The following is a 423,398-nucleotide window of genomic DNA, read 5'->3' as shown; positions in this document are numbered from 1 at the left end:
ATAGTTGGTTAAATGTGACGTGACGGTGGAAAACACATTTCCAAGAGTAGAGTGTCCGTGTGTTAAGTTTGAGGCTGGAGCCAGGAGATGATTAGCTTAGCTTAGCAAGACTGCAAGCAAGGGGAAACAGTGAGACAACCTCCATGGAAATAGAAAAAGTAAAAACAGTAAAAGTAAAAACTTATGAGTTTTGTTCTCACAGTTGCCTAGCAATCAGCACTGCAGAAGGATAAGCTATTGTTTGTCAAGAAACGATAGCATGCAGTACATCCTAAACCCTCAAATAATATTTAATAATGATAATATTTACTTTTTCTTCTTTTTTGAAAATTATAATTTGTATTTCTTCCTTTACAGAGAGCCTGTCTCGCTGTTTCCCCCTGCTTACAGTCTTTATGCTATATGCTAATCTGTCGGCCTCCCACCTGCATTTTTATTACATAGTTTTTGACTACACTGGACTCTCACTGGAGAATTAAAACGCTTTGTTCACTGTTAAATCTCAGTTTCTTGTCACATGTCACACCTGTGCAGATCAGCTGACGGCAAAATGACTTTTGTTTGTGATGTATTTTCATCTTGTAAAAGTTACATTTCACTTTGACCTGTTTCCTCCTTTAAACAGTGAACTTTGTTTAGAACATGCACTCCTTTTTTTGCATCCTGCTGTTGGTGTCAAACATGCTGATAGCAGAGAAGGACATATTTACAGATAACCAACCAGTAAAACCCACCTGTCTCCTGCCTGCCAGTAATGTCCAGGAGGCTTTCAATTTTTTATTATCTCTGCACTTTCATCATTTTTACTGACCACAAAATACCTTCACTCGCTAATATACACACACACACACACACACACACACACACACACACACACACACACACACACACACACACACACACACACTGATACACACGCTTGTTGTACACCTTTGATCTTGTAGCCTCAGTAATTCTGATATTTCATCCTTGACCCACTTTGAACTCGGGACCAGCAGTAATATGCTGGACATGAATGACTGCGTGGGCAATCTGCTCCTCCTTCCCTTCTGTTGTTTTCTTGGATCAATTATGCTGTTGTTTCTGGAGGACGGCACACCACAACTTGAGGCTTTGCTGTGTTTCCAGCCCCTGATACATAAAGGAGCACCATGATTGTGGGAGGCCCACCGTCTAACCTGCCTATACCCCTGGCAGCCAGGATGGGCCAGCTGGTAGTGTCAGCAACCCTGACAGATGACCTGCTGAGCGGATACTTTTAGCTCGTGATTCACCCATCATTATACAAACACACTGTATAATGTACAATGTAGTGGGACAAAGTCTTCTCTCTTTGTAGTGGCATTTGCAAAGCGTGTTACATACAATTCAGGCCTGGAAATGTTTTATTTTCAAGCCCTACAATAAAGAATCCAGGGGCTTTTTTTGGCTCTTTTTTGTAGTTTGTTGGTATATTCTTCTCATTTCTGACCATGTACAATGGAGTTCAATACAAAAAAAAATGTTTGACATTAATGATTAATGTAATGCTTGAAAGCCTGAATGAAAAAGAATAACAATTGCCTACTTACAACACAAATCTGAAGTAATTATGCAGGCAAGAATCCATTGCTGAAGAGGAAGAGAATTCAGACACTAGCCAAAAACATAATTCATGATTTAGCCACAAGTCATGTTGTGTTTCAGGGTTAAAAACAGCGAATTGAAATGTGTTGTCACACTGCAGATTGCAGATCGCAGACTGATTACATACAGTAGCAGTGTAAGTTTATGTATTTAAATGTTAAATTGTTTCTGTCCTCCTGTACTCAAAGACTAGATTCCCTTTAATCTTTAAGACAAAATGTCTTAAAGGAGAAAGATTAAAGAAGAAGTTATTTTCTCAATGGTTTGGAATTTTGACATTATCTCTTTGCCACAACCCATAAATGTTCTAGATAGACCTTAAAATCTCCTATATTCATAAATCTTAATAACACCTTTGCTCAAGTATTTAAACAATCTGAACACATATAGTGTGAAAACACACCGAATCTAACAAAGTAATTGAATTTTATTCGAAGTGTCAATCCAATTAACACTTCTCAAGTGTGTTGCACTGCTTGTATTATGGCTGGTGTATGTGTATGTACATTAATCTGCTCTGTTCAGCAGCCATAAACTCCCTTCCTGTATTAAACTGCTGTCTGCTTAAAGAATATACGGTCTGTTTTTGTGATTTGATACTTGAGAGCAGAGATCAGTGCGTGCGCAGATTGAATTTGAGCTTCATGAATATGAATTCATCAAGCTTACACTGAGCAGCTGAATTCAAATTTCTTGAATACAGCAATTTGAAATTGAAAGCAAATACTTGAAATTGAATGTGACAATTAGTGAAATCAAACAGCTTACCAACAATTACAGTCCATTTCCCAATTCACATTTAAATTTCTTTAGTTAAGACTGAGCTCTGAGCACCCGAACATCTGGAAGGAACTTTTGTTCCCTGAGTGACTGGAAGACAGCTGCCTCCTCCAAGGCTGCTGACAGTGGCCTGACACTCTTCACTTAGCCAACTGCAAGCCATGTGGCACTGTGCCTCTCTCGTCTCCTCCGCCAATGAACAAGGCTTCTTCACAGTTGGTGAAAGGGATGCAAATTGCGTCTTATAGCTGCTAATACTGTGGTTGACGGAGCACTCTTATGGGTTTGTTGCCTTGCATATAAAACGGTGTCCTGCCCCCTTGCAGGTGCACAGTTTTTGTGGCATTACGGTTGAGCAGAAAATAGTGGATTTCTCTGACAAAGTGTCAACAAAAATGAACATTATAGGCTTCACAAACTTGCAGAGCAAATCAACTGGACTGCTTATATTGAATAGGTATTCATGCAATGTTTTCACAGCCTATGCTAAGCATTGCCCCAGTGAAACCACTGATATGTTGTTCACAAGAGACACCAGTTGAAACTTTTTTACCAAGTAGACAGGAAAATTGTTGGCTGAGAAGATGGGTGCCACGATGCCACGTGCCTAGAGGTTGGCTAAGTAGCGTTAGCTCACAGTTGGCAGCTTTGGAGGAAGAAGCTGCCTTTAACTCCACTTTAATGGCTGCCATTAATGTGAAGCCAAACAGGTGATGAAAGGATCCCTTTTGGCTCGAGCTGTCAGTCCAGCGGCTGGTAGCAGGGACCCAGGAATTTCATCTCTTTATAATAGTCTGCTGCTCGTACTAGTAGGGGGGGATGCAAAGTAATGTCACAAAACTCGACTACAGGGGACATAATACAAAAGCCTCCACTCCAAATACAACATAAATGCAAACACGTGTATTAAAGGCTAACAGTGGTGACCTTGGGATGAATGCAGGTTGTCTGAGATGAATCAGTGCATACTGAGCAAGATGAAGGTTCTTAGTTCTGATAAATTATAGAATACTCCATTTCATAGTTGTGAGCAGGATACATAGATTCATTTCACATTTGTGTCAAAGAAGAAAGACTCCAACATTTCTTTTTCTATCACATATATATATATATATATATATATATATATATATATATATATATATTTTTTTTTAATCTATAAACTCCTCATGTTAGAATTAGACAGATAACCAGTACAGTACTGCTATTATGTATCAGTGTATTTTGGTGCTCTGCTGATTGGTACAAAAGCAAAACAGCAAAATCATTTTACGTTTCACAAATATCGATTCATAAGTCCAAAAACCTGTGTCCCTTTCATGACAGCCTACCTTTGTTCTTTGTTTGCCAAATGAAGTGTTTATTGTAGACCTGCTGATATTTCAATTCAAAGATCATTTACTCAGAGTTACTGTAAAGAAAGGCCTTAAATGCATTTATTCAGGTGTTTAGATAGTATTTATATAGACATAGGATGCAGTGAATAATAAATGACAGCTGCACCAAAGTTGAACCACACAACATTTATTTATTTTAGGATCAGTTTTTATGTTTGATACGATATGAGTAGTTATCTCCTTAGAAACATCTGCATGTCGAAAACTCACTGAAGCTAAGAATCAATAACAGAATTGTTAAATACACCCAGGAACCGTTTATTGAGCTTTCCAAGACCCCAAGGACAGTTTCTAAAGTGCTAATTTGATCACAGTTGTATGGAGCCTAAGCATGTGTCAGCTGCATGAAAGCAACTGTCAGGAAAATCCTGCACATAGATGCTGCGGCTCGCAACTTGGAAAATTGCTCATTTGCTTCTCTAAGGAGATGAGGATGTCCACATCTGTGAGCACATACATGCAAATGTAGCAAAGATGATCTAGGTATGGCAGCTGCAGGTCGTGGTTTTCTGCAGTAATGCAGGAAATCTATCTTTATACTGCATTTAGGTATATAAATTATGCATTAGAAGTGATTTAAATGCAAAAAAAGGCACATTATATACATGTACATTTATTACTGTAAAGGATATTGTGAAACAACTGCATGTAGTTTACTGTCACTGTGGTACTCACGCTCGGGCTTTTAGTGCTGCACATGGTATAAGGAGTCACACACTGTATTTCCCTGAAGAACTGTGCATTACAAAAGGCTTTATGAAGGAAAACCTCCGGCGATCCACCAGGACAAACTAAGCTCAGTGCTGGATGAAGAGCTGCGACGACCTAAAAACAAAACAATATAAGAGGGACTTTAATGAATAAGATATGCCAGTGCAGTCACACCGGTCAAAAATGGGCCCTTTCTCTATATTGAATTTGGCTCTGACTGTAAGGGGAGAATAAATAATAAATCTTATTTGAACAGTCGTGTAAATTCTACCAGCACAACACAATTTGCCCCCCCCAACACTGGAAAATCTCTCTCTTTGTGGCTGAGCTCTGAGGAATTTTCTCTCCTTGTACCTTTATTACAGCCTGTTTTCAACATTATCATTAAAGAGACATCGATACAATATGCAATTATTTGCTGTGACAGAAAGCAGCGACCGTGGATGAGCAGGGGGGTTTGAAGTGGTGCAGCTTGTTTCGCTAGATGTGTGTTACTGAAAGTCTCGAACTGGCTTGATTTTGTCTTCCCTTTCAACAATTTCCACTGACATGGGAGATTTGTAGGAGAAAACACAAGCAGCCCAAGTTGACCAATCATTTGGTATCTCTGCAGCTGCTGTAGCCTCATCGTGTAGTTTAACATCCGCTATGGCCTACGGCTGCTAATAGCTATATATGCTACTGATGCAGAAGTATAAATTCAACTTTACAGTAGACAGGAAAGTTATCATCCACCCCACAGCAAGAATGTGCTCCATCAAAACAGGGCTGAAAAAATACCTCTACATCAAGTGTTTTTGATCAATTTAATGAATTAACGATTGTTGCTGCTTCCTGCTTTCACTGTGGGGGACCGCTTTACAGGTTTGCATGTTCTTACATAAGAAACAGAGCATAAGATGGTGGGCAGAGTGAAAGGCATGTTGATTATAATTTTCACAATATAGGTATGAACTTTCATTGCCGCCCAAGGCTTAATCGTGGCCCATCTACCTCAGCATCCTTGAAATTCTTCTTGTTCTTAAGTGTAGCGTTGCATTTCAACATTTGAACTCTGCAACATGAGATGGGAGATTTGTCGTGACTTCAGTCTCGCTAAAATGCAGAGAGTCAACATTTGTATCATCAAGCTTGTAGATAAATCATTGCGACAAATGTCCCCATTAGTGTGCAGAATTAAATAGCGTACAAAAGATATTGTGTTTCACTTAATATGTTCCTTGGGGGTGGTGCCCCTTTGTATTGAATGAGGCAATCAGTTCATTTAAAGTATGTTACATTTGTTTTATTTTCCTTCTAATGATGTGAAGGTAATGGGGACCCAGTAGTGATTCAGCATCACACTGAGATGTCCCCAAAAGCTACATGTCTCTTGTAAATCAGTAGGGTGCCTTATCCTAAGTGAAAACATTTCTTTTGACATTTGAACTCACTGTCAAATTGCACCTCTATCGATCTAAAATTCCCCTTCCATCAGATATGATGGAAGGGGAATTTTAACAGCCACAACACTTCATTGTCCCTGACAGCTAACCGAGAGAATACAGAATATATTTGAACAGCCAAACATTTGGAGTACATATGATGAGAGATGTTTTAATGAAGATATATATATATAAAAAAAAAAAATCATGTAAAAAAAAATAAAGATACACTGAAAACTGATTCTTAGAAAGAATTAGAGAACAAATAATCGTAATATCACCACAGGCTGCAACGGAACTCTTATTCTAACTGAATTGACTTTAATTGACTGTGTTTAACTGAGACATCAGATATATCAACACCATCATCCCGCCACCTACTTCTCTCTCTCTCTCTCTCTCTCTCTCTCTCTCTCTCTCTCTCTCTCGGGATGTTTCATGTATATTTTTCCTGTCTTTGATGCATCTTATTGTGTCACTATATTTATTTCCATTCCCCTTGAAGCTTGTTTCATGACTTCTATTACATTAATAATACAATTATTTGTGTGTATATGTATTGGATGCCGCTCTATTGTTGTCTAAGGCTCGCTTCCAACTCGCACGTCCAGTTTATGGCTTTGAGAAAAGCATGTTTGAAAACTGTGCTAGTGTTTAGGACAACTCACGATTAGGGGACGTCTCTGAAATAGAGGACCTGTGCAGACGGGAGCCGAGTGTGGACTCTGTGCCAACTTAAGGGTTTCAGTCTAACATCAAAGAAATGTGTCTGAGACCGTCAAATCATGGCAAAAGTCTTGTCATTTGCACAGCCACCAATAAAAGCACTGCGGATGTCAAAGCTCCCTCACAAGAAATGACATACAGACCCATTGAGGACCACATACATGTATGTATATGGAAAACGTTCATGTACAACAAAAGGAATGACTGAAAACAGGTCCCTTCATCTCAGCTGCTTTGAAAACAGATTTCCTACAGAAGAGCCAACCATTTTGAAGGGTGTTATGAGTTGGGTCAGCGTGGCTGCTTTACACAAAGAATGATGAAGCTCACATACCGAGCAAGTTAATTTAAGGACTACACCTCCTTTAAAAAACTTTTCAAATATAGATACTTTTCATATCCTCCGAGGTATGACTTGCCTTCAGAATTCTTTTTAATCATTGTTGAGTGAGTATATGTGGGGAGAAGAAAGAAACCTACACGGTCCATGGAGCTGTCTGGTGCGATTGGCCCCATTAAACAGACTATATTTCTGTTGCATGTACATGTTTCTTAAATCATTTATCATTGTTGTTCTGTATTATATATAACCTTGTTACTTTGTCTTGCCCATTCAATATCAGCGACATTTTTTGTTTTATGTTAACATATACAGTAGGCTACATGTTAACTCCGTCTGTTTCCAATTTGACCTTTAACATAAATAGAGCTGGACTGAAAGAATGAACATGAGTTAATATGGGGCAAAACAAGCTCTTTTAGTCCCCAAGAATTTAAATCCCTGTCCATAGTCTCATGAACTTTGCTTCTGCTTTTGATAGCATATCCCTCCATTTGATGTGCATTCAACTACACAGGATGAGAGACCGCTTTTTCCTGTCACACTGCATCATCCTTCCATTTAATCTCTATCACAAAATGCAACAAGTGAATCGCTGACCAAAATCATACGGCGCATCATAAAAGGCTGTTATCTTATCATTCGCTACAGGATATGGCTCTCCGTGCTTTTACAATGTCATATTGAATGAGGAAGATATAAGTCAGATTGTAGCATTAACATTAAAGTTGACAAAAGACGGGAAAAGATCCCGACAAAGAGGCAGTTCTCCATTATTTATCTGCAATGACTCACTGGTTGAGAGGAGCTTTGAGGTCACTTCTTTGAAAACTTTCCAACTCAAAGTTTTAGTGATGTAAGTATTTCATGATACTGTATTTGCTGAACATATATGAAGTTACAGAACTTCCTTTAGAGGGAACACTGTAACCTGAATGTCCTGCAAAGTTGGATTAATTGACAGAACAACAGGACATGTTTTGAAGTAAGAAAGATAGCTGTCTTGTGTCTTAAATAAATCATTTTGCAAGATATAGTTAAATAATTTACAGATTGACTACAGTAAAAGTTAATAGTGCAACATTGAATGATAATGAATCATCAAGCTCACCTCCACTTATTACAGCTGGGTGCTGAATCCTCCAAAACTGAATCCATTTACAGAGCACTAATGATTTAATAATCCACAGACATTTCAGACAAACACTCTTCCTCAGTGTGCAAGAGGCCCAAAATATTTGTGCTAGAGCATAATATATGTCAATTGTAAAATGTCATAATATATGCTGTTCCTCCAAGAATGAGACACTGCAATCATGCTGATTAGAACTGGTAAGAATAAAGGCAACGCCCCTCTTCATTTTGAACTCAAGATACCTTGAGTTCATACCCTTGAACTCAAGGGCGACTGTGGCTAAATGGAGAGCAGCCTGATTATGCATCCCCGGCTCCGGCCCCACTAGTCGCATGTCGACGTGTCCTTGAGCAAGACACTTAACCCCAACAGTTGCTCCTGTAGCTGTACGGTGATAGAATCTGAATTGTAAGTCTCTTTGGATAAAAGCGTCTGCTAAATGACTGTAATGTAATGTAATGCATCTGAGGCCTTCCTAAAAGGGTTTGCTATTTCCGCTTAGGGCAAACAACTTGGCTCAGCATGAAGACGACAAACAGGGGGCTCTTTACAAAATATGCGTACCAGCACTTCTGAAGCTCACCAATTAACACATCATATACTTTTTCTTATCTTTAGAGAAAGCCAGGGAAGCCGTTTCCCCCTATTTCCAGTCTTAATGCTAAGCTAACAGGCTGCTTACTTTAGCTTTATATTTAGTGGTATCAATCTTCTCCTCTAACTCTAGGCAAGAAATCCAACAAGCGTATGTTCCAAATTGTGAACTATCTTAAAGAATCAGTGATAATTAAAAAACATCTTTTATCCATCTAAATCACAAATACGTGGATATATGAATATGAATAAAGACTTCAAGTCGTATTATTTATGCTGCTGTTATTATCTAAAAAAAGAAACGTAGTTCATTAATTTGGCTTAGAGGGGTTTGGAAACTATTTAATGGTAAATAACTGCATTCACACCCTGATATGGGTCAACATCAGTGATACAATATTTATATCTATGTAACAGGCAGCATGGAAGGATTTTAATCTGAAATAAATGTTTACTTGTTGTTGCCGCAGGGCTGCCGATGTGCAAAATACAAAGAATGACAATTTAACTTTCATAAGACAGGGTTCATCAGTCAATCTGCTTGGGCAGGTTGAGGACTGATATTGGAGGAAGTGTTACAATTTTCATACTTGACAGCATTTGTAGCAGAGAAAGCCGTCTGCTCCACCGCAAATGTGAAGGCTCGCTGAGATGCAGCTACCCGGAAGAACAGTCTGTTGTTGTGCTGAAAAGCTGCCAGGATCAAAGCCCCAAACACTTACAGCAATCGTCACTCCCTGGCATCACTGTGCTGCTGAGGTAGAACGTAGCAACATTGCATGAAATGTTCACAAAGCCTCTACTCCAGAATCTCTTCTCACTCTCTAACCTACAAATACAGTAAGTAAGTGCATAATCGGGCTAGTTCAAACACCGAGACATCTCACAAATGTTGGCAAAAAGGCTGAAATCCAACAACATGATCAAAGATTGAGGGGAAGTTTTGAAAAAGTCAAATAATCAACTATAAATGAAACATCCAGAAATATAAATCACCAGCAGTGAGCCAGAGTTCTGAATAAATAGTTATAAATACTAATAAAGTATACACTATGTTTTGATCTAATGTGAAAAAAAGCACATTTTAAATGTTTAAAATGATAGAATTTGATATTCAATGTGTAGTGATTTGTTTAATTCAGAATTCGCAGTGTGCAAGCGCACCTGGCAACTCCTTGTACTCCAGGAGTACGAAGCTAAGATGCTTAGTTATCTGTGCTAACGCAAGATGGAGAAAACTAACGAGCCATGCAGGAAATATAATCACATTATACGATCTGAAAAGTAATTTGTGAGAGCATCATATATTCATATTAATGTCTAAAAAATGTGGTTAAACGTAATGCTGTTTGCTGTGGCTAACAGCGACACTAACGTGTGAGTGAGGCACAGCTACTGAGCAAAACATTAGTTCTAAACATGCGCTGATTAGAGGTCGTTTGGCAATTTACAAATTTTGTAAGAACTTTCTGTCAAACAAAGACTAACATAAGGGGGCAAAAAAATCAATTAGAGAAAGGTTAATATATCCATATGGAAAAATATGGAGGCTACTGCGGTTGTTTTATTGTCAGGAGAGCCGTGGCCTCGATTCCAGCATTGGGGAACGGTCGGAGAAGAAGCAGGCTCTGTTCCACTGGGCTCCAGGAGCAGCAGACCCGATCGATGCCTATTTGATCGCCTTCCCTCTTTTCTCCTGCCTCAGCTCACCAGGGGGGAAACTAGGCTTCTTCATCTGAATTGTAACCGTCACGAATGGCTTTGGTGAGGTGTTGGTAAGCTGCTGGTTTAGCCTCCAGCCTTTCTCATTTTGAGCCACTCTCTGCACTCTCCTGCACGAAGCTCAGAATGACAGGGTTCCCTCTAAGTATACGCGCATCAAAACGTAGCCGTGGTCTGCCACTGCCAGGGGAATACACGTGTCATCTGCAGTCGCTGCAATCCAGAATGACATTTCTCTCAAAAGATTGCCCCTGAGCAAACATGCCATGTTTGTTTACACATGAATAACCCATCACTAACATGTCTGTTCGCTACGTCGGTGACGACAGCCCCGGCTATTGAACCATACAGTTTATACCGCATACAGGAAAGACTCTATTTATACAGTATAAAGACAAAAGCATGAATACTGTCTGAATAACATGGTCCATTCATTCAAGTTAACTGCTAAGCAGGTACTCTATAAAATCCAATAATATACAAATTGAGTGATTTTAAATCAATCATTGTCAAATGGTATTTTAACTACAACAGCTATTTTATAATTACATTGCTTACACATATGACGAGAGTAGGAGTCACAATATGTTGCAGTACAAGGTATAATGCTTTCTATTGTTTTGGTCCCACAGTATTTTTTTAAGACTTAGATATGAATCATCCACTGGTTAATATGCAAATTCCTGGGCTGATGTTTCTTTTTCTTTTCTTTTCTTCTGGTGTCTGGTGTCACCTCAGGCAGACTGTGTTGTTCCTTTACTGTGTACTTTGTTCGTCATTCATGCATCCTTAAGGGATAAGGCTGGTGTATATTTGGCATACATGTCGTGAGATGTGTTAGCCCATGTTGCTTTCCAACTTGTGGTACTCTGACCCAAGCCCATTTTGTTCCTACTTGAGACATTCATCTTTAAAAATGATTCACAAATACATAATTATATTTTTCATAAAGGCAGATAATACAGCTGAGCACTATAGTCCTTAGCAAATGGTACTGGTAAAGTTTTTTGTATTCACTTATTATTATAAAGTAAATGTTGATACACAATGTTATGGCTATAGAATAATGAGACCAGCAGCATTTAGACTGGTTTCCTATAGCTTCACTTGATTGAAGGCTCAATTTAAGGCACAAAGGAAGTGTGTCAACCACTGCACAACCATACAGAGGGTAGCACTTTAGTTTTCTCTGCTAGGTATCAGGAGCCATCCCAAGTTACCAAATAGCATCAATGTAAGTTATTTACAGTAACTATTCCCAGCACTAGGTTCTGGGGAAATAACGCTTCTTGGAAACGCTAGTGGGGGCAAAGTTGCCACTTTAAAAAGGAGTAAAGAGGGCATTTATTGGTGACTGTTTTCAGCTGTGAATTGAAACACATTTGGTACAGTGAATATTTACAGCAGCAGAATAGTGTTTGTGTGAGACAAAATAAACTACAGTGCCCATGTTTATAACTATTAAAGAGCATGTCACTCAGAGAAATGTGGCTTTATGTGCTTTTGGACAGCAGTGGAGGTCAATGTCAAAGAGGAATTGACTACGTCAGACATTTATACGTAGACAGCACGATGTATAAAGCATCGATCCAACACAGGATCAATTCATTGCTTTTAGGCTTTTGATGGTTATTTATTGATAATAAAAAAAAACGTACAAACTATTCATCTAAAAGTGAATACATTGGTAAGTAGAGTAACAAGGAAACCACAAATCATAAATTAGACAAAGATTCTGACACATCAAAAGACAAAGTGACGAAATATTAACATCATAGATTAATAATCAAATATCCACGTCATGGGATACACCAATCCTCAATTATCTGTTAACCATCAAATTATATAAACACGCATTCAGTAGTTAATAATCTATTAATGACTTTTTTATTAGCGATCTTACTACAATATTACTTAGTGAATGTTGTGTGTCAGTGGAGCGTAAATTGATAATGGCCTAATTAACACTAATGTACATGAACTGTGTATGTTAATTAGCAATCATTTGGCTATAAATATAGAGTAATTACTTGAGGAACAGTGTTGTAATCTACATTACAACCATAACTGTTACCAAGCACTGTAGGTGATAGCAAACATCAGCCCTTAACGCTATGACAGTTTTATTTCGCAGTCGATACTTGCAAACACACACATGCAGAGAAACACAACATGGCAGAATGTAGGTATTAAAAATGAGCACATGAGCTGTACATTCCCGTCGATCTCAAATGAGGAAGAGTCAGTGAACTGAATCTTGACTTGTCTGGCCTCCAGGCAGAACAGTTCATTTAAAAAAAATGTAGCTGTCAGCAATTTAAATAACAATTCCTATTGTTTGCAATCATGGGGCTATCACCTTTGTATTTGCAGCTTGTGATTTATGTGAGATCAAATGAAGAGCCCTGCTCCTGCTTGTGGCAGCATGTGCTTATAGCCAATGATGTGTCTCTCTACATCCATGTAAAGGAACCTTCGGTGGGCTAATTCCTCAGGTCGGGTTGACTCTCTTGCTTTCGCAAATAGCCACTGTGCTGGGTTCAGTGGAGTTGAAAGTCTATCAGATTTAATTGATGGAGACCCTCCAGAATCAATGAGGCTAAGAAAGCAGGACAGCCCCTCTCTTTGGCAAGCCAGGAGGCCATCAGTTGGGAAGGCAGGATGAGGCCTGTGTGTGATGTTCATGCGTGAACCTGGGTCTTCAGAGTAATGATGTGTGTCTACCCCGGTGCCACGCCACATAAACTTAGGACCTCCCTGTCAGATCCAAACACAGGGCCTACGGCAACGCACAGGAGGAGTCTGCAAAGAATAGACTCAACATCCCAAATGCTTATTTGGGTGTCACAATTAGGACACATGCTATGTCACCAAAACTTGACCAACATTTATATTCTCTATGATTCAAGTCTTTTTTGTGCATGCTTGCCTTGCCTTAATTATATCAGGAGGCTAAATGACTTTGATTTAAATTAACATTACGGGAATGCTATTTTTGTACATTGTATTCATACCTTATATAATAATAGTATATGGACAGCATTATGTAAAGCGAGTGCCCTTTAAACTGTAATGAGCCATAGTTGACTGTGTGTAGTCACATTTATCTTGCCACAGTGGGTCTCTAAAAGTCCGAGGAGAAGAGCAAATGGTGAGTGGAGGGCCCTCCGACAGACGCTAAATTGAGTGAATTACAGAATGAGCACAATCATCTGCTCTGCTTAGAGGGCCAGCAAGCAGCACTGGCAGTTTACTCAAAGCTCCACACTGCAGCATCAGCAGTGTCAATGGACTGTGCCCAGTCTCAACATGGAGCATCTGGATAGCCAGTCGCACCACATCCGAATGATCAACGAGCAGTCCCGACGAACGAGAAACCTGAGCTGTTTCGCAGAGAGTGATCAATCAAGAACTGGGATCAAATATGTGTTTGTCTGTCTGAGACCCTGGACAAAAACACTTGACGAAGTTGGTTAAATGGGCTCCTTCACTTCAGTGTTTCCGAGTCTCCTGCATCTGCGCCGTCCAAGGCCCCAGACAGAGAGCCGCGCTTTGACGCTACATTTTGAGTGTGTGATTGTCAGATGCGCACGCACACAGGGTGATAAAACAAACAAACCAGGATGACTGAGAGCTTACGGAATGATCAACATTCCTTAAACTGCACAAATATTTGAAAAGTAACGGCTGGAAAATGACCAATATCCCAGGAAGAAAACATCCCCTTTCGTCTATGCATAGTTATCTATTAGCATTTAGAAATTGTATTATGATTTTAAGTTTTTACCGGAAACACTGCAGTCATTCAACATGAGGTTTTGCAGTAATGGCATACAACACCTCTGGCATACAATGCCTACTCTATTTTGATTGGTAAACAGCAGGATTTTCCTTAATGCTAACATTGCTAACATTGCAAAAACGTGTTTTGCTAACATTGCAAAAACGTTACTTACTTAACTTGTTTCTCTGTTTTTAACCCATACTGACTGGTAATGGTTTGGGATTATAGCCTCCATCTTTTATGATAAATAGGATTCAGGTGGGTTTTGGCTGATAATATAATTTTAAAACAAGCCAAACCATCACAGCTACAATCTCTGGTATGCTTGCTTACAGAGCAGAATGAGTAAACTACTGCATATGAATGACATCCGGGCCCGAGGCTGACATAGAATGTGTATAATCACCTGTTTGCTGTAGCTGGTACAACAGCCACAAGGAACACTGGAATATTAGGAAAATCAGTAATGCAGCATTGAAAGAGAAAATACAGGACGGCGGACGCAGAGGCCAACTGACTGTGCAACGTAGAGTTTCATTTGGTACATACAAAGGTAATGCAAGAAATGAAGCTGAAACCCAGATGGCAATCAGGAATAAATCAACCATATTTGTTACCCTCTCCATGAAGCCTGCCGACCTGCATACCTGATCAGCATCAATCACATACAAAGCATCCAGTGGCACAGCAATCAGCAACAGAACCAACCCAGCTGTTTGGGAACATCTCTTCTTACAAGGAGACTAAAGCCTTCAGATGAATGTACTACTAATTTGTTCACGTCTGCTTAAGTAGATTTACGTGTTGTTCAAATAGAATCTGCGGCTATTTTTAGACAACTTCAAATGAATGTTTCTGCATGTCATGAATTACATTTACATAAAACTGAAATGTCTGAAAACCTTCTCCGACCTCACCGCCGCCTCTCTGAGTGGGTAGACAAATATACCCAACCTCTGCATTGCCAGAGGTGCTCCTGAGGTTGAGCTTAATGTATAAAGATGGGGGATGTGGAGAGCATGTAGGATGAGATGTTCCTGAGTTGCACTGGGCACATAAATAAGGGAGCAGCACAAAGCTATCCCCCAGGACTGCTGTCAGTTGGCATCTTAACACGCTGGATACTAATGAGAAACAATGCTGCATCACGCACCTTATGCAACATGCAACACCCAGATGGATTGGGTCTTTTTTACAGGCTTACAGTAAGATGGAGGTCTGCAGCATCTTGCATATAAACAACATGCATTCTATCACGAATACAATTTTCTATCTAGGTCTTATTCATAAGAACTAGATCGCAAGATCACAGGTCATATGAAGTTTATCCTCTGTTGAGAATCAACACACAGACTGTAACTTCCTTCAAAACACACTTCAATTCTACATATTTGATCACAATAGATAAAGTTTATAATTTAGTCGTGAACCGTCCAAAAGGGTAAATGTGACTGCTCTATGCAAATTGTAAGAGATTAAATTCAAAATTAATATAGAAAAAGTCAAAATGAAAAGTAATGTTATGCTGGAGTGGTGAAAGTCCAATTACTGCTAGTGTAGTTTTAGTTTTTTCTTCCTTTCAGGAAAGTTGTCACAAGTCATTATACTCCTCGACAGTCAAGTCCTCTGTGACTTACCTTTGAGAAAACTTTACATCCAATTAAATCCACAATTTAAAGACACCAGCTTTGCAGTTATAATGTTGAGGGGATATTCAATAAAAATAAGCAATCAAAAGGCCCCGCTGTGATTCACAAACTAAGTTGATGTTGTTCCTAATATGAAGAAATTGCTTGCCACTTAATGAAAACAGAGCTTGGTAAGACTAGTGACTTATGTGATATTTTCAAATATAGAAATATTTTAACATATTTATGATTCAAATATAATTTATAATATATAAGTTATAATAATGCTAAAGATAAAGATAATGCTTATTTGATTTCTTCCCAAGAGTTGGGTGCTTGATACCACTCACGTCTGTGAGAGTGGAATTAATCTGCTCATCTCTGCTAGAAAGCACAGTGTATTTCCCAAATTGTTTAACTCTTTTCTTTACATTTTTACCGCTTACTTTCTGAATAACTACTCTGGATTTGTTGTTATGCCCCAAAATATTTTAACATTTTTGTATTTACGGCATTATTAGGTGAAAGTTACCACCATGTCTACTATTAGAAACACATTTTGTTTACAAAACCACTGTATCCAATGGTTACGTAGGGGTCGCTTGTAGTGATGAACTTATGGAGAATGAATTCTTGAATATGCAGCTCCCTTTGAATCTACAGAGCTTTTTAGTGAGTTTCAGCTGATTGTCTAGTTGTCCGCTTCATAACTATAACTGTTTTGACTGATTCTCACAGCTCCATTGGTTCGGATGCAGCTTTTTTTCAGCTAAAAAGCTCTTAAAATACTACGTACAGTACCTGCTCATCACCAAACAGCAGACAGACACAGTTAGCATCTAGCTGATGGACATAGTGGAGTATTTGAGCAGCTAAAGAGCTGCTGCTAGTTGTGTAAATAAGACATTTTTAAAAGGTGATGATATGTCAATGCTGTGTTCACAAGTTGTTTCTGCTGCCCCCAAGTGGTAAAAAAATCAGTCATTGCAGCTTCAATAATTTTTATTTGCAGACGATGCCAACATTTATGTATATATATATATATATATATATATATATACATATATATATTTAGAGGGATTCTAACTTTTAGTCAAAGCGCTCTGCATTATTAAATCTAGCTCTTAGCTTTTGCACATTCCATGTGGTCATAGTGTTCAGGTTGAGGAAATGGGCTTCAAGAGGAATGAGAGAAATGCTGTCCGCAGGCTTGGCTAATGCAACCACTTTAGCATGGCACATCTGTTTGGATCAAGGTTTCAGGAGCAGACAGGGGGGGCAGAAGACTTCCAGTTAACATGAGGGTGCGGGGCCAACGTGCCAGTCCACTGCAGCCAGCAATGCTTCACTGACACGGGAAATAAATAGCAGATGCTGAAATACAGTGGTAGGCTCAGATCTATAGCCACAGATGACAAAACATAAAGGTATAGCTGACATGAAGCTCCACATCCAATAATTCCTTATAAATAGAAAACATCTTATAGAAATGTGTTGCACGGAGACACAGCTACACATGCACATTCATTCTTGTTTTCCCAAAGTGCAAATTAAACTGATTAAACGGGAACAATGTTATAGTGTCATATGCAAAAAGCAATTGTAAACAACAGCGAGACAACAACAACAGATCATGATTAATTCAATTTGAATGGAAGGCTTGGTTCAATGCAATTAGCATAACCTTAATGCTCATGGTTTGATGGGCTCTCAGAGGGCCCGAATCTCTTCATGTATTTTGTTATTTGAGACTTGGAAATTCCCCAGTGACGCACAGGCAATGGAAGAGCAATAACTGCTTTTCACAGCTTCAGATCAGTGCAGCTCTGACGTGTGAGATGACTGTGGAAGAGCGGGCTCGATGATGGGAGGGGGCGAGGGCTGCTTGAAGGTCCGTCTGAGAATCAGACAGCAATAAAACACATCTGAGACTTTAAAGACAAATGTTTTGTTAAATGTTAGGTTTACTTTGGTTTTGTGGGGGTTAAGACAAAGTCTTGTTATGTAAGCTTTTTATTTGTTTGTATTAATTAGGAGTTTGCAGATAGATTCCAGTTCTTGAAATTTTTTTAAAGCATCCTTTTTCATTGATTGATTTCATTGATGATTGATTATCATCTTGTGCGTTGGGTTACTCATGTATACCAGTGTTTGTTTATTTATTGTATGTTATTGTTACCTTGTCAATAGAATAATGATGAGTCCTCCTTTTGTATAAACAGGTATTCCCGTATGATATTGATGTATCTTCATGTTTCAGTACGACTAAAGTAAAATGACGACTGACAATTACGTCTTCTGGCTATTCGCTACCACCAATACACAAAGTAGCAAAGTGTTGCTCTATCAATCCACTGACTTGTGTTTATACAGAGAGATACAGAGACGAGTACAAACAGCTAGGAAGAGCAGCTGTAGATCTCTGGGTTTGTCTTTTTGGATGCAAACGTGCGCACTAACCTTTATGTCTTTAAAGTGTAGTGACACAGAGAGATGGAGCCACTGGCAAAGACCAGCTTTTGCAAGGAGAGAGTTGCTGGATTGTGGGTTGCAGAGAGCAAATACATGGCTACATGTGCGGTGGCGCGTAATAAAGACATGTCGGAAAAAATCAATGTTGAATTTGATCACCAGATCCTGACACCGATGCTCATTTACTAATTAAATATAAAAAGGATTTCCTTTTCTGCAGATTACAGGGATTATAGGGTGCACTAGGCAGGCAATCAAATGACAAATCTACCAGCCGTGTAAAAAATAATCTGTAATCATCCAAACAGTGCCAATAATCCTCCATAAATAAAGGGGTTTTATTTGTATAACAAATGTTTGCACCTGCACTTGTAGTAATGTCATCCTCAACTCCAACTCCTTTCTTTTACTTGCATATCAGATAGACACATGTGACCTATGACTATCAGCAATTAGAGAGCCAGGTTTTCTTTAAAACACATATCTATATAGTGAGTACTTAATGTTTTGTTAAGTTATCCAGTATGCAATGTAAAATATACCGTGCGACTTTTAAAAGTCTCAAATAATTGAATGGGCCAGTGTGTAGCATTTCGGTGGATATAGTGGTAGAAATAGAATATTATATTAAAAAGTATGTTTTCTTTATTGTATAATCAGCTGAAAATAAGAATCATTGTATTTGTGTTACCTTAGAATGAGCCCTTCATATCATATAGGGCCATTCACGTTTTCACGTTGACTCCTACACGCTCGGTACACGTGAGAAGTTTCAGCTGGTTGCAAACTGCAACGTCACCGCTATTCCTCTAAACATACATACATACCTACACACTGCACCTCTCTCTATTGAGTAAACGGGACACAATTCATGTCGCTCTTCTTGGAACTGTCAGGCAAAAATATTCAGTAAAATTAGTTGGTTTATTATATTAGCAACTTGCATGTGCTCTCACACAATTTGTAATACATCATTTAAATCAATTCTACATCATGTTTGATTTAAAAACAAAGTTACAATTTCTCACATCTGAAATCAGCACACACAAGTATTCTTTGATGTGCAACCAGGAGCAAGAAAGCTGGTTGGGGATGCCACTTCTCAGCTTAGTGAAGAAAAAAGAAGGAATGAAAGTTGAGGCTTAAGTTGATTGTCGGCATTGAGGGATGTCCCTGTAAGAAAAAAAAAAAGAAAATCATTAATTTGTGATTAGTTAAAACTCTTCTAATGCTTCAGAGTGGAATGCTGGGAAAACACTCTAACATTTCAAGTTGAAGCCAAAAGTAATACACTGTCAAAAAGGATAATGTTACAATTTAAACTGGTGTATAATCTGAATCTAGTTTTCCCCAAAGTGATGACTTAGTGACATTATGTACTATTTGGAAGAGCAAGAACATATCAGAGCTAAAAGGAGCTTATTCAGTACAGCTATTTGTTCTATATCTACAATGATTTCTAAATTTCAATATAAACTCATTTTTCTGTCATCTAAGTCAGCTATTCTACCATGTCGCTGAATTGCCCCATCTCGACGTTTCTGGCTTGTGACTCAATTCTCGAGTCAACGTTTTCATCTTTCAACTTCCAGTAAATGGTTGTCTTTCTAATTATAGCACAGAAAAAGAAAATCCTTGAACGTCTTTAAACACTATTTCAAATCGCAGTGGTGCGAATAATTTTAATTACTTGGTTTCAGTTCATTACTCATTCATTTATTCATGAATTCACACTGTCTTTACCTGATAATTACTTTACTTGTTATTAATGGTCATGTAGGAATGGAGTAAATCCCTTTGTGCATTGGGCAGACGGAAGGAAAGCCCCAGTTGACAGGTTGCCAGTCCACTGTAGCAAATCACTGTTGATTGTGTAAACATAATGATGTCCATCTGACCATTAACCAAAGTGTCTTCATATGTCAAGAAATAATGATACTATTAAGGTAATAAAACATGAAAGTAAAAGAAATGCATCATTGTCTTTTATCGTGGTCGGGAGATGTACAGATTCAAACAGTGGTACCTTCATCTCAGAACTTCTTCACTTTTCTCTGCCACAAAGGGCATTTTAGATCAAATAACAATGAATTTGCCTGATCAGTAGGCAGAATGCACCACCCAGGAAGCTAAGATGTGACACCTGTCAGTGGCAATGCATGAACACTGTCAGTAGCTGACTGGTTAGAAGCCGTGGACTGTGAGAGCTGCTGCACCACCGTGTTCTGGAGGCCTTTGATCAGTCTGCGTCCCTGGCCAGTCAGATGAACAGGCGCCGAGGCAGAGCAGGCCCTTTGAAGATCTCAATCATCTGGTACTGATAAGGCTATTATGTTGCTGGTCTTTGCCTTCAAGGCCGTAATCAAATGTGACAGAGACTGCCCTGTTGCTGCTCCCACGGGGAGGCAATGAGGTGTATAGCGCCAGGATGTTGACAGGGGAGGCTGAGAGTGGGGACACCCGAAGAATTATGAGATGTTTTCATTTCGGTTGCAAAAATCTGGCAGTACTACCAACCAAATGATGCTCGTGTCCGCAGGCGATATCCATGAGTCAGACGGCTACAGTTTCACCGACAGGTGTCACACGTGGCAACAACATGTCTGTATTCAGGCATTGCAAGAGTACAATTCTAAGGTTTTTATGTCAAATATAATATATTCTGTTTCTGCTGCGCTGCAGGCTGTTTTGAAGGCAACAAGTGCAATGCATTTGAGCTCATACACACATGTCATTATTTTAATGCCTATGAAACTTTCCCTCTGACTTCACCTGTGGCTTTCCCCTCTAAGCCCTTAAACCCAAAAGAATACCTTTCCTTCAGGTGAATCAAAGCCTTCTACAGAGAGAGGGCTGTTATTTTGAAATGGCAGCTTGAATAAATCATGAAGCACTCTCAATGAATATGCCATTCATGTGTTGGGAAACTTGTGCTCAGCTGCCTTTAATGTGCTATTAGTTGTCTCTCAAATGAAGCCTTATGCATAATTATGTCTGCTACCGCCAGCTTCTCTGTGTAAACATGAATCAGAATCAAACAAAATCAATCAGATTACCACTAATTACTGTCCGTTTCATCCTGACTGTGCAGTACGGCTTGCTGTATGTTCACACATTACTTTTAAAAAGGGAATTTTCTGTAGCTGGTGTAGAATACTAAACATTTTTTTTTTTCTGTTCATGTAGCTTCCGTGACGCTACGCTGAGCTCATTTCTCCTTCATCTTTTGTATATTAAAACAAATCAATCTTTCTGACACCACAATAAGCTCAGAGAAAACAAGAGAGGAATAACAAGCATGGGGAAGACTTAAGAAGAAAAAAAAGAACCAGTTCTCTCTCTAATCTTCTCCATCACACCCTAAAATCCAACGGATTAGGCCCCTGCACCCCTGAGCTCACTATCATGGTGGAGACTATTGGTGCATGAAACATCTCTTATCACCTTCATTTCATTTCTACTATTCATGCCAAACTTTCTCGTTTGGGCTCTTTAAAATGGATGCCTTTGCGACCCACAATTTTTAGGAGATTTTTCAGCTGGACACATGCGGGAATTGTATAAGAAAGGTAGCAATATTTACTTTTGAAATGAATGTTTTCAACAGAGAGAGGACAAACAGAAAAGTGAAAATGCCAGCTGAGAAGTAAAATAGGATGGTGAGCAATACTCTTGGTCAGCACAGACAAACACAAGTTTGGGAAATGGGAGAGAAGGCAGACAGGGCAGAGCTGAAGGTCACCAATCCATCATCTGCTTGTTAAATAACTAAAATGGAAATCAAAGAACAATAAAACAGGGAATCAATAGTGGCTAAAGCTCAGGGATCAGACCCTCTCCTTTGACAGGGATTATCAGCCACGCTAACTGGCTTTTAAATGGCAAGCAAAGCAGAGAACTCTGCCACCGCTATTTCTCTCCCTTCTGTCTCGTCGCTCCTTGAGGCAATGACCTTTGCAGTAATATTTCCATAGACATGCTGTTAATGGACAGTGCTGACATAAAAGTATGCTTTGTGAAGTTTGACATCAAGGATTATATAACAAGCACAGTCATTGACAGTGTTTTGATGGGGGAAACGTGCCTGTGTCTATTAAAGCTTTTGGTCTCAGGGTAGCGGTTTGCTCACTTGAAAAGATGCTTAGCTGTAATTAGATAATGACGTCCTAATTATGCCATTGCAGTGTAAAGACGGAGAAATAACAAACAACAAAAATTCAGCAATGATGGTTCCGTTGCTGTTGATTGGCTGGTTGTTTCTGACTGAATTGTACTGGTAAACAATTCTAAGTTCACAATACTCTCTCTCCATATCTTAGTTGTATACCATGATGTGTTTTTCATTTTTGGGAATTCTGAGGTTAAAACCCCAAAAGTGATGACTTTAAATGTTGTCACATCAAATGAACTGATCAAAGCACTTACCATCAAACTGACATTCTGCAATGAGTAATGCAATTTAATACATTTCCCATTTTATTTTCATCTCCGACTGAATGCATTCATTTCATTTTCATTTCTTGTATGGCGAAAGTTTACCCTTCATGGCCATTACGTAATTCATCCAATTTATCAATACTGCTCCTATGAGTAATGGCTAATCAATAGCAGTAATGATCATTAATAGTTTGTATTAGCTATATTCTCATATTGGTTTGGTTGACTGAGCAGCCTAAATAGGCATTTGAAAGTTCTTGAATGTCTTGCAGATATGGCCTCGCTCTCCCAAAATGCACAGTTCATTCTCCACTATTAACCATGTTCACAGTGCCATTCATAAGAAAAAACAACCAATGGAACAAATTAAGTATCATGTACTGCATATCATAAACAGGCACGTAAATATTAACATATTTGTTTACTCATTTTCGTAGTAAAATTGGTTTAAAGTAGTTCTGAGTGGTCTCTTCTATTCATTTGCCCTCAAGTTACTTAACGCTGACACTCCAGTCAAAGTGTCCGGTCAACAGGTCCTCAACATCAAGGGAGAATGCAACACTTTCAGTATGCATTCAGTTTGATTACCGAAAACATGGTAAGTTAATTGCACTCATTGTTATGCGTTGTCACTTCACTGGTCAACATGCCGCTGAATATCAATGAGCTCCTGATAAATCATGTTTGTGCTAAACAGTCTGAGGTAGGGAAAGGCAATTGCCCAACGTTGCTCCAAGGACACACACATCTAAATTAGGCTCCAACGTGTGCTAAATGGAAATAACACTGAGGATGGTTAGAATCTGGGTTTGGAATTTGTTTTGGAACAATCCATTCTTGACATATTGAGTTCAATTTGGTCCAGTTTAATGTCTTCTTTCTTCAAATGTACAGCGTCTTCATCATTTTTGCAATATGATTTACCAAGACTGGTTCAATATCTGTACAGTTTCTTAAACACAGTCTGTTAAACACTTCAAATTGCCTGTACTTGAGATTAAGCGACAATAATTTTTTACTCTACTGCTGTGACACAATACTTTCCAAAATAATATTAGTCTCCCACATTACATACATTGAAGTATATATAAATGGCAAATAACACATTGTAATGACAATGGTCTTTCTGGCTTTCAGAAGTCCAACAGAACAAATGTAATAATTAAAAGTTAATGTTATTGATATACAAGTCAGACTGAGATAAAGCTGTTTTCAATTGTCTAAATGTAAAGCACAAAACATGAGGTAAAAATAATCATGCAGTGGAGCTAGCAGTGGTTTCCATCCCTGAGTAGTGTCTGCAGATATTTCTCTCAGGTTGTGTGCAGCTCCAACAATCTCCAGCAATCAAATGGTTGGTGCAAACTGCAGTTAGCCTGTGTGACAAAATCCAGCACATATGGATTATTTTGCTGTTAATTTTACAGCTTTACTTAAGCAGAAAAAAATGCAAGAAAAATTAAATATTGTTAGCCATTTTCTCAAAATGGGGCGGCACTTAAGCAGCCACTTTGTAGGAATATATCAGGCATAATGCAGACCATCAGAGAAGCAGTCAGGTCTTTGGGCCAATGGTCCATGAGCTGTTTAATGAGGACTCAGGGATTCTCCCTCCACAGCTCAAAGGGCCATATGGCTTACAGCAGCTGCTCTCTATGACTGCTGATCGCATGTGGCTCTTACAGCTCAGGGCTATCATAACTATAGCACCACTTTATGGTAGCTATACAATTAAGTGTTCAGAAAATATGCAAAACACTCACATTCGAAAGTCTAACCATCATCAAACTTTACTCCTCAACTGCCGTTCCTCTCTTTGGTGCAGCATACTTAAATGGCGGATGGAATCCATTCCTTATTTCTCGCTTTATGTCATGGGCACTTCAAACGGCGACACGCTTCAACACTGGTATGGATTGCCATGAGGCAAATTCCTCTAACATTACAATAATTTACACCGTAATATGCTATGAGAGTATATGACTGCATGAAGGTTTCATTTCCTCATTATGTCACTCTAAGATTATTATTACATTATTGACATGAAACACTAAATGTAACCTGATAATAGTAATTACCATGTCATCATGTTTCATTAGGAGCAACATCCATTAACACAGCTGGAGAGCTGCCCCTGTTTAACAAAAACGACGTGAATTAAAGCAGAGGCATTATCTAAAAGACAGTTAAAAGGGTGTAAAAAAAACAGCAAGTGTCAAGCTCTGAATAATGTGCAGTACAACTAAACATGTTCATTATTTCCCTAAATTTAAAAATGCTGCTTATAACGTGTGTGAATAATTGATGAAACATTGGGGTGTTTTTGTTCTGTCTTGCAGTTCTGGGATTTCCACCGTCTTATTTTGTGCAAGTCAGTTTAGAGTTGCTGTCATTTCCCCCAAAATTCCATCTGATCGTTCTTCTTGTAACAGGGGAGCATTTGTTAACAGTCGTTAATATACTATAATGTAGCGACGATTGATGTATTCCCGTATATTTTATCTGAAGACAGCTTTCTAGGACGTACAGCAAGCTGTGTTTCCATCAAAGCTGAAAGCAAAATGGAACATGCTGTACCTAATCAGGAATGGTATTGTGTATCTTCACTACACAATACTAAATTCAGCCTTTGCCACACATACACAAAGCAGGGCAGGCTGTTCTGCGGAAAGAGAATGTCATGGCTCACAAAGAGCTGAGTGCCCTATTTTCCTCAGCCAACTGTGGAATTGTAAGATCTGAAATGAAAACTCCTCTCTCTTGCATCAATATAGTGCAATTATGGGCCACAGAGAAATTGCTCATGCAACTAGGCAATCCATACTTCTGTCACTTGCCACGTCTCAAAAGTGATCAGAGACACAATAGAGAAAGCCAGACTCGAGTTAACACATTGTGCCTTTCTTGAAACAGAAACTAAGATATGCGCACTCTCTAAACACGAAGGACGTGATGTCCTTTATTGTTTATGGCTTTCCCGAAAAGTTACAATAACCATAATGGCATTAATCCAGTGAAAATATTTGATTTATTTGTACCAAATCATGAAGGACAAGGAAGAAAAAAGGAAGTTGATAGAGCTCATGAATGCAGTGCTTCACTTTTCATGGCTCCTCAAAAATCAGACACTAGAGTGTAATGAAGTCGAGACTTGATCAAAAACTTGGAGAGATGTGAAATGGAGCAGAACTAAGCATCTGGAAACAGCAAAGAATAGTTTCCTCTAGGTGCTCAGTACAACCACTGGAGAGCAGGGCCAGTATGCTCGGTCTCTCCCTGGGAACGTAACTGTGATTAATGACTGCTATTTAAATAACTGTTTGTTTTGCCTCAGAAGAACACCGATGTGACTGTGCGAGGCGTTTAATAGAACCTGGTATTTTTATCTGTGTATTTTTCTGGTTTTGGTGACATCTGGTTTGCTCTTAAAAGCTGCAGCGTCCGTGCAGGTGAAGAAGCTCTGAGGATTGGTTTTTTTTTAAAACATATTTTCAACCTTTTTCACTCCACATTGCTGATAATTTATCAATGCTAATTTGCCGGCTTTATTGATTCAAAGGGTTCATTAAGAAATTGAACTGAACAAATTAGCATTGACGTGTGACCCGTTGTCATCAACATTAATCATGGTGGCAGCAGGTTGAAAGGTACGGACGGCTTTGATTTCTCATGACCTGGACATGAGGTCACTCATTAAGTAAATCTTCCATTCCACACTCAATCAAACGAAGCAAATCCACTTTTCTGAAGAGGGCATGACATATTTATGATACAACTCTTTTAAATAAATAGTTTTTGACTCTGTATCACCATTTAATTCCATACAATGATCACTATAGTTTATATAGTTTAAGCCAAGATATTAAAGCCTTTTTATTTTCAATGATAAGATGCATGGAAAATATCTCTTGCACATGGAAAGTTATGTGTTTTATGATAATAGAGGTAACAACAGTGGTTGAATATCAGAACCATGTATATAGAACCAAAAATAAAGAAGGCCATTCTGCAATGGATTCCTTATTCACTATATAGTACTGTATGTTTTTGTGAAAGGGTTGACCTCTCAACACCAAAGGTAATGTCTGAAAAAACATGACATAATGTATTTTAAATATTAAAGCAAATGTTTACATTTCTTGCAATGTCCTACGTTCACATATATACATTCTGTGTCTTTCTTTCGTTGTTTTTTTTCAAGCATAACTGCATTTTGGTATACTGTATTATCCGTGTTTTTGTATTCTTCTTCCAGAAACCCTGACACACATCTCGCATTTCCTTGACATTTACTAGAGTTGTTTGCAGTGTGTATACCTTATGTATCTGTTGTTTGTTTACGCAAACTTCCCCTGGTACAGCACATGACTGTTTCAGTCTATTTATTGCATTATCCTCTATATCCCTTTGTACCATAGTATGATTTGCTTTTGTATTTGTAGCTGGTGCCATTACTCCATGTTTTGTGAAACTGTGATAATGTGTATTGTGAATTATAATGATTATCTTTTCTATGCATAGATTTCATGACTACAAATGGAACCAATGAGACAAGTAAAATCAGGCAATAAGAAGTACACAAACACAATACAATACAACAAGATGAAAAAAGGAATAATAGCACATCAAATATAAGACTAATAGGAACTGGATGAATACAAAAGGTTAGGGGTCAGTGTCGGTCACATGACACTCGAGTCATTAGTCACTTGGTAGTGACTTGAGTTGTTAGTCAGTAAAGTTAACGTCATTTGACGAATTGGTGTGAGAGTTTGTTGACCCTCGCTGTGCATTATCCCACTTATTACACGGCTACTAAGTAAATTAATAATTTGACACTTTATTTAAAGCTAGGGTTGGTAATCTTGAGAAACCAGCAAGACTATGTGTGCTATAAAGAAATAACAGTAGAATGCCGTAATTGACCAATCAGAATAGAGTATTCAAGAAAGCTCTGCAAGAGTCTACAAACCTTTGATTCCCAGGCAGGAAGTTCCAGAGCAGAGGAAGTCTGACTCTAAAGCAGTCACCGTTGGTCGTGAAAGTCCCCTTTTAAGATTTCAGGGGGACCATCAAATCTGCAATATAGATCAGAGCCAGCACATGCTGTGAATTTTATCTTAAAATAAATTCTGAAACTGACTGGTAACCAGTGATGAGAGAGGCAAGAACAAAGGTGATACGATCTTATCTCTTAATTTATTAAAAAGCCTGGTGACTTAATTTTGTAATGTCCCTGCTAGTGTAAAAAATTAGTTTGAGTTAGTTGCTGATATAACTACTGATAGCCCAGGTGGCTTTGACCTCATCATTACACTGACAGGAAGCTCTTTGTAGGTCAGTGATGATGCTTTTTAGATGGGACAGATTCCCAGATCTGCGCTGCAAATAATATATCGGGGTAACTGAAAGATAATGACAGTAAAACATTTTTTGTCGTGCATAGCTGTAGAGAGGTTGACTTGGTCACTAAAGCCAAACAAAGAGACAAGAAGGTTAGCAATAGTTTTGAGAACATCCATATATTATTTGCACCACTGCCCGGTTCTGTGGATATAAGGCAATGAATCTCTCTTGCAAAGGCTTTACTATTTACAGAGCCCTGGTTCTTTTGGGAGGAAAGATAATAGAGTGAGGTGGAAGAGAAAAAAAAAATTATAACTGTGAAAGGTATAAGATATGTCATTTCCTATCATGCAGTAATCTTTCTCTATAGATTTATGTGAAAGTAGTTTGGCTAGACCGACTGCCCAGGGCGGTATGCCTGACCTGCAGTGCACACTCTGAGCTCTGAATGTAGTCATTTCTATGAAAGAGAAAAGTGGGAACCTGCAAGAAAGCAGAGTCTAATTAGAGAAACAAAACTGCTAGTTAACTTACAATCAAATAGCACCACACTTTTTAACAGTGTAATTAGAAATACCTGATGAGCTTATTTCTCAAATGGTAACCGATAATCTGAATTCTTCTCAAGCTCTCTGTATTAACTCACTTAAACATCTAGCAAAAGGCCTTTCCTGACAATCAGTACAAAAATCAAGAGGGAAATTAATGAAGTGCAGGGACACAAATACAAGATTGACTGCTCACTTTAAATCCATGGCTAACTTTAACCACAACCAAGAATCATATGATGTATTTTTCAAATCTGAAATTTTGAAGCCAACACCAGAAATAACTCTCAACAATATTGCCAGAGTGCAGCCACCTTTCTCACAGGAAGATATTGAAAAGCTAATGCATGCTTTTATCATATGCAAGTTTGATTTCTGCAGTTCTGCAGAACCAGAATTTCCAAATAAGAAGTACTTTTGACCAACAGCAGAAAGACACCACACATTTCATCTACTTTTAACTCATAATTGGTCAACTGCAGAAAACACATTTTCATTTACTACAGTATGATTAGGGGTGCACTGATACTGATACCGATACCTGGGCTTTGGGTATTGGCCGATACTGAGTACCAATTCATATCAGTGTTTAATTAATAAGCCGTTTTCCTTACTGTGCGGAAGAGGCTGGGGTCATTCTTGTATGTGTAAAGCAACATCAGTTTGACCAAAATAATGCTTTCTTAAATTTGTAAAACAATACATAACAACTAAAAACACAGCTATAAATGTACTGAATTATTATTCACTATATATATCCTATCAGTATCTGTATCAGTACATCTCTTGGTATGATCCAGGCCGGGCAGGTGAGGCAAGCTTATCTAATAGGGGATGGCGGATACACAGGGGCTAATGCAGGGCAGGTGGGAGAAGGTTGATCTGGAGCAACAGCGCAGTTAGTACATGGCCGAGGAATGATACCTGAGTGGATGATACCTGAGAGCATCTGTCACCATTTTAACAAAAACTGTTGTATGAACTTTCATGGCTTAATTTTCAAATAGCATATGATCTGTTACCCAAATTTGTTTCAAGGAAAGAATCCACTTTAAATCAGTATTTTTTTTTAGCATACTTAATCAGCACTTCCTTTCCCCCAATTTGTTATATCATCCCTGCGTTTAAAGTTAGTTATTCATTTATTAAACAAAGTGTTTTTAACCAATAATGTAAATAGTATAAAATCATATTTATTACGGTGCTCATTCTCTTTTTCCATTTTGAAGCTTTTTGTATTGACTTCTTGAACACAGAAAGGCACTAAAGATGTAAAATACAAAAGAAGAGCTGTGGTTCTGTCCCTCCTCTTTGATGCGACCACTGCACTTTTATTCTGTCAACCAAACAAAGAGAATTTTGGAGGGAAAGTGAAGATGATGGATGTTACTCCACAAGTATTATCTAAGTTTTTAGGCTGCTGCAACATTTTTCACGTGGTAATTTCCCTCTGATAAGTAGGGGTGCAGAGGTTGAGAAGTGGCTTTCCCCACTCAGTCCTGATTTCTCTGCAGAAGCCAGATTCTGCTCTTAAGCAACTAAAAGCATGACACGGTGACAGTATCTGGACGGTATGAAAATGCTGTCGATAAAGCAAAAAGTGCTTTGTAAACTAGATTGCGTTCACAACTCAACTGTGACCAATTCAAAACTTCCAATATACTTGCCACCGCTCACAGAGATGGCAATAGTGAACACATGAAAGAAAAGCTGCTGTTATTTTCATTAGGGATGATAGTGGATTGTACAGCATGTTATTCAAAGTGAACAGGACAACCAAGGACAAAAATAGGTTGTACAAAACGTTGCAGTTTATTTTATGGTTTAGCTTAATGCTACTTTTATTTATGTATCAATTGAAATTGAAGCACCGAATGTTCTGATCTGTACTATTAACATGCATTTAACAATTAGCTTATCAATATATATTTGGAGTCGTTGGTCTCATAAGACTTTGAAACATTACCTCTTTGCCTATCTCGCCCCAATTGTCTCCCGCCATTCCTTCTGTCGTTGGTGGGTCTGCTGTGCAGCGTTTCCCTGCAGAAAGCAGGTGTCAGATCTGATTGTCGGGGCAAAGGAAAGATCTTACTCTGTAACCCCCCAAGCCACCTAACACTTCCATACTGTACAGTACATCCCCTGTCTCCGAGGAAACTCCTATTCCACATTATGATCTCTTCCATCCTCCTGACCCAGTAGGATTCTGGATCAGACCCTGTCCCTGTCACTTTTTCCTATCTCTGCATGTTACATACTAAATCCTTACAATGCCAGACTTGGTATATTAGAAATCAAAGTGTCAAATGCTCAAATCTTTTGGTATTTTTGAGAACATATCGCTAATTCTTTAGATTAAAGCCCACAATTTACAGTGTAAAGATTTGCTATCAACTGTACATAAATAAATCACTTGAGTACCTATACAAGAGAAGAGGAGAGGTGACAGGCGGGTAACAACTCTGTGTTTGAGAGAGAAATGGAAATATGTTACACTGACAGTATTTGCAAATAATACATGAACAAGACAGGAAAAATGAGTATTGATAAGATTCTTTCAATTCACATATTTTACATATTTCTTTTATAGTTTTACTGATGTTGCTGAAGGAAACATTACAGTTATTAACAGTCATTAGGCTATTTTCTGGGAAAGGAGGTGCCATGGCATTCAAACCGTAGTCTGGGTGAAAGCCCTGTGTTTGTGGCCCATCCACCACCCTGACCTCCTCCCTATGCGGACATTCTGCAGACTCATTTGAAACGTATTTGTGATACGTCCAAAGCAAACGTAATCCACAACAAAATGTGTTCTCTTTGGATGTAATTAATAATGCAATTTTGTGTATGGAAACGTAATTTTTAGCAGAAAGGGCTGCAGGAATTTAAAGGTAATGGATGATAGTTTTTGGTGAAAATAATGGAAATGTGCGAGAAAGTATTTTTCTTGTTTGTGTAACTCCAGGGGACTTTAAAATTAAGTACCATAATTACAGTGTAGTTACAGTTTCTTTTTACTTAGTGAAAGTGCCTCATAGTTTGGAAGCTGTGAAATGACATATGGTTGAGCCTTTTGATACCTGTTTGTACCCCGTAATTACTAACTATTTAAACAAAATATTTACACTGTTATTTATGGCTGTAATGTAGAAGAAAGGAATATAAATTGCACTACTCTGTAAAATCGCCTCCCTGCACACATTTTAATACGACATTGGCTATGCTATGGCAACTGTGTCAAATTATAAGACAAGTTATTTAGGCCCATATTGACCTGTAACATACCGATGGAAGCCCGCTGTCTTCTTCTCTCTGTGAACCTCTTAATGTTCTTAGTCCAACCAACCTTGTGCTGTCCCTGGATCCCTGCCTGCGGAGGGTGGGGGGAGGGTTATCTTTCCACTGTCAGCAAGAGAGGTAAGGATACGATCGCTTTAATCGTCTTCACTCTCTCTACTTTATATTTCAGGATATTAATTAGGAAGTCTGACTTCATTTGTGTAAAGGTTAGCGTTGGAGCAATGGCTTCATTTAAACAGAAAACTAAGCACACAACCAGACTGCCCCCTTCTCTTTTTCTCTCCTCCTCTGTCAGTCTTCTGTCTCTTAAATAAGAAACATGACGGACATGAGGGAATATCAGTCTTCATAGTCCCTGAAGCACACAATGTTTCTGAGGCAACCCATTAATTTGACTTGTTTGGAACCGTAGATTTGAAGATAGTGTCACATGGACAACATTCAACAGAGGACCAATCGCAATCTTGATCTGTAATCATCACTGAGCTGGTTTAATGTTGTCCCTCCTGGCAAACACACAGTTATTTAATGGGTGTAACACTGTGTTTACAACTACAAGCACAAGTGTGACTGGCAAGCTCAACAAAGCTGAGCGTGATTCCTGTGGCTCTGAATTGCTTACAGACCGGCGTGAGTTAAAGCCAGAGAAATATGGAGGAGTTACGAGGTGCTTCTGCTGTCTGTTCCATTGGAGGAGGCTTTAAAAGACAGGACCTGGCACTGTATCGGTGTGTAAGAGCTGTGTATGCTGGCGGGCTTGACCATGAAAGCAGGTGTTTCTTTTCTCAAGTGCACTCTCTGCAGTTAAGCAGCTACTCCAGGAGTCCAAATACTGTGGCTGTTATGAAAGCTATATTTAGTTGGCTTGGCAAAAGAGATATAAATATGTATATAATGAGTCTTAAGCCAAAGTTATACTTTCCGGGTCCTGGAGTAGGCCTACGCAAGGGACCGGTCATGTGTGACCTACATTTCGTCATCAGAGGGTATACTTTTTTGGCTTTGTGGGGACATCCGGGTACTGTCAATTCAAGTCAGCATGGCCAGTATGCTACAAGTGGTAGCATAGTGTTGCGCATATGTGAAACGCGTCCTCCAAGTGACCAGTATAAACAGAACTACTACACATCCATGGTATTTGCAGCTGTCTGTGTACATGTCCGTTTGGGAGTATAACTGAGGCTTTAGCAGTGCTGGGATCATCATCCGCCATATTGCTGACATCAAACAGAGCTATACAGTTGTTTCCCCCATGTTTGCACTTTGATTCGAAACTAATCAGCAGCGGGCTGTAGCTCCGTATTTAGCATTCATGAGACATGAGAGTGTTATCGACCCTCTCATCTAAATCTTGGAAAGAAAGCCAATAAACATATTTTCCAAAATGTGGTACTGTTTCTTTAAATTGAGTGTCACAACAGTAGGTCTTCTTGTCATCGCTGTCTGAACAAAAAGCAGCCAGAGCAGAGCAGAGAGGGTGAACTATGCGAACAGTTTAAATCTGACTTGAAGTTGGTGTGGTGTGACATCACTGTCTGGCAGCGGAAAAGAACAGAAATGCCTCCATAAATCTAGGGAAATGCCAGGAGAAGAGCAGATTATGAGGCCATAACACAAGCCCATTTAAGTGTTAATTATTCATTTTTTTTCCCTCCTTCATAAATTTTAACTGCAAGCTTTTGTGATTAAAACAAAACATCTCCACGAGAGTATCCTTTGGGAACTGGCATCCTTTAAGCCCTTTAAAGAATAGTGAATAATGATGGCGCTCTTATAAAAACGATCCCTGGAGGATCCTGTCTATTTTTTACTCCTCATTCTGCAGATGTGTTTAAGTGAAGTCCATTTGTGCCCAGGAAGAGCAAAAATAAATAAATAAATCACCTGGTGCATAAAATAACCACCAACTAAACTGTATGTGGTCATAAAATATGCTATAGCCTCTGGAAGCTCTAATTGCCTGATAATAAAGTTAGTGAATGGGCTCGATCAGGTGGAGGTGTATGGACAGCAATTTCCTCTTAATTTGTTTAGAGGATGGTTAATTTGATGGCTATTCAAATACAGTAATAATCTACTTACCCTTTACACAGCTAATCTCCAACAAATAACCCCCCCCCCCCCCCCCCCCCCCCCCTCTGTTTCAAGCACACACACACACACACACACACTGCTTGATCAGGGAAAAAACGTGACAAATTGTACCACTTGATTAGCGGATCGGATATGCGTGTCCTTACATCATTTTAGGATTGTGTTTATATTCACAGGCAGACTGCAGAGTCAGAAATGACCAACGTTTGCATCTCTGTCCATCAGTAGCTGCCACTAGATGTCACAATATTAACACAAGGCAATACTACCTCACCCAGCACCAAAATATCCAGCCCTGAATCATCAGTATTGTTACGTAAATGCTGCTGAAGGTGAAACACTGTGGATCTTGCTCTCTTTCCTAGAGCCATACCTCCTACCTTTTCATCCCATTCCCTTGTCTCTCCCTTCCTTTTGCGTCCAGCAAGATTCTCCTTTAAATGCTACACACAGATCAGCTTTAGCAAAAAAACATAAAATGCGGCGGCAAGGAATGTCTTCAAGATGTTGTTTTATGTAATTAAGCGATACCATTGGCACAGGAATACTGTGATGACCCCAGTTTGAGCATGCTATACATCCAAGAATGGAAAAGTGTATTTAATGCTTTATCCGCAGCCTGAAGATTTCATGCCAGTCGCCGGAATGTGGCTTTGATGACTGACCAGTTTACCTCACTGCTGTAACAGCAAGATGCTGATTCTCCACTGAAGCAGAGGAGGATCATTTGTGGATTAAGCTTGCATGTGATAAGACATATTCCCTTTTGAGCACATGGAGAAAGAAAGACAGAGGGTCCTTTTGTCCACATGGATTTCAGTCAAGGCTACCCTGCACTGAATTCCATGTGGACATTACGGCTCTTCCTCAGAACTTGGCCACATTTCCATAACTTTTATTTTCCACGCCTGTGCCTGGGTTTGTGTGACCCTGCGCATCCTTTGGGATCTGTGATTATTCCTACAGTGATACCTGAATGCAAAAACAGTTTCTTTTGATTGAGAGGCTGCAGAGGTTTATATTGGACGCAATGTGGACAGTTTCAAGGTCCTTTTTAGGAAGATGTTGATATAACCCCTTTTGCTTCTTCGGGAGATTGAAACCAGAGGTGACAGCTTTGAAGACGGGATCAGTGCTGGATAGAAATCTCAACCAATTTCAGTCATGACATGCATACCGTGCTGTAATGCATGCATGCATGTTTGAGTGTCTCGTGGCAAAAGGAGTAGTTCAAATACAGCACATTGTGATGTATGTGTCCTAGTTTGAAGGTTTGGCAGTGTTGATGTGCTGTTTGTGTGAGGGTGAGCATCCAGTCCATAGCAGCCAAATGTTGGTAACCTAATTTCACTTTTTGATTTTCACAGTGGATGTGTTGGTCAGGAAATAGCTACAATGCTGCTTCTGTGTGCCCGAGGGACAATATTAAAGCTCCTCATATCCAACTATAATATAATACTGCTGGCTGTCATTTGTTTTGTGAAAATTGTGACTTGATTTGATGTATTCTTTTTTCAGTTGTGTTAGTGTTATGTCACCTTCTATGGAAGCCAGGGGTGGAAGAAGAATTGAAGTCATTTTCTTCTGTAAAAGTAGCAATGCAACAATGTGAACTAAGTGAAAGCCCTGCATTCAAACTCTCACCTAAATAATAAAATACATTACCAGGAAAATCAGTTCAGCTGGGTTGGTCCAGTGGCTCCCGACCTAGGGGCCTGGCCCCCTGCAATGAGTCACTAGATACATCTGCGGGAACCTGTTATTATTAATGAGGCATGGAAAAAGAAAATAAATAATGTTCTGCTGCATAAATTGTATTCATTCATTTTCCCAAATCTTTAAAATGTTTTGAAATATTGGATAATTGTACCTCTTTGGGACTGCTGAAAACTCATATATGAAAATCTATATAATCTACGAGGAGTCACAAGTCAAAAAGGTTGTCTTTTCCTTAACAATCCGTTGTAATTAATAAGATTATCATGTTTTTCATGTATAATATACATTTTACTGGAAATTGATTTAACTAGTAACCTTAGATGCCAGATAAACGTAGTGAAGAAAAACTGTACAATATTTCTCTTTTGAAATATAATGGAATTAAAGAAAAAGCCAATGGAAATAAAAATGCCATTCGACAGTTGCAGGTGTATGATGTTTATTCTCGAGAAGTTCTACATCTGTAATCTTCTCTAACTCTTTTCATCTCCTTACAATTCTTTAAAGAACACAGACATCTATTTTACTGTGGTAAACAAAGGAATGCTAATTTCTTTTGTCACACAAGAAGCCGGTGCATAATGCTTCTATTATTACGAACCAAACACACAATATATGTAAACTGTTCTTGTGAAAGAAAACAACTAAAATATGTTGGTCTCCCTTGAGCACCTTTTGCATTTGTGATTATACATATTTGTATCACTTTTGCATACAACACGCTTACATAATTAGTCTACATTTAAAGTAGTTGCCATGTTCAGAATCTGCAACAGTCTGCCCATTTCCTAATCATCCATCAGATGTTCTGGAGCATTACATATATGTGATGCTTATGTTTATATCTACTCAGGTAATTAATTACATAAGAAAATGGATAGTACTTTAGCATTTTCTACAGTTCACTGAGCAGCACAGGTCACCTGAACTCGCTCTAATTTTAATTTCTGTATTACTAATGGAAAAGTATTCCCCATGATATTTTAAATGGACCTGACCGAATAGTAAATGAACCACATCCATCTTTGTGACACTGCATTGCAGGGTACTTTCCTCCAGAATCATCTCTAGATGACCTTGCTATTTAAAGTTTTTTGTTGATGTGCCTGTCTTGCACCTGGAGGTGAGTTCATTTAATCAGCAGTGATTTTGAAAGAGAGATAAAAAAAAAAAAAGTGCAGCTCGTTATTTTTGCATCTGCATGATGCTGATACAATAACACACTGACTGAGAGCATTAAAAAGCCATTTGTAGAACAATTCAAACGTTTCCTCAGACTCATCTACAGATCTGCATTCTGCACATTGGTTAACAGCCTATGAGACTTGGGCTCGTTGGATGTTTTGGTTGCGGTCATCACCATCATCATCCTCGCCATCATTATCTTAGTTTTATCTCAGTTTAAGACAAAACAGGCGTAATGAACAAACTGTATAAATAGCACACCATTTGCATAAACTGTGTAATAGTTTGAGGTACCTTGAATGAGTTTGGAGGTTCTTGTCACTCTGCAGGCACTCACACTAAAGTCTCTCCAAGCTCCCGATTCACTAGTTTGGCTTTAACTTTACCGTCTGTCAGTGCATTCTGACTGTACAAATAGTAACCTTAGCACTACCCTTTTAACACTAGATTTTTCTTTGTTATCTTGGCGACCATCTATCAGGTGTAAGTAACACAGTCACTAAATCAGATTCTGAAGGCTGCGGTCATATATACATGGTTTCGATCAATATATTTCTTTCTTTTGTTACTGAACATATTCAATTCATGTCAGCACACGTCAACAAGATGACATTTCTTTAAGGTATTTAACGTTTTTTTGTATTGGCCAGCTATACCGACGATGAATTGATCCTACTATTATTGTTTGTCTTTCCAAAGTCCAATAAATTGTATTCTTCTGTGCCAAAGAGCTTCATTGTTGTCCAAAAGTATATATATATATATATCAAATAATGTAGTAAAACCACATCAATAATTCACACTGTTGTACTGGGTGACATGTTCCTTCATTATGATGAACTAGGACACTGTAGTTTTGTTTGAGCTAATTCCATAAGCACGGCCCTGGTATCATAAATGCTTACTTAATAATGCACTACGCTATGTGTATGCATGGAATCAAACCACAGCTGAAAGTAGATCTGGGCAAATGCAATTTTTATTGCATTTTTATTCTTTTTTTGTTTAAAGTTTCCTAAAAACTACAGTGCCAAACTGTTATAGAAAAATAATTTGCCTTAAGAAGAATACAATGATGTATTTGTGCTTGGTTTGTAAAGATATACATCTTTATTAGGAACTAATAGATCAGTAGAGACTTCAACAATTACAGAAGAATGCATTGTTAGTTGTTTTCATGGGATTTGTTAAAATTTTGAAAATATAATATTTACTCATAAACACAAACATGTAGCAATAACTAGTAACAATCAATAACAAAGGGATCTATTGGTTACGTGCCTCAATTTAAAGGACACATACTGCAGTGTATGTCTAGAACAGAGGGAGTTGCTGGGGTTCATTACTGAATCCAATTATTTTCCAGAAGCCCAAAACAACCTGAATGTTGTTGATAGACACATGTATATTCCAAATAAATATTCATGCCTCTAATAAGCAATATCCCCCCTGAGCAACTAACACATTATGAGATATCCACTCAAATTCTAAAAAGGCCTCAAAATGTTTTTCTATCACTTACCCAGAACATAACAGGTTTCCACAAGAGACACTTGTCCTGAAGGGAGAAAAAAACTGTGATATTCTCCCTCAGCCGCAGTACTTTGAAAGACCTTGTTTTGGTTAGTTTGGTGTCAAATAGCAAAGAGGCCTCAAAGACACAGCGGTAAATAATTGACTCTAAAATACAGTTTTTTAACAAATAAGAGTTTGGCGCACATAGACTTTGCACAGAAGCAGAGAGGGTAATAAAATGTTAATTTTAAAGTTTCAATTGATACCGTGTAACTGCAACGCTGGTACATCGTATCAAGCAGCCACACTGTATTACAAACAACACAAAAACAACAATATGTCATGTTTATTGCAGGATTCTTTCAGCAGGAGGACATTCAAATTACCTTCTAAATTAAGAAGTACATCTTATTATGTATATAGATGCTGCATGTTCTGTGTTAATTACTGAATGTACTCATGTTATAATAAGCCTACACACTAATGGTTCCCTGGGACCTTTTTTTCACAGAAGCCTGGGTCTCACAATCGATGATACATTTCTGTTTATTTTCCAAAAGTTACAAGTTTCTATAATTTAAATAAATATTGGATTTTGATGAATGGACTTGCATATAAATTGTTGCCCTATGAGAAAAGATCAAATAAATAAATAAAAAGAAGAAAATGCGTCATTTCAACTTCTCGCCAACCATGACAGTATAACACCTTCACTCTTTTTCTCTCTCCCTGCTTATTTCTGGGCACTGCACACTGTGACTGACTCTCGTCCACTCTTCACATAATACTGATCATTGCTAGTGTGACAATGTGTTCTGGTTCAATGGCTCACAGGTAATGTGAGCAAAATCCAGTTAATGATGTGATCAGATGAAATTGCATGTACTGTAGATATACTCTTCTTGTGACAAACTGCTTTTTCCAGTTACGCTGGATATTTCTTATAGAATATGAAAATGCAAAACATTGAGTCAGATACTTCTCAGCAGAACACACATGCCCACACCAGGGCTCGTACTTGTGCTGTCAATGTTAATAATGCATTCTCTAGTGTGGACGTTTACAGACAAGTGAAGAATAAAGAATGAGAAATTGTGTTTCCTGTAAAAACTTGGTGCTCCAAGTAAATTCAAGTTTTACACATATTTCTCTTTTGATATTGATGATTTACTAGTCACTGAATGTGAAGGTCATTGCAGAGTATTTGATGATTACACCCACACTAAATGGCATGCCACAAGTTGTGATAAAACCTATAAAATACCAAGCTTGCCATGGTATACCTAGAAGATCTTCTCATTCTGTCACGATGCATTATGATTCTGTCCTTCTCCTGCAGTGATTAAATACAGGGGGTAGACAAAATAGCATTGCCATACATACTCAATCTGAAAGGTCTTTTGCTTTCAAGTAATTGAATCACACTTGCAAGCACTGCTACAAAGGTGGATCATATTGGGCTTATTGCCAACTTAACTACATTTGACAGCTATAAAAGAGGTCTGACAATCGTCATCATCAAGTGTGCAATGTATGCAAACAGCCTGCACAAACACGGTACAATATACATCTTTAAAGTGTGTTTAAAGATGTATATTGTGTTCTCCAGCACGACATACAAGAGATCATAGTTCTCACAGAGATTTCAGAGTGACCCCGCCTTGAACTCAGGCTGAAGCATATGGTTCAACCCTCAATTATGCATGGATAAATCCTCCTTCTTTCAGAGGGAATGAGCACAGAGCGTTATTTTGGTACAAGGTGACCTCTTTAGCAGCGATGACATTTGATGAGCATCAGGAAGACTGGTTAATGTGAAAGACCTTGACTCGGTTTTCCCTCTCATTGATGTTACAGTTTTGACAAAGGTCACATCATTTCAACTTTCATGTAGCAGCTGTTTTTTTAAAGCAAAGTGACATCTGTATTTTGAAACAATCTATGTGATATACTGATTTAAATATTTCCTTTTCAGGTTTTACAGATGATGAGTGGGCTGGTGGCCTTTGATATTCTGAACTAATGTCAAGGGAATTTGTAGTAGATTCATCCAATTCAAGATTAGAATAGAATGCATTGAATGGCGTCAGCCATCCACCGGGCAAACGCTTATGGACGCTTTAGGGTGCAGGAGGATGGTGCAGCAAAAGCTCTATAAATAGTGTGCTACATCCAATTATGTAGAGTAACACATTGCTGGATCTCAAAGCAATATAAATACAGAGAAGTGGCAAACAAGTCCAGATTCAAGTCAACTTATTTTGTGGAGACCAATCTCACATACGCTACGATATCTCAATAGGCCTTTTGGGCCAGCATCTTATGTGAGGTATTTCACAGAGAGATGCCTCTTCAATGGACAACTTTTTGGTTTAAAAGTTATGTGTTTTTTTTTTTGTCTCCTTCTTCTTTATCACTGACACTTTATCATATCATAAAAATCTAAAATAAATAAATTCCAGCACCACAATTAATTTATTTTAAAGTCCGGAGGGTCTTCCATTTGATTCTCAGAGTATCTAAACAACGCCTGGTTGCCAGCTGTTTACATATTCAACAATGCATAATAATTTAAACTCAACCAGTATGTGCAGAATCTCAGCCAGCCATGAATTAATTAAAGCTTTCTGCTCTGATAAGTACCAGCCAAGAAGAGAGGGTGAGTCTTTTGAGAGTGTGTAATTGTTAACTCTGTGCTGAAGGAAATTTCACTCATCAACTCGGCTCTCTCAAGAAAGCTTCAACTTCAGGCAAAATATGCATTTGATCATGGCTGATCAGAATGCACTGATTTGGGAATTTCAGTATAATGTAGTTTGATTGCAACTGTAACACATTTTGAAGACTTGCTCGTAGCTTATAGCTGTTAAAGGCTGCTACCTGTAGAATAATAGTTACAATATCGTAACCTTCTTTCTAACCCAAAGAGCTTTAAAGACAGAACTTTACACACCTATGTCTTGGTTTAACTTTGACCGGTTTGATGCACTTTGGCTGTTTTACCTCTAAATAAATTGGTTCAGAAAATCTAGCTAAACTGTGCTTGTTTATGAGCTGTCTCATCGTCTTACTCCTTGTGTCTCTTGACACATAATCTAATAGATGTGACCAAAGTTGCGATAGCACTAAACCATGCTCTCACTATAACTGTTGCCACACGCGGTGCTAAATTCTCTTGAACCCAGGGTTTTCTGTACGAAAAAAGAGAAGCTCTTTACAAATAATTTTTTCACCAGCGTGAAAACTGTTTGGAACTCACATTGGAGCTGCAAGTTCTTATGCTCTGATGCTGTGATCACTGTGCAAACAATGACTTCAAAAGGAGTATCAGTATCAATGCACGCGCTTGTGCTTTTCTCTCTCTCTGTATGCGTGTATGCGTGTGTTGGGGAGGTTGCAACTCAAACAGAAGCCACTTTAATCTCTGTCCTTGAGAGTAATCTTGCCTGTGTGCAAAATGGCTCACTTTATCAACTTGGTGGCAGCCTGCCGTGCCTGGAGTCTGGAGGCAGCAAAAGCAGCGGCAGCAGCAGCGATGCTTTCCTCGTGACAGCTGAGAGAGAGCAACTAGACGATCACCTTCTCCAGAGGCCCACTGTGTGCTAAGGAAGGACGCGGAACGCACTATTTATGTTTTTCTTCTACTGATCTAACTTCGATCAATCATGCATCAAGAGAAAAATGTTCTAAAAGGCATCCAAGGTTACTTGTTATGTTCTGATCATTTTTTAGGGAGTTTTTGCGTGAAGTTAGAAGTAGATTATCACTGGTGTTGTATGATCATTGTATTCCTGCTCTTTATCTCTATATTAAAGAGAAGGGACGATGCCAAAGGGAGGGATGGTTGACAAAATGACTTTTTTAGTGAGAGATGTAAAAGAAGATCAATACGCATGTGGTAAATATGAAGCTAAAGCCAAGGGATGGTTTGCTTAACTTATTGGTATTGTTCATCTGATTCAACTCACAGCGTTTGGGCAGAAGTTTCTGGCATCTCATTGCCGGGGGCAGACTTTTGCGTAGTATCTTGTCACTAAAGGTTCTCGCATGATTAACGTTATGAAACAGTCACGGTTAGGATAAGAAAAATGTAGGAGTTAATTTAAGCCCAGTGCACATTATACAGACGCTAAAAGGTGCCTTGTGCATCGGTATCAAGACACAAGGTAGATGATGTCATAGAAGAGAGTCCAGGCTGTAACTTACTTGCAAGAAGTTCCAATAAGTGTATTTCTAAAGACCTCAAACTACTCGCAAATAAGCAGACTTTAGCAGTGATTGTGAAATTGTTCAGTCACTGGCTTCAATAGCTTTTCTGGGTAATATAGGGCCTACTGTGTACACATTAAATTAAAATTGTATTTTGTATAGCGCTTCAAAAAGGTACTCAAAAGCACTTTAAATGCAAAAACAGAAACTATAAAAGCAATTACAAAATAAACAAAAGATTTAAAAAAAATCCCAGATAATCATGTAATGTATTCATCTTATCACTCAATTAGACAATACTCACTTTCTTGGCATTGCAAAATCCAATGGCTCCATGTAAACACAATACCGTAATTTTCGTTATGATTTTACTTAACTATGACAAAATATCTGCTGGTTTTGGATCCTGGGAATCTGCCTCAGGGCAACCCCCCCCCCCCAAAAAAAGAATGGTATTCTATGTTGCCCCCAGCACCGACGTATTGCATGATGAGCTTCTGTGTAGGTTTAAGATGAATTTTCTCACAATAATTTCCATTCTACTTCCCACAACAATCTGAAGGTGTAAATGTTCTCATCTCCATTTTTTCTCAGTATGGAGATACATTTTTACCCTGTCATGACGTAAGCCTGAGGAGAGGTTATGAAGTTGGATTGTGTGTTTGACTGTGTGCGTCCGTGAGGCCGAGAGTCCGTTCATCTGTGACTGAGTGAGTGTGCACCTCTGTTTTTGTCCAAAACTAATCTCACATTTTGCTGCAGCAAACTGCACAATACTTTGGGTGGCTGGTTATGGCTGCATGCATGCTCGATGACCTCTCCTGGTTACAGTCACTCACACTTTCTCATAAACCTTTTATAGCCGGTTTTATACAGCCATTGACTGCCTGCTTACACCCCTCTCACCACTCTTAACCTGGCCCCGGCTGATAGAAGGCGCATAGTGATAACTCAGCTGATAGCATCTACGACCACTAGCCACTACTCTGCGCCCAGAGACACAATTTATTTGATTTTATTCTGTTTGGCTAATAGCTAACAGAATTACACTGCTGACTTATAGTAGTCTCTAGTTATTTTTATGTTTGTGGTACGTAGTGGTTTGAATTGTCCAAATTCTTATATGGTTGTATTTTTTCTATGTAGTCGGTCAGTGTGAGACAAAAGTATTTTAAATCCAAATGATATCCATTTGTCCCTTTAAATGTAAAGACTGCATCAATATGGTCCATTTTGCTCCCAGCTCAGGCTAGTCATTAGCCTCTCTCTTACACTGTGAGGCTAAAATGGGTTAAGGAAAACATGCACTCTACCAGGTTAAAAAACAGCGGAGGGCAGCCTTTAAATCAGGTCATCACCAAGGCAGAGTCTGTGTAAGATGTGCCTTTGGAGCAGATTGCACTCCGCTGGCCTGTATCCCATAACAACCGACTTCCAAAGGCAGCGGTCAAGAGCTCAGCATGGGCACCCCTGTGGTCACCCTTCATAGCCCCTTTTTTAGGTTAAAAGAGGGTTTGATCAGGGGATCTGCCACCCCACCGACCCCTGGTCAAACACAGACTGTGTGCCTCTTCATGTCTGGAGCTCCCAATGGGTCCTTTTTGAAGACTGATCCCAATTACACTGCATTGAAGCTGCAAAGACGAAACGAAGCTCCATACAGGATCTAGTCTTTTTTTGATATGTTCTGAACCCCACTGTGATTGCATCAGCATTTAAATGTGAGGCAACATTATACCAACCCTATGATTTATCCATGAAGAAATCCAAGAGTTTCAAACTGAGAATGAATCATATTCACAATTGTAATCTTTTGCAAGACAAAATATAATTGTATCCCCCTCAGAACTTGCTGTTTAGTGCCATCCAGAGCAAGAGTTTAATATTCAGACAACTCTAACAACATGCTACAAATCAGTGAATGTCTCACTAAATCCCAAATTCAATTTACAGAGCAAACAAGTTTCAGACACACTCAGGTTGACATTCAACGTGGTGTTTGTTTAGCTGAAGCTATTTGTGGTTTCATGGCTGTATCTCGAAGCCTCTGGTGAATGGAAGTGTTGGACGAATTATCAAGGGGCAGTTCAAGGCGTGAACATCTGTTGTGAACAAATCAAAGTCACCATTTCTGCTGCATGCTATTAACAATAGCGTTGCTCCTCCAGCAGCATAGATCGGGTGGGTTAATGTTCACAACCTGTTTTGCACTTTTATGCACATATGATACACTTGGTGTAATGATCAGAAACTCTTAAAGCTTGAGCATGTAAGTACTGTTATGATTCGTGTTTTCAATTACATTGTTTGGTGTTAGGAATAGATAATTGCCCACACTTACTATTACGACAGTGGCTTTTTCTCACTCTTTGTCGCTCCGGAGAGGAATGACTGCTGTTACAAAACAGATGATGACATAGAAAATTAGGCATGAAACATGAATCTTGGTGGGCTTTATGGGCATATTGCGCTTAACAGCACCAAGTCTGAAAAGCATTACTGGCTTAAGGACTGACTCATATCCGACTCCTCAACGAGTCAAGCTGCAAAAAACTGCCACAATCTTCCCACGCTGTATTGGTGTTTTCTAAGCTGATTGTCCCATTCAAGTACAACAAAAATAAAACAAATTATCAGTGATGCATTCCCCAACAAATTTCCAACATGGTAACTGTGACAATAGCAGTTTTCTTGCTTGTTCAGCCTCTTCACACTCAAATCACTGAACCAAAAATGTATGCTGGACCTGAATACTGGCTGAAAAAAAGCACCTCTGCCGTGAACTGTACACAAATGAAAGCCACACACTGTGGACCATGTGACACAAGCAGGAGTATGTATACTATGCATTAAAGTTCAGTATACTTGCAGGAAAAGGTACCAGCATGACACTAACAAATCCATATCCTCCAATGGATCATTTGTCCATTAAGCTATACACTTTCTTCTCTGCAATTGAGAGTCATTACATTGATTTGAGCCAAAAATTCACATCTATATTGTGACTGTGGCAGCACTGGCACTTTGAGTTCACAGCTACAGCCACTCTCCCTCATGCAGATAAAGCTTTAAAGCTAAACAATCTTAGACAACCAGCACCGCTGCCAGCTCTGGGCTTTGCCTCTCACCTCAACACAGAAGGACATCACGTAGGAACCCCGCATGTCACATTGACTTACCACCAACAAGGGTAAAATTCACAAAAGAAGAGCAAAAGAAAGAAAGTCAATGAACAAGACTGAGAGACACACAATTCAATAAGATGACACAGTCAAACAAAAAGGGTTCTCACAGATGACGTGCAGTTGTGCAGTGGGCTTGGAAAAAGTCTATGTAGTCAATAAAGAAGACGTATAATACATAAAGCCTGTTCGAGAGACATGCTCTGTGTGTCTCTGCTCTTTTAAAGCTATAGTTTAACCTAATCTGTGTCACCAATGATATTTGATGTGCTTCAGATCAGAAGCTTGAATTCGATTAACACATCATTATTGTGTCAATGCAAATGTGAGCAATTCCCAACACTTTTAATGGAACACTTTGCGTACAGTATTATATAGAGCAGGTGAAAATTGTAAGTCACGCAGTGAGAAAAAAAAAATGAAACGAAAGCGGCAGATCCCACTTCCACCTCCCTCCATTGGGAGTTAGCGCTTCAGGCGAGGCGATCATTAAGAAAATAGGAGAGTGGGTGCAGGATGCTGGCTGAGAGATGGATAACTCCATTAGGCATGGCAGACAGAGCCGCAGTGAAGGCAGTAAACAGGTCAGACCTGTGGCACCCTATAGGCATCTCATGCAGAGAGAGCTGCAGTTATTGGTACACTCCCCCACTAATCATGATTAATGGAAACTTTGAGTGTCAGGGTTTGTGTCACGATTTGATATTACATCATCCACTTTGATTCATTTTTCTTTTGCAATGGGGAAAAAAAAATTAATCTTTTTATCCTCTCTTTGTGGTAGCCTTTGGTAATAGCACGTATCCAAATACGTTAGGAATCTGTATTGACAAGGGGTTTCAAAGTAGTGGTAAAAGGTACAATGTATGAATAAAACCTGCAGACACCACTGCCATGGTGAGGATCAAGGGAGTGGTGTTCCTTGTGTCATTGAAACATTATCAGGCAAGGTATTCTTTGCAGACGTGCTGATAAAATGTATCCTTGGTACTCTGGAGGTATTATAATTGTTCATGCAGTATATATGAATCTGTAGGTTATTATGGGTTATTATTAAATGTATCTGTGAAATAATTGCATGTGTACACTAACTTACTTGCATTGCCAGACCTAATGTCAATGATCTGCACTGTAGATATTTCTTATTTTCTCCCTGTTCTGCCTGCTTGTGTGTGTGTGTGTGTGTGTGGGTGTGTGTGTGTGTAAATATCTGTTCTACTCTCCCGCTCTAGACACATCTGACAAATATGTGGAATAAGTACATGATTTAAAAATCACTGTTTTCTGTGATTGCGTTCTGTCTGAACAGCCCAGTTGGTTAACACGGGCGCCGAAAGGAATCTGGTGCTGCGGTACTCGGGCAGACCGTGAAATTTGGGCACAGCAATAAAAAGAGCCACTCTCAAATTAAACTCAGTCCCCAAATTTGTTCGTACCACAGAGCTGTTCAAAAGAATCGGATCATTGGTGAATGTAACGTCGCTTTTTCTGGCTGTGTGGAAAGAAATCCATCTTCTGAGTCAGCCACTAAATGCACAGGGATGCACAAAGACAAAGAAATGACAGCGATGCATTTAAGTACTGTACTTTTGCGACTGTCAATGATTGTATACTGATTTAATCAGCCCGTTCTCATTCCCATGGAGTCAAATACCAACACTTTGTCATGCCATTTGGCATTTGATACCGATGCATAAGGAACCCTTTAGTGTCTGTATGAGACTAAACCTATAAGCAAGTGTTTTTGTTTGAATTCACAATTTAACCACATGTTTTCTGCATGCGTTGGGCTACCTAGTGAGTTAAGCCAACAACTATACATTGGTGTTCTCCAGGGGATGTGAACTTTTGGTACTGACTGAACATATCAGTACTCATATATTGATTTGTGCATTCTCTTTGTATTGTTCATATCTTACTTTAAGTGCAACAGCCACACTGGTAACTATCTGCGGGCTGAGCACTTCCTTCGTTACTCTGCACATAACTAACGTGTTGTGATTCTTGTAATCAAACAGAGTGCTGTTATTACAGGACTACGTGTTGCTATGAGCTTTTACATTCTGGTCATTTACTATCACCACATCTGGACCCATTAAAGACAGACCTCCCTTCTTTCTACAATAGGCTACTGAACCAAGCCCCCAGGAAGAGCACCAGGCTTTGAAGCTAATTTTACATACTGTAGAATTAGAGCGTCCTGGTCTATCATGTGATGCCATTGGGTTCAACTTTAACATCAACAGTAATCTGCATTATTTCTGAGCATGGATCAGTGAAAAAATACACAAAAAAAAGCATTTGCAATGAAATAAATGAAGATCACCAAACCATCTGGCACACACCCTCCCTCATCTCATATTGTCTCCACTGTGTGTTGTTGTTTTTTGGTTCTGCTATATTAATATATTAATCTGCCATATCTCCAGAGTTCAGGCTTTCTTTGCTTTTCACCATTGGGAATTTTTTATTGGCATCATTTATACAACTTACAACTGCACCTTCTGGCATGGAAGCTCTAGTCACGGTGAGTATACTTGTAACTGCACCCACCCAGCGCCATATTCGATAGCCTTTGAGAATGTGCCAATTTTATTAGGGATTTGGAATACAGGAGTCTAAGGGGCCTTTGGAAAATGGTGCTCTCTCACGCCACGGAAAGAGAAAGATTAGAGGTAATCAGCTCCTCCCACTGTATTCAATCTATTACTTCTCTTTGCTCCTTGATACACTTTGTTGTTTACCAAGAGGAGCGATCCATCAAAGCCTTGGAAAGATGACACGTGGGAGAAAGCAATGCCCATACATTAAGTCTATGGGAAAGACTCCAGCCTACTGTCAAGTGATATATAATAGAAAATGCTTTTGTTTGATGTTGGACAGAATACCAGAGGAAAAATGAAACAATGACGAATTTGACCGTGGTGTCCCAGCATGCATTACGAGTATATGCTAACCTAGCTGCCAGAAAAGTGCCAGAAAATCCGAAACCTGGATTCTGAATAAACACACTTAAGAGTATCTTCCACCAGCTTCCACCATGTTAGGTTTCAGAGTAGGTGTAGAAAAGGGCACATTTCGAAATCAGTCAGCGATTACCTACAGACCGCTGCTTTAAGGGTATTGTTTAAGGCAAAATAAACAGATATATTATCATTTATACAATAAATTCTTTCTTTCATCACACCTTCCACAGCACACTCTCTCAGCAGAAGGAAACTGAAGCTCATTAGCACAGATGATCAGTAGTTGATGTCTGAAACGATAACAAAACATTAGTTAATATTCCAAATCCAGCACCGTGGAACAGAACCAACAGATGCAAGAGCACAAACAAATATGTCTCCTCTGATGTTTCAGAGGTCTGGGGAGTGCTGTTCAGCAACAAGCTGATAGAAGATTGACAGGAAGTCTAAGAAAGGTGTTGTTTACAAGTGCAACAAGAGTATGGAAATCATATTCCAGCAACTTTTGCCTCTAAGCAGCTTTTCCTTATCAGTAGGAATAAATCATGCCCTGTTAATCAGAGTGTAATTGTATGGTGAGACAGGGAAACATATAAACAAATAATTTAATATAAATGATGTGTCCAATTTAACTCTATCAAGCACCTGTCACAATAAGCACGACAGAGAGGCTCTGCAGTCCGCTCACGGTTTGAATCTACGACACAATCATTCACACTTTTTCTGACTTGCTTGACACATGAGCTAGCTGATGTAACATTTACTTGCAGATTAATTCAGCCACTACTGATGAAGTGTACATTCTAAGAGCTAAAATTAGCTAACATCAATTTGGAAATGTATGTGTCTGTGCGTGGCACACCGGTTCACTTAGAGGTTAGCAATCTAATGCTTATATGTACTATATACAACTATATACTGCCCGCTGTATATGGTGGGAAGATAGACTGCAGGTCTTTAATAAACTACTTTTATTAAGCATACAATAGTATGTAAAGTCATGATATCTGAAATTCCATGTAAGAATTCTTTGAATTTATTTACATTTGTGTGAGAAGTGTGTGAAGAAGAAATGTGTGTGATAGTTGGAAGGGTGCCACCAGGACAGAGCTGAGGGCACAGCCCGAGGCACAATGGAGGTTTCTCTGACCGACTCCTCTTTCCTCTTTCATATCCTTCCCTCCTCACCATGGCCCACGCAGACGCAGACGCAGACACAGACGTAGACATCTCTGTCCACCAAGCTTGGTGAGGCTCTGATAAGAGCATCTCCGCACTGAGGTGCCGATGGAAATTTGTGAAATAGGATTTATTAATGAGCTGAAAGGAACCCGCTCCTTAGTAATGAAGTAATATTATAAATGGAATGTTTTATATTACAGGGGTGTGCGTCAATTCAGACTCATTAGTGTGATTCATGTTTTAATTAACGTAAAGCACAAAGAGATACTTTTTTAAAAATAATTATAAATGCTTAATTTCCCCATACCAACTGAACAAAGAAAGAAGAGAATGCCCACTGCGTACAAAATGTACATCTTTTGCCCCGAGTACATGCAGATGCAATTCTGTAAATTTGAACAAACATCACCTTTCTTCGGCGTACGGTTCTGTCTTACTTTAATGACCAATATATCTTCATACACAGCTCACATCAAGCCGCTGTAATTAAAAGGCGAAGGCTGAGTGGATTCACTGCCAGTAAAGAGTTCTGTTTGTGTGAGCAAAAAAGAAACAGGAAGCTCCTTAACTAAGTAACCGGAGCATGGCTGCAGTCAGAGACTGTTCAGATGGCAATTTGATTCTGTCAGGGAGAATCAGCCAATCTTCAACTGTAAATGGTTTACTCTGATGTCGCTGCATTGCCATCGCTTCTCTCTGAGTTCTTGGAATTGGTCAGGAGCAAATGGAGAAGCAGGGACAATTTATTCTCAGGGTTGATGTGATTCTTCTGTGTTCTCCCGTAGATCCTTTGAATAGGATGATGGTAAAGTACAGACATCGATATCCGTGGTTTATTATGTCTTTTAATATCCATCATACAAGAAAAATATTGTGGATACGAAGATAATATATATTGTTTTCATTTAATACAAATTAATCCATCTGGGACTATTTTGTGCACTCTGATGTTGTAGTTGAACTTTAAACAAACATCTGAATTTCCATGTGCTAGAGGTTTAGCCTTTAAGGATGTACTCCTAGTGAAGTATCTGACTTTTTGATGCTGAAACAGACATGGTGCATTGTACTGCAATGACTCATCAAGACTGATGAGTCATACGTCTCATGAATGCTTCACCTCAGTTTGTTGAGGGAGCTCACATCGAAATAGGGTGACCAGAGTAGGAACTGCAGCCCTTTTAAACATCATTTCTTAATGTTAAGGCAGTGGGACAATGATCCTAAACATACAGACAAGGTGAGGAAGGGATAGTTTAAGGTGTAAAACAGAGAAACGTTCCTAAAAGTATGAGAATGTATTCAACTTGGACCATGACTGAAAGCAATAATCACAAGAAACAAGCAGAAAATGCTGGTGGCTGCAGGACAGTCCTGGTAGAGCCTCACTAGGGAAGACAGGTGTTTGCTGATATCTGTCTCTGGCAGGATTTGCAAGTTAAAGTCTATATTTACCTTCTTTATTTCTTAAATTAGTTTCTGTTCTCTTAAATTGGGCTTCTATGTATTTTAAAGTGTACTGAAGCATTGATACATGATTGAATATTGATAATCAAAGGTATTTGTAAACACCCAGAAATTATAGATGAAAATCAGATTTATCATTACAGTAATACCATTTATTATTCAATTTGCAACAAAACAACAAAAATGCTTCACTTTCCAAACACCATCTGACTGCATTGTGCATTGATCTGGAAGGCTGAGCTTTTATTGCCTGCTATTTAGCAAAGTCCACAACGTGTGCCATGAACAGTATGTGAATAGCTTGGTTATTTTAAACCTTCCTCCCAGCAGCAAACAGAGGATCCATCAGTGAGCAAAGGGTTCTTTGTCTGTGGCATGAAAATGACACGTCTGGTTTTGAGTATGAAAGGTTACATGCTGACACTTTAATAGCAATGCATGTGGGAACCGAGCAACTGCATTTCTTAATACCGTACCACGTTTAGCTGTCAGTGAAAATAAAGATATCACACACTCCTTATCAAATAAAAAAAAGAATCAATCATGTTTACTTCAGTGCATGTCACAGCAACAGGAGGAATGTTCTCAGATTGTATCCTGTCATACGTGTATAGCAATGCATAAGCTCAGCAGTTTCGATAGTGTAGACTAACATTTAGGACCCTTAAGTCTTATCTATTCATTCACCGATTAATGATAAGACCTGCCATCTTTTAATGTGTGTGTGTGTGTGCGTGTGTCTATTGTGTAACGTGTGAAGCACAGCTTGTTCACGTGATATTACGCTGTGACTGCTGTTCTTTCATGCTGTGAGATGAACAGACAGGCTGACCTTTCAGTCACTCTGCTGTTCGGGAGCCAACAGAGCACAGCCAGGGTGTATGGCAAACCTTTTGTGTCGGCAGACAGCTGAATAACGATGCAATAGCAGTTTTCTGCACTGCTGCAATCAGAATCACAGTCAGAGGGTTTTTAAAATCAAATCCAAGGCTTGAAAAGATAGACTTGAGCCTGTGATATTCAGGTACAACAGGAATTAGATACAGAGTATATCTGTAGCATAAAGGGTGAGTTCAACCTGCATGTAATAAGTCATCTAAATGTGTGTCTTCATTCATATCATATACATATTCTGTACAGTGGGGAGGCCAGAAATAATGTCTGGCAACAGAGTAACAATATCATTTTGTGTATTTTTTTTTTGGTCTTGTGTGTTGTAAGAGCTCTTTAAAAAGGTATCTACTCGTGTATTTATGAGTGGGATTCATGTAACAACTCTAGTGTCATTCCTCGACTGTTGGCCTCTAAGCTGTGAATGTGAATTTAAGCAGACAGTCGTTTTGACACTGTAGCTGGGCAAAATGAGAGAGGGTTGAGCTAATAGCAGCCCTAGGTCTATTTCCATGTACAGTGCTCTCTCAAGGTCATGAAGAAAGGCTTTAGAGCAGCGATAGGCTGCTTATCTCCTCCTCGGGCAAGACTGGGTACCCCCATTAATCAACCAGTCTTAGTTATAGAGGCAAAGCTCCAAGCGAATGGCCAAGTCAAGGTTTCTGTTTGCATGTAAACATATGCACATACATTTTAGCTTTCCTATGATTTCAAGGTCTGAATATGGCGTGATTCTTAAAAAAAAAAAAGATCTTTCCTATTAGCAATCCTATGATGACATGACCTTTAGGTAAAAGGTTACCTGTGTCCATGTACTGTTGAAAGATGCTGCTAAGTGTGAGTGTAAGTTTAAACACAGCATAAGCATCAGTTTAAGGCTAAACGTGTCTGCTATAGTTAACACTATAAATCTAGACGGAACTGTAGACTTCATTTTCCACCATTGTTTACTAAAGGAGAAGTAAAGCACTGTATTCAGCATGTGGATGCCTCATCAGCTGCTGTCGTAGGCTGCAGGAGTAAAGTCTGCTCTCCGCTTGGAACAAGATAAATGATGAAGTGAGGAAGTTGGGTACATTCATCGACAACACAATTGCCTAAGTCTACCCTATCTCTCGAGCTCTCTCTGTCACTGTCTCAAGGTGTAGTGTACTGTAAAATGGAGCTTGCTTCACTAAGCCCCCTTTATTAGTTTCCCTTTTTATAGGGTGCGATTTGCACAAATAATTTCCTGACCTCCATATGTTCGATACGGGCCAGCACTCAGGTTTTCCCACTCAAATTAGCCCTCGTGCGGAAAGGAGCTGCGTTCTTGTGTGTCAGATATATACATTACATCTGCACGTGAACATTTATTTTCTGCGCAATCAAAGTTTAAACACACTAATTTATTTCATACCTACTATCATATTTACTAAATGACATACAACCACAGCATTATACACTGTTTCTCTTGGAACATATAGGGTGAGCATTTTGTTTATATTGCCTTGCATTGTTTATTCCCATCCTAACCTCTTTGCTCCTGCTCTGCCTGTCCTAGACAATCAGCAGGCTACTGGTAATTCTTGAAAGGCCATCCACTGTATTATGAATGAGTAGGATTTGGCATTCCCCAGCTGTTCTGAGGTCTTTCACTGTTAAGTCACACTGAAGGTATGCTATTGGCGTGGTGCATCTGGGCCTAGTGCAAGGCGCTTTGATCACATCTTCACGATGACAGCCATGATTGATCCCACTTTAAGCTGACAGTGCAACGCTTAGTCTGAAAAGGCCATGAGAGGAGATGAAGTTTGAATGACGGTGGATTAGTGCAATGGATAGTGCAACTGAGGGACAGTCAGATGGACAGTGGATGTGATCTTGAATTATGTATGTTAGATGTTTGCATGCATGGTGGAGCTCCCCTGCTCTGATACTGATGAGATGCAGAGTGACGTCAACCCAGGGCAGATGCATGTATTCTAATTGTTCAGCTTCATAGAAGCCGAACAACCGAGATGTTTGTTGTTCAGCATTCAGAACGCAAACAAATGTGTTCCTCGGCGCATCCGACAAGGCAGAATTTCACAGGAAACACAGACGGACAATCATACAAGAAGTATGTGGTTGTAGAAAAAAAAAAGCAGGAAAGAAGAGGCTAAAGGAGTAGAAGCAACTTGACTGTACTTGGCTGTCCTTCAGGGACGTCATGGTCATGCCTTAATGGAGTGGATATGTCGCTGTAAAAGCTTTCACTCCACAGAGGCAGAGTGGGCTTCATAAACAGCTCATGCAGAACTGTCAGTGCTCTGTCAATGGCGCTGAAGAAAATGCTCACTTTCACTTGGGGGGAAAAAACTTTTAAGAGGAAGATTCACAAATTCTGAAGATTTATTAGCTAACAGCCAGTCCTATCAGACACTGTAGCACTGCGGGATGGATTCTCCTCTCTTGCCAAAATATCAGTGAAGTAATAGAGAACGTAAAAGGTCTGTCAGTTTCCACTTTGCATGTTTCTACTAAAATAAATGCACTTCACTTTCACTTGTGGAAATGACCTTGTTCTCTTTAAGGCTTTTTGTCCTTGATGAATGTGTTGCCTCTTAACTCACTCTGTAAGAACAAGGAGCTCTGCATCTGGGCCCATCTTCTGCTGAGAGGCAGGGACCGACTAATCTGGTCCAGCAGACACATGGAGCGCACAAGATGGGCTTAATGTCCTTTTGTTTACTAAGCTCATCTACCATCCGGAGGAAAGAGAGCAGGTTTAAACCTTTTCATCTTGGACGAGACACTTTGGCAGCGAGGAATACTTATGGTATCGAGGATAACCCCTATTATCTCCTGACTGAGCAAGTAATGCTCAGTCAGGAGGCTTAACCAGGACTTTTGTTTGTTTTGACAAAATCAGGATACACGTCCAAATGCCCAAAGTATTCATCTTAATAAATCAGCAAAAAGAAAATGGAAATAGCATATATGTGGATTGTTTTCATCTCTCGCCTACAATTGTGAGGCATTGAGGAAACCGCGAGAGCCTGAAATGCAACGCACCTAAATGCCATAAAGCAGTTGCCGCAGTTGAACCCGGAGCCTGTTGTCATGTAAACACAGTGCAGGGTGGGAAGGAAACGAGGAAGCTGCCTGCCTTCATTAGATGAAATAGCAGGAGGGCTTTATGTGGATATAACTGAGATTAATTGGATTCTAGTGATGTGCTCCAAATGTGACACCGTCATGCAGAGTTATGAGCCCGGCTCAGCTGCCAAAGCTACTGTGACTCTATCCTAAGGTAAATGATTTAAGTAGCAGCATGCTACTTACTTGACAATCTTACGCAACTTACAGGTATGTGTTGAAATAACAATGCAACTCAAACATTGTCAGCTAGTTGTAAGCATCTTTTGACAGAATGACACACTTTTGACATTTTTTACCAGCACTCCTCATAGCAAATATGTAACAGAATAAAGGTTTACTGTGAGAGAGAAAATTCTAAATCGGGTTATTAAAGTCTGCTACTTTAACAACTCCTATGTCCACTTTAGACTGAGTTCTTGGCATAACTAACAAGCAACTTACTTACTATGTAGGAGTTATGAAAGTCTGACGGCTTTACCATTAGGTTGCACATCATCTTCCTCCATCTATACTGCTACAAACTTTTCTGGCCACTTTGTAAAGGCAAGCAAAACCCACATGCTCGACAAACTGTCAACTGTCACTCTCATCACATCATTGCTCGTAGCCTCCGGGTCTACACCCAGCCTAATTTTTTATGCCAGAAAATGAAAGCATCACACTCTTTCCATGTCACACTTGCCATTGCCTCTGGTGGCTCAAAGTATCACACTGCGCCTCCCGTAGCATCCATCCTCTTATATTTGGAGAAAGTGAAATACCCTCCGTCTGCAGATAGCCTGGCTTTTAAAGGCCTTGGCTGCTGAATTTTCAATCCCTCCTGATAACAATAATCTAAACAGACTACTGCCACTGGAGCAAATAAACAATTAACCTCCAAAGTCCACCACAAGCCTGCGCACTCCCATCTGTTCCCAGACTGTTATCATACACTCATCATCCGCTCTCACTTCTTGGCCTTCGGTCTGTCTTTTTATTTGTCTTTTTGACCAGTGAAATGATCACGCAAAGGTGCAGCTGCTGTGATTCATTTTTTGAATGAATATATAATTTCTATATATTATCTCCAAAAATACGGTACTTTGACATCAGTGATGTTAATGCAATGTCTGCCAGTTGGATCTGGTCTGCATCTCATTCTATTTTTTTTTTTTAAATTGTACATCTATCATATATTTTCCAATGACTCCCTTGCTTATTCATCAATATTTGAATACAAACATTGTCATGCGATACCAGTTCTTGTTTCTGACAACAAGGACCTTATTGGAGCACTATTTGTATAGTGCTTTTACTGTACGTACCATTTGGTGATCTAAATGTGCTATATTGTTTTTTGACCATCGTAGTGGGTTTATTGATGGCAATATTGGTATACCGGTCGATCCGGAAATATCTTGACAAATATGCCAGGGATTGCTCTGACATTTTGTACAGACGTTCTCAATGTTACGACTTTAAGTTTGTGTCTAGATGGGCACAAGAAGTAGCATATGAAGATGTTTAACAGAGAAAACAACAAACATTTCATAAACAGAAGCAAATAAGGCATCAGGTTCTCCAGGGCCAAACAAAAGAACCCCCACAAAGTAGAACTATTCTAAACTATATTATTCTACTTAATCAAACAGAAATACAATAGTAATCTCACTAACTACCCACAAAACAGGAGACGCAAAATAGAGAACACCTATGAAGCTTCCTTAATAAAGTCACCAAGACTAACAAAGACAAAGGATCAAAGATTAACAGAGCTGTGTCAAAGTGCAATGAAAGAAAACCCAGTTTCATTAAAGCTCAATCACAGCATGACCAGAAGCACCAGCAACAGACAGCTCAAGTGATAAGAGGGAGTAGGGAGTATACAGCTCCATTGATTGTTGAAAAGAGATCCAGCTGTGGGTGATCAGGCACTTAGGTGTGAGTGATCAGGAACTGAGAGAGGGGCGTGGCATAACTAAAACACACAGGGTACATTCCAAGTTTCTTATTTCCTCACTCCACGATCCTTGGACACACCGGAGGTTGTTTAGGTTTCCATCTTGAAGGCTGTCTCAAAGCTCCTATTTCTGCTCTGAGCAGCAAGGAGGGATGTCTGACGAGCCATGAGTTTTAGGGTACAACAAGAGCAGCCTTTGCGGAAGTCTTTTAATGGCCGGCACGCCCACCTCATTGTTAATCAGTTAGGAATCGGACGCTGATGTTGCTTTGACTGATCTGATAAATCTACATCGTCAAAGTAAACAGGTAACAGATTAAAATATATGTTAATTGTAGATCTGAACAACATAAGGACTACAAACAACTTTCTTCATTTACCGGTAATAGAAAGATTGTCTTTTCATGATCTGTTATTTTCCCTATTGACTTTTATTATGGATACAATTAAAGTCAGAGAGAGCTGGAGAGTCTTTCCGTCAGTCAGCGAGATTTGTTTTTAACATAATTTATTGTCATTTCCATTCAGTCACGTAATGCTGAATTCCTGAGCATCGGGTTCAAAAGACAACATATTCACAATCAGAATATCTCTAAGCACATATGCAAATAATGAATAAATTATCTAAACGCATTCTGCCAGTAGAAATTGACACGGTATACATACAGAATGAAGGTTGTTATTCATGTGCAGGTGTTTGTTAAACAGGTAACAGACTACAGAGAGACAACATATGCTGCTTTGGCAGCGATAACACTGTGTCTTTATTAGTATTAGTACATTGCACATGCACAAAAGTTTCTACAGCTGTTACAGCCGACTGACAGCTAATCCAGCTGTGATCAGCTGTGATCAGCTGCCGTAGCCATCAAACACAAATTTCGCTTCATGTGACTGCAGAGAAAAGTAAGTCTCATTAATTTAAAAAACACATTTTCTTGTTTCTTCTCTTCTCGCATGGTTTCCTGCGTCTCTCCATGCATCTCCTGTGGGACGGACTAAGCCACAAGGAAAAGACTCAAGTGAAGGAAACATGGATGCAATTTAAGGGACTTGGGGTGCACCCAGAGAGAGACAGCTCCAGAGGAAAAGCGTATGTAACACCCCCTCCCATCAGAACAAAAATGACTTCACTATAGAATATTGTCAACAATAACCTTTCGGGATAACATGGCTACAACGTTATCAATACCTTTCTTGTGTTTGATGTAAAGATAATTATGTTCTTTGACCAATAATGCCCAACACAGTCTCTGGTTGTGATTTTACATCCGATTGAGGAACACCACAGGATTGTCGTCAGTGTATTCCACGACAGTAACTGTACTGGAACCTACATTAACCTCAACATGTTGCAAGTCAAGGGGCATAGCTAAGGCTTCATTCTCAATGGTGGAATAATTAAGCTGATGGCACTCAACTGAGAAGTAGGACACGTGATGGCTGATATTTACTGATCCATCTTGAAACGGCAACGCTCCAGCTCCAGTAGCCCTGGCATCCAAGCAGATCTTGAAGGGCTCGGTGAAGTCGGGAAGATCCAGCACTGAAGCACTACAGAGTAGAGACTTAGCACATAGGTATGTGCTAAGTCTCGGCAGGAGGAGTACACAACAACAACAACATCATTCAAGTAGCCATTACAGCTGGGAATGGCACCCAACACCAGGTTCATGAGCTGTTGAAAAGTGGCTGGCCCATTGCGCATCACAAAAGCCATTACAGTGAAAAAAGTGATCGGGGTGACAAAAGCACAGATATCAGTAGCTTTAGAGGTAAGAGAAACCTGCCAGTGTCCTTTCAACACGTCCAACTTGGTGTTATAGTTACTGTAGCTGCACCTATATCCACTAGTATATTTTTTCCTACATAAGGGCCTGCAAGTGTGGAACTATAGGTGTAGGCATCAGCTCGAATACACTATCACCAGGCTGAAAGGGACATTCAACGGCAATCCTGTCCGAGTGTCGTTTCATATTCCCCTGGGAGGAAGAGCGGATCTATTTGGATAAGGAACAAGCATGGCGTAGATGTTCCTAGCACTGTGTAACAAAATGAAGTACAATGGTTTGAAGTGAGGCACTGGATGCTATGAATAATTATTTTAACACTTTCAATGGTCCTCCTCGTACAGGTTGGCCAAACACCAGTTCAAGTGGGCTGAAACCCAAAGAGTCCTGTTTGCTTTGGCGCCAAACAGTTACCATCTGGCTGAGGGTGACAATGACTGGAGAAAACATGCTCAATACCAAGGGACTATAAGGTATGGTTAAACACTTTGGTCTGAAAGTTGGTGCCTTAACAAATGTTGTGAGAAGCAAGGTTTTGGTTACAGCAGGAGCAGTGATCCTCTGGAGAGGAAACAACTCAGGAAAGCAGGTAGAAGGGCACATCAGAATGAGCAGGAACTGATTGCCAGACTTTGATCTACGACCCAACACAATCAACAATCACATAGGTCCGAACATCCATTTTCACCTCAACTTCCCATCTTCTGCATAGAATGTATGTGTTTTTCCCCCTCTGCTACCTCCGTCATTCCTGTAAAACATTTTGTGAGATAGCGTCAGCTTTCTGAGCTTCAATCAAGTTATTCGTGTGTCTCAGACACAAACACGAGGTTCAAGCATTGAGTCCGCTAGATTTAAATTATCTTCCGTTTCTGAGCCTGGGATCTGGTGAGGACACTGGCAGAGGAATTTTTTAACACTTCACCATAATCTCGACTGGTATCAGGGACATCCAGCACTCAGGACTAGGCAGTACCTTATCCCGAGCAATATCATTTCTCATGATGAACTCAACTAGCATGGAGAAACACCAAAGAACCTGGAAATCAAGTCAAGTCACATTCAGCTCACTCAAATCCACATATCTATATAGGGTGATAGGGTGATCAAGTTATTGTAGAATTTGTTTAAGGTGATACGTGTAGTCAACATTTTGGTGTACTTTGATAGCTGCATCAGAGAATAAGAGAAAGGAAATTCAGACTTCAGCGTAATCTAGATCGGAAATAACTTCTAATGATTTATATGCCATCCATTTGAATTTAGCTTACAAACTGAAGAGTTATTATTGCTGAAATTGAAGGCAATGCTGCTGCACGATCTGATGAAGAATCTTGAGGCAACAGCTTTTTGTAAATATATGAACTCCCATTTTATATCAACATTTTAATAAGTTATGTATCGGGCTCCAATTTGTGCAATGCATTCACCCTCACAGCATATCCCGACTGCTATTTACCACGTTATGCATTAAATTAATGGTGCATTAAGAATCAATATATGTCACATTTCCTCTTCAGAGACTCATGGGATATCCATATATATATATACACAGTATATGTATTCACTAATCATTTGAAGTGGGAAGTCTGGCTTCATTACAAACAAACAATTATTTGACAATAATATTGTAATTATGTGACAAAAATACAATCATATTTCTATTTGGCAAAATAGTGCTCTTTTTAAATGTTTTGTCTGCTTTGTTTGTGTTTTTTAGTGAACGACCTAATTTGAATGTTACACCGAACTGATGCATTTTCACAGAGGAAGAGAAGTGTTTCTCAACAGTCGCCTGGAGCATGACTGATGCATATCCAAATGAGCTGCCTGATCATAAAGACTGTGAACCTTGCAGTTATAACTGCTGTGGCGTTAGCTCCAGGGGTCTTCTGGCTCTAGGATGTGTTGCGGTTAGGAGGAAATACATTAACTTTTATATCCCATATTCTATCCTCCAAGACAGCAAAGAATTGTGTTAATATAAACTATGCACAATTAAAATAGTGTTTTGTGAAAGAAAAAATCAGCTGCAGGAGCCTCGTCCTTTTGGTTCAATGTTGGTATAGTTGGAATCCAAGGGAGAGGATACGGTGTTATTATCAAGTATCACCATAACCGTCTTGGTTAATGTCTCTGGTATGTTCTTCAGGTGGCACTACACCTGTTTGATCGACATCTCAAAAAGGAACAAAACAAATGAAGTCACTGTTAAGTTTTTATGGCGATTCTGAAACAGCACTCAATAAACTTCTCCAACAGGTCGATGCAGAAAATATCTCTGCTTTGTGTGATTTATCATCCTCTTAAGGATAAAGCCAGCACTGATACAGAGCAACTAACACCATATCATTTAGTTTCATCACATAGGTGAAGACAACCATGGCTACCTCTCTGTGTCTCATATGTATAATTCCCGCTTGTCCCAGTGTTCATCCAAATAATCCTGAACGCAACTACATTTCATGTAAAGAGTGTGTAGCTAACAGCGATGTGTGTGCCCGGCAGCAGGATAGTCTCTGTTGTTATGAGTATGAGGCGCTACTGCAACAGTGGGGCAGGGAGGACATTTCTTTGTACCAGCTGCCAGGTAATTAGTTCCTCACTGAATTATGCATTAGCAAAAGTGTCAAGCAGTGTTAGAATCCGGCAGGTACAGAGAGAGAGGATAGAGGAAAAGAGAGTTGTCACACAAAGCTCATAAAACCCTGCAATACCAGCAGCCAATCCCCTCATATTGGAAGGCCAGGAAAGACACCATCAGTTGAGCAGCAGAGCACTAGAGAGGTACACAACGTCCATGAGAGGGACGAGAGACAGAAATGTCAAGTGAAATTCAATCAAATCTATTTGATGCAAAAGTGGGTTGTTGTAGAAATGTGTTTTCCAAAATATAATTATAATCAGACTGAAAAAAGAAATGAAAAAAAAAAAAGGAATTACTTTTTCTTTTTCTGGGTGTGATGGCATCCTCTACATTGGTGTACTCCAGTTGGTGTTGAATTTGACCTACAACTGTGACATCAAACACTACTTTGTGTGAGGTGCTGAGGTTGCAGGACTAACAGATGTTGTGAGTTTTGACAGTTTGGTCATTTGCCACCCCCACACTTCGACCGATGAAAGACACAGTTAACGTCAGCTATGAGTGAGAGCCTCAGCAGGTGTTAAAATAATATTATGAACATAAACTAAAATGTAGTAGGAATCAGTGCTAACATGAGCAACATTAACACTTTCACTTATTATATATAATATAAAATTAAAATAAAGTAAAAAAAATATATATATATATATATATACACACACACACGATAATACATCTTTTTTAAAGAACTTGCAAATTCCCTTGTGCAAGCCTGGCGTTATATTCTCAGTGGGGTCATGTTCTGTCAGAACCTTTGTGCCTGCTGTCAGAAACTAAGCTATGGCTCTCTGAGCATGCTGCACGGGCACTGTGTAAGTGTCAGTCACCTTGGGCTGGGATGCAGAGCAAATCACAGCAGTGTGAATAGGAGGAGTCTCCCTTTGGCACAGAGCACAGATGGCACAGTGTTAAAGCCTGCTGTCCACATCGTCTCATTCTTCCTTTTCAGAATGACTGATGTTAATGTTTTTTTATGCCTTAAAACACAGTACATTTCTTTAATTAATATTCCAACTCAACAGGATTATTTCGTGTGGTTTTAAATAAATACAAACAGGAGGAAAAAATGACTCAGTGCAAGACCCATTCAATAGTATCAGATGCTATTGCCATTTGACAGTAGGCTACCGTGGTCTCTTTGCAGCCCAGTAATGTTTCTGGTGAAGTGGAGACGAGTGATTGAATGGGATAACCTCAAAACTCAAGGAGTGGGATTGCTATTAGCTCCTTTATTCTCGGAGGAGAGACGTTTCAGTCACTGTCTGCTGAGTCTTTTCCTCAGAGCCAATACAGAGACACCAACATGCACACTGAAGTGAACCCATTCTGGAAGCAAGGCACATACTCAGACACTCACGCAGCAGCACTGCCAAATCCAACATCACAAGCAATAGACAACAACTGCTGAACCGTGCACTCTGCTAAAAAATAAATGAATATTTCTTATACAAACTGCATAAGCGTGAGCCAAAGCCCCCCGCCTTGTTCTCTCCCAGTGGGTCATGCTTGTTGATCTAAGGCTAACCAGATTTGAGTTTAAGATAAGTGTATTCATGATTTCATTTCCATGCATGCCTCCAATTTGAACCCATTAAATATTTAAAGTATCCATCCAGTGTCTGGAAATGTTGTGTGTCAGTAGAATCGAACATTTGAACTCTAGCCCAGGCTTGCTCAATACTCACTGCTGAAACACTTCCCTGCTGCCATGTGACGTAGATGGACATTCATTTATTCAACTTCAGTTAAGAAATTAGCGTCTTTATGACTTAGATGACAAAAGAATGTCATCCTGAAGCTGATTCATGCTAGGAAAGGTCAACCCACTCACAACCTAGATAAGCAGTATGGAAGAATTACTGTCACTGATTTTTGTTTCCGATTCCATTTCTTCTTGAGCAGTTATTGCAACTCTGTTATATTACAACTAATTTATCAGTAAACACGGTGAGTATTTCATATTACACGTCAACATAACAAGGAAACATTCATATTGAATATATGCAAACAATTCACCGCCAACACAAAATGTTCATGATGACTGCGTCTGCAAAACATTCACTGTTAATGCAATTCATCAGTTTTATCTGAAACATCCACTCCTGCTAATTAAGGCATGATTACAAATGTTATGGACATATTCAGGTGACTCCGTCACATTCAAAACACAATCTTTACCTAAATCCAATGTTTTAGCAGCCTAAACACAAACTCCAGTCTCTGGTGTCTAAATGATGTATTTTTTTATGTCTCACCATCCTCCACATCCACGATATTCTCCCTTTCTGTACCTTATAGGATGTCACACTCGTTCAACTGGAAACACTGTTGCCAGTGAGCATAATCCACGCAGCAATTGCATTTCCTTTAAAAAGTATTTGGCAAACCAAATTAGAACTACAACTGTATTTTTTCCTACAACTGACGTTTGTTTTTTGTTAATTGATGATGTTTGTTTGCGATTATTAATGCTGTCACCTGGATCTGTTTGAGTAACTGTATTCTGAGCTGCTTATGTGAATGCATTGTGCGTGTGTGACATGGTTACTATAAGATAATGTGATTCATCCCTTTGGTAGGAACGCACACTTAAACTTAAATGCTATCTCTTGGCCACTTGAATTGGATCTTATTCGAGTCGTGAACCATGTAAGACTGTGCATATTTAACTTTAATGGTCGCGGGGTCCGGGTGAGTGCAGAGTTTGCAGAATGTGGAGTGCCTGCCAACAAACACTGCCATCAGTTACGGCTGCACCATTACTCAGGTAATGTGTTTCAGGTCAGCTCTTCAGCTGGGGTTGCTATGCTGTGAGGGGTGAGTTCAGAGAGGTGAGCGTAATGTAGTTGATATCACTACAGTTCTGCGGTGTTCACTTACCCTAAGGTTGAGCTATTACCTGGCATTTGAAATGGATCATTTTCATGAGGCAGATCCAACACACACTACGCAATGTGTGTGTGTTCATTTTTTTTCCAGATCCGAAATGGGAAAGGTATATCACATTTAACATAATGTAATGTAGGTGAGATAATCTGTCTCTTCTGCTTCATTTTCTCTTTGTTATACCTCACTGTGCTCTTTTTTTATTACCTATATTTTATATATGATATTCTTCTTCACAGTCACCTTGATAGTAGTTCAAAATGACGACCTTTTGCTGGGAATAAGGTTTATTTCCACGCAAATTACAGTGGCCGACAAAACACTTGTGAAAATCCAAAACAAGTACAACAACGGAAATGTGCTGTTAATGTAAAAATGTGCTGCAGAAAGCTGAAACAAATACATTAACAGCACGTTGCAAATAATGAAAAGAAATCAAATCCAGAAAGCAAACGAAACAAAACAACGCTGCATATCCAGTCAACACAAAATAAGTCCTCCAGGCCTCTAGGGGTTGCGCTGAGTGGAACAGATTTTCAACCCGAGTAAGAGATTGTATTTTATTTTAAGTGTAAAGAAAAATGTAGTAAAGATGCAACATAAAAAGGTTGGTATTTGGCCTTAGTCTTTTACACTGGCAAATCTGTTGCTCTTTTATAATATTGTTGCAAAGAGTGTATGTGCATGTGTGTATGTAAATGAAGTGAGTCACAGTAACATGCAAAACATGTGCTGGTACATAATGAAAAATCTCATCCCCGTATTTCAATATTTGTATTCTACCCTTTGCACTTGAGCTTAACCGATTCATGTTATCGCCACAGTTCCATATGATAACGGGGTGCAGCAGGGGTAACCTTTGGCAGCTATCATCAATGATGGAGCTCTTTGCCATTTAGCAGCCGTGTAAACCAGATTACCTGATCATTTAGTCTTCATTGGACAGGCGGCCTGGCTTCTACTGTGTGCTCCTGCAGAGATCTCATTCTGCAAGTGTTAGCGCTGGGATGAGGTCCCAGAAAGACCTGAACGCCAATGTTATTCTCTGCCTGGGCCTACAGCCCATCACTGGGGCCTGTAATCTAGCTGGGGTGATGTTGTTATCTTTAGTGGAGAGTACTCAGCCATGGCACTTGGTTCCTGCCAGCCGAGCCACACTATAGGCCTCCTTTGTCCATATACAGCTTTCTCCATCGTTGTTTTTCTTTCGAGTCTCCCATGTTTCTATTTTACTTTTATTCGTTCGGATTACATTGTTTCCACCTTTACTTTCCTGTCCATGTTCATGGTCTTTACTCAAGCTTCTCCATTGATTGTATCATCTTTTCCTCCTCTACCATCTTTTTATTACATCTTGGAAAGTAAGCCAATGCAGCTCACAGTGACTTGGACGTGACCAACAATTCTACAAAGAGATTGTGTGTTTTCCGGTATGAAACTGTGCAGTTTTCTCTCTTATACAGCATCAACAGTCTCATTATGTACATTTTTTGTTTACAACCTAATCAGGACAACCTCATATCTTTTCGATGTTTTGTCGCCCATTCTGTGACAGTTCATGGATTAGGGAGAGTGATGAGGCCAGTCTACCTTGCCTACCCGCCTCTGTGACTGAATATAGACCCAAAGGTCAAAGTGATGTTACACTTTTAGTCTTTTTCACCTTTCTCATCAGACAAGGGATTCTCCATCATCAGCGGAGAGCCATTAAGGTGTCTCTTGCTTAATGGACTTGTCAGGAATCCATAGACAGGCTAAAGATAAATGATAAATATTAAAAATGAAGATGGTTAGGTGTGGGAAGATGGTGCAGGAGGGTAGAGGGTTGTCCTGAGTCCACACTGATTCACCTGTCAAATAGTGGAGTCTAATCTCCTCTCCAACAACAAATGACTTCCACATCATCACTTCCATCAAAACAATACTCTGAGCATATGAGAATGGCATATGAGAGCAGCATGCTGCAGACTTGTTACTAAGTATTTAAAAATATATAGGTGATGTATAATGCCTGAAGGGAAGACTCAAGGCCATTAAATCGATGCTTGAGCAGCTTTATGAATGAACATGAAAGCAGGATAATAGCGGTGATGCTAGTTGCTCAACATGGGCTGTTACTCTTCTCTATCATATTAGAATAGATAGACCGCTGTGCAAATGTAGGGTTCTGTTTTTACTCCCTGTGAAATGAGTTACTGATTTATTTGCAGTCTACCCTGCAGTGCTTTGAAACATCTTCAACACACTTATTTATAGGGACACAGAAATTAAAAAAAAGTGTGTGTAAGGTGCGAAAAGGGCTCCTTAAGATGCCGATGATCATCCATGTTGTCAACTCAAACAGAAATGAATGCAGCGTGCAGGAAATGACATTGTAACTGCAGTAGGATTTAGCATTGGCCAACTCTTTCCTCCACTGCTCTTAATTGGGAAGTCAGTGGCATTAGTATACATGGCTGCAAGACTCCAGTCTGCTCTGTCTGCACACAGCATGCTACTGTGCATTTCAACAGGCCTTTCACTCTGTATTCGTAGTTTATCATCACCAAAACTGCATAACATCCTTTTGCAATAGATCAAATATACAATAGTACAAGTACCCAGCATATACTTTCAGACAACTAAATACTGCCAACAAGCCAAGATGCACAAAAAATATCAAACTTTTGAATTAACAATTTTGCAAACGGTTAAAAAAGCACACCCTGTTGCCTCACTTGGCAAAAGTTCAGACCGTGTACAGTGTTTACTCATGTGTTTACACATTCCTCCATAGTAAGGTTACATAATCACTTAAATATGCTGTGCTCCGAAATATATGTTGTCATGTTGCGTTTCCCACAACAGAGTCTGCTGAGTCTTGGAACCTGCTAGACTAACCCTTTCTAGTATCATCTGAATAACCTGTCTTGTTTTGTTGTCTGTTTGTATAAAACCTAAGCCTTGGAGAAAATGTGGTTTCATTTTCTGTTATCTTTGCTACACAAGTTGGGTGTTTCAGCCAAGCAAATGAATGAAGGTTTGTTACATTCTTTCTTCTTCTTCCTCTTTCGCTCTCTTTTCGTTGGTAGTTGTTAGTTAACCTTTTTAAAATACTGCCAACCACGGCCTTCTCTCTGTACTTGAGTCAGTGTCACAGGCACACCGCAGCAATCAGGCCTAAAAGGACCCAGCAGAGACATATTGCTCAGAGCTGACTGACACTGTTTCGGTGGAAGACAGATTTAAGCATACAGAGGAGAGAGTGGCTGAACTTACCACCACGGTTCAACAGCTTCTTGGTACCCATCATACCTAGAAGAGCAGGTTTGCACTCTTTCTTCCTTTATCCGGTGGCTTAATATCAGAGGTCAAAGTCCAGCCACTACATCTCCATCTCCTGCGGCTGCTAGTCCTGCTACTTCAGCCTCACTCCCAAGTCTTTATGTTCTGTATCATGACTTTCATGCCAATATCCCAATTATTACATCAAGTCCATGTTGCCTGGCATTCTAATGAGATGACCATCCTGTAACAATGTGAGAAGCTGACAGATGACTTAATGCTCTATGACAGCATAGGATGACTGCAGCAGACTACACCACTGAATTATCTACATTAGCAGCAGAGGGTGACTGGAATTGAAAGACATTCCTGGTCGTTTGTTACAAGGCTTTGAGTGAAGACCCAAGGAAACTCGGAAGAGCTCATAAAACTCACCATTAGGGCCGAAAACTGGCTTCAGGACTGGCTCACAGAAACTATCTTGGCAGTCTTCTCGTGATATCGGGAATCAGTTGTTAATTTCAAGCTTCTTTGCATACGCCTCTTTGGCCAGCATCTCTTCTTCGGACAGTGGAAAAATGCAAATTGGGGTTATGCATCTCAGCAGACGAGAGCTCTTGAGAGAAATATGGGATGGTTGCTGTCTGTGCTGTGGGTACATTTTTAGCTGACTGGCCCAAATGGCAAAAGGCCAAGACCAATCAATGAGTTATTTTTTCAGACAGGCTACTGTATGACTTGTGTTGAACTTTGTAGGCTGGACTCCTCCGCAGAGCATCTAATTGACATTAACATACATCAAAATGTTTAAGTGCCTCAAGATGTTTAAGTGCCTCAAGATGCAAAATCCAGATGATTTTGGTTGTAAGACGACAATATTCCACTGATTATAACTACCCAAGGCTATGGCAAGACTAGGTCTGCCAACAGATTGGTGAAGGTCAGACACTGACATCATGACTTAGGTTTGACTTAGTCTTGCTGGACTTGGATAAGGCAGTAGGTTGGACTTTCAGGGATGAGGGTTTGCCACAGGTGCACTCGTCCCCACAAGACTAAATTTCCGGTATATACCTTTGGGATTGGCTGTTCCAACAAACGCAATTAGTGGTGTTTACGGGAGGGAAGCCAACAAAGGTTAACATCCTCATTGCTGCACCAGTGACAAGGACTACTTTCTTACTTGATTGGGAAGTAGACATGGCAGGTTGTAGGAGGGGGTCATGATGTTAACGATCTCGCTAACGTTAAGCACACTATCTGAGTTATTCCTCAAAGTAGTTCCCTACTTGTGTAACACATTTTCTTAAAAATACATTTTAAAAGAAAATCCCCCATGCTTAGGCCCAGTGGGGAGTCAATTTAGTCTTGGCAAGCCAGCTGGCTTGCATTACACTGGCCGATACCCTGCACAAGGGTTACGAACCCAAAGTAGGGACGTAGCCAATCTAAGTCTCCCTCTAGATCTGGGTCTGATTGTGACAAATTAAACTAGACGATGTTGATGCAAATAGCATTAACAGATGCAGCGTGCAACTTGCAAAATGGAATAGCCTTGTAATTGAAAACACAACTTATAGCCTCTCTAGGCCCCTCTAGATCCCAAGAAGCTGTTTCATCAAAGGAATCACACCGCGGGAGAAGGGAACATGGCTTTCAAATGTTCTGACTGTTCCAATCTAACAGATTAATGAGTCACACAGGCCTATGCCAACTCTGCCTCTAGGAAAGGAGGACACACGATGCTCCATATCAATAAAGAGACCTTTCTCCAGCATCAAATTCCTCAGATACAGTGAAAAGGCCTGAGAATAGTCATTGGGGGCAAATTTATATAAAAGCTTAGGCAAGAATCTTAAAGCATAGCTTGTAGTGCTTTTCCATGTCACCGACTGATTCACAGCCTGTATTTAGGCACCCAATTTAGCATGTAACATAATAAATCTTGACCAAAGCTCTTAGAGACATCATTGAAAGAGATGAATAACATCAAACTAACTGTAATCCAACTAAAGAATCAAACCTCATTAAGAGCTAATGTCAAACACTTGTATTGCATAACAATGAGACATTTATATTTTCAATATTACCATTAATGAAAACATTATACTTAAATTGTCTCCATATGGAAGAACAAGGCCACATCTTATGTCATGCCATATGCTTGATTACATCATTTAATCATATGATTTTTGTTAAGGCTTAACAGTAATAGGGCAATAGTATTAGGCATGGAAGTAGGCAGCAATAGGCTACTTGTTCATTTTTTTTAAAGAAATGATTAGGTCGCTAATCTTACCTCACATCCAGATTCACTTCAGGTCATGGGTCATTTTTGATCTCCATAAAGAAAATAGATCATGAAGCAATAATGTGTGAGCAAGAATCAGTACGATAAATGGTTCCCTGATATTAAAACTGTGGTACATCTCTTATAAATGTATTTGGAAGCCAATCTGACATGTCAAATTCAAAACACCCCCCCAAAAAACGTTTTGGTCCCACAGTCATCTTTCAAAAATACAGCTTCAGTTTTTCCTGCCCTTAAGCTAAGAGCAAAGGCAGCACTTTTTAATGACCTTAGTTTGAGCTGGGGAGTTTTAGAGCTTCTTTTTAACTGTCAGACCCGTAGGGACATAGGAAACCATTTGTCGAAAGAACTTCAGGTTACCATTTACTCTCTGTTCTATATGCCACCATGCAATGTACAAAAGCAAAGCATTGACAGGAGCATTTTAATCTCTCAGCTGCTGTCAGAACTCATACACCATACACTCCTAAGCAATATAAATACATTTTTGTATAAAATCAAAACACACTCCACATTAAAGTCAACAGCAACCATTGTGAACGCAACCATTGCCGGTTTGTCATAACTTAGTTAGTTTAAGAGCTTATGTCATCACCCAGTTCCAATTTTTTGTTCAAAGGCATAGTTTGACATTTTTTTTAAATATGCTTATTTGTCTCTTGCAGAGAGTTAGATGAAAGGCTCAATACCGCAAGACCAATATGAAGCTGAAACCAGGTGACTGTTAGCGTAGCTTAGCATAAAGACTACGCAAAAAAACTCCATTAACTCCAAAGCTTATCAATTAACATCTTCTCTCTAGTTTGTTTATTCCATTCAAGAACAAAAGTGTAAAAAACTTCAAGATGCAGTTGTACGTTTGGTAATGCGTGGACTATTTCTTTGTGTGGGAGAAACGACTTCCTGGAGTCTCCGCTCGTTAACTGGCATCCTCTCGGTGATGACAGTCTTGTGGACGTCACTGCTCTGAGGTGCTGGTAGGTCGACTTTGTTACCTATCCATGAAGCTATAGTGTAGCTGATCTTATGTTTTCCAGCAAAGCTAAGCTAAGCTAACTGGCCGCTGGCTATAGCGTCATATTAACAGACATATATGAGAGTGGTATTGCTGTTTCATCTAACTTGTGTCATGAAAGCAAAGAAGAATATTTTCCAAAGTTTGGCTCTATCTTTTGAATAAAGAAATCATGTTGCTGTTTGTACCCAATATTTCTCTACTGCTTATGCTGTTTTCTCCTACTTACAACAAGCTGTGCTGATTTTGCAAGTGAGGATGTTTTGTTTTGAACTCCAGAGACACAAAGGTACCTCTATACAAATTTGCAGTGGAGCTCTCATCTGGCACTAAAGGTTTGCTCATTCCATACTTCTTCATGAAGTTTTCATCGATGGTGTCTTGTTTGCACACTCACCAGGCTGCTGCTGGCAATTGTGCGTCTCCTACTGTGGCGAGAGAGTTCAGAATCTAGTATCTCTGTGCCAACTGCCTTTTACAATATCAAGCCTACTTCAAAGACTGGAAGCCACCCTCCATTCTGAAGAAATGGCAAAATTGGGTGTCCTGCTGTTTTTCTGTCCAAATTTTCAATTTGAATAGATACTTACTTTCAGTTAGTGTGGATAATTGCAGGAAGAAAAGAGAGAAATGCAATTCCACGGATGTCACATTAATGTAATCTTTATGTTTGTTTATCCTTAGTTGCAAACAATAAATGGGCTCTGGATTGTGTTTAATAGAAATTCTGAAACAACTGACAGTGTCATCTTTTATCAACATGAATGGACTCATTTTACTGGTCAGGGAGAAAAGTAATTATGACTCTTAATTGAAACTGGCAGTGAATTACAGTAAGGGGAGAGGGATGAAATGTTCTCCTCAGCATGGTGAGGAGAAAATAACTGTGTTATCGGATTTAAATCCGAGCTCCAATAAACCTATACTGAAGTCCCAGTGTGCATGCTAGTGTTGCCTTTGGAAAGAATTACACCAAGGAGTCCTTTTGGTGGATTAAACTTCACACCCACACACACATTCACACATTTTCATTGAGCTCCATCTTGCAATAATGAAGCTTACACCGAGATAATATTGTCCTAGAGGAAGACGATACCGTTGGGTGTTTCACACTGAATAACCGTCACACAGCCCCGTCTCCATCTCTATGTGTGCATTGAAATCCTTTGTCGTTCCAGCAGGAATACTTAAATACAACAGTCGGTGAATGTAACTGGTTATGAGGCAGGAATAGGGTTGGGGGAGGGGGGGTAGACAGAATGATAGCAGAAGGGAACATCATCAATGATGGACAAGAGATTGAGAGGGTGTGTGCACCAGGCAAACGCAGGCTGAACAGACATTACTATCAAGCCAGGATGGAGGCAACGGAGAGCACACTGAGAAGAACCATCAGTCCCAAGCAGAGAAAATACAAAGGTGTCAGACATTCAACATGTAACCGTAACAATAGCATACGGTAAACAAAATAACCGTGGTGGATTTCAGGGAAAGAAAGGATTTCTTTTGAGTTGCTATGGTGTTTCGACGTCAGATATGAATGTAAAAAAAAAGCATGTTATTTATACAATTAGAGGCTATGATTGTGGTTTTATGGTGAATAACAGTACTTTGTGAAGGAGCATCCTCTTTCAGTTGTCAGTGAGGGAACAGTGACATCTCCGATGTCTTACCAGTTCATGCTCTGGTGCGCCTTGTGAGTGACAGTTCTGATGTGCCCACTGACAGACAACACAGCTCAAGGGTATGAAAAGCAGGGACTCCCCTTTCTTAAAGTCGTTGAAGAAGTCTGTGCTCCATTGGGAACTGATCAGACTGCAAATTCAACTGGCAAGGAAAAGATAAAGGCCATAATAAATACTCAAACTCAAGGATTTAAGCAAAACTGCTGAGAACTTTGAGTTTAGGGAAATTAGCCTCCAGTCGGCAAACAATAGTGCTAATCTACTTTAAATAATAAGAATTTAACATTTATTGTTTAGCCTTTCTTTGGACCATCTGCTGAAACTGTATTTTAATCCGCCATATTTAAAAAAAAAAAATGTTTGCATCTTTGGTTGTACGTGGTCACTGCTGTGGTGTTTTGGTAGGACTTCGCATCGTTCACTTTACATCAGTATTGTCACTACTTCTCGGATTAGACTGACAGTAGCTTGCACTTGCCAAAACAAATATGGGCTGTCCTAGTAAAGCAGCTAAAGGAACTTCAGATTGTCTCACATGGAAACATAAGGCCCTCATCAGACTGAACACATTTTAGCCACCTGGGGAGGCTCTTGTAATTGATTTTCAATGAGTGTAAGGCATTGTCAATTCTGCTTTTGTGTTGCTGAGTGCATCGTGTTTTTCTGCTCTATGTGCCTCCTGTTTTTGTAGAAGGACCCTGAACACCTCGAGTCAAGTTTATTCTCACATCTCATACTCAGCAACAATAAAAAGAAAAACGCTGTCTGATTGGGTAACACAAAGGTAGTGTGGTTCGCCTTGCGTCTTCCACCTGCAGAATGTGCGCCTTCTGATCAGGGCCTGAGAGTTACCGTGTCTGTAGAGAAATATATTGTACTTTTCACAAGACCATGAGAACAATGCTGTTGCCCTTTTATATACAATATAATAGGACCATTTAGCCAGTTTTTTTCCCTCTTGTCTTTATTTTCATATTTGGTATTAAGGTGATAAGTAAAGGTAAGTTATCAAGTTACATTACTTTAACATTGTGATTCTTGGATTAGGTTGACCCAGACCTGATCATTATAGTGATGTGGTCAGAATATTAGGACTTCTTCAGATTCACAGTGATTTAGCTGTGAATCTAATATAAATAAAAGCACTTAAAGTACATTTTAAAACCTTTTATCCTTCAGATAAGAAAGGTCAGGGCTGCATACAGGATCATATTACTTTGCAAAAGCCGGCAGTGTGGAATCTGAGACTTTGATCTGTTTGCATGGTTGCATTAAACTTTTAAAGAAAGGTGTGACTTATAATCTGTACAGGAGGTGAATTCTGAGTAGAGCTGCCCAGCAAAGCATATAAATGCGTAGCTCAAATTTTTGTCGTCTCCGTCAACTCACTATTTTTCAAAGTAATTTTACCTTGAGCGCAGTGTATGACGCTGGTTCTGAACTCCCTGAAATAATTACACTAAAACTGTGATTTTTACATTTACTGTATGGAGCATGACGTTGTTGATGAATTTAGTTCTGAGCATAGGGCTTATGGTCCATAACTGCTTCTTGGATGTCTGCCTGATTCATTATCTTCCACTGGGTCTCAGTGGATAAAGTCCAGTTTTTTGGGGCCTTTTTATGGAGGCAGTACACAACCAGCAGGGCATCATCAAAGAAGGACTAGAAATCCTACACTTGTCAGCTCTGGGGCAGCTGTGACTCAGGAGGAAGAGCGGGTCATCCTTTAATTGATGTTTGGACTGCAGATCCTCGGCTACTCCTGTCAACATGTCAAAATGTCCTTGAGCAAGACCTAAACCCCAAATTGCTCTCGATAGGCATGGCGACTCCGCCGCCACCGGTGCGTCAATGTGGAAATGAGAGGCAACATTTTAATGCACTTTATCTGTCAAGGTAGAAAGCTTTATAGAAATGCAGACCATTTAAATAAAGCTAGCATTATAGGTTTGAATACAAACTTTAGTTATTTCCCATGACAAACTCAGCTCACACCACTATAACTTGCAGTTCAAAATGCAATCAACCCAACAAACGGATAATCTTAACAAATAAAGTGATTTATTAACCAAAAAGTAATTTAAACTCATGAAAGGGTGGAATCTGTAGAGTCAGTAGTGTACGGACTTAATGTTGTGAAAACGTGGCGCATGGACAATGTGTTGTAAAAACAAAAAAGACACCAACAGCTGCTCAGGCTTTTATGCATGGAGTACACCGGGCCCAGGTGTGTCCCATGTTGCTGATTACTCCCCAATCAGGTCTGCAGCTCTGGATGTAGAAAGCACAGCCACAATCTTAAAAGATGTTTTGTAAAAATATGGCTCATTATTTGCATGCATGTGCAATATATTATGAAATCTTAAGCATATCAAAATACAAAAACAAGTTACTTACTATTTATTTTGTAACAGTATTGGTAGAGTGTCTTTAATGTGTCATGTGATTTCTGGGATTTTTGTTATGTTGACTAAACAATACCAATTTCCAAGCAATTCAAATCAGGACTCAGTGTATTGACTGATATCGTTACATTGTATGTTTTCTTTGCGGGTGCTCCAACTTAGAGTTTTTACAATTATTGGGGGTCTTTAGGAGATAGACTTTATTTGCTAAAAAGCTCCTTATCCACCTTTAACAGTAACATTATATTTACGACAAAAAGGAAAATAATTTGAGTGACTTTCAGATACATTAATAACTGGCTTGTTCAAGTTAGCATGAGTTTATTTATAGAGTGCTTTTAACAGACTCGAGTGACACAGAGTGCTTTTCACAAAGCAGTAGCCACAACAGCAGTTGAAAAAACAAGGACACTGAAAACATAAAATGAGAGCCAGAGCGCGTGTGTGTGCAACCAAACAAAATTATGTGTAAGTGGATATGAGAAAACCAGGCAATATCAGGGCACTCAGCAGAAACAGTAGGTGAATGACTGCAGGAAAGTATATGATACATATATAAAGAGAAAGAAAAGGCCAGTGTGGCAGGAGTCAAGGCCGGCTGTAAACTGTGCTGGATGAATTGGTTTTTAGTCGGGATTTAAGAAGTCGGTGTCTGATTCCCTGAAAATGTCTAAAAGCTCACTTGTTGAAGGGAAGACTCTAAATCCAGCTGTTTTCTTTTCACTGACGAGCAGTTCTGCACCATCTGAGGGGAGAGTAGGCATTAGCAACAGAGAATAAGTCCGGCACAACACCATCTAAGTCAGACGAAGGACTTACCGTCAATTATGTGTACATAAGGGAGCCACTGAGACTGGCGTAATCTATTGGTGTTTGCATGAGAACAGCTGCATAGTGACGGACTATTTGTTTATTCTGCAGGAAACAAAAGTATAGATTAATTTCTCAGGGCCAGTAAAAGAAAAATGTCCTATCCTCAAGATACTGTTTTTGGTCAAAGTTGTATCTGTTTTGAGGAAAACGTTGTAATTCCTTTGGGTCATGTTAAAATAGAATTCTTAAAAATTTAAATACAGCCAGTCGTATTAATAAACCTGCACATGAAAGTGGTATGTACATTTATTGCAGGACTTAGTTTTTGTTTCCTATTATTCAGTAAAAGGCCAGCAGATTTGTCACACATGAGCACAGCTAATTTCCTTAATACCCACATTCATTCTTCCCCTTTAATTGTCCATTATTGGCTGTTGCAATGCTCTAATTTGTTCATATTATATACAGAGATTTATGAGCTTTACAAACATAGGTAAAAGTGGTAAACTTTCTTGTTGTTTCGCAGCTGAGAATGGTTATGACTGTCTTCTCCCTGCTATCGTTTTCCAATGGTGCCAAAAGCAGTCATTGTACATACTGATATCAGTATCTGATGTACCATAATGATTAAGCTGTCACTATTGCAACAAATACACTCATTTAGGTAGTCGATCATAACAGGTCTAAGCATTATATGGCTTACAGCAGTTGAGGAATGTGAAGTCTAGACAGCAATGCACGCAGGAGGCATCAGCATAACTCAATTAAATGAGAAGTAATTTCAGACAAGGGAAGCTTATGTGACTGTAAGAGCATAAAGGGAAAACAGCAATATATAATGATACAATGGAGTAAATCTTACATTTTCTCAAAGACCTAACATGGATAAAACGGGTAACACATGGTATAGAGTATATATATATAGACACAATAGTCACAAAGTCTATTTGAACAGCACCCTAAATTGTTGTTATTGTTGGGATCTGGCAGGAGCGTGTTTGGTTAATAGTAAGTATGAAACTTCAATACAAGTATTAATGTCAATATGATTGTTAAATTTGCTGTTCACTCACAATGCCAATAGTCAAAATACTATTCCACATTCAGAGTGAAGGTTTGAATTCGAGCACAGGCTATACGTCCAGCTATTATTACAACACATATGCACAAAATAATCACAGAAAACTGATCCTGAAAATATAAATATATAGTTTATTTCCTTAACAATACTGATTAAAACCAAACATCTATTATACAACCTAAAAGTAACAAACAATCACGTGGTGAGCAGTTTGTAGGAAAAAGTGCGGGCAAAGGAGAGTGGAATAAGATGGCAGACATAGTCATTTGAGTAATTACGCTGCGCAAGACTCCAAAAATGTAAAAAAGAATAAGACACGCAATAGGGGTCGCTTGTTTATGAAATAAGCATAACGGCGTAAATATGTGCGTGAGTGTGTGTACGTGGGGGTTAGTTAAAAAGAAAGGAAATAAGAAGAAGTAGGATGAACTCAATACAAGGCAAATCCCCACTGCAGCAGTAATTGTGACTTTATCACACACTGTAAGCAATTGCTGTTAATTTACAGCCAATTTCCAACAGTAATCTACTGTATTAATGTAATACGGTTTTGTACTGTAGTTCGCAATGCATTGTGGGCTGGCCCATTTGAAGCAACTGCACAGAGGCCCTAAACAGTATCCTAATGTTTTAAATTACAGTACACTACAGTGTTGTTCCAGAGGAGGATGGATTTCAGAGCACATGTGCTACACATCAACAAGAGGTCCTGCTTCATCTGCATCAATCCAGTTGTGTCTCTACAAATTAGACGGTACTTAAAAACTATTTTCCTCTCAGTATGTTATTCATACAGGTAACTTAGCATTACCGAAAATAAGGTTTGAAATCAAACTGATGCTCTGCAAGCTGTCTAGCTAGCCAGTCTATGATTTTAAAATGTCACTTATCAATGAGGTTGAGATTTGAATAGCTTAAACATTTGTATTCACATGCATTTTAGAGTCACCGTTTAATCAAATGCTAACCGTTTAATTTCTTAAGACTGGTAGCAGTTGTTGCTTGCTAGCTGATAGCCTTTTGCCCCTTGTTATTAGCTTCAAATGCCACAAAGAGACAAAGAACCTTGAAGGTGGGAATGGTTAGGGGATCATTTAAAAAGGTAGTTTATCTTTGAGAGGAGAGTGTGGATAGGCCTTTAGTGTTGCATATAATTAAAGCGTTGATTTCTTTCACTGTTTATTTCATAGCCAACCAAGGTTAACATTCCGGTTTAGGATTAGAAATTTCAGGGCGAACATTGATTTATTTTCCTCCTTAATATGGTATTCATAATATGGATGTCTTTGTCTGTTCCCTACAGGTGTCTGCCACCACAGCTGATGTTAAGACAACCCTCACTCTACCTGCAAGTCCTCGCCTGATACTGCCTGGTATGCATGTCATTTGTAGACATATTACACATCAGATTGGCCATTGTTTTTTTAATTTACAGATGTTTACTCAAGGTGAGAGGCATTCTGATGTTGCTATTACTTGAAGTTTCAGGTGGAACAGGGCAAGTCACTACTGGACACTGGATGATCACCCTTGAGGGCCGTGTTATAGCTGAGGGCATCACACCAACTTTCTTGATGGGACTTGCTGCGGTGTTTGCGATCTACTATATATTCAACCTTCAATACCAAGAAGAGGCGGATAGTTTGGATTCTTTAGCAGAACTTGGTATTAGTTACTTACTGGTATTTAGAAGATTGGTCAGGTAACAAAAACATTTCAAGCCACAACTTGCTGACCTGCTTGATGCTCCTGTCCGATCTCTCTGTATCTTAAACAAAACAAAACAAGGTTACAAACACTATGATCTATCTCTGCCCAGACAAAAGCCTCTTACTTGAGATAGTTTTGTAGCTAGTATGCATTTCTTCAGATTTCTTTCTCTATCTAGGGACCACTGCTTCTGCGAGCTGTGTGGCGATAAATCTTCCGTGCAACAGCGGGGATTTACCCTTCAGATTAGGCTGAATTTCTCTAAGCCTAGAATCGGGGACCTTCCTGCTCTAACGGTGGGTTAAACAAGCTGATTCTCATCCGGCAGTGAAGAAAACAGCGAATGTCGACTTGGAGGATCCAGGATTTCCGTGATTTTCCTTCTGCAGGTTAAAGTGGCGGAGCATGGGGCAAGTTATCCGGTTCTCCTTTGGGATCCAAAAGTGGTCTATTGTTCGACCAACGAAGATAAGACTATCACCGAGGGTTTTTCTTTAAAAGCAACGTTTCTACACCTCCTTTCATGCAAGCCGAGTCGGATGGGATGGCACAGACTCAAGGTAAGCACTATTTTATATAAATAGCCTTGGTGACGTCAGGGCTGTGTCACAGGGACTCCCTGTGGTCACTTGGCCCTCATCCAATGAGGCACCAGTGTTTGGTTTGAACCAAACCTCACACATAGGTGATATTTTAACACCTGATGGGGGTTAGTGTGGTTAAACCCAAATCAGGCTGTCCACTTCACATGTAGGCCTTTTCCTTTGTTTCAGCCACATGGTGAAGTACCAACATTATCATGATTCCATTCCATTATCATGATATTTTCCTTAAATAAACAGATTATGCTTTGCACACAGATTTGTTGCAAAATAGCCACATTGTCAAATTAGTCAACATTCATCAATGCACGTTCCCATACACCTAAAACTGTCATGCAGATTCTCATTCCACAGTGCTTCCTGTAAACTGAATATTTTATTTCGAACAACTCTTTTTGGGTCAATGAAATGCTCTGCTGTTAGTCATCCGAAACCATGCTTAATATATTAGCAATACAAGAAAAAGATAATAAAGACAGCAATTCCCAAGACTGTACTGCCTGATGTTCACTTCATTGTTCAAAACTGATGTGCTTCAATGTTGTGTCTTCCTTTGCATTTGCACCCGCTTTTCTTCTCCCTAGTGGAAGGACAATCTGAGTCAAGTGTGCCGCTTGCCACTGCATATCAATAATGCTAAATGCTTCAGCTCCACTTGTCAATAATATGCAATCACCATTCCATCTTTTAAAATACAATAATCTTTATATTTAACCAAACGTGTTCCTTCTAAGCCGGTGAAAATCCATTCCTGTACCATTAAATAGTCTTCAAGACTAGAGGTTTTTTTAGGCGAATAATTCTGAATGTTTAAACACTAAATATGCACAAAAAGTTTCATACAGTAGGAATTAAATATTGAGTCTGCATTTCTTTTTTTCTTCTTTGGGTTGAAGGTTCACACTTGAGAAGATTTGTTAGAACTGATGTCTGACATGGCTGTTAATACACTTATAATTCAGCTAAATTCTGCAAAAGGCATCCATTTCTTTTATGAGGACTTGAATGGTGCCAAATTTGAGTTCTTTCCAATTTTATATCATGGCTGCTACTACAGATCATGCATATTTTCTTCAGTGGAATGTAGTCGACTCAAGTAATACACAAAGATTCCATCAAAGCCTGTTTGGTTGGGATTTAAAAGGAAAGACAGACACCCCTGGGAAGTGATGTCATATGGGAGAAAAGGCAATGCCTTTGAAGCCTGAGTAAATGAGGCGCTTTTGCTCATCTGGGGAGTGGAGAAGAAAATGAGTGAGAGGATGCCTGTGATGCAGACAGACATACCTGCAGATGGATCATTTCACAGCAAGGACAAGTGCCATATCACTGCGGCAGCCTCTTTATCCGACAACTCATGTAGACTCTGAGGTGTGGTGATATGAAATAAATAGTGCAACACTGCTGGTGTGAGTAAGTCGTGACAGTGTTCTTTTGATGTTATTTAGGAAACATTGAATCAAGAAAAAAATTGAATAAAATAGAAGTATGATCTCCTGGTAAAACAAGCCAGGAAAATAAAACACAAAGGAGCAAGTGATGTCAAATGATGCCAAAGCAGTTCTGCAATGACATCAACATTGTCCCTGTTTATTTGTTTATTTGTTTAGTTAGGGCCCGAGCACAGACATAGTCGGAGCGGAGGACCTATTGTTATTCCAATGTTTATTATTCAGTGTAGCACAAAGGAAGTAAAACTGCCTGTGCCAAAGCACACTGACTGTAATCCTGCGGGCTTATTGTTGGAATGCTGTTAAGCATTCCAAGTATTGTTCTTCAAATATTTATTCAACTTCTTCGACTATTTCTTCCGTACATTTTTTGAAACTCATCTTCATTTTTTAAGCTACAGAAACCGTTCAACTATCAACATGTTCAGCTCTTTCAGGAGAGGGGTGATATGTCTCTTCATATTTCTAACCTTTAAACTTTTTGAATTATTAAGCTTTTTTGCAATTTTGTTTTCAATCCTTCTACTTCCTCATACTTTCAGCTACAGACAGCATTTCAACTTTAAAATGTTGACAACACCCTTTACTATTGCCACATGATTCAGCTTTTTGATAACTTTTACACTTTTTGAACTGTAGCAATTTAACTTTACTGACTTTATAATGGGTGTGTATTGCGCAGCTTAAAGTGCGTGATGTGAAGAGGAGCTTGATATTCTTGTGAAAAAAATATTTGTCTTTTGCCACTGACAATTTCCACTCTTCATGCATAATTTTTGGATGGAAAAGTAGCTAATCTTGTCCTTGTCGTAGAAAAATGACTGTGGAATCCAACAGACTTACACATTTGGCGCAAGTTCATATGCCGGGAGCTGCAGACAGTGGAGACAACAGGTGCAGGACGTGGACTTACAGCCTGTATTGCAGTGGTGGAGGTACAGCGGCGGCCACCGTGGGAAGAGGTGGCAGTGTCCTCCAAAGCAACCAAGGGTCTGGACATTTTGGTGATTCTAAAACACTTCGTCGCCTCCATCAAGGCTTCTACTGGGGACAGTGGAGGAGGGACGTGGAGGACCTTTGCCGCCGCTGTGACCCCTGTATGGCAAGAAAGGGTCCCCCAGGTCACTCCCACGCTCCACTGCAGCAGTTTCCAGTGGGGGCACCGATGGAAAAAGGGTGGCCGTGGATGTGGTGGGTCCCCTGCCTCGCTCAGACGGAGGAAACCGCTACGTCCTCACCACCATAGACTATTTCACAAAATGGCCAGAGGCATACGCCCTCCCAGACCAGGAGGCAGACAGTCGTGGAGGCCCTGGTGGGAGGCATGTTCAGCCCTTTTGGAGAACCGGAGACCATACACAGCAACCAAAGGAGGAATTTCGAGTCTCTGGTGTCTGCGTCCATGTGTGAAAGATTGGGCATGCCCAAGACTCGCACCTCCCCTGTGTGGCCCCAGAGTGACGGTTTGGTGGAAAGATTCCATCGCCCCATGGGCCAGCAGCTTGCCATTCTCACTTCGCAGCACCAGCGTGACTGGGACAGGCATTTGCCTTTGGTGCTCATGGCGTGTCGCTCTGCGGTGCAAGAGTCCTCATCCTGTACACCCACCCTCCTCATGCTGGGGAGAGCTCCGCACCCCCGCAGAAATGGCCACCTGAGTCCCCAGACACTGCCCCAGGTCCTGAGTACGCCTGGAGGTTGCAGGACCCCCTCGAGTCAGCCCACGTTTTTTCCCGGAAACAGCAGCTGAGTACTGGCGTGAGACAAAAACGCAACTACGACGTGAGGAAAAAAGGAAAGCACTTTGAGGCTAGAGACCTGGTTTGGGTCTACAACCCTCAGTGAAAGAAGGGCCGGTGCCCAAAGCTCGACAGTCAATGGGCCGTCCCCTGCAGAGTATTGGAGAGGGTGGGCGAGGTCGTCTACAGGATGCAGCGACCTAAGGGAAGGACAGTGGTGCTCTATAGAGTGCTCCATAGAGACAGGCTCGCCCCTTTCAGAGGGGTCTCTTCTCCACTGGCATCGGGGGCACGTGGACTTTGTGTTTACTCGCTCAGTAAATTATATTACATCCTCAAGAATATCTCCATACGAAATTGTATGATTTTGCCGCATTCCATTTGGCCAATCACGTTTTTCTATAAAACCATATATCAGTGTAACACACTGCCTGACAATGTGAGGCACTGCAACTCTATCAGCTACTTTAAAACCGACTTAAAAAGTCTGTTATAAGCTGCTTTGGTTGAGTCTCAAATGTGCTATTTCTTGCTTTATGTTTACTTCTTGTAAAGAGATAACTGATTTATTTGAACATTTGCACCATAGCTAACAGGAGAAACCTATGGACAACTCATCCAGGCAGCTGGTATCCACAGAGAGCCAGGAAGTATCATTTCCTCCACCACACCGCACAACAGAAAGAGGCAGCACTACTAGTTTCCCCAGGATGCCATTTGTGTCTTCACCAGTGAAGACTTACGCACCCAATCAGGTTCGTTTCATAGACATACACCGTAAAAAACTGTGATTGCCGTTAATTAATATCTCCTAAATAAATAATAGTAACCTTTACATAATAAAAAAGACTATGTAAAGTTTGGAATTATATTGAGCTGAATTCAAACAAATTTCAATTATTTATTAATTACATTTTACTTTTTTTACTTTGAATAAAATCAGCTGTGAAACACTGAGTATACTTTGAATTATATTTTATCAGGATGTCAAAGACGCGGGAAATTTATGAATTTTACTCATCAGGAGATCTTTGTTTTTAATCAACTTACACGTCCGCCCAACGCATTTTGGCCACATGGACATCTTCTGCCACATGTTGCAGCGGCTGCCATTTCCCCAAAGGTAAGACCTGTTGGGCGGTATGACCAAAAATGTGTATCACGGTATTTTGTAAATCTTGGCGGTTTCACGGTATATCATGGTATTCTTTTTCTCGCATTAATGCATATTTTATTTTGCGTGTAATTATTAAACAGACATTTTTAACACTGTTTTTATTGTACAAGTTAAACCTGCTGTACTGTATATGCATGGTGATCTGTTGGCCCAAGTTATGTTTACTGTGGCACCAAGATGCCATATTATTGAGTGAATTAGTCATAGAAAAATTATGGCAACAATGTGACAATATTCAGCATCAGGCGGTCCACGCGGGAAAAAACTGTCAAACAGTCGCGGACATTCTCGGCCGCGCTGGCCGGAGTCCCACCGGTACGTGGGAGGATGCGAGGGCCCGTTCATCGCTGCTTGCAGCTTTCATTTTATTTATTTTTTAAGTCGCTCTGACATATAACTGGAAGCAGAACCCAGTATTTGTAATGTCCTGCTCTGGTACTCCAGGCACAAAATATGTTTCCAGGACTGTCGAGAACTGTGCAAAAAATGGCACTTTGAACATCAGGGTGCACCATGGTAAACAGTTACGTTCTCTCAGGTTCAGCTACGACTCAGGCGCAGACACAGGAGACAAGGTAAAGTGGAGAACTAGGTAGTTTTACTGGGCTCCAAGTCATCAAACATGGCAACAGAAAGAAAACAACTCCCAACAGGGAGCGGGCAAAAATCCAAACTGAATAAAAAAAGGCAAAGTCACAGAAAGACAAAGCCACAAAAAGGCTAAGTCACGAACCAGGAGCAAACACGAGGACCAAACGCTGGAGCATATACACGGAAGACACAATGCTGGGACATATAGCAGACAGGGAGACAAACAAAGACGATCTGACCACCAGAACAGAGAAAGCAGGGGAGTATATATATGTGTGGGGTGATGAGAAGGTTGAAGGCAGCTGGGTGGACTGGGCAGGTGAGTTGGATGAGTGCAATCAGGGGAAACGCACACAGACACACAGGAACAAAGGGGGCAAAACCTAAACCGTGACACAAACTTCAATTGTAACCGAGGCGGCTGCACACCACGAACAATTAAAAAAAAAAAAACGGTCGTCAGGCTGCAAGCTGCTTCAGTGTTTATACAGTGTGTTCCTGTGAGTGGGTTTATCGTCCTAATTAACTGACATTTACATTTTATTTTGTCATCTTGTTCAATTAAACCAATGTGGTTTGTCACCCGATTACTTTTCCACAATGACACTGTGTACATTATATTTGATTAAATGCACCCAGAAACTCTACTGTAATGTCAACATGAAGAGTTCACAGAGAATCACTCACAGATTTATGAAATTAACTTTGTTAGAGCAACAGCTGACATTTAAATGTTCAGCTCTAAAAAGCCGAAGTTCATTTAGTGGCAAAAATTGTTAAGTTTGGAAAGGATGACTGTGGAATATTCATGAATATGTGATCCATGAGATAGGGCTCTCTTCCTTTTAGCTTGATACATTCTCCTTTAAAGAAGAATGTATCATCCAATCATTTAAAAACTAATAAAAATAAGTAAACAAAAAAAGATTCTTGAAAGTTAGGTAGCCACCTGTTAATACTCAGCCCAGGCGTATTAAAGTGTAAAGACTTTTGATCCAAGTGTGATCATAATAAAACACAGCTGTGGTTTATTCACTGCAAAGAAACTTAATTCAATAATTCAATGACAGGTTCTATTGATTTTCAAAATCCTCACAAATGCCCACCACAACTTAAAATCATGCGGCTATATAGTTTTAATTCACAGCACAAAGTACTGTATGTTCCCTGCTCTCTTATTTTGATGGATCTTTTCCCGTGGGACTAATTATTACCATTTTCTTGTTATACCCTGTGAGATGAGTTGTCTTCTTCCTAATCTACAGCCATGTGACACTTGGTGTAATTAATTCCAGTTGAGCCTTCTATTTCTGGCCCTGCTGTCTCTGACGAGAGCAGGATGGTGCAGTTTTATTACCTCTAGCTAACACCTCCTCTGCTCCCAGGCCGAGCAGGTTGGAAGAGAACGCCAAGATTTTGATATGGTGATTTCTACAAAACCAACCAGTCCAAGGCAACATATATTTAAAGACCTCATATTTCATTTGAGCCTAAAGGGTGACCTAAAGATGGTCATAATGACCATATTCTTAATTTCCTTCCCTGCTTTTCATGATTAACAACCTGCTTAGCTCATCTCAGTTGGCAATGGTCTGATGTTTGTTTGGGAAATTATTGAACAAGTTACAGCGCCCAAAGTGCTATATAAGAAATACTTCAACATGTATTTGTTTAACACTTGTAACCAAAAACAGTCTGAAGGAACTGGATGAGGGAGACTGAAGCACATTGTATTGTATATGTGCCTTTTGGCAGTTGAGCCAATGGGGCTGCAGCCAACTTTTCTTACAAATGAATGTACACTGTTCTGAATTTTAGTTTCCGCATCGCTCAAAGGTTTCTCACCAACACGACATTCACAGTTGTTAGGAAACAACAATGAAAATGTAAAGCCAGCATGGGCCTCGTAAATGCATTGATATGCTCAGCTGTTTCTGAGTGTAAAATACCCTGTGAAGAAACAGACTATAACATTTTGCAGTAACAGTGGAGGAAATTACACCCCAAACACTATGATAAACAAACACGTTTGATATCTTAGGAAATGTCGCTTGCTTATTTGCTTCCTTGCTGGAGAGTTGGATGAAACGATTGATGCCACTCTAATGTCTGTGCAGTGAATATGAAGCTACAACCAGCAGTTTGTCCCATCCGCTTACATGGAGAGGGCAGGGTTATGTAGGGTTTATGACCTATACTGCTGCCAGCCACCACCAGGAAGCGATCAATATGTTTTCGGCTTCACTTTTGTTGAGCTGTCATGTTGTCCATCTTTATACAGTTTTTATGTATTTAACATATAAATCTAGCTATTAACTATTCTTATAAATACCAAGATCAAGAGACACATAGTTTGATAAAAGAAGAAAGATATGTGGTTGCATCATGCCTTTTAAGGTTTTTGGTATGAAATGAGCAGTTATTGATAAGCAAATGAGACAACTGACTGACTGGAAAGCAAGACTGAAAGAAACACAACAACATTTTAATTACGATTCTGACTCTGCATGCACACCCTTTCCCTAAGGTTGTGGTGGGTTAGCGTCCTAATTGTGCACAACATCTGCAGATGAAATTAAATAATGAAGAAGAGAGAAATGAAGGGCAAAGGAGAAAGAGAGATGGAGGGCAGAGAAGGAACATCAAGCTATCTGGGACTGCTGAGCTGTAATTTACTTGAGAGACGACAGGACAGATACAAGCAGAAGTTCCAGACTGATAGCTTCTGGTTATGAGGGGAGTGGAACATCAGTTATCTGGTGGCTAAGTGACAGAGCGTGTTGATTGTACACAACACAGCCACAACTCTTCGAACAGGAACGCCGGGTCTTAAATCAAAGAAAATTCCTGTCGTTTTTCTCTTGCCCTCCTTGGCAATCTATTTCTCCTTAATATTTCTTCACACGCCCCAGCACTGTTGGCTTGTTTCACACTTTACAAATGAACAGACAGAAACGTCATTCAGCTCCACTCCGCTACACATTTCTCTGCTTAGTGTTCTGCTCATGCCGGTATCAAGCAGGCAGCTGTAGACATTGCGCATTTATGCATGTTGAGCCCCTAAAGGATAACTTCGCAAGACTACTTTAAGTAGTCACAAGCAACTGTGCTACGATATCAAACAAATGCCAGTGTTACCCCAACAGCTACATAGCAGCAGGCGGCAGCTCCCATGGCTGAAACGCTGAATTGGGCTGTCAGTGCAGACTTGAGGTAGTAGCGCTGGGCCTCAAGCAGCAATTATCAGACTGGCAGCTGCTGATAACTGCCACCAGACAAAACAGGACCGTGAAATATTACCCCTCTCTGCTCCAATTTTTTATTTTCACATGCTCGACTCCTAACACCTTTGCCACCACTCCAGCAGCGCACTGACTACATGTGCTCACCAAAAGTTCACTTTGAAATGATATCAACGGGTTATAATTCCACGTTAAACCAAAATGTTTTTTTAGAATCATGCAGGCACTTCTTTAGTATTTTCGCGTTGGCCACCACAGTTTTGTGACACGCTTGGCACATGGGAGAAGTTTCAGTTGGTTACAATCTCCTATCTCATCGCTAGATGCCACCAAATCCCACACACTGCACCTTTAAACCTAAACTAAATTCAACAATGATGCTCTGACTTCATTATCCATTATCCATGGATTTGAAGTTAATTGAGAGAAAGTTTTCCTTATCTTTAATTTAAAGTGAATTAGATTTGGGATTGATGAACTAAAGGATTAGACTAGCTCTGAAGGTGACCCTCTCCTCATTCCATTGCCTAAACTGTGGCACACTGTTGGACTTTTGAAGAGTAATAGAAAAAGGACACTTGTAAAAGACTGTGGACTTCCAAAGAATATTATTAGAAATTATTAAATAAATTAAGTTGAGCACAAACTCTCATCCATTGATGAAAGAAGTTTGGTGTTGTTCGTGGCAAGAAATGCTCAATCAAATTAATCGAAAAACAATGAAAAAAACACAGAACATTTTATTGTTTGTTGTTGAATGTTGCACAACAGTTCTTTACCATGTTAGCTCTGTTTCCCCATTTTTTTCCCTCTCATTTCATTGCATGATTGCAGATCTGTTGTGCCTCTCTATTGACAATCCAAACATTTTCCCTCAACAGCATTTCCAGAAATGATTAGAACTGGTCAGCAGGTGAAACAGATTAGATACCAAAGATAATAAGAGATGACTAAATGTGTAAGACATGCTCTTTTGGTAAAGTAGGTCTAGTATGGGATATTTCATTTCATATCTCTTTCATCCTGGTCCCTACAGGTAGCATCACTATTCTGACAGTTTGTTTATGAGCCTTATGAATTTATATAACTCCTCTTTAGCAATCTACTGTTGACTTTGGGACCCAAATGTTTTTGACACTATACTAATCTCTTATTCTCTTAATTGTTCTTATGCTGCACTTAGTGGTGTTGTATCAGATTCCATTATAATATACAATTCTTTCTAATTTCAAATTGTGTGTTACCCAATGTGTAGAAAATGGTAGCAGAAGCAAATTCCAGTCACAATCCTATTGTTATGATTTTGTTTCTATTTGCATCAAGACAAGAGAAAATGCAATAAATATATGTTTTTTTGTAACAGTTAACCTAAGATCTCAATTTTGAGAATTAGCCGACAATTGGTATTTTAATTTCATCCAGTCATGTAGCTCCACTTTGAAGTCACTTGTTGGTCCAAATGAAGACTTGTGTTGACAAGTTTAAACTTACAAGTATTTTCCATTACCTCCTTCATTAACTCTCTTGAGATTATGGGGCAACATATCCTACAGCGAGATGTCTCACTCATGCTTCTTACAAAGAACCAAAGTTCCTTTTGTTTCATTGCTGACAACTAAGGTGCAAATTAAAACCCTGTTGTCCCCATAGTAATGACAAACCTTGTGTAACAACACTGTTTTGACTGTTATTAAAATAGAAAAATGGTCACAAAGGGCCATGATTGTTTTGGAAAATGATCTAAGCTGGAATTATATCCAGGGGAAACCATCAGACGATCAAAATGAAGGGGGATAGACCACATGGAGGCACTTAAAGAGTAATTACTACTTCATATGTGTATCGCCTCCTCTGGTGATGCTACTGAGAATTTGTAACTCCTTTCTGATGAGGTCAGGTCGTCATTATAATTACTTCCTTCACTTGAGTATACACAGCTGCACATTGGAGCGCAATAACAGGAATAGTAATTAGTGCAGTAGACATTATTAGAGGTGAACTTCAAAATCCGGTTCGTCCCTCAAACAAGACAAAATAACAGTAATAAAGATTATGTTTTTGAGTCGCCTTTTTTCTTAAAACCGTTCCCTAGCTGCTTCTCTACATTTTGTTTTATTGGAAATATGCTTGGTCTTAAAAATACTCAATTTATTTGAAAGAGTGTAAATTAGCTGAACAAAGTTGTTTGTTTTGTTTTTCTTTGGGTGATTAAGTACACACTTTTCCACAATACAACAGCCCTTAGGTTACAGTCAGTCATATGGGCTGCCCAGTGCGGCTACAGTCTTTATTATAGGTCACTTAATTAGTGGGCTTAAAAGGCACCTTGGCAGTTACTGCGGAGAGAAGAGAGGGCTTTTCTCATCCACATTCCCTGCTCGCATTTCTTCCAGCCAGTATCTAAATATGTAATGGTCAGCTGGTCATATCTAATGTGCTGCATATCAGTGTGGTTATTAAAATAGAACACGTCTTTCTTTTGAGACACAACTCCTTTTTCCAAAAAATAAAACAAATCAGTATATAAATAGCTTGAGTCTTCTTCTCCGCCTACAGCAGATATTTTTTTGGGAATCATTAGATATTCTGGCAGTTTTTGCTCTTGGCGTGTAAATGGCGGTTGCGTTAAGGTCAACAGCTGGGTTTACGTTGGAGAAAGATATTAGCCATGGCAACAAATAATGTCAACACTGAATATTAGAAGGGAAAAACCAGGAAGCAAAAGCAAGGGCTTGCACCTTCACACTGTGTATGAGAATTACACCCTTTCTAGTATTTGTACTGAACATTGCAATTGAATATACAGTGCAAAATAGCTGCATATGAACACAATTAAAGGAGACAGTGAGTGTTGTCAGCCAGGTTGTGTAATAAAATATGAGTCACTGTACTAAATGTTAGAAACAAAATTAGCAAGTAAATAATGCAGCAGAACAAACATTATTGAAGATAATGTAGATTTGGCTAAAGAAATCCTACTAAAACAACATATATATGTGTGTGTAATAATAATATTTTATTATACCAATTATGCAATCGCTCACAGTCGGAGCTTCACATCTGAAAACTGAGACGTGAATGCCACAACCTCACATTGAGCATGTGTGAGCATGAGTATGTAATTTGATCCCTTGGGCCAAAAATGGACGTTTGAGTGCGAGTATGTATTATTGAAAGAGAAACCACTTTGAATTGTACATTATTTGTGTGTTGGAAAGATGAATGGTGTTTCCAGCCCCGTGGGGGTTAACATGTGATGATATGCGTCTGTATTGGAAAATCTAAGTTTTCCAACATATTACCAATTTATTTTAGAAACGCCGTTGTGTATTTTCTGATAACATTGAATGCAATACCTTGTGTTTATGATTACACTTTTACCAACCGTGTGACAGTTTCTGGACATTCCTTGAGTGTTTGCAATAAACTTGTGAGGTGCATTCATGTTTTTCCTCCTTTTATTAGGAGGCCAATGGCAGTGGTCACTTCGTCTCTCAACCAGGTATGTCATGGGCCAGATGCTTAGGTCTGCTATAAAAATAAATCAACGGATAATCTTGGAGAATAATTCATTAAGTGGGAACATAAATGCTGCATTGACAGGCTCATGGTGTTGGGAGAACAACATGTAGAGATGTTATTTACATGCATGAATTCATGCCCTATGGCTTGTGATTGTGGTTGCTAATAGATTCTCCAGAGAGCTCCTCGAAACATAAAATAAAGTTTATTGTAATTTGACTCTGTCTGAGAAAACATTTCAGTCACATTACCGCCTTACTGCAGTGTGTTGCAAACAGCCTTAACACATTTAAATGATTTATTTATATTCGACCTGAACAGTGTAAATAACTGCTTTCTGATGTTTTCAAGAATAATGGGTTTGTGCATTTCTGCAGATTCCCAGAACATTCCCTCATGTTGTATCATAGCTAGACACTGTGAAAGCCTGATGATTTTGATTATTTTGAATGGAAATCAAAGCTGATAAACAACATGACTGAAAACATTTTGTTTAGTTTTTACAAGCCAGATGGCAAAAAAAAGTAGACAGCTGAGGATCGTTTGCAGTGGCAAAGCCAAATGTCCCCTTCTCTTTTTTTACCTGCGTAATCAAATGTTTGGTATGTGTTTGCAAAAACAACACAATTAAAACAGTGTATACATTTTTCGAAGGATTCAAACATAAAACAGAAATCAAGTTTTAGAAACAGAAAGAGCGACTGCATTGCTGTTGGTTGAGTGAGACTCACTGAGGATTGAATGGTAGCGAACTAGACGGCACCATTAATAATTCTGCGGATTACAACAGCTCTCCTGTTGGAATGCTACTTAATCCTAGATCCGACTAAAATTAAAAAGCATATTCACTAGAGCATTACAATTGAGAAACTTTTTAAAAGCTAAAAGGGTGCCATTACAGTGACTAGAGACACCTCCAACAAGGTAAGAACAAAAGTGTAAGTATTTTGCATGTCACATGGTGCAATATGGGTCTAGAAATGTGAATGCATTGTGAATAGCAAAGTATTGCTATCATTCTCCTTTTTTTTATTTCATTTTTCAATGGAATAATGTCCCATCTAAATGGACAGAAACAAATACTGTAGTCAAATAATTGTACGAGTTAGGAATCAGGAAGTGGAGGGTTGATGGGTACCCTATAGAGGGCCAAAACCTCAAGGGCCAAAAACCTCAAAAGCGGGATAGTTGACTCTTGCGCTTACTTTGGCACATCTACTTAAGTTTTAATATAAAGTATGACCATTCTCTCTAAACTAGACTCAGATAACTTAGAAATATTTCTTAGGCTCAATATCAGAGATAATTCCTTTACACAATACTAGCCCTGCTAGCCTAAAGTTGGCAACAATAAAACAGCATTGCAAGCTACGAAATGGTCAATAACAATGTCTCTCTGCGCGAATGGTTATTTAAACTTAATTCCATTATTACACCAGGAAACAAGCAACACTCCTAAAGTATTATTCAAATATAGGGAATTAATCAATGGCTTGATGTAATTTTGCAGTGATCATCGGTAATTGATTTGTGTTTTAACAAGCATCAAGCCAGGTGAAATCAATTTAAGAATGCCATAATGATTGGTAATACCATTGAAGCATGATGATTCATGAGTGAAAAGCAGCTAATCCTCATTTTATATTGCTGGAGGCTGCATGGAGCTCTACTCTAATTCTATTTTCATGATGATTGACTCATTTCTGCATGTCTCTCACTCTGCTTCTTATCTGTTTCTTTGCACATTATACAGAGGGTTACTGTTTATCTTCATTACCTGCTTTCAGCATTAGAGCCCAGCCCATTGCATTTTCATTATTTTCTCATTTGTTGGTATCCCATGGGCAGTGCAGCATATTGCAGGAAGAGGCTTTAGAGTTTGGTTCTTTGGACAGGGAACATATCACTGTCAGCAAACAGTATCGTTTCAGAATATGATTATTAGGGTTGCTTGGTGCTACCAGTTTTAAATGAATTATTTGATAACACCTTAACAGTTGTGGGTATTTTGTTGCAGTTAATCATATTTGTAAAATGTTAGATGATAATCTCTGAAAAGGTTTTTTTTCTTTTCTTGTACATTAACAGTCAGACTCCAGTAGAAAACGGGGCACTACAATTAGCTATTTAGGGTTCATTACAAGGGAAGAGAGTTACCCAGTGGATGCAATGGAACCTAAAGTGCATAATTGTGTCGCTTTAAATTAATTTTCTTCCCTTAATTAAACCTAGTCCTGTTATTTGTGTTGTTGCTACTGCTGTTCTATCCAAAATCCTGCTTCTGTGCTTTTAACGCCAGTTGAGAGATAGCTTCCTAACTACTAGCTACTGATTATGCTCTATTTTGTGGATGATTAATTACACTTAAAGTGATAATACAGACCTAAATTGCAAAGACAATTTAAGTCGGATCCTATAGCCAAAAACTGGTCTTTGAAATTGTTACATTCTACAGTCTCAATTTATTTTGGATCGGATGATTTTAGCATTTCCTAGAGCCTTTAATTGTTTCTGTCTTACACTAGACATACTGCCTCACTGTTATCACATCATTTAACAAAGCAAGATAGATACATCCAAAAATAACTGGGGTTTTTTTGTAAGTTCTGGGTGCTGCATGTGATATTGTTTTAGTGTGGTTTGTGGAAATGCATCCGTTTTCTTTCCTTTCATCCTCATGTGGCATCATTAGCTCCATATAGTCCCCTGTGTAATGCGGAGACGGGGAAACTTTGAGTTGACCTTGTAGTCACTGTCCCATAGCAGCTCATGGGAGAAAGACTTAAGGATTTGTGGACTGAACTGTACAGTATTTATTGAGGTGGTTATTTAATGCAATGTTCCATTACAACATGATGGCACCACAGTTATTTTTTTCTTTAGCTAAGCATTTTGCAAGACAGCAAGTTTCATTGCAAGACAATTAACTACAAATGGCCCTGACTGATGACTGTATCTTGGAACTAAAAATAAAATATCATAATACTGTCCTAAAAGCCAGAAGGATGGCAGTATGCAGTTTGCACCCAAACTATTTCAAATTAATATTTCCATATCTTTAAATGTATCTGGTCATTTGCCCAATGGGAGTACATTAATGAAACATGTATGTCATCAGTCTAGAAGTGAAGAGGTATACCTGGAAAATACTGTTATGAATATTTCCATTTTCTGCTTTTATGAACAGATTAAAGACAACCAACAATAAAGTCCATAGTATTCCATAAAAAAAGACGGCATTTGGTAGTGTACTAAAACATACTAGTGGAGTTTGGGGTGTGGTTGCAACATTAGTATATGCAGCATTCAATGGCAAAAGATGACTGGAATTAATGAGCAGCAGCCTGTAAATGCCCGCTGCGGACTATAGCTGTCCATCACAGGCCGCAGGGCCCTGAAGCAGGCCCCAGCTGCTGCACAGAGCACTCTTCGTTGTTTATTCAAGTGTCACGTGTCCAAATTGCACCAACTTCGACACTGCATGTCCTTGGGTCCTCAGTAATACACGAAGTGTGAAGTAGATTGGCAGAATCGTTCTTGAGATATGTGAAGGACATATCCACAGACAGGCAGACATTCCTTGCAGTTAGATACTGAATGGCAACTGAAAAGCTGCATTAATGTATATACCGGTGAATCAAAAGTTCAAGAACACTCGACACACAACAGGTGCTGTCGTGGCGTAACCTTTTGGTGGTCTCACTGGGCAGAAAGCCTCTGGCAATTTCATGCCAATATAGAAAGCAACGTTGTGCCACCTGATTAACATAAACACAGCCCTGGCTGTGCCACTCCTCCCACCTCTTGCAAGTAGGGCCGTTTGGAGCAATGCAATTACACAGAAATGAAATGTGCAAGATGCCAACAAAACGGGCAATCTTGTTTATTTGGCATACGCCAGCTTTTGTTTTGCTTTTTTTAACCATTTGTTTGATTTTCCAGCAAAGTATCATGTGATTACAATCCCATGTTACAGCCAAGTCTGATGTCCCATATTAGGACTTCATCAAAAGCACATAAAGGTGAATTATGTAACAATGGTAATCTGATATTGCACCTAACTTTACCCAAATAGCGTTTAAGTTTGTTGGCACAATCTCCTTTCAATGTTGTTAGCAGAGGTAGTTAGAGGCCATTTTGCGATGCGATCTCCCCAGATGCAATGTCATTTCAGGCCGGATCAATGGACCCTTCCCTACAGTACCTCTTACCCTCTTACTTCTGGTGCCCCTTTGCAGACATTGGCCTTCTTTTGATCTCAACTACACACCTGTAAAGTTTTGTGACTGCATCTTGCACGGCTGTGACTAAATCTTCATTTCCATTCACCTGTTCGTATGCACATTTTCAATGTGCACGTTAAAAAACCTTAGGGCAAAAGTGTAACATAAATAAATGTAGCAAACAAATTATAACATACATTAAGCACTTGACTTCAACGTCCACGAAAGCTTCTGCTCCGCTGAAGAGACAAACAAAAGTGGCAGATTAAAACAGTCTCCTCCTTGATCCACACACATGTGATGTAGTGTTCCTCATATTAATACATGAAACAAACAGAAATATCATATTTCCATAAAGTTTTCAATGTTGTTTTTCACTGTTTGAGGTTTGAATGACGCCCTTTTAATTACGTCATCTTGTTGCGCCCTCTTCTTCTGCAATGTTGGTTCTGACTAGAGAATTGTTGCCAAATACTGCTCACCGTGATGCACCAACTTCATTCGCATTTTCTTTTGCCGATTTGCCATTTTTTCTTACAACAGAATATGACAGCTGTTGTTTATGGATTACATGTCATTTACATTTTATACCTAATTAAGCTTTTCAAAAGAACAGAGTCCAACCTCCGAGCTCGCCCCAGATCTACAGTATGTATCAAGGGATTATTCCCAGTGCAACGCAATCTTTTTTATTCCAGCATTTGATGGCTCATTAAACCTCAAGAGCCGTTGTATATCCTCAGTATTTCAAATTTTGGTTAATTAGCCTTGATAAATTCCTTCCCTGAAGCTCTTGGTGTATGTTAGTCAATGCAAGCTGCTGATATCTTTTCATAACCCTATACACTCTTAACACATTGCACTAATAATTTCCCTACTAATGCAGTCTCTTTGGATCACTGTACTTCACTTTATTTGCTTTCTTTTTGCTCATTGAATCTCATCTGGGATCTGGGAATGCTGGTTTAATCAAGGGAAGTAACCATAAATATATATAAAGATATCTTCATTTCTTTTAGAGAAACTTCTTTGTGGAAGTGCATGGATAATGTTGCCCAAATAAGACAGTAGGCAGTTAAGGCAACAGTTAGTGAGTGAAATTATATATTTATTATACATATATTTTTTTACAACCAGGAATGGATTAAAAAGGTATTGTAGTCTAGTAAAAGTACTTGTGTAAAATGTACTTATATTGGGATTTAAAGGCCCAGTGTGTAAGATTTAGTGGCATCTAGTGGTGTGTTGCAAATTGCAGCCAACTCACCACCCTTCTACCCACCCCTCCCTTTCCAAGCATGTTGGAGAACTACGGTGGCCCTCAGGTAGGGATAGTTATCTTTATTAAGGGTTTTAGTACAAAGGAGCTACTCTTATTAATGTTCTGCTTTTTTACACGACTAATTGCTTTTAAAAACATATATACAATAAAAAGAACAGGATTATAACTTTTATTAAAAAATATATATATATAAATATTAGTGCTGGGCAAGTTAACTCGTTATTGTCGCGTTAACACATTAATTAATTAACGCCGAAAATATGATATATTTTTTTATTATTATTAAGCGGACATTTTTAACACAAAAAACGTACTAACATTTATGTTTACAACAACAAAGTCACAATATGAAGTCATAATCTCACTGGAAACTAAAATAAATAACATTTGAGTGAAGTTTATAAAGAATGTTAGAAAACAGACATCCATTAGTATCAGATATTCCTCGTGTCCTCTGCCCTCCTGTCTGCTTCGTCTCAGCCAGCAAGTTTACAAAATTGGCTTGTGTAAACACAGCCGAGGTGGATGAGAGCGGTTGATTGAATTGGGTTTCACTTTCACTTACATGTCTGTGCTTGTTGCACAGATGTAGTGAAAAAGTATTGGCTTTTTACTTGCAAACATTTTATTGCACTTACAGTAACAAGTGTAGTTGCCGATACTCAAGTATCTGCTCACACATCGTGCGTATGTGTTTGTGTCTATATGTGTGCGTGTAATTGGGGGAACTCAGCCCGACAGCGAGAGCAAAGCAAATGTGCGCTGAAGCATTATAATAAATGACATAAAAATACATTTAAAAGTACTAATAAATACACCAATGTCGGGGGTTATCAATACTTATTTAGAGCTGTATTCACTGTGTCTAGCAAGCCACATGTCGGCTGATTTACTACAGCTGTATGAACACAAAACAAACAGATTTTGCGGTTATCTGATTGCAATAAACCGCAAAAAAAAAAAAAACGTAGTGATGCCGATTTGTAAAAAGGCTGAATTCATGTTTTGTTTGTTCTCTCCGCAAGACGACAAGCAAATAACTTTTAAAATACTTGTTCTCTCAATGGAGCTCAGATCGATCCGTGCTATTCTATGCTAACATTATAGCAGCTCCGTCAACACAAAATGATGTCATCTATGGACAGTAGATGACAGAAGCTGCCGTATAATAATTTACGGCGCGTTTGGTGTGAACGTACCTTAAGAAAGAAAGAGAGTGACAGGATAAGAAAAATTGGAAGGTGGACTGTTGCACACAGTGATCTGTAAGTTATTAATAACTTTTCGACCCATTCGCCCAAACCTGACATTGTCTAGTATGCTTACACAAACTTGGGTTTGACCCAAGCATCGTGACTATGAACAAGCTACCTACCACTGCCGAGTGATACTGTAACATAAGTTACAACTTCATTAAATAGTTGATTATGATGTACATACTATCACTTGTAGAATATGGAAGCAGTCACTCTTTAATGTTGATTATAAAAACATGACATTTCTGTGTTGAAAGTTTTGTCTCTTTTCCCATTTCATGGCTGAGACGCCAGTAATAATGACTGCAACCAAATCAGCATTGCTGAATGTTAAGCAGAACTGCGCTCAATGAATAGAGCATTGTGATGAAAGGGGGGTTTCATTTACATTGTTGAATCCACAGCCACCAGTGTTGGACCACACCTCAGTGGCTGTTATGTAAATGCCACACTTTTGTTGCAGCTATCTTGGAAATAATTAGCAGATTTAAATGTGTGATATATTTGGATTTGTTTTGTTTTCACCTTGTTTGTCAGCTGCTCTGAGCTCTTCTAGCTTTGTGGCCTTTGTGTCAACCAAATGAAAGGCCTGCCTATAGCCCCTTTTACAAAGAGATTCCACAATACTGCCATAAAGAAGATACGCAGTTATGCCTACTTAGCTTTTTCACAGCGAACCAAAAAAAGGCGGCAAACAAGTATACAGTGTTTGATTTCAGATAACATAGCATCAGGGCAGCAAAATAGGCGTGATGTTTAACACAACAGCGTTGGAACATACGCATCAGATTGAAGTCAGATTGTATGGAAATCTATTAAAAATGACCCTACTTCTCACAGCGTATCTACGTCATTCCTCCGCAGTCCAAATATGGTCACTTATTTTCACTGGTTGCAAAAAAACAACATGGCGACAGACAAAATCCAAGATGCCAACGGCCAAAATACCGAACTCAAGGCTTTCAAAGGGCAGTCCACAAACCCATGCCGGCTGTCCCTTTTCCCACAGATGCCAGCTCAGCTCTGTGACTACCTGCTGGCTCAGAGGTGGACCGTTCATACAGAAGAACGAGGAAGAATAATGGTGCAACGGTCTTGCCTTGAACAGACTTTGTGAAAGGAGCTGAAGACACTACAAAACAGGATGGCAGGTGTGTCCTTTCAGGCTCCTTGCTAAGCAACAGTGGGAAAAGTTGCTCCAGTAGTTAAACAGCCAACATATAACTATGGAGCAAAGATGCGGTGTAATTTTCCCCTTGTAGTTTTGATTCTGTAAAATACTGAACAAACATTAAATACTTCTATTAATTGTATATCATTTAAAATGATGTACATCATTAAGTTAATGCAGTCTTTATTCTTTTGGACTGATTACAACACATATAAAAGAGTAAGAAGTAGCCAGTAGTATGATGCTGACAACTAATGGTGAATTAGTTACTTAAGTATGAATAATGGTATATTCTGACTCAGCAACTTTTAAAATGACTATGCTTACAATTTGGGAATTGGCACAGATAGAAATAAGTGGGGCAGAAGCAGTTTTTAGTTTCCAACAAGATAATAGAAAACAAAAGTCAGTTACATACAGTAGTATGTATTTATTCTTCTTTTCTTTATGTATCACAACCACAAACAAAGACCCAACCGGAAAGGGGGAAAAAAAACACATTACACAAGTTATACTAATACGATTAACATAACAGAAAATGTTTGTTTTGCACTTTTCTTTTGCAATAGTTTCAAAGCAATGCAGTTGCAGTTTTTGTAATGATTCGGCCACATTTACCTCTTCAGGCAGTGTAATCTCTTACCCTCCCCAAACTAATGCAGCTGTGTAAGAAAACATGTCTGTTGACCTCAAGGAATTCACTAAGTGAAATTTGCTCTGCAGGGATGTATTCCCAGCTATTTTATGTAGTGGACTGTGTCAGGGGAAACAACTAAGCTCTTCACACATAAAATGTTCCGCTCCAAAGGGAGAGGAACAAATAGAGAAACAAGCAGTCTAAAGCAGGGTGAACTCTTTTCATTGACAAGAACAAGAACGATAGGGGGGGTCATACAGTACAGCCTGCAAATTAAAAAATAACCAAATATTTGTTAGTTTTTGAAGAGTCATCAGTAATAGTCACACTGCTTGAAGCTGCTTGTATTTACAGATGGCCTTGCCACATTGTAGCACACGAACCAGGTGATCAACATACATACAAACAGATTATGGAAGTATGCTTATAAAGGGCAAAAGGGAAGGCCATTTATAATATTTAATAATCTTTCAATAATACTCAGAAGAATTGTTGAAATGTATTGAAAATGTGCTTATTTGCTTTTGAGAAGAATGATACCACTCACATGTTTGTCCATTCCATATTGTCAACAGGATATTTCTTTTATGTAAATAGAAGCAATATAAAGGACTGAAAAAAGATTTAAGATCATAATAAATAAAATAACAAGTAAAGCAATTAGTAACGTAATTAACATACTCACAATCTTAGTATTTACAAAAGAAATAGGGTGATACCACTCTGCCTGGAACAGTAGATAAGCTGACATACAGGGTCGCAGTAAATAAGGTCCGGAATCTGACAAATATTGTCTGATGTTAAGCTAGCAGTGGGCATTAGCTGTATATGCTTTAAAAATATTAAAACATGTTTAGTCACTGGTGCTTTATCACTCAAACTATCATGAATGCTTTGCATGTTTACATTAATTTATTTTCTGTTTTTTTTCTATTGAAAGGTTTTTCACCTTAATGGCTAAAAGTATTAAAATGGCTAAAATGGCTTAGTAACTGACAAACGAATATGCTAAACCTACCAAAATAATAGGAAAAGGAAAAGTTGTTGGGTAATTTAGTGAACTCCAGTTAAAATCATCGATCCTTCTTAAGTGGGGAAACCGCAAATGTTTGTTAGCTTAGCTTAGCATAATGACTGGAAACAGGGGAAACAGCTAGCCTGAATCTGTGCAAAGGTAACAAAATCCCCTTACCGTCCGGTTTTAAGCTGACTAATCAACATGTTAAACCTTGTTTGAATGATCTCTACAAAAATAACACGTTGTAAAAACTACCTTTGGACAGGGCCAGGTTCTGTCTCAAGTCGTAATGCTATGCTAAGCTAACAGCTGCTAGCTCCAGTCTTCTCATTTAACAATTGGGAAACAAATAATTGTCTTTTTTACGTTATTATTAAAATTGTCAATACTCTCTTTCTATGAAAGGAAAACCAATTTCACCAAACAAGGCAAGTCTCTTGCATTTACGCATTCACACATTAGTCGGAACACGTCGGCCAATATGTGTTTTGAACCATAGAATCCATTTAGGATGATTCTGAAAACATAGAGGTTAGTATTGTTCACCCGTCTACAATGAAATATGAACAAGTTTTGTCCATTCCACTGTGGGAACAATAGGTCAGAGAGAACTAACTGACTAGTCAATCAATAGCTTAATGTGACATTTTGTCTTTCCGGCCCCCTTTACTGCCCTATTCAGCTATTTCATTTGTTTGTTCTTCAATCATTTCACCCACATGGTCACAGATTGCCAAAGAGCCAAAGAATATTGAGGTTTTGTGACAGATCCGCTAGTATCTCATCGAACCTTGTTTTCCTTTCTTCCTTTATTGACACAATATACAAAATGGCCTTTCTCTGCCGGAACTCCAGACTCCCCCTCCTCTTTTCTATTTCTCTCCCACTTCTTTCACTGAGGCCTAATTACATGGTGGACAGAGTAATCGATACAGGAGAGAGTGAAAGTACCCAGCAGGCAGCGTGAGGACCCTCTTAACTCTCTTCAGTCTACCCTTCTCATACTTACACTTGCACACAGTGATCATCTTGACTTTTTGCAGACATTGGAGCCCAGCTTGCCTATTCCCATGGTGACCTCCATGCAGCATAAACAGAGAAAGTGCATTACGCTTTACCCCAGGGCAAAGCAAATACACATATCTTGGAAAAAAGTATGGTGGGTCAGGGGTGGGGTACTGTGCATTGACGAAGGCCACATTTTTTAAGGCCAATTTTTAGCTCATGAAAAGTGTAAATAATCGTCAGACGATAGCAGGTGAGTTCCCAGATTGCATTTCGGCAAATACGTTCCGCCTCATTTACTTTCCACATGGTTTACCTGCGTACAATCAAAGACTGCTCATGCATGATTGGCCAATTCTACTCAGACTACAAACAAAAACCAGAACGCTTCCGATGACAAAATCTTGTCCCTTTGGCTACAGTTTCTACATGAAAATGCAGAATCTGTTTATAGAGAAGAGCAAAGAACGACACTGACGGCTTTTCTCAAATCAACTGTCCAAATAAACACTTTTTGCTTTCATTTCAAGGTTGGAGCTTGAATGCTGCTCAATCTTGTTTTCACAAGTGCCCTTCTCATTAACTCTGAATGACCTTTATTGTAAGACAGAATACCAATAACCGTCATTTCAAATATGCACCTTTACAAACTGAGGAAGTGTAATTTGTTGAATTAAAGGAAGAAGGGAGTTCATGAGTCCTCACGAAATAAGGTCTAGAAATCACCACAAAACAAGAACTTTGTTTCATTAATGGAGAAAGAACCCGGCAGCCTTGAGTAATGTACTTTGCATGCTGTTTCATGTATTTATTAGTGCTGGGCAAGTTAATACGTTATTATCATTTCTTTTCATTATTATTTTGAAACTCTGTTGCTCACTGGCAGCGGTGGAGGGAGGCTTCGGCAGACTACGTTGGATGCAGCGTGTGGGAGAAGTATAGATAAACAAAAGCAAGACAAGCTAACAAATGCCACAGCGAAGTGGATAGCTACAACTGCAGGCCGACTAGTATTGTGGAAGATGTCGGTCTGAGGAACGTTCTCAAGGTTCACTGGAGACTACTGGACATCGCTGGGTAACCATCATCACCTCGGAGTTACAGCATTATACTGATGAACAGTAGAGCTGCATTCACATGCTCTGACTGTCATGAAAACAGAAGACATGCATTTTGCTGAAACGTGCTGAAACATTTTATTCCTGTTGCACAGCAGTGGAACGTTTCACATAAAGTCAGCACACGGAGCACAGATAGTGCAAGAAATATAACTGCTACTGTGTAAAGGGAATACTGATGTTAAAAATAACCTTATTTGTTTAAAGTATTTGCAAAACACATGTTATTGCCCTTTTGTTCATATAGCAGTACTTTTAAAATAAAAGTGTTTTTTTAAATTAATTATTGAACTTTGCCATAACAATGCAATTAATCGCGATTAAAAATTGTAATCGTTGCCCGGCAATAGTATTTATATTTCAATTGTGTGTCAATGTGCAGAGAAAACAGGGTTTTGTGGAGTTTTCCAAGTCAGTAAACTGGTTCCATTGCTACATCTATATTTCAGTCATAGCTGTAGATTTTGGTAGATGTGTAAGATCACAGATTACATGTTGGCATAACTGAAATAATACTCAGCGATACACACATATTGTAGAAAAAGATTTTTTTAGATTAATTTTAATTAATCAATAATTTTGAGTTAATTTAGTGCATATTACATAATGTGGACTGAAACATTTTCTATTTTTACTATAGACTTTGGTTCATGTGTTACCATAGCAATTTCATCCACATGGACTTGTTTAGTTTGAGGGTGTTGAAATATCTTGTCATTTGACTTTGACAGAAAAAGCAAGACTACAAGTCAGCCATGCTAGTTCCTCCGTGTGGATAATTCTAGCTGTGTTTTGAGCTAATGTCAGTATGCTTACATGCTCACAATGACAATGCTAATATGCTGATGTTTAGTAGATAATGTTTACTATGGTTGCCATCTTTGTTTGCATGCTAACTTTTGCTAATTAGCATTTAAGTTAGCATTAAGTACAGCTGGGGCTGATGGAGATTTTATTAGTTTTGCGCTTATTAGTCTTGGTCATAAACCAGTAGTGCTGTATAAATTAATGATTAGCTGGTAATGGCGCAAGATAAAACATTTGGGGAATCACTGTCAAATTCTGTGGCAATCCATCCAACAGTTGTTGTCCCCTGGTGCACCAAAGTGGTGCCTGAGGAGGAGAAAGGTAAAAATGAGTGGCCAATGAAGCTTTCTCTTTTGGGGATCTGAAGATCAGATTCAGCTGTCTCTTGGTAGAAACCAGAATATGCTCACACACATGCAAGCACCCTCTCATCCTGGATTTGTAATTCTATATGAAAAATGCAATTGCTTCAGTGAGTGATCAAGCTCCTGTGGTCAAAGTTGTCAGACATCAAGTACGGCAATGATTACGAATAATTCACTACCAACAGGTTGCCTCCCCGATCATATAACCCCAAATTTATTAACGTCCATTTTCATCTCTTTTTAGCCAAAGTGGTTCAAGCGTCTCATTCCAGTGAATCTTGCTCCCTCTCTGCCCCACCTTTGTTCTGACCACGTCTTGAAGGCTGAACAAGGGTGTACTGACGCTACAAGATGAGGAGAGCACAAAGCCAGAGCTAATTAAAGAAAGCAAACTTCAGCGGCCTCGTCTCACTCTCGTTGACCTTTATCAAAACACTGGCATTCATGTCGCGCAAATGCTGGCACGTTCCACTGAAGGCAGTATGGGGGAAGAGGTAAACAAACACAGCCTCATTAGATTGCACCAGACCGTCCTATCACCCCGGTAATCGTGTGATGCTTAACAATTTCACACCCGCCCCCACCATGGATTTTAAGAAGTGGATGGGTTAATGGAAGTTTCACTAATGTCAATACAATACACATTTCATATAGATAGATACAAACAAACACACATAATCAAACTGTTAATCCTATGACCTTCATAGCTGGCCTGCTCTCTGATTGCTACAACTTTGTCCCATGTATGTTTTTGCTGTGAGTGTACTGCTGTTGCTAATGGGATTAAGGAATTTTAATACTAAACTGTTGTCATAGAGCTGATAGGAAAGGTTCAAAGGCTGTATCGCAGTAAGACTGAATTGTATTTTGGCAAATGAGTAAGAGTAGTGGACAGGTGTATATAGTGCTTGGGCTAATTATGGCAAGAGATACAGGTGGGGAAGTGTGTGCAGAATTTTCATCCATGGTGTAATTACTGTAAATAATACACGTTGGTATACTACAGCATGTTTCTGTTTAAAAATGAAAATCATTGAAAAAAGTTTAATATTGCCTTTATTAATATAGATTTTTTCATTAAATATGGAGACAGGCATCAAGTTCTAAGCAAAGATGTACAGTGAATATATGAATTTTTGAGTACCATATGCCTTTAAAACTGCTGTTCTAGAGTCAACAAAAGGCACCACAAAGTCTAACTTTGTTGTCTTTGAAAAAGTTTTATATTTGTTATTTTAAAAGGCATTTCTAGGGACGGGCATTGGAAATAGCAGTAGCTATCAATGCTGTGAAACTGCATTGGAAAATTGTTTGCAATTGCAATTCTATACTCTATGAAATAGACATTAAAATACAAATAGGAATGAATTACAATAAACTGCTATCCAATCAGATATCATGATTTTCCCATACGTCTAAAATAAAAGGAGCGTAGCAATTATTTTAAAGAACAGATGATACAGAAGAACCCTAAGAGAGAAAAACCTTTGCAGTAGGAGTAGGTTTTGGGTTAGTTACAACTTTGGTAAGACAAGAGAAAACAAAACATATCAATAAAATTACTAACTTATGGTTTCATTATTCCATTAGATTGCTTTGGGAAAGGGTCCTCGGAGTGCAGAGTCTGACAGGAGGAAACAGTGTGTGGTTGTTCCTACTCACAGATTCCAGGCAACTGAGGGAATTACAGCATAGCCTTTCCCCTGGACTGTTCCTCAGTTCCTTGGCCTAGACTTCACTCCGACCTAGGCCAGCCACCGCTGAAGATCAGCCATGGGGAAGAGATAACTCACACTGTCAAAAAACTCTGTATGAGTCATTCTCTTTCGGCCCAGAAACTTCATGTCTCTGGATAAACTATTTGTCTGTTATCTTTCTGTCTCATCTTCCACAATGACCAAGTCATTGCCAGTTTGTGACAACCCCACAATGGAAGACACACCCTTTGTTAAGCTAAAGAGGACAACCAAAGTACATCGTGGCAGGGATTTCTGCATCTTGTCTTGACAACATTTGTCATATTTGGGTTTCTTCTCATAATAGGAGCACCTGTTTGCATCTCTTCCTGTTTTATAAATTATAAGTCTCAATTTTCTCAAGGACACAAAAGTCAAAACAGAGCAAAAAAACCCATCACATAACAAAAAAAGAAGTTGACATATTTCTTTTTACATGTGTACATTCATCCAACACTGAAACAAAGTAGCCTTGGTCTTGTCATCATCAAACACAAATTTGACACAAACTCAAAGGCACCAACTTTGAACATTATGCAGAAAAACAAAAGCCAAAGAAAAAAACATGAATAGTTTTGTGTTTTTTAAAAGTTCCAAGATACTCTCAAAGCTGAAATCAAGCATCATACATATGCTGATCTAGATTTACTGTGCCAGTGTTTTCACAGCTAGTACAACACAACATCACAGAGATATAAACAATACATACAATCTCCATGCATACAGTCATACGCCATCCAGTAAATGCAGCCCACCCCAGTGTGAGTGAGGCACTTTGTTCAAGGCTGCTTGAGCAGTAAGGACAAAAAACCTGATAAAGTCTGCTTTTCTCTATTTCAAAGTCCCGTATCTCAGACCAGATGGTTGTAATGTAAAGTATAGATTGAGGGGGTGATCGGTCTTATTTGCCATTGTGAGTGCTGGGTGTGTGACGCTCTACGATTCATGTCTGAGAGATTGGGTCTGTGATGGCAGATGATTTTGGAGCCAAAGTGTGTGAAGAGTTTCTATTTATTGGCGACGGTTAACATGGTAAAGAAGCAGGTTGAACAGTGCAGCACCATGGGTTGAATTATGCTTTTGTAAAGATAAAGGCGCTGACCATGAACCAGTGTTTCTGGTTTGAGTCCAGCAGAGAACCTTTGTTGTATGTTATTCCCCATCTCTCTCTTCCCTCATTGCCTCTCATGTCCCTGCTGTCAACTCTCTAATGAATGCCTTTTGCCTCTTTGTAGCATTAAATTGTAGCAAGCCAGAAATTGATATCTTCATCTTGAGAGCTGATGCCGACCCATTCACATTACATACATACTGTAACGACGGGAATTGAGGAAGCTTTTAAGTGAGCTTTTAGACAGAGCCAGCGTGTCTCTTTGTGTCTCGCATCAAGTCGACAGGAATTCAATAATACTGGGGTCTCATTAAGTGTTGCCAATTTTCCTGCTGTAATGTGTCAGGAGCACATCTGCAGTGAGAGCCCCTTAGCACACCAAGTCTGGAGTGCAGCACAATCTGCAGCAGCACCAGCAGTTATTGTTCATGCAGCACCTCACCCTGGTTCCCAGTACTTCACAATTCTTATTCAGACAGAGACCTTCTCACAGCTAACCGCACCTCCCATCCCTTTGCTTTGCCACGGACAAAAAAAAACAGAGGAAATCAATGAAACCAAGGATCAATAGGACTCCTCCATTGCCAAGCCGAATGGCTCCTTTTTAAAAATATGATGTGAAGTTCAACAAGGAAAATGGCTGCAGTCTGACATCAATTCTTCCCACCAATTGTTATTTATTATAAGCAAACCTCCATTGAAAGTGTTCAAAAACAAAGATTCTGAACTCTATTCAAAAATAATAGATTTTTCAATTAAAGTGACTTTTAAAGTCTTCCACCCAAGGAGTCACTTGAGCCCCTTGAGATTTTGTCTCGAAGGCTCTGTGATAAGAGACCTAATGCAGAATAAATAAGTGGATCTGTGGGACACGCAGCAGTTCTTCTGAAACCACGCTCTTTCAAGAATCATACAGTGCATTGCAAAGTACTCAAGAGGATCATATAGTTTTCACTTTAAGCCTGTCCAGTACCCTTTGTTTTTTCCTTCTTTGGTTACCGATATATCACTGTACATTATCTTAGAAATACACATTATCTGCCTGTTTAGATTCAACCTTCACACGTCAAAACTCATACTTTTCCTCTAATATTATCTCGCACTCCTTTTTATCTTCATTGTAACCAGGCATAGCATTTGTAACTGTTATCTCCAATATGCAGTGAAAGATGGTGTCGTGTCAAAGCTGACTTTATTTAGAATGAAAGAGAAGAAAGGAGAGAGATCGCACCGATACCGTCAAAGAATAATTTATAATGTGAGACAATAGCCTAGACACAACACTCAAGTATAACCCTATAATGCACATGTAAATGAAGACACATCCCAAAAAAAACATCCATTAATCCATCAATAAATACTCTTCTGGCAGCAGTGCTGTGATCCCTTTAATTTATTCAATAGTGTTCCAGCCAGAAATAATGTTGTTTTTTAATGTTACCACAGCAGGTCATTTTTACTCGCTTTGTTGCCTCCCCTGATACACCCAATCAAACACCCTATCCGTCACATTTTGACAGGTATATTCACATATTGTTACGGCTAGACTAGTGAACCCAAGGGCAAGACGCAGAAGTGGGAGGCTGACAGTAAGTAGAAGATGGGGTTATTTTGGGGCTGGTAACATAAGCCAGGCTGAGAGGGTTCCAGTGACGGAGGTGACCAAAGTGAAAGAGAGCGAGGTTCTCTAGCTGAAGAGGGGACATGAGTCTCATGAGTCAGGCGGATGTTTACTGCAGGCACACAGGAACAGGTATCAGTTGTAGGCAAATACTGACGGAAGAGCAGCACGAAGCTAAAAAGGTTGGAAGCTTGACTGACTTCATGAACAGTCTACAATCGGCAACGCGGTGGAGTGTGAACCAGGTCTTTATGGCCGGGCCAATTAATGATGAGTGGCAGCTGCCTGACTCTCACACACCTGTCTCCACTCCTGAAATGACACACACACTCCTCTCATTTCCCTATTTTGAGCTTCCTTGTCTACTCCGCCCTCCCGCCTGTGTCACGGATATAATAGGCTCGTTCGAGATGAGCTGCACTTTGCCTGGAAAGTGGACGAGAGCAGCCAGCAGCAGCAGCAGGTTGCGTGGACATAAAACTGCAGTCAGTTCGGACAGTTTTTAGCCGCCTTCAAAGAATAAATAGGAAGTTAAAGAAACAGTTACTTCCTGTTATATCTTTTATGTGGAAATGTGTGTCTATCTGCATTGTATTCTATCCTTTATTCTTTTTATGTCTGCCTGCTGTGAAACACTTTGCTGCTCGCTTTGATATGTGTTGTATAAATACGCATTTTCAGACTAAACCCTCATTGTTGAACATGACTAACAGCCAAGAATCGAGTGTTAAATATTACAAATACACAGAAAATTTGGATTTTCTGCAAAACATAGTGTTTGTTGTCAAATTCAAGAGCCAATCAGCTCTCTGATCTAGTGACAGCCAGGCGTTTCCCATCATGCCCTGGGTCATGCAGTCGGTGAAAAGCAACTGCGGCGCCTGGCTCTAAAATCTGCGGCCGCCTCGCTCTCGAGAGGTTATCGCTGACCATGTGTGCAAGATGTCAGAGCAAGTCAGGATCATTTCGGACACAAATCTAACCGGCATGCATTGTGCGGTGATCGCCGGTGATAGACTTTGCTCAGTACTGGCTCATCTCGAATGAGCCTAATGTTACAGCTCCTAAAATGTATCTCGAGGAGAGAGGAAGGAGGAGAGAGGAGGCTTGCCTTGGGAGGTATGAGCTAGGATCCACCGGTGTGTCCTTTGCAGAAAACATTATTGGCAACCATGACATTTAAAAGAGCTGTGACACACAGCTGGTTTATACAAACTGGCAGGAGCAGGACAGATGATGCAGCACGTGCCACACATCGTATTTAATTTAGAACGCTTTAAAATGAAGGCTGCGAAGCAAGGATGTCTATGCCCGTAGCCTCGCCTCCATTTTTCATGTGTCTCTTCCCTGTAGGATGGGCTAAGATGTGAGGAGAGGAGGTGAGAAAAGGATGTACAAACTGTGGAATGAGAAGAGCCCACAAAACAAGGAGGGAGAAACATGGGTATAAACCTTAGTATCTCGAACAATCTCTTAAGAAAGCAAGTAACCTTATTTCCCAAAATGCTAAAGTCATTCCTTTAAATTTACAGAATTTTCCTAGATCTTTGGGAGTGATACCAGGTTCCAAAGCGCTATTCACGTTGCGAGACCCTTTATTTTACATTTAAGTCACGTATTGTGTATTTAATATGGAGGGAGATTTTTATGCTGTGGATACCAAGTGCAGGGTTTAATATCTGTTTTCCCTGATGCACTCTCAGCATGCTTTTAGAAGTTATCAATCATGTATGACATATTAGGTTCCCTCATTTCTGCCTCCACTTCGAATGCGGTGGATTTAATGTGTATTATTAAAATTTTATTACAACAGAAAAGATGTTTTAATTCTTAAATTTGGAATAATATTATCTAAGTTACATAAGTGTAACAGTTATTTAATGTTCCCTATCCTGAATCAGCAAATTGGTATGCACACAGTCACGATAATTACATTCTCCTACACAATGCTTGCGGGGCAGCTTTTGTGAACTGGAGTGACCCATTCGCATTTTTGTTCCTGCTTTTATCCTTTGAGACACTGACTACTTCCTGTGTCTCTTTAGACAAGCTGCGTAAAGATATAGCGACAGGTGATTGATTGAATAATCCTCCGCAGCCCTTATCTCAGCCTACTTCATCACTCCATCCAGCCTCCAAAGCAAATCTCCATGTCCCTCATACTAAAAGATGGGCTACAAGTGAAAACAGTCTTTTTCTAAACCTCTCTCTCTCACTCTCACTCTCACTCACTCACTCACTCACTCACACACTTTCATTTTCCTTTTTTTTTCTTCACGCACACGTTTCAGTGAATTCATATACTGCATGTCGTTGCTGGGAGGGCAGGCATTAATTAACAACAAGACCTCATATAGTAGTTTGTCTCTGATTTATAATAATCTTCTGTGAAATGTCACTCACTTAAGAAGACAATCTTAATGTTAGTGTATAACCTAGTAGGCTTTCTATGGAAGGAATCCGGGTCAAATGATAGGATTGGTCTTTTTTTCCAGCTGTTGGCCTCCTCGCTCAATCATGTGCAGAGCCTGGGTTTTCATTCTCATTACAGACATTGAGGACAGACAGTACAAATCAATGCTTGACTCCTCACTTTAACCTTGGAATGCCATTAGTGTCTGCACATTAAAGCCAAGCTTGACTTGAGCTAATTTAGCTAAATGAGGATATCTCCCAGCTGAGATGGAAAGATGAAGGGGAACCTTGGCAGCATGACATTTCTACCTACAGGAATGATTATGGATTCATTGTAAAACACTTTGGGCTACAGTAAAAGACGCAAATGGTAATCACGGTTTGTAGTTTGTTTTATGCATTATGTCCTCTGTAGATTGATATTATTTAGTTTGATTACTCATGTTCATAACTATTTTGGTGGGCTGCCATCAGTTTTAAAACAGATTTATTAAACACCACGCCCTATACAATAGAGATCCTACCCCTTTCTGTGGTCCCAAAGCCGATTTATTCCCAATGAAAACATCAATCTTTAGAAACAGGTCACAAATATATCATTTCATTCAATGATTTCCTTAAAATGTTTTTTGCAAAAGCTGCTCAAACAAGAGTCACATTTTTTTGGGGGGGGAATTCTTTTAGCAAAGGATTTTAGAAAAAAGGAAATACTGTTGAGTTGGATAAGAAAATCAATACCACTTTGCTATCTCAGTGCCAAGGTTTGGAGCTGGAGCCAGGAGTCGTTTAGCTTAACTTGTGTGTATATGTATTTTTACATCGGTTTTGTTAAATTTGAGGGGGAGTTAGATTCTCTAACTATCCATGAGCGAACAACTGCCAGTACCAGTCTTGTTGTCACCGTGAGGTTGCCAGGTAACCAGCCGAGGTGCTGCACAGATGGCTCGGCAGATTGATAAAGTGCTGTTTGTCAAAAGGTATTTACACCACAGATCTCACAACACAATGTCTACGCAGCCTGCACAGCCAAAGCAGCAATGGCAGGGCAGCAGCAGTAGCCGTTGGTGTCTAGGATGCTTTCAGGGAAGTCATTGAGTGTAGGACACTCGCGTCTTTTGGCCGTGCTCAGGGCCCAATACACAATCACTTTAGCTATGCCCGTTAAAATGAAAGAAAATTGACTCAAAGTGTAACAATGGACTTCAGGGCACAATTGCATGTGTTCTGCAAGTAAAACGGAAGCCGTTGCATGACGTGTGTAGACAGCGGGATTGATTTAAAATAGAGACATCTGTTCTGTCAGACATTGGATGGTAGACGAGTATTCATTTTTGGACTGGAATGTATGGAAAGTGTTAATTATATACCATTAGATGTACTGGTAGATGTATTCTTAAACTTTGGAGGGAGTCATGCTAGTTGTTTCCCCCTGCCTCCTGTCTTTATGCAAAGCTACACTACGATAACCAGCTGCTGGTTTTTGCTTAATTTGTAACGTAAATAATAATGATAATAATTAACTTTTATTTATATAATACTCTTCTCGTACAAACATGAGTGGTATTAATCTTGCCATCAGCAAAAGGTATAGGAGTGAATTTCCCAAAACGAACTATTCCTTTTGATACACTTAGTGAGTAAACACTGCAACAGCACTGTTTGAGGGATCGGCTCAAAATGAACTGCAATATGTGCGTTTTGAAGACATATGTCAACATGCAACAATGTGACTCATGAATGTGTTTTTAGTTTAGTTTATGGACAACAATGGAGCCGCACAATACTTAGGAGCATCATTTCATTGTTGATGTTGGGTCTCTTATTGGGATTTGTGGGAACAATTGAACATCTTATCATCAGACTTATCCTTTTATGTTGCTTCACGAACGTACTCTTTTCTAATTTTGTGTTTTAATCCGAAGTTGCAGAATGCAATCAATATGAACAGCCTGAGAAGGAGATGTTCACGCTCCAGCTACTGGACTCATTTATATGGTTGTGTATGTTTACTTGTAGAGGGTTTCTTTTCACCCATATCCATCACTGATCAGTCTTCATTTGACAGTCGCGTCCGGGTAATCTTGAATGCAGCTGTGGTGCCAATTGTTCTCATCTTCATTCGACGTGGAGATATTCTTTATGCCAGTATACCAGATCTGTTCATCACATGGGCGAGCTCCTCCTGCCTGCTGCTTGGCAGGCGTTCATTACTGCCAGAGTAAGTCTTAATTAGAGTAATGGGAAATTAAATATTTTAAGAGGAAGTATATCCGCTCTTTAAAATCTTAATCAATTTTATAGATATTGTCAGAGAATTAAATGAGTGAGATAAAATTAACATTTTCAAGTCGCTGAAAGCGTCCTTTTCCTACAGATACATTCTAAAAACAGACTCTCACGAAGAGAAGTAATTGAATTAATACATTTAGCGCTGAACCAGAGGGTTTCTTTAGGTTTCAAGTCTGTGAATCCAGCATATAGATAATGGAAGAGCGGAATGTGTCAAAAACCCTGTACTGAAATCTGTAAAAACATGCTGGTGGAGTCAGAAAGCATATCTACTACCGAGAAAACATACTGAATGTACACCATCTGCCCTATTCCCCAGCTATGATTGTGCTTATCGCTAGGTATGCTGATACGTCGAGTTGGTGTAGTAGTAAACAATTTAATGGTTATGGATTTATGTAATTTCTAACAATAGTATTAAGGGTGTTCTCATATACTTGACCATGACCTATCAGAGAATAATAGATTGTATGTAACCCCACAGGCTTCGAAACCTTGAAATGATGAGGTGGAGGAGAGAGTAAAGTGTGTACTTGGCAGGAACAAAGAGGCGCTACAGTACGTCTGGCCTGATTTACTTAAATGCTTACTTGAGCTATGGCCGTAACTGTGCAGCATACACATAGTGGCTTTACTTTTATTGCACTCATTCCCATCTTTGAAAGAATAGGAATAGCTGACATTACATGCATTGTCAAGAAGATGTATACCATTAAGTCCACACTGAGAGAAGAATTACCACCGATTGTGCTGTATGCTTACATCAAACATTAATGCTGTAAAATGTAATATATGGCGCAATGATGCTGAGGTTGCGTGTGCATTTATAGTCCGATACGTGTTTTCAAAGACTCAAACAGTGACTCTTTAGAAATCAATAAGATCTCACCCACTTACCTCCCCAAGCAGTGTCAGATAGGGTGGCAATCATTGGCAGCAAAAAGACAGAGCCAGTGATCAACAATGAATAATCATTTAATTGAGGATGCTGTGGAGGATCGTTGAAATGTCTGTGAATAATGACCATACAAATGAGATGGTGCACCCCATTGGCGTACATGTTTTCATGTACACGATATTATTTGAATAATCTTTGCACATGACAATAGGGAAAGAGGGAGCACTGAACAGGTAATATGCAGAAGTTGAGCCAGGTCAACTTTTGCCACAACGCAATGCAATGTAATCCCACCATCAAATACACTCTAGCACTTCTGGTAGATAAATTGATTCTGCATCTGAAAAGGCTTCAAATTCATGGATGTGTTACTCAAACTATACTTCCCCTATTTCATGTCTTATCATAAATCTGAAGCAACCTGCCCCTTAAGAAACCCCTTGAATTGTTTTAAGGCAAGGTTATTTTGTAGATCTTAGCTTCTGACTTGTATTAGTGCAGTGCCCGTTCATGGAGTGACTGTGCGGAGAGTGTGACTGTTCCGAGTCGGCCATTGGCTTTTGCCTCTGTATTGCTGCTTGCAGCGTTGTAGGGGGGCGTACTCATTGAAAGCGTGTGGCCACTCAGAGTGCCCGTTCGGACCAGGCCGATTACTTGGCTCGCAGTGTTGTTGTCGGAGGGCACGGCTGTTCCGAGTGTGTGGCCGTTGGGAGCGGACTGATTGCTCGTCCCCTAGGAAGTGCTTTTTGCCGCTTTGACAAGAATCGCTAATCGCTCGTTGACTCCAGGGAAGTGAAGAAGGGTTTGGTTGATATGTTAATACATCCAGCAGCAAAAGTGAACTGCAGACAATGAGCAGCGGACTGTAAAGGCCCGCTGCAGATGACACGCTCAACGCAGCCCCGCAGAGCTCGGAAGCCCCACCCCTCAGCTTCACAGAGTGCAGGATGCTTGTGTATTCAAAGTTTAATAATATTGAACGTGTCCAAATTGCACCAAATTCATGTCGTTGGGTCGCCAGCAATACACCCGCCAAGTGTGAAGAAGATGGAATGAATGGTTCGCCAGATATTTGAAGGACATACCTACTTCCTACTACCTGTATCATAGTTAGATTTACATTTATTTGGAACATATTTAAACTCCAAATCAAGGCATTCGGATTTTCTCATACAAGACACGTGAATTGCATTTGTACCCATGAGAAAACTCTAAGTACAAGAACATGAGTTAAATCACTCATACTTGCCACTTAAGGATTCTGTTCGTACCCGTAATTCTTTAATGGGGCTCAATGTCCCTAAACAAACAACACATTTTACCCTCAGCTAGTAGTAGTATGCCTGGTTAATATCGTTTGTGGTTCCAAGGCTTTATACAGTTTCTTACTCATCTACCTGTCCTACAGTGTGTGACCTGTGGATGGGTGCACGGTGAAACAACCTCAGCGGATAAACCGATAAATAATAGCCAAGGTTTCTCAGCTCATTTCCTTTGATTGACTCAAGCTCACACTTAAAAGGAAATGAACCTGGGCAGGAGTGACAAGCCCATTCAGTGTAATGCAGTGTGGTTTTTCGAGGACTTCAGATTTGTGCTTGCTGTCTGGAAAAGCCACCATCCTCAGCCATAGGAGTGGTTAATGAAGTGTGTTCCTGGGCGCTGGTTGGCAGTTTGACGAAACCACAGAATAAGGCGATCCTATTTCCCTTCCCCGGAGAAAGGACAGGGAAGTAAGATGGCTGTGAACGGGCTGATTTTTCTTCCTGTCAGGAACAGACATGCGGAGGCAACCAGCCTTTACTTTGCAGCTGTTTAACACTTTTAATTGTAACTCTCTGAATTATGAAATTACTTTTCACTTTAATCTTTCAAGCAAATTATAATGCTGTTTTAATTTCGGGAATATACTTTCTACTTTTTAGCTGCTTGACTTGCCCCTTAATTCTGTTTCCAAGTCAAGTTTAAAGACGGTTTAGTGTCGGAATACATTTACAGGCTTTTGTTGAGCATTCGCCTGGATAGGCAATTTGCGTGATATTATTTGGACTATTTCCAAAAAGTGTCAGAGGGTCAGGGCTCTGTAGACTGAGTTGAGCATGTCATCCAGCAGGCCTTTTGTTTGCTGAATGATGGATACGTTACATGAATAATGAAACAAACATTACGTGGATGTTGAATACACTAACGTTACAAAATTGACAGAAATATAAAAAATGCCCTTTGATTTTAACTTTACTCCTATTGCAATTAAAAATCACCAGAGACAATTTTGGCTGGATTTTTTTATAAGCATGTAACACTTTTTAAACAGGGTTAAGGATTATTTAAGCATTCAATGTGGTTGTCCTGGCACTGAATGACACTTATTTGCGTAATGCAATTTGCTGTTTATTTTAAGTATGTTGTTTCTTTTATTAGTTATGTTAGTTACTTATTCTTATTCATCTATTACTTCTTTAAGCATGTTGTACAGTGTCAGTTGTGTCTTTATCATCATACTTGGGCCATGCATCTAATACAGTAGACAAATAATACTGCAACTACAACTGAAACATCATAAGGTTAAGGTGATGTGTTTGTATATTTACCCATAGTGTTAATACTTTAAGTGCTTTCCTGTGTTATTAGTAGCCTATAGTATTGATATTATAGGATGCCTACAGCCTGGAATCAACACCATACACACAGACAGGGTGTGAGCTGTTCATTCAGGTTTTAGGAGCCGTGTTCCAGTCAGGATGCTCGGACATTTTTTGCAGCAGGATTAAGAGACACATTATTAATTTCTACAGTGAATAAAAGATACTAGGAGAAATTATGTTTGGAGATCCTCCCCAAAGATAACTTTGGACCAATATATTATTATAACTATAATTATAGATAACGCCCCAAAGCCTAAAGAGAAAACTTGTTTTTGTATTATGTAACACAGCTTTAGTCTGAACATTTAATTATTCTGGCAATGTTTGCCCTGCAAATTATATTCTTTAAATCAAAAGAGCTAATTCAGAAAAACATTCACGTGTCATTAATTATATTTGTTCACAAATAAATTACCCGCACTGTACTCACCCCCGTCTCCCCGTGCTGCGGGTCACTTGTCCGGATGCTCTCCACATTATTGTCATGTTCGTATGCATACGGTTTATGAGGCGTGGCGCAAAAAATGCTGACACTACGCCGTTGCGAATGGCCATGAAGAAACGCCCAGATAACCTGAAATGGAGAGGGCACAAAAGAGTACCAGCAACTTGTGCAAAGTGCCAGTGCGAGAGAAAAAGTAATTGTACGCTTCAGAGTAAAATTTTGAAGTGCAGGTACTGCGTAGCGGTGAGTACTTTCCCACTTTGAGTACTGTCTTTATTATTTATTTTGCTAGTGGTACCGTATGAGGCTTTTTGGAATGTTTCCAGCCATTTAATAATCTGTGTATGTGCACACCAACATACTTTCAAGATTGTTGTCATCAGTGGAACATGGTCATGTTGGACCCGGCTGCAAAACCCACAAATGGCCTTTCACAAGCACACGAGTATGTGCTGAATAAATATCCGTATGTGATACTAGCACAGGCCTTTAACTGAAGCCTTTAGAATTACATTTGATCAAATACATGGTAAAAGACAAAAGATCCTTTTGGAACCCACCCCTCTGTAGGTCCACAACTACTATTCTGTTGCAGACCTACATACCAATTTGAAGGGCGCCTGAGCCATGCGCTGTGCTAAGTCATAAGGTCCGACTTTTGCTTTCAGCTGACCATCTGGCCGATCCACTTTGCATCTCTGGTCCCATCGGAGGCTTGCCTGATATCAGACAGAATTGTCAACTCAGTATCCATCTTCAGTCTGACATTGCCTCCACTCTATCTCATGTCCTTGGTAAACACTGCTTTTTAAGGTCCACACTAATGTGTAGCAGCTCGTTTTGCCAGTGTTTTAGGAGCTAACAGTGTTTTAAGAGCAAACTATGATGTCGGGTGATATTGAGAAGACATGCCGTCTATACGGCGCACAGCTTGACAAAGCTTAATGACAACGGCGTTAGTCACGTCCCTGGCGCTGACTGGCTAATTGTTAGTCTCTGCCCAAGGTACTCATTGGACGATTGCTTTTTAACCAATGTCACGTTGCCAGACTAATCAGTCAAATCGAATGTGGTTAAATAAATCCGTAAACTACTCAACTCAACAACAAATTGGGACACGAATACCGGCCTCGAATTACGTTCTCTGGTAAAAAAGTGCTGTGTTTGTTTGACCCACATGCAAACCAAGTGTTTATACGTTAAACGTCTCATATAGACGTTTACTGGTGCCCTGTGCCTCTGTAACAGATGCCAGGGGCCGAGACGAAGTGTCTGTATTTGACGCCCGAGGACTGTATAAGGACTTTAACTTAAAGTCCGCTCGATTTCATTGCTGCCATTGACCTCCTAGCCGTCTTGGTCTGTGACAGCATCCTGAGCTGAGACGAACACTCTGCACCCTTCTTTCCACACAACAATAATGTTTTAACATGTGTTGTCCCTATTTTCCTTTTTTAAGATCCAGTGTGAACATTTTCATACAACCGTTTTTAGCCACTTAGCTACAGTAAATCCAAAGACATTCATGCAGAGACTCACATGCAGCCCAGTGGTACCTACAGTAAAGTCACTGTAATGTTTACAATGCTAGCCTCAACTACAAAATGGTATTGGATGCGTACTGAGTGGGTTAAGTGCTGTCTCTGTAATGACAGGAGTGACAAGGTCTTGAAGAGCCGGTTTCAACAGATGAACGCTCTCTCATTCGTGCACGTTGTAGTGCCCCTGAATAGATCCAGGGTGGACTCACGGCCCACTTGAGTGACTGCTTCACTGATACTCTTTTCTGCATGAAAAAACCTGATGTCTGTGAAATGCTGAAAGGCTAAATGAGTCAGTTCTTCCCGTCAATTACTACTGTAGAACAGGGTTTGTGTGACACAAAGGAAATACTGAGGTTATTACAGCTATTTCCTTAGATTGTGCCACCATGATTTGATGGGTGTTTAACTATACAAATGATCTCGAGAAACCATGAAAGACATCTGCATCTTGCATAATGGAATGTAATCCACAGTTTATCGGAACAAATCTTATCTGTTGATACGCTGAAGAAAGAAATCATTTTAGAAATAGTTTATTTACGTTAATTAAATGTACTTACAAATTGATCACTTGTCCTCGACCACAGCGTCATGTACTCTTGGACAGCGGGCATCGTTCCAACAGTGTGCATTTCAAAACAGCCCGCTGTTGAAAAACCACTTGATCTAACTGTTTAATGAAGTGAAAGACAAGAAATCTTTAAGCACAGGAACAATAGAGCTCCTTGGTCATTAATCACGTATTCAGAGTGTTTCTGCCTGGTCGTCCCTTTATCACTGCACTCCAGTCGTAGCGCTGCAACTTGGCCATTTTTGAATCACCGTGACAGCTGGCTTCTTTCAACACATTGTTGTGAAAATCTCAAGATTTGGATATTTAAAATCCACAATAGAAGGTAAGGTAGCATATACGCACATCCCACTGCACATGTTGAATGCAAGAGAGAATGCTGGTGACATGTCAGATGACAGCTACAGTGACTCATAGGCATTTTGTTATTCTCATAAAGGAGTTACAGTACACACCTGATGGTAGCGTGCATGGGGTTATTCACTGTGTGATTTGTGTTTCTGCATTAAATGAACCATTGAATGGAATGGGGTTTTGAGGAGCTTTTTCTCTTAGAGAGTTCATGATTTGGCGGTGGCCATGGCCAGGATATACAAAAATGATGGACTTGACTTGCGTGTAATGTGTAATATTTTTTAATTTAAATCTTTTGTGGCTGACAAACAGTAGGTATATATGTAATAAAAATGTATTTGAATGCAGATGCATTTTCACTGGAGTCTGTCCTATCCGATATCTGAGAAGTTAAAGGAGATATTTGTCACCTTTTATGTTTATGTCCAATCAGTGCAAACGGCGTGTTCACTGTTACACAAGTTCAAAATAGACTCACAAAATGTCAAGAAAGGAAATATTCTTACACCTAAAGAGAAAAATTTAAATGTTCTTTTTCACCAAACAAAGACCAGTTTCACTGCCTTAACTCATCGTTAAACAGACTTCAATCAAACTGGACAAAAACTAAATAAAACTCACGTAAACCTCATTCAACAATCAGAAGCTCTGGTTTGGTCAAAAAAGAATCCTTAATTAATCAAGTTAGATGTAAAAATATGCCAACTCTACACAGCGTTTCCCCCCCCCCCCCCCCCGGTTTCTCTCTCTGTTGTGCCAGCTGCCTGCTGAGGAGCGGCTCGTTGGCGGCTCTCACTCCTTATTTGGAGGCAAACCAATACATTTGCAAAATACAATGACAAAGAAATCGTCCAACTGGTCCCGTTTGTCTTTTACAGTTAATCTTCTGTTCTGAGGGCAATTTGAGCAAAGGCACCACTAGTTGGTGTTTGCTCTCAGCAGCTCAGGTTCTGGAGGGTACCGGCCTCGAGTGGCTGAATACAGCTGATTATCTGAGTCAGCCAAAAGCCTGTAAAATGTACCCTGTAAAAATGCCATTCAAAGCATCCTCTGCGCTCATATTTTGTGATGCCATTTACTATGAAAGCAAATCAATGTAAAAATCTGCGACAAATGAGATCCAATGCGTGCACGTGTGTAGAGGCCTCGCACGTGCAACTCAAACGGCCGTGCACACAAATTACGCGGCTGTTGGAGTTGCATGCACGTGCGTGGCTCTAATTTGTGCTTTTGACATTGATTTGCCTTCATAGTTTTCTCTGTTGGAAAAGTAAGACGAGCAAAGAGAAGAGCAAGGAAGTTTTTGAGCTGAATAGCCCCATAGTTACCAAAGCTGAAGTAGCATGATGTAGTTCTTTCTTACCTCCAACGACATCATTGTCATGTCGGTGGATGAAGAACAACAGATTTTGCAGCTGTGCCCCAGAGATGCAGAGAACATTGGCAAGAAGAACTGCAGGCTATTTTCACAATATTACGTTAATTTAGAGAGTTAGAAATAAGGTTGAAGATTGCCAAATTTTCCCTTCAAACGCCATGAGAAAATATGCCCAAATCTAATTTAGGGTTTTATGTAAAATCACTTCTCACTGTGAGAACGTAATTTTTAGGAGACAGGGTTGCACTGTGATATGAAATGTATCTAATACATTGTCTCTGTGTGTGTGTGTGTCCCATACTTTTTTGATATTTTGGGGGTGTTGAGCCAGTATTCAGTAAAAAGCCTTTTCTATGGCAATAGCACTGACAATCCCAACGATAAGGCAAAGAAGCTGCCATAAAATGCTGGGATTACTATTTGTGATCAGCAGGTGTGTCAATATTCTCATTTTATCAGGCCATTTCACACCGGCTTGCACTCCAATGAATATTATTCCGCACTATCATATGCTTTACAGATACTGGCCAATGATACGGCTGCTCCTTTTGTAACTCCCCCTTCAGCGCTCACTGATCTCATGAACTTTGCCAAGTTTAGCTGTTGTATGAGACTCACAGTTCAGTAAAGTCTGAAATAAACTGAGATTATCAATAGAGATGCTAATCTTGCGTGGAAGGAGTTTGATAAAACGTTATAAAAGGTCAAAGAAACATGAAATGACACCTTGTGAACAAAAATCAGTCATGATGCGTTTTGCACAAAAGCAAGCTCGTCTAGTTTTAGACGGAAAAAAACGCTGGTTGTGTGATTTGTAAAGTACCCAAATCCAGGAATTCCACCTTGTGTGCAATTAATCCTGTAACGGCTGCACCTGATAGAACAAAATATGCAAAATACAGACCGAAGCTGCATGCCTCAGTGTAGATTCATGTCTATAGGAAGGTCATGGTTTGCCTTAATAACTTCATGGATTCATGTTAAGGTCCATTTTTCATCAGAAATGTGCAGGAATTGCACACATTCGTGCACACACAAACTGACATTGCAGGTAAACGGTTGCTTTCATGTTTATTTACGAAACGTTATTAGGGTCCCCAAGGCAACACAGACGGAAGATGTCAGAGTGCGGATAAGAGTGGATGAGGACCCGCGAGACGGAAATCAATCTTTCTCGAATGCCTAAGTGCTGTCCTGCCTGAGATGATCGCGTGTGATCTACGGACCCAATCTTTCAGGAGAAATGTTCTCAGTTTGTCAGGAACTGCGGGACCCAGTGGCCTGGCATGGAGATTAAAAAGCAGGGATACAAGGATAATGCTGTGTACTGGATTCACTGGGGGTAAAAAGCAGGGCCAAGGATATAGATGCACCCCAGTATGGAAGAAGTATGTGAAGAACGGTTGATACAAAAACCAGTGTTTGGAGTGGTGTTCTTAAAACGTACCAAGACACATGTGAAAGCCATTGAGTTGGCTGTGAAAACATGGAACAATATGAATAGCTCCAATGTGTACATTTTTTATAATTTTTTATGAGAGTGGAGCATTTTTCAAATGATGCAAAGTATTGTCTTTTTGTTGCTCCATCATTTGCACCAGAATCATTTTCAACTTTGGTGAACTTTGAACCAATAATTTATATCGTTGACCAACAGCAAGCCCTGGTGACTGTGTTAAACTTTGCTGTATTGCCATATCTACTGTCATATGCAGTAGATATGGCTGGTGTAAGGTCTAAAATTTACACGGACCTTATACTCTAAGCTGACACACCATTGAAGCTCTATAGCTTGATAACTTCACCCCGATTTGAACTTGTCTTCGTCATGTTAGATAATAGATTCATTTATGCAGCTTTTTAGTAGGGGCTATATGTGGAATGAACTATGTAATTTAATTATTTATTATGAACACACAAAATTCCACACAACACTTCAATGACATGCTGTTGTGCTATCCAGCCTGCTATAGATAAGAATAGGCAATTACGAAGAGTCAAAAGGTTCATGCTATTAAGAGTACACATTCTACTGTGCATACAATTCATGGTTTATGGTTGAAACAATGGTTAAAGTCAAGGAATTGTATCTATAATTTGAATGGAATAAAATGTCATATATGAGGAGAAACCTCTTCAAGCCACACAATCAGAAATAGAATCAAAATGTTGGGTTCATAAAACAAACTTGTTTGTAGTTCTATACTTTGGTGATGCCAAGCAAGGATAATGGGAATGCAATGAAAAAGTATTGTACAAAATAAATAAATGCAAGTATTGTGAAAAAAAATAGTAAGGGTCAAATATCAATTAATTAAAAAATCCCTGGATTTGATGTCAATAAAGAGTGAAGCAATTTGTTCCAGCCTGTGTGCTCAAGCTTTGAAAAACAGGTTTTAATCTGATTTTTGCCTTGTTAATGCTTTTCTCATGCATCTTCAGTAGGGTCATTATGTATGGGTCAATACAATCAGTAAGCTCATTCAGGCTGGACATATGACCAGCTCTTGGTGGTCCACAATCCTACGACTCATTAATTCCTCTGAAATGAAATTCAGAGTTGCAATGTCCTTTTCCCTCTCTCCTAATCTAATAACTGTAATGATACAGATTTCTAAATTCAATCAGCTTTAATCTAGGGGATACAGATGCTTTCAATAGAAGGAGATATGGTCTCAGCTGGTGAGTGGTGAAAGTCTCATAAAATAAATTTGGCTACTTTAAAAGGGACGCAGACTCGTATATGGTGAACCCATTTATTAAAAACACAACTTGTGTCTTCTTTTAGCAAATGTGTCCCTGCCCAGTGTGCCGGTTTAAAGAACTCAAAGACAAACTGGATTGTTAATGTCAAACTGGATTTAAAATGTACCAGTGTTAATCAACGCATACAAAAGGTTTGTGGGACTATTGCTTATAGCTTATGACATTTAGCCGACAAAGGGCCCATGACAGAAACCATTTAGCAGAGCCTTTTCTGGTTCTAGTTACCCTCAAGTAACACCTTCATTACATATTGTAATCACTTATTTGAAAATTAATTATAATTTTTCTTCTCTTCCTAGACCCTCATTTCAATGTGGGTCTCTAAAATGTAAATCCAGAAAATCATATTATTTGGAGCCACAGTACTTTTATTTCTGCTGAGAGCAGCTTTTACCCAAACACTTTTTGGGCTAAGAGAAGATGCAGGGTTGACCATTGCTGCTTTGGATGACATCATGTTTCATGTTTAATTTCCTCACCATGTCCACAATGACTGGTTGACAGGTCTGTGTCAGTAAATATAAAAGGATATATACATTAATGTACATTAAGGAGAGGGAGGAACAAATAATTATTTGGATTACGTCCTCATCCATCATAGCTCCACCCAATTGAATGGGTGGATCTCATGTGAAACATTACAAGACAAAGCAAACATATCCACTCAGATCTGAAATGAAGAGATAAATCCTAAGAGCCCAATGTGATCAGGATCCTAACACATTAATTCACTGTTAAACAATGATGTTAACAGAGAGAAATAGAGCTGAAACAAGTGGTTTCAATAACCACAACAAAGTCCCTGCACACCAATTTATCTTATTAGAAGATGAGAAGGATATAATATTGTGTTTCTGGGTGACATCACTTCACCCTGAATTAACTGCATTTAAAGCTGCAGGGCAAGGACAATTCAGTTATATTGTATTTTTTTTAAATGGAGTATTTCATTTTAAGATCTACATTTTTGAAAAGCTTTCTGTAATGTTTTTTTTAATCGAACCTTTATTGTAATTGAAATGAGAGAAGAACATGTATTTATCATTAGAGTATGTATTATTTATAATTCATCCAGTTAAATAATGAAAACCGACGATAAATATCATTGACATGTTATTCAATTGAACTTTCTTTATTTGATTTGAGAATCAGTTGTCGGCTACATACAGACGTTAATACAATTGCTAGGCTACTTCAATATGTGTGGGACAAAATCAGCAACCAGTCTGATTTCTGTAAAGATAAATACTACGGTGAGACTTGTGATGTGTCGTTGTTGTTGTTGTTGTTGTTGTTTTTGTTGTTGTGATACTCCGTCACTGGAACTGTTAGGACTGCATGAATGGAAGAATTGGGAGGTAGTCCATGTTTGCCAGCTCGTCTTGTTTTTGTCAGTTTTATGTGTGTCTTTCATTAAAAGCCTCACAGCAAAAAAAGAAAAACGAGAGCAAGCACATGGCTGCTAATCAGCCTGATAACATGCAGCTGTGCCTGCTGCCTGGCTGAGCCACCTTGTCTCTCTACCTGCAGCCAATTCTGAAACACACTTTTCTGCCACCACCTCACCTCAATGAGACCAAACTGATTAAATTAATTAATTAGTAAGCCCTATTCAACTGTGCATTAAAACATATTTATTACATTCAAAGGTGTTCATTCCAAAGTCACATATGCGTTGTAAAAATTGATTCCCGCACACATACAAATATGTATCCCTGGAAATAAAATACAGTTACTATACAATTTTATATCTTTTTTACTGTAGCAGAATACTCTAAGGTGAATTTGACATGAAGGAAAGTACTTTATCTGCCGGAAAACCTCCACCCAAGAGAAAAGTAATGTCCTTGTGCAGGAGGTTCAGAATTGCTGTGAGTAAATATACAGTTTCTTAAATTATTAGCTTGGGAGAATATTGCTCTCTTAATGTTACTCTGGTCCAGTAGGAGATCCCCTGGCCATTCTAAAAAAACAGTTCAATAATACCAAGGTCTATTCACATCTGTTTTTCAACACTCAACTATGCATTTTCCTCAAGTTATACATATGTGTTTGTTAGTCAAATAAAACATTTTTTGTTAGAATTGTGTGCTTCCAGTCTACATTACTGTTAATTGACATGTTGGGACTATTATTAACATGAAACTCACGATTGACCGTAAGATTGACACAAGTTTTCATTCTAAAACCCTTTTCTCTTGTAAAGTAAAAATGGAAACCTCTTCAAACAAAAAAATATGAAATGTAACGGGTTATTTGTTTCTTTATTTATTGTCTTCCACATGGATCATCAACTGGTGAGAAAGCCAACTGTTTTTCTTTAACTTGAATCTTTCAGCACATGTAGCCAAGTTTATATTTAAGACAATCTTTTGCATAGTTTTTCATATTAAAAAGAGTCAGCTGGAAACATCAAAAACGTAGCTGGAGACAGTGTATTCTAACGTGGCTAACACTGCAAACAACGTCGACAGTGCTGACAGAGCTTACAATGTTTACCTGAGGGGGAGCTGGAGGATGGGGTGCTACGCTCCCACAACGTTGCCGTCGGTCGGGACAGCGTTAACAGCTGGAACTGACGTATAAACATATTTGCTGATACATTCATGCTCCGAATAGAGAATATTTAGTTAATTGTCACATACATTGCCACACAGTCCTGTGGTTGCACCACAAAGAAACTACAGCAGAGTTGGAGGTCATGCGGTTGTCAAGTGAATAAGGCCTTTGATAATGGACTACTTTATGCAATGATGCTCAAAAGATATGCATCTAGCCCATTGTCTGTTGTGCTAGGCCTGTAAAAAAAAATATATATATATATATATTAAGTAGGCTACAAAAATTCAGTCCTCCTCTATCTCTGTTTTTGTGTTCGAAAAGTCTACTCCAACATTTAGATACATATATTTCAGGGGTCCCCAACTGGCGGACCGCGGTCCGGGTCCGGACCCAGAAGCCGTCCCATACGGACGCGAACCAAAACAGAAGGTTATGATTTAAAACCTCACGGGGCACTTCTATTTTAACCGGCGCAGCTTTTGTTGTCTCTACGGTAGTGGTTTAGTGGATGAGGAAACGCACAGACCAATTGCATGCAAGTTAAGCCATCCCACGTGATACTACTCAGATCAAGTCTGTGCATTCCAGGAGGTAAACATTGCGACTCTACAGTGCAGACAGATGACAGAGTGAGAGGCGAGTTACACATGAAAAGACGGTAGAAAGAAAAAGAAAGATAGCGATACATGAAGCGAAAACAAAGGGAGAGAAACTGAGCCGGAGAAAGGGAGAGAAACAGGCGACTGTCCCGGAGAAAGTTGAGAAAAAGACGAGTGAGACGGAGAAAGGGAGAGAAAAATAAGGAACAAATGGCGCTCTCCAAAAAAAGAAAAGTGGACAGCAAAAATAGAGCATTTAATCCGGAATGGACAGACTCATTTCTGTTCATACTTCCCACTGGGAGCACTAAACCAGTGTGTCTCATATGTTCAGAAACTGTGGCACTTATTAAAAGTGCCAATGTGAAACGCCATTATGAGGTTTTGAACAAACATACCCACTGAAATCTGAGGTGAGATCATTGTAAATAAGTAGTCTCAGAGCCCAATATGACCAGTCCACCAGGATCCTTTAAAATCCTGGCAGGACAAGCTAGAGCTCAATTCTCTCACTGAGCAAAAAAGTGGGGGAGTGGGATATATGAGGGGAAGAAAGTGATACTCTAAAATGGTTCAATTGTTAAGATTTGTTGGAATTTATTGTCTGGAAAACTGGTTGAGACTGTTGAGTCAAGATGTGAAATAGAAAAGGGGAAATTGAAGCTTTTCCTCCCTTTAATTTATGTTTCTGAAGTTAAGCACTTTATTTGAACATGCACAATTTTCACATTTTATTTATTTTCTCTTATCTTGAAATGCAGCCCTACTGTTATTTAGTTAATGAGAGAACATTATACGTATCTGCAGTGATACATATATGTTCAGTTCTATGTTACATGACAATAAATATTGTCAAAAAGCTTTTGAATCGTACTGAATTCATTTGATTTGACAGTCAGGTATTGATTACATGCAGATGTTGATACAACTACTAGGCTACTTAAATATATATCACACTAAATAGTTAGACATTATGATCTTCCGGACCTTTGCTTCAAGACATTTTTTCTAACTGGACCTCTTTAAATTTGACTTGAAGACCCCTGATATATTTGATTTACCTGATTCACCTGCTGATGTGAAGATCAATATGAATTTCATCTCCGTTCATTCAGAAGAGACACTGGACCAAGATATGTTTATACTGGGACAGGAGGAGGAGCCAACTATTGTCATGTACCTACCCAAAAACCTATAAACTTTTGACTTGGATTACTTTGGAAAGTGAGAGATTACTAATGTATGAACAGCAGGCTGCCTTTTCTTACCCTGGTATGATCCCAGAAAGCTTAGACCTCTATTCAACTTTAATGTGCCATCTCTCTGTCTGCCTCAATCTGTCACACAAGTAACTCTGCATATCAAAAGTTGGAAAAAAAAGTTTTCTTCTGCCCTGAATCCTCTAAATGATTATGATTTCTAGGTTTCTGCTTTTAAAGTGAAGAAAGCAGTACTATTCTGTCAGTCAGTCCCTCCAGTCTGCTTTGCAAGTCCGTGCATGAGAGAGTAGTGGCGGAAGTGTCTTGGGTAGCAAGATCTTGGGTAAAATGCATGTGTTTGGAAAGTAGTGAGCATATATACAACATTTATATTGCACACGTTGTTAGAGTGATTTGCAAAGTGATTTCTTAGTTGTGCTTTTGTTAGACCTGGCCTTCGTTTACGTCAGTTCATCCAGACTTTTCATCTGTTTTCTGATTCCCCGTTCACCGTGGAGGCCTGAGAGAAAAATAACATGTTCTTCAAGAATTCAAGATAGCACGGTGAGTAATTGATATACAAATGGTCATTTAAGGGTGAAGTATTCCCTCAAGACAAATATATGGTTGGTGCCCGGTTGAGAATTGAATACATTGCACAGTGAGCAGAATTTTTGTAATAAATGATCTTGCAACTAAGTATTACATCTGTTGAAATATCTGTTTCCACACCACTGAACCCCATTAACATTCATATGTAGCCTGGCTAAATGAAATACTAATTTTAACTCTGCAAGCGTAGATAAAAACAGTACCAAAATATTCTCATCCAATAATATAATACCTGAGAACAATGTCATTTTCTCACTGTGCTTGCTCTTATACAAATGTGTCAGGTTATTGGTCACATGAATCTGGTAAGGCAACTGAATTGAAGTGAACTGATTACACCACAATTGCACCAGACACGAGTCTACACATTCTGGTGCTGGGCCTGCCTTGTGTGGATGAAACATGCATTATGATAAGTTGTAAATAGATACAACCTGGAAATGTCATAATAAACTCTGACAACAGATAGGTGTACAAAAAAATGATCAAATATCTCTTACCTAATTTCTCACAGTAGACTATACTGTAATTACTCGTAGTGTACCATATTTAAATGAGGTGCAATATTTAAATTACTATCTTTGATTTTTACAATGTTTTAATATCAGCCAATGACAAATGCAGTTCTTTGTCTGCATGGTTCAGACAAAATGCAGAATGCAACATTAAGGCTTACAGAAGACGCGCACACCACAGAGCTAACACGTATAGTTTGTTAATTGCTCCAACCTTAAAGTAGTTACTGGAAGGAAGCGGATCATTAATGTATGCGACTAGCAGTCGAGTATTGTGTACTAATTACAGTGATTAAGGGATTATAACTCTTAGTCATACCTATTGGAGCAATACACCAGAGTTCAATGTGAGAACAAATATGCATTTATATATACCCCCCCCCCCCCCCCCCCCCCCCCCACCAAAGAAAGCACATATTTGACTATGCTATACAGTATGTGCTAAAAGGTTGTTTCTTTTATCATTCATACAGTACGAAATACATAACCTCCTTAGAGATGCTGGGGAATATACAAAGTACCATAAACATGCCTACTTGAAAAAGGGGCACTAGACACCCAGTGAAATGTAATCATTCCGCTGGATCTCATAATAACCCCTAAACTGACAACTCTTGGTGGGTTATTTTCATTGTCCAGGTTTTCCTTTATGGGTCTGATCGGTTGCAATAGTTTAAAAGAATGGATTTTTTTTCTTTTGCAGATTGCATACACACATTGGAATATAAGATGTGGTAGTTTTCTGGAAATACTACTACCCCGTTCTGCACCTATACCATCTCTGACTGCGTGCCAGCCTTTGGATGCGATCAATTGATGAATCGGAGCAGTTCTACAAGCCTTATCTCCAAAGTTGCCTTTGCCATAAATATCCGTGGATGGATGGCAGAGGCGCTGTCCGAGGTACTGCATTCAGCCCCTCCCCGGCAGACATCATTGAGAAACACGTGATACGCTCTGTCTGTGGCTCCTGACAGTCGCTGGATAAGCTCAACAGGGAAACCAGATTGCACCTTCTCTTCCACAAAGATAACTGGATTTTCGTCCCGCGCTCCCGACCCACTCTATCCGGCGGTTTCATTTTTATCTCTGGTTGTTCTTTGTTTTTTTTAAATCGGAAAACAAATTTGGAGGACGGCATATTTAAGGTAATTTATTTAACCACTGAGCAGGTTTTTAGTGGAGTTGGAGAGAAAGTGGACTCGTCTCTCTCTCTCTCTCTCTCTCTCTCTCTCTCTCTCTCTCTCTCTCTCTCTCTCTCTCTCTCTCTCTCTCTCTCTCTCTCTCTCTCTCTGATGCTGCGATTCACTTGAAAGCAGATCTTGATGTGAAGGCTTCGCTGAGTGGATTTGAGGTACAGGCTCTCAAACAGACCAAAAATATACGGACAGTCGTGGTTTACAGGAGCTCATCCCGTGCAAGTGTTTTGCATGGAATTCTTTTTTTTCCCTCGTGTGCCAACTATTTAGGGTCCCGTAGAAGTAAAGGTGTACGCGCAAAGGTAACAAAAAAAAATAACGTCTCATCTTGTTTTTGCAAGAAATGATATAGTTGTGAGCGACATGAGCATAAATATAGTCTTATAATAGCACGTCCTTTACAGCCCTCATCCAGGGTAAGGTATGGGACGTATTATTGATGTCCTGTTTTGACAAAAAAAATAACCTGTGAAACGCAATCTTTTGGGGAAGATTACCAGATGTTTTATTAAGCATGATATACTGGTGGTATTCATCACGTTTGCCGTTTCTGGAGAGAATGTTTCCGTTTGTTTCTAGTGTGGTGCCCAAGTAAACCCGATCTACATTTGTCTTCTTTGAAATGCAAACTAATTGCAAAAATCAGGTTGCTGTCTTTTCTCTGCAGTTCAATGTTGAACGCGTTTAGTGTTTGCAAGGAAAAGCGGAATCCGTCTCATTGTGCCAGAAAAATAGTGACGAGGCAAATATTACGAAGAGCACATTTTGGGAGTCTGTCTGAGACCCAGCGGCAACCCGACTGGTTCGTCTTACACAAACAAACCATTGTGAATCAAATGACGCACTTTTTCTCATGGTAGGTCTTCAAGAGAGGGCAGGCCAGTGCTTACTGTATATCGGAATGCTGCTGACAATGGTCATTGGCGGCTGCAGAAGTTGTAATGAGTGTATACGCAAAAGTAATATGCCTAAAAGAAAAAATGAGTTGTAAATCAGCGGTTTCCTTTGTTTTACTTTGGTGTGACTGAGATTGTGCGGAGGAATGACGTGCGATCATAATAATGCAAGCTATATGATTATTTAATGTTGCTTTTTTCTCCCCTCATGAGTGTACGTTGTGTGTTTTAATCTTCGAAGGACTGCGTATTTAAAAAAAAAAAAAAAGACATGGTGTCCGACACACAAGATGAAGTCATGCGTGGATGCTGACTGTCCAGTGCTGCCGTATGCTTCCTGGAAAGCCCTGCTGATAGTCATCTATTGATATGGCTCATGTTTGTTGCAACAAAGGCATCTCTGGATATAAGTGTTTGATTGGCTGTGCTTCAGCCTCGATCACAGTATTAACTGTGACTTTTGATTAAGGCTTTGGCCAAAGTGGATTTGGGGATGGATATGGTGAAAACGCTTGAACTGTATCGAATTTGCTTTTGTTTTGCAGAGAGCTTTGGGACTGAGGACTGCCTTGACAGACAGACTGCTTCTTTTGCGGAGTTTTTCAGCCAACATGTCTCCATGTGGGATTTTTTTTTCTCATTGCTACTGAGGATGACTATGTGAAAAGCCCCGAGCACGGCTTCCAGTTACCCGCCAAAGAATGTTGGCATGAACATGAAGATTAAAGCTGCCATTTCGACTCAAGTGAAACAGTGCACACACTAACTGGCACCAGAAGGGACTGTTCCATAATTACATAAATTAGATCAAGTGTGCCCAATGGATATTTGAATCCCTGTCACTTTGCTGTAAATAGCCATGGCAGAGAGGACCTTTAAACAGTTCAAACTATTTGGGAGCAAACAGTGAGAGGTTTGGCCAGTGGCCTACAAGGACAGTGTGAGGTAATGGTATTTGCTCCAGGAAATAATTGCTGGCCAAGCCTGTTGCTGCGCAAACATATTATAGCATTTAACATTTTGTCTTACAATGAATCAGTTCACAATTGTTTATCAATGTAGACAGTCACTTATATGCCAGTCTACTCTCTCACGGTCAACCAAAATTATTTATTGCTTAAGCAAAGGTTCATATAAATAAATTCAGCCCTATAGCTCACTTGCATACATTTTGTGATCACACGATGGTTTTACAAAAGCCACGTGGTGCCCATATCATATGGGTTGGGCTGCTTTTTTGTTGCTTTGTAGAGATAGGCACTTGTCTAGAGTTTACAGGTGCTGAGGGCCAGTGGGCTAGATTTCCAGTGTGGAATGCATGTTGCGAAAGCGAAATGAGCTTCAATATGAAAACAAAGAGTTCCCACGGGCTGTTAGTTTACTTCGACGATGAGGGATTTTGTGACTTTCTAGAACTTCTCATACTGAATGGTAAACTCAGCCTCCGTTTCTCGATCTTCTGTGCCGAGCCTGCGACCGTCGTATCTGACACGGCGGTCAACGACAGCCAATGGCACGCAGTCACAATAAGGAGAAACTTTAAGAACACAACCCTGAAGGTGGACAATGAGAGGAAATGGGTGGAGGTGAAGTCAAAAAGACGGGATATGACTGTTTTCAGCCATTTGTTTGTTGGTGGAATACCACCGGAGTTACGATCCGTGGCGTTACGACTCACATCAGCTGCAGTCAAGGATCAGCTACCTTTCACTGGATGGATAACTGACATGAAGGTCAACAACACAGAGTCTGTCATGATCAACAGTGAAGGAGTCCTAAAGGACCTCTGCGGTTCAGCCAACATGTGCTTAAATGGAGGAGTCTGCAGTATAATTAACAACGAACCAACATGTGACTGCTCTCGGACGGGGTTCCAAGGAAAGGACTGCAGTGAAGGTAAGACATTTGGATTCAGTTCAGACATACAGTCGGTACAATATGTCCCCTGTAGCCTTTCAAGTCAGCCGCAACCTGGGCTGATTTTAAACAAATTCAAGTACTCCTCAGTCCTAGAGAAATGCATTCCCTTCCTCCATTTGGCTATGCTTGTTTAGGTTTTACCACGTGCATCATTGATCTGCTATACAGTTGTTTGAAATGAGTGAGTCTCCAGCAAGGCCTCATTAGCAAAACTTGCAGGTGTTCTCCATCCCCGAAGGTGTCTTCCATTCTTATAAAACAGATCCATGGGGATTGGTTGACCTATGAAACATCATCTCCAATGGCTTACCTCAAAAGCAAGAGCAGCAGTAATTATCGAAGAGTCAAATGGAGTAAACATAAATGATGTCATTGACTTCATACAGTATAAAAAAGTGCCCAATAGATTTAAATAGTTGTTAACAGAAGAGAACCAAAATATTAACTGGGGCAGATTTTTGTGTCCGTTGCTAACACTGTTACGATTATTACATTGATACTAAAGCTCACCACATTAGGATTTATCATCATCATTATCATTTTCTACAAACTGTAGCATGGCTGAGACACGACTGCCGTCCAAAATGTTATCCTAATTGATTGAATAATTCCAAAAGATAAAACAACCGGCTGTGTAGTGCAGGAGAATAAAAGAGCTGGAGATCCAGCTAATCAATACACAAAGACAACATTGGGTTCTATGAGGTAGTGAGAATACTGTCACTCTGTCGTGGCCAAATATTGTTATCAAAATATCAGGATCTCTTTTAGTTTTTATCTGATGAAAATGCGTAATAATTCAGGCATCATTAGGTGATTGAGTGTGGCGCTTCCCACAGGTTAGCAGTTTACTGCTGTGGTGAGGAAGAGCAGGTTTGTTGGTCAGTGTTGATGGGGGAGGGGTGTGAGTGTATCTGTTTTCTTTCTTTATCTATTTCTCCAGTTTATATATAGGCCATTTCATTTCAAATGCCCATGTATCTTTATTCAAGCACATCAATCGTTTATTAGCAATAAGCTCATTAAACCAGCACTAGATAACTAATGCTGCAGCATACAGTAAAATATTCCCATCTGATTGTTGTTAGTCATTGAGGCAAATATGAAATATCCCTAATTAGAATGGCCTCTACACACTGTATAGGCAATGTTTTATTTGCTGCTGTATTCATGTTTTGTTAATGGTGTTAATGCAGCGGGAGGGAGCATCGGGTCTTTTACCAACCTCATGCAGTGACAGAGTGAATGATTGTTGCTGTAGCTCACTAACAGGCTTTCAGTGTTGGGCAGCATTAAGTATTTGTTTATTTAAACTAATGTACGTCAGTGAGGAATAGCAGGGCTGTAGAGCCACACTGCATCAAAGCACCCGGAGTAAATCTAGATCAAAAATTAACTGTGGCAGTAAATATACTTCGACATGCCACCCAAACAGTAATGTTGTTCTCTTTCTTGCTCTTTTCAAGTACAGTGTATAATCACAAATCTTTCTCCAGTTTGGAGGAAATCCAAACAACGCCTGGAAGGCTCTTTGTCTTTTAGTGAATCACGATGCTATCACTAATTTTATGGCAGCCATCTTTTTCCTTACGCAAATGTAGCCTGATGACAGGTCTATCTCAGGAAAGCTGTGATACAGTCGTAGTTAGGAAACCAATGCAATGAATTGATGATGACTCTTGAAACAAAATGCATAAGCAGCTTTGTTGTCAATATAAAAACCTTAACATCAGGTTACTATCCAGACAATTACATCTTATTGTTTTTGAATACATTTTTTGCATTACAATTATTTATTTTGTTGAGGAAATAACATTCTCAACGCACATTTTGACTCATGTAGGGATTTGATTATAAAATATGACTCAGTGTTCTGCCTACTTACTAAAACTATTTTCCAAAGGTCAACTTACTATGATTTGTCTGAGATGAGTTGAGTCAAAACTAATTATCTTTATAAACTATGACTATTTTGGATTCTACATGTCCCTCAAGAATGCTGAAAGAGTTTTCAGTAAAACAGACAAATTCAAACGGTTGGATACGGATGTATATTTATTACATTTCCTGCAAAATACTTTGAAAACAATTGGAAATACAAATATTTTAATATTATCTAAACAACAAAAAACAAAAGCAATTCCCTCAATACTAGAATGATAAACTATTTATATCAGGAAGCCGTTGACTTATAATGTTTGATATTTCAGTCTTCAGGCTTCCATTTTGGGTGGCTCTAAATTAAATTTCAAAATTAAATGATTATAGGCTGTCTGTTTTTTTGTGTGTGAATGTGTGTTTTATTAGTCAAGAAATCGTAGGAAAAGTCATTCTCACATCAGAAAAATGTGGCTTCTGATGTTAATAGTTTTATGGCCATGAACGATCTAATTGGTTATGTTATTGCAGTATTAAGATAAAAGATGTAAAAGATATCTTTGTGCCGCATAAAGGATGAGCAGTGATTGTCTAGAGAGGTCAATGTAACAAAAATACCATGGCAATGGGGACCACATCCATCAGAGTTCATGAAGATGAAAGCTACTATATGATAACAACAATTCAAAATATGGTTGAATCACTTTCCATGTAGCGTGTCTGTGCACATATATAAGTTTGATGGGATGGACTGCTCTGGTAAATTAATCTCAAACAAATGTTTATGAATAAAGTAAGTGTGTCCTTACCAGCTGTAATGGCACAAAACACTTAACACAAACAATGAATACCCTGAATAATACATGCTTCATCCTTATTTTAGGTGCTGCAGTGACAGTGACAAAGAAGTGACTCTTTCCAAATTTAGCAGGTCTCCTGAATGAGCTCATTTTGCAAGTTCCAAGATGGTGGGTGAGAGAAACACTCAGAAAGAGAGCAGCATGTTAAACTCACACTGAAGGTCTTTAAGGATAGTCGTACATCTGTCAACTTCCTGGCCTGAATAACCACGTCAAAGCATGGAAGAGAAACTACAGGTTACTAAACTGAAATTATTAGATCCAAAAGATTACGCAACAGAAGCCTCACAGACAAACAGGCATTATATCAGGAGAGACGTCTGCTGCCGTCACCCCAGAGAGCCAATAAGCACAGTTTGGGACTGAAACCCCTTTCTCAGTCATGCTTCTGCTCTGCCTGATGAAATTACACAAAACATAACTTGATTGTTCTTTATAGTTCGCCAGTGGCTCTGACAGTTATAGTGATGCTAGTCATAGTGGATCTTTTCCAGAAATTGCCCACTTTTAGTATCAACCTGCAAACACAACATTGATACTTTATTTATACAACTATAACTATACTCTGTTTTGGTCTCCACCAACTCCTTAGGGGAAACCCGCCTCTACTAATGCTTCACTCTGTTCACCAGCTAGTCACTCATTGTCTGCTGTTTCATGCTGGGCAGGTATCATACATTGGGATTAATGAAAGTGCTGAGAACAGCTTGCCCCCTGCGGTTGGAGGATAGCAGTTAGACCGAACTAAACCGTTAAAGCCCCATAGAGCAGGAACGAGCAATGTCACTATGGCATTACACATAGCCATTTGATCCATTGTTAATGTAAGAATATTGACGAATGCAACTTTAAATATAGCTATGTACTGTATATACAAATACGAATTAATATCTGGCGTTGGTGTATCACATCTCTCTGCTTGTGCCTGTAAAAAGAAGACAAAGCACAAAAAGCTCTTTCCCTAGCCCTAAATAGCACAACAGAACTGCTTTGAGTTGTCAATGAGATATCTTGACATATGTCATTTGTTTGAGCTAAAACACTGTACTTTTTACATCATCTGTATTTTACATTTCTGTCCAGCCATGTTTTTAGTGTTACTATATTTTGCACCAGACCATATAAATCGTGGTAATACTACCCGCAATGAAGAAAGCTTTCTATTGCTCATTTCTGCATGGTACTAACATTGCAAGACGAAGAGATTCAATTCCCACCGGAGCCATCCGTGCTGAAATTGTATGAACTCATGGTACCTTGAGTCACTTTAGATGAAAGCATTCACCCAATTGTACCTTTGCCAGCTAATTCAGTATTCTAGCAAGTTCAGAGAAAATCTTTTCCCCCACCTCAAGGTAATGTGGTATTGCTGCTTGCTTTCTCACCATCCTGAGCTGCACAGGGAAGGCAGCAAACAACAGCCACTACTGCAAATGTCTGTGCATGGAGAATTTGATCAGACCATTCATTCAAAATAATGATTAAAGCGATTGCTTTTAGCCCGGTCAGAATCAAATTTAACTGTCAAAACTAGAAGCATATAATACAGAGAGGTCTGCCCATACATTTACCTAATGCCCATACATTGATTAACCTCCAAAGTACATTGGAGTTTTAAATGTACCTTTTCCATTAAAAATGTAAAAGCTGTTGTATTGTTTTGATCAGATGAAAGGCTCACAGGATTTGCCACCAGACCTGTCAAGTCTCCCCTGCCCTACCACAAGCTTGCACATTGCACAACCTCACACGCACGCTAGCACACGTAAATCCCTTTGATCGGTGAAACAATTATTTAAATGCATTGTTCTATGGACAGTAAATTCCCAGAATCTGTCCTCCTTTTTCTCATTAGATAAATTATTTTGTCCTGATAAAGTGTAATGAGGTTTATTTCATCGTACATTAGCTGAGCATGAATCAGCCAAAGTACAAAAGTAGGACAGATCTAAAGACTGTACAGCATTTTATTTTATTTCACTTTGTGCGTTATGTAATTCAAAGGATAAATTGACTGGATACAGTAAATAATTGTGATTGTGTTGCACTTTAGCTGAGAGAATAGCTTCTGGGTCCTTGCAAAGATATTGTTCGAAGTCATTGTAGGACTGACAGCCAGATTACTTAAGCCACTTCATTAAGCTGCTAATGCGTGAAGACAGGGTACCAAGTATGACTGTAGCCTACAGTAAGTGAAATTATGTCACACCTTTTTTCACATTTGAATCATAATCATCAGCTTACTTTTACATGTACACAGAAAACATGCGTTTTTTCTGATGTTATTTATATGCCAGTGGTCCCTTCTATGTTTTTCATGACACTGGTTCCTTAAATATGTCTGTCTCATACAAATCGATTCTTAGTCAGTGGCAATGGGATTCCCCAGGTAAAATGTCCTGCCAGTAGAATTTTAAATATGAAGACTCCCGCAACCCCCTTCATTACATTTCGAGTGGTGTTTTACATTATCTGTCACCAATGACTCGCAACCTGCTATAACACCACTTATAATATGGAGATAGAGGAGAAAGAAGAGGTGTGAAACGTCCCAACATTGGCGTCATGTCTCTGAATGTAACATTAGTATAATATTTACTCCCATTTTACTGTAGCTCCATTTTCGTCTCCACCAACTCCTAAAGGATCCTCAATGCGTTGTTCCTAGAAAAAAAAAATATTGATTTGTGCTACTTTGATAAAACATTTTGGCTACAGTGATACTGAAAGACAGAAAGCCTTTTGGTGTCAAACAAAAAAAGAGAGGATTTATTTCTTTGGGGAATAATTTGTCCTTCCTGTCTTTTGCAGGACATCTAGTAAAGAACTTGTTGGACTGTTCAGCACACTGTGTATGTGTTTCTGAATGAAGAAGAGAATCAATTTAAACTGAAATATCTGTTGATGCTCTGGCAGTATGCTTCTAGTCAGTACTGGATGTTTTGTGCCAAGTTGAATCCCGAAGGACAATTCAACCTAACGCACTAAAAAATACACTAGAGTGGAGAAGTGGGCAGGCTTGTATTGGGTGGCTGAACAACTGAAAAAGAAATCTGATTGAAAAAAAGCTAATGGTACACGTCTGTGCAGTTAACAACTAAAATCAATGCGTCTCAAATACTACAGTAGTTGGAAATATATAGTGTGCTTACTCCTAATATCCTGTCCCTGTGCTGATTATGGGACTAGCAGGGTTTGATGTTTGTAGAGGTTTTACAGTTTGGGACTTTGCATCAATTTATATACAAGAGCAATGCTTTTTTGCACAACGTGTACAAAGACAGACTGTAGATAAATGCACAATGAGTCAGGGTAGCACATATGGAAACAGTTACTTTAGTGAACTCAATACGTAGCTTGTGTTTGTCAAAAGCAACACGATCATTTTTAGGTGATTTATGGCTCCATGTGAATGAGCCGTTTTTTTAATGATTCAATAGCTCTCCACGTGTTCACATATAGATAAAACTGCTTTGAGACACAATATAGCAAGATGAATTATTAAAATGAGCGCTTTTCTTTGAAGTATGTCTGTCATTGTATGTCACACAAACATGTGTCCTCACTGTATCTCCTAAAGTGTCATTCTGTCTAGAATCCTCTGGTGCAGCTTCACTCAGACGAAAGCAGATTATTAGTACACTGCTGTCTCTGAGTCCAAAGACAGATATTGGGATCAAAAGATTAGAGGAATTTTCCTGGAGGATTTTTGCCTTGTTTAAATACAACTGCTCCTGACTGTCAAAGGGTGTTTGTGAAATTCTTTGACACAAAACTCTCCTTTAACAGGATTCGTCCCGCAACGCAAATAAACATGTCCGAGTATCCACAGCACACACACACATGCTTGTATTAAACTGGGCTATACAGCGTGTTTTTATTGTAGCATGTTAGCTGGCATAAGGAGTTTAGTTTTTATCACAGATGACGTCCTTAGTCATACCTATTGGAAAAATATCTCACCTTGCATAATGGCTGAACGGTTTGATCTCCCCTATACAGATTCAGAATAAAAGCTGCATTGAGGCGAAAATGTGCCTCTTTAAATTCCGGACTGCAGATGATATTTTCACTTTGAACATAAGTTGCCTTTCATGCTGCTGGTTAGGTGTCATCCTTCATGAGAGTCGTCTGAAATGCTAAAAACAAGTCGAAAGTGCACTGTCAGAATTTCAAAGCTGTCATGCTAATGGTAAAGCGAAGACAAATCACTTTTCAGTCACATTTTATGTGACTTTGAAGCCCTTTATAACTGCAAGAGCACAAATAAAGCCAACTTCAAATAATAGCAATAAATAGCGTCGGGGAGACTATTTGTCACCTTTAGGGATTTCTACCTCCTGTACAAGTAGGTGAGTGCTCCTTCTTGCACGTAATATATATCTACTCTTATAGATTCATTGATCAGATTTATAAGTCAAAGGTCGCTATGGATCTTTTTGTTCATTTTTTTCTTTTTACAGTTGTCTCTTTTGTCATTTTTAATGGGAAGGGCTGTAGCTCACTGTTCACAGTACTTAGAGCTTAGCTACATTTACTGCTCAGTGTGCTTTATTAATACTTTTTTTTTTACTTTAGCCCGCTCTTCAGATAGGGATTTGTCACACGTCAACGGTGAGAGCCACAACTACAGTTTCCTTAAGCAGCTGCTGAGCGTATTTAGCTAGAAAAGGTGCTTGCTTCAACACGAGGCTGTGATTTCTAATACAATAGGTTACATATATGCTGAGCCAATACTTAAAAATGTGCAGTTTACATTGATTCTTAGGACATCTTGGTTCCCCGCCAGGCCTAATACTCCAAGTGTTTAAAAGCTACTGCATCACAAAAAAGATTTACTCCACACCTCTAATACTATCCTAGATATTGTCAATCCTGGGATTAAGGTTGTTAGCACTACTGTATAAGCTGCTCTGATTATCCTGTTGGATCATTCTGACCCACAAGATGTAAAAGAATGACTAGGTCTTCAGCACATCTGCTGCCACAATCCCCTCTGTTTGGGCTGTCTCTTTGGAAATATCTGGATTGGACTTTATTGTCCGCACACCATCTGTCCCGAGAAACTTGTCGTAGCTGCATAATAATATTAATCAAATCAAAAATGAACACTGTGTGAGTACTTTCTAGTATAGTTAGCGCACCATTGTCCCATTCTCAGGATGAAGAATGGCTGTCGAACAAATGTGGTTGGACATAAATTTCTATCACAATTTTATTGATTCGCTTTCTTGAGGTTGTCTACAGCATTCAGAGTATTGATAGAGCAGTAAACAAGTGTTTGCTACGTACGGCTTGAGCAGAGAATAAAGTCACTCTCTATCTGTGTGTGTTGTAATCTGAGCTTCTCTGTGCTGAGTTGATATAGCTGGGTCGGCCGTGTGCGCCTTTTTAGTGTATATTAGTGCATGTGAATGTGCCCCACTGGTTAGCTCAGCACTCCGCTCATACAGCAGCTACAGCTGATAACGCCATCCCGACCAACAGCGTCCTCACAGCAGGATATCGTCCACCTTCCGGTCAGCTGTTGTGGCAATAGATACCATCTTAATTTAGAATTTAGCACCTTCTAGGCAGCAGCTTGACCTGCAGTCAGAATCTCCAGCCAGAGGAGGAGTGGAAAGGTCCTCGCTGGGAGACACCATGCTGCTCGAGGCCCAGGGCGTCGTGCTGGGCTAACTGGAGGGAAGGGTGGCATGGGAGAAGTAGAACCAGGGCTGCGCGGTGCAGACTTTCAGACCCTTCTGCAAAAATGTAGGAGGTTTTCTAAAGGGACTCTGGTGCATGGAAACACCACTTTCATCCACAAGGACCACCGAAATGAAAGTTCCTTGTAGTTCCTCTGCATCTTGGTCCTGAGAGCACTCTCTGGACGAAGGTTATTGGTTCATATTGTGTCATCGTTATTATCAACGTGTATGTTGTTTCAGTTTTATCATCTTTCCATCGACGTTAGCTACAAATGAAGTTTTTGCAGGCTAGTTGACATTCTGCTGAAATGGATACTGGACACTATCCAATATTGAGGAATGCAGTGTCAGTGGGCTGACCTCACAAAAATGTTATATGAAAGAGTGTATTTTTCTGAAAGCTTACATGTGGCACCGTTAACCGACTCAGCTTGTAAAAGTTGAAATTGTGCAGTATAGCCAGAGCTGTGGGAGCTATCAGTTTCCATCAGAGTGGCCGGTCACTCTGCCCATTTCCTCTCTCTCTCTCCACTCCTACAGTTGCTTGAGGAGGATAATGAGAGACATGGTGAGCTGTGTGATGCCACTAACGCTCCTCTGTAAGATAGATGCATTAGGTTTAGGCTGTGGTACTAAGAGATGAGCCCTCATTTATACTTATAATTCATGATTTGGTCAAATTTGTAATTTAACAACAATCGATCCTCTGGTAGCGCTGACCTTTGCTGCAAGGCTTTTACATTTTCCCTTAAAGCGCCTCTGCGACAAAGGATTTCAGAGCAGCCTTCCTGCTACTATTTTTCAAAATTAAAACTGTCTAATGGGCTGGCAATGAATTCAGTGCCTTCTGTTCTTCTTTGTTATTGTAGAATGGTGATGACATTATAGTACCCCCTGATCATTAACACTGCAGTACAGGGGTGGGGGGTTGTCAGGGGAGACCGTGTCGAGAATGCACTTTTTGTTTGCACAACTATTTTAAAGGAGCAGTCCACTCATTTTCAGTTTACTTATAGGTACTAATCAGTCTGTGAAAACAGTTGTATGATGTCAGGTGGGGCCCAGTTTTCCACAGTTATTAAAAATAACCCAGACGACTTAATCCACTATTGAGTTGCACTATTGGAATTGTAGGATCTCGGGTCTTTGCAGTATGGGAGAGGTATAGGACAGTGAGGAGGATTCGAGTCAAAATCTGTCCGTCAGTAAAATAGAAGACAAATGATCCTTAGTTAATCTTAATAAACAATTTCAAGCATCAGAAACAGCAGTGAGTGGTTTGCTGCATCCAACCGTGAGGTTCATTCTGGATGAGGAAACGCCGCTCTGTGTCAATTGTCTGGCTGTTCACACCAGAAGAGCATTTCTCCGTGCCAGTCAACAAGCACAATTCTGCTCTTTTGCTTGTTTCGCTCTTTCTGTCTGTCTTCTTGTGTGAGTGCATGTGCTTGGCACTCTGTTCAGACACAGCTGACAAATATGTCATAAAGAAGTAAGTCATTTAAAACCTGGATGGAATTTGAAATGAAACAATGTTGGGGCGGGGGAGGTTAATCAGGAGAACAGCGTGAAAGCGTGTGATGTCTTTTTTAAAATATTTGATCAGAATCAGATCATTAATATCACATACAACATATAATTCATTTGTTCACAGTAGATTATCAGTGTGTTTTCTTGCCAGATTCGGTCGCAGCAAGTTGAAAAGATAGACAAGCTGCTGACAGTATCGTTGAAGTTTGCGACGCATTCTCTATAATCAGCCCAACTGGTTTACATGATAGGGGAAAGGAAGCGTGCAGCCCAAGACCAAAACTGGTGGCGCTTCTGTGTCCAGTGTGAACCTGGCGTTAAGGAAGCTGGACTCAGCATGTTTCAAAAAGAGCTGGAGAATGTTGATGCATTGCATGGTGTCACCTAAACATCCTCAAGCAGTCACCTAGTCTTGTCTCTGATGCAGCACCTTTAAAGGGATGTCCAAATATCAGAGGTGTTTGTGTGAAGAATTGTAGCTTCTCCACAATAAAGCATAGTCCTAGCTGACCTACTTCTCAAAGCAATGCTGGCACGATAAACTGCTTCAGTTTGAGGCTATTTAAGATGGAATTGAACCGCTTTCATTAGGAAGTGTCAGTTGCTTAATAATTCATAATACTGAACATCGTTTACATATTATGTCTTCATTGTTATTGCTTTTTACATATTATACGAAACGCCCTTATTTAAGTGACTCTCTCACCTCCTCTCTGACCAGTCTAGAGAACAAATTAGTTTTCCCTGAATAGTGATGACTGTATAAAATGGTATTACGGATGCGGAACATGAACACACATACAGTATTTGATGTCACACTACTCCTACAAAACTTTAAGTCTGACTTTCAGATTCTTAAATACACAACTTTCTCGGAGAGAATGGGGCCATTTGTTTAAGAGCTGCTGCATTACACACACAATTAGGCTCTCTTAGAACAAGCTACGCTTTCTTTTACTTCAAGCAATTATTGAAAAGCGGCTATGATTGCACTTAGTCTTTGAGTAAAATATAACTTCTAGGTTGAAAGTTGTTACCTTATTGGTGATGGCTTGCAGTTGAGTCCGTTGACAGAAAATACGGGATTTGACAGCACAAAGCTCCATCGTGATATCTGTGAAACCTATTTCAGGATCCCAAGGTCACTGTAGCTACAGCTTCTTATTTCTAACAAGAGCGCATACAAAACTATGCAAGATAATAATAACAAACTACATTTTCCCCACATTGTTGCCTTCAGTATCACTTACATTGTTCAAGGGCACTAACCATTTCATTTTGGGGTGTGTTTCCTTTAAAGGGAGTGCATGTTAATTGGTTGAAATAAATAGTAGAACCAGCTGAAACTAGGAAATAATAGAGACACTGAATTCCAACAAACCTAAACACTTCAATCCTGATGACAAAAGGCTGATGCAGGGAAACAGCATGTTCTTAAATTGGCATATAGCAGAGAAAAAATGAATTATATCTCTAGTGAATGTGACACATGTTGCTTCATGTCACCAAGAGCACTATGCTTGCCACGTCTCATCAGCCAGCTGCATTCAGACACGCAGCGGGACAGACGTAGATGTTTCAATGACATTTTGTCGAGCTGGCTGATAGTAGCGCTGTAAAGTATAATCAGCCTTTTCTCATTACTTTGTTGTCTGATATCGACACACAAGGCACCATTCAGCGTCTGTATGAGACTCACCGGGCTTTCAAGTAACTACAATATAAACCCATTGCCGTCATTATGAGATGCTCAGAGATATTGGTCCGGGAGTGCGATGTTGTCGCATAATGACTTTTAAAAAGACAACACACACGGTGGGTGGGGGTAACACACAGGACTCTCAACCAAGAGACCGGGTGTTCGTGTCACAAGGTTTTGTTGTTATTTTGAAGATGCGTTAGTGAAGTTTGTGACCCGCTTTCCGTACTTATGTGATGTTGAGTGTTTTTGTTTGAATTAAGAACGTTAACCACATGTTTACTGCGGCCGTGCAGTGGGCTACCCGGTGCGTTAGAAAGTGATGCCAATGGGGTCTTACAAAGCATCAGTATTGTTGGAAGCGAGTTGGAATAAGAACATGTTTGGATTTTGGCTTTCTACGAACTGTCACTTTGCCGTTATTTAGATGCAACAGTTTTGAGCTCACAATCAAAGCATCAAGCTTGTGTTGAATTGTCAAAAATCCCATCTGCAGGAGGCAAATAGAAGAGAAAATTGATTTACAAAAATATTTACCATCCTTGATTTTTTGGTTCTGCTGCTGCACACCAGATGCTTTATTTAGTTTGGCATCAACTTGAATAGTAATGTAATTACTTTCCATGAGCTAAACACCGTGTGCATGATCAACAGCACAAGACCATCAGAGATGCAGATCATCTGATAGACAGTTGAGTGCATTTCGGTGTAGTGTTACCAGCACAATAGCACTGGGATCACTTTGTCAAGGGGATTAAATGGATTTACGTCTCTGGATTAGAATGCAACCAGCTGGGTACATTTGTGAAAGAAAGTGTGTGTGTGTGTGTGTGTGTGTGTGTGTGTGTGTGTGTGTTTGTGATAGGGGGGCTTGTTTTAATGGTTCATGTCAGTTGATACTGCTGGAAGAGGAAAGCTTCTTTTCTTCAGAATACAACCAAATGAAACCTTGTTTACTGTGGCCACTGAAGACTGCTGAAGTTTGATTCACAAGAATTACGTATACTACTGGGCACAATCCTTCAACAAATCAAATTCTCTGAGCACCTATACACTGCATTAGAAACGTGATGTTTCTCCCCTGTTGCCATTTAAATTGTGTTTATGTCTCTCTTAGTGCTCAGATCAGATTTCATATAAGGATACTATACTGCATGCCTCTCAAGCTAACCTAATTAGGATGAATTAATTATTGTACCTCTAAATCTGAATTTTAATTTACTTTTGATCACCAATTATTAGAGGAAAGGAATCCCTATAACACAATGTTAATTGCATAATAACCTTACACGCACTCTAAAATAAACTATCAAAACAATGCTCTTAAACAGGCCACTCTTGGAATTGAAATGCAGTGGGAGGAATGATTACGCATCACAAAAGTCACCATCAGTCTTTGGGGTTTTGACATAAGCAAACGGTCGTGATTCTTCTACTTTACACTTCTCACGAGGTCACTTTGCAACTGCCAGCTTCATGCTTGCCTTGTCGGAATGCCTTTTCAGCAGTGTGCTTTTCATCATCAAGCTAACTTTTTGTGAACAAAGTGCACTTTTTTACTGTCCTGTAAACGTCCAAACTGGAAATCAGGAAATAAGATCCTCATAATGCACGAGGATGCACACATTTCAAATCATCTAGATTGAATTTACATGAGTCTGTGTGCAAATCTGAATTTATTTTCAAAGAATTAATTTGGTTAAAAAAAATATGAATGTCAATTAAGAAATGGTAGACATATCCCAAATATTCTATTCCACAAGTGCTTGGATAAATGAGCTACTACTTTATTGGATAATAGTACTTCACATTGACAACGAAATATATGTAAAACTAATTTTACATATATTTGAACTGACTTGTTCTTGTCATGTTAAGTGAAAATGGTTGATTGCATTGTAATTTGTTCACAAAATGAGGATTTGGATTGTTTTTTTGTGCATGATGTCTGATTTGGAAGGGGAACCAGTGGTGATGGTAAGTCTTGGGTCAAAAAAAACGCTTGAATCTGGGCAAGAAACCATTTTACAGAGGTAGGAGTTTATTTTGTAGTGGCAATTGGTCTTTTGTGCCCAACTGGCCGCATCATTAAAGTAATTGGATTGATTCCAGGATATTTTTTTGTTGTACAAATATTGATTATACATTGCATGCTGCTGTCTTTATGATTTTAATTCATGTTTGCCCTATTGCTAATTCATAACAATGTTGTATCCCCAAAGAAAAAATATAATTTTGTGTATTTCTGCTATTTTGATTTTTAAAATTGTAATATTGAATCAGTCTCCAGGCAAAGCACAAGCACTTACTGGTGAATAGAACTGTTGACTGACTATTTGTTGTTGTTTTTGTAGGCAGTTGGGCCCTTACAAACTCTCATTTCAATGGTTTTGCATGTTTTCTCAAACCCATTTATTTTCCTCTCATTGGCAGCATGATGTTTACCTCACCCGTTTGCTATTAATTAACCGACAAGTAATTCTTCTCTTGGCCTCCTTTTTATGAGAGGTTTTACAAATGGCAGTTGTCTCACCTCCTCACACCTCACTTTGATTGCCAATGCAATGTTAGAGACATTTCTTTTTGGAGACAATCTCCTTTTGCGTTGCCAATACATGCTCACTGGTCATTGCTTTCAGCACGGCAACCGAGTCACCTGATTTCATTCACGAGACCCCACTGCCCAATCTGAAACCTTAGAAGCCTTGCTTTACCACGACTATTTGTTTGGGTTCTTTTCTCTTGCACTGCATTTCATCACATATGGAGCAGCTTTTCATTTAAGAAAAAAACAACAAAAAACACTGCACACAGATTCCATTCAATCTGTTGAATTAAATAGTTGTTGTAACCAAAACTTAAAGTCCATCATGTTTGAAAAGGAAAAATAAACAAAGAACTTAATTGAATTAGCCTTACGCAACAGAATGAACCAGCCTCATGCCTGGAGATGTTGATCCCCTTACGGATCATGATCAATACTGGTTCTTCAATCTTTTAACAGGGATGCCAGTTTTTATCTGCTGCCAACGAATAGTTTAGTTCTTCAAGGTTATATCAAATATTCAGAAGGGCTCCTTTAGTTACAACTCTGTCCTGTATTCCAGGTCAGTGCACGAGCAAGAAGGGTGGACGACAAAATGAAGGCCTATGCATAGATCAGCATTTCCTCTGCAGGAGTTACGATAGGTCACTTGCATGTGATGTTTAATGCCTTGCATGGTTACGACATGCAATGGCCAGTACTAGTCTGCATGCTGCTTAATGAATGTCTTCCTCTCTTTCTCTTTGCCTGTCTGTGCTTCCAGAAGACAACTATACTGAAGGTGGGTATTTTCACTGTTGGTTTCCGTTTTTGCTAAATTGTGTATGCCTGCACCATGTCATGGCTAAGGCTCCGCAAATAAATGTAAGCAAGTCTTTCATGCTGGTAACGGCATTGAAATAACTGGAGTGGTAAGTCTCATTAATCAGCTTTTCATTGAGTCTTTTTTTAAATTTTACCTCAATCAAAAAGGAAGAGCTTTTACTACTCTATACTTCGCAGCAGTACTTCGAGTAGCCTCGGAGTACTGCTGGCTTTCTGCTTCACCATTTCATCTCAGCGGTTATTTAGTGCTCAGTTGATTTCCTAAATAATAAATAAATGAATAAATAAAACAGCAGGGCTTTGGACCTTGAGCGCCAACGCCGAAACCAGGATGGGCTCCTGGTAAAACAAATCAATATAATAATATTAAACATTAAAAAGGTCCAAGTGTCCTTCGTAAAAGTTATTTTAAAAGGCTTAGCTGTGCAATGCTATAATAAAGTATTGCACTAGGTTCTACAAAACAGAACAATATAGATGAATTCCTTAAATTAGTGTCCGTAACAAATTAATTAAAAAAAAAGGTAAAATTGTCCGTTCATGGTTATTGCTATTATAAGCTGACTCTATGGAGAGGTTAGATTTCTCGATCAAATCGAAATTTTGCTTTTATTTGGTTGAATGTCTTGTTGGTAAGTGTATTGTAATACAACATGACAGAGACTTTAAGCCCTTCATTTCACTCAATGCATTCTTCTTCCTTATGAGCAAAATCATCTCATCTTGTGCACTAGGATTCCACGGGGGCGTAGCAGATTACTGGTAGTCTGAGGTTGAAATCACTCACATTTTAAAACAGCAGGGTAATGTTAATGTACACCGTATATCAGGAAGAAAAGTTTGCTCAAGGAAAGCACTGGAATTAGTTGGCAGCTAACATAAAGCTTCTCCCTAGAGCGGTGACCAGACCATGTCCCATCAGCTTCCTTTTTTTCTTTGCGTGACACAAGTATGACTCACTGTTGACAGTTGTTGGAGGTCAAGGTAAAACAGGTCTTCTGCTATATTTGTGCATAGGGACCGCTCTCTCGTGGGTAGGTGGGATGATAGTCTGTGTGCTTCTCATCTTAATGAAAAAAAAGGTCAACCTGAATTTAGATTTCTGAATGATGACTAGTAAGTGGCTGATGATGCATTGCAACCTGCTATGGTTGACTAAATGCTCATCGTGCCGTCCCTGTCTGTGATCCCTCCTATTTCTCTCCGTCCCACTCTTCCCTCTCCCAGCACTCCTCAAGTAACACAGACATCTGCTCTAAAAGAGATGCCTGCGTGTCGGTGTCATACAGCTTCCCATGATCCCTTGTTCTCTGCTGACTGTGCTCTTGTTTTCCTTTAAGGTCTGGCACACCTGATGATGGGCGACCAAGGTATGAGCTCTGTTCCTTTTCCCCATCATTCCTCCAATGTCCCTCCTGCTCCCATTGTGCTCAGAAGTGTGTTTGCATATGCCTCTTGTGCAATACTCCGGCTTGAAGCTTCATATATATGGGCTGCCATTTCGCTTATTCTGAATGACCTAGTTGATTTTCATTCTCCCAGTGACTTTTTTTTTTCTCTCTGTCTGACCCCTTTTTCAAGCTCATTTGGCTTTCTGCTCCCACTCTGCTGGGTATTTCTGTCCGTATTTTAATTATTCACATCTACTGTGCAGTTCTGATGATGTGGTTTAAGCAATTGGACATTTGCATTAACAATATGAGGCTATAATGCATGGTGGTGGAAAAATAGCTTACTGGATTTTTAAGCTAATCCTCATCTGTCATGCACAGACGATCTGTCCATTCTATCTTCATCTATCCATTTGTATGGCTACTGCATCCCCTTGTCATGCAGCAGAGCAGGGATGTGAAGTGTTGTTCCTCTCTTTCCACTTTCCTTTGTTAGTCGCCTCTTACTGTCACACATTTCCCTCTTTTTGCACATATATGTAGCCATCGAGCCTCTTTCTCCTGCCGTCTGTCCCTTTCCGACTTGACCTCGACACTTATTAGTGTCCCCTCTGCTTTTGTTCTCCCTTTTTGTCTGGAATCTGCTTCCTTCATGGAACATTTCATCAAATCTCATAGGTAAAAGTAAAGGTACAACCCTTTTAACTCTCTGAATTCATGAAACTATGACAGCAGTGTTTGCGGCAGTATATACTCGGGCTAAATGCCGTATATAAGGTCATTGGCATTTTACTAAATTGCTTTCTCAAGTATATATGAACGATTTCCAAGGTAGGTGCCGCTTTCGCTTTGCATTCACATGTTTAAGCTGTGTCACCTTTATTTTCTGCTTGATGCATGGGAATCATTAAAGAGACTCACATGGGCATATGAACACAATAGTTGCTGTCCTAGTTCCAGTACACCACCACCACCACCACCACCACCCAGGGGGTAACTACACTCTTTTTGTTCAAATAATGGGTTTTGGGTTTGCTGGGTGAGGCTGGATCATGGTGTTGTGGGCCTCCCATCCTGGCTGTGATCATCACCTCTTCTCCCTGTGGGGTAAGTGGACTTCTGATCTTTGCCATTTGACTCTCCTCCTCAGGGCAGAGAGGGGAAGTTTGGCTACTAAGGTCCCTTCTGAGCATTCAAGGTAAACATTTGATTCTTTCAAGTTAGTAAATGAAGTAAAACCAAATCTAGAAGGTTATAACTTACTGAAGTGTGGGAAACTTGACTGTCAGTATGTGTGGTTTACTAATTGGGGAATAACATGTGTAACTTCAAATTTGAAAAGTACTGTGTTCAGTTTTCTAAGTAAGTATTTTCCCTGGAAAACGTTTTTTCTTGATTTTGCTTGCTCTTGTTGTTGCTTTGACATATACTATGCGATTGATTTAGGTTTTGCAAATTATTTTACGCAGTGTGGAACATTTCAATTTTGCCAAAAAGATATTGTATGTTATGTTAAATGCTATCTCTTATCAAACTTGTGAAGCATCATCTAAAAAAGGTAAGTCTTCAAACAGTCCGTACATGAAGTATAACAATTTGCCATTGTTCACGTTGTATAATGAACAATGTCAGATTAGGGGTAAAGCCTAATCTCATTGGTCTACTTGTGCTAATGCAAATGTATTCTGATTCGTGTGAGTTAGTCCTCTGATAGCCGATGCTGCCTAAACGCGGTTGATGCTTGGCCTGTTTTATTGTCGCATTGAATCACGTGCAATGCAATTCCATGCAACAAAACGTCAGTTCGTTCCATTACCCAACTTGGAAAATGGAAATTGTGTAACACAAGTATATAACACATATGAAGTCATATTTCATATGCCGCAACTGATTGTGAACAAATTGCCAGTTGGCACAGCCACTGGAATTATCTGTATGGAAAGATTCATCATATTATCAATTTATTTATTTAATTAAGGCCTCTTAAACTAATTGGGTGAATGTTACAAGCTATAGTGTTGAGACGTGTAATGAGTACTGTTCGCACATCATCACTGATCATCGCATAACAATCATTAATGAGTATGCTCCAATTAACTGTACACAGTGCTAACCTTTACTTTAATAGCATTTTCAATACGACAGTCTCCAACAGGGTGCACATGTGTAATCTGCTCACAACACGGGTCCCATGCATTTGGGGACAAATACTGAGGTCAAAGAACCAGCAGATCTATTTCTCTCCTAAAGTTATTGCACAACTTAATTTCGCTTGTCACGTGTGCAGTGTCTCTGTGTAGCCTACACTAAATCAATGAAATATCATTTAACAAGGAAGGCAATGATGGTGAAATACAGTTTGAAGATGTGAAGGAGCTGATTGGCTGGCATGAAATCCGTGTTACCATGATGGCAACGGGTAGAAAATATGTGTAATTTCTTAAAAGTAAAGCAATTTGAATAGTGAAAATATGTTTTATATGTTATTACTATTGTTAATAAGCATTGCAATACAGACCTGTGTGGTGAGCAGATTGCACATGTGCACCCTGTTGGAGACTTTCACATTGAAAATGCTATTTAAGTAAAGGTTAGCACAGAGTACAGTTGATTAGAGTATACTCATTCATTATTCTTCTGCAATGATCTGTGATGATGTAAAAGCACTCTATGCTTAACACGGCTTTCATTTTTGTTTTATACAGGCCAAAGGATAATCCAGCAAAATTATTATTATTTATTCATTTATTTTATTTTATGTAGAATAGTTAAAAGTGCAAACAGAAATGTAGCTCTCCTTAAATTGATCGCCGCAGCGTACACGTTTGAAAACGCTCAAACTTTATTTTGAAGGCGGGCTATCTCTGTTTCCGGCTCTGTTGTCCTCGACTCAATTTTCATTTTTTGAAGTTGGTTAATGGAGCAATTTGACCAATTAGTGAATTGCATTGCACGTGTTCATTCAATGCGACAATAAGACAGGCCAAGCATTAACCGCGCTTAGGCAGCATAGGCTATCGAAGAACGAACTCACACGGAGCAGAATAGATTTGCATTCGCACAAGTAGACCAATAAAATGAGGCATTACCTCTATTCTGACATTGTTCATCATACAACGATAGCAAATGAATTATACTTCATGCACGGACCTCAAACTGCCCTGTTAGTTTACTTTATGACTTGTGAAAAGGAATCATATTGTACTGTCAGATATTCTGTCAAAGCTGCAGTGATATATACATCAATATCATTCACACACACACACGCACACACACACACAAATGAAACCCTTCTGCATAAAAGAATGGAGAGATTTATTTTTTCCATCTCCTAAGGTAAGTGTCATTTACACAATCCTACTGGTTCCTGTTCAGCAAGTGGATGCATACCAGTTGCCTTTTCATTGCACACATACTTGACATACATTTAATTCTAGCATCAGGTTTTGCAAAATCCTTAGACGAACAGAATAGTTGTCATTGACCTAACTGTGTCAAAATGATCTTGGTATTGGTATTCTGTAAAGACAAATGCCAGTTGTTCAATGCAATGGCATGTTGCTGTCTGAAACATACATGTACACATGTATACATGAGCAAAGCTGTAAATATGGTGATCCTGGGTAAAGTTATATAACCTATGACGAGACGATTACTGCCCTTAGTAGTTTTTCACTCGTTAAATTGTCAAATTGTTGACTATCAAAGCTCTTTTACAGCCCTAATACACACTTGATGCTGGTGTTCTTGGGGGCTAAATCTGAAACCCACAGGTTTTTACAACACTACACCAAACACCCAGCTTAGCTGTGGCAGAAGGGAAACCACAGGGAGAGATTGAGAGAATGCTGGTGATGCACAAATCTGACATACGTAGCACACTGCTTCTAATTTGGGCCATTGCTAGTTGTCCCCTGTGTGGTACAGTGTGAAACATAGTCAGTCCAGTTATGTACTGTGTAGTCACAAACCCATATCCCCACTTGAGCATTAAATCTAGGAACGTGGACAGTGCTTGTATTCATGGTCTGCTGCTTTAAGCTTGTGAGAATACTGTGTATTACGTTAGCCCCCCCTGAGGTCCTCCTGTGTCACGTTAACCACTTGTATGGTTTATCCTCTGTTTCATGGCTGGTCCCTTGAGGATGGGCTTGTTTCTGTGTGCTGCGTTCAGCTGGTTTCCTAAAACCTTGTTTCCATTCAGCTCCAGAGAGCAGGGCACACTGTAGGATAAGTCATAATACCACTGGCACACAAATCACAGGGTATTTAATTGCTGTCATCACAATAAACTGCCATGTGCAGCTTAAGAGGGACTGCAGGCTGTGCAGACAGGCTTACAGGTACCACTGGGCTTTTTCTAAATTAGTACACTTTCTAATGTAATTGCTTTCACTTTCTAAAGAAGGAAATTGTTCCTTTTCATTATACCCGTTGCTAGTTTGTTTGCACACGTGCTGTATTTAATATGTCAAAGTAAATGGAAGGTTAAACACAGTGATAAACCAGTGCCTTTCAAATGGTGTCATGAACTCGGCCGATATATGCGTTCAAATAGTAATTTAAATTTGCTGTACTGTATATGAGATTGGGAGCATTTCTGTTGTCTCTCAACGGTTCTCACCACGGCAATGGCTGAGCGATGACGAGGCCGCTTTGGATGGCCTTATCAGCTGTAACCGCCCTATGAACGAAGTGCACAGCGGCAGCCGTGAGCTAGCCGGTGGGGCACACTCGCATGCTGTAGAATGTGAGACCTGGCCTGGCTATGTCGACAAAGCAAGGACAAGCTCTGACAACAACACACACAGAGGGAGAGCCCCTTCATTATCTGCTCAGGTAGACATTACTTGACTATATCAACAAACAGAGCAAAGAGTTGTTTGCTGATAATGTAATGCTCTGAATCTTGCCCCTTTTAATACATTTAGCAATACCTTTCACATTGCAACGATTCTACTTAAACACGAACTGATGTAGATACTGAGCATCTAATTATCACATGTGACATTTTCACAGCCCTTGTAACAGTAAACAAGGTGGATATTCGCTGTGTTCTCACACATACAAATCCACTGTGGTTTGTGGGCTTTACCACGAAACATTTATACAGTTGACATTTAAAGAGCAAAGACTTGCGAGTGTGTCTTTGTGTGTCCGTCATACCTCGATGTGTTTTATGTGGTGAATAAAACATGACAACAAGAGACAAAAACAATGCCTGCATCACTATTCACTCTACATGCATACATGTCGTGGCATATTGGCATTACAATGTATGCAGTATGATCATTAAATCTCATGCAAGATAGATCTTAATGCAGAAGCCAGATTGTAATGTTAGTGTCCCATCTGTTCCAGGACATGTCGATTTAAACCTAAAGAAAAATTGTCTTGTAAGGAATATTTGCATATGTTATTTTTCCATGGACCAGTACAGTAATGGATAGTAAGCTGGATGCTTTAATAAACTCACACACTTGAAAAAATAGCAACACTGACAGGCTACTATATGACTATTTTTAGTTCTACATAAAGTCATTTGTAAAAAGCTTTCCAGCTTTGTGCTGTGAAATGCTTCAGTGACTTTATTCCCTGTATCTTGTTTGAAGATTATACTCGGCTTGAGAAAAAAGTCAGTTGTTCCCAAACGAAATGCCGCGTTAGTTTCTAAGTCTCACATATCACCGACTTTGATTGTCATTTTACTGCCATCAAACACAAAAGTTATGAATTTTCAAATGGCTGAAGAAATAGTGCCAGAGCGAAATAATAATAATAATAATAACTATTTATATAGCGCAAGGGCAAATAAAGAAAGCAGGAGCAATCACATGCAAGATCACAGTCAACAAATACAAATAACACAAACAACAGCAAAAGTACAAGTAATGGAGAAAAATACACAAATGAGAAGTAACTACAGCGTAAGATTAAATAATTAAGCAAAAGCCAGATGGTTAAAGTGAGAGATGATTTAAAAGAGAGCAGTTTTCTAACCTCAGTTCCTCAGGAAAGCTAATCCAAAGGGTTGGAGCCCTAACAGCAGATGTCCTGTCACCCTTGGTCTTCTGCCTTGACCGGGGAAGAGCCAATGGGGCACAGACATGCACGTTGGTTCCACACAGGCTTGTGGAGGCTTTGGGTTTCTCTTTGATTTACAGTTAGGTTGGCAAGTTTGAAAGATGATAAGGTAAAATGTGTCAGGGTAAGGCAACATACTTTACTTTAAGCTTTCAGGGGTGGGTGTGTTTCTGTGCGTGTATGATATGAGTGACGGTGGGACAAAAACAAATTGCCATGATGGGGGGAAATTGTTATTAGAATCCCTCTTTCCCTCTCTGTTCTGTCTTGACGCTCTGAAATCTTGATTTCTATTTGTTTTCTAGAAATCTGTTTACACTTTAGTGTGGGGATGATCATACCTTCACAATGAAAACGCAGTTCTTTTAGATGATGTTCAATAGCATGTCAGAGAGCAACTCGTCAAGACGTTGTGCCTTCTTTATCTGACAGGTAACACAATACCATGTGGTGTGCGTTGAATCAACAACAGATGCAACCTCTTTAGCTTCACATGAAACCTTGAATACTGTCAATGAAATACTTTTAGCTCTATTGACTCCCCCAGGATTATTATTTTCTCTCTATAGTATATCTGTGGTTCCAGTCTTTTTAGATAAATACTAACCTGTGAAGTAAATGTATCATCATTTTTTTTTTTCAACCAAAGGTCTTTCAGTGAAGATGGCACTGAGTGCTCATTTCTGACGGTCTTGATTCTGCTGGAGGGCATAGTCAGAGATAATTAGCCCTTACAGTGAGTGGTCATCTGGATTCTCATTATGTAGAATGCCAGGGGAAGTGCTGTTTGAGAAGCTGACTCAGAATTTTCAAAAGAAAACTAAATTGGGTTTATCTCGACATCTTGGCATATGGGTAACACCATCACCATCTGGTCTGAAAACTCCTAATTCACTGTAAGAGCCTGACTTATTACCATAGCATACAAATCAGACTGAGAAGGTGAATGTGGAAATATAATATGCAAAAGTAAATGTTTTTGGTCTTAGATTAGTTTACTATTATTTGATGGCCTAAGGAGTTACCTTGTTAACTCAGAAGGAGATTTACTGTTGTGAAGATAAGCCACTTTAAACGATGTTCTTATTAAGAAGACATCCGACATGCAGCCTGTCTCCTCCAGCAGGCAAAGCTTTCAAAGGTGAAATCCGAGCGCTTACAGAAAGACGTGAAGCTGCCCTTATTGATGTGTTACCTAGCCATCTCTGTCATATTCAAACAGCTCTTTAAGAAAAACTCACCAGGAAGTTATGAACATGAAGGAGAAGGAAAATGTTTACCGTGGCATTATCTTGCAAGTGTCACAGTTTGGCAGTTTTAAGTCTCAACAGCTATTTTTTTTCACACCTGTGCTAATATTTTTGAAAGAAGGTTTTAAGCGGACCTTTATTTCTGCAAGATTAAGCAGAATTTCCTGTCGACCGACCTAAATCTCTAAGTTAATAAGGAAGCAAGCTTCTCTTAAATATCTTTAAATCCCTGTGATGAAAGTCTAAAAAAATCGAACAAATACTGATTTACAGTTTTATCTGCACTAACACCCTCATTATCTGCATGCAGCAGAGCATTCAAGGCAACTACTGAGACGTGTACTTGTTGCTACATCCACAAAGATTTGGTGGACTACTACAGAAACAATGAGGTGGCTGCAGGTATAAATGCATTGAGTCAAGAGAACGCAAACAGAGATTTGTCAAAACTAATTTCACAAGTATAATTGGTCATTTTCCCCCTCATAACAATAGTGTAAAAAACATGATGAATGCTAAAGTGAGGGGGAAAGTGTGATGAATAAATGTCATAATGTTAGCAAGATATGGATTTTGTTGTGCAGTCAGGTGTAATAGTAGTCTTTAATTAGTGATGCAAAGATCCAATACATTTCTACTTATTGAATCAACCAATTTCAGGAAGCTTATGGAACAATATGATGAACATGTTTACTATGCTGACATGATGTTGAGGGTAAAAGGTAATTTGCAAGTACAACCTCATAACCTTACTTATTAAAGAATGATAGATATCCCTTTCACACAGTGAGGAATACAGATTTTTTTTAAAGAGCACTGATCAGCAACATCACCATTTACCGATCAAACAAATTCCAGGCTTTCACCGAGGAGAGCGCTGTTCGTGCCTCGTGTGAAACAAGAAGTCAACGTTGGTTTATTTGACACATAACTTTCATAGCTGTTTTTATCTTAACCACGAAGTATTCCCAAACCAAAGTTTTGTTGCCTAAACCTTATTAAGTTGTTTCTTAGGTCGACAGTACTTTATTTTGAAAAGACGAGCGGAAATTGACAAGTGTTGCTAGACTTGAGGAGTCATTTTTTCACAAGGTGTCATACACACCGTTTTATGAGTATATGTTGACATACAATATATCTGGATATGTGTACAATCAAACCAATACACAAAGATCCATATACCCAGAACATACACCCAAGAATATCACAACACGCCAAAGAAAAATTGCACAGTTACCCTTAACGCACACTAATTTTACAGTTCAGTAGTTTGATTGATAGTGGAACTAAGGAAATGTATAACTGTTCAACTTACTACAGTTTATAAGTAGTAGTTGTAAGTAAGCTGTACCTTCTGCCCAAAGCCATCAGCTCATACTCTTTGTGAAGGATGTGATTTGATCACAGGTCATTTTATTAGGCCCTGCTTCCTCACTGTCTCCTCACATATCTCCTGGATACTCTGAGTATTAAGCTGTTAAACCAAAGTGATTCTCTCCACTCAGATTTTTTCATGTGAATAATCAGTTGAGGCCAAAGCTTCATGGCCTCTCTACAAAAAGAGAGGCCAATGGCTGTCAAAACATGGCTTTAAAGCCTTCATGTCATCAAACTTTAATTTAAATCAAAAGCGTGAACATGACTCCGGGTATCTGATGTTGGAATGACAATTTAAGATTACACCAAAGTTGAAAAAATATGCTTTGGTGTGTGTTTGAGATGTGCACCGGCCAACATAGGGTTATGCTTTTAAAATCTTTGGAAGCTACTAGGCCACTATTCAGGGGCGGAAGTAAATGAAGGACTGCTCGACTGGACTCACTTTTTGGTAGCAGGTGCTTTTCTTAGATTTATTTTCCACTACGATACTACCCCCTCAGTGTTGGTGGGTTTCCCAACCGAACGACTTCCCAACTCGGGAAATGGGACCGTCCAGGGAGGACATGAATGCAGCATTGTCTGCGCTCTCTGAGTGCCATTCTAGTTTTCATATACATCGCTTCTAAGCTCTCTGCTTGCTGCCTTTCTAAAAAGCTGTTTAGTTCGCCTACTGCTGGCAAACATCAACTTCTCCTGCAGCTGACTGTCTGATATCGAGTGCTGTTGGTTTTTGGCAGGTTTCTTGCAAACCTCTCTCAAATAAAATGACAAAATATGCCGTGATATTTCAAGATGTTAAGTTTCGTTCCAACAATGCGGGTGGGTGGCAGATCAAACAAGCTATGCGGCTTCTGTAAGTCTGCTGCTTGTAAACTGTTCAGCAAAACAAATTACTATGATTTTGTCAACATTTACAAATTATTCCGTGGGACTAACACCATTTGTGTAAATAATTTGCTATTGGCTTACATGATGTCTAAAGTTTCTAATTTCTTCCTACACCATTCAGGCGTTAAAATGAATGACTTCAAATCTACTTTCACCCCTGGTCATACTAAATGAAGCGCGAGGTAGTTCTGTTAATGGAAACATTCAAATTGACTGGACCTGCCAGCAGTGGCTTCTACATTTGAACAGGAACGTCTGTACCTTCAGTGAGGTGTGCGCAACCTTTCTGCTGTTTCTGGATGTTTTGTCATTCAACTATTTGAACTTTGAGGGTTTAACGGGACTGGTTTTGGTGGGACAAAGAGGCTGAGTGGATTATATTCCATTTAGAATGTAGCAGAGAAGAGTAGATAAAGGAGAACTTTTGCAGTGCACACGATTCAAAGACAGGTGAGTACAACAGCAAACATATGGATTGTTGTACATCACTGTACAGAGGAGGGCATTAACAACTATGTCGCCAAGAAACAAAGCAGTGTGTGTGTGTGTGAGATGCTCTACCCAGCAGGCTATTTAATTTATATTGTGCAATAATGTAAGGCTGTAAGACTAGAATGAGGGAGGCAGTTATATTGTTATAGTCGCTAATCAGTTGTATGCACAGGCTGGAATTTATTGCTGGTTTGGACATAAAGGCTCGGTGGTGCAGTTGACATCCGGGGAAAGCAGGTTGTCTGCATAAGTTAACATTTTAATGCACTTAAAAATGTAATGCAGCACCATTTATTCAGAAATCATTTTAACAGACCTATTTTTGCTTTTATCGGAGTGCATTTTACTCTTAACTTCAGCAACATATTTTACTGCTCTTTCCATCCATGTTACTACTATCATTTATCAACACTGTACGGCCATCAGGTAGCCAGAGTAGCCACATTAATTGTGATTGCAGCTTGATAAAGGAATGGCTTCATTGTTGTCTTGGTGGGTTCAACGGCTTGGTCAAACAGCTTACTTAATACATACCAATCTACCTCGTTCATGCCTGCACTGCCTAGCTCACCTGTTCCATGTGCCACCTCAGGGCCAATCAGTGTTTGTTACAAACAAGGTAATTGTACTTGATGGGTCACAGAGGCAGTTTTCACAGAGATGGGGAAACAGACTGCTTTGCAGCGCACAGAAAAAAAGGACTGTAATTGCCTGGAGTGAGATTTGTGTATCTTGACATGGCAGATTGGCAAAACTGCACTATAAAGCTCCACAGATTAGTACATTACCACATATTCTGCTCCTGGGGGGGGGGGGGGGGGGGGGGGCAGAAAGACATAGAAATAGTGAAGGACTTAAAGCAGACAGAGAGAGGCATTTAAAGAATGAGCACAAGGAAATGGGCAGAGAAACTGTGTGGAAAGAATAAGTGTGATGAAGGGGGATTATGAAACAGAGCCATGTGATTATAACAGACACAGAGGGAAAATATAGTAATGAAAGAAGAAGAAGAAGAAAAACACTGTTGCCTGAGAGTTGTTTCTTTCTGAAGAAAATGAGGTTTGTTTGTTTTGAGTAAACATGTATTTTCATACATCAGACCTGCCTCCCTGGCTTTCTGATAGACATGTTTTGCCTCTTTGTGCCAGTCTCAGCTTCATTGCCAGCATCGTGAATCAGATAAGCAGTAGCGTGCCTTCACTAACTTCTCTGAGTTGACAGCTTTTCTGGGGTTGGCGACAGGTTTCAACAGCATTCCTTGGTGTGTACATCATCAATGTTGATAAAATCCCAATATCAGACTTCGGGGAAAACGCATGATAACCATTCATTCAAAGAATATTTCTTATAAAAGATGACAAGCATATACATTTTCCAAACCTTAGGAAAGGGCGAAGGAGAATGTAGAATAAAAAGGTTGGATCAATTTGAACAAGGCTCATCTGGCTCCCCAGGTAGGTGGGATAGAAGGAGATCTGCTCCAGATCAATAGTGCTGGTCGATGCCAGTGAGAGACTGCAGTGATGAAAAACTCTATTTCTTGGCAAGGGAGGGGAGCGGATGACTCTTAGCAGAAAATAGATAAAAAGGAGATACCCATGCTTCAGCTGTAGACTGTGAAATGCATCGTTTGCATGTCGGTTTGTTTATAGTTCAGCTTTTAGATCATGAGGCTATTTTACTGGCATCCACTGAGGCAATGCCGCCAGGTGTTGTTATGATGTGCTGTATGTAGGCAATCATATTTATCCTTTTAGTATGTATTAAGAGATGAGATTTTTTTTTAAATGTGCACAATAGATGTTTACAGAGCGACGTATGGTACTGTAGAGCTGCTTTGTGTCCGTGATTTATGAGAGCAAGCCAGTAGCTTAGCTGCCTTCAAAGAGATTGTGATTTCCCCTCCATCTCTAATGGTACATTCATCTTCTCCCATTAAACTGGGGAAAAGGGATACAGCGTGACTAATTTATATGGAATCACTCACACTCTGAGACATATTCATTTGTCCTTCCCATGACTCTTGTCATGGTGGCATTATAGTGTTTACTGTTAAGTATGGAGAGAAATAAGTCTCAAAACAGGCAGAGACAAATGTGTTCTTCTCGATACACAAATAAAAAAAAATACAGATGATCATTTTTAAATAAACCACAATTAAATGAGTGAATACCATTCTATTTAGTCATTAAGATGCACAGGAATCCTTTTAAAATGTAAATGATATTAGATTAATAAACATCAAGTTGTAATAATGTGGAATTTGTTTAGGTTGGGTTGTATTGATTTGTTGTATTGATTCTTTTTTGACCAGCATAATTTACTTGCAAATTGTCGTGTATATTTTTTAAACTTAAAATTTGAGACGCTGATTATTACTTTTGATATTTATTTCCCTCCTTAGCTTTAAATTTGAAATTCAAATCATATAAATGGTTGAGTTTGGTAAACAGATATAATAAATTAAATTATAATTAGGACCCGAGAGATCTTGCACCTTTGGTACAACATTCTGTGAATAGTTTTTTTTTCTCTTTTCAATGATGCATAGCGAAGAAATGGCAAGACTCCCTGTGGGAAATTGAATAGTCCATTTCCAATCGAGTGTGCCCTGGAAAATCCATGGGGGTCAGTGGCAATTTGTCTCAGGAGGTCTGCAACGAGAGTCATTACGCTCAAGACCAACATGTCCTGAGGGACAAAAACATTCTTTAAAAGGGAGACTTGTTTTCCCTTATATAGGTATATATATATATATATATATATATACAGAGAGAGAGAGAGAGAGAGAGAGAGAGAGAGAGAATATTGCTAATCATAAATAGGTATTATCATAATATAACATGATTACATAAGGGCATAAAAATTGGCACAATACAACACTTTCCTCTGTCATAGTGGAGCGGCATGTCATCAACCTCTATTTTTGAGTAGCTCATCTCTGTTTAGCAAATTGTTTCTGTCCCTTGTTTAATTAAAAGCAGAGTACCATATCTACTCCACTTGGAAGACACATTTGGTTGTTGTTCTGCTTAAATGTGTCATGAATTTTAATTCATGACACATCTACTTTAAGTTAGCTTTGAGAAAAACATAACGGCTGGGCTTGAAATAAGAACGCAATTAAAGTAGAACAGCAACTTTGGGACACAAACACCGGTCTCCTGGTGGAAAGTCCTCTGTTTGTTTGAGCAAGCCACCCTGTTTGGATATTTTCAGTCTTTACGCTATGTCAGCACACTCCCAGAGCGTTTTCTCTGAACGTCTAATAATAACGGGGATAGGATTACATTGTTGCTACCTGTGCGTTGGTTTCAGACGCTGAGGGGATGTATATAGAGAGATGATGTCTGCATAGGAAGAACATTGAGTTGGACAGGAGGGTAAAAAAAACACAGGACTTTCACCCAGGGGAGTGCTGTTTTTGTTCTGCAATCAGACGTCACGTTGATTTATTTGTCACATAACGTCCGTAGTTACTTTAACCCAAACCACGATCTTTCCCTAAACCTAACCAAGCACTTTTGTTAGCTAAACACTGCAGGCACACTGATCGCTCGTGTTGCTGAGCATTCGTAGAAGAAAAGATTCCCTAAGATATCGTACAAGCTGTTGTATGAGGCTTCATTACCCAGTTTAAAGTGTACACGGTCATGAAAATGAAAATTAGCTATTCACGGGTGAGAGAATCAAGCTGTGGAGCGTCATCCAACCATCCGCCTTTATTAGTGTACCTAGTTCTGCTGCTCATCTTAAGTAATGTTTTTCACTTTGGATGCAGTGGATTCATATGCCTCTGTGTTATTTGTTTGCCCTCCCCTCTCATTTCCTGCCTTGGCTTTTTTTCTCCCGGCTCCTCGGATTCAAATCACCTGTGCGTTGCCCACACATCCTCAGAGAGAGAACGAGCTGATGAAAGTCAGTGGGAGATTACATGACCCCACTTGATCCATCGCTGCTGTATCAATGGGTTTCTAGTCATCAGTGCACTTGTTTTTGGTTTGTGTGTTACATCCACCAGAGTAGCATCAAAATGGCTGCAATATTCCTGTACTTGATCTTATTGTTTTTCGAGAACGTGTAGAAGAGCAGAATCATTACTAATCAGAATGATATCATGCCGCAAACTTTCACTAATGCACGAAGTAAGAGGTTGCAGCATTTGGGCGTAAGTGACGGCATGTGATTGCCTTATAATGCGGATGAGTCAGAGCTAATAATGGAAGCACTTCCTCGTTCATTTTGAAGAGTTAAATATGTATCGCAGTATGAATATTTTTATGAGATAAAATTGTGAATTTATCATCCACATCTCTTCTCTCTAGTGGCATTCACACCTCTCATGAATTATAAATGAAACTAATTGTTTAATTTGTGGTTACTCCCTATAGTGTTTTAGTAATCTATCATGTATCTTTCTCATCTTTATCACTGGAACCAGTGTGTTTGTACGAGCCTCAATTAAGCTGCTTGAGGAAGGATAATCTTAGGAAGGAATGTCTATGGGTGACAATGTCTCAATACATTACAACAAAGAAAAAGAAAATCTCAAGTAATTGAGAGTTGTCATTTGATGAATACATTTATCGATTTTCATATTTTGTCTTATAATCGTACTGATAGAATTAACCTTAGACCAGTTTTTTGATAGTGTTTATAATCTTTTTAAAAACCTGATAAGAGAGGGAGCTCATTTAAAAAAGGCAGAAACTGCTTCTTTTCTTTTTATACGATATTTCATTTTATTAGCGCTTGATGAACCCTGTGCGGCCTGTGGGGAATGACATAATCAACAGTAAATATATTGCTTTCAGATGGCCCTGCTGAGGCCATAATTCCCCGTCCCTGAGCTCAGGTGAAGGTCAGCGGGGAGTTGTCAAAATGTCCATGTTCTCATGAATGCGCTACCACAGCAAGGCTCCCAAGAATTAAAGTGGCTGTCAAACCAACCAGGATCATTAATTTTCATTTTTTTGTTCACAGTCAGCCGTTATTTATCCTTGGGCTTTATCATTTTCAGCTTGTTGGAGTGGGCCAGATAATCCTATAAAGCAGTGCGTGCATGATATGGCAAATAGATAGATAGATAGACTGTACTATCTATCTATCTATCTATCTATCTATCTATCTATCTATCTATCTATCTATCTATCTATCTATCTATCTATCTATCTATCTGTCTGTCTGTCTGTCTACATTACAAATATCCAAGTAAACAGCATTTGTAGATGACATCAACCTTTACTAGTGGTGAACATGCGACTCTCAATCTGATTTTGTGTGACATACACTTCATTTGATGTGATTGCAGCAGATTAATGTACACAGATGTTTAACATATCTGTTCCATTATGGGATATAGAGTGTCATCCCTAGCTCTGCTGGAAGTTGAATGTTGGCATGGTTAGGAAGTGTTTAGTGCCAGCGTCGATTAGCTTTTATTGAAGAACTCCCAACAAATCGTGCATGTAGTTTTTTTGATTTAAGCTACAGTCGGCAAGATTTTACATAAAAATAGATTTCACCCGGCAGCATAACAGAGTGGAGGTGTGTCAGAAGGGCATACCATCCACCGTAATTGAGATCACACACATTTTTCCTACTTGCTGAAATTAAATTCTGGCATTGGGAAGGGTCACTTCCCCCGCAGGAAATTAAAAATCAAAGCTCAACAAAGTTGTCTCCTAAACAGCAGCGAGGGGAGTGCTCTGTTCAGAAAGTCTCTCTTTCATATCCTGGGTCTGTCTCTCTCTCTGTTATCCGGGTATATTATAGTTCAGATTTGAACTTCTACCTGCCAGAGAGTGACATTCAAGTTTGTCTCTCAATGTTAATTAAACAAACAGTAATTTGAACCAGACATTTAGACATATAGGTTTACTACTATAAGTAACACCAAACAAACCAGTAAAGATATCTTGTAAATAGTGTAAAGTGAATGTAACGATAAGGAAAATGGAGAAACACAATGCTCGTAATGCTAAATCAGATTCAGCTTCATTTGGCCAAGTATTCGTGCACATACAAGGAATTTGACTCTCGTTTTTCTCATCTCTCACAATGTACTGACACAGAAGTACAGAGGGAGGTGATGTTGTTTTAATTATGTATGAATACTGTATGCTGCCCCAGTTTGTGCTGCTGGAGAATCATGACATCAATCAATGTAAGAGCAATGTGATTTGACAACCAACCTTAATGGCATTTTATGCAACAACCCACCAACCCATTACACAGCAGTTAGAGACTAACACTGCTCTGTGTGTGTGGTGTTTTAGGCTTTAGATTGATGTCATACTATCAGGCCATACAGTCCTTTGATGCTTTTAATGGAATCAAGAGAAGTTCCAGTAAATTGAATATTTAGTTCACATATGACTGGTTCAGAATGAAGCTCCCCATCACCACTGGACATGTGATACGTTTGTGGAACATTTTTTATTATGTTTTCGGGTTATCCGTCCGTCCTATTCTCATGGACGTCATATATCAGGAATGCCTTTTCAATATGGCACAAACGTCCAAAGACTGTGTCAAATAATGTATCACATTGTCATTAGTTTATGCATCTACATTTTAAAGTGCTAATGGCTTCATAGTGTCGTATAGGACAGTTGTTTGTATAATCAAGGAGAGATTTGTATGAACTTGAGTATGAGTATTGTGGTTCTAAGGAAACATTATATGTATCGTTTAACAGTGCTGGAGTTGCATTTGCTTTGAAATTTAGAGACTGTGTCAGGGACTTAAAAAGGCCTGCAGATAAGAGCTGAGGATGCCTTGCACATCATTAAGTGTGAAATATAACAACACGCCCCTGAGTGTCCCGCTGTTCCCCTGGAGAGACGACAGCTAGATAGGAATCTGCAGAGCCACGGACCTTCATTCCTCACGTTGCTTCATTTTAATGCTGCTCTGTTGGAGAGTATTGCAGTGCACCACTACATGAAGCGCCTGATAACAAAAGGTACAACATCCTTTGAATGCTGTTTGTTCTCCAGTCTGCTTGAGCAGTGATAAAGCTGATGCACTTCTGATTGGGTTTCTCTCCCTCCTCAAGTTTTCCTTGTACATGTAGTGCAGCGCATGAGCCTAGAGTGTACCCAGAGGCACATTATCAATGAAATTATTTCACACCACTCCGAGCACTCCCTGGAAAGGTAGAAAGAAAACATTATATTATCTTTGAAGATACTGCTCTGGAAAATTGAAAAGTGAAGTATACTTTCTCTAAAGGGCCGGATGTCGGGCTCCTGCGCCTCGTCTTCCCTTTTTATTGCTTTTACTGCATGAAAAGCCTGACTACTTTGTTCTGTGTAACTGCCTGCTTATTTTAGAGTATGTTTGGCTGGAAATGTTGGCAAGGCACCGTCATTGTCATTCCGTCAGCTTTGAAATATAATCAAACGCCAGTTCAGTGAGTCATTTCATTACACGTTTTGGAACAGCAGAGTAATTAGCAGCAATATAACACAACTGCAACTGCAACAGATCCAATCAAACACAGACTTTAATTTGTTATACATTACAGGCAGCTTCAGCCCTCCCCCTCATGGTACATGTAACTCATCTACACATGTGATTCTACACACAGGATCACTTCTTCTGTATGCAGCTTCACAGTGAAGAAGCAATCAATCATATACATTACAGAGAAAAAAACCTGAATCTTGACATTGCTATTTTACAATATTTATAATATCCTTTCCACTGCAATACCCTGGGGATTCAGAGATGAGTAAAAAAAAAAAGTCTCCTAACATTGTGGGGTTTTAGACTGCTGACAAGCTGTTCTCTGGCTATTAAATCCATTTCTCACTGTCAGTGGAGCTGGAGCAGCTTAAATTTGAATGAGGAGATGCTGGTGCTCCTGGTCCTGTGGGACCAACGTATACACTGAGGGCGATGGAGTCCACACTGTGCGTTGTGTCACAACTGATGCACAATAGGATTATGGAGGAACTGTGGTTGTTTGGGACTGTAATAATAATAACGTAATATATTGACATTTCGTAGTATCAACATTTCATTTAAGGGGTTAAAAGTTAATAGTTGGATCCAAAAAAAAGAGACATTTAGGTCTGCTGTGTCCATTGAGCCCAGCCATATTTAGCTAGTAAACGGTGTGCATTAAGATACTGCAGGTGCAGTAAGTAACACAAAAGAAATTAGAGAGAGAAAGATGTTAGACAAAAGCAGGGGATATTTTGAAAGAGAGAGCCTATTAGATGAGTAGGCACTCTTGGAAGAGGTCGGTCTTCAAGCGTTCTTTTGAAAACAGTGGAGTTATGTAAATCCCTCCACACAGGACAAGAGATTTCCTGCCACACAGTGACGGCAGAACTAGCTGTTGATCATTTGCAGGTCGCAGTTAAGGCTCATAAACCTGAATTGGGGAGTTCACATAGGTGGCCACTCTAGAGGTGAGCAGTAGTTACTTGAGCTCAATGCGAGCAACAACGGGAAGCCAAGAGAATGTAATGATGGCAAGTGGCAAGAGTTGTTTGGTTAATTGCTGACCAGCAACTTTTTCTGAGGCTTTCAACCATATAACATGGTGTTCATCGGCAGATCGACTTTTTCTCAGTTAGACTTGATGGTTGATATGCAAGTGCAGAAGCTTTTATTATTCACATTGCAGATTTTAGTACTTATGGTACATTTCAGCTTAAAGGTAAAGCATGGAACCTCATTTCTGTCGTAGTTTGACAAACCAATTATGACTCAGGGTCCACTTACCTGCTTTTCACAGAGCTTTCAACCATGTCACACTTGTCTAAACCGCATATTTTGAGACAAATGTCATTTTTTGCACATCACCACAAGAGGTTGTCGGTCCGGATAAAATCCCTTTGAACAACTTGTCAACTAGTCATGTGATGTGTACATCCAGTATATACATACATTCTGTCATGCAAACATAATTATATTAACACAGAAACCCCACACAAATCTCTCAGTCAAGGATTGATAAGAAAAAAAGCTGACAAAGGATTTCTGGGATCAAAATGATTGTTTTGAACTTCATCCTGAGACTTATTTGAGAAACAAATGGTCCTGTCGTCAAGAACACACCATCTATAATTCTTTGTCCTTTTTTTTTCCATAAACAGTTATTCCGCCGATGCCGGCCTTGGTGCCAGAAGATAAATAAGGGGAATTAATTTGTGTCAGGATGACAGCAAAGCACTGCTCTGTTTGGCAGGAAAAACAGAGCGGGGAGTGTTATTAATGACCAGACGTGTGGACTGCAAGGACCACAGTCGCTCAGAAGGAGGTCAGGAGAGAGGGAGGCGAGCCGGGCGGGGGAAGGGGTGGGGGGGGCGCTAATGCAAGAAAAGAAATATAAGTGTCAGATCAACAGAGAAAACTAGTCTTTAGAATGTTAGAACACCCACCACTCCTTGTGTGTCCTAGTTTGTAGTGTCACCAGCTTTGCACCAGCCCTTGCTGTGTGATGGTGTAAATAATGGGCACCTCACTGCTGACTGGAGAGCAGTGTATTCTGTGAAGCTGTGACCCCCACCACCTAAAGAGAGGACACAACTGCTTTCAATTGTCTTGGGTAGACGGTGATTTCTGCTCCCCGATAGCTCACCGTGTATCAAGGATGAGTCCTTACCGCAGCAGCCCGAGTTTGATTCCTTTGCTGCACGTCGTCTCCTCTCTCTCCTCTGCCTTATTCTGTGTCTCTCCGAGCTGTCGCTAGCCAGTAAAGCAGTAGACATATCTTTGAAAATCTAAAACTGCTAAATTGTCTTGAATTGAAACATGAATTGGCGTTACGATTTCATCGCTGATCATCTGAATGAATGAACAATGCAGGACTTTGGTTTCTCTCTTTTTAAAGGCTCTGAAAACTTATTTTCTCTGTCGACTTAACTATTCATATTTTTGGCCAAAGTTACAATAGATTTGGTTATTTTGTGTTGGACGTCTCTGTGTGGGTGTGTCTCTCTCACTGGTTTGAAATTGGCGGGGCTATATCTACTCATATCTACTCACGGTGTGTTCCTAATCATGAAAACGTAAGAAAGAGCGAACCACAATATTGCATTTGTTCTCTTTTATCTTTAACAGACAAGTCAAGTAATATAATTGTCTTGTTAGCCACATTCTGAAGCATCCAAGTCATAACAATGGTATCAGTGCTAGTGTTTGGTGTTAATTACCTTGTGACATTGCTGTAGTTTAGGCCAGACATTTCACAACTTGCAGCATGTTGTTTTCATGCTTGTTTTCATGTTGTCGTAGCTGCTGCGTTACTCACAGATTTTATTTCTGACAAATACGTTTTTGCATATCTAAAAATAGAATCCACCATCTTATGGCTACTCATATGTTAATATGATACAACATCTCATATGTTAATATGATACAACATCAGTATGGCTTTATTGCACGGACGTATGCGCTGAGGTTCACTGTTGATTTTCATCAGTGGTGCATTGAACAGTTTTCTGGTTAGCCTGCTGCCTCTGAACAGCCGGTGTGAGTTAGCCCAAACACTTAGTTGCCCTCTCAACAGTCCAACATTGCTCCTCTAATCGTGCGATATATAATTGACCTGCTTGCTGCATATTCTAACCATGACACCCCACTCAGAGAAAGATATTATATGGAGGAAGTACAAAACAGAAGTATTTTCTGTTTGAAAAGTGTATGTGTTTTTTGAAAAAGCTAGCACATCAGGGTCACTGCTGGGTTGGCTGATGTAAGCAAGTGGGAATCTCTATGGATGCAGAAACCAACAACTGTAACATTGTAGTTTTTTTCCTGTAATAGCTTAATGTGATGCAATAAAGCCTGTTTTCACAAAAACAATGGATACCCTCTGGCCACTGAGACGTCAGCACTGACCCAGGCCATGGTGTGAATATTAGTGTGAGTGATGCAATTCTATATTTTTATATTTTAGTTCCTTTGTGAACATTCAAAGGGAAATTCTAAAGTGAACAAACTGCATGGTAAATACAGTGTTGTATAGGATTGTAGAGATCCTAGCATTTTTCTATTGCAACATACTGAACAGGTCACGTACAAATCATGGAGTGCTATGAGGAAAACCAAGATTGTGTTTCATAGAGGCTTTGAGTAGCCATTCCTTAGCCTGACATCACTCAATTATCTCTCTTTCTTCTGAAAGCTTTGTTTCGTCTTCTTTTTATCTCATATAACTACTACATATTTTGAGGTCAGTCAAGTCACTCTGCTTTGATTTCCTTTTTATTACACATTAACTGCTCAGGTTTGTCTAAACATTTAGCGCTCAACATACGTTTTTAGAGTCTGTCATTGAAATGAATTCTGCCACACTCACATCAAGTACTATAAGTGTTGAGAACCACTTTGATCATTGTGTACGACAGTGTGTGATATGCTTTTTACAGCAAAAAGGTCAATCATGCACTTCATATTTGTGTCTGTGTGTGTGTGTGTGTGTGTGGGTGGGTGGCCGTTTGATGATAGCATCTCCAGAGCATCTTCAGCCATAACACCCACAATGAGAACACAAAGTGGTCCTCAAAAGCTGGGCTTACCTCACGCACATCTGGCACACATGCATGCAATGGAGGCTTATTTGCTTTTGCATAGTCTTTTATAAGTGTGCGGGACTGTCTGGCAGCATAAAAGTGCGCTGAATCCCACAAATATTGTTTTCTCAACCAAACAATATTTGCGGAGATGACCACCTTTGTTTCTGAACAGAAGAATCTTTATTCTAATGAGATTTCAGGAGATGGGCTGTGTGTGTTTGTACGTGCGAGACAATCTGACAAGAGACACACAGTTTGCTTACCCGAGATTGCAGGGGTCTTGACAAACATGTGATTATTCCTCAGTAATTAGCTTGTTGGCATCCCTGTGGTAAAAACAAGGGTGGTAATTACGAGGAAGAGGTCTTGGGACGTCTGTCTGCCTCTCTGCGAGAGACATAACTCACCGGGGGATAAGACAATGAGATGAGAACAGGAGGGCATGTGGGAAGGAGGGGTGGCATGTGTTGAATATGTCCACGCTGTCATAGAAGACAAAACAGCCTCGTAATTGCCATGCAAGGAGGCTAAACACGGGATGGGGACGCAATGATGTGGAATTAAGTGAATAATAGGGTGTATGACAGAAACTGCCTTTTAGAAGTCATTAGGAAAAAGTGTTTATGTTGGTGCAGATGGGTGCACCGTCAATAAGGGAAAAAGGGAAACTAATCCCATCTAAATGTATGAAATTGAATACAGCTGGAACAGTTTTAATGCTCTATAAGCCAGCCAATTCACATATTTTATTGTATTCTCACTCACAGCATCCAGTAGGCTGTGTGAAGCATGGACGCTGTGTCTAAGTCAGAGGGCCAGAAGGTCACTGGGGGCAGATGAAGATCCATCACAGACTTGACTAGTGCTGGTTGGACCACGAGGCCACCCCTGGACCCGCAAGGCCCCGATTGCTGCAGTTGCTTGGCAACCCTTGCTGTAATTAGTCCTGAGATGTAGCGCCTCAAGTCAGAAGCCCAGTCTTTGCTGCTAGGTCAGACCGCAGTAGGAGAAGAGCCACACCTACACAGGCTGCAGCTACTCAAGTGAATTCATATTATAGTGCTAAGCACATTGTCAGCATATCAGGAAGCAACTTCCCTTAATGGCTGTAAAGGTAATTTTCTTTGACTTAGATACAAATAGCCACTTGGATTGTATTTTCAAAATTGGTTTTAAATTAAAGACAAATGCTTAAAACTGTATTCTCATATTTTAAGTGTGTTATATAAACCACATGAAGGAAAAGCATTAAATAAATACTGTTATTCTGTGGTATTATGTCATCTTAGCCATATTTGTGCATTTTGCTTTTAGTACCCTTAATACCACAGAGTAGACCAAAAGAAAGCCACAGGTAATGTGTTTTACCTGCCTTTGATTTGAACATGTTTTTAAACAATAATACATAATAAGTGTAGGTAAATGATGATGTCATTTATAGTATGTATTTCTGTGGATTATCTGCTGGTATCAGTAAATATTTAAGTGATTCATGAGCGCTACAATATACATATTTTACCAAACTGAAATATTGTTTTCAGCGTGAAACTTGACAAATGAGGTAATGAGGAAGCTAAAAGCCACTTTTGTCAGACTGCAAGAGAATGACCCACGCAGCAGTGGCTGAGAAGGCAAATGGGGACTTAAATAAAGACAAATTGCCACGGCCATATTGTGGTGAGATTGCATTTACTGATGGAGGACGAGAGCAACAGCTCATTCTCCAGAGAGACACTTATATAAATAAATCATGCCACTTGCACATGAGAGTGACAGAACTTCTATGTGCAGGATGTAGGGACTGCAGAGAGGAATGAATGCAAGAGACGTACTAGAGACTGGATTGCTTGAAATGCAAACTAACGTATCGCTCCATGACTGCCATGTAGGAGTGTGGTGTGAGGGCCAATAATACGACTGTTGTAGATGTCAAATGTCTCCATACTGTAGATCACAACAAGTGAAATGTTGAATAACGTGGGCTGATTTATGGATAAAGATCTTCAAAGAGCGCTGTAGCTATTCTAAAAGTCAGTATCATATTTGCAGCACTTCTTACGTCTTACTGTTTGTCACAGTGTCTGGCACTCCTTTAGACCTTGATGTTCTCTGCAGGAAGCAGATAGTCAAGTCTTGCCAATGTGTAAATAAATAGAGTATAGGGTGATATTGAGGTGCAGGCAATAGTTGTAGAACGTACAATCAATGGGACATGAATAGAGAGCTGAAAAATGGTCATCACACGACAGAAATAGCTGTTTTGACTGGTAGAATCAGAGCAGACTGTTGGATGGATTTTACACATTTTATGATTAGAGACGAGGTTACTGTTGGGGCACAGACCTTTCATTAATCCCGCCTAATCCTTTCGCTATGTAGAGCGCTAAGTCCTTCACCCTTTTCAAGCTAGCTTCTGTCCCCTCTATTTCCTAACAGTGAGTGGGGTTTTTTTTTTCATTACATTTTCTGAAAGGCTGAAAACTTTCTGTTCTTATCTTAATCTAAATGGGGATCTAGTGGACAGTAACTTTTGAAAAGTTCTGCACTTTTTACAAGATAAAACAATAATTTGATGAATTACTATGGTTCAGATAAGGCTTTGATGGTGTTCCTGGGAGGTGTAGTTTACTGCAGTAACATGTTGAAGCTTTGTAGAATGAGCTATGGGTAAATAAACTGAGTTACATCTATTTGGAGTTGTGTGTCTGGAAGAGTGTTTTGCTCTGTTTTGGTCTCCACCAACTACTGAGGGAAATATCTGGATCTTTAGCTGCTACATGCTCAACTGTGTTCATAACTTGACCTATCAGCTGTTGGTGCTGGGCAGGTACAGGAGAGTGCAACTGGTTCATCAAAGTTTTTCTCTGAAAAACGCTGCCTGCTGTTACCGGCTTGATGAGGGCAATGAGAGTGAACCAAAAACAGTAAAACCAAAACATGAGCTGAAAGACGCTAACGTTCTCTGTAGAGCTGAGGGAAACTAGTTAGGTGATAATTATCTGTAGGTTCAACACTATGAGTGAGCCTTTCACACGATACACAATGGTTCGGTCAATTGTGAGTACACTAATATTGATTAGAGCAGCTTTAAAGTATCATATAGCCAGGCTTATGTTTGGGCACTTTAAGAATATCATTTGAAAGGCCGTTAAACAGGCCTTCTCTGAAAACAGGATGTAATTCACACAGACATCAACGATATTGAGGTGTCTTTTAATTTTGTTCTGTGTCCCCAGACGGATAGCAAGTCATTGGCATGGGCTTGTTTGGTAGTAATTCATGACCTGCGACCCATATTGGTAACCCATAAAACCTCCACAAAGTATCAGGAGGTCAATCCTGACTCAATAAATCCCAACACCAACCATCAGCATCCTCAGATAGAGTCGCAATAAAGCCGACACAGCTCATAAATCAGGCCCTGTGGACCTAAAATTCTTCTTCCCCCTCTGGTGTTTAAACTGTCATTTTAATATCTGACTCTTGTTGTCTTGTGCCATTTGAAATATTCAATGAGAGTGTACTTCCTTTCTCTTTCTCCTACTCAGAGCAGCATTCAGCTTGCAATTATATGAATTTCTTTCCTGCATGTGCTGCACCCGCCGCTTGTCATCGTCAATACACTTGCATACATAGTTGGTGGTCATGATACTGCTCTTATCGTGTTCCAAACAAGCGTGAAATGAACCAGTGGTCCTCTGATCTGACTCTGGAGCGTTGTCCCTTTTACAGCACATTAAGCCGTCTTGTGGACTTTTTCCAGCGTGACATTGATATCAATAGATATATTCTATTTTTATCTGTTTAAGGAGACATTAAACAGATTTCCCACAATGTCCGTGAGTGTAGGGCTCTGTGTGACATGAACGCTGTGATCCACATCTCTTTGGAAGTGTTGCTGGATCCCACTGGGGAGTTTTGACATTTCCCGATGTGTTCCTATTACTTCATTTTTTTTTTTCTTTAAGCCACGCTCCTGACAGTTTTGCCTCCTCGTTATTTTAGAGCTTTGCAGGATTCTGTATTTGTCCCCCTTTTTTTTCTTCTTCAGATGGCTAATGAATTCCTAGTCCTCCAGCGAGCAGTGACAATGAGCACTCCATATGGAATAGATTTATGAGGACCAAACCTTAATAAAGGGTGACCCTGGGAGCCACATCTGCCATTAAGCACCATGTCTCCATAATTTACAGCTCCTACTATCTGGGCATGCTCTCAATACTCTTTAATTCAGTGCTCTACATTTTCATTTATATATACTGTCTGTTCGGTTTGATCAATTGCACATTAAAAATGTAGGGTTCAGAAATAGCATAAATTCATTATTGTGACAAAGGTTATGATGTGCAGCCTGGATTGTTGATTGATCTGAAAGTTAAATCAATATGCTAATATTAATGTACTGACTATATTAATACGAACTAAAAACACATTCTTAAATTATTTTATCACGTTGAATTTGTTTTACTGTCCATAATACCACAAGAGAAGTAATGGGCAGTTGTTTTAATCTAAAATATAGAAAACAGTGGACAGTATAAAATATAGTGGACAGTTTGTGTTTTGTGACTAACACACATCCTGTTGTTTTTACAGTGTTTCCATTGAACCCTCTTCTATCCCCCTTTGATTTCGCCACGAACGACATAGAGAGAAAAACAATGTTTCAGTCATGTACGTTGAATACGGGAACATGTACTGCAATTCAGAGAGCGTGCTGATTAGCTGCACTGTTTGTTTCCTGTGATCCCGGTTGTCTGCCCATCCCTGGTGACTCGCCTGCCCTGCGGTTACAAAGGTACCAGTGTGGATCCTCTCCCAAGTTGGTCCCCTGAGGAACTTCATCTAATGAGCTACATACAGTATCCACTGTGAAGTTCGTGCTTTTACCTTGAGATAGGATTTCTCCTCTCTACATACATCATGGGCCGGGGGGCTACATTGAATATAGAGAGCAGAGTTACTGCTACATAATGGTATAACTGTAACTGTGGTTTAACATCGACACGCATCCTCCTGGAGGTATGCATATGGAGTACCAACTGGTATTACTTATGTGTCTGCTTCATTTAAGGTAATTTCTCATTATGCAGTTGTGTGGAAGTGTTTCCGTGATGAGCATCAGGCACAATGAAGCGGGAAGGATCTGAATGATGTAGATTACTTTTGGAGGTGTGACAAAGCATCTCTAACTTGTATTGCCAGACGAGAATGTTGATTTTTCTGAAAAAGACATATGTTCAGTGATGCCCAGTGCCAACGGTTTTCTTGCTTTCTACAGTAACCTTGCATGGCAACCACAGCGTGGTTAAACCTGCAATAACTGATTAATTGTCTGCCTAAACGGCTGCCTGCTGCAGGTGAAACTCAATATAAAGCTCAGTAAAGCCGAAGGGAAGCTGCAGATTCAGGTGACGATTCTCTGTAGGTTCATCCATACAAGCGGCCCCTTTCACATTGTCAAACTGCTTTCACATTTTCATTTGATACATTGTTATTATAAAACATATCAACTATAGACACTTTAAGGTTATGGAAGTAAATACACTATACTTCGTTCAGGCTAGGCGACTAAAACACCCGTGTAGGTTGAGGGAAAGACCTTGGTTAAAATGAAAAAAAGGCAAATGTAACTGCCGGTCTGTGACATGAAAGTCAGATGGGCTACACACCCTTATTGTCTGCCTCACTACATATAGGGCACAGTACGTCCTTCACTGAACACTGGAATTGTCCACTTTGTAATGCTGGGTCGAAGCAACAAGTGTGAGCTGTAACAAGCCACATAGTAATGATTTTGCTATTCATAGAGTCTCCATGGTGTTGTTAGAACCAAACAGCTTTGTCCCCTTTGGAGCATGACGTTCTCTGCAAATGTCAGGGAGATTTCTGGATAGAGTATTACATATAATCTGTGCAGTTGTGATTTTGGCCGACTATGAGAGACCCTATAGCAAAGTGCCCGTTGTTTTGGTCTTTTGGAGTTGCTGAGTAAAGGTTAGCGGGTTTATTAAAAGCATAAAAAATCAATCTCTGGAGCCTCGACTATCCACACATGCTATTATCATGGACTTGTGTGGTGGCCAGAGGAGTAATCAGAGAATCACCAGAATCATGAGGAATTATCCTCTGTGAACCATGATGATACCCCATTTCATGACAATCTGGCAAGTCGTTTTTGAGATATCTTGTAGAAGAATATGAATAAAGGTTTATAATAATAGCATCCAATTCTGATCAGTGAGTGTTGTGCTGGATCATGTCCCCGTCCCTGAGTGCTGTTTTGACTTTTCAGTCTTCTGTGTCTGCAGCTAGAAGCTCTTATCTGCGCTGAACAATAACCTTCCCCGGGGTGGTCGCCAACTCATATCACCGCCTTGGTTTAGTCCAGGATAAAGACTTCTGACTCTCTTGGTGACCAAAGGTACACACAAACAGAGCACTATCTATCTGACAGCCCACCCTGTAAAAGAGGAAGATCATTGTAGTGAGGCTTTTAGCCAGCATCCTGGGGAGTCCCGTAGCCGATGACATTTCGAAAATGGACACACAGTCGAGAACACAGAGGCACATTCTCCACAGAGACACTTTGATTCCCTTTTGTCTGTTTGTTCGCTAAATGCTTTTTTTTCCCACACGGAACATTTTCATCGTGCTTGTGTATTGTTGCACACCTTTTCTATATTTCGAAATGGGAGCTGGTAAAAGATTTGTTCATTAAGTTCATATTTAACTCTATTTTAGTGTTGAAACGTTGATTAAATACCGATATAATCAATAGTTATGATTCTGGTTCGTTAAATTGTGAGTTGACAGGATCTGCATTTCATGAAGAATATTTCTGATGATATCATGAATTGAAATGGTCTCGCACAGCCAAACTTCATCTCTGAGACTCTCAGAGTTTGCAAGAATCAGATCAGCCTGGTCTGATATGAACTGACCAATCAGCAAACCTTTAGATGTTAATTGCGATTCAACAAACATTGTTAAAAAAAAAAAACTCCACTGATTTAGCATTACACTGCTATAACATTGTCAGACTATAAATTGATGCCGCAAAACTAAAGATGTCATCTTTATATTCCACATATTTCCTTGTCAAAACCTGGTGCTTTCATTACCCACAATGCAACTCGACCACCAACTGTTAGGTCAGAGATTTAGGTGTGTTTTGCTCGTGACTGCTAATGTGGCCTCTGTTCGCAAGCATCAAGCAAAGATGAGGAGCGGAGGTCTAGAATACTCTACAACTACGACTACAGCCCCAACCGATGCTGACTCACGTGACATCATTTGAGTCAATTTATCAGATTTGACGCAGGCCCAAAAGGCTTTAGACAACTTTTTTTTAGCACATGCACTCTGTTGATCAGATTTGAATGTGTGAAGTCTGACTAGATTTTGAACTAAGGAATTAAACGGCAACATGATGCTACAGCTGCACTGATTTCTGTCTTACTGTATTTATGAACAGAATTTAGTGGATAGTTTATGATAAATGTTTTCGGAACAGCCTGTGTGTTTTTCCAGACGGAAAATCTGAAACAGAGACAGCTCAGTGAGTGATGTGTTTTTCCAATCGGTTGCTTAAAGAGGTCATGTTGATGTCTTAGTGACAGTATTTTGTTCTACAGTCTTCTTAAAAAAACTTTCTCAAATGAATGCATGCTGACCAAACCAAAATGAACAAAGCGTAAGTTGTTGGATTGCTTAGGGTAAAATTGAAGACATATTTCTTTGATTTATAATGATGTTATTATTTGAGATAAAGTGTATTTTTCACATTCAGGAGGTTGATTTACTTGATGGCCGACACTATATTTCTATTCTTCTCTATTTACATTGATGAATCACATGTATATTTTCAGCTTTTGGAGACAAGAAAGGATAGAAAGAATCATGACTCATTACTGTTTTATGCATTCTTTCAAATGTATTATGTTTGATTGGCCAAAAGACGAATAGCTGGTGTGTGTGTGTTTGTGTGTGTAACTTGCCTTTCTTATCGGGACAAATTGCACGTCCCCATAACATAAATCATTACATTTTAGGGCGGAGACTTGGTTTAAGGTAAGGGAAAGGTTAGGATTAGGATTAGGCTGGTGTAGGTTATGTTAAGGGTTCGTCTCCAGGAAACAAATGTGTCATGTGTGTACGCGTATTTGTGTGTCTGTGATTATGGCATACAATATGTATTGTGTGGCCAGTGACTTTTGTCTGCCATGGCACATTTTTGTATCCTGAGCCATTGATGACATCTTTTTGATTATTTATGATGTTTATCCTCCTTCTCTTGCACTTCTTGTACCAATGAATCACAGGGAAAAATATTAGGACAATTATGGGAAGTGAACCGGCAAAGTAACAATCTCCTTATGAATAATGAATCTACTTAATGGTCTGAAGTATCGCTTTATCTATACAGGATGACTGGAAATGTAAAGTGATGGAAACAGAAAAGATAGAATTTACCTGAAACACTTCACCTATACAGTATGCAGCGGAGGTAGACAGGAAGTTCATGCCGAAATGTTCTTGTGTTTTTTTACAAAGCATTTATTTCATGTGTTTGGGGAGTTGCTCCACATACTGCAGTGATGCGTCAGATGCTTCTACGGCTAAAAAGCCCTCAGAAATCCCTACGTACAGCCAAAAGCTAGGCCCTCGAGTGCTTATTGAGATCCTGGATTTTTTTAATGAAGTAATCATTACCTGCTAATAGCTAGCGCTCACGCTGTTTAATTAGGACTGAGCGGGAATGCTATTTTTATTTATTAAAGAGGGCGGAATGATGCTGGAGAAGGTGAGCCTGACATGTCTGACTCTCTGCCATGCGGATCGCTGAATAATGCACGGCCAAAACTCTCAAAATAAACCCTCCTCAGCTCCACTCCTTGCCCTTTCTCTCAACACTGTCTGGAGCCTCACTAACACACTCTTGCTGAATAAAATATACCAGCTTCCTTCTGTGCTGAGGGTGAGGGGATGTGCAAAAGAAGGACATTAATCTAAATCACTTTTGGGACATCGCTTGTGTTTGTGACTAGCAGGAGACAGCACAACTCAGCAGACTTGCCCTTCGATATACTTGAGTCTGAATCTTCGACTTGGATTCGCGGTGATTGGCCTGAGTGCATGCATGGCTGCCCCACAGACTTTCAGCTCCTGATTGATCTGAGATGTTGACAGACAGCGGTGTTTGATTCTGCTCCTGTTATCTGTAATGTAGCTGAAGCTCTCAATGGACTGACAAGATTAGAATGCATTACTGTCAGATAGCAGGGTGCCCTGGGGCTGCACCGTGCTTGTTGAGTGTTAATGACTCTCAGACTAGGCCTCAGTGCAGGGCATGTGCTGACAATCCACCTAGACGACTGCATCCCAATCAGCCTGTTCATAGAAACAACAATGACAACTGATTTAAACAGATTGATAGATACTCAATATTTGAAATATGGCTGATATTGGCTTCATTAGATTTACTCAGTCACTTATGGCCAGCCGATAGACCACTGTTGATTTGAGCACAAGATTAGAGCTCACAAGGGAGGTTGAGAGCATGTCTGTGTTTAAGAGCAGGCTATTCATATTTGTGATCCTTTTGAATACAGCTATGAGAGGTTATTGAAGTTTTCTAATCTCAACTCAACTTCTGATACTCTGTAGTCAATGCGGGAGGGCGGGGGGAGGGATAAAAGGGGGGAGGGATAAAAGGGGGGAGGGATAAAATAGTTAACCTGAGTAAGAATATTTGTACTTGTTGAACTTTAATGTGTTTTTTTTAAATACAACATCTGTGCATTTTCCCTCATCCTAGCCAGGAGATATAACTACAGAAGAATGAAGTAGGAATCTGCTTAAACTAGTTTAAAAGACAAAAATATATTATAAAGTTGTAATTTAAACAGTAATGTTGAATACCCCCTGCCCAAATGTTTGATCTAGACTAGAGTATTTTGCTCGGTCAGCAAGTGCTGTTATATTATGTTGAATATCTTGTTGGGTGTTCCAAATCCCAGCTGTGTAATCAAATGGTAATATGTGAGGCAAAGTGTCACTTGTGTTCTTAGAATCAATCGACAGGCTTTGTTTTTAACGCACATTAGATTGTATTATGAAAAATACATGCTATATTGAATTGTTTTTTTTTTGTATTGTATATAACCTTGTATGCAAACATATATCTAATGCAGGTGAATGTCATTGCAGGTGCATTGTATAGAGTTGGGAATCCTGTTAGGTCCTTTAGGATCATGAGATGGGGAATAGGATCATTAATGAGCTCCTTTGGGAAAATTAATATCTACTTAAAACACTGTGCCAAGGGTTGCTCATCTAATAGGGTACGTCTAACTGCTCACATGCAGCCGTCACAATGCCTCATGATGTACGTATATTTTCAAAAATGTCAGTACTTTGACTCCAAAGACTGACCGTTTGTTCCTCACCTTTCTTTACAACTGCCCGTTGTAGACATGATAGGCTTTGTGTTTTAAAAGCTCCCCGCTGACACCCTGTCTATGAGAAATCCAATACTACGATAATCTTAATGCTATTTATTGACCCTCACTTTACACAGAAGACGTTATTTGCTCCAGCTTCAGTAGGGAGTTGTCTGCTCAACAGCAGCCCACATGAGTGTGACATGTTTGCAGCACTGAGAAATAAGAATACCTGAATATGATGCTCCGTTGACTTGTGTAGTGTCTGAAAACGGTCACCTCATTAAGATATCTTTGGCCCAGACTCTAAGCATAACAGATATGTCTACTGTTGCCATAGAGACGGTGCTTCTTCTATGGGTGACCCAAATTAATTTGCCAATTACAGTGTGTGGGACACACCAACACCACATCTCCCGAAATGGAAATGGTTGGAAGAGAGAATGGAAAGCAAAATGATGAGGCTATAGAGTGTAACTGTCAATGTAAAATCAAATCTCTATAAACTGGTTTCATACAGGGATAGGAGAGTTAGAGTACACTATGATATGTATGTTGATTAATAGAAAAGACAAAGAACTCAAACCTTGATCCAGGTCACTGACTAGTATTCAGATTAAGTCTGTGCGTACATCTAGCACACTCATCAGCTGTGGAGGGAAAATGATGGTAATAATATTCCTCAAGATAAACAAATCACAGAATTTACTATACTAATTCAACATATATATATATTTCAGCTGACATTAGACCCGATGTTGGATGAGGATTTACCAGAATAAAGAGAACTAATTGGATAATGTGAAAAATACACAGCAGCTTTTTCAGGATGTTCATCCCCATGAAAATCAAATAATAAATCGCTGTGCAAACTGTGCTGTAAAAATGAATTACCCTAAACCCTTGGCTTTTATCATTACACATTTAACATATAGCACGCAAACAGCATCGTCTTTATCCGTCTTCGTGGATGATCATGCAACCTGGTATCTTGATATTATTTTGACAACTATATGAATAGAGGATTTACAATTATTAAATAACAATCAAAAGTACAACAGTGAAAAAAGTCTGTTAAAAAAGTTATGCAATCACCAAAGCTATTGAGGCTATTTGATTCGTTTTTTTTCTTGGTTTTACTCATTTGAATGCTCCCGTGTTCAAACTTTCAAACTTTTTAAAGTGCAACAGTGTATTTATATTCTATACACTGTATGTATTTAAGCATTGGCTTGTTATTCTTATTTTATTGTAACAGTGTTGTATTTGAATGGCATTTCAGTGGTGTCAGTTGTTCTCCGTTCTTTTCCTTAATGTCAGTAGTCACCGCAGCCTTGTTAGAACTTGGTCCAAGTCCACTAATGCTGTGGTTGTTATTCACAACCTTTAAAACACAAATACGATTTTAAATGAAGCAATGAGTATCCTCCACCCGTGTCCAGCCATGAACAACTCAATTCTTGCTGCACACTATGTAGTGCTCAACATTAAATTGGCGTATCAGTGTGCAATATCTCATGGCTTTCCACTGCGTACGCTTCCCCAGTCAGAATCATCCCATGAGTGCAGTCAGGTTGCGGAAGAAGTAGTAAATACTATTATGGAGCCAGCAAAAACCCTGTTGCTTTTTAGGGCCTACAAACTAACCTTGAAGCAGGATGGAATGTACTCATCACTGAACTCTGGTAGAGAGTACAGCAATGGGGCTGCATGACACGAGAATGAGACGGAGGAAGAGGGGGGAAATAAAGTACAGGAAAACAACCTTGTATCTTACTCAGGAGATGTGGAGGGCTGCAAATGATGGATTTAAAAATAACTAGTTGGAGCAGATATACCGAGTACAGTGTCATGTTTAGGGAAACATCGTGCAAAGCCTGTGGGGAAAACAACATCATTGAGGAAGAACTGTTTACTGCCGATGATGTAACCCCGGCAGGGTTTTGCCCCCAGGCCACTGTTTATGTGCATGACAAGATGTAAATGTTTTTTCCCAATAGGCATTTGAACTGTACAGAACATATGATCGCCACTGTGTTGCAACCCCAAAAGATATGCTGCAGATAAATGCTGCACTGTAGCACATTAGGAATCATTTTTAGGTTCGATTTCAACCTACTAATTTTTTTAATTTATTTTTTTATTCTTCTGGAATAATTCTGTTGATTGATTTTACAAAACTTCTCTTTGATAGCATAACAGCATCACTTTACTCTGATGGCATCAGCAAAAAAATAGCCCAGCAATTATTTCAGCTTTATTAACTTGCTTTATCATCTAATCGCCTGCGCTGCTAACCTGTCGCCCTAATTTGAGGGTGATCGTCCTCTCCATTCCAATCAGGAGAGGCTAAGTGAAAGGTGAATGACAGGATTTATTGCATGAATGACATTAATGAGAGGTTACATGATAATAACATACATTTGAATTTCAGTGTGTAAGAGATTTTTCACTTTGCTATTCCACAAATATATGTTAACTACTTCTATACATCTGTAAATATCCCATCTTGTAGACAACATATTCTTAATTCTTTTGGAGGCAGCAGTTGCTGACAGGCTAGGTTCTCAACAAAAAAACAGCTGCGAGACGTTAAAACAGGGGGATCATGTGTGTAACTTCATTTAAATTATACGATGAATAATTCAAATTCCTTCAAGTCTTATAGATGTCGCTATTGGTGTATAATGGCATGCTGCAGGTACAGTCCATGATGACACCAGGATAGCACCCAGCCTGAGGGGGTAACAAGAACAGAAGGGGGACAAAGAGAGAGAATATGCATGCATGCATGCGTGTGTGTGTTTCGGTGTGTGCCACGAGATGCTTGTCAGCGTGACGGGACAGCTGCTGAAACACACACAATTATGTACGAGATGAAGGTGACATTAGCCCTGCAGGGCAGCACCAGGTGTCTATGGGAAGGATATGAGACATTTCTTCATCCTCTGGAGACAGATGTGATGTAAAATATAAGTGCCCCATTTCTCAGTTTTTTTTAAATATTAATTAATTCATACTTTGATTGAGTACCCTAAAATGAATCAATTGATGATAAAGAGAAAACTTGTGTGTGTTCTTGCAGAAGTAATTACATAATTAAATCTTTTGCCTAGGTACATTTTATTTTTATCACTGTGGAACGTACCCTGTTAAGGTGCATTTGTATTGCCACTCCCATCGTCTTGATAGACAGGTGACAGCGCCAGCATGTGATGTGAGTATGAACTGTTCACTCTGTTTGCTGTTGAGTCTGTTTGCTCCTCTCTGGAAACCGAGTGGGGCATCACACTGAGCAAACATCGACGAGGGTCGAGCTGCAGCCTGCAGGTGACACAGCAGAGGCCAAACAGTTTGATGAAGCAGTTTGACAGAGGAAAATGTTCATCAAATGACTTCAATTCAAACCAATGCGCAGTCCAAGAGTCACCTTTAACTTTAACCTACACCTGAATACAAAGCAATCACTGCTGGTGGAAACCATGGGGAGACTTAAGAGGATGTTTAAGAGAGACGTGAGTAAAAAGAGTTTTGAGATTTTAGGTTTAGGTGCTTTGATGGATTTGCTGCTCGTTTCATGGATTTCTGTTCTTGGTGTACTATTATAAAGTGATGTGTTGGTTTGGTGGATTAATGTGTTATAACTAAAAGCTTTAAATCGATGCAACAGGATTAATGTCTGATTTTGAAGGAATCACAGGCAATCACAGCTCCCCTCTAACAAAAGATACACAGACAGTAATACTTCTGTGTTCGGCAACAGCTTGATTTATTCCGAAAGATCCTTCAAATAGTGACAAAATCATATCTGAAGTAAACTGAAACAAATTACATTGCGGGGCTGAATTGAATTATATCAAACTGACTCAAATATATTATAGGTGCTGTGAATTATTGAGCCTGTATTGAGATGCATATTGAATCTGTCACAGAGGGAGAGATTCACAGCCCTATGCTTGTGGTCCAGAATCTTATCCTGGCTTCCTATTAAGATAGAAAATGTCTTCAGTAGCACCTCCTCTATAGAACTGCTTTAAGGGAAAGATGTTGCCCGCAAATCAGCTTCTTTCATTCTCAACAGCCGAGGAACTAAATAGGTGCATTTACGTGGTACTTCACTTCCCTTGAAAATTATAATGAATATTATTATCGATGACTATAATTTTCTGTTACCTTATGACTCGAAGCTGAACAGACATTGCAATGAAACGAGGAGACTGTCTTTGATGTCTCACCGGGCCAAAGTTCCACCAGTCGGAAATGAGCAGTGTGTGTTTTTTGGTGCATTTATGGGTTGAAGTACATTTACTTGTTTTGACATAAATGTGTGCAAATGAAATCAGCGCAACACTGGTTAGCATTCAGAAGAGTGACTCACACACATAATGATACAAACGCATATGACTGGTAACCTGTCATCATTATAAAATCACATGATTCTTGCGGAAAATGGGCCTTTAGTCTATATTGCTTCCATTTATGGATTCATGATCAAATTAGATGAGCTAAAATGGTCACTTTGCCATTGTTATCGTCCATTAAGGCTTGTCCATTAATAAAACCATGTTATATGACATGATCTCACTAAAGATGTGCTAGCGGTGTGATAAACCCACCATGCTGTATTAGGGAGATTGAGCTACGAACTATAATAGCTCGATTTCTAAACACTCCACAGTATTATTGGAGTCTCTAACAGCACAATACCGTAAACATGCACGATAAGCATGACTGTTTTGAACTGCAGAGGGTTACATTCATCAGTTTGCTTTACTAGACCAATCCGTAGTCCATGTGCAAGGTTACACTTTGTGTACTATGCTCTCGTTGCTGCTACGGTAACACCATGGCAACATACAGTACACTGGAGGGTAACGTTGCCCTTGTCATATTGTGGAGGACAATCACAGCAGAGATCTTTAAGTAACAAGGGCCACCACAGAGAAACAACTGCAGGATTCTTCTCATTTCAGATGCTTAACTTCACATTTTACATTTCCCCACCCTCCGAGCCTTCCTCCTCTTTTAACCTCGTCTTCAGGTGTCACTTTTATCATGCAGTGAGGTTCTTTCTTTTGCCCACTGGCATAATGAATCACATGGCATGGCACTAGTTGGCGGGGCCTTGTCTCCTCTCAGCTGCCCGAGGAGCCATGTCAGATTGATGTACCAGTCACCTAGAGACTCCTTCGCATCGTGATTAGACCAGCCAACCATCCACCCCGACTGTGGAGGGCTTCACCATAGCACGGACACACACCCTTTCTCCTTCACTCACACACACACACACACACACACACACACACACGTGAACGGAACTGAACTTAAATAGCAAAGGTGATGCAGCAGTCTCACGAGCTTTGTCACTTGGCTTTAGTGTGTTTGTGCCCCCAGCTATGTTTCCTGATGTTAAGCCACTCATTAAGCTCAAACCCATTCCCCTTGAACACAGCACGCTCCCAGCAATATTTTTTAATTAGTTTATTTAGCCTTCCTTGTGACTCAAGGATGAAACTGCCCTCCTCCAGCACTTGGCTATTCCTCGGCACTTTACTTAACTCTGCAGGGGCTGTAACTCTGGCAAGATTTCAAAATGACAAGTGTACTTACAAAGGTGAGTCAGAGATTCAGTGTTGATGGTGAAGTTGTACTGATATTGTTTCTGTGTAGCTGGACAGAGATCAAGCGCAAAGACGGCTTTGAGTAGCGAGTGGCCAAATGATTAAACATTTGGTCATTTACTGGTATTTGTAGCAGACAAATGAGGCTTGAGACCTCAGTGTCTTTGGCAGCCCCATTAGCTTAATCACGGTACAGTATGAACAGTATCCTCCCTGATATTTAATTGTCTCTGCCTCCTCAAGCCATTTCACGGGTTTTCTCCAGTGTAATGGCCCCTTTATTTATGTGTTTCTCCTCTTTTTTTAAATGTGTTTCCAAGACAGCCTCTTGTGATGTACCTCAATGCTTTAGTTTTAGCTAAAGTGTTATTACTGGTTATTTGTTCAGGTCACGTTTCCTGTGTTCTATCCAACTTGCTGTTAAAGATATATTTGTATCTGGATAGAGGGAGAGAAACATGAACAATAATATCTACAAGCAGTACAGAGAGATGCTCAACTGATACAAACAATATACTGATATATACTGTACAACATATAGAGCATGTTTAGGAGACAGGGTTTTCTGAATAGGGTTAAACAATAATAGGCACCCTGGGCAGTTTTCTTGTAAACAAACTAATACATGCTTATACGTAGTGTTTCTTACAAAATGTATAATGTGTATCCTTAAGACCTAATAAACGTGATACATGTATTTCTTTCTTGATAAAACATTTGCAAATGTTTTGGCATATTTTGACAGCTACATTTGTACATCCATTCCCGCCAGCAGTCTTCTGCTTCTCTTCCTATTGGAGGCGTATTGCTGTGCTTCGAGGCGCTTTAGGGCCCATAACTGTTGATTAGTATGTTGATCAGTAGTGTTAATAAATGTTGCAGCTCCTTCATGCATTTCATACAAACGGAACCGGAACATACTCTCAAAAAGTGGTCATCTGTTATGTATCTATTTCATGTTGCCATGGTCAGTGATCATGCTGCTTTAAATAACATTACATTACAGTCATTTAGCAGACGCTTTCATCCAAAGCGACTTGCAATAAGTGTATTCAACAAGAGAACTACTAGTCACCAGAAGTTATAAGTGCATCTCCTTTTTTAAACAAGCATCTAAGAGCATAAACCAGAGCAAACGTACAGTGCAGAAACAAACTAATATGAATACAATAAGTGCAGCAAACTAATATGAACATAACTAGTGCAGTGCCTATTCTGAACGGGCACAAGTGTTTGTTGTATTTTTTATTTCCCTGAAAGTCCCGGCATGAGACACTAAGAGCTTCCATTACACATGACAGGTCAAACAACCTTTAGTGTAATGTAGGGAAACATACCCATAGTGTGAAAGAATGGAATTTAAAATGATCCTAAAACTGTATTATCATGTTGTAATTTGCAGATTGTTTGGTTTAAAACCTGATTGTAAATTACAGTATGAGCTCCATCCAAGAATCATGGAATATAATAAACTATGAAAACAAGACTTTCTACCTGCTGCCACTTGCAAAACAGCAATAAAATAGTTTTCTAAAACTGATTAATTACCATGATCAAAATATATAGAAAAAATAATCAGGGTTATAGTTTCTCTCCAGTATCTTACAATCCGACAGTAAATGCTAATAAAAAGACTGCAACTCATATCACATATTTGTGAAGTTATTTACGGAGCGCTTGCCAAAACAAGCAAATTACGCTGTAACACAGAGGCAAATAAGAAATATGACAGCAAGATTTAATAATAAATAAATAATATAAATGCAATATGTTAGATGTGCAGGATGTTTAGCAGAGCTCCTGGCTGCTTGATCCCTCTGCATGGTGCATGTGACAGACAGTAAGGGACAGGCCAGCCAGGAGGGTGCTTCGGGTGAGTAGGCGTGTATACTCCCCCTCTTGCCTCCGCCTGCCAGTAACACGCTGAGATGGCACTTTCCCCCACAGACAGAGGGATTGAAGGGATACAAAGTGCAAATCAGCTCCCCGTCTCAGCAGGCAAGGGTTCATCTATCTGTCCATCACGCTGGTCCACAAGTGATCTGCCTCTATTTATTCATAAATCCCACTCACTCTTTATTCATTGCAGCCATTTTGTTTCACAAGGTCTTTGCTGAGGCTCAGACGTGCCGACACAGGCACGCGCACACACACACACACACACACACACACACACACACACACACACACACACACCTTTCAAGCTCCAGTATAAGATTGCATCTCGGCCAGGCCATTTTCTGAAATTATTGAACGTGCTAAGGAAGTGATGCGATGCAGACTGATGATATGAGAGGAAATTGGGAAATAAATACCAAGAAGGAATCTCACCAGTGTTAATAAAGTGCTCCCTGTCATTATTCAACAGAGAGGAAAAACAGAATGCCAATTTAAAGGGCCTGTTTATGGACTTCCATCAAATTTATGGCTTCATTTACTATCTGCAATTGAGGTCTGTGACAAGCTTTAAGGGAGCATGACCAGACGCGGAGCTGTGGGGAAGGCTCTCTTCTTTCTGTATCAGAATAGGAGCTGTACAAGTGAACTGTACACCTCCATACAAGGAGTTGAATTACTCTGTGTTGCACATGTATTTCCCAAATGTTTTTAATAGAATTGCTCCGTTAAACTATGAGGATTTCACAGTTCCCAGGTGCGTTTACTGGTGGTTGTAGTTCACTCTGATGAGGTGTCATGATGTGTGATGTACTAGTATTAGATAGCCACTGGTTTCAAGGCGTGGCACATTGTTTTACAGTTCAATTTCACCCCGTCAGCGGCCCTTTGATATCACAGCTGTTTATTTTTGCCACGTGAAGGATCCTAGGCCTTGTATGACATAAGGACATATTTCCTCAGCATATCATCCAGAAATCCCTGGCCCTGTCTGATGTTGTCAGCACGCAGTTTGGTATGGGATACACTCTGAGCTAAGATAATCCTCAGTTGAGTGGCTGCTTTTGTTTTTTTTCTTCTTTGCAGTCTGCCATTCACTCGTGTCCCTTCTTCATCCATCTGTCTGCCTTTCATACAGTCTCGTGTTTTTAAAGCTGCTATCCTGACAGTGAGCTGTGGTCTGCGGGGCTGCTGGGATGGTCTGCATGCTAAAGCGGAAGGGGATTTAGAAACTAGGGCCGAGGCTAACACAGGTGACCTTTGGGCTGGAGGCACAGACAGGAGGGAGACAGAAGGAGAGAGACGTCCCTCACATTTTCATTTGCCCCTCTGAGTATTGCCATTTACACTAAACTAACCAATAGCTTTTGTCTCAAGGCAGAGCTGGACTTTAATTTCAGTATATAGCATTATTCTTCGCTGCTTTTTTCTTTACCCCCCGTCTCTTGTTCTCTTTGCCTTCACACCAGTGACAGAGCCTCTGCTGTGAGTAATGAAGTTCCTCCTCCTGGCATAACATCATAGAGTGCACCTCTTTTCCCAGGGCCTGGGGGAAAGCTTGGGCACCCACTACCTTGTGTGAATACATCTTCTGTCAACAACATTAATCTGCACTGTAATTGGCCACCTCTGCAACAGCTCCCCGTGTTTTATGAGCAGTCGCACAATGGAAAGATTGACTCTCTAAAGTTGCACATTCAGTGGTGTAATCTACTGACGTGGCTGTGTAAATAAACAGTGGGAGAGATTCACAGAACTACACACAGCACAGACCACATGACACCCAGCAGGACACAATTCATACTCTCCTGTAGAAATGGTTATCTTGTTGTGATTCTTTTGTAATTATAAGGAGTTACCGTTTCCTCTACAGTGCCACTCTGAGGTTGACTTTTGTGATTGTGAGGGAATTGTTTCAACTACTGGATGGGTTAACACTAAATTTGATATAGACAGATATGTGCCTCTAGTTGGGAGTAAGAATGGGTTTGCATGGCATTAACTTCTCCCCCTCAGCCAACCGGTCAAAGAGTAAAAATGGAAATTACTGTGATTCCCTTTTCCATTTTCAGTCCATTGGTACACACTTAGAAAATTGACAGAAAAGGTAAAAAAATCCTATTTACAATTAAATGAATGAAGAATCTGATTCTAAATGAAATTGTTCTTATTAATATTAGAAAAATAATCTGCTTGTTGAGTGAGTTATTTGCACTAATCTAGATATAGTAAAGCAGGTATGTCAAACTATATGCTTGATACTTTATTTCACATTTTTTAATTATTCAGATTCAGAATCTGTTAGATTGTAGGATGAGATTTCATGTTTCATCTTAAGGTCGTACTGGGAAATGCTTCGGATCTCCGCAGCTGCAGGCACAAACAGATGTACTGTAAGGGAGTAGAGTCATAATGGCAGAAATGTGTAAGATAAGCATCTGGGGGGGAAACAGTGAAATATTTATCAACCTAGTGTCTCACTTTGCATGATTGATGTTGCTGAAAGGCATTAGCATCCTTCCGGTAGACCAGCCGCTGAACTGACCGACTCTTGCCCCATATTTCAATTAATGTCCTCCAGAAATATGTGTACACAAGGCCAGCTTAAGGAAAGCGGGACAATTAGATTTACAGTCAGGTACTCACTATGAAACTTCCATAAGTGCTGAAATGCACTTTAAATTATCTGGGTCTCTTTTAAAAGCCTTTTTTTTTTTACTTCAACATTCATCTGAGAGTACCTGTTGGAGCAGACCTGTAAATGTAAATTAGACAAGAATTGGCTTCAGCCAGTTTGCAATTCACTGGGGTGTGTCTGTGGATCCCTCAGAAAACACAATATGCTGCAGAGTGTCTCATTTTGTAGTGGAATGAATCAAGGTAATAAAAAACCGTGGATTTAGGCTGTCAATTCTGGGGCCATATTTGGGGCCACTTAAGAGCCATTAGACATTGGTTTGGTGTCACTTCTACCTGACAGACTGCCACCCTGGAGTCACAGGAGGAGGACAGTCTTACCTTCCCCAAAAAGGCCCCGAAAGGAGACGGGAGCAGAGTTTCCACAAATGACTTATCACCTCCAGCTTTGTATCCCTTGGCTCTCTCAATGTGTTGAAGCTGCTTGGCAATTTAATCTTCGTAAGCATTGTTGTAAATGAGGGCAGACGTCAGTGTGGCTCGCCGCTCTAACAGTGCAGAGCTGATAGCTACTGGTGTGGGTCATTTGGATGTGAAGTCATGCCCTTCATCATGCCTGAGTGCCAACCCATCATGCCCCCTCCGTGATTACTGGTACTGCTGTTTGCCTCAGGTTCTTGGACGGAGACAGTTGTCAACACTTTCACTGTTTGTCATTGTCTGTAAAACACGGTCCATCCACTTTGATTGTGCTCTCAACCACATCGTTGAATTGGCACAGGTTCAATTCCAGTGCAGGAAGTTTTCTTTTGTGGTTGAAAGGGTGCCGGTGTTCGCTCTCGTATGGTCTGAGCAGACAATTTTCTGGATGACAATAAAAGATAGAGTTTAAGCTTTTGTCGTCTTAACTATAGCCTTCAGGTCATTTTGAAAGCTAAGGTCAAACCTAGCTATTTAGGGGGCGGCTATAATGACTATATTCTTATTAATAACAATGGATCAAATGAGGATTTGTTATGTGAAAGGGCTTGCTTGTAACGACAAAGCCACAGTGTTATTTAACTAATTTCCCCTCATTAATAAAGAGCTTGATAGCGTCTTTCAGCTCATTGTTTTGGTTTTCTGGCTCGTTACACGTTACTGTTTGGTTCAAGTTTAAAAAGAAAATATGTGACTTTCCTCTGACTGCGTTTTCAATTTTAGCCATCATATAGCAAATTCAAATGTTATTTCTGTATTTACATTTTATATGTTAACCTTGCTATTTTCTGATTCACGGGCAACACCAGAGAACAGTATTAGTAATGTGAACCTGCAGCGGATTCCTTTTAATGACCGGAGGCCATGCCACATCCAAGTACCTTCTAATCCATCAGTAGCCTTGGTCCAGCACAGGCACTGAGACTGCCACACTCTGCTCAGATGATTAAGATGTTAAATGTCAAATATTGCCCACAAATCATGGTTTGTGCTTTGTCTCTAAACTGACTATGTTGTTTATTCTCATCACAGAAATGTAGAATGCACCACAGCGGATGCGCCTTAGATGCACAGGCTTATTGACATTTAAAGCCAGTACATTACTAGCTGCATTGATTGGTTACCTTTGTGTCTCATCAATCTCTGACAAGGGTCTATAGAGAAGAGATTGATTCACTTTTCAACATGCATCACTCACATACTATAACTATTAAAGCATTCAGTCAGATGTATCAGCAGATCTATCTCTCTAGCCTATTTCTTTGTAAATTATTTTAGCATTGTTTGACCCCGACTTCCCTTTCCTTGGCCAGCTTGAGGTCTGTGGACCCTCAGGACTAGAGGCAGTCTGCAATTGCAGTCTAGTGAGACAATGCCAGGCAGCATCCAGGGGTTAATGCACTGTGATGGCTCTGGGTGCATGGCACCAGTATGGTTGAGTGAACATCACGTTAAAGCACAGTGAGGCTAAACTCTGCCTCTCCAATGCACAGGCCCCAGATTGGCCTTCGCGCATGAGAACACAAATGAGGAAACAATCGTGAGTAAACAATGCAAAAGACAGGCAGGGAGATAAGCTACTATTGTTTTGGTGCTCAGAATCACCTCTGCGCCCTGCAACTCTAATACCTGAGCACAGTGAACTCATTTCTTCTTCAAGGGTAGTGAAGAGATAGAGAGCGGTGCGGCGGGGAAATGTCAAAGGGTGGTGGGTGTTAGCTGGCAGAATAGCAGAACTCTCCGTTTGATCCCTGTGGCCCAGCTCCATCTGGCTGTACGCTGGCCATGTTAGTGGACAACCGCCACTGCCTCATGGTAACACAACACTGGCTTCATGTATGATAGTGGAGGAAGCCTTATCTTGTACTGAATCAGCTCGGTCTTATTAAACACTTTGTGTGCCAGAATAGGCTGCCAGGAGTGTATTAGCTGTTTAGCTCCACATACACACAACAGCAGATCGGGATTGTCATATAAAAGCCAAAACAGCATGTGTAGTTGAGTCACTGTGTCAATGCACGATTAATGCAGACTGTGCAGTTTAGAAGATTTGAGTTATTACATAGGCACACCATAGCATCAAGTTGTTTCTGAAGGTACCTGCGGTATGTAACTTTGGTCACAAGTTTGTTTAGGATAACGGTAATGCTACAACATAGTGTGCTGTAAGAGAAAACCATAATCACACCAGACCAAATAAGGCTAAAACCACATAAAAACGTCTTGTTTGAAAGACAAAGGATGTGTTGAATCTTCTTTCAAAAGTCACTTTAATATACATTGTGCAAAGATTTTAGAACAATGATTAAACTCTTGATTGGATCTTTGTTTGAAGTGTCCTGTGATATAATTTCAAATTGACACTTGCCAGTCATTTCCCTTGCCAATACCATAAGGCTAGCTAAATCTCTCTCTAATCAAATACCTAACTTACAGGTTTTTCATCTCACAGCTAAATCCTCAGTTTGGCCTCTGTGAGTATTTGAGAAAGAGACCATTCCTGAACAAAAGTTATACAAACCTAAAGTTGTTAGGCGATCTTCTATGCTGGGGGTATTCAACCTCCTGCATCTCCCGTGTTACAAAACGGTGACGTGCCACGCTGATAGCCTTAATGAGCTGCGCCGAGTGCTCCCAGCAATCCCATAATGAAATTTGCTCAAGGCGGAACAGACCGGTGAGGGCTTGGCAGAACATTGAGGCATATGGCGGAAACAGCCGTGATTTCCATGGCAGGTGGCTGAATGCAGCAGATAGGTAAAAGGCTCAGTCACCCAGGGCTACGGCCCTGATGGAGAGTGCTAGAGAAGGACTCTCTGGAAAGTGGCACACACAGCGAGATCCTTTCATTTTACCTCCGTTTCTGACAAAAAAAACAGACTTACTCTGTATGTTTGTCAGTGGCACCTTATGTACATTTACTAACAGATTTATTAACATGTTGTCTTATTCTATTTCACTTTTTTCCACGATGAGGAAGGCAGAATGAATATACCAAGCTGCAGACTTTCAATGATACATGTGGACCATAGTGAGAGTGTTTTATGTAGAGCGGGGGAGTGACACAGTTTAAAAAGGGGGACTAAAATGATCCCCTCTGAAAAGTCTGCACTGTCCCCCGTCTGGTATGTGTTTCTTGAAGTAGCATAAAGAAGCACATGCTGGGACTCTTGTTAGGGCCGTTTCACCAGTCTCTGGAGCACACTTCAGAGGAACAGAAAAAGCAGCCCAGTCCTTTTAATTAATTCGTAAATTTCCAGGCTTTTATTGTGCCTTGCTGTGCCATAGAAATAGAGTCCTTCCCTCGTGAGAGGCATCAGTAGAAACAAGGGATTACACACACACACACACACACACACACACACACACACACTAAAATGTGCACATTTATGTGCATTTTGTAGGATGTGTATTTTGCCAACTATATGCATGTCATATTTTGTACATTCATTTGTTACAGCAGGAGAAATGATATGGAATTAGGCTATGTACTGTATGTACTGATTCATTCCTTTGTCTTCAAACTGCTGAAACAAGGAAATCAAGTACAGAGTCTCGTCCAGGATAACACTGTATGAGTACAAAGCAGACAAGTAAACAGAAAATAAACACATGCACAGACTGGAAACACACTATCCCTATGACTTATAGCAAATAACATTTGTAATGGATTAGTGCGGCTCCCCTCAACGCCCTTCCACCTTCCCACAATGAAGGTATGACATGAACAAAAAAATGTGATGGTTGGATGTTAAACGTGGCCTCCAACACTAATGATACAACTAATGGAAATGATATGCCCTTGCCTCTAAATCGCACCCACAGATAGTAATTTGAGTTATGTAAACAATCCTTTGTGGATTTAAATGGCTGGATCAAGGTCTTTTCATGAATAGATTTAACATTTTCATTTTCATTTCATACTGTAAGGAGAAAAAGATTTTCTTCAGAAGCAATATGACAACTTTTTTAAAATCTATTCACTATACCCTTTACAGTACTATAATACAGTTATATAAGCTGTTCTACAATTTGCTTCCGTTGAGATTGTAGCATTTATTTGATTTATTAGATAAACCTTTTGATAACCAGCTTTTTACTATGCAGCAAATGACCACCTGACTTTTTAACTTGCAGCAATATTGAAAGGGAAATGTATTATTCGAGAGCATTAAATTACTGGATTTAAAAATGCTGTTGTGTGCTGTGAAATAGCTTTTGAAAGAGAAGACAGATTTATTCCTTTTTTCTCATCTTACCACTTCATTGGACTGTTTAGCTGTATACCACTACTAATAGCAAATACACTGTTGTGGAAACAAGAACAAATCATATCAGCAAGACAATAAGAGCGATGGGACAACAAGTACAAATTCTGATTAGAATTAAAATATTGAGGCTGTTGTTTAATGTGAACAAATCAAAGATGACAATGAATTGCGGAGCCTTAGTTCCTCCGGTATAGGGTGCAGACCTGAAATTGTAGACCTGAAACCAAAAGTGCTAGAAATTGCTGATCTGGGTTTTAAGGGGTTAAAATGTCAGAAAAGCAGTTCAGTGCCGGATGCAGACAATGTTTGCAAAAAGCAATATGGTATCCTATATATGGATGTTAAAAGCAGAGATACAAGAAATAGGAAACAAACAAAGATTAAACTCCAAATTTCCATCTTCTTCAGCCCAGGGGATCGAGTAAAACATCATGTCTGCGCTGGATGAGTCACTCTGATGGATGTGAACCCCTACTGATCAATTCATAGGACTGACAGGATTGACAGCGACCTGAGAAAAGAGCTGTAACACAGTCAATACTTCTCAGGGTATTGCTGCACTGTGATGACTACTCTCGCCGATCACATGCATTTATTCCTGTGGCAAGGCGGCTGCAGCTCCCAGCAGAATGCAAAACGGAGCGTCTCGCAGACGCCAGCTACAAAGCAGATCTATTTGTCACTGCTTTGAAGGCTTAGGGGGCAAAATGCAGGATCATCTTTTTTCCATCCCTCTTTGTTTGCCGTTTTCACTCTTGATAAAGGCTGATCTTTATCAAGCTCACCGTAGCCTTGACTCTTGTCACGATAACTGGCTGCACCCTCCTTCATCACTCAGGCCTGTTGACAGCAGAGTGGCAGCTGGACAACCTATTATGAAATGACCTTGGTCTAGTGTCAGCCTGGCAATGGTGCCGCTGAAACAGTAACACCCCGACATGAGTCATTTTCCCATAGGTCAGCATCTTTGCCGGTTGACAATCTCCCCCTGTAGATAAAGGTGGAAAGGGGGTCTTGCCACTATCAATTGCAAAAGTGTTGGAAGTGGAAGGAGGGGTGACAACCCTCTGTGAACAAACCGGAGTGAGGACAACAGTGTCAATGTAATTAGAGCGATGGACCGATCTGATTAAGCAGACTGCAAGGCTGAAGAATAGATTAACAACAGTTGCATCTTGCTTTTGCAGTGCCTTGCAGCGCTGTTTAATTAGTCTATATATTTGTTCATCCTCTTACCAGACTGGCTTTCATTAAAGCTATTTGTTCTGATGCTGTTAAAGCGGGACCATAATTCCCTATCACCTGTTAAGTGAGTACGCTGTAGACTTTATTTTTAGCACAACTTGAGAGAGGTGTTTTAGCGTTTGAAGTGGTGCGGTGACAGCACTGTATGAATGCGCCTTTACCTGGATTTCATCTCCATTGCCATGGAGTGTTTGGCTCAGTGCAAACACGTGTGCCTCTGGTTTCTCCACTAACTCAGTGTGATCTTACTCATCGCTGGGAGGCTCTCTGCGAGACACAAAGATGAATGTATTGTCTCTCCTGCTCAAATACCCCTCGGTACAGTGCCGGCGTTGCAACAGGCAACTCGGGAGAGAAAGGCACTGGGTGTGTTGATGTTAAATGCACACACAGTGGGTCCCGGGGAAATTCCTCGGTGTTTGCATTTGTGCGACATCACGTAGCCAGCAAAGCAAAATGACGTATCTGTAGGATGTGCTGGGGACAGTTGTGACCCAGTCCGACATGACAGGAAAATGCAGCTGCTGATTTGTGTCAGCTAGACTGTGTGAATGCATTAGATATAAATGTTCTAAATATAACAAAGGAAGTTAAGAACGGCTGTCCTTTTTGCAAACGAGAACAGGAACCCACTCTGGTGTTGTTGACCTTGCCCAGCAGCTCAGCGAGGTGATGCTGGGGATTCTGTCAAGCTTCACTGTCCCGCAGCGACTTGTTCATTGGAGCACATTTTTAAACATGCAATGATGCGGCTCTGCGCACGGTGCCGTGTTCTTTTACCACAGGGGAGTCAACACACGTAGGCTATTGGCGAACCTCTGTTGAGTGGCCAGTAAAAATACGGACAACAAAACACTACTTTAGAAAAACAAAAATAACAGCAACAAAAAAAGCAGCGCACAACACCAAACTGCAGGGCTCTTTGTTCCCTTTTCTTGTCCGAGTAAGACAGAGTGGAGGTGATGCGCTAGGAAGATTTGGTTTAGATTCAGGATACATTTATCTCAAGTTCAGCTCACTGCACCTGAAAGAACTGGTTCTGACAGACAGGCCACTTTGCCAGTGTCAGAGCATGAAGGCATGAATGAACAATGTGATCTCATTGTGTTGACTTTAGAACTGAAAGATCAAAAGTATATATCTGTGCCACTGGAAGACATGGTGCCGGGAAGTTGCAACCACTGAGACATCAAAAGAAAATCTTGTTCACCACTGGGTCCTAAAAATGAAAGTAAAGTGAAACTATGACCCAAACTGTCGATTGAATAGGAATTCAAATGAATGGTGAGAAAACACATTTGTGAAGTTTTGGTTTTCACTTCCATGCCGTCATTTACATAATTCAGTTGATGAATGGTATAATTTTTTGGCAGCCCATAAAATACACCAGTAGGTGTTTCCGCCACAGTTGATTAAGCAGCTTTAGTTTTATTGAGGTCTGAGTGCTACTGACACACGCAGCTGTACTGTAAATCTTCACATCACTCACTTTTACATTTTGGCAGTTTTTTCACTCATGATAGTGGTAAACATTTGGCAACAGTGAATCACTCTGGTTCTCTCAAATCTCCTTTTCTTTCTGTTTCTCAGAATGAATTCATATTGACTTTGTCCTTCATTTCACGTAGTAATAATAAAGACTTTTGTACAATACATGACATGAAACAAACCTGCATGTCCTTTTATGTTGAATTTATGTTTGTATTAGCATTGGCGACTTTTCCGAAGTGTTTAAATACTTGATGAATCCAAATGAGCAAAAACAATTCGTCAAACTCACCGAATGGCAGATAACAGCAGTGTATTTCCTCGCTTTTATGGTAAACAATCCAACCAAGGACATATTGAAGCTTTGCAGCTTGATACTTATGCATGCATTGTCTGGGCAGTGAGGGATGAGCACTGCGGATAAGGATAAGAACGTGTCTTTGCTGATGTGTCTGGGTGTCTGCTCACTATCAAGGATTCATGCTGTGTCAGACAGAGACTGGAATCTCCGAGCTGAGAGCCGGGAAGACAAGAGCAGCTCAGCTCTGCACAGAAATCATCCCGAGACACACTGGCAACGTAATTAGCACATGAATTATTTCTGTGCAATGACATGCCTCAGCGCCTCTTGACTTTGCTCTTGTGTGAGGAATGTCCCCATGTATATGGCCCAAATTAGACATCTGCCAAATGCCAGTCCTTTACAGTTAGACACTGCTTCCCCCCGCTGTTCCAGTAATCAAAAATGGACAGCAACCTTGCAGCGTGCACTTTAGGTCTGCGCTGGCAACCTTGACAAAAGGTACATCCAAATTGAGCAGCTTGTTAAGATGCTGTTGGCGGAGATTTATTGCCGCGAGCACATTTCAAATATGGCTCATTCAGAGAGGGAGCCGCTATCAAACGTTACTACACACCTGTTAATGCAGTTCATTGGAATCACTCAAATATCATCACCGGATATGATTAATTAGCGTTGATGGGTTGAGTGCATTTTCCTATCGGGGGAAAGTTCTCATAGTCTCCTGCTCTTTAGATGTATGTTTAGCAGTGAAGTGCTGACTACTCCATACATTAATATAAAGATGATTCTCTTTTGATGAGGATATTGATCCCCCCGCCCCCCTCCCCCTCGTCTCCCGTAGGCTTACATTATTATCCCATGGATTTACTCTGTAGAAATGGATTGGGCTTTGCAGATTAGTATTCAGCACATTACACTCCCTCTTCACCATAATGCTGTTGTGATTCTGTAATGGGCTGAGAGCAAATGAGAGCCTTGCAGCTGGAAGTGTGCTGTTTAGTATGTGTATTCATACAGTGTTTTTTGTCTGAGTGAATGGGTATTCAAATGCATATTTGTCAGTCTGTGTATTTATGTTGATGGGTTTTTTTTTTCTCATACTGTGATGCCCTGTGAGATTTAGTTGACTTTTGTTGGGTCTTGCTATTTCTGAACTTGAGCTTTTACCCTTTTTCCACCCGTACATCGGATAAAGAGGCTCCTGTCTATCGTCAAGAGATTGACTACCTTGTCTCCTGCCAGGGCCATTAAGTCCTCAAGATGCTGCTTTTGGAGGAGTTATTTGTTAAACCCACTCCACCGAAATGTTCTTGGTGGTGGCGGAAGCACAGATCTAGTTTAACGGCCCAGCTGCCAACTATAAATGTCTTCCCCTTTTTATCTCAGACACACTGTATATTGGATCTCCAGAATCTTCCGTGGTTTTAAACAAGAAGCCTTCTCCACTTTTCTTACAAACCCTCTGGTGACACTCATGGAGCCCTTTCAAGAGACTATTTAAAGCCTACAAACACACACACACACACACACACACTCACACACACAAATACCACCTTTTATCCTTTTTTCTTGCACAAATCTGTGATTGCAATATTGTGAGTCATGCAGAAGCAGCTTGTTAATCGTGTTTGCTATAAAAAAAAAAAATCTTAAAAGTGTTGCGGAAAGATAAAATGACATATTATTGCAGAACAGTCTTTATTTCCTCTGGCATGCACATTAATGTGGCTAGAGAGTCCGGACATAATACCTTGTTTTGTAAACTGTCTCAAACCCCGTTTCTGCTATGAGGAAATAGCAGTTTGTGATGTGGACATTAGTGGAGTCCGTATTGCTATATTATAATTTCTGTGTGAAGGGTATTCAGGAAAAGATGCTCTTTGGTGTGTGTTTATGTCCGGCATGTGTGTGGGCATTCACGTCAGTTCCATTGTCTATTTGTTTTCATGCATGCATGAATGTGTGCACAGGTGTGCATCATCAAAGATGCCATTACAGCTGTGGATGAGATGGTTTCTTGTCCTCGGGGGAGCTGCTCCCAGAGGAGGATTGCCTATGCACCTGATTGAGACACTGCCAATTAGAGTGAGCAGACTGTGTGTGATCTGGCTGACACACTCTAAAATGACTGTTTGGGTCTTTGGTAGTGCTAAATTGTATTAGATTGTATTGGCTGGTTTCCAACACAAAAAGCAATCGGCCCCAAAACCGTGATTTCATATTTAAAAAAGTATGCATCAGCATGATGTCATATTAGCCTTTACATGCTTTATGAATCACATTATCATTTGAGAGAGATGTTGATAAAGATAGTGGCTATAAATAACACGATGCAGCTCTGACCTTCATTCGGGCTCTGTGCCAGCAGTTGCAGCTCTTTTTCTGTAATGAACAGTCTGGCAAACACATATTTATTTTTTTACTTTGTTAAGCTCCACTCCCTGGCAAAATTGCAGCAGAAATTAATTAATTTCATTAGATATGAATTGATAAATAAATGTATATGAATGAGAGAGAGAGAGAGAGAGAGAGAGAGAGAGAGAGAGAGAGAGAGGGGTAAGTTGCGTGTATGGGAGAAAAAATAGTGCCATTTTATATTACTGTGCATATGAGCATACGAGGGTCAATTTCTATTTTTGTATATTGTGCTGTGTATTGTGACATGCATGTGACATGCATGTCACCAATTTGCATATAACTGGAATTAAAATGCATGTTCTCTAATATCCAACATATTGACACACATGACACTGAGCAAACAGAAAATGGTGTAATGAGGCTTTCTTTGTTGTTTTTACACTTGCTTCTGCATCTGGATGAGTTTCCGGAGAAAGTAAAAGGATTCCGTGTGATCCCTGGCACCAGCTGTTACCTATGGAGCTATCTGTGATGCTGTTGGCTGCAACTTTGTGGAAATGGGTTGGTGTGGTAATTGCACTGCATGACTGTGTAAGAATCATGGAATATGTAGGTAATTCATCGGATCAAATTCACTGATCCAAGGAGTTTCCTCTTGTGGTGTTCCCATATTCCAAGTTGATAACATCACCATACTGAATCCGTTGGATTTGTAGGGTTCTGCAAAGCAGAATGTGATATACGTTTCCACCTTCTTTGTCCCTCAAAAAACTGACTGGAGGCTTTCCTTCTTGAAGTATGGTTCTATTTCTTGCTAGACAGGTTCAGGATGCGGCATGTCAGAAATCCAGTGAGGATTTAAGTTGTTGTGAAGGCAAAAATTAGCGCTACTCCTTATTGCAGTCTTTCTGTCCAGAACATTCCAGTATTTTTTTCCCAACCTTCATCTGAAAATGATGATACACAAGTGAAAAGTATTCTTGAAATAAAAAATATAGAAACATTTGACTTGCTTTAAAAACAGAATTAACATTATTCGGGCTATCATGTTAACAAGCTACACTTTCAAATCCTGGCCACCAAACCCATAATATTAGCCCTAATGCAAGACATTCACAAACAAATCTAAGTAGTAAATGGAAAGTTTTTCAACAGAAAAGTAACCTGCAGCAATTTTGATAATTGATTAATTGTTTAAGACTTTTTCACCAAGAGACGCCAAACATTCTCAGTTATCAGTCAATTACAAATTGAAAGTAGTAGCACTTGGACCATTCCGCCCCCCTCTAGAGTGGTAGGGTCCACCTCCCCAGTTTGTGAGGACGCTGATCAGCAGTGTTTTCGTGAGTGCGCAATTAAAATCCCAACCGGGTGCTACTGCTCCTTGGCACTTGACTGTTGTGTGCGTCTGTCGAACTGTAAGTACTTTAAGTTACATAAATATAACGTAATTTATATTCATCCCTAACTACTCTGTTTGATTTCATGCTAACTAGGCCCAATTAGCAGTCTGCAGCGTTAGCTTTCACCTGTGCAGAGCCTGTGCGTAATGTTACCTTCAATGTGCCCTCTCCCCATTATGTCTCATTTGTAACCCTGTTGTATTGTTGCGTTCACGGTATGATAAGTTACTTGGTGCAAGCAGTTAAAATGCCTATTTGTTAATAGCTGACTTCAGAGTCATTTATCATACAAAAACTAGGCTCATGCATATTAATTGTTGCCTTCTTTGATAAATGAGTGGTTGCTTTGCTCTTAGCTGGCACCATTGTGTTGTGTTTTTCTTACTTTGTTTTTATTCCTCCCTTTTCCAGAAAAAAACACACACAACCTAAAACAAATATATACTCAAACTTCTAACAAAGGTGTTTGGCAATAACGTTTATCTTGGAACTTTTAGTATATTTATAATATGAGCATTCACTACCGCGTGGTGGGCGATGACTTTCTGAAACCTAAGTGTACAGTATGAGAGAGGTCACGACCAGCTGTTGCTCGGGATTTTTGACAAATGTCTGACATTTTATTGACTAAACAATGAATTAATTAACCAAAATATGATTTACCAATACATGAATCGATAATTAATATAGTGATTACTATTACACTGAATTGTATGGCTTTACTGTTTACCTAACATTAGGTAGCTAACTAACCAGCCGCTCAATGAGAAAAATGAAACCGCTCAATGCTTCATCTACACACTGTTGTCTTAACATTCTTTTATTTCATGACGTAAATTGGTCCCAAACGCTCCCTCGGAATTGGCCTTGTAAGATTAGAGCTGATTTAGAACAGTAGAAGAAATGTAAATATTAACACCAGCATTGATGTGTTTTATCGCAGTTCAGTCATTATTTAGTTTACATCTTAAAAAAAAGATAATTAGTGTGCAGGTAATCTTTAAATTAAATATATTATTACACAGTTGAAACTATACAATTAAGAAAAACTAATTTGCGTACACTGTCGTTCACCGGCACACACACACACACACACACACACACATCACTGAGAAGAACATGAGCCAAACAGGTTCTAATGAGTGCCTAATTGACGCCTGCTTCTATACATAATGACAAGCTGAGTGGCGAAGCCAATTATGAGTAACTTTACTATGGATGAAGTGTTTCTGCAGACTGACATCAGGAGAGGAGACTTTCTCTGAGCACAGCAAGACACCCTTCATACCGTGAATCTAAATGACACTGTACGTTGGGCTAGCACAGTGTGGTCTCTGACAGAACTTAGTATGTGTAAGACACATCCACGCACGCTGACTGCTGCAGTTAAACGCCTGGGTACGTTTTACTGAGCCAACTGAGGCTTTCTTGCCCGTTCTTGCTGCTCTGTCAACACGATCAGCAACAATAACAATCTTTACTTTATTGCAGACAAAAAAGAAGAACAAGAATTTATATAATATAGAAAGATGAATGAATTGGGGGTGACTAAGTTGCGAGCAGGAGCAGTTAGAGACGTTTTATTAAGTCTTTTGAATGGTGTGATAATCATGTCATAAAAATGTGTTCTCGAAGAATGTAGTACTTCAGAAACTCTCCTCTCTGTCATAATGTAAGAGGCTTAGGCCGGCTTCGTGACGCTAACTTCCTATCACTTTAATAGGCTGCCAGACACTAACTTCTGTATCATTTTAATAGGCTGCCAGTCAAACAAGGGAGCAGAGAATAGGAACAGAGTGAATGCACTGTCAGTCACAGAGCCTTGTTGCCACAGATGTTTAAACAACTTTGGTTCCCCCATTGCATGGCTTTAGCGTCCAATTTTATTTATGGCACATCTAGTCCACAGGTGCTACTTTGGTAGTGTGTCTTACTTTTTTTTCCAGAACTGTGAACTTCCTCTGAACCTTTGAAAACTGAGCGTGGCACACAAGCTCTTTTTACTTGAGCTTGTTACTGAGAGCTGAAGAAGGGTATTTCTAGTGGTGAGAGGGAGGTGGGTGTTAGTGAGATCTGTGACAAGGATACGGTGATGTAGAGTTTCACAGTTAATCCTGGGACTGTCATGAACAAGACAACACCATCGGAGATGGACAACATAATTAAGAGCAATGCCTATTATACTCCAGGCCCTTAAAATAGCCATGGGTCCTTCTTGTTATATGTCATGCTGTGTTTTGTCTCAGTTGACACTGGAGGAAAATCATATTTTTGTCAGTAATAATGAACAATTACATTTTTTTTTAAAACGTATTATTCGTTAAATGGTTTCGGCGGCTTAAAAACACGACGACACATCATTTGACAAATGTATTACTTGCATCATCAGGTTGAAAATGTCACCGATTTGAATAAAGGCAATTCAAATCAAAGCTACCTCAGCTGTTACTTTCATAGGTCATGTTTCACATATCCTGCCAGGTCTGTTTCAGACGGTTGTGTTGTGATTCGATGTTGACAGGCAGCGTGCTCCCCTGCGTGCAAGCTAATTTAGAAAGCAGCCATAGAGTAGCAGATGCCAGATTAGTGTCAGAGCAAAGTGACTGATGAGGAGCCTCGTGGTCGCTCGGTCACATGCTGGCACTGTCGTACATATGCTCCCGCTTGTGGCCCCTTGTTGCTTCATAATAAATGAGTGATTTGTTTCCGCATACTCAGCTTCTATTAAGTGAGGGTTAAGTGATACTGATGCCGCCTCTTCTATTTTTACAGCGAGGTATACCTTGCTGTTTGTGGTAGCTTCATGCAGCAACATACGGCTTTGACTCTGTGTGACACTAATTTAATTAAAGTGGCGCATAATTGTATTACTTCCATCAATACGGGTAGTTAGTTCTGCACCACAACCACAAATGTAATGTGATAGAGAATGAGGATCCTGAATGGCACAAACAATTACATGCTTATTGATTTACAATTCTTTATATGGGACAAATCTTAAACACCAAAGAGATTATGGGAAAAGAGTGTCAAAGAACAGTTATTTTCATTATGGAAATTAACCCGGTATATCTCTTATGAATCTAAGAAAAGAAAATCTATTTAAAATATGTTTCATCTAACGGTACTTGCGAAGTTGTGAACATTTGGGTGTAAATTGGTTGTCGGCGAAGACGCAGATGTTGTTCAACAGACAATAGACTGTGACTGTTTTACCTGTGTGCCTATTTATGGCCTTTCCCTAGCAGCTACACTTTCACTCTGTTTCATGTCTTTTCTGTCCTCTGTTCTCTGAAAAAAGACTAAAGGAGCTGGCTCTCTTACCCATGTTCACATTCAGTGTCGCGACTCAAGGGCATTAAGGTGCCGGCAGCTTGCTGTAGTTTGATTGACTGTAGACGATACCACAGCCCAGAGAGACAAGTGGGACATGCCCAAATACCCAGGAGAACACAATGACAAAACCGTAGTCTGTTTTAAGATCAAGTGGCTTTTTTTTCCTGCAGGAAAATGATACATCTGAGTGACATATGCTAAATGTAAGCACTGCAGGTTGCTATGTCTTCTGTGACCCTGTCAGGAAGAGACGCACAGGTGTACCTAACATGCACCAGTCTAGTTGATATGGCCTTCCTGTCAAGGCTCCGAAATTACACACTGAATGCACAAAATATTCACGACACTCTTTGCATATCGTAGTCTAATGAGGTGAATTCAGGTGGAAGTCATTATCCCTTTTAAGCATACGTAAAGGGGATAATTGTCAAAGTTGTCAAATTTTACTTACTCCTTAAGGGGGGTGGGCTGTGTTGGATTTAGTTGTCTGTATTTGAGATGATCCTGCTCTAAAATCTGGCATGTGTGTGTTGAGCTAGACGCCACCGTGCAAACCTGCCCAGCTGTCTGCATTTGTTATGCATTTGTCTGTTTTTTGGTCGGGGTGCTGCCAGTCACTGTCATATTTAATTTGAGAAGAAGAAAGAGCATATTTTACAGTATAAATGTCATTTAAGGTTTAAGCAGTATAGTACCGAAAACTGTTTGATGACAAACCTCGTTCAAACGGGGTCCTGCCTTAAGTGCAATATGTCTGCCCGAGGTGGAACGCCACTCTTCCGTGAAGAAAACATCTATATAAGGGTGGCATGTTTTTCATTCAAAATGTTGACTTTATCGCCCATAGGCCACAAGTTTACAGCGTTGTTATTCTTGGTGGGTTCGTCACCAGGAGAAACACCTCTAACATTACACATAGTAATTTGACCCAAAGTTCATATAGAATATTAATGAATGCAACTTTAGAGAAAGTCAAACTTTTAGAGATAGACCCAGAGTCTTTTCCTCTGTAAAGCACCGGTGAATACCGGACTTGAATTTTAAAGGTGGTAAGAAGGAGAACTTGTAGGGGCGCAACGGATCACAAAACTCACAGTTCAGATCGTGTCAAGGTTTTGAGTCATGGACAGGATCAGCAGGGAAACATTTTTTTTTTATATATACGATTGCTGATTGTCAATGAGCCAATAACATATCTGTATTATACAGATACGTTTTTGTTGTTGTTTCATTATAGCAGCTCGTATACAAGGCTTCAGACAATTCTTTTCACCACCGTCTCGAAAAATCCTTTCAGCTTCCCCAAAGTCAGTGCAAACCATCAGAAATGTCAGGACTATAGTTTGCATGAAAGCGTGGCTTGTTACCCAAATATGGAAAGACAGCTGAAAGGAGCCAGCTGTGTGCTTGTGAGCTGACTACCATTAGTGGCCAGATGGAAGATTGAGTGGTAGCTTGGCCTGACACTGGACTTGGCTGACAGCTTTACGGTGAAATGCCTCCAAAAGCTAAAGCTTGACAAGTCATGCTTTGCCAGAGTCAACATCATTTAAACAGAAAAAAAAAAACCCCAGTCTTGTGTCTTCAATAAGTTAGTTAGTTATTAGAATAATCCGCTTAGATTCATTCCCCTCAGTTCTGAATGAAGTGATTTATTTTTTGGATATAATACAATCTTGGATGTATATATGCAATCTTTTTTTTCAAATATGCAGCTGAGTGAATACTGATGGTTGAATTGTTTTGCTCCATTTAGACCTGCATATGTTGACATCGGAGTGCACCAGGCTGACAAGACTAGTGTTTAAATGGAAATGTGATTCTCTAAGGAGATGTATGCCCCTCGCCCTGACACTGCCTCTGGGCTGAGCCCCAAGTGTTGTAAATTCCTAACAAAACCCCTGCTGTACACACACAATTCATTCTCCGTTGGTTAGGGGAATTAACTGAAGTGCGGGCGTGGGGATGTGTGTGTGTAGAGCGAGAGAGATGAGACTGACCCTAAACTATTGGCTCTATTTGTTATATGGTCACTGAGCTTGTGGAGTAGGGATAGGTGGATTTAGTGAAGAGGGTAGAGGTCTCTAATTTTCCTTGATAGGGGGCTCAGGCATTGAGGGAATGACCAAAGAGTGGTGAGATCCAGCCAACTTCAATTACGGCCCCTTGCAGTTTTCCCAGAGGTGCACTATAGTGCCTTTAAGGGGGAATCAATGAGGTGACAAATTGTTGTGGACAGCAACCCCTTTTAGTTGTTGTGTTGTTGCATCCGTGCCTGGATGCTACTCTAAGCATGTGTGAGTGAGTGTCTTTTGAATGTGTGTATGTTTGGCAAGCATATATAAATGAGCAGCACTCCACATTTATGATAATTGAATGCTTTGGTCCATTTGTGTTTCGGTGGCTTATTTTCTGCTAGTGGCTTTAATGGCTTGTTATCTGTCTAAACCTGTTTTTAAACGCTTTCTAATGGGTGTTTACATGCATCACCCTCAGCGCCGCTTTTTGTATCGCACAATAACGGCGGTGAGCTTTTTCTCAAGGTTATTTTTGCTTTGTCATGTGATATCTGAGGATGGATGATGAGCGCCGACCTGCTCGAGTTTACTGAGAAACAAGTATGTCTGAACTAACCTTTCTAGTGTTGGGAGGCGCTCATAGGAATCTGTCCACAGGAATGCTTTCTGCTTGAACAGTTGCATTCTGGGAGATTGTTGGTCAGAAATATCTGAGACAGTCTACATTTTTAAACCTTAATACTGCATATATTGATTTGTAAAAGTCTAAAGATATTTATATTGATGTAAGAGATATGAATGAAATCAAACTGTTGCCCACATATCCATTCAGTCAGTACATGGAGATACAACATAATTATATGTGTGATTTTATACTTCTCACATTTTTTTTTTTAGATCAGAATTCATGACATAATGTCAACACAAAGGCAACACTAACACAAGTGAATCCCCTCTCCATTTTATCCATGTAAAGATAAAACAATATCTCCATTTTTTGTTTAACCCATGGTCTGTGTTTCCTGCTTTTCTATTACTGACGGGTCATATTGTTTGCATTTCAATGCTCCAGTTTAAAATGTGTGTTTGCACTTCTCATATCACACCTTTGATTTAAACATGCAGCAGGATAGGATTGTATGTAATGTGCTTGTAGGGTGCTTTCATATAATCATTTTGATGCATGCTTGCCTAAATATCGTGTGTGAATGTGGCGTTGGATCCTATGAGCTGATGTGATGTTGTCTATTCTACAATCTTCTCATGAGGCTGGTGTAAATTAGCCACGACAAATTCAGCATAGCATACAGTACAAAAGTGGGCACATTGGGTTTGTAAATGTTGTACATACACGCTCACTATTGACATGTAGGGTAGCTGTAGCTATGTTGATGCAGCAGTGAGTCATCACAAAAGACGCAGTAAGACAAGAAAATGGGAACGAAACAGGTCACTAAGTAAAGAAAGAAAATGCAGTGCTTACAATGTGTTTGTGTGAGAAAGCTGTGAAGGAGTACATCATTGTGTGCCAGGTCTACTGCTACATTGTGTGAGATGTCCAAAATTGCAGTTGTCTAGTTCTGTACATGTAATTACTGTACAAACTTTTTAAAAATGGGACATAATGCATAGTGGGTAATGCAGTGCTTCTCTCTAAACACCTGTGTTCTATGGCATTGAAAGGTAGAATCTAGCTTGAATCTCTAGATGTACCTTCCATCACCTTTCAGCTTGCCACTTCTCTCCAATTTCACTGTGTTTATTAGTAATCCACCATTTTTGAGACATGCTTTCTCATTTTGTTTTTTTCTGACAACTCCCCAACAGGCACCCAAGAGGCCATGATATTAATGCAACGCATTTCTCTTCCTCTGTCTCCGCAGGAAAAGAAGAGCATGTCGCCACCTTCAAAGGATCCGAGTTCTTCTGCTACGACTTGTCCTTGAACCCGATTCAAAGCAGCAGTGATGAAATCACACTGTCATTCAAAACCCTGCAGAGGAATGGACTGATGCTGCACACGGGCAAATCAGCTGATTACGTCAACCTGGCACTGAAAAATGGGGCTGTCTCACTCGTCATTAATTTGGGGTCTGGAGCCTTTGAAGCTCTTGTGGAGCCAGTCAATGGGAAATTTAATGACAATGATTGGCATGATGTCAAAGTAACAAGGAATCTACGTCAGGTAACAGTACAGAGGGTGATGCAGAGACTCAGTAAATGAATCAAAACAAATGCACTTTAATCATTACCATCATACAATATATTGTTTTTTCCAGACATTGTAATTGGATTGCTAAATTGAATCATGGTGGTGTATGGTGGAGAGAAAACAGAACCACAAGTGCGCAGGGACATCTAGATGTGAATTAAGACCTCTATTAAGTTACAGTTTGAGGGGGAAAAGACAGACAACTTATTTATCCTTTTAAAGCAACTACAATTCTGAGAGTTTTCTGTATGTAAGCGCAATTAACTCATGTCAGTTCCTTGGGACTAGTCCGTATCAACAAAGTATTAGAGGTAAATGCTTTATTTTTTGTTACAAAAACATTTGACCACAGTTTAAATTTGAGTTTTGCAGTGCTTGTTTAGATGTTAGACAGTTATTGAGCACTAATTTGTTTAAAGAAGGATGTCACTGTTGAGGGATTATTTTGTGAGATAAGAGAAAAGCATTTAAAAGCAAACTTTTTGGATAAAGTATAAACATCACGTAAGCAGAACTAAAACTAAGGGTCACTCTTAAAGACTGTATAAAATATGGACGTAGACTCTGTGACGTCACCTATAGGCTTCTGAAGAGCTGGTGAAATGCTCAAGGTGGTTGGCATTTTAACATGGCGGTCTATGGGGATCGACTCACTTTCTGAGCCAGCCTCAAGTGGCCATTTGAGGAACTGCAGAGTTCCGGCTCTTCCGTGCTGGCTTCATTTCTCAGCACCAGAGGTTGCAGCTTGGTCACTCTTTGAAATCAATGTCTTATGAGCACAGGCAAAACTCCTCAAATAGGATCCATAGGCTTTAATAGGCTGTCCTACATGGCAGCGGTGACTCCCTTCTGCATTATTAACTTTGAAGAGACTACTGCATGCAGTGACAGTGTGACCTGGTTAGCACAAGATTTGTTACGTATTAGACTTCTTTAGAAATCCTTTTCAGCAGCTTGTGCTACTTATGTTCTGAAACACCACAGGATGGTTCTTGCAACCCCCCATTATTCGTGCCAATTGCATGTGACAACACTGCTCAAAAGTGGGAGATTGGCCAGGATTGGTTCTTGCCTGATCTCACCAGGAGCAGAGGAATCATATGGGTTGAAGAAAAGGTGCAAACTCCTCCACCTGTAAGATTAGATTCCCCTGGCAAGAGAGAAGCTACAGATATATGTGATGGTCTTTTTCATTGTCTACTACTGATTTGTACCAGCCCAACATATACAGTACTAAATGGTGTCAGGAGGCAGCTGCCACTCTGCTAGTGGCAGACCACCCTTGGACATCAACAGTGCCAGCCTATTGGGCCCATGGCTGATCCAAAGTTGTACTGATGCCACTCATCAATATGTTCTCAGTGGCTTTCAACAGTAACAACCCGCTCCCACATGTCAATTGATGTAAGCCACCACTGAGTCTGTTGGAGGATGTGATTTCACATCCCTGCTGTCTAAAAGCTGCCACAACTTTATCAAGATCCTGATCACTTTTTGTCCATTTACAGTAGTTTAAGGTGTTATGACTCACTGTGCCCAAGAGGCCTAATACAGCAGGACATTGGGTTTCCTTCAGTACTCCAGGGCCTGATGGGACACCGGTAGGAAACTCAACGCGCAACGTGGCATTTGAGATCTCACCCCAGGTGCACAAACAGGTGTCTCGTGTGTTTCATAACAGCTAGGCCAGTGATGTGTGACCATGTAAAGTTGATGATTCACAGTCATAATCATTGTTCATCTTGGTTCAGACACTCTGGACCCAGAGTTCAGCTGCACTTCTAGGTAGAGCATCTGTTTACTGGGGCAGCAGGAAGTCCTCTTACAGTGCTGGCTTAACTGATGATGATGATGATGACGATGAACACAATTCCCTCTTTGGGGACTCAACCCCAGTGTTGGTGAGAGAAAATCAGGCAAAGTGGCGTGATTGCCATCATTGGTCCCACCATCATTCCGAGAGCAATCCACTGCTGCCGCTCCAAGACAATTGGGATGCTCCTGGATGTTGCAGACAGTTAGGTTAGGGTTAGGTTCAGCATCTTTACAATCTGAAGATAAGTGGATAGGAAGATGTTTTCAATGGCCTTACATGGACTGTAGCCTTCAAACAATGTTGGCTGTTTAAGTTTGCTGAAATATTTCCAATTTTTGCAAATAATTGCAAATTTTCACCACACTGTGACTAATAAATAATATGTTATCATGAAACACCCGTTAGACTGTTTAGCCTGTGTTAAATGGAACACCACATATTTCTTTCCATTTACTCCTCTGTATCAAACTGATTATTGTGACCCACATAAAATATTTGAGATTATTTGATTGGACAAGGGAAGTAACACAGCTTTAGAAAACTGTTAAGAAAACATCTCTAGTTTTGTTCCTGCACATTTGATGGAAAACGTTTGTCTTCACCTCAATACCAAAGCTGCAGCTTTCTAGCATAATCAGCACATCGATTATTGGCAAACCTAAGGATTTGGCCAGCTTGAACATTCACTGCATTCAAATTGAAAAAGAGAACCTAGCATATTGAGTGCATGCTCTTTGGGGGAATCAAAATTCCCATCCTCCTCATTCTGTGTCAGGGTGTTCTTTGCTTTGTCTCATTGCAGTAAAGTGATCCTAAAGTTCATCAATAAGACCAAATGGAGGTACAGTATTGTATGAGAGACGGAAAGTCCGATTCACTGGATTGGTCTCCAGCCTAAAACCAAGTACAAAAGAACGCAAATACCAGTACCAACAAAAGAAACAAAGCTTTAGAATGGTCTTGAACTCGGGACTTTGTAAGAGAGGGTCAACTGATGTGCTTTAGGCATTCTTTCTTATGAAAAAAACGATGTCGTTCATTCATATCCTTTTCTCAGGACTTGGGTAAGGGTAACGGTCTGGTCACTTACAGAACATGGTTCAAAAACACCATGGGGAACTTAGGGAGTCGCTGGTCGAGCATTACTGTTATTTCCTTCGACTGCTTTTTTCTTGTTGAACTTATTTTGCCCTTTTTACTCTATGTTACTAACATGCTTTGGAATCAAACTAACATCATTCATGGAATGTGTCATTCTACTAACCAGTATGTTTTTTTGCCGTTTAACAATGTACTAACAGTATTGACCATCATATATTATTTGAGTAACAGTCGTTATTCTGTTCACAGTTTTTAATTTCCTTTCTCCCCCCTTTTCCACAAAGCACTCAGGCATTGGACACGCTATGGTAAACAAACTACATTGTTCGGTAGATATCATTCTAATTGTTTCTTAGTTTGGGTTTGCCGTGTGTTTCTTTTCTTTCCTTTTTTTTTTTTTTTTTTTTTTTACTGTAGACGTCATTTACAAAAAAAGGGAAATTGCGGTTGGTACTCTTCTGCTTACTTTTTCGAATCCTTTTTAATTTCTCGGTTCATTCATTGGTTTCGCCCTCTTTATTTCACTTGTTTCCTGTCCAATTCTGTTTGATCCACCTTTTTAGGAGCATCATTTCGAGCCTTTTGCATCAAGCTGTGGTTAATAATGAGGACCCTCTCCTGTCTGGCTGGCCTGATGCTCTTTGGCTCAGCCAGTTGTATCCCCATTCACTCTGCATGGCATGCACTTTGAATATGTGTTGCAAATGTCAGACTGCCCATTTGTCTACATGAATGTGACAGTTGAGCTGTGTTTGTCATTGGTGCTTCTCTGGTGTGTTTTCATTTCTCTTTGTGGTTTCACAGTGTCCATACGCTTTTGCATGCATCTGACACTGTGGCAAGTGTCAAGATACTGACTCCCAGTATCTCAGTCTATCAATTTCTTTTTGTGTGCTTGTACTCAAAAAGAAAAGACAAATGTATGCATGCTATTTCTTTCCCTTATACCCTCAGTCATTTTCCTATACTAAAAGGTGATTGTTCTTTTCATTGCATGTGCTCCCTCTCTAACCCAGTAGCACTTTCTGATTTATTTTGTAGAACTGCTGGACGTACTAATATGGAATTAATAGTTTAACTAACCTAGATAACATTCTACTAACACCATTTTTGTGTCTGCTAAAGTACTTTTAAGTTGCAGTAGGGGCAATACTAACACTGTAGTATGGGCACTTCACTAACACTCAAACTAGAATAGCATTCCTTCGAAGGCTTTACAGTCTTCCAACTAATCAAACTGGACAAAATAATAATAAAAAAACAAGAAAAAAGACAATGAAAACAGACATGAAAATGGGTTTATGAAACATGTAGGGAAGCCTGTCATAGAGAACATGAAGGAAAGGCAATAACATTGCAGTATATAGGCTGTCTGAGTATAGCGTGTCCTTTCCCTGTGCTTTGTTGTCTAGGTAACAATATCCGTGGATGGGATTCTGACCACCACAGGATATACACAAGAAGACTACACCATGCTAGGCTCTGACGACTTTTTCTATGTTGGAGGGAGTCCTAGCACAGCTGACCTGCCTGGATCTCCAGTTAGCAACAACTTCATGGGCTGCCTCAAGGAGGTAAACACCACTTCTGTGTGCACTCTAAGGCTGGTGGGTGTAAAGGATATGACTGGCTTCACCTCAGGCCTCCAAACAGGCCATTCCACCCACACACTGACCCTGTCTCATCCTTTACACTTTAGTTTGTTTCTCCTCTTTCCCTCACATACTCTCACACAAACTTTATTTTGCCTCTACCGCCCCCTCAGTGCGCTCATAATCTTTTACACACACACACACGTTCACTTCGTGGTGTCTGGTGTACCACACGGCCGCACATGAACTTTCTTGGAGTGGAATTTACCAGAGGCTCCGTCAGGTGCACTTCAAAGAGGAGCAGTGATCCTGGGATAAGGCGGTTGAATTTTCATGAGCAGTAAGCCAACTGACACACTTAACGCCTCACAATTCCTCCACTGGGGGATAGGAATATTATTTTAGACCACTTACCCAATGACTTACCGTATTACTATTATGTTTGGTTTGGTGTTGTAGTCGTGTGTATGTTAACATTGTGCTAGAAATGTGTCATCTTTGTCACCTTGAAAAAAGGACACAACAAGGTGCAAGTACATCACTGTTTGACATAAATACTGTCAGGCAATGTATTCAATTCAGCACATTTTGTATCTCCGATGCTCGATGGTGTAATGGCCCATCAGGCTAATGACTTAATGACCGTATGTCATTCGCCCCTTTACTCATGTTCTAGTATTCTACTATGGAAGTATCTATATAGTCTATACTTTATCCCTAAGTAAGAGAGAAGGAGGTGATTTTATTTTCCTGCAGAGGGTTTATAATTAATGAATTTCACTTGAATCTGTACAGTAGTAGTTTTTCTTTTTTACAGTTGCTGGTTAATAGGGATTTTGACCTAAAGCATATACTTCACGAGCCACCAGGGATATGCAAAGATATAAAGCAGGCAGATCTCCAAATTACTGAAAAATGATGCATATATTTATTTTTAAATTTCAAAAGCTGTTTCTCCTTCCAGTCGTCTCTTTCCCTTTGCGTTCTCCTACTTCTCTTGCTACTGTGGTGTCCTACATTTCGTCTCTCACCTCAAGCGCAGGCTGTCGTCCTCGGTGATCCTCTTAGAGAGGTCCAAGGCAGCTCTCTTTAATGAGCAGGCAGAGCATGGACCACATGTCCACACGCCATGTACAGCTCATTAGAGGTCTGGTATTTGAAGGGGAGTATCTTAGTTAACTTCAAGTCTGTGAGGTGCTGCACATGTGGTGACAGAGGGAGTGGAATTTGTGCACCATATGCATGGTGCATTCACCCCAGTGAGCTGCCCTCATTGATCTTGGTCAGCTTAATCACAGCGTCTGCTCTCGCTATCCTGAGATCAATGTTTTGAATTGCTCAAAAATGCAAAAATATGGCACATAGCTGTGATGGTTCCCCTGAAATGTGAGACAGAATGCCCCCTCTTTTATTTCCTCCTAGAATAATTTACGTATTATTCAGTTTTACGAGACAATGCAGATGTCATTATCAAAGTTAAAAAGGAGACTTCGTCCTTTCACTGTAAAGTACATAGTTAGTTTAATTTACTGGCTTTTAATTTGCCATTTTTCGTACATTGACAAACTCTCATCCAGCCTGTTGCATTATACAGAATCCCCGTCTCAGGTCCTCCTCTGTGTAGGTCATGATAACATATGAGAGGTGGTTTAACAGCATGCACTGTGGGCCCTGATTGATGGTATGTTTAAAGTGGCTCGTTGCAGCATTGGTCTGCAGATGCCAGTCTGAGTTGCCACGCCTGCCCGTTGGTTCTGATGGCAAAACAAACGGTGGTGCAGTAATTGCTCAGTTGTCACAGCCCTAGCTTGATGACAAATTAGTGCAGCACTCCTAGCGCAGCACCAGTTGTAGCTCAGACCAAGGCTCCTTTTGACTCTGAAAGGTGCCCTTTGTCTTGACTATAAAGAATTGATTTGGGTTTATAGGCTGTGTCTGCTGCACTTTTAGTTTACATAGCTCAGGTCCAGCAGGCAGAGATATCATCTTTTATTCCTTTACTCCTTTTCTACATTTGTTGTTGTGTCAGGAGTCTAGTCAAATGACCTTTCTATTCCTGTTCTATTTCTATAAAATCTTTAAAACATTCAATTTGGCTCGGTTTCAGATGTAAAAAATATAAATGTTTTTTTATGAGGGAAGATAGCGACGTGGGAGTAAAAGCCTGGCATGTTCGGTTTCCCTTTTTTTTTCGTGCAGTAAAATGCAGTGTGTGATACTGTCGGTCACAAAGCGTTCACAAGAAAAATAGCATGAGCTTATCTAATTTTAATGCACCGCTGTGAGCTCCATCTACCTGAACAGTTAGACACAGCAGATCTGATTCACTGATAAACATAATGCTCCATGCAAATGCAATCCCATCGGAGTTGTCCCCGTTTTCAGGTGAACGCTTAGCATGGCAACAAATACAGGACATGGACAGTGTTTTCCACAGCTGTATCTCATTTGATTTGTCCCGTTGAAGGCGATATAGATATACCACTAGAACTATTTTGTTATGTAAATACATATGCATGTTACCATAATGGGGCTGTCCATCCCTTTATAACCTTATCTACTAATTAGTCGTGCTAGAGTGGTGTGGAAGAGATCATTGACTCTGCTCGTGCCCACTGGGGAAATTCTGTCAGGCATACTATTGACGGCTTTGTGTTTTAAAGTGGCAATCTTTAAGATTTCAGTCCAGGTTGATATAGATTTTCTATTTTAGTGAAAGCAATGGAATTGTGCTCAGAGTTTAACAAATTGAAATCTTGTTGTTGACGCATGTGCATTTTTCGTGTGTATATGATGGAGAAAAGCTAATACAGAATAATTTTCTGGGAATGTTACCACACACACCCAGTTCTTAATACTGCAGATGCACACATATTGCAGCACTTTCACCAGTGGGCCATTGGCTCAATCACCATTGTATTACCTCTTCCTGCAATGGATAGTGACTTAACAGACATTTATCCCTTTGAATACTTATTTTTTGCTTTACAAACTGATTGACATATTGTATTACAACACTTCAATGTGAGTGAGAGTGCTTTAGTGGTGAAGTCATTTTTAAACATCGTCACCGCACTGATGTTTTAATGAAAAGTTTTGACATTCACCAAAATGTTAATTACTTTCTCATATGGAAATTAGACGTAACAAGACAGTGGGATTTTTGCCACAACAGCTGCACTTATTCAAGATGCTCTTTCATTACGGAGATTGGATAATGACAAAGTTATGGCCGTCTCTAAGTTTTTCTAAGATTTGCCAATTACAGCGGCACTCCTGTTTGATTTGAACACAGTGCAGCATGCAATGCTCCCCTTTACACAAATGTAGCTACTTCTTTGTCTTTAGAGATATGTTTTAATCAGCATGCTAGAAGATTTACTTCAAAAGCAGCCTTCTACAGTGTTTAGAACACAATTTAATATGCCTTTTATGTTGCCTTTATATAACTAAGATTAAAGATGAGTTACATACACAAATGGAGTTGATTACTGAAACAAACAACTGTAGTTAAAAAAAGATCAAGTTAGCAAATTGGTCAGTTGATATTGCTGTAATGTATGATAATGATTCTCATGCATGGTTAATTGGTATTTTAATGACATTGTGGTTCATGTTTCTGTAATGGGCTGCTACTGTCTGTCACTTCTGCGCCCAAGCTCTTCAGCACTTGGCACCTCAAAGGTCACAGTGCTAATGCACTTCATTTGGTTAAGCACACTGAAGCCAAGCCCTGTCTGGTTTACAGTGTCTGAGGATACAAACTGCTGTTGATATGAGGGATTCTGTGTAAATTTATGTACAGTAGATTTCGGTAGATCACTTCTCTGAATTATGCAATGTTGCAATGTTTATGTTCATGCAGTCATTTTTAATTTGCTTTTGAGAGGCATATCCATCATCTGCCCACTTTTAGTGTAATCACTAGCTGCAACCGGGGCCTTAATCAACGTTTTACTCCACACCTGCAATCAAGGCAGCAGTTTAGATTTATCATCCTCCATCTCACTTTCCACCCACAATCCGAGGAGATGCTACCTGATTTATCACAATCGCCTTTTAGATCCAAGTTGTCGCCTCCTTTGGTTGACACTGAAGCTAAAAGTCGAACCAGATGTCTGAACTGCTTACACTTCACCCAGACGGAGTGCGCTATGCGTGTGTTGTGAAGGCTTCAAGTGTGAAGCAAAGAAAGCAGGGGGATGTGCGTGACATTTGTTGCCACGCAGACACAGTTTCTCACTCATAGGTGCAGTGTGACAAAGATGACCGAGGCTTGAGCCGTGCAAACCCTGCTTATGACAAACTGTCCTGAGGGGGTGAAATGTCACATGGACTGATACATATCCAGATCATTCATTTAAAGCAATTATATATAAGACCTATTAGATTGCCTGAAACATTTACATTTAAACACAATAGAGGTCAATCTTTCACGTTTTGAGTGAGACACCTACTGTACGTATGATTGTAGAATTGACTTTCTTACTCTACTCCCGATTCAGGTTGTGTACAAAAACAACGACGTGAGACTTGAGCTGTCCAGGATGGCCAAGCAGGGTGATCCCAAGATGAAGGTCCATGGCACTGTGGCCTTCAAGTGCGAGAATGTGGCCACTCTCGACCCCATCACGTTCGAGACGCCAGAGTCTTTTATCATCCTCAACAAGTGGAACGCTAAAAAGACGGGCTCCATCTCCTTTGACTTCCGCACCACAGAGCCCAACGGCCTCCTGCTCTTCAGCCACGGCAAGCCCAAGCAGCAGCCGAAGGATTCCAAGAATCCTCAGACTCTCAAGGTGGACTTCTTTGCCATTGAGATGCTGGATGGCCATCTGTACCTGCTGCTGGACATGGGCTCAGGAACCACAAAGACCAAGGCAGTCAATAAGAAAGTCAATGACGGCGAGTGGTACCATGTGGACTTCCAGCGAGATGGCAGATCAGGTAACTTTACATCTTTAGACGAAGGCAATTGTTGGCTCTTGCTACATGGAAATAGACAAAACATAGGCATATGCAGAAAACATCAACATCAATTTGACAGTGAACAAAAAAAAATGTTGGGAAACACAATTTCACAACACATTATGCAACATAGAGAAAGCTGCTACAAATACGGTCAATGCAACCAAATGCATACATCTGAAATCTGCAGAGATTGATTACTCATCAGTGGTATTTTGAAAATGATCCAAAGATTTATTTTAATTTAGGAAATTAGACTGAATGATTTAGATATTTTTTTGCAGCCATCTGCAGCACACTGCATGTAGGGATTTTCAGAGCATTCTGTTATGCTGTATTTGTGCTGTCAAACTTGATAGGATGTTTTCATCATAAGCCCCCAGTCCCACTGCAGACACAAATGTTTGCTTGTTTGTACATGTATGAATGATGATGAACTTGTTTGTAGGCTGAACGACAAGCATATATTCCCACATACAATGTACATTCAGCAGGGACCGAGAGTACGAGCTTTTTCTGTGCACAATCTGGATTCATTATTTAACTGCAACATAAATACACAGTCACAGGGTCACAGTTAACTTTTCTGTGAAAGAAAATATCCATTACCACGCCACGGCTGATACTACATCTCCACTGAACATGTGATATTTACTTGCACTGGATGCTTGTTGTGAACTTTTCCAGCCATTTAATGAAGACAATGTTTTAATGGCAGTATAGAACTTCAGACGGTGGTACCTATGTGTCATATGTTGTGATTCCAGGGACATATTTGCCACAAAATAGCTTTGCCCCGTCTTCCGTTGCGTCCTCTAAGCCCCGGGTTGCTCTGCTCTGGTTCCTGTTGATTTGCTTATCTAAGCAGCAATTTGTTAGTGTGTGCTTAGAGCCATGGCCCTGCAATGTCATGCTGCAAATTAGATATACCCCTTGACCATGTTTTCCAATCCATCTCAAGAGGTGGAAATTAGATTAACTGTTTCATTACCCCCCAAAGCAATACTGGTCTCTGGTCTCAATTGAGCTGTATACATTGTTAGAATAGCTATAGAGCCCATTCATGTGCTTTTTTTTTTTTTTCTTCAAATTCTACCTCTGGCAGCATGAATTTAACAAAAAAATCTGTTCCAATACTGATTGAGGTGGCTTGAGTGTCTTGGATTCAACTTTAACATATGTGTGGAAGAAAAAGCTGCAGTGACTTCTCAAATAACATAAATCTACAACGCTTAGTTATGGTAGACCAGACGATAAGAAACGCTGTCTAAATTAGATTTTGTTCATTATCTGTCGAGTAACCTCCCATCATCCACCCCCACACACCAATGCGCACGCGCACACACACACACACACACACACACACACACACACACACACACACACACACACACACACACACACACACACACACACACACACACACACACACACACACACACACACACACACACACACACAAAGCTATTGAACATCTTTTTTTGTCAGTGGAGCTCGCTCGGCTCGCTGTTCTCTCTGTCTACTCTGCCTACGTTTCCATGGAAACAGGAGGTGGTCTCTCCCAGGACTGAGACAGTTACTGCACAGTGCTGTGCTGAGCTGTGCACTAATGACATTTCAGAATAACTTTTCTTCCTTTCCTCAAGTCTACAGCGTCAACACTTGCATACTGGAGTGTAAAAGGGACATGAGAAGGTCTCTGTGATAGGATGACTTCCCATGTGAGAAGAGTAACAAAGTGGTTAGAGTGCCCCACAGTGCACTCACACACTGTATGAAGTTACTAAGCAATTTTCAAATTTGCCAGCACTATTTCATCTTTGCTCACCCTTTTAAATTTAAGCCCATTCATTTCTGAAAGTATGCAGTCCTCCTAAATCTTGCATCTTGAGATTCCCATGAACTGCACAAAGCACTGTGTTGTTTGCAGTGTGTAATGATGAGTGCACGGCTCCTCAAATGGAAGCATTAGAATCTTTGCACTTCCGTTCTTCTGAAAAGGCCTCATGCGATTTCCATTCCCACAGGATACATGCAATTTTAATGATGCGTTACATAGCAGCTTTGTGTAAATCGAGTGATATAAAAAAAACATCTTTCTAAATCCACTTTTGTGTTTATTTTTCCTCCATGAGTTATTGCTACATATTAATATTTGAGGTTAAAGCTTAGCTGATTCAGAGCTCTGTGAAATAAAGAAAGAGCTCATTTGTGGATGAACATTTCCATTTTTGTGGTATGCTGTGTCGTGCTGTAATACATGTAGTTACCTTTTATGAGAGCCTGAATGAACATAATCAATCCCTGTCAACAGTTTTAATAGTTCACATGTGAAGCTCAGTAGAACATACCAGTCTCTCCTACAACATAATGCTAGTGTAGGCATTTATACACCCTTTTATTATACCTTTTAATCATTTATAGAATTAAGAAAACATAAGGAAAGAATAAACTAGTCCCCTTGAGAGCTTGAGTCACGAAACATATGGTACGCTCTGCTTTTCATCTGCGTGTCAGATGTTTTATTAATATACACCACCAAGCACGTCGCTCCAAAAAAAAAAAAAATACAACTCAACAGCCGAACATAATTATCTGCAGCCGGGTCCTCCATGTGCAACACTTCCTGCAGCCGTGACAATGGTGGATAATGATCCCTGCCCTATTTAGTTTAGTCGGCTCTTCCTGCAGGAAGCAACCCTGTAAATGGACTCTCGCTCTCAGACAGCATCTTCTAACCTCAATGCATTAGAGACGCTGAGAGACACTCTGCTTTTAAGTGAGGGCTACGGGGCCGGGAGTGCTGTGGGCCACTCATCAGAGACATTACACGGACGTTGCTCTGTTGAAGCCCCACTTCCTGCCAGGCCATGCAACCCACTACTTTACACATAAACATGCACACACGTACAGTACACAAGCGGACACATGCACATACACACACATATAGACATCGCATCCCACCATCCCCGCAGCCCACTCGCAAGCTTCTCTCTCTACAGAGAATCCAATCACATAGAGAGATTTGGCCGTATCGCCCTAACTGGATTGTAGTAATCCCCTGTCTAACATGTTTTGGGGATGTGTGAGTGGGGTTAGGGGACATCATGCCAAGTTGAGCCTGACTGCTGATGCAGAAAGTGTGAGAGAGATCTGAGCTGTCCTTTGGACCCATGCCTTCAGGTTTAATGATGGAGTACCACTTACGGCTCAGGCCACAGAAAAAGAGAGGGTGAGACAGAAATGTGGTCAAAGGGTTTTCAAGTTGGCTATAATGCTGATCTTCATCATCATTATCCCTCCCCATATATTGCCTGCATCATCATTTTGATCCCTCCTAAACTGTGCATCCTGTACCTGCTTCTCAAGATATTATTTGCCGCTGCCGTTCTCTCATCTGCTTTCTTATCCGTCATCATATACCCCTCCCTCATCTTCTCTCCAGACATCTTTATCTCCATGTTCCCATCTTGTTCTGTATCCATCTCCTCCTGTTTTATGCTCTGTAGCTTTCGCAGGGACACATCCCCTTCCCCTCTTGGCTGTGAACACTGTTCCAAACATAGGCAGTCCTGCAATGTGTGCTATATGTGATATGTGTTCCATGCTGCTGGCCTGGCGATGGCACGTGTCCCCATGGGATTGTATAGTCTCTTCTGACTTAACATAGCTTGACTTTGTTTACACAATTCCTTGCAGAACTGTGACAAGTGAGCAGAACACTCTTGAGCAGATGCCTGAAAAATGCTGACATCCTTCTCTTGTCTCCCATCAATTTAGACAGACATGCTTACTGTAGACTTACGGCATTCTTGTTTGCTGTTTACGACTGTAATAAGATTGAGGTAAAGGTACCGGGGGATTTAAAGAAGCCATTAGATGATGCCTCCTGAATTATTTACATTGTAAATTTACAATCCACAAAGTATTGTTAAACCCCAAAGATGTTTTGTAGCACAGCCACTAACCTGTCATATGGTGAGGTCCGACATAACTGGCGTGAAGATACTTCCGCTCTCGCTATTCACGCTGACCACACTGGTGCTCGTTCTTCAGCCGGGGCACCTGCTCTATCCAAGGAAAGTTTCCTCGCTAATGAGTTTAATGTACTGAGCTCGTTAGCGATAACCTGAAGGGAGCTGTTCTGGCTGCGTGACGGGTGGCCCTTGCCAAGTGTGCAAAGCTTGGAAGTCACAACAGCTGTGGCTGGAGAGAGCAGGGGCAGTGGGTGGCGGAAGGAAAGGGCTGGAACAGATGCCGGGGGGGCCAAGACCCTGAGAAAAGAGCTGGAACATGTTAGTGGGACCAGGTTAATCATTGTGCACTAGGTCCGTAGCTGTCTCTCTCAAGCACTCTTGCAAGAAGGCAGGCTCACCTTGGCTATAAAGAACATGCATAACCAAGATTATTATTAGTTTATTCAGTGACTTCATTTTGTTGGCAGCTTTTTTTCAGATTCAACAGATTAGAAAAAAAAAAAGCACACAATGAGTTGTGCTCTCATTGAAAACAGAAATATAGATATTTATCTTATGTAAAATGAATTGTGATATGTACATTCATGCATGCTAATGGAAGCTGCAATGGAACTTGAAAGGCCCCATTTAATGTCTAATGTGTCTCTAAAATGCCCGCTGAAAATTCATGTGTGGCTCAGGGCTTGTTTCCCAACATAAACACTTTGACTAGAAAAGTAACTTAAAAGCTGTTTCATATCAGCCATAGCATGCATCTGCCACTCAAAATGCAAATTATGACTTTATGGCAATCCTATTTTTAAGAATCCTTAGCCTATTTCTCTGCCACTCTCCCCTGGCAGTGGCCTGTGCGGATCTTCAGCAGCACGGCATATAGATTACTGAGACGAGGATGCGGGCAGTGGAGGCAGCAACCATTAATTAAAGATCCACAATGGCTCCTGCCCCGAGAGTAACGGATCCATATACAAATTAATCACCCGGTCTGAGTCCCACAGTAAGGCCTTCCTTTCCACAGCTTTACAGTCCAGTCATGTCTTCTGTTGTTTACCGTGCTCCAGATCGAGAATTAAACCTGAATGAGAGCGATAAATCATGGTGGGGAAACACACAAACTCTCATTGCAGGTTTAGAGGCAAACAGAGGGAGAGACGGGGTGAAAAAAACAGCCTGCAGTCCGTTAATCAAGTTCAAAAAGATGGCTATGATGTTTTTTTATTTTTTTATTTGTTTGGTTGGCTGAAATGATAGAGGGGACAACGATTTTTCTTCTCCTCTCCTTTCCATTTTATGACCACTGCTTTATAGATAAAGGAGATTTATTATGGGAAATCCAAGGAAAATTGAGAGGATACTCTTAGGGATCCTAGATTAGGCTACTAATAGACTAGCTGTCCCGTGATTAATGTGTCTTATCAACACTCATCAGTCATTCTAAATGAAGAAAATCCTGACCTTGTCCAGATGGATAACACCAATTAAGCTAATTTCTTCATCAAACCATCCTTAAATGGATCTTCTCTGCATGTTTGTCTTACTACAGGACAGATAGGGCTTTTGCGTACCTGCAGTCACCAATAGGTGTTACAGTATAATGTGTCCATCTGATGAATAACCTCAGTGTTGTTTGGCAAAGGAAGAAATAAACGTATCCAACTGTTATTTCTTTAGGTACCATCTCTATCAACACCTTCCGCACTGCCTACACAGCCCCTGGAGAAAGTGAGATCTTGGACTTGGATGACAATCTCTACCTCGGGGGTCTGCCAGAGAACAAAATGGGGCTGGTGTTCCCCACCGAGGTGTGGACAGCACTACTCAACTACGGCTACGTGGGCTGCATCCGGGATCTATTCATTGACGGACAGAGTAAGGATGTCCGGCGCCTGGCTGAGGTCCAGAAGGCCGCCGGGGTGAAGCCCTCCTGCTCTAAGGAGCCTCCCAAACAGTGTTTGAGCAACCCCTGCCAAAACAACGGAGTCTGTAGAGAGGGCTGGAACCGCTACGTGTGTGACTGCTCTGGGACTGGATACCTGGGGCGCTCCTGTGAAAGAGGTAGGACTTTGTTTTTTTTTTATCTCTTTTTGTCCACCCAGCAGTTTGGAAGGGTGTCGTTTCTGTCTGGTTGGCGTAACCTGCATTTGTCAGTGTGAAATGGTGACGATGCAAACACAGTGACACACTTCTACCTCACTATGTATCGTCTTGAGGTAGGCATGGGATCGCAAAAATGTGAGTATACTGTAAACTATGTCAAAGACAACCAGAAAAATACCCATTTTAATTATATATACTTTAGATTTTGTATTCTTTGTCTGAAAGGGACCTCCTTTCAAGTTCAGGTTGAACAAAATTGCCAAACAAAAGCCTGCAGGTGGTCTTTTTATATGTAGGCTGAACATGGTTGAACACCAGCAGCTCCCAAACAACACACTGAAAGTAAAACGAGACGGGGAAGAAAGTGTGCATGTGGAGACAGACAGCCGCAGAGAGGCAGACAGAATGAGTCAGGCATCGTAGAGTGTTCACTGCCTGATGTTGGACTATGTTGAGTGGCAGGTGACTGATGCACCACTGAGACGCTGCTGGTCACGTCCACCATGCACACTAGCCTGTAAATTGGCTGTCTTCTGCTAACCATTTGGCTCATCAAACCACTCGCTCATGACCAGACCTGGTGCAGAATACTTATCCCTCTCTCCTCCAGAGAAGAGAAATAGGAGGAGTGAGAGTCACACAGTGAACTCTTATAGCTGGAGCAGACGTAAACCTGACTCTGCAGTAGTTTATCACACGGTTTTTATGGGCGCTCGTAACAAAATGAAATCTCAAATTCCTCAGTAGTGTTTCATGTTGGTAGGTAGAGTTATAGTTTATTGCAATATAACCAATATTTGTTTGTAGTAAGAGTTGCATTTGCTTGAAGTTACCCCACTGAGACCGTCCTGATAATCTGGCTACTGTAGATTATTTTTTCTGTATTTTTATTTTATTGATACCTATTCTGTAATATATCTTTAAAAAAACAGCCGGTCATAAAGAAGGTTCTTTGTTCAGCTCAACATGTTCCCACTTTTCTACCCGTTTGCCTTTTTGACCAGAGGATTGCACTTTGACCTCTATGATAAAATCCTAGCTTGATAAAAATCAATTGAATTTCAAGCTTATTTCCATAATCAGATTGAGTGAATGAACATGTTTTCTAGTTTATTCGCTGAATAGATTTGTAATATTAACTTCTATTAGTAGCCCAGGATTTGGGTGTAATAAATCTCTATTGAGTCTTAACACTGTTATTCAATGGTGTCCTTTAACTCAATCACAGATGAGTTGCTTAATGACATGTTTATTTTGTTTACAATATATCGTTATCAGTTACGGAAACCAAGATTGCACTCAAGTGGTAAAACTCTTGTGTTGCAGCAGAGTATATATATATTTCATCATGAAGTCTCTACAGAGCAATTGCAGCAAATGAGTGAAAAACAGTTAACATATGCATAATCAAGGCAAATGTCAAAAAAGAGCCCAAGTATGTCACGCTGTTATCACAGCGTGATGCATCTGCACAGGGACGACAGACAGCAGGAACGGGTTCTCTCATCGGGGAAAAAAATGAACTCCAGTTGGAATGAAACGAATCCCACGCAGTTACATGTGTCATCTGTACATATGCTCGTGCTTTTCCTCAGTGCTCAAGTCACTCACCTTATAAAATGGGGTCTCCTAAATATCCCGTTGGGATGTGGAACATGTCTGGCTGAGATACTAATTATACGATAATGATGGACATTTACTGAGTCAAATGGAAGCAAAAAATCAGATAAAGTCACAAAATACCAGAAAGATTTCCCGTTTTCTGTAATGAATTTAGTTTATTCAGTCATGACTGTCTTAAAACATTACAAGTCTTGTGAATGCAGTATGCTAAGACAGGACATTTATATTTCATTTTAGTGAAAAAGAGAGAAAGTGAACCTCCTTCATCTCTGATGAATGTGTTCCTTTAGGTTTGGCTCTCACTCTCTACACGTGCACTTTCATTCTAGCTAATGAGTTGACAGGAATTAGGGCAGAGTACACGAGGGAGGTGGAGTGGGCATGGGATACAGATCGTTTCACTTCAGTAAGATAATGACTTATCCGGAGTGAGTGTTCTTGGATTCAAAAAGATATAATCCACTCTGACTTCATCTGAAAACAAAATGTTGCAAAAGTCTCTGCCACTATGACCTCTTCTCCTCCCTCCGTACACTCGAGTATCTCCTGGCGTCTTGGCTCCCATGTTGAACTCTCTTGGTTTCCTGGCTGTCTCCGCTCTATGTAGGAGACTAGCATCGGCGAGAGTGTGAGTGTGAGTGGGAGCAGTGGTATGGAGGATGGGCCATGGCATGTTGCCAGCTGTTTTGATGGCTCCAGATTGCCTCTGCGCTGGTAGGATGAAGCAGGCACCAGCAGGCCGAGGAGCTGTCAAAAGAATTACCCCAGCGCTCATTTATCCATGCATGGTGTACCACCCGGTGGCAAAATACAGCTACTGCATATGGCGGAGGAGGAGAACGACAACGAGTGGAAGGAACAGGAGGTGGAGCTTCAGAAGAGAACTACGGAGCTATTCGCCCTATTTTGAGAGATTTTAATTAAGCAGACAAAGCAATTTTCCCCCTTGCATCCCAAATGTCTTCCTCTTCATTGTTCCTCGGGTTGGTAATTAGCCCAAATATTAGTCTTGCGCTGTGAGGCTAAGGCAGCCTCCCAGATGGTGTGGTAGGTGCGTTGCAGCACGCACGTATTCCCTAACGAGATATGACATGCTGGATTCCTACACTGACAGCACCTGCATTATACCACATGGACAGCGGCTGCAGATGGATGTTTGCTTACAGATGGCATGCGATAAATAAATATAGATGCTGAAAATCAATATACAGGTCGATACCTTATATACTCACTGTGCACCACATGTGCTAGACACACATTGACATCAGCGTTATCAGAGGCTCTGCACAGTGCTTTGTCCTGCTTTTTTACCCAGCAGGGATTTTAAGAGCTTAAAATCGTCCTTATTTTGTTGTTAAATATAGTAGTCTTACGCTTTAGGTCATTCTTCTGGAATACATCATTAACATATAGTATGAATCCATTAAATTGGAATATATCATTGCCGGAATTGTTATATCACGCTCCAAAACTTTAGTCCTCAATGGCAAAATCCACAACTTTAAATAGAAAACATAATACTATTATTTAAATTAGTATAACTAGAAAAACTGATTCTTTGAGCGCATGTATTGCTTTTCAGAGCATAAAGCCATTTGCCATTGGCCCGAAGCTAAAGCCAAGAGGTGCAGAATGTTATTGCATAATTGTGAAATGCCCTCAAAGGGGAATGTGGCTGAGGTTTAGCATTACAACACGTTTTAGCCATGCCCTTTGACGACACCCTGTGTGTTATTCACCATTCACCACACTTGAACATAGTCACAAATTAGAGAGAACTGGTCGTCTCGTGCCTTAAGCGAAGTACACAGATGCGCAGAAAAATGGTTGAAAACACGGACAATGTGACTGTAAGAGTGCTGGGGCTTGATTTTCTGAGAATATAAGCATGTGTTGTGGAATAGAGGTTTGGCTAGGAGTCAAGTAGACAATTAAATTTGTATTAAGTACACAAACCTGAAGGAAATTCAATGAGTGTCAGAGTTTGTCAAAGGACTATAGTTTATCCGTACATTATAGCTTTTGATGTCTGGTTTCAACAGCTTCTTAAAATGGGTTTTCTTGAGAGACCGATAGCACAGCAAAGACTGAAGATTAACTTGTAAATCATTAAACTTAGTAGTAATTCCCCTTTAATGGTCTCCATGGGCTGAAACACCTAATTTGCACATACTAAATCTTTACCATCTTGGCTGTCGTATGCGTACCTGACAGCACAAGCTGAAGTTGCAGATTCCACCACTCTGAACGGACACACTGATCAGTTTCTATCTTTGTTCTCATTTTGCAGCCTTAATGAAGCCACCCTACAGTCACAGGGCAGCAGATGTGTTGTTGGGCCTATTATGATGATGCCGTTTCTTTCTGTTGAGAGACTAGTTTCCCCGTCTCTGGAAATCCACTCAACCTGGCAGGTTGTTTTCACACGTTTAATAGCAGTGAGTCTATTATCTGGATTGTGTATGGTAAGATGCTCTAAGAAGTCTGCTGTGAAGAAGACATGAGCAGCTTTGAATTATTTATGATACCTCAGAGCCATGAAAACATTTTCCGAAAGCCTTTGGCAGGTGTTTTCTGGCAAGTTTTGAATTGGATTGGGCCTGGCGCCCTGATACTGTGGGACATCACAATCCTGTGACATGCAGCCGACAGCTCTCCCTTCCTGCAGAGCCTGTTGAGTGGAGGAAGAACTGTTTGCCTGGCTGCCTTTAGCACCCCTTCTTAGTAGTACACCCTAATTTGTTACTTCTCTGAAAGTGGCCCCGCACCCCAATCACTCCTTGGTTTCTTGTGAGAATCAGAGAACAGTGTTTGTATTGTGCTTTTCAAGTCAGGAAATGAATGCTTGGTTTAGTTGCGTATGCTCCCTCTCCCCCCCTGACAGCCTCCTCTTCAGCTCCAGCTTCAGTCCTTTCAATTTATTTTGATATCAGACATGGGAGTGCCATTTAAAATGACTCGGCATCCAGGATTGGATTTTTGACAGCTGCTCACTTTGCATTAGGTAATGATTCCCTCACATGTCATTCTTCGTATTTGTATATCTATCTGGACTTTGCTGAAATTCATAATGGAGGTTGTCTAAAATTCCATAAATGAGCTAAGGTGACATCTTGGATGAAATGCAGTATTTACTCCAGTTGGGATTAATTTGATCTATTCAGTCTGAGGAAAAAAGACTGGATTAATTACATGAGTGAAATGACATATGTTAGACTGGGTACAACACATTACTTTTCTTCTCACCTTGATTCTTACAGGTTTGTTTTTATCATAATGACAGTCAATTGACCAGACTACACGCCTTTTATTATATTCAGTTGGTAATTAACAAACTAGTGTTGACACAGTACTGCACCCTTTTAAAGAAGACAAGAATACATCGATACATTTTTGATGAATATCATTGCATGTGTTTTTAATGTATCTTCTTTCGCTTTCTTTTGGTTTAAGCATATTCCCACAAGTATAACTGATCCGATGCATTTTAAAGGGGATAGGGGTTTTGCAATCTTATACAGTGCAGCACTCAGATGTGTCACTCATTGTTTAGCAGTAATGATTTTCACATCCCATATTCCCAGTGTAAACATACACCTGAACAACAGACGCTTACTCTTTATTTGTGTGCGCACAGTATCATAGTTACATATCAAGAATACGTCAAATACTTGCCGCTACGAGAGAACGCTCTCATTGGGTCGGCGTGCTAACTAATTTAGCAGCGACAAATATTTTTTAAGTATTAGGGGCTCGCTCCATTTCTGCTGGCGTCGGCTAACAGTGTCTAAATGCAGCTCTTTTGCTTTGGCTGCCTGGCAGGAAGCAGACAGTTTAGCAGTGAGAACTCGTTTGTCACACGCCCCTGTCATCTGCAGCATACCCCAGGAGGGCGTGGAGAAATTGGATTTGGGTGAGGAATGTGACGGAGTCATCCCATGGGATGGATGTGACATTGGCTCTGTGTGAAGAGGAAGTGGTGATGAGGTGGTGTGTGTACATTGGTACCCTATCGCCCCCCCCTCCACCGCTCTCCATCTCTCGTCCCTCCAACTTGGCTTCTATCTGTCTCGGCACTGCAGCTGCAGTAATGGCTTTGTTATTGGGTTACGGTTTAGTTACACTACCGGAAATGCTGTTACAACCCCCTGCCAGCGTTAAACAATCTCCCTAGACGGCTGCCTAATGCTTTGAATAAATGCAGTCACCCTGAGCGGACGCTCAATATTCAAGGTCCGCAGACTATTACAATTCTGTCGCCGTTTGTGTTTTCTTTCCTCAGTCAATATCAATTTGTCCTTTTTATAGTTTGTCACTGTTACATTGCAGATAATAAAAAAAAAACAAACTTGTGGATATGAGGATTTTATTTGTTTGTCAGGATGTGTTCCTGTTTTTATTCCACTACTGTCATAGCATTTGTCTGCCTCCATACTGTTTTCACTGATGGAGGCCAACACCTAAATTGGTCCAGAGAAGACCGGACTCAGACTCGTGAGGGAGTTTGTGTAGATGTCAGCTGTAGTACAAACTGTAATGTGACGCTAGACTTGTGACAAATATTTATACTCTGTGTGTACATGCCATTTAGGAATCACTCAGTGAGTTTTGAATTGACCTTTTGATTTTTGTATTGGATTTTGTAATATTAGTAGTCATCTGCAGTCGGAATGAATTGGGATGTCCTCTTTCAGTGAGAAGAACGCAGAGCTGCAAAGCTTATGTCTGGAGACACGACTGGAAAGAAGCCTGTAGTTTTCCCTGTTTGTTAACTTCATGTTTAAATCATTCTATGAATGGACTAGATGCTGGATGACAAGTCATTACAGGCTGCTAGGCTTGCTCAGCAGTAGTAGTATCAGCATTTGTCCAAAAGACAGATAATAGGCTTTCACACTGCGTGTATGGTGACCTTCACATCGCCGTACTGTATTTGAACTTGTAGTTAATGTTTAATATATCCACCCTTAATATATGTCTTTCATCAAGATTGAAAGTCACAACATTGAATTGTATCCACAAAGGACTTCATTGAAAGCCAAAACTGACAGCCCCGGCTCATTGGTTGACCATAAAACTGCTTCAGTCCATTTCACCGATCACTCATCTTGTTTTCCTCCTCATTCTCTCTGCAGAGGCGACTATCCTCAGCTACGACGGCAGTAAGTTTATGAAGGTCCAGCTGCCAGTGGTGATGCACACAGAAGCCGAGGACGTGTCCCTGCGCTTCCGCTCCCAGCGAGCCTATGGCATCCTAATAGCCACCACATCGAGGGACTCTGCTGACACCCTGCGTCTCGAGCTGGAGAGCGGCCGCGTCCGCTTGACTGTCAATTTAGGTAACGCCTCGGACATACACTGACTGCAGCACCAAAGTCACGTGTCAGAAACACACACACACACACACACAAACCCACACACACTCTCTCTCACACGCAGACACCATGTACATATTTGGAATAGAGGGAGAGGGTGTAAAGACTTTCAATGGCAAGAGTCTGCGGCTCTCCGCTCACTGCCAGTTGAGCACACAGCTGCCGTTGCCCAGCAGGGAATGCTCGCCGCCCGCTCCATCAGCTAACCTCAGATCAAGATCCATACATGTGTATTGCTCTAAAGGAAATTGCCCTTAAAGTGCACATGCTGTTTTCTTTCCTGGTGTTGTCATATGAGGAAGCTAATAATTCTTCAGGAGATGAGAGTGTTTATTAACTCTTCTAATGTAGTGATTAGCTAATGTGATGCAGCCCTTAGCTGTGAGTTGTGGCCAATCAATGCCCTGCGATCATTTGTTCTCCTAGTATGCACCTGATTGCACATGAATCAGCAACTCCGTCTTAAATGAGCACAGGAAAAGATATGCCCACGCCGACAGCAAAAAGCAAATCGAGGACAAAATGAAATTGAAAAACTGTGCGTGTGTGCTTATTTGCTCAGGAAAGAATCCAACGATGCCTGTGAAAAGTTTGATATCTCTCAAACAGAGCAATGCCGTGCAAATGATAGCCATCTATTTCTCCTTTCCACTGGCTAAACAGAAATGGGCTCCCTAAGCGGAGCCGTTTAGCGGTGCATACAAAGTAGGCCGTCTGTGTCTTCTGTCAACCACAAGGAAGCATGTGTCCCACCACGGAAGACAACAGCGCCACACACTGACAGGGCTGACAAGTCAGATCATTGCGACTCCAAAAAGATGCCCTCTGATGGAAAGAAAAACAGGTTACCGTGTTTTGTTTTCCTTTTGAATTATCTCTGACACATTCTAGAGTTTTTGAGTTTGTCCCTGGCCATCAGCCCTTCCCCCCACGTCCCTCCTTCAAAGAAGCAGAGCATTCCCTGTGAGGGTAGGCTAGTGATGGTCTCTGGCTGTTTGCGACCACTTTTCTGCTGTGGTTGACAACACACGACAGGCAGGGCCAAATGGGATGGAGGGGAGGGAGTTTGATCTGGGTCACCTTTCTCAGAGCACGACATGAGCGGAGCCTTAGGAAACAGAGAGGTAAAAGTAAAAAAAGATTCAGAAATAGTGGCAGTCAATATGACATTACTGTGTGCTAGAAGATTAGTTTGTTGTTGTATATTGACAGTAGACACATTTATTATGGATCAGTATAACTCCTTCCTCTACCTGTAATGTTATTTCAATGGTTCTGATTGAGCTAAATTCTACCCAGAAATACTGTTAATTCAGATTGAGTGAAAGTAGCAATACTACAGTGTAGAAATACTCTGTTACAAGTCAAACGTTTTGCCTTGAAATTTTCACTTAATGTAAAAGTACGTAAGGATTATCAACAACATGATTTTAAAGTATAAAAAGCCCAAAAATCCATTATGCTGAATGGCCCAATTTAAAGTGACAGGATGATGATTATCACTGGTGCATTAACATGTGAGCAGCATTTGAATTCTCGCTGAGGTGGAGCTTACTTTACCTACTTTATATATTGTTAGGTAGTAAAGTCTATACTGCATCAGTGCACCATATTTTATAATGACCATATGTTTTTTTTTATCTAACAGGTTAATCTGCAAACCGACGACCAAATATAGCAGTCAGATTAATGTAGTGGACTTAAAAGTCCAACTGTTTCCTCTAAAATGTAGTGAAATATAAAGTGGCATAAAACGGAATAGCTTCCTCCTGGCCCTGCCTGACCCTGACCAAAATCTGATGCTCTCATACTGTATAAAAGATCACATCCTCATAACAGAAAGCGCCCTGCTTGCAACATGTAAATCATTTACGTCCCATGTTTGGCTACATGGGAAAACAAAGCAATACAAACAATGTTGTATAACTAAATTGGGGTCTCACGACTTTCTGTTCTACATTGCTAGAACACATATTCCTCTGGCACAACTACACTGCAGTGCTTTTAGCAGCTCACTGCAGCTCGGGGCCATGGGTGAGAGCATCAGAGGACGGACAGTGTCTGTGTGTGTGTGTCCCCAGAGGGGTGGACTGTATGCTTTAATGATGTCTGCAGCTGTAACATTGAAAGATGAATTTATCTCTCATCTATTCTTCCCCATCTAGATTGTATCAGGATTAACTGTTCCTCCAGTAAGTTACTGTTCACCTTTCTTCTTCTTCTCTAACACGTACTGTTTCTGGACATTCATGTGTTGTTCTCTAGAAGTGTTGTTACGCGGTCATGTTTACAGTTTCTTCTCTGCAGCCATTATATAATCCTGGCATTAGAATATCCTAAAGCTATGCCAATGGGAATTTAATCCGTGCACTGAAATATGTCTGACTCGCATTGACATAGACGTTACATTTTTATCATAGTGCGAGAGCTACGGGTGCATCAGAAATGCCCGGTGTCGTCGTGTGCATCTGGTGTCCGGGAGAATGAGGAGATGGAGGGAGGCTTAAATTAATGACAAACCCAAATATGGCAGTCAGCTGTGATTCCACACACTGAGTTGTTTTCTAATTAACAAACCTTTTCACTCATAAATTCAAGTTGATATAAAACGCATGCTTTGGAATTGCAGGTGTTTTAGACATGCATGATTTCCTTGTCTCTCCCTCGCAATTTGGTGTTTTTTTTTTTTTTTTTGCTCCTTCAGTATTTCATGCCGGTTGTAAATTGATGAGGCCATTGAAGGCACAGAGGAAATACAGAGTGTGATTTTATTATTCTCATTAACCTGCCTCACAGAGCAGAAAGAAAGGGATGAAGAGGGAGGGAGGGAGGGAGGGAGAATAGATCTTGTTGTGGGAATTCATGGCGGATATCCGTGTGTTTGTGTTTGTGTGTGCGTGTTTCAACAAAGAGGTTACATTGCAATATTTTGGGAGGTAAATATCCCTGACATTTATTATTCAGGAACAGTGATGAATTAATAATTACTTCGCTGGAGTCATAATACGTGAGCCCTCTTCCTGGTTAATGACTCTGAAGCGACGGACACACTCTCAAGATCAGTAAATACCAACAGAAATAAGACAGTTTAAGCTCTCTAATAGAGTGCCAGCGTCACATGTTGTATGTGATGGCCCGCCGTTCTCTCTGAAAGTGTTGTATATCTTATCTTTGTGTATGAGGTGTTACAGTATTTGAAGGTCATTGCCTGATGAGAAGCAGAGACTTACACAACAAACGCCTCTGCACAGAATCACACGATGCGACCTCTAGACATGCTTCTGTGAGCCAGCCCGTCTTAACACCTTTCTAAATGCTAAATAGCATTGTTCATGCATCTTGGATTGCATCCCTTGTTTGTGTATGCAAATACAAAGCTCTAAGCTCTAATTCCCCCCCCTCTAATGCTTTAAAAGGTCGTTCTTGGTTTATGTGGATGGTGTGAAGGCATAACGTGTGCATACATGGACTCCAGGGGTTGTTGTACTACGATTTAATTCCTACATTTATTTCTTCATTTTTCTCGGCTAATATGTTTGAATTCCATTTAGTTGCAGGCACAGTTTTGCTAAAATAAATAGGGTCAGGATAAGTGTTGAAACCGGTGAAAGTATTGGTTGAAGGTAAAGTGCTCTAAACAAATATGTCACGCAATCTTTAAATGTTCAGTACGAACATTTGCTGCTTTAGTAACGAGCATCAGAAGTGTGGTGTAGAGCAGTGTGTGTTGATAGGCTGGAGACGTTTCTGTACTTTTCTTAGTGTAGTCCCTTTTTTCTCCATACAAATAATAGTCTTCAATGACAATGTGGCAGATTGTCGCATTTCCAGAATTAATTAATGTTTGGTAGATGTGAAGAAATGTAATGAGTTGTATATAACTAATAACATATAACTAAGCTATAATTCTGAGAGAAAATATTTAGATTACATCAACATTTAATAGAATGCTTAAGGGAAAGCTAATATTTAAGTAAATTGGAGAAAAAAGCAGGAAACAGCAACTTCAATAGACCCAGACCTATTTTTGTCATAAGAAAATGTTTAATTAAAGTTCTTGGAAATAACTCTTTTAAGTCAGTGGGTTTCCACTTGTGACGCGTTAAATTAATATTTTCTGGGTTATCATTTTTCTCTGTGTTATTTTGGTCCTTTATTCTGTGTTAATTAATGTGTCTTGTCAGGCGCTGCAGCTCCGGTCAGCTTGGTGGATGAAGAATTTCAGCAGCGACTCAAAGAACACATCACTGTCAATTAGAGACCTAGGCTCCCCGGGGCTGCCCATAGCTGTCTGAAGAAAACACTGCCACTTCGACTTAAACACCGTTAATAAGCACTGAGTGACAAAAAACTAAAAATACAAGCTAAAAATATCTTGTGACAGATTGGCTTTTTTTTTTCATCTGACATTCTGGTCTTCTATAATTCATTAACTTGAACTGCAGGATAATCACAATTTACAGTGTAGCGGTGAAGAGGGCAACCGTATGTAATTATTCTTTCCATGACCTTCGGCAACATCTCGGGGCAGGTTTTCTCTCATCATTGATCTTTTTCCATGCGTCATTTTTTGTTTTGAACTTATGTAGTGTGAAAGCGCTGAGGGACATTATTTTACATGGATGTTAAACATGTGTGCCCGGTAGATATGATGCCCTCATCCAGGATGACACATGCTCACCAGCTCATCTGAAAAGTTACATTTAATTGTAACTATTGGATGAGCATCGAATCCAGCAAAAATAAAAAAAAATACAATACCCACCACCCCCAATTATATATAAACCATACTATGTTTCTGCACCATTATATACTTAAACACCCAGTGAAGGGAGACAACACTGAAGTGCTTGAAATGAAAGTAATTACTACGATGTTCGCTCCTGTTGCGCTGAATTAGTTTGATAAAGAGACTAACATGTCGGCTCAGAGGTCCTCGTAACAAACATTCGCTGCTTAAATTAAAAGCTGGAAATAACTTTGACATCCCCCAACATGACACCAGTTCTTGCTAAAAATGCCTCTAATCTCAGTAGTACTGGCAGTTGGATCAAGTCGTGTTCAAAACAATCTTTAAACATCGAGCGGTCTCAGTTTATAGAACAAATAAAAGCTAATGGCTAGAAACAGCAGATTAGTATTGATTGTCATTATTTATTGTTTCAACACTATTTAACCTCTGCTTGCTTAAACAATGTATTTTCAGTTAACAAGGCATTGATCGAACAAGCAGGTCGCCTAGCATTGTAGCCTGCTTAAGCTCTACTTGCCATGTGCGGCGGTGTTTATTTCTGCATTGACGGTAATCCAGCAGTAGTGGCCCGCTGCGTTGGTCAACGAGTCCCCCTCCCCTCCACCTTGGTGAGTCACAGTAGTGGGGCGGGCAGCACCAGTATCTGGCCTGTCATCCAGCCAGCTAGAGCTGATTGACTGGATAATCGCATCTTCTCATGCTGCCCCATGCCACAGTTCTCCACTGTTCCCTTGGGCCTGAAGTCAATGAGGCAGGGAGAGATCACTGCGGATCCATCACTGCAGATAGATCACCATCAGTGAGGCACTAGAGAGGGTTGGACGCGGCAGACAGTGGACTGAAGGACCTTAATGTCTGGCCAGCAGCTGGCGGTTTGGACCACAGACTGCACTGCAGGCATAAACCCAGGCCCCACTGTAGTGAATGTTGTGCACCTTAATACGATTGACCTCTTTCCCCCTTTCTTTTCTCCTTGGAGAGCGGGACAGGATGATGGAAGGCAAAGATCAAGCATGCTTTCAAGTCCAACTCCATCCCATTATTTCATATCTCTCCTCCTTAATCCCTCACCAGTCGTCTGGTTTCAATCCTGCCCCGGTGTTTAGTGCTTACAAAGCGGAACTGTGCCTCTGAGATTGAGTGTGTCCTAGTACTTTGGCACCCTCTGATTTGCATACACATTGCATCGGGGCTTTGCAGATTGCAGAAAAGGAGGAAATAAATAGTCACAAATGGGTGCAGGGGAATGAAGATGGTACCCATCTGAAATACTCCCCACAGTGGACAAGGTATGCGGAGCCTGGGGATTTTAGTACTGTCACAGTGGCTTGTTGTCATTGGCCTGTTTTGGTTCTGTATTCACAGCAGGGGAACAACGGCTATATGGCAATTCAAGGATGCTCTTAAGACAGAGGCTGCATAAAAAAACAATGTGTTGTCCATATTGGACCAATGTTGGAATCTTTTTCCATTTTTTTTTTCTCTCTGTTCATGAGATCACACAGATTTGGTGCAGTCGCTCTGATTTATCTGCGATGCTAAATTTGATCATCTCTCTGTGAGGTTTTTTGGCACCTTGATTCTGTGTGACATCTCCATTACTGCCCACTAGCAGTGACACACCTAATGCAATATTAATATGCTGGTTTTAGCAGTCAGTGAAGGGATGATTTAGAGATATGAAGTATTGTTATTAGTTAAATATTAATCAGTTGAATTATGTATGGGTTTAATGAGGGGGCATTACATTTAATAGAGTTTGTGTAGTTTCTTTAGTGTTACTGACGACATCAGTCACCGGCTCCTTTTTCCAAAACACCCATTTATTTTCAAGGGTGCTAATACAAATCACATTCTGTATTTCCTGTTTTTTTTGTAATACTGGATTTCCAGGGACAAAGACTTGTCTATTCTGTCTTTTAATGGGTTCTTTTTCACCACCAAGGACACTGCTTCCATTATGCAAGTATTTGTTTCCCAGCTACTATTTCATGTCATGTGGTGGACATCAGAGAAATTAAATACTGGGTTGCGCTGTTGAAGGTAAACAAGATGGAGAGTGATGCCCAGTTGTTCAGTGCTGTGCTCTCCGTCACAGCCTTTTGGTTGTTATATGCTGCCACCAAGTGGCATCATAGGAACAGGGAGATATCACAAGAATATAATGAAACATCTATTCACCCCGTTTCTTTAATTAACACTATACATTTACAGCAAAACAGTCAGTGTTAATGTTGTCGGTAATAATGACGTGACATCCTGATTACTGCCTCCCTCCTTTCGGTTTGAGAAAAATGGTGTTCAGGGAGAATTCAGAGATTTGATGCCCTATCTAATGGGGCGATCAGGACAGGAAATGCAAGTCAGAACGATGTGCTTTTATGCCCCATTAACTATGTTTACCTTAATGTTTTCTGCCTCTGTCAAACTACTGAACTCATCCACTTTGTCCTTCTTTCGATCTCCCCCTCTCTATCTCTCAGCCTGTCTATGATATTTGTGCTTTGTAGTGTATGCATGCATGTGTGTTAACCGTTGTTTGGACTGTCCTGCAGGCAAAGGCCCAGAAACTATTTTTGCGGGTCAGAATCTGAACGATAATGAGTGGCACACAGTACGTGTGTTCAGGAGGGGCAAGAGTTTGAAACTGACCGTAGATGATCTGCAGTCTGTGGAAGGTACTTCTCATCCTGCTCTTCTGACCGAATCCTTTTTGTTTCTCCTATAAACTTAAATTAGCCATTAGATTTGTTGGGCTCTCAGATTCTAGGTAAGACACAATTAATCTGTACTATATTGTGCTGTGACAGGTTAGATGTATTGCTCCTCTGGTGTGAGCCTTCATGCATGCCTTGATGCATTTGATTTTGCAGTTTGGATACACTCATATCCATTTTAGACAAAATATCCATTTTGATGCTGTTTAAAATTCATCAAACAATGTCAACACATGGCCTATAAGGGAACGCTAAATATGGCTGCAAAATTCAACGAAAAGCTACAATGTGCGGAATTTTAAGTTAATATAACTGTTCATTTTACTACAAAACTATGCAGACAGGCTGTGGGGAAAAAGTTAATTTTTAGATATTTGGTGTTTGCTGAACATGTATTGCTCAATGTACACCCTCAAGACTTGACTTAAACTTAAACAAGAGAAAACATTTGTTTGAAACGATTTGGTCAGAAAATGCATTATATTAACGCCTGCACAGCTTAAATCAAATAATTTTCAATTCAAATTCTATTTCTTTCTAGCATTTGTCCTGAATTAGTATTATATTTATTTGACGTCATATGGTGTACCTGTCGTTATTTAGAGGATTTGTAGTTGACCTTTTGATTGTAAATCATTGCTCCTTTAATCGTCTCATACCCCCAATAACATCCTCTCTCCCTCCCTCTGCTGATCAAAGGTCAAATGGCAGGTGATCACACCCAACTGGAGTTCCATAACATTGAGACGGGCATTGTGACTGAAAAGCGCTTCATGTCCATGGTGCCGTCCAACTTCATCGGCCACCTCCAGAGCCTCTCTTTCAACGGCATGGCCTACATAGACCTCTGTAAAAACGGTGACATTGATTACTGTGAGCTCAATGCCATGATCGGCTTCAAGAACATCATCGCTGACCCGGTCACCTTCAAGTCGCGCTCCAGCTATGTGACCCTCACTACCCTGCAGGCCTACTACTCCATGCACCTTTTCTTTCAGTTCAAAACCACCTCCTCCGACGGCCTCATCCTGTTCAACAGCGGGGATGGGAATGACTTCATCGTGGTGGAGCTGGTCAAAGGGTAAGTGGATGCAAAAACTTCTCCCGGCTGTTCTCCCATACATTTACAGTAGATCTATTCACATTCACTTTTGTACATCTTCAATTTCCTTTACCTGGGCTTTTGTAGACCCTTAAGTGGCAAAACACAAGATATTTGTTCCTTTTTAACTACTTTTGACAGCATTTCTGGTGCATGAGTCATCACTTTGAGAGAGAACTTTGTCGAACAACAATATTTCTAGTACTGTGATATGTTTTTAGGGGATTTTTTTTTTATTAAGTTTGAATTTGTGTGGGTGGCTCTCTTGTTTTGGTTCATGCTACAGTAACTACACAGCTCTTTTACTTGCACACACATTACTTCATTTGTAGGGCGGTCTTACCTGCCACCAGGAGTAAAGACCATTTCAACTGTGTTTAATTAGTTTTATAGTGGTATAGAAAGATGTTTATTGATGTGGGCATCTCCATATGAATGGATTATGGTTTTATAATGCAGCTGTTCATTCAACATGACAGTTTCCGAACAGAATACAATTCCTGACAGCTCTGATGCCATTACCATGAGAATTCAAATTCTTTTCTTATCACCTCTATGCCAGAATATTTACTGAAAGAGCTGTGGGCTATTACTGTTCTTTTTAATCTTCATGAAGGCACAACAAATACCCGACATGAAAGGGAATCAACCACACAAGGGCACATTTCTTTTTGCTGAAAATGCAGCTATAGAATGACCTTCTTTTAAGTAATGCCTGAAGTTAAGGTATTATTCAATGTGCTAAACATTAAAGTCATACATTTTAATTAAAATGAGCATGCAAATCAGAAATTGCCTGTAAACCAAATAGTTTAAGACCAATTTGTTCAGCACAGCCCACAACCTTTTGTTAATGCTGCAACCTGCCAATTATTCAGCTCCTTTTCAGACAGCTGCACTTTCTGATACTCATATCTGCACATTTGAACACGCAGGCACACAACAACAAACAAACACTCTTGCTCCAGTTTTCAGAGGTTTATGAAACTTTTTTATTTTTCTACTTCCAGATTTTATTGTTCTTGTTAAAATCTCGTGCATTTCATCTGTTATTAAGCAAAAGCTCTGTAAATATACTGGACTTTAATACATACATGCAGACACCTATAAAGCCTTTTGTATCGTCCCATGTTTTCATGTCCTTCCACTCCTGTCCGTGGTTGCATCGACTCATGTTGTTAAACATCTGGTTCCAGTTACCTGCACTATGTGTCTGACCTGGGAAATGGAGCCCACTTAATCAAAGGCAACTCAAACAAGCCCCTGAACGACAACCACTGGCACAATGTCATAATCTCCAGGGACACCAACAACCTCCACACTGTCAAGATTGATACCAAGATCACCACGCAGACGACCACGGGAGCCAAGAACCTGGACCTGAAGGGTGCGTAGGCATTGTGAATTTATATATGTATAATATATATATATTGCAGATTCCATTAAATTGGGGCAGCAGTGGCCTAGAGGTGAGAGAAGCAGGTCTGTGACTGAAAGGTTGCACCAGCAGGATAAACCCTGCAGGCGTGGAGGAAAAAAAAAAAAAGTGCCGGGCTCTCACTCATTACCACCACTGAGGTACCCTTGAGCAGAAAACTCAACCCCCATCTGTTCAGTAGCCAACACTACATCGCTGTGCGTGCGGATCAGGGAGTTCATAGGAAGGACAATTTGTGCTTTTGCAGACCAACATTTTATTAAAGGGATTTAGAAGTATTAAAACAAGATGAACAGTTTTGTAACTGAAAAGATATTGGCGAAATGAATGTGCAACCTTAAAGAATGTTGTAATTATTGTTTCTAGAAATTGTTAATGAAGCCGGTGACACATTTCTGGCTTGTATGTAAAAAAACAAAACAGTATTGATATTTTATCATTGTACAATTTAATGACATTTGACACAATTAGGAAAAGTGATGATTAACTTCCTGCAATCTTTCATTTCGATAAAAAACGTTACCGTATCGAACAACCGTCATCATTAATGATGGATAACACAAGGTTTCTTTAAGTCAGGAAAATTCAGTGCGATCCAAATTACAATGCTGTCTGAAGAGATGTGCTCGTTGCTTTGCTTGGTATCGTGTTTGGTGTCCACTAGGGGTCAGTATTGTCATATTTCTGCACAGGTAATCTTTATATTGGTGGGGTGGCGAAGGAGATGTTCAAGGAGCTTCCCAAACTGGTGCATGCCAAGGAGGGCTTTCAAGGTTGTCTGGCGTCGGTGGATCTGAACAGCCGGCTCCCAGACTTGATGTCAGATGCTCTGGACTGTGTGGGACAGATAGAGAGAGGGTGTGAAGGTGAGTAGTCTCTCAGCCCGCTAAGGAAACGTGTTGTCTGCAGGTTTGTTACTTTCCAACTTTTTTTTTTTTTGTCTTTGGAGTACACTACTGAAGCTCAGGTTTGAATCGTATTGTCTCATTTAAACCCGATTTCACTGATAAGATCTCACAATTACTCTGGTTTCCCCTCATTATCACAAAACTATCCTAAAGGTGCATCGCGGCACAATGCAGCGCTGTAATGTTGCTCAGTCCTCTCATTTTAACGCTTGTCCGACAAGGACACACAAACACTGTGAAGCACAGCCACATTGCCAACCTGTGACACATAATTTAACATCCATAAAGTGTGTTAGTATTCTGTTAGAATGCATCAAGCTCTGACACTCCTCCACAGGCAATCATTTCTGTTTCACTTAGCCATAATCTGATTATTCTCTCTGCCATATTTGTACTGCCAGTGTTATTTCCCATTTTAGCCCCATTCTGTTTTGCTCTATGCATACTTGCTGGATCTAAGAGTGTGCCGGAAGCAATCCTTTTGAATTATGTATGAAGCCTTTGTTGCATGCATGAATATCATTTGCCCAGTCTAATGTCTTGCACCACATCCAGAGACAATATTAGATTTATTTTTCAACTTCACTCACTTAGTTTGATTTCACAATTCATCCACTGTTGTCGTATTGAGTACGCAACTTCTGATCTTCTCATGTTCCATTACAAATGTAATCTAATGTAGCGGCCTCCGTGGGTCCGTCAAGCTCGCTGTTTTCGTTTTGTGCCACATAGCCTCAATGGTCGCTCTCACTGGAAAATGGCTTCTATTAAAACACATTAATTGAACTGTACTACAGGTGTCAAAAGGTAGCATACATTCGCTGCTAGTATATTGTATTTTACTACGGCAGGGATCATTTCAGGATATAAATGAGAGAAAATACGTAGATTTCTATTCTTTTAAATTCTACCAAATATAATGGACAGACCATATCTACCTCCCATAATAAAGACTTTTTCAATTGCATGTTTTTTCTCCATATTGCTGATGTTGAGAGTAGTGGCTATTACAGTTTAGATTAATCCGGTCTGCATGATACAATACAATTTGTCCCCTCTGGCTCTTTCTGAGGACTGACATCGGCCTCATTCCTCACTCTTGTCTCTCCTGCTTCAACAGTCTGTGTTTCTGTTGCTCCATCTCTGACGCCTTGATCCTTTACTAACAGCTGGTATACTTTGCCTTTTCCTTTCCTATTATTTTTGCTGACAAAAGTTGCATTGATGAAAGCTGACTTGCAAGGTAGATAGCTTTGTGTGTTTGATACAGAGTCTGATGTCCTTCCTCCCTTTGCATCTGCAATGCCTCTGCCCCCCCACGTCTTCACAGTCCCTACCTCCACACTTTCCACTCCCTCAACAAGATATCTGCCTAATTTGAATTCACCCACCTGCTGTATGGAATGGGCTCCAGTCCCATAGGAATACAAGCACCATTACCATCTTGTATCAAAGTCTATGGGGATCACGTTTTGATTTGCACTCGCATATTGTGTGTTGTATTTTCTTTTGTCTTTTATTGTTGACACACTTATAAGAAATACGTTTGCATGACATTATACTCTGAATAATGTTTTCTCCTGCATGAGTTTTCCATTTAATATAATCAAGGTGTTAACTCAAACCTCAGTCATTTTCATGTTTTACATGACATTAATCATTGTTGTTCTAAGTCCCATGTTTACTCATGCCATATTCCTGTAATCTCTGGCACTCTATAGATATAGTAGGAACTATATCAAGCAGCAGCCTTTTAAGATTTAACAGTTTAAAGTAGGCTTCATAACAAAGCACCAGCGGCCAGTCATTTAAGTAAATTCAGAGGTATATTGATAAATAAAGAGCAATATAACTACATTATAGTTACTACATATATTTAAATTACATAATTATGTAAAACAATAGTATAATTCTGTATCTTAATCATTTGAAATGATGATGTCTTATATTCACGAGACATATTTATAAGTATGCCAAAACACATCTCATTGTTTACTCGACTCCCTCGCCATGTCAAGAAGAATTAGGCCCCATTACATTTGTGACACATTGGGTATAAACAATATGAAAGACTTTTGTAAGACGTGGAATCTCAAGCATATCATACGGTTAGATGCTATTTAAATTAACATGAATTTCAAGGTTTTTCAGAAACATCGTCAATCAAACTGCTGTTTTTCTTGCTGCAAAAAGCACACTGTACAGCATGTTATTACATTTTTAACCTTGAGTGAGCTACAGCCAACACTTAAAACTATTAAGCAGTTTCTATAGCAACTCTGAGGCTGAGCAGCAAGTTATCGTGGCTACAATCATTCAGAAAAGATCATTTTTAGAGAGTTTCGAATATATGTCTGTATCCAATAGCTGAGCAACTCATTTTGAAATATCACAAGAGTAAATAAAGATACAAAAGAATCAATATGCACTTCATTATTGCAATACCGCAACTATCAAACAGGTAGATGTGTTCTCTTTGTATGATTATGGCTGTGAAGGGGAATGCTGCATGCATGCAAGCAGTAGTTTGTCATTATTCAGATTATATGATGTTCATGTGGCATAAATTGACAAATAATGGTGGCCAGAATTGTTGAAACCAAAATAATCCCATAATTAAAATAATATAAGTTTAAATATACAAATACATAATAACAACAATCATCCATACTAACCAGTGCCATTCCACTAACATTTCTCCATTAACTGAAACAGCTCGGTATCACTTGCTGCACTTTGGCCCAGACTGACAGAATGACTGACTGACTGATACGTGGTTGGAATGATGGAAAGGCACAAAAACTTTGACCTCAAACGCATCTGGAAGCACTATTACATTGCTATTTAAAAGCACATTGATAACTCCGGCGCCTACTGTTTACAAACTGAGCATCATTGTTCTATGACCCCATTCACAGCTGGTAGTAACATGCGTCCTCTGATTGAACTAACCATCTGCTCAGGTGGTCAGGGACACGTTGGAGAAGGAAAGGTGAACTGCATTACAGTGTGTACTATATTACACATTTGTGGTGTAACAATATCAAATCTAGATACTAGTATACTGTATCTGTTATTGGAAATTGTTTTGCACTGATGTTAGTATTACATCCATCACACTTTCTTTTTATATCTCCATTGTTTATAAATACATTATTGTTTTTTTTAATTATTCTTATTGTAATTTTTGATCAATCTCTGGCACAAGAATTTCCTTCTGGATTAACGGAGTTCTCTTTTATCTTAGTTTAAATACATGCTACTGTATTGTACAAAAGTTGGATGTAAATAGGGGCTGTAACCTAAATCGCAACATTTCATTTAATATTATGCTGGTCTGAAATATGAAATGTTAAACAAAATATGGAAATCATTAATGACAGTTAAATCCTAAAATTGAAGTTATTAAAACAAATGCTGTTTTTGTACATTTTTGTTGCGTGTGTTTCCTGAAAACTGTTTAATTCATTGAGGGTGTTGTGCAGGCAGTTGGCTACAACCTGTGAATTTGAAGCAGTTTTTATAGAAAGAATACAAAATATGGCTGAATACACGGTTGTAGTGTTTGCACAGCATATGTATGTTTGTTCTGTGTATGCTTCCATTTGCAGAAGCCTATTGTCTGTGTGTTCGGCGTGACATTTAATTTCACTGCAGGGTCAATCTGCAGAATTTGCTGCCAGTTATTGTAAAAGTCTGCTCACCAAGTTGCCATTTGTCTCCATATTCAGGCCCCAGCACGACGTGCCAAGAGGACTCGTGTGCCAACCAGGGTGTGTGTCTTCAGCAGTGGGAGGGCTTCAGCTGTGACTGCAGCATGACGACATTTGGAGGACCGCTCTGTAATGACGGTAGGCTTCCACTTCCCGGTTTTTAACTCAAAAATAGTTTTTTGTTCATATTTTTATGTTAAATGAGTAACAAGTACATAGAAAACATACTTCACATGCAACTCACAGCATTGGATGTACAATTCAGTCCATCTCTGGAGCTAATTCAACACGTCCAGGAGAATCTTGGTGTCAGACGTTTAAAGGTGGGTGTTATCATCAACAGCGTGGCCATTTTTATCCTATGCTTTCACACAGCATTTGTGTTCCAGCTCATTATTGTTTCCTGCCTGTGTGCTATATTTGTGTCCTCACGAAGCACGATGTTTGCCAGCAATAAGACAAACTGGCTTTGTCAACTCTCCAATTGAACGAAGTAAAGTCCCTAAACTGTGCTGTGTCCTGTTACTCGGTCAATTAGGATGAATCTTCAACCAACTTCAGTAGCTCTGCTTGAATATACATTGTCTTCACTGAGGGTGTCGAGAGCTGTCGCAACTCTGCAGGGCAGAGTCGTTTAGGGCTGTGACATCTGGCTGACAGTTCAGTGAAAGCTCATTAAAGTTTGAGAGATGAACCACTAGAGGGAGCAACAAACATTGTGTTCTGCTAAATAAAACATCTAAAACAAGTCTATCAAGCAAATAAAATCACCAGAAATGGCCTTATAAATTATTTCAATTTTACCAGATAGCATGCTGTGGACCAATACAAATGAAAACCTCAAACACACCTTATTAAATGGTGAACTTGCTGCATTACTTAATATTTCTCTAGTGGGTGGTCTGCCCTCTCACAAGGAGAACAACTCCATCCCTCAGCCCCTGGCCCCGTGACCTTCATAGCCGGGATGCATTGTACAGCCGTCAGTCACAAATCATAAGGGAAATAATATTATGTCTGATAGCGCAATGCAGCTCATGTAAATTCAAAATGTAAATCATATTGAGCAGAATGTTGTGTATTGACATTTGTCTGCCTCTAAATGGAGTGTTGTAGTGCACCCAATCTGACTTGCAGTTAATTTAAAGTTTGTAATGTGTTCATTATTGTGAGGAAACACTTAACTATTTTAACAATTAAAACGATCAAATCAACAACCGATAGCGACTGTCAAGCCTTTCCTTGGAAAACACCGTTTATCTTTTAAAATGTTAAGTTAATCTTCAGATCACATATCAAAAGAGTTATCTTTAGAAAAAAATAGAGGACGACATCATGCACTGTGGTTGAGTGGCTAGCACTGCCGCCTCGAAAATTAAAACCTCAAACGCACCATAAAGATTTAACTTACTTTGAACCACATTATGCAATTTAAAAGTTCTATGATATTAATCTCTCTAAAAGACAGTAAACAGGCGTTTTGTTTAAGGGACTCTGTGCTCATTAATGCTTAGCTTTTGAGAGAACTAGGGTAATGTCTTCTGCTCCTTTTTTAGAAAATGGGCTACTTCCTTATGCAAAACAGGCACAGGGGATTTTTTTTTTTTGGTCATTATTTTCTTCTGCAGCGGTTCACACAGTGAGGGGTGAATGGGCAATGTGCTGAACTGCATTAAGGAGAAAAGAACAGAGTGGGCACTCTGGAGATGACACAAAAGAGAGAGGAGAGAGCACCATAAATGTTAATGCATTCTGTGTCACTTCTACCAGCTTGGTAGGACCCCGTCTTTTGTTATCAACAGAAAGTGTTAATAGATTCCCATGCAGCCTCGCACGCTGAACATATCTGCTCCCTATGATAACGCTAAAAGGATTCTTCTGTCCATGAGATGTGAGTCGAGTGTAGCCCGTCCTGATCCTAGCGCTCCTCGGCCCGTTTTTTCTCTCCCCTTTCATTCCTCAGACCATGTTTGGATTAACACAGGAGTGGGGCTGGAGTTGTTGAGGGATATTTTTGAAGGCGAACTCCTTGTGAACCTTCCGTGTGCGTTTTTAAAGAGAGAAGAAAAGCAGTTTGGAACTTTCTTCCTTTTATACATATTCATCCTGAGCCGGCCGGTGCAGCTCATTTCCAGCAGCAGGAGCAGAGGGGCTCACAGGACACGCACACGCATATTATATCTGAGCAAAAGCGCTCCACCTGCTGAGTCTAGTTACTGCAGCTAGTCTCATTCTTCCTACTGACCTGACAAAACAATACGACGGATCAATGTGCAGTCCCAAGGGATGCAATATGTAGCCACAAAAAAAACATACTTTCCAAGAACCTCTTTCACCAAGGGTGAACTGAAGTAGTCCTCGGAATGGTGACGCAAGACATCCTCACTCTGGAAAAAGTGAAGCTGGAGATGGTGGGGTTTTATCTGTGTTGATGGATTGTCATGGGAATAGAGGAGAAGGGGGAGCAGCAAAGGAACGAGAGAAGCGTCTCTGAGGAAAATATCCCTTTTTACCAGATATATTTGCATAAGCTGAGGTGCAGGCAATTTACAAGAGAGCAATGGCTCTCTGAGAAACTTAAACGGTGAGCTTGATGCATTACCTCATATTTCTCTAGTGGGTGGTCTGCCCTCTCACAAGGAGAACAACTCCATCCCTCAGCCCCTGGACCCGTCACATTCATAGCCGGGATGCATTGTACAGCCGCCACTCACAAATCATAAGGGAACTAATATTATGTCTGATAGCACAATGCAGCTCATGTAAATTCAAAATATAAATCATTTTGAGCAGAATACTGTATTGATACTTGTGTGCCGTTGTCCTCTAAATTGAGTGTTGTCTTAGTGTTGCGTAGTGCACCCTATCTCAACAAAAAAAGAAAAACTGTGTGTGACTTGTAGTTAATTTATTATAATTAATTTTTAAACACAGTTTTCAAGAGGAATCTATTTTAAGACTTAAAACCATCAAATCAAAGATGTTAAGTAAAAGGAAAAATTCACATGTCAAAATTAGAGAATGACATCATGCCTTTAGGCATCGCACTGTGGTCGAGTGGTTAGCACTGTCGCCTCACAGTCAGAGGGGCCCGGGTTGATCCCGGCAGGATGGCCCTTCTCTGTGGAGTTTGCATGTTCTCCCCGTGTCAACGTGAGTTTTCTCTGGCTTCCCCCTACAGTCTGTAGCACAAGTCGTTTCTGATAATGGATGAATGGATCATCTATTTAGTCGCTAATCACTAATGTGGCTTACCCTTCGTGACAGCATCTTCATAGAACCAGTTTTTTTTTGCAGTTTTTATTGCATACTATTGCCTTTTGCAAATACTTCTACTTTTCCTCAGCACACACACACACTCTGCACTAAGTTTCATTTCTTTCAGAGCAATCCACCATTTCTTGGCTGTGCTTTTGAATTTATTGTGATAAAAGTATTACAACTTTTCAGAACAGTGCTGCACCTTTCAGTTCAGAATGATTGGTGAGATGATGACACGGATATAAAAACAATCTTCAGATCTTCTCTTCATCATCTCCCAAACACTTCATCCCAGTGATGTGCCAGTACTTTTTTTTGAATGAACTGTGGACACGGTGTCTTTTAGAGTGGTATTTTTAGAACCAATTATCCCCACTGCATACCTACAGTCAGTGAAACTAGAAAACTAGAAAATGAAATACAATCCACACTGACCAAGATGAGTGTCTGTCAGATCATCGTGCATGTGAGATGAACTATGATGTTTGTGAATTGTGTTAAGCATGCATTTGGTCTCATTACTGCAAGCTATTTTTGGTGCCAGTAGGAATAAAATGGCATGTCAGTTAAGGGACAAGAAAGGAAACAGACTCAGTGTATCTATGCGATGAAGTCATCAGTACTGTTGTGCAAGCACAAACCAATGCTGGTAATCAGCCCAAAGCAGAACATTATTAGTGTCTTCTTTTACGCTTAGACTAGGAGTTGATATTGCCATATTACATCTTGTCTTCTCTAAAAGGTCCAATAGGGTTTAAAAAACTGCTAGTTTTCATTCAGAAGCTGAGGCTTGGTGTGTGTGTGTGTGTGTGTGGACTCCGGTCCAGTCCAGACCTCCTGAGGGAATTTGCCTGCAGTGGTGTAGCATCTGAGAGTAATGTACAGAGACAAACAGAATGGTGTTTACTGTTGAGCTAAAGTGGGTCGTAGAGAGGCTTCAGCGAGGGGTAAGCCCAGCCTTCACGCAATTTCAGTCTCGCCTGATTGCTTCTCCGCCCAGTCTACTAGCTAGAGCCATTAGTGCCATGTCAATATTGTATCAACAATGGAGGTTGTATGGGTCTAGTTTCCATTGTCTCTGCCCAAGGGGCAAAGACGAGCCCCTCTCACATCATTTCTTATGCGTCTGAGTCAATGCTCATTCTTGTACCTTGAGAATAAGTCCGTCTGGGCCCCCAGGCTCGGTATCCAGTGTGTGATCTGCATTAGATATGGGTCTGATTTTTCTCAAGCACATGCAGCGGAAAGACAAAGGACCCCATTTCTGTCATGTGGCCCCTCTTCATGTAGTCTAAAGACAGCGACTCTAACACCGAGGAACGAACACACGCTGACACGTTTGTTGCATCAGTCCACAGAAGCCATAATTCAAATAAATAATTTAAAAAAAGAATAGAAGAATCTAGTGAATCTAAGAAAGTTCAGAAAATGAAAACAAACACGCCGCAGACTGATGGACTTTCTTGACATATTATTTTATTATAAGTAGCAAATGCATCACGTCCAATATCTACAGTTTTTGGAGTCAAAATTATTCAAGAATAGCATTTAGAATTTACATGAACAATTATTTGCCCCAGTTTAGCTTCTTTTAAATCTTCAAGCATGTTTCTTAAATTGTCTTTTAGTATAGGGCACTTGTGTTTCAGTATTGTTGTGATGGTCCTCCAGATTTACGATGCAGATAAACACACACACACACACGCACAAGCGTGCAGGAAATACAGCAGATAGTGTTGTCCCTGTCCTCTCTCGTGGCATGACCATAGACCACTTAGTTTGGTTTGGATCAATACAAGGGGATACTCAGTCCAGTAGTGAGGCCAAGGGGATATGAGGCACTCGAGTAAACAGGCTGCTGTCACATGGAAGTAATGTCCTCTTTGCCGTGGATGTGGCCCTCTTTTAATGCAGCTCAGCGATACAAATGAATGGGCCTGAAAGTATTTGGACTCCGGTGTGTGTGTGTATTGAAAGCTTGGCCTAGCTCAGAACGACCGTTGTGTCCCGAGATATGAGAGACTCGGTCTGAAGTGCTTCTGTCGTTTCGATTCAGTAAACATACGCGTGAGTGTGCACACAGGCTAACACGAATTAAAGCACGTTCCATGTAAAGATGAACTGATCCAGCTGAAGGCTTTTTTAAATGTACAATCAAATAACCATTCCATGTCATCAATGGATAATGTTTTCAAATGTTTGTATATACTTACACACAATGAGAGTAAATGATTACGAAACGAGGTTAGTAAGTTATTATCATTTACTTTAAAGGTAGACGTGCAACATAACCAATGCACTATAAATATACAATATAGTATGCTGATTCTAATAATCTGGTGATATTCTATATTATTCTTCAAATCCCAGGTGAAGGCCAAAACCAACAATGAATTGATCCTACTAATACCGTCCATGTTTCCAAAGCACAGATATGAAATGTTTATTGTTCTTTGCCATAAAGTTCCACTGCTGTCCCAAAACTAATAACAATAATAATAAAAATGTTCGTCCTGATGATAATATCCTGAACTATTGAATGAGGCTTTATTGTTATTGTCTTCTTGCTCTCCCTCGTTTACTCTCTCTCTCTTTCTCTACTTCCAACTCAATATAAGTGGTCACTGTCTGCCCTAATTATTTCTCAATAATTTCCTCGTACTGATTGAGTGTCTGAATTTAAATGGGTTTCTGTGCCAGGAAGCAGTGGGTAAAGCCTGTTGGCATAGAAACCAGGTCTCCTTTCCTCCCGCTGTGGATGCTGTAACGTGTCTGTAACTTTGCCCAAACAGTGCTATCCCAGCAGGAAGTGGTGTAGAATCACTAACATGGCTTGATGGAATACTGAATTATCATGTCGTTGCATCACACACATACGCTTGTGACGTGATAGTCCACTGGACTGATGGTAAAACATAGTCTACAGCTGTGAGGAGGCAAGCCACATGCCTTTTATGTGATGTCATGCTGGCACGGTGGCATTAGTAATGTATTGTATTCATATTAATTTGTTGCACTTATTATATTCGTATTATTTCGTTGCACTTATTGTATTCGTATTAGTTTGTTGCACTTATTGTATTCGTGTTAGCTCGTTGCACCTATTGTATGTGTTTGTTTCTGCACTGTACGTTTGCTCTGGTTTATGCTCTTAGATGCTTATTTAGCAAAGGATATGCACTTATAACTTCTGGTGACTAGTAGTTCTCTTGAATACCGATGTTGAATACACTTCTTGTAAGTCGCTTTGGATAAAAGCGTCTGCTAAATGACATTAATGTAATGTCATGTAATGTATGAAGGAGCAGCTGTGTTTGATATGTGTCAGATCGCTCCATAAGACTATGCTGCTGTTCATATGGCAAGGCAGAGATCTGGTGTGCCCTCAACAATACAAACTTGAGTTGGGGAGAGCACTTCTTGTGTATCTTTGTCCCATCGAACAGTATACGGTCAGATCAGAGTTGTGCACTAGCATTAAGCGCGTTCACTTGTCTCCTTTGTAATCTCTGCTGTAATCAGAATCTCATCTAGAACTCATTGCAGTGCAGTGGTGAGAACCTAATCTTTGAGGAGTTTTTTATTAATTGGTAGCCTGGAGGGAGATGTTGACAGGAAATAAGAAGCTGTTGTTTCTCCACAACACAATACTAATTAAAGTGTTGACTAGAAGACAGAGTATCTGCTAAACTACCCTGCTGGGTGATACACTGACACTGTGAATATTCCCCTCAGGCTATTGAACATGACTCTTCGGGAGAACTGGGGCAAAAATCGTACACATCCCTAAAAAACTAAACGATAGCTTCTGTACTTAACTATTTAATAAACTTTCGATTGCTTCTGTTGACATTCTGTGAATGATTTCACAGTCAGAAGTAATTTAATTGAAGATAAAATTATGTATTTTTTAGTTCACTGACAGGTCAGAGTGGGGTAACGGAGGCAGTGCTCTAATGGCTTTCCATCATTATTGGCTTAATGGCAAACCACGAATGCTACATTTGAATTATTATTTGAATTATAGCCGTCCCTCGTTTACCGATCAATAGACGCTAACCGATAAATGCTACAACTCCTCAAGCCAAGTTCCTGTGTCTTATTTGCCACTTAGGCTCACTTTAGGTGAGCTGACCTTTTAAGGTGGGCCAACTCATCTCCTTTCAGGTTTTGTTAATATTTATTTTAACTGATAGCATTACTGGTTCAAAGTTCTCGTTGTTGGGTTACGGTTAAACAGTTAATTATTAACATCCCTCTGGCAAACCAAATACATCGTAAGCAACATGTGGAGGTTGGGGTGCTACAAAGCTCCAACTGTGACCACAGATCTAGAGTTTGTCAAACTGGACTCTGCTGCACCAACACCTGCTGTGACATCGACATATTGACAACATGTCACACAATGAGACTGACTGTTATCAACTGTGCAATCCAAGTTTGTTAAACTTGGTCTACCCATCTTTTTACCTGCTAAACAGAGGTCAAGAAAAAAGAAAGCATTTACATTTGAGACAATGTCTCTCTGCTGGAGAGCAGACACATCCAGTTTTTAGAGCAAAATATCCTATTGCTTTGTTTTCTAGTAATTCAACTGTTGGTTGGTGGGAAAGTAGAGATCTGGAGAGTCAGACATGATTGATAGATGAACATTCACCTTTTTTCTGGGTAACGGTGCTTGTGCAACGCACTAATGGACATGTACTATGCCTGCAGCACGGCCACAGGAGCATCTAGATAAACTTGTGAAATGCTATCATAAAGCAAATGAAGCAAAACAACTGTTTAGTATGTCTGAACATAGCTGTGTGCTCCAAGTAATATTAACAATATGCACAAAGGGCTTAGACAATACAAACTCTGCTGTCTTTCTTCAACATTTGGAGGTCAATAGAACTGATTGGTCTGAAACTGTCCTTGAACTCAACGAGCTTCTAAAGTGTCTATGCATAAAGGAGAGATTTCATGTGTGGCACTCCTGAGGCCAATTCACGACACTCAATGTTTCTGTCTTGTAATCGGGTCTCTTGAAGTCGTTGTCGTTTTCACACTCCATGACTGACCGGCGACAGGGGGTCACACACTACAAGATATTTCACCAGGAGAAATTCCCAATGAGGTTTTCAAACTATGTGTTGTCAAAAGAAATGTGAAAAGTGACGTGTAGTGATGCTCGTTGATGTTGTTGGCACACTTGTTCAGATAACAGTCTGTTTCCACACGTCTTTACCGTTTCCCCAGTGTAGATCGGTTATGTGTTATGTTTATTCTTGTAAACAACACGTGAGCGCAGAAACTATGCAGATTTGTCTCTTATTTGGGGTCTGCGAGTGGAAAATCAGGGCGCACCAGGGATTAGCCACAATATAGATCCGTCCTGATGGATTGACTTAGAGAGGAAACCTGTTTAGTAGGTATTTTGAACAGTATATTTGGAGGAGGGGGCAGCCACCTCACTAGCAGCCTCGAGAACTGAGCCAGTACTATTAGGGTTTCTAATGTAATGTATGCAGACAACTGGAGTCATGCTTCCTCACTCATTCTTTACTTGACACACTTTTCACAAATATATATTGCGTGCAGTCTGTGCTTTAGGCCGCTGGCCATTTATAAACCAATCGTTCACTTGGACACGAATGGCTCTGCAGCATTGGCGACTTCCTGATCACTTTGCATTGGATTTTGCTGCATGCTTTCCGTGTTATCAGTGTGGAAAATGCAAGCATGTCTCATCCCCACAACTTTCCTTGGCTCGTGCAAAGTATTTGCATTAAATTAGTTTGGTCTCACCATCCAACACTGCTGTCAGGGTACAGTAAATTGCATTTTAAATGTATGTTTACCAGACTTCAGTTTGGATTCATTACACAAGGAATCACTGCTTATGCACTCTTCCCTGTGAAGCAGCACCATTCATTTTGCATGTATTTTGGCCGATTATGTTGCCAAAACCCCACACAACACCACCCATCACAGAGCCAGATCCCCCCCACGGCCTTTTACATCTACCTGGCAGCTAAAGTGTGTCACCACTGGTGTCTAAAATCCTGCTGGCTGTTGGGATTGCATGTTGGTCCCCTCTGACTTCTCACAATTTCCATGCTTTTGATGTCTTGGAGGACAGTGGCGACACATCAGGCAGCCTTTGCTCATGACACCTCCTCCTCTGAAATACCTTATAAGCCAGAGTCAAAAGGCACTCCAACGACCTTGCTCTTGTTTGCCATGACCATCTACAGTAGCAGAGACCAAATCCTGACTGGGAGTGTGTGTGTGTGTGTGTGTGTGTGTGTGTGTGGGGGGGGGGCTGACCCAGAATGTGTTATCTCAGCCCAGCTCCTTAAATTTGTGTTTGTAGCAGGTTCTCCCCCACCATCAGCTTTTCAAAAAACAGTATTTAGACTTTGAAATGAAGTTGACCCCTTTTTATTTTCTCTACCGTCACTCTACATGAATCGTTTCTAAAGCTCGCCCTCGTGCTTCCCCACCATGCAGCAGACGTTGCTCAGCTGCCCCTCTTTACCTCGTTCCACTCCCACATGTCAGAATGTGGTCAGAAGTGCTGAATTATTCTACAGGAACACAACAGTTTGCCCAGCACAGCTTTACCTTCTGTTTCAACCCAGCAGCAAAATACTTGCGCTGCGTGCACTTCTAACCGAATGGCTTCCTGTGCCGTAAAGGTAAAAGCCACCAGAGACCCTACAAACCCCATATTCGTCTCTGAAAGTAAATATCATTCACCTGACTAATGTTTCTTCAATGAGTTCATGATTCAAACCAGAGATGGAGGTGAAAAGTACACAGTGATGAATCCTTGTAATGTATGACATCAGATTCCACATAGTTGAAGTTCTTTAGAGTTTTAAGTGCACTTTGACTGAGTAACACTGGAAAAGAAGAGCAGTGGTTTAGTGCCCATTGATTAAACGTTGTGTATGAAGGAGATGCTTTCATTACATGACTCTATCTAGTAGGATTCCCACTTGACAACCGGCCTTGGCTGCAGAATGCCTTGTGTTTATACAGCTATATTTCTGATGAAGTTCTCAAAACCAGAATATATGTAAACTGTAGTATGTTTCTTCAAAGAGTATATTCTTTTCTTATGATTTGTTGTTGTAGCGTTGTTTATTTTCAAAGGAATGAATTTCATTCAAAAGTATAGGCAAAAGACAAAAAAGCTTTTGAGAAGAGTGGAAGCAGTTTGCTTATAAGTACTTTCATATTAAGACAAAAAGACTATTTTCTTTTTATTAAACCTCTTTGTTGTCCCAGTTAGCTGGAGCGTGGCAGAGTGGTGCATTAACAAAGAAGCTTTGGACTCCTGACGGGAGACACAGTCTGTCCTTGACCTGTTCAGGATGAAGCGCTCTGAGAAAGGAACTGATCTACTTTGGATGGATTTTAGGAAAGACAGGAAAGAGACAGAGACGGACACAGTGCCCTGGTGGCCCACTGCATCTTGGGAACTGTCAGAGGAGATAGAGAGAAAGCCTCCAGAAAGCTGTCGACCTTTGAACCCTATCTCTCACTGACAGTTAGGATTTAGTTTATGCATTCGCAGACACATCATCGTCACACAAGCAGACACCCACTCATTGACGCACACATAAGTACATAAGTATGTGTGAACGTACGTACGCATGCACACACACATACACTTCATTTGCTCTTAGGTTCAAGGATTTTTGAATGTTATTTCCTCTGTGCGTGATCTTAATGTGTATTTAAATTGATTTATGGAAATGAATAGAGCTATCGTGGCATTGTTTATGCATTAGGATAAAAAATAATACTGTCCGTCACATCAGCCAGATTGCAAATCATCCTTCAGCAGCAGACAAAAACGACTCAATGTGCAATTTAAAAAAACCTCCATCTCTCTATCTTTCATACATGTAGTATTGGCCTGCTCCGGCCCTGTTTATGGAAGAATGCTGTGTGCATGTTGGTATCTGTTTGTATTTGTCTGTGTGTTTATGCTGAACAAGAGAAGACAGCATCATTATTTGGCTACAACCATGCCACTGTAGTTTTATGATGATAAATGTTGTACAGGACAAATCTTGAATAGCGCACGGTTGCATATTAACCTAATGTTCAATTTCTGTAGAACACAAGATACTGCACTTCATGAGACCAACACACCAAAATAAATGCTGCAGTATGTTGTGAATACGAAAATCAAACCAAACAACTTTCAGCATTAACAATATCAAAAGAGTGTTTTTAAATGAGCTTTTTTCACTTAATTTAGTAGCTCCATTCAATTAATTATAATGTCTTAGTCATTTGAGAGAAAATTAGAGTAAGGATGAACGAGTTTTAATGTGGAGTTTTTGTTTCTTTGTTTTGCTCCAAGTGAAAATGAAGTCATTCCATTACGCCAGCACGCAGTGCCATTTGCGGATTTGATTTTACAACACTAATTTTGCATTATTTCCCATTAGTGGGCCGTTTTATCAGCCTGAGTGGTGTTATTTATGTTGTCTTCACAGCTTGCATAATGAACAGTGTGTGCAGCACAAATCTCTATGCGGTGCATGAGGGCTGCTGCATCTTACCTAAACCATGTAGCTGATTACTCTCACTTCATGATGAGGGTAGTCATGGCTATGGCGATGATTTCAACCTATAGCCGCATGGCTCTGCAGCCAGAGATGCTGAGGAATTGAAAATCATCAAGTCAATGCCTTTTTCACCTGTGGGGGTCCGAGTCAGACTTAACCCACTCTAACTGATACAGTAGCGTAAGCTGACGGACAGGCGCTCTGATGTAACATCCTCCGCCAACACAAACCGTATTAGCACTCTGACCGCCCTCTGTGCTCAAATACTGTACGGCTTGTGTGTTTGTATTGAGTGTTGCCTCCCTGTATCTGTCTGTTCTTATCATGTCACATCTCGGGATGACTAAGACAGAACTCCGTTTCTATTTTCGTACTCTTGCATACATTAGCATCAGCGCACTGTGTGCCTGTCTGTCTCTCTGTAGGGATTGCAAAGCATGTTTGAATGAGTAATGAAACGTTTGATTTTCCGAGTCGACTCCCAGTTGTATAAAAAGCTCAGGTTTAACATGGTATGTCAATGAATGGCAGGCCGTAATAATGTTGAATACCAACGTTTTGTGACGAAAGGCTGACACGGTTTGTAATGTAGCTTGTAACCCTTGCTTGTTCCTCCAGAGATAAAATCCCCCAAACACCCTCCTTTAGAAGGCCGCATATGTTGCTGTGTCTGACACAGATGTGTCACTTCAGCACACAACGGGTATACCAGGTTCATGCATGGCTTGGTCTTCATGCTTGATCTGCTCTGAGCCAAAGGTTGCATCTGATGCACTAAACAGCACCTGAATAGAAGACAGTAAACTGCTGTCATCCTGGACGTCTCAGCTCACCGCTGATTGAGTTATTTCAAATGAAAGTCATTCGATTTACTTTCTTGAGATATTTGCAGTAAATATCATAGTGGCTCTTGAAGAGGAGAAACATCACTTTTAAAGTGGTCTGAAGTGCCCGTTCCTCCCTGGACCTCTAACTGATCTAAAGGCCTTGCTCCAGTGGGGTCAGGCACTCTTAGACCACCCATCCGCTGCTCTCCCTCCACTATTCCTCCAGTCCTCCAAAAATCATCTCGTCAGTGGAGAGTACTGTGGTGGTTGGAGTCTTAAGTGAGTAACTACTAGAGACTACTCATGTCCTTTTGTTCTCCAAGGGACTATTACACCCAAGACTAATTCTTCTTCTCGCTGATCCCCTCCCCCCCTCTTTACTTTTTAAACTAAATCCTCTTCTTCCCGCTGACCCCCCCCCCCCCCCCCCCTCAAAGCATCACATGCATCAGAGACTTGCACAATACGTTTGGGTCTTAAATTGAAACAAAGAAGAGCTGCATTTGGCTTTGTGTCAAGGAGACATCTCACTAACTGGAATAAGATTAGGAACACGATAGAAAAAACAATAAACTAATCTAATGGTGAAAGTCTAGTTGTGGGTTGTGGGAGAGGATTTTCTCATTTTGTGGCCATTACTCTACAATCATCTGGTTAAAGCAGACGATATCTGTAACTGTTTTGGAGTTAGTTTAGGTTTTGGTCCCAGGTGTTTGCTTTTGTGCAGGCAGAAATCATTTAGTTTGTAAGGGTTTTCCCTTCAGCTGCATCCATGTCATCAGATTGTCTTGCTTCTCATACTTCAGTGAGCCAGTTCGTCATGATAAATCGGATCGGAGCAAAGGGCTACCTGCTGAAGGCTTAGTGGTATTATAGTTCAGGTGATCTTATAGGAATTGATTAGAATCAGAATGATGTATCCGAACGCAACTCTTCTTTCATCGTTTGAATATATGAAGTGATTTGATGCAGTGGTGAGGCTTTTAGTAATAGTCCTATCATGAAGACGTTTGTATGCTATGGATCTGGTGTTGTACTGAATATTTTTAACTTAAGCTGCTGGCTTTGTGATAAACCAACGGACCTTTTGTGCACTTCACAGTTCTACCACTTGGGGGCACAAACCAACAAGTAACTAATGGTGAACCTGATCAATGTATCACTGCTGATGTCATTAACTTAAGTTGCCGCATACCAACAAAACCTTTCCACTAAATACTCAGTACAAACTTGTAAAAATAGTGGAACACGAGTATACATTACTCTTCTTTTTACCTGAATATCAAGTGTTTTTCTGTAAAAAGTTTGCTGTTGAGGACATAGTAAATCAGGTTGTTGTCCTTGTCAAGCAGCCCTGATAGATTTCCTTATTAGGTGTAATTATGCAGATCGCACTGCTGATAATTATAAAAGTGTAAACACATTCAGCAGGAGCATTCCTTTTCACCAATGCAAATGAGAACAGAGCAGTGGTTCCATGCGGCTGACTTTTTAGCATCAGGTGGCTGCACCAAGTTATTGAGATTCTACAAGGTGAGAACGGCACATTTGCCTAATGTGTGCAGCATCTGTTTTGTACTTCAATCGCATTTTGCTACTATATAGGAACACAATGCCAGATACAACAGAGAAATAAGAGGTATCCTCATCTGTCCTCGTGCCAGATGGCAGATTATATCTCTCCGGTTATGATCATTTCATAACAATAAAGTGGCTGCTGTGATCTTTTTATTTATTTTTTTGCCAAATTAAAATTCATAATACAGCAACCGTGCTCGAACATGATTCCTCCATTATAATGTATTTGTACTCAGCGTAATGTTCCTCATTGAATTTGTTCTTCCTTTCCTGAAGGTGTCTTTCATTGTCTTCATGTGAACAGTCAATGGAGAAGGACACATTATCCTCTGTGTCACGCTAGCTAAGTTGGCTTTCTTTGGGCATGAAATGCCTGCATATTCCCTGTAAACCGTAAAGATCAGCTCAGCAGTGCTTACAGTTCCCCCCCCCCCCCCCCCCCCCCTTCCAGCTTAGAACACTGCATTTGGAAGGGGAGGATGTTGAATGGCCGGTGTGTGCAAACAGAAGCAGGCCCACTGCAGCTGAGCCTTGTGCTCTCCAGCCCTGAACTCTGAACACTGAGCACACTTCCCAGCTGAACCAGATTGTATTTATCAGCAGGGCTTTTATGTCCACATGTTCTCCACATTCCCGTAACCCTGAGTCTGCGATCAGCATTCCCTCTCTTGTGAGAAATGGTCTTTTATTAGCAGGCGAGGCAGACTTGCCCAGATTCAGCACCCTCTCTGTGGACAGTGCTCAACTGCCAGCTCGAGCACTGTGCATGCTTTGTTTACGTGCGAGCGTTGCGTGTGTGTGTGTGTGTGTGTGTGTGTGTGTGTGTGTGTGTGTTCATATGATTGTGTGTGTGAGAGAGAGTGAGAGTTGCCTATGTGAGCTGCAGCATCATCAGTCTTTCTAAAATCTTGCTAGCGACATATTGCAGAGTCCAGTCAAGAACCTATAGAAAACAGTTTTGCCGGGGGATGGCGAGGCAAGGATTGGGTTGGACTGCTTGGCTTCAATTTGTTATATCCGCAGGACTATTATCCTACAAGATCCCCAAATTCACAGAGAGGAAAAGAAAAGATAAGAAGAAGGGAGACAGGGAGTGGTAGAAAAGGAAGAATCTAGAGATTAGAGGGTAAAAGTAGAAACAAAAATGAATCAAGCCTGTCCTGCTTGCTTTCTTTCTTCCTTTTACTGCACATGAATGTCCACACAGGAGAGTGGATTGAAAATGACTGAACAGGGAGAGCAGAGGGAGGTTGTGAAAGGATACAGGGCTGGGGGACATAGCTTCAATTCCTGCTATTCTGCCTAAATAGGCTCTTCCTCTGTAATGCACTCAGGCTCCAGTGATTCGCTATGTGAATGCTGCCCATTTGCATAGCCACTCTCTCTCCTGCTTCCTGGCTGGCTGTTGAGGCTCCCCCTCCCTCTGTCCTCCTCCTTCTCCTCCTCCTCCTCCTCCTCTCTCTCCCCTCTCCCTCTTGCGCACATCTTCTGGTACTGCGCTGCCGACGCTGCCCGTGTGCGATTGTGTGTTCCTGCCCAGGGCTGCTCTCTCAGGTGCTGTCACTGCTATCGCTTGGTCTCGTTGAGAGCAGAGATCTCTAGATGGGGAACGGGTGCGCTACTTGGCACAACTTACAGGCGCAATCACGCCGTCTCCAGCGCGCGCTGCTGCAGCTGTCCAACTCATGCAAATGAGTCTCGGATTTAACTATGGTCCCATTCCTCTGGACATCCTTTGAGACCACTGAAGGGGGAAAAGAAGAGAAAATCCGAATATCTGTCTTGATTTTCTGAAGAAATTCACTTTGCACAGGTGCTATCAGTCTGCTTCTGAAGTTGGCTTTCTTTTTTTTCCCGGCAGCTGCATTTTTTGGAATATTAACATAGTTTTTCCTGGAAGATGTTTCATTTTGTGAGGGCTTAACACCAGGAGAAAGAGAAACAGAGAATAACGGAACTCTGGGAATCGGAGCAAGCTGGGATTTCTCCATTGCCGTTTGAGGTTGCCCTCATTTCTTGAGTGAATGTTTCTGATTGTTTCTGTATGATGATTTATGATCCCTCTTTGCCTCCCTGGGTGCTGCTACGGATTTCTTAACTAAGTGGAGAACAGCAAGAGGCTTTCTTTTTTATCTCACAACCGACATTTTGTGTGGTTTCCCCTTTGCTTTTTTTTTTTTTCTTCTTCTTTCACTGTGGATCTGTGCGAGTGTCTCTTGGCAAAGTGAATTTTAGCAAGGTGAGAAGTATGGGGCTGTAAGGCTCACCAAAGTTCCACCTTGATCTGAAGCCTCATCTGGCAACTCAGGGAAGATGTTCGGAGGCTGGTGGACACAGTTTCCTCCCCTGAGGCCCCTAACGGAGCCCCTAAACCGGAATTCAGCCTCGCTCACCCACCTGGCCTTGTGGATCACTGCCCTGGCCCTGGGCTTTGTGGCCGGGTCAGAACCAGGTGCTGTGGAGAGTCTCCACCACATTCACCTCTCCCATGGAAACAAGCGTCACCATACTGTGCCTATTGCCATCCACAGATCACCTGCGTCCCTTAGAGCAGGGCACAGTAAGTATTTCCTTGTCTCACCAGCAATGCATTCATGGCGTACTGTAACTTCTTAAGCTGCTAGTCATTTAACATTTCGTCTCTGTCGTTAACTTTTTGCAATCTCCATTCACTCTTTGGTTAATGTTGTCCATTCAACACAAATTTGATATTGTTTATTTTGTTGTATTGAAGATTACCCCTTCCAAAAACGCACGGCGCGTCTAGCTTAGATCCGTCCCCTGTTTTACAGTCTCAGCAAAGTGCCCTCTGTCTCCGTGTCTGCGATTAGCCATATCCCTATCTCCAGATGCTTCACTGTGTCCAGATTAGACAGGATTAGAACACTGCAGCGCTCCATGTTGCCCCTGGGTGTTTTGGAAGAGACAAAGATGTGTTGCCTCCAGCTCTGCAGGGCGTCGAGCCGCTCCTGGCCTCTGCCCAGCGTGGAGTGTGGATGAGGCCTCTTTACCCTGTTTGACACGAAGGTTCCTGACACAGGGAATTAAAACGGGAAGAATCTCAAGTCTGAGGAATTATATAACCTCACCCCAAGTGTTCATGGCAGACTGCAGTATGCTCTCCTCAATACAGTATGTGTGACAATGATTTTGGAAATACTGCATTTTTTTTCTCCCCCACTTCTTCGGAGGTGCTTGTATTTTTTGCAGTGTGATTTTTTTTTTTACCTGCAGTTGTGAGCGAAGCTGATGTTTTAAGATTGAAGCAGTATGACACGCAGCAGATCAAAATACTCTTTACTCAAAATACCGCCCAAGCATTTTTAAGTGACGTAATCACTACTGGTGTAGCGCTGACGTAATGCTGAGGTACCCTGGCTTTCATTGAGTAGACACTGGTTAATAATGTACAAAAGTACTGCAATGTTTTGAAGTCTCTAATATTAAAGTTTAAAAGCACAAGGCATTGAGTTGTGAGGGATAACACCATTGCAGGGCAGCACTGGCATTTTGAGGATGTTTTTTACTGAGCAGCTCAGGAACCTAACTGGTGCCCAGATCACTGGGCAGAGTTAGACCCGTGCGAACAAGGGAGTCAGTGCTCTTCAGTGATGATGAGGGAGATGGGGAGGTTTGCTGGCCTACTGAGACAACAAGAGAGGCAATTAGGCCACTCTGCCGTGACCTGTCTGGAGCGGACAACGCTCAGCTCGCCTCCTGCTCCCCCCCTCAGGACCTCCGGGGCATGTGGGGCTTTCAGGCACATTCCAAGACCTAATATCATAGTTAGCGTTGCTGCCTCCGCCGTGCTGTTATTATGAGAGAGAAAGTGGGGGGCCGGGGGGGGGTAATGAAAAGCTTTCTCAGTAACATGATTACATTTTTGGTTGAACAGCGCACCGAGGGTGCATAAATGCAAAATGGGAGACATGCTGTTCAACATGGTACCTGGCTCCAGGACAAAGCCTGCTGTTGTAAAAGCCCCAGTGCTGTTGTCTTAGCTGTGCTGCAATTGGTTTAATTTCCATGGGGCTTGTTCCTTACATGGGGTGTCTTTTCACTGCAGCAATTAAACATGCACAGCTCAATTTTTTCAGTCTAAATTATGAAAGCAAGAGCCAAAGCCCCTCAGGTTTGATTCTGTATTTTTAACAGTATCTGTTTTTGCTTTGTATTTGTAATTTCTATGTATTAAACAACAAAAAGTAGCCTTATGCTATTTTGAATTGTTCTCTTTCTCACTGTTTCTCTGCCCCCACCGTTCTATCTCTCTCAAAGCTTTTGGTGTCACCGCCAATGTTAAAATCTAATCCTATTATTGTCACAGTACATTTAACATTGTCTCAAGTGATTAGCCCAAACAAAGCTAATAGAGTGCTGACAGTTAGTTCTATATGGAAATTGCCTCCATTTCATGAAAATGCACCTTTTTTTTGTACTTAGTATGTAGCTAAATTAAACTATTAACTCTGGCTGCCCCAATGGTGGGCTATCCATCCATTTTTCCAAGTATTCTCCACGACGACAGTTCCTGTAAGTGATTTCATAGGAAAACACACATTACTCTCTATATATATCAGAATATTACAAGAGGAACCATGCTTCGCCTCCTTTGTGTTGCACTTGTTTGCCTGTCATTGATTTATGTGGAAAGAAGAAGAAAATTACCATGGTCAGGATGTATGAAATTGAGTTGGAGTGTGATGCATTGTTTGTTTAGGGCTAGCAGTAATGAGGTTCAGACAGTATCAACTCTGAGGAGCAGACATACCATTCATCATAAATAGACTCCCAGAGGTGATATTCCTCTTTCACAGAGATGGATAGGATACTCGATATGCCGGATAACTAGGTTATCATATTATTTTCTGTACCTGCTGTTTTTAATCGTTGAGACTGGATTGATGAGATGATCAGATTGGTAGGAAAAGGGTTTTTAGAGTTTAAGCAACTCATCTTCAGTGGTTAATAGGAAAGTAGACTGTCTGCAGATTTCTTTAGATTATCTGCTTCTAACTTTTATTGGTAAATGCAGAAGATGTTAATCTGCAATTCTCACTGTTTATTCTCAAATTAAACGGTAGCTTCCACGTTCTCAGTTGTAGAGTCCTAGCCCATATGTTTAGTAGGGGGGGAAGTCAACCTGAAGATCCATGATGATTCTTGTGATATACTTCACACGTGTCAGTACCCCCACCACCACCACCACCACCTGCTCCGTCAACTGCTGCACAAACGGCTTTTGTATTTCAAAACTCGGGGGTTTGATCAAAGTCGGCAAAGCAATTCAAGTGATTATAATCATTTTTAAAGCTCTACTCTACACCTTCAGGGCAAATGGTTGAATGGGTTGGGGGCGGTGCTCGTTTTGTGCTACCCCTGCTGCAGAACAGATGAGTGGGGTAGGAAGAGAAGGACAGAGGGAAGAAGTGAAAGAAGATAGAGAATGAAGAACAATGGAGGTGGAGGAAGTGATGAAAGAAAGAAAGAACGAGAGAGAGAGAGAGAGAAGAGGGAGAAAGTGGATAGTCTCTGATGTTGCCTTGCTGCCGGTGTGTTGTGTGCTTGTATAATATAATTACTCCCATGTCTCTGAGCTGATGTCATTCTGCGATAGTGTGAGGGTGACGGTATCTCTGCCTCTGTGAGGCGGCTGAGATGATAGCTGCCCTGATAAGGATCTGAGTACATGTTCCTCTGCTCTAGAGGGAGCAGAGGCAGTTATTGACCCAGGAATGAGAGAGTGAAAACTGCAGTCGTTTCATTCTCCCCTCTCTCTGTTGTGTGAGAACACAAACACCCTCTTTTATTTTATCTGTGTGCACTTACGGTCTTTAACCTACTTGCATCCTCTGATACTCTCTTCCTCCTTCTCCTCCTTCCTTCCTTCCTTCCTGCTCTCTGCACTCCATCTCTTCCCGACCACTCTGCCTAACCTGCCCACTCCCAGCCCCCTGGTTGGTCTACAGAGTCCATCTGAGGAGACAGAGTGGGCAGCCTTTTGCGCCTGCAGTGGTCTTTGTGGTTTGGGTGGTGACCAGGCTATGGATGACATGGAGGGGAAAAGAGACCGGACTGTGCATGTGGTGGGCAGCGAGGGGTCAGCTGAGTAATGTGTCTGGTTTCGGATTACAGACTTGGAAAAAGGAGAGGTAGAGGGAGAGAGAGAGAGAGAGAGCCCTCTCCTTTGACTCAACATGCTTAGGTCCTGGATGAGTTTGAGTCAGGGAGCTCTTTACCCATAAGGCACTCAGTGAATCATCATCAACAGTGTCGTCTTCTTTGCCAGCTTTTTCTTGTTCATCCCCGTCCATCTGTCTGTTTACACCCCTGGCTTTCCTTTTTAAAGGTATTTCTTTGAAGTTACAAAGTTTCCCGGTGAGTGTTCGTTGCTAGTGTTACATCCGTTTGACATCGAACAAGTGTGGTGGAGAGAACGCGTCATCTTGCACAGAAATAGAAAACTATCATACAGTCAACTGCACCCTTTTCCCGCGTGCAATGTTGACGTTACACAGCTGTTAACCCTGCAAAATACAATAGCATATTGTGATGGTATAATGCCACTGGAACACTGACAAACCCCACCAGAAGCGTAACAATCATTAGATTATATGAGACGTTTGTTTCAACAGTAGGATACATCAAAACAAGAGTGACAGATATTTGAATGCGCTGTATTAGTATAGCACATTTGAAACGGCAAGCAGAACTTGGACATGTCAAAAGATTTGTGCCTTTGTGAAAAGGTAAAAATAATAAAGATTGAATTTGAAAGGAGGCATTACAACAACACAAAAAAGATCCCTTCCACATTAACTGTTGAGTGTTTGAACCACGGCTGGATTTTTGCATGACAACATTAACTGTATGGGAGACCGGAAGAGTGGAGTGATGCATCTGTAGTGCAGGTCAACTTGTTAAAGATGTTCATGAAAGAGGTCAAATAGTTCCCCACAGTCCATTCTGATTGACTCTGTAAATGCCTCTCCATTTCCCAGGGGAGAGACAAAAGAAAGGAGTAGAAAAAAAAAGATAAATTGAAATAAATAAAGTGCAGATCAAGAATGCAAACACCCCTGTTATTTTTTTTTAATCTAATCTGAAATGAGTTCAGTCACCCTGGAGAAGCCTCATTCTCAGTCATCATAATGAGGCAGCAGCTATCTCTGTGCCAGTCAAGCTTGTATACATACACACACTCATTGCACATTTACTCACAAATGCACACGAGCTCGCTGCGCACACAAAGCGCGACGCTCGCCCAGATCGTCTTTCATCTCTTTGATCACTTTGAATCATTGTCACAAGGGTGTGGGTAGTGGAAGTGATATGGAAATGTGCACATGGGAAAGGTTTCATTTATATAGTGTAACATATTATTAGTTAGTTAGAATTTAAAATGGCTCGTAAAGCCAAATAGCACTTAAAAGATATACAAATATGATCGTCCAGACATACCGTAGTGACAAGCGAACAGTTATAACTCCCCTAGTGATGGACTAATTGGGTTCTGGGAAAGGTCATAGGAGAAAAGAAAAAGTGAAGATGGAGGGTGAATTCTCTCAGCCTTTACAGCCTGATAACCACATACACAGGGGAGGCCGGAGAGGATGGGTTTCTGTGGCAGCCAGCCCACAGAAGACGAAAATGTATGATTGCAATTGATCATCTGACCGATAGTGAGTTCTACTTAAACTTCACACGTCTTGGGTGAAAAAGAAAATAATCTATCCTTCTGCTCTTTTACGTGGGCGGTTTGATTGACAGTGTTCTAATTATTCTTAGCTCACACATCATTACCCAACAACTTTAATATCATGTATGTTGGATTAATAATGAAAATAAAAGGTTTAACTTAAACAAGTGAATGGCTGCCCTGTTACAATAGAGGGCCTCAACAAGAACCAACCATGTCATAGCTATTCTTTTTTTGCAATTTACAATTGCTCACCTGCAGCAGAGTGGCAACAGAAAGAAAGCTGCCCCCTAATCCACTCTAATAGGATTGTGTGGGATTTCACCTTCCTCATTGCTCCTTCCATTTCTCAGTGCCTCAGGCCTTCTGGCATGGGCTGATAAAAACACGCCTACCTAAGTGCAAGCTAATATTAGCATATATTTTGCAACATGGTGTAGAAATACAATGCATACCCACACACATTTATTTTTTTATTTATGTTTGTATTTGTTGGTAGATACACGGCATCGGTGTGAGATAAAGGACAGCACTGCTCTCTTATGGTGCTTCTACAGTACATTGCCTGTTTGTTTGTAAGGCAGAGGCAGAGTGAGGCAGAGCTGTAAACATATATATATATATATATATATATGTTTATAAATCGCAAAAGCAGTTGTGCTGCTCGACAAAACTCCCTCCCGCACTCCTCGGTACGTCAGCACATGTGATGTTTGTTTCTGCTTATTTTCTCCATATTCATGTTATTGCATCATTTCTTTAAGATATGCAGCTCATTAAATAATATCTCACCATTTAGTAGAGGCTTACTTACAAAGTGAGGCTACTCAGCAATAAGCAAAGCAGATGTTTAATCCTGCAATTAAGGCCAAGGCGCGCTTGTTCTCTCCTGGGTACGGCTTAGGAATGAACAGTAAAAATACAAGCGTTGTCATGCAGAGACGACACGTAAACAACTGGTATAACAGGTAACGTGTAGAATGCATTTTTATTCATACATTAATATGTGTTTTCTGATATGTGATTTTATGTTACATGCTGCTTGTCAATTTGCCAACTGATGTCAAATGAAGACCAGACATCATTCTGCATACTGCACATCCACATGGCCTTGAGCTAAACAATGATTTGTTTAAGACGAGGGACGGTGGAGAAGTCTCTTCATGATATTTTCCCTCACACGTACTGATAAAGATGTGGGTGTGTTAAATCATGTCAAAGAAAACCCTACTGCGGCACAAGCATGTCGTAATTAGGCAAGCCTATTATAGACTGCTATATGTTTTGCTTTATGAATAGTGCTAATGTACGATTATGCTCAGTAAAGACCAGTAGCTCTGTCTGATCCTCAAGCAGCTTCTTTGTGAGAGCAGCATTGGTGCTGATGCAGGTTGGCTGCATATGGTGATGGGCAGCCAGAGTTGTCTCTAGTCTCAGATCAGAGGTCTGGCCCTGGACTCTGCTTTCTGCCTGACTTCCACTGTGTAATTATCCCCCACACTTGTCTTTTTCGGTAATTAGAACAGCAGTCATACTCCACATCTGTTGGCTCCCTAATAGAGAAGACAACAGCTTCTAGACACCATTTGGAGGCTGTGATGTTTGGTACATGCCATGCACAGACGCACTGAAACTAAATAATGCACTGTTTGATGGCACGCAATCAGTCAAAGAGGCTTTTAACTGGGAATGAAAAAGCAGAGAATCGCCTGATGCTTGATTTTTTTTTTTTTATCTAAGACTAACTTTGATATGTGTGTTCGCTGGCACGCAAATTAAACACTGGATGCGGAAAAATCTAATCAACAAATTGCTGGCAAACAAAATGGCTGACCTGAATTGAGAGAAAGGGTGCATTGAGTCTGAGGAGCAAATGAGGCAAGTGATGATGAGAGAGTAAATTAGAAGCTGTCGATACTGTGAGACACCTCTATCAGAGCCAAGGCGGTTGGCTGGGGAGGCAGATATGCAGCTGGTCAGGGTAACAAAGGGCCCGTTTGGGGTATTGCTCCATTAAGACAGTGGGTCTTGTCAGCTCTGCCTGGATGGGCAATTCTGCTTCACAAGGCAGAGGCTCATGTATCACTTAGGGCTTAGGGGAAGTGAGCATGGCAGAGGAGGGGGCAAAAGGGTGTGAGTGACACTGGTCGACTGAGCATTCATGGCTTTATATTACTGGGCCAGGGGGCAGAACTTTACCTCAACTGAATTGATGGTCCCCTGCCATGAAGAGTGAGGGTAGTCGGTATGGCTGCCCGGGGGCCCCGTCATGGTAAGGTGAAGGCTTATCCCTTCAGATCAGTGTGAGGATAAAATATGGCAAACTACCGCAACAGTGTGACGCAGGGGGCAAATTTCTTGATTCACAATCTCTGTCGAACTGCAGATTGTACGAGTTAAGGGCAGAATATGTCCGGAGTCTTATCTACAATACCAAATTAAGAAGGGATACTTCTTGTTGCACCAAATTTTGTCACACATCAGAATCTGTGACATCATTAGGAATATTGGCTATTTTGCCACTTCCGATATTTTAATACAAATCATTCAAACTTTATTAATCGACAGGGCAATTTTGATTCTGTGTAAGTAAAAACAGACCGGTTGGGCTGATGGTGCAGTGTTTTTTATCATACCTTATGACATATGTATTACTGTACTTTGATAGATGTTGCCAACGATGTTTTGGAAGGGTCCCAAATTATGATCAACTATATGAAAAAAAGTTTTCCAAATATAATGACATTATAGGGTCACACACTTTGGTAAAGAGCTATCAGAATGTGTAGCCCTGTCTCAATACTATATATACTATATATATACTATACTTGTTGGTAACTCTTATTAGGGCTGGGATGTACTGTATATGACCAATATCTTCTTGGTCATTTTATATCTCGATAACTATATATATATATATATATACATATATCACTATATAGCATGTTTTCTGGTAATCTGATAATATATCTATATAAAATAACCACATGGTAAACTCCTCTGTGAATATTTTCTTATTTAATTAAGATCTTAAGTAAAATATGAACATAACAGTTTCAAGTAAAATTATAAAGAAAAAAAATAAGTGAATTAATATACAATGAATGAATGAATGAATGAAAATGTAAAATATCGTCCGTCTTCTTGCAGACGCTAACTACACATTCCACTTTGTGTAGTTTCACACTTCCTTTAGTTCAGATAAAGGGGACAGCAAATGTAATATGAATCAAGACAGCTAATTAATGCATTTTAGAGGACAGATGGCAGACATCAAGGCCTATAATAATTTAAACATACAAATCTTGAATCAACTGCATGCAGGGTGTATATAGCCCCCATAACCTCACTGATTATTATATCATTGGTTATAATAACCCAGGTTTGCTGTAGAGAGCAGGTTTTAGAACTGCTTTGTTTGCAATCTAATGGACATGTCATGTGATGGCGTCAAATATTCATGCCCATCAAAAATGTGCCTCCATACATTTGATTATCTGTCTTATCTGGGGGTGAGCATGATCCATAGATCATTGCATTCATCTTTTAACCGTTGTCTATCTTACAACAGAGATACTTTTAGCTGTTTGGCCGCTGGTTTCACGTTAGAAACAATATAGAAAGTTAAAATATCAAAGTTGAGTGTCTCATTAAGCATTCATAAAAATGCTAATGCAAAAATAAGTCTGATTGTATAGAAGTCTTTGAGAAGTCGTCTCAATTGTTTCCAAGTCTGCTTAAATACAACATGATGTTCATTTAGTAAATTATGCTCCCATTTAGAGTAAAGTAGATGATAGAGCGTACGCTTTTTGGCATACTTTGTGATTGACAGGCTGCCACCTCAGCGTTGTCTGGTCTGGGACAACTTTAACCATTTCTCAGTTTGTTATCAGTTCATGAAGTTAATTGTAAACTTTTTGATCGCCTAAAAGTGTCTTATTCTTATTTAGCTTCACCCTCTTGTGTCACTTCTGGTTGCAAAAAGCCAAGATGGCGACGACCAAAAAGCAAGATGGCGAAGGTCAAAATGCGGAACTGGAGGCTTCGGGTGACGGGTGACGTCACGGTGACAACGTCCATTGGTTATGTACAGTCTATGGGCGAGATAGGAACGTCAATCAGCCTTCTAGTGAAAATGATTGGGCAGATATTTATTAAATAATGAATGTTCTTGCTTAGCCACGCCTAAGCCTGTTTGACCTCTGAACAAACCCAGCATCATTGATGGGCGTGGTTGGGTGTGGCCAGAAGTGTGCAATGTTGCACCTGTAACTACAACCAACAGTGTAGTCCACTTGTACATCATGCAACAAGGTGATAAATTCAACCGAGGTCAGCAAAGAGAGGATTTTCAGCGTTGTTAAGATACTCTTAAAAATGTATATATATCTATAGATATCTATAGATATATATATGGTTGATAAAGTACATAGTGTGATTATGCTGTTGCTCCCTACAATATAAAGATATGAAACTACTTTTTAATCAACCATCTTTCTATCGCAAAATGTATCTCAGCCTCTCTTCCTCTCATTCTCCCCCTCCTTCCCCCTTGATGTGATCATTTTGTACTGTACCAGCCTTGAGCTCTGACTTAAGTGCTCCTATGTTTTCTATCTCTCTCCGTTTTTATTAGATTGTGTTGCTCCTATATTTCTAATAATCTTATACCCTCTAATAAGGATGACCAATCATGGGGCAAGCAGCAATGCCCCACTTTGAGTCCCCACTTAATTTAATTACATCAAATTAGCAAAGCAGGGAGAGAGGATTAATCCTTTTGCAGCTTATGAAGGCAGGTTGGACACTGTCAGCTGTACTCTGCAGAAATGCTGCTTTGGGATTGTCTTCATTAGAAGGAGCTTAAGGCACGTAGGTCACTGGATATTGTTAAAACAATACTGTGGAAATAGGCTAATTAAAATAGTTGCCTAGTCTAGCCTGAAGATGAAGGGTAACTGCCTGAGGGCTTACAATTCTTCCCTTTGATAACGCAGTTTTGTTTTTTTATCCATCTTTGCTTCAGTACCACTTATCATTTACATCCATTATCATCAATAACGCATTACAGTTGCTACTATCGAAACACATACTGTATTGGTATATATAACTGAATACTCTATCGGCCGGTGGTGAAGATTAAGTCTCCGGGCAATGAACTGTAAAAGTTTATATCGACTGCTGTATATATGCCAATATGCTCAGACTTATTAAGCCAACACAAAGTAAGCAGGCAGTCGGTGCTCCTGGTTGATTTAGCACCTCTATCCACTCTGCTTTCTGCTGACTAAAAAAAAGAATAGCTCAGCTCCAGCCTTCTGATAAAGACTGAAGGGAAGATTTATCACTTAAAAATAAAAGGGAGGGGAAAGAAGCGTGGAAGGAAGCATAAGCAGGGTGGCCGAGAGTGCAGTATGCAGTATTTTATGTTATGGGTTAGTTCCATGACAGAATTGCAGCAGTCATGGACTAGCTGGCAAAATTGCTCAATTTCCACTCCATGCTCACACAGAAAAATGTTTTGGCTGTGCATTATAGCACACATAACAATGGATGAGATGCTTGCACAATGCAGTAAGTCTTGTGTTTTTATCTTGTTGAGGGAAACCTTGCCCCTCACGTCTAGTTTAAAAACGCATAGTCACATTAAAAGTTTGTTTCGCTGTCATTTCAGTAGTATGTTGCACAGCATCGTTCCAGCCTCAACCTGTGATGAAACCTTTTCTCATGCTTGCTAGTTCTGTTCTAACTGCCTATCCCATTATAAGGGAGGCAGTTGTTTGTGCTGAGAGAGGATTAAGACAAGTCAACAATCCATAGCCTTTTTAGTCTCCCAAAGGGCTTCTCACACACCAGTGGAGATAGAGAATGGCTTTCTCCAGGAGCAAAGCTTCAGAGTGATGTTTAAATTGTTGAAAGGACCTCGCCATACTGCAGTGGAACGATGAACAGATATAGAAAAAGAGATTAGGTGGGGGGGGGTTGAGGGTGGCCACGGGGATGTAGCTGTGTCCACTATACCTTGCATTCCACTTTTCTTTGTCCAGCCCAATTTTCTTCTTCTGTGCCCACGGGTCAGACAACCAGAGGCTGTGCTTTAAACTGCTGACTCCAAACAACTGGAAGAACAATTGCACTCAACTCGTATTTTCAGAGCTGCTGCTTTTCACTGTCCTTAACTATTACCACATACAGAGGCTGCCAGTCAAAGGTGACAGGCAATTAATCACCTCACATGTCAAAGTATTCGGTTACTGCTGCAAAACTGACACTTAACTGGAGGGTCTGGTTGTTTTTTTTATTATTTTGTGACATTTTCATTTAAATAATTCCCATTTTGATTTGACCTCTTTTACCCAGAAGTCTTACATTTGCTTTTCTAAATATTGTCTGCTCTGTTTTTGTAAGTCAGTGGACACATGGCGCATGGTATAGGTAGTGAATTTTGCCATGACAAGATGTTCACAGTGCCTGTGTGCTTTGTTGGCAACGGGGTAGAACACCTTATCAGTAGATGTGGGTTTTCATCACCAGTCAAAGCAGCGCCCCTGACAACTCACTGTACAGTAGAGAGCAAGGGATCTACTGCACCACAAAACAAGTTCACGTGTTCTTGAGCAAAAGGTGCCGAATTTCCAGGAGCAAATAAATGTCTCTTTTAGTTTTATTAGCATGGGAGGAGGTAACTTATTATGCTGCTGTGCTGCTCTGGTGCTAAGAGCTCCTTTGCCAAATGAAAGAAATGCTTCTTTGACATTAGGTCTGGTGATGGGAGAAGTGCATCCTCCAACCTGTTCCTCATTCATTGTACAGCCACATGTGGATATACTTAGAATGACAACAAAAAAAGATAAAGCAATTTTCTTTTCCTGCTTGAGGGAATTGCATCAAAGTCAAACTGGCCTACATACGACAGAAACATACTTTATAAGCTGTTGATCAGGATCTGTACATGCGCACATGCATTGGTAAAGGTGTGGAAGTAGCACAGAGCACAACTGCAGTGCACCCCACACTCCTTTGAACCTGGACTCGGAAGGTGAACGGGAAAAGCAAAAATCCCAGGTGTTTCTTAATTTCACAGCTTCTCTCTCCCTACTTTGGAGCAATTCATTTCCTAGCATGTTGCCAGAACACCAAACTGGCACAGCCAAGAAAAACGCTGACAGAAATGTCACCTCGCCAACACAAAGCCCCACAGTGCACGGACAGGAGAGTACGTTAGAAAACATTCTCTGGTGTACAGAAGAGATGTTTTTACATTTATAGCCGCAGCAGCCACAGTGAACAAATGAGAAATAAATCTTTAAACTGACACAAATGTTCACAGTATAGTGGGAAAAGTCATTACTGTAGCTGAACAGACAATGAAAATCAACAGAAAATAACATAAAAATAGCTTTACAGTGATGTTATGTGTGTTGCTTTTGATTAAACTACATAATACCTTTGAGTTGCCGAAATCACACAAACTACAATCTAAATTCGTATCATATAATATTGAAAGGTTTGAGATATAAAACCATTTCCCTCAAAGAATTAACAAAATAACACTTTTTTATAGAATGAATATTTTAACAGAAATGGAAATATTTAATAATAATTAAAAAATGTCTTCAACATTGCTGGAAGTGGCGGTGTTCACGAAGCCTCAGCATGTTGTCACAAACAAACATGATGCACAGGTACATTTGTAAGCTGAGATCTTTGCCCTGCAATTCTTTTGCCTGTTGAAATAACTACAAGACTGGCTAACGGGGGAAAAAATCATTATATCTTAGTTCCATTGTCATTTGAATAATCAAATCATGCTCCCCCCCCCCCCCCCCCCCTTCTTCCATTATTGCTGGTTCATGTCACAAGATGTTTGAATAGTTTTCAGTATTTCTTTTTCTGGCAGTGAAGCCTGGGGAGGAAAAGTAAATCCCTACAATACTTATATAGACAGATATCACCGTATTCGCATCATTATTTTGGATCATGGGGTGTGATGTACCATTTAATTATACACTGTGCCTGTCTGTGTAATTCACAGCTTTGTAATCGCTGCCAAGTTGGAACATGCAGCTGAAAAGAAATAAGTTTTAGCTCATAACCCCACTATCTATTTACCACCTCATCTCCTCAGCCACCAGACCATTTAATTGTCCCAAAAGGTAAAATATAGTGAGAAGGGTAGATCAGGGGGAAGAAAAAAATGTATCAAGTTGACTCACAATTTCCCCTCATGGCACTAAATCTTAAGGAGCATTGATCGGAGATAGTTTTTTTTACCAGATACCGATAGTGTTTTATTGGACAATAGTGTCCTCATAAGTCGCTGTAATGATGTTTCTGGAACCTGAAATAGTAATCCAATAGACATCATTAAGCTTCTTTTAATTGTACTCCTCCCTGTGGGGGGCACAGACCAGAGATAAACCCAAATGATGTTATCCTTAATATAGTTTTGTCCTTTATAATGGTTTGGGGATGAGCAAAGTGCAGCAATTTATGCAAATCTTCACCTACTTATTTCTGTCCCAGACACAAATAGGTTTAAGTGTGTCACGGATCTTATAGACGTTGTCTTCAACGTTAAGCTCAAGTCCATTGTTAATTTACACAGACTGAAAGTAAACCTGGAAAATGGCATGTTTAGGTCTGTATATATATAAGATATATAGGATCTATATACCTATATAAGTATATAAACAGGAGACAATTGTAAAAAGAGGTTATTTTACGTTGAAGTTCCATTGAAAAGATCCTAAAATAATATGAAAAGGCTATTCTATATGCCACATCTCGGGCAATCTATTTTTGCACACAAGTCATTACGGGAATCCTTGGCAGCGAAAAAGAGAGCAACGCAAGTGCTAGGTGCTGATGGAAAGCAGATCCATAATGTCATCTCTCCTTTTCATATTTCCATCACTATGTAATTATGATTGGATTCTTCCCCAGTTTCTCGGCAGAGGTGGTAATATGAGGCTCGTTACGATGGCCGCGTTGGAGGTCAGAGGAAAGATGCTCTGGGAGCCTGACCTGAGCTGAGCAGTACAGTCACGCAGGCCGCTTGGCTTGTTTATCCTAACCGCCCCACAACTGCTACACTCGGGCACAGAGCCAGTGCGCTTTCCTTTGCTTACACCTATCCGCCTCTTCATGTGACACCGCTGAGTAGTTTGCTATATGCTTCTGCTTTATCGCAGCAGAAATGGACATTGAGAAGTTGGTCCCAAGAGGGCTCTAAACACACAGGCCATGCCCACTTTCCTACAGTCTGCTATCCCACACACCTCTTTGGCCAAATGCAGGAGAAGGAGGAATTGTGCTACATTTTTAATGAAAGCAGGGTGTTTGATCTGCCAATGTTTATCTTCTTAGATGTTAACTGACGCAGCAGAGAGCAGCCAGCTCTCAGTGTAGTCCAACATGAGGACAGATTAATTCATTATCCTTTAACAGGGGAGACTTGTGGTTGAGGAGTTCATCCTGGAGGTCTTATCATCTGTAATAGTCTTGAGTAAGACATACCAGTACTTACTCAAAGCACACTGCCTCTTGGTTTCCGTACTGGGACCTCGCTGGGGAAATGCATATGAATGTCGGGAGTTACATCGGGATATGTGAAGCAGAAAAATTAGAATTTACATTGTTTTGTAGGTTTTTGTGTTGCGTAGCGCTACACCTCTAAGCACTTTGTATCTGAGCCTCCCCCCGTTGTACCTTGATCTCGTACATACATTTTTAATTTTTTTATTATGCAGTGTAAAATAGGGAAGAAACCGAAACTTTTTTCAAATTAACGAGACAACAAAACAGCCAAGTATTTCCAGGACACCACTGTATCTAATGACTACAACAGATCCGTATCGGTCCCAGGAGAGTGCACAAATAACAAATATGGAGCCAGTGCATAATTACTTCCGCCACTGGAGTTGCACAGGCACGTGTCTGCTGATTTCATGCCTCTGCCTAACTGTGTAGGTGTGCATTAGCCATGTTTCTCCATGCGTCTTAATCCTCAACCGTCCCTCAAGGAGTCTTGTCACTGGTCTAGGGTGCTTGTATGGATTTTAAGACTGCGTTACAACATATCAGCAACCTTTTTATCATCACTCTCTGAATCCTCTTTTTGAACCGTTTATATAATCTACATGTCACAGAGTAGTTAGTTGAGTTGACCTTTGATGCCTTGACATGAGGGTCTTGCTGTTTATCCATTTAGCTTACGGGTGTCAGTAGCAAGATCTGCATACCAGCCCACTGAAATAAGCAATCTTTGTTGGTGTTTATTTTTCTTTTTTTTGAGGTCACCAACAGTAAATAAGCTGTCAGTGGGATGAAGTGGGTGTCAAATCGTATGAATAGACAGAGGGGGAAATGGACGCTTTAGGGCCCAGTGAGTTCCCACTCTAACATGGTTTAAAAGAGCTTAATTATAATAAGCTGGAGCATGGAGCAAGTGTTCGATGGCTTTGGGGTAAACTTGGAGACAGTGACAACAGTCCAGCGAGAGCTACATGAATTGAAGATTGCTCTGTGAAGGGAACCAACATCAGATATGCATTAGTGGAACAAGGCAGGTTTTCAGCAGTAGCCGCCAGACGTTATGAAAAAGAAATGATGCCTGCCTCGCAAATATATTACACATCATTTATTTTCCTTTGTAGAAGTCATCAAGCTTTATAACGCTTTATCCATTAGTCGAACAAGAATGCTTACAGCGTTATTTCATTACGTTTTCACAAATGCGAGTTATTCTTTATGTAAACAATAAATCCCGCCATAGATCTGTATGTCCCAACATCATTCGTTAATCACATTATTGTTAATTAATGACGCCATTCTTTTTAGCTAATGGTTGACACTGTGTATTGACCTCAATGAGGGAATGAAATTGGAAAAGGAACTTGAGAGCAGAGTGACACGCTTTAATCACGGCACTGCGAAGAAAACCGAAATAAATAAATAAATGCAAAATATATCGATAGTTTTATATCCCCGTGAACTGGTTTACAAGAAAATATTGGAATTACAGTCAGAATGATTTATAATCTATTGTTCCGGCTCGGGCTGTTTAACTCCCTGTCCCCATGAATATTAACACGCTCGCTCTCTCTGTTTTTCCTTCTCACACACACACACACACACACACACATGTAAATGCATAACACACTAGCAGAGCTCCTTGTCTAATTTTTCATGAAGATAGCTGTTTTTTATGCTAATCTGACAGCTTGCATTTATTTTCAGCCTTTCTCACAGGCATTTATTTCCCAATCCCATACTCATTCATTCACACTTGCACACACATATACACACTTTTTCCCACCAGCATATTTTTTTATGTCCTAGCAGAAATGAATTGAAACTCCCAATGAAGGTTTTTAATTGGGAAGACATCGGGAATTATTTGATTGAGACAACTCTGACAGCTCTGAAATGGTAAAGCTATGACTGGTTGGCAAGCAACACAACCTGAGCTGTGGCTTCATTCAGGAACACGCTCCCACTTTAAATAGACCATTTCCTTCATTTGGCCAGATGGACTTATTTCCAACCATCAATTTGACTAGGTCACTGGAATAATGCCGCAAGGCTCTTTCTCACTGAATAGCTACGTAATTAGAACTGCTCTTCCATCTACCAGGTCATGTTCAAACCTTTCATACAGCAGCGACAGACAACGAGCTAATGCAGCGAGACAGGAAGTAGCTGGTTTAGAGGTCACAAGGAGGGCATAATTGGACCAGTCAGTCTGTAGCGCTGCCGGATGAGTCTGCCTTTGAGGCTGCTAATGAAGCGCGACAGACGGGGAGGTGCCCGTTTTGGCATGCTGGTTACCTGGGCACCGGGGACATGACTGCAAAATTGCTAGCATTTACTTGTGTGTCTCTCCCCTGTATAGGTGAAGCAGGCGATGGCAATAAAACTGAGTAATTGCGGAGCATTATGGGGAAAGTGGCACCAGTACCTGCCTCCCTCATTTCCGCAGAATTTTCCCGTTCTCATGAATTGACATGAGTGTACTTAAACCCTCAGACGGGGCTGAGAGCTGTTCGAGAGAGATGTGTTGCGCAGTGCTTTGCAAAGCCATTACTCAGCACAATGAAACACTTCAGACTGACGGTGCTGTGTACACATGGCATCCGTGCCAGCTTTGTTGTGTTTATAATGTTGTTGTGTTGACAGTCAGTGGTTCATGCCTGGTACATGACTGTAAGGGGGAAATGCACTCTTATATTTATTATCTCTGCTTTTTTTTTCTCTCTAGCGGGAACGACGTACATATTTGGGCGAGATGGTGGACTGATCACATACACGTGGCCGCCAAATGACCGTCCCAGCACGAGGGCAGACCGGCTAGCCGTTGGCTTCAGCACGCACCTGAAGGATGCTGTCCTGGTGAGGGTGGATAGCTCCTCTGGTCTCGGAGACTTCCTGAAGCTGCACATCGTAAGTCAAAAACTGTTTATTAGCATTCTTTCAACTGCAAGTGCAGTACACCAAATTAAGCACAGTACACTGTAGATTTATTATATTAGGATAAAGCCATCTTCACACATTTTCTCTGTCAGTTTTTTACTTGGAATTGTTCTATACTTCTATATTTCTCGCTTTTCCCACTGATTTGCAGTGAAAGGGATCATTTCCGTTCACCAATAAGAATTTGGCGACAGTTACTCTCAGTCAAATGTGATGTTTTCAGTGTTACACTCTGAACAAATAAAACCTAAAAACGTTTTAACTTTGGTGGATTTGAAGCCAAGTTTACAGAGCTTTAATGGTGGTGGTTATAATGTTAAAAACTCTATAACCACAAAAGAATAAGGACGTCGTGATTTGATGGCAAGTACGACATGCATGCCCATCAGTACGTTTATGTTGTGTGTGTGATAAGAAGGAGCACATGCTTGCTCACCTCATCTGGTCTTCGTTTTTTATTGCCGCTGTGTGTGTGCAGCAGGAATTGAGGGAGATGGTGCTGTAATAAGGGTCAGTTCCATAAAGTGCGTACCCGGCCCGCCTGGATACAATTTTATTTTGGCTACCACATGACCTTCCCCCCGCTGGCACCCACTTAACGATAACAACACTCATTAGCACGTGAATGTCGGTGCTTTAGGGAGTGCTGCCCCGCTGCTGGCCAGAGTGAAACGCAGTGGAAATATAATATTGTCTTTTTAAATAATCTGTGATAAACATTATTTATCTGATTAATTTCAAGTGCTTGTGAATGCTTCCTACTTGTTTTAGCTCAAGTAGGAAAAATAATTTACATTTCAAGGATAAACAGATTTCCATAAAGTGTCATGACTGCATGCCTTCCCTTAATGTAAAAGTTCGGAGGAGCTGCTAAACATAACTGGCCATAGAAAATGTATGGCACATAAAAAATTCCGTAAAATATAATTCCTCGATAGTCCAAAATTAAAAAAAGTCGAAGGGGAAAAATGTCCAGTCGTAAGAGTCAGGTTGGATGTTATCTGCACATCCACAGGCATGTTTATTCATAATATACTCTGGCTTTTTCCCTGCAGTGTTTTCTTATTTTGTTGACACAGAATACCCGTGTTCTTTAGTGCACACAAAGCTAACTAACCCTCAATCGACATGTGGATGTAAGATTAGATAAACAAATGCCCTGCGCAGAGAAAGTACTGACGGGTGCTCAACCTGAGCATAGGCAGGCTGGACATCTGTCTCATCAAAGATAACATGTTGAATAAAACACAAACGTAAGTGGTTATCAGCCTGTTTTTTTGTTAGTTTGGCAGTTTGGACCAAGGTTGTGCATGTTTAAATACACTTTGATTATTCGGGTAATATTGTTTTCTGCTGTAATACACACAAGTTTCAGATTCAACTGTAGAAAACGTAAAATGTACGACATCTGTATATCCTTAACGTTAATACGCACGTTGTAAGTGGTTGCACACATGCACATATCCAGGGCAGACCACCCCCCAACACATGACAACACTGATGCTGGCCAGGAGCATACATGAACATTGCACAACAGATCAGCACACGCTCCCGAACATGAAATTGGTCTTGAAGTTTGCCTCAACCTCAGCTGCCCACACACCGATATATTCACACGTACAGTAAGCACGCAGTGACATAAGAAGGCCTGTCCCGAGGACTCGGAGCAGCCGTGATGTTGGTCTTATGAGACAGCTCCGTACTTGCTCTGCCTGGATTTGCTTCTTTTTTTTTTTTTCCAGGGCCAAGTGATTTTTAGCCACTAGCTTTAATCCAGGAGTAACCGGCCAATTTAAAAGGATTCAACCTTTTTCACACGCATCTTTCATCAGCAAATGCCACGCAGGGGACACAAACGAGAAGAAAGGAACATAAATTTGAACATGGGTGTAAAAGGACAGATGTGCTCTCTCAGATGTTCAAATGCTCCACTAAGATCCTCGTGTGTTCTGCAGCTTTCTGGGCTCCTGTCCACCTGCATGAAACACCTGAAACAGGGATGAAGCAGGCGAGATTTCCTTTATACCCTATTTTCATGTGAGTGATGAAAAATGTCCTCTCCCAACGATTTGCATAGACAGGGCGCCTTTTTAAATGAAATGGCACAACGGGGCTTTGCTAGGTAGCTCATCCTGATGCGGCACTGAATTAATATACATACCAATGTGCTCACTTGCTTGTACATCATGCGCACTTGCCAAGTTATTGCTGAACGATTCCCACATGTTTGCATTTGATTTAAATAGCATGTAGCAATTAATTCAAGCCCTCCTGACCAGATGTAAAGGTGAATTCCTAGTAATACTGGGGTTTGCAGCTGGTGCACTGCATACTCGCTAGAAAGCTGTAGGCTGTGAACATCGTGAAAGATATTTCCGTCACACATTTTCTGTATTTCTGTGTCTACACTAGAGCTAATACACAAAGAGAAGTTTGCCCAGGAAAGACACAGCGCACATCTTAGTGGAAACATCTTTTAAGAAGACAGTCTCAGGCTGGATGCCAGCTTTCAAGTTCACTGATGTGGACTAGCGATGAATGTTAGAGGTTAAGAGACATGAGCTGCGCCGACGGGAGAGGTGAGAGAGGGGAAGCTCACATGGTATAACAAGGCAGGGAGATCACGCAGCTTACAGCGGATGCATGCGTCGCCTTGTTGATGAAATGTGCAGCATTCCATTGACATTTTACAGGGAGGGAATGTTGATAAGGTATGTTCTTACAGCAGTCTCCACTCACATCAGCAGTCACTCTGAATGCTTCATATTTATGTATTTCTGCACATTAATCTGGGGGCTTTGTGCAGTGTTTCATTTCATTAGAAAATGAGAGAAGAGTGAGAGAAAACACAGAAGAGAAGTATGAAGGTCATACAGATTTGTGTTCATATAGTTAGGCTGTTGAATACACAAATACAACAGGATGGAAGTGTGTTACACAATTTCTATTCTGCGCAACAGTGTTTTGCCAAATGTCGTCAATGAAACACCACATTAAAATATCTGGCGAAATGTTTTCTGATTAAACGACTGTCATAATGTTTAAAGTGTGTGAGAAAAGACGTGTACAGTACTTTAACGAAACATAATTGGTTGTGTAATTTAATTGTCGTAAGGGATATTCTCGAAGCTTTGTGATGCAGCCAAATGGAAGAAAAGCAGGAAATTAAATCACAATAACATTATCAAATTAGAATACTTGATACAGACCCTCTAGATATGTGTTTCACGCTTCTGTCTTCTCCTCATTAATTACAATGGGAAGGACGTGTTTTACAGCGGCCCATTAAACACAATGAGCTGAACGAAATGTGCCACAATGATGCGTTTATGCAAGAATAGCAGCACTCAGCTAGTCACCTGCAAAATCTTATCTGGTTGAATTGTACCCTTAGTGGCTCACGCTGTAGTGTGAAATACCATTCCATGTAATGATTGTGGCCCATTTTTCTGTGGCATTGAGTGAGTTCGTTTCACTAACCTCGGGCAAATTGTCTTATTTTCTAAAGTAAAATAAGCAGAAACTATTTAAGTGTGACATACGGTTGATTTCCAGTATTAAATATATATAAACAAAGTATGGAGTTCTTAGTTTATTCAGAAATGCACACTTTCCAAATAATTTATTATGAGGTGGATTCCCAACGTTATTCCCCTCATTCCTTCCTGTTACCTCAGCTCTGAGCACAAATGTTTTAGGAGGAGTGTATCTTCAGCTGTATGAGATGGGATTAGACCAGATTTCAGTATTTAGCCCCCTCCTTCTCCATCCTCTACATCCCTCACCCCCCTAATCTTCTGCTCCCATTTCATGATGACAGGAAACCCAGCGGGGCTTGAAGGACGCCATCTCAGCTCGCACTCTCAAGAGGGAATTTTCTGAGTAATATGTGGAGACTATGATTTAAATGTACCTCAAAGGAATTGCGATCATTCCCCCCGCCTCTCCTTTCTATCGCAGATAAAGACAATGACTGTGAAGTCGGTGAACCATCAAATGTACGACAATCACTTTCCTCAGGCTCATTACTGCAGCGCACATGGAAGGAGCACTAGATTCATAATAATGCCTCCGCCGTTTCTCCAATTATGATGGTTTTCCACAATACCTATTCCTGTTTCGAAGGTGACACATATTCATGAGGCTACTTTGACAAGTATCCCATGTGGATTCAAGACTTGTCTACGCACAATAGTATGCCCTGGCAAAGTATCTTAAGTAATCCATAAGTAATGAATTGCGCTGTAGCTGAAAGTCAAATGTTGGGAAATATTCACTGTGACATGGAATTATGGATGTGATGATCCCGGGTGTTTGCAGCCCCGTAATCCATGCAGAAGAAGAATTGAACGAAAGTTTACTCAATGTGGGTGTGCAGTACCTTCTCTGTTAAACGTGCTAATACGTTTCACTGTGCAGTGTCTGTATACATTTAAGAATATTAAAATAGAGGTGGATTTTACTTTGATGCTGTTGAGGTGTGGTATTCCCCACAAAGGAAGTATCATTTATTTTTCCCCGGAAAACAAGAGCGGACGTCTGTTATCGGAAATCCATCTGTACATTTTCCGGAAGCCATTTAGTCAGTGAAATGGCGGCTTTGCAGTTGTCTTCTTTCTTTTTTGTTGTCAATGAGCAGCGGTGACAGTGACTATCGGAGGCTCTCCTCAGTCTCAGGCAGGGCCCCGAGGGGCCCAGTGAGCTTGTTTTGTGCTGGTACTCAATCTCTGTGTGGGGGGGGGGTTGGGGACTATTCCAAGCACTTTTCTTCTTTCCCTTCTTCTAATTGCATGCATCCCTTTAAAAAAAACAAAACAAGCAATGAAGGCACTCTGGCTAAGACAGCAAAGTTAATGTATTCCATAGAGCGGAGGAGATGGTGGAGAAATAATGACTTCTCTGGTGGAGCATTGCTCCCCTCGGTCCTCCTTTAGCTGACTTCTATAAAGGGGGGGGGGGTTTCTTCTGATGGAAGACACCTTTAATTGCAGTTTCAACTCTACTCTCTACCCTATTAATCATGTAAAATGGCTTGAAAAGAGAGACTACCAGGCCAACTTTCTAGTAAGAAAATGTGATCTTTTTATAAGCTTTTGCAGTTCATCTTTCTTATGCACAATCACTCGCGTCATTAAGTGAATCCTGTACCGTCTGATTTGATGCTACAGGTGAGATTGCTACCAGGGAGAGGCGCTGCAGGTCTCAGGAGAGAAAACAGTCTCACGCTATCCCCCGTACTCCTATTAAAACACCTGTCCAGGGAAGGGATCTTATTCTCATCCACTACTCCTGTTAAGGTTTCAGACCCAGTAATTACCTCTCAGGTTTGCTCTGCATGCAGACGTAGAACAGACCTGCATGCAACACCCCCAGGATTCACTGCTTTGCAGCTTTTCCTGTGTTGCTCGCTCGGTCAAGGCACATCAATGAGTTATTACCACACCTCCAGAGCAACTGACACATACAAAATGATCGTTGAAATTCAGATTGTTCATTTCTTCGATAATGGAAAATAAATGCAGCTAAATACAAACTGATGTTAACCTACGTGGGTGGTGATTAAGGGTTCAATTCCATCTTTAGCTGAACATTTTTAAATATGTTTCATTTGTTGGGTGTTATTGTGTTTGAACAGTTGTCACTTCATAGTTTGGAAACCCGCGTTTTTTCCACATTACTTCATCAGCTGTCGCTACGGTAACAATCCCAGTATATAACTGGAATGTTTTCTGCCACGATGATCGGCATTTTGAGCAGACTCTAAACAAGCCTGGCATATTATTTACATGCAATTTCATGTCATAGACTATATCACATCTCTATTGAATTTGCTCACAGCTCAATCCTTTTTTTTTAATAATTTTGAATTATGTGTATATAATGACATGGAGGCCTAAAGCACTTTAGTATTAAAGAAACTGTGTCCAAACACAGATTTGTTCCCCATGACATTATTCATCATTGAACTGTCACGCTCCAATGAACAGAGGGTGGGAGTAAACACATCCATCTCACAAGTGATTGGACTTTCCGTGGTTTGTGCTGACACAAGTCACTCTTACTTCTGGATTTTCCCCGGCTCACTGGTACGATAACCTAAGACAGCCGGGAGCGGCCAACCTCCTCCGCTTTTTTCAAAAGGTATAAAAGCAACAGAGCATGTCATTTGAGAATCACCAGTATGGACGGCGAGGCGCTCAAGTGTAATTTTTTTTTTTCTTTCTTTTTTCTTCTGTTTGGACGCCTTTTGTATTTGCTAGTTTCATTCAGTCTTTCACTTTTAATTAATTGTAATGAACTTTTCCCACTTTTCTCTTGTGGGGTCAATTAATCAAAGTCGGACTTGCAGTAATCATGGCTGCATGCATATTAACAATTCCTCCCCCAGCTCTAGCCAGCTCCGCCACATTTACATTCACAACCAGATGCTATTTCCCTCTTTCACGCAGTGTCAGTGAAACCAGAAGTGCTTTTTGCTTGGCAGTTTGCAGTGCAGTATGTGGCAAAGCTAGGCTAATGGCACTGTAATGCTGAGTTAATAGCTGACCGTGATGAGGAGATAGCAGTCAAAGGCATGGATGGGGGAGCTTCATTGACCTCATTTAGTCCCTCAGTGTTGATTCAGTCACACAAACATGAGCGGGGAGGAGACGGCAATGATAAGGGATAATAGTCTGCAACTCTTCTAACATATTCCTTTGCTCTTAATATGGTTAACATACAGAACGTGTGATGGCGATGAACGGTAGTAATATGGCACTGGTAAATACAGCATTGATTTTATGTCAGCCGTGACTCATGGTGGCAAAAAGCTTGTATGTGAGAGCGAATGGCCTCCTATCTCTTTTAGTCATAGACGGGGCAGCCACTCAGCTCGGATGATGCACCTGACCTCAAAGAATCAAATCTCATCATCTCCATATTGAGAAGGGACAGCGCTAGAATCACCATTACTCATCTTTCAATTCCAATCATTTCTCAATTTGTTCAAGCTCTTTGCCACTACAAAGCCAAGTGGTCCATGAAGAGGAACGAGCGTGTATGTGTGTGTGTGTGTGTGTGTGTGTGAGAGAGAGAGAGAGAGAGGAAGAGAGAGGAAGATGTGTGTGTATGTGTATTTGAGATGGCAGGACAATAATGTGTCTTCAGTTTTATTAGTGTAACAAATCACAGTGAGTACAGCTTGTCATTCTCAAAGCTGTACATCAATACATTATGGGCTTGCCTCATACAGAGCAATATTGCCGTGGCTAACATGGGGTGAATTTGATTTCATTGTTAATGTTACACTGTCAGGCGTGTTCGCTTTTCTTGTGGGTTACCAGGTTAAGAGCATTGACTTTCCATTTGCTATGACAGTTCAAAGGATGAATTTAGTTCATATTTGCTCAGCCCTTTCCCCCTAGATTCTAGTTGGACGTGTTCCTGTAAATACATCAGCCTATTTGACTTTTTACACCATTTCACATTTGAAGCATTCATTAATCTATCGTGGGTTTAGTTTAATTTCAGAAATAAAGTGGATGGGATGTGTGCGTTTGGGACTGGAGCGTCGCAGCATGGAGTCGCTATAGTTGTTGACTTTTGACACAGCTGCCCCAGCCCTCAGGGTGGGATAAAAATAGTCTCACTCTTCCTCGCTCCATTGCAGTGAGCCGAAGTACATCATCTCCCAGCTAACGCATATGGAGCACATTTTCACTAAGATTGTTCTGCACAATATTATTTTGTCACTTTTTCTTAAATATTTCTCAATATTAAATGTATTGTATCCATGTAAACCTTCATCAAATACATGTAATATTAGGGATACATTTGTTTAAGGTAATTAAAGTGGAATTACAATTTTTGTAAAATAGAAATTTTATGTTTTTGTTTGTGTTTTAGTTTTTAGTTTCTTTTTGTACATCTTCGGTTTGGACTGACTAAAAGTAGATACGAGTAATTGCATTCTGCATTACTAGTATCTTCTGCATTCATATGCAGAATCTGTTGTCAAGAGGAGAAGATATTGGTTTCGGAAGCACTCTGGTTACCGTTTGTACTCCGAGTAGTATTGCCCCAAGAGGCTTATCTGCCATCTGATTAATAGCCGATGGGTTCCGAGATTGATCATAGTTAGATGCAGCAGGTGTTCGAATAACATGAATGAAAAGCGAAGTCTAGTAGTGCTTCCGTTGGGGAGCTTAACTAACTAGCTTCCACTTTCTGAATGGAGGCTAATTATCCTAACTTCCACTTTTTTACTTTTTTATTCCAGCTTGCCAGATTCCATTTCAGATACAAACTTGAAATGGACTAGAAAGCATGTCAGTTAACGGCTGCCATGAAACGAACCCAGAGGCGCGCAGCTTAGAAGCTGTTTTCATAGAAAGTCCCGAAAACGGTTTTATCTTCTTGTGAAAAATGTAGAAATATGCACATGAGCTGCAGTATCATTATAATTTCCTCACCCAAAAAGTGAGTATTAAAATGTCAGTTTGACTTTAACACTGTAGGGAAGTGTATTTCCTAAAAATCCCCAAAATAAAGATTTTGAATAAGCTTAAACATACGTTTGGGTGTATTTTCACATGTACTACCACACATACTCTGTATACCAAGTGGTGCCTGCTGGTGTTTACCAGGGTCAATTTGGAACAGGCTAAGTCTGAAATTACTTCTACAATTACTTACACATATCCCTGGCAAAGAAAGATCTTCCAGGGTGTTTCTCAGCTAATTATTTCATAATTGTTGTTGGTGCCCTGTTGATGGCTTCCACAGTGCTTTGTGTGGGGCTGCATGAAATATTAAACAGACGGCTTGCCTTGTTCTGGTCAACTTAATTACCTTTTTTCACTGCTGCACTGCTCTCATCTCCAGCCCCTTGTGCTTTCCATCGAAGCCTGTTTAAAATATAATACACATGCACGCATGCGTTTTTAATTATGTGCTGCGGTGGAAACATTTCCTTGCGTGCCACAGGTGAATTGCTGTACGCTGTTTGTGGCCTTGCTAAGTTAACTTTAGTCCCTGATTTATTTATTTATTTTCTTTGTTTCATTTTCTTTTGTTTTATTTTATGGAAGCTGGTGTCCTGCTCTTTATTGCTCTATTTTTACGGGTTCGCTTTCACCCAAAAACCGCATGGACTCATAAAACATTAAGAGTAAATGAGCAGCAGGAAGCTGCCGATTGAGAGGCGAGACATATCATGTGGACATGTGGAAGTCAGCACAACTGAAACCCATCTTGACTGGGGTTGGTGAGATGGGGAACCATATCCGCCTTTAAAATGTCTCTTGGTTTCTCGGAGAGCAACCACATTGTCAGCAGAAACACTCACCCCCCTCTTGTCCCTTGTTTATGAATAATGGATTCAGTGACCCTCCCTATATCCTCCATAGATGCCAGTCAATATTACTCAGGTCCAACTGAGAAACACACAGATTTTAACTCCCAAGTTTACGCGAGTTCAATTTTGCAAGACCCATTGTGTATTTTCTTCATAGTTATTGCTCTCAGGGCAGACTGTCTGGCCAAAGCCTTGTCTTTTAGCTACAAGAGACTTGCATTGCAGCCAAGCACTCTTACAGAGCCCCTGGTCATAGATAGCTTATTCCACAGCCTCATCAAAGGAATAGGATGTTCGCTTGTGTGTGTGTGTGTGTGTGTGTGTGTGTGTGTGTGTGTGTGTGTGTGTGTGCACATGTGCAAATGTGCATAAAAATATTCCTTTGCCTCTCTGCTATAATAAGAGCTGCGCTATGAAGGCCGGCAGTGCTGCCTGTGCAAGAGCAAACAGCCCATGACGTGTCAGCAGCCTACATGTGCAGTGCACCTCTTACAGCGAGATCAAACAGACAGGCGCATGTTGTTCCTTTGTCCTCTTCTATCCCGCAGGTAAGCACACGAGGTGAGAGGAGCACCCCTGGATCAGTGGCCTCATTCTGCTCAGTTTATCAACCATGCAAGCTCACCTTACCTCAGTAGAGACATTGCAGGGAGAGGGTTTTGTTTATGTTGCAGTAAATGTTGCACCATAGAAGAGGTGTTAAACTTTATGGCTTATTCTGCGGCTCTTCTAAGTTAGTGGTGTGAGTGATGGTTCGGTTTGCGTTTCCCAGAAGGACGAAGCAAACACCTTGACAGCAGTAATTAAAAGTGCATGTGAGGCCTAATTCATTTTCTTCTCTCCGTCTCCTCCCTTTGCTTGGCCTAATAAATCAGTTATGCTTGAAGTATCTGCTTCTCCTTAACTCTTTAATTCACCAGTGCATTTTGTGATATAGCCCCGTGTCTGACAAGGAGCTGCTATAAAAGACTTAGAAAATTGTTGTGGGAATTCTATGTCTCTGACTGAGCTTAACACTCAAGTAAAAAGTTTTAATCTTCCTTCGCCACTGACGCATTATAATGTCTGATCAGGTATGAAGCTAAAACATATATACGGTATAGCTGAGGGCTATTATAGGTTATGTGGGCATAACCTATTTAACCCATTTGTCAGCTCCGTATTGGCTTAAACTCAGGGGAAAATTAAGAGACATGTAAGATGACAATATGTTTTTTTTAGGTTGGTTTTAAGATATAGGACATGTCATCAAAGTACTGTATCGTTGTCAAATGTCTCAACAAAGGCCACCTTTGTATCGATACTCTGTCCTCCTTTCCTCCGTGTAGTAGATTCCGAGGCAATTATAGCCACGGTTATTTATATGAAAATGTAACTGCTGTTGAGCGCCAGTGTTGCCCGCCACCCTTTAGTCAATAGCAACACAAATCGATGTCCGGCCAGCCAGTCAGACAGACCGTCTGTGTTTGTTTGCTTTTTTAATCTATAAACATCCACTCCGTAAACTCACAAACCTGGGTTGCCGTGGCCATTATTATGGTATTTCCAAGCTGGAAGTAATTGTATAATCATTACCACTTCATGAAATCTTAATAGGCGCTGAAGATTAGAGACAACATAATGGCATGAGCCGGGAACTTGTGACTCCATCAGTAGTAAAACGGATAGCGGAGAAAAGTTTTTGTGTCTGTCCAGAACTAACTCGCCCTGCTCCATTGTGTCTATGAATGTTTTGGTTTTAGGATTTTGTCGTCAACCTGTTAACAAAAATCCTCACTAGATGTAACATTTGACGTGTCAATAGTGACTACAGATTACAAATAGTTTGAAAAAACGTGCGTGTTGCATTTCACAGTTGCAGACCTGGTAGCGTGTAAACACTTCATCTTTTAAGTCAAGTTATTGTTTAAAGAATTAAAGCCAGGCTACTGCTTAAAGAATGTTTACATGTAATTGTATGTGTCAAAGAGGGTGGGTTGACATTTTATCAAGGGTGGAACCTGAGGGGTTTGATAACTCTCTGGTCCTCTGGGAACTTCCTAACACATCCGGGAAAGAGGAAAACGCAGTCGGAGAGGAGAGAAGCAGCAGTGAACTACTCGCCCACAAGGCCTTATCAGCCTGTCTTATTATTTCAACACAAAGAACCACAGAGGGCTTATCTCACGGCCATCTCACGGATAAGGTCTGCTGCCACAAACAAAAATAAAAGACAAAAAGAAGGGTGTGAGACTGCAAAATGACAAAGCGGAGCATGGCTCCCTCAGTATGTTGGCCTTTTATTACCTTTCCCTGCAAGATGACTGATAAAAACCCAAAGACAATGGAGGCGGGGAAAAGAAAGAATGAAGCAGCTGAAAAGATAAAGAGTAAGACCCAAACATTTCATTAAAGGAAAAGCCTGATGTTGGCACAGGAGGAGGATAAGATGAAATGAGGGCCGTAGTTGGATTAAGTTAAAGGACACGAGTATACAAGCGCATATGATTTCCTATCCACCCCACTCTTCCAAACTGCTTCTGTGTTTGTGTTTTGGGAAAACTACTGACGGCTTGTCAGGTACAGCCTGGTCCTCAGAACCTCTGTGACCGTGTATTGCTGGCCGTCAGACTCTCAGATAAACAACATTATGCATGTATGAGCGTGTGTGCGCACGCTCCTCACAGTTGGAAGTTGTTCAGCATGGGACTTTTTTTCCTTTTCATCTCTTTTTGTTTTTTTTTAAGGAGATAGCATGGCATGCATGAAATATCGAAGTCTGTGTAGACGCCCGCCGCGGGGGGGGGGGGGGGGGGGGGGGGGGGGGTGAGCCATATATGTTACTGGTCCACGGACATGACTTTTTCCTCGCTCTTTATTCCAATAGGCTCTGTTACGGTCAACAGCGAGAGTGACAAGAAGATTACAAAAAAAAAAAGAAGTGTTCAGGAACAGCATGTCATACCTGCTTCCTCTTCCCTCCCTCAGCTCTGTGCTCCACTAGGCGGAGTTGCAGGCCAGCATGGACACAAAGGTCCGGACAGTTCTAATGCACAACATTTATCATCGTGGCAGTAGTGCTTGCCACCCTGGCCCGATCGCTACCCCGTCATAAACCACAACTCCGGAAGAATGCTGAGTCAGGACCACCCTGAGATCAGATCAGTACACGAGCATATGGCAAGAGATGCGTCGGCTGAATATTTATGGCAAGTTGTTGGCCCATTTGGAGTCACACAAGTGTAAAGTACTAGATAAAAACAATATGGAAGGACTTTACTTACGTTACCACTCCAGTAATTGGTAGTTTGTTTTAATTTACAATTACAATTGCAGGACAGACCTTCAGTAAAGCCCGGCAGTTCTGTAAGGCTTTGCAAGGAGCCATTTCAGTCCCCATGAAATCTTGATTTATTTGTGGTGGTTCTGTGGAGGATGGCGGGCAGCCGCTCTTATGCTGCCCGCCAGCGCTGAGCACCATGAATTTTCAGCAGACTCCTAGAAATCAGAGTTATAGTTGGCTGTGAAGCACTGATCGGGGCAGGGTGCGTATGCATGTGTGGTGTGAACACACTTGTGTGTGTGTGTGTGTCTGTGAGTGTGAATTGTTCAATAAACTCATCACAGGCCTCATGAAGAAAGCTGACATTTACAGCAAAGTGCAAACGTCAAGGAGTTGAGTCTGATGAGATCATGATGGAGGAAATGCTGTTTTAGCTCAAGAAATGAATAAAAGAGCACCAAAGAAAGAAAAAAGGGCAAGGGAGAAAGGCAAACAACAGAAAATAAGCAGCAGTGTAAGATTAATGTTAGCCTTGTAGGGAGGAAATACTTCACATAGAGTACAGATCTTTAGTGGTCACTTAGACCGATGATTTATAATGCATCCAAACAGTAGCTGATAGGGCCAATGCGGACAGACAGTCTGATAATGTAGGTCTAATTAAAACTCCCAGCCTGGGACCAGAGCGTATGTCTCTGCCGACCCACACACACCGGGCACAGCCGTGTCCTCATTAGCACCAACAATGTCACCGGGCCTGGCCGACACGCTGCCTTAATATGTGGAAGAGAACATAACATGCCCTTGCTCTGTGTGCTTTGAAGCCATCCTGCTTTCTAAAAGCCGAGCCCTGACTGCTTACGTGAGCCGTGTCTAGAGACAAAGTTAATGAAGACAGTAACGTGCAGGGGAGCGAGTTACCGGGCTTCAGTCTTTGAAAGATCCCCCGTTCTGTGTTTTGGGGACTGAACATGTTGCCAGATTGGCAGCTGAACCTCATGGGCCACTCATACCTTTGATGAAACACTGAAACTGGTGAGGAAGAGCTGACAAGCACACTCCCTTTGGCCAATTCCTGTCATTTCTTTCTGCATCTCTGTTGTCAGACTCTGTCAGATCTGTGATTTTTTGTATTTGTGTGTAAGAAAGCCAGTAAAAGAGAGCGAAAGCGATAGAAAGACACCGTGTGTGTCTATGCGTCTGCTGCTGTGTGTGTGTGTGTGTGTGTGTGTTTCTGGGTGAGCAGTCATCTGATGAACTGCCTTGCCACGACCTAGGCTTGTGCACGCCCAAGCCAGTGAGATCCTGTTGTTGTTGTTGTTGTGTTGGTTAACAATGCTCTCCCCCAGTACCACAACTCACAAAGCAGCAGTAAGAGGTTGGCACACCCTAATGGAACCGTCATCTTCCAGATGAAAGATGGCCCTGCTTTGATGAGAGGGGGAGTTATGGGAGCTGTATAATAAAAGAACCATTTCCAATCGGTTCCGAAGCCAATTTAAGAGCGCTCAATGAAGACAGACGCTGTCATAGACAAACGGAGAAGCCGACATTCAATCACAGCACTTCTCCTGTTTGTCAGGTAGAGGGACCTTTCAATGCAGTGCTCCATACTCCTGCCTTGAATAGGACAGGCAATAACTCAACCCAAAAGCTTGATTTGGGAATCAAAAGTCCAGTCTGCACTTTCATCGTTGTTCCTCCTAAGTTTTCAGTCAAACTCGGCTGTGATGCTGCACTCACGCTGTGAATGTTTTCCAACTGATTTCGTGCTCATAGAAAATAATGCAATCTATTCATGATGTTTTTCTAACCCAGGTGGTACCACTTACTGTGAGAGTATAGCGATAATTGGTGGAAGAAGTGAGCAGTGCTCAGAATTGTGAAATTTGCTGTAAATGGGGAAAAAGGACTTTACTGCATCAGCTGTATCGGGCCTCGTTGCTGGGATCCAGACTGTGTGTGTGTGTGTGTGTGTGTGTGTGTGTGTGTGTGTGTGTGTGTGTGTGTGTGTGTGTGTGTGTGTGTGTGTGTGTGTGTGTGTGTGTGTGTGTGTGTGTGTGTGTGTGTGTGTGTGTGTGTGTGTGTGTGTGTGTGGTCATTATGGCAAAAAAGCAATCCTATCAGGCTATTTGATGGATCACTGGAACCTCATTTTTATCACCAGAAACTGACTCAATCCTGGCAATAAACAGCTATAAATGCTGGATGATTGCTAGGACAGGTGTTATAATGTGTTGTGTTTATTGCTAGGTAACTCCCACATCTGGTTATGTCATTGCTCGCCTCTCATACTGTGGCTTTAAAAACATGGGTGGTATGTATAAATATTCTGCCTGGTATTAGATACAGCGACAACCCCAGCAGGATTAAAAAAAAAAAAAAGGGCTACCTGGTAGATCCTCTAGCCTTTAATCTCAACCTATCCCTCCTTTTGTCACTATCTCTGACCACAGGGAGCCAGAGGAGGGGCTGTGATATCAAGTCAAAGCATTCTCTGTCACATCCCCCCCCCCCCCCCCCCCCCCCAGTATAATAATATAAACATTCAACACAAGCCAGAGAAATTATTATGGTGATGCAAGCTGTATATACTAGCATAATGTCTATTTTCCATGTGCCAAATATAATTGTGTTCATTCATATAAGCGCTACCAAAGAAGGAGTGATCAGTGTAATATCCAAGCCTGTTTACGAAGCAGTTATTTTTCACATTCTGCTGTTCATATTGCTTGTCTTCACTCCATGATGTTTTTCAAAGGTGCTTTTGTTGTATATACATGTTCATATGTATTGCCTTAGGCTCTTGCATAGGTGATACACCCTCAAGTGAGCAAGGTCGACAGGAAGGGCTTGTCAACGCCGCCTCTTTAAGGGTTGTGATCGAGTTTGGAAGCTTTTCGCTTAAAAAGATTCATTGTATTGATCTGAAAGGATTAAAAGGAGTTCACAAGGTGGCTTGCTGTCTTGTGTGGAAAAGAGTGAAACGCAAATTATGTTTTATTTCGCTCAGGTAACTGCAAAAGATGTTACACTCATCATGCCCATTGTGTTAGAACAAGCTCAGGCTCAATCTTCCATTGAATGGTGAAATTGTCAATCTTTACATGCACTCTCATTCTTTCAATTTGTCTGCCTTCTAAATTCCCTCTCAACTTCTCAAAGATGACACTCTGCATGGCCAACGCGTCCCCTTTCCAAACAGAATTGGCAGTAACTTCCCTTTTATCTTGTTTTCTGATATTTATTTCACATATTTATGGAATCCGTTTGATAGTTATTATCAAGCTGTCAAGCAGGACTTGAGGACAGAGACGGTGCTGCAGTGAGCAGCCATCTTACAGAGGAGCCTTATCATTTCAAATGCAAAAAAATGTGTAAGAGTCACAACAAAGACATGAATGGCAATTTTCATCAGACGCTTGTCTTCTCTTCAGTCTCTCCGCCGGAACATACGGTGTAATATGGTAACTGAGTTGTAACTTTCTCTGTCGCTTCCCATCTCTGTTGCTGCGTCTACAGTATCTGTCTTTATCTCTCTCTGGAACTATTAGAAGATTAATCCGGCTGTCTTGGCTCTTCTTAGACACACTCTGCTGATGGTGCTCTTCCACAGGAGAGGCTTGTGGGTGGGCGGCAGCCATTAGAACATGGTAGTACTTTGATCTGCTGGGCGGATTTACAAAATTGCACTTCTAGCTCCTTGTCGAAGGGGAAGAGGTAGAATGTGAGAGAGCGAGCTGTTTTTACAGCCAGTTTTAATGTTAAACGTGGCCGCAGAGCTTCTTGTGTTATGGGTTTTTTTTTTTTTTTTTTCTGAACCAATTTTTTGGGGAACCACTTAATTTTAGTGCTGGTAGAAGTCCCAAGTACCAAGTCAGGGTGCCTGCACTTTGCAACAGTGCTCCAGGTGAGCCCTTCATCTCTGCATGAATCTTTGAGGAGCTTCCTCTGTGAGACACGAATAAGGGAACTGGCTCCTACATGCCCTCCGCATTGTCAGTGTAATGACTACAAAGCGATATATCTCCCGTAACAGCCACCTCACCACACACACCTTGCTCTGTCAACTCTGCTTAATTAGCAGCACATAACGACCTGTAGTGAATTATTGTTTTTAATTAAACAATTTTACCGCCTCTACAAATACGATCTGTGTTTATGGCCTGGATGAGGGGCAGTCAGCAAGGAATCAGTTACCGTCAATTTTCCCCTCCAAGCTCAAGTGAGGGTGAATCAACGTGCCGCCGCTGAAAAGAGAGAATTAAATCCAATTTCCATTACCGTGATAAAGTGATTACATCACATCAGAGAGTGCCCCAGAGCTAAGTATGGAAATCTTGAGCACATGCATGTGCAGACCTGCCTTCAGCACCCTGTGACAGCGAAGCACGTCTGTGCGAATCAAGTGTGCCACACACACACACACACACACACACACACACACACACACACACATATGCCTCTTTCTTCCTTTTTTTTTCGTTTGCACACACTAACAGATACATGCCCAGATACACACTGAGACATAAAGAGTCTATTGAGCCATCACACAGATTAACGTTTGGTAGAGTGGGCTTGAATTTGCTCTCGCCATAACAAGGTTCCAGCACTCCCCATCTACTTGGGTATCCAGCCTTCATGGCCACGTTACACCTGGGTGGCTCTGCTAATGAAAGCATTTTATTAGACTTGCATGCAGGAGGCCTGGCGCAACCATCCCCTTTTTGTTATTCATACAGCCCTGTTTCCAATTTCCATGCGCATCTTAGCCCCGTAATCTATCAGGGCAGCGCATCAACTCCCCTGCACACACGATACAAACTCTTCATGCTTGAAGATGTGCTCGGTAGGACATGTATATGTGCACACACTGGCATCGCAGATGCATCCAGTTTTCTTTCCTGCTACTCATGCTTTGCTGTAATTTTCACAAAAAAGCAATATAACCCTGTCAGCCGGAGGGACCCTAAGTCTGTATTAGGTGTTCACGGGAGCGTTACATGATGATGTCACAGTTTCCATTTATGTTACATCATTTCAAATCAATTTAATCACCATTCAGTAATACGGTTTGGTATTATATTTATAGTTTTGCAGTTGTTCAAACACAAACAAAAATAACTGCAGGTGATGGGTGCCCTGTTCTGAACAGTGAAAACACCTCAGCTGAAATACTTCTAATTTGCGCGACAATTTCCAATGTGCGACATAAATGAAATGTAATTGCGCCTCATCCTTGCTGAATAGACTAGCTGTATTGTCAGTACAATGCCATGAATTGGAAATCTTTTACATGTACTTTGTGATTTGAATCGGCATCCTTGAAGCACATCTTTTCCCGGTCAAAGCAGATCACTCCCTAATAGCTTTTGGCAAAACAGCCCATTGCTTTGAGTAGCGTGGAGAAACAATTCCTGGTTCTACAGTAAATATTGTGGGGGCCATTCAACCAAATGCAAAATCACACAGAAGGGCAACAATGGAAGTATTTATTTGAAGAATTGATACAGTGGGATATTGTAAACACAACCGTTTTGGCTGTAAGTGTCTTTTCATGTGTGCACGTATGCCGGCACCTCAACATAGGTGGACGGGAGTGGTTATATCAGGACCCCCACAGATCATTACACATAAAAATGTTGCAATTATAAGTCAGCCTACTTAGCTTATCAAAGCTTCTGCTGCGACTACGCCAACCCCCACCACCTCCTCTGCGTTTGTGTTTTGTTTGTGCCTGTGTCGGGAACAGCTGGATGAAACGTCTGATGCACCATCGCCAAATGTCACAAGTGGTCCATCCTTCTGGGGAAATAAATTGGCTCTCCCTTAAGCAGAAAGTATGTCGACAGGAGCTGCAGCATATGGGGGGAATCGGACAACTGAAGACGACAGTTTCTGCTCCGTTTTGGCTTTTCTCATTATGATCCGGACAGCGTCTTGATGATGAATGTGTCTTTTTGTAGAATTCTTTTTGGGGATAAGATAGCTGAGGGCAACTCATGAATCCTTAATGAGAAGCAAAGCGCCATCCTTGGCATGTTTTGTTTCTCTTTTTTTTTGTTTCTCTTCAGGTGATGCTTAATGTTAATTTACCTAATAATTGGGATATTTCAAATTCTGTTATATGTGTAAAAGCTAGCGCCAGTGTGCTAACATGCTACACGTTAGCAGGTATAGCAAGCAAACATTTGCAACTTTGCACTTAACACAAAGTATATAGCTGAGGCTGGTGGGAATGTCTTTTGTTTTGAAGAATGTTGCCATTAACCAAAGTATTGGACACATGTTGATGTGATCATGTCTCTAGATGAAAAGTTAAAGATAACCAGTTATTACAATTCATCCTCCAAAGGGGGACATGAACGTCTCCCATATTTCAAGGCAATCCTGGTCACAATGAAAGTCCGTAACAAATCGCATGGCAATCAATTTGATAGTAGTTGAGATATTTCATTGGTGATATTTCACTGACTAACTGGCATTGTCTTCTCTAGAGCTATTCTGCTAAATATTCATAACACTCCATGCTCCCTGTTTCACTTAGTTCATTGATTGAAATGCAAAGATATAAGATCAAGGAACACTGAATCAAAAAAGGTAAGAGCTAATATCCCATTCAGGGTAGAGTGTTTCTATGATGCTCAATATTTCATAAATCCAGATAACCCATGAGTGTTTTTTTCTTGTCTCATGTGGCACACATGACAGCCGGATTATATCTACACTAGCACTGACCCTTGTTTCTATGAACACTGTCCATTTTATCCACTCTAAAAACCTCAGATTCCATGATACAATACGGGTAAAGCTCCTCCATCAAAGCTTTTCACACTGAGGTGGCCCTCGTGCCGTCACCTTTCTTGAGAGTCCGTGGTTGGATCTGTTGGATCTGTTGCATCCACTTGTCAAATTTAGCTTTTTTCTTAGCGCACGTGCAGCAACGGTTGGTAAGCTCTGCTCAAGTCATCACAGCAGCTTTAGTGAGCTTGCCACGCTACATCCCTGTTGGGTTCAAGGACATATCCCTGTTTCTTATGGCGGAGAAGACTGTGACCAGTGAAATTTGCCTTTCTCTACAGTGTCTGGAGCAGAGCTAACACAGCCTAAGGACAGGACAAATAACTAAAAATAGACTGGATCTGAAATCTTTGAACTGTGTGAATGTGGATGCTTTATGGCATGTTATGCTATGTAATAGCACATTAACACTATTGTATGCTTATGATTAGAGACTTCCCAAAAATGTGTCTATACATAAGTGACCACATCCATGAGAAAGACTTTGCTCTCTTTCATGACATGGCATGCAATTTAATGGATGCATTTATGTTTTGTATGCATGGTCTCTGGGACAATTGAATCCCAAATCCTTGCTCTGCTTCGGAATAAAGAGTAAACTAAACATTATTATTATTATTGCATTTCCCTGTATTTGTTAGCCATGTTTAGAATAAAGCGTACACTAAATTAATGTGCACGGACAAGAAATTAACATTTAAAAAGTCAAGAATAATTTGTCTGTTTATGGCTGACATTTGTACTGTCAGACTGCAGTATTTTTCCAAATTCAGTGTTAAATAGATTTGGTCAATGTTCACAGTATTCATTGGTTCTTTCCATTTTCCATAAATATTTTTCCATGTTCAGCATACTTTGTGAAGCAGGCCAGCTGGGCCTGAGACAGTGTTGAGGAAAGGCACAGCTGGGGAACAACACTTACCCAACAGGAAGATAAAGACCAGAACGGATTGGAAAAAAAAATAAAATGCATCCATTTACTCAGCCTTCCCCCTGTGTTAAATCTGTATACATTTGAGCGAATAACAGTGTGCGCTTGTGTCCGTGAGCTTATGAGCATCACGGGGAACTGGGTGGAGAGGGGTGCTGTACGGATAGAAATAGAGAGGAAAAGACTGATGGCACAGTATGCTTGGCTGGAGAAGTTAATAAAATTGAAGCTGTGTTATGATGAATAAGGAAAGGGCCATAAAAGAGAATGTATGTAGTGAATCTCCCTGGCGAGCAGCGCTGAACAGCCTGGTGAGCACACCCAGGGGAAGGCTTTTTAATCTGCAGCCCTCCCCAACACTTTGAGCTGCACAGGGAAATGGGCCCACATTCTGTTTGAGCTTCAATAAGACAGAGATATGGAAACCATGAGCTGGACATCGACAAATAAAAGTTGAAGCCACGGTAGAATAGCAGTGAATTGGAACGGTGATGTTGATGGGATTTTTTTGTTTTTTTTCTAAGGAAGGGCAGGAGTGTGCTGCCATCTTAAACAAACCGTTCTTGTTGAAATGTTGTCGAATATACTGTTACCACATGGAAATGCTAATTATTGTCTTACACGGGAGGTCATTGGATGCACCAATGACACATACACCGCTCTCCTGCGGTAATAGAACAGGCATATGGTTACCAAAACCTGATTGATTAGAGGGACACACACATTGCTAATGTATTTGTGATAAAAACCCAAGAGCAATTTAAGTGCAGGAGGCTCAACGTACATACAGTGCTGTACATGCAGCTCTTGTGATAATGAATCCATTCAGACGCCTGCAGAGTGACAACAAAATGACAAAGAGGGAAAATGTCCTTAAAGAAGGAGGACACATGGCTAAAACATCTTCCAGTAAAGGTAGACACACTGGATATGTGCTCTTTCAAGCACATCACATTTAGTATGCATTACTATTTCTATTATACATAGTCACAACATTGCAGTCTCTCAATATCCACCTCCACGGGATTATTAGTCTCTCTTTTACAGTATGTCTTCACCAAACACTTCATTACTGCTACACCTGCATATTTCTTTAAATACAAAGTGTCTTGCTGTCTTTCATGTCACTCTTTCAAGTGCAATGCATTTACAAGTTAAGTAGAAGGAGGCTGCAGTCTGATTCTCAAAAGCCGATCCCATACCAACCACCTAATTAATGGATGTGGTGTAAATCAGAGAGGTGTAAATAACAGTGTTTCAATTGTTTTTTGTGTTGAGAAAAGCTGGTCGCCTTCTTAATGTCATATCATGGATTTTGCATATCTGGGTGAGGCAGTGTATACAGTAGGCGGCAGATTATTCAAAAATAGATGAGGTTACTCATCTTATTTGGCATCTTTTTTTTATTTATTTTTATTTTTTATCTCTAAAGGGTTGTTTTTTTGTCAGGGATAAGCTGTCAGACAGACAGCTTTCCATAAAGCTGGAGATTGTTAGTGGTCAAAGCACAGAAAATGTGCATGCCAGATGCCTGTTCTTTCATTTGAATAATGTTTTTATTTTCCTTCCTGCATACAGTATCCACTTTAGAAGCCCTCCATTTCAATATGCCATTTCCCATCAGAGAAATATGTCTCTTTGTGAGTAGTTATGTATTTGAATGACAACATGTCTGACTTGTTTCCTGTTGCTGGAAACTCAGGCTGGTGAAAGGCAGAAAGAATGGCGGGGTCTTTGTGAGCGCAGCCATGGCAGCTGTTCATTTTTCGCCTGAACTGCTTTCTGAGAAGCCAGTTACCTTGCTGATGATAAATGCCTCTGTACGCTGAGCTGTCTCACAACTCCAGCAGCCTTTAAACCCTGACAGCCTGTGCAGGCTCAGCCCCACAACCTCAGGCCTCCAACCTCAGCCTGTCCTTCAGCGTTACAAATCAATGGTGGTCTTTCCTCGCTCTGGCCAGCGGCTGCTTCAGCCACTGCTGCCCACGCCAAAAAAATAAAAAAAACCTACTTAATAATATGGAAGGTAATGCTCATGTGCAGTGACAGGTGAGACCTCCATGACAGTGTGATGTCGGAGGGATCATCACCGAGGCAACACGTGTAGCCAGGAAGCAGGCATCTGTGGCTGAGAGAGATAGTAATAGGTAGTGATTGGGGAGGTATTGGGATGACAGTGATTGCTATCTGCGCGTGGAAAACCAGACATCTGGACACGATGTAATCTCTCATGGAGTGATGATGCCGACCTTATACCTTCAGTCCAGCCGATTCCCTACAGATCAGCTCCTGCTGTTTGCCTCAATACCTTGAATTCCCTTTCTCTTTAGCTCCCTTCTAAGTCCACCTTTTCTATACTTTTCCACCTTCTCTCTTCCCTGTAATCAAGTTTCTCTTCTTTCCAGCCTTGCTTTGATCTGTCTTCCTATTTTTTTTCCTCTAATTTACTTCTCTCATTCATTCCAGTCTCTTTTTTTTTTTCTTTGCTCCATCTTCTGCTTCTCCTCCTCTCCATCACCAGTCAATCCCTGTGAGTCAGACACAGAGGCAAGAGATAAATGATGGTTGAGAAATGTTGTCAGTGTTTAATTTGATGTTAGTTTGGTTGTGGTTGTGATGACAGCTGGAATTGCTCTGTAATCATTGAATTTAATGTTTTTAGCATACAAATACATGTAAAAAAAAACATCAATTTAGGACCTAATTAAAGTTCTGTTACATACTGTACATACATACATACTTGTTGCTGTATCAACTTCACTATGGTGGATATGCTCAGAGCAGACAGGTGTTCAGCTGTTTGTGAGCAGAGGAGGAAGTAACAGTATTGTGTAGCCTAAGTTTTCAGTTTTTTTGTTTTTCCAGGCTAAATACTCTTTGTATTCATTGAAATGTGTTGATAGTATATTTTAAACGTAGGAAGATGCGATCATGTATGCATTTGCATGTGTACAGTACCCTCCCACCCCTGAAAAATAGGGCTCCAATAGCCCGAAATGCATGTTATGGTCTTTTTTGCAAATATGTCAGACATTAATAAATGACATCATTCTTTACAATAGATTTCTTAGTGTTATTATTTCTTAGTGTTATTATTTACTTATTATTTACTATTAATTAACTTTACAAAAAGTTAATTTCAGACCATTCAGGTTTGCAGTCAATTGGAGAATTGTCAGTAGCTTTTCTGTTCTATTTATTCCTACCATCCAACAGTACTGTAGGCCTCAGTCTCAGCACTGTTAATTACACTTTTCATCATAACCTATTATTATTTTTAATTATTTCAGTTATTTTGAACTGGAAATTGAAGTTTAAAAAAGTGAGCATACTTAGGCAGGAATAGTCTAATGAAAGGAATGTAGGATACGGTGGTTTGGGACCTTGCTAGGGTCTAAATTTAGGATATCTCCGACTCTGCTGCTTCACTTTTGACAAGTCTGTGTTTTAATATCCAGTCCCTAACTTTATGAAAAGTGCAATACTAAGTTGCTGCAATCCTCCTTTAACTGTTACAGCAACACACCGGCTAACACAAATGAATAGTGTGGGATTATTTTTGTTTGTTCTTTGCCTTGATATGAATAAATAAATAAATTATTTGTTGTACTGGTTACAGTATTGTGTCATGCAAATCTCAAAAAAGAAATGTGTCCGTGAAAGGAAAAAAGCTAAATTGGAGGTTGCAGAAAATGCTGGACTCAGCTTATTTATGACCTTGTTTGCATATTTATCAAAGTACACAACTTTTCCCAAACTCGTGCTCCAGAGATGCATAGGTCATCTATTAAAACAGATGAATCATGGAAGAGGATGCTAAACAGGTGGTATCAACACAATGTCACGGTAGCCATCCATTGTTAACTTTCAGTTCTGTGTGTGTGTGTGCGTGTGTGTGTGTGTGTGTGTGTGTGTGTGTGTGTGTGTGTGTGTGTGTGTGTGTGTGTGTGTGTGTGTGTGTGTGTGTGTGTGTGTGTGTTAGCATGGTAGTCCTATTAGTGTGACAACTCTGGCATCATTACAGAGACGTCTCTGTCCCGTAAGAGACAGCCGAGGCTTGCAACGTTTTTGTAGGTGGCTCCTTCCAACATGAGAAGTGTGTCACATGTCTTTCCCTCTCTGTTTTTGAAGTCCCAGATACCTTCAAGGTAAAGGAGACTGACAAGGAAAGGAATAAGGAACATGGAAAATTAGATTGAAAAAGGGAGAGGGGAATTGAGTAGGAGGCAAAATCAGGGGAAAGCAAGCGAGGAGTGGAAGAAATAGGACACAGTGAAAATCGAAGCGAAGTGATAGAGCAAAGCGAGGACGGGGGGAAAGAGTAAGAGCCTCAGGCTGAGAGGCACCAGCCCAAGTATCATAGTCAATTAACATCCCAGCCCAGCACTAATTCTCAGTCTATTTCAGACCATTAATTATGTGCACCATCAGTTCCAGCTCACTTGGCCTGACACAAGTCTTCATCACATTGCCTTGGCCCCTACGGATCCTGTTTTACCAGAAAAATAGCTGCAGTTTACATATTCATGGTGAAATAGAGATGAAAATTGTATGGATCAAGCCCACTCTCTGAATAGAAAAGAGATGTGGTGATGTTACTCGACACTCTAATTACTGACCACAATATTAGCACTATGTAACTATCTAACCATTATATTTAAGGAGATGCTTGTACTACATGTCTATATACTCTGTAACCAATTGACATAGAGCTCTAGGGGATTTAACGGTTACAGAGGTCTGGATAGTTTGCTTACATCAATAAGGCTTCAGTAGTTATTATCAACACTGGGTGGTACTTTGTGGCTGGAGCTATCAGCAGGCCCAGAGGGGAGTCAAACCAAGCCTGTACTCTCAGCAGGCTGAGCTGTGTTCCCTATCTCTGGACAGGTTGGAGAAATGGCCCTGCATGGAGAAATTAGGTTAACTGTGGGGGGAAAGGGTATCAGCAAATTACTTTTCTTCCATATCCTGGCCCCAACTTCTGGAGAGGCCTCATCAAACGTGCTGGGCTTTCTGTCTGACAGGTTTTAAGGTGTACTGTAGTAACACCTGACTGCCCTGTTCTAATTTCACCACCAGCAGGAGCAGCTCCTTTTATGTGCCATAACCGGCAGCCCAGAAAACCATCGACCACAGTCCAGAAAAACAGTCTACCAATTGCAGTAAGACTGGAAGTTATAGTACAGTTGTAAATTGAAAAAACTGATAACAAAAGTTAGGAGTCTGAGGAGTCTGCCAACAGCCATCGACTAGTGTTATCCTGTTTGATTGTACCTTCTGGCTGAACCTTGACAGTCCAGTTTGGAGTTGGCTATTTGGTTCAAAATATGAGAACATCAATTACAGAATGGAAAAAAAGACATTGTTATGCAAATAAAGCCACTGGTTAGATGACAGTGTCTCATTAGATTTTGCTAAATAATCTAAAAAATAAACGACTGCGCCCCGAGGATCACACACTATTCTTCCATCAATTTGTTGTTGATGCAATCCAAGAGCCTGCCTTAATCAATTGTGTCTCGTTAGGGCAAATCTAATTGGCTTCCTCATTATGCAACTTTTAAAAATGTGTCAATACCCTGTTTAGTTGACCATTCAATCGCTAAACGGTGCAGAGTTACAAAGTTCAGTCACAGTAATGATTATCAATTGACGAATATCAAATGACCAACAGGGACTCTGTGAAGACGAATGAGGCGGTGGCACGAACGGCCACATCTCAGGGGAGCGAGTTAGCCATTCGGCGCCATTGTGATGTCACCAGTAGCTACCATTGTATGCTGCATGAATCGATCATAGCAGAGCCACAAACGCATAGAAACTGCAGTTTAAAAAGGTGCAGATCTTTTTGAAACCTTCTTGTCTGTGCTGCACTGTTCACTTCTATCCCCAGCTAAACCCCCATGTACTACATGTTGTAGCATCTGAACATAGCAGGCAAAGGGGGAAGAAACAAGTCTGCATCACAACACTCGTTGAACTCAGATGCTTAGTCAGCTCCACAGAGCATCCAAATATCTGCCACATGGTGTCTAACTGTCGTCACCTTCCAGAAGGGCTGTCCTCACCACTGTCAGCGTTTCCATCTCTACATTTTCACCCCACGTCATTTATTATGTGTTCCTTACTGCACCCACAATAAGTGACAAGTGAGAATAATTGGACAAAATCCTGAAATTGAGTGGGTTGGATGAGGCATTTTTTGGCCTCTTTGAATCTTTAGAAAAAAACCTATTGACAGTCGTGACATCTCATTGTTGATTGAGATCAATTTAAGTCGATGCTGATGATTTCAGTGTGTTAATTTGGTGAATGGAAATAAAAAGAAAAGCACTGCTTCTTCCATTTTATGAAAATGTATTTGGTTTCATGACTGACTCAATTGGCTCGTAATGACGGCTCCTGGCTAGACTTGTCACCTTGCTCTGTGGCCCTAACTGGCATTTTCTTCGACACCATAATGTCAGCCTGCCACAGGACAGAGCAGAGAGATGCATTTTAAAAACTTATGTGCAGAGAAAGCTGGCAGGTGTTGATGGTCTGTTCACTCGGCTTGTGAAAACCGACAACAAGGTATTCTACTTATTTAGTTGTAATCCCCAGATCTATATATATATATTAAAAGTTAAAAATGAAAACATTTTAATGCTAATTTTGTCCCATTTTCAGATATCAGTCCTCTTAACTTTACTGTCCAGCCTAGCAGATACATCACCAAGAATAAAAGCTTGTTAAATAGGACATATTATGAAAAAACCTTTTCCTACCAACCCAAAAAACTGTGAAATATGACAACCCAGTCTGTTTATTGTGCTGCCTAGATCAGAAAACATGTGATTTAACGAGTCATTCAGATTTGGTTCCCCTTCATCTGGCATGATTATAATATAACACCCCCCCCCCCCCCCCCCCATCTGACTATCTCCACCCACGGCTTGAAAACCACCTTTGCAAAGATGCGCCATATTTTTCTTGCAAGTCAGAGAGCGTTTCAGACAAAAGGTGAATACAGGTATATGAGAAGACATTTTTTTTTCATATTAACGTGTTCTGGTATAAACCCAAATCTCAAGTATGAACCTGAAAATGACCATAATATGTCCCCACTTGTGGTTCAGCGGCTGTCTGTGATTGGCCGACTGCAGAAAGTCATTAACTCATAGACCAGCTTTTGTGTGCTCTAACTGAAAAAATCATTGCTGCCTTTAGTGATCCCTCAGCTATGTACTCAACAGCCTCAACATAGATTATGTCAGTACACAAATATGGCAAAAACTAAGAATCAATATACTCTCTAATACACCTGGTTCTAGTAAGGTAGCCGTATTGTTGCCTCAGAATCTTCTGCAGTATATGAAAGCATCCATAAGTACAGAGATACTGGGTCAGTTTCACTGAAAAATAGCTGCTGACCTGGGGATAAAGACAATGCTCTTATCCCATCTTTTTAGGGTGCTTTGTGCAAGTATCAGGCTCCCTTGTGTTTTGAAAAGATATGGCTAGGAGCAGACAGGCATTTGAGGACTGTCTGAGAAAAACAGCATTCAGTAAAATCACATATACCACAGAAATCACACTATTCACGCCTATCCCTCCTGATAATTTGAATGCGTTTTCTTTTCGGTACAGCAAATCTCTCTTTTGTTTCTCCGCCTGAAGTCGGACAGCACTGTCCTGTGTGTCTCACTACCATTGTTAAATTATTTTTATTGTAGCCAAATAGTATACATGGGAGACATTGTAGTCAAAAGTATGGATTTGTTTTTTTATTCTGTAACTAGGAATCGATGTTACAACACTTGTTTTCCTATTTAAACATTGTCTTTTTTTTTTTTGCAATGAATTTTCTTTCAAAGGTGCACTGTCTGCTATCTTACTAAGAATTCCTATCACATCCATTCATGTGCTCAGCTTTGATTGATTGTAGTAAAATGATTAGATCTCACCTCAGCCGTTTGCCTGCAAGCTGAGTATCCTTTACAGCGAATCGAGACTCGATTCTGTATCACAAAAACATCGACTCGACCATTTTCTTTTTTCCTCTCAGCTGCCCCACATTCACTGAAGCCCTCCATCTGCCAGGCATTGTTCAGAATGAAAATGGGGCCTGAGCGCAGCTACAATGGTGTTGAATTAAATTTTTTTTAAATATCATGAAAGCAACCATAGACCTTCATTACCTGAAAAATCTAGGGCGAGGTTCATTCCTCTGAGGTTTAAGTAAAGCATAGTCCTTGTCATAACTCAACACCTCTTGTTCCAGATATTTTAATGTGCTCCTCTTCTGAGATGAACGCGCTTCAGAGTGGGAATAGGAAAATCAGTTTGAGCTAAGTTAACATTAAAAGACAGGGAAGTCAGCGGACATGAATAAGTCAGAAGGCACTGGGGGACTCTTTTTGTCTGTGACGTTGGAATCAAAGAGAAACCGGGCTGGATAAAGGAATGAAATGGCACAATAATACACGGGGCTGATGGGGAATAATGTTAAGAGAAGTTGAAAAAAAGTCATCCATGAAATTGCTTGTTGCATCCTTTAAAACCACTTGATTGATGGTGGCAATTTTAAAGCTTGGCAGTTTCCCAGTTCAGTGGAAGTATTAGAAACAAGTACTTCAGGGTTCTCCTAAAGGAAAGAGGCACCCTTTAACCCAGTTATTGACAGCCATTGTTAATATATATTCATGGGCGGTAGATATTCAGTAGGCAAGATAACATTAACCGTATGTTTCTCTTGTGAGTGCTACGCTTATGACCGTTGCTGTAACTGTATTTCTACCGTCCCCTCACTGTGGCAACAACCTTAAAAGCATCCAACCTGTATTACTAATTCTTCTGTTTGTTGCAACAATAGATTGTTGTTTGCAGACAGTTAACTCCATGAATAGCAAATAAATCATTTCTGAATATATTTTACAGACAATTATTGGGAATTTTTATTTATATTCGTACAAACTGTTCATAGTTACGAGGCTCAAAAAGTAAACTGGTCCTGCACATTTTTTTACAAGCATCATTTATTACATTTCATACAATTGAAATGTGATATGTTCATGCCTTAATCTAAGCTGTTATTGCTTTTTAAGGCTATTTCTGATGTAAAACAAGAGGCTCTAATATAACAGACGGGAGTTTCTATCTCCTGGTGCCAAATGCAATATAGCGTCACTTTACCAGTTAAGGTGTCCAAGATTGTTGGAAGACGTCCACTGCTCTAAATCCAGCAACATGGTAGTCCTGTTCTGAAGTGCCTATAGTGGAGCATAGATCGACAGTATGGGGGCTGTATTAGACTATTATATTGCAACGGTAGAAATAGAGTATATGGGGAACATAAGGAATGTAAGACTTGGTAAACATGCTACTTTTGTAGATGGAGTTACTCAAAGTGGTGTGGAGTGTGTTTTTTTTAGATCTACTTGGAAGCTTTGCTGTGAAGGTGGTGTATTTTTTTTCTGTTTTGCCAATTCTTTCTCAGGCCGTTCTATCAAACCAATACGCTTTCACTTTTGTGTGTGTATACATACTTACATACATACTTGCATACGTACATAGAGAGTTCTCAGTATGAGAGAGAGCACACAGCTGAAATTGATTACTTAAAGTCCTGTTATCGTACTCGGAGTCCATTTATTTTATTCTACCAGTATGACTGATGTGTTAAAAGGAAAGGCTCAACGTTTGCCGGTTGCATTAGTTCCAGCCGGGGTTTTTATCTCAAACTGAGCCAAAAGTGGAGCTATGAGAAAACTGAGAACCGTTTTGAGAGTTTAAATGTCAGAATGAACGTCTACTCTCCAAGAAAATAGTCATTGGTTGGACTCTGTTCCGCTCTATTATGCTCACATTTATGAACGTATGACTTCAAATCCATAGATGAATCTTTTATGCCACTCAAGATGACACATTTTCTGTGTTGTGAACTCATTGTTATATCAGTCACCCAAGTAATTACACGGTTGTAAATTGAAAAGACAATGCCATGATTATGGAAATGAGACATCATTTATCTGAACTACGTTAAGATTGTAATTCTGCATCACTGGGGTGAAATGCGTGTGACACCTTTTACGAGATTAGCAAACCTGTCACATAATTACACGAGGCGCTCCCACAGTGAGAAAACCTAGTGGAACAGATCTCGGTAGAACAAGATGGGGTCGTCTGTTAATGAGAAATGATCTCATTATAACAAGAAACCTAGCTCGGTGAAAACCATCAAAAGAATAGCACCTTTTTCTTTAAAGCACTGTTCATGATTTGGAGTATAAATGTTGACATGCAGGACTTACTCATCTGTTTTTGTCCACCTGAACTAGAGATGATCTGAGTCGACAAGCCAAAATGTTTGTCTTGATGTGTATCCTTATCATGTTGAATGTCTGGGAGTCTCGTCCTGAGGAGAGCGGGTCAGTCATAGCGTATCTCCCCTGCCTTCAGGCATATGTCCCCAGCTCTACCTGAGCTTTTTTTTTCCATTTCTAACTAAGGTGGTTGCACTATCTCCGTTCTCCCCAAACACACACACTCTTATTTAGCCAGAGAGCCGCGCTGTATGAATCGTACAGATGAAGTGAGCTGTACTCTGAGTACGCTCGGGGACGCAGGAAGTCCTGGCAGAGAGGACAGAGATGAAGGTCAACTCACCCCGACTGCGGGCCAGCTGTCACAAGTGGACAGACAGTGGAATCACCTGAAACCTGAATTGATTTCTTTGAGCGGAATTTTAGATATCTGTTGACCTCCCTTGATGGAATGTGTCATAGACGGAGCGAGAGAAAGACTTCAGACAGACAGCAAAATGTCATTTCAAGGGAGGAAAAAAAAAAAAGGCGCCTTTTCAAAAGTGCCACTGTCCAGCTTCCATTAAGGACACTTCAGACTGAATGTGAACTTCTGAACTCAAGTGCTACTGTACCACTAATGAGTAAAAACAATTGTATTTGTAATGCAATTATTCCTCCTGTGTAAAAACACTCAGAGGTTCTGTATGTTTTGTTGCCACATCTCGCACAGAAGGTGCTGATTCCACATAAGCATAAATGAATGTTTTTGTATCATTTCCCTTAGAACGCTACAATAGAACTGTGTCTCTTGGCGCCCTCCGTCAAACAGCCGCTGCGGCTGACTTGATGATTTATTAACTCGCGATGATGAAGCTCTACTGAAGAAAGCTACTTTATGGAGTCTCCTAGCAATGGAAACAATTTCAAGCCAACTTCACAGATAATTAGGCACTTTAGCCGACGGACTTGATTTTGAAATAAGCTGAGCTCCCAGCAAACTCACTTATACCTCACCACAATGGAAACGCTCCGGGGCAATAGTGAAATGAAGTCGAACAACTTTGTTTCACATTTTAGAACACATTTTAAAAGTTGACTAACGTGCAGCTCAGAATCCCTGGGCAAAGTTTTGTGTCCAAGCGTTCTCACAGTTTATAAAGACAAGAAGTAAGAGATACATAAACGTGTCCTGACAGTTAAGTGCTTGTAAAACATGCAAGCAATATATTGCAATATTTTTTTTTTTATGAAAATGTAAAAATCGAGCTGAAAATACAACTTGCTGTAGACCACCTGGATAGTGTAATACGCACATCACATAGTAATAACTCAGCGGACACATTGCTTCAAAACTACTCAGCAGAGAACACTGAACTGAAATGCCTTTGCCATAAAAACCTTTATGACAATAAAGTGCATATTTTAAATCCTTTTAAAACCAGATGTTTTGTATCGTTAGTAGTCACGGACATATCGATACACTATCATTCAAAAAATGATCGCAATAGTGAGCTATATCGATGTTGTTGCACTATTTTATGTGTGCAGGTGATTTGCTTTTATTCCTTCACCACAATAATATGTTCCCAGCAAGGTTCTGACTTTGACGTCAGATTTAATACCGAGCAGAGCAGAGTAATGCAATCATGATTTGATGTAAAGAGAATATAAATGAATATCCCGAATGCTGCTTAAGGTGTGAAGCTCTTACAGTAAACGGTCTTGGCCACTATTTTACAGATGGTTAGATGTATGATAAAGATGTTGGAAGGTATACAGTATTCACCACATGCTTGTAAATCAATGTCATGTACCCATTTGATTCCAAGGTCTTTCTGTTTAAGGGCTTGTTGTTCACCTTGGGGTACAAATAGAGAGTTCATGCAATATTGGGATGTTAATGTTTTTGCTAAGATTTGACAGTATTCTTCAACATGTTGGCACCTAAATGTCAGACAGTGATAAGAAAGTGTCTGCACAAGTGTACTGTACGTGCAGATAGGAACAGGTAGAGAAGAATATAGTTTGTTATTAAAGACTCTTCCAAAAGCTGCTCGTGTTATTGTTTAGACTTGGCAACGCCAGGGAAAGTTTGTATTTGTCCATTGTGAGAGCAGGTTTTATTTTGTGACACACTATATGTAACTACTATAAGGCAGTAATATAGGCCTCCGTGTGTGTGATTTGTATTTTGTAATATTGATTTTTTAGGATCTTGAGCTTCTATCTTTTACTACTATAGATGTTTGAAATCATATTAAATATAGGCCCCGCTGGTTTCCCATAGAGGTATACTGTAGTTTTGTCACAGTCCATAACATCATTAAGTTGTAAGGAATATTAGGGAGTTAATGTATCATATGGCAATTCTACGCTGAACTTTAATTTCCTGCAACCCCATAGAAGTGCTTTTACACACTGCCTTAAGGTTTGTTGTGAAATGTTTACACTCTAAAGAAGTGTGTCTGAGTGACTGCATAAACACATGTTTATGAACCTGTAATTGCAGGTTATAGATGAGTTACTGCACTATGTACAGTTTATGGACTGCGTCCTGTAAGGGGGGTAAAAAATGATTCCATTACTTCTGTAATTTCATTAGCTAAGCTTTTTTTTTTTTTAAAAAGGAGAAGCAGAAGACTGTCAGAGGTAATTAAAAGATAAGGTGAACAGTAGAGTCTGCAGCTACATTAAGACATTTAGCTTCTGCAGCGAGAGCGCAGTATCCCTCAACACGCACACACAGAGACACCCACGCATAGCACACACTGAATGGATGACGGAGGTGCTCTCCCACCTGCCAACAGACCCCTCACAGACACTCACCGGAGGGAGATGTGTTGCAGTCCCGTGGCGTCGTACTGGTGAAATATGAAATGTGACGGGTGCACAACGGTTGTCAACATGAATGACTCGTAAACAAGCAAAACATAACAGCCTACACCGCGGTGTTCATTTTTCCAAAGATTGGAGAGGAGGTCCGACACCATCTCCAATACCACTTCTCACTCACTTTCTTCTTTTTTTTTTACGTTGTCTTATCGTGGGCAGGGGAAATATGCTCGCTGCAGTAAACCATTCCAAACGTGTGGATTATTCAACTCGCTGTGTAACTGTTCTGCACTTGGTTTGTTTTAGCCTCAAGCAGATTGTGAACAACATACCATATAATTTGAACAAAAACATGAATACAAAATGTTAGATTTATTATTTATAGGAACGCTGTTATGAAGAGGCTCTAAGTAAGTTTTATCGATATTTTACAACCTAAACCGCCATTGAGGGAATTCTATGGAATGACTTTAAGCATTTAACACATGTTTGTTCAGACATGGTTTTGTTGACATGATTAAAAGAAAAAAAAAACGATGCTGCTCAGTGCTACTAATAATTACAGAAAACAGATAAAACACTTGGTCTGCAGAGGCTGTTTTGCGGCTTTATAGCTAGTAAAACAAGTATCTCTATGGTTGTATAATGAGTGCAGATGGGGAGTTTTAACGAGAAACTGACACCCTGAGTATTGCGGCAGCTACTCCACCCTCCAGCTGCAAGGATGAGAAGCATTAAAAAAAAAAGAGCAGATTAGAGGAGAATGGTGGATCAACTTCATCAGTTAATTAAACTCTATTGCAGCTTGATGAGCAATTAATCAAGGCAGCGTGCCAGCGTGTCAGGCAGGGCTGAGTTCTTCGGGTGCGGTATATTCGCACCGTACAGTATGTTCCCAGGGGGGCAGCCCTGTGGGGAGCAGTCCTTACCGAGTTAGCAGCCCTAAAATCGTACAGGGTGCACTGGATCGGGTTTATGTAAGCAGCTATCAATCACACTCTGACATAAACCGCATCCAATTAGAGCGCCAGGATTAGGCTCCTCTCTGTGAGAAACTACTTGTCTAAGTAGATTGAGTTTCAGGAAATGCTAAAATGTATAGGATTATGATTTCCAAAAAAAATAATATTGATGTTTAAAGCAAATGCCAGCCCTATTTCAGAGGGCAGAGGCAATAACAGTCAAAGTTAATCACTTTAATCTGGGGGGAACATGGGCTCTAAGCATGTCAAAAATGTTGTATTTTCTCAGCCTGAAGATTTAGCTCTTATCTTTCATCTGATATCTGACTCCCTAAATATGATGGTTGGCTTTATGTCCTTTGTCTGTTACCCTCTTTCATCTACCTCTCCATCTCTTTCAAGATTGTGAAGAAGGCTTTTTTTTTTATGCTATGGAAATTCGAGTTGGCAGTTTGTGACTAAATGCAGTAAATTTATTAACGAGACCATGGGGAACATTAAAAGTCAATTGAAGGAGGCTATTAAAAGCGGGATTTTAATTGGGTTGGTCCCGTCACTAAACCTTTTTTTTGTCTCTTCTTCTCTTTTTTTTTTTCCAAGAGCAATGGTACTAAAAAGTTCTAAATTAATGTGTTCAGTGTGTGGTAGTCCTTGAAAGAAAGTTGCCCTTTGGAATCGCGGATTCTAGTCTCAGGTTAAATCTTACTGTATAGTCAAGTACTTCAAAATATAGTGTTTTTTTGTGTGTGAAAATCAGCCTTGGTGTGAGGTCAGATGATGGCAGGCGCTCATGGTATCTGCTGCCTCTTGCTGCAGTTAGTCTTGCTGAGGACCTGCTGGATCTTGCTGAAGGGCTTCAAGAGAAGAGGGTAAATCTCTTAACCTGATTGCAGCCAACACAAGGTTTTACTACAAAGCCAGTGTCTGCAGATCATCCGCTCGCCCATTCAATTGTGAAAACCTGACATGAGCACTGTAGCCATCTGCTTTTCATTTTTTGTTGATTGGTGTTTATGCCCCCGAGGAGTCCGTAAATTGTGTTAGTGCTGTAGCTTTAATGCATCAGATTATATAATCTGTTGAAATTACATTGCAAAGCATACAATTGTCCTAGTTTTGGTAACGTGGTGTGACACATTACAAATGGTTTTAATTGCACTTTAGCTTGTGGCTCTTGAGACATGCTCGACTCTTTCTGCACTTTAAGAGAACTGGGCTCTTTATGTGTGTGTGTGTGTGTGTGTGCGTGGGGTTTAAAAAAAGACTCTGTCTGTGCATATGGGAGAGTCGGAGAGAGAGATGTAGATGTAGTGTAGTATTGGCTGTGCTGACTGGATAATGACATGCAGAGTGCTGCGCTGCTCCAGTAGGTTGAGCCTCCAACCAGATGCTCCTTTCACTGCAGCTCATAAGCAGAGCGAGAGAGGCTGCACCAACATCTTAACTGCATTAAGCAGTAAGATTCAGGGTCGGCGATCATATACTGTTAAAGGAGCTTATTAGAGTAGACACACATAGCATGTGGGCCTGAGGAGACCGAGGCTAAGCTGGGTTCAAACTTCCTGTGAGACATTCTCTTAATGTTCCCATGCTTAATGTTTTTATGCTCTCTGCGTAATGAACTCGGTATTCACTGCAGTTTAATGATTCCGTCTGCTCAGATTCAATGATATCATTTCTGCAAGCTTTGAAGCTACATTGGGGCTTTTAAACTGATGGTAACGGTGTGTCTACAGTATTTTGAAAGGGAGGCACAGAAGATTGTGCGTGTGTGTGTGTGTGTGTGTGTGTGTGTCCTTGTGATGGATAACTGGCTGAAACAAAAATAAAATAAAAAGATTGCACTTTTAAAGAACCAGATGGCAGCATCAGACAGAAGTTCAGAACAGGTACATCGAGCACTGAAGCTCGAGGGGATCCTCTTAGCCACTAACTATATAATTTATTGAACTGATGTCATAAAAATTAATAAAGGACAAAATGCACAGTACGCCATGCTGTTAACATGGTTTTATCCGAGACAATAATCCATACAGTAGCCTGCCCGGTTGTAATCCCAACATGTTTTATATGCACTTGGAATAGGATCTAACACAGCAAAAAAGAAAGTGATAAGATACACTCCTCAGGGAGAACATATGTTACTGTATATGCTACTCTAGGGGGTGACAGATGTGAACGCCATAGGACTACAGCAACACCACATAGAGAAAAGAGCTACTCTAATGACATCATGTTAAATTGCCTCCCTTCCATGTTTCTTGTTTCATCATGTTTTAGTGGAGTCTATTTTAAGAGTTTAAAAAAAAATGTACACAGTTTAAAGGCTTCTCTGATTTAAAATGGCCTTTTAGTTTTGTTATTTGAGAAAAAGAAAATGCCGATTACAATATGTCTAGAATCTGGTACGTGTCGGTGCCAACCCTGGTCCTCCTCTGGACCCTTCCCTTGTGATGGGACAAGCATTATATATTTACAATGGGCTCCAGGCTAAAAAGCAATAACCGTATAGCTCCTTTCAGTAAGATGGACCGCCCACTTTAAAAAGTACAGTCCAGCTACAATAAATGCTGTGTACAAACTGACTTTATTAAAAAAGTTTGTATAATTGAATCATAGTGATTCCATTAAGTAATCAATGTAGTTATATTGCAATAAGTTGCCATTGCCCTTTATTCTCTTCCCAGAATTACTGAAAATTTGAAATGAATATTTCATCATTAGCAGAAGCAAAACAAGGTGTATCTAAAATAGATGTTTTCCATTTAGAAATAATAACTCAAAATATCATAGATGAGTGTGGACGTACTAAACATTCCAGCCGTTCTTGATTTTTGAACCAAGAACTGTCACTGTGACTTATTATGTCACATGACCTTATTTGGAGACATTTTACTTTATGGTCCTTCTGCTTTGTTAGGATGCAGAATAAAGTGACGGTTGCACCCGCTGAAGGGATCGTGACTAATGGCGTGATAAAGAAATAACTTTTAATCACTTTTGAGCCTCCTCCACTTAGATGACCCTCCTTTTGAGCTTAAAAAAAAAATACATAATCATTTATGAATAGTCCCTTAGCAACACTTTGCTTTCTAAAGCAGTCATGTTTATTGTCACTAAAAGTATTTCTTTTCTGTGTTCTTCTCTTTTCAGGAAAAAGGAAACATTGCCGTTGTATTTAATGTCGGAACAGATGACATTAATATTGAGGAGACGTCAAAGTTTGTAAATGACGGAAAGTACCATATAGTGAAGTTTACGAGGAGTGGGGGTAATGCCACTCTGCAGGTGGATGACCTGCCAGTCATTGAGCGCTACCCTACAGGTGAGTCACCCACTCTGCCTTTAATTACATCTGCCACTGCTAAAAAGCGATAACATGACCAAGAGATTATCAAGTCAACTAGTAGTGCTTTGTCTGTTAGGATGTGTTAATGTTGACTTGGCATGTGCTTTAATTGCTTTTTATTTGTTTCTGTTTCCAGCAGTTGTTACGAATAATACAAGTGTTGTTGAGTTTTTTTCTCATCTCTGATGTTTATCGCTTTACATTAATCAATGCTGTTAAACAACCCAGGTCTGTGTAAATGGATTCCACTTAAACTCTACCATAGTTTAAAATATAAACTGTATAAAAGGGCAACCACCCACCCTGTCTACATGTCTGCATTATATTCCCCATATAAATAAACAATCCACCTACAGTTTATGCTCTCAGAATGGCAAATCAATAGACTATTTCCAGACAAATTACCACTTTTACTGTGGCAAGTAATCGTGTGCCAGTTCAATATTTATTTCTCTGCCAATACAGAAGATTGATTGAATTTAGGCAACGGGGTGGACAAACCTTTAATAACATACTAAAACTAAATTAATGCCTTAATTAAACTGTTGCTTACTCAGAATTAGATGGCAGATGATCAGTTACATTCAACCTTGAAAGATGCACTTACATGTTTATCATGTTCACAGCATACACCACAATTACACATAGTCAAAAATGAAGTTGCATTGGTTTTCTCTGTCATTACTAATGACTTATAATAATAATCATAGTAATTCGTGTAGCACTTTACATAAACACAGTTTACATGACAATATGAATTCCCTTATTACTGGCCCATGTAATGAGTATTCAGTAATTTAATTGAAAGTATAACATATGTTATAAGTTCGAGCTGTTATGACTGAAATATTTATACTGGCTTTTTTTAATATAGTGTAGTGGAAACTGGTAACGTATATAGATAGAACTGTGTCTCTGGAAAATGGAGATTCATATTGGGGAACATGCAAGCTCTGTCATTATATTTGTTTAGGGAAATATGAAGTAATCTACTGTTGGAAATGGAAAACAACTCAGCAACACTGGTATATGTCTGTAGAATGTCAAGATGATAGAACTATGATGGCTTTCAAAATGAATTTAAATGCCACTGCTTGTGTTGTTGAAATTGTACATGTTTTAACTGCTGAAAGGCTTTGACAAAACCTACAGAGTATTGAAGGAGTGTGACTATTATATGACTACATAGTAATGCTTACTCTGCAAGAGTTAAAAACTGCACCCCCAAATCCAAATTTGTTAGATTGCATGCATACAATGACTGGGCAGCAGGACAAACGGAAGACAAATTCAACCTGTCTCTACCCTTTTGCATAATGTTTGATGACCTTTTTAGCTATGACCAGTGCATTCATCCAAATGAAAGATGGTTTTATGACTGGGACTCAATCTTTGCTGCTTGCCTCAGGTGGAAAAGGAAGCTAATGGTTTTTGACATGTCGTGGACATGGCAGAATGCACAGCAGGGTTAAATGCCTCGATGCTAAGATCTCAATCTTCAAACAACAAACACCCTCAGTCCCCAAGACGCCTATGATACATACAGAAGTGCTGCTCATAAACTAGATGTAGTTGTCGAAAACAACTTATTTTTTTTTTTTTTATTACACGTAGTTGATGGGATACATAAGTGTCTCGTATTAAAGGTTTTAATTATTCAGAGAGAAATATGATGGAGTTAGCTTCAGCTCAATAGAAAATTAACCACTTGGTAAAACACTATCGTTCAAGATCACTTACATCCAGTAGCTTTTAAAGTTAATAATTTATTGGACTATTTAATGCCTGGCAATTGAAAACGTTACGCAGTATATCTTATCTTATCTCATATTGTAAGGGAACAGAAATCTCTGTATTTTGAATTATTGGTCAATGTATTGTGAAATTTAGAAAGCTAGATAATGAATTCCTCTTATGATAAGTGCTGAGTTATACATTCTGCAGAGGAGAAATGACCAATCTCATCCCCTACAATCATGCATCAGTGACAATGCCAAGTCCAGCTACCTTATTAGGCTCGTAGCAGACTAATTACATCCAATCACAATTACTGCGCAGTTCCTCCCTTCACCCCCAGCACACAAAGCCATTATTCTCTCAGCTCGCCTGTAGTTTGATTAGTATCCATGTATGCCTCTAACGCACGCATAATAGCAGCTCCCAGTCACTCTTAGGCCACTCACAGAACAACAGTGATTATAATAAGAGTAGACAGCAAAGATAAAATTGACGGCTGGAGAGTGAGAATGACAGAGAGCAGGAGATTATATGAGAGGGAGCGATCATTCTCAAAGCAAGGAAATAATTGCTTCACCAGGGCCTATATTGCTGCCCTCGTAATCTCATTAAAAAGTGTCGTCCTGCTGCATACTTATGGGCCATTAAAAGTCTTTAGCACAATTACTAGGATCTAAAACTGCTAAACGCACACGCAGACATATAACTAGCCTTCTATTTGTTGTAGTTTGGTTCTCTTTCCTTTTTATTCTTGTCCCGCTTTCATTTTGTACTGCACACAAAAGGCGGGGAGGCAACAAAAAAAAACAGCCCCTTCTCCCGAGTCTTGGCCATGGAAGTAATACCATCACAATTGCGCTGCCAGGCCCGCAGGGTACGACGCAGTATCCTATCGGAGCACCCAATGAACACTCGCTGCACACAAAGATAATGGAGAAGTCCCTGGCCTTATTCTTTTACTGTTATCAGAGCATGGTGCACTTACAGAGCTCTCTGTCTCTCCCTCCACTCCCCTCAGCTCAGTTCCCTCTTTTTTTCTGTCCTTTTTACCCCTATCTGTCCAGCCCTGCCCCCTCTGTTGATCTCACCCTCTGTCCTGTTTTTCCACCTTGCAGTGTGGAGTCTGATTTGTGGGATATGAGGGGGAGGAGGGTAAGCTTTATCCATCAGAGCTCCATCCTATCTGCTCGGGTTTCTTCTGTATTTTATCCATCAGCCTATTCAGCCTATTGTGCAAGCAGTCGTCACTTAGCATGCTTAAAAATGGTGCAATGGCTGCCACAGCCAGAGTAAGGAGAGAAAAAAAAGGGAACAGAATAATACAAATTAAAGTGAGATTTGTGTAGGTTCCTCCTTCTTTAATCCTCCCGGCTCCATGAACAGAGGAAGCATTTGCATATTTGTTCATTTAATGTGGCGAGTGTCCAAGAGCTTGTAATGAGATAAAGCTCCCACCTTATCTGACCACTTTATTAACAAAAAAGAAAACAAGTGAGTGAGGGCAAAGCGGGTCAGTTGGGACGGCTCAGCTGAATCGCTGCTGTCTGGCGGGGAAGATAAGCCGGGCTGTCCCATACCAAACCAAATCACCGCTCCGCAGCAGTCACAGGCTCCGCTCGCAGGCAGGATGAATGGGCTCCGCTGCTGCATCGAAGCCCAGCGAATAGCATTGTTTAACACTCTGGTGTCCCATAGTGAGGATCAATACATGATCAGACCTTGATTGTATCCACACTTAATTAACCTCAGAATAAGGATAGACTTAGCGATAGACTTAGCGTTCCACGGGGGGGCAGAGCCAAGCGGATAAAGCGCTACTGTCTATGAAAATAGAGCATGTTTTTGCACAAAACTAGAGGATTTTGGCACAGCGGCACGCTTTGTGTGAGGATAAGTGTGTGTTTACTGTATGTGTGTGCACCTGCCGCTCTGAGATAGTATTTCATAGCACCATGTAGTGAAATACAAAAGGATGAACATGTTTATACATTGTGGCTGTCAGGGAACAAAGCAAGCATGTGTATAATGAAATTAACATAAATTAATAACGAATTAATCAGAGAAAAAGCCATTGAAATGAGTGTTGCTCTCTTTCCGTCTAAACTCGTGTGTCCTCACCGTCCTCCCAACAGCTGTAGGCTAACTGTTCTCCAGAGCCCAGTTTGTTGCTGACCTCTCCTCAGATAAGGTGTCACAGTAGCCGGAAACAGAGAGGTGACATAAGTAACACCCCATGACTGACAAATGGAGGTGGCAGGAATTAGCAAAAACCATGAATACTTACTCATTAATTTAACACGTTCAAAATATAAGTAAGTCCAGCTGTGTGTGTGTGTGTGCGCGCCTGCTTGTCTGTCTCAGAATTTGTTTGTATGAAATCTTTCCATCATGCACAGTGCTTCAGTGAATTAGGTGGTGCAGAGCTCCAGGAGCCTTGCATCAGGGAAATACACTGTGTGTTAATACAGCAGGCAGAACGGTCGACGTTACATAAGCTGGAAGCCACTGGAGGCTCGTGTGCTTCACATCCACGTACCTGAAGGAGTCTTGCTGAGGAATGAATTTAATATAGTATTCAGTAATTCTTAGTTATTACAATACAGTTCAACTTCAGAAGCTTTGTTGTTGTTTCTGGTGATATGCTGAATTGTTCTTATTGTTAACAAATCCCGTGAAATTACCAAAAACAGCAATGAATTGTTCCTGCAAGTATTGCCTGTGTGTCTACAGCCTGTTATGAGTTACACCTCTGGGCCACGGAGCTCAATTTGTGTCTAAAAACTATTAAAAACACATTAATAAGATACACCGTGTACTGGGTGACATGTTCTCTCATTACCATGAACCTGGGCACTGTAGTTTATTTTACTTATTTTAGTCAATCCCACAGACACCGTTCTGCTGCTGAAAATGCTCACTCGAGCACCGAACTTGAATTAATCTGCAGCTGAAAATAGTTCGCCAACAAATGCACCATTGTCTCACGTTTGAGTGACATCGGCTAAATACTATAGTGCCCAACTTTGTGAGGAAATCATTAAGTCTTGTATATATTTGTAACCCGTTCTTAAAGACTTACATCTTGGGACTCGGCTCGAGTAGTCGGAGTGGACTAACGCTAATTGTTGGTTTTATTATTTTCATGGATTGTTGACAACTTTAAAGATATAGAATCTCACCAACCTTGCCATGTCAGAATAAGCATGAGTACATTTAGATTTATTTTGAAAACTTTTAACCAATTCGTGTTGAAGACGGCATCCATGTGCAGGTTTAAAGGCTGAGTTTAGCAGGAAGTTGCTCAATTTAATGGGGAGGGAAAAGTATGAAAAATAGGTACACTCAGAACGTGTCCCGAATGTGCAGCATCACGTCGGATAACTGGACATTGTTTCAATAGTGTGGCTCACTAAATTAAATTCTGAGATCCACATCAAATAATATACACAGTGTCCCTGTGTGGCTTTCTCGTAATGCAGACTGCATCTGTCTACATCAATGTTGAGGGAGAAGTGTTCCACTAAATCTCCTTCTCAAGCCTTTGTGCTCCAGCCGGGCACAATCAACTGCAGCCAAATTCCATGAGCTCTACAGACAAGCTCTAAACCCTTCTCTGGCAGCTGATCCCCTACAGTAATTCAAGCTGATGCGATTAAAAAATGTCTTTTTATGCGTCTTCTTACCTCTAAGACCTTTCATCGGGCCAACTGTGTGCATCTGTTACAAAGTTACCCCCTTTCCTTCACGTCTCTGCCACTCTTTCCCCTTCGAAGCTATTCTCCACCAAATCATTGTTAGCTACCGGATCTTTTATCTGTCAGAACTGAATTAATATAGTTGATGGGACAAACATTGTCAATCTGCCGGAAGAATGGAGCTGACTGAATTCAATCTCTGCAGACAATGCCAGGGGAAAAGCTCTCCGAGACAGTGCCACTTTGCTGAAAGTCTTCTGTTCTGGAGAGGTTATTGGCCTTGACAAAGGGGTGATGCAGAGTTTGCCCTCATTAATGCCGAAGTGCTCCTGCAATCTTAAGTTTTTCTGTAGCTGCTCTTTCTGTCACACTTTTTTGCGCTTATTTTCTGAATAGTTTTGGAAAACTACTTTTTCCATTAACTCCAATGTCATCAATGTTCAATATTTAGACTTCCTTCCTCATGACTCGTAGCGTTTGTCAAAGCTGTTTTATTGAAGGTTTTACACTGTATGTGCGTACTTTGACATTGTCTTCTGACATTTCTCTGACCAGATGCTGTGAATGTATACTGTGTTTATTCTTGAATTGCAATTAGGTCAATATTTCTTGTCAATTAGGCTATTTATAAATGGGGGGGTGGGCATTTGTAATATGTTAAAGTTAAATTGTCCTTTAAACCATAAACGGTTGATTCAACAATACATTTAAATGATGTTATTAATACATTTAAAAGACAGTTAAAAAGATATTGAGGGGAAAGACAAAGGGGATGGAAAGATTTGAGTACAGATTTTGTAATGGAAATGTATAAATTTGTGATTTGGGTTGGTTGATAACATAGGTCTATTAATTTAGATGAAACATTTGCGTGCTAGTCCACTTATTTTCAATTAATATAGGCCTAATTTGTTGGCTAAAATAAAATGAGTGAAGTTTGTTTAAATAATGTTTTAGTAAATATTTTTTTAAATATACTAAACTTTTTAAATATAAAAACGTTGTGCAGTTGTATAGCTCCAGCATTAAGTATGAACATTTAACCTTTGACCCTACAGATTGTAACCACTGAAATGTCTCTTTAAACTTTAAAGGCAACAATGATAACGAACGCCTGGCGATTGCTAGACAGCGAATCCCATACCGACTTGGTCGAGTAGTTGACGAATGGCTACTCGACAAAGGTAAAATCACTGATTAAAATTTCAAATAAAATAATTTGATCATAACCAAGTTTTAGCAATATTTTGTAAATAATAAACCTTAAAAAATAAATGTTCAGTAAAACTTAAAATAAAAGGATTTGGACAGTTAAATTTAGTTTGTAGTGTTTCATACTTTTCATAATAATGTATTTATTTTATAAGTGTTTATTGTCAACTTAAGGTTAAAGGGACTGTAAATAAGAATTTAAATCCACTAATGAAGTAATATCAGCATTGTTAAAATGTCTATAAATTACTGTAGCATTTTGCTATAAACATCTAAATGATAAATTTAAACGTTCTTGTTTAGTCATTTATAAGTTGCCAAGTGTTATTTGAAACACTTTTGGAAACATGTACAGTACAGTACTTGGTGTTATTTGATCTGTTCTGATTAAACTGTTAGCAGTGATAAATAGAGAGCAATATGAATTGGCATCAGAATTCTGAGTCCCTTTAACAGACATTGTAAATATGTATAGGGCATTAGATCAAGGAACTGTAATATAAAACAAATTGAGTGCATGCTTTGTTTTTTATAGTTCAATACCTTATTCATATTTTTCACTTTAGATGTGAAATAAGCCCTATCATTTTTATGTTTTGTTTGTTTGTCTTCTGTTTTGCGTTATGAAGGTGCTGTCATAAATTGTTTTTATTTTCCATGAGCCCGACCATATTTGCTCTATGTTTAATTTCCCTTGGTTGCTTTTGCTAAAAGGATGAATAGATCCAAATTTCCTGAAGTGTGTCCGGCTTTCTGTGAGATTGAACACAAGAAAAGTCCAATTCTCACAGCCTGTAGCCATTTTAGATGATGTTGGTTTTTTTCTCCAGCTAGCTGTGTTCCAAGCTTGTAAATCTTAAAATTAGAAGGAAAATTGCAAGATAACATAAGCAAAGCACAATCAAACATATGCTTTTGAGCTTTTTTTAGGCAAATGTTTTATATATTTGTCTTAATTCCCATGCAATTATTCCTGCAAACAAATTGTCCTTTTATATTACTTTCAAGAATATGTTATCTTTCTAAGTGTCATTAATTTTGATTGCTTTGCCATAACATTACTACTTCTGCTTAATCTTTTTTCTTTTCTTGTTATTTTAGGTTAGACTGCCCTTTTAGCAAAGCTGCATTGGTTTTTATTTTACATGTTTGTTTGTTTTTCTTATCATAGGCATTTCATCATTATTTCTGCAATAAATTACCAGGGTTTGCCTCTACAACCCGCAATTTATTGGTCTCATTCGCCACTGGGCAAATAATCTGTCTTTCTGTCTTTTTATTTTTTTTTTCCTGTTGAGTAAAAGTGGCTGAGTACACGGTCCGACATTCTTGTATATATGTAACATTGTTTTCCCACAGGGCGGCAGCTTACAATCTTCAACAGCCAAACCACTATACAGATTGGGGGCTGGGAGAGAGACCGAAGTCGATCCTTTCAGGGCCAGCTATCGGGCCTCTACTATAATGGCTTGAAGGTGTTCAACATGGCCGCAGAGGGAGATCCCAACATTAAGATCCAGGGCAGCGTGCGGCCTGTGGGGGACTCGCCTTCCTCTATCACACCGCAGTCGAGCACCACGGCCAACCGCTCAGAGACGTCCACGTCCATCATGGAGATAACCACCACCACGGCGTCCAGCAGGCGAGTCAAACAGACTACACCACGAGAGCCTCAGCAGGTAAGATCATCTTCAAACTCGCGTCATTATTGTCTCAACTTGATCCATTTTGAAATACTCACAATGCACAGCACGACGTTAAGCACATTCTGGATTATTATAATACATTTCATCATTATGCTGTTATATAGTGGAGCGTTTGCTTTACTTAATTGTGTCATGCCTGTCTTCTCATTGAGTCCTGTGACCTAAAAGCTGAAGAAAAATAAGTGTGTTGTTCCACCATTGGGAGCAGCGCCACAGGGACACTGCTGAGCGTTTCTCCCCATGCAATCAGGTGTGGGTGTGTGTGTGTGTGTATTAGAGTGATAACCATCATCTCTCAGTCCTCCATCATCTTTATCTGTCCTGCATGAGTGGTGCAGCATCTGCAGCAGCATATTACTTCTGAGATGTCACAATGTGTGAGTAAACAATGCAACACAAAGCGATTTGTCCGATCAAATAAAATTGCAACCAGACCTTCTTCGCACAGTCCTTTCCAAGAACAGGAAACGCTGTAAAAAAACGTCCTAATCATAGTGTAACTGCTAAATCCTTGAGGTTCTCAAAATGTAAATAGGAATTGAACAGTTTTCTTTATTTACTTGCATCATTGGGAATTAGCTTGCAGAAAAAAACATGCTGACAGAACTTCATTACAATCCAGGGATACCTGAGCACCGAGCAGAAGATGGTATTGACGCTTTTAGGTCACAACGTAAACAGACTGTTTTATATCGCAACAAAGAGGAAAGAATGTAGTATTGATTCATGTGTTGTTGCTACAAAACAAAAGCAGAAGCTTCATGGCCCACATGAAAATGTCAGCCTGTACACACAAATCAAAAAACAACCTCATTCATAAGAAATATGCTTTCAAATTTATGGAGCCAAAAGCTAACCCGTGATGGCATTCACAACTGATAAACACTTACTTGTTTAACATAATGAGCATTTTGTATCATATGAAGTCAAGTCTATCAAGTAAGCCAGTAATATGCAATTGAAACCATGAAGATACTGATGCAGGGAGAACACATTCAAAGTTAAAATGTGTGTAAGAATTTAAAATATTCAGTCAGATGAAGGGAAAGCATACGTAGTCAAGCATAGTCGTACGCTGAAATGACCCTTTAATCAGGGCGTAATCAGCTCTTATATACAAAAAAACGCTGAAAATCATTTTGGATTTAACTCATTTTGGATTAACCGGATTGGGTTAAAGAAGATTATAGCATCTCGAGGAGGGGGTGGGTTTCACTTCATATTGAAAAATATACACACTATAAAAATAATTTGATTTAGATTTTGAACGTCGTTCATGTCTTCACAGTCTCATTGAGACTACAGTTAATGCACTTGGACGTGCAGTGCCGTGTTTCATTGTTCAGAAGTAACCTAATTTCAATTTTTATTTTCACATTGTTGCTTCAGAATAAAATGAAAGCATAAAAAGTGCCTTGAATGTTGATTTATCTTTGAAGTCAGGCTTAAGCTTTTATAGAGAGCTTTTTTAAAAAGATCAACTCTATTCATAGCAAAAGAAAATGTCACGTTTTTCTCTGAATTTAGCAGACTGTTCAAGCTCCAGCTCATATTATGGAATCACAAACTCCCTCAGATAATTCGAGTCTGTTTTCTCTCTCGCTCTCTCATTCTCTCTCTCTCTCTCTCTCTCTGACAATTTTAACCGTTTGTGTAAGGGTCTGCAGATGCTGGCAAATAATACAATCATAAATATTGATCTAGTGGAATGGTTTTCTCTCAGACTCAGCATGGTTCCTGAACCATTGCAGGAGCACGTAATGCGGGCAAAATATCAAACAATAGACTCTTAATTATATCCCAGCGCCATGTGGTGTTATACAGCCATACGATTGGCAGAAAGGAACATGCTTGATGAGATGGTTGCCCTCCTTTTTCAGGCATTTTCATCTGGCGAGAAATAAAGTGATATAAATGACCTCGATAATTTAGAAAAGCAGTGTATTACAGAGATATACACGGAACATATTTCATGCTTTAGATATGATCAGATGTGTGGATATCTAACATTATGCTCTTATGCTAAGCAGGTTCTGATAGTTATATAGAATAGGTTAATCAATAACAAATGTGCCTTGTTGCGATGATGTGTACAGCTATTGGTTTTGATGTAAGCAGTGCAATGTTCCGTGCAATTCATTTATCAACTGTATTTTACAGACCTTTTGGAGGGAATCTACTTGTGCCTATTGTTTTAAACGTTAGTCGTGTATCAGTCAGGCTTCATGCATGTTAGCTCACCTTTAAAGTGGCATATAAAGGCTTGGAAAAAGGAGATCAGTCAAGGCTAACTGTGTTGGTTTTGGTGTTATCTAATGCATTCATACAGAAAGAAAGGTCATTGGATTAAAGAGTTGCTATGTGATGTAGGCGGAGAGATGAATGAGGCATGCAGAAACGTGTGCATCGGGAGGTGTCAATGCCTTCAGCTTGATTCAACTTGACGACCTTCCCATGGAGACCACTCGCGGTAGGACATTACTGTTTCAGGACACTACACTTAGAAAGACGTTGTGTCTGGCCTATCTAAAAAGAGACGGCGCAATCACCGTTCTCTTACCTTGAAAAGTCCGCATTTTAATCGTTGTCCAGCTGTTCAGTCTCCACTCTGATGGGAATGCAGTTCAGTGAATTATTTTATATCCTGAGAGCCTTGCATTACAGGGACACGTACATTTTTAGTATGGCCGGCCCCAGTGGAGATGGAATGGCAAACGCCTATTGCTTTCAGTATTATCATTTAAAGCACCTATAATATATTATTTTAAATAACAATGGATCACATGACTTAGTGCAATGTAATGTTCACTCACAGTGAGGAATTCACAGACGCTGCCTGCCCAGTTTAAAACAACAGTTGGCTACTGCAATCTAAAATGTTTTAGATTGTTATGTCATTTTGTGAATGCACAAACAAACTTGGAAAATGAATGTTTTCCTTCACTGTCTCGTTAAAAGTTTACATTTTACAAGTTTGTGCTCAGTTCGACAAAAAGAACCAAATGTCCACAGGATTGCAATGATGAGAGAATACTCAATGAAACCGATCTTAATACAGTAATCGGTTGCGTATAAGTATGCATAATCCCTAGTCTCTGATAGCTGATTACTGTTGATACACGCTTTCAATAAAAAATAAGCTGCGCACACTTGGTCCAAATGCCAGCACAATGACATCTTTCAGTGACTCTGACTCTGTAGATGTAGGGTATGTCGTCTTGCACTAGCCCACTTATCTCCTAGAGGGTAAAGTCAGTGCTAATCATCATTAGCGTAATGATTTTGAAGGGTCTGGCTTCTCAGGTGCCCTATCAAAAAGTTCTCTAAATGCTCAACTGGGGTTTTATTGTTATTAAATACTGTGGGCCTTGGCTTATGGGTAGCATTACATTAATGTCATTCTTCGCAAACCACTGGGTGTCCTCTCATGCTTTATTAACAAAGAATATTATCATCTTAGAGCTCACTGGTCTAATCAGGATAGAAATGAAGCATGGGAAAAGCTGATGAGTCAGAATTGTTATTTTAATAGTTATTATAATCCCCCCTTTGCGTAAGGTATGCTGGATTGATTTAATTCCAAGACTTACAACCCACTCAAATACAGAGATACTAAATAGGCATAGTCTTGATGTTACCTTTATTTTAAATAATATCTTGAGGTTTCCCGACTAAAGTATTCTACACGCCCTACGTAGAGAAGGTTAGTTGCTCTATGAGGCTGACTGTCACGTCTTAATGAATTGTCTGCTCCCGGTAGCGGTGCAGAATAATACAGAATTAACAGTATGAACAGCAAAAATGTGCGCAGCATTCAAATGTTAATTTACAGTTGAAATGTCAAGGTTATGAATTAAGCTTCAAACTATTTGGTACTGCCCTTATATAAAGATGAAATAAATTACCTCTCGGTGAAAGTCTGCGCTGGTTGTCATCACTTACACCCTCATTTAACATATCCCACTTATGGATGTTTGCCCAATAATAGCGGGAAGTCTCTCATCCTGGGCTGACAAATCAGATAGTGCTTGTCCTTTTCTGTTTTCTGATTTTTCTTCTAGTCTGTTGATACTTTCTTTGGCATTAACTTGAATATCAAACCATTTCTTATTTTTACCCGAGCTACTGTCTGTATCTTAATAAGGGACACAACATTCACTGCCTCGCAGCCCAAGCCTCTCTTTTTTTTTTATCATCGTTACTCCTTTGGAAGAACGTCAGAAAACCGTGCCTTTTCTGCTTTCCACCTCAAACACTATTGCCTCAATTTCTTCAGTAGTTTTATATTTTAAGTAGAGAAGTTTCTCCCATTAGCAACAATTGAACTGCTTTAGTTTCTTCATGACAAATCTCCAGGCAAACTTTTTTCTTATGTAGAGAAATGGGGGGCGTGGCAGTGTGCTGATTTCTAATAATACACAGAAGCCTATCAATTTATTATGATTCACTAACAGAGAATAAAATTGGCCGGTGCGCATGCGTCATGAATCCGACGGTGATTTTGCTTGTGCACTTATCTTGTAAGTGCACAATGTTCTTGCTTAGTTTTGTAAGTTTTGTAAGTGAGTACATTTCTACGCACATATTAGTAAATGAGGCCCATTATGTTTTTGGTTTGTCCGTCCGTGTCGACCTGGAGGAAGGGCTGATTTGATTTTTGAGGTTAAAGGTCAAGGTCATTGTGACCTCACATACGTCCTTTTCTTGTTAACGCGATGTCTCAGGCATGCCTTGAGCGAATTTCTTCAAGTGTGGTGCAAACGTCCAGTTAGACTCAAGGATTACATTATTAGAATTTAGTGATCATAAGTCACTGTGTTTTTGGCCTTAACTCAAGAATATACAGGTATATACTAATTATGACAATTTTACACAAATGTCTATTAAGATCAAATGTAGTGGTCTATTTTGGAAAGACACGGATGTAAACTGCAACATGACCGGTTGGCAGAGGAATACAAGCGCAAGGCGCTAATTCTAGTTTTTCAAAAAAGTTGTGGAATCTCCGCAGACATTGCTCTTTTTTTATATATATATTTAAGTGAGACTTAACAACTGCTACAAATGTGCTGAATATCATTTCGATGTATTTATTAATTAGGTAATATATGGAATCCAAAGCCAATACAACAACATGTTGTGTGCAGCTTTTTAAATTGCTGGTGGACAAAATGAAAGAAAATGTCAAGCTGTAGAAAGATAGCATTTAACACCAGATGATGGTTAATCAAAACCACTCAAGGATAAGAGCTAGCGCCCTTTGTAGCTGCGACCCTCACAGCTAAAAAAAAAGAAAAAAAAAAGACGAAAGCCTGCTATCTGAAAGAGCCATTGAGAGCTCTCGACAGTGATGGATCCTCACCTGCATTGCTCTGTATTATCAACCCTGGCCAGCAGACATACAGTGTATAAATCTCACAAGCGGCCATAGTGTGAGGCACGCCATCCACCGCCAGTGCTGTCTGCAGCAACATCCTCTACAGTTGGTGATGGCTCGAGCATCATGGAGAGACACAAGGATATAAAACTCCAGGTGAACAATGTTGTATGATAAGGTCTTACAGTATATACAGTCAAGTTACAAACCTGTGACTTTGTTTTGGGAATGTTTAGTTTGTGGAAAACATTTGTTATTTGTTGATTAAATTTAGCATTGAACAATTTTTTTTCCAGTCAGTGTTTATAGCTGTTTTATACCTTTCCTATTACTATTACTTATTTCCGTTTGATAATATAATTAGTAACACTTGACTCAATGCAGTGTCACACAATAATGGTTTCCCTGTCATTTTTCACAGTCATTTTTTCTTTTATTGGATTTTAATATGGTGATTTCACTTTTTATTGCTTATTTCTTCCCGTTTGATATGTTAGAAAATGTGATATAAAAATGTCGCACAAGGCCATAAAAATGTACAATAAAACCAGCCATTCTAGCGCTTCTGTGAGATTGTACATAGGCATAGCAGTGCTAACATCAGCATGCTAACGCGACAACATTGACAATGCTGACATGCTGATGAATTGATATTCACTAGGTTCACCATTTTAGTTTGCTTGTTAACATTTACTGTTTAGCACTAAACAAAATATAAAACTCAGATTGATGGGAAATTCATAGGTTTGTTGGTACTACGGATATATTTTTATTTTCATCCGTCATAGGTGCCCGCACAATTATTAAAATGTATACTCAAGGAACCTTAAATATCTGTAAGAAATTTCACAACAAACTATAGTTTTCTAAATTCACTCAAAACCAAAAAAACGTCAATCCTATGGTGGTGGAAGAGGAACAGTGACGAGATCACCAAAGTCAGGCTACATTGTCTGGCAACCATGACTGTCGGTACAAACTTTTGTTTCAATCCATACATTAGATGTCAAGGTTTTCCCTGAGAAAGTTAAAACTTTCACCTGCTGGTGGCGCTAACGTGAAAGTCAGAGGATCACCAAGATCATTAGGATTTTTGCTCTTGGGCGCTTAAATATCAAACTTACTTTTTTAAAGCGTTGTCTTGTATTCTGGCCAATATAATACAGTATTTCTTAAACACAACACACAGTAGAATTGGGCATTTCATTCTTGCCATGTTTCTTTCATAACCTTTTTGCCGAGTGCAATTTCTGTTTCGGAGCTTGTTGCTTGCATTCAAGAAATGCAGATTATAGCCTGTCCCTGGGCTGAATGAATGGCCACTATGTCACATCATTGCCACCAAATAGCCAATTGGCCCTTCTATTTCTGAATTAACCCTAGGTGAGGTGGGTGTAATGGTCGTTCAGGGGAAGTGAGGAACATTCAAAACACATTGTGCGGGCAATTTCATTTGCACTCACAGCACATGGTTCAGTTCCGGCTGAACTGGCTTGTAGTGGCTCTGTTTGTCTGGGGCCCTGAGACGAGGGGCAAAAACCTGGCCTCTCTATAATTCACAGCGATAATCGAAGAGACTGGCATGCTGCACTGCTACACTTTCAGTGCAGTGTTTGGGTACCCTGTAGCCTCTTCGCTGGCTCCTACAAACACACCATAATAAACTTAGTGTCACAGTAATCTTGTGGTGAAAAATCTTCTGCAATTTAGTATCCAATAACTGCTCAGTTTGTAGCTTCTCTTCTTTTATTATCATCTAAGCACAGTGTCTCTTTTTTTTCTATCTGCTACTACCTTCAGGCATTGTTGTGATTGTCTTGATACCGGTAGGGATTATTGTTTTACAAGCTAAGGTTGCAATAAGTCTGCACGGCCTAGATTTAATACTAATCCTGCATGCATCAATACTCAGACCTGAGACTTATCTTGGGTATTAAGCACTACTCAGGCAACTCATGCAGTGCAGCTTCTTTAATTCTGCTACAAGATATGATACTTGAATATGATTTTAAGGATGATCCAGTCTTCATTCATTTTGAATACATGATCTACTGTTTACATTTTGAATATGAGCAAGTCAACATCAAAACCAAATATCTAAAACCACGATCCAAAGAAAGACAAATTCTGCACACTCATGTTCTGCCCGTTGTAATTTAATTCAAACTTTCATAAATGTACAGTTGACAGAAAAGCCTTTTTGAAATCACTTATGATTAGTCTGTTTGGCATCACTCACATTCATTTTAATCTAATTCAGTTCTGTTTTCAGCTGCACATATTCTGAACTTGTAAGAAGTATAGTCTGGGTTCCCGGTCATGCATTGTTTGCCACCGTGGTTCATTAAAAAGGCGACGCCGAGACCAACATTGTCATTTCTGTTTGATAGACGAGGGCAGTTATGCTGTTAAACAGACAACAATGGAAGAGAAAAGGTGGCGCGAAGGAATATTTTCTTTTACATTTACATGTGATGACTTTTAAATGTCAGTAGCATTAAGTTAATTGAGGGAGCCCCACCTGCAGTAGGAGGTTGACAGAATGGAGCAAAAAGAGAGCCCCCCCGCTGAACAGCTCTCTAGAGTCAGGCGTATCCCTCGGGACAGGTCACTGCCCTGGAGGATGCACCAGCTCTCGCTCTACTCCATACTGTCATACATGCGGCGGCTCTATTTCTTTATGAATCAAAAGATAGAAAAGTGGCACAATAGTTTTCAAGCTTTTCTTTCTTCAAGAGAAAATAAGATATAGCAAATGAGCGATAGGTCGCACTGCTCCACTACTTCCTGGAAGAAATGGCTCACTACTACTACAGGAAACAGCACAAGATTTTGAGAATACCAATGCTACCCAAAGGTTATTGGGTAATTGAACAGGGAATGCACTGTCCAACAGCTTGTCTTGAACAATGCAGAACATATTTCCCCCCAGAGTACCTGTAACTTAACTTTAGTTGTAGCCTCCCAAGCAGTGCCCAAATTTAGGTTTGAGAAATAAAAGCAGACCCTGTGACAATGACTACACCCTAACTTGCAGGTTGTTAAGATAGTAATAGTAAGCTTACATTGCTAACTTGCAAACAGAGCCGGGTTAAATGGTTGGATTACACTAGGCAGACCCCCTACATGCACATTTTAATATTTGGTAAACTAAAAAAATTACGTTTACCTGCCACATTATCAGCGACGCTGCCAGAGAATTGTGATCAGGGGGAGCTATGGGGGGCTGGCTTGTTTGTAAAAGGGGCTAATTAATTTTGACGTATCAAACAAAAACAAATATTACTACCACGGAAAATGAGATGCAATGGTTCTGCGCTAATATGCTTCATAATTGATATACGTTTACTGAATGTTTAGCAATATATTACAACGCAAGCTCCCTGCTGACGTTTAAGGAACAACAGGGCAACTGGGCCCCTTAGTGGCAAGGAGTCCCTAGGCATGTGCCTAGGACGCCTTTGCATAGATCTGGCTCTGCTTGCACACTCTTTTGTTCTACCTTTGTTATTGTTCAAGCCTTTTGTTTTTAATCTTTTGGCTGTCTTCTCTAAGAGCAAGATGGTCACCAGATTCCTTCCATTTCATTTAAGTGTTACCAAGATTGAAGAACACAAACTGCTCACAGTAGTACAGTAAGTTGTTTTTGATTGACAGGCATATTATCAACTGTTCAAAAAGCACTTTCCTCATCAAATAATGGAAGAAATGCAAGCATTTAACTAGAAAGGGCGGAACTGTGTTCTGAATCGCTGGCAGTTAAGATGAAGGTTCCTGCTCATTTTATTTCAGAATAAAAAAGCATGTGTTGACTTTGTTCATTTCATGGCATTAGGAGTTTGTACCCATCTGTGTTTGTGCTGGTATCAGCCATGTGATCACAACTCGTATACAGTACACACCATTCTCACTGCTGAATTATTTTTTTAAGATGACTTTTATTACTTTTTGTTGAAAGTCGTAGAGATGGAGGAAAGATACCAGGCTGTTGAATGTCAATGGTATTCTATTTGTCCACCAGCAAACTCAGATGACGGTTGAATTAAATGCAGTCTGCCCAGCCTATCTCCCACAGATGTGGTAATAACCCACATGGACCCTAGTCCTATTAGAGTTGAATTGTCATGAATAAAGGGAAATCTTGGTCCTAAGTCCTAAAGTAAATATCAAACTATTCCTCATCTCTTTCTATCCTCCATATTTCTATTTCCTCCTTTTGTGGTTGGTGCATATTTAATTAGAGAAATATTTGGCTTGGATTTACTTTATTATTTGTATGAGATGAAATAGAGTGAATTGCTGTCATTTTATTCTTTTAATTTGAAAGTCTGATTTAGTGTAAAAACAAAATTAAACAGTAAAATGTTTTGAATCAAGGAAGTTGAAAACATTTATCAAAGTTAGCATTACTTTCAGATCAGCCAGACCCGACTTCATTTTCCTTATTTCACGTGAAAACGTGTTCAAATCACTTTCAATCAGAGCCATTGACATTCACGCCCGCACCGAGTGGAGCTAAATCGGAAATTAATGATTTGAAAAGATTATTGTTTTTTTCTCTCTCTAGTCGCCCTTTTGTATTTGTATTAAAAGGAATTGCTCGATTTCCCCTGCAATGCAGATGTATGGGATTGACCATCATGCTACCGAGATGCTCTAAGCTTGAGGGAAAAAACTGCAATTTCTATCAAATAGCTTGCTTCACTGACAGATGCACTATTCATTTTTGCATTTATTGTCATATAGTCTGTTGGTGTCATCCCCTTTCCAAGCTGAAGAAACTGAAAACCATGTATGCATGTGTAGCATCCATTCGATGAGAGCAGAAACAGGTTGAATTGCAGAATATGTCGATAGACCGGCTCTCCAGTGCAGCACTCGTGTGTCTTGCTGACCTCCCCACCTTGTCCCTACAGTGAGGTGTGTGCTGTTGAAGGTGGTCCTGGTGTGTTCTGCCCCAGGCCCAAGTCATGGGTTTGTGCCCACCCAGTGCTGACAGATGGCAAAGAAGGTAGCGCCGCAGACCCACGGTGGCCCCGGGCTGCAGCGTTCACTCCCAGCGACAGAGCATATCCATCATCTGAGCCTCACCGGGGGCCATTATGGTAGCTGCCCTTCAACACTGTGTTGTACACATAGAGTCCATGTGACTCGTTGATCCAGTCCACCTTGGCAGGGGTGAACACAAACATGCCAGTGTGTGTGTTGAAGTGCGTTCACGTGATTTGATGAATGTTTGCACTTTTTTGGTAGTTGGCGGCAGAGACCGGCTCGTCTGCAGCAGGTACAAGAATTTAAAATTAGCCTGCTTAGGGCCCCAAGATGCCTTGTCCTCATTTGGTTGCTTTATTTCCTGTTTGCTTGTTTTAAAAGGTTTCTAAAATTGTTACAGCCAAGTGCTTCATACATGCTGTCATTATTAAGATAGTCAACAAAGAAGCATCTTTGCTTTTGCAGGTGGCGCACTACTGGCAGCATTACAGAGGAATACAGATATTCCCACTTGGTCTGTTTGGATGACAAAAATGAAACCTACGCAGTGTGAATGTTGTCTCTGTTTCATAAAGTGTTGGATTGTGCGTGGAGGAGATACTGACACTCACAGCTTTACAGCATGTTTTATAGGCCATATTGCTGTCTCTTAGGACATTTGGTGGTGCCGTATGATTTGTAGAAACACAAAATAGTCCTGGGCCAACTGTTGAACGTAAGATGCAATAGTTCCGACGGTGCATTGCTCCCACCTGCAAGATTCTGCGATCAGCTGGTTTATACATCAAATTCATGGACACGAGCTCTCTGCCAACTGCTCACTGAGCTGTTCTGAGCTCTCTTCACTTTTAAAAATAATTTTCTCAAAAGCTGGTAGTACGTGTCAGGCATAAACTGACACAGGCTTATGCATCCAAAAGCTCCTTTATTTATGATACAAGCGATGCCTGTCAAATGTATCACTTTAGTTCTCACCAAAACAGACATTATAGTCTTGTTTTAGCTTCAGATGAAACCTTTTATTTATCCCGTCAGTTGTAGAAAATGTATTTGGTTGCAAAGAACATTAGTAAACCAGAAGACCTTGACTTGAGTGTAAATCTATGCTCATCCATCTAATTTTCTGTATCTGGAGCTTCATGCCAGCGTGCTAACTGATTCTACAGCTGAGATAAAGATCATACTGTACACACATCAAGATGGCTGCTTCTGTTTCGGGGGCAGCCATCTTCTGATGTTGAACACCAGATCTAGTACAACAAAGGCAAGTTCAGGGATGGAAGGCGGGGATAATATACGCTAACGTCATTACCACATAGATTAAATTAAGGTAAAGCACATTCCAGGAGGTACAGAAATGAAATAAAGACATCCGCATGCCAGCAAATGAAGCCTGTTTGTTTGTTAGGCAAGTGGACAAGAGGAGAGAGAGTAATGGAGAAATGGCCTTGTAACTCAATCAAGCAAACGAGTGCTTACATTTGGAATCTAACTTTGTTTAAATGAATAGTTAGTTAGTTAGGGAAATATTTTCACTCTTGCCAGTAGTTAGATGTTCAGTTCTCATGTTTGTACAGTAAATATGAAGTTACAGCCAGTACGCTTAGCTTAGCACAAAGACTGGAAACAATATATATTATAGATAAATGAGATCAAATAAAAACATGTATTTGGAAGTCCAAAGCTAAATGAATAAAAAATAAAAACTATCTATAAATAATTAAAAGCAGGTCCAGTCTGGTATTACAACACTGCCACAGGGATGGATTAGTGATAAAAAAATCTATTTTCTTTGAGAGACTCCATAAATGCTGCCAATTGAGACTTTCTATTATTACAATTTTGATTTCCGCCCTGAAATGTATCACTATGTCTTGTGTCACGTCTTTTCTGAATGGGAGCATTGCTCATTAGTTTATAGCACTGGAGGACAGGAATCTGATTCTGATGACGCTCTGTGGGAGCTACAGGCGACCTGGTCTGCTGTTGTAGGGCAAAGCTGCTCCTCCTCTTTCCTCATGTCATGTTTTTGCAAACGTTACACATGGGAATGGGACCCGCTTACATTCATCTCAGCAGTGATGGCATCTATATTAAGATGACAAATGTGTTGCTGTCATCTGATGAGGGACTGGGACTGCATGTCAAGACGCAGGTAAAGTCAGGAAGACAGTGATTTGTGGCCAAGCTGCATATCCCTTGCTCTCACGCTCTCTCTTTCTCAAAACACACACAGGCACATGCGTATGTCTGTCCGCTATTTTTAGATTTCGAGGGAAAGAAGGAAGAAAATTAAGAATTTCATAGTCGCTTTGGATTGAACCGAACAGTTTCCCCAAAATGGCAAGTGATGTATGTTAGCATTTAGATAGAAAGCTCCATGATTACAAGCCATTTTCTGGTAATTGTTATTCCTCCCTCACTCGCTAGCTTATCCTTAGTGTATGATATTCCTCCAGGGCAGTTCTCTGCTCTCAGGCCATATTACTACCAAGGCGAGCTACAGACGTGCACAGAGCTCCAGATTCGATTTCAGATAAGGAAAATATCAGGGCATCCAGAGGGGAAAATGCTTCAATGCAGACAGATTTCATTTATCTGAGCAGTGTGAAAGCAGGGGTAAGGGGGAGGGACAAAGTCGACCATGTAATATACTTCTATGGAGCCGTGTTTATGCATAGGCAAGAGAGAAGAAATGAGAGAACAAGAGGGGGTAGCGTAGGAGGTAGATGGAGGCAGATAGTGTTATGAATTTCATATTAAGATTTTATCATTTAGAGCATGTAGCAAGCAGAAGGCATCCAGCCTTTGCCTGTGTACTCTGCTTGAAGCTGTATCCTACATGGCAGCCGCTCAATGTGCACTCTCTCTGCACTGTGAGGTGACTACAGGCACTCGTCCATATTGTGTGCACATTATTTATATGTCCCCAGTAATAAATAATGAGCCCCCTGGTTAATTAGAAATCAAAATATCAACTGTTTGTTGTTAGTTGCACAGAATGTCTCGAGTCTGGGGTTGTATGAGGGGTGTAACACATGGTTCACTCTGAGTCAGTGAGTGACATGGTGATAGTTTGACGCAGGCACTGACTGGGAAATGGACTGTGTTTTCCGCCCACGCAGCCAGACATCTTTCCTGGTTACCTCGGTGCCTGAGCCGCATCACGTACCGCGCTAAGCGTTGAATTTTCATTAAGGCCGTGCGGATGACTGTTCCTGGAAAAATAAGTTGAACGTGGTCCTGCGGGGGGGGACTCGAGAAACATCTACAAAGCGGAGCAGCGGTGCCTTGAAGCAGCCACATTAAAAGGAGTCCTCATACACCAGTGTTCTCAGGTCCCCGAGAGGGACCTCATTTAATGAGGGCACAGGTATGTGTACATTTTAAAGCAGCTCTGTATTTGCCTCATCCATATCCACTTGTACAGTACACCTTTAGACTCCTGCATTAGCCCCCTACCTGTCCCTTTGTGTCGCTCTATCAAAGGCAGCCTTTCATTTTACACCGCATAGCTTTTCTGGGCCGGTGCACCAAACTAGCAATTGCCCTGTCACTCCTCACTCATTCCTAAGCCTTTTTGTGAGAATTTCTTTTTTTTATTTTTATTGTTAGACAAAATCTGGACGTTTTACTGTATTCATTCCTCTGACTTTCCTCCCACAAAAAGAAATGCATCATCAGACTGTTGCAATAGCAACAACCTTTACACACCTCAGTAATAATGAAATCCAGTGCTCTGTTGAGGACATACACATTAACAAAAGACTGATTCTGGACAGATTGAATCCACCAGACTGTTGGCACGTCGTAACCAGTCGACTTCGGCATGTGTGTGTTTCTGTGTGAATGCTTGTATGTTTCCACACTGTGTGCTGTGAGTGTACCAGGTGTGTGAAGTTGCCTCCCAGCGCCTTGTTAGACTGTCTGTGGTGCAGTGACTTAAGCCTTGAGGAAGATGTATGGCAAGACAGAAACATGTGGGTACCGGGGGAGGAGATGGAGATCCTCCGACCATCCTTTTTTTAATGACACTCTGATACTCTGCCTGAGGTCCAGTTTGCAGCAGCAGCTGCTTCGTTTTAAATAAAGCAAAGCCTCTCTCCCAAAAGGGACAGTGTCTCATAACTTAGCAAGTGAAAACAGCTGTCCACCACGCTATGGTAGACACAAGCAGGAAAAAACACCAAACAGAAAGGAGGAGATACCAATTACTCTGAGTTAATTGCCTTTGAGAAATGCCTGCATCTTTTTTTTACATGAATTTCTCAGGCGCTCTGAAGAATCACACTACAGAATGCCCTCAGTGGCCTGCTCAAATGCCTCAGGTAATTACTGACAGTTCTGAATAATAAAGATGGTGGTTATGGTTAGTTTAGTGACCTCGTGTTTTGATGTTCTTTAGAGTGAGGTTGTTGGAGTCACAGAAGTCAGGATTGTTGTTGAGAGAATAGTTTGTTTTGTCAAAAAAATATGACAATGCAGTTTCAGTGCTTTAAAGTAGGCTTATACTAACAAACAATTTCTAGATAAACTTGTTTATCTCAACTGTGCCTATTATTTTCCCAAATTATATCTTTTTAGTGATATGTTTTTGTATTTTTCTTCTCCATAAGTAATAGCGGCACAGCATATCCACTTTCAAACAGGTCAATGGTCTGTGATGTCCAGAAGTGAGGACTTTCAAACTGAATTTCTTGGTGCAACACTTCTCTATTATGACGGGACTTTATTTTGTATGGGAACAGATTAATGCAGTGCTCAGAAACACTCAGTTGACAATATTTCAGTAACAAGCAGTTGCTCTTTTGCATATATTTTTTGTTTGTTTATTGACTGATGTTTTTTGGAAGTTCCTGTTTTGAAGCTTTGTTTATCCATTTACGGAGAATTGCAGGATCTGATGTAAATCCTCTTCGGCGAGGTTAACAGCAGAGAGCTAGACACCATTTCTACCCGGCTGGTTGTCCCCTACTCCCTACTCACTCAGTCTCAGTGGCAATCTGTTGTGCCACCATAAAGCCCCACGTCAGAGCTTGTATTTAATTGTTAAATAGCCCAGGTAGTAAAAATGTCTCAAACGATTTTAAGATGATCAGCATATGAAAACATATAAATCATTCACTGTATATTACACAGCTGTGCTGTGACAGCGATAATGTCATTCCATTGTCTTTCAGCCTTGCTGAAGTCTGTGTCTGTGTGAGTCCATGATGTTGACAGCTTGGCAGACCAGCAGTAGGAAGAGTGTGGGCGAAGGCCAGGCAATACACTGAGCTGAAACCACAGTCTTAAAGGCCCACACGCCTTCATTATTCAGTTGGAATCTATTGAGCATCTGGGACTAAATTATTCATAAACATCGACCTAGTTCCAGGGTGCTAAGTTAGATACTTGGATGTCATCAGGAGTTCTGATAAGAGCTGCTGCTGCAGTGTGATAGCTGCCATGGGTAGATTCCTGCCGTGTCTAACCATGAGCCGCTTCTATCTGCTGTCCCATCGCCTCCCTCTCTCCCCCTCTCTCCCCCTCTCTCTCTCACTGGCACACTAATGATGTGTTGCTGCAAGAGTGAGGCTTAGGACAACAAACTCCTCCCAATTAGTCTGTGCAGACTGCAACTCTGGTCAGGTCTGGACACTAGCGGGCCACTATCGTAAATCAGAGCCAGCATGAGAAATAATGGCACACGGTTCGGACAGCAACATATAGAGAATACTGATTCCACTGCTTTTAGAGGCAGTTGGAGCTTTGGCTTCAAGGGCCAATTACAGACAAGATATATGTAACACCTATAGCATTGGCTTCAAGTAGAGTCCTGAATGTAACCTTGATATGATTTATCCGGTATTATCATGAGATAATATAAAAACATGAGGACAATATCAAGAACAGTATGAAAAATCATGTAGTAGTTAGTGTTTTTGTCTGGCATTGCACTGCCCTTCAGGTTAAATACAAAAAAACAAAAAAAAGTAGAAAAATGGTGCTCTGATTTTTATTTCTTTCTTTTTCTGTCAGAAAGGTCTAACACAAAACAGTAAATATTTTCAATAGATATTCTCAGCATCATAATTGGTGAAGAAATAATATTCCAGCAAACATCTACATCTGTAAGAGAAATACACACATAAATATAAATAAATATCCAGAAATAAACAATATGAAAAAACCTGCTCTGTTGGCATTTAAAGTGGGATAAGAATAAAAGATCATTTCAAGCACTATGATGGATAACATTCTACATGTTGAAAAAAATAAGACCGTTGTGCAGTCCACCTCTATCAGTGATTTCTCCCTTGTATGGTCTGAAAATAGTGACAGACTGTGGGGAACGGTCATTGAGTAGGGCGCTTACATCTAATGGCTTGTGTGCCGTTGGAGCAAATGAGCTGTGGAAATGAAGGATCAGACGCAGAGAAAGATAAGAAGTTATGAGGCAGAATCTGCAGGTTTGCTTGCCGTTTAGCAGACAGTTTTTTATGTGTTTGCGATAGTGCGGAGCAAAGCTATTTTCTATTAGATTTTTCAATCAACACAGAATCGACTGGCTGATAATAGCACAGCATTTTTGGCATTCTGAAAAAGTATTGAGATTTACACCAAGTCTTGATAAGCAACAGAATACAGACATTGAGTTAAAAAAACATCAATTGTATTATTGTTACAGATAAGCTATATAACAAGAGCGAGGGAGATTTGCAAAACAAGAGCTTGTATTGGACAAAAACAGGGCTTATGAGCCGGGAAAAAAATAGGAAAGGAGAGAGGCAAAAGAAAACAGCAAGCATCCTCAGTGGAATACATTACCGGGACAGCAGAGGCATGGCTCGGATAAACCCTTCAGATGCCTTCAGTGTCCTCCTGACTTTCAGCTCGTCTCCAAAGAGACACGTTGTGTGCCAGAGAGCATTCATCAAATTAGACCAGAGAGAAAACAATGTGAAAACCCACGGCTCTCCGTAGAGACATGCCGACAGGTTATCACAGAGAAGGTGTCTCGTGCTCTTGAGCGCCGGGTTAGCTGCTGCACACAGCCTCCTCTCTGAAGAGCGGTCCTCCCCTCCTCTCTCTCCCTGCCACGATTAAGAGGGGAAAACATGCATTCAGGGCAGAAGTGTACAAATGTAGAGCTTTAAAGTAAAGCCACCTACTCCATACAGTAGATATTAGAAAGCAGTGTTGGACACTGTAGTTGAGCATTAGTGGGGAGCAGATCAGTGTTTGCAGGGTTGTAGATAACCTGGTGTCTATCAGAATGACACTGCTGACTAAGCTTTCGTGAGCTTGCGTGTAGCCCACGGCATCTCATTAAGGAGGACTATTATCAATCGTCAGAGATCGAAAGCCGCCGTGACAGTGCTAAAGAAAGCACCAGGGCGCCTTTGGCTGAGTCAGGTTGGAATTTCCTGGTCCACATCCCCTTTGATGGTTCAATCAGTGCACGAGCCAAGGTCAGTCAGTAACTTTACTCCGCTATAAAGTCGAAACGAGATTTATTTTTCTTCTCTTGTCTTTGTATATAAAATTCTCCCGACACCTAAAGAATTTGAAATGACACCGTACCTGGAAACTACGAACATGTTCATACATTTTGTATGAACACTAAAAGCAGGTTTCTCTCCCCAGTATCTCTTTTTCTTCCATTATTGTGCGTTTCATGCTCCCAACTGTCTCCCCAGGTTTCCTCCGTACATCTCATTGGAGTGTGCTCTCTGCTGCTCTGAGCAGGCAGATAAATGAGCTGTGCTTTAGGTTCACCATGGCTTCAGCACTTTACCGCTAGATTAATGAGGCTTTGCAAGCCCAGAGCCTTTGCTTTTAGCATTTTGGAAGTACCTTCATAAAATGAACTACAGGTACATCTTGTTTATTCGCTTATGTATTGGAGCGTCTTCCCTGTGGGCATGATGCTCTACGCATCAGTAAACCTGACGCTGCTGAGCTAATGAACTCTCACAAACACATACAGTATTTCTGGAAAACGTAAAACAAGGTGCCATTTAGATCAGGAAACCTCTTTTATTTTTAACTCAAAATCACAGCAGTGTCAAAATCACCACATGCATAGCCTGTGTTATGTCTCCTTTAAGAAAAGATATCCAAAGATTCCAGTGTCTTTTCCAGACATCCCACAAGGTACCAGTCAGTTTTCATCACAGTGGCTAAATTGCATGGTAAGCCCCTCACATAGCCCACATTGAATTGTCACGGGTGAAAAAGAAGTCAAGCATTGGAGGAGGACACCATGAATTGGTAATGTTATTGGATTTCAACCAGGTCATGACCACATCAAAATGTTGACCTACACACTAATCCTGGCTGCCAGACTGACGCCCAGGAACATGCGAATTCATTTTAGCTTTGATTCATATAGGCTTACATCCACTATACACAATATTCATTGAAAAGTAAAGCATAGGGTTGATATTTTGATAAGATCAAAGAAGGATTGGACTTAGAAGTGGTTTACAGGCACAATTGAGCTACACTTACACAGAACTGCACACAGCCTTTGTCCTTGGAGGGTGAAATTACATTTTTTTTTATGGCGGTGCTATGACAGTTATACATCATGGTTCCCTGTCGCTTGTTTGAAAATCTCAATCAACGTCCAGTGACACATTTCACATTTCAGTTCCTTACAGTTATTTCAGAATGTCTGTGTAATGCTGATTTTTTTAAAGGTCAGAACGATTTTCTACAGAATTAAAGCTTTGAATTGCAGATTCATCTCATAAAAGGCTGGATACAATGTCTGGACCTTTAATTATAAAATCAAAGATTCTCTGTTAAAGAGATAAACAAATATCCATTTTCATTATTGCATTTTGCTGTGGTGATGAAGTTGAAGGCCTCAGGCTGTAGCTGTCTGACCTGAAAGAGGAAACAAACATGTAAATATGAACGGGCATACACCTCCGCTCAAGTCATTCTATAGGGAATTAACCTACACCTAGTACACCCACATCACATTGCTTCCTCCTCTCTGCTTGCAAATAAATCTGAAGGACAGAGTTGAAAAGAGAGAGAGAGAGAATGAGCATGGTAAGGTGGGAAGAAGAGAGAGGGAGTATTGACTACTTGATTCCCGTACCTCTGCCAGTGAGTGCAGAGTGTCAAGATCTCCCGCCAGGAAAAACAAATCACAAGGCTGAAGTGATGGATGTGGCACTCCAGGATCCGGCGGTTTTACCATCTGTATGGCCGACACTGTATATCAGCCTCATGCTCAGCAAATTAAATATACATTTGGACGGCTTCCCCGGGCCTCACCCAGCACAGATGCACCAAAAACAGCCCTCCGCCACAACTCCCTTAATGGGTTTTATCTATCATTTTCAGGTCTATTATGTAAAGATGATGTTGGTCCGTGTCCAGAATGTCCAAATGATGTTACAGTCACAATAGAATTGCATTATATGAAGCCAAATGGATGTAAAGCAAATTACATGACATTTAATTTCCTTAAGATGAGTCGATAGTAATTCAACTTGCAGATATAGTTTGATGTCAAACATCAGTGAAATAATGGCACAAATTGAATAAAACCCCAGGTCCATCTTTAATTTTGGACCTAATGCATTTCTCTCCCCTTCTCTCTGTATTTTTTTTATTTTGTAGCTGTCATACACATCCATACCAGAGAGTATGACAATGTAAGTGCAGTAAATATTGTCAGTCTTGCATTTGAGGTTTTAAAAGTATTAGTACAAAGAGGGTAAGTCGAGGTGCAAGGCTAAATGTATAGCAGCGGGTTATTCTGCTTAGCAGCGCTCCATAACCGAAAATCTAACCCGGCCCTGAAGAAGCTGCCATGCTTAAATGAAATGACCTTTAACGCAGAGCTGATCAAATGGCCTGAAGCAAGACTATAAAAGAACATTGCAGCATAATGTTTTACAGTATACTTTTTTTCTGGTCTTTTGTTTGCCCTTTCCCATTTTTCAAGAGGGTCAAATGTGTTGTGTTGGTTGGGTGATGACGTGCATTGAAAGTAGTCTAAATGGATTTTGGTGGGAATAATAAAACACCTCTGCACAGTATATGCAATGATTTTGGTTTATTTTATATGCTCATTTTGAAAAATAGATACTGAATCAGAACGTAATAAATTATATTGATTAAACCTCTGCTGCTCTGCCCTTTGTTTTCCAATCTCTTGCTTTAAGCCTTCATGGCTGCTTGTCTTCTAAATGTCAGAGGTGTTCTGTGATGGCTCTCTTAACAATCCATTGAAGGGCCAGGCAAAGTCACACACTTCGGCACAAACTGAGCATGCAAGTTGACAATTGTGCTGTGAACTTTAGCCTCCACTGTTCCTCAATAATCACATCTCATTTCTGTAAGGATAGTGTTGCCTGGAAAGCAGAGCAGCAGCTGCTACAGCGCAAGGCAGCGTGTGACCGTGTTGACAGATAAATCCAGCAGCCAAACAGTGTCGCTCTCTGGATTCACATCTCATCTGCCCCGCTGTCCTCAACCTAACCCTCTGGAAACACCACTACTGGTAGCTCTGAGTGGGAGCCATCTGAGTGGGATGCAGCTAAGTATTTCATGCCCTCACCGCTCTACCGTGTGCTTCTCTCTCTTCAGACGACCGACGACTTGCTGGTGGCATCAGCCGAGTGTCCGAGCGATGATGAAGACATTGATCCCTGTGAGCCGAGCTCAGGTGGGTTAGGTTAGTCATCTCTTTTTATTCTACTTCTCTCTGGGTGTGTCACCGTGTCTCTGTGTGTCATAGTCCACCCCCACCAAGACACTCTAGGCTAACGCACACTGTTTAAATGAGCAGAGTGGAGCTTTAGTTAGGGCTTGAACACTTCTCAGAGGCAGAGTTGCTCTTCTTCTGGCTACCACCGACCGCATAATACAGCAAGCCAGAGGATATCCATTAGGTCTGTCTGGGAAGCTTCCATCCTGCCACAGAGTATGATTTTACTGGTTCTTATATTTCAATATTCAGGAACAGAAAATATAAATGCAGTAAACCTTTTGTTTTTCTTTTTTAAATCTGAAAAGCCTTTCGGCTGCAATTGACTATCCAAACATAGAAGGTCAGCTGGGCTAACATTTTAACTACAATTGCTTAAAGCAATAGTTTAACATTTTATAAATACGCTTTAGTTTATTTTCTTGCTGAGATTTTGATAAAATTGACATCACTCTCATATTTGTGCACTACATATGATGCTACAGTCAGCAGCCGGTTAGCTTAGCTTAACATAAATATGTTAAAGTGTGCTAACTAACACCTCTGAAGCTCAATAATTAAAACATTATTTACTTCATAATAACTTACCTTTTTTTTAATTGGTGTACTTTTGAACAGTTTCCCCCCTGATTCCCAGTCTTTATGCTAAGCTAAGCTAACTGGCTGCTGGTTGTAGAATCACTTACGACACAGATATGATATCAAACCTCTTAACAGTAACTTACAACAACAACAAAAAGTCCCAAATTTCCTTTTTATTTCAAAATGTTCAACATAAAATGCTAATTTTCAGTTCGTACACTGATGAGTTTCGAGATATTAACTTCCTCTTCTTTGGCTTTGAGATAGAACGCATCTAACACCAGTACTTTTAATCAGAACAGCTCTGTCACTGAGAATTGCACGCATAACTAGTAGTTCACACCTGGTTAAGGTGTTTTGTATGTGTCAAAGAAGCTGTTATTACTGTGTTTTAATTGTGCACCTATTTTTTTCATCGTCAGCTCATAGCATTTTCTAATGTGCAGAGAGGTAAACCCAGAGAGGAGTGGGTGAAGGCTGATTTTTACACAAGTGTGTAGAGGGTTCCTGTTGTTTCCTATACTATTGTTCACGTTAGCTGCACATGACACCCCTTTGAGTTTATGATTGTGGCACATATCAGGGGTCTCTCTTCATAAAATACTAATACATTTTTGTCCATAGTTGTTATTGTGTGTTCAAGACCCCTGATATGTTTAAACAAAAGGAAGCACTTCCTATTCCCCTGGTTTTTATTAGCTTTACTCTGACAAATTGGGATTGTATATCTGTTTGTTCCCTGCAATGCAGCCAAACTTTTAATCTCTTACCTTGCCACACACGGAAGGCAATTAAGTCTAACCCTTGCTCCCGCCTTTGAGTAGAAGGATTTTCAAATGCATTTTGAAGCGATGAGACGCACAGAGAACAATTAAGTCCAGACCCAAGGCCCCCCACTCCATCTAGATGTGCTATCGATCAGTATGTGGTCATAAAACCTCCACTAAATTAATGTCTGCCCCGCAGCAAAGACTATCAACTTTCTAGTCTGTCTCTCTTCCTGTTCCTTTGGCCTTCCACTCGCAAGATTAGCTTTTGCTAACTCTCATACTGCACATTAGAGTGATACTCCCATTGGGCAGCATCACAATAGGTACTTCCAATGTACAATCTGCTAACTCTGTCAAATACCATACACAGGAGATTGGTGTGCGCACTGATTCACGCTAGCAGCTTGCATTATGATATTTTTTTGACAAGGGCATCTGCCAAAACATCAGCCGCGAACTGCGTGATGCTCAGGGACGCACACTCCCCGAGCAAAGTATCCCTCTCCTTCTCTGATTACTGAAGGGGATTTGACACCAGAGCTGTGGGCTCCCAGGGTGGCAGCTGTCTAACACCGTATCCTGATTAATATCTACATTCAGAACGATTCACACGCTCTGCCAAGCACTCAACAAACTCTCAGACGGGTTTGCTGTACATGAAAAACTGGATCCACTGTCATTGATAAAGGGACCACTTTCTCATATTACTGTTCAATCAACTCCTTTTAATGACACGAATTATATATCATTTTTCAGCCAACACTTTGGCAGTCTGTTCCGTCTGTTCAACTCAAAAGCAGACGGTAGATGTGCACGCGCTGTCTTGATAGCTCTGTTTCTCTCAACCTTGTGCTCAGACTTCACAGCACATGTATACCGTATGATAACGTTGGCGCATAAGTGATCCCAAGAGGTGAGCTTTGAAACAGACTGTTATGTGAGCTATCTGTGGCCCAAGGTCAGCTCTAGATCCTCCCATGTATCATCTGGAGTCCCACAGCAGTCCCCATCAGCAGTAGAGTGACATCAATCGGGTAAACTTTATTTCTCTTACCTCCGGAAACCATGGAAAGCCTGTGGTACCAGCAGAGTTTATCACCCGGCAGGACTCAGATTAGATCTTACTGCAGCAAATTGAATCGCTTCCCCCCTCACCCAACCCGGTTCAGGAAACCACTGAGGAATACACAGAGCCATGATGCTGCAACACATCTGATCTGTAAAAGGAGATCTGTAATCGTCCGGCAGTGTGCATGTACTAAGCAGCAGGGCTGTGCGAGCTGAATATCACTGTGACTACTATTTCCGTCACACATTAGGGCATCTATCTTTGTGGTGGCTATTGTGAAAATTGTGAAGGAAAATAAAATGTTTCAAATGCTTGAGCTCCCATATGATCTCGCCTCAGACAGAATGGTAACAAGAGAACTAACGTGCCTTTAAGGGCAAGTCTGATGTTAAAGAAATACAATATAAATCCTGACATTTAGCATAAAAGAATCCTTTTCCACAAAATAGTGTTCATTTAAAGGCCATGGTGAAGTGTTGGCCAATCATCTGGGGAAAATCGCTCCGTTGTGTGAAAATAGCCCGACTAGAAATCTGTCGGGATGGTGGTTGGTGCTGATTTTCAAGTACCAACCTCGGTTTTCGTGGTGAAAGTTAATGGAACAGGTTGCTGCCGAGCTGCATGGGGTCAGCTGGAACGGATGTCTCTTACCTGCCTGATTCATTTCATTGGCGTCATGCAGGCCGTTGATGGAGGGCAGCAGCTGCACAGTGACCCATATCCAAGGTTACCGTGCAACTGCCTTTGTTCCTCATCATTTGGTGTTTCTCCTGAGTGTTCTTGCTGCTAGACATCCTTATTTGTTCAAATCAGTCAAATTCTACTCACCAAATCTGATCATTTTGATAACACCATTTTGTTGCAATAGGAAATAACAGTGGGGATTTATACTGTTAATTTACAAAAAAATAATGTATTTATTTATGTCTTTTCATATGCAATATTTTCTATTCACAGTAATATTGCCCAGTTAGTTTAGTTTAGCATAAATACTGGAAACAGCATCTCTAGACTCTAGAGCGCAGTGATTAATGTATTATATCGTGTTGTGTAAAAACAGCAATTTTCCATTTTAGTTTCCAGTCTTTGCTCGAACCCTCTGCCAGAAAGTCCTTTAAGTGTGTTGAGTAAAAACATAACATTAGATGATGTTTTTTTTTACTATATGTTTATATACATAGCAAAATATGTGTTATCCTGGTAACTGAAATAGCCAATTCATAGTTGATTGGTGTAATACATTCTGCCGTCTTTAAAGGAAAATATGTAACGTGTTCTCTTGCTCTTGATTTCAGAATACACTGTATTTTTCCTCTGAACTCAGAGCACACAGAAGGAGAGTGATATATCCTGACATACCGTCGGATTCATCAGCCGGAAATGTATCTTTATTTTGTTTACACCTTTTCCACCATTGAGCCATCATTAATTATGTAATACGTATGAAAGAAATGAGCTTCTTGTCAAATGCAAGTACACACCAGCAGTCTCAGTGAGAGTTTTGGTATTCTCACCCTTCTACATTTCACAAATAATCTCTTAGTGCTTTTATTCTTAGCTCCAGTAGCCCTTCACTGTAGATTGCCCATAGGCAGGTTAAGGTTAATCATCTCTAGTTTCCTCTTCACTCTATGCTCTCTCATCTTTTTCTATCCTCAAGCCTCCTGCAGTGACATAACTTTAGCAGCTGCTAATGCGTTTGACATTTGTTTTAATAGATTTCATTTATGGGTGAGGAGACAATACATAGAGTAAACCAATAAATCAAACTGCAAATGAATACTCTCGTTAACCCGATGGCGATGACTGGAATGCAACAAGCCAGAGGCAGACAAATTAGAGTAAATTATTGTTTTAAAAGTAGCTGTGAGATTAATGAAACATTAAGAGCACTGTTCTGGCTTAAGAGGTCACTGCCCACATTTAATAGGTTATTCAATCATACCCAGCTGGAGCTCTGTGTGTGTTCATTCCCTCCGTTGCTGAACACAGTGGCATGCACCTTGCTTGCCAACAGAATGCCTCTAGCAGTGATGGTTTAATAAATGAAAAAGCCTTCTGAAGACTAGATGCCCATTGAATGTGACCAGAGCTCATACCCATCAAACAGCACTGATGACCTACAAGCATCACGGTTGCTTTTTTTTTTGAAAAAATCATTGCTGTTATTACTGCATACCTTGCCAATTTATGCAGACAATCTTATGGAATTCTGCCATTTTTGTTTTTCTGCGCTCTTTCAGTGAGGATTATGCCGTCCGAGTCTTCTTTCTACATTCTATTTTAAATGAAGTGTGTTCTGAGAGAAAACAGGATTTCACACTCACTGTCAGTCTTTCTCTTCACTGATCCCCCCATATTTATATTTTCAATTATTTTTATGTTTCTACCGCACATCTTTTGGGTGTGCTGACATTGATGCTAACACAATGTGTCGGTTTAAGTAGGGCATGAAAGACTTTGCTTTCCCCAAGAAAAGAAAAGAAGCCCAGCCAAAGGTCAGTTATGTTAATGGTATAAGTAAGCTGGGGCTTGGAAATATTACTCAACAATTCACAGCTGGCCAATCGGTAAAATGCTTTCTAAAGATGCACTTTAATGCTGCATTTTTCTTGACTTCTCTGTCTAGCCACAGTATGAAAGACCTCTGATCTGGGCACTTACTGTATTTTTCCAAGCCAGAAAAATAGAATACTTACCATATAATGTTGGTTGTTATGTTGCTTAAATGACGTTAAATAGTCTCTAAAAAATGATTTTTCTTTTACTAAACTAAAAGAGTGCCATCACACGTCATATACACAGTTCACAGTACAGTTGTTGAACTGTTTAAATAACACAGTGTGAGTCTGTAGTTTAGATTTGGTTGTCCTCTGCCAGGAAGGAAAAGCTTCTGTGCAGCTATAGACCCACTGTATATATCACAAACATAGACCCAAAGAACATGTAACTTGACTCTGTAGGAATCTAATCAAGAGACGAGCTCCAGACTTGTGACTTTCAAGCTGAGTAAGCTTCTTTCATCTCACCTCTTTAAGTGAAGCCCCTATGGGCAAAAGCTTAAATTGTGCCATACCTTTCACCAGGCTAATTCAGACACCTTTTAATAATTCTCACTTGCCCACTCAGCTCTCTGTTCATCATCCGCCATGAGCAGAGCCACTTCAGGCTCACACATGCATGGTGTCATCAGGCATGCTGCCAGCGTGTCACAAGTACAGGATGGCTCGCATCACTTCTCGAGGACATTCAGATAATTAAAGAGGCAAGAGGGATTTAATAAGTGTTTTGGTTCTGCTGCAGTTGATACAGTGACCCGTCTACAGACTGATCCCAAACTATATGACGTCTCTGACAGCTTGTGATTATAGCTGGATATGTGAAGTAAGAAGATGGTATAATCTGGCTGAATAACAGCGACGTGTCACTGAGCATGCCAACTAAGCCTGGGGTCGCTCTGAAGGCATCCCACAGCCACACCTTCTTAAGCTGCACCGAGTTCACACAAAATCCCCTTTCATTACCTGCTTACTAAAATGAACTTCTTTCTTTGAATGTGTGCCTGATATTAAGCTCAACGTGCAGCGTCCATATGTACTCTACAAAACTCTTTTGTTACATTACCACCACCAGTTAATGAAAGGCCAAGCCTCGTCTGTCCAGTCAATATATCCTAAGTAGCCCTGGTTGCTCCATTACCGCCGAACGAGTCTCACGCACACCTGAAGTAACCCCCCCCCCCCCCTTTTCCTTCATCCGTGGCCCCCGTCAACTGCTCACCCTGTTACAAATTACCAAAGAAATGAACCCTCTCGCTGGATACAAATGAGGAAGAATTGTCTTTGAAGAGGACCATTTATTCAAATTCCGCCTGACAGTCTGGAATCTCTGATCCCATTCCTCTCCTTGAGAGCACATGGCAAAAAGAAGTCAGGCAAAAAAAAAGGAGGGAAATCACATCAGGCATTTTAACGACAAGTTCTATTGCGCCTACGGTAATATCTCCAAGAGGCACACTTGTGTATCCATACTGAAGAATCCAGGTCAAATTAAGAGAAAATATGCTATCAACCCTGCAGTAACCAGAACATTGAAGCCAAACCAATCTGTGCCAATGTCATTGCTTCTCCGTATGGCGATAGGAATTCCTGGTCAGGCTATTCCAGCTATTTTTTCACGAACATTTATTGGTGAGGGTCAAACAAAGGATCATCTGTGCTTCTTTATTTACCGTTGCCTTATCTCAGCAAAGATTGGTGAAAGCAAATGATTTGTGACGAAATAACTGAAACATTAACTGTTGTCCTTGTGAATAAAACAGCAAGGACTTTATGATGGTCTCGATGTGATACTGTAATTTCAGTCTCGCTCTGGGACGGAGAGGAGAAAGTTATTCTGGTGGCTTTAACACAACTGCAATCCTTCAAAAGTTAACCCCCCTGAGCTTACCTATATCGCTTCACAACTGCATCCCCGCTATGCTGCCATGAAGCTAGACGGCACTTTAAGGTCATTTTCCCCATGTCTAATTTTACCCTTGGGTAAGCTCGAGTAGAGGGTATAAGAGCAGCCATCACTTTAAACACTTGTTTCAGGCGCTATTTCTTTCTCAGTTTATGTGCCTTCATTCTGAGGTGATGGAGTGCTAATGAATAGACAGGCAGATGCATTTTGACTGAGCTCTTACGAGGCTTTCTCGAAGGCCTCGTGTCTGCCACATTACTTTGCCTGAACCCATCTTGAGGAAAAGCGGGGCAGGGTGCGCAGCCAGACTCGCGGGTAACAAATGAGCCGCGTCGTCAGGTGTATCGGTTAATTTAAAGGAATAGGAAAGATCCCTGCGTGCCATCGGGTGGCTGTTTGATACGACACTGCTGAGACTAAATGCGAGCTAATGAGCTGTAATGAATGCTAATCCTTTTTGAACAAAACATGGCTGTTTCAGCGGTGTGCTAAATGCAGTGTTAGTGCTCGAGTTAGTGGTCACTACTCGGCTACTTACTTCACTTTTTTTTACATTTCCACTAATGAACGGAAAACTGTGGTCAGTTGATTGAGGGTGTTCCAATGATAAAGTCTCTGTGTGAACACAGCCTGTGGGGAGCCAATCAACAGATCCAGGCAAGAGGGAATAACAAAGCCCAGAGCTGGAGGTGTCGGTTCACAGAATGAACAACAGTGCACCGTGGTTCTGTTATCACATGACTCACTCCTGAAATAGCAGGCTGAGGCCTAGCTCTGTCTCCTTTGCTGGTGGAGCCAGCCGTGGTCTCATATACAACCCTCGAGTGCCACATCGAGAGCTCCCCCCTCCATCAACCTGCTATGTTATCTACACTTTCAACTTTTTGACCCCGAACAAAGGGTAGATAGCAAATATGAAAGTAACTCACCAATAAGGCCCACACAATGGCTTGCTGGGGAAGCGCCGTGTCAACCAGTGGCTTTTGCCCACAAGGGGAGAACATTCTTCACACCTGTCTGCAAGGATAAGTGGGCTTGTCAGAAGCAGAGCTAATCTGTTGCAACGCTCAGTCACACTCGATCCACCAGTGGTACTCTCCGCTTGCCCTTGAATGTCTGCTGGCATTGGAAGCATACTTGAGCCGCTGATCAGTGTAACCATGGTGGAAAACATGTCAATGAACTGCAGCAACATCTTTTCTCCTGGCAGACAGCTTAGAGAACTTTTGCCCTTTACAGTTTACACTTTTGCATGCCCTTTAGGCACCGCATGAACAAGATCTAAGCTAAGATAGATCCCGCGTGCCATGTGTGTGGGTCATTAGCTAATATTACACCATTCGCAAACAATGTTAATTGTTGCTCAAGAAGAGAAATGAATGCAATTAAAAAAGTACTTTATCCCTAAGGCCATCAATACTTAGTGAGAGTCAAGAGAGAAACAGTGAAGAGAGCTATCAGAGACATAAGGAGCGCTGTGTTATAACTTGGACAGCTTTCAGAACAAGTGGGCATACTGATGTGCAATCACTTCCCTATTCACTGGTGGAAATGGTCCACAAGAGTACAGCATGATGCCATCAGTGTCATCGAACATTTGAAGTTCTTTATTGTGTAAACACTGGATAATAACAATAGTAACAAGGATTACTGTGAACTAGTCCAAATAGGTAGGACGTGTAATTTTTGCAAATTCTTTGCTGGTTAGTTTTAGCTACCAATCATGCATACTTGTAGAAACACTTTAGTTGAGCATTTTTAAATACATGCTGTGCCGTTTGACATTATCAGATGTACAAGTACAAGTATTCCAGACAGCCAATAATGTAACAGTTGTAAGAGTCTGCTAACATGATCATATTGCAGAGAAAGCAATTGAAGCCAATGGATCCCAAGAAAAGATAAATTAGCATGGTTTGCAGAATATGTATATTTGATCCTTCTTAAATGGGATAAAATCATGCAAGAGCATCGACACAGTCCTTTAAATTGTAATTGCAAAAACCTGGTTGGATTTCCTGTCATTTGAAGAAATCCCAAAGATCTTTCTCTTATATTGTGCTCCTTCGACATTGAGAAATTGCCACAAAAGTAGTGTGTAGGATGGGATGTGCTGTATCATCTTATTAATTATGCCTGTCCTTCGTGGATCAGGAAGAAACAACCTTTTTGATACAACGAGGCTCTCTGAGCCTCTTTGGTCAGAGAAGTAGCATCACAATTTTGTTTTCCATGCTTTTCTCTTTTTTATGTGAGAGATGGATAAAGAGTTGCTCTCTACTATGGATACTGAGTTCTTGCATAGGAAGAAAGTTATCCGTGTGGAAATATCACTCTGACTGGCCAAGATCAAAGGATTAAAATAATGAAGAAACAGTGTTCTTGTTTTAAGGAGACATTTCTTTATAAAGCTGGTTTGATATTAAAGCTGAATAATGCAATTATTTTTCGCAAACTATTGTGTTCTTGAAAAAAAGTAGTGAGGAAAGTGCAAAATGGGACATTAGGGATGGCACGTGTCAAATGTATTTGAATAAATATCAAATACCTCATTACAGAGAAAATGTTGACACCTGTCATTGTAAATGTAAAATCCAACTACTTAAAAGACTGATGTCTTCTGGATCACATCACAAATATTCAGATGAATATTGTGGTTACTATTAATATAATGCCATTAGGTTTTGATCATGAGATCATATACCCATCTCTGAACCCGAAGTTTCAATATGTAATGAGAGTTCACTAAATTGCTGTTACGTATACTGGAGAATAAAGTGTCCCCAGCTCAATGATGGTCTAACTCTTCAACTGATGGGTCACAAAAGCTTTAAATACACACACAGTGGCTTCATGAACACACTGTGAACACACCGTGAACGGGCAAAAATAAAATAAAAGCTGACCATCTTTAATATCTGGACAGCATTTAGCACTGTGGCTTTATAATATCAATAATATTCATAAAACACATATCTAACCTAACGCTGACAAACCTTGTGCCCTTATCATACATGTACTAAACAAACAAGTACGACATTTACCTTCATGTGGAAGATACACTTTCGCCGTGCTAAATCTCTCGTTTTATCGTGCGTCTGCCACTGCCAGCATTTGAACTTCAAAATAAAGTCTGTAGCGTACCATTCTAAAGGTCATTTACAGGGAGTAACAAAGTAGTCAATATTTTGTATAGGCTTTTCAGTGCATCACTCCTTAAGTGTTCCTGCACTCTGCACTCCTGCAAAGCTTGCTGAATACCTTTAACATAGCTGTCAAGTCAACACAGAGAAAATAATTCAGACCTACAGGGCAACATAGCTATTTATGTGTGTCCAGTGTAAGTGCAAATCGAAGCGTAACATCTTCACGTCAACACAACGATGATCTGAACCCAGCTGTAAATCCCTCAAATATGTTTTTGCCTCAATCCAGCGGAACCAGAGTGCTTTCATTTCCAAATGTTAGTGTTGACTGTTTGGATTTCACAAATGCAACAAAGAGGGCTTAAGCAGAAATGATGACTGCTACAAAAACACACACAGAAGACGTGCCAGGAGGACTGAATAATATCAGGGGGTTGACGCGTTTTTAGAATATGCTCCATTGAATGGCACCATTTCAGAATAGAAGTGGGGACAGCCTTTGGCAAAATCTGCTGAGTCAATTGAAGAATTGTTTCTCTCTGAAAGATTTGTTTTTACAAACTATGTGATGCTGTCATCCTGCTTGGATATACAGTGAATTTTGCAAATGTGCTCTTTTCATTCACGAGTGTGCTGTAAGTGAATATCATCAGAATACTGTGCAGGAATTAAAATGCTGTTAGGCAATTAGATGAAATGGCTTATACTTAAGGCAAAGTCGACAAAAATGTCCAGCTCCTGCGTTTTAATTTCTTCAGGGTGCTGCAGGAATGACAGGGTGGCATTTCAATATAATTTCGAGAGTAATTTGGGGATTTTGTGAGTTTTAAAAGAAAATCCACATGGGGGTATTTGTGTCTCATTTAACTGTGAGGGTAAGTGTTGACAGTTGCAAACCATTACGATTTTTAAAGGCTTTAAGATTCAGAATCTACTTTTGTATTCATTTAATTAGACCGAATCTGACTGGGACCCTCTCCCGTTGTTGTTTGTTGTCGCTTCACAGTGTAACTGCATGCTCTTCTATTCGGCTGGAAATCCAATCCCATTAGCCAACATCTACTTTTAGCTTCAGCAACCTTGAGGCATGGTGGCTGTACTATCATTCAACATTAAACTGTGATATTGATCCGCACATGGAGAGAAGAAATGTTTTTGTTCACAACTATGAATCCAGTTGTACTAATAGTGATAAAATGAAAAAGATGATGAGCTGAGACCACTTGTGGTAATCGTATCCCTGTCTCCCTTGCAGCCAATCCCACCGGTGCTGGACCGAAGGGTTACCCGGGCACGTCGGAGGTCTTCCGGGAGTCCAGCAGCACGACAGGGATGGTGGTTGGCATCGTGGCAGCGGCGGCGCTGTGTATTCTCATCCTGCTTTACGCTATGTACAAATACCGGAACAGAGACGAAGGTTCGTACCACGTGGACGAGAGTCGCAACTACATCAGCAACTCCGCGCAGTCCAACGGCACCATCGTCAAAGAGAAACCAGTGAACACCGCAAAAACCTCAAGCAAGAGTAAGAAGAACAAGGACAAGGAGTACTACGTGTGATCGTCAAAGCTTTGGTCTTTGCCAGACCAACTTAAACATTTGTGGAAGAGACAAATCAGGACTTCAACATGTGTATAGTATAATAACAAAGATGAACATTATTTAGTCATTTTTCCTACAAGACAATGCTCTGAAAAGTAAACATGAAAAGCGAAAAAATAACTTTCTTTAGACTCAAGCGCTTGAGACAGTTGAAAAGATTCAGTCCAGATGGAGTCTGATAGAAAATGGCTCTGGCGACCAGTCAAGAATGAACTGAATACATATCTAACATGACAACCAAACAACATTAACCCATCTGTGACTTGATTCCTTGGCCAGGATTATGTGATTGAACTCCTTTGTTTCTGGTAAACAGAGGAGCTGATGCACTTTGCAAAGGGAAAATCAGCATTACAAACGTTACTGTTTTCATATACATTGCCTGTGTTTGTGTTGATGAGACTTTTTCTAGAGGAAATGACACAATGCATAAATACATACATGGATAAATACGCCAAACATTTACTGTGGATTTAAAAAAAAAAAAAAAAAATCAGGTGACGTTGAAGTCAGAGAGAGAAAAAAAAAAACCCTGATGGACGTCCGAGGAATCAGCCAAAGCACTCACTTAAGAGGCGGTGATGGCCGGCAAAAGACTAATACCTGGCTGACTGAGCTGCTGCAGTACAAAGATGAGAATGGATGGCAGTTTCTCTTGAAAGACTATGTTTTAAAAGAATATGTCCGTTGTGCCAGTAAGAAATCTGGAGACCTACGTTTTCACATCGTGTGAACTCAAAGGAGAGTTTCCTCAGAACCATGGGGATTGCTCTAAAGTGATCATTTGGGAGCCATGCACGCAAAATTATCTTATTACAGTACATATGTTTATATACAGTACAACCACATCTATATGTGCTTTCTGGACTGTGACAAAGTGGTGTTTTATAGCCTGTTGTATAGATGATGCAAACTATAACTGCTCCTCAACCATTTTGGAATAAAATGAAAAAAGGACAAAAAGAAGACTAAGTGTTATTAAGTGTTGCTAGACATAGAAGATTTTATGAAAACATCCGCATTTTTCTCAGTTGGATAATAATTTGATTCTCCCCTGTTTTTTACATGTGTTCCGATATAGTTTTTATACAAATGCCAACCCGAGATAGATGATTCCGGACCAGTAGTAGCCTAACCATTCCCCAAAAACTTCACAAGGCGTTGATAAGCGGAGAGGCGTGGCATGACAACATGTGTGGCGCTCTTTTAAGGATACCGGTAGAATCACTGCCTTCCTCCTCAATCCTGACTTACATGAGTGAGAATGAACATCAGGAATATGAGTGATGATGATGATGATGATGATGGATGATGACAATGATTAAAATAAATAAACTTGCTGTGTGTGTTTCCAAGTGGTATTATAAGATTGTCTAATGTGTGCTTGGGCTGATGCAAAACCAGAGGAGAATAGCTCAAAATAAGTCTCCATTTCAACTGTTGTGTGTTTGTTCTGTCATTCTGTCAGTCAATTCTGCTTTCCGGAGACCTGTACTTGGAATGAGTATGAGGAAAATGACCATGAACTATAAATAATGATTATAAATTCTATTTGTTTGCTCTTCTGTTTTTGTTCTTGGGTGTTTTGTGTTCAACTGTAACACTTCTTGTACTCCACAAAAAATTAATTATAAAAGCTAGTTTTGAAGATTCAAATGAATAAAATACTACCTAAGTGAACTTACGCCAGTCTACTGACAAAATGTATCAGAGAGACATGCAGGTGTTAGGATTTTCATTTTGTCAGACGTCCTTTACATCGTTAAAAAGAGTATTCCACCGCTTTAGCATTGCACTTCAATAACATTGTCTGGAAGACAATGAACAGTTTGAAAGAAAGGACCTTTTTAATGTCTCGTATTATTCTTCCTTGTCAAAACCAGAGTATCACAATCGGGAGTGGAATTTTGATTTCAAAGACGGGGGCGCACAGTTATTAGCACAAGCACAAATCCTCAAAAATATCAAAATGTGTGTTTATTATACATCTAGAGCGTGTGGTTTTGAAATACAAAGTAGTCACTTCACACAGACATCTTTTTATAGGCAAGTTTGTTTTACTTAAGGTTCTTTATGATAGTATGTCGGCACAATGCTTTAATATGACTTATATTATAAAAGCAGGCCATCACATTGATTTCTAAACTTTGTACAAAAACAATGTAGGTGGTGCAATTTGGCAAAATGTGTAAAGGAGTAAAATGCATATTTCCATTCTAATTTGTAACACGGTATGAAAAAAGTATTTTTTAGTTTTACTTTTTAGAGATATATCAATAAAAATAGATTTCAAAATGTACCTCAATGTATAACTAGACATATATATGCGGATAATATATGTAATATAGATGTATTTCTAAAAGACATAAAAAGTAATTGTATAGTATGTTGAAAAAAGTCATAGCATAGTAAGTTGAAAAAATGGTATGAAAATGAATGGTATGGCAAGTTGAAACACAGTATAATATACTATGTCTAAAAAACTGACAGTATAGTTTGTTGTCGAAAGTCAAGGTAAAAAATGTCAAAAAAGTCACAGTATAGCATTTCGTAAAAAGTAATATAGAAGTCATAGTATAGTACGTCAAAAAAAGTCTTAGTATATAATGTTAAAAGAATGTAATTGTATAGCATGTAAAACATGTAGAACATCAAAAAAACTCAAAGTCGTACTACAGTAGGTAAAAAGAAAAAGTCATGGTTTAGCATGTCAAAAAAGTCCTACACAATTCTTAGTGTAGCATGTCGAAAAAAGTTATAAAATAGTCTCAGTAAAGCTTGTCGAAAACCGTCCTAAAAAGGTTATAGTATAGCAAGTACATAAAAAATGTCATTGTGTAGACAAAAGATATCCTACCGCAGAGCTTCAGCAGAGAGAAGATGTCTCAGTTGGTCCATATAATGTTCCTCTTCTCTCCAGATGTCATGCTTTGAGGCTTCATATCTACAAGTATGTGGCAAAAAAAAGCATACGTCTGACAGTTCAAGTGAAAATCATACACAACACGAACACTTACAGAATCATGGCAACATTTTACAATGTATCGATGCCTTGCAGCTCAACATTGCCACTGCACACGGCGATACTGGATTTCAGGTTCAATCCCACTCTCAGACCTGACCATACTTTCTTTTTGCAGGTGGATGAGACCCGAATATTTAATTTTATAAATGTTACCTCAAGAAGGAAAGAGACGTGGAAAAATATTTTTCAATTAAGAGGGCAGAGTGGACACCAACCTGCCCAGCGAGCATTTTTCTGTTGAAAAGATGTTTAAAAGACGACTATGGCCATCGGTGAAAAGACGGTCCAAATTGGTTCAAAGGATGAAAGTCTTTTCACTCACTATTTGAAGACATTGATTGAACGTTCACATTTAGACCACATTTCACTGAGCTTTTACACACTGGGGGCGTGACCATTAAATGACACCACAAAAATGCAAAATACTTGCATTTGAATATTATATGTATCGAGCTTTCATTGTGAAAGGTAAGTGAGGAAAAAGTGGATCTGGTTGAGAGAAGTAATAAAGTTTGCCGTCGTGATTCTTACAATGGCTCCTCAGTGTTTGTATAAAAATAGGTGCAACGTTCTGCATACGCCGATTGGTTTCTGCTTTAAGTTACAGTGAGAAAGCTCAGAAAAATGTCCCTCCTTCCTACTTTTTCACCGTGTTATATTTGCGTCCTGTGTGAATGTTTTCATGATGAAAGCAAATGTTACACATATATATTGTTGACATGTATATCTTAATTACCTATTAAAAACCGATACAGTTAAAAGGTAACTTAGATATAAATGTCATGAGATGAAAAGTCAAGAAGTCTCCGAGGATATTGGTGCTCTGGAAAGATTTCAGAGCAAGGATCACATCCAATTGTCGACATTTTATCTGCATACCTCTTCTGTTCTCTGCAGAAGAACCCACGTGTGTAACATCGGTGACCAACAACAGACATGGTTGTGACGTGATTGCAAGGCATCTAGACTGGATATGTACTGCAGGAATTCCTAATTAAATTCTTCCGAGTCAGAATAGAAATTTCAGATACCCCACAGTGATATTGTTCCCAACTGTAATTTCAGATATCCATGCTTCTTATGAAAGATGACGACAATTTTGCCATTCAAGTGTATTGGGCTTTCAATTTCACATATTCAAAATTGCATTTTTCATATTTTGAATTAACATTCTGGATATCTTCAATACAATTATTACTACGAAAAACTCTGTGCTGAGCTTTGGTGGAGTGACATTTGACTTTCATGTCTTGTTTTGTATAATTTTGACTCTTACATCCACTCATGCAGTGTGTGATTTATAGCAGGCTAGATGCTGATAAAACGATAGTCCAGATGATGAATCACATTCACACTAGAAGATTCAGTGATAATTCCTATTTATTTACCCTCATGACTTTGGTAAAATTAAGACTTTTCTTTTAATGGAATACATAAAAAAATAAAAAAAACAACAAATGCTGGTTTGACAGAATAATTTGGGCATTTTTAAGCATTTTGAGTTGGATTAAAACCCAGATGGAACCTCAAGAGAGTCCACACACCTGTCACAGCTCTTCATCAGCTGCTCAAGCAGCATTTTTATGTGTAATGTGTGATATGTTGCTGATCTCCATACGGAAGATCCTCATTTCAGTTTGGCTGACGCTTGCTCAAAGACACCTCAGCAGGGTAGGTGCTTGCAAACACAACATCACACATTTGGCCGCATTCAAACTAAAATAGCACTGTGTTAAAAACAGGGGCTACGCTGTTGTGGTGCTCTCAGTACAGGTGAAAAAATGAAATACAGGAAGTCTACTTAAAGTATTAAGAAAAAAAAAATCACATTTCTGAATACCATCGTTAGGTGTTCTTTATCAACATATTCCAAAAACTGCTTTTCTGCTTCATAAAGACGATCTGGAGGTTTATGAGGTCTGATTCAAATGATTGGTGCACACGTGCTCATGGCATCATCTTTTTTTATACACACAGCACAGACAAAAAAACAAACAATAGATACCTCTCATGTGAAATAACCAAGACGTTTACAGGCCTTTAAGTAATAAATCACATATCACGTACGTGCTATGCAGTCTGATGCTAGATGACTTTGCACGGCATTGCGGCAAAAGTAAAGTGAAGCCAGGTGAAACTTGGTTGCATGTGTGAGTGCTCTTCATTGGGATCCCTGCGGTGTCAATGCAGTGGTTTCGAGAAATGAACAAGGAATAGTGTTGTTACCCTACCGAAAGCCTTACATACAACAGCGACCTAGGAAATGTGCAAACACAATGGCAAAATGCCGATCTTGCTCGGCTGACTGTCAGGATGTAGACGCACGCTAATTAGATTTTCTGCTTGTACGGAAGCACCTTCTGACAGTTCATCACAATTTGTTATTGAAATATTACCATAACAACATCTTTTGCAGGATAAACCACTGTTCATTTTATGTAGGCTAAAATATTGCCTTTGTTTTGCTGCAGAAACTCGCTCAGACTGATTACGTGTACATGAGACTTAATTTTTATTATGTTGAATGATTATTTCTGTCACTGTCAGATGTCCTCATGGAAACAGTTTAATCTCAATTATTACAGTCAGTGACACTTAAATTAAGTTTGGGTTAGGAAATATTACAAAAGAGTACTGTACAGTATAGTATGATAGAATAAAGGACAGGACAGGACATATTGCAGGTCAGACGAGGATCTGAAGAGTACAATGAGCACGTTACATTAGTACAGAGTGCAGTAAAAAGAGGAAGAAAGGCAGGTAGTTTGATGCAAATGTGAACGATAGAAGGACAAAAATTACATATTTAAAGTAAGGATAAACTGGATTACCAGTATTTAGAGCAAATGCCTAAACGAGTTGTCAACTCTGTTCAATAATGCCATTATAATAGGAGTGCTTGTTAGGTACAATGAGCACAAGAGGGACTAAATGTTTCAGCCTGATAATACTCAAACGTAATTTTGAACCAAATTATTCCATTAAACAAAGTGAAACAGTCATAAGGATTTGTGATCTGATCACAGGCCAGGAGAAGATTAAGTCCAGGATGATATGGAACTGGCACATAATGTAGCCAAAACTATTTAAAAGGTAAGTAGACATGTATCACTTCATTGCTTCTGCTGACTGCACAGGAGTCCTTTAACCTTATTCACACCTTGATGTCACTTGATGAGTCACTGAGGTCACACATGGGTTGTAAAGGTAATATATATGTATATATATATATATATATATATATATACATATATATATATGTGTTATTTTTGCTGTCCACTGAGTTCCTGGATTTTCATCTTGACCTCCGCATACAGCATCTGAACCAAAGGCTGCTGTTCCCTAGAGGTATAGTTTAAAGCTGTCATCTCTCTTTCGTCCATGAGGCAGTGTTGTGGAGTGTACACTGAGAGACTCCAGTGGACCCGCAGTAGTTTCTCTCTATTGAGAAGCCAGCCAGCATGTGCTTTGCAGGCAAGGTCAAACCCGATCTAGGCTGAGCTACGTTCTGCTGCTCGATGCGTTGTGCTGCTGCAGCCATTTTTTCATGATCTACTTCCTCAGCAGTTTACATGTAATGCATTATATGTGATAGTGCCCCGTGCATGCAATATGACATGATCAGACATTGTGTTTTCAACCGTGTCCAGCATCTGGTGAGATGGTATTGTCCTGTACCAGTTGTTGTTTATAGTCTATGATCTCCTTCCAAAAGATGCTACTACAGCGGGATTCCTCTGTATTGTTTCATGTGTACCATGTAGGAGTCAGTCATTGAAGAGTATCAGTATAGTCTGCTTTGTAAAGCATAACCGTGCAATTTTCTTTATCCACCAGCAGGATGTGATATTCTAGTTCTTTCTAATAGATGTCAGAGCCCTCCTCTGTTGAATGGTTGGGTTGCAAAGGGTGATTTTGCACTGGAAGAGGCTGCTTGAACCTTCTTCCTCTGCCTCTACATTGTTGTTACAGAGAGCTATTTCTGTGTGCAGTTGCCACTGGCACATTTAACTTCTTGGCCAACAATTGTGTCTCCCTGTCAGGGTAAGTTACAGATCTGAGCAGTTTATTTCCCACTTTGCTTGATGTCTGGCAGTGTCACACTGTTGTCCTTCCACCTCTAGGTCTACTCTCTGCCCTCTCAGTGCTACTGGGCCGTGACGGTAAAGTGTTTGTTGTTGGTCTCTCCTCACCCATGCTCTGTTGGGCTACAAGTAAGTGTGCATGTTTAGCGGACTTAGAAACTTTCTCTGATCTCGGTGGGGTTTCTTTACTGGCATTATTTGGCATCTGATTGATCCTCTGCTTTAGGTCATCAGTGGTGATGTGGACTTTGGTCCAGACTGACACATCTTAACAACCATTGGATGGATTTGCATGACATTTGGTGCAGACATTCATGGCTCTCTCGGGATGAATTTCACTCACTTTGGTATTCTAGAACTATTAAGTCAAAATGTAAATGTATCCAATACTTTGGTTTAACACAAAATCATTGGTATCATTCTCTGCTGTACTTTGCGTTTGATGCTAATTAAAAAGGTAATTCATTCCTAGTTATCATGCTACCACATTGAATTAAGATGTTGTGCATCTCACCGTCTAATCAGCATGTTAACAATGTGAGCGTGTTAGCGCGCATATGTTAGCATTAAGCTCAGGTACAGCCTCACAGAGCGTGGCTGTGGCTTCCAGGTCTATTCGGGTGTTTACCCCAAAATATGCAGCAATGTCTGAGCATTCATCCAGGACGCATCTTCGGACCATTTCAGAGACACGAGGAGAGTTACGTTACAAATAGAGTGTTAACCCAACAATTATTTCACAGAGATAATCAGAAAATTATGTGTTTTTTTTTAAGCCTCTGGTAAAGCAGCTCAAATATAACAGAAAACAATGGAGTTAACAGCTGCTCTCTTAAAGTGAATTAAATATCTGACAGCAGGGGAGAAAGAATACGTTCTCCCTGGCGGCCACACTGTGTTTTAACCACCTGTAAATGTTGACAGCGGATTCAGTTTATGCACTTGTTTCATAACAATCTGATAAAGCTCTCCACTGACAATAAATACTGTCATGTCCTCCTTGTATAACTTACAGTATATCTTCAAGGCAATACAACTAGAATGTCTATGTCAGTACGTCAAGGCCGAGCAGTGTGTGTTCTGCCTCTGGGATGTTGGGAGGGAGCTTCTCAAGCCATCAGGAACGAATCTTAGATCAAATTCTGAGGGCCTCTGTATCAGTGAAACACTTTCAGACTGGAAGAATTTTCTTAAAAGTGAGGGAGAAGTGGAAAATGAAGCCTGTGGCGTTTATATTATGAACCTACAGGTTTTGTTTACATTCAGAATGTCTCGCCCAAATGAATGGTGTGTATTCAGACAGCCCAGCGAACAGGTTGAATGCATTTTTTTACTTTTGAAACATTCACAAAGCCTTTTTATGTTTTGGAATTCAGATAATGGACCCAGACAGTTGTTATGTGTTGGTGGCATTAGAGATCCTTGATAATATATTTTTAATGTTGCTTTCATTAATTTGCTCTCAGTGGGTCGATTGTGCACTTTTGTTCATTTCCAGATGCCAGCACCTCGCTCGAGCCTTTTTCCCGCCTGGGGTACACTATACGCTGTACACACATTTCAGGAAATAATGAAATAACAATAACAAGCTCACTGCTTTATTTCAGCACACATCGTCTATGCCAATAGACGAAAACTCACAGGGTGGGGTGGTATTTTTAGCACCATGCTTATCCTTTCCTCTCATCCGTCCTCCCCTGCATCTTTCACACTCACACACAATGTCTTTGTCCCCGTCTTTTGCATTCATCATATGCCATTTCTCCTCTCTCACTGAGGCTCTTTGCTTCCATCTCAGCTGGATACCAGATGTCCCTTTAATTCGACACACTAATGTAATTCTCCTTTTCTATAATCATCCATTTTCCTGTTTTCATGCCCTCTCCCCGAACTTGAGACACATCTTGTGGATTCTATTTCACAGCAGCACACCAGACTACATAAGTTTCCATTTCATTGACTCAGTATTTGTTTAGAAACCCCATGCCGGCCTGCTATGAATCATCATTGCTTAATAGAAGCTACTCTCGCTGACCAGGTTAAAGTAGATATACTTAACCATGGATCTGAAAATACAATTTAATATTAATGTTCTGAATCAAATGAATTGCAGTCCATGCAGCAAAAAAGTGTTTAGTCTTACAAGATTACCAAGGAGCATTCATCTTACGGGCACACAATCTAAAAACAGTGTGCTCACGCAGAACGTCCAATGCATCTGTAAGCACCCGTTTAGTGAGGCCTGCTTATCCACGTTATAACATCAAGCTATCTGTAATGCTTTGTTCTTTTTTTACAGTGCAAACAAATTATTGTGCTGGCCCAAGTTCTGTTTTTAAACGTTGAAATTGCAGCTGTTCCTTCATATTGATTACAAAATAATTACATGGTGATTGGGGTTGTAGCTCATTCCCTGCTTATCTGCTTTGCACCACTGAAAAATCACTGTTGAGTTTTTATTACATTAAGAGATAAAGTATGGTGTTTTGGCATCGTTTTTATTCCTTTTCGTGGTATATTCCTTTATTATTAATATATTAATTGCTGCTTGAATATATTCCGAAAATGGGAGAAATTTGAAGCTGTAGTTGAAGGATCTCAGTTCTGTATGCAAGTCAGATTGCCTGGGGATTAATAAAAGTCACGTCCCAATGTGACCTCAGAGGAACCGGGCTGGGCATCGGATATTTCTGATGAGGAAAGAGTAGATATCAAACAAGCAGAGCATTGCAGTAAGACACAAACATTTGCTCCCAAAGGCACACATGAACACAATTGATTTAAAAGTGTAAAAAAAAAAGCTGCCAGATATCCTTGCCATTATGCAATTTTGCAAAACGGATGAGACAGAATTATGTCTCCAAACTATTCCCAAAATATCTTGAATTATGACGCATGCCTGCTTGTAAGTACAGCCCTTTAACAGTACTGTACAGAAATGGAAAAAGCACAAAAGGAATTAAAGTCTTTCATTCAGTTAAATGAAAGTTGTTTCTCTCAATGGTATTATTTTGGTTTAAAATGATGAATTCCTTATTTGCTGACATCTATTGTTCTGCTCACTTGTTTTGCATTTTGTGGGGACAACGGTGCAGCATAAAGCTTTTTATTTCTGATACCTCAGATCTTCATACAGAACCTGTACTTTGGTATGATGACTATGGCTGTGGTAATTGCATTATATTATTATGCATTAACACCACCAGGTGCACAATTACATCCTACCACTGCATGTATACTTGGAAAAAAATAGGATGGAAATGAGAGGCAACAGATATTACAAAGCAATCTTTTTTATGTCATGTAGCAATTTGAAATGCAAAACATGGTCATTCTACACGATTCCTTGTTATTTTCCGAGACCGCAACACTTTGAACACATTTTAACTGCAGTGCGGATGACGATAAGTGAAGCATTGCGAGTCAGAATTCCTGGCAATCTCGGTGCTGCCTCCGTCCTGTCGGCGTTGAGCCTCCGTGTGGAGGGGTTAAGGTTGGAGCTCCAGACCAAACCCAGCAGTCGAGAGTCCGCCCTCAGGAGAGGGAGTCAACATGGCAAGGGCACCAAACACATTCAGGATGCATAGGTGCCATTTATCATGGTTGACAACTGCACCTCTCAGTGCCATTTGGGTTTATTACCGGTACATTTCTCCCCACATAATGATGTTTTCCTTAGCACTTGTCCTCTGAGACCAGCTTCAATGAAAAACTGCAGTGAAAACATCAAGGTGACAGTTTCCCCCCCTCTTTTTTCTCTTTTATATCAAGTTTGCTTCATATGACTTCTAAGGACATGGGAATAAAACAAAGAGGAAGTAGAGATTCTTACTTTGGCTACAAGTTTCAGGACATACATTGCCTGAAGATTTAGGCTGCATACTGTATCAGCTTCCAGCAGGGACCTTAATACCGGCACACATTGGTATTCAGACCTCACTCATATTCAGGGAATCAAGTATTTCAGGGAGCTGCACAACAAGGTTTGTGTCTCACCTAATAAATATATATTCTGCTAAGAAAATGCTTTAAATTGTTGATCTACAATAACTGTTTTGGAGTTAAACAAAACATGGAATACTCAAAAATCGCAGAACTAATATTATTACTTAATGTTTGATGATATGGTCTTACCAAACATCACCAAACATCGACCCTTTAACTGTATCCAGATATCTGCTCGTTCTACGTCTACTTCAGTTAGTTGTGTCCTTCCCAGAAATCCTTTTTCCATTACGCTGTTGGCTGTATGTGACTGAGGTTATATCCGTATTTGCTATTGACCACTTCACTTGAGCTCTATACTTGTTTGAACAATGAGTTTAAAGATGGAAAATAAAACATCAACCAATCATTTTATATTCAATAAAGTTTCTGCAGGTCGATGGAGGGAGCAGCAGAAGCAGCAATGGCACTGGATGTAATGTCTTTTTAATATGTCTAAATTGCATTGTCTACAGAGGACTGAGCTTACTGCTTGCTTAAAAAGAGGACCAATATTTAAATATACTGTTATTGACCCCTGTGAATATAGCCATGCCAGTTTTTCCCCTCTGCAAAATTAAGCCCAACTTTGGAGCATCATTAAGCCTTCTACCAGACATGCATGACGTGGTTGGTGCCAATGGACGCCTAGTATAATATGATGCCAGTGTCTTAACTCTAGCTTAAAAACTGAGCCTCTGAAAGAGTTAGCCATGTAAGTCATGTGGGCAGAGGACAACCTAAGGGAGTTAAAGAGAATAAAACAGTGTTTGGAACGCCACCAGTATTTCAGTGTCAGTTAGACAGATCTAATCAGGAAACAAAAGTATACAAGCCATCAGATAATGAATAATAATGAATAATAATCACAACAGATAATTCAATAATAATGAATGTGTGGGTGCATTTCTTTCAAAAACATGATAAAAATAGCTAAGCTGCACACCGTGATCAATATTATTATCATATTGGAGTGACATGTTTTGAATTGAAGAACGCTTTATTAAATCATACCTATTTTTTCAGACTTTCCATGCGTCAGAATAAAAACAAGCTGAGGATTCATGGCTGCACTTAAACAAGAGTTTTCTTGAAGGGGTTATGTGATGTACAAACGTACTTTCTCACAAAGTTTCTAGAGACACCTGTGAAGTCTTCTTTCAGTTGGAACTGACGGGAGATTTTTTTAAATATTTCTGATGTTCCATGAAATTTTAGAGCTGCGGCAGGAAGATGAGCAGCACAGGTCATAATGCAAATAGACTAATCCTGCAGATATTGTCTTATCTGAGGAGCATATGCACTTTATCTTTGTCAGCCGAATCCTAATCATAGCCTAAGAGGAAGGATCTCATTAGCACAAGTCACATTCTCTTTGCCTGAGAGTTGGAGCTGATCATTATCTTTGTTGTGTTGGTGGAGGTGGCTGTGAAGATGATGAACAACTGATTGATTTGTGCCAGCGGGTACAATCTTTGTTCGCAGAATTAAATATGCTCTTTCAAATGAAATTTATTTTCTGCTTCTGGGATCCATCGTAATGCTGAAATCAATATTTAATATCCTTGGATCGATGTTACGTGAGGTTTTACTTTGCACTGGTTTGGTCAGTATTGCAGAGTAATAATGTGCAACAGTGAAAGATTAAGAAAAAGACTGATATTATTAATGTATTTTTATTATGTGTCGATGGAGACACTTTCTTCTTTTTATTTTCTTGATGCCACGAGTCCACACTTATATGTTAAATATGGTGTGCATGGAATAAAAGAACATTACGTTCCTTTTTTTCTGAAAGTGGACTTGATGAGCTCATTACTGCTTTAAGTAACGTTTCAGTAAACCCCATGGTTCAGCAACTAGGCACTTAGTGACTAGACACAGCAAGCCAAAATTGCACTTTAAACACTCTAAATGTATAAGATGGCTCCTTGGTATCTCAAGACTGTGGAGGGGTGTGTTTTTTTATTTTTCATTAGCCTTCACAGAATCAAAAACTAAAATGCAAAGTGTAAGGAAAAGATTGAGTTGTGTGCATGCTCTATTGTAAGCTGCATTTGTTAGTATGCCCGGCAAGTTACCGTCTACTAAAAGTAGTAGAAATATTTCCAAAGGGCCATGAAACTACCTAACAACATTGTTTAATGACGGTTGCAAAGATGGTTCGAAAAGCTGATCAAATTCAGATGAGAAAATCCAGCGGTCACAGTTGAGAAGCCTGCTTTTGACATTTGTGAGAAATCAAAGCCCCACTGTTTCATATTACTGCAGTGGTAAACCTGCCACAGCTAATATTGTAAACTCCATTGGGTGCTGGTCTAGCTTGACAGGCATAACAACAGTAACAAAGGGGACCAAGGCTTACTACACAGTGAATTACAATATACTGCTTCAAAGTATAAGGTCCAATTTCCATCCTGCGTACATTAATATGAGTCTGTAAAGGTATTATGTGATGCTGCGTAGCATGGGAGCGGTGGTGAGGGAAGGGTGGGGGTGGGCAGATCCAGTAATGTGCCCACAAGTTCAAATGAAACCGAAGCCCTTTCTTCCGGTTTATATTTTCATGGACAAGGTCCCAATTTATTATTTATCTTGGGAAGAAAGTGTATCGTTGCGGTTGTTGCCTTCATAACTGAGTCATCGCTGCCTGAAAACATAAACGCTTACACCAGTTTCTATCCGTGGTTTAATAGGATGCTCACGCTCTCCTCTGTCTTTAAAATAAGCAGCGCGGAGCACAGACGTGCTGTCAACATTGCACTGAGTCATCATAATTATAGCAAGGTCTCCCCTGTTCATAAGTGCATCCTCATGTGACTGCAGTCATCGTTGCCTCCGTCAGCTGCGCAATATGCGCACAACCCTAGCAGAGCATACAAATCAGTGAATGGCACGTTGACTTTTTTCACTCGTGTGATCTGCAGCAGGGTGTTGTTTTATGAAAACATGGTTCCCACGTTATTGACTTTCAGCACAGATACAGTATCTATGTTTTCCACAGATATTTAGCTTGAACAGCAGGGAAAACATGACTGAACGCAGCATTTGATTTGAGTTTCAGACAAAATGATGATCATATCAATCAAAACGTTTAAAATTGTGTGCATAAGTAGCTTCATTAAAAATAACAGGAAATCAACTTGAGGCACACAAGAACAGACCTTGCAATCAAGTAATGTTAAAGTGAGTGCCAATTAGTTGACAAGTGAACTCTTTCTTGACAGATTTTTCTCAGCATTGTTTCATTTGATTGCCAGACAGTCCTCTAACTCACAAGAAAGAAAGTAACTCTATGATCTTCTGGCCATTAGATCTCTAATTTATTCTTTGTTTTCCAGGACGTAATGACCTGCCACGTCCACATATATATATATATCCTGTGGGTGGATTTCTCCCATGGACGTGCTGTCGGTATCTATTAAAGGCATTCGTGGCACATGCACCAAGTTGACAGTAACCAAAAGCTCTATATGGCACTATATTGCTGAATTGGCTGACTCAGTCGCGTGCACATGTGCAAGAGCAAGAAGAGCTTGATCTGAACCAATAACAATCTCTGAACAACCTCCAGACGAGCTGGAACACATCAGACCGCTCTAAAACTGGATCCAGATAAGTGATAAAAACGTGTGCACATTCAATGATTGTTATCTTAAATGACCATATTGAAAATACATGATGTATCATTTTGATAACGTAATGTAATGGCTTCATAAAAATAAAACCACTCACAGTGAAAACACGTTAATGTTTACTCCATCGTGCATAATATCTGGTATGAAATTGTGCAGAACGGACTTCAGTAAGAGCCTCAACAGGAAGGAGACTCTCAACTCTCTTTGTGGTATTATTAACAAATACAGGGATATCAGATGAAGTGCAACAAGATACTGCTGATGAGGTGTCTACAGTCCTGAAATAATTAGAATACTCACCTCATATATTGTCAAAAAGGAGAGATCTGCTATGCTGCCATACTCAGGTGGTCGGTTAATAGCCCTCCTATTAGTTCAGTTTAGTATTTAAATTGTTTCTACTTTCTAATAATTGTCATGTTTAACTAGAGTGACTGACCTGATCAGATTTGTAGCAGTTCCAACAAGAGCAGTTTCTCAGAGTGGGATCTGGGCAGAACCCCAGATAAATTATATTTATATGATTCTTTAATTTATGAGATTTCATTTGAGTCCTAGAATTAGAAGAACCACAAAATAAGAATGTCGTCAAACAATTCACGGATAAATAATCTGCCACATAATCAGAGAGAGGGAAAAAGGAGAGAGAGAGAGTGACAGAGGGAACACGAGGAAGGGGAAACACAAGGACACTCTATAAATCTTCTGGGGGTACGACCACGGCCGTGACAGCTGAATTGCAATATCAAGTGCGGGAAAGCTGTAGCAAAGCTAAACATATGGCAGTTAGACGCTTCAAAATAAAAAAGTCTAAAACAGGACATGCTGTTGTAGTGTTTCTGTGCTCTATGTCGGCTTCTTCTACACAGTGGCTTTGTGGATGCTGGTTACATTAGCCCCAGGCTAGAAGCTGTTTCATTGTAGACAGCTCATCAAGATGAGTGACAAGTGTGGAAGCGGGAACTTGACCAGCGGAGGAGGAGGGCAGGGCTAACAATACATCATCTGCATCAAAGTGAAAACTTGCATATTGTAGCTATAACTTGGAAACCACTTTCATAGGAAAAAGATCTCTTCATGCCTGGTGGAGCTCCAAAATAGGTGACAAACCACAGCCAGCTGTTGTTTTTTTCCGTTTCTCAACTATCTCTGTAGTTGGTTCTCTTCATTCAGAAACATCTCTAATTTCAATTTTTGTTTTGTAAATGCGTTGCTGGCACTTCCTCTAAAGATCTCAGCATCTACATCAGTCCATGACTTTTATTAATGGCTCAGGCTAATGTACCATTTCAGTCTCAATCTCTGTGGAGATCTCTCGAATTGATTGACTGACTGAACAGATGGAATAAAAAGCTACAAATCAGAGAAATATCTGAAATGTCTGGCTGTAGTGATCTCATCCACTTTTTTTAAGCTCATGTTGCAAGAGACAAGATATTTGTAGAAAAGGCCAGTTGCTTGTTTTTCATCCCTTCTTTTTCTGAGATCAATACCGTTGCACCAAATTCTGCAAGTCTTGCCATTGATCTATCACCTCCTCCTCCTCTCGTACTCCAAGAACTGGTCGCTCTTGCTGAAAGCCTGGAAGGCACACTGTACCTTTGTTTTCAGCTCAAGGACATTTTTTGCATTTCCCTGTTCTGCTGTATGAAAGTCACAGCTAAAGTACAAAGACATCATTGCAAATGCAGTGCAGGCCTTGAATCTCTATGATATGTTCAGTTTTTAGTTGTCAGGGCAGGGTCATTTGTTTTTACTTCAGTACAACACAGGGGCCGATATCATGTGTTCAGAATGGCTGCCAGGGAACGCAGGAAGTCAGATGAGAGTTGTTTCAACAATCTCCTGTAAGACATTTGTGTTCACATGGTGCCACAGTGAAGGGAAACCTCGACTTATCATCTCTCTACCTTTCTGTAGCATCACTTGATCTGAATGAAACCATATCGGTCTCACAGCCTCTGCTTGCTTGGATCAACAAGGTCCCTCTGATCTTGACCTATTGAGGTGGATAACTGCAGAGGAGCAACGATAAATTGCCTCCCGTGTGCAGCAGTAACTTGTTTATATCTGTTGGGCCTTCAGTGCTGTTTAGGGACAAGACAGCAATTTGTGTGTGCATTTGAGTGTGTGTATTTGTGTGTTGCAGGGGTGGGGTATTAGGGTCACTGTGCAATTTAGCGAGACGCCAACTGCAGCCAGCGAGGAAAAAAAAGAAAAAAAGAGAATATACAAAATGAAAGCGGCAAGTGCCGTCTCAGCACTTCTCTTTGCTATGTTTTACATTTTTGCCAAAACAGGAGAGCAGAGGATGTCAACAATGCTGACAACTGTTTGGTTGACATGATTCACTAGAGGAAACCGGAAAAGAAAGGGCGGTAGCTCGATCGCTTATTGTGCAGCATAACAGTCCTGTCACATTTGCAATATAGTGTAGTCCAGACTGTAATGGAGTGCTGTGTTTGCAAAGAGGACACAGTGGCACTCGCTTATTGCTTCTCATCATAGTGGTGCATTGCTGAGCAATTAAAAAGCCATCAACTGACTCCCGACTAATTACCTACAGTGTCATCTAACCTTGTTGTTGGTATTAAATAAAGTACTCGTCTGTAAAATGAGGTGAACGGAGCAAAAGCATATTGTCAACACTGTATGCCAGAGACTGGACTCGGACCATATGCTGCTTTTTATTACAGAGCAGCCATTACCGTGATACAAATTAATGTTTCGAGCAAAGGGAGAGGAAAAGAGCATGTTCACTCGCAGCACATATTAAAAGGGACATTTTCAGTGTGCATCACACGGCAGTAATGGAGGGTAATGTCGGCAGCAAACGCAGCGTAGTCAGTGATGCAAAACGCAGGTCAAACGGTGCATCTGATGGAACCACATTTACTCAGTTCAAACAAACTATACATGTTAATACAGCCATCTTATTTCTCCATCATGTAGGCATTGGTTTGGCAAAGTATTATTTCATCAGCAGCAATAAAACTGTGCAATATAAGTAAGTTGTTTTCATAATAATCGCCCCTTTGGTAATATATTGAAGTTATTATCAAAACCTAGACACCAGCCTCACCCCCCCCCCCCCCCCCGAGTCATTTCTCTCTGCTTTGATTGAAATAAGTTATATGAGAAAAGTCAGTCAAATCTGGCAGGGTGGAAATGTTTTTAATAATTGGATTTGGATCAACGCTTACAAAAACAAACCAGACACTTAAACTATGTGATCACTCACACAAGAGAGATTTATTTTTTCTGCAATAATGGTTGAGGTGAAACTCAAATGTTACAGGAATAATAGGAACATCATTTCAAAAGGAGGAACACTGGTAATACATCTATTCACATGAGCAATCCACTTTAAATTCATACCGTATGAGCAACAGGTATTAAAACAAACCTCACCATGCTTTGGATTTCCAGAAAATGTCAGAGCTGGTTTGATGGGTTTTTTTAGAGAAGGACAGATCTGCTGGCCGATTACAGCGTCCTCGAAATTAATTTACTTTGAGTGGGACTTCAAAGATCACTGGCTCCACCACATCACAGGATGCTCTGTCACTGGTAAACCCTATTTCTATGTAAAATTACACTCTGTTGCCAGCTGTGTGACAATATTTGTTGGCTATATAATGAAATTCTGGTGTTGTGTAAAAGAATATTCTCCGCGTACAAGAGGTGATTAATAGAGAATCTTATTTCAAACAGAAGCAAAAGAGCTCTCCCTCGCTCTCTCAACCAGCTACTGAGGTGACTTACGTTTATACATGTTCAAGGGATGTGCACCACTCATTTCGCAACACATTATATGGGTTTTGAAGTTCTCCAAGTTTGTTATCATTCGGGACAATGAGAGGAAAGATCAGAGGCTTGCCTAGATTCACACAAACGGCAGCATAGTGGTTCTTCACCCAGTTTTATGGCGTTTTTTTTGGATTTTTTCCTCCCCCTGATGAGACCGTATTATTCCTCTTCATGTCACCACCTTTCAAAGCCCCAGTGCTCTTATCAGAGGCAGAGTGCTGATGGAGCAGCCGGGCTCCACGCTGCTGTTGGGCAGCAGAATTAGTTTGGTTCCACTGAATAATGAAATAGTCTGTGTACCCAGCGTTCTAATTAAAACCCAGGGTCATTCATCTATCTAATTGATACAATGCCTTGCAGTATCATTTTGTCCCAAATGTACCATTGCAGTCTGTGTTCTCTGCTCTACGAGCCACTGCTGAGCAGAACGGCTCCTTGCCAAACATGCATGGGATGAGACAACAGTGACTTCTCTTCACATTCTCTTCCACCCACTCACAAACATATGTGCACTTACGCACACAAAAACAAAGACACACAAACAAATAACAAAAGTCTGCCCCCACTGTCTTAGTTGTTAGACACGTAAAGAATGTTCAGTAAAACCTGTCCAGTTTAGCAACCACACAGCAGACAATCTAGCTATGGATTCCAGTAGGCTACATGCCAAAGCGGTGCCGGTGCTCACCGCCACTGGAAACAACAATATTTTGTACCTCAAGAGTTTGGTGTTTCTTTAGCTATTTCAAAACCAAATATGGAAGAGTGAACATGTAAGATACGGGTCATGCTGTGTGTCTATCTGCTCTAACATAAGCTGTAAATGTAATTAGCATGTGTGGCAAAAAAAGCTCACTCGTGACCCAGCGTCAGCCAAAGACTTATTATTAGCTAGCTTAGGCTACGTTACTTTGTGGGGGGTATTTGTACAGGACTGGAACATCAGGATGCTACTATACTAGATTTGTATTAATGTTGCCGCCTACTCACGTCTTTCTTGTTATTTGGTTATCGGGGACGTTTATGCTCCACCGACTCCAGCTAAAGTAAGTTTGTTGTGTGTGTGTGTAGGCCCTGCTACGTCACTAGCTCTGAGCATTCTATATGCGTTTTAAACGTGTGTTTCCACCACGACAAAGGATCCTAATTTACTCTCCATTGGCAATGTTTCCCTGGCAACGACACATAATGTTAACACAATAGGTGCCGCCGCCACTGCACACTGGTCGGGGTTATTTCTGTGAGATCAGGCTGCCTCATCCTCAAAGCCTTTTTAAAAGTGTTTGAAAAACTAACAATAAAGCATACATGTAACCTCTGCTTGAACATGTATGAACATGTATGTGAACATTCTTTAGTAACCATCCAAGCCATCCAATGAGGCTATGTTAGAACAAACACTTTTAATTACACTTCTATTCATAATGCTGCACTGGCGCTAACAAGCTCTTCGCAGCAGCACACGAACATTGCTACTCTTTTATTTCTACTTCAGAGCTAATGTTAATTAGCTAGCTAGCTACCGCTGATACAATCTGCCAGCTAGAGTCGTCATTTCAGTCGACAGAATTAATGATATTTGGCTAGAGATGAGAAGCCTGCTTTTGTTTACTTGTATGTGAAATTAAAGCCCCATTGTTAAAAAAAAGAAGAAAAATGACACAATTTGTGTGGTTGAATCTGCCATCTGGTACTGTTATCATTCTAAACTCCAAACGGTATGTGTCCTGCTAAAATAGAGAGCTTGAGGGGCATAGCAACAGTAACTAGTGAGGTTTAGTAAAAGAGACCTGCTTCAGTTATACAGATGTTATTTTTCCTGTAACAATATACATCAAATACACTTCACACACGATATTGTACACATACCATGCCATCATCTCTCATCACATGATGAGAAACAAGATGTATTAAGAAGAAGAAGAAGCCTGGGTTATGGTTTGCATTAATTCAGAGAAAGGCAGACTATTTTTTTTATTTTTAATGTCAAACAAATACGCCTTTTATATACAGTGTGTAACATGTTGTATGTACATTGTACATTGTGACAAACTACAGAAACTAACATCCCCTACTGCTGTTCAGTCCTGCTCTCACGGCCCCAGAAAATAAGAATAGTGACACATTTTCGGCACATCTGAAAATAGCCAAAAATATATAAAAGAAGTCAGGGAGATATTATGTGGAAATAGTCTGTGAATACAAGCAAGTACTTTGCACAGTATGTTGTGTAGATACAGCATGTGTTCATGAACTTATCATGAACGTTGATCATGGACATCTTGTGGATAACTCCCCTCTCCAAGTCCATTTTTAGGAATTATATATATATATTACATGTTGATTATAATTGTTTATGTATAATTTAGAGATAAGGAGGTGGTGGCTAGCAGGCAGGAGCTGCGATTTTACGTAACAGTTTGTGTCATTGCATCAAGTATTCAAGATTATTCCGCTGCCTTTCAAAGTTAATTTTGCTTTTTTTCTTTTCTAATCAAGATTGCACTTCTCTCCGTTCAGTAAATGGAGAGGAAATGTATCAGCGACATCTAAACGTATCCTCTCTTGCACCAGTAAGCACAGCAAAAGAGAGTGTTCAGATAATAAACCCCATGCAGTACATATCTTTGGTCTAATAAGAGTGCACATTGAGGCTGCACACGATGCTTAAATTGGATTTAATGTAATTGTAATGATGGATAATCATGTCACAGTAAGATGTATTTTCTTAAATACTAGACTATCTGAGAAAATTAAAATGTCATTCCTACAGAACAGTTTGTTATAGGTTGAAGCAAATGAACAAGTGAAGCCAGAAATGAGAGAAAGACTTCAAGCATCACTGGCACTGACTGTCATTGTGAGGCCAATATTGTGGATAATTGGGTTTATTTACAGTACATAAAACTCCGGTTTTGTGCTCTTTCTACTAAACTAAAACAAAGCTCCATTTGGATTAACGTCCCCTTTCTTGCTCATTGGAGGCAACAATAATGAATGACTGTTGCCACACTTTATGCAAAATAATAAAGCAAAACAGAAGTACATGCAGTGGCAGCTGTTAGCCATTAGGTACCTATTTATGGAAAACCTTAGAGCTCCAGAAGGACTTACTCGCATCCATTTTTTCACCAGACTGGAATCTGTCTCGCAATTATAATGAAGGGTAAGATAAATAGACGATAAACAGATAAATTAGAACACAACTTGCTCAACCCAGTTGCATTATATCTCTGTACACAGTATCCACAGCACTTGTTCCACATTTAAAATAAAATAATGAGATGCAAGAAGTGTAATAATGCCATTACCTGTCTGAGACAGTGCTGCCTTTTATGGCTTGAAAATTGCACAGGAAGCCATTGCAGCAGGCTGAAATGACATAACGAGGACTTAAATATTGTCCCCGAGGGACTCCATGTGTCTGTCTCCTAAGCAATGGAGCAATAAGAGCTACAGCTCCTCCACTGTTAGATTAGTGGGAGTAAACTTTGAACATTCTCACCGTACCTGCATAGTCAAGGCAGCAGTAAAGCCTGATCTTGTGCTCACCAATGTGATCAACTATTTTAATATACAGTACATCCTTTTATTTCAAATACATCCTTTTATTTACCAATAACGAGCAAACACTGAAACTGAACGACAACGTTCTTAGTATTATTATTGTCATTGTGATGGCATCCCCAATATGGGACACAAATCTAATTTAAACTCTTTATTTCTAGCTTTATTTAGAAATTGTGCTGCAATATATGCTAACTGCAGATCCTCATTACTGAGAACGTTCAAACACACACACAAACACACACACACACACCTAAACGCACACACATAAACCACTTAAATCCCGCCTGTGGAGCCAAACATACAACTAAAAGAACTCTGCTGAAGTTTAAAGGTGTAATCACATGTAGCACTTCATAAACTATGACAGCGTCACATAAACACTTATTGTAAGTGCACTGCTAAATGACTGTAATGTAATGTAATTAAATGCTTTGCAAGGATTCATTTCCTGACAGCCTATTTATAACCATTGTATTTTCCCATTGACATGCAAGACACTGCATCATGTTGTTGTAAATGTATGAAGTGCTTACTGACTGTGTTGTATCAAATGTACTCTATCTTGATCAGCTTACCCAGGAGGCTTTTTCAATCAATAAGTTGGTTCTGTGTAAACACAATGAACACCAATACTAATAATTAAGAAGAAAGTAGTGCATGAATGTCTAATCAAAGTGGGCGTATGGTTTGATTCATTGGTTTATTATTTATTTATAGTTATGAAAGAGCAAGTTTGAATGTAATGAAAGTTTTCTGAATTTGAATGAAATGTGTCTGCTCTTTGATTGATCACCAGCTCACAACTATCAGCCTATCTTTTACATCAATAAGGCATATTTTATGGGCATCAGCCAGAGCACTTTATTTCTAATTATTTGCTTAGCCATGCTTGTATGAAATGGGGCAGCTGCTAGTTGGATAGATTTGAAACATCAGTTAAACATTTAGAGATTCTCCAGCAAATATTGACATGCAGACATGCACAAGTGAATGAGAACATTCATCAAATTTAAAGTAACATCTGTCAGTCACGTATGCCTTTCAGGCTTTGCCGGCATGTTGCCTACAGATATCTCCTGGTAAGCAGTCTATGTTTAATTCCACTGTAAAAATACTCAAGTGTGTTCAATTACCCATGATGCACATCTCATCTCTTTCATCTTTTAAATGTCACTGTATTACAAGCAATGCTCATGTTGATGTGTACTCATAAATCACTTGTAGCCAGCGGTGGCCTAAAAGCTAACATGCTGCTTTGGGGTTAGATAGAGACTCATACATAATTTCCCAGGATGCAGGGTGAGGGGTGTGGGCAAGGGAGGTTGCTCCTGCTAAAATGCCCCACGCTACATGGGGCACATGTTTACTGACAGCCCCACAGAGGCTGCGAACAATCACCTGCTACCACACGTTCCTTCAGGGGCCATGCTGTTACATTAATGCATGGGGCTTCATCTCATTATTCATAGCTGCTTGACTCCAGGGAAAAACGGTTGGGAAAGAGCCACTACAGTAGCAAATGGATATTGGGTCATCTTTAGCATTCCAGGTGGTATCTAGCCAAAGGGGACATGGCCCATAGAGAGAACGCTGTAGCTTTTGTGTCATGCAAAATGGAAAGCATGTTTAAATTTAGTCTAAAATGTAGTCATTAGAATATAATGAATATGCTCAGGTTTAATGTGCTTACCTTGTCTGTTTGCCTATCTTCTGACTGATAGGATCTGGCTGGAAGGGACAAAGTCATCCATAAATCAATGCAATCCAGGACCTTGGAGACATGCAAGGATACTTATTTGAAAAGCATAGCAGGGCAATAGTTAGGCTTGAAATAGAAATACAAATACAAAGTGGCAGAAGCATGTTAATACTAGCCGATGAAGTTAATAGCCAGATGTTGTACTCCATAAGAAGCACATACAAGCAGTGTTTGCAGCAAAGCATTACTAAATAACATGTTACAATGATGTGATTACAATTTGAAATTCAACGACTAAATTGTAGTTAGTAATCCCACGAATCGATGTTGTGGAGGTCCTCTTGCCTGGACTTGGCTTGGTTGATATAATTTTCCTCTCTGTGTGTAAGTGGACAGACTGGTCTGGGATAGGTAAACTCCTCAGTTGACTTATTTAATAATTGTGTTTTTGCTGTAAAGTGGGGACTCATGCAGTCCTGTTTGCAAGCTGTAAGCTAGCTGTTGGTGGTCAGAGAAGACTTCCAAGCAAAAGAAAACCTGGAAGACCTAATATGACCTGCCGCATAACTATAACAGATAAGCTAACCATTATGAACTCAACATGGGGCAAGGCTTAACTTGTAGGGAACAATGGAGGGAGCTAATTGTGGCCTAGTGTCCCATAAAGAGAGTTCAATAAATACCTCCAAAGAATAGGCTGGCTGCTTGATAGACCATAATGTCTCGCTTTCAATTTCTACAAGTGCTAAGTAGAGTATGTGATGTGTGGGTGGGGAGACTTTAAATGCACACATTGACTGTATGCTGCTGGTGGAATTCCTAATTGATTGCTGTTGTGTAATTAGCAAAGTACTTTTTATGTTGATTGTTAGTCGATTTGATATTTCAAGTAATTTGCCCAAACGTGCTAATGAATGTCAAACCCTTCCCTGAAACCACACACATTTCACCCAGTCCTCTGGTTGAATGATTGAATGCCGGATCCCCTCATGTGTCCTGAAAGAGTTCTTTCTTTGCAACATCAAAGTGGAAACTAAATAAGCTTACCGAACGAAAAAAGAAACACGGGCGAAGAGAATCAGGTTGAATATAACGTCTATAGCCTCTAACTTCAGCCTCATTGATATTATATGATTGGAGTGAGGACTTCAAAGGATGGCGGGTTCCGATCGATGGTGCAGATTCCAGGGTATTATGTTCACTCTTGCAGCTGGCATCAACAACGTAAAGGAAGAAAGGACTGATCCTTCCTTCCCTGACCCTCTTACCTACAGAATATGGGACTTTTCACCACTCACTTTTGCTTTAACGTGCCTAATCATTCTAAAATTCCTTAACCTTTTATCTGAGGCGGTCACGGGATGTCAGTGGAGCCTAATCCAATGCTGTTGTTCTCAACCCAGGCCAAAATTAGCCTTAATCGCTGAGGGATTTCACTGTTTGTGGTAACATTTAAAATATTCATACGTATGTCGGCTTGTTTTTGTTTTAGTTCTTTGACCAGGGGATGGTATTTGATGCAGGTTTTGATTTGTGTGTAGGTGCTGTGATGTATTTGGATGTTGTGGAAGGATGAGGTATGACCACCTGACAATAGAGCAAAGAAAAATGGAGTTTCTGACATTGAATGTATTTATATTTCAGAAGTGTTTTTGGTGGTGTGTGTTATGTAATGCTTTATTTATTGTTCTAAGAGTAGCTCAGCTTACCCATTGCTTATAATTGTCGTAGATCCGTGCAACATTTTATTTGCACACCGAAATGTGATGCAGCGTCATCAAACTTGTCTCATAGCTGGTTGTTTTATTTAGCTTGATAGTCTAAAAAAGATGTTTTGGAAAGAATGTAGAGGTAGAACTACAAAATGGTTTGTGGATATCCTGTAAATGGCTTTCTTATTGAAAAGGGTTGAAATAAATAAATATATATATTCATAACTTACGCACAGTACTTTTGGCTCTGCAAGGGAAAAGCATGGAAACTGCATCGTAGTCTCTAGCTTCCTGAAAAGACAGTGTGAAATTGAAAAGCGACCACACATCCTGAAATGATATTTATAAATCACAGCAGCACGTTGGCAGAAAAATTCCAAGAATGGATTGAATCAATTCAGAAGCTCTGCAAACGAAACATCCTCTACAGAACATGGCTCATCAGCAGGGCACAATGTGATTATGTCCTTCAGAAACTTCAATTTCTTTCTCTGTTTAGCTGCTTGAGGTTTCATCCTTTGACAATTTTTTTTAGTTTTTGGAATTCAATTAAAGCAAAAAAAATGTTATTCCCTTGGCTTTTATTGCCACACTTTTATTTCTTTCTATTTTATCAGGTAGTGCCTTACAATTTCCATTCTTCAGACGTTGTTTTGTGTTACTGGAAGTGTAAGCTCGAATAAACAAATGTTCCTGCTCTTACATGATATTACAAATACTGTGTTTTCTGACTTCACAGAGAAACACTCAAGGACACACCGCACTTACAAGCCAGTGAGGAAATCCCAGTGCAGCTTCAAGGGACGAGCGTCTGACAGGTTTATTGGGGGACCTAGATGTGAGCCCAAGGGTTCCTAAGAACTGCTTAATACAAGATTGTTAGAGAACGCGGATGAACTCTTTGACGCCGAGTCTGGAGCCAAGAAAAGCCAGGCCCTCGGAGATAAGAACGGAGCCGTGTTACAGTGATGAATATTTTAAACACATCATATTAAGATAATTCTTTTTATCTGTCTCAGTTTTTTTTACCTGTGGACAGAATCCATTTAGCGGGTGTACCCACTCATAGTTGTCTAGATGGCATCAATGTCAAAGTCTGGGCTAATGGTTCAGCATGCCACAAAGTGCATCTCCCCACTGAGATATTCTGCACTTTTGTCAGTCTTTTGTATGGTTGCTCTGTCTTTAATAGTCTCAGTACTCTGCTTTTTGTCCTCTGGAATTATAAGTGCCTTCAAGGGCCCTTGTAGTCCCAATATGGATACTGTAGGCCAGGTGTGCTGTTGAAGGCACTTAAGCAATTAAAGACGTGAGCGCAGAGCACATATTTACCCTAAAATATAGAATGTGTTTAGCATATCAAATTGGCCCCGTGCAAGGTTGGCTGCTTAAATATGCAATGGTTTTAATAATGGGTGTCACCACAGGAGAATCACAGTGTGAGTAGTAACAAAAGGCCTCCAGCAGTCTTCACACCTACTTATTAATATCTGTGATCAGCATAATGAACTAAATATGGTCCTACTTTGCTCTCCTAAAGAAAATACCTTAAGATTAAACATGTGGATATTTCTAAATGGGTTTATTCTGAAATTGGGGCTGAGATGAGCTTTAAAAGATTATTTATGTGTGATCTAATCTGAATTAAGGTGTATTGCTGAAGAGGTCAAATTGACTTGTTTGCAAGCAAGAGGAGGTTAAAGTGTCATTGAGCGGTGACAACCGATGAGTAATACATTTTTCATTAATCAAAATGGAATTTTTTGTTGCCATTTTTTGGTCAGAAATTGATGCGCCAGTTTCTTACTTTTAAATAATAGTCTCCATTGCTGGATACCTAGAGGGCTGATAAATTGAGTGTGCTGACAGGATTATGGATGACAAGATGAGTTTTAGATAGAGGCAATATTTAGATTCCCTCAAAGCTCCAATGGAATTTTGTATTGCTGTTTTTCTAAATATCTACTAAACCATGGTAAAATGTAAGTACATTCACTCAAGTACTGTGCTGAGTAAAACCTTGAGATACTTGTGCTTTACATGGGTATTTATAAACTATGCTACTTTACAATTCAATTCAACTACCCAACAGTAAATAAAGTAGAATAAACTATTCTACTACTAATACTAGTACTACTTTTTATAGAAATAAAAAGCACCGTATGATAATACTGTATTATATTTTTACACATACATTTGTTTTCTGCAGAACGTGTGATTTTACTTCTAATGAGTATTAGCCTATTATTAAGTAAAGGATCGTAGTACTTCTGCCACTACTGTGAACTCTGAATTTCTGGGTAGCCTGAGCTAAATGTGCCTGTGCCCGCCCTATCTCTAGAGGTAGGGATATAAAGTGTTCCTCTGAAATGTGGATTATTATTAAACTGTAATTGTGATAAAAAATGAACAAAGACAAATCTGTAGTTGTACTTCATGGCTATGGGGTGTTGAGCAGCTGCTTAGTGTGCTCATGCATTGAGGCACTACTGATGTGGACTTCATTTAAGAAAAGATGAAAGGACGACATACTCGAGGAGGGCTGTGTGGAAGTCTGCCATTCATTTATTGTAAATCAGTTTGTTTAATAACGCTCCACACCACAGCTGGATATATTGCGGCTTTAAACCGTACAGACCCCCGTCTTTAAGGGAGGTGCAGCATGCCATGCCATCAGTCAGTAAGCCGTCATTTTAGTCTAAGCTGTAGAAAGTGAGACAGCTGGGCAGATCAATAGTACATTCCCTCTGTGCAGTGATTCAACAAATATAGCCAGAGGATCACAGAGGGACAATTGTACATGGGCTTGATACAGTGCAGGTGCTTTATCCATCAGTGAAGGTGGACACATACCGGTATATCCACAGTTCAGCCATATAACGTCTGATGACATATCTGCAAAGTGTATTCACTGTTTGGTGCTGTTTGAGTAAAGACTATAGTGGAGATATGAACACTATGGAATGCTGCTGTACAGCCACTGCATGAGCAGGTAGTCTGTTGCGCTTTTAATCCACTTCCACAGAGGGAAAGACTCACGAACAGGCAGGCAGCGACAGCTTTGGATTACTGCGGGGAATATAGTAAGCTATTTAAAAGTATAAACTATCCAGTTAAAGAGGAAACCACACATCAGCATTAACCAATGAGCTGAGTCCATTCTTCATCATGCTGTCGTAAAAGTAGGCTACAAGGTGGAAGAAACATGTGCTTTAAAAATGGATGAATATCGGACACAAAGAAGCGAGGCCATCAAATATTTAGGCGAGATAATTTTCCAGGAAGCTGTTGAAATTGCACCTTCCAATTTATCCGTCTCTTTCTTCATATTTCTTTGTGAGTTATCACACTTGTTAATCAGGTCACGTTTCTTTCTTCTGTTCCCTGCACAGGCGGTTACAGAAGAAATGTGATCCAATATCTGAAAATGCGATTTAATGAACCTTTTTTTCTGTGCCCAGTCCAGAAGACTGGGACGTAGAGGACTGTGATGAATAAGAGAGCAGAGCCTGCTCCGAGAGGATGTCACCAAACTGCAGATGATGGTTTGAAAGCCGTTAAAGTGAGTTTAATTAATCACGGTCTATTACAGCATGAACAAGCTTTCATGATCAAGGCAATGACCCGTTTATCCAGACAACTACACAGCTTGTGGTTTGAACACACTGGGAGTGAAAATGCATTGGGCTTGATTTATCAACCAGGGTAAAATAATTCTGCAGAGACGAGTAATCTACACCCTGATCCATCTCTGTGTGGTTTGAGTTTTCTCAGTTTTACATTTCCCATGCATGCGCTGATATTTGGATATATAGAATGTATGACATTTGAATAAGGGGAACCAGTGTATCAATGAAAATGTGGCCTGGTTGTTGTCAAATACCACATACCTCTCACCTCTTGTTTCCTTTATTATGTAAATGGGGGTTGATAGATGTGAAGGTATCCTTTCTGTGAGATGTATAAGAGCCACTGTTATCCAGAGCTTCTGTTTCTGCAGTATGCTCAAAACTCTCTCTTTAAAGTATAATTTCATCTTCTTGCCTTGGAGGTTATAAGCGGTCATTTTAGTCATCTTTAGTGCGTCTCAAATGTCTCCAGCTTGTATGCCTTCAAGTCTTTATGGAGTTCCTCGATAGTAGACATTGTCTCCCAATTCATTTTTTATCCCATTTTCTTCTAACTTCTTTCTTTCTAACAAGTGCCAAAGCACTTTTTCTCACTTTTGTAGAAAGTCCAAACCCTCGATACAAAAGATGGGGGCTTGATGAACAAGTGTAAGAGAGGTAGATTTACCTTAATAATAACTTTTTTATGGGTCTCAAGATTCTGTAGACTAGTGGAACAAGTTCACGCCGAGCCCCGCGTCGTAGCCAGATAGTAGTTTGTTTTCTATAGATGGAGACTTTGCATCATATGAATACAAGTGAATATCAATTCCAAAAATGTACAATTTCCTTCCACAATATAGCCTAAATTATTCAGTGATTCAGTGATTACTCACTAAGACAATTAGACTGTCTCACATCACCCCCATACTCTCCCTGTAGCGTATAGGATCCACTTTAAAATTCTCACTCTCACTTACAGAGCACCACACGGTCAGACTCCTGCATATGTGGCTGAACTACTTCGCCCTTATTTAACAGCCCACGCTCTCAGGTCAAACTGTCTGTCCCACGCACTCGCCTTAAGACCCGTGGTGACCGAGCTTCTGAGGCAGTAGCACCAAAGCTATGGAACGCTCCGCCTGCAGCCCTACGGTTTGCAGAGTCTGTGACTTTGTTTAAAAATCAGCTCACGACACACCTGTTTGGGTAAAATCCATGCTCCAGGTCTGCTTTTAATCTAGGTTTTTATTGTGTATTTTACTGGTTTTTGTGCCTTTTCTTACCTTTCATGTTTTAAAAACTGTTGTTGTAAATTAGTGGCCCTTGTGTGGTCACATTGTGTGATTAATGTTTTCTTCTTTGAAATATCGCTCCTGTTGAGCACTTTGTGACTTTTGTCTGGGGAAAAGCGCTATATAAATACATTTTACTTACTTACTAAAAAATGTCAGAAAGAAATACAAAACTCAATAGAAATGACTGACAGTGAAAATAAAAAGGAATGGAGACATGTAAATCAAATGATGATACTTGTTATACAATAAACAGAGAAAGAGAGCATCACCACACCAGGCAACACGTGCCTTACAAGTGTAAGTAATGTTAACACCAGAGGTGGTGCAGTCATCAAACACACATTAGAGCCTGCTTATTCATTTATTTTTTGCACATGTGCAACACTATGTTGCTAAGCAACACAGTGATTGCTGAAGATCTGCTCTGGAGAGTTGCAACCCATCAGTGACTACTGACTGTAGAACAATTGTATTTGAATCTAATGCTGTTTTTGTTTTTTTTGTGCTCTGCAAAGTTGTCCACAATCTGCCCTAGATACAACTTCTTTGCTCAATCGTCTTCAATGCATAATATGACATCATAATGTGTTCCACTCTCTTGTCTCTTTTTGAGCTTGGAGAATGAGTGCTCAACAGTCACGACCACACAAGGATCTTCAAAGACAGCAGAAAAGCTATTCATACCTCACTGACAATCAGAGGTGGAGTGTGACTTGGTACATTGACAAAAGTACTGTATTTAAATAGGAAACAAATGTGAGGTACATCTTTTGTAACTTTACTCCACTACGTCTGCGAGGGATATACTCCACTACATTTGTCTGGCAACTTTAGTTTCTTTTCAGATTACAATTTCCATACCCTTCCTGTTCAGCGATAACCACGTATCTCCAGCTGTGTTCATTGGATCTGCTGGAAAATGCATCATCACACAGCTACAAACATATGATGATCGTATAGAATATGATGCATGAGGTTAAACTACCTAAGAGTATAAAGGAGTTAAAAGGATCAGAACCCCAAACATCTACTGCAGTAAATGCAACATACACTTTAATGCAGCAGTGATACTAATTCAGAAACATCATATATAAAAAAAAAAAACAATTTACTGCACAATGACTACTTTCACTTTTGATACTACAGATAAGTACATTCTGATGATAAAATGTACATACTTTTAATTAAGTAAGGACTTATAGTGTGGTATGTGTGGTGTTTGTACTTTTACTGAAGTAAAGGATCGGAATACTTCTTCCACCACTGCTGACAATCAAAAGTCACCACCATGAGAGTTTTCCCCTGACCCAGAATGCACCTGTTGGCACTGCAGTTAAAGTGCAATTTCTTTGCTACAATTTTGAGCTTTCTGAAAACACTACTGAAAATAATTGAGCTTTGAAGAAGCTTCAGCTAACAGCATAAAGACTGTGTTGCATATCCACCATTGTAAAGATATCCTCGCTTGTCGTTTATTACTAAGTCTTGAGCATGCAATCTTTTGGGTTTGGGCATTGAGTTATTTTTGTCAAAAGACCTGTCCAGGGTGCTGAATCCAAGAAAAAGATAACAGAAGTCCTAAATTAGGAGTGTGGTGTGATCTCTGCACTTGGGTCCAGTTAAGGAGCATTACAGTTTCACCCTCCTGGCTTCACTGACTCTTAAATCCACAAAGGTTTAAGAGTAACTTCACACAAAAACTTTGTTCTCATCTCTGAAAAGCCTGCAATTGTGTTTTGCACTGTTATGTGTTTCGCATCAGGGTGCTATATCAGGCAAAACACTTTGATTTAAATGTGTACTTTAGAAGTTCTAAGAATGGGAATGTATATGCAACCCAGTCAAGCCCCAGTAAAGCTTGATTTTACACTTAAGTACCGGTGTCCTTTACTTTAGAGGTTCTTGCAATATCCAAGTGGGTTGTTTTCAGCAAATGTGCCTCGTGTACTGAAAAACAAAGAGACAATTAGCAAGCAGATCATAATGTGGTCAAAGAATTTGAAAAGCAATCCACAGTAATTCTAAACAGGGTGTGGGTGCAGGGAAAGCAATCACTCTGAAACTGTCTTTTACAGTGAATCACTGAAGACTACATGTGATGATGTGTTTGACATGATGCTCCTTCTTTGACGCCCTCTCTGCCTTGATGATTGATTTTGATATCGGTGCTGTGACGCTAAATACTTAGGGTTGTTGTGAGTTGTTGTGCTGGCTTAACTTTGTGTTTGTATTAAAAACACCAGAATGATAATCATGTTTTATGAGAGCTGCTCTGTGTGAGTCTCTGCTCTTCTGTGCTGTAATACAGTGTGAAAGGCCTCTTTAGACGCGGTTTTAAAGCCCCCATGGAGTAAAATTTTTATGAGAAGTGTAGCACCTCAAAGTTTATCGAGGAATTTTACTCAAACGTCCTTACTTGTAAGGTACTTAAGACTTTTTTTATACCTCTATACTGGTGGCCTGTGGCAGCCATGAGTCATCACAAAAGGGTTGCCAAGCCTTGCTTGCCTGACAAAAATCTTTCCACTTTTATTCTGCAGTGCATCCAGGCACCTGTCCAGGTTTTGACTAAAGTTGATCCAAAGGACGTCGGAGCTGTTTCTGATGGCTCTGCAAAAAGTTTATTTCCACTCACACCATATGTGCCTTCTTCACCTGAAGTCTCCTTAGAATCACTGGCGTATTAGCAAAAGCCTAAACTAGCTGCAAGCAAAGGGCAGGTTATTATAGCAGAGGATCGCCTCTCAACTTCTTTAAGTAAACAAAGTCAAAACCCTCAGAGTGTAAAGGTGCAAGTTATTTCCATGACACAAACCAGCAGCGCCGTGCATCATGGGTATGTCATATGACTCTGATTGGTTTAAGCTAATTTGCATAATGCAATGCAGCAAAGACTGCAGTTTTTTGTTGTTTGACAGCGAATTGAAGTTCATATGAGAGGAAGGTAAACTAGCTCGCAGGACTGATGAGATTAAATGACAGGACGAAAAAAGAAACGTTACTGATTAGATAAATATATGATCAATATTTGCATCTTTCGTGTAACGGCTATCTTGTGTTGATATCTGCGTCCCAAAGAGCTGCATTACTTTTTGACACATTGGCCCCATGGATCTGATGTCTCTGCAGTCTCTTTACAGCTATTAGAGGGATTGCCATGACATTTGGTATAGACATCCGTGGTCTCCAGAGGATGAATCCTGATTATGTTGATGATCCCCTGACTTGTTTTTCTCTAGCGCAACAATGACAGAACTGTCCAGTACAGTTCCTGACTGGAAATCTCTAAATAACCAAGTCGTCTCAAGTACTGTCCTAACACAAGCAAATTTGTTTAGCTTAAGTAAGGAAACCAAAATACAAATACGCTGAATTTGACATCCTGAAATCATGTTAATTTAACATTCATAGACTGTATATAAATAGTGAATGTTATTTAGGTTGTACTGGTATAGCGCTTTTCTAGTCTTCCGAACACTCAAAACGCTTTAACACTACATGTCATTATTCACACCCACTGATGGAATATCTAATCATTCTATACCCATTCACACACCGCCGGAGCAATTAGGGGTTAAATGTCTTGCCCAAGGACACATCAACATGGACTAGCGGAGCCGGGGATCGAACCGCTGACCCTCTGATTGAAGGACGACCCTGCTCTACTGCTGAACCACAGTCTGTTCAGCATTTCTCCACAAAAGTGGATTTCTGGTGAAAGGTAGAGCCTCCTGGAGCTGCTATACTGTAGAGTTTAACTCTTAATTATAAATTATTGATTTTTTTTCCAACATATTCACTTATTTATCTAACTGTTTTGTAAATTATGTATGAATGGTAAATGGCTGTACTCGCTAAACTCATGCATTATCAATGATTTGCGCTTACAGATTTGTTTCATATGAGATAAACACTATTCACCATGTGCAAAAAAACTGAATTAAGATGACCGGTGAGTCAAATTTTGTTCAGACTTAAGTGTTAATATTACAGTCCAAATAACAGTTTTTCTCGTCCACAGCATACCTTCATATTGTTTCTCTCTTTTTTCCATTTTATTTCCACAGATTTCCTTTTATGAATATAATAACCAACTACTCTCTCTCTGTAATGAAAATGATTCTTCACTGCAGGAGACAGATGGTTTCAAATCACTAGCCCCTTAAAAAGCCTTGAGAGATCACACTAACATTTCACTCTTCAATGTCTATTCAACTTCCTCCAATAAGAGTCAGAGTAATTGTAATCATTCCTTAAGTCCTTTACAAAGCATGGTATGTGTGAAAGCATGAGGATTTGTCTTCTTGTGGCTCAATGGTTGGCTGCCGATTTATTAATGCGTTAAAGCAACCATTTCCTATGAATTTGCCGTCGGGTTTTATGCTTTCCTTTTAACCGTCGACCTGGGGCGCGACACGCATCAACAGCTCCGTCCTCACGTGATCCCAAGGTGGACAATCCTGGCAAGGTCAGTCTTTTTCTAGCTATTGATCACTCTGTAGATCAGTGCCAGCAACCAATAAAATGTAGAGTCAAGGACTGCTAAATCCAATCACTGGAAGCCAAAGGGACTATATCACTTCCTGCGTCGAAGGACTTTATGATTTGGAACCAATTGACTTGGTTGTGATGCTGTAAAACAAAGTGGATTGTTCAGATATATTCAACATCAGGCCTTGATGATTAAGATGTGAGACTCAGCAACACGGCAGCAGTAGTTTATGATTACTGGATGAGGAACAGAATCCATATTTCATAAATGAGAGAGGACAGAGAATGGGAGTGTACAATTTCATAAGAGATGTTTATTATTTCCTCCTGAACGACTGTCTTTTTGAGAGAAACAATTGTAGACCATAGCTTGAAATGTAAGACAAGTCAATTAAATGTATCCTTTAATATGGAATATATTGCAGCGAGGTAATAGAATAGCTTGAATAGGCTTATTTGTAAAACACTCTTTTAATTTGTGTTCAGGAGGAGATCGCCTGGAGGATCTCATGAAAGGTTTAAGGGCAGATTTAAGGACAAAGAGGAGAGACAGAGAGACAACAAAGTTGTGTCAAAAAAATGAAATTGTTGAGTTCAGAAACTTGTTCCCTGGCCAACAGGGAGTTTGAGTTGCCTGGTTACCCGTTGCAGCTTCGAAAGCTGCTAGAGAGCAACGGTCTTTGTACATTGCCTCACAGTCTTTGGTGACTTGACAGCTGATCTCTTCTATTTTGACAGCCTCCCTATACTGCTGGACGTCACTTGATTTTTCACTTCTGACACTGTTTTGACTGCATCATGTGTTTATGCTCTATGGTGGGAAGATTTTGTCACTTATATTTTATCTGTATTTATGGTGAGTTATTTTGTGTGTTTTTAGTTTTGCTATGCACATAATGCCAATGGTTTAAATTGCAAATTAAGTATACTATCAGTTTTTAGCTGCTTCGTGATCAAGATTTAAATGTCTCAACGATTAGTGGGTAGATTGCTGTTACATTTGATAGTCTACACAAATCTATTGTAATGACTTTGCTGACTCCCTGACTCTTCATCTGGCACCGTCATCGGGTCAACATTGTGTTGTTTTTCCCACATATCTACAAAACGAATTGCATTTCCCTAAGTAAATAATTAATTATTACATTTTAAGAGAATAATTGTGATGTCTACTTATGAATTTTAATTGACTGCGACCTGTACCAGAGGTTGATTGATGTCCAACGCAACAGGCAAACAAATCCAATAAGGGGCAGGCAAAAATCCAAGGTCGAAAACAGGCAGACAGGGTCGGAACAGGTAGAACAAGAACAATATAAAGATAGGCTGGAGAACTTGGCACTAACACACAAGACAATCTGGCAGGAAACAAGTGCAAGTGAGGGGACCTAAATAGAGAGGGCTAATGAAGGAATGGGCTGCAGGTGAGATGGGTGTGGAGGACCAGGTGAGGGGAATCAGAGGTGAACGGTAGGATCTGAAATGACAGGAGAGTTACTAAAACAAGCAGACAGGATGAAAACAAACTACTATGAAGGGGAATTCGTGACAAATGGTTCTAATTTGAATCCACGGGACTTTTAGATTTGACCTTTTGGATTTATAATGCTGATTCTTGAAGGGCGAGGATAAGTATATTTCATTCATAATTGGCAGTGAGGTTATTTCAAAACATATTCGGGTACAGTAGATGTTTCTTGGTAGATGCTTCAGTAGATTCTGTCCAACAGCATTCATCTTACATTAATTTCACCAGAGATGCATACTCTTTGTTGTCATAAAAAACAATTGAGGCTGTTGTTGTCTTGAATATGAATTCAAAGGAAAATGTTCCCTTGAAAGCATGCACTTGAAAGGTTTGTGACTGAATATCTAAAAACTAGTCAAAGTATTCTTTTAACCCCTGTTAAGGAAATCACATCACTTCTGATCACCTGGCCCATAATGACCCATTTTACTTAGCTTGTCAATAAACACATTACACATAATTATGCCAGAAAAAGGTTTGAGTAGAATTGTTTTTTTAATGAACAGCCCAGTAGCATCATTGTTGGTCAAACATCCCTGCAGAGAATTTATAACTAACGCTATATGCAGAGAAAAAGCACGTGTTAGTAGACAATGTGATATAAGATTATGCATAAATATGTTATTCTTTGATTGTAGCCATGTGCTCATTTATTAATGTAAATACTATTAGTGAGTCTTTTAAGAGTTTTCCTGTAATCAGATAAAAGTCAGAGCCCAACAGAGAGAGCAGAGCAAATGCGCGATGCAGCGTGAAAATAAATTACATCAAAACATTAAAAGGACTAATAATAACATCCGTAACGTCTGTTAAATACCCGGTTTCAGAACGCATCCCTACCTTCAGATAACCGAACATGTGAATGGCTCTCGCTAGAGCCCGTGTCCGTTATGGGCTGCTGTAGAAACATGCTGTAGACGACTCGCTCCCTATGAAGATATATTTTTCTAAGCTAACCAAAACACTGAAATTCTTAGTTTCAGGTGATCATACACTGATTAAAACATAGTTATGAATATTATAATTCATTGCTGCCATTTAATCCCCCGAGATGTTTACATTCTTTAAGATCACATTGGTTCTCTCACTGCATCGTATCCGCACATATCTCAAAAGATTTCAAGGAACACCTTTTAAATTGGGACACAAAATGCCATTTCATCTATTGCAAATGAGCGAAATACATTTTTTTAAACTTAGTATGCTGCTCTTTAAAGATGATCAACATTAAAACATATCTTCATCTATTGTGTTCACACTGCTCTCGACATGGCGCTGGCTGAGCCGGTGGCGCTCAACATTGCTCTAACATTGCAAACAATAGCAAAAGTACTCAGAGTGGTAACTGTGTTTACCTGAGAGGGAACCGGAGGGTGGGTGCCACGCTCCCTCCACACTACTCCACTACATCTCTACATTGCGCATAGTTGTGTCTCTATTAATGCTTTGAATGTCGAATAGAAAAGCTTTAACTGGATAAATAAAGCATCACTCTTTACTCTAGTGTGGTTTGGTATAATCTACACTATATTTGGAATGTGATAGTAAATAAAAAGTGTTCAGGGATGATCAAAAGGTCACTTACTAAAGAAGTACACAACCTCAGAGGTAAGGACATACCGGACCAGTCATCCCAGAGTGAAGCTTCTTCTCTCACAGGCTTTGTTTGCTTGAAGAAGATCAATTGCTACGTCTTTGCCCTTTGCCTTCCTGCTCCACTTTGACATTGTCTGAGTCCTCCACTGGCAACAATAAAAGTACAAGCTTTTCAGTATTGCAGATGAGATGTTGCCTTGGAGTGTCAGAGACCAACCACACTATAGGGGAGGTGATGCAGAGGTAGATGAAATAAAGCTCTTCCTCTCAGACAAGGAGATGGTTTGACATGTTCTTTTTGAAAGTTAAGGGTGCTAAAGATCATGGCACTCAGGAGACAAAAAAAACAGAAACCGGTTATACAAACCTCAATATCATTTCAGGCATTGAAGTAAGTCTCACTCTCTAAAAAAAAAAGTACCCTCATTTTTTACTGTGAAAATGTACTGGTAATGATCTCCTAACATAATACTTTTCTAACAACACCTTTGGATCCTTCTGCTTCTTCTGCATCCACAATAAAGATGTCAATTATTTAAAAAGAAAAGGGCCACTGTGGGTATGATTAAAAAGAATGCATTCTTGGATATACAGTTATGGATGGGTATTTAGTACAATGGAACAGTGCATTTCCTTGTCCTACCAGGAATGTTCTAATTTAATTTCTAACCAAAACCTTCAAAGTGCCACAATTTTGATATTTTGGCATAGGATACAGCAACATGGACACCTCTATAATATTATGCACATTTATATAAATGCAGCCATTGTGAAGCATATAATGTTCAATTTATGTTGCCAATGTTAACATAAATGTTAATGACAAATTAAGCCTGAGGCTTCACAAAGGTAGCATTTATTGCAGCTTTGTTGCGTGAGGCTGCAATATGTTACACAGGTGTTCACGTCACTTCCACCCTCCTGCATGCGAACATGGAAACATGAAAAGCTGTAGGATGCATAACATCGCTACAGGAAGGAAATGGATTCTATATTAAAGCAACATTTTACAGGACATCGGTGTTTTGTATTATTAGACTTTGCAATAATGCAACAATAACACTGTTTTGTTTCGTGGCAGAGGAACACTGGCTGCTCTGTGGATGTGAGTTGTTTATACTGAGGTGGCATTCATGAGTCAAATTAATATTGCCACTTAGCGCTCATCACTTATAATGAGCAATATAATCAACCAATTACATTTGTAACAGTCTGTGTTGATTTCCAATTTACTCAAATATAAATTCTTCTCCAGTTTTTTTTTTTTTTTTTCCTTTGGAGTAGGAAGTTGGTCCAAACTAACTAAAAAAATTAATATTCAGTTCAAAATAAAATGTATGTGTAGATTTGAAGTCAGGGGAAAACAAAACTAAATCTGTTATAAGATATCCTGACATCAAATACTCACTGAGTGCCTTTCCCTCTGAGGAATTTAGATAGAACCAAATAATGTATTTTGTCAACATGCTGCTTAATCTCGCAGTCATCACATTAGGTGTGTCTCTACAGTGTCTTAACAAAAAGATACTCCAGCAGCCATCCTGCTCCAATGAAGTAAACCAAAGACGCTCCACAGCTGATGCGTATCACCATCAGAAAATGCAATGTTTTGCCTTTGGCAACACTCCCCAGATAACATGATTACTTAACTTCCCATGTCCTTATTTTCCTGTTCGAATCATATTCACGTATTACAAACTGTTGGGGATGATTTAGAGGAAAGAGGTGATTTAAAACAAATTATTTTAATATTGATGCATCACTTAAAATTGCAATATGGTGTATCTTAAAAGGAGCTGAATTCCCCTGTAGAATACAACAACTATTTGCAATGTAAAGATATAGTGGAGCAATGTCAACCTGAGAAGGGAATGATGTCGCTCTCCCTCTGTGTATGTTGTTATAAGAGCTTATCCTTGCTTTGGTTAGGTATAGGAAAAGATCGTGGTTTGGGATAAAATAAAAGAACTGTAAAATATGTCAAAGTTGAATTTTGGTTTCAAACGGTACATGAATAGAGCTGTGTTTTTTTCCATCACCCCTGGATGCAGTCATATGTTGTAAGCCACAAATAAGGGAAACGTCCAAAAACCTTCGTGAGACTCAGTGTCTAACGACTTATCCTAACCTAAACCACTGGAGGCTAATGTCTCCCCACCATCTCATGAGAATTTTTGCAAATTGTGGGGTACTATCGAGTCACGACCTCTGATCGCCACTCCACTCTATATTAGATTACCGGCCTTGCACTTTTGCTCCCGTCATAATTGCTAAGGCCACTAGAAACTGTTGTCGTCTTCTTGTATATTCATATTGGTGATCAACCATGTGAATAGATAACGCCTTCTGAACCTATAGTAGGTATAGCAGGCCCCTAGAAAACCACATCTATGAGGCTGATAACAGCTGATAACGTTCATTCAATAGGGTGATAGCAATTAAAGCAGGTGATTTGCAACTACGCTACCAAAACAAATAGTAACCAAAACAGACAACCAAACCAAAGAGATAAAAGATGCTTAAAAGCTCTGTAAAGCTGAGAGGAGCTGGAGAGTCCAATGATGATTATTTCCGTTCATCACTGCTTGCCACCCACTGTTCATGTGAAAGCATTGATTGGTTACGCTTTAATTATAGAGGTGGCAAATCACAAAAGCGTTATGCGGGTCATTTTGAATGCCACTGACTAACTATGACAATTCAGATCAGAATACAATGTCACAGTAACAGAGTTAGAATCCTGCTAGAGTGCATGACGAGATTTTCAACCACATTTGGAGTCGCAATATTTCAGCCGTTCTTCTACTGAGGAGATTTTTCAAGAATAATCTTATGTTAACAGCGTCCCTGAGAGAGGAGGCACCGAGACTGACGGAGCAGTGAGAGGTGGTGTCAAGCCCACTGAGATTTTTTTTTTTTAAAGTATACACTGCAACAATTATGACTCTGTGCAGGTTTTTCTTGAATTCCTGGCTGACTCTGAAGAGCGTACATCACAGAGTGTGTTTGTGTGCGAGGGTGCTGCTGTTTCTCCTCTCAGACCTCTCTGCAATGCAGAACTCTTTGTTTGTTGGACAGTATCGTGACTCAGAGAGGTCTAAGAGGAGAATCAAGAAGCAGAAATATTCTAAAGTTGCTCTGTTCTGTTGCAGATGCTGAAAACTTCGTTGGCCCCATTTGCATTTCATTTTTCTGGCAAGCAGCCAGCTGCTCGAAACGTCTTGACCATGGAATCAGAAGCTTGAGCTTATGTACATCAATATCAAGAGGAAAATATCAATATTTCATTAAATGTGCCACAGCAGTTTAAAAATATCTGGTGTGTGCATGTGAGTGAGGTCATATGTGCTTGAACCTTTAGGGGGGAAAAGGCACGCAATAAAAAGAAAGGCTCTTTTTAGCCTCAAGAACCCAATTTAAGTTGTACTGTGGAAAAATCTAGAAAAACACATCCAAGCATACCCACAACCATGATTATCCTTTGAGAAAATCGTTTTACTGAAGGTCCATTTGCAGAGAAACAGTGTTATGGCCAAAATAAAATGAATGACTCAATAGATACACTCAAATTTCCCTTTAGTTGACAGAGACAATGTATTTTGTTGGCTGTAAATGGTTCTCTGGACCATTAGGAGAGGTTTCATTTATACTGCCTGGGGGTTTGAACAAGACCCAGATACGCTTAATGATATACCCACTCTGCACTCGTGCTGTGAGTTTTAAAACAGTCTCCAACTAGAAACCATGGGTTTTAGTTATTACTCGTGTCCTCCTTCAGTCACGTCTTCCTGGCCGGAGCAGCAGACAGAGAATGCTCCCCAACACTGCAGCCATGAAATGGAGCATGACTTATGACAGGGCAAGGGGTGGTGGGGTGTGGGTGGAAGTGAGGCAGGATTTAATCCATTGAAATTGGGTTAATGTACTATGACATCTCAGGGCACAACTCATGTGCATTGAGATGCCAAATGTGCGATCTATTTAGAAACGTTGTTTTGGGAAGTGGCAAAGAATTGAGACAGGAAGGAGACAAAGGAGAATGAACCCCCCTCTGTGAACCTTTGTGTGTCACATACAGAGTCACTGCTGTGAGTCTCATTTAGATTCAGTGGAAAATAAAACAGGTACGGTTATTACTCTGACCTGAATGTTAATGTTTTTTTTTAAAGGACCTCTGTTTGGAAGGTTTTCTGTCAGCTACATGTTTACATTCAATCTCTAAATTGTTTCTCTCACATTGGAAAAGAGAAGTGTGCTTGAATAGCGAGATTGATGCCTCGCTAGCATCTACACTCCCACATCCTGACCTGATTTTGTTTTTCTACCTGACATTCAGATGCAGATTACCGTACATGCTCCTGTGTGTTGGACTCCACAATGATATACAACTTATAGGTCTTTATTTAATACATAAGGCCGCAGTACAGCATGCTCATTGATCACATGAAATATAGTGCTGCAGGGATGACATATTTATTTTGGTCAACCTGGAAAGTTAGCAACGAACTGTGGCAATCATACATTTATGATACACTTCTATGCTGAAGTGTAAATGTAATTGCCAGAAGTAAAAAGCGAATGTTGTAGGCTCTACTACACTCTACTACACTCATTGCGGGAGTATAAACAAAATGTCAGCGCGATGATGTTTAATGTCCACGACAACATGTGTAGTCTCATTTAGCCACTTGTTAGCAACCACCTTTTTTAAGACAAGTAAAAAAAAAAAGCCTCAAAATTCCCAAGAGGTAGGTTATGTCATAGAACAACACATATTTGTCTATGAGAGGAAGATTAAACAGGCTTCACATTTCTAGCCTGAAACCATTGAGTTTGCTTTCTGAAGATATAACTCTACAATTGTATCCGCTTGCTAGCTTATTAAACTAATGTTCGCTCCATTACTTGGTCATGATGTTGGCACACCACTGAACGTTTGAGCTTGCAGTGTAATAGCTGCTTTTTGTACTGTTCCTCTGGTTAATTGTTCCCTGATGTTATGTTAACAGAAGGTTTGGTGTGAAACACCGCATTACCCTTCCAACTAATTATTATTCAGCAAACAATTCCCTCGACTTAATTTGTATCCTTACATTTTTCTACAAGAAACTGAGTGTATTCATTATAAAGCAAAATAGGTTGAAATTAAAATGCACATAATTATTCTCAACAAACACAGGGCAAAATATAACTGAAGCAGAGCCTATCCTTACTCTCTTTTTTTTCTTAAATAGAGAGAAGACTTAGGTTGATATTTTGGTAACAGAGACACGACAACTGAGTCCATTTTACCAGCTAATGAAGTCGTACTTTGCCTCTCTACTTGTTCTGAGATTGGAAAAGTTTTGGTTTGGGGTTATAATCAGTAGCGCAACATTCTAACTTTTAGAATACTTATTCAGTCTATGTTTCCGTTATTACTATGTAATTTCCCCTGATTGATGCCTTAGAAGTGTATCATTGGCAGGTGATTGGAGGGTTGACAATTGCAGGCTGAGCTGACCACAGTGGGTCAGACGGCTGAGGGAAACAAAATCAAATATTCCAAAGGAGCCAAGTCTGATTAAAGGAAACTGGCAGACAGATTTAGAATATATATTTCAAAACGCATGTTTTGTCTATTTATATGTATATGTGGCCTGTACACATGAATAATTAGTAATTATATAATGCTGCATCTGCATAGATTTACCATAATCTGTGCTGGGTGAGTATAAAGTGAGTGTTCGATTGTTGACAGAGGACACGAGATGACTGACTCGTCTTCCCATGGCTTCATTAAGTATCAGTTTAATGAGGCATCTCATAGATAAAGTCTTTCGCCGATAAATCTATTTGCTAACTGTGAAATTAATTTATCTGGGAGAAGCCTCAATGAGAATTACTGTAGATAACACTAATATTATAAATAAGATAAGCTTAATATGATTCAGTGTACATCTTCACAAAACAGTGCTGTGCCCTTGAAAAAGAAAAAAACACAAATGTACTACAGACAAAATTAAACCAAAGCTATGTTACTATATACATTTGCATTGTTTTATAATTTCCAAAGAGGTTAATATTATGAGGCTCAGAAACAGATGGTCTCTATTTTGTGCTAAATATAAATCAAATTTTAAACTATTTGTACATTTTGGGAAATAAATATTTTTAGTTTGATTGCACAGTTCTGAGAGATGTAGGCCTTCACACATTACTTATTTGTTCAGCACAGTGCTAAAAATGATTCTTTGGAAAGTCATTAGTATAGTATAATAAACCCCATTACCATAAGATGTTCTGTTAATATTGCTTATTAGGAATATCCATATTTCAGTACAGATGCAACATGTTCCTGTCACTCCACTACTGTTTAATCTGAAATACTCTTCTGATATTCATTTTCCTTTTACCGGCTCACAGTTTGACCCATCAGGAACGATTAGTAGAATGTACGATAGATTAATCATCTGCAACATTTTAGTGTGATTATGTTCAACTTTGGAGTTATCACAGAAGGGATCCATGTTTGTTGAATATTCATTATTTAGAAGAAAAACCCCATACTGTTATAGTTGAAGCATTTGTAAATCTGTCTCAAACAGCACATTTTATTTTGTGAATGGCAAACAGATGGCAAAATTACATTTCACGTCCAAAACTCTGCAGATTGGCAAAAATGTCACACTGACACCATATTGTTTCATTTTCATTTTCTTGTTAGTGATCAATAAGTGCAATCACTATAAACAATCTACCATCCATTTTCAGTAGTGGTTGAATCTGGCAGGAGCATGTTTGGTTATTAGCAAACTAAATAATTGAAATCTATATAAGTATTAATATCAATAGGATTATCAACGTACATTAACAAGAACGGGGCACCACCCTGGGATCAGGGACCAATAACCAAACTGTAGATAAAAGTTTCAAATTTGGTGTTTACTCACAATGTCAATAGTCAAAGTACAATTATATTCAGAGTGAACAGTGAAGGTTTGAATTCGAGCACAGGCTATTTTATTACAACACATGAGCACAAAATAATCACATAAACTGCTCCTTAAAATATAACAGTGTTTATTTACTTAACAATACTGATTAAAACCAATAATATAAATCGACAAACTTCTATTATACAACTACGAGCATACTACCTAAAGCCCAGAACCTAGATTTTTGCCATTGTACGTTTCTGCAAACCACGGATTATGTTTAGTATAGATGCTTCTACATCAAAGATATTTTTCAGAAATACATTTCACCTCATATCACGCTTGCAGAAAAGCACAATGCCACATGGTTTGAAGTGTGAAATGATTGGTTCGGTTTAGGCAACAAACTACTTTGATATGGTTAGAAAAAAGATCATCGTTTACAACATTGCAAACGCAAAAACGTAACTAGCATAAATAAATAATAACTAACCATAGCCGACTTTCTCACGTCACTTCAGGTAACCATCGCTTGTCCCCAACGTTACGTAACCAGCGTAAACACAACGAAAACACAACGTAAACACAACGTTTACTTTTGGTGTCACCTAGGACACGAACAGCAGTGTCCTGGGTGACAGACCAGTGATTGTTTGATTCGCTCCATATGTTACATCACTTGCATGTCGCCCGTTGTAATACGTCACTTGCTCTGCCCGAATGCAAAAACGTCCACATTAAAATTCTGATTCAATGTGTCCGTGGTTTGCAAAAACGTACAATGCAAACTTTTTTCCTGCCAACTGAGCTGAAATATGACAAAAATAAAAATCTACTGCCCATGTGTAATTGCAGTACTCAGCTGAGCAATAAAGGCTTCATGAACCAGACAGAAATCCCAGAAATAAACCCGAGTCGGTTTAGAGTCGCGGTGTTCACAGTGCATCACAAATAATTTCTTTGTTTGCACTTTGAGCGACTGGGCACAGATCCCTGCTTGTATTACCTATTATTCCCAGCTGGAAAAAGCTATTGCCTTTTGTGATTACTCTCTGAACCTGTTGGGTACCGAGAAGCACCCTCTGCAAGGCCATTGAAAGGCACTGTGGGAAACGCAGGAAATCACTGACTGAAGCAAAAGTAGACCAAACAGTTTGAGGGGAAAATAGGTTCACAAAAAAAACCCTGAAAATAAATCGTTATTAAGGATTTATTATTTGTCATAATAACTCCCAGGAACACAGCGGACACCGCAAACTGATGATTGAACTGAATAAGGTAAAGATTATATTTCTTCTAAAAGGGGAAATGCAATTAAGTCGTTGACCTTGATGGGAAATAACTGCTCGTGTTCCCACAACTATCAACTCTCAAAACTGGGACACAAGGCTACAGAAGGGGGCTAAACTCAAATCAGCTGGTTAGAACAAGTGTACCTGGTTTACAGCAATAAAATCCAGAATGTAACATGTGTTGTTTAATCACCACATAATTGTGATCTGGGGAGAAAATAAAAATAAAATGACTAGGTAGTTCTATTAGCCTTAAAGTCATGACCAAAGGATAAGAATACATGAAACCTAATAACTTCAATCAAATAAAACAAGCACACAATAACATAATTGCGCTTCTAAATGGGTTCCCTTTACTAATTTATTTCCTCATTTAATCCCTTTATTTTTTTATTGGATGAACATGATTGGGGGAATTAGAGTGTTTGCCATGCAATTATGGTGTATAGCCCACATGTGTAGGATTTGAAAACGTCTTGCATTGTGGTACTCCTATTGGTAGTATAAAAAAGGTCATTGCTACAGAAAGCAAAGAATGAGAAATGCACTTAAGGAAACGCACAGACTGCTCCAAATTTGATCAGGATTGTCTTGATTGTCTTGATTGAGCTGTAAAACGATTGAATGCTGCTGCATTAAAATTTCTACACACAGTGAATTTAAAGAAGGCAGTACTAGTTTTTTTCCAAGCCCTCCATGTTTTCATAATAGTGAGTCAAGTGTTCTCAATGTTTATGAGTAAAGAAAATGACAAGAGCCTTCAACCGATTTTGGTCTTCCTCCCAAAACCCCTCTCAGTCTCTCTCTCTGTCTGGCTTTGTCTGTCTGTCTTCATCTCATTCTACTCCCACAACAGCTTCCCCCCCCTGCTGCGTTGATAACAACCTCCACAAAATACCTTGAAGAAAACACATCGTCCTTGATCCGAGATTGCACTATCCTCTCTGTTCAAAGGCATTACTTCCTTTCCAGGAGACTTGGTTACCAAACAAGAGAGAGATTACGGGGTGCTCTATTGATTCATTGACATAGCTTAGACAGTCCAACCTTGGATTTGTCTGAATTTAAAGGTGGAGCTTCACTCTCTGCAAAGACGCTCTGTGGGAAGACTGCACCTGTTGCTAAAATGTGCACGCATGTTGCCAGTTTTCTGTCTCCGAGAAAGAAATACAACCTCGCCTCCCTCAGTAAAATATTGGCTTTGAAATTGTTTTTACCACAAGCAATATTCCACATCAGGGTAATCAGATGAAGAAAAGGATGAAGGTGCAAATCAGCTGTGCTGTTTCTAGAAATGTAATAAACAAGGTAAAAAAAAAATATTTTTTAAAGTTTACTCAGAAATCATTGCAAAAGGACTGGGAATTTAATCTCACTTACAGCTTTCAATTTCCTCTGCATTCTGTGTTTTTAGTCATTTGATATCTTTTTTTTTCATGGGGTGGATTATAGTACACAGCAGCCGTGCCAGTGTGCCTTACCTGCAGGTTGCAATTCTGAGTCGGGCCATAGAGGGAGAAGCTCCCCGCTAAACTCCTCACTCTGTCAACAAGCCAGTAAATCTCTGAACTACGACATCTCTTTCCCCCCCCCCCCCCCCCCCCCCCCCCCACCCCTATATGCTCCTTTTTAAGTATGCAGCACAACACTTTGGATTTTTCTTTTGTGCTTGTATTTATAAAGGTAAAGTTGACTGAGCATGTATTCTCTTTCAGCACCACCTGCACTTATATTCACTCAGTTACACCCCCGAGGGCTGCCCTGTGAAATCAGCCTTCAACTGTTGCAGCAGCACTGTGAGAAGAATTGGGGATTATACGTTTCTCAAGGGCATTTCAGGAGCGCCATTACTCACTGTACTCATTGGTCTTTATGGTTAGAGGCGCTGTCCATATTCTTGCTTTTGATGAATGTTGATCAAGTTGCCAACTTCATCACTCAGTCGATGGCACTTTTCCTGCATTTAAACACCAGTAAGAACTTAACAGTTGAACCATGGCTACCCTTAAAGGGACAGTGAGTACGATTTAGTGGCATCTAGGTTGCAACCAACTAAATACCCCTCAGCTCAGCCCCTCCATTTACAAGCGAGACGGAAAACTACGGTGGCCTACAGGTATGGATATGAACAACTATAGGAGCTACTCTTATCAATACTTGGTGGTGCAAGATGGTGGACTCCGTGGAAGACGACTCTACGTAGATATAAGGATGCTAGGCTAAGGAAAACATAACCATTCTTAGTTTCGGGTGATTACACACTGATTAAAACATAGTTATGAATATTATATTCAATATCTACCAATAAACCCCCCTAAATGTTACACACTGTCCCTTTAAGGACAAAGAGATCATGATCTCAATGGAGGGCATTTTCTGCGAATTTCTGAGGTTTCTTAACCCCAACAAGTTTGGGTGTTGTTGTTTTTTAAGGCTATTTCTCTCTTTTTTTGATAGATTTCACTGTTCTTAGACTAAAAAAGAACTAATTTGATTAACAAAAAAGTTATTACTTCCACCAGGCAATAGGGAAAGTTTACTTTGACAGTTCCAGAAAAAGATAGTAAGAGGAAGATTATGTTAAGCAGTCAAAACATGTTTAGGTGGGTGGGGTCCTGCTGAGGGTTTCTAAAATCCTTGCAATGGCAAGAACCTGATGCAGAAGTTCCATTATCTCTGCTCCAGTTTGAAAATCCAAATGTGACCCAATATAGTGAAAAAAGAGCTTCCACTACAGATTACCATTCATAATTCACAAGTTCAAAAAGAGCGAGAGAATGTAGTTTACAAGAAAACAGCTTATTTAAATTGCGAATAATTAATACCAAAGCAGAGTCACTCACTCTATGTAATGATATCCAAGTGTATCCGTTGTTGTTAGCGCTGTTAGCACCGCTGCTGTTAGCACCGCTGCTGTTAGCCACCAGCTCAGCCGTTGCCATGTTGAGAGCCGTTGAAAGGCAATAGATATGCTCTGGATTCACCTTTTAGCACCACTAGGAGCATCTTTTTACAACGAAAGTTTTAAAGTTATAAATAAAAATAATATTATGTAAACTGACTGAAAATAAGTATAGTGTTTTAAACAAAATAAATCAAACCACACAAGCTCAAGACTTTGGTGATTATGGTGACTACAACTTATAATTCCTACCAATTGACTACTTCCCACAGCTCTTTACTGCTGCTCCAAAGAGAAACAACAAGAAAAGGAATGAATATCACCAAAAGCAGTGCCGGTTCAGTCGGTTCATCAGAACACAATTCATTTTTCATTAGAAAAAAAAAAAACACCATTTAAAGTACATACACAGAAAATCTCAACTTTAAGAAACACCAAGCTCAAAATGATTATTTTAAGGTTAGTTCAGATAACACACTGTGCAGTAAAGGTCAAGGGTTTTCACAGTTTACTATTAAAAGAAGCACTGTTGCAGAACAGCAGACAGGCACCATCCGATGGGGGAAAGAATGAATAAATAAGAGCAGAATAATCACATTTAATATTACCTCCAACCATAACCCATTACCCATTACCTCTTGTTGTTATTTTAAACTAAAGATTGAATTAATTAATTAATAATAGGATTGATTGATAGGTGAAAGTGGAGACCATAATAAACTGATCCAGGTGCTGCCATGAAACAGCACCGATAAACAGCAACATTTTTTATGGCTGCACTCAAATCATATTGAAATCCCTTTTATTGTTTCAAGTGCGAATAGGTGGTGCTCTCCATGTAAGGCTTTTTGTACACAGCTGTTGCAGATAACAACTTAATCTGGCCAAAAGTTAGCAGCTAGGCTGAGGGACTAATCATCAACGTCTCGCCCCTGAAATGCTCTTAGCTCACAGGTAGGGGGCTCTGATATTGGCAGAAATATGTGTCACTACAAACTGAATTGAAATCATTTATCTGAATTTGAATTGCTCAACTTGAATTGATTGAATCTCAAACGTTAAATATGTATTGTTTGAATGAATCTTAATAGCATAATTTGAAATTGAATTTATTACTTTGAAACTGAATTTCAAACTGAGCTCCAGAGTCTGACCTTCAGTTAGCAGTTGGAGAAACTCTAATTCCTCCGGGGCAAACCCCAGGGCCAGCGGTCACAGTTGGCTGGGGCTAGCGGCAGCGCAGGGTCTAACCTGCGGAACAGCAGTAACAGAAAGTTTGCTAATACGGCAGGGAGTTGGCCGGTCAGGATAAGGACCCCCCCCCCCCCCAGCGCTGGGGTTTGCACTGGCTGAATTAGAGTTGCTCCAGCTGCTAACTGAAGGTCCGTCTCTGGAGCTGCCGCAGTCTGTCCTCCCGGCGAAGAAGTCCACGGAGCGACAGGGAGGACGAAATTAAAATACGAGTAGTTTTCTTGTTTGAAAATGAGAATTTAATCCAAGAGGGTGATGCAGGAAGGAGTCCTAAAACCCAGATATGAGTTAGCATGTTTGCCCTTCCGCTTCCCTCGTCTAGAAGTGTTTTTTTCTGAAAGAGTTGAGTGAGGATTAAATACAGTTTCACAGCAAGTGAATTTAGTTTCATAATATTACATTCCGTTTCAAGTTTATTGAAATTTAGTAATCAAACTAAGACATTCTATTTCAAATGATGCTACTCAGATTCAGTTTTGCACTGCAATTATTCAAGTGAAGCGGTACAAATTCAAACAATTCAAATTTAGTTTCTAGCGACACATTTCTGACAAATACTCGTGACAAGTGTTAAAGACTCGGCACACAGGAGAGAAAGGCAAACGTTCACATTCCTGACAGGTAGAAAATGTGTTGATTTGTTTTTCTCCCTGAAAAGCACTAAGATGAGAGCTACGCTGGGACTCGGAGGTTGTATTAATAAATAAAGAATGGGATGAAAGTGAAAAGGACACCAACAGCGATGTCTCAACTCCGGCTCATTAGGACTTTTAGCCCCAAGATTGTAAAACCTTCGCTGATACAAAACACTGTATCACCTTCCTTATAAATACTTCTATGATATAGTAGGTGTTTTACTGGAAGTGTCTGGCATCTCTCCAAAGACTCCAAGAGTTATTGCATGTAACGAACAGGTGGCATGTGATACCAATCTGTGAAGATATCTTATTGCTCTCAGGGGCAGGATGCATAAAACTTCACTGCAGAATACAGGTTGGAATTTTGAGGAGACTAAAAAGTGATGACGCATAAACAGGGCATGTTCATAAAATGCTGTATGCACCACCTGGTATTTGTTAGACACAATTACACTCCCAGCTAAAATGAGATATCAGCAGTACAGGACGCAATGATAGCACCGCAATACGTCCCTTCTGTTTGACAGTAAATAAATGACCGTCTATTCTTTTCCTCCCCAAATCACTGCAGCGATCAAGTTTGCAAACAAAACATTAGTGAAAATGTTTACATATCTTTAAAGTAATGTATTGTAATAGGATGGATATTACAGTGCATACAAAAAAACATATGCATTATTCCTCAAATTGGAAAAACACAAGACAACGGCGATGTGACTGTCAGGCGCTGTCAAGCAGGATATGTCCCGAGCTCATCCGTCAGGAGGCCGGTAAGCTTCACTGAAACGTATCCCTGCTTGATATAAAATAATGTCTCGCAAATTAACACAACTTTCAAGCAGAAACCTGATTAAGAAGCATTTCCCAGTTATGAAAGATTAAATGCCTAAAATCATGTGAAAATATCAATAGATCAAAGGAAGAGGTTTGGTTTGATGAAAGCTAAAACTGTCAGTTGTGGATGAGCCAATGGAGAAGGAAGAAAGTGAAACTCTTGCCAAAAAAAAACCTCCAGCAAAAAAGATATTTCTCAAAGGCTATGAATCTGATATTTTTAGAAGTCAGAAGCTTGTCAAGAGCTGAAAAAAAGACTGATTATTGAATAAGTTTGAGAAAAACAACTTCTTTCAAACTCCTTTCAATATTTTAAAACAAATTCTGTCATGATAGCAGGTGTTTAAGAATTGTGAGTCATTCTACCCAACACACAGTAATATTTGAACAGGCTATATCATAAAAGTTGAATTTCTCAATTTGTTGATGTAAATATTGCTTGACGCTGTCACAAATTGGTTTACGTCTACCTTAGTTATCTCGCGGGTCTCCCTTTGTGCATTTCCTCTGGTGAACCTAAAAGAATGATCTCTTTCATCTTCTGTAAAGTCTTTGTTGTGGTTCACACATAATGCCAGTGTGCTTTTGCATTGTTACCGTGCATCACTCTCCCTGTCAAAACAACTGACGTTTTCTATTGTTGCCGTCTTTAATGAAGATGATAAAGTAGTATATTTGTTGTGTTGTGATTGGAAACAGTGAATAGTAAGATCATTTTTTAACTCTGTGTTATGAAATTGAAGTGCTAAATTTGGCATTTTCTAATCAACCATATTGTGTTAAGAAGCACTGCGGTTCATAATGATGCATACAATAGCATGTAGTCTAGTGTAGTATGTCCCAGTCTATTTGGCTTGTTACTTCTTAAAATGAACCAATATTGACTTGTGACTCTTTGTCATTGAGTTTGGCCTTAATGTGTGCACATGTTTTGTGCAGTTCAACAAAAGAGTATTTTCTTTTTGGACAACAGCCGTGTTAGCAGCTCTGTGAGTTAAACGCTAATGCCAGCATTATAGTATGACGATGGCATATTAACATGCTGATGCTTATTAGCACCAAACACACCAACGTACAGCTGAGGATGATGGGGATGGCTTTAAATTTGCAGGTTACTGGTCAAAGAACATTAGTATTGAACAAAAAAAAACAGTAATTTCAGGACAATACTAAAAGTGTGTGAGTGCATATGACACATCTTGTGTCAACAAAACACACTGTATCAGTTTTAAACAAGTGTTCAGTTTAAGTAATGAACTCCAACTCCACAGAGAGCTGAATCTATTCATCACACATACAACTTTGCTGCAGAAGCCCGGAGGAGGTATTAGCCTGTGAAAGCAGGAACATCTGTATCTCCTCCGTACATCTTATGTGCTGATGCAACCGTTTTGCTAATCTGCTTACATTGTAGAAAAACAACCCTGATTGTGGAGAAACGCTGGGTATTTACAATGAAGCATCCCTGTGTGGTAAAGTTTCTCAGAGATTTATGTCGCTTGAACTCTGTGAACCATCTCCGCACATTATTAGACGATGAACTGTTCACTCTCCCTCAGGAGGGCAACATTGATTTAGACACTGCTCCTCGTGATGGATGATATTAGTGATGGAACCCCTTTATGATTGTGTTTGCTAATTACAAGCCTTTGGCCTTGGGTGGGACCTCGACTGCATTCGAACGAATAGAGAATTTGCGGAATAAAAAAGGAAGTTTAGAATAGCAAGAGGTTCCTTTGTTCTGGTTGAATAGCAGGTTTTAATCTGAAAGGCTGCTTCTCAATTTTTCCAGCAAACAGAAATCTTGTGCAACATGTAAATATGTGATGACTCAGCAGCTGTCTGAAACCTTGTACTTGCAACTACATTCAGGATCTCATATCTCATGACAAGTGCTTTGGGTGTTTTGCTGGATATTCTTGAATGCACATGCTGCATTCACTATCCCTCAGCCTCCTCCGCTCAGTACAGTGAAGTTTGGGTCCAGTATGACATTTCATATTTCTTGCCTTCCATTGTCCTGTCAGCTGTGTTTTGCTGTCTTTCTGTGAAGGAGACAACTTCCTCTCGGAGACACTGTCATTGGTAATTATGGCCTGAGATAAACTCTGCTGGAACAGCTGGAGCCAGCCTCCAACATAGACCACCAAGGTCAAGCTCCGAAGGACACGCAACCGAAATGGGCCACTTGAGGAAAACAACCATAACAGTAAAGTCGAGCTCTCGCGCCAGGATTTAGTTCCCCATTCGGCTTTTAATTTCGCTTCTTTAAACTACGTCTTTGTCTTTATAACCTCACCTCAGAAAAAAATAACTTTTTATTGTCAAATTTTCCTGCTCATTCGTCCCTCAACATCTCTGTCAGCTGTGTTGTAACAGTTTTATGAAGCTGCAAGTGAACAACTGTAATCAGTTTTATGCCAGCGTCTGTGATGGAAGATATTTGGCTCAGGACTGAGTCAAAGACTGCGCTTTACAATGCCGGGCCGGGCAGCACTTAGAGTTGGGGGCCGTAACTCTGCCTCCAGCTGACAGATAAAGTGAGCAGGTAGTAAATATAACGAAGCAGTAGAAGACCTTGGAGGTGGCCCCTGAACTAATTTAATGTCCCTTCTTCTGAATTTAAATTAGACTGTAATCCACAACTGCTTTTTCAAATCACAAAAATATGCTGTGTGCTGCTGTGCTCCGGTGCTGAAACACATTGTGTAGGCAGGTGGTCACCGGTGTGGTGCCCACTTTGCACAACAGGAAACAAAGAGAGGAATAAGATACTCCATCACATATTTTGATTCGTCGGAGGGACTCTCGGTTGTATTAAATATTTATGAGATGAGGCTTTCTCTCAATAACTACAAAAAAGTCCCTGTCATCAATCTTTGTCATTTATCAGACGAGTGCTCTCTTTCACTTTGGTGAAATGAGGAACTTGGGCATATAGATTTCTATCTGAAATCAGTAAGAGAGAAGTAGAAATCAATAAAACAGGGTTCTTTTCTGGCAACATTGAGATTAAAGAGTGAGCGGCACCAGCCAGACGTCCAGCCGAAACAGAGACAGAGACAAAGTACGGAAATAATCTGTCTCCTTCCGTTTATGTGCTTCTGTCTCCCTCACTTCAACATGCTTAACAAACAAAACGTTTTATCCGTTCTCTCTTGGGACACATATTGGATGAAAGAACAGTTGCGATATATTGAATTTTCTGGGAACATGATACGAGCAGCTTACCAGCAGAAATCGTGTCTTCTTTTACATCCAGGTGTGTTTCTTTAACACTATGACTATTATTTAAATCCACTTAGAATATGCAGTGCATTTATTTTTGTGAGCTAAATGTACAATAATCTTTGCTGGGTTGACAAATTATTAAAATAGTTAAAAATCAGTTTATTTTAAAAAAACTGCTCCGAAAAATGGAAAAGAGAACTGAGCATACTCCATGACAACTGAATGAACTCCATCCACTGAAGAAGACTATGAGCTGCAGTTGAAAGCCCAGGAAAAGACAAGTGAGAGGCCCTTAAGTTGTGAATCAGTCAGTCGAACTACTTTTTCCAAGATCAAGAAATAACGTTCAGTCCTAAAACTGCTCAGAATCCACTGAAGAAGATCGTGAGATGTGGTTGAAAGTTCCTAAAGAAAAACTAGCAAGTGGACTTTGAGTGAGCACATTATATTTTCAACAGGACACCTGTGTTACAAACTGGAAGCGTGGAGTATGAAAGACATGGGCATTTGTCAAGCAGGGAGAGTCTAACTAAATATGCCAAAAAGTTGCATTATGGGAAATGTAGGATCCAGTGTTTTTTTGTTTTCTTTCTTGATCTATAGGGAGCTCAAAATGTTGGCCTCTGCTGCTTCAATTGTGGCCGTTCATGTTTCAATCTGTCTCTTGTGAGTCTGAACTTTATGGAAGTGAAATATTAAAGTGTTGTTGTTGTTAAACTATTGGATACCGTACACCATTTGGCTCAATTGTTATCGGAAGTGTAACATTTACTGTTTGTTAGGATCTCTAAAACCTCTCCTTTGTGCCTGGTATACACAAGAACAATATGTCTGCTTTAATGGCTTTTATCTGGATTCCCCTTCTATTCTAAAGCATGATCAGATGCTGCCTTCAATATTTTCAATTCAGTTTATGTCTGAATTCAAATGAGGGTAAATAAAAAGGAATATAATAAACTGTAATTTGTAAAAATATATAGGTACTGAGGCGATGTTATAACGTTGATTCATCATAACACTTACACAAACAGTGGGAGACAGAAGCTGCTGTCGTGAGCAGTGCGGGCCTTTGATGCCTGACGATGCAATAGACAGTGGCATGTAATGGGGTTACAGCAGTCTTATTATGCAAAACAGGTGGGTCAAAGTAGGGTGAAGGCGACAGAGAAAGCATATCTGAGCGTTCAGAAGGCCCATGGGGGGACAGCGCGAGGACAGTTGATGTTAGTATCCCAAGCCACCTGCTGCCTGCTGTGCAGCGAGGAGTCCAGCGGATCCCTCCTCTAATGAAATTTGACATACTGGAGGTGACAGGTGCCATGACAGCACTCTGCAAGGATACAGTGGAAGGGGGATGGGAACGTGAATTCTTATAAGTTACCACACCTGTGCACTCCTGCTCCGCTGCTCCAAGGTGAGTGTGTGATGGAAGTGCTGGTGATTTCTTAGTCGACAGGTGATACATCATTCAGCAGCGGGTCCGCAGAGATACACTCTCAGCAGAATAATGACAGGTGTGATGACAGTCGCACATCTGAATAATCGCGTGGCATTAATGTATGAATGTTGAGTGGACCTTGACCTGATGTAGTTTATACCTTGTAGGTTAAAACTGTCCTCCTGACAACAGAGCAGTGGAGAATTGACTCTGCCAGGTTTGTTGCGTGTGCGCGCCCAGTGAAGTCTATGAATGTGTGTCTGATTTGAATGATGTTCCTGTTTTAACATGTTTTCAATTGCGCTGTCAAGTCTACCCCAATTAATTTGCAGTTGGAGTCTGTCGCAGTGAATCATTTATCTCTGCTCTCATTTCACTCACAGATGCGTACCTCAGTTGCTGTCTTGGAATTGTCACTGTGTGCAACTCGTGGGCATGACAGGTTTGACATTTCATTTGATTTTGTTGTCTGCCGTTCTAACGATCTTGCAGTTGGTCTGTTAATTAGCATCAGCACCAAACAAATTGTTTCTCAAAAGTTATTAAAGCAACTCGTTCAGACTCTTTCTTCTCTGAAAAATAATTCAGTCGCTTCCTACGAATGTCTTGAAAATGACTTATTAATGAGCTGCTGGACTCCACGGGCTTGCACTGTGTCTCCAACGAGAACTACTTTATTCATTTAATTAGGGATTTATGTACAGGGCTCAACATTGACCTGATGGGTGACTCCATGGTTGCCAGAACGAGCCACCAGCTGTTGAAGACATATATTGTGATCAAAGGTGGGTACTTGAGGTAGTCCCCTACAGCCGTTATGAACAGCAATGGATTGTGTGGTGTGTTTAGCATAATGAGTCTCATACATATTCAAAAGGCATTATAAATATACTCTCTGAATAATTATAATCAGAGCCAATGGGTCCAACATATAGATAGATAGATAGATAGATACTTTATTCATCCCCAGGGAGAATGTTTGTAGCAGCAGCAAACAAAGTTACGGAGTAAACATACAAATATAAAGTATGAAAGATGCTCAATATATACAATACAATAAATAATAATACTGATATTATCTATATTATATCAGATTATGCCAGGTAAAGCCAAGGACCTGGTGTGCGTGTCCTGTGGAAAGAGAATACAGAAGCAAAACTCTTTCATTATTTGCAGTTAATGAGCAACCTTAATTGGAATGAGTGGGAACGGTCTGGGAACACTGAATCCAGTTCTCATAATATATCCATGAGTTGCACAGCTGCTCAGCATACACTGTGGCGCCAGCATGAGTGTCCTGGGATCTTGTGAATGGAAAATTAGAGTTCTCACATGTCATTATTAAAACTGCAATCAAATTATAGTTCATGCATTCACAGTAAGGACCGCACAGAAGTGACAGCCTTCAGCGACGTGACGTGAACACGAGTGAGACCGTGTGAATCTGGGCCAACTCTGGATGATTTTGAGTACTATACTGTCAGATACCATCACATGCAGTTACTTCACACAACACATTCACTATACTTATCTCTAAGGACATTATTTTAGGCTACAAATACCACAAGTATTCACAGTATTTTCGAAACACCATTGCTGGGGGAAAGCCTTTTTTTAATTATAAATTCAAGCATACAAAATACTTTCTTGAGTTTTTTTATGCATGGAAGAAGTCTGGGTATGTTGTGTCCTTCATTGTTCTTTTGAGATATTGTTTTCTTATTCACCCATGCGTGTTTAAGCATCATGCATTTGCATTTTTTATCCTGCTTACCTCATTTGATTTGTAATCTCAGCTGCAGGCTGCTGTGTGCTCCTAATGCTGACTACTGTTGTACGGTGGTGTGTTCATGTGCTATGGGAATTACTCCAGAGTTATATGATGGAAAGCAGACACTATTTGGAGAATGTATCTCATGTAACAGAGAATTTTGGATGTTGGATAATTGCAGAAAGCAAACTAGGTGGCAACCAAATGTTTGTGATACTTACACGTTTTGTTCAGCAAGATGATCTCCACAAATGAGCACCACTTTTAGGATTTTTGAAGGCTATACACTATAAACAAACTACACCACGGTCACAAAATGTTTTGCTTGTACAGGGGTGAGTTTGTGCGTAACACAGAAGCATTTATAACATTACTTTGTCAAACATTTGCTTTTATCATTGGAGGAAAGCAACATCCTCGTTGTACTGCAGATGAGCCTTTTTATTGATGCCAGCCTGCAGCTGGTTTGTCTCAGACATGGTGTAGGAAATATGAATTAATTTCACTATTAAAAAAAGACGAACCTGTATGTTTACTATCCATTGAAGAAAGAAACCCCACAGAGAGCCGAACCATCACTGAATAACACATGGTTATCTGACTATGACCTAAGCATTTCTCTATCCTCCGCCCACAGCTTGTTGAGTAAGAGGCCTTTGCAGCTATGATACATTGGAGATGTCTCAACAAGATAGTACATGCAAGTGAACATAATAAAGTGGTAAAGTGAAACAACAGTTGCCTCTAAGTGAAATAATACAGACTATTATTATGTTTAATAATGCATAAAATAGCTCAATAATCGTCCATTTAAACTCCCCTTCTAATGAATTTATTGCAATTAACAGCAAGCTTTTATAGCAAGTGCTCAAGTCATTCTTCCATGATGTGACATGCAGTATTGGCAAGTTTTGGGGAATCTAGCAGCTGCAGAAGATCAATGGCGCTTCCTTTAATGTCTGTCTGAAGTTTTGTATTCCACCACAGACAAGTTGAAAACTAAAACCTTTCTTCCCCATTTTAAAACCGTTCTTACTAAAGCTGCAGAAATTGCTTCATACATAAAACATAAGCTGTGTGATATTTATTCATTACAACTGTTAGCATCGTTACAGATACACACTTTTTATGCAGTCCTCAGTCTCCACTTCTTATTGCTACGCCATTTCTCTATGACACAGGCTTCCTCTAACATCACTTTTTTTCTCTCCTGTTAGATATTGATGCATCTATTCAGATTTAGACATCAGGCTTCTGATGGATCATGGTAATTGATTAGAAAACATGTTAATAACATATAAAAAGCAGTCGCCGAATGAGGAAGTGATCGGAGGCATACAGTCTAATTGATAACAGTGGATTTTAGAGATAGCAGCGTGCCTCTAGGATTGCCGATGTTTGCCTGTCATGTCTGCATGCTAAAACACTTAATTAAGACGGTGAACATGCTAAACATCATACCTGCTACTTATCAGGTGTTAACATTGTCACTGTTAGTATGCTGACGTTAGCATTCAGCTCAAGTACAGCCTCGCAGAGCCCCGAGCATACTTCTCTTATAGTCTTGTTGTTTGGGGTTTTTTTTATTATAAGTTGAGGTATTGCAAATTTTAAAAGCCTCATTTATTCAAATATTTATGACACCAAATGTGGAAATCAATTTTAAATTGCATTTGAACTGTGATCATTATAATGATTTACAATTAAACTCACTAGTTAATTAAGTTCTACTCGTTTGTCTTCCAGCCCTGTCAGCTGTCATGCATGACCATTACACGCAAATAATATAGGAAAAAATAAGAATGGCAGAAGGTCGTTTTCCTCTACAGTTGCTGATGTAATTGAGACGAGACACCATGGTGAGTCAGTAATTGCAGCTGTTGCAAATGAATATTTGATGATAAAAATATCAGAATTTGTTATAATTATCTGCTTGACGTTAGTGCTCAGGATAGATTTTGACACTGAGTAATCCCTTCTGTACCCACAAAATGTTTCACTTCACCTTCACCCGTGCGTCACGTTTTCACATAACTCCTGAAAATCGTACAAATGTGAATGAGATCACCTATCAAGTTGTGGCCCAAAGAGTCACACTTTCAATGAGTAAACAAATAACAAAATGATGAAGCCAAAGTTGTACAGCTCCACTGCCCACGTCCTTGTGCTTTAATCTCCTCCCGTCTGGAATCCTGCAACTATCTACAAGCCTATAGCCCTTGTGTATTTAACATTCCCACATTTTTGAAGTGGCTCGTCCCTCCTGCTCCACCTTCCTTAATTCAAACCCTTTGGTCTCACATAAAGCTGCTAAGGGTCTCTTTTCCATGATGCGGTCCAGCCTCTGTTTTCCGTTCACCATCGTGGGTACTGCCTATGTTCAGACTAAACTCATCTCCCTGCAGGCTCTCCTGTGAAGAAAGGACCGGCTCACTCCACATCATCAGTCACAGACTCCACTTAATCAATACCCCTCTTACAAATCTCCTTTCCCTCTTCTACTGCTCTAATATGCATTTATCAAAACGACGACAAAAGCTATTTCCTTTTCTCACAGGAAATAGAACTTGACCTGGATATGTTCGTTACTACTGAAATAATAAAAAATAAGGTGATCATGTCCTGTACACATGTCCAGATGTGTGATGTAAAGTCAGAAATAAATGTTTCACTGATGTTATGGGTCATTATTGGTGCAGCTGTTATTTGAAGGTGACTTTCTGTGAGCTGAAACTGGAGTATGCCTCTCTCAAAACTGTCAACGCTCTACCAAAGAGGAAACACTGCTCGAAGTCCAACGCTGTGTTTCCATTTACCCCTTTGACTGCTGGGCAGAGTAAATATTTTATTTAGACAATTTTCTAATTCTCCTCTCCACAATAGCAGGCTGTTATTGCCGCAAAATGTTGCTGCTACAAGCAATTATGGCTAGAGGGTTCCACAAGCTGGGCTTAGTGAACTATTGTTAGCATCAATCCCTTCAAGAATATGAGATTTAATGCATGAGAGGTGAGACTTTTCATTCCACTCTACAGCAATGAAGCTTTGTCCAATGTATTTGTTTGGGGCTGAGGTATTGTGTTTGCTGCCACGTCAATTTATTCCTGGCCAACCTCATTTAAATTGTCCCAAAGATACCACGCTTAACCACACAATGACGTATTGCATTTCACCATACATTTGCAACTGTAAGTAAGCTGGTTTGTTTTCTTCAGAAATGTGTGCATTTCAGAAAAACAATGCTTGAATTGTGGCCTCTATTCAATTTATATTTAGCTACTGATGTGTGGGTAAAAGTTCAGAATATCTGGAAACAAGGAAAGTGCCAAAAAAAGACTCCACCTTTGAGGCCGCGTT

General features: G+C 40.1%; 1 protein-coding gene across 30 annotated transcripts; it reads left to right on the top strand.

The window, feature by feature from the left end:
* Window positions 1-132,797: 132,797 nt before the first annotated feature.
* Window positions 132,798-361,681, top strand: LOC306702891 (neurexin-1a; the record flags this gene model as incomplete). 30 transcript variants are annotated; one of them, XM_079168621.1, is made up of 22 exons in its annotated part: window positions 132,798-133,509; window positions 148,499-148,516; window positions 149,901-149,930; window positions 210,968-211,269; window positions 214,498-214,521; window positions 215,626-215,787; window positions 220,311-220,752; window positions 226,422-226,805; window positions 233,606-233,809; window positions 236,011-236,037; window positions 241,154-241,276; window positions 242,015-242,396; window positions 243,614-243,804; window positions 244,548-244,721; window positions 245,980-246,006; window positions 248,495-248,614; window positions 282,680-282,861; window positions 320,459-320,630; window positions 327,181-327,270; window positions 328,658-328,977; window positions 349,970-350,057; window positions 361,377-361,681. In XM_079168621.1, 22 exons carry the CDS (start codon window positions 132,798-132,800, stop codon window positions 361,679-361,681), a joined length of 4,479 nt encoding a protein of 1,492 aa, XP_079024747.1. The 30 variants fall into 30 exon arrangements, with proteins under 30 accessions (XP_079024747.1, XP_079024741.1, XP_079024767.1 ...); XM_079168615.1 differs by lacking the exon at window positions 245,980-246,006 and adding an exon at window positions 151,102-151,149; XM_079168641.1 differs by lacking the exon at window positions 245,980-246,006 and adding an exon at window positions 151,090-151,149.
* Window positions 361,682-423,398: the final 61,717 nt, after the last annotated feature.

This window comes from Pholis gunnellus (genome assembly GCF_910591455.1).
Source record: "Pholis gunnellus genome assembly, chromosome: 11".
In the NCBI taxonomy this organism is placed as follows: Eukaryota; Metazoa; Chordata; class Actinopteri; order Perciformes; family Pholidae; genus Pholis; species Pholis gunnellus.
Note: the sequence above shows the minus strand (reverse complement) of the source record. Positions and strands in the feature narration are given on the sequence as shown.